Source organism: Prionailurus bengalensis, chromosome A2, assembly GCF_016509475.1.
Source record: "Prionailurus bengalensis isolate Pbe53 chromosome A2, Fcat_Pben_1.1_paternal_pri, whole genome shotgun sequence".
Lineage (NCBI taxonomy): Eukaryota > Metazoa > Chordata > Mammalia > Carnivora > Felidae > Prionailurus > Prionailurus bengalensis.
This window is the reverse complement of record NC_057348.1, coordinates 18,287,107-18,796,332: the sequence shown is the minus strand read 5'-3', so window position 1 is coordinate 18,796,332 and position 509,226 is coordinate 18,287,107. Positions and strand designations below refer to the sequence as shown.

The 509,226-nt window shown below is 46.1% G+C and overlaps 22 protein-coding genes, 1 non-coding gene and 3 pseudogenes across 70 annotated transcripts; 16 read left to right on the top strand and 10 right to left on the bottom strand.

Moving 5' to 3' along the window:
* Positions 1-5,852: 5,852 nt before the first annotated feature.
* On the bottom strand, positions 5,853-77,574 carry DAG1 (dystroglycan 1). 4 transcript variants are annotated; one of them, XM_043590396.1, is made up of 4 exons: positions 76,812-77,574; positions 69,134-69,192; positions 26,215-26,599; positions 5,853-10,672 (listed from the first exon to the last, which is right to left on the bottom strand). In XM_043590396.1, the coding sequence occupies exons 3-4, from the start codon at positions 26,488-26,490 to the stop codon at positions 8,270-8,272; spliced, it is 2,679 nt and encodes an 892-aa protein (XP_043446331.1). In that variant the 5' UTR covers positions 26,491-26,599; positions 69,134-69,192; positions 76,812-77,574; the 3' UTR covers positions 5,853-8,269. The 4 variants fall into 4 exon arrangements, with proteins under 4 accessions (XP_043446331.1, XP_043446329.1, XP_043446330.1 ...); XM_043590394.1 differs by having other exon boundaries at positions 76,642-76,985; XM_043590395.1 differs by having other exon boundaries at positions 76,501-76,948.
* Positions 77,575-104,211: 26,637 nt separating this feature from the next.
* Positions 104,212-108,611, top strand: NICN1 (nicolin 1). 2 transcript variants are annotated; one of them, XM_043590382.1, is made up of 6 exons: positions 104,212-104,469; positions 105,647-105,823; positions 106,079-106,192; positions 106,643-106,714; positions 107,055-107,159; positions 107,233-108,611. In XM_043590382.1, exons 1-6 carry the CDS (start codon positions 104,338-104,340, stop codon positions 107,272-107,274), a joined length of 642 nt encoding a protein of 213 aa, XP_043446317.1. In that variant the 5' UTR covers positions 104,212-104,337; the 3' UTR covers positions 107,275-108,611. The 2 variants fall into 2 exon arrangements, with proteins under 2 accessions (XP_043446317.1, XP_043446318.1); XM_043590383.1 differs by lacking the exon at positions 107,055-107,159 and having other exon boundaries at positions 104,260-104,469.
* Positions 108,612-108,727: 116 nt separating this feature from the next.
* AMT (aminomethyltransferase) lies at positions 108,728-113,362 on the top strand. Its single transcript, XM_043590380.1, has 9 exons — positions 108,728-109,235; positions 109,337-109,504; positions 110,035-110,115; positions 110,990-111,121; positions 111,520-111,598; positions 111,904-112,049; positions 112,134-112,314; positions 112,622-112,777; positions 112,876-113,362. The coding sequence occupies exons 1-9, from the start codon at positions 109,146-109,148 to the stop codon at positions 113,052-113,054; spliced, it is 1,212 nt and encodes a 403-aa protein (XP_043446315.1). The 5' UTR covers positions 108,728-109,145; the 3' UTR covers positions 113,055-113,362.
* A 1,002-nt stretch (positions 113,363-114,364) lies between these two features.
* TCTA (T cell leukemia translocation altered) lies at positions 114,365-117,668 on the bottom strand. 4 transcript variants are annotated; one of them, XM_043590389.1, is made up of 4 exons: positions 117,237-117,668; positions 116,858-116,912; positions 115,073-115,718; positions 114,365-114,937 (listed from the first exon to the last, which is right to left on the bottom strand). In XM_043590389.1, the coding sequence occupies exons 1-3, from the start codon at positions 117,457-117,459 to the stop codon at positions 115,676-115,678; spliced, it is 321 nt and encodes a 106-aa protein (XP_043446324.1). In that variant the 5' UTR covers positions 117,460-117,668; the 3' UTR covers positions 114,365-114,937; positions 115,073-115,675. The 4 variants fall into 4 exon arrangements, with proteins under 4 accessions (XP_043446324.1, XP_043446323.1, XP_043446327.1 ...); XM_043590388.1 differs by having other exon boundaries at positions 116,858-116,960; positions 117,237-117,641; XM_043590392.1 differs by lacking the exons at positions 114,365-114,937; positions 115,073-115,718 and having other exon boundaries at positions 116,863-117,030; positions 117,237-117,648.
* Positions 117,657-180,384, top strand: RHOA (ras homolog family member A). 3 transcript variants are annotated; one of them, XM_043590385.1, is made up of 6 exons: positions 117,657-118,064; positions 122,820-122,897; positions 168,687-168,843; positions 172,140-172,260; positions 178,057-178,187; positions 179,128-180,384. In XM_043590385.1, the coding sequence occupies exons 3-6, from the start codon at positions 168,688-168,690 to the stop codon at positions 179,299-179,301; spliced, it is 582 nt and encodes a 193-aa protein (XP_043446320.1). In that variant the 5' UTR covers positions 117,657-118,064; positions 122,820-122,897; position 168,687; the 3' UTR covers positions 179,302-180,384. The 3 variants fall into 3 exon arrangements, with proteins under 3 accessions (XP_043446320.1, XP_043446322.1, XP_043446321.1); XM_043590386.1 differs by having other exon boundaries at positions 117,846-118,064; positions 168,662-168,843; XM_043590387.1 differs by lacking the exon at positions 122,820-122,897 and having other exon boundaries at positions 117,812-118,064.
* Positions 146,699-148,034, bottom strand: LOC122488706 (annotated as a pseudogene).
* A 640-nt stretch (positions 180,385-181,024) lies between the features above and the next one.
* On the top strand, positions 181,025-182,507 carry GPX1 (glutathione peroxidase 1). The gene is made up of 2 exons (XM_043590384.1): positions 181,025-181,720; positions 181,957-182,507. Exons 1-2 carry the CDS (start codon positions 181,460-181,462, stop codon positions 182,314-182,316), a joined length of 621 nt encoding a protein of 206 aa, XP_043446319.1. The 5' UTR covers positions 181,025-181,459; the 3' UTR covers positions 182,317-182,507.
* A 7,955-nt stretch (positions 182,508-190,462) lies between these two features.
* On the top strand, positions 190,463-241,412 carry USP4 (ubiquitin specific peptidase 4). Of its 4 annotated transcripts, none has more exons than XM_043590375.1 (22): positions 190,471-190,771; positions 194,027-194,154; positions 199,306-199,436; positions 200,582-200,708; positions 201,323-201,468; positions 201,593-201,654; positions 211,943-212,080; positions 212,915-213,032; positions 217,129-217,302; positions 221,350-221,508; positions 222,636-222,860; positions 223,594-223,677; positions 224,592-224,686; positions 226,939-227,130; positions 228,068-228,156; positions 233,441-233,668; positions 235,166-235,236; positions 235,499-235,617; positions 235,994-236,143; positions 237,179-237,282; positions 240,207-240,295; positions 240,657-241,412. In XM_043590375.1, exons 1-22 carry the CDS (start codon positions 190,671-190,673, stop codon positions 240,816-240,818), a joined length of 2,892 nt encoding a protein of 963 aa, XP_043446310.1. In that variant the 5' UTR covers positions 190,471-190,670; the 3' UTR covers positions 240,819-241,412. The 4 variants fall into 4 exon arrangements, 3 of the variants coding, with proteins under 3 accessions (XP_043446311.1, XP_043446310.1, XP_043446312.1); XR_006298669.1 differs by lacking the exon at positions 240,657-241,412 and adding an exon at positions 237,860-238,043 and having other exon boundaries at positions 190,589-190,771; XM_043590376.1 differs by lacking the exon at positions 211,943-212,080 and having other exon boundaries at positions 190,463-190,771.
* Positions 241,413-241,529: 117 nt separating this feature from the next.
* Positions 241,530-245,382, top strand: CA2H3orf62 (chromosome A2 C3orf62 homolog). Of its 2 annotated transcripts, XM_043590379.1 has the most exons (4): positions 241,530-241,892; positions 242,281-242,701; positions 243,618-243,709; positions 244,842-245,382. In XM_043590379.1, the coding sequence occupies exons 2-4, from the start codon at positions 242,286-242,288 to the stop codon at positions 245,105-245,107; spliced, it is 774 nt and encodes a 257-aa protein (XP_043446314.1). In that variant the 5' UTR covers positions 241,530-241,892; positions 242,281-242,285; the 3' UTR covers positions 245,108-245,382. The 2 variants fall into 2 exon arrangements, with proteins under 2 accessions (XP_043446314.1, XP_043446313.1); XM_043590378.1 differs by having other exon boundaries at positions 241,530-242,701.
* Positions 245,383-252,369: 6,987 nt separating this feature from the next.
* IHO1 (interactor of HORMAD1 1) lies at positions 252,370-288,149 on the bottom strand. The gene is made up of 8 exons (XM_043590374.1): positions 284,658-288,149; positions 281,593-281,663; positions 277,630-277,804; positions 275,660-275,823; positions 262,405-262,453; positions 262,129-262,216; positions 254,839-254,942; positions 252,370-254,375 (listed from the first exon to the last, which is right to left on the bottom strand). Exons 2-8 carry the CDS (start codon positions 281,646-281,648, stop codon positions 253,236-253,238), a joined length of 1,776 nt encoding a protein of 591 aa, XP_043446309.1. The 5' UTR covers positions 281,649-281,663; positions 284,658-288,149; the 3' UTR covers positions 252,370-253,235.
* Positions 273,072-273,175, top strand: LOC122488795. The gene has a single exon (XR_006298719.1). It is a non-coding gene; the product is annotated as a U6 spliceosomal RNA (small nuclear RNA).
* A 4,949-nt stretch (positions 288,150-293,098) lies between the features above and the next one.
* On the top strand, positions 293,099-303,000 carry CA2H3orf84 (chromosome A2 C3orf84 homolog). Of its 2 annotated transcripts, none has more exons than XM_043590372.1 (4): positions 293,099-293,226; positions 295,214-295,327; positions 302,162-302,218; positions 302,612-303,000. In XM_043590372.1, exons 1-4 carry the CDS (start codon positions 293,200-293,202, stop codon positions 302,996-302,998), a joined length of 585 nt encoding a protein of 194 aa, XP_043446307.1. In that variant the 5' UTR covers positions 293,099-293,199; the 3' UTR covers positions 302,999-303,000. The 2 variants fall into 2 exon arrangements, with proteins under 2 accessions (XP_043446307.1, XP_043446306.1); XM_043590371.1 differs by having other exon boundaries at positions 293,100-293,226; positions 302,591-303,000.
* Positions 297,634-298,613, top strand: LOC122488702 (annotated as a pseudogene).
* Positions 303,001-303,712: 712 nt separating the features above from the next.
* KLHDC8B (kelch domain containing 8B) lies at positions 303,713-308,926 on the bottom strand. The gene is made up of 6 exons (XM_043590367.1): positions 308,446-308,926; positions 306,978-307,486; positions 305,740-305,904; positions 305,162-305,386; positions 304,962-305,063; positions 303,713-304,570 (listed from the first exon to the last, which is right to left on the bottom strand). The coding sequence occupies exons 2-6, from the start codon at positions 307,351-307,353 to the stop codon at positions 304,374-304,376; spliced, it is 1,065 nt and encodes a 354-aa protein (XP_043446302.1). The 5' UTR covers positions 307,354-307,486; positions 308,446-308,926; the 3' UTR covers positions 303,713-304,373.
* Positions 308,927-312,304: 3,378 nt separating this feature from the next.
* CCDC71 (coiled-coil domain containing 71) lies at positions 312,305-320,157 on the top strand. Its single transcript, XM_043590358.1, has 2 exons — positions 312,305-312,406; positions 314,996-320,157. The coding sequence occupies exon 2, from the start codon at positions 315,048-315,050 to the stop codon at positions 316,467-316,469; it is 1,422 nt and encodes a 473-aa protein (XP_043446293.1). The 5' UTR covers positions 312,305-312,406; positions 314,996-315,047; the 3' UTR covers positions 316,470-320,157.
* Positions 320,158-327,865: 7,708 nt separating this feature from the next.
* Positions 327,866-339,385, top strand: LAMB2 (laminin subunit beta 2). 2 transcript variants are annotated; one of them, XM_043590320.1, is made up of 33 exons: positions 327,866-327,973; positions 328,061-328,146; positions 328,264-328,436; positions 328,523-328,658; positions 328,740-328,813; positions 329,180-329,368; positions 329,461-329,524; positions 329,759-329,961; positions 330,050-330,170; positions 330,502-330,690; positions 330,901-331,080; positions 331,200-331,312; positions 331,564-331,643; positions 331,729-331,861; positions 332,037-332,195; positions 332,273-332,400; positions 334,077-334,209; positions 334,395-334,587; positions 334,667-334,810; positions 335,035-335,266; positions 335,350-335,513; positions 335,589-335,813; positions 335,892-336,109; positions 336,221-336,317; positions 336,405-336,777; positions 336,866-337,050; positions 337,128-337,369; positions 337,449-337,797; positions 338,127-338,334; positions 338,412-338,553; positions 338,637-338,813; positions 338,905-339,064; positions 339,144-339,385. In XM_043590320.1, exons 2-33 carry the CDS (start codon positions 328,062-328,064, stop codon positions 339,278-339,280), a joined length of 5,406 nt encoding a protein of 1,801 aa, XP_043446255.1. In that variant the 5' UTR covers positions 327,866-327,973; position 328,061; the 3' UTR covers positions 339,281-339,385. The 2 variants fall into 2 exon arrangements, with proteins under 2 accessions (XP_043446255.1, XP_043446256.1); XM_043590321.1 differs by lacking the exons at positions 327,866-327,973; positions 328,061-328,146; positions 328,264-328,436; positions 328,740-328,813; positions 329,180-329,368 and having other exon boundaries at positions 328,549-328,658.
* Positions 339,386-339,568: 183 nt separating this feature from the next.
* On the top strand, positions 339,569-350,976 carry USP19 (ubiquitin specific peptidase 19). Of its 23 annotated transcripts, none has more exons than XM_043590329.1 (27): positions 339,569-339,734; positions 341,217-341,476; positions 341,731-341,766; positions 341,938-342,066; positions 342,153-342,286; positions 342,363-342,662; positions 342,771-342,987; positions 343,117-343,273; positions 343,385-343,456; positions 343,572-343,687; positions 343,789-344,009; positions 344,094-344,289; positions 344,373-344,506; positions 344,616-344,774; positions 344,863-344,973; positions 345,434-345,544; positions 345,626-345,727; positions 346,504-346,644; positions 346,736-346,854; positions 347,091-347,228; positions 347,328-347,641; positions 347,745-347,855; positions 347,943-348,159; positions 348,243-348,395; positions 348,491-348,651; positions 348,733-348,911; positions 349,911-350,420. In XM_043590329.1, the coding sequence occupies exons 2-27, from the start codon at positions 341,353-341,355 to the stop codon at positions 350,136-350,138; spliced, it is 4,080 nt and encodes a 1,359-aa protein (XP_043446264.1). In that variant the 5' UTR covers positions 339,569-339,734; positions 341,217-341,352; the 3' UTR covers positions 350,139-350,420. The 23 variants fall into 23 exon arrangements, with proteins under 23 accessions (XP_043446264.1, XP_043446266.1, XP_043446261.1 ...); XM_043590331.1 differs by having other exon boundaries at positions 339,569-339,814; positions 343,795-344,009; XM_043590326.1 differs by having other exon boundaries at positions 339,569-339,814; positions 342,771-342,993.
* Positions 350,977-354,221: 3,245 nt separating this feature from the next.
* QARS1 (glutaminyl-tRNA synthetase 1) lies at positions 354,222-361,209 on the top strand. The gene is made up of 24 exons (XM_043590353.1): positions 354,222-354,366; positions 354,518-354,665; positions 355,026-355,135; positions 355,295-355,370; positions 355,778-355,842; positions 356,443-356,496; positions 356,633-356,693; positions 357,059-357,130; positions 357,236-357,321; positions 357,499-357,585; positions 357,993-358,092; positions 358,204-358,282; positions 358,364-358,472; positions 358,578-358,708; positions 358,816-358,908; positions 359,020-359,157; positions 359,245-359,332; positions 359,418-359,561; positions 359,682-359,786; positions 359,976-360,068; positions 360,187-360,314; positions 360,408-360,474; positions 360,549-360,674; positions 361,067-361,209. The coding sequence occupies exons 1-24, from the start codon at positions 354,250-354,252 to the stop codon at positions 361,115-361,117; spliced, it is 2,328 nt and encodes a 775-aa protein (XP_043446288.1). The 5' UTR covers positions 354,222-354,249; the 3' UTR covers positions 361,118-361,209.
* Positions 361,210-362,462: 1,253 nt separating this feature from the next.
* QRICH1 (glutamine rich 1) lies at positions 362,463-416,179 on the top strand. Of its 4 annotated transcripts, none has more exons than XM_043590352.1 (11): positions 362,531-362,575; positions 364,025-364,084; positions 372,425-372,754; positions 396,857-397,894; positions 404,292-404,469; positions 405,104-405,258; positions 406,345-406,459; positions 412,538-412,646; positions 413,003-413,154; positions 413,476-413,566; positions 415,235-416,179. In XM_043590352.1, the coding sequence occupies exons 3-11, from the start codon at positions 372,446-372,448 to the stop codon at positions 415,425-415,427; spliced, it is 2,340 nt and encodes a 779-aa protein (XP_043446287.1). In that variant the 5' UTR covers positions 362,531-362,575; positions 364,025-364,084; positions 372,425-372,445; the 3' UTR covers positions 415,428-416,179. The 4 variants fall into 4 exon arrangements, with proteins under 4 accessions (XP_043446285.1, XP_043446287.1, XP_043446286.1 ...); XM_043590351.1 differs by lacking the exon at positions 362,531-362,575 and adding an exon at positions 363,245-363,296; XM_043590350.1 differs by lacking the exon at positions 364,025-364,084 and having other exon boundaries at positions 362,463-362,575.
* LOC122488772 lies at positions 374,573-374,700 on the bottom strand (annotated as a pseudogene).
* Positions 416,180-416,399: 220 nt separating the features above from the next.
* IMPDH2 (inosine monophosphate dehydrogenase 2) lies at positions 416,400-421,516 on the top strand. Of its 2 annotated transcripts, XM_043590359.1 has the most exons (15): positions 416,400-416,617; positions 417,061-417,109; positions 417,328-417,429; positions 417,755-417,829; positions 418,142-418,348; positions 418,851-418,938; positions 419,012-419,211; positions 419,291-419,381; positions 419,474-419,569; positions 419,844-419,915; positions 420,570-420,713; positions 420,800-420,944; positions 421,043-421,186; positions 421,266-421,349; positions 421,452-421,516. In XM_043590359.1, exons 1-15 carry the CDS (start codon positions 416,520-416,522, stop codon positions 421,471-421,473), a joined length of 1,617 nt encoding a protein of 538 aa, XP_043446294.1. In that variant the 5' UTR covers positions 416,400-416,519; the 3' UTR covers positions 421,474-421,516. The 2 variants fall into 2 exon arrangements, with proteins under 2 accessions (XP_043446294.1, XP_043446295.1); XM_043590360.1 differs by lacking the exon at positions 419,844-419,915 and having other exon boundaries at positions 416,412-416,617.
* Positions 421,517-422,090: 574 nt separating this feature from the next.
* Positions 422,091-423,756, bottom strand: NDUFAF3 (NADH:ubiquinone oxidoreductase complex assembly factor 3). Of its 2 annotated transcripts, none has more exons than XM_043590368.1 (5): positions 423,159-423,756; positions 422,844-423,057; positions 422,641-422,707; positions 422,435-422,535; positions 422,091-422,355 (listed from the first exon to the last, which is right to left on the bottom strand). In XM_043590368.1, the coding sequence occupies exons 1-5, from the start codon at positions 423,233-423,235 to the stop codon at positions 422,239-422,241; spliced, it is 576 nt and encodes a 191-aa protein (XP_043446303.1). In that variant the 5' UTR covers positions 423,236-423,756; the 3' UTR covers positions 422,091-422,238. The 2 variants fall into 2 exon arrangements, with proteins under 2 accessions (XP_043446303.1, XP_043446304.1); XM_043590369.1 differs by having other exon boundaries at positions 422,865-423,057.
* A 2,649-nt stretch (positions 423,757-426,405) lies between these two features.
* On the top strand, positions 426,406-429,413 carry DALRD3 (DALR anticodon binding domain containing 3). Of its 3 annotated transcripts, XM_043590355.1 has the most exons (12): positions 426,409-426,610; positions 426,687-426,982; positions 427,104-427,360; positions 427,446-427,525; positions 427,613-427,741; positions 428,069-428,139; positions 428,240-428,301; positions 428,396-428,478; positions 428,554-428,736; positions 428,813-428,926; positions 429,028-429,096; positions 429,183-429,413. In XM_043590355.1, the coding sequence occupies exons 1-12, from the start codon at positions 426,446-426,448 to the stop codon at positions 429,300-429,302; spliced, it is 1,629 nt and encodes a 542-aa protein (XP_043446290.1). In that variant the 5' UTR covers positions 426,409-426,445; the 3' UTR covers positions 429,303-429,413. The 3 variants fall into 3 exon arrangements, with proteins under 3 accessions (XP_043446292.1, XP_043446289.1, XP_043446290.1); XM_043590357.1 differs by lacking the exon at positions 428,813-428,926 and having other exon boundaries at positions 426,406-426,610; XM_043590354.1 differs by having other exon boundaries at positions 426,407-426,610; positions 428,396-428,736.
* Positions 428,955-436,963, bottom strand: WDR6 (WD repeat domain 6). The gene is made up of 7 exons (XM_043590348.1): positions 436,678-436,963; positions 430,796-433,268; positions 430,611-430,694; positions 430,400-430,516; positions 430,183-430,301; positions 429,477-430,083; positions 428,955-429,347 (listed from the first exon to the last, which is right to left on the bottom strand). Exons 1-6 carry the CDS (start codon positions 436,775-436,777, stop codon positions 429,623-429,625), a joined length of 3,354 nt encoding a protein of 1,117 aa, XP_043446283.1. The 5' UTR covers positions 436,778-436,963; the 3' UTR covers positions 428,955-429,347; positions 429,477-429,622.
* Positions 436,964-437,083: 120 nt separating this feature from the next.
* P4HTM (prolyl 4-hydroxylase, transmembrane) lies at positions 437,084-451,309 on the bottom strand. Its single transcript, XM_043590361.1, has 9 exons — positions 450,949-451,309; positions 450,665-450,746; positions 442,471-442,661; positions 441,516-441,612; positions 439,943-440,105; positions 439,188-439,373; positions 438,377-438,467; positions 438,048-438,171; positions 437,084-437,527 (listed from the first exon to the last, which is right to left on the bottom strand). The coding sequence occupies exons 1-9, from the start codon at positions 451,276-451,278 to the stop codon at positions 437,307-437,309; spliced, it is 1,485 nt and encodes a 494-aa protein (XP_043446296.1). The 5' UTR covers positions 451,279-451,309; the 3' UTR covers positions 437,084-437,306.
* A 3,778-nt stretch (positions 451,310-455,087) lies between these two features.
* ARIH2 (ariadne RBR E3 ubiquitin protein ligase 2) lies at positions 455,088-505,051 on the bottom strand. 4 transcript variants are annotated; one of them, XM_043590363.1, is made up of 16 exons: positions 504,472-505,051; positions 501,653-501,714; positions 499,404-499,748; positions 474,741-474,808; positions 469,901-469,964; positions 468,201-468,351; positions 466,761-466,882; positions 465,189-465,298; positions 463,604-463,721; positions 462,554-462,604; positions 462,442-462,463; positions 460,431-460,582; positions 459,706-459,849; positions 459,003-459,071; positions 457,680-457,763; positions 455,088-457,460 (listed from the first exon to the last, which is right to left on the bottom strand). In XM_043590363.1, the coding sequence occupies exons 3-16, from the start codon at positions 499,650-499,652 to the stop codon at positions 457,389-457,391; spliced, it is 1,476 nt and encodes a 491-aa protein (XP_043446298.1). In that variant the 5' UTR covers positions 499,653-499,748; positions 501,653-501,714; positions 504,472-505,051; the 3' UTR covers positions 455,088-457,388. The 4 variants fall into 4 exon arrangements, with proteins under 4 accessions (XP_043446298.1, XP_043446297.1, XP_043446299.1 ...); XM_043590362.1 differs by lacking the exon at positions 504,472-505,051 and adding an exon at positions 504,073-504,348; XM_043590364.1 differs by lacking the exon at positions 459,003-459,071 and having other exon boundaries at positions 504,472-504,644.
* Between the last annotated feature and the right edge of the window lie 4,175 nt (positions 505,052-509,226).

Genomic DNA, 509,226 nt, shown 5'->3' with positions numbered 1-509,226 from the left:
TGTGGCTCCCTGTCCCCAGTCTTCCTCTGGGATGGAGAAACAGCACTGAAGAGGAAGGAAAGAAGCCCAAGGAAACAGAGCGTTTCTCCACTGGCTGAGGCTTGTCAGCACTACTCACTACATGAGGAATAAGGCAGCTCCCAAGCAAGCCTCAGGCTGGTATAAAGCTACAAACAAGAGACCTGCTCTTCGCCCTGCTCAGCAGCCCACCTAGGCTGGCCTGGACAAACTTGTTTGTATATTAAGGTCTCCAGCTGGCTGTGGTAGAGTAGGAAAAGGGAACAAAGCTGGAAGGTATAGAATTTGCTTGGAGTATTGTCTGCATAATTCCTTTCCTATCGTAATGTGCAAATCTTTATTTGCGTTATGTGCAAAAAGCCAGTAAAAAATCATCAGAAATGTTTACCACCAGCCTAACCCCACCACCCATGCATTGCTCCCAAGAAAGCTAATTAAGCCCCATTGCTATTAGAGTTATGTGCTTCCAAAGGCTTGTTATGACAAGAAAAAATAACGAAGACACAGTTTCTCCAAGTTATAAGCGTCCAAGTCAAAACATGCTGCTTTCCTTGCCCCTCGGCACTCCCCCAGACAGGCCTCCAGGCTGGCTTTGCCTATCTCATTAATGCGTGCATGCACTCATCCTTCAGCCAGTGCATAAACAACTCCTTGGTGCCAGGTCCAGAGAAGACTGAGACCTGGCCTCAAGGAAGTCAGTTGATAGGAGAGAGACAGGCACACAAATAATTTCCCATAAAGGATACAAAATGCTGCCTTGATCCCTACTGCAATCCTTCCCACCAGGATCCCAGTTCCCATGTAGTTCCCTTCACCTACCTCTGTTCCGTGGATAGGAGGGTGGGTGCAGGGGTGGGGAACAGGCCCAAGTGGAGAGTCATGCTTATATGTCCTCTCCTAACCAGCTCACATGTCCCCCCACAGGCAACAGAGGTTCAGACTTCACCCCAGACATGACTCAGACAGTGCAGGGGAATGGGCAGCTTGCTCAGCCCCTCCATCAGACTCTGTTCCACATGCCTTCGGGGAAGTCTCTTAGACAGTACCCTACCTCCTGACCCCTGTGTGTCTCTACTATGACAAACCCAAACATATTACTGAGAATCACTCTTTACCACCAGAGACTTCAGTCTTCAGGACCCAGCCACTCTCTCCACTGAGCTTCGTCGTTGTCCCGATCAGAGTAGATTGTGATAGGGCTTTTCTGCCCTGTCATCTTTAAGGAGTACCCAGGAAGCTTCCAGGAACCACCAAAAGAGTTCCTGCCTTCCAGGAAAGATGGACAGAATGGGGCGGGGTCTCTGATGGTGAAGAAAAAGCTTGGTGACAAGTTAAAAGATCCATAGTCTCTTAGGCCTCTGCTAGAGTGGGTGATTTCAATTCCATTAAGTTTAAATTCCACTTAAACTTGGTACTTTTGAGCCCTAGGACAAGGATGGCATTATTCTAGCTCCAGGATACAGCAGAAAGCAGGAATGTTGAGCCTCCTCTACCCTCACTGAGCTTGCAGTCTCCAAATCTGATCTTTATCTGGCTGCTCCTCAAACCAGGCCCTGAACCTGGAGGTCATCACTGCTGACCCTCAGTTCAGGACCACTGTCCATCCTTATAGCAGTGGGCGTGGCCAAAGAACTGTGAGGAGTGAATCACACTCGGGCATCAGGGTTGCCTGAGGAGAGTCCTCCCTGACTCCCCCAGTTTTGGGAAGCAGCAAGTATCAGTTGGGCAACAACATCTGGGTTACCTCTGCTAGTTATGTATTAATAACTCTTCCAGCTGGGAGGCCTGGCATGGCCATTGCTTTCTGTGAAGGTGGTCTTTCTGACAGCTGACAGTGTAGACTGAGGAATTCCTAGCAAGCCTAGACAGAAGACATTGGTGTTTGCCACCAAAAGAGCAGAAAGGTCATGTGTTCAGCTGAGCCTCCCCCACCCTCCCATCTTTGCTTACTCCAACCAAGCCCACCCCTATGACTTGATCTGCTCCAGGGATCTTCTTGGGGCTCACAGGGTGGCTATGCCCCTCTCCTAGGCCTGGCTGGCCCAAGGCTTCACTGAGGAGGCTGGGTGTCCAGAAGTAAGCTGATAGGCTGCCTTGAGCCAGGGCAGGGCTTAAGGGGCACGATGGTTGCTGAGTCAGGTCACAATGGATGCCTCCTCAGCCTCTCATTTGCACACTAATCGCTGTATGGGACACGAGAAGGCAGAGCTGCCCAACTCCTAACCAAACGCTTGTACACCATGTGCTCTTCAAACAAGAGGAGGACTCCATCCCCCTCAGTATCCCCCAAGCCCAGCTCCTTGCCCAACCCAACCAGGCCCATGTTCCCTGAGGGTGAGTTCGTCCAGGACAAAGCTGATCCTCCCCAGGCACATCCAGAGCCAGGCTGCTGCCACCTTCCAACAGGACATCCCCACCCCTGCCTCACTACCCAGGGCCTTTCTTCACCTTTTGCAACAGAAGTGCTGAGGGAAGTAGGCAGTGAAGTGAGAAGTGATCCCTGGAAAAGGGGCTGGCCTGACCTAGCTCCCAGCCATCTCCAAAAGTCCCAAACTTGGGCTCCGCCCTCTACAGATTGAGGTTGTGACACCATGAGGAAAGAAGACTCCAACCCTAGGAACCTTGGCCAGCTGCCAACTGGATGTTCCCAGCTGTCTTAGTGTGTGCCCAGGGCTGTGGAAGCACTTTGCCTAAGGTATTCCCTGGGGCTTCAGGGTGCTCCTACTCCAGGGTCAACCCAGAGAAAGTCAATCATCTCCTGCTCCATCCCTGTCTGCTTCTTATGTCAAGTGGTAAGTGGGGGACCCCCAACCACGCAACTGAAGATGCCCTACTTCCATTCAGGACCCTCTCAGACCCCATAGTACTTTAGGTTATGCGCTCAGTAGCTCTGAGGCTGGAGGAAGGGGTGACTTGGGAAGCATCCATTGAGCGCTGAGTCCTACTGTGTGCAGGCGCCACACACAAAACCTAAGGCAAGGGAGTGCGCAAAAAAAAAAAAAAGTGTACTTTTTGGTTCCTGTCTACGTACATCTGAATTCAAGGGCCATCCCGAAGCCTGGGCCCCAGATTCGCACCTCCTATTCCCTGCCAGATTCCCTTTCCAGGGGAGAGCGGCACCGGCAAAGGACAGGCTCGGGACCCCGGCTATACTCGTCCCAGTGTCTTCAGGGGCTGTGCAGTGGTGGCTGAGTGAAAAAAGACCGGTTGTACCCCCGGTCCGGCCGCTTCCTTTCTGGCCTGGGCCCTGCCCATAGCCCCGCTCTGCCGTGCCCTCCAGTAGGCTTTAGTCCACTCTGGGGCCGCCTCAGCTCGATTCGAGGCGGGGTTCTGCCGGGTGCCCCCCGGGAGGCCTGAGTCCCTCCTACGGCCGGCCAGGCTTACCCCGGCCTCTGGCGCCACCTGGTGGGAGCCCCTGGGCACCGTCTGCCTCCTGGGCCCAGAGCGACTGGCGACGACTCCTGCGACTCTGGTGGGCTCACGTGAGGGTGAGGGAGCCTGGAAGCCACAACGAAGGTTGAGGGCAGCCCTCATCACGGCCCCGAACCAACCTAGGGGCACCTAGGGGCATCGTCCTGGTCACAGGAACCTTCCAAACGGACCAACTTCGCTCCATCCCAGCTGAGACTTCAGAGTCATCTTCACCAAAGCTGGGGGCAGTAGAGCTAGTGAAAGCCCCAGTGGCCAAGTCTCATGCTGCCCTCACCCCAGGCTGCTCATAGGCGGGCCCACCGCAATCCCAGCAGATGGGAACCCCGGCTTCAAATGCCTTGCTCTATCTTCTCTGGGTCTTCTATAGGGTTCCCATAAGGGAAATGGTATCCAGCACCTTCCAGTGGGGTGGGAGGGGACTTCAAATAATTATTTGCTGCCCTACAATATTAACAAAATTTTACAATAAGAAAAAAAATTAAGTGTTTGAACCAGTGTTGAACCTGCCTTGCACTAGCCACAGGACCTGGATGCTTGTCCTCTTTGGGCCTTAATCACCTTACCTCATGATGGTGATCAAGAAGGTAAGCAAAGCAGGAAAAGAGTTAAGTCATTAGTCCACTATTATTATTAAGATATAGTGATCTATAGAGAGGCGTGATCCTCACCCTCAAAAGACTGGCACTAGAGGGGGGCCTTCCATGCTTTAGAGGAGCTGGGAAGGGCCTCTCCCAGGAGCTTGTTTAGCTTGGGAACAAGTGGAGGCCAGGCTGGGGGCTGCAATAGGATGAGTCATGTGGAGTCTTCCCACCATACTAATGGGTATTCTGGGCTGCCCAGGAACTCCTAGACATACCAATATTTCCCGCCAACAGCCTTGGGCCAGGCCTTTACATTGGGAGAGAATGCAGATCTTTCTAGCCTCACTTAGATTCTGTCCCTTCTATAGGCAGACGTGTTTGGAGTGGCTCTTTATCCTAATTCCCAGGTGTTTCAGAACCCTTTGGAGATCAGCGCTGTCCCCCACCTTACAGATAAGGAAGCCAGGCCAGAGGGATCCCAGGAACTTGCCCTTGGTCAGAGGCAGGTGGGAAGGCAGATTCCTGTGGGTCTGTCCCCTCCCCAACTGTGTCCCCTCCTTCCTGCCCCTTTCTTCCACCACCCTCTCTCCAGTTCAGAAGACCTGAGTACAGTCCCACTCCTACCAAGGAGTTAGAGAGACTTTGCGGGAGTGCTGGGGAGCAGGGGTCTTCCAGTCCAAATATCAGATATTCCCAAAGAAGAGGCCAGAGGCCCTTGTGGCTTCTCTTCTTCCTGACCCTGCTGACCTTACCATTCTCTGCTGAAACCAGGGATCCCTTTGGTTGAATTTAAAGCAGTGAGTCCACTCATAACCCAGTGGCTTCAGGTTAAACATTAAACAGAACTTCCTGAGGCCAAGAGAGCAAGGGCAGGGTTATTTCCTGGGCCCCTGCTGCTAGGACTAGGGGGTGAAGCATGTGTCCCTGAACCAGGGACAGCCTTTTCTCGCACTTACCATTGTGGTATTCCACAAGTAGTTGTTGGAACTCAGCTCCACCTACAGTGAGACTGGTCTCAGCTCCAAGTCTTGAAGATTATGAGCAGAGAAACAGCCTGGGGGCTATAGGTGGAGATAGTGAGGACCCCGGGGGGGGGGGGGGGGGACGAGCAAGCCCAGGTTCTGTGACCAATGGCCCCTGATCCTGCTACTGGACACAGCTGCTATGTCCCCTGCTTCCCACACCCTGGGCAGTGTCCCAGGACAACCCAGCCTTTTCCTGGGCACTGAGTCATGCTAAGCCTACCCAGCTGGTCTGTCCATCCCGGGCAGGACACATAGGGGCAGGCCCCCAGTATCTCTGGGCCCCACCAGGGCATAACAGTGTGGCCAGAAACCATTCTCCCCTTCTTCCCACTAAAAAGCGAAGGCCAAACCTGCCTTGAAACTACCTAGGAGACTGGCCAGCCCCAAGCCCACAAGACAGTTGGGGCAAGAGCTGGGGTGGCATTGCAGGGGGCTTACTCACTCAGGGGCAAACAGCCTATGACAGGCAGGACCTTTCCCACCATCCTGCCAGATGAGGAAGCTGAAGCTCTGCTCACTCAGGCATTAGAGGGGCTAAGGAGGGCTCATGTGTTAGCAGAGCTCTGGGGCACACTCTCACCCCTCCCAGGGGCACACTCTCACCCCTCCCAGGGGCACAAAAATGGTAAGGTTATGGAGGCTATCAGGTTAGCTGCTCGAAGACCACCTCCAAGTCCTCTGAATGGGCGTGGATGGGTCCTCTCTTCCCTCTGTCAAATGGACATCAGTCCCACACCCCATTCACATCCTAGAACAATGTAGGGGCCAGGGAAATAGATGCTTGGAGGCAATGGCATTGTAATAAAGACACTGCTTTTATTTAGTTTGATATGTTTCTATACAGAATGCAGAAAACACATCTTAAAATCATATAGAAGGAAATAAAAACATGTCAGTGGTTGGTGAACACTTGAATGTGAGATTGGCTCTCTGTCTCACAGAGTCCAACGGCCGTCGCCAGCCCGGCGCTCAGGGGAGGAGGCTGCCTGCAAGGGCATTGTTGCTGTTGTTATTCTGTTCACTGCCCCATCGCCTCCAGTTGCTATGGCAACAGGCCATTCTGGGCCAGCCACATCTCTGCGTGGCAGTGCCCGATGGTGGGGTTGCTAGGAGCAACGGAGCTGTTTGGAAGGCCTTTCAAAGCCCTCACCTGGAACACTGGGAATTGTTTATTTTTTGACAAGGTCATCAAAAATAATCTCACCAGGTCAGACCCTGCTTGTGTTCCTGACTCTGGGCAGTGGGGAAGAAACTCTGGCTTGGATCAGGGCTCAGAGGCACGAGACCCAGTCACCAGAGGTCCACTGAGCCCTCATCAACAGGCTCCCCCAACTGGGGCACTGCTCACTTGAGTACCCCACCAGGGGCTGAGCAAGGGAGAGAGGCTGGGCCCTGTGGGAAAAGGTGCAAAGGGAATGCCCTTCTGAGAAGGGCAGGCTGGAGACCCCTCCTCTCTGACCAGCCCTCCCCTCCTGAGGCAGCACACACAAATCCTCTGCAAAACTGTGGATATGGCTTAGAAGTGGCTGCTTGGTTTGCAAAGGGAGCCTGGGTCCACCCACCAGCCTTCGATCACGAAAGGGAAACATTATTGCAAAAGGCATTCCTCCCTAAAAGGTACCCAAAATAACCCTTAGACATCAAGAAAAGTCATGCTCAAAATGGTTTCTTCCAAAGGAGGAGAATCAAAGCAGAGTGGGCACCCCTGAGTCATGGGACAGAGATGCAGATGGACGGACGGACGTTCTGCTAAAAAAGGCAAAAGAAGCCCAGTGTAATTCCAGAATTTAAACTGTTACGAAAAGAAGGGGAAAAAAATCAAAATGAGCAAAGCCATCAGTTCCATGGAATCAACACTAAGAGCTTGTACAAACTGCTGTAAGCATCACCGTTTTTAATCTTTTTTTTAATAAAACAATTTGAGGCTGTATAAAAACTTTAGTAAAAAATTAGCTTTGAGAGCCCACAGATTTTTACTATGAACTATTGCTGGCACTCCTCCCCAGCCACCAGACCTCTCCCAGCCCAAGGCCCGGAACTGGAGTGCCAGAGAAGAGGGGTGGGGTGGGACAGGGTGGGGCTGTGGACTGTTGGGACAAAGCGGCCAAGGTCAAGTGAGGAAAGAGCATCACATGACATAAAAATATTGCATCTTCACCAAAATGTCCCCCACTGAGTGTTTCAGAAGCCATGATATTCCTTTTAGGAAGGGGAAAAAAACACACAGAAGAAGGGTAAAAGAAAATAGGTTGATGTGGTCGAGTCCCTCGACCTCCCCAGCCACCCCGCCACGAGCAGCTGGCCCACCCTGGAGCACCTAGGTTGGGGGCCACGGCCACCACTGCCTCTTAGGAGTCCTCTTTCCATGGAAATGAAGACCCCTTGGTGGGGGGCCACCAGCGTGCATGGGGTAGGGGTGTGGATGTCCACGGCCAGGAGGCCCCTCCGGCTTCCAGCCCCTGGCAACAGCGGGAGAGCAAGCCCAGCACCAGGACCCTGGCCCCAGAGCCAGGGCCAGGAGGCCCCCAGTCAGGCTCCGGGGTATCAGAGCAACCAAGTTTACATAGTGTGAAAAAATAGGATTCCTTTGATAAAAAATACTGTCCCTTGGTCTTCTCTAAGTTTGAAACACCCTGGGAGCTTATTTTTAGCAAAGCAATTTCCCATACCCACCCAAAAATTATACATACAAGTTTAGGTAAACAGCAGATTAAATGTAAAAACTTAACCTTAACTTCTGAAAGTCCTTTGAATTTAATCTTTAGCTACTGTTTTCCATGTTACATCCTGCAGCTAGACACACGTGAATAGAAAAAAACAGTACAGTTAGTGTTAAAGGCAAAACGCAGAGAGCCGGGAAGCTGCCCGGCACTGCCTGCGAGTTCATTCACGGCTCCGCTCCATCTACCTCTACTCCAAACAGTGCTTTCAGAGCCAGCCATCAAAACCGCAGCGAAGAATTTTCTATGAACAAACAAAAAGCTGTTAGGCAAAAAATAAAAGTAAAAATGTCCCCAAAGCCTCTCCAGCTGCTTTGGGGTTTAGGAGGACCAGAGAGGGCGGGCTTGTCCAGGCCTCGCGTGTGTCAGTGTGTGCTAGGTCAGGTGTCGGCTCCCAGTGGGCGATGGTCTGCAGGCCACCGGTCTCCACAGACAACACCATGTTGTCTCCAGGGCCCTGCCCTACCCCTGCCTCCACCCAGGCGCTTGTGGGTTAAGGGGGCACGTAGGGAGGGGGCGACCGGTATGGGGTCATGTTCTTGGGACGAGAGCCCTTGCCCTCCATGGGGGCCGTGAAGGGTGGGGGGGGCTGGTAAGGAGGCGCATTGGGATCCTCATCCCGCAGGGGCGTGTACTCTCCCACGGTGTCCTGGTTCAGAGGAGTGGTCTCGGGCACGCTCTGGTTGGGGTACTCAGGAGGGGGGAGAGGGGCTTTCTCCTCCTGCAGGATAAGTGGCATGCTGGAGGAGGGTGGCGGCTTGGAGTCATCCAGCTCGTCCGCAAAGATGATAGGCACCCCCTTCTTGATGAAGGTGGCCTGGTCCTCGAGGGTGAGCTTGCCCTTCCGCTTCTTTCGATAGCAGATCATGGCAATGATGCCGGCAATGAGCAGGATGGCTGCAACCACCACGGCTGGAATGACCGTGTGCAGGTAAACGTCATCCTCACTGCTCTTCTCAGGGTCCCTATCCGGCACGTCTGTGGGCGGTGCCTCTGAGGGCACCCTCTTGGGTGGTGCCACAGGGATAAACTGTAGATGCCGGCAGCTGCCTGAGCCTGTCACAGCAATGCTCGTGGCCTTGAAGTCAGGCTCCAAGGCGTTGGAGAAGGCAGCCCGAGGTTTCCCGTCATCTTCCGCAATCCTCCGGCTCAGCACCATGATCCGCTCCTTGGGGCAGGGCTCCAGGGGCAATGTGTTGTTGGTCCACTCCACCACGATGGAGCCCCGGGTGATATTCTGCAGAGTGATGGTGCTACAGTTGCGGTCCCCAAAAGCAAAGGCTAGCTTCTTCACGAGGGCGATCTTCTTGTGGATGTCATTCACCACTGGTGCTGGGTCACCCATAAACTTGGCCTTGAACCGTGCAGGAGCCCTGTCTCCTTGAGGGCGCTTGTGGACATGGATCTCAAAAGCATCCACAGCTGATAGGCCCCCTTTGTCTGTGGCGTGCATAAAGTATTCGTGCTTGCCCACGTGGCTGCTGTCAGGCAGGCCATACATGAGCTGGCTGTTGCTGTTGAACTGTACCCAAGACTTCTCACCTACCAGCTGCTGCTCCCGAAGCTTCAGAGTCAGTTTCAGCTTATCAGTGGTGGTGTCCTCATTGTCATAGAAGGTGTCTGATGCGATCTTCACCTCAAAGTAGGTGCCAACCCAGGCATCGACCCTGTCGATATGGTTCTTGAGCTCTGGCCGCTGGTTGGGTTCTGCTCCACGGGGAACCCCACTCGTGGTGGTGCGGATGCGAGTAGGCGGGGAAGCGGTTTCCAATCTGGTTATGGGAACTTTGGTGGTGACCCGTGGCACCGGGCGGGGCGTCCGTGGCTTTTTGGTAGGCCTTCGAGTTGTGGTGGTTGAGGAGTCAGTAGAAGGCGTGGCTGGTTTTGGTGTGGATATTCGTGGCTTCTTGGTGGTAGTCGTGGGAGGGGTGGCGACTGCTGTGGGCTCCACATAGCCAGGAATGGTCATCGTTGGGCGGATCTGGCCAGGAACTGTGGTGCCAGCTTCTGACACCCGAGTGGGCTGGATGGGGCCTAAGGTTGGGGTCTGAATAATGGCACCTCGAGTCCGAATGGTGACTGTGGGCTTTCCAGGAACAGGATCTCTGACTGGAGGAGCCATGGTCTCTGTTGGAGGAGCAATGGCTGGAGATGTGGGGGTAGGCACAATCCTGGATGGTGGCTCCTGGATGGCCGTGGTTGGAGGCCCAATGGCAGTGACAGGTGTGGGTGTGGCATGGATCTGCCTCCGGATGCGTTTGGGAAGAGGGGGCTTCTTGTTGGCTATATGCCAACCCACCACAGGGTAGCCAAGCTGGGCGGACATAGTGCCCTCTCTGGCAGGGGCCTCCACACCACGAATATCAGGCACATTGTTCTGGTTCAGGGAGCAGCCCAGCTTCCAAGAGAGGAGGGCCCCATTCTCTACCACCTTTTTCGCATTTCCTGGGCCAGCCATGAAGGCTGACATGTCAAACAGTCTATTATTCACCACTGGTACCAACTTCATGTTGTGAAGCTCCACTTCTGAGAAGCTCTGCATCCTGTGCAGGAGGTCAATCCTTTGCTTTGGGGTCATCTTGGTGAGGTCAGCATCCAGAATGACCGTCAGAACAGTCACAGGCTCATCGGCAGCACAGGCAGATGACACCACCTCAGCAGGGTCTGGTGATGCCGCCCGCACAGACTGCGGCTCACAGTGGTCTTCAGGGTATACCTCAATAGAGAACACACTGGAGGTCTGGGGAACATGGCTCCCATTGGCCCCCAGCCGTGCAGTGCTCACTGAAATGTAATGCACACCCTTATCGGTGTCAAGAGGGAGGCCCTCCAGGGTGTGGCTCTGTGGGTCCCAGTGCAGCCAGGATGGCAGGGCCTCCTTCCCTGCTGTGGACACCTAAAAGAGATACCAGCATGAGTTAAGTGGTACTGTCAATGAATAACCTGACAATGATCACAACAGTTCATCATGGACCCAGCCTGAATTGTGTGACAGGCTTAAGGTAGAATTGAGAATTTCTGCTGGGGATGGGGGGAGGGACCAATTCCTCTCCTGGAGCTCTCATTCACCTGTCACGAAAGACTGGGGCTGCCAGATAGGCTAGCTTGGAATGCAAATGATTTGCCCAAGGCCACACTGTGGGGAGACAGCAGTGGTGGCATTCAAAGACGCGTCTCATCCCAGAGAGCAGATGCCATGGAGCTCAAGAAATGTTGCAGGTTTTTACAAAAGTGATATATACCCTGCCACCTACTTACCCACTTGGCTTGCAGAATCAGGTGCAAGTGTCTCATCCCTCAGCACTCCTTTCAACCTCATCTCAGCCTTCTCCCTGCCCTCTACAGACACAATTTTGCTCAAGTCATATGCCCTTCCTGCCCAGGGTGGAAATGCATGTGGGCCTGGGTGCAAGAGACAGCTCAATGTCTCCAGATGCCTCAACTGTACAACCACGTCAGTGGGACGTGCGTTCAAGAAGAGTGGGATGCATTTGGGTAGCAAATACAGTTAGCGGTATCTAATGTTTGGTGGTTTTTTTTTTTTTAATTTTTTTAATGTTTATTTATTTTTGAGACAGAGAGAGACAGAGCATGAATGGGGGAGGGGCAGAGAGAGAGGGAGACACAGATCAGAAGCAGGCTCCAGGCTCTGAGCCATCAGCCCAGAGCCCGACGCGGGGCTCGAACTCACAATCCGTGAGATCATGACCTGAGCTGAAGTCGGATGCTCAACCGACTGAGCCACCCAGGTGCCCCTGGTGTTTTTTATTTAAAATAGGCTTCACGCCCAGCACAGAGCCCAACGCGGGGCCCAAACTCATGACTCTGAGATCAAGACCTGAGATGAGACCAAGAGTTGGACGCTTAACCAACTGAACCACCCAGGTGCCCCTGTATATACTGCCTTAATTAACCCTGCTTTTTAAAACTCAAGAAAAATTGCAACACCCAGGGTTAGGTACTGGAAACAATTATTCTGGAAGTGTTTATCAAAGATTCCAAGGAGAGTTCTATAGTCAACTTAAGTTTGGGAAATCTACAGAACCCATGTCTGACCTTGGAGAGCCCAGTCACAAAGGCAGGCCTGAGGAGCTCACCCCTTATTCCACCCAATAGCACCTCCTAGGTGCTCCTGTTTTAGGGTAGAAGTCCTTTTCTAAAGGGGCATGACTGGTAATAATCAAGGTACACAAAGGAATGCTGCCAGAGAAATTTCAACCATCAGTTGACAAAGGGAAACAAGACTTGCCTCTTGCCCAGGCCCTATCCACAATTACTCTCACCTTTAGGAAACACCTATTCCTGCCCCCAATGCCAGAAAGGTGGCACCCACTCTCTGATCTAACCAAAGGCACTCTTAGCTCCACTTTACCATTCCACTAAGCTCAGAGACAACACTGGCCAACAGACATGTCTTACTGCTAGCCTTGGCACCAGGAATTTGTCCTTCATGGCCATTGCTTGTCAGCAGAGGGATAATAAAATGTTTCTCTTCCCACAGCAGGAAGACCAGAGTCATGCCTGCAGGGCTCCATAGGGGCTCTGGTTCCTCAGGCTTCCTCCCGCCAAGAGTCAGGTACCTGATTGGGAAGGAGACCCAGAGCTCATACCTGATCTTCCCACCCAGGACCCAGTGTTCAGGCAGCATGTCATTCCACCAATCTTATCAGTGACCAGATACTTACCTCCCTATAAACAGATTTCCTACTTCCAGCAAAAACCCATGAGAAGACATCAGACATTATTAGAAGTTACTATTATTGGGGTTGTCCTTTACTGACTGCTGTCTGAGCCACTGAGATTACTGAGCTTTTTACACCCCCCCCCATGTTTATTCGTTTTTGAGAGAGAGAAACAGAGTGCGAGTGGAGGAGGGGCAGAGAGAGAGAGAGCAGGACACAGAATACGAAGCAGGCTCCAGGCTCTGAGCTGTCAGCACAGAGCCCGACGCAGGGCTTGAATCCAAGAACTGTGAGAACCTGAGCCAAAGTTGGACGCTTAACTGACTGAGCCACCCAGGCGCCCCTGTGAACAGCATTTCTTTTGTGACCACTATCTAATTAATGCACCACTAAGAACCCCCCTTCCTGTCCTTCACCATCCACTGCAAACACAGTGGTAAAATATCTGAAATGGTAAAATATCTGTAAATATGGGTATCTTGAAATCCATGAAAAATGCTAAATATATTTTTCCTTTAAAATCTTTTTTAGCTACAAAAATACTTACTTCAAATGTTTTGCTTAAAAGTCTATGCTTCACTTTTTTTTCAGTTATATTAAATATGAAAACTGTCACATCCATATATAAACATATAAAGCAAAGGCTAAATGTCTCATTTTGCAAAAAACAGGAAGCAAATCTTTAAGGCCTAAATAGAGTAGTCAGGGAACCATGAGATGTTTTACAAAGGTGGGGCATGACTTATGGCCCTGAGAGGCAGACAGTAGGTGAGCCAGAGTATAGCCTGGTTTCTAGCCACTCCATTATGTTTCCTAACCCCATTCCATCCCAATGGCCACCACTGGGATGAGAGCACACCTAGCAGAGGGAGGGCCTAGAAAAGAGCTCAAGGTGAAGTCATCCAAGGAGAAGTCACCTGTAGAGAAGACCAAACAGAGCCAGGAGAGACCAGGATAGGCTCTGGAAGTGGGTACCAACTGGCTGGCCAGGCCCCTGGGACATTCCTGAGTAGCCAGACATCTGTGCCTGTGCCCAGCCCTATGTATTCCATCAGCACAGATGAGTACATAGCCCAGTGCTTTTCCAAGTCTCTCACTAGAGATACAAGGGCACTTTATAACAGAGAAAACAGAGAAGGGCCCCACCTCCTCAAGCTTCCCAGCCTGGCTCAATTCCTATTCTGCTGACCCCAAGGGCCACAGCTCTCCTGCCAGACATTTCCTAAGGAATAAGCCCCAAGCCACTCTTCGGCCAAGGTTCCCACACAGCCACCGTTGGAATACGTATACTTATTTAAACTATGCCAACTAACATTATCACACATTAATAACATATAATAGCCTCTCCAACCCACATCCCTGCCTTCCTTTCTGCAGATTCTGGCTCCTCAGGATCCTGGGGTGCTAGCCATGCCCCGGCCACAGGACAGGTGTCCAATGTGGATCTCTAGCCCTAAAGCAGGCAGTCCCCAGGGCCTTAGGTACTCCTCATACAGGAAGGAAAGGTACCAACCTGAATGGTCTAAAATCCATGCATCTCTGAGCATCCTGGCACTGGGAATGTCAGGCCCAGGCAGCACTTTGGGTGGCAATGATTTGCTTTAATAAAGGGCCACATGAAGCAAAGCAAATGAACTCCACAAGGAACCTAGCCAAGTCACAGGCAAGCTGGCATCTCTGTATTCTCAAGGCTATTTGGGGAAAGCCCCTGAACTAGGAAGTCTGAACATGCCTCAAGGTCTGGCACTGTCCACAGACCCTGAAGGATTCCACTAACAGCCCCTTGCTCCTGAGGGCACCCAGTTCAGGGAATGCTCTGTAATGCAGCACCTGCTCTACGCTGACAAAGCAGGAGGCCTTCAGCCCATGGGAATTCCACACATCCTTCCAAGCTTTCAAAACTTCCAGGCTCTACACACTTTTTCTCTTAAGGCCTAAGGGCGAAGCAGGTTATAAAAGTTACTCCTGAGAGATGCTGCCCCTATGACAAGCCAGGACTCTTCCTATAACAGCAGATGATCTGACAAGAAGCCCCATCTCCAGGAGTCCTTGGCTGAACTCCAGCTCCAGCTAGGCTGAGGCTTGACCCAACCTCAGCCTCAGTTTTCTCATCTACAAAAGAAGAAAATGATGCCATCATTTGCCACAATCACAGGGCCAGGCACACATTGGATTCTCTGTGGGTGCTGGTTCCCCGCACACTCCTGGGCCGAGAGAGGACCCAGTATGTATTGTGAGGCATCTGCACTGACAGGTCCAGGGTCCACTCCCAGTCTCCCTTCTGGCCTTGGACCCAGCATACACTGTGGCCACTTCTCCCTGTTCATCCCCCAGAGCAGAAGCTCAAAGCATCAAAGGGAAGTGGGGAGGCTACAGGAAGGGGAAGCCAGGATCCTTCCTACAGGGGAACAAAGCCCAGGGACCCTCAGGGACTTGCTTGCCTCTTAAGACCTATCTGTCAGGAGTGGATGAAAACCCTGAGGGGTGTGGGGTAGAGGAGAACTTGCTGCAGGGACAACCCAAAGACCAGCATCCAGCTCCTCAGTCTCAAACAGGGGTGCTCCATCCTGATACATTTGCACATGAGATTCTCACTAACCTTAGAGATACTCATAGGAAGATTTCTGCCCTAGCTGTCTCCCATCCAAGTACTAACCAGGCCCGACCTGCATAGCTTCTGAGATCAGACGAGATTGGGCACGTTCAGGATGGTATGGCCATAGACTCTGCCCTAGCCGTACCACCTACAACTAACCCTTAATGGCTGCCATACTAGGAATGGCAGACAAGAGGCAGGAATCAGAGCTCTTGTGAGCTGCTCATCAGTGCCAGCACATGTGTTTGGGTGACAGGCTGGTCCAGGCCATGGAACTCCCCCAGGGTTTCAGGTCACTCAGCCAAAATACCAACACTGTCTTTGAGTTGGGGGAGGCAAGGCCTGCTGGCCTTATGAAGCAGCCACCTTGGAAAGAAGTCTTCAGGCTGTTAGTGGGAACACCCATAGGAGGCAGAAACTGCAGGAGGAAGGCTGAAGATCACAGGCTCTAGCTTACAGGCTCACATAGAAATAGCCAGAAATCTTTCAGCAACCCTCAGAAAGGACACGCTTCTGAGATGGAAGGCAAGCCCACCAGTGAGGAAAACAAGATCTCCAATAGCCATACACGGAGTTTTAGAACTCTTGATCCAGGGGCGCCTAGGTGGCTCACTCAAACATCTGACTTCAGCTCACGTCATGATCTCACAATTCGTGAGTTCGAACCTGACATCATTGTTCCGCACTGGTAGCGTGCAGCCTGCTTGAGATTCTCACTCTCCCCTCTCTCTCTGCTCTTCCCCTGCTTGCACTTTCTCTTAAAATAAATAAATAAACTTAAAAAATAATAATAAAAAAAAGAAGTATTGATCCATAAAGTGCATCCAAAAACATTAAGAATCAAAACCACAAAACTTGGGCAGACCCATATGGAGTTCCAAAGGTTACCCAGCAATGCCCACAATGAACCACCACAACTAATGACTGGGGAACTGACAAACATGAAGGTTCTGGCCACTCTTTAGTCTACACTAATAGATGACTAGTAACTGACTCCCTGTTCAGCTCTGGGACACTGTCTCCAACTGTTTCGCTGGTGCCCTCTCTCACACAGAACGTCAAACATCAAGTTTGATAAAGATACAGCACCTGTTCTAAACACCATGCAACACAAGTAACATCTCTCACCCCAAATTAGTATCCTTCTAAACCTGGAGAGAGAGCAAAGGGCAGAGGAACTTCCAGTACTTAATCCCTCACTCAAAAAGCAAGTTTCTAATACCAAAACCAGATAAAGCCACCACACAAAAAAGAGAACTATATAGGCTAATATCTCTGATAAACATAGATGCAAAAATCCCCAAGAAAATACTAGCAAACTGAATCCAACAATACATTAAAAAAATTCACCACAGGGGCGCCTGGGTGGCGCAGTCGGTTAAGCGTCCGACTTCAGCCAGGTCACGATCTCGTGGTCCGTGAGTTCGAGCCCCGCGTCGGGCTCTGGGCTGATGGCTCAGAGCCTGGAGCCTGTTTCCGATTCTGTGTCTCCCTCTCTCTCTGCCCCTCGCCCGTTCATGCTCTGTCTCTCTCTGTCCCAAAAATAAATAAACGTTGAAAAAAAAAAAATTAAAAAAAAAAAATTCACCACAATCACCCAGGATGCAAAGGTGGTTCAATATTCTCAAATTAATCAATGTGATATGTCACATCAATAAAAGAAAAGATAAAAACCACATGATCATTTCAACATGCAGAAAAAGCATGTGACAAAACACAACATCCATTCATGATAAAAACCCTCAACATTCTATTTTTTTAATATGAAATTTACTGCCAAATTGCTTTCCATACAACACCCCAAAAACCCTCAACATTCTTGACAGAAACCCTCAACAAAGTAGGTCTAAATGGAACATAACCTCAGCATAATACAGGTCTTAATACGAAAAACCCACAGCAAACATCATATTCAATGGAGAAAAACTGAGAGCTTTTCTCCTAAAGTCAGGAACAAGACAAGGATGCCTACTCTCACAATTTTTATTCAACATTGTACTGGAAGTCCTACCCACAGCAATCAGACAACAAAAAGAGGGGGCATCTGGGTGGCTCAGTCGGTTAAGCATCTGACTTGGGTGCAGGTCATGATCTCACAGTCTGTGGGTTTGAGCCCCACACTGAGCTCTGTGCTGATAGCTCAGAGCCTGGAGCCTACTTTGGATTCTGTCTGTCTGTCTGTCTCTCTCTCTCTCTGCCCCTCCCCCGCTCACACTCTGTCTCTCTCAAAAATAAACATTAAAAAATATGTTTTTTAATTTTTTTTTTAACATTTATTTATTTTTGAGATAGAGAGAGACAGAGCATGAACGGGGGAGGGTCAGAGAGAGGGAGACACAGAATCTGAAACAGACTCCAGGCTCTGAGCTGTCAGCACAGAGCCCAACGCAGGGCTCGAACTCACGGACCACGAGATCATGACCTGAGCTGAAGTCAGCCGCTTAACTGACTGAGCCACCCAGGCGCCCCTAAAAAATATTTTTTTTAAAAGACAACAAAAAGAAAAAAAATTTTTCACTATTTGCAGATAACACGATAACTACAGAAAACCCTGAAGACTCCACCAAAAACTACTAGAACTGATAAATGAATTCAGTAAAGTCACAGGATACAAAATCAGTGTAGAGAAATCTGTTGCATTCCTTCCTGTACACTAATAATGAAGCAGAATGAAGAGAAATTAAGAAAACACAATCCCGTTTGGGCACCTGGGCAGTTCAGTCGTTTGAGTGTCTGTCTTCAGCTCAGGTCACGATCTCATGGTTTGTGAGTTCAAGTCCCATATCGGGCTGGCTGCTGTCAGTGCAGAGCCCGCTTTGGATCTTCTGTCCCCCTTTTTATCTGCCCCTCCCCCACTTGTGCTCTCTCAAAAATAAGTAAAAAAATGTTAGTAAAAAAAAAAACAATCCTATTTACAATTGTACCCAAAATAATAAAATATCTAGGAATAAACTTAACCAGAGATCAAAGACCTGTACTCTGAAAATTTTAAAACATTGATGACAGAAACTGCGGACAACACAAAGAAATGGAAAGACATTCCATGCTCACAGATTAGAAGGACAAACATCATTAAAATGTCTGTACAACCCAAAGCAATCTACTGATTTAATGCAATTCCTTTCAAAAGACCAACAGCATTTTTCATGGAACTAGAACAAACAATCCTAAAATCTGTATGGAACCACGTAAGACCCTGAACACGAAAGCAACCTTGAAAAAGAAAAGCAAAGTGGAGGCATCACAATTCCTGAGTTACATTACAAAGCTGTAGTAATCAAACAGTGTAATACTGGCATAAAGACAGACACATAGATCAATGGAACAGAACAGAAAACCCAGAAATAAACCCAAATTATATGGTCAATTAATCTTCGACAAGAAGAAAGAATATCCAATGGGAAAAAGACAGTCTCTTCAACAAATGGTATTAGGAAAACTGGTCATCTACATACAAAAAATGAAACTAGACCACCTTCTTATACCACACACAAAAATAAACTCAAAATGGATTAAAGACCTAAATGTGAGACCTGAAACCATAAAAATCCTAGAAGTGAGCCCAGGTAGTAATTTATGACATTAGCTGTAGCCATATTTTTCTAGATATGTCTCCTGAGGCAAAGGAAACAAAGCAAAAATAAACTATTGGAACTACATCAAAATAAAAAGCTTCTACACAGTGAAGGAAATAATAAAACTAAAAGGCAACCTACTGAATGGGAGAAGATATACACAAATGACGTATCTGATAAACGGTTAGCATCTAAAATGTAAAAAGAAACTTATACAACTCAACACCCGAAAAACAAATAATCTAATTTAAAAAAGGGCAGAAGAGATGAACACACATTTCTTCAAAGAAGACATCCAGATGGCCATCAGACAAATGCTCAACATCACTCATCATCAGGGAAATACAAATCAAAACTAAATTGAGGTATCGCCTCATACCTGTTAGAATGGCTAAAATCAAAAACACAAAAAACAAGTATTGGTGAGGATGTGGAGAAAAAGGAAAGCTTGTGCACTGTTGGTGGAAATGCAAACTGGTGCAGCCACTCTGAAAAACAGTATGGAGGTTCCTCAAAAAGTTAAAAATAGGGGCACCCGGGTGGCATAGTCAGTTAAGCATCCAACTCTTGACTTCGGCTCAGGTCATGATCTCACGGTTTGTGAGTTTGAGCCCCAAACTGGGCTCTGTGCTGATGGTGCAGAGCCTGCTTGGGATTCTGTCTCTCCTTCTCTCTGCCCCTCCCCTGCTTGTGCGCTTCCCACACCCCCTGCCTCACCTCAAAATAAATAAATAAACATTAAAAAAAAATTTTTTTTTTAAGTTAAAAATAAAACTACTCTACAATCCAGTAATCGCACTACTTGGTATTTACCCAAAAAAATACAAAAACACTAATTCAAAGGGATATATGCACTCCTAGGTTTATTGCAGCATTATTTACAATAGCCAAATTATGGAAGCAGCCCAAGTGTCCATCAATAGAAGAACAGATAAAGAAGAAGTGGTGTATCTATACAAGGGACCATCTTGGCATTTGCAACGACATGGAGGGAGCTAACGAGTATAATGCTAAGTGAAATAAGTCAGTCAGAGAAAGACAAAGACCATATGAAATCACATATGTGGCATTTAACCAACAAAACAAAGGAAAAAAGAGAGAGGCAAACCAAGACACAAACTCTTCACTGTGGAGAACTGATGGTTACCAGAGGGGAGGTGGGTGGGGGGGGTGGGTAAAACCAGTGATAGGGATTAAAGAGTAACACTTTATGATGAGCTCTGAGTAATGTATAGAAGTGTTGAATCACTATATCATACACCTGAAACTAATATAACACTGTATGATAACTATACTGGAAGAAAAATTAAAAACTTAAACAAACAAACAAGCAAGTTTCCACCCACAGTATGTGCCAGCCAGTTAGGCATAGTTGAAAGGCAAAACTAAAGAACTAGACTCTCACTAGAGCCTAATTATGACCACTCACTTCTGAAACCAAGAAAACCTAAGCTTTATCATTCAGAACCCACAAGGTGTTACGTTACCTATGTAGGAGTTGTAGGACTTACATGCAAAGATTTCAGAAAGATGGGTAAGCACTGTTACCCCAGGGTGAGGTGATTCTGGCCAGCCAAGAGGGATCTAGGGAATTATGATTGAGAAACCTGCATCTGGAAAAAATTCCCTCACATTACAAACTTTTAGGAGGGTACTTTGGGCCCTAAGTGGTGGCACCTTCCAACCAACACTTCTAGACAGGACAGCCCCAGGAGTTCAAGCTGGGACCTTCCCTGCATGCCCCACAGATGCCAGAGGGTCTTCTCAGTGGTCCATTTCAAAGTGGTACAGACTGCTGCCCTGGGACACCCCACTCCTTAGGCCTCTAGCAGCCTTTCCTGGCAAAGTCCCTGCTTCCCTCAGACCTGGTCACTGGCTCTTGACGTTTCAACTCCCCATTCCTCAGGCTAGTTGCAAGGCTGGGCCAACCCAGAGCCATCTGTGGCTGGGTACCGTATGCAATACCTTGGAGGCACTTGCACATAAGGTGGTCATGGCATCTTTTGGGCAGGCCTACAGTGTGGGCTCCTCTGCTTAGGGAGATAGGAAATGGTCCCTCTGATGGAGTCTGAGCCTCCAGTCAAGTTTCAGAGGCCCCCATGGTGCTGATTCACATCAGAGTGATCCTGTGTCTAGGCCATGAACTGTAACAAATCTACTTTGTGGCCAAGTTCAGCCACAGTCACATGTGGACAGTCACATGGATGGGCTGCAGGGAGATGGCACAGGTCAACAGGAAGAGCCTCTGGCTTGAGGTCAAAGAGCCAAAACTTTGTCCCCACATAAGGTGAGCAACCATAGTGGAAGTGGGTGCGAGGGGCCTTTGCTTTGCTGAGTAAAGCAGAGCCATACCCATGAAAGACAATCATTGATCCTGCTGCTAGACATGCAAGCCTCAAACCAACACATGGCTCTTGCCACAAAGGCCACAGGATCACATTCTGAACACAACCTGTTCAGCTCAGCCAGTGCCCTTCAGGTCTGAATTATGAAGCATTTTATTTGATGTTAACTGTTCCCATCTAGAAACAAAAATTAATCTCTTTTCCCCAAAAGTAAGGAAGAGCTTAGCATAGTTACAGCCATTAATAAAATGCTCAGAATCAGTTCCTCAATCCCAATGTTATCTATTTTTACTTTGTCATGTTCTTTCAGCCCTTGTCAGTAAATTTTTTTTTTAAACATAGAAGTCTACATTTCAGTAAGTATTTGAGTTGATGCATCTGGGCAAATGTCATTCTTCAACCCACCCCCAAAGATGCCTTCCCTCGCCAACCCGCATTTCCCGGTGTGCTGTGTTCACAAGAGGTCCATTCAGAGCCAGGGAACACCCACTCCAGGCAGGAAGAAACTGCAGTTCATCTCATGCAGGCGGGGTTGCCACAAAGCTCTCAAGCATCCAAAGAAACGGTCCTTTCATGAGTTCCCCTTCCTGGCCAAAAAGAGTACCCATTGTTCTCAGGGGAACAATTGGGGGCCCATGCCAGCAGCTGAGAGCACAGTCCCAGGAAGGGCTGCTCCCAGTCTGCAGACATCTTGGGCTGAGGGAAAGTCCACATTGTCTCCAGGCAAGGAGGACAAGGGGAAGCAGGAATGAAAAGCCAACCTTGCAGGCTCTACCAAAATGAGACATCTGAGGGGGCTCTGAAGGGGCAGCCAATCATTCTGAGACACAAAAGATGTCTCTCCTGACCACCCCAGAAAGGAGTGTTAAGAGCATCTCTCGGCACATCATCAGCTTTCTCAGCCTGTCCCTCGCTCACTCAAGTCAGAGGAGAGGTACCTGCAGGGAGCTGGCACCAATCCTGAGGGAGGCAAGAGTCGAGACGGGTAACTTACACTGCGGCCAGCTCGGGACAGCCAATGATCTATCCAACAAAGGCCAAGCTGGCTTCTGTGGGACCCATTCCCACAAACCCTGATGAAGAGGGAGGGTGCTCTAGGGTTCACAGGCAGCTGTGAGAGCAAAGGACAGTCAACCTGGGGTGAGCTTTGCATACAGGTATCCAGAGTGGTCCAAGAGAGCACATGCATAGACCACCTGCTTTAGAGTGTCCTAAGCTCACAGGAGAGAAGAGAGCTCCAAGGCACAAGTCTCTCCAGAAGGTCATGCTGGCCACTGGGCCTGGAGGCAGCTCAGAGCCCCTTCTTGCATCATCAGGTCAATGGAATCGATCTGGGAATTAAGTTGAGGTCAATAGCAGCAAATCAATTCTTGAGGCAGAGCTACAGAACAGCAGAAGAAGCAATGGGTGCAGGCCAAGCTGAAACCGGACAAGGGCTGTCTGGACATTAAAAAGTATCAGATGTGGGGCAAAGCAGAGAGTCTAGGACCTCAAGGCTACCTCCTCCAGACAGGTGGGTCCCCTCTTCTTTTACCTTTCTGCCTGGTGTGTAAAGTACAGGGAAGCCCTTGCTTTGGGAAGCTGATGTCACCTGATTAGCATGCTTGGCTAATGTGAAGCAGTACAAACCTCTGCTGTGACTCCTAGAGTTGCCACCAACTTCTGAAATAGTCAGCATACCCACACAGGTTTGACACACACAGGTCAAACAAGACTTGGGCAGGCGGCCAGGGCAGCTCACTTAGAATGTGACGGACTTTTCTATCCCTTCAATAGACTATTGCTTAATCTACTTCGAACACTGAATTAGTCTACCACCAATCCCCATGCATATCCCCTGACTAGTCACAGCAAATATGACAACCACACTATCAAATCTCATCAGATTGCAGGACAGGCCCCTGTTCTGCCTTTGAGTTCTCATTAGGCAATTTGACCACATCCAAAATGGCTGGAAGACCAACCCTCACCTGAGAACCCCACATGAGGCTTGGACAAGCTTAGTCTCATAGGCTTTGACAATCCAAAGGAGATTTACAGTCACTGAAGGGAAAGGAGAGAGAGAGAGGAGACCAGAGGCCGGATCATGTGGGGCTTGATCCTAAGTGCAGCTCAGTAATGGTTGGGGGAAGGGGAGGTGTTTGCAGATTCAAGCTTTACAAAGATAAGGACATCTCTCTTGCCTCCGTGTGGAAAACAGACGAAAGGGTCAAGATCAGAGGGAGACAGCCTGGGAAGAAATAAGTGGTAGCTTGGATGATGGTAATAGTGATGGATATAATTTGGAGGTCACCCCAAGAACACTCCTTGGGACCAAGATCTGAAATATTCCTCACATACATAAGAATACTGGGCAAGTCATGGTGCCTGGGTGGCTCAGTCGGTTGAGCATCCAACTTTGGCTCAGGTCATGATCTCATGGTTCGTAAGTTCAAGCTCCAAAGCCATTCCAATTCAAATCCTCTGTCCCCCTCTCTGTCTCTATCTCAAAGATAAATAAACATAAAAAAAAAAAAAATTAAAGGGGTGCCTGGGTGGCTCAGTCGGTGAAGCATCCGACTTCAACTCAGGTCATGATCTCACAGTTTGTGAGTTTGAGCCCCACATCGGGCTCTGTACTGACAGCTCAGAGCCTGAAGCCTGTTTTGGATTCTGTGTCTCCCTCTGTCTCTGCCCCTCCCCCGCTCATTCTCTCTCCCTCTCTTCAAAAATGAATAAACATTAAACACTTTTTAATTAAAAATAAATAAAAGCCACATTCCCAAAGAATACATTTTTTTAAATCGCTTGTTTTTGTTTTGATTTTAGAGACAGAGTGCAAGCGCGGGGGGTGGGAGGGAGGCGGGGAGAGAAAGACAGAGAGAACTTAAGCAGGATTCACGCTGAGCGCAGAGCCCAACATGGGCTGGATTCCACCATCCTGGGATCATGACCTTAGCAGAAATCAAGCAATGGATGCTCAACTGAGCCCCCCCCCCCCCGCAGGTGCCCCTACAACACACATTTATAGATCATTGTTATAATAAGAAAAAAAACCTCAACTTTTTTTTTTTTCAATGTTTATTTATTTTGAGAGACAGAGAGAGTGTGTGAGCAGGGAAGGGGCAGAGAGAGAGGGAGACACAGAATTCAAAGCAGGCTCCAGGCTCTAAGCTGTCAGCACAGAGCCTGATGCGGGGCTCAAACCCATGAACCGTGAGATCATGACCTCGGCCAAAGTCGGACGCCCAAACGACTGAGCCACCCAGGCGCCCCTCAACTCTTTTTATATAAAGATTTATCAATCTTGTTTTACATACAGGGAAATGGAAGCTCCAGAGATGAAGTCAGGCTTTCTGATCTGATTTCCCACCCCACACAGCTCTGATGGTAGAAGAATCACACATTTTCATCTGTTCTTCCACAGGCTAATCAGCTACTAAATGGTCTGCTTTCTACAAATAAATGTGCTCAGATAAAATCCTGTTTTCCCAGTAAAATCTCTTTACTCCCCTGATGAATAAGCCTGTTAAATGTCTCTCTGCCAGATACAGCAAATACCCAGCTCACTATATTGATTCAAGGCACCTCTCGTCAAAACTAATGCATGTCAAACATTCTAATGGCCACTGAACAAGGGCAACCACTGCAGGGTTTGGATATTCAAAAGCTCAAACTTGAAGTTGGGCAAGGACTGTACTTCCAAAACTGCCACTCTTCTTTTTCTAATGGTCAAACTAGCTTGTGGCTTCCAGAGGCATTACAAAGATTACATGGAAATCTTCTGCAAACTAGAAAGAGCTCTGTGCAAGTAAGCCAGGATCTTCAGAAATATGACCACCTTTGAGATCACAAGGCCCACCCTGGGAACAAGCCATGAACTAAAGAGAAGGGGGCCAACAGGGAAAAGGAAAGGAGCACAAAGAAGGTACAGGTAAGGAGTGAGTCTGCCCAGATTCAAGGGAAAGGGGCACAGACTCACCTCTCAATGGAAAGAGTGGCCATAGCATTTGTGACCATTTCTAATCTAGATGCCTGGGGCTTATGGGTCAGAGAGGGAAAAGAGGATAAGGACCCACCGAAGGCTGTGTGTGCTTTGACCAATGAGTACAATGGAAGTGTTGCTATGCAAGTTACCAAGCCAGGCCTTAAAAGACTGGCAGCTTCCACTTCCTGTTTCTTGGAATACCCAATCTTGGAACCCAGTTATTGTGCTGTAAGGAAATCCAAGCAGCTCATGAAAAGGTCTACATGGAGAGGAACCTAGGACCTTAACCAACAGCCCCAGCTAAGCTCCCTGTCAACAGGCAGCACCAACTTGCCAGCCATTAATAAACCATCTTAGGAGGCACTGGGTGGCTCAGTCAGTTAAGCGACTTCGGCTCAGGTCATGATCTCATGGTTTGTGAGTTTGAGCCCTGCATCGGGCCCTCTTGCTGTCAACACAGAGCCCTCTTTGGATCCTCTGTCTCCCTCTCTCTGCCCCTCCCCAGCTCTTGCACACACACTCTCCCTCAAAAATAAGTAAGCATTAAAAAAAAAACAAAAAACACAACATCTTGGAAATGGATCCTCCAGCCCCAGATGAGCCATTCTAGCTAGTGCCATGTGAAGCAGAAATGAGGTTCCTAGATGAGTTCTGAATCCCGGAATTCCTGGCCACAAAATTGTGAGCAAAACAGACTGGTTGAGCATCCAACTCTTGCTTTCGGCTCAGGTCATGATCCCAGGGTCATGGGATCGAGTCCCACACCGGGCTCCTGACTGAACATGGAGCCTGCTTAAGATTCTCTTTCTTCTCCCTCTGCCCCTCCCCAGCACATGTGCTCGCTCTCTCTCAAATAAAAATAAAAACTTTAAAAAGAAAATAGGTTCAAATCATTTAACAGTTCTTATTTCTTGGGTTTAATCCCATGGTTAAAGACAGAAGACCTCTGCCTACACACAAAGCTCTTCCATCAAATCCTAACCTGATGACCAAGAATCTTCCAAACCACAGATGTAAAGGCTTTTTAATGGTAACACCTTCAAAATGAGAGCAAGAATAAAAGTTTAGGATGCTATTCTAGGATATCTGGGAACCCTCTTATAAACATCAGTGGTTGTCCCTGTCTTAAGGTAACCGCACAGGTCCTAGAAGAACTGAGCTCAGAGTTGCTGGAGCTTAGAATCGAAAACTAAAACTAAAAAAAAAACAAAAAACAACTAAAATGCAGATGAGAATTCTCCCTCATTTACGTAAGTTTTATATCCAATCTCACCTTGATGAGTTCTCCATTGGAAGCAATTAAATCCATTGGAATGGTCACTCGAAATGAGCGCCCAACGACAGCCGTGCCATCAGGAATGCCCACCACTGTGGGAACAGCCTCGTGAAGGTCTGAAAGCACTGAGTGCATGGACGCCTCAAGCTGGTTCTCCCAGTCCCTGCTGGCCTCCGAAGGCCAATGGGACTGAGCCACGGCCACAGTGAGCAGAAGAAGAAAGGTCCTCCCCCAGAGGGGGAGCAGCAGCGAGAGGCCCGAAGACATCCTCATCCGAGCCTGAGACTACTCAAGCCGACAGTTTCACTAAGAAAGGAGGCAAGTGATGTGGTCCCAGAGCTGGGTCCTCACCGCCCTCTGCACACCGGCTCCATCCCAGGGCCTGAAAGAGAAGAAGAGTAGACTCAGACTTTAGCAAACCCCATGGTTTCAAAGTTGTACACAGGCAGTTACTACCCTTTAAGTGTTCTTGCCAAAAATATCTACCCTGACTTGGATCAAGTCTCACCCTGTGCTGTCCAGTTCAAAGGCATCAGCAACATGTGGCCACTGAGCACTAGAAATGTGGCTGGCCCAGTAAAATACATACTGGGTTTTTAAAAGTTAGCACAGCAGCACCTGGGTGGCTCAATTGGTTGAGCGTCTCTCGATTTCGGCTCAGGTAATAATCTCCCAGTTTTGTGAGTTCGAGCCCCATGTCGTGATAGCACAGAGCCTGCTTGGGATTCTCTCTCTCCCTCTCTGCCCCTCCCCCGCTGTGTGTGTGCTCGCTCTCTCAAAATAAGTAAACTTTAAAAAATAAAGAAAATAATGAATATTAATAAATGATAAATAATAAAGAAATGTGGGAAATGAAACACATTACTGAAATAAATCCCATCTCCTTTTATTTGAGAGAGACAGGGAGTGTGCACATGCACATGTGCGAGCAGGGAAGGGGAGAGAGAAAATGGAGAGAGAGAATCCCAAGTGGGCTCCATGCTGTCAGTGCAAAGCCCCACGCGGGGCTCGATCTCACAAACCATGAGATTAAGACCTGAGTCGAAAAAAAAAAAAAAAAAGAAAAAAAAAAGACCTGAATTGATACCCAGAGTGGGACGCTTAACAAACTGAGCCACCCAGGCATCCCCCAACTGCATCTTCTTATTTAAACATATTTTTTTCAGGGCACCTGGGTGGCTCAGTCAGTTAAGTGTCCAACTTCGGCTCAGGTCATGATCTCGTGGTTCATGAATTCAAGCTCCACAATGGGCTCTGTGCTGACAGCTCAGAGCCTGGAGCCTGCTTCAAATTCTGTGTCTCCCTCTCTCTCTGACCCTCCCCCCCGTTCATGCTCTGTCTCTCTCTGTCTTAAAAATAAACATTAAAAAAATTTTTTTTAATAAATAAATAAACATTTTTTTCATGTGGCTACCAGAACATATTAAATCACGTGTGTGGTTCACATCGTGTATACTGCTGTTGGGCAATGCTGCTCTAGACCTAACTCCCTGTTTACAGCAAACACAGGAGTCATAAAGACACAATCAGACAAGTCTAGAATGTGGACCTTCTACAAGATAACTGGCCTGGTCTGTCCAAATGCTGACACCCCTAAACACAAGGGGGCTGTTCTAGATTTAGGAACAGAAACCAGATGTAGAGTGTGTATCTTGACTGGATCTGAATTTACTTAAAACAAAAAAAATTTTTTTAACCCCAAAAAACAGAAAACACATAAGCCCAGCTTCAAAAGGAGTAATTGGGAATTGCGTCGCTGGGCTGGAGACTGGATTTATTGTTAATTTTCTTAGGTGAGACAATGGTGGGGTGGTTCTATAAGAGACTGTCCTCAATTTTGAAGGATTTACAGCTGAAGTATCAAAAATCTCTGCAATTTACTTTGAAATGTTTCAAGGGGAAAAAAATGTTGTGTGTGTATGTGGAGATCAAACAATGTGGCAAATGTAACAATTATTACGTCTTAAAACAATGCTTTTGAAGAGACTAAAAAAACCAAAAAACAAAAAACAAGAATTTGCACAGACAAGTTCAGCAACTGCCCACTCCTCACACCCCAAACACTAATCATAGGATTTGTTTATCAAAAACATATTTGCAAACTCCGTGCCCCTAAACAAAACTTATTTGGCCTCTTGCCCCCCACCCCCAAAAGAGAAATTAGAACCCTGCACATTGTCCCTCAAACCCCTCACCCACTTCAGTGCAGGCAGCTCAGAACATTTGCTCCAAGGCTGACAGCCACATAGATGCACTGTGGGACTTGCTGGGTGTCCTCAAGGTGACCACAGCCATAACAAGCAATTTCCCATTCTAGAAAAGAATTAAGCCCTGCCCTGAGCCAAGCGGCCCAGGGGCTACATAATGTTTTCTGACCAGGATAATACAAAGTAAAAAGTATTACTTTAAAAAAAAAAAAAAAAAAAAAAAAAAAAGGCCACTGAAATGGGCAGTGTGTACTGTGAGGTCAATCAAATCCAAACCAATTCCAATAGTTTGGTTTTTTTGTGTTTTGTTTGTGTTGTTACTGATTTTGCCATTCCCATTCTTACTTTGTTTTTGAACTAAAATTCATGAGACACCCAAAACCCAAGTAAAACAATTTTGAAGGCTGGGAGTCCTAACCTACCAAAGACTTATCATAAAGCTACTGTATTTAAAGCAGTATTATAGCGGCAGAGTAGAAGTGGACTCTGAAACCAGAGGAAAAGCTCAAAATCAGCTTGCAAAGGAGCTATTCAAATGACCAGTGGTCATTTATGTAGAAAACCAAATACAGTTAGGTCCTCTCTCCCTTCTCCATCGTAAATAAGATAAATCCCAGGTGGATTACATACACAAATGTAAAAAAGGAGAACTTTAAAAATTTTACAATATAGTGAAATAAATGTCAGGATAAAGAATGATTACATTTAACAAGACATTAAAAAACAAACATAAAAGAAAAAAAACTGTACTACCACTTCTAAGAATTATGAGATAGATGTATTTTTTCCCATTTCCCACTAAACACAACAAAAAATCCTAGACAGTATATATAAAATAAACATCAGACTCTAAAAAGTTAAGAGAAGAAGACAGACCAATGAGGGACCCCAGGACTCAAGGAAAGACACAGTGGTGAGTTCCCTGGGTTTTCTTTTTGCCTCATATATCCCAGAATTGAAGCTGAAGAGGCTGGCAACCTAGAAATGCCAACAGATGACACAAAAAACAGTCCCAACAAAAGTCTGCTCTCTTCAGCCAAAGGAGCAGGAAGGGAGTAGCCTAGCAAGACAGAAAACATTTAGACAATAAAGGCTCTATTCTGGCCAAACACCACAGAAAAAAACTGTGGCCCCACTCCCACCCGTGCCAGTAAAGGCCAAGTGGAGAGCCTAAGACTTCCACCCTCATGATGCTGTAATAAGGCTCCCTAATATCCCCACTGGGGCAGTGTCAGAGCAGGCCAAGTAAGGAGCTGGGACTTTCATCCCCACTGGCCAGTTAACAATGCACCACCCCTCCTACTCCTCTAGTCCCTAGGTTTCAATGGAAACCAAACCAAGATTTCTATGCCCATCCAAGCAATATAACAGGAGTGTCTCCCCCTACCTGCAGGGATGGTGCCAGAACTTTCACCAGTGCTCAGTGATAAAGAGGCCTAAGGAACTAGAATTCCCACCCCCACCCAGCAGTTAAAAAGGACTTTACGAGTCCTCAGGTGTCGAAAAAGGCTGAGTGGGGCAAACAAACAAAAAGCAGACTCTTAAATATAGAGAACTGATAGTTGCCAGAAGGGAAGTAAGTGGGGGAATGGGGAAAATAGATAAAGGTGATTAAGAGGTACAAACTTCCAGTTATAAAATAAATAAGTCATGGAGATAAAAAATACAGCATAGGGAATATAGTCAATAATACTGTAATAATATATGGTGACTACACTTATTGTGGTGAGCACTGAGGAAGGTATACAATTGTTGAATCACTATATTGTATGCCTGAAACTAACAGAACACTGTATGTTAGTTAATTATACTTCAGTTAAAAAAAAAAAAGGAGGGGCGCCTGGGTGGCGCAGTCGGTTAAGCGTCCGACTTCAGCCAGGTCACGATCTCACGGTCCGTGAGTTCGAGCCCCGCGTCGGGCTCTGGGCTGATGGCTCAGAGCCTGGAGCCTGTTTCCGATCTTGTCTCCCTCTCTCTCTGCCCCTCCCCTGTTCATGCTCTGTCTCTCTCTGTCCCAAAAATAAATAAACGTTGAAAAAAAAAATTAAAAAAAAAAAAAAAAAAAAAAAAAAAAGGTGACTGGGTGGCTCAGTCGGTTAAGCGTCCCGACTTCGGCTCAGGTCATGATCTCACAGCTCATGAGTTCGAGCCCCGCGTCGGGCTCCGTGCTGACAGCTCAGAGCCTGCAGCCTGCTTCAGATTCTGTGTCTCCCTCTCTCTCTGCCCCTCCCCTGCTCACATCTTTCTCAAAAATAAATAAAAAGTTAAAAAAAAAAAAAGGTGAGTAAGGAACCTGGACTTCTACCTCTACTTTCCAGTAATGAGGCAGTACACCTCCCTTACCCTCCCCTGTCAGCAGCAGAGTAGAAGTGGACTGAGGAACTAGAGGGAAAGCCCAAAATCAGCTTGCAAAGGAGCTGTTCAAAGGCACCCGGACCAGTGGTCATTCATGTAGAAAACCAAATACAATTAGGGTCCTCTCTCCCTTCTCCATCATAAATAAGATAAATCCTGGAGTATCCGAAAAAGCCAGGTTATGGGGTGTCTAGGTGGCTCAGTCAGTTAAGCATCCACCTCTTGATTTTGGCTCAGGTCATGATCCCAGGATCATGGGATTGAGCCCCAATCAGGCTCCACACTTAGTGTGGAGCCTGCTTAAGATTCTCTACCTCTGCCCCTCACGCCACTTGTGCTCTCTCTCTCTCTCAAAAAAAAAAAAAAAAAAAGAAAACAACAACAACAACAAAAGGCCAGGCAAAACAGAACTAGAGTTGCAGAACAAAATACAAAATTGTGGGGTTCCTTACTCAGGTAATGGAACTGACTCAGGTAATGATCTCATAGTTTGTGGGACCAAGTCCCATGTCGGACTCTGCACTGGCAGTGTGGAGCCTGCTTGGAATTCTCTCTCTCCCTCTCTGTCCTTCCTCTGTGTGTGAGCGCGCGCACGCACACACACACACACACCCAGCTTCTCTCAAAAATAAACAAACATTGGGGCACCTGGGTGGCTCTGTCGGTTAAGCGTCTGACTTCGGCTCAGGTCACGATCTTGCGGTCCGTGAGTTCGAGCCCTGCGTTGGGCTCTGGGCTGATGGCTCGGAGCCTGGAGCCTGCTTCCGAATCTGTGTCTCCCTCTCTCTCTGCCCCTCCCCCGTTCATGCTCTGTCTCTCTCTGTCTCAAAAATAAACAAATGTTAAAAAAAAAATTTTTTTAATAAATAAATAAATATTAAAAAAAAAAAAAAAAGGAGGGAGCCTGAGTAGCTTAAGTGTCTGACTTTGGCTCAGGTCATGATCTCACAGTTTGTGAATTACAGCCCCGCATCAGGCTCTGTGCTGACAGCTCAGAGCCTGGAGCCTGCTTCAGATTCTGTGTCTCCCTCTCTCTCTGCCCCTCCGCCACTTGCACTCTGTCTCTTGCGCTATCTCAAAAAAAAACATTAAAAAAATTTTTTAAAAAAAGAATCTTGGGGCGCCTGGGTGGCGCAGTCGGTTAAGCGTCCGACTTCAGCCAGGTCACGATCTCGCGGTCCGTGAGTTCGAGCCCCACGTCGGGCTCTGGGCTGATGGCTTAGAGACTGGAGCCTGTTTCCGATTCTGTGTCTCCCTCTCTCTCTGCCCCTCCCCGTTCATGCTCTGTCTCTCTCTGTCCCAAAAATAAATAAACGTTGAAAAAAAAAATTAAAAAAAAAAAAGAATCTTGACCTAGGGAGATTACCCAGGTGGACCTTTTTTTTTTTTTTTTTTTTTTTTTTGTAATTTACTTTCTTTTGAGAGTGAGAGTGCGACCAGGGGAGGGGCAGACAGAGAAGGGAAGAGAGGATCCAAAGGGGGCTCTGCACTGACAACAGCAAGCCCAATGTGGGGCTCAAACTCACAAACTGAGATCAGGACCTGACCCAATGTGGGACGTTCAACCAACTGAGCCACCCAGGCGCCCGCCCAGGTGGACCTTAAATCCAACCACAACTGTCATTATAAGAGAGAGGCAGAGCAAGACTATACACACCACAGAGGGAGAAGGAGATGTGAAAATTGAGGAAGAGAATATTGGAGTGATGTGGCCACAAGCCAAGGAATACCAGCAGCTACCAGAAAATAGAATAGACAAGGAATAAACTCATCTCCAGAGTCCGCAGACAGAGCACAGCCCTTGCCAACTCCTTGATTTTGGACTTCTGGTCTCCAGAGTTGTGAGAAAATAAATGTATATTACCTAAGCCACTAAGGTTGTGGTAATTGTTTACAGTAGCCCTAGGAAACTAATTTAAGGTTTAATGAAATCCCTATCAAAATTCTAGAAAGAAATTTTGTAGACATAGACAAGACTATTCTCAAATTTATATGGAGAGGCAAAGGAGCTATAACAGCCAAAAATAATTTTGAAAAAGAAGAAAAAAGAATTATCCTACCTAGTATCAAAACTTAGCTAGTTACAAAAATCAAGACTGCTATTAGTGGAGGGACTAACATAAATCAATGGAACAGAATTGAGAACCCAGAAATAGATTATTTTTTTATTTTTTTTTTTATTTTAGATTGAGAGAGAGAGAAAGAGAGAGAATCCCAAGCAGACTCCATGCTCAGCACAGAGGCTGATGTGGGGCTCAATCCCACCACCCTGGGATCTTGACCTGAGTTGAAATCAAGAGTTGGATGCTCAACTGAGCCACCCAGGTGCCCCTCAACTGATTTTTGACAAAGATACAAAAGCAATTCAATGGGGGAAAACAGCTTTTTCAACCAATAGCGCAATCCAGATGTCTGTCCTTCAATGGATGAATGGTTAAACAAGCTATGGCATATCCATATCATGGAATACTGAAGAACAATAAAAAAGGAATGAGCTATTGATTGATACACTCGACAACTTGGATGAATCTCAAGGGAATACATACTACATTTTTATACATACATTACATATACATATTATATACATTATATTTTTATAATATTTTTTCCCCACCACGACCCCTATAATGTTCTTGAAGTGACAAAATTATAGAAATGGAGAACAGATTAGTGATTGCAGGGGTTTAAGAGGTGCTCAGGGCATGAAGGAAACAGGTATAGCTATAAAAGGGCCAAGTGAGGGATCCTGTGGTAATGAACACATTCTGTATTCTGATGTATTAATGTCAGTATCCTGGTTGTAATGTTGTACTATAGTTTTGCAAGAGGTTACCACGGGGGGAAGCTGGGTATAAAGCATACATAGGATCTCTGTATTATTTAACAACTGCCATGTAAATCCACAATTATCTCAAAAACTTTTTTTAATCTTAAAAAAAAAAAAGATAAATTAGAAATTGAATTTTAGGGGTGCCTGGGTGGGTCAGTCAGTAATGTGTCTGACTCTTGGTTTCAGCTCAGGTCATGATTTCATGGTTCGTGAGTTCGAACCCCACATCAGGCTGGGCCTGGGATTCTCTTTCTCTCTCTCTGCCCCTCCCCTCTCTTTCTCTCTCAATAAGTAAGTAAACTTAAAAAAACATTTTTAAAGAAAGAACCAAAAGTTAGAACATTAAAAAAAAAATTTGAATTTTAAATTTCTATACAGTAAAGGACATCATAAAGAAAGTTAGAAGGACCAACCCCAGCCTGGGAGAGAGCTTTTCCAATGCATATGATGGCTAAAGGATCTCCATCAAAATACATCAAGTGCCCTAAAACAATAAAAATTGGTTGAAGGCAAAAGAAGTAAACTCACAGAAAAAACCTAAATAGCAGTCAACATACAAAAAGATGGTTCAACCTCACTAATAATCAGGGGGGAAAAAAATTAAAGCAACATGAAAAACCATTCCATGCCAATGCGAATGGGTGAAAATGTTCAAATGTTGTATCATGGAGGGGATGAAACAGAGAACACACCACACAGCTGGGCCCTTCCACTCCTAGACACACACCCTGAGGAATATACAGGCAGAGATACATGTATGCACACATACATACAGAGACAGAGTGAACACTGAAATGCTAGAAACAATGCCAACGTCCATCAACTGAGAAAGCATCAACAGGCACTTCACGCCATGGGAACTCAGCAGGACAATTAAAATGAACTAAAATTTAAGAAACAAAATTGATAAACCTCAAAAAATGTTTAGCAGAAAATGCCCATTGCATAAAGATGTAAATACTATTTATGCAAAATGTTTATATATAGTTTATACACTCATATGTTTGTAATAAATAAAATCATGCACATCATCTTCAGGGCCAAGTTCAGAATCATGGTCACTCTAGAAAGAGAGGGCTAAGGGAAAAGGAGGGATTTACAAGGGTCTCCAAATTGATAACTGCTTTCCTTCCTAAAATAGGACCTTACAAAAAATACAACAAAGGGACACATGGGTGGCTCAGTCAGTCAAGCACCCAACTTCGGCTCAGGTCATGATCATGATCAGTTCATGAATTTGAGCGAGCCTACATTAGATCCTCAGTCTCTCTCTCTGCCCCTCCCCCACTTGCGCACATTCTCTCTCTCTCAAAAATAAACATTAAAAAAAATACAATAGAACTTTAAGGTATAAAAAAAAAAGCTCAGTGGCAGATATACTCAGGTTATGTGTAATGTTGATCTATGTTCTCTGCTAAGGACTTGAAAACATGTGAAGGTAAAGGTCTTGGCTCTTACCATCATTTCAAACTAATAAAAATTCTAAAACAGTAGAGCAGCACTACAAGAGAGCAGCAAACAACAGAGCAAACAATAGAGCAGCACTCCTGCTCCATTTCACCTCTCTGTGTCTTCTTCACCACCTTCTCAGGACTGAAAAGCCCTGTCCTCATTCATGTGTCTGGCATATTCTGAACAGCATCCAGATTGCAGCCCCTGGGGCTATTGCCCTGTCCCAACCTCATCACTGTCCACCTCTACCTCCTGGTGTACATGTCACTCAGGTTTACATATTCCTAGTTTCTAAGACAGCACTTGTTTCCTCAAGGCTCAGAAAAACACATAGAGCTGCTCTGCAAAGGTATGAAAAAGGATTTGAAATTCACCTACCTTAGAAAATTAATGAAGATGTTTTATCATTTGGCATGATCCCACACTCTCATCAGTGCTAGATAAATAACAGATATAACACTGTCCTCCTTCTTGTTTCCACTACCTTGTTCTATCCCAAGGCCACAGGTGACCAGGCAGCTCTCATGGGATTTCAGACCCATTCCTCAATAGGGACTTCTCCTCCCAGCCACCACTAGATGGCTGGGTCACTTTTGCCCATTATAGACTTACCAACAGTGTTAAGTGCCACACTTCTTCAAGGGAACACCAAATGACCAGGGACTTAGAAGCTGGGGCCCTGTGGGCATCGGCTCCAAAAACCACTTAACTCCCAGTGACTGCTGCAGGGTCCTCTACCAGGAAAGGCAAAGAAGGAACCGCTCTTGACTCCTCGATACCCAGGTTCACCGTACTCTGGGTAGAGGTCTTCTACTCAGATCCCTATCAAGTGCCCCAAGTTAAAGGTTTGTCTTTGAACTCTTTTCTGTGTTTTTGTGTCTCCCAGTTTCTTAACAGTCTGTGCCTTCATACCCCTTTAATAGCTTAGTTTATCACTTAACTTTTAAAAATGTCTGTCTTTTGTTTCATACTATTTTATTTTTTAATGTTTATTTATTTTTGAGAGAAAGAGACAGAGTGTGAGTGGGGAAGGGGCAGACAGAGAGGGACACAGAATCCGAAGCAGGCTCCAGACTCTGAGCTGTCATCACAGAGCCCGACACGGGGCTCGATCCCACAGGCTGAGAGATCATGACCTGAGCTGAAGTCAGATGCCCAACCGACTAAGCCATCCAGGAGTCCCTGTTTTGTACTATTTTAAATTGTAATTTTGGAGTTTATTGTTGCACACTGCTTCTCTTAATGGCCTTTCCTTTATTACACATTTTAATTCTTATTGAGTAAATGGCTCAGCTTGACCAATACCCTACAAGACTGTAAGATGTGGAGGGGCAGGGACACATTTGTCACAGTCACTGACCCATGCTAATCACACATAGTTCCAGATACACACCTAATGAATGAATGGGGAGGCTACAAGAATGGTTTTTTTAGCTTCTTCCTATCTCTTTACTCTTTAATTTACTTATTTGTCTACTTCTTAGACCCAGTTGATCTTTTACTTTCCTAATCGGATTCTCCCTTTAAAAATTCTCAGCTTATTTGAAAACAGCAACAGAACGAGACACACCCTGTCCTACCCGGAACATAAGCTCAGTCTGCTATCTGCGGACACATGATGATGTGAAGTATCTGTTTCATGGGTATGACTAAGTGCCTCTGCATTTAGCAAGCAGACGATGTCCAGGGCACAACTCCAAAGGCTGTATGTTGGTTTTCCATGCTCTAGGGAGAAAAGATCTTTTTCAAACTTGGCAAAAAGCAGCCTTGTGTCTTTCTGATGCTGGATTCCTATAAGCAAGGGTCACATCTCCCTGTGCTAGGAACTTGGCAGGCTGCATTCAAACACCCAAACTAGGACATCCCACTGGAAGGTCTTTACATAGTCTCTTACTCACACACTTGGTCATTCAGAGATGGAGGCACTCCAGAGATCCTCCTCTTCATTTTTTTCAGGGAACAAGGCCCAAAGAGAGGTAACATTCAACCATGGTCACTCACACAGAGCCTGTGGCCAAAATATGGAGAAGGTGCTCTGGAACCAGAGAAAGACTACAGACAGAATCACCCAGTCTTCCTGACACAGCCACTCATTTTAATACTGCATACATGCACTCACATTATACCCTCTAGAACACAGGAAGTGCTCAGGGAAGCCCAAGAATATGTATGTCTCAGCTGAACTCACAACCTTCTGGCTAACAGAAGCTGCCCAAGATCTCCTACCAAAAAATGGGTAGTGGGTATGGGTAACTCATTCCTCTGTACCAGTACCCAGTGCAGTGTCTGCCACTAAGTCTGAGCTCAGTGCTGCCCTTGACCCCAGTGAAACACAACTCTGTGAAGAGGGACCTTCCCAGAGCTTAGTGGAAGCCCCTGCTCTCTGAACACATGCTCAACAGTCATAACATACAGTGTGAAAAATGGGCATAGCTGCCAGGCAGTTCCATCCCTTAGTCCCAAACAATTCACCCTAGGGAGCAGAAAAACCTTAAAAGTGTTATAACCTGCAAAGCCTGGACACAGCATAGCCCTTTGGGACACTGCTATCCCAGAGCAGCCAATGAGTCTGCCCTCTCCCTCTTCTCTTGGCAAAGGCCTATCCTCCTGCCCACTAGCATCAGGGAAGAGAGCCCCATGGTACCCTAGGTACCTATCACACCCCTCCCTGGGCCAGGTGAACATTCAGCACCAAACAGCACCACAGAGCTTGTTATGGGGTAGATGAAGAATATCTGAGCAGGGGACCTCCACCAGGCTCCTGGGGCATGGGTCCCCAACAGCGAAAGGACAGGCTGAGGTAGGAAGCCCAGGGGGCCCCAGACCCTGCGACCCATTTCAGATAAGTGCCCTCACTCAGAGGAACCAAATCTAGTTGGGGTTGGAGCTGGTAATCCTCTGCATCTGCCAATGGCCACACCAACACTTCCTTTCTCCAACCATGACCTTGGGGACTCTCCAGTGATGCGCAGAAATAAAAAGTCAAGTTTTCAGCAATGCCTAAGAGGTGGTATCTTTTGTATACCAAAATACATAATATCTGCCCTGGAGCCAGGTGTATTTCAAGTTTACCAAATCAATCAGCAGGAACACAACTAGGGAATCAAAAGCATTATACAGTGACAGGTGAGGACCCCAAGTTTCCAAGGACCGAGTTTAGCAGGAAAGAATCCTTCTGGCCCTTTCTGTCACTGATACTAACCCCTATCTATATATGACTAAAGCACATGCCTTGTGTGAGGGTGGGACAGGGAAGGACATACATCCATGAGGAACAAGCTCTTATGACCCTACTCTGTCCAGACAGCCTTGGTCCCTGGAAACTAGAATATTCCAATGGAAGCCCGGCTCCAGGAAAGAAGCAACTCTCTTCTGCTCAGGCTGCCTCCCCAGAGCTAATGAATGTCCCATGCACACAGGAAGCTCAGTCAGTAAATGCTTTCCACTCAGTAAACACGAGGAACAAATGCATATGTGGCACCAACTCAATTCATAGTAAACTTAAATGTTTCCTCATATGCAGAAAAGCCCACAGAGAATGAAACTAAGATATCTTAACTAAAATTCTGAAAGAACAGCTCCCTAGTAGTTTCTGCTCTCTAAGAATGAAGGAAAAGTTGTGAGATTCAACCCATTATTAACCACACAAGATGAGTCTGATGCAGAGGCAGCCCACCCCACCACTCCCAGGAACCACCACTCTCAAATAGCTAGGTTACCTAAAAATAGTACTTAAACTCTCAAACTGCTTCTTTTCACCATAGTAATTAAAACATTTAAGGAGGGGTGCCTGGGTGCCTTAGTCAGTTGAGCATCCAACTCTTGATTTCGGCTCAGGTCATGATCCCAGGGTTGTGGGACCGAGCCCCACAATGCGCTCTGCACTGAGCATGAGGCCTGCTTAAGATTCTCTCAGGGTGCCTGGATGGCTCAGTCAGTTAAGCATGACTCAGGTCATGATCTTGTGGTTCACAGGTTTGAGCCCCACGTCAGGCTCTCTGCTGTCAGCATGGAGCCTGCTTCAGATTTTCTGTCCCCCTCTCTCTCAGCCCCACCCCCATGGTTTCTCGCTCTCAAAATGAATAAACTTAAAAAAAAATTCTCTCTCTCTCTCTCTCTCTGCCCCTATCCTCCGCTCACACACTCTCCCAAATAAATAAATAAATAAATAAATAAATAAATAAATAAATAAATAATTTAAGGAAAATGAGACTTTCTTTTTAAACCAAACTGAGATAATAAAGTTCAAATGGTTTTGAAAAAGTCAAAAGCAAAAACCTAACTGAAACAACCACTTTAGGGTTCAGACACTCAGAAATTAAAATGTCAAATGTCAGTCTAACGTTAATATAAAAATTCTACAGGGCTGGGGCGCCTGGGTGGCGCAGTCGGTTAAGCGTCCGACTTCAGCCAGGTCACGATCTCGCGGTCCGTGAGTTCGAGCCCCGCGTCGGGCTCTGGGCTGATGGCTCAGAGCCTGGAGCCTGTTTCTGATTCTGTGTCTCCCTCTCTCTCTGCCCCTCCCCCATTCGTGCTCTGTCTCTCTCTGTCCCAAAAATAAATAAACGTTGAAAAAAAAAATTAAAAAAAAAAAATTCTACAGGGCTAACTAGTTTAAAACTGCTCAAACTGAGGGGTGCCTGGGTGGCTCAGTCGGTTAAGCATCTGACTTCAGCTCAGGTCATGATCTCACGGTTAATGGGTTTGAGCTCTGCGTTGGGCTCTGTGCTGACAGCTGGGAGCCTGGAGCCTGATTTGGATTCTGTGTCTCCTTCTTCCTCTACCCCTCCCCCACTCGTGCTCTGTCTCTGTCTCTGTCTCTGTCTCTCTCTCTCTCTCAAAATAAACATTAAAAAAAAATTTTTTTTAACTGCTCTGATGGCCAACAGGATGTACTCTACACAGTGGAAAACAATAGTGTGAAGTAATTGTTTATTTGGGATCCAAATACCAAAGACGGGCAGCTTTCTCTGCTTTCAGTTAAAAATGGGCCTTTTTCACTCCTTGGCACCAGATGAAGAAGGTGTTGAACCAAGTCAGAAGATTCAAGGTGTCACCTCAAAAGCACTGACAGCTCCAGAAGCAGATGAGGACTCCTAACATGAGGCAAGTTCCTGACTGACTTGTGCACTGCGGGAATATCACTAGAGGTATGGGGGCAGCCCCAGAGAGACACCATCAAGGAGCTGGAGAACCCACCAAAGGAGTCTAGGGTTACACACACAGCAAGAGACTTAAAGTAAAAATATGTGGGAGAAAAAACTTACCATCTCTGAAAGGCAAACACTATACAATCATCTATCAGAAAAGCTGCTTCGACACTGTTCTCACTTGGAAAACTCTTGCAAATTCTCACTTATCACAGATACCAAAAGTAGAGGGAGGTACAGGAAGGGCAATGGTTTCTGCTGATGGTGGTTTGGTTTTTTCAACAAAGGCAGGAAGGAAGCAAAGGTTTAATACCTGGGTACAAACTCACTCAGGTACAAACATGTCCTAGAGGAAGAGAAGAAGGACAAGGTTCAAAAATCCAGGGCTGCAGGCCATTTTCCACCGGACTGTGGTTTTTCATCTGGGTCAATTTTTCACATCTTCTGTGACAAAACTCACTGAGAAAACCGTTCATTCTACACTCTACTGACCTCAGTATGCCACTTGCTGTTAAACATTACTCACCATTGAACTTCACACTCAACAATGGTTAAAATGGTAAATCCTGTTAGATGTTTTTTATCACAATTAAAAAATACTTTAATGGGGCACCTGGGTGGCTCGGTCAGTTAAGCATCTGACTATTGATGTCGGCTCAGGTCATGATCTCATCATTTGTGGGATCAAGCCCCGCAATGGACTGCATGCTGAAAGCACGGCAGAGCCTGCTGGAGAGTCTCTTTCTCCCTCTCTCTCTCCCCCTCCCCTGCTTGCATGTGTGCGTGCATGCTCTCTCTCTCAAAATAAATAAATAAACTTAAAAAAAAAAAAAAAAGGCTTTAATGGGTCAGATGGTAAATTTTATGTATTTTTACCACAATTATAATCTTTTTTTAAAAAACACCTTATTCAGAGTCATACTAATTAGACTTCAGAAAAAACACTTATAAGGCTTAGGTCCCGTCTTAATCATTGATGCCCAGGTAGGGCACGGAAGACAGAAAAGGGTAAACTGATGGGGCGCCTGGATGGCTCTGTCAGTTGAGCGTCCGACTGCAGCTCAGGTCATGGCCTCGCAGTTTGTGAGTTTGAGCCCCACATCGGGCTCTGTGCTGACAGCTCAGAGCCTGAAGCCTGCTTCAGATTCTGTGTCTCCCTCTTTCTGCCCCTCCCCAACTCATGCTCTGTCTCTCTCTCAAAAATAATAAGTAAATGTTTAAAATTTTTTTTTAAAAAAAGAAAAGGGTAAACTGAACCCAAAAACAAGGATCATCTGGCTGCAGCAGCTGGACTGGGAAGTGGAGAGTAAATGTGAGAGGAGGGCAGCCAGACTCAGCAATATCCAAGTGAGAATGAATTACCACATCCGCATACCCGTGTGGCATCCAAGAACCCAATTAAAGCAAATTACAATTATCTCAAGACAGCCCAACAATAATTACACTTCAGTGCATATTTACCGACTACCTACCCTGGGCTAGGTGTGAAGCTTCATTTGCTATGCATGCAGCCTTCCCAAATTCCATAGAAAAATATTCAATTAAGCTTTACATATATTACTAAGTCATAAAACACAAGAGCTAATAAAATTAAGTACTTATGTATTATAAATAGGCAAATTTACAAACACCAAGTAAGTGCTTACTGGAAACTAAAAAGTTTCCTTCTGTCTCCCCAAACTTCCCCTGGCTATCCAAACCCCTCCCCATCTCAGCACCAAGGTAGAGTGGAACTATGCTGTGAGGGCAGCTGGTCAATGTCTGTCCAGGTCAAAGCTGGATGCCGAGGGCTGCCCAGAGAGCAAAAGAGTCAGAAGGGGTCCACTGCTGGGGTCTCGGCAGCATGTCCTCTGCTGCCCTCTCTCACAGTAGATGCCTAGCACCAAGCAGGCACTCTGGCAGACATCAGAGCACAGGGAAATGGTTTCCATTAAATCCCTGAAATGACTCACAAAAGCAGTCATCACCTGATTTCACACTTTGAAGTTAAAAACTGAGTTTTCTGATTTTTTTCCCATTATACAAGATTACAAATAAGTGCCATAGCTCACAACTAATATGCTAATCTGACTTCATGAATTAAGTTGAGAGAAAGTATGCCTTCTGACCTCACTGGCTAATCAAACTCCAAAACAGAGGAGTGAGATGAAATACCAGAGTGGTCCCAGCCATCCCCAGCTCCCTACTCAGATCCCTCCTTACCACAGCCCTTGGCCCTGCCAACAGCCTCCTCACAATACAGGTGCCTAAGAGGGGTGTCCTCGCCCTGGTGAACGGGAGTTCTTACACCCTTCCTGTAAGGTTGCCATAGCACCAAGTGTTTAGGCAAATACTTCAAACTTCAGTGTTTAAAGTTGTGACCTGCTTTGGCTACATTCTTGTTTTGGGCCACATTCTTAAGGCTCAACCATCAAGAATATTTCAACCATGCCAGAAACTGCCAGACCAACAAATCTTGTTTATAAAAGGACAAGACACAACTAGCACCCACTCCATTTGCTCAGGCTTTTTTGCTAGCTGGATTCCTTCCCTCCCACATACGGCTCTAATTGGCTTTTCTACCCACCTCGCCTTACAACAGCTACAAAATCTAAATCATTACAAACTTCGCTGGTAGGCTTTAGAGGTGTGCTTCTGAAGGCTATAGGAAAACGGCCAAAAGATGGCCTTGCAGACTCTTGGAACCCCTCCTCTGCAAAGCCACGGCTACTCTCCCATCAGGCAGTGAGGCAAGGACAATGCCGAGCAGGACAGGGATGCCTGACACACTGACCTCGCAATCAGGCTTGCCTAGAGGGGCACCAGCTCCCAGTAAACTGGTGAAGGCAAAACTGGGCCAGGCCTTGTGAGCACCTGCATTGCTAGTGTCTCCCAGAAGAGGATGCTTGGGTTGCTCCTCAAGGAGATTCAGAGAATCTAAATCTCCTTTCTCCTTAGACTTAGAGAAATGTGTCTAGTTCAGGCACCTCCACACCAGGTATGATGGAGAAAACCTGTTACTCCCAAGTGCTTGCCTCTTCCTCCGAGCTCCAGGTGATCCCCAGCTGGCATCTGTCACATTGAATTTATACCCAGGCTAGCACAATTAAAGAAATCCTTGAAGATGCCCTTGTCCTCACCTCCCGAGGTCTCTACCTCCTCTTTTTACAGACTCTGATCATTCCCTTAGCACAAAGGCAAAAGTGCACTTTCACTCAGTAGTCATTATTTGAAAATTAATTCCTGTATTTTAGAACCTAAGGATTAAAAATTGAAAGCAAAAAGGGATAAGGTAAGGACAAATGCCAGAGATCTCCCATCTTATCACAAAAGTGCAACTATAATTTACATATCCCCAAGGACTGGGGAGAAAGTGGCAACTACAAAGCACTTTTCAGTGGAGGCCAGAATCTCCTGATGTATGAAAGGTGCTTTCTTCTTTCAGAGTTGGGATCTCCTTAATTTCCAAACTGGGCCATTATCAGGCACAGATGGATTCCTACAGCTCTGGAAGACAGAGATCCCACCAGCCCCAGCTTAATTTTTCAGATGTTTTACCTTTATTTCCCATGAATCTTCAACTGGCTTCACTTCTAAAGTGAACATATACAGGGGTGCCTGGCTGGCTCAGAGGGAAAGGATGAGACTCTCAATCTTGGGGTCGTGAGTTGGAGGCCCCATGTTGGGCACAGAAATGACTGACTGACTGGCTGACTGACTGACTGACTAAATAAATAAATAAATAAATAAATAGGGATGTCTGGGTGGCTCATGGCTCAGTCAGTTAAGCATCCAAATCTTGATCTCGGCTCGGGTCATGATCTCTCAGCTTGCTGAGTTCCAGCCCCCTGTTGGGCTCTCTCTCTCTGTCCCTCCCATGCTCACGCTCTCTCTCCCAAAATAAATAAACTTAATAAATAAATAAATATTTATAAAGTGAGCCCACAGGCACCCTACCCTTCCCAGGCTCTATGTAGTTATCTGGACTGGGAACCGACTACTTAAAAGGACTCATTTGTAAGCAGAAAATTTATCTTCTATCTTCTCGTTGTACACCAGGCCAATGAATCTTAAATCAAAAGTTCTGTGGTCTTAAGAATAGACCTAATTGGGGCGCCTGGGTGGCTCAGTCAGCTAAGCGTCCGACTTCAGCTCAGGTCACGATCTTGCAGTTCATGGGTTCGAGCCCCGCGCTGGGCTCTGTGCTGACGGCTGTGCTGACGGCTTGGAGCCTGTTTCAGATTCTGTGTCTTCCTCTCTCTCTGACCCACCCCGTTCATGCTCTATCTCTCTCTGTGTCAAAAATAAATAAACGTTAAAAAAAAAAAAAAAAAGAATAGACCTAATTAAGAGTCAGGAACCTCCTCTTTGTATTTGTTTCATGCAGGGATCAAAAGGACACTGTCAAGGATTTTATGGCAACATAGCCCCACTACCTGGCTGGCCCTTCAAAGAGCCCTATGGGAACAGTAACTGCCCTACATACTCAGAATTTGCTTTGTCAGGAGAAAAACAAAACAAAACAAAAAACAAAAACAAAACAAACAAACAAAAAACACCTGCTTGGTCAGTAAGAGGAAAGACCAGGAAGGGTCACAGGCAACAGAGTATGAGTAAACTAGACAGAGCTGTGATGCTATCTTCTCAGACTAAGCTGCCCTGCAGAGCTTGACTGTTTTTGGAGGGACAGGATTTGTCCCTCCACCTAGTTATCCCTTGATAAGATTTCTATATGGGGGAGTAGGAAATGCAGAGACAAAACAGTCAAAGCAGCAACCACAGGGAATAGTGAGAGTACCCTCCACACCCCTGCCGACCTGTTTATCCTGAGGCAGTAAGACCAGCTGGCCTTGAGACATTTCTTACCTGGTTGAGAAAAAAACCACAAAAACCTTAGCCCGCTCTCTGTCTCTCTCTCTGTCTCTCTCTCTCTCTCGCTCTCTCTCTCGCTCTCTCTCTCTCTCTCTCTCTCTCTCTGTCAATCCCTCTGCAGGAACCCTCTGGATCTCGCTGACTGTTACAAACCCAAGTAAATGTCCCACCCATCAACCTGCCCTTAGAACTGGAGAGGGAGCAAACAGAATGCCACAGGTTCCTTAGAGATGATTTTCACCCCAAGGGAGAGAGCAGCCCTCCAGTCCTCTGATAGCCTTAGATCATTAACTGCTATGTTCAACAAATGCTTACAGGAAAATCTACATTTCTTTGGGACAAAGAACTAAAAATATAGCAAATTCACCAGTTACATTTATTTATCTAGAGAGCTAGAGTTCTTTGTTTTATTTTTTTTTATAATAAAGCTCTCACAATCCACAGACACCTTGAAAAGCCACTCAAGCTCTCTACATGCACAAAGGCTAAGACACAGGAAGTCACACAGCATGCTCTTGACACCAAAGTTTCCACCTCTCAAACTCCAGGGGTTGGTAAAGCTGCAAATCAGAGCAGCAGCAGCTTCTGGGACGGTCCACCCTATAAAGTAAACAACTATAGGTAATTCGCAGAAGGCTAATTTAATGTCTGCAAATCCATTTTTTAGATTACTTGTAATGCATCCAGGGATCTTGGGTATCATTTGCTTTTATAGACTACTAAGTATTGAATTTGTCACTGACATGGGGCCAAGGAAGTGACAAGGTTCAACCTCCACGACTCAATGAGCACCTCACACAGGACCAGTGTGCACCTGTCTGGTACTGTTACTTCCCCGTGACGCATGCCTTGCTAGAGGACTCCACAGCACTGAGTGCAGCACCTGGAGTACCAAGGCCTGCAAATGGTCAGTGTGCAGCACTTATAAGCCTGGACACAGCAGGCTTTGGTTGAGTTTTTAGTTTTTTGTTTGTATTTTAGATTTAATTTTAAGTAATCTCTATACCCAACGTGGGGTTTGAACTCACGACCCTGAAATCAGGAGTCACACACTCCTCTGACTGAGCCAATCAGGTACCCCCCCCTCTTTTTTATAAGTAGGCTCCACACCCAATATGGAGCCCAACGCAGGGCCTGAACTCACAACTCTGAGATCAATACCTGAGCTGAGATTGAGTCGGACACTTCAACAACTGTGCCACCCAGGCACCCCTGGACACAGTAGGCTTTAAAAAAATCATTTCCAAAACATTCTTAGGAGAATGAACATGTTCTAACTTCATCTATGCCCCAACAGGAAAGCAGTGGTCCTGCCCAACAGAACCTGTCCTCTGGGTATTGGGACAGGCAAGAGACCAGTAACTATCAGAGGTCCCAATACTCCAGAGAGTAGAACCACAGTGGGTGCAATGGAGCAACAGCAAATTTTTTGGCCAAACAGGGTTTTTTTTAACTTTTTAATAAATCTAAGTCTGTCTCAGAAACCTTGTTTTTAGGCAAATACAGAATGAAATAACACCAACAACAATCAACAGCATGGACGGATACAATTTGGGCAAATGGCAAATTGAATAATGATACTTGGTATTTGTTTTGCTCTCTAGATGAAAGACAACTGGATAAATATCACAGAAACAATACTGTTTGCTTCTGCAGTAATTACTTTTCCTTCTCCAAAAGCACCTTGCTCTAATAAGAAAATACATGATACGAATTGTAGGTTCTTGATCATTTTTATTCAACAAATTTTGACCACCTACTTAGTATCAGATACTGTCCTACCTTCCCCCATCTGCTCTTTAATTCCAACTCCATTCCATTTGTGTTTCAATCTCTCCATAAATGAAGAACAATATAAAATGTAAATACTTGCTCTTACTTAGAAGATTAAAGTCTCAAGAAAAAGTTATATGAGCCTCTCTTTTTTCCCAATAAACACTTGTCCCACTAGACTGAGTGTCCACTGGGGGCCAGATCAGGGCCTAATTTACCTGGGTCCTGAGCTCAGACTGGTTCAGTGGGAAACAAACAGCAAGGCCTGGCCAGGGTGGAGGAAAATGTAGGTCAGCACCAATCAAGGAAAGCCAAGGCCTCAGAGTATGGCCTCTATTTCCTAGACCATTCTCAGTCCTTCCAAGAAACCGGGAAGGACAGGGACAGGAGGATCCAGGCAGACACTTGCTTTTCGCTTGGCCTTCCCTGGGAGATGGGCTCACTGTTACCATCCAATGATGTGAGTCAAGACCAAGCCTTCCAGTCAAGTTCAAAAATAGGTCAAAGACCTGAAAGAGTTTGCACTAGATCCTTACCTCCTTCCCACCTTCTGGGTCCCTCCTGCCTCACTTGTCATCTCTTCACGCTCCCCGCCACTGGCTTTGGCTAATGCCTTGTCCAAGATTCCTGGTTCATACCTGACCTCTGGTCCTCTGCTCTGGGCTCCCCTCCTCCACAAGCCAGGACACTGCATCACTGCCCAGTGCTGAGATGTCTACTGAACCTTCTGGTTCTCTCGTTATCTTCAGGACTGAGCTCCAAGTCGTCTTCTCCCAAGGACTGCTCTTCTTTCACCTCCCCAGGAGTGCTTTTCCTCCTATCCAAGCATGTCCAATCTCTGCCATTCATTTAATGATGAGTACACTCCACAGCACATGCTCCTGAACACAGAGCCACAGGCGTTCTGACAGCACAAGTGTGCTCCACTTAACCTGGACCGCTTACACCCATGGCATGCCACCCAACCCTTCAATGAGACAGGTGTTCAACAAATACAAATCAATTTTACCTCAAATGTGGCATTACACCAAAGTTCATTCTTTCCCTTTGCTTTACCACTTCAAAAATAGCTGGACATTTCCAGTGTCAAGCATAAGACTTATTCAGGAAGAAGGGAGAAGACATCCCTTTTTGATGCACTGGCCACCCAAGGCCAACTGAAGCTGGCTTCCTCAGTGACCATCTTCCTCAGATGAGCTTTGGTACATCTAACAGGCAGGTTTATCAACACCTTCTCAATGCCCAGTTCCATCTCCATAAGACAGGCTAAGTTTCTTACTTCAACCAAGGATACAAGCTCTGCTAAGCTCTGGAGCAGTGGCTCTAGACCTTGGCTACACACTAAAATCACCTGGCCAGGAGACTTAGAAAACTAATGCCTGGGTCCCACTCCAACGATTCTGATGTCACTGACTAGGGGTATAGATTCCAACCTACTGTAAACCTTGCTCTAAAGACACAGCAGCTCTGAAATAGAACAGAGGATGTGGACTGTATGGCTTGGGGCCCAAACCACAAGATACTGAAGGAACTAGAAACTGCTGCAGCTGAGGAAGAGGACGCGGAAACGTAGGAACTTACCCTCGACCCACCACATCTGAACAATCCTGATGAGGGCAAGGACTGCAGTACTGAAATTCTCACTGGGGCCTCAGACCTACAATTCCAGAACCTCTACAAAGTTTTTCCCACATGTCCTGGCCCCCTCACAAATCAATGCTGCTCAGAGGCAGTCCTAGTACCACAGTGAACACCCAGGAGTGGTACTGGAGTTGTTCTCTCTCCAGTCTCCTTGACCCCAGTCTTCCTCTAGCTCTCAGAGGCTGCAGCAGTGTCTGGCTCCACTCTGATTCTGTGGCATGAGCCCAAGCCTTTGAACGGACCTCCAGGTGCTACCTAGGCTTGTTTTCTCATCAGTGAAATGGGGACCATGCTGTCACTGACTTGCCACGGTCAGGATGAACTGAGGGTGATACATCAGGTCTCAGCCCAGTGCCTGCACAGACGAAGCACTCTATAAAGACTGCCTCTTTTAATTACTATGGTTTACCCTGCACTCAACTCCTCAATAATGAGGAGTGTTGTGTTCTGGATGCTGCAACACCTGAAGACTGACACGTGACCCTGGATCCTCATAGCGACCCTACTGAACAGCTAACGTCTCCTTTGTGATATGAAAAAAATGGAAATCCACAGACAATAAGAGGCAAAGCCAGCACCCAAGGCCCAGTTCATCAGATTAACATGCCCAAGCCACAACTGCCATCACATGGCTCTGGTATTCCAGGTAGCTCATGACAGATGTCCATGGATCAGGTCCACCCTCACTGCCTGGCACAAAAAGAAGTACTCATAAGTGTTCGCTTAGTGGAGTTTTTCCTAGCTTCCTCTCACCCTCCACCTCCTAGACCCCCAAATGTTACTTCCTCAGAAAACCTGCCAAACTCAGCCCTCATTAAATTCTCAGATTTGATTCGCCCACATAGTCCAATGATGGCATAGGGACGACACAGGTCAAACCCATGTCTTCCCATGACACTTGTACCTGCCTGGGAGAGAATTATGTCAAAGACCACAGGAAACACAAGGTACATGTGCTCTACCACTTCAAGAGACACTGCACCATCACTTCAGAGCTCTGACAACAGTCATGGGCACTGCCTGGGGAGCTGGATTTTAGGGTCCCTGGTATAGACACACAGGTATATCCTTCCTCTTTAGAGATCAGTTCAATGGTTCTAACAATTTCCCTACCAATTAAGTAGTAATAAATTATTTTTGAGCAGAGAGGGCCTTCTCTCATTGCTAAAGTCCATCTTACTCTTGTTCACTTACTCCACTTATAACAAAAACAAAAAACTGGACATTCATGAAACTCTTTTATTCAACTGCAACATGATAAGTAACTGAGTATTAAATTAGTTTTAGAAGACTTTCCTTAAATAAAAAGATGTACCATGCATCTATATCTTGGTTTCAACTAAAAGGCACCAAGGCTTCTAGTGGAAAGGGTTGATATGAGGCTAGGGTAAGGAGGCTGGAACATCTTGTTGCATCAGCAAGTCAGAGAGTACTCAAACAATGATGAAGACATGTCAAAAGAACACAAGAGGGGCACCTAGGTGTCTCAGTCGGTTACGTATCCGACTTTGGCTCAGGTCACGATCTCACAGTTTGTGAGTTCTAGCCCTGCATCCAGCTCTGCTGTCAGCGCAGGGCCTGCTTGGGATTCTCTGTCCCCCACTCTCTCTCTGCCCCTCCTCTGCTCTCTCTCTCATACATACATACATACATACATACATAAATAGAACATAAGAGCCAGCCTGAAGAGACTCCCATAACCAAACCTAGGACAATCTGGACATCAAAATAAATAATGAAAAGAATCACAGTAAGTTACCCATATGAACTAATAAACCAAATAACCAATGAGTAAATATATGGCGGGGGGGGGGGGGGGGGGGAGCTCTTCTAGAATAAATGACACCAATACAGAAGGAATGACCTTAGAAGCATCAATGGATCCTGAAAGTAGGAGGTCAAAGTCCAATGAAGAAGAGAATATCTACACAGTCTCAAAGTGTCCCACCATAAATTACTTATTAATGGCAAAGGGAAAAACAGCAACTTTACAATAGAGAAAACTGCCAGGTACATCCTTAACCAGAGGTGATCATCAAAACAAGCTGTATCTCAAACCACAATGAGATACCACCTCACACTGGTCAGAATGGTTAAAATTATAAATAAAAAAAAAAAAAAAAAAGGAAACCAATTTGACAATAAGTTATATTAAAAAAAAAAGAATGGTTAAAATTAACAACACAGGAAACAACAGATGTTGGTAAGGATGTGGAGAAAGGGGAACTTTATTGCACTGTTGGCAGGAATGCAAACTGGCATAGCCACTCTGGAAAACAGTGTGGAGGTTCCTCAAATAATTAAAAATAGAACTACCCTCCGACCCAAAAATCACACTACCAGGAATTTATCCAAAGGATAAATACAAAAATGCTGATTCAAAGGAGCACATGCACCCCAATGTTTATAGCAGCACTATCAACAAAAGCCAAATTATGGAAAGAGCCCAGATGTCCATCAACCAATGAATGGATTAAGAAGATGTGGTATAGGGGTGCCTGAGTGGCTCAGTCGGTTGAGCGTCTGACTTCGGCTCAGGTCATAATCTCACGGCTCGTGAGTTCGAGCCCCGCATCAGGCTCTGTGCTGACAGCTCAGAGCCTAGAGCCTGCTTCATATTCTGGGTCTCCCTCTCCGCCCTCTCCTGCTCATGCTCTGTCTCTCAAAAATAAATAAACATTAAAAAAAAAATTAAAAAAAAAAAAAAAAAGAAGATGCGGTATAGGGGTGCCCAAGTGGCTCAGTCCAAATTCAACTCAGGTCATGATCTCACAGTTTGTGGGTTCAAGACCCGTGTCAGCCTCTGTGCTGACAGCTCCAAGCCTGGAGCCTGCTCCAGATTCTTTGTCTCCCTCTTTCTCTGCCCCTCCCCCACTCACACTCTGTCTCTCTCAAAAATAAACATTAAAAAAATATTTTTTAAAAAAGAGGTTAGAGGGGCGCCTGGGTGGCTCAGTCGGTTAAGCAGCCGACTTCGGCTCAGGTCATGATTTCACGGTCCGTGAGTTCGAGCTCCGCGTCGGGCTCTGTGCTGACAGCTCAGAGCCTGGAGCCTGTTTCAGATTCTGTGTCTCCCTCTCTCTGACCCTCCCCCGTTCATGCTCTCTCTCTGTCTCAAAAATGAACGTTAAAAAATAAATAAATAAATAAATAAATAAATAAATAAATAAATAAATAATAAAAATTAAAAAAAAAATAAAAAGAGGTTAGAGTGGGAGAAAGCCAAAGCATAAGAGACTCTTAAAAACTGAGAACAAACTGAAGGTTGATGGGGGGTGGGTGATGGGTATTGAGGAGGGCACCTTTTGGGATGAGCACTGGGTGTTGTATGGAAACCAATTTGACAGTAAATTTCATATATTGAAAAAAAAATTTTTTAAAAGATGTGTGTGTGTATATATATATATATATATATATATATATATGCAATGGAATACTACTTGGAGATGAAAAAGAATGAAATCTTGCCATCTGCAACAATATGGATGGAACTGGAGAATATTATGCTAAGCAAAATAAGTCAGAGAAAGATGTCATATGATTTCACTCATATGTGGAATTTGAGAAACTTAAAGATGAACATAGGGGAAGGGAAGAAAAATAAGATAAAAACAGAGAGGGAGGCAAACCATAAGAGACTCTTAAATACAGAGAACAAACTGAGGGTTGATGGGGGTAGGTTAAATGGGTGATAGATACTAAGGAGGGCACCTTTTGGGATGAGCACTGGGTGTTATATGTAAGTGATGAATCACTGGGTTCTACTCCTGAAGCCAAGACTACACTGCATGTTAACTAACTTGAGAATCTAAAAAAAAAAACAAAAAACAAAAAAAACAAGCTGCATCTCATACCTACTCATACGGGACAATCAAAGGTACTACTAAAACAACTTTGGAAATCTGAATACGGACTATAAAATAGGTACACCAATGTTAAATGTCCTAATTTTTTTTTAATCTTTTTTAGGTTTGTTTGTTTGTTTGTTTATTTATTTATTTATTTAGAAAGAGGCAGAGACAGAGAAAGAGAGAACAAAGCAAGTGAGGGGCAGAGAGAGAGGGAGAGATAGAATCCCAAGCAGGTTCTATGCCATCAGAGCCCAAAACAGGGCTTGAACTCACAAACCATGAGATCATGACCTGAGCCAAGATCAAGAATTGGGTGTTTAACCAAATGAGTCATCCAGGCGCCCCTTAAATGTCCTGATTTTTTCTTAATGTCTATCTATTTTTGAGTGAGTGAGAGTGAGAGAGAAAGAGAGAGAGAGAGAGAGAGGGAGCATGAGCAAGGGAGGGGCTGAAAGAGGGAGACACAGAATCAGAAGCAGGCTTCAGACTCTGAGCTGTCAGCACAGAGCCCAAACCAGGGCTCGAACTCACAAGTCAGGAGATCATGACCCAAGCTGAAGTCAGACATGTAACCGACTGAACCATTCAGGTGCCCCTTACATGTGCTGATTTTGACAGATGATCTGTAGTAAGAGAATGTCCTTATTCCTAGGAAATACATAATTAAGAATTTCGGAGTGGGGCACCTGGGTGGCTCAGTCGGTTAAGCATCCGACTTTGGCTCAGGTCATGATCTCACAGTTTATGAGTTTGAGCCCTGCATCGGACTCTGTGCTGACAGTTCAGAGCCTGAAGCCTGTTTCGGATTCTGTGCCTCCTTCTATCTCTGCTCCTCCCCCACTTGTGCTCTCTGTCCCTCTCTGTCTCTCAAAAATAAATAAATGTAAAAAAAATAAAATAAAAAAATAAATTTCGGAGTAAAAAAAGAATTTTGGAGTAAAGGGATGTGACGTTTGCCAATCATACAAATGGTTCAGGAAAAAAAATGTATAGATAGAAAACAGAGGGAACAACAATAAAGCTAACAAGGCAAAATATAAACAAATGGCAATTCAAAGGAAAGTGTTTTTAGGTGTTCCTAATACTATTCTTGCAATTTTTCTGTAAGTCTGAAATTATACCAAAATTTGAAAGTTAGGGGTACCTGGCTGGCTCACATCCAAAGAACATACGACTCGTGATCTCAGGGTTGTGAGCTCGAGTCCCATGCTGGATGTAGAGACTTAGCTAAGTAAACAAACGTACATACATACGTACATACATAAATATTACAGAAATATACCCACGTGAAATGGATAGACAATAAGTGGTAAGAAAAAGGAATGTGGTGCATGTTCCACCTCCCCTCTCAAGACCTCAGTTCTTCCCTGGCAGAGCAGCAATATTCACCAACAGTTGTGGTGCAGAAGAGGTGTAGAAGTCTGCAGATGAGCTCTATAAACTGTGACAACCTATGAAACCCTAACCCCACCACTTACTTTACACCCTAGCACCCTGCCCACTAGCATTCCAGGGTCCAGGCACCAAATGCCCAGACTGCATGATTCAAAACACACATCCCACCAGGTCCCCAAGCCGTCCACGTTTGTTAAGAGGAAATAAAGGTATCTTAAAAGCATTTTCTTCCAGAAACACTACAACACAAAATAACACAAAAAAGGACTTTGTTTTAAAAGTGACTTGGGTTATAATGGAAGAAAATGTCACACTGGGGCCTGCAATTACTACACTGGGTTATGTTTGCTTAAGATTAAAAATAGTTTCATCTTTCCTTCCCAGGAGCCTTCCCTCCTGGAGGAAAAAACCCCAACCAGACTATCACCAAGTTCAGAGGTCCCAGAGCTAAACGCAAGGTCTGGGCAGGCTTAACCCAGTGTTTCTCAGTCATATTCCCTACTAACAATTCCCGACCACAATCCAGAAGATACATGGCAAGCTCACAAAGATGCCATCAGCTGTCTGGTCCTTACCTTTGGGCTTAATGCAATACAAGTAATTCCTATGGGGGTAAAACAAATTCTAATAATACAACAGGACAAAAGTGAAAAGCAGGCTTCCTTCCCAGCCTCAGGTGAGCAGGCTGGGTTTCCTCAGCAGCTATCCACAAATGACACATTTAATTTGTCTCTAATCCCATACACAAGTACATCTCTCTTTAATTCATTCTTAAAGCTCAAATGGAATCACATATTTCATAATTGTTACTTTTCAAATTTACTAGAACTGGGAGACCTCAGCCCCAGTGGCTGGACCCACCTCACACTCACCCTTGCTGCTTGTGGCACATTTAAGTGTCTAAGTATCCTGCCTCTTTTGCTCTCAAGGGTGCTCTGACTCTCATAGTTGCATTCTTCTGGGAGGAAATCTGAGCATAAAATTCTAGATGTGAAATTACTGGGTCAAAAGTTACATACATTAGAACTGACAGATATTGGCAAAATGCCTTCAATTTACATTCCCACCTAAAGATAGAAGTGACTTTTCCCTCACTTTCCCTAAAACTAAGTTATTGGCAAACTCCTTCATTAACAACATAAGAAGGAAGAGGAAGGAGAATGGGACAGGTTGAAACAGCATGAGAAAGCAATTTGTCCCTCTCGTATTCCTTGAATATTGGGCACGGTGGGTAGCAGGTGTCATAAACTCAAACTGGGAGTAGTGGTACTTCACGGTCAGCCAGTGCAACAGTATGGGAGGGTGAGCATCTAGATGACTAATGAATCAAAACATGGTGCTATGTTTTTCTAGTCAGACTTGACTACCTCAGAGGAAAATTGCTATGGAGAATTTATGGGCGAATGACTCCAAATAATAAGGTATCTGTGGTGTTCTTTGCTCCCATTGTTTCTTCCCTGGACCAGCCCTCCAGACCAGGGTACCTCCTGAGCCCACCCCAGAACAACTCCAGGGTCAGAGCAGGGAAACACAGGCATAACTGCTGAACACAAGGAGAGGAGAGGGAAGCTAGAAGTATTTTGGGGCTCCCAAGTCTAACCTTCATACTGTAGTTTCACTGTTCTGAAAAACATTAACTTTCTCTAATCGTTACTTCCAAATCTAAGTTTGATGCCTGCTGTCCTTCAACTGAAGGGCAGGGCCTGACAGGAATGCTGGACACCAGCTGTCCTGGAGGTAGCACCCTCCTCTCTTGGGGCCCTGGGGAAAGAGCCATCTATCCCAGGCCAATGCAGCCATCTGGGACAGGCAGTCATGCGCCTAACTACAGAAGTACTCACTACTCCACTCTCCTCTTTCTCTCAGATCTGCCTAAGTTATACATGTGGATAATTAACCCAACAGAAAGTGGTACCCAGAACCGTGACTGACATTCCAAACTCCTAAGATGACCTTCCCAACTCTCTATCATGCTAGTTCTTGGTTCGAAGGCTGCCTGGAAAAACCAAGTGACCTAGGCAACTTCACCAGGATGAGGAGTAACAGGAACTGGGAGCCACACCCCACCATGAGGACCATGATACAAACCCTGGAGAAAAACACCAGGACCAGAAAGAAGGAACACAAAGCCCTTTAGCAGATGCTATGGTTACGTTATCTTCTAGAGCCAGACACCAAACTATTGAGGGATGAAATGACCAGATATCTGAGACTTGCTTCAAAATTATCTGAGGTGGGGCAAAAGTTAGAAACGTGAATATTATGCTACGCTAGTCACTATGCTAGTCATTAAGAGTGTACTTGAAATTCCCCATAATAAAAAGTTCAAAAATAAAATACAACAAGAGGCATATAAACAAAATCCCTAGTTATTAAAACATCAAATATATCCACAACTCATTCTTAGTATATACCAACAGAAGACAGGAACAAGAACATTTACATCAGTATTATTCAGGATGTCAAAAACTAGACACAGCCCAAATGTTTACCAACAGGAAAAGCAGTAAACTGTGATATATTCGTGTGAAATACTATACGACAAAAGAGAACAAAATGCTGTATAGAACCACACAGACGCCACAGACCTAATGTTTAGCAAGAAAAAAAAACAAATGACAGTACGCACACGTTCTATCATTCCACTTACATGAAGATCAAGAGCAGGAAAACTAAGCTTAAGGACAGAGGTTAGAAGAGTGGTTACTTTAGGGAAGGGGCACCTGGGTGGCTCAATCTGTTGAGCATCTCTTGATTTCGGCTCAGATCATGATCTCCTGGTTCGCGGGTTGAGCCCCGTGTATGGAGCTATGCCCTAACAACGTGGAGCCTGCTTGGGATTCTCTGTCTCCCTCTCTGCCCCTCCCTTGCTTGCCTGCGCTCTCTCAAAATAAATAAACCTTAAAACAAAAGAAGAGTGGTTACTTTGGGGGAGATGCTGATTGGGGAAAGGCACAATGGAACCTTCTGGAAATGTTTTAGATCTTGATCTCAGTGGCGTATACAGTATGTAAAAATGTGTTGAGTTGTACATCTATGATTTATGCATTTTGCTACATGTATAACTAATGCTTCAATTTTTAAAAAATTGGTGACATCAAAAAAAATTAAATGCTACTAGTTACCAGGTGATTCAGTGAAACAGCTTTATCTATAAAAGAATATATTTTCAAAGACTCAAGAATGAGAAAATTCAGCTCTGGCCTAGGATAAATTGGCCAGCGCCTGCTACCTGCTGACACCTCAGGGGAAAGCAGGGCCTCCTAACTACTTTTACTGCTAGCTGATCATAGATAGCAAACACCAACAGAGCAGCCAGCACTAGGAAACATGGCTTTAACTCCTGCTTTACCACCCTAAGCAAGTAGCCATAATTATGCCCTCACCAAAACATGAATAATTCCATTTTTAAATGTAATAGTAAAGATCACTCATACGGGAGATTCGGCATTCCCCTCACTGCCATGCCTGCTGCTGGCTGCCTGACACCCACTCCCATGGGCAGCTCCTGAGCACTGCTAGGCAGCCTCTGCGGTCCTTCCTCCAGCACAGCCCACACCTCCCTGCCTGGAATTCCTTACGTTCTCCTCCCAAAAGGACAAACTCTCAGAAAACTTGGGATTCAAAACAAGAAAACAAAACCTGGTCTACTTCCTTAGGCCTAAGCAATCTTAGTGGACAGAACAACACAAAAATCTGAATTTATTTGGCTTTGAAATGAAGTATAACATAAACGAAATTTTAAATGTGTGAAATAGTAACACCACAAACAAAACACCACATGCATGTGTTAAGTGTCTCAGCACTAGGGAAAGGCCAGATAAACCCCAGGACGGTACATGATACCTTTCCTCAGTAGCAATTCCCACTTGAAGGGCAATGAGCTCAGTATATACAAAGGTGTAGGCCAGCCACTAGTACAGCCCTTTACCTCCAGATCCTCACAGCAAAGGTGGATCAGGCAGCTGCTGTCTCTGAGGTGAGCACAGAGTCGCCCCCGCATCAAACATAGGCTTGGGCTGCCCATCAAATTCTGAGGGAAGCTGAGTGGGGCCTGCAAACGAGAAAGCCAGGGCCAGCTGACAAGTTCCTGGGCCTGGAGCCTACGCCTAGTCTCACAATGAAACAATCTCTGGCCCTCCACACGCCCACAGCTTTAGCCACCTACTGGCACAGTTGCAGCACTGGCAGCTGGCACACTTCCCTATTCTGAAAGGCAGGTTTCTGTACCCAGAGCTTGATACCAGCATGTGAGGCCACGACCACAGCCCACAGAGCCTTCCACTGTTCCCCGGCCCACTGGCCCAATGGCACAGATATGAGGAAAAGACGGGATTCTGGCTGCTCTCTATGCCCTACCCAGATTTTTCCATTTCCTTACCACTGGGGCTATACCCCACAAGAAGAAAATCCTCTGAAACAGCTTTCAAACACAGAGAAAATTTGTAAAACACAACACTCATGGGACAGAGTATGAGGCAACCATTTAAATCATCAGGATCAACACCTTCATTTTACAGATGAGTAAACAGAGGTTTCCACAGTCCCCCAGACAGTGAGCAAATAGTATGAGACTCCCTCTCCTCAGCCTCAAACAACTCTTTTCCCATCAGAACACCATATAAACAAAGGGGGAAAGGAAGGAAGGAAAGTTGAAAATAGGGGATAAAATGATGGACAGACATCATTGGGAACATTGGGAGTTAGAGGGAAGGGAGGGCCTGAGAGGTGGATGTTGCTGTGAGTCCACTTTGGTGAATTAAGCCAGAGGAGACATCAGGCTCTTCCTCTTGCAACACCTGTCACATGGGTTCTGGAGAGACTGGTTTGACAAGGACTACAGAGCCAGTGAGAGGCTGGGCTGGGCCTGGCCTCTCCTCAGGCCCTCGTCCTCCCACAGAAGTGGTGCTCTGGGTACCAGCAATGAGCAATGTGGAACAAGAGGAAAGCAGCCCTCCAGCCATGCCAAAGGTCCAAAGTCATCGATTCACAGGAAATGCAAAGAAGAGCATGGGTGGCCTGCAGCCTGAGACACCATCTGCTAAATTTGGACTGTGGGAGGGGCACCTAGGTGGCTCAGTCAGTTAAGCGTCCAACTTTGGCTCAGGTCATGATCTCACAGTTCATGAGTTTGAGCCCTGCATCGGGCTCTGTGCTGACAGCTGGGAGCCAGAAGCCTGGAGCCTGCTTTGGATTCTGTGTCTCCCTCTCTCTCTGCCCTTCCTCCACTTGTGCGTGCTCTCGCTCACACTCTCTCTCTCAAAAATAAACATTAAAAACAAATTAAAAAAAAAAAACTTAAACAAAAATTTGGACTGTGGGAAGACTCCACAAATTTAAGTGTCCAGGGTTTTCAGCAGATAATTGCAAGGAAAGGGGATAGAGGGGGAATCTGTAGATTAAAGAAACTTAGAAGACATACCAAGTTTTAAAAATGGTCAAAACTGGGGCACCTGGCTGGCTCAGTCAGTTGAGCATGCAACTCTTGATCTCAGGGTTGTGAGTTCAAGCCCCATGCTGGGTGTGGAGCTTACTTAAAAAAAAGAAAAGATAAAATTAAACTAAACTACAGTGCCTAAGGATACACATGTGGAAGATAAAACCAAAAATAAATGTAAGGAAATGGATACAAAAAAACAGGTTGGGGGTCACCTTTGGAAGGTAGGAAATGGAGGGCTGTAGCAGGGATGGGACCCACCAAGAGGTCTCTGGTAGGGCCAGCAAAGCTCTATTTCTTAACCTTATAATTCACTAAGTTATATTTTTTTTGGGGGGGGGGAGAGGTTGTTTTCTCTATTTTTGTTTTATTTTACACTAGTAAAGTTTAAAAAAAAGTTAATAAAATATTTTTAGGGGCACCTGGCTGACTCAGTTGGTAGAACTCTTGATGTCGAGGTCTTGAGTTCAAGCCCCACCTCGGGTGTGGAGCCTACTTTAAGTATACATACGTATATTATACACATACACATATGTATACATATACATAAATATACATATATATGTATACACATACATATATAGTTTTAATAAGGTAAAGTGATATTGCAACAGAATGAATGCAGAAACAATATAAGAATCCAGCTGTCTTCTACAAGCCAGATATTAAAGAATTTGCAAAAATGCAAGAAAAAAAAATAATAACAATAAGATGAAGTAAACAGGTGCGCCTGGGTGGCTCAGTTAAGTATCTGACTCTTGATTTGGGCTCAGGTCATGAGCTTATCATGGTCGTTAAGACTGAGCCCCATGTCAAGCTCCCAGTCAAGCCCCGTGCTGAACATGGAGCCTGCTTAAGATATTCCCTCTCTCTCTCTCCAAACAAACAAACAAACAAACAAACAAAAGATGAAATAATCATAAAACCAAACCAACCCTGGAAGAGTTTGAAGACTGTGTAAAGCAGAACATGTAGAAAGAAAGACAGGAAGGGTGAACACAGAGGTTAGCCCCACAGCCAACTAGGTGGGTACCTCCAATTCTGGGGTTCGGCATGAGGAACCCCAGTGGCCACTCCCCTGGTGCTATGCTCTCCAACAGTTGTTAGTTATTAAGCTGATGTTGCAGCCACCTGTGTGGCTCCTTTATCCATCTCTCAACCAGTTCTCAGAGATAAATTGTTTATTTTTAACTGGGGAACCAAAAATCCCCACGTCTCCTCCAGGCATTACTCCTTCCACTGCCGATTTTCCTGACTCTCACAGCCTGAAGGGTTTTAACTTGCTCCCCTGGTAAAGCACACCAACACTGCCTTTCAGATTCCACTATTCCTCAGCTCTGGCCTAGACCAACCTCACTGCCTTAGTTTCTGTTCAGAAGCTACCTCTATCTACACCATAAATCCATCATTTTAGGGCTGGTCAAAGTCTCCCATCCCTACTCCTAGCTGACTTGACCCCACAATGGTTTCTAGATCCCACCCCTTGCTGTCCCCCTGGCCTCCCATCTCCTCCAACTTGGGGATTAACAGAGCAAACTTAACAAAGTTCCTCTGCTCACTGTTATCTTCTCCCTCCCCTCTCCTTTCCAGGGTTCATCTTCTCTAATCCCCCTCCCATTTGGTCCTGCAGCTTCCTCAATTAACCCCCAAATTCCCCCCACATCCTTATCCAAATCACTACCAAACCAAGAGGGCTTCCATGGTTCACTTCGGCCAATCTCTGAAACACCATTTTGCAGGCCCTACCAGGATCACCTAAGGCATGGCATCAGCGCCAGGAACTGGCTCAACAGGTCACAGACATATCTGTGTGTGCCCAAATGTCAGTCTGGCTTTGAAAATAATCTAGAACTGCAGTTATCCAATCACTGTGTTGTACACAGTGATTAGTTTCCACAGAAACTAATGTAACACTGTGTGTCAACTACAGTAAAAATATCACCACTACCACCACCACCACCACCATCATCATCATCATCACCTAGAACTGCCTCCCAGGCTCTCCAAAGTCCTCTTCCTGATGCCTCATATCACTCTCTGAGATGGGTCTAGCCCCCCCCCCCCCCAAGATGAATCAGAGGCATACTGACTGCCTATGCTCACTTCGGGGGTGTGACCTTCAGCCTCTCCAAAACACACTTTCTTCTAAAAAATACCAACTTAGAAGAAATAATCTTCACTTCTCCTTCCTCTTTTGCCTCAGTAGGGCAGGGCCCATACCTGTCTCATCCATCACCAGATCCATCCCCAGAGCCTAGCACAGTGCCCAGGACAGGACAGGAACTAAAAAACCACCTGCAAATGAAAGAACTGAAACCCAGCACCAACAGGGCCTGCCCACTGAATGCCAGCTGACAGTCTTTTCCACAGTCCATAGGTTAGCCTGTCTTACAAGGCTGCTTAATAGTATTTAATCTTAAACACTTCCTAAATCAAATTCCTTTTGTCTTTAACTTTTTCCAATTATAAGCATAGATTCATTAGGTGTGCTATTGCATGTAAAACACTTACAATAAGGACCTGACACAGAATAAACACTTTAAAATATATATATACAGGGGCTTCTGGGTGGCCCAGTCGGCTGACTGTCCAACTCATGATTTCAGCTCAGGTCACGATCTCAGCGTTCGTTAGATTGAGCCCCACAAAGGGCCCTGTGCTGACAGGGCAAAGCTTGACTGGGATTCTCTCTCCCTCTCTCTCTGCCCCTCCCCTGCTCTCTCACTCTCTCAAAATAAATAAATAAACATTAAAAAAAATTTTTAAATATATACACAAAATACAATTATTCCAGTCACCCATAATCTCATATGAGTGTAGTTTCTGTGCCTCAGACAACCTACATGAGCAGACCAGCTTAAGAACATGGGCATTGCTATGAACACTACTGGGTGTCCTGGTTTCTCCACCTCAGAACCAAATGTGAAATAAAACTGCCAAGGTCAGTAATCCTTCCAAAATGACAAGGAGTCTGGAGTGCCTGCAGTAGAAATGGACTTGCTTCAATACTGGGGTTCCTTCTATTCTATTGAGAATCAGCTCCTATACAGTGGCCTTCTCTGGACTGCCTGTTCAGCACCGTCCAGAACTACTCCCAGGCTGGGAGCAACCCTGTGGGCTCTGCTTCCCCTCTAGCCTATCAGAGGATTTAGAGTGAGCATTTAGAGCTTTATTTTCAACTCCCCTCTGGTGGTATCATGTCATTTTCTTATCTGATAACAGCCTACAGCTCTACCCTCATGTGCCTCTAACACAAAGGTCAGAAACCAGATGCCTCCAGTATCTGGAAATCATGTGGAGACTGCCCCACTGGGAACCCAGAGGCAGCTCCCACCCAACACAGAATCATAAAACACAGTGCCTACCTACATCACTTGGAGGCTGGAACCCGATTTTTACCTTTAGGAAAATTATTCTCTGCTTAGAAGTTCGGCACTGTTGGTTGTACCCTCGCCCCATCACACCCCAAAGAATTTGTACTCAATTTGTCCCTCTAGGAGTCAAGGAAGCCCAAAACAGTTCTGGTTTCCATGGAGATGTTGACTTTACAGAGTAAGGTTCAAACATTCCATACTAAGTTGTTCCTATTAACCAAAACAATGATAATTATAACACCTCAAAATTCCTGTTCTAAAGAATTCCAACCCTACAGCTTACTGAATTACATGTTCCAGGTATAGAATCTGCTGCTGCCAACATATAACCAGGAGCACTCACTCACTCACTCCTGGTCTCTTAAAATGCAAGTTGGCTGCAAAGCCAAAGTTTAATAAGTTACCCAGTCAGGAGGTCATATGGTCATGAGGGGAAAAAATAAGTACACGTCTAGTCCTTTGAAAACCAAGGGCTTTCACTCTAAGGCATGCACTGCTGCTGATAGCTTGAAAAGATATAAACAGCGTACAGAAAAAGAAACAAAGCACTTCCAGTCACTCAACTCACATGCAACAACCTTGTCAGCCTATGCTCCTTCTACTCCACTGGTAAGATTCAAGAAAACAAACCTGGGCACAAACAACCTCTGAAGAAACTTCTTAAAAATCTAAACAATGTTGGGACGCCTGGCTCGCTCAGCCAGTGGAGTATGCAACTCTTGATCTTGGGTCATGAGTTTGAGCCCCACACTGGGTGTGGAGGTTACTTTAAAAAAAAAATCTAAACAAGGCTGTCTAGTTAACAGAGAGAGACCTTGGTCCTCAAAGTATTTTCATCCTCTTACTCATCTTGACAGAGGCCAATGCCTCCAAGGACCACCCGCCCCAACAAGACACCGTAGCACTCAAAACCCCACAGATGAGTGAGCAGTCAAGGTAGAGCTGCTTCCTGGGAGGTACCAATGGGCTTGTATCTAGGTTTGTTTGATTCTATCAAATGCTAGCTACATCTAAAATCACCTATTACATTTGTAATTGTGAAACATAATAAAAAAACACCCCTGAACCTGTAACTCAACCTAAGAAACATAACCAGCCTTTGTTAAATATCAGAGTCCTAATTTACACCGGAAAGGAAAAGGATAAATGTAATATTAACAAGTAGCCATTACAGAACAGTACAGGGAACATTACTAGTCAACCTTTATTTCCTTCTCAGCAGCCTATGGGAAGGATACTCTGTCCCAGTTTTACTGAAGCAGAGAGGTCAAGGGCCTTACTTAAGCCATATTAGGATGCAAGGGTCCCAGGGGACTCAGTACATCTGGTAGGTTCCTTCCTCAGGCCCGTTTCTACTGCTGAGAATACTCAGTTTTGTTTGTCCAACCTCATCACACTTGTGCCAAACTCTTGCTGGTCTTGCCAAAGTGCAAGGACCTTCAGTGGGTAGACCTCACCTCTTGGGAACTCATGACCCAAAACACTATGTATGAGCAGGCACTATCTGAAAGAAGAGTTCTCCATTAGAACTCAATACCATCTTATAACAAGTGCTGGTATTGACAGTGTGATCTCAGCATGGTAAGTATGTTTTATTCTTTTATTTGATAAAAACAAAACGCCACTCCCAATCCTAAAACAAGAGAAAAGAAACCTATCATTCTGCCCAGTCAGAAGGATAAAATAGACTAGATTTTGTCCCCCTCTAATAAAAGAAAAAAACAAAAGGTAGGAGGAAGGCAAACACCCAGGGTAGTGCCAGTGCCAGCTGCTCCTTTCAGAGGACACTTCCACAGAAGACGAAGAAATCAGACATACTGAAGCATCATGGAAAGAATGGAATTTTTTTACTCAAATATCTTTCCAGTACCGTTCCGAATAATCTCCCTATCTGGGTTTTAATTTTTTTTTTCAACGTTTATTTATTTTTGGGACAGAGAGAGACAGAGCATGAACGGGGGAGGGGCAGAGAGAGAGGGAGACACAGAATCGGAAACAGGCTCCAGGCTCTGAGCCATCAGCCCAGAGCCCGACGCGGGGCTCGAACTCCCGGACCGCGAGATCGTGACCTGGCTGAAGTCGGACGCTTAACCGACTGCGCCACCCAGGCGCCCCAGCCCTATCTGGGTTTTAAAGGAACAAAATTAGCAGCCATCCATGCAATCATATAGATTGCATATAGATTGCATGTAGAAAAGCCCTCTGCCAACTCCAGGAGGGCCTGACCAGGGCTTTTCCATCCTCCTACCATCACCAGCTCACTCACCTGATCCTTACAGAACCTGCTAATGCACAACAGCTGACCATACATCTGGCTCCCCATCTGAAACTAACACCCCTGAAAAAGAAGCAGCCTCTATCTGTCCACTCACAAAAAACAGAAGTACCTCATACTTTTTTTTCCCCAAGGACACACTGGTCTAGGGTGAAAAGAACCGCCTGATGGGGGCACCTGGGCGGCTCAGTCAGTTAAGCATCCGACTTCGGCTCAGGTCATGATCCCGCGGTTTGTGAGTTCAAGCCCTGCACTGGGCTCTATGCTGACAGCTCAGAACCTGGAGCCTGCTTCAAGCTCTGTGTCTCCCTCTCTCTCTGCTCCTCCTCCACTCATGCTCTGTCTCTCTCTTTCAAAAAATAAACATTAAAAAAATAAAAAAGAACCGCCTGATGGGTAAGGCACTTTGGTATCAGGAGAAAGTATCCACGTCCAAACCAAACCTGTTTTTTAAAAAGCTGAGTCCCTCTGGCTTCCCCCACCTGGAGAATCATACTCTAGCATTTCACATCTTGAATAAGTTCTATAGTTGATTAAAGCTAAAACAAATTTTTTCCAGACTTATTGAGATACAATTGAAGGCCAAAATAAATTTTTAAAAATTTAAAGCCTATTTCATTCACAAATAGATTAATCCTATGCTTCCCAGAGGATTCCAAACATAAGAAAGGCCTGGAGAGAGTGCCCAGTCTCTTGTGACCAGGCACTAAGCCACCCTTGGGAGCAGCAGGCCTGCCTCTCCAAATATGGCCTCAAATCTGTTGCAAGAGTGAGCTCAGGCCTGCAAAAGGGTCCACAAGAATGTTTATCAAGACATGACAAAATCAGAGGACAGACCTAGGAGCAAACAAAACACATGCGCCATGCCTCAGAACAGTCCTGAACAGCAGGGCAGCATGTGAGGAAATGACTACTTGCTGGGCCCTCAGCACCCAGAAACCACAGCAGACCAGAGAGAAGCCACAGCAGACCTGACACTGTGCCTGCAGGCACAGCCCACAATGAGCCCCATTCTCCCTGGAAGCTCATGGCAGGAGAGAAGAGGGGAGACAAGGATATTCCTTCACCCCCTCACACAGAGGAAAAGGGCAAAGGCAGCCCGGGGCACCATAGGCACATGAGCAGCCATTTTCCTTTCCACCTTTTTGATTCAAAAAGAAACCCCTCTTTAAAAAATCAGAAGGGAGACCTGAGGTCCCATCTGATTAAGGTAGCATTAGATGGGCAAATTAGATGCCTTATACAAGAGTCCCCTCTCTCGTCATCAATGCCTAACCAGAAGGAAAAAAACTCAAGGCTTTGAAGGGAGAAGGGACCCCACAGGCCCTGTCAGCTCAGGGCGGGCATTCCAAGGAAAAGAATCAACTTTTCCTGCTAAGAATTTCTTCCCAGCGCCAAAGAATCCAGTCGCTTTTTAAAGTACTTTAAAACTGGAAAAAGCACATCTTCAGACTGGCAAACACAGTATTTTAAGTCTATACTGTTGACCCTTCTGACAAAATATTGTGATCTTTTCCAGGTAAGCAGAAGCAACAGCTGGTAGCACAAATCCAGAGGAGAGAGTAAGACAGGAATCCTACTGTTATCTATTTGAGACTTTAATGAATTCTATTTTTAGATCTTTAATAAAGAGCTTCTCTTCTAGTCTCCTCCCACCAAATTTCTCTACTCAGGCAATTCAATCTTCCCAACACTGCTCAGTCTAAAAATATAAGACACTTATTCAGGCATGCTTAACATAACAGGTAGAGCAAAGTTCTCTACATTTCCTAATTTTCCACAAGATGCAGAACCCACCCCTGCTCAAGGACCACTCATCAGGCTGGTCTCCACTATTAAAAAATCCAGTAAGCAAGGCTCCCTGAGGTCAGGGCAGTTATGATGCAAAGATAACCTACCAGCCCAAACAGGAGTATACACGTGACATTTATAGTGATGAGAGATGCGTGTTTTATGGAAGCATTCCATAGTAAAATAAGGGCCCAGAAAATGGATGGTGTCCCAGGTTCTGATTAATAGCCAAATAAAAAGGAAATGCTATTTGGAATTCCATTATTCACTGTATAATTTTTCTTGGCAAAAATTGGCTGAAGTATCAACCCAGTCCTAGAGAACTGAGCTAATTAAGAGAGGCATTTATGACAACCAAGGCAGAACTGGTTCACTTCTGCTATAGACAGCCTTGGGAATCTTAAGTAATCCCTTATCAATCCCTAGGATGCTTGGAGGGAAATGCTCCCAGCACAGAGAGAGGTAAAATAGAAACGACCATATCATTTGCAAAAACAAACATCTCCAAGTCCACTAACCTATTTCAGTAGATACCAACTATTATTACTTTTTTAATGTTTACTTATTTATTTTGAGAGAGAGAGAGAGAGACAGAAAGACAGAGAGAATTCCAAGCAGGAATTCAAGAAATCCAAGCCCCAATGTGGGGCTTGATCCCACAACCATGAGATCACGACCTGAGCTAATACCAAGAGTTGGGTGCTTAATCAACTGAACCACCCAGGTGCTCCTAGATACCAACTATTAGAAAGAACTCTGGGGGCACCCGACTGGCTCAATCAGTAGAGCAAGTGACCCTTGATCTCAGGTCATGAGTTCAAGCCCCACATTAGGTGTAGGGCTTACTTAAAAAATAATAATAATACGGGGTGCCTGGGTGGCTCAATTGGTTAAACACCCGACTCTGGCTCAGATCATGATCTCATGGTTTGTGGGTTCAAGCCCTATGTTGGGCTCTGTGCTGACAGTTCTGAGCCTGGAGCCTGCTTCAGACTCTGCGTCTGTCTCTCTCTCTCTCTCTCTCTCTCTCTGCCATTCCCCCACTTGTCCTGTCTCTCTCTCTCTCTCTCTCTCCCTCTCAAAAATAAACATTAAAAATGTTATTAATAATAATAAATTAAAGAAAAAAGAAAGAACTCTGTAAGAGATGCTTCTTGTTTGTAGATCCCCATACTCCACATACAAAAACTCAACATCCATATAAATGAAGAGCAAGTGCCAAGCTGGGCACTGGTCATTGTTTCCCTGAATATGACACATCCTTCCAAGTGTCTCACTTGTCCTTGAGCTCCCCTTGATGGCACCCTCCCCTATACTTAGGGTATCTGAGAGCTGGGACCGCCTCAGGAAGACTGAATCTGTGGCTACACCTATGCCAATGGCAGAGAACATTGAGCCTGGGCCTCTGCATGGCTATAAAAATCACATATCCATACAAGTCACAGAAAAGGGACCAGGGAAAACATACACCATGCTTAAAAATAAAAACGAATACAAACCAGCCTCACTTGACATTACAGATGTGCTCCTACAATACAGATGTGCTCCTACAAAACTGTAAGTCATGTCTCATTTTTTTCAAAAGCTTTATATTTAATATGGTGATAAGAAAGATTCTAGGGGTGCTTGACTAGCTAAAGTCAGTGGGGCATACAGCTCTTGGGTTGAATTCGAGCTCCACACTGAGTGTAGAGATTATTTTTTTTTAAATAATGAAATTCTTAAAAAAAAAAAAAAAAAAAAGATTCCAAAAAAGCTTAATGCCCAAAAATGTTAATAGCAACATTACATATTATAATCAAAGTAAGAAACAACTATCTAAGAACTACGAACAAGTTAGCCATTACAAATGTTGTATATCTAAAACACAGCTCATGCTATAATGCTAAGAAAAAAGCAGGATAAAAATGGAGTCTATGCTCTAACCTAAACTCCGTAAAAGTGCTGCCCAAGGTCTCTGGAGGACACCCAGGTCTCAGGGAATAATGGCTGCTCCTAGGGAGAACTGGGGACTAAAGGGATGGGTAGAAGCTTTCCCTTGCATAATCCTTTTGAACTTTCTGAGTTTGTACCATGGGTTGGCATTTCCTATTTAAAGAGAGACTAGTGGGTGCCTGGCTGGCTCAGTCAGTGAAGCAAGCAACTCTTGATCCTGAGGTTCTGAGTTCAAGCCCCAGATTGGGTGTGGAGATTAATTTAAAAATAATAAATTTTTAAAAATAAAATACTGACTACAGGTGTCTGGCTGGCTCAGTTGGAAGAGCATGAGACTCTTGATCTTGGGGTTGTGGGTTCAAGCTCCACGTGTGGTGCAAAGATTAAATAAAACTTAAAAAAAAAAAAAGAAAGACTAAAATTGGGGGACAAAGGATTTTTCCTTTCTTTTCATTTTCAAAATTTCTTATTTTAAATATATGTATTACTTGATACAGCTTTTTCCCCACTATAGTGACTTAAAATCCCATAATGATTTTGCCAAGAATGCAAGTACCAATCATCTTTCTTTTGCAGCAATCTCTTTTCAAGTACCTTACCTTGCCTTCTAGTGCTAGGCTGCTTTAAAAGTCTTTTATCTTCCTGAAGAGCAGAGGCCCTGCAGGAAAAGAAGGATCCAATATTGGTGAATGCCCACAACCAAAAAAGAATTACACCAAAGGAAGTGGGGAATGCTACTCAGTCTCCTGCCCACCCCACCAATCAGTCACCTTTCTTTGTCAAAGAGTGACAAACTAAATGTTTTCTGTAGAATTAAACCAGTACCAAAAACTGTAAACAATTTCAAAGACAGAAATAATTCCAATAGGGGCACCTGGCTAGCTCTATCGGTAGAGCATGCAACTCTTGATCTGAAGGTCATGAGTTTGAGTCCCGTGTTGTGCATGGAGATCACTTAATTAAAATAATTATAATAAACAATTCCAATATCTAAAATTTAGACAGTGGTATTTTAACCTCAGGGCTATTAAATGTAACCCATGATGTGTAGGACAAAGTCAGCCATAAAAGTGATTTTTTTATATTCAGTTGATTGTTCCCACTATGAGCCTGATTTTATTTTTTAATGTTAATTTATTTTTGAGAGAGAGCACGAGCGAGGAGGAGCAGAAAGAGACACATACACACAGAATCTGAGGCAGGCTCTAGGCCCTGAGCTGTCAGCACAGAGCCCAACACAGGGCTTGAACTCACCAACTGTGAGATCATGACCTGAACCCAAGTCAGATGTTTAACCAGCTGAGCCACCCAGGCACCCCTATGAGCCTGCTTTTAAAACAGAAGTAGAGGGGCACCTGGGTGGCTCAGATGGTTAAGTGTCCAACTTCGGCTCAGGTCGTGATCTCGTGGTTCATGGGTTCATGCCCCATGTCGGGCTCTGTGCTGACAGCCCGGAGCCTGAAGCTTGCTTCAGATTCTGTGCCTCCCTCTCTCTCTACCCCTCCTCCGCTCACACTGTCTCCCTCTCTCTCTCTCTCTCTCTCAAGATAATAAACATTAAAAAAAATTAAAAAATTTAAATTAAAATTTAAAAAAATAAATAAAACAGAAGTAGAGGCACCTGGATGGTTCAGTCAGCTAAGCATTCAACTCCTGATTTCAGCTCAGGTCATGATCTCACAATTTGTGGGTTCAAGCCCCACACTGGGCTCCACGCTGACAGTGGGTAGCCTGCTTGGGATTCTCTTTCTCCCCCTCACTCTCTGCCTCTCCCCCACTCACTCACATGTGCACATGTGCACTTTCTCTCTCAAAAATAAATAAACTTTAGAAAAAATAAAGCCAAAGTATAAACCCAGGCACCTGGCTGGCTCAGTCCGTAGAGCATGCAGCTCTTGATCTCAGGGTACTAATTTCGAGTCCCATGTTAGGTGCAGAGACTGCTTAAATAAATAAACTTATTGATTTTTGAGAGTCAGAGACAGAGAGCAAGTGGGGGAGGAGCAGAGAGAGGGAGACACAGAATCCGAAGCAGGCTCCAGGCTATCAGCACAGAACCTGATGTGGGGCCCAGACTCACAAACTGTGAGATCATGACCCGAGCCGAAGTCAGATGTCCACCTAACTGAGCCACCCAGTCGTCCCTTTAATTTTTTTTTTTAATGCTTATTTATTTTTGAGAGAGAGACAGAGGGCGGGTGGGGGAAGAGCAGAGGGAAGATAAAGAATCCGAAGCAGGCTCCAGGCTCTGAGATGTCTGCACAGAGCCCGAAGCAGGGCTCGAACTCAAGAACCGCAAGATCATGACCTGAGCCAAACTTGGACGCTTAACCGACTGAGCCACCCCAGGTGCCCCCAAAATTTTTAATTACAATAAAATATAAGTATAAATTAAATCAGCATACTGCTAAAGTTTCTTTCAGATTTAATTTACTCCAACAGAGAACACAGAACAGCTTCATCAACTTAGACATCTTCAGTTTATGATATTGTACCACTGCATCCCATCCATCTTTCCAGCCTAGACCCAGAGCAAAGTTAAGAAAATGCTTAGCTATCAAACACAAGAAATAGGAAAATAGGAAAATAGGAAACCCTATTCATTAAAGCTAAATTAAGCCCTCTGGCTGGTGTAATTTTGTAAACTACTCTAAAATCCTATTTATAGAAATTGCTATCTGAGCAGTATTACTGACTAATGATCAGAGTGAAATAGAACGGTCAAAAGGCAAAGCAGGTTATGTGACTCGTAGGAAGACTGTTTTAAATTATTATCCAGAGGCATAGACACAAAAAGACCCACTGGGAAATAACTAGATTAATCACTTGTGTATTCAAAACCACTATCACCTTACTCCAGGCCTAGAATGTCAACACAGAAAAAGCAGAAAAAGATGGAGGCTTAAGAAGCAACAGCACAGGGGCGCCTGGGTGGCGCAGTCGGTTAAGCGTCCGACTTCAGCCAGGTCACGATCTCGCGGTCCGGGAGTTCGAGCCCCGCGTCGGGCTCTGGGCTGATGGCTCAGAGCCTGGAGCCTGTTTCCGATTCTGTGTCTCCCTCTCTCTCTCTGCCCCTCCCCCATTCGTGCTCTGTCTCTCTCTGTCCCAAAAATAAATAAACGTTGAAAAAAAAAATTTTTTTAAAAAAAGAAGCAACAGCACAGAAACACTGGCAAAGACACAGATACACTCTTTAATGGGGAGGAGACAGAAAACTCCAGAAAAGGACAGAGAAATCCTTAACCAATACACAGGACACACTGAAGAACAACACACTACCTGAATTTATTCTCACTTGAGTTCCCTTGGAGTTCAATACTCTATAGTCCCCATTTGGGCCCCCGCAATGAAACCAGCATTTCTTACTTCTCTGAATACTCTGGAAGCCTCTGGCCTCCAAGCAGTCACACTCTGTAGTGGCTCCAATCTAAACAACACACCCAGAGGACCTGCATATTGAACCAAACTTCTCATCACTGACTTCCTATACAGGCTAGGAAAAACCTCACAAGGCCTCACTCTTATTCTTACCCATCCACTAAATGGGTCTATCACCACTTGCCATTCCACTAGGCTAGTTGTACACCTCTTATCAAGAAGGCTATGACCAAAATAAACTCAACTCAAAAAGGCAAGCAAGGTAAAGGGGGATCAACTTCACACTATCACAGGCTACCTTTAGTTTGCCCTGTGCAGGTCAAGTCTGCAAGTCAATGACAATTTTTCAATGAATCCAGCCAAAAGCCACATCATCCCTGCTATGATTCTGAGTCTCCCAAACTGTAGACATTTTAAAACACACTAGTCCCCTACCCACCAAGTGGGTCAACAAATCATGGTTTCTCCTCCCTAAGTACATCCCTTTCTCGCCATTTCTTTTGACCACCCTTTCTACCTCCAGCAATTGCACCCCCTGCAACCTCTGGATTCTGTGTCAAAACTGGAACACAAGCAGTATCCCACTCAGAACTTCCAGAGATACCCTACTGACCCACCTCAGCCTTCAGGTCAGTCTTTTGCCCCACTTTTCCCCAAGGGATACTTCATTTGGCTCCAGCCTATCTACTCCTTGTTCCTTAGGTACAGCCTGGTCTTTACCTCCTCCACCTTTTTCAGCTCACCCAAGAACAGCCCCTCATCTTGCCTGCCTGCCACAGACTCAATCCTTCTCCCCTTTTGGCAGTCTAAGGGCCCCTCTTTATTCAGATTCTCGCAAGTCCTCACCAGTACTTAGCTGATGCTGCCTTACTCCTCCATCTTTCCATTGCCACCTTCTGCCCCTTCTACTCAATGGTAAATCCCTAATGGTACCAGCACCATTCAGGTCCCTAATGTCTGCTGAACTGACTCATCTTGAACCTTCTTTCTCCCCCTTCATTCCCCTGCTGACCACTATTCTTGTTCAGGTCCCCTATCTCCCTACTGGAACAGAGCAGTAACCAACTTGCCTCCAGTCCAGTCTCCAAACTCATATTGGAAGCTAACTTTCTCTTCTTTAATATTTAAAAACTAAATTTTGTGGGGGAGCGCCTGAGTGGCTCAGTCAGTTAGGCATCTGACTTCAGCTCAGGTCATGGTCTCACGTTCATGAGCTCGAGCCCTACATCGGGCTCTGTGCTGACAGCTCAGAGCCCGGAGCCTGCTTTGGATTCTGTGTCTCCCTCTCTTTGCCCCTCCCCTGCTTGTGCTCTGTCTCTCAAAAAAATAAAATAAAATGTTAAAAATTTTTTTTAATTAAAAAAAAAAAAGAATTATTGAAAAATAAAATAAATTTCTTTAATGTTTATTTTAGAGAGAGACAGAGCGGGGGAGGGCAGAGAGAGAGAGAGTCACAATCCAAAGCAGGCTCCAGACTCTGAGCTGTCAGCACAGAGCCCGACGTGGGGCTCAAATCCACAAACCGTGAGATCATGACCTGAGCCAAAGTCGGATGCCCAACTGACTGAGCCACCCAGGCGCCCTGATAAAATAAATTTTTTTAAAGTAAACTTATGCCCATCGAACTCACAACCCCAAGATCAAAAGTCACATGTTCCACTAACTGAGCCACCCAGGCATCCCGGGGCTCATTTCATAAAACCACCACAGCTGTGCTCCAAGACCTTCAAGGATCCCTGTTCCTACATAACTCTAAATTCCTCCATGTAGCATTCTGGTTCCAACCCAACCTTCCAGAACATACAGAAAAGGTGGCCAGTCTTCTCTCTCCCACGCCTTGCCTCTGTTCCACCTCTTTTCCTTCCAGAGTTGTGATCTTCCTGCCATCAACTCCTTCACCAATCAAACCACTAACCTTTCTTGCAGGTCCAGCTCAAATGAAGTCTTCCCCTAAAGTCTGCCCTTGCCAGCCTAAGACCCAAGATCCTTGGCTTACTTCAGCATGGTGCCCAGAGCAACCAGCACAGGCCCAGGAAGGCTCAGACAAACCCTGATTTCTAAGAATGGTCCCTCACAATATGTTCCTGGAATTCTGTGTGGAGTCCCTGACCAACTCTCCCATATCACCCTGGCATTGTGCCTATCATCAGACACCTGGGCTTGGTCTTCGCCAGAGAAGCACCCAATCAAGGCTACCATTATCAGTTTGATACAACACAAATGCAGGTGGGCATAGCCACCTGTGACTCTACCACATGACAGCTGTATGACCTTGGGAACATTCCTTCATCTGTGACTCTGTTTCGACAGTCAATATAAAAGGATTCTTATAACCATTAGCAATGGTGCACACAGAACAGAACCAGAACCTTTGACTATGGCTGATACAGTTCCATCATATTGCTAACCTAGAAAGCAAGAAAGGCTGAACAATTGTGAAGTAAAGGACTGAACATACTCTCCTCTGCATCAACAAGAATGAACACACCTCTACTCTAAAATCAATACAATAAGAACAGGAAATGCAATGCCCTAAGTTCAAGGGAGAGAGAAGGTTTTTAAAAAATCAAATGCCATGCCTCTTCTTTCCCAATCTCCGTCAAAGTGGCCCCAGGGTCCACCATACCCCATCATTCTCAATGTTTAATAGACACCAGCAAACTTGCAGAAGACATAGTTAAATCTTCGGTCATGCTTAGTTTTCTGACCCACACATTCCTGAATGCAGGTTCCTTCTCCTACCTGCTCCCCCACCCCAACCCCCACCAACCCCAGCTTGGCATTCCCTCTGCTCAACCTTTTCAGCCTCTCAGCTGGCTCCTCCTCCCTCCTCATCTCTCCTCTACTGGCTGACCTCACGACCAGAGTTCCTGAACCCCTCCCCTCCCTGCATCACCTATGTAGTCACCAGCCAAGATCTTTCTAAACATGGGTCTGAACCGTGCCACTCCACTAATTTAAAAGCCTTCTCAGGCTTCTGCACCCGGAGTATAAAGTCTGAACTCCTGAGCACAAGAAAGGCCTATAGCTCCCACTTGCCAAGCTGGAGAACTCACAGGTGCTATTTTAGGAGCACATGTACATGTGGTTCCCTGTGTCCAGACCTTGCTGTCCCCCAGCTAATTCCTGCTGGCCCTGCAATGCTCGGCTTAGGAATTCCCTCTCTCCTCAGGCTCTCAAAGCACCATGTGAGCACACTTAGTGGGCAGATACTATCAATCATAGGTTCCCTAATCCTCACTGTCCCTGAAACTGAGTTCCGTCAGGGCAGAGCCAGCTGCTTTTACATGGGTCCCCTGAACCTACCACAAAACCAGGCAAGTAGTGAAGCCAAACATTAGTTAAATGAATGAATGCATTTTGTCAAATCAACTTTTCAAAACAGGGAAGACTTGCTTTCTTCCTCTTTCAACCGCAGCTCATATCTGCAAGAGCTTTCATGTTCCAACCAGGTGTTTGTTGCTTATATAGCACTGCTTACTCTTCCTTTCATACAGTATCCCACAGGCTTTGAATAGGTTCACACTATGCATCATACTCTCCTCAAATCTGATTTCTCCAAGAAATGGCTCCTCTGCCTCCTTTAAACATACAGGCCATGAACTCTTATGCCTTGGCTCCACAGCAAACAAAGTCCAATTCAACTCCACACTCCAACTAGAGACTTTTATGCTTCCAAGGTTGAATCCTTTTTAAAACAGGGACATTCCAAAAGTATCGTTATCTCTGAGCACTAAGCATAGAACAACCTGATAAAGTTACAATATTCCATCTACACAAACTCCAAAACACCTGGTAGCACATCTAACTCTTTATCTGGACTTCTGTCCTATAAACACCACCCTCCCTGCACTGAATCTGGGTTCCATGCCAGGAATCGTTTCTCCTTGCTTATTTAGGGAAATAGCAGGCCTGGCTCTTAAGTTAGAACTCTAGGCTATAAACGTGCTTGCTGTCCCAGGCTCTAGCTTTCACCAAGGCAAACTTCACGATCATCATTAAAACTAATCCAGAAGTCGGTTTACAAATCTAAAAGCTTCACATGTCATAGAGAACAAAATATCCATTTTTAATCAGCACTTGAGTTTGTACGAAATTAACTTGGAATTTATAGCAGGATTCTAAGCAGAGACAGCATTTTCTCTGGAGACACTTTACAAATACACCCGCGGGTGAATCTGGTTTTCCAAACACCAAGTAAAAAGGTGAAAAGACAGGCGGCTCCCAAAGAAGCTCAAGAGTGTGTGTGGAGGCGGGGGCAGGAGGGGGGACCCCAAAGCTCTGAGCTGCTCAGGTACCAGCGGCTGCAGCGCCCTTCCCCGCCTCCTGCGGGGGGTCACTGCCCCATCCTCAGGCTTCCACCCAACTGAGCCGCGCGACCCTCTTTGGAGGGCCAAGGGGCGGCCCGAAGGCCGCACACGCCTGCAGCCAACGCGCAGGCCCCGCGTTCCCCGGAGCGCGGGCCGGGCTGAGGCCTGGCCCATCGCCGCGGCAAGCAGCCCGGGCCCGGCCGCGGAACGCCCTGAGCCTTCGCCCGAGGGACCGAGAAGAGGGGGGCGGCTCTCTCCGTGCCGCGCCGCTGCCTCACCCGCAAGGACGTCCGCGACCGTGTCCCTATCCCGGGCCAAACCGCGAGCAGCAGCAGGTGTTCCTCGGAAGGCTCGGCCGGCCACGGGGATAAGGGCCTGGGCTGCTAAGCTCGGCAGCAGTGGACCGGCAGCGCACTCACCGAGCGCCGGCGGGCGGGCCGCGGCAGGTGCTTGCTCCTCCCGGCCGCAAGACGCCGCGCCGCCGCCGCCGCTCCCCGGGGACTCGGCGCCAAGCTGCCGTCGCCGCCGCTGCCGTAGCCGAGCCCGAGGAGCGCGAGCGCCGCACCGCAGCCTCCGCGCGAGCACGTACCGGGCGGTGAGAGGGCGCCGAGCGCGAGGGCGGGGCGCGCGGCCGGAACCTAGCAACCGCCTGACACGCGAGTGCCGCAGCCAATCCCGCGGCCAGCTCCGCGCGGCGCCGACCGGCAGTCCGCGCGACGCCCGCTTCTGCCTGCGTCCGCCGCCCCGCAGCGCGCCGCACCCGCGCACAGGCCCCGCCTTCATCCGCGCCGCTCCGCTCATTGGCCCGCCACGCCCCTGTCCAAGAGGACACGCCCTATCCTGGAAGCCCTGCCCCCGGCCAGTAGCGTCCGTCCCCGGGACACGCCCCGGCCCGTCCGGATTGCCCCCAGCCCTCTGGGCTGGTAGTGGGGGAGGGGCGTCCCGCCAACCTCAGGCATTGGGGCCTCTGAGACGCTCCCAACCGATCCAGGGTGGTCAGGCTCGAGAATTGGCCCTGCCACAACTGACCACCTATCGTTTGGCCCTCCGATTTCCCTGGAACGCAAATCGAGAGGTATTTCTAAGCCATGAAAACAATCAGAAAGCGTCCTCTAAATTGCTAAGGATGACTACCCTGTTGCGTGGCCCTTACACGGATGGGGAAACTGAGGCGAGGGCCGGAAGGGCGGGAAGCTGGCCGCTCTCCAAAGGCCTAACCCCCAGCAGGCGAGGACGTCCGGGAAACGCTTCAGGCCTGACCCCCATCCCCTCCCCCCGCCCTGAACTCCGGAATCCGTTGCCTCTCCTGGTGCCAGGAATAGCTCTGACCCGCTGGCGCTGGTCACTCGCTACTTGTGGCCCGCATTCTTTCAGGGGGTGAGGGAATAAGGAGCGGAGGTTACTGATGAGGTCCTCCTCCCTTCAAGGGGAGGGTCCTAAAGGTGCTCTCCCCCCAGGGCTTACCTATGGCCTCCTACCCCCAAGTCCCCAGACCTGACAGTCACTGGACCTGAATAATTACTGGATGGGTTGGGATGGGACTCATGGTGAGCTCTGCTCCGTTTCGCTACCAAACCGTAGTCAGGATATGTCCATTCCCTCCTGGGCCTGTGTCCAGGCTGGAATTCCAAGCCTACACTTTTGTCAGAGAGCACATTCTGAACACAGAACTGGCTGCTGCCTGCCGGGGGGTCCTCCCTGCATCCAGAAAAGTCTGGGTCTCCCCTGCTTTCTCCTCCTTAAGGAGTGTCTAGGAAAAATAAATCTCAGAGAGCTGAAAGGAAAGTCTCCTCTCTGAAATACACATACCTGTCTGATTTTTTTTTAAGATTTTTTAAAAATAATATTTATTTCTGAGAGAGAGAGGGAGAACAGGGCAGGGGCAGAGAGAGAGGGAGACACAGAATCTGAAGCAGAGGGCATCTGGGTGGCTCAGTCAGTTAAGTGTCTGACTTCAGCTGAGGTCATGATCTGTGGTTTGTGAGTTCAAGCCTCACATTGAGCTCTATGCTGACAGCTCAGAGCCTGGAACCTGCTTCATTTCTCTCTCTCTCTCTCTCTCTCTCTCTCTGTCTCTCTTTTAAAAATAAACATTTAGGGGCGCCTGGGTGGCTCAGTCAGTTAAGCGTCCGACTTCGGCTCAGGTCATGATCTCACGGTCTGTGGGTTCGAGCCCCGCGTCGGGCTCTGTGCTGACAGCTCAGAGCCTGGAGCCTGCTTTGGATTCTGTGTCTCCCTCTCTCTCTGACCCTCCCCCATTCATGCTCTGTCTCTCTCTGTCTCAAAAATAAATAAACATTAAGAGAAAATTAAAAAAAAAATAAAATAAAATAAACATTTAAAAACATTAAATAAAAATAAAAATAAATAATAAATAAAAGAATCTGAAGCTGGCTCCAGGCTCTGAGCTGTCAGCACAGAGCCCTACCCAGGGCTGGAACCCACAAACCACAAGATCATGACCTGAGCCAAAGTTGGATGGTCAACCCACTGAGCCACCCAGGCGCCCCAAGTTTTTGTGTTTTTTTTTAAGTAATCTCTGTATCCAAAGTGGGGCTCGAACTCACAACCCCAGGATCAAGAGTCTCATGTTCTACTAACTGTGCCAGCCAAGCGCCCCTGTGATTCTTTATACTTAAATGCATAAGCTCCAAACCTCATTCACATAGATTAGAAAAGGAACTAAAACCCAGGGAAAAGGCCCCAAAACCATCCTTTACATGTTAAAACTAAAAAATTAGTGGCCTCTCAAATCCAAATTTAAAATTCTGCTGCTTTGAAAAGGCTGACAATGTGGAAAGTTATTGGGTTTCTAAATAAAATACATTCTTTCGTTCACTCCTTCATTTTACCAAGTCTCCACACTCACCCCTCCCCTCCTCCAACATACACCAGGCACTGCTTTGTAGCCCTAGGTTCTGCTGGGTATTTTAGTGCCCACTGTATAGGTATATGTTATGTTTTTCCAAAGCAAAAGACAGCAGTGAGTGCTGACCTCCTGAGGCACCGCCCTCCTACCATCTGCACAGAAGCTGCTGGCCATTCTAGTCCTCACTGATCATCCATGGCTGCCAGAGTAACTCCACTTCTTCCCTTTTGGCCCTGATCTTCCTAAATGAAACACCAGGCCTTATTCTGGCCTCCAGAGTGCCAGTGCCCCATGCCTAAGCATCCCCCAGATTTCTGACCAAGGAAGGGACCTCAACCAATTGGTGCCAGAAGGTGGATTAAGACTTTCCTAGTCCTGGAAGGATGGCGCAACAACCAGAGTGTGCCTGAAGCCCTCACAACCAAATCCTTTCCAATCTTTGCCTCTCTAAGTTTGGGGTTCAGTTAGAGGCACTGACCCTAATGCTCTCCCCCTTCTGTAGCCCTTCAGTCCTGGCACATCTCACAGGTTTTCCTCCCTCTAGCCTCTAAACTCTGGGCCTCACCGCTAGCTTTCTTCATTTTTGTCTAGAGTTGGAGTGCTCCCCAACCCCCTGTTCCTTCAGGCTTTAAAAGGCAGGCGTCCTGGCTGGCCAGAGTTGACCAGCCTTTTGGGGCCTAACTAGCCCCAGCTAGAGCCCAATCAGCATCCCCTCACCCCCAAAGGCCATAAGAAAGTAAAGAGGGAAGTAGACAGCTATCTTCATGAGCCCCTAGGTTAAGTGGGGGCTGTAAAGTCAAAGCCTGTTACTCTCTGTAGTCCTGAGAGTCTCAAAGCCTTTCCCCTCCCAGGGAAAAGTGCATAACCCACCCTAGGGCTCAGCACAAGGTCCCCAGTGACTCACTCTTGGGCGCTATTCTGGAATCCCAGGAAGGCCTAGGCCACCCTAGGTCAGGCTTGGTGCTCGCAGCCAGTTTGAGGGGATGGCCAAAAGTGAGGCCCAGAGAACACCCAAGAACAGCTGTCCAAGAAGCCCATGTGGTATGGGCTGGGGGGGGGGGGGTGGGATTGATCAAGATGCTGAGAATGGGGCTCTTCAGACCTGACAGCTCAACTCTCCTGGCCCTTCAGCCTCCAGTGCTTCCTCCACTTAGACCCTAAGCCAGAGGCTCCAAAAAAATTATCTCATTAAGGTTTGTCTCTCCCACTGGAGTATGAGCCCTTGAGGCCAGAGACCAACCTGCTTGGCCCTACATTGCAACCATTACCTAACAGCCCGCACTTACTAGAGACTCAATTTCTGGTTGGGAAGAAAATCCGGAGATGTTGCTTTCCTCACTTCATGTCTGGTAGTCATCACCAAGGGTCCAAACCCTGTGTAAAGCCCAAGGAAGATGTCCCAGTGTTTACCTGGGGCCAATGTGATCTTACCTAAAGCCTTGATTCTAGCTCAGACAATACCCAATAGACAGCAACACGGACCAAACTTTCTTTTGGTCCTAGGATTCCAGGACTTTTACTCTGGCTTGTTGCCAAGGAACTGAAGGCTAAGGGCTGGTGCCCAGCTTCAGACTCTTCCAGAGGGAGGGAGGCTCCTGCTCCTGATACTCCCCCAGACCCAGTGAAGAGGGGCAAGGGGCAGAGCTGGCTGAGGATGGAGGCTCCTGACCCAAATGCCCAAGCAGGGCCAGCCAAGTCAGGGCAAGGGAGGGATCCCTTTTGTCTGGATTTAACAGAAGGCAGATTGTCTAGCAGCTCTGGAAGAAAGAAAGGGCTGATAAGTTCATCCGGGAGAAAGTGCCAGTAGGAGTGTTTGCCGGCCACCACCAGCCTTCCCAGGAGCCAGTTCCTCTCTTGCAGGGCCCTTCACTCCAGCACTTCCACCAGACCCTTTTATACCTGACTGGCACAGGGACTTCCTCCAGTCATCCAGGTGGCAGCTTCCACACCTGGCCTTCCACAAATAAACATCCTATGGGGACACAAACCCCACAGCAAGAATGTGTGTTGAGTGAATGAATAAAATCGCCTCTTCCTCCTGGGTGGACACACATGTCTCAGCTACATCCCACTCCCTGCTGGCTCTGAAATAAGACAATCCTCCAAGGCTGACTTTGGGCAACAGTTCCCAAAACACTGGGCTTATGGCCTTGAACACTGGGCTAACACCAGATTAGGTCCAGTCTGGCTAGGCAGCCAGTGGAAGCAAGCAAACTGAAGGTCTTATTTGTTAATTCTCTTCAGTCACTGATCAGCTAGCCCCCAGTTGTTGGGGAAGCTACCGATAAGATACTGTTCTGGTTCAGCCAGGTTGACATTCCCTTCTCTGCTCTCAGCCATGTGTCCAGATCTGGCTCAGGGCTCTGCCACTGGCTCCCCCAGGACAGGAACACCTCTTCCACTCAGAGCTGGCCTAAGATCTGGGCCTGTTTCTTTCATCAGCCTGGGCTCCCCTTAGTGGCCCCTATTCAAGAGACATTAATGGGCTACCCAACATCACTGATTCTCATTCTGGTATTATGGCTGTTAGGTATGCCCTTGAAACACTGGAAAGTGTTGGACCCAAGTAGACAGTCTTTGCTTTAGGCTGAGTTCTGACAGAGACAGCCAGGGCCTCTAGGAGCCCCAACTGTGGTCTGGGGAATCCCCAACATTTCTGGAAAGAATGAGAAGGATTCCTGTGGCCAATTTGAGGGAAGCTAATAAAAGGATAAAGAGTGAACATTAGCTCCTCAGCCAAACTTCGCATTGTGTCCATATGAAGCATAAGTTCTTGCTGGGCCCCAGAGCTAAGTTCACTGTGTGATCTTATATAAGTCACTTGCCTTTTCTGAGCCTTTTGGTCATCCCATCATCAAGTGACCCCATGTGTGGACTTTAGACCTGCTTGCTCACTGAAAGTGACAGAAGATCCCTTTATGTGGCTGAGTCAGGGCCAAGATAAAACACCCATCCATGTGTTGTCAGTCCACAGATATTTATGGAGTCTATTGTATGCTGAGAACACAACCAGGGTTGAGAGGAACAAGCACTGCTGTTGTGGAGCCCAAACTCTAGTGTAACAGGATGAAGATTAAATTAGTAAGTAAATGAAAATATAATAATCAGGGGATGGGAATGCCAGGATGGGCCAGAGTCTGCTCTGTGGTCCAGCGCACCAGGGAAGTGAATCCTGCAGGAGGTGGAAGAGGGAGCCCTAGAAAACCCTAGGGAATGGCCATGGTAAAGGCAGAGGAAGAAGTGGCCAGGCAGGTCTGAGAACCTTGGAGGTAGCCATGGTCTGAGCAGTGAATGGAACAGTGAACAAAGGACAAAGAACAAGTGGTGGGAGGGTAGGCGCCAGAGCTGGATTTAACCAGGTTGGGCTTTGCCAGGAGTATAGGATCCCAGGAGCAAGGGACATGGAAGCTGAAGGGTGGGAGCAAGAAGGAGGGGAGCGGGGATGGTGCCCTCAGGCCTCCTGGAAGGAATGTGGCAGGGTGAGGAATGGGGGGGCAATGGCTTGGCCCCAGCCCCCAGAGCCCCGCCTGTCCCTGGAAGGTGGGGAAAGAGAGGTGAGGGAGCAGGCAGGGGTAGGGGCAGAAAAGGGGACTTGTGGGGGAGGGGCACCAGGCGCCACAGAAGTCAAGTCTGAACAAGCATTAGAGAGAACATTTCTCACTTTCCCTGCCTCCACCTTCTCGGGGAATGCAGAGAGGTGGCACTCCTCCTTCCAGCTTCAGAGAAGGAGGAGGGGGAGGGAACAATGTCCACTCCCTTTGGTTTGGGCAGTTCCTGGTACATGCTGCAGGTCAGAGCTTTAGAGAGACCCTGCAGAGCCCCCCTGCAGAACAGAGCCTACTACCAACTCCTGGTTGGAGGGAAGTCCATGGGCTGGGCCAAGGTGGAGGTGGGAGAGAGTAGAAGAGGGGATGAGGGTGAGCAGGAAGTGAGGAGTATAGGGGGAAGGTCCCGCCACACAGGACAGGTTCCAGGGCAGTTTCCCACCCAACTCCCCTGGGATGCTGCCAGACACAGGTACAAAGAAGGCACTGGGGACTGGTAGGGTATCATCTAGCAGGCAAGGGAGGCCCTGGTCAGCTGTCCCATCCATCTCCCTCCTGCTCTCTGCTCAAGGCCAGTGACCTTCAAAGGTCCATCTCTGCTGTTGCCATTTACCCAAACTGGACTGAGGTCCTGGCTGGGGTCAACCATGAATGCACAGGAGAGGGTCTATGTCCATCAGCAGGGATCAGTAGGCTGAACCTGACAAGGGACCCCAGAGACCAGGAAGGCCTGCAGTGGGAAGCACTGGAGGCTGGGCTCAGCATGGGCCCTTGAGGTAAGAGATACCCCAGCTTAAAGTCAGAGCTCTGGGTATGGGCATGGCTTGTTGCAAGCATGGTGATGGCTCTCTGCAGAGGCATTGACATGTCCCATATAAAGACCCATTCATGACAGGTGGAGAGTTTCCTCAGAGGTGAAAAGAAACATTCATTAAAAAAAAAAAGAAAGAAAACATTTCATCTGTCTCCCCCATCCCATCTCCATGCCCCCAGGCACATAAGTGATTGTGGCAGCTGGTATAATACAAAGGTGAGGACTTGAGGGTAGAGGGAAGGCTGCTCTGGACAGGGATATCCTGGGCCTCAGAGCCAGGGCCCAGCAGCTGCTCATGCCATGTTGGAGGGGCCCCAAAAAGAAGGCTGGCCTCAGCTGACCCCCTACCCTCCTTCTGCCTGAAACTTCCTGGTACTCTGCTGCCTGGGACCCTTGGTAATTAGTTCAATGTCAGTGGCCCTGGTGTTGAGGTGGGCCAAAAAGGGGGCCTCTTTACAGGCCTCTTTACTGCACCCACAAACACTGGGACCAATCCCACCCCCCAGTGAGTCCCCTCAGCTCACAGGAGGCAGGTAACTTCAGGCCTCCTTGCTTTTAAGGTGCGTGGGTACTAGTGGGCAGCCCAGAGTTGAGACCCTGAGGGCTGGGTGTACCCAGGCAGGGGCACTGGGGCCTGCCTCTGACTGGCCACTTGGGCAAACCCCTTTCCCTCTCCAGACCTTTTCCCTTTCTGATCCTGTGAACCAAAGTTTAACAAAAGGCCCATGGTTGTTTCCTTTCCTTCCTAGAAGGGCCCAGGATATGGGTGCATATGAGGAGCTGAGGTGGGGAGGAGAGGGAAAAAGCAACCCAGGGACTAGTGTGGGCTAGGGTTCCAGAGGGGTCCTGAGGAAGGCAATGCAACCTAGGAGGATGGTCTTGGGGGAAACCTATAGAAGGGGTAGGAGAGCACTTGGCTCCCTCCCTAGCTCCCGTCCCTAACCCAGCATTTCCTTCCCTGTAGATTTCCAGTCTCATCTGAATGCAAAGGAGCAAGCAGATGCTCCCTTCCCCCAATCCCATCCCCATCCCCCATCTCTTCACTGGCTGCCATTCTCCATTCCCATGGCCCAGAAACCAGGGAGCTTCTTCACCTGCTGCTGCCCTGGCTCCCTCCCTCTTCTGGGCCTGCAGCTGTTCCCTGACAGCTGGACTACTGCAAGGCACTGCCACAGTCTGAATTGCCAGGATCACCTCCTCCTCCCCTGTCTTGATGGCCCTGCAGGCCCACCCACAGCCCTGTCTTTCAGATGTCAGTGACCTCTAGTCCTAGAGATCCACCACAGCTGTGGGCCACCTGCACCTTTGCAAGAAGCAACAGCTGCCATTTCTCCCAGGCTCCTCCAGAGCCAAGATCCCCTGGCCTCCTGTCAGCCTGAGGGTGAGGCGCCAGCACCTATCCCACACGTCCCCTTTGTCTTCTTGGGCCTTGGTCTTCCCATAGAACAATGGGAGGGGGCTGCAGGGAGGAAGGGCTGTGGGACTTTGTCCTCTGCTAGAGGCTGCTTTCAGCACCACCTGTTAACCCAGTCCTCATGTTGGAGCAGCCAGAGCAAATCTCAAAACCCAAATCTACCTGTCCTACTCAGGGCTCTCTGCCTGACTTTCTGCTGCTGGAGGATAGGGACTCCTCACTACCCTCTCACCTGCCCAGCTTTTGGCCCCTCCCCGTCAAAACTTTACCCACCCCCCCACCTCTCCACCCTACATCCTCCCCATATATCCCATCTCCACTTCCATTTCTCTTAATACCTACCCCCCCATGTTTTTTTGTTACTCCAGGTTTGTTTGTTTGTTTGTTTGTTTGTTTAGTAGACTCTAGACCCAATGTGGGGCTTGAACTCAAGACCCACCTTGAGATCAAGAGTCACATGCTCTATCTACTGAGCCAGTCAGGCAGGCACCCCTACCCCAGTTTATTCTTTGCACATGACTCAGGTCACGTGGAGCCTCTTTCAGTTGCTACAAACATGCCAGGCATCTGTCAGCTCCTCTCAAGCCCTCCTACATGCACCACTTCTGCCCACAGCATTCTTTTCCCACTTGGCCTACCTCATTCCTGCTCATCCCCTGTCTCAGTGTCTAGCCTGGACAAGTGTCCTTGCTCTGGATACCTGCTGAGCCCACCATATTATTATATCAGATTTAAAGTTTATCACTAGCAGGGGTGCCTGGGTGGCTCAGCCCATTAAACATCCAATTCCTGGGCTCCTGAGGGGCTCTGTCAGTTAGGCATCTGACTCTTGGTTTCAGCTCAGGTCATGATCTCACAACTCACGAATTCAAGCCCACATAGGGCTCTTGATGACAGCGCAGAGCCTACTTGCCATTCTCTGCCTCCCTCTCTCTCTCTCCCTTCTGGTGCTCTCTCTCTCTCTGTGTCTCTCTCAAAAATAAAAATAAATAAACTTCTAAAAGCATCCAACTCCTGATCTCAACTTAGGTCTTTTTTTTTTTTTGTCACTCTTTTATTTCTTTATCTTTAAAAAAAAATTTTTTTTTAACGTTTATTCATATTTGAGAGACAGAGAGAGACAGAGCATGGCGGGGAAGGGGCAGACAGGGGAAGACACAGAATCTGAAAGAGGCTCTAGGCTCTGAGCTGTCAGCACAGAGCCCGATGCGGGGCTCGAACTCACAGACTGTGAGATCATGACCTGAGCTGAAGTCGGATGCTCAACCGACTGAGCCACCCAGGCGCCCCTTTTTATCTTAATTTTACAGAGAGTGAGCATGTGTGAGCACTGGTCTTAATCTCAGGGTCATGAGTTTGGGCCCTGCATTGGGCCCCATGTTGGGCCCCACATTGGGCATGAAGCCTGCTTAAAAGAATAAAATTTTTAAAAAATAAAGTTTATCCCTAGCACAGACTGGACAATCTGTGTCTGTCTACTCCCTCCCTCCATCATGGGAACTTCTATCATTTGAGACATGGCCGGGCACTTAGAATGTACCTAATAAAATTGGAATGAATGGACATTTGATTAAAAATGAGGCCTCCTGGAGCTTTCTGCAGAGACCTCCCAGAGAATCCAATTGGCATTTTGGAGTCCAAACTCCAGAGCCAGTATAACTTCAGGATTCCCAGCTACCTGCAGAATAAATTTAAGCCCCACTCTATACCACCCTGGGCAATAGGGACCTGCCTCATCCCCTTTCCTCAACTCCCTGCAGAGTACCACCTGTGAGGGCCCCTCTTCCTCCACCTACCCAAGTCCTGCTTATCCTACTCAAGAACAACACCCACAAGGCTTCCCAGCATCTGACTTCTCATTGTCTCTATGAGACCCCAAGCTCCTAGAGGGTTAAGATGGACTTTGATAATAACATCTACCATCATTGAGCTCCGTCCTGCACCCCTGGACACACAAAATCTCTCTGTACCTCCTAATAACCGTCCATGGCAGTTTTGGCCCCAGGTTGCAAATGAGGAAACGGAGGCCCAAGATTTAAGTCACTTACCAGAGGTTACACAGTAAGTGCCCAAGCTATGGATCTGTGTTCACCTTTATAGCCTTCACTGTGCCTGGCCCAGGGATGAGGACTCCACTGATGTTTGCCGAATGAGTGAACAAATGGATACAGCTGTATCCAAACTTCAACTAGCTGGACCCATTTACCTCTGGAGCCCAGGACCCAGAGGACTTGGACTCAGGAGATGGGCCTACAGATTTGGGAGAAACATGGCCAGGCCCCTGTCTTCCTCCCTAGTGCACATGGCCAGTGGCCCCTTGGCCTCACCTTGGTGGGGTCTTGACACTGTTGAGCTATGAGAGTAAGGGGAGTGGGGGTGGTGAAGAGGTTGGAAGAAAAGTCAGAGGCCTCCAGATCAGCTAGCCCATTTCAAAGAGCAGTGAAAGGGCCTGGGGGCACAGTGATTGGACAGAGGTATTCTCAGGGTAGCCCAATTATAAATTTCTGCAGGATTATCGGGTTATGCAGCTCTGGCATTTAAACTCACTTGAGTCCTTGATTGTAAAAGGGTAAGGACCTGGGTGGAGGGCAGGGAAGTAACCAAGTCAACTCACAAAGCCCTTTACTGAGCATCTACTCTGTCCCCAGAAATGCAATAGAAGACCAAAGGCAGAAAAGTTAGAAGTCACATCCGGGACAACTAAGAAGTGTGTATTCCCACTCCTTAGTGGGGAAAGCTGCATGCAGGAAACAAGGTGCATGGAGGGGAGTCAAGCAACCTGCCTGGTCTGAGAAGGCCACCTGGAGCAGGGGTCACTGCAGCTGACTCTTTGGGGAAGGGAGCAGCTGAGTTTCCTGCTGGCTTGGTAAATTCCCGGGAGGGGTTCAACAGTGGCAGAGCCTGTCTAGGCCTGGCCAGATGGACAAGAATGGGGCAAAGGTGACTGCCCAAGCAGGCCCTGACCAGCCATCCTAGACTTTGCTGGAACTTGCCTGGCTCTGAGCAGAATGCTCTGGAATGGGGGTCAAGTAGGGGGAGCTCAGGGAAGGAGATAGGGGAACTAACAAGATAGGCAGCTGGGCAGCCTCCTGCTGGACCTGCATTGCCCAACACTGGAGTCATCTGTCCCAGATTCCTTTCATAATGGGATAAAATGTACCCACAGTGAGGCCTGAAGTGGGGCCTGGTAGAGACGAGTGACTTCAGTGGCAGGACAGTTGGGTCCCAGGAAAGCCAGAGAAGCATACACATTCCTTGGCTTCCTGTCCCCAGCAGCTGCAGGAAGCTGCTCCAAGCTCCCAGCTGTGCCCAGCAACCCCTAAGGACAGGAAAAAGTCTTGTATCTTGCCATCCCTCTGATTGGACACAGAGAGAGTCCTGGATGGGGTGACTGAGTACTCAACGGCAGGCCCCAAGGGAGGAGGTGGGGCTGCATGTCAACGTTTGGGGAGGCAGCTCAGGTCTTGTATGGGACAGAGCCTGTGGCAAAGGTCCCCAACCTTCCTTAATTTCATAATCTGAAAAGGCTATTAACACTTTTCCCAGACAATCACTCCCTACACACACACAATCTTGCCTATAATTTAAAAGGATTCTGGGATGCCTGGGTGGCTCTGTTGGTTGAATCTCCAACTCTTGATTTAGGCTCAGGTCATGATCCCAAGGTCACGAGATCTAGCCCAGTGTGGGGCTTCACACTGGACAAGGAGCCTGCTTGGGATTTTCTCTCTGCCTCTGCCCCTCTCATCTACTAACACATTCTCTCTCTTCAAAATATAGATAGATGATTGATAGATAGATGATAGATAGATAGATAGATAGATAGATAGATAGATCCTAATCAGGCTTGGAGCTTCTGGAGTGTGCTTAATTAAGGTCAGTGAAATTCCAGTCTGTTTCTGCCTCTGCTGGCTGTGAGTCATGGGTCATCTCCAGGCCATCTTGACTTGCACTGCCCTCTAGAGCCTGAGAACTTGGACTAGGGGAGCTTCTAGGGGCCCATCTGCTCTGCCATCTCCTTGGAGCTATTTCAAGTCATCCTACTGGAGACTATAAAAGAAAGAACATCTTTAAACCCAGCTGAGAATCTAAACCTGCACTCACCAGAGCTGGGCTGTCCCACTCACACTAGGCTTCCTCAGCTTCCCAACAGTATCTATTATCAGCCTACCTTCCTCCCACCCAGATGAGTCTGGCAGTCAATACATGGGCCTCTGGGAGCTTTTGAGGCCTCTCAATCACACATACACTTATCAACACACCTGTTTTTCTTTTCATTTATTGGTTCTAACAGTCATTTGACACATTTACTTAGCACTTGCTACATATCAGGCCTTGGGCTAAGTGTAGCATAAGTCCAAATCATGCCCATTGTTCTGGGTCCTGCCCGAGTCTCATGCCCTCCCAACCTTTGACTGCCCACCCAGCATAGCCCTCCCAATTGGTTCATCTTGAAACTAAATCCTTCTTCCAATAATTTGGAGCTTTTTGGTAAGCTGCCCAGTGTAGCCACCTCTAAGCAGAGCCTGCCCTTGTTAATCATTTCTTGTTACCTCCTGCTGTCAACCAGCAACTTTGGATGCATAGTAGGCAGGAAGGGAGGGAAACAACTTCTGTCTGCCCTAGGATCTGGGAGACCTTTAATAAAGTGCCCTGGCTGAATCCTGGAGAGAGTATGCTGGATGTGTTTCTTGCCATTTTGTTCAGAGTACTTACCACTACTAGACATTATATGTAAACTAATTGATTTGTCTTATCTCCTCTACTAGAATAAAAACTCCATGAGAACAGAGCCTTTGTTCACTGTGGTATGTCTATTTTAAAGATTCATTAAATAAAAAAAAATCATAAGGTTGAGACCAGATTGTATACACAATGTGGTATCCTTCTGCCAGAATTGAACCCTGGTATGGCGACTCACTTGCTGTGTGGCCTTGGGCAAATCATTCACCTTCCCACTCAGCTTTCTTACCTGTAATACGAGAGTAATGACTTCTACCTTGAAGAGAAGTGGATTGAGTGAAGAATACAAGCATCAAGAGAACAGTGTCTGGCACATAGTAAATGCTAGATAAGTGCTAGTGGTTATCACTGTTAGTATTCTTTTTTTTTTTAACTTTTAAAAATGTATTTATTTATTTTGAGAGAGAAAGAGACCACAAATCTCAACCAACTGAGCCACCCAGGTGCCCTATTGTTACCATTCTTATCCTGCTTTGTTCATTCAGTGTTGTCAGGAACATTCCCCACCTGGATCAGAAACTTGATTGCTATTGGAGACCCACTATGCCATTGGACTGAGGTGCCATTCATTCAATACAAGTTTATACCTACTTACTCTTTCTGGATCCCCAAACATTACAAGCAAAAGCAACTTGTGTATGTGAGAAAGAGAAAGTAGATGTGTGTGTGTGTGTGTGTGTGTGTGTGTGTGTGTGTGTGTACGCATGCAGGTGCACACATATACACGGCACAATCTTGGAGGAGGTTGGCTTTCAGCAGGTTCTCAAAAGGCCTAAATCAAACAGAAGTTTAGAAGGACGGGGCAGAGAGTTGGCTTGTAAGAGACTCTTTCAGGCAGCTATTTCCAGAGTTCAGGTGTGGACCATGCAATGAGAAAACTGTCATAGTCTCCTTGTTTCTGATTATTGATGAGATTCTTAATACAATAGTTACCTTGGTAATGCTAAGACATAATGTCTGGAAAAGACCTTTGGCAAATTGAAGGTCCAAAGCTCAGGTGAAGAATACCATTCTGGACATCCAGAGCCCACCTCCAGCCTATGCCACCCACACCAGCCTTGAGTACAGAAGCCTGATTCTAATGGGGTGACTCTCCATTTCCCCAGTAGGTGGCGCTGCTGTCCTATGTCTAAGGATTGCCAGGGGCGCCTGGGTGGCTCAGTTGGTTAAGCATACACTCTTGGTTTTGGCTCAGGTCATGATCTCCCACTTTGTGGGTTGGAGCCCCGCATAGGGCTCTGTGTTGACTGCGCGGAGCCTGTTTGGGATGCTCTCTCGCTCCCTATCTCTGCACCTCCCCTGCTCGTTCTCTTTCTCAAAATAAAAAAATAAATAAATATTTTTAAAAAAAGAAAGTAAAAGGATGGAAAAATATACTCCATGTAAACAGTAACCAAAAGCTGGGTGGCTATATTATTGTAAGACAAAATAGACTTAAGTCAAAACAAGTTACAAGAGACAAAGTGTGTGTATATATATATATATATATGTACATATACATATATTTGTGTGTGTATATATATATGTACATATACATATATTTGTGTGTGTATATATGTGTGTGTGTGTATATATATATATATATTTTTTTTAAACTTATTTAAGTAATCTCTGCACCCAACATAGAGTTCAAACTCATGACCCCAAGATCGAGAGTCCTATACTCTTCTGGGGCACTTGGTTGGCTCAGTCAGTTGAGCATCCGACTTTGACTCAGGTCATGATCTCACAGTTCATGAGTTCAAGCCCCACATGGGGCTCTGTGCTAATAGCTTGGAGCTTGGAGCCTGCTTCAGATTCTGCGTCTCCCTCTCTCTCTCTCTCTGCCCCTCCCCTGCTCATGCTCTGTCTCTCTCTCGCAAAAATAAATAAATATTAAAAAATTTTTAAAAAAAAGAGTCCTACACTATTCTCACTGAACTAGCTAGGTTCCCCAAAGAAAGAAATATATTGATAAAAGGTACAATACAGAAAGAACATACAATAATTATAAACATACACGCATCCAACAGGACCCCAAAATACATGAAACAAAAATTGACAGAATTGAGAGGGGAAATAGATAGTTCTACAGTAATAGCTAGAAACTCAATACTTCGCTTTCAAAAATGGCTACAGCAACCAGACAGAAGATCAATAAGAAGATAGAAGACTTAAACAATGCTGTAGACCAAAGTTGACCTAACAGATACTACATGTACTCCAACAACAACAGCAGAATACACATTCTTGTCAAGTGCACATGGGACATTCTGCAGGATAGACCAACCATGTCTTGGTCACAAAACATATCCTAAGAAATTTTATTTTTCTTTTTAAAAAATGTTTATTCTTGAGAGAGAGAGTGAGAAAGAGAGCACAGCATGGGAGGAGCAGAGAGAGGGGGACAGAGGATCTGAAGCAGGCTCTGTGCTGACAGCAGAGAGCTCAATGTGGGACTCAAACCCACAAACTGTGAGATCATGACCTGAGCTGAAGTTGGACGCTGAACCAACTGAACCACCCAGGTGCCCCAGTCCTACGAAATCTTATTTTATTATGTTTTTGTGTTTATTTATTTTGAGAGAAAGCACAAGCAGGGGAGGGGCAGAGAGAGAGAGAGAGAAGGATACAGAGGATCCAAAGCAGGCTCTGCACCAACAGCAGAGAGCCTGATGTGGGGCTCACTCAAACTCATGAACTGTGAGATCATGACCTGAGCCAAAGTCAGACACTTAACCGACAGAGCCACTCAGGCGCTCCACAAAGAACATTTTCTGATTACAATGGAATGAAACTAGAAATGAATAGGAGAAATAAAACTAAAAAAAAAAATCACAAATATATGGGGGTTTCTGGGTGGTTCAGTCATTTGGGCCTCCAACTCCTGATTTTGGCTCAGGTCATGACCTCATTTCATGAGATTGAGCCTTGCATCGGGCTCTGTGCTGACAGTGTGGAGCCTGCTTGGGATTCTCTCTCTCCCTCTCTTTCTGCCCCTCCCCTGCTTGTGCACACATTCATGCTCTCTCTCTCAAAATAATAAACATTTAAAAACACAAAACAAAACACTCAGTGATAGTTAAGGGTGCCTGGCTGGCTCAGTCATAGAGCATATGACACTTGATCTCAGGATTGTAAACCCAAGCCCCACATTGGCTGTAGAGATTGCTTAAAAATAAAATCTTAACAACAACAACAACAAAAAAAAACACACTCTGTGATGGTTAATTTTTTGTGTCGATTATACTATATCATGAAGTATCTAGACATTTAGCCAAACATTATTCAGCTGTGGGTGTGTTTGTCAGGGTGAGGTTAACATTTGAATAGACTGAGTAAAGCATATTTCTCTCCCTAATATGGGTGGGTCTCATCCTAACCATTGAAAACCTGAAAAGAACAAAAAAAATTTAGTAAGAGGAAACTCCTCCTGCCTGATTGCTTGAGGTGAAACATTGGTATTTTCCAGCCTTTGGACCTGGACCAGGACTGAAATATCAGCTCTTCTTGGGTCTCAAGCACGCTAGCTTTTGGACAGGAACTTATACAATCAACTCTCTTGGTTCTTAGACCTTCATACTTGAACTAGAACTTCACATTGATTCTCTTGGGTTTCCAGCTTGCCAACTGCAGATCTTGGGAAGTTCTCTGCCTCCATAATTGCATGAGCCAATTATTTTAAGTTTATTTATTTATTTTTTTTAATTTTTTTTTTTTAACATTTATTTATTTTTGAGACAGAGAGAGACAGAGCATGAACGGGGGAGGGGCAGAGAGAGAGGGAGACACAGAATGGGAAGCAGGCTCCAGGCTCTGAGCTGTCAGCCCAGAGCCCGACGCGGGGCTCGAACTCATGGACCGCGAGATCATGACCTGAGTTGAAGTCGGATGCTTAACCGACTGAGCCACCCAGGTGCCCCTATTTATTTATTTTAAAGAGAGAAAGAGAAAGTGAGCAGGGGAAGGGCAGGGAGAGAGGGAGAGAGAATGCTGAGCAGGCTCCCTGCTGTTAGCACAGAGCCCAATGCAGGGCTCAGTCCCACAAACCGTGAGATCCTGACCCTGAGCCAAATCAAGAGTCGGATGTAACCTACTGAGCTGCCCAGGTCCCCTCCCTTTCTTTTGAGTTTATTTTTTTAAAGAATCTCAAGCAGGCTCCATGCTGTCAATACAAAGCTCAATGTGGGGCTGATCTTGCCAACTGTGAGATCTGGACCTAAGCTGAAATCAAGAATTGGATGCTGGGGCGCCTGGGTGGCGCAGTCGGTTAAGCGTCCGACTTCAGCCATGTCACGATCTCGCGGTCCGTGAGTTCGAGCCCCGCGTCGGGCTCTGGGCTGATGGCTCAGAGCCTGGAGCCTGCTTCCGATTCTGTGTCTTCCTCTCTCTCTGCCCCTCCCCTGTTCATGCTCTGTCTCTCTCTGTCCCAAAAATAAATAAACGTTGGAAAAAAAAAAAAAAAAAAAGAATTGGATGCTTAACTAAGTCACTGTTAGAAATAAGTCCATCGACCAAAAGAAGGACAAAGGAAGTTCAAAGGAAGGACAGGGACTCAGAGGCTCACAGAGCACAGGGAAGCAAGTCTTTAATCAACATTCTTGCAAGAGCAGGTGTCTGATGGATATGCACATTTGGGGCAATTACAGTGGACAGTTTATCTCCTAGCATGCAAGTCCCTCCTCTGGTTCCTCATTGGCTGAGTATTACAGAGGTAATAGTCTTACCCAGAGGTCACCTATGCCCACATAAGGCAAAAAGTAGTCTGATTGGAACAAATGTACATTCCCTGAGGTGACCCAGAGACCTTCAGTCTCTGTCTCTCTGTTCTTTAGTGCATGCTCATTGCAAAGCCCATGAACATAAGCCTGTGAAATGGAGGGGAAGAAGAACCAGGAAGTGAAGTGTCTAAGGGTTTGGGATTCCATTGTTGAGGGGGAGGTTTGTACATATTTCCAATAGGTTGTAAATCTATTGCTAATTAGACAGTACAGCTTTTATTTGGTATTTCTGAAAATGAATCATCTCCCTTACTTCTCATAGTCACCCAGGAGCCCCTTGCATGAACCTTCTCTCTTTCTCTGCATCTGTGTATAATAAAACATGTTCAAAAAACAACAACAAAAAACAACAAAAACAAACAAACCAAAAAAAAACCCCATGAGGTGCCTGGCTGGCTCAGTCAGTAGAACATGGGACTAGATCTGGGGGCTGTGAGTTCAAGCCCCATGTTGGGTGTAGAAATTACTTAAAATATTTAAAAACCAATAAACATTTTCAACATTTCTTGTTTTTAACTTTAAATTTTTTAATTATTTTTAAAGTTCTAATTACAGTGTAGTTTATACCCAGTGTTATATTCTACTTTCCTGAACACAGGGAATATTATAAGTTTTATATTTACATTTTTTTCCAGGTTCACAAAATTACACAAATTGAGTATCACATGATGAATTGATATTAGCTTCCCCAGGCATGGGAACTTAACAGATGAGATACAGTTTAATATCCATTTATGTTGCTTTTCATAGAAGGTGTTTTTTAGACCTTAACTTGAAGTGTAAGATCATCAAAGAAATGCCTCCATATGTGGCCAAAATACAATTCATTCTACCTGTGAGAGTATAAGAGTTGAAATATTTTTTGATACCAGTGAAATGGGATTGAGCATTAGTTTCTCAACCTGCTATGATTTCAGTCTTGCAAAAAGCATCAATTCCACATATCTATTATGTTCAAGTTTTAATGTCCTTGTCTACTAATTCTAGCATCTGTTATTTCTGGATCTGTTTCTCTTGTTTGATTTTTCTCTTTATTATAGGTCTTTTTGTTTTCCTGCTTTACATGATAGGTAATTTGTACTTTTTAATTTTTTTTTTTTACTTTTATTTATTTGAGAGAGAGAGAACCAGCAGGGGAAGAGTGGAGAGTGAGAAGGGGACAGAGGATCTGAGGCAGTCTCCATGCTGATATCAGAGAGCCCACTGCAGGGCTCAAACTCACAAACTCAGGAACCATGAGATTGTGACCTGAACTAAAGTTGGACACTTAACTGACTGAACCACCTAGGTGCCCCATGATTGGTAATTTTTAATTGAATGCCAGACATTGCAAGTTTTACCTTTTTAGGTACTGATACTATTATATTCCTATAAATATTTGTGACCTTTGTTCTGGGATACATTTAGTCATTTTGATAACTTTGAGGCTTGATTTTAAGCTTTGTTAGCTGGAGTTTGAACAGATTTTAGTCTAGTACAGATGTTTTGTTTTATTTTTTTAAGTTTATTTACTTATTTTGAGAGACAGAGAGAGAAAGAGAGGCTGAGAGAGAGAGAGAGAGAGAGAGAGAGAGAGAGAGAGAATCCAAAGTAAGCCCTGCACTGTCAGCCTGGATGCAGGGCTCGAACTCATGAACCATAAGATCATGACCTGAGCCAAAATCAAGAGTCAGATGTTTGACTGACTGAGTCACCCAGGTACGCCCTCCCCCCCGTTTTGTTTTGTTTTTTTAAGAGAGAGAGAGAGAGATGGAGAGAGTGTGCACGAGGAGGAAGACATATGCTATTTGCATTACAAGACGTGTAGAGTGGGGTGAGGGTGCAGGTCCCAGCAAGAATATAAGTCAGAGCAAAGGGAAATAAATGGCTTTTTTTAGGGGGCCCTTAATAGTTTGCCTGTCTCATTTGCTTTTTGTTTTTGTTTGTTTGGGTTTTTTTACTAATGGCTGATGGGAACACAAACTGCTTCTGGCTCTGAATAAGATTTGGTGCTGTCACCTTTTAATTCTTTGGGATAGTTCTTTCTTTGGCTTTGGACAGTCTGCTCACATGTATGTACTGATTATTACTAAGCTGAAGCCTCAAGGGGAGCCCCCTAGAGATTTCCGGAGTTCTCTCTCTGAGCACTTTTGTCCTGTCTAGCTTCTAGGCATCTTTGTCTCCCCAAACTCCCAGTTTTGTCTCTTCAACTCAGGGAGTCTGACAGACTCTATCTGAGTTCCTCCTCATTATATTTGGAAACTCTCTTCAGACAGCAAACTGGACAATCATTGAGCTTATATTGTTTGTATCTCCTCTTTCAGGAATCACTGTCCTGTGTTGCCTGATGGACAACATCTGAAAATGATTATTTCATATATTTTGCCTGGTTCTTTGGTTGGGTCATGTGGGAGTGTAAATCTTTTCCCAGTTACTCCATCTTAGCTGGAAGTATGAGTTCCTAAAATCTAACAATAATTTATTCCTTTGGTATGTATTTATTGAGCACCAACTTTGCCCAGCATGATGCTAAGAGATGTGAGATACAAGCTGACAGACTAATTCCTGCTCTACCCCACTGTAGCCCAGTGAAGGAGACAGGTTTTGGGGAATGATTACAATAAAATGTGGAGGGTCTCTGACAGTGTTCAGTGATCTAACTTAGTCCAGGAGATTAAAAAAGTACTCCCTGGGGTTCCTGGGTAACTCAGTCAGTGGAGCGTCTGACTTTGGCTCAGGTCATGATCTCATGGTTTGTGAGTTGGAGCCCTGCATCAGGCTTCCTGCTGGCAAGGTGGAGCCCTCTTCAGATCCTCTGTCCCCCTTTCTCTCTACACCCCTCCCCCACGCTCTTGCCCTCTCAAAAATAAAAAAGTTAAAAAATAAAAACCTTAAAGGGGTCCCTGGGTGGCTCAGTTGGTTAAGCGTTCAACTCTCTCTCTGCTCCTCTCCCACTCATCCTCTGTCTCTCTCAAAAATAAATAAACATTAAAAAAACTTTTAATTAAAAAAAAGTATTCCTTGAAAAATCAAAGTCTATACCAAGAACTTAAGGGTAGATAGGTGGTCGGTGGTAGGGTAGGAGTGATCTAAAGAGTGTTCTGTGAGCAGGCTGGCAGGAGAGAAAGGGCAACATGTGATAGAAACTGGAATGAAGGGTTGGGGAAGGGGACAGGATTTCTTTTTTTTTTTTTTTAATTTTTTTTCCCAACGTTTATTTATTTTTGGGACAGAGAGAGACAGAGCATGAATGGGGGAGGGGCAGAGAGAGAGGGAGACACAGAATCGGAAACAGGCTCCAGGCTCTGAGCCATCAGCCCAGAGCCCGACGCGGGGCTCGAACTCACGGACCGCGAGATCGTGACCTGGCTGAAGTCGGACGCTTAACCGACTGCGCCACCCAGGCGCCCCAGGATTTCTTTTTTAAGTTTTGTTTCGTTTTTTATGTTTATTTATTTTTAGAGAGAGAGATAGCATAAGCAGCGGAGGGGCAGAGACAGGGGGAGACACAGAATCCTAAATAGGCTCCAAGCCCCAAGCCCCAATGTGGGGCTTGAAGCCACGAACCACGAAATCATGACCTAAGTGGAAGTCAGATGCTTAACTGACTGAGCCACCCAGCGCCCCTGTTTTGTTTTGTTTGAGTAATCTCTACACACCCAACGTGGGGCTCAAATTTACAACCCCAAGATCAAGAGTCACGTGGGCTTCTGACTGAGCTAGCCAGGTGCTCCTAGGGTGCAAGTTTTGAATAGACTGATGGGCAAGGGCCATTTATGTCTTGGACTCATGGATTTATCAAGAGCTTTTGGATTTGACCTTGAGGCAGAGGGATTCCATGAAGATTTCACATTGAAAACATGTCTTGCTACAGTGTGGGTAATGGATTGGAGGGGCTGGAGTGGAGATGAGAGATATGAGATGAGAATTATCTTCAGTGAGGGGCCACACAGGCCTACTGTCTGCTGTCTGCTCTTGTAACTGAACTAACATGAGTTCATTCCTTGGTGAGTCATAGATAGAAACTACACTAGATGGAGTTGTCCAAAGTGTTATGTCCAGAGTTCGAGATCCCCAAAGACCACCAGGGTGCAGAGTCCGATGCAAAAGCAAAGAGACTATTTGAGCTAGCTGGAGCTCAATCCCCTACCTGCACCGACGCAGCGGTGAGATGCTGGAGACAGAGCGAGTTCCAAAAGTGCAAAGGTTTTATAGGGATCTAGGGGCAGTTGGTAGAGTAATGGTCGTGGCCTTAGCCAATTGGCTGGGAAAGGGTCAGAGTCCCCTTGCGCAGGTTGCTGGGCGTGGTTTGAGCGGGTGAGCGGGAAGTTACTTAAGGGGAGGAGGCCTCGTCTGAGGTTTGAGCGGGAATTTCTTTCTGCGGTTTTCCCTGAAAGGGGGCCATGTCAGGGACATAGTCACTCAAGATGGAGGACACAGAACAAAATGGAGTCGACTGGCCTAGGTCCGCTCTTTCATTAGGCCATTTTATTTGCAGCAAAGGGGATCACAGGAAATAACTTCCAACTTTGACTCCCAGAGCAAGGGTGGATGGGTTCCTTTTATTTAGGGTTAGGATGAATATATATGTATGTGTGTATGTATTTAAGTAGGCTTCATGCCCAGTGCAGGGCCCAGTACAGGGCCCAGTACTCAGGACCCTGAGATCAAGAGTTGAGCTGAGATGAAGAGTTGGATGCTTAACCAAGTGAGCCACCCAGGCACCACTACTTATTTTTTAAGATTTAAAAAATCTTAAAACCCACCCAACATGGGGCTTGAATTCATAACCTTGAGATCAAGAATCAGATGCTCTAGGAGCACTTGGGTGGCTCAGTTGGTTAAGTGTCCGATTTCAGCTCAGGTCATGATCTCACGGTTCGTGGGTTTCAGTCTTGCATCAGGCTCTGTGCTGACAGCTTGGAGCCTGAAGCCTGCTACTGATTCTGTGTCTCCGTCTCTCCCTCCCACTCCCTCACTCATGCTCGGTCTCCCTCTCTCTCTCTCTCTCAAAAATAAAGGTTAAAAAAAAAAAGTCACATCCTCTACTGATTGAGCCAGCCAGGCACCTCAAAATTGGGATAGTCGTGAGACAGTCAGTTGGTCACCCTTCTACCATTTCTCAGCAGTTTCCTTTCTTCTCTTTTTATTTTTTTTTATTTTTTTTTAACATTTATTTATTTTTGAGACAGAGCATGAACAGGGGAGGGGCAGAGAGAGAGGGAGACACAGAATCCGAAACAGGCTCCAAGCTGTCAGCACAGAGCCCGACGCGGGGCTCGAACTCACGAACTGTGAGATCATGACCTGAGCTGAAGTCGGACGCCTAACCGACCAAGCCACCCAGGCGCCCCTTTCTTCTCTTTTTAAAGTAAGTTCTACATTCAACCTGGAGCTTGAACTCATGACCTTGAGATCAAGAGTCTCATGCTCAGAGTGCCTGGGTGACTCATTGGTTGGGCATCAGACTTTTGATGTCCACTTAGGTTTTGATCTCAGGTCCCTGGGTATGGAGTGTACTTCAAAAAAAAAAAAAAAAAGTCGCATGTGATGTGGTTTGAAGTGTTGGGGTTTGGAGCCAATGGCCAAGAAAGAATTCTTAAGATATCTTCAGTGCAGGAATGCCTGGGTGGCTCAGTCAGTTAAGTATCCGACTTCAACTCAGGTCACGATCTCACGGTCCCTGAGTTCGAGCCCCCATCGGGCTCTGTGCTGACAGCTCTGAGTCTGGAGCCTGCTTCAGATTCTGTGTCTCCCTCTCTCTCTGCCCCTCCCCCACTCGAGCTCTGTCTATCTCTGTCTCTCAAAAATAATAAATAAAAATGTTAAAGAATTTTAAAAAAGATATCTTCAGTGCAAAAACATGGTTTTATTAAAGCATGGGGACAGGACCCATGGGCAGAAAGAGCTGAACTGGGGTTGGATGGGTGACTGATTACATACCTTCAAATTGGGAGGTGGGTAGGGATAGCTTAAGTCTTAAACGTATTTTAGAAGCAAGGTTTCCAGGACCTTGAGGGACGAGCTGCTGTTAAGGTAAGTTATTTACTATTGTCCAGTAAAATATTAGTCATGAGATCCTTCAGATGTATATCAATGGGCCATACATTTAGAGGATGATTGCTAACACATATCTTGGGCAGGCAGAGATAAAGGAAGTTTCCAAAGGGATTTTTATATGTTAAAGAAGACTTACAGGATCCTGGAGGTAGGCTCCAGCCAAGTTAAGGTTACTTTTTGCCTCTAGCAAAGTATTAACATTGAGGCAGTTGAGTTCTTTGAGGAAGGTCATTCTGTCTGTCTCGATGTAAGTAGCAAGGAAATTTATTCTTTTGCCTTTGTTTCCCACATCAACATGCTCTACTGACAAAGCCAACCAGGTGCCACCCTAGGGTTAGATGAATATTTAGAAATGGGAGCCTTGGAACACACACGTGTTTCACTTGGGAGAACACATGACTCTTGGTCTCAGGGTCATGAGTTCGAGCCCCATGTTGGGTATAGAGATTACTAAAACAAATAAATAAACTAAATAAAAAAAAAAAAAAGAAGAAGAAGAAATGGAAGACTTGTCATTGTATGTGAAAGTGGGCATAAGTTTACAAATGTGTCTTAAGGAAACATACCTGAACATATGTTGTATGTTACGTAAATGAAGCTTGGACTTCTTCCTGGGCAGGGATTTTAGTATTCTAATGAGGTAAAGGTAACTGTCAGTTACTCCATGGGTCACTCCATTGTCCATCTTTGCAGGCCTGAGTCAGGGGTTAAACTCAAACTGGTCTGGGTAGTCTGGGTTGCCAGAATTCCTCATTCAGGCAGTCCTTATTCCTTGAGTGGTTGTTCTGGTTTCCATCCAGGATTCTATGCCCATGGGGTCTTTTGCCTGAGTTAAGAGACAAACTGGAAAGAAGAGTTTAAGGGAAAATGTGGGACAAAAGTCGGTAAGTACAAGCAGGTGAGCATTTAAGTTCTCGTCTTGGGGTCTAGCTGGTGACACTGTGACTGTGCCCTCAGAGGTGAGTCCTGAAGACCAGAGACTGTGTGTACCCTCATGATTCCCAGGGACCCTATAATCTTTTGGGATTTGGGGAAGCCTCTGCTCCAGGATAGAGTGGTCTTCATGAAGAGGAAAGTCTCAGAAACCTGGAGAGACCCAGGCAGTGAATCATTAGTCTGAGTCAAAATGGAGACAGCAATGGTCAGTCCAAGAGACCCAAGGACACAAGTTATTTTCCCTTGACAGCAGTCAGTGAGAAGCCAGGGAATGTTTTCTGTCACTGTAAGTCTGGGTGCCTAGGCTGGGAAGGCACAACTCTTCCAGGCTATTCCTTGGGCTGGCCTCAAATTAGGGTTTTGTTTCTGTCTGATACCCTACTATGAGAGCCCTAAAGGTTACACTGGGCCTGTGTCTTTGGGTTCCTCAACGCAGAGAAGGCCCAGGTCACCAAAGCTGACCATTACCTGGAGGGTTCTGACTTGTGAGGAAGAAGCCCAAAAGAAGGCCTTGTTCAATCTCTACTCTATACTGTTTTATTGGTTCAGAAAATCACTGGACCACTTCTGGCCTCAGCTTTGTTATCAATAAAATAGGCTTAATCAATGATCTCTGAGGCACAAGTGCCTGGAAGGATGGTGATGGTGATAAACATAACGGTTAATTTTTTTTTGCTTTCTTTTTTGTTCTTTCAAAATCATGTTTACTGAGGTATAATTTAGATACAATAAAAATGCACATATCTTGGGACGTCTGGCTGGGTCAGTTGGTAGAGCATGTGACTCCTGATCTCAGTGTTGTTAGTTTGAGCCCTATGTTGGGTGTAGAGATTACTTAAAACTAAAACCTTTTCCTTTCTTTTTCTTTCTTTCTTTCTTTCTTTCTTTCTTTCTTTCTTTCTTTCTTTCTTTCTTTCTTTCTTTCTTTCTCTTTCCTTTCTTTCCTTTTTTTTTTAAAGTAGCTTCAAATCCAGCATAGAGCCCACCATCCTGAGACCAAGACCTGAGCTGAGATCAAGAGTCAGTCACTTAACCGACTGAGACACCCAGGTGCCCCAAATATTCAGTTTAATAAATTTTGATAAGTGTCTTGATAAATATTAACTACCACCACAATCAAGTTGTAGAACCTTTCCATCACCCCCGAAGTATTCCCTTGTACTTCTTCATAGTCAATCCTTTCCCTTCACTCCCAGTCCCAGAAAAAAAAATCTGATTTATATTACTGTAGATTAGTTTTGCCTTTTCTAGAATTTCATGTTAAGTGGAATCATACAGTATGTACTCTTTTGGGTTTGACTTTTTTTGCTTAACATAGTACATTTGAGATCTACTGGTGGTGTTATGCATATGCATGCTCATTCCTTTTTAAAAATTTTGATAAAATATACATAATATTTACCATTTTACTTATTTTAAGTGTCTAAGTCAGTGGCATTAAGTACTTTCATGGTGTTGTATAATCATCACCACTATTTCCATAATTTTTTTCGTCATCCTAAAGAGAAACTTTGTACCTATTAAGCAGTAACTCTCTATTTCCCCTTACACCCAGTTCCTGGCCACCTACTTTTACTTTCTGTCTCTGAATTCACCTATTCTAAGTAACCCATGTAAGTGGAATCATACAATCAATATTTGTCCTTCATGTCTGTTTTTTTTTTTCGCTTAGCGTAATATTTTCAATGTTCACACCTAAGCATTTATCAGTTTCATTCATCTTTAAGGCTGAGTAATTCCATTATATGTACATACCATGATTTGTTTACCCATTCATATGTTGATAGATACTTGGATTTGTTCATTACTTTTTATTTTTGAGCAGTATTCTGTTTTATGGATACACTGCAGTTAGTTTATCTGTTTATATATTGGACATTTACTTCCAATTTCTGGCTATTATGAATAAATTCCTTGAGCAGTCATATCCTTTCATTTCTATTGGGTAAATACTTAGGGATACAATAGCTAGATCATACTGTAGGTACAAACTTAGTTTTTATTTTTTAATTTTTTTAAGTTATTTATTTTTGAGAGAGAGAGAGAGCGCGAACAGGGGAAGGGAAGCAGGGTAGCGGGGTGGGGGGGGTGGGGGGTGGGGGGAATCTCAAGCAGGCTTACTGTTAGCTTACAAGCTGTGAGATTATGACCTGAGCTGAAATCAAGAGTCAGAGGCTTGGGTGAAAGAAAGAAAGAAAGAAAGAAAGAAAGAAAGAAAGAAAGAAAGAAAGAAAGAAAGAAAGAAAGAAAGAAAGAAAGAAAGAAAGAAAGAAAAGAAAGAAAGAAAGAAAGAAAGAAAGAAAGAAAGAAAGTCAGATGCTTAACCGACTGAGCCACCCAGGCACCCTGAAATTCCGTTTTTAAAGAAATGCCAAACTTTTTAAAAATGGCTGGAAATTACCAGTGGATTAAGGTTCCAGGCATTCCACATCTTGGCGTCTTTAGTTTTAGCCTATTCGGTGGGTTTGTGGGAGTTGTGATTTGCACTTCCCTGATGAATAACCATGTTAAGCATCTTTTCATTGGTTTATTGGCTATTTATATTCTTTTGTAAATTATCTGTTCAAATCCTTTGTCCATTAAAAAAAAGGGGAGGCGTTCATACCTATTTTTGAAACTAATGTCGGCCGGGCACAAAGCTCAGTAGTGCTCGTGGCTTTACGAGTTTTAAGCAACGACTGCCCGGGACAGAACCAGAAACGGCGCAAGACTCGGAGCAGTGAAGGGTCAGGACAGCTCAGATTTAGAATGGCTCGGACGTTTCGGGGCAGGGCCCCACGAAGCCTTCTAAATGCTCGCGCCGTGATTGGCTGAAAGGACACTTCCGCAGGCACTTCCGACTCCCTGCAGGCCCAGAGCATCTGTAATTGGCTGGGCTGGCCCAGCGCGAGTCTTTCCGGGAGTTGTAGTTCTTGGGACTCGGCTGGGGACGCCGGGAAGGCCAGTGGACCAAGGCCAGGAGCGGCGGTTGGGTTTGGTCGCGGCTGTTGACACCATGTCCCGCGTGTCGGTGCCTTGCCATGTGAAAGGCACCGTGGCCCTGCAGGTGGGCGACGTGCGAACCTCCCAAGGCCGGCCTGGTGTGCTGGTCATCGATGTCACCTTCCCCAGCGTCGCGCCCTTCGAGGTGAGCAAGCCCCGTGGGCGCGACCGGGGCTCCTGGGCGGGGCTGACCCGGGAACTAGGGCGTGTCCTGGGTATTTAATCTTTTACAGAAAGCCTCTGCAGTGTTCTTGCCCTTGTGAGCCAGTTAACCATTTACTTATTCCTTCAGTTAACACATATTTACTAGAATGCAGCGTTCTGACCTGTTCTCTTCAACATCTCTGCCCCGTATCCAGGACAGGCAGATGTAGAAGTGCCAAGATAGTAGGGTGATGCTGGTAATACAGTTGTGAGCCAAAGAGAGGTGAGAGGTCATTTTGTTCCTGGCCACTGGGCTAGGGATCATTAGGCAATGAGTTACCTCAAAACCTGCCTCCTGCCCATTCTTACAGTCCTTGCTTGCCAGGTCAGATTCAGCTCATTCCTCATCATGATCATCCTAATGGCTCCAGGTTCCAATCTCCAGTTGCCTGTCCAGTCCACATCTACTGACAGAGTGACTAACACGACAAGACCTCAGCACAGAGGACAAAGTCCACTTTCTAGTGGCCTGAGGGCCACCTGTGTCTGCACCCTGCCTGCCTCTTGACCCCATGCACTTTGTCCTATAGTGTGTGGTCATCTTTCAAGCTGTTTCTTGCTATAAGCTAGGAAACTTCACTAAATGGACCAACTCTGTAAATCTTGATTCAGTAGACCTAGGGTGGAGCCTATTCATCTATATTAAAACAAAAACAAAATAAACAAAAAACTTATTTGGGTGATTCTGATGAGTGTCCGATGATGAGAATTCCCGGTGCCGGGCTGAATCACTGCCATTTCAGAGGTAGGCCAGGTTTTCTCACCCCCTGGTGCCCCTTTGCATATGTTACTTTTACACTGTCTATCTTTCCTGGTTCACTTGATGAACTCCTTCAGGTCTCATCTTCAGGCCATGTTTTCTGCCTTCTCTAGAGTTAGGGTTCTGACCTGGCAGCATCTTAGACTTGTGACAAGATCTGCAGTCATGGTTTATTTGTATGACCTGCTCATTTAGCTATGAGCTCTTCTAGGGAAGTGAAATTGGCTTTGGGCCCCAGTGGATGCTTGCTGAAGTTGTTAGATTGGTAGTAGAGTACATTCCTAAGGGGAGGAGATGGTATGTTTGAGCCTCTCAGGCCCTGGGTCTGATTTGTCATGGTGGGTTGTTTGTGCTCTAGTTACAGGAGATCATGTTTAAGAATTACTACACAGCCTTTTTGAGCATTCGTGTTCGCCAGCACACCTCACCGCACACACCGGCCAAGTGGGTGACCTGCCTGCGGGACTACTGCCTCATGCCTGACCCACACAGTGAGGAGGGAGCCCAAGAATATGTATCGCTGTTCAAGCACCAGGTCAGCTGGGACTCAGCATGACTAGGGGAGTCCAGATGAGGGCTCACAGCGGGTCTGGGGATTGGGCCAGGATACCAGGAAGGAAGAGGGGAGGCGAGGTTGGCCTGGGCCTGTGCCTTGGAGGGATTACTATTCTTTCCTTCTCAAAGGTCTGGGGAGGCAGCATCTTCATTCACTGCTGGTTGGGAGGCTCTTGGGCAGTGAGCTAGGGCCTTTCTGGGTCCTTTTGTGTGTGTGTGTGTGTATGTATGTCAGATGCTGTGTGACATGGCCAGAGTACTGGAGCTGCGCCTGATTCTGCGACAGCCATCACCACTGTGGCTGTCTTTCACAGTAGAAGAACTGCAGATTTACCAGCAGGGATCAAAGGTAAGTGACCAGCTCAGAGCTGTTGGGTTGGCCCTTTCCCAAGGAGGCTCTTAGCTATGGCTAGGGATGTGGGGTGTGGGGCTGGAAGTGGATGGTAAGACTCAGAAGGAGACCTTCATGGAAATTAGTCAGGTGGGAATGCTGGAAGTTCATGGCGAGAGTTCAAGCCATGTTCTCATATCCTCTGACCTTTGAGGTCACCTGCCTCTCTCAGAGCTTGAGACTTTAGGGTCTGGGAGATACTTTTGTTCCTTGTGTTCCTGGGGCCTCCTGCATAGCAGAAGAACTTAGGTAGTCTGAATGCCCCCTTGGACTTCTGTGGACCCCTGAACAGGGTTTTCTCAGCGTCTGAGGCTCAGGTGCCCTTCTCTCTGTTCTGAGGACCTTGGAATACGGTCCTAGGGCTCTCCCACTCTGCCTCCTTCAGAGAAGTATGCCTTTGCTTTGCAGAGCCCCTCCATGACCTTCCCCAAGTGGCTCTCCCACCCAGTGCCTTGTGAGCAGCCTGCTCCCCTCATTGAGGTAAGCCCTCATCCTGGGTAAAAACCATGTGTGAATAGGCCCTGTGTCCAGCACAGGAGGCCCCACCTGGGCCTCTTTCTGAAAAAATCTGGGACTGGACCCAGGGCCCTTGGTTCACTCTGTGCCATCTTCCTCAGGGGTGGTCCATGGGATTTGAGGCATCTCTGAGTGGGGCTGGGCTGCCTACTGCAGATCAGGCCCTAACCTTATGTGTTACCAGTTGTCTGGGAATGTTACTGGTCTTCGTTTGAGGGCCCTGTAGACCAACTTGGCCTCTCTGGAGCTTTAAGGGCAGTGCTGGGGATGGACCCATGGCCACTGACCCCTCCTTCTGGAGCAGGGTCTCCCAGACCCCAGCAGGGTATCCTCCGAGGTGCAGCAGATGTGGGCGCTGACAGAGATGATCCGGGCCAGTCACACCTCCACAAGGATCGGCCGCTTTGATGTGAGTGATCGCTTCCCTCTGCTTGGCTCCTGTTGCCCTGAGCCAGTCAGATTGATGGTGTTTTGTGTTTCAGGTGGATGGCTGTTATGACCTGAACTTGCTTTCCTACACTTGAACCATGGCTCTTAGCCAAGATGTTGGCCTTCCATGCCCACCCAGACCTGGTTTAGGCCACCAGAGGCTGAAGTGCTTTCCCTGTGCATTACAAGTGTTGCCTGCATGCCCACTGTGTCTGGGCCACGTTCACAGATTCAAGATTCTTGGGGGCTAAACTGAGTTGCTTCAGCATGAGTTCTCAGCAGGGATGTACTCTGTCCTCATCTGACTGCAACCTGAAACTCCTTTTCCTACCCTGAAAACATTCCAGTTCTGTTTACTAAGAATCCCCTTCTGCAAACATGCACACTCCAGTCTTCTGCCTGCTCCTTCACCCTGAATGCAGTGCACTGGGGTGACCTACTAAAACCTGCTCTATCATTGGAAGGCTGCTGTAGCCATGGCAGTCATGTAGTTTGGAAGCTCAAGGAAAAAAACAGGAGCCCACGTCTTCCTTCTGCGCCCCCTAGTGGTCTTCTTTCTTATGCCCAGAAGAAGAAATTTCCTGTCCTAACTCCTGCTGTCTGCCTAGGGAGTGAAGCTGGGGATTTGGGCAGCCTGAATCCCTTGGTCCCAGAGCTGGCTCTTGGATGTGTGTTCAAGTGGGCCTGCCCATCCAGCCTGGGCAGTGTCTCTGGCAAGACTGGTGTCTAATGAGTTCTGGGACCTTTTTGCCTAAAGCACACCCTGTCCCTTCTCCCAGCTTCCCCCTTCAAGAATCATGCTAAGTGTGATGAAAGACCAACCTTGGTAGGGTATGGGTCCAGGTGGGCATTTGCACTGGTGTCTTTCAGGAGGCTGAGGTCTGCCATAACCCCAGGCCTGCTGCTGAATAAGGCAGGCTACTCTTATGAGAAAATCTACCTTTTGTTTTTTCCTGGCTTTGCTCCAGGGCACTATGCTGCAGCAGCACTGCAATATGTGTTAGACCTGGAAAATTGGAAGTTTGTGTGGCTCAACAGCTTTCTGGAGGCAGGTCAGCTACCTTTTGGTGGCTACCTTCTGCTCTTAACTATTACAGTTCTTGCAGGTGTTATCTTTGCCTGTGGGGTCATTTATTTAGCCTCATTTAGCTTTTGCTAAGAGGGTAATGACCACAGTCCTGTGCTCCGGGGGTAGCAGCCTTCAGAGAGAGAGAGAGAGTGAGAGAGAGAGAGAGAGAGAGAGTGTGTGTGTGTGTGTGTGTGTGTGTGTGTGAGAGAGAGAGAGAGAGAGAGAGAGAGAGAGAGAGAAAGAGAAAGTATAGGAGGAGGTCCTTGAGGGGTGGCAGGGACTGTGCTTCATTCATGGCTGTGTCTCCAGTACCCAGCACAGGGCCTAGTGTGCAGCAAGATCAATAAATACTTGTGAAATGCATGACTGCTGGCTGCCTGTGTCCTCCCAGTGGGAGAGCTGGAGACCCTCACTAGAGGCCAGTTTACTGATGTGCTCAGCCTGCCAGGCTGGCTCCACCTTCCTGCGTGCTCTCCCCCCCCCCCCCCCCCCCCGGCTTCCCCTCCCCCATGTGACCTTGCACTCCGGGTGTCCTGAATGTGCAATTCAGGCCTTCCAGCCCTTTATGGAACTTTGGCCTTTTGGAGGCTGGGCTGTCATCAAGGGGAGGTCTAGCCCCTGGCTCTGACTCCGAGCAGCTTAACTGGTTTGGACTGCCTAATCTGCCCAGAAAGATCAGCTGGAAGCACCTGGGGCTGTTTCCCTACAGATAGGAGTCACTGCACTCTGCTCTAAAGCCCCGCCTGCCCTTAGGGCTGCCTGCCTTTTGGGCTGCCCGCCCCTTCTGATCCCCTTTATGGGAGGGAGACCTGTCCAAGCAGAGCCTGGACTACATCTCCCAGCGTGCCTGGCAGAGTGGTGGCCTCTGTGTGCCGGCTGCACCATTTGCGGGCAACAATGCAGCGGGCAGTAAGCATGGTGGCCCATCTGGGCTTGCGTCTGCAGGCGCTCCCGTCGGCCCTGGGCCGTCCACTCAGTTGTGCACAGGTGGGATAGAGGGTACTGGGGCATGGTGCCAATTTTGGAGGGGCGGGAAGGGTGGGGGTTGAGGCTGGGACCCTGGTAGCCCTGAACCCAGCCACCCGCAGGACGTGCTCCGCAGGACACCACTCTATGATTTCCACCTGGCTCATGGCGGGAAGATGGTGGCGTTTGCAGGCTGGAGTCTGCCTGTGCAGTACCGGGACAGTCACGTTGCCTCACACCTGCATACACGCCGGCACTGCTCACTCTTTGACGTGTCCCACATGCTGCAGGTGAGCCAGGGAAGCATACTGGCTGCCAGGTCAGGGCTTCCTCCCCTTCCACAGGGGTGTAGCTTTTGGCTTTGTTGGGAGGTAGATTCCAAGGGCTGCCCTTGCAGAAGTGGAGATCTCAGGTGTTGGAGACTATAGCCCAGGAAATTAACTCAGAGGATCTCTTGATTGTTTCCTCTTTATCTCTTCAGCCTACTCCCTCTTAGTAGCATGACTTTATGTCCTGGGTTTCCCAGGGCTGGCGCCCATTCTCATCAACTGTCCTGGGTGTTGGTTTGGAAAAGAGGGTATTTCATGATGGTGCTGGGCCCTTTCAAGTTTCCTAAACACCTCCATTACACCCCCTCCTGTGTTGGCGGATGTGGGGGAACCAGAAGGTGGGGATCTGCCATCCGCAGAACCAAAAGGCTGCTCAGGCACTTAGGCTGCATTGGGCTGTACTGTGGATGGCAGGGAGGATGCCTCCTTGTCCAGTGGCTTTCCTGATTGCAGTAATTACTGTGGTCTGAGGTTTTGGATCTTTTTCCCAGACCAAGATACTTGGTTGTGACCGGGTGAAGCTGATGGAGAGTCTAGTGGTTGGAGATATTGCAGAGCTAAGGCCAAACCAGGTGGGTCCCTCTTATTTTGCTAAATGGGTGTTCTTAGTCATGAGCCAGCAAATGGGGGGAGGGGTGGAAGGACAGCAATGTTCAGATACAGCTTTTTGGGGCTTGCAGTCTTGGGGCATGGGGTCCCTGTGTCATGTCTGGACATCTAGTTATCTGCAGGGGAGGTGGGGCTATTCCATCCTTACCACATCAGGCTGGAAGGCTAGAAACCCAGGTTTATGTCCTGTTCTGTGATTTTCCATGCTGCCAAACTCCTTGAAATTCAAAGGCAGTCCATTAAACCAACAGCCTCATTATCACCAAGAGCTTGTTAGGGAATACTCTGTCAGGCGCTGCTGTAGACCCGCTGAATCGGAACTTGCATTTTAACATGATCCCCATGTGATTCATATGACCTCTCAACCTCAGACTGTCCATCCAGTGGGGAGGCTGTGAGGCCAGCCTCACAGTATTTTGGAGTATTGCTGTGGAGCTCATGGGATCATCAAGATGCACTTTGAAGTTTCCATCTTGGGGTTTGGGGAATGGACTGAGTTGTCCCAGGTCTGGGTGGGATGAAGCAGCAAGTCCTAGGTGTCATGGATTAAGTGTGAGGTGGGGCTCTCAGTACTGAGTGGGGAGGGGTACAGAAGCCCCACCAGATCAGGGAGGTCTCCCAAGGTGGGAAGGGGTGAAAACTTTCTTAGTGCATGAGGATCAAAAACCCTGGGATTGGGCAGGGTCCTGGGCTCACCTAGCTTTGTTCCTCCTCCCCTTCCAGCCCTGCGCATGAGGCTTCTTGTTCAGGAATTTGTGATGGCTGAGTGGCCCTAGGGGCGGGGGATATTGTCTGACTCCTGGATCTGGAGGCAAAGATGCTCCATTTTGGCACTAGGGGACGCTGTCACTGTTTACCAATGAGGCTGGAGGCATCTTAGATGACTTGATCGTGACCAGCACCTCTGAGGGGTACCTGTATGTGGTGTCCAACGCTGGCTGCTGGGACAAGGACTTGGCTCTCATGCAGGTACAGCCCTTCTGTGTTCTAGGTACCCTATGTTCCTTGTTCACAGAACAGGACAGACCCAGCAGGGACAAAGGGCTCAGACAATGGCTTTTTGAGTGAGTGAACAGCAGGCCAGAGTGGGTCCTGCCTGGAGAATGCCAGGTTTCAGTGATGGGGTAGTAGGGGAGGTAAAACTGACCCTGGCTCCCAAGTGAGCATCCTCTGGTTAAGGTAAAAGCTGGAGCCTGATGTTAGCACTGGCAGACCTGGCCTTGGGTCATCCATACCACTTAGTTATGTGACTTTGTCAGATGGGAACTGGCCTATTCTGCCCAGTTCTTCAGCCAGCTGTCAGCCCACAGTAAGTGCTCAGTAAGTGGTCCCAGAAGCTGATGTGGTGTTTCTGTCTTTCCTTTCAGGGCAAGGTCAGGGAGCTTCAGAACATGGGCAGTGATGTGAGTTTGGAAGTGGTGGATAATGGCTTGCTAGCCCTGCAAGGTGAGCAGGCCAGGCTAGGGTTGGAGCTGACCTTTGCCTCCTGGCTTTTCAACTACTAAGCACAGAAGGCCTATCAGGAGGAAAGTGTGCATGGTGTGACATTTGTGTGCCATAATTCTAAGTTTGGTATTAATGTCCTCCCTCTACCTGCCATAAGGCTCCATGGGCTGTGGGCAAGAGCACCTTCTCCCACCTGCAGAATAGCACTTGCTCAGGGCTTATTCTGGTCCCTGAGTAAGGGCTGTGGTCCAGCTTTGAGAGGAAACTAGGACCTGGACAATTGGTCACGGTCTCCCTGGGCCTAGGCCCCACTGCGGCCCAGGTATTGCAGGCCGGCGTGGCAGATGACCTAAGAAAACTGCCCTTCATGACCAGTGCTGTGATGGAAGTGTTTGGCGTGTCCGGCTGCCGTGTGACCCGCTGTGGCTACACAGGAGAGGATGGTGTGGAGGTATGTGAAAAAGTAGGTGTAGGATGGTGCAGGACACAGGATTCTGGAGCCAGCTGCCCACCTGCTCTCTGGTGTTCCATGCAGATCTCGGTGCCAGCTGCAGGGGCAGTCCACCTGGCAACAGCTCTGCTGGAAAACCCAGAGGTGAAGCTGGCAGGGCTGGCGGCCCGGGACAGCCTACGCCTGGAGGCAGGCCTCTGCCTGTATGGGAGTGACATTGATGAACACACCACACCTGTGGAAGGCAGCCTCAGTTGGACATTGGGTGAGCTGGGCCAGCACTCAGAATCCTGAAGGCTACAGTGGCCAGCCTATGACTGCTCCCAAGGTTGTGTAGCCACTGTGGCTTTGCCCATTAGATCCTCAGCAGGCTGAAGTGGGCAGCATAATCTTCAAGACCTGGGGACAAGAGGTGGGTGGCTGACTGCATTGCAGGGGAGGAATGGAGGTTGGGGGGCCCTGAGCAAACGGACCTCACTGCTGGATAGATTTTACTTGGGGTCCTTGTAACTAGGACCTCCTATGGCCAAGGGTTTTATGGACTGTGGCTTAAGCCTGGTGTCATGCTTCAGGGAAGCGCCGCCGAACTGCCATGGACTTCCCTGGAGCATCGGTCATTCTTCCTCAGCTGAAGGGCAAAGTGCAGCGGAGACGTGTAGGGTTAATGTGCGAGGGAGCACCTATGCGGGCACACAGCCCCATCCTGAATATGGAGGGCACCATGATTGGTAGGTGGACCAGGGAAGTTGGAGAGCCCTTTTCCCTTCCCTAGGAGGGTGGGCATTGGACTGGTAAGGTGGTGCTGACATGGCTTCTTCTCACACAGGTACTGTTACCAGTGGCTGCCCCTCTCCCTGCCTGAAGAAGAATGTGGCCATGGGTTATGTGCCCTGTGAGTATAGTCGGCCAGGTACCCCGCTGTTGGTAGAGGTGCGGCGGAAGCAGCAAATGGCTGTGGTCAGCAAGATGCCCTTTGTGACTACAAATTACTATACCCTCAAGTGAGGATGGATTGGGTCAGGGCCCTTCCCATCCAAGAGCCTGGACCTGGAGGGCATTCTACAAGGGTTAGGAAGCTAAGGCTGAATACTCTGGGGTAGGTGGCTAGGGTGGAGGATGTTTCTGATTTTCTGGTGTGTGTGGGGGGCAAACCACCTATTCTCTCTCTCATGTGCCTCTCCTCTTGGAGAAGTACACTTCTTGAAAGACCCCATTTCTGGGGTGCCTGGGTGGCTCAGTTGGTTAGGCGTCCGACTTCGGCTCAGGTCACGATCTCACTGTCTGTGAGTTTGAGCCCCGCGTCGGGCTCTGTGCTGACTGCTCAGAGCCTGGAGGCTGTTTCAGATTCTGTGTCTCCCTCTCTCTCTGACCCTCCCCCATTCATGCTCTGTCTCTCTCTGTCTCAAAAATAAATAAATGTTAAAAAAAAGAAAAAAAAGAAAAAAAAAAAAGAAGACCCATTCCGAGCAATAGACCAGCTCATGCAATGTCAGCTTGTGCTCCCATTGACCCCATTCTTGTCTGCTGGAGGGCTATGGGAAGCACTAGTTCTGGCATCTCTCCCTTCCACTCTGCCAGGTGCTGGCTGTGGAACAGAGGCTTACATTTAGGGAGGAGGTAAAGCCTGCCCAACCTACCTCATCATGGTTTCTCACACTGCAAAGGGGTTATTATTACCTTGGGTAGTGCTGCCTCTCCCTGGGCAGGAATGATTCCTGACTCACAAAGGCTTGGCCCTGTAGGGCCATTGTGCCTGTGTAAACTTGGGAAAGCTGAGGGGACCCAGACTCACTCTTCCACATTCCCAAGTTATCCCAGCCTGCTGCTTAGTAGCAAACCATGCCAGGCTCACCATCTGTTCTGAGCCCCAGGGCTGTTGTAGAGCACACTGGGCCTCCTCCTGGACCTGCCTTACCCTGGGCTGACCTTTGCCCCTGGGGCCCATTACTGGACTCCACTGACTTCTAACAAAACATTAAGCGAGCTTCCTTTCTTCTTGCTTGCCAGAGTTTCTAGCTTCATTGTCCTTTGTCCACATGATTGCTGGCGTGCCAGCCTAATGCCTCCTTGCCTGGCCTCTGAGGCAGGCTTAGAGTGGATTCTCCTTGAGAGGGCCAGGTCTATAAAAACTAGTGAGGATAGTGCCCCCTCCCTATTGGGCACCCACCACTGCTCCTCCAGAGAGCTGGTGTCATTTCTCCACCTCTGCAAGTCATTGCATTCTGGGTGCTGAGGGGCAGTAGCCCCAAGTGTTCCCTTTCCAGTTTTCCCTGTGCATGCACACCCTCGTCCTGTCTGAATAACCACACAACTGATGCACTTCCAAGTTTAATAAGCCACATCCTCAGCTGAACCTGGGGTAAAATGTGAGACCCTGATTCTATGTGTGGTGGTGTCAGTGGGTAGGCCTGAGGCTGCAAAACCATCATCCTACCAGTCAGAAGATACCTCCAAAGTAGATACACGTACACAAGTTCAGTGTAGTCCTACTTCCAGTGTGTTTCTGCTGCAAAGGTGGCCTAGCCAAAGGCTGCCAGATGGATAGAGGAAGCAGGCAGTGGGATATTGAGGTAGCTGGTGGTCCAGCAGAAACAAGTATAGAAATACAGCCTTCAGGAAGGGAGGCAGTTCTAGGGTCATGCTGCTTTCAGAAACTGGCATGTGCCTCCCACACCTTTGGAAGCTCCCCTGGCCCACTGTGTAAGTGGCAGGCCTGCCCAGCCTGTGGTTCTTCCAGGCTGTTGAGGGAGGGTTCTTGGGGGCTGAGATGGTGCTAGTGGGGACGAGCTGAGCCTGTGGCCTCTTAGGATGAAGCTCTTGTGGTTCCGGGTCAAGATGGGAAGTGATGAAGTGGCAGAGCCACTCAGCGGTAACTGCTTAGTACCTCTCTGTGAGGGGACAGGGTACAACCCCATGGGTGGGGGTGGAAGGTCACCCTTGGGGCTTAGCGTCTTTCAGGCACCCAACCTCCCAACAATGAGTTAATATTCAGGAAAGGACAATTTCCATAGCCTGACTCACACCTGAAAAGCTCTGGATGGGCTAGGGAAGTGGGTGTTTGGTGCCTCCACGTCCAGGTAGTGCCAGCGCCCCCTGCCTTACACTTGAATGGCCAGCTAAGTAACCATAGAGTATAAGGCCATGTCTAGGCCAGTCTTTCCTGGCTCCCTGCCAACAAAGCAAAAACAAATTCAAGAGCTTAGGAGAAAACAGACTTCCCTTACAAATCCCAGAGCTGGTCAACCTCAAGTTTCTTCTCAAGGAAATTTCTATGGGGTCACATCCCAGCAGATCAGAAGGGGGACAGGAAAAAGCCAAGGCAGAAAATGGACTGTTGGCCTCCTCAACCCAGAGGCTCCTCCTGAGCTGACCCCTGAGAGAGGAGGAACATGTCTTCTCTCCTTAAGGCACCCAGATCTGGGTAGAGGCAAACTTTACTGGCCCAATGCCTGGAGCTGCTGGAGGCAAGGCCAAGAGCAGTGGAGGGCCAGGTCTTCAAGCACTGGGGTACTCCCTGCCCCCAACCCCTCCCCCCATGCAGTCTCTGGGGTCTGGGCAGCAGCAGAACCCAGTGTGGGAACCAGCAGACCCGGTGATGTCCCTGGAGATCCCTCTGCTGCCTTCCCTTATTCTCTGTGGGTTTTGAGAGGTTCATTTGCTGTTGTTTCCCTAAAAGTGATGGAAAAGAGAAAAGGATTATTCCACAGGCAGCACAACAGTCCCTGAGATTGGCTCTCTCTAGCCCTGTAGGGGCTGAGGTGGGCTCAGTAAAGCCACACTACAATCTATATCTCTGTACTAAGTTCCCACAGCCCACACTGGGACCCTCACCTTTCCCCTGAAGACACGTTTTTCCTCCTGGTTCCTACCTTATGGTATTCCTATCCTTCCCCAAGTTGCTCAGGACCTGGACAGTGGCAGGCCTCCTAACTGGCCTCTTGCCTTCTCTATTGGACCCCTTTTCTTGCCATGAAACAGGCAGTTATAAAGACAAATTAGATCAGGCCATAGCCTTGCTGAGTCCTTCAATAGCTTCCTGAAATTTGGCATAGGGTATTGTGGGTCCCACCAATGCCTTCATGTTTGAGCTCCAGTGTCACAGCTTTGTCTATCCTTCCAATATGACACCCTTGTTCTTGCCCTGGGCCTTATTCTATCAATTTTCTTTGCCTGGTACACTTACTCCCTAGCCTTTGCCATTAGCTTAGGTGTCTGTTTTGCGAGAAAACTCTTGACTACCCTTGCCCCCACACCGCTGCCCTTCCCTTTTATTATTTTTTTGTTGCCCTCCCTTTTAAATCTCTGGCTCCCCCTATAAACAGGATAAAGGATAACCCCCCTGGGTTGTCCTTGTTCTCTGGACCTAGTTGCCCTCCTCTCCCCCCACCACACCACACCACACCCCTCATATAGAAGGAGCTCAGAAATTAGTTGAATGAATGCTCTGATTAGTGAGTAGATGTTTTACAGATGAGGAGGCTGACCTGATGTGGCCAGTAAGTGCAATAAGGACATAGGCTCCTGCCTTTCTAACTGAAGGGCTTGCAGTAGAGTGGAACCCAACAGACTTGCCAGCTCATCTCTGAAATTGTGACAATAGCCCCACAGGCAGCATGCTGAACAGCATATTGGTGGGCTGTTCAGAAATTAGAGTCTGAGCTCCAGTTGAAGACCTTGGGACTTGCTGTAAAGACCACTAAACTAGTGGACTTCTACCCTGAGAACTTCCTGCCCCCATCCCTGTTATCAGCACAGGCCTATCCTCTGCCTGCCAAGCATGGGGTTGTGATGGGCACAGATTTACTCACCACGAAGTGAAATGCGTGGAGCCATCAGGTGTGGATCCGTTCTGGCCGCCCAGACCTGGGGGCAGGAACACATCCAGAGCTGCAGCAGGCTGGGGGTGGGGATCTGAGCAGGTATCAGCCCAGGTCAGGTTTGAGGCCAGTGGCGGTGTTTGGTGAAGAGTCTCGTGGGGGCCCTAAAGGGACTAGCGGTATTGTCTGATTGAGGTTCAAAGGAAGTTAAAATGTGATGGGTGGACCGGGGTTTCTGGCATGAAATGGTATGTTGGCATGGATTAGGGTGCAGAGTTAAGCTGTGATGTGGTCCTTAGGGGATCAGTGGTAGTCTAGGGGGTTCTGGGGAGCCCAATGATGGAGTCCAGTGGGGGGTGGGGAGCCTCACCTGGGCGGTGATACAGCCCTGTCACCGTGCTCCCGTAGAACCCCCACGCCAGCTGGATGCCCAGGAGACTTAACACCAACCAGAGTAGCAGCAGCTTGAAGAGGGTCACGCGCATGTCCTGCGCCTCCCACTCCCGCAGGAACTCGCTGCCCAGGGTGCCCAGTGCGCCCAACACCGTGGTCGGAAGAGCCTGCAAGGACTGCCCAGACCAAGGCTCCGCCATGACTGGCCCATACCCCACCCGGGGGACTGTCACCGTAGTTCCGACTGCGCAGGCGTCTGGTCTTCCGGGGCCAGGGCCGTTAGTGCGCACGCGTAAAACTAGGCAAGGCTAGGCTACTTCGCTTGCGCGAAGAGTTGGCAGTTTAGGGAGGAGTATTAAAACCGCGCACGCGCACCCTGCCCCACCCTACTTACTTAAAGGATGAGTGAGTCGTGAAGCATAAAATAGCAACCAGGTCTTTTATAGCCCTGGAGTTCCCGTGATGCCCCACGCGGCTGCAGTGATTGGTTAAGCGCCTTGCCTTTAGGGCGTGGACGCGCTCCTGAGCAATCGTAGCTGAGCTGTGAGTGCGCGCGCGTGCGCGGGGCCGAGACTGGGGCTGGCTCGAGCCCGCTGGCACACGGGAACGCGCACGTCGCTCCCCGCCCTCCCGCCGCCGACCGCCCTCGCTCGCTCGAGCTCCCCGCCCGCCGCCCGCCGTCCTCCGTCGGTTCTCTCGTTAGTCTGCCTCCGTCTCCTCAGCCACCCGCCCTAGTCTCCGAGCTTGCTACTCGCGGACAGGCGTCCTTGGCGTGGAGAGGTCGGATTGCGAGTCGTCGCCTGAGGTGAGCGAGAGGGTACCCTCCTGGCGCCGCGGCGCCCGGGGCCCGCCCGCCCGGCACTCTTCCGGCCGCCAGCCCGCCCGCCGCCCCTCCGCGGCCGCGCCCCACCTGCTGCTCTCGGCTGGCTGCCCCTGGGTCCCGGCCCCTGCCTCCCGGCCGGGGCCCCGCTCCCCAAAGAAGCGGCCCCGCCCGCGCAGTCCCCGGAAGCGCGCCCCGCGGCCTCCCGCGCCCCTTCCCCCGCCCGGCCAGGCCTGGTGGAGCCCCAGCCGCCCGCCCGCGGTCCCCGGCGCTTCCTCTCTCTCACGGCTGCGCCGGGCAGGGCGGGGGCTTCGAGCCGGGCCCGGCAGCCGCGCGGTGCAGCCGGCCCCTGCGAAGTGCGCGTGGCTGTCGGAGTTGAAATGGGAAAGAAACTCTTTACAACTCCATCTTGGCTTTACATTGAATATGAAACATGAATCACCGTTTTATACTGGGTGAAGTCCAGTTATGTTTTGGGTACATTTTCTTTTTAAATGTAGTACTCTCGGAGATTGTGTAAGTAAAAAGGTAGTGTTGAAATCTTATGGGTTAGGATTGTTGGGTATTGAAAGGACGTTTTCCTGTTAGACATTTTTTTCATGACTTAAACTATGTTGTATCGAAATAAAGTATTAATTTGCAATTTTGCTTAGTCTCAGTTACTACCTTGATTAAGAATCACCTAAACATATCCTTAGTTACCGATTGACTCAGTTACGAGGCATCATTATTAAATAGCACTGTTGGCAGTTAAATCGATTTGGTCAAAAGCATGTTTAGTAGTCTGCGGTGGAAAACTGGCATCCTTTTTGCCTCAGAATTGGTTCCACTTGTGTTTTTTAATGGTCCTGATTTAAAATTTTTACCAGCGTTAGTGACTTGTTTGGTTCTTTCTATGTTTAAGATTGTCTTTTGAAGTAAATGTTTCTTGCAGGTGTGTAATCAGATTATAGTCCTCCCTGCCAGATCTGAAGGGGAAAAATACTTTTTAAAATGTCTTAAAAATGTTATATGTGGTGAGAATTTTTCAACCATTCAGTGTCAAACACCCAAATGTGTTAGGTGTGTGTCCTATTGTATGATTGTCGCTTTGAACATACCGGTTTGAGCTTTGGGCACGAGTGACATTGTTTGGACTGAAGGTATGAGACTAATTCCTAATTGTGAAGGATAACTTACTAAAGGATCTCTTTTGATAAATTATCTTAAGAATAGTACCATCTACTTTTGTAGAGCACTGATGGCCCATGGGGACGTGACAAAATAGAAGACAACTTGCTTTAAGTCAGTCTAGTCCTAGAGTTATCACCTCTGTTCTCATAAAAGTCTGTACTAGAGAGAAGAAAATAGGGACCCACTGACTTTTTCATAGATCCAGAATTTTAGACCCGAAAGGAATCTTCAGGACTTCTATAGTCCAACCCCATTTGCAGATGAGGAAACTGAGTTCCAGAGACTTTTGTAAATATACCAATGTTATATGTCTAGTCATGTACAGGCCAAAACTATTTTGTCTGTGTGGTATTTTCCTTGTACTCCTAAATAGCTTGCTTAGAGTTAAGTAAAAATTCAGGATTTAACAACTTGTTTCCAGTGCTTTCTCCATTCATGTATTACTGATATGTTGTGAGAATCTGAAAAATTCATTAAAAAAAATTTTTTTTAATGTTTATTTTTGAGAGAGAGAGAGAGGAGAGACACAGCCTGAGAGGGGGAGGGGCAGAGAGAGGGAGACACTGAACAAGAAGCAGGCTCCAGGCTCTGAGCTGTTAGCACAGAGCCTGATGCGGGGCTCGAACTCACAAACTGCCAGATCATTACCTGAGCTGAAGTTGGACGCTCAACCGACTTAGCCACCCTGGCACCCCGAAAAATTCATTTTCTAAACAAATTTCAGTTATTTAGCCTTAAACAACACTCTCCTCCCTGCAACTGGGTGGTCCTGCAGCCGTTGATTGAAATAGATAAATGAATATACAGGGTCCCCGCTTGGCCTAGTTTTGGCTTTCGGTGTTTGGGTCTTCTTAGGGACAAGCTTCTTCCACAGGGAGGCCCAGACTCCTCTGTTCCAAATCCCACATAATTAGGTCAGGCTAAGATGTTGTCATGGGACTGAGGGCTGTTTTGACTATTGATTTGAGGTGGGATGGAGAGAAACTGCACATACCAAGTATATAGTTCCCTGTGTATTATGTGTGTGGTAGTGGTTTTGCTGGAGTATTCTCATAGTCTTCATTCATATTAGAGTGAAAACAGGTAGATCTTGAGGTGTTTCCTCAAGGAGTTAGTGGAGTTGAAGCAGTGACCAGAGAAGTTGCTACTTAGGGTTTTCTTAGTTGTCCTAGAGCTGAGATTTATGTTAACTCAGAAGAAAGACTGATATTTCAACTTCTAAGAGAACTAATCTGGGCATGCTGAGCTTCTATAGACAGGACTTTGGGTTTTATTGCATTATGGCTACTAGTGATAAAGCTAAATGGTACATACTCACTGGATTTTAATCACATATGTTTGTAGTAGTAAAAGGTAACTAAAAGTTACTTAACCTTCCTGTACCACTTTATCCCTTTATGCCCCTGGCCAGTGGAACTTAGTTTGCCTGCACCTACACATTAACGTAACTAAATTGTAAAATTGTGTTAATGTGTCTTAACTACACTCTTGATCTTTGGGTATATGCTCACTGTTAAGTACTTGTGAGATTACTAAATTAAAATTTCCAAGATAGTTTAAAGTTAGTAATTAATGTAAAATTCCTATTTCAAGTGTTTCTATTTCAAATGACTCATTTATAGTCTGTGGTACTGCAGTATTAAGTGAAGACCTTGTATACTCATAATTATGGTAGTCATGTGACTAAAAATCAGGTAGGCATTGAAGCTGCTCGTTCTGGGTGTTGGTCTGAATTTATTGGTGGTTCTTCCAGATGATTCTGAATAACATTTTATAGTTAACAATGGTCAGAATATGAGATACACTGTTACATCTTAGCCAGTTTGCAGTTTGTCTCAAACTGAGCTTGATTTTTTTTTTGTGTGAAGAGGGTGGATAAAGTAAATATGTTTAATTAGGCATGTTTATAATAATATCTTACTATTCAAGTGAAGGTAGAAAGAAGAACATAAGCAACTGAAATGTTTGGAGTGGTGTAAAGGGAGAAGAGGAAGGTAAAATGAAAGAGAGGTGACCAGAGACCAGATCATGTTGAGGCTTTTAGGATATAGGAAGTTCTTTGGGTTTGTCCTGAGATGAGAAATCATTAGATGTTTTTTAGCAGGGGAATGATATGATTTGATATTAAATAACTAGAATCCCTCACTAAGAATAGGGGTAGATTGGAGTCCATTCTGACTTTATGTTTTAAAAGTTTAAGGGGCGTCTGGGTGGCTCAGTCAGTTAAGCTTCTGACTTTGGCTTAGGTCATGATCTCGCAGTTCATGGGTTCGAGTCCTGTGTTGGGCTCTGTGCTGACAGCTGGAGCCTGGAGCTTGCTTCAGATCCTGTGTCTCCCCCTCTCTCTCTCTGCCCCTCCCCAACTTGTCGCACGCTCTATCTCCCTCTTTTTCTCTCACTCAAAACTAAATAAATAGACATAAAAAAACGTTTAGGGGCGCCTGGGTGGCTCAGTTGGCTCAGGTCATGATCTCACGGTTTGTGGGTTCGAGCCCTGCGTTGTGCTCTGCACTGACAGCTCAGATCCTGGAGCCTGTTTTAGATTCTGTGTCTCCTTCTCTCTCTGCCCCTCCCCAACTTGTGCTCTTTCTCTGTCTCTCAATAATGAATAACAGTAAAAATAAAAAAAGAAAGAAAGAAAAAGAAATTAAAAAATGTTTAGGGGCGCCTGGGTGGCTCAGTTGGTTAAACATCCAACTGCAGCTCAGGTCATGATCTTGTGGTCTGTGAGTTCGAGCCCCGCATTGGGTTCTGTGCTGACAGCTTAGAGCCTGGAACCTGCTTCAGATTCTTTGTCTCCCTCTCTCTCTCTGCCCCTCCTCCACTCATGCTCTGTCTCCATCTCTCAAAAATGAATAAACATTAAAAAAATTTTTTTTTAAAAGTTTAATCTCTACACCCAGTGTGGGGCTCAAACTCAACCTGAGATCAAGAGTCATACATTCTTCCAACTGAGCCAGCCAGGTGTCCCTCTTTTCTGACTTTAAATAGTAAAGTAATATTGATCATCTCTGACAAAAATATCAGGATTTCTGAATAATTACCTTCCTTGACCTAATGACTTCATCCTGTTTTGTTTTGGTTTTTTTTTTGAAACCATTGATTTTTCTGACAGTTGCCTTTCAATCTGTAATTTCTCTAATACCTGTATTAAGAATATGTAAGTAGATAAAACAAGTTATTTAAATAAATGTTTGTGGTAGTGTAGGTGGTAGGGTTACAGGTGTTCATTGTAAGATTCAACTTCACTCTGGTTTGAAAATTTTTATAATAAAATGTTGGAAAATTAATTTATGTAGGATTATTTTGCTTTTTGCTTTTAAAAGGGCAGTATTTGTAATATTTGTAAGATAAGGTTGTGTACCTTTTAAGTAAAGGAGGCTAAAACTTGTATAAATGTGATATATTTGATGATATACCAATCAAAGATTAAATTCTATACTTCTTCCCCTCTCCTGAATTCTAAATTACAGGGAACTTTGGGCAAGCCTGTTTACATCCTGTGTTTTGATTTTTTTCATTGTAAAGTGAATAGACATAATTCCTGATATTTTTATATTTTTATAGTGCCTTTCATCTGAGAAGTTCAAGGCACTTGTAAAACTTCTGGCACACAGGCCGTGGGTCTTCCAGCACATTTGTAAGGTATGTACATAGAAACCTCTTCTTTTATTTCTCTTTTCCCACGAAAGAGAGATTATTATATATTAAAGTAAATTCTGGAGGAATGTCAGTGCATTACTGTTAATGATTCTCTTCACCAGTCTTGAGTTCTTTATCTTACTCCATACCTTTTCTCTCTAGTCTTATTCTCCCACCTCTCCATAAGGTACTCCTCTAACTTTTTTACTTTTAAGTGGTATTTCTTTTTTAGATGAAGATAGATTTCCTAATCTCTCTCTTAAAGGAGATGAAACTCACTGTGTTGTACACATACCTCTTTTACATCTGAACCATTCCCATCTTATTCCTTCTGTTTTTCATCTTTAAAGTTTATTTTGAGAGAGAGAGAGTGCACATGTGCACGGACGGTCACTCTTGCAGGGGGGATGGTGGGCAGAGAGAGAAAGGGAGAGAGGGAATCCCAAGAAGGCTCTATGCTGTCAGCACAGAGCCCGATTTGGGGCTCGATCTCACGAACTGTGAGATGATGACCTGAGCTGAAATTAAGAATTCGGTGCTTAATTGAGCCAACCAGGCGCTCCTAGTTTTCATCTTTAAGTTTTCATTTTTAATTTTTTTTTAATGTTTATTTATTTTTGAGAGAGAGAGACAGAGCATGAGTTGGGGAGGAGCAGAGAGAGAGGGAGACACAGAATCCGAAGCAGGCTCCAGGCTGTGAGCTGTCAGCACAGAGCCTGGCGTGGGGCTCAAACCCACGAACTGTGAGATCATGACCTGAGCCGAGGTCGGATGCTTACCCGACTGAGCCACCCAGGCACCCCAAGTTTTCGTTTTTTTCAGTAGTTTAGTTATCATACATTTATCCACAGCTTATGTTGTGGGTATATCTATCTAATTATCAGTGGCAAATGAGTCAGGTAGAGAATGAAGATCAGAGGACAATCTTCCCTCTTACCAGAGGGGTCAGAGTGATACTGGCTTAGGTGGGAACAACGTTAACAGCTGGTATAAGATCCGTCCAGGGGTTCTTTAGATATTTAAACTAATTACAAATAAAGGAAATTGTTAGAAATAATCTTAATTTGATTGATACCATGGTATATATCCTAGTCAGTACTGTTTTGATCGCCTTTTTCTGTTCTCTTTGGGTCTGAGGGAACTCTGTATATGGAGAAGTGGGCTGTGATGGGGATGAATATTGTTTATTTTTTTCCAACTTGTTTGTTTTGTTTTTTTAATTTATATTTTAGTTAATATACAGTGCAGTATTGGTTCCAGGAGTAGAATTCTGTGATTCATCACTTACACACGATACATATAATACCCACTGCTCATCATAAGTGCCCTCCTTGGTATCATATCAGCCATCACCTATTTAACCCATCTCCCACCCCCCTGCTTCCATCAACCCATAGTTCTCTATCATTAAGAATCTCTTGGGGCGCCTGGGTGGCGCGGTCGGTTAAGCGTCCGACTTCAGCCAGGTCACGATCTCGTGGTCCGTGAGTTTGAGCCCCGTGTCGGGCTCTGGGCTGATGGCTCAGAGCCTGGAGCCTGTTTCCGATTCTGTGTCTCCCTCTCTCTCTGCCCCTCCCCCGTTCATGCTCTGTCTTTCTCTGTCCCAAAAATAAATAAACGTTGAAAAAAAAAATTAAAAAAAAAAAAAAAGAATCTCTTGTGGTTTGTTTCTCTCTCTTCTCTCCACCCTCCCCCATCCCCATACGTTCATCTGTATTGTTTCTTAAATTCCACATAAGTGAAATAATATGGTATTTGTCTTTCTCTAATTGACTTATTTCGCTTAGTGTAATACATTCTAGCTCTATCCATGTCATTGCAAGTGGCAAGATTTCATTCTTTCTGATGGCTGAGTAATATTCCATTGTGTATGTGTGTGTACACACACACATATCTCTTTTATCCATGGAGGTGAATATTCTTATTTGGTGAAATGGGGTACCTGGCAGTGAAGGCATACAGTGATAGTGGTTTTGGTTAGCTTTGAACTCCTCCTTGGCATGCTAAGAAGAATGAACAAGCTAGCTTGTGGTTTTGTCATTCATTCATTCATTGAACAAATAATTATTGAATAGCTACTACATGTCAGATGCTGTTCTGGAACACATCTGAAGAAAACAAAGAAGGTCCCTGTCCTCAGGGCACCTGGATGGCTCAGTTGGTAGAGCATACAACTTTTTTTTTTTTTTTTTAAAGTTTATTTTGAGAGAGTGAGCACATGCATGCGCACAGGGGAGGGGCAGAGAGAGAATCCCACGAAGCCTCCATGCAAAACTTGACATGGGACTTGATCTCATGAACCACGAGATCATGACCTGAGCCAAAATTAAGAGTCAGACACCTAACCAACTGGGCCACCCAGGCACCCCTAGAGCATGCAACTCTTGAACTTGGGATAATGAGTTCAAACCCTCTTTAGGCTTAGAAGTTACTTAAATAAATTAACTCTCACATTTAAAAAAAAAAAGTCCCTGCCCTCAAACAGTTTTTGTTTGTTTTACAGTGTCTTTATTCCTAAAAATACGAGCACGTTTGATTTGGAACTGAAAAGTGTTAGTTTTGAATCATACCATCTACTTTTCTCAGTGTTACAAAGTAGAAAGCACTTCAGGTGTAAATAGTCACAAAAATATGAATAGTCCTGCTTATGGAGTTATTGTTCTAGTAGGAGAGACTGATGATAGGTAAGGAATGGACTTGTCTTTTTTAGGGAACAGCAAAAGAAAAAAAAAATTGAATGGCTGGAGCCTAAAGAGCAAGTGGAAAAGTGGAAGAAATAGTCTTATAGGTAGGCAAGGGCCAGATCTTTTACGAACTGGGAATTTAGAGTTTATTCAGAATGCATTGGAAAGCTATTAAAGGGTTCGTATAACAGTAATGTTATCTGATTTATTTAGATTTTTAGCTCACGTATGGAGAATAGACTACAGGGTGGCAAAAATGGAGGTAGGGAGATCTGTTGGAGGCTGTTTATTTTTTTTTTATTTAAAAAAAATTTTTTTTTTTCAACGTTTATTTATTTTTGGGACAGAGAGAGACAGAGCATGAACGGGGGAGGGGCAGAGAGAGAGGGAGACACAGAATCAGAAACAGGCTCCAGGCTCTGAGCCATCAGCCCAGAGCCCGACACGGGGCTCGAACTCACGGACCGCGAGATCGTGACCTGGCTGAAGTCGGACGCTTAACCGACTGCGCCACCCAGGCGCCCCGGAGGCTGTTTAAATTCAGTGACAGATGATTGGGGCTTGGACAAGAATGACAACGGTAGTAGAGGGATTCACAGTATGTTGTAAATGAGTGATCATAGGCTTTGCTGATAAATTGGAAGATATGGCTTCCTGAATCCCTGATCTATGGTAAGATTAGCTCAGTGCAACTGCTGGGCATAAGAAGACAACTAGCCTAGCACCACTGCATATATACTCTGTTGTCCACAAGGCTTGAAATTTCTCCTTTAAGGGGTGTTTGGGTGGCTCAGACAGTTGAGTGTCCACCTCAAGATTTCAGCTCAGGTCATGATCTCGCAGTTTGTGAGATCAGGCTCCACATTGGGCTCTGTGCTGACAGTGTAGAGCCTGCTTGGGATTCTCTGTCTCCCTCTCTCTGTGCCTCTCCCCTGCTCATTCTCCCTTCTGCTGCTGCTGTTGCTGCTGCTGCTGCATTGTCTTCTTCTCTCTTTCAAAATAAATATTTTAAAAAATGTTTAAAAGTATTTTTCCTTTCAGTACATTGAGTAATGCATTAGGGTGGTTTGATTGATGGCCTCCCTTGTAAGAGCGGAGACTGTTTCAAAGTTGTTTTCTCAATTATGTATTTCTACATTGTATTTAAAAACAGAGGTGCCTGGGTGGCTCAGTCGGTTAAGCATCCAGCTTCATGCCTCAGCTTGGGTCATGATCTCACAGTTGGTGGGTTCGAGCCCCACGTCAAGCTACTTCAGATTCTGTGTCTCCCTCTCTTTCTGCCCCTTCCTTGCTCATATTCTATCTCTCTCAAAAATAAACATTAAAAAAAATTTTTTTTTAATTTTTTTTAATGTTTATTCACTTTTGAGAGACAGAGAGTGAGAGTCAGGGAGGGACAGAGAGAGAGGAAAATACAGGATCTGAAGCAGGCTCCAGGCTCTGAGCTGTCAGCACAGAGCCCGCCCGATGTGGGGCTTGAACTTACAAGCTATGAGATCATGACCCGAGCCGAAGTTGGATGCCCAACTGACTGAGCCACCCAGGCACCCCTAAAAAAAATTTTTTAAAACAAAAGTGAAGCTATGCTTACCAGTTTCTTCACCAAAAATGCTGATGACCCTATAATGACAAAGAAGTTTTGCTATAGAAGAACTCTGTATCTATATACCTTTAACCAGGTTATTCCTTTGAGCCTCAGGACCTGTATCTGTGAAATGAAGATTACATTTATTTTATAGGAATTTTATTTTATTTTATTTTATTTTATTTTATTTTATTTTATTTTATTATTTTATTTTTAAAATTTTTTTTAAACGTTTATTTATTTTTGAGACAGAGAGAGACAGAGCATGAACGGGGGAGGGTCAGAGAGAAGGAGACACAGAATCGGAAGCAGGCTCCAGGCTCCGAGCTGTCAGCACAGAGCCCGACGTGGGGCTCAAACTCACGGACCGCAAGATCATGACCTGAGCCGAAGTCGGCTGCTTAACCGACTGAGCCACCCAGGCGCCCCTATTTTATAGGAATTTTAGATGAAATAATATATGAAGAGCATGATGCTCAATGCATGTTAGTTTTCTCCCTTAGTAGAAATACTTGTTCTAAGTCTGATAGATTCCTTTTGTTTTTTTTTTTAAGTTTATTTTATTTTGAGAGAGAGAATGGGGGACGGGGGCTGAGGGAGGAGAGTATGAAGTGGGGTTGGTGCTTAGTGTGGAGCCCCATGCAGGACTGTCTCATGACTGTGAGATCATGGCCTGAGCCCATATCAAGTGTTGGAAACTTAACCGACAGAGCCACCCAGGCGCCCCCCCCTCCTTTTTTTTAAGAGAGAGGGTAGGTCGGGGAGAAGGGCAGAGAGAGAGAGAGAGAGAGAGAGAGAGAGGGAATCTTAAGCATGTTCAATGTTCAGTGCAGAGCCCAATATGGGGCTTGATCCCATGACTCTGGGATCATTACCTGTGCCAAAATCAAGAGTCGGGCACTCAACCTACTGAGCCATCCAAGTGCCCCTTAAGTTTTCTTTAAAATTTTTTTTTTAATTTTTTTTTTAACGTTTTATTTATTTTTGAGACAGGGAGAGACAGAGCATGAACAGGGGAGGGTCAGAGAGAGGGAGACACAGAATCTGAAACAGGCTCCAGGCTCTGAGCTGTCAGCACAGAGCCCGACGCGGGGCTCGAACTCAGGGACTGAGAGATCATGACCTGAGCTGAAGTCGGCCACCCAACCGACTGAGCCACCCAGGCGCCCCTAAAATTTTTTTTTAATGCCTTTATTTATTTTTGAGAGAGAGAGAGGGAGGGAGAGAGAATAAGCGGGGGAGGGACAGGCAGAGGGAGAGGGAGACACAGAATCCGAAGCAGGCTCCAGGCTCTGAGCTGTCAGCACAGAGGCCAACGTAGGGCTCGAACTCACGAAATACAAGATCATGACCTGAGCCGAAGTTGAGTGCTTAACTGACTGAGCCACCCAGGCGCCCCACCCCCTAAGTTTGCCTTTTTTAATTAGTATTTTTTTAAATAAATTTTTTTAATGGGGATAGATGGTGGTGATGGTTGCATGACAACATGAATATATTTAATACCACTGAAATGTATACTTAAAAATGTATACATTTTTAAGTAGATGGGAGGTACCTGGGTGGCTCAGTCAGTTAAGATGGTAAGTTTTATGTTATGTGTATTTAAAACAAATTTTTTTTTAATGTTTGTTTATTTTTGAGAGAGAGAGACAGAGAGAGACAAGAGTACTAGCAGGGGAGGGGCAGAGAGAGAGGGAGACACAATCTGAAGCAGGCTCCAGGCTCTGAGCTGTCAGCCCAGAGCCTGACACTGTACTCGAACTCATGGACAGTGAGATCATGACCTGAGCCAAAGTCACATGCTTAACTGAACCACCTTGGCACCCCTATGTTATGTGTATTTTACTTCAATAAGAAGAGAGGGAAAAATGCACCAGGTAAAAATAAAATCATACAAAAAACTTTATACTAAAAAATGAGTGTGCCTGGCTGCTTCATTTGGAAGAGTATGTGACTCTTGATCTTGGGGTCATGAGTTCAAGACCCAATTGAGGGTAGAGTTTACTTAAAAAATGTATCGTCTTCCTATTCCAGAGCATAATCCTCCTCTCATTGTATTACTTCCTTTGGGCTTTAAAAATATTTTATTTGGACTCCTATCTGGCTCAGTTGTGAAAGCATTTCACTCTTGATCTCAGGGTTGTGAGTTTGAGCCCCATGTTGGGTGTAGAGATTACTTTCAAAAAATTTAAAAATATTAGAGTAAGGGGGTTGATGAAGCATGTGTATGAAACATTGTAGAAGGGGGTAGGTAGGCATGACGAGTAAAAGCCTTTCTCCCATCTCAGCTTCCAAGGTCCTTCTTTAGAGAAGACCATATAACTGTTTTCTATATATCCTTCTAGAGATACTATGTCTATATGTATATATTACATATTTTTCTTTTTTTAGAAGCATGCAGTTGGACATCACATTGTTATGCATCTTATTTTTTCCCCTTAATAGGTCTGAGTGACTATTTCGCAAGATATTTAATAGCATACACTGTGGAAAACAGTTTGGCAGTTCCTCGAATGGTTAAATATATAGGGTTAGCATACAACCCAGCAGTTCTACTCCTAGCTCTATACGCAAAAGAATTGAAAACAAGTAGTCGAATAAATGCTTGTACTTAGATGTTCATAGCATCACCATTCTTATAGCCAAAAGGTGGAAATAATTCAAATGTTCATCAACAGATAAGTCAGTAAACAAATGTGGTTGTATACATACAATGGAATATTTTTCAACTACTTAAAAAGATGAAGTATTAATACGTGGTATAACATGGATGAACCTTGAAAGTATTATGCTAGATGAAAGAAGCCAAACACAGGCCATATATTGTATGATTTAATTTATATGAAGTATCTAGTATAGTAAACCTGTAGAGACGCAAAGCGAATTGGTGGTTGCTAGATGCTAGGAGAAGGGGAACTGGAGATGGACTGCTTAATAAGCATGGGGTTTTCTTTTGTGGTAATGAAAATGTTTTGGAACTAGATAGACTTGGTTGTTTTACAACATGGCGAATATGCTAAATATCACTGAAATGTACACTTTAAAAAGGTGAACTTTATATTGTGTATTTCACCTGAATTAAAAAAAAGTTTTAAATAGATGTTTAGGCCTTACAGAGTTTTCATCTTGCTAATTGTGGAACCTTGAAAGGAATAGAAATGTTTGCGCCAGAATGCAGGGTGTCTGGCTGTGCGTTGTCATTGCTGAAACACCTAGGCAACTCATTGGAGTTAGTTTATTCTTCTCTTTATGGTGGTTCTCCAGACAAGCATTGTCTTGTGAGCAATATAAGTGGAGAATTAAACTGTACAAAATCAGATTCTGATTCTGCACATCTATTTAAGGTTAACCTTGGGATATTTACATTTTGAGGTGAATGATCTGATGTTCTTACTTAGAAAGCCAGAAGGGAGTATTTCTTTCCTTTAGCCTCAAAAGAGAATTTTAGTCTGGGGTTATTCTTACTTGGCCGTATATTGGAGGCTTTGTGGGGTTTTCCTCTGCTTGCCTTCATTTGCCTTAGGTTTGCTGCTCTCCATCTCTAAGGGCCCTTGAACTGACATCGACCCTTAACAACTGCTTGATCAAGATGGCAAAATAACAATAGTACCAGGCTCAAGTGCATTGTGAACAAATGGACAGTTGGTTTGAGCCTTTTTGCCAGGCGTTTTCCTATGTTGTTTGCAAACCAAATAAATGGCTTTATATTTTCAATTTAATTTCCCGAGTGTTTAATGGTGTTTCCTGTGTGTCAGGGACAGTCCTGGGTGTAGGTGAACCTGGAGTCGATAGGACAGTTCTGCCCATGGCACTGAAAGAGTTTCAATATAGTGATTTTTTCCTCTTAATGAAGTAGTATGTATTCTATTCATTTTACTTTATTTATTTATTACTAATTTTAAATGTTTAATTTTGAAAGAGAGAGCTCTAGTGGGGGAGGTGCAGAGAGAGAGGGGACAGAGGATCCAAAGCAGGCTATGTGCTGACAGCAGAGAGCCTGATGCGGGGCTCGAACTCATGAACTGTGAGATCATGACCTGAGCCAAAGTCAGATGCTCAACTTCCTGAGCCACCCAGGCACCCCTCTCTATTCATTTTAAATGTGTACTTTAACAAAGACAAAAGCAGTAGAATGGAAGGTATTTGAGAAGGGAGTGCGTATGAAAAGTCTATGCTTTTCAACCTGGCTTCTTGTTTGAACAGAAATTTGATTCTGATTTGGTTGTTACATTGAGGACTGGCTGGTTAAAAAGCTGTATTTTGACCTTTATTTTCACCTTCATAATACTGATAGTTTTGCTCCAAGAGAAGGCATTGTAAGGCATCTTTAAGCTTTTATGGAATTCATGTGTGTTTAGGTACAGTATGGCTCTTGGGAAAAAATCGAGATCTTAAACCACTGAAATAGTATCATTGAAGCTTTACAACTTTTTTGTTTTATTTCTGCAGTGGACGTCTTTTTCCCTGTCTTACGGTATCTAGGACTTAAGCTTCTCCATGTAATGAATGAGGTCTTTCCTCCTAAGGGAGAGTTTTTGAGTTCTGTCCTTGGAGTCTGTCAGCCTGCTTTAGGACTGGCCAGAATGGCACTTCTCTCCCTCTCCATTTTATGTTTCTAACCTGATTTACAGGGTTTTCTGTGTCCTAAGTCTTGTCATAGGCTACACTGCTTTCTCACTCAAGCATGTGTTTTTCTAAACTGTTGTGAACTCAGCTACTGTCCAGTTAGACTTACAGAATCGTTTATAAAATAAGAGCAAATAAGTTCATAGGGAGGATCTGAGTTTTAGCATTACTGTTACAGATAATTTGTTTCTTTTTTTCTTATGTTGATTTTTGAGAGACAGACGAGTGTGAGTGGGGAAGGGGCAGAGAGAGAGAATCCAAAGCAGGCTCCAGGCTCTGAGCTATCAGCACAGAGCCCAATGTGAGGCTCAAACCCACGGATCACAAGATCATGACTTGAGCTGAAGTCGGATGCTCAACCAACTGAGCCATCCAGGCGCCCCAGTTTAAGTTTCTGATTGTATGAGAGGTTTCTACAATTCTGTGAGGGTGAATTCTTTTTTTTTTTTTTTAATTTTTTTTTTTAACATTTATTTATTTTTGAGACAGAGGTAGACAGAGCATTAACGGGGGAGGGTCAGAGAGAGGGAGACACAGAATCTGAAACAGGCTCCAGGCTCTGAGCTGTCAGCACAGAGCCTGACGCGGGGCTCCAACTCAGGGACCGTGAGATCATGAACTGAGCCGAAGTCGGACGCTTAACCCACTGAGCCACCCAGGCGCCCCGAGGGTGAATTCTTGAACTACTAGACTCTTACCCTAGGAGGTAGCCTCACCACTAGTGTACACAGCCGAGGTTGTTGTAACTGTTTTCTTTTTAATATCTGTGTTCGCCAAATTGGTTGTATAAAGCTTCTTTGCTCCTGGAAATTTATTTTTTTCAGGTTTATTATTTGAACACTTAACTATTATGTGCTTGCACCTATGCTTGTCTGACAGTGGTTAATAAGACAGATATGATTCTTATACTAATGGAGTTTGGGAGGAACAAACTTTGGAGGGGTGTGATGAGTGAGGCAGAGAGAGGTTTGGTGCTGTGGGAGTATCCAAAAGGCCTGATCTAAATTGGGAGCTCAGGGAACACCCTGAGAGACTGACTTAGCCTGAAGTATGAATTATCTAAGTGGGGAAGGGTAGGTGGGGTGCATTAAGGGCAAAGGAAAGAAGGAAGATACCCTGGGTTAATAGCCTGAGTTATAGGATATTATATTGTTGTGGCTGAGGGTGGTTGTATGCTTTGGGTTTTATAATTTCATAAGATACTGTCCTGGGATTTATATATTTTATCTATAATATGACATTTTGTACCTAGATTTCATCCAAAATATTTTTTGCACAGCTTGCATTGACACTACACCGTGCTGCAGAAACATTGACAAAACCTGGATTGGGAGGAACTTTTTAATGTTCATTAGGATCATCATTCTTCTGAGTAAAATTCACAGGATTTTTATGATTTTTAAAATTTCTTAAAAAAATTTTTTAGTTTCTAAAAGACTAGACAACTTTTGCTTTTATAATAGTCATCTGTACAATACTGATTCATAACAACTTATGTGGAGAGAGAAATAAAACACACACTGGTTCTTATCCTGGTTTTCTGTCCTGGTCAACCATGGTCCGAAAGTAATGATCCTCCCTTTTGACATATGTCAGAAAGTCAGTAGCAGCCTCATGCTACATCACAGTGCTTACATCATTCACCTCATTTCATCTCATCACATAGGCATTTTATCATCTCACATCATTACAAGAAGCGTAAGTACAATGCAATAAGGTATTTTGAGGGGAGAGACTACATTCACATAACTCATTGTAGCATATTATAATTGTTATATTTCGTTATTGTTTAGTCTCTTGCTGTGTGCAATTTGTAAATTAAATTTTATCATAGGTATGTATGTACAGGAAAGACGTAGTGTATGTAGGGTTTGGTACCATCTGTGGTTTCAGGCATCCACTGGGGGTCTTGGAACATATCCTTTGTGGAGAAGGGGGTACTACAGGATGTAAAATTTCAAACTAGATTATATAATTGAGGCATATGGATGTCAAAAAGGTAAGTTTCATGAACTCAGCCTTAAAAACTTTTTTTAAATGTTCATTTACTTTTGAGAGATGGAGAGAGACAGAGAGTGAGTGGGGGAGGGGCAGAGAGAGAGGGAGACATAATCCGAAGCAGGCTCCAGGCTCTGAGCTGGCAGCACGGAGCCCGACGCAAGGCTCGAACTCATGAACCGTGAGATCATAAACTGAGCTGAAGTCAGTGCCTAACCAGCTGAGCCACCCAGGCGCCCCTCAACTTTTAAAATTTTATTTTATTTTTGAGAGAGCAAGAGTGGGGGAGGAGCAGAGAAAGGGGAACAAAGGATTTGAAGCTGGCTCTGCGCTGACAGCTGCAAGCCCGTTGTGGGGCTGGAACTCATAAAACTGCGAGATCATGACCCCAGCCAAAGTCAGACGCTCAACTGACTCTGCCTCCTAGGTACCCCTGAACTCAGCTTCTAATCTGTTTTTAAAGTAATGTGTTTAAAGTAATGAATACAGTAAAAAGTTAAAAAAATTAAGCCATGTCTGAAGTTATGCTGTATTAAATGCTTTTATTTCTTCAGTGGTTGAGGAAAGCTTACTGTAATCATCACTATTTCTTTTGTGTAATTAGTCCCTTTGTAGAATCATGAGGTAAAATTATAATTATTTGAAGTATGCTATCATTTTAAAGCTATGATTATTTTTTCTGCATAGGAATTTATTCATTATCTTTCCAAAATATTGTAAAGATCTTGATCCAGCAGAAGCAGCATAATTATTCAGTTGAATTATTTCTACAACTGTTTCTCAGCTGGAGAACTGTTTTGTGCCTGCTTATAGTGAATGTTTGGTTAATAAATGTCTAGATAATACATGCATTATAACCAAATAGCACCATCTGAAGCACCTTTGGTAGCTCCTTATCTGCTAAAAATTGTGCACAGAGGCAGATTTACTGTGAGTCTAAGAAAATAAGTATTGTAAAATGTATAGTCCCTGAACAAGTTATTGAAATCATTCAGCTAATTTAGGTTGTAGAATTCAAATTACTGTCAGCCCTGAAGTTTAGCTTAAATGCACACCACCCCCTGCACCCAACTTACCTAATTTAAAGGCTATTTTGTTTTAATTTCCCAAGAGAAATAGCAGGAATGGCTCAGTCCACTTCTCTGAGATAATAGCATAGTTACCAGTCATGGGAAAAATCAGACCTGAGGGCATTAGAAAAAGTGCTTAAAAAGTATTCAGAAGAATGTGATGGCGTGTGTATATTTTAAAGCAAATTGGCATTGGGTTAGGGATGGTCATAACTTTCTTTTGGAAAGTTCTGAAGATCACATACCCATTTGATGGTAAAACCTGAACTGAACTGATGAGAGGTTGTTTAGTTTTTATCCTCCTTATATGTTCATTTATTTTACTGAAGAACTATTAACCCATTGGGTATATTACAGAGTATTTGGCATTTGTACCATACCATCTTTCTGAAATCTGAAAAATTCTGACTTTAGAAATATCTAGTCCCAAGGCTTTTGGATGAAGTATTGTGGGCCTATAATTTCAGGCAGTGAGAGATAAGTAGTAATTTATTATTTTTTTCAACAGGAAAGAAGAGGGTGGGGTCAGGTATGGATGTGATACATACTTTGAAAAACTAATTACAGCTGACTCTTGAACAGTATGGGGGGTGGGGCACTGACCCCTGTGCAGCCGAAATTTTGAGTATAACTGGACTCTCCAAATATGTAACTAACAGCCTACTGTTGACTGGAAGCCTTACTGATGACATAAAGTCGATTAACATGTGTTTTGTATGTTAAATGTGTTATATACTGTATTTTGGGGGGGGGGAGTTTTATTTATTTTTAAGAGAAAGAGCACCTGTGCACATGAGTGAACAGGGATGGGGCAGAGAGAGAGAGAGAGAGAGAATCTGAAGCAGGCTCCACACTGTCAGTACAGACCCCAATATAAGGCTTGAACTCAGGAACTGTGAGATCATGATCTGAGTCGAAATCAAGAGTCAAACACTTAGGCGACTGAGCCATTCAGGTGCCCCTGTATACTGTATTCTTAAAGTAAGCTAGAGGGACACCTGGGTGGCTCAGTCAGTTAAGTGTCTGACTCTTGATTTCAGCTGAGGTCATGACCTCACAGTTCGTGAGTTCAAGCCTTGCATCGGGCTCCATGCTGACAGTGTGGAGCCTACTTGGCATTCTCTCTCTCTCTCTTTCTCTCTCTCTCTGCCCCTCCCCTACTTGCGCTGTCTCTGTCTCTCTCAAAATAAATAAAGAAAAAAAAAGATACAGTACTAAAAATCATAAGAGGGGCACCTAGCTGGCTCAGTCAGAGAAGTATGTGACTCTTGATCTTAGGGTCATGAGTTCAAGGCCCACATTGAGCATGGAGCCTACTTAAAAAGAACAATAAAAAGAATCATAAGAGAAAATATGTTTAGTAGTCTACTGCAAATCCACATATTAAGTAGACCAGTGCAGTTCAAACCGGTGTTGTTCAAGGGTCAGCTATATTTGCTAGACTGGTAAAATTTTCGTTTTAGGAGGAACAACATTCTTTCCAGGTCAGGCCATATTACAAACTGGTCCTCAAGTTCTGGACAGTTGGAATTTGGAGGGAGTTACCATTTGTCCAAAATGAGACCTAAATAGTAATGAGAAACCTTTATTGAACACTGACCTATTTTCAGTAAGTAAGCTCTTTTGGTCTTATTTAATCTTCATACCAACCATGTTTAGAAGATTTCATTCGCCACTTGACATGTAAGGAAACTGCTTGTAATGGAGCACAAAGCTAGTAAGCGATAGAGCATTGATGAACTCTTTATTTTTATTTTTTTTTTAATTTTTTTTCAATGTTTTTTATTTATTTTTGGGACAGAGAGAGACAGAGCATGAACGGGGGAGGGGCAGAGAGAGAGGGAGACGCAGAATTGGAAACAGGCTCCAGGCTCTGAGCCATCAGCCCAGAGCCTGATGCGGGGCTCGAACTCATGGACCGCGAGATTGTGACCTGGCTGAAGTCGGACGCTTAACCGACTGCACCACCCAGGCGCCCCGAGCATTGATGAACTCTTAAGTAGCATAGCTCCTTTACCATTACTGTCAACTACCTATAACTCAGTAACTATTGCTGCCTATAACTGAAATTAATTTCTAGTAGAATCTTTTACTTTGAGGGTGTCTGGGCGGCTCACTCAGTTAAGCATCTGATTCTTAATTTCAGCTCAGGTTATGATCTCATGGTTCATGAGATCGAGCCCTGTGTTGGGCTCTGTGCTGACAGTGTGGAGCCTGCTTGGGATTCTCTCTCCCTCTCTCTCTGCCCCTCCCCCACTATTCTCTCTTGCTCTCTCCCAAAATAAACAAATTAACTTAAAAAAAGAAAAAAGATAAAAATCTTGGGGCACCTGAGTGGTTCAGTCAGTTAAGCGTCTGACTCTTGATTTCAGCTCAGGTCATGATCTCACGGTTTGTGGGATCGAGCCCCACATCAGGCTCTGTGCCAACAGTGCAGAGCCTGTGTGGGATTGATTCTCCTTTCCCTCTCTCTCTCTCCCCCACACACAGTCTCTCAAAACAAAACAAACAAACAAACAAACAAAAAAACCCAAAACTTTTACTTTGGTTAATCTACATGGGACTGAACATTTCTGATTTTACTGAGTAGTCCGTATGGTAGATGCTGTTTTCTTGTTAGACATACGCAGGATGGGATTCAGATTTTGAAACCCTAGTGTAATGTTGGTCAGGTAAGGTTGTTGGTAGTGTTTTAGGTGGGAGGGGAAGTGGGTAAGAATCACCTGGAAATCTTTGAGAACATGTATCAGGTGGCCCCTTCTAGCATGTGTGGATGGAATAGGGATTGGAGTGTATATGATCATATCTTCCTCCAACTATAGTGAACAGTCAAGATTATTCATAAGGTAAGATATGGTAATGGTAGTGCACAATTTCTAGGCCCTTTATCTACTGTTCGGGAAACACTTACTAGAATACAAGAAAGGAATCCTTATAGGCCTTAAAAACACTTGGCTTTAAAAAACAGTTATTTGCTAGATTGGGAAAAGCTTCAGTTTTGAAAAAACACCACTGTATTCAGGTATCCTTGAATTTGCTCTAATTTATGGAAAAAATAGTTTGCAATCTTCAGTGTTTTAGCTGTGAATAGATTATTTTTTAATCTCCCGTAATGAGTCTCTTCAGCAGTTGAAGTTGCTGCTTTAAAATATTCCAAGAATGGCGTGCTTGGCTGGCTCAGTTAGTAGTGCATATGACTCTTGATCTCGGGGTTGAGAGTTCAAGCCCCAAGATTTCCCAAGCACCTAAGCTTTCTTGGGTGTAGAAATTACTAAAAATAATAATAATAAACTTAAAAAAAGACTCCCAGGATTGCTTACTTCAAGGCTTTTTTGCCATATAGAAGATGATAAGATATAGATGTTTAGTCTTCCCCCCCCCCCCTTTATGATATTTCATACATAAATGTATGGACTAGGGAATTTTATATATAGTAGTTTGCTGCTTGTAAGTCTTGTTGGAAAAGAAGCAATTTCTTCTTAAGAATGAGACTTAAGGCCAACTTAGAAAAGAAGGGAAGTGCTTAAGAGGAAGTAAATTTGAAGGCAATGTCTAATCTTAGTAACTTGAGCTTTTGAAAGTTTCCCTTCAAAAAGTTAAAAAATTAACTCTTTCTTACACCCATGCATTTTTTTAAAGTTTATTTATTTATAATAATTTCTACACCCAGCACAGGGCTCAAACTCATGACCCTGAGATCAAGAGTAGCGGGCTCTTTCTTTTGACTGAGACAGCCAGGTGCCCCTATACCAGTGCATTTTTATCTATTAACTTAGAAAGGCTAGGTTTCTTTTCTTTGATTCAATCAGCAAACACTTCCCTTCATTGCCATATTTGACCCTGTTGGGTATTATGGGGAATATAGAATTGAAGATACAATCTTTTTTATTGAAATTTACAGGTAATAGTATCCAATAGTTAAACAGCTGCTACATGCTAGGTATTGTTTGTTCTAAGCCCTTTCCTCTGTTACTCATTTAATAATTACCACTATTCTGTGAGGATAGGAACCATTATTTTTCCCATTGGTACAGATGAGGAAGTAGAGACACAGAGGGCTTAAGTAACTTGCCCAAAGATTCATAGCTGTTCTGAACACTAGTACCAGGGTACAGAGCCTTCTCACTACCAGTGCAAGCAGAATACCAAGTGATGTAGGCTTACGTAATTTGGGAAGCAGCACCTAGTAGACCAAACACTAAAGGAGTTAATAGATGAAGAAGAATATGTGTTTGAGTAGTCAGGGAGGCCCCTCTGGGGGAAGTTGTAACTCTTGGCCTAAAAGGAGATAAAGAGAAGTGTTAGGAGTGGTGGGAATCAGTTGTTGGCAGTGTTAAACTGTGCTTGGTCACAGATACTCTTATTTTACTTCTTTGTAGGGAAGAGAGAGTAGTGAGTCAGTCTTGGCTAGCCTAGGGAAGTTGTAAGGGGGAGAGGGGACAGTATACTTTTATAAGCCTTTAGGACGTCAGATTCCAGGATGGATCTTTGTGTATGTTGTACTACTGCTTTGGTTTTTCTTTTTTTCTTTCTTTTTTTACATCGTGTACTGACTTAGAAAGATCTATGTGTCAATGCTGTAGTCTTTTAAAAAAAATACAGGAGTGCCTGGGTGGCTCAGTTGGTTAAATATCTGACTTTTTTTTTTTTTTAATGTTTGTTTATTTTTGAGAGAGAGAGAGAGAAAGAACAGGGGAGGGGCAGAGAGAGAGGAAGACATAGAATCCTAAGCAGGCTCCAGGCTCTGAGCTGTCAGCACAAAGCCCAAGATGGGGCTCGAACCCATGAATCGTGAGATCGTGACCTGAGCCAAAGTCGACGCTCAACCGACTGAGCCACCCAGGCACCCCAGTATCCAATTCTTGATCTCTGCTCAGGATTGTGAGTTCAAGCGCTGTATTAGGTTCCACTTTGGGTGTGGAGACTACTTTGAAACAAAATAAAAAACATAATACATTTGGTAGATTCAATACAAAATGATATATGGTTCCTAGAGGCAGCCTTTGTTGAGAGAGTCTGTGATTACACTAGTGTCCATTGTTCTTCAGTGAATATTAATTTTGCATTTCTGCCAGGCCCTGTTCTGTATGTCTATACATCCCATCATTACACAGTGTTATGACAGTATACATATTCAGCACCTTAACTCTTCTCATTTAATAATCTATCTTGGAGATCACTTGTTAACATATTTTTTTATTTTTAAAGAGTCTAGCCTTTATTTTTATATATATATTTTTTATTTTTATCTATCTATCTGTCTATCTGTATTTAGCAAGACAGAGAGAGGTCGCAAGTGAGCAAGGAACAGAGAGAAAGGGAGAGAGAATCCCACGAGAGGCAGGGAAGGAGAAAAAAGCAGGGTTCACCTGATGTGGGGGCTCATGTTTATCCGAAGTGGGGTTCGAGCTCACCTGAAGGAGGGCCCAAGCTCATCCAAAGCGGGACTCAAACTCACAAATTGTGAGATCATGACCTAAGCTGAAGTCTGATGCTTAACCAACTGAGCTACCCAGGTGCCCCAAATCCTTTTTATTTTTAATGGTTGCATAATATGCCATTGTATGATTAAGATATTTAACCAATATCTTCTTCTGTGGAGAAGGAACATCTAGATTGTTTTTAGTCTTTTGGTATTATGAGTATTGCTGAAATGAGCATTCTTGAACACAAATGATTGTATTTATGTGTGAATATATTTGTAGAATAAAGTTTTGTAAGTGGAATTGCTGGTTCAATGGATATATGCAGTTTGAATTCTGATAGATGTTGCCAGTGATCCTACAAAGAAATTGCTCCCTACAACAATGGTAACATGCTAGTTTTATGACTTAATCCATCTAATACTCAGACACTGAAATTCTTCAGCCTCACTGGGGCTTACAGTCCATTGATCTTACTTCCCTTTTATTGCTCCTCATCTTCAGTTACCACTTTTCTCCTTACTCAACTTAGAGTTCACAGTTCATTACTGTAATCACTCCCTTGTATATATTCTCAACCCTTTTTCTCCTGTCCCATTTCATCTTATCTGGCAAAACCTCAGCCCTGTTTATTTTTATTTATTTATTTTAAAGTTTTATTAATTTTGGGTCGCCTGGGTGGCTCAGTCAGTTGAGTGTCTGACTTGGGCTCAGGTCATGATCTCCTGGTTCCTGGGTTCAAGCCATGCATTGAGCTCCGTTCTGACAGCTCAGAGGCTGCAGCCTGCCTTGGATTGTGTCTCCTTCTCTCTCTGCCCCTCCCCTTCTTGTGCTCTGTCTCTCAAAAAAATAAAATGTGTTTTTTTTTTTTTAATGTTTATTTATTTTTGTGACAGAGACAGAGTGCAAGTGGGGGAGGGACAGAGAGAGATGGAGACACAGAATCCGAAACAGGCTCCAGGCTCTGAGCTGTCAGCACAGAGCCCGATGCGGGGCTCGAACCCACGAACCATGAGATCATGACCTGAGCCGAAGTTGGATGCTTAACCGACTGAGCCACCCAGGTGCCCCAAAAATAAAATGTGTTTTAAAAATTAAAGTTTTATTTATTTTGAGAGAGAGAGCACACCAAGCACATGCTCACGAGTTGGGGAAGGGCAGAGAGAGAGAATCCCAAGCAGGCTCTGCACTGTCAGGGCAGAGCCTGATGCAGGGCTTGAACCCATGAACCATGAGATCATGACCTGAGCCAGAACCAAGAGCTGGACACTTAGCCAACTGAGCCACCCAGGCTCAGGGCTGAAAACCTCAGCCCTGTTTTCAGTCCATCTTTTCACTCACTCTACACCTATAACTGAATGTAGCTGGAGAAGGAAGAAAACATGCTTACTGGTCTTGCTTTGAATTCATGACCCCTAACTTGAAAGGTGGCCTGTAGTACTGCCTAGCAGTTCCACTGCGATTCCTTAGCCCATTTCTTCTCCTATTTTTAGACAGCACCACCTCTTTAGCTCACGCTTTCTTTTTTCCTTCCCTAGCCTTACTGTCAACTAATGATCTTGCTTCTTAATTGAGAACATGGAAGCAAATACAAGGGTCTGCCACCACCTCTATTCATTTGCCTGTGGTTTGGCTGTTGTGGTCTGCTTCCTCCTCTGTTAACAGTGGAGCAGTCCTGTAGGAGTCAATATTTCATATCCATGGTCACGCCTTCCACTTCTGTACTAGATATACTCCCCTTAATCTCAAAACATTGCTCTAGCGAGTCTCCTCTATCCTGCATCAATTCTGCATATAGTCCACTGGCCAGACCTTAATGACTTCACCTAGGTGCAACAGAGTCCAGGAAATGTAGTCTTTATTATTGGCAGCTGTATGACCAGGAAAGGGAACGATAATGAGGCAGACAGACAATGGGTAGTCTACCACACATTCCAGACCTTTTTTTCTCTTAATTGGGGGGGGGGGGGGGGCGACTTTTCCTGGTAACAGTTTTATAAGTTACAATTTATATACCATACAATTCGCCCATTTAAAGTGTACAAATAGTGGGTTTTAGTATATTCACAGAGTTGTATAATCAATTTTAGAGTATTTTCATCACCTCAAAAAGAAACTCCTATACTCTTCAACTGTCATTCCCCAGTCTCCCATCACAACCCCCAGCCTTAGGCAACCATTAATCTGTCTCTGTAGATTTGTCTGTTCTGGACATTTCATATAACTGGAACCATATATTTGGTCCTTTGTGACTGGCTTCTTTTACTGAACATAAAGTTTTCAAGGTTCATCCATGTTGTAACATGTATTTCCTAACTTTTTGAAAGAACATTTTATATCACCGACCTCCATGCCCTCATCTTCTCAGTCTACCACAGTCTACTACTCTTCCCCTGTGGCCACCTGAAAGGGTTTTGATTGCTGTGCCCATGCCCTTTTTGCTAGCCATATAATACGAAGCCATTCCTTGAAGTACCCTCTTCCTTTCTCTTGGTGCTGGTTGTCATCATGGCTTTCTGACTGCTCTCTTCAAATATAAATATCTCTGGGTTTTTTGTGCCTACCTTTTCCATGTTACTGGCAGTCTCTGTGGATTGATCACTGCCTCTCCCCATTCTATACACTTGAGGGCTATGCTGTTTTTACCTGCAGTAACAATTTACCTGGGCACTAATCTTTTTCAACTGGTTCAGGGGGGTGAGGGTAGGACAGAAATGTGTGTAGTGTTAGGAAAAGCCTATTAGATTGTGCTCCTTCCACCTCACCTTTTCATTAGGCTTCTCTCTCCTCCAGGGCACTCTCATACTCTCATCATGGTCTTCTCATCCCTGCCCAGTCCACCTTCTAGCTATTTCAAATGCTGCTGCCAAAGCTGTCTTTGTAAATCACAGATCTGATTGTGTTTTCCAGTGGCTTTCCCTCGCTTACAGAATAGAATACAGGTTGCTGTGTATTGACATTCCAGATCCTCCAGTGTAACCATTCATCTTTCTAGCTTCATTTTCCAACAGTCTCCTCTCTGAATTCCTTTTTTTTTCTTTAAGATTTTATTTATTTATTTATTTTAAGTAATCTCTACACCCAACATGGGTGCACACTCTACAGATTGAGCCAGCCAGGCAGGTGTCCCTCCTCTCTGAATTTTTTTTTTTTTTTTAACATTTGTGTATTTATTTTGAGAGAGTGCGCAAGCAGGGGAGGAGCAGAGAGGGAGAGGGAAAATCCCTTGCTGACAGCGCAGAGCCCGATGGAGCCCTGTGTGGAACTTGCACCCACAAACCATAAGATCATGACCTGAACTAAAATCAAGAGTTGGACACTTAATCAACTGAGCCACCCAGATGCCCCTCTGAATTTTTATATTTAGGGTCATTGAGGTCATTTGCTCAGGCTATTCCTCACATTAGGAAGTATTCCTAAGCCATTACCACTCCCAACTCCTCTCAGGTTCCTTGTCCTCATTCTTCAAGGTCTAGGTCAGATGTTACCTTTTCTGAAGCCTCTAGCAGAATTGCTTACTTTCTCTTTGTTGGTACAGGAGAGGAAGAACTTGTGTTACAGCACTTAATTACATTGTATTGTTTTTTCTAAGACTTTCTTTCAGATAAGGCTGCTCTCTAGCAACTGGGAATGGCCCATTAAAAACTCTAGGTTTGTGTTAGGCTGATCAGATGTATAGAGAGAAGAATTTAGACAAGGCTGGACCTGTCAAGGAAGGAGGTGATTGTCATCCTACTGAAGTAGTGGGTGGAAGAGTGGACTGACTTGGAGGAGGCATGAGGGATGAGTGGGAGTGCCTGCCAGAATTTATCTTTAAATGACCTGATGTTTGCTGTAAATATTTTCTAGGAAACCTATAGCATGAAATTATGGGTATATTTTCTTTGGAAGATCTTTGTAGCATGCAAGAAAATGAGGAGAACATTGAATAAGAATCCTGCGTCTGCCAAACAGCCATGGCAGAATTGTTTAGAATTACACCTTTTGTGATAATGGATATGTTCTGTGTCTGTCTTGTCCACACAATAGTCCTGTGTGGCTGTTGAGCATTTGAAATGTGTCATTGGGACGAAGGAAGTGAATTTTTAAATTTCAATTAATTAAAATATTAATTAAGAAATAGACACGTGACTAGTGGCTACTGTGTTGGGCAGTAAAACTATGATAGTACCGTCTTTGGAAGAGAGTGCAGACTTTTTTTTTTTTTTAATGTTTTTATTTATTTTTGAGACAGAGCATGAGCAGGGGAGGGGCAGAGAGAGAGGGAGACACAGAATCCGAAGCAGGCTCCAGGCTCTGAGCTGTCAGCACAGAGCCCGACGTGGGGCTTGAACTCACAGACTGTGAGATCATGACCTGAGCTGAAGTTGGACGCTTAACTGACTGAGCCACCCAGGTGCCCGAGAATGCAGACTTAACATTCTCTCTCTTCCGTTCAAAGTGCTTCAAACAATAATTCTTCTCCCCCTATATACTTTTCCCACTATTTTTATATTCCAGTTTATAACTTGTAGAAGTTTTTGGCTTCCTCCTTGCTTATGTATGATTCAGATATGAGGGAAGTCTTTCTTCATGGTATTGAGTAGAGCTACACACATGCTTCCTTTGAAAGGTGAATTGAAATTGAATATAGCAGCCACTGGTAGATTACATAGTGTTTTTTGTGCGTTGTTTTTGTTGTTGTTGTTTTTTTTTTTCCATTCAGGAAACACACATAGGTAGCCTAATGATGTCCATCATTGGTGGTACACTTTTCTTTTTTTTAATGTTAATTTATTTTTGAGAGAGAGCCGGCATATGAGCAGGGAAGGGAGGGAGGGACAGAGGGAGACAGAGAATCTGAAGCAGGTGCTGTCAGTGCCAAGCCCAACTCGGGGCTCAAACCCGCAAACCATGAGATCATGACCTGACCCAAAGTTGGACACTCAACAGACTGATCCATCCATGTGCCCCTGGCATTGGTGGTATAAAGATGAATAATACTACCCATGCCCTAAATTAGCTTTCAATTTAGTAAAGAGAATCTCCGTTAAATAAGAGTGGTAAATAAATGTGAAGATATTTATGAAGGAGATTGTGTAGGGAGGGAAAAGGAAATGGCAGAGATCAGGAAAGAAGTGACTTTTGGGGTGCCTGGCTGGCTCAATTGGAAGATCGTGCCACTCTTGATCTTAGGGTCATGAGTTTGAGCCCCCATTGGGTGTAGAGATTACTTAAAAAAAAACTTTAAAAATATGATTTTTGTTATTTTGGAAGGTGAATATTTACTAGATAGACAAGAGGTGGGGAGGATTCCTAGGCAGAAGGAAGATGTGTCTAGGACCAAATATGCCTTTACTTTGTATAAAATTATATTGTGATGCAGATGATAATGGAATACAGTGAATTGGACTCTTTACCTGGAGACTTGGAGGTGACTTTCAGTTTCAGAGAACTTTGTTGGAAAACATTGCTAATGCAGTGCAGTCCTTAATAGCCAGGAGGTATCTTTGTGATCCAGGATGGCTTTGTGATCCAGGCTTAAATTTCCTTTTTTTTTTTTTTTTTTTAAGTTTATTTATTTTATTTACTTTGAGAGAGAGAGAGCACGCAAGCGAGCACACAGGCATGCAAGCGGGGGAGGGGGGACACAGGCTCCCAAGCCGGCTCCACACTGTCAGCACAGGGTTTGAACCCATGAACCTAAGATCATGACCTGATCCGAAATCAAGAATCAGATACTTAACCTACAGAACCACCCAGGTGCCCCTGACTTAAGTTTTTGATCTTTGATCCCTGAGCTGATTTCTCTATCCCAACATCTTTCTTACTTACCTCTCAGTGAAGTTCTTATTTGTTATATTGCTTAATTGCTTAATGAAGCCAGTTTTGTAGACAGTTACAGTTTTTTTTAAGATTTTTTAAAAGTTTTTATTTTATTTATTTTTTGGTTCCAACATTTCACCGCATGTATTTCTTCTCATGCAGTCTAAGCTGAGAATGCCATGTAAATGGGTCACTGCAAATTGCAGCAGTTTTTCTGCAATCAAGATAAGAAACAAACCAGTATGATCTCATTTCTATTAAATTTTGAAGGTATACAGCAGTTAAGTATTTTTGATACTATGTATGAAGGTTAAAAAAACCATTTTTTTTCCATAAAGTACAAGAGCAACCAATGTCACTATTGAGTAAAAGTAAAAACTGGGATACTTTCTTAAATTAGTCCAAAGTGGCATTTTAGGAACTTAGTTGTAGGCTGCTGCGCTGACACCATGACAAACCAAAGTGTAGGGTTGGGTCTGGTTTTGTTTCGGTTTTCTTTTCAGTATCCAGTGCCCGTGGATTAAGTTCTGGAAGTGTTCCAATTGTAAGGCAGGGATCTGTTTGGATTCCACCACGGGTATGCTTCTTGGGTTGGATGCTAGAGGGTGAGGCATGTTTTGCCAGACCCATGTCGACTACCTAGTAGTCATCAAGGTCAAAAAATTCATCATCTCTTCCTTGGTATTCCATTCCTTGGAAATCTACTCGGTACCACAGAATACCTCCAGTTCCACCAAATCCTTTCACAAAGTGGGATCCTTCTTGTGACTTATGTGTGACAATTTCCAACATAGCTCCAAATTTTTTATAGTTGTTAGCAAACCATTCCAGCAGGAGCATGCTTTCAGTCAGCTTGTGTTCTTGTCCTGTCTCTTTGTGAAATGAGATTTATCCTTCTCTTGTTCTGGAGTTAGATAGAGAATTTTCTCCTCTTCTGTGGCTTGGCAATAAAGAACATATCTCATTATATCCAGATTTTCATAGGCTATTAGAATCTCTACAGCTCCCATTTCTAAAGCCTTTAGTGTATCTTCAATTCCAAAACAGTACTTCCCTGTGTCCTGACTGATTCATCGAAGTATCATCCTATTTTCTTCTCTTGAAGAATGAATCACACGTTGGAGAGGACTTCAGTAGATAACTCAGTAGCTTGGTTGAATCCATTTTCACCACCATAGGATATATCAACTAATTTTAAAACTTGATTGCAACCTCTGATCAAACCTATCAGATTGACTTAGTTCACTTTTAAAGTCAGCTGATCCGGCTAAAAGAAGACCAGCCACATTCACTTTGTCTCCAGAAATAAACAGCTGTACAGCAGTCTTAGCTACTTTCCGAACATAGTTATGTCACTTTTCCATTCTTAAATGAACAAAACGCAAGGCTGACTGATCTCCTGTATCATGTTTCTTTGGGAGATCCACAGTGAATTTGTGTAGGACTTCTCTTGTGTTTCCTTGGAGTGTGCCAAAAAGTGTACCACTACCGTCTATTACAATGAAGCCAAACTTGCTGTCATCCCAAGGTAGTGCTGTAAGAGCCTCTGTATGGAATTTGTTGTCACACAAGTACAACAATGTATTAATTGGCTTGAAAAGTTCAAAGTCAATGTTGACTTTCTTTTCCTTTCCTTCTTGTGTTACAATGGTACCACAGTAAACAACGAGGCCATTTAGAGGTACTTTGTTATAAAGTTTGAGTTTTTGTTGTATGGATGTAATTAATGGCTCCCAGGACTGAAAGGCGGTTTACTCATGACTTAATGTTAGATGCAGTTCCAGACTCATCTGCTAACACTTTTGCCACTTGGGAAATCTGATTTTTGGGAGAAATGATCAATGATACCATGCTTGTGTCATTGCCGCGGGCTGCCTCGAAGCTCTTGGTGAGCTTCTTGATTTTCCAGATCTCCACATTCCTGTCAGCACACTGGGGTCGTCTGCCATTTTCTTGTCTCCTCCTCCCTAATAGCCCAGTCCTGGGTGGCAGCGGCTGCTCCTCCCCACCAGCAGCTCTGACATAGGACACTGGCTCCCTCTCTCCAGGCAGTTGCATGTGCTGGAATCTGCTCACATGGGCCTGTCTAAAGTTTATTTTATTTTGGGGCGCTTGGGTGGCGCAGTCGGTTAAGCGTCCGACTTCAGCCAGGTCACGATCTCGCGGTCCGGGAGTTCGAGCCCCGAGTCAGGCTCTGGGCTGATGGCTCAGAGCCTGGAGCCTGTTTCCGATTCTGTGTGTCCCTCTCTCTCTGCCCCTCCCCCGTTCATGCTCTGTCTCTCTCTGTCCCAAAAATAAATGAACGTTGAAAAAAAATTTTTTTTTAAGTTTATTTTATTTTGAGGTGGAGACAGAATCGCAAGCAGGCTCTGCGCTGTCAGCACAGATCTCAACAAGATGCTCAAAACCATGAACTATGAGATCATGACCTGAGCCGAAGCCAAGAGTTGGATGCTTAACCAGCTGAGCTACCTAGGTGTCCTGAGTCTAAATTCTTCTACATGTGAATGAATATATGGTTTCCCCCAGCACTGTTTAGTGAAAAGACTGTCCTTTTTCATAGAATATTTTGGTACCATCTCAAAAATCAATTGGCCATATTTGTGAAGGTTTATTTCTGGTGTCTTTATCTTATCCCATTTGTTTATTATTTTCTTTTTAAAATTTAATTTATTTTTTAAATTTACATCCAAGTTAGTATATAGTACAACAGTGATTTCAGGAGTAGATTCCTTAATGCTCCTTACCCGTTAGCCTGTCCCCCTGTCCCACAACCCCTCCAGTAACCCTCTGTTTGTTCTCCATATTTAAGAATCTCTTATGTTTTGTCCCCCTCCCTGTTTTTATATTATTTTTGCTTCCCTTATGTTCATCTATTTTGTATCTTAAAGTCCTCATAGGAGTGAAGTCATATTTGTCTTTCTCTAATTCCACTTAGCAGAATACCCTCCAGTTCCATCCATGTAGTTGCACATAGCAAGATTTCATTTCTTTTTGATTGCCAAGTAATACTCCATTTTGTGTATGTATGTATATATATGTATATATGTATATATATGTATATATGTATGTGTATACATACACACCACATATTCTTCATCCACTGGACATTTAGGCTTTTTCCATACTTTGGCTCTTGTCAATAGTGCTACTATAAACATGGGGGTGCATGTGTCCTTTCGAAACAGCACACTTGTACCCCTTGGATAAATACTGAGTAGTGCAATTGCTGGGTCGTAGGGTAGTTCTAGTTTTAATTTTTTGAGGAACCTCCATACTGTTTTCCAGAGTAGCTGCACCAGTTTGCATTCCCACTAGCAATGCAAAAGAGATCCTCTCTTTCCGCATCCTTGCCAACATCTGTTGTTGCCTGAGTTGTTAATGTTAGCCATTCTGACAGGTGTGAGGTGGTATCTCATTGTGGTTTTGATTTGTATTTCCCCGATGATGAGTGATGTGGAGCATTTTTTCATGTGTCGGTTGGCCATCTGGATGTCTTCTTTGGAGAAGTGTCTATTCATGTCTTTTGCCCATTTCTTCACTGGATTATTTGTTTTTTGGGTGTTGAGTTTGATAAGTTCTTTATAGATTTTGGATACTAACCCTTTATCTGGTGTGTCATTTGCAAATATCTTCTCTCATTCTGTCGGTTGCCTTTTAGTTTTGCTGATTGTTTCCTTTGGTGTGCAGAAGCTTTTTATTTTGGTCCCAGTAGTGCATTTTTGCTTTTGTTTCCCTTGCCTCTGGAGACGTGTTGAGTAAGAAGTTGCTGCAGCCAGGGTCAGAGAGGTTTTTGCCTGCTTTCTCCTCGAGGATTTTGATGGCTTCCTGTCTTACATTTAGGTCTTTCATCCATTTTGAGTTTATTTTTGTGTGTGGTGTAAGAAAGTGTTCCAGGTTCATTTTTCTGCATGTCTCCGTCCAGTTTTCCCAGCACCGCTTGCTGACGAGACTGTCTTTATTCCATTGGATAGTCTTTCCTGCTTTGTCAAAGATTAGTTGCCCATACATTTGTGGGCCCATTTCTGGGTTCTCTATTCTGTTTAATTGGTCTGAGTGTCTGTTTTTGTGCCATTATTATTATTTTTATTTTAAATATTTATTTTGAGAGAGAGAGAGAGGTGTACAAGCTTGCACGCGAGCAGGGGTGGGGCAGGGAGAGATTTCTAAGCAGGCTCTGTGCTGTCCTTGCAGAGCCCGGCACCGCGGCTTAATCCCATGTACCATGAGATCATGACCTGAGCCGAAATCAAGAGTCAGACACCTAACTGAGCCACCCAGGGGTCCCTGTGTGTTTTTAAAATTTTTAAGTAATCTCTGCATCCAGTGTGGGGCTCAAACTCATGACCCTGAGATCAAGAGTCTTATGCCCCACTGACCCAGCCAGCCAGGTGCCCTTCTGTAGATCATTTTGTACAGTACTGTTATATTAAAAGTATCAAGTCCTTGGGGTGACTGGTGGCTCAGTCAGATGAACGTCCAACTCTTGGTTTAGGCTCAGGTCATGATCCCAGTGTCTCTCTCTTTCCCTCTCCCTTGCTCATGCTCACTCTCTCTTAAAGTCAAGTCCTTAAATTCATGAACATCGGATATCTTTTCATTCACCTTTGAATACCTTTTCCTGTGTTTATTGGCCATTTTAGAAAGCTGCTTTTTTGAAAAAGGATTACTTTGGACTAAAATTCAATCTGATTGGAGAAATGATTCCTATGAAACATTCTAAAATGTAGATTGAGATTTTATAATAGAAGCCAAAAGAGTAGCTCTGACAATCACTAAGAAGCAGATAAAAAGATTTCAGAGAAATTATAAGACTCAGTAAAATTTAGTTCTGGGTACGTGGCGGGTAGGTACTTCATTTTACCCATACAGTAAAGCTACACATACACTAACTCAGAGGTTCTTAAAGTTGAGCATGAGTCAGAATTACCTGGAGGGCTTGTTTAAACCCAGATTAATGGACTCACTCTTAGAAGTTCTGATTCAGTAGGTTTGTAGTCAGAGCTGAGAATTTGCATTTTTTTCAGGTTGTCAGGTGAGGTTGATAGCACTAGTCTGAGGACCACTTTCAGAACCACTAACTAGAAACCCAGGATTCTTAAGGAAATAGCAGCTAGTTGAAGTGTTATGGCTAGATACTTGCCTTAACAAGTTATTTTGTTAATTGAAAAATAATGATTTTAGGATTAAAAATATAGGGCATTAGGTCAGTCATTAGTGTCTTACAGTATTTACTTTTTGTCCAGTGAGCAGTTATTACTAATTTCCAATTCAGTTAAACTAGGAAGGCTAGAATGTTGTATACTAAATTCTAGGCTAAATGAGCACTCCAGAAAGCCTTCAGGAAGCTATTTAGACATATATGCATCTACATCATGGTCACAGAAACATGAAGAAATTACCAGACTGCTATGTGAAATGGAGACAATTGAATGCTAATGTGTGATTGTGGTTTACCTGCCCCAAGTGCAGGAAGCAGCCACTCTTAACTGCTAAAAAATGTCTGATGGACAGACCACTTCCACACTGCAACTAGATGAGCAAGGCAGGCAGGAGTGCAAATAGGCTGTAGTTACCACAGGAAATCATCAGACTTGTAAAAACAAGTGTGAAAAGGGCTGGCTACCACTTATCAGTCTTACTGTAGCGGAGTTTCCTGTAGCTACGTAAGCCACAACCCTTGCTTTGACATCCATCTGTCCCCCAGTGAGAGTAAGCAGACTTAAGACACACTAGAACCAAGAGTTGCTAACTTCATAGCAATTCAAACATACTTGATGTTTGGCAATTCTTTTCTTCCTTTTTTTATGTAAATGACATTCTAAAAAGAATGGGTGCAAAAAAATCATAAAAGGCTAGGAAACATGAAATAAATGTAACATAGGTTTAGAACCACAAGACTTAAAAAAAAAAAAAAAAAAAAAAGTAATCTCTACCCCCAACATAAGACTTGAACTCATAACCCCAGTATCAAGACTTGCATGCTCTGTCTAGTGAGCCAGCAAAGTGCCCCAAAACCATAGAACTTTGGATCAAAAAATCAAAAACTCAATGAGAAATAATTGAAGAGTAATCAATCCTCCTAAGTTACATTTAAAAAAAAATTTTTTTTAATGTTTATTTTTGAGAGAGAGAACATGAGTCAGGGAGGGGCAGAGAGAGGGAGACACAGAATCTGAAGCAGGCTCCAGGCTCTGAGCTGTCAGCACAGAGCCCAACCTGGGGCTCAAACCCACAAACCACGAGATCCTGACCTGAGCCGAAGTCAGACGCTAAACCAACTGAGCCACCCAGGCAACCCCTAAGTTACATATTGACTTAATTTTTAACAATGTCACTAACGTTTACTTGGGTAGGCAAAGGAGAAAAGGACACTACGAGCTATAGGATTGCTTCTTGACATTTGAGGGTGAGGAAGGAGGGCAAGAAAGTGGAGTGTTTAGAAATAGGGACTCTGGAACAGATTGCTTATTTGTTCAGTGTCCATTTCTCCCCCTTACTGGCTAGTAATCCAGTTAAGTTGAGCAAGTTAATCTTTCTGTATTTCAGTTTCCTTATCTATGAAATGAGAATACTAGGCTCTATCTCATAGGGCAGTTACGATGATTAAATGTGTAAATAAAAAGTAAAAAAGTTTGTAATAGCATTTTTAAGTGTTTACTATTTCTGGCATTTCCCTATTATTTCCTACAAAGTGGTGAGAGACCAGGCTTCTCCACCTTTAAATATATATGGGTTTAGGCATATGTAAGGAGAAGAAGGAAGCTGGGAAGGAGAGGACTGCAAAAAACAAAAGATGACCTAAATAAATGGAAAGACATCTTGTCTTCGTGGATTTGAAGACTTAATACTGTAAAGGTGGTAATAATTCTCAAATTGATCTATAGATTCAGTGCAGTCCTTATTAAAAACCTCAGCTGCCTTCTTTGCAAAAATCAATAAGCTGCTCCTAAAATTCATTTGGAAATCCAGGGGACCCAGAATAGCCAAAACAATCTAGAAAACAGAACAGTTGGAGGACTCACACCTTCTGGTTTCAAAACTTATTACAAATCAACAGTAATCAAGACATAAGAATTAAAACTATACAACGCTTAGAAAAAAGCATTAGGGGGTGCCTGGGTGGCTCAGTCAGTTGGGCGTCCAGCTTCAGCTCAGATCCTGATCTCACTGTCCATGAGTTCGAGCCCTGCGTCGGGCTCTGTGCTGACTGCTCAGACCCTGGAGCCTGTTTCAGATTCTGTGTCTCCCTCTCTCTCTGCCCCTCCCCCACTCATGCTCTGTCTCTCTCTCTCTCTCTGTCTCTGTCTCTGTCTCTGTCAAAAATAAACATTAAACAAAATTTTTTTAAAGAAAAAAGCATTAGGTTTTTCATGACCTTGGATTTGGCAGTGATTTCCTAGATATGACACAAATTACAGTAAAACTTTGGTTTGTGAGCATAATACATTCCGGAAACATGCTTTGTAATCCAAAGCACTCGTATATCAAAGCGAATTTCAAGGGGCGCCTGGGTGGCTCAGTCGGTTGAGCGTCCGACTTCAGCTCTGGTCATGATCTCACGGTTTGTGAGTTCGAGCCCCGCATCGGGCTCTGTGCTGACAGCTCAGAGCCTGGAGCCTGCTTCTGCTTCTGTGTCTCCCTCTCTCTCTGCCCCTAATCCACTCGCATTCTGTCTCTGTCTCTCTCAAAAATAAATAAACATTAAAAAAAAAAATTTTTTTTTACAGCGAATTTCAAGAACCATTGGCTCAGTTGTGATCACGTGACATTTGGCATCACAAACCACCCATATTGCAAGACACCACTCACTTATCAAGTTAAAATTTATTAGAAATGTTTGCTTATCTTGTGGAACATTCGCAGAACAAGTTATTCGCAATCCAAGGTTGTAGTATCAGCAGTCAAGGAAAAAATTAGATACTGGACTGTATCAAAATTAAAAACTTATGTGTCTCAAAGGACACCGTCAAGAAAGTGGAAACAAACAAAATAGTGGAAACAATCCAGTTCAAAAATGGGCAATGGATTTGAATAGATGTTTTCCCAAAGAAGATTTACAAATGGCCAATAAGCATATGAAAAGATGCTCAACATTATTAGTCATTAGGGAAATGCAGATCAAAACCATATGAAATACAAGGGGCGCCTAGGTGGCTCTGTCAGTTAAGCATCCGACTTCAGCTCAGGTCACGATCTCTCAGCCATTCGTGAGTTCATGCCCCACGTTGGGCTCTGTGCTGACAGCTCAGAGCCTGGAGCCTGCTTCGGATTCTGTGTGTATCTTTCTCTCTCTCTCTGCCCCTCCCCTGCTTGTTCTCTCTCTCTCTCTCTCACTCTCTCGCTCTCTCTCAAAAACCAAATAAAACATTAAAAAAAAAAAAAACCCATATGAGATACCACTTCACACCCACTTAAATGGCAATAATTAAAAAACAAAAAAGAAAATAACAAGTGTTGACAAGGATGTGGAGTAATTGGAATCTTTGTACATTGCCAATGGGAATGTAAAATAGTACAGCTATTGTAGGAAACATTTTGGCAGTTCTTAAAAAAGCTAAACATAGAATGCCTAACAGTTCCACTCCTAGGTGTATATTTGTTCGAAGGAGTTGAAAGCAGAGACTTGAGCAGATACTTGTATACCAGTGTTCATTGCAGCATTATTACAGTAGCTAAAAGGTGAAAGTAATGTCAAGTATCCATCAGCAGGTGACTGGACAAATAAAATGTGATATATCCACACAATGGAAAATTAGTGCAGCCATAAAAAGGAATGAAATTTGATACATGCTACAGCATCGATGAACATTAAACGTTATGCTGTGTGAAGTAAGAACAAATGACAAATATTGTGTAATTTCATTTATATGAGATATGTAGAACAGGCAAATTTATAGAGACAGTAGATTAGAGTAGTTTATCAAGGGCTAAGGGGAGAGAAGAATGGGGAGTTATTGCTTAATGGTGATGTTTCTCTTTGAGGTGATGAAAAAGCTTCGAAAATAGATAGTGGCAATGATTGCACAACATTGTAAATGTAATTATTGCTAGTGAATTGTTGTAAAGGAAAAAACATCTCCTGTTTGTATCTTTACTCTCAGTACGCCACTATAACATCTTCCATTTCTCATACTTCTGGTCACCAAATATGGAGGAGGGTCCCCCACCAAACATTTCTGCAACACTGACTGATGTCTTACAGTTCAGTTCAGTTCTGACACTATCTACCTGGAGTTAGCATCAGATCCCACAGGTTAAACATTCAGTCCCACAAGACTGCCCCACAGCTCCCCACTTCAGACCTCAGTAGCAAGTCCAGGTTGTTACCTGTATTTCTCACTGACTGAATATAAATTCCATGTTACCGTGATCTCTTCCTGGAAGCCAATTTTCCAGAACAGCTCACAGAACTCAGGAAAATATTTTGTTAGATTACCAGTTTATTGTAAAAGGATATAACCCAAGAACAGCCAGATGCATAGGGCAAGATATGTGAAAAGGGGTGCATAGAGCTTGCTTGCCTGCCCACCCAAGATGTGCCACTCTCTCAATCCCTGCACATCTCCACCAACCTGGAAGCTCTCTGAATCCTGCCCTTTGGTTTTTTGGAGGCTTTAAGTAGGCACAATTGATTAAATCATTGGCTTTTGGTGATTGCTTCAATATCCAGCCCCTCTTCTCTACCCTAGGTTGGGGGGCAGGCACTCAAAGTTGCAACTCCCTAATCACAAGGTTGGTTTTCCTGGCAACCAGCCCCCCATCTTTAGGGGATTTTCCAAAGTCACTTCACTGACATAAGCTCAGGTGTGGTTGAATAGAGTTTGTTATGAATCGTGAGACACTCCTTTCACTTTGATCATCCCAGAGCTGGATGGAGGAACTGGAGCTATTTGAAGACAAAAGACCAAATATAACAAAAAATCCTCCCATTGTTCATGTAATTTAGGAAATTACAAGAGTTTCAGGAGCTATATGCCAGGAACAGAGACTAAGACCAAATATATATAAATCACAGTATTACAGTTGTATACTTAAAAATAGTTAAAATGGGGGGTGCCTGGGTGGCTCAGTCAGTTAAGCTTCTGACTTCAGCTCAGGTCATGATCCCATGGTTCTTGGGTTCGAGCCCCATGTCGGGCTTTGTGCTGACAGCTCAGAGCCTGGAGCCTGTTTCAGATTCTCTCTCTCTCTCTCTCTCTCTCTCTCTCTCTCTCCCTCTCCCTCTCCCTCTCCCTCTCCCTCTCCCTCCCTCCCCCCCCCTCCCCCCCACCCCGTGTCTCCAAAAAGAAAAAAAAAAAAAGTAAAAAAAATTAGTTACAATGTCCTTGGGTGGCTCAGTCGGTTAAGCATCTCACTCATTTGGCTGAGGTCATGATCGCGTTTGTGAGACCTAGCCCCATGTTGGGCTTTGCACTGACAGCACAGAGCATGCTTGGGATTCTTCCTTTCTGTCTCTTTCTCTCTTTCTCTTTTTCTCTCTCTGACTCACTCTCTGTGTCAAAAATGAATAAGTAAAACATGAAAAAAATAGTTAAAATGGCAAATTTTGTTATATATTATCACAACTTCTAAACATTAGTAACGTAACATACCAAAACCCATTGAATTGTATAGTTTTCTCCAGCTTTATTAAGGTATAATTGACATAAAACATTGTGTACATTGAAGGTGTACAAAGTGTTTTTTTTTTTTATTCATTAGCTGATACCTGCATCATTTCATATAATCACCATAATTTTTTTGTGGTGAGATCATTTAAGATTTACTCCTTAGCAACTTTCAAGTGTGTAATACAGTATTAACTGTAATCACTATGCTGTACATTTGATCCCCAGAATTGTATACTTTAAATGTGTAAATTGTATGGTATATGAATTATATTTCAGTAAAGCTATTTTTAAGAAAGATTTTGTGTGTGTATACACACACTTTAATAGAATAGCTTCTTTTCACATGTGTCTATTCCCATCCACCCCCCACACCCTCCACCGTGTAACCAGTTAGGTGTCCTTCCACGACACATTTGCTTACGTTTGTAGACGTGTCCTAGTTTATCTGTTTGCTGGCAGAAATATAGGCTAATAGAGTTTGAGTATGATTGACTTGTAGGCCTCTTTGGCAAGAAGTAAATCCTTTGTTGTCTGTCCCTGTTGCACAGATTACATTTCAGCAGCCTCTCTAAAAGTACATGGGGAACTGTAGACCTTAGGCCAGAATGGTTTTTCAGTTTGAAAATTAATGTGTCTTAATAACATACTGGCCTTACATTCAGTAAATTCAAATAACTCTTAAGCTTCTTTCCCCATTGATAAAATGGGAATGAATGACGATTATATCTGCCTTTGGAAGTTCAGGATCAAATAAGTTCCTGCCAAATGTATGAGAAGGGCATTGTGATATACCAGTGTAAGGTATCATGGTCACTCATGAAGGTCCACACAGTTTGTTAGGATTTGTTGCAGTATAGCAGATTTTGAAACTTCTGACACCATTTGTATTATTAAAAAGAAGTCCAGAAGAATGGTTAGTATAGTGTTTTGCTCTTTTTCTGAAGTTGTATGTTAGGTAATAGGCAGAAATGTAGTTGAGAGCCACAACCAGCATGCGATTAGCGCTATGAGATATGGCAGTGAAGTTTATCTTGTGGTTGTCCTCCAAAATCCCGGGCCTCTGATAGGGCCAGTGAGGTATATGCTTTGGAAAGTGCTTCATTAGCAGTCCCAGCCGAAGAGTCACCCTGAAAAGGAGTATTGCTCCAAGTACTTTTGACCATGTTGGCCAGGATTTGCACATCACACACACAAAAAACATTCTTACCTTCTGTCCTCACTGCTGTTCAGGGGAGAAAGTTTATGTCCCAACAGCCCGTTTCCTCTTGCGGAAGGAAGATGGTGGTTTCCACAAAGGTGTCATCTTGCCATTCATTCCCAGCACTGTGTTTCTAAGCAGCAAAGCCAGTCCCATCCTGTTTGTCTGTTTGTTTATTTGTTAGAGCAATCACTCACTTGAGGGGGTAGAGGCAGAGGTAGAGGAAGAGAGAGAATCTTAACCACGCTCCATGCCCAGTGTGGACCGTAAGATCACGACCTGAGCCAAAATCAACAGTCGGTTGCTTAACTTACTGAGCCACCCAGGCACCCCAAGTCCCATCCTCTTGAGTTCTGAGTAAGAGCCAGTCTTTGATAAGTTTTGAGTCTTCGGACAAGTAAAACAAAAGGTTCCTGCTCTTTTAGTAGAGACCATTAGCAGTTATAAAAGGGTTCTTTTTGTTTTGTTTTTTATGCTTCAACCACGAGATGATTGAATGCTACTGTAGACAGCCACCTATGTGTCATTGTTGAGTTCACCCTCTTGCTGTAACTTAAAGCTCTGTGTCCAAGCATTCTGGACACAGAAGGTCTTATTGACTTCCTGTGTGTATGGTCATCAGTAACTTAGTGAGACTATACCAGGAAGAGTGAGGGGCTTTCATTTTGCCTATAGAATGAAACGGTCTATTATCAAAGCCAGGAACCAGGCAAGGCAGTCTCCATATCCAAGTCAGGGTCACCTTCTTCATTTTTCACTGTTGTAGGTGACTTTGAGTTGCAGCAGCCACTGATATTGTTCACTGCCTGTGTTGCCTTTCCAGGGAATTTTCTTGGCTTTGTAAGTCAAAGGGCAGAACCAGGCCCTATATACTTGGTACACTATCCTACTATGAACAATAACCACTAAGAGCAGTCATCTTTGCTCAGGTGCTACCTGGCTTTCTAGCAGCATTTTACAGAGATGTTTTCAGGTGGGAAGTATATATTTAAAACTGGAGGCCATTGAGGGGCACCTGGGTAGCTCAGTCAGTTAAGTGTCCAATTCTTGATTTTGGCTTAGGTCATGATCTCACAGTCCTTGAGATCAAGCCTGCATAGGGCTCTGTGCTGACAGTGCAGAGCCTGTTTGGGATTCTCTATCTCCCTCTCTGTCCTTCTCCCACTAGTTTTCTCTCTCTCTTTTTCTCTCTCTAGATAATAGTCTGCCTTTCAAGAGAATATCATTGAAATTCTCTACTTAGTATAGCATATATCCAGGTCCAAATAGTATTCTACACTGAAGTCTTTTTCAGTATTTTTGTGCTTAGCCTATGGTAGTTTGATTAGAATTCCAGGTTTCCAGGCGGGGCTGGCTGGCTCAGTGAGAAGAGCATGTGACTCTTAATCTTTGGGTCATGGGTTCCAGCCCCTCATTGGGTGCAGAGATCACTTAAATAAATAAACTTAAAAGAATTTCAGTTGTCCGATCTTTTTTTTTTTTTTTTTAACTTTTTAATGTTTATTTATCTTTGAGAGAGAGAGAGAGACATAGTGTGAGCAGGGGAGGGCAGAGAGAGAGGGAGACACAGAATCTGAAGTAGGCTGTAGGCTCTGAGCTGTCAGCACAGAGCCTAACACAGGCCTCGAATCCACAAACCATAAGATCCTGACCTGAGCCTAAGTCAGATGTTTAAATGACTGACTCATCCAGGTGCCCCTCAGTCAACAAATTCTTAACTGTTTGTTGTTGTTGTTTTGCTTTTTCATTCTGCTGAGTCCTATAAAAAACTATGATTGCTGCAAGAAAAGTGATCAGAGAGTGCCAATGAGTCCAGTTTTTAGGAGTACTTTTGGGATACATGCTCCTTCTTTGAGTTTTTGTTTCTCTTTATAAGCATCCCATTCAGCATGTCCTTGCCCCATTAGTTATGCAACTCCAAGTGGGAAAGGCCAAGCAAGATGTGGTACCTGTTCTGAAGGAGCTTAAACTCCAGGAATGGATATGAGTCAAGTACACAAGAAATATAACTGCTATCTCTCTCTCATAGAGTAGGATGTGATTGAATGTAAGTACCAAGAGAGGACCAAAGCCCTGCTTAGAGGCAACATTTGATTTTCAGGGGTGGAAAATGTAGGACCAGAAATAAGAAATGGGCTTTGGGGAGCGCCTGGCTGGCTTAGTTCGTAGAGCATGTGACTCTTGATCATGAGTTCAAGCCCCACAGTGGGCATAGAGATTATTTAAAAATAAAATTTAAAAAAAAATCTTAAAAAATAAAAGGCTTTGGAACAGAAGGCAATATTAGGATGGACAGGTGAGGTGTTATTTTCTGAAGAAAGGAAGAAAAAATTCATATAAGGCATTACTTTGAGCTGAGGTGGGGGGGGGGGTGGTTTACAAGGCCATTTAGTGGAATTAGGTATGTGATAAAGATGAGAGAGAAGATGAAAGGAGAAAATAGGCTGCTTTAGTATTTTAAAGGACCCTCATGGTAAGGCTGAGGAGTCTTGACCTGATTTTGGCATTGAGGACCTTCTGAAGGCCCTTGAGCAAAGGCAGAATGGGCTGAAGCCCAGACATAGGAATGGAGAATTTGGCTACAGCAAGCAGGATAGAAGGGAGGTGAGACCAGTTGGAATTTTGCCTTCTTCCCAGATAGGCAGTACTGAAGACTTGAATTGGAACAATGATTATGGGAACTCAAAGTGGGTGGTGGTAGTGGTGGAAGGGAGACCCATGAAGGGGCAGAATTCCTCAGAACTTGAAAGCAGTCTTGCTGTGAGGAGCAAAGAAAAGAAAGTAAGATAATTGTTTAACCACAAGGTTTCTACAATGAGTTGAGTACCTTAGGAATGTAATTTTGTTTTCATCACCAAGACTGAGGTAACTGGAAAGAGAAGATTTGACAGAGATTGGGATGATGTCTGGGAGATGTTGAATTTGAGATGCCAGTGGAGCATAGAGTGGAGGTGTATCAGGAGTTTTAGAACAGGGACTGGGTCAGAGAAAGATTTGGGAATGACATTTCATAAAAGTAGTTTTTGAAGAATTGAGATCCCCGGAGAATAAAGTATAAGGAGAATGAGGGAAAAGCCCAGTCTTGGGGGAGTGATTAGGCGTGGAGGCTGTAGCTAAGGAGACAGACAACAGGGATCATATTTTGTTAGGGAGGTAAGTTACAACAAAAAATATCAAGGAGAATGCAGACTGGATTTTGTGAAGGTAGGTCATTGGTGACTTCTGAGAAAGTTTCAGGAGAAGTTTGGGCAGAAAGCAGATGGGAGGAATTTTAAGCAAGCCAGTATGAAGCTGCAGAAATGTATACCTTTTCTTTGAACAGGCCAGAGAGAGAAAGGTAACCAGAAGTAAGCATGGATGTGGGAAGATTTATTATTTTAAAATAGGGGCATTCTGCACTTTATTGTAGACTGAGAGAAGGAAGCCATTAGAGAGGGAGAGATGAAGGAGGTGTGTGATACCACAAGTGGCAATACTATATAAATTAAAAAGAGGACATGAGGTTAAGGCTGGCAGTGGGGGAGACCTTAGTAGTAGGAGTTGTTATTCACTGAGTGCCTCTGGTGATGCCAGACCCCATAAGAGATGTTTGTTGAGATACCTCACCCCCTCGGATGCTGTCCTGGAGGCCTCAGGTGTGGCTCCTGAGAGTGAGTGAGCTGTCTGCCCTTTTGTCTTTTGAGTATGAAGCATGGGATCACGTGGGATACTGCATGTAGCCCTTCTCTTGCTTTTCTTGGGCACCTGTTTCTATTTGCATATGGGTGAGAAATATGTTAAAATATTGGTTGTTTTTGTTAACAGTAACTGCTTAATTTGCCAAAATTTAGTCCACAACCAAAACACAGTTTTTTGAGATTGTGGGAGAGACTGGTCTTGTAATGGCAGATAACATAAATTGGAGTAGGTATTTTCTGTACCCTCTCAGCACCATCAGAGATCTCCTTTTGTCATTTCTTTTTCCTTTCAACTTTTGTGAGGGCGGCACAGTAACCTACATAAAGATTTTGAACCAATGAAATAAACTTACAGTCCTTTACATATTGTTACAGGTGACTTAAATAGATATATTATAGCTGATGGTTACTGAAAAAATAAACCTTTACTCAAAGCTCTTAAGAATTATTTCTGAGACTGTATTCAGCCTAGAAAATGACACATCTGGCAGAGAGACTGCAGAGAGCTCAGCGTGATTTCCTTTCAAGCTGGCAAGCCATGTACTTGAAAAAGATGCTAGATTATAGCAAAGTTAAAGACTAGAGTAAATTTTCCTGGGTCATTTCAGGAAATAACCTGATGTTTGTACTTTTCACTTCTTGTCAACAACTTTGGTTGAATGGCCAGACTCCCAGAAATCATCTTGTAATTTTAGGCTTTCATTTTCATTTTGTCCCGTAATCACTTGTAATTTCTGTCTTCCTCAGCAGTAGGGGCTGATTGGTTTTACACTTCTCCTGGGCCACATGTTCCATAAGGAAAAAGTTCCAGAGCCTTTTTGGTTCTCCCTGGCATTTTCATTTTGTGTGTCTTTAACCACATTAGATTGAGAGAGATTATTTCTTGAGAATTGAGTGCCTTCTAGGAAGGATGTATTCAAAGCTGGCAGCCTTTTTTTGAACCAGGGATTTCCTGATGAATTTTGTGTCCTGTGAGGCTCTGGTTGTTTGACTTTGGGCACAAACCGATACAAACTAGGCCTGAAGAAATGTATAGAGTATATAAAATCATGAAGTGATTTTGAGAGCATGAGACAAACAGAAAATGATATATGAATCCTATCAAGATGTTTGCAGTCAGACTAAACATAGAGGAACGATTTTTAAGAGAGAAATCCATTAATGTTTGTGCCCTGGATTCTGAAAATGAGGTAATCTATCTCCTTTCTCATTCAAAGAAATGTTTTTTGATTTTTTTTATTCTCTTCTATTTAATAACTTACTACATGCCCACTAAAGTACCAAACCACATAAAGCCGCAAAGAAATGTAAGATAGGTTATTTGCTCTGAGATGATTTGCAGTCTGGTTGGAAGATAAAACACACGGGAAACAAGTATAGGACCTTGAGACAGGTCCCATATCCATTAGGAATCCAAAGCAAAAAGGGAAAGAGGGAGCTGAATGGGGTGGCCAGAGTGCCAGATTGTAGTTTAAAGTCTGGTCTCAACACAAAACTGTTTTGATTCCTTGCTCCGATTGTTTGTTTTTTAAATTAAGCTCCAAGCCCAGCGTGGGGCTTGAATTTATGAACCTGAGATAAGAATCACATGTTTTGGGGGCACCTGGGTGGCTCAGTCCTTTGAGCCTCCGACTTCGGCTCAGGTCATGATCTCATGACTTGTGAGTTTGAGCCCCGCGTCAGGCCCTGGGCTGATAGCTCGGAGCCTGGAGCCTGTTTCGGATTCTGTGTCTCCCTCTCTCTGCCCCTCCCCTGTTCACACTCTGTCTCTGTCTCAAAAATAAATAAACATTAAAAAAAAATTTTTTTTAAAGAATCACATGTTTTATGCTCTACTGACTGAGTGAACCTGGTGCCCCTGCATAATCCTGTTACTTAAAGAATGATATTGAGCACATTTCCTGTTTACCCATATGCTTAGTGTCATGCTTTCATTATTAGTATTATCCTCTATCTAATGCTTTTGTGTAAAAAAAAAAAAAAAAAAGATCCTTTAAAATCACTAGGTCATTTTATGGGTTTGATTAAAACTTTGTATTGCCTTTGTATATACTTAGCCAGGCACATACTCATTGCGGTATGTTAAGCATACCATGATGTCACAAATCAGTGATGGCAGCACTGTGAGCCCTTTCCATTATGGAATCTTCTCCTAAGGAGTTTATGCAATTTAAATTTAAAAAAGTTTTTTTTAATGTGTATTCATTTTTTGAGAGACAGAGTGTGTGTGAGCAGGGGAGGGGCAGAGATAGGGGGACAGAGGATCTGAAGCAGGCTCTGCGCTGACAGCAGGAAGCCCGATGTGGGGCTCAAACCCACAAACTGTGAGATCATGACCTGAGCCGAATTCGGATGCTCAAAATGACTGAGCCACCCAGGCACCCCTGCGATTTAAATTTTAAAGCTAAATTTCTTATGTTTTCTGGACTTAGAAAATGTGTTTCTCTTGTTTCCCTCATGTATCCCAGTGGGTTGTTGAATCCACTCCAGTTTGGAAAACATTCGCTTTAGACAACCTGGTTTTGTGGGTTTGTATTGTTGAGGATTAGTTTGACTACAAGTAACAAAGACCTGAAAAATACCATTTTTTTTTTATTATTTTTTTTTAACGTTTATTTATTTTTGAGACAGAGAGAGACAGAGCATGAACAGGGGAGGGGCAGAGAGAGGGAGACACAGAATCGGAAACAGGCTCCAGGCTCTGAGCCATCAGCCCAGAGCCCGATGCGGGGCTCGAACTCCTGGACCGTGAGATCGTGACGTGAGCTGAAGTCGGACGCTTAACCGACTGAGCCACCCAGGCGCCCCTGAAAAATACCATTTTAAACAAGACAATTATTTTTCACAGAAAAGAAGTGTAGAAGTAGGCAGTCTGGGGCTGAGATGGTGACTCCCAAGAACAACTGGGATCCAGGCTCTTTCTACCTGTTATGTCTCCAACTCCAGAATGTGGTATTCATGTTCTTCATCCACACTTCTGCATCCTCACATTCCAGGATGGCTGTTCAGAAAGCAGTCCTGGTTCCAGGTTTAAGCAGCAGAAAGAAGGAAGGGGATGAAGAAGGGCATGTGACTTCACTTTAGGAAAGACTTCGTGGAAATCCCACAGGCACTGCTGATTACATCTCATGGGCTAGAACTTTGTACATGGCCATATCTAATTAAGGGAAGCTAAGAAATGTAGTCTTTTAGCTAGGCAACAAAGCACCCAGCTAGAAATTAGAATGCTGTTCTAAGAGGCAATGGTGGGAATTTGAGTGGCTGACAATTCGTCTCTGGCAAATGGAGGGATTCTGCAGGTTGTTTTGTTTTGTTTTATTTTGTAACAATAGCTTTATTAAAATACAATCCGTATATGTTACAATTCAACCATTTAAAGTATACAATTCAGTGTCATATATTCATAGTATATAGTGTATTCATAGAGACGTGCTCCATCTCCTAACAATTTGATCATCCTAAAAAGAAACCCCACCATTCCCTTAGTAATCATTTCCTTTCCTTTCTTTTCCAACTCCCTTCCTTAACCAAACACCAGTTGACTTTGTATTTTCCTATTCTGGACATTTTATATAAAGGGAGTCATTTAATATGTGGTTCTTTGTGGCCACCTTCTTTCACATATGTAATGTTTTCAGATTTCATCCATATTGTAGCATGTATTAGTACTTTTTTCTTTTTATTGCCTAATATTCCATTGTTTGGATATATATACTACATTTTATCTGTTCATTAGTTGTTGGATGTTTGGTTTGTTTCCACTCTTTGAATATGATGAGTATTTTCAATGCTGCTGTGAACATTTGTCCACAAGTTTTTGTATGGACATACGTTTTTGTTTTTCTCCGATGGTATGTCTAGGAATGGAATTGCTGGGTCATGTCTATTCAGATCCCTTGGCCATTTTTAAAGTGGATTCTTTGATTTTTTTTTTTTTAATGTTTATTTATTTTTGAGACAGAGACAGAGCATGAATGGGGGAGGGTCAGAGAGAGAGGGAGACACAGAATCTGAAGCAGGCTCCAGGCTCTGAGCTGTCAGCACAGAGCCAGACGCGGGGCTCAAACTCACAGATCATGAGATCATGACCTGAGCCTAAGTCAGACGCTTAACCAACTGAGCCACCCAGGCGCCCCGGATTCTTTGACTTTTTTGTTATTGAGTTTGTAGTTCTTTATATATTCTGGATCCAAATCAACACCCTGAGCCAGACCACCCACCTAAGCTGCTCTTCTGTTGTATTGTAAGGTTCTTTATGTATTCTAGATACAAGTCCCTTATTAGATATGTTATTTGTAAACATTTGCCAGTATTCTGTGGGTTGTCCTCTCATTTTTATTTACTTATTTATTTATTTTAAAGTAGGCCCTACACCCAACGTGGGGCTTGAACTCAGGACCCTGAGATCAAGAGTCATGTGCTCACTGGGGCGCCGAGGTGGCTCAGTCAGTTAAGCGTCTAACTTCAGCTCAGGACGTGGTCTTGTGGTCCATGGGTTTGAGCCCCATGTCAGGCTCTGTGCGGACAGCTCAGCCCTGCTTCAGATTCTGTGTCTCCCTCTCTCTTTCTGCCCCTCTCCCACTCACACTCTGTCTCTCTCTCTCTCAAAAATAAATAAACATTTAAAAAAAAGAGAGAGAGAGTCATGTGCTCAGGGCACCTGGGTGGCTCAGTGAGTTAAGCATCTGACTCTTGATTTTGGTTCAGGTCATGATCTCACAGTTTGTGAGTTTGAGCCCCATGTCAAGCTCTGTGCACTGCCCCCAGCCCCTGACTCTCTGAAATAAACTTACAAAAAAAAAAGAGTCACATGCCTTACCAGCTGAGCCAGCACATGCCTTACCAACTGAGCCAGCCAGGTGCCCCATGTCTTCTTGTTTTCTTTCTGTCTTTTTTAAGTTTATTTATTTTGAAAGCGAGAGTGCACATGCATGAGCAGGGCTTGTGGGCTCGAACCCACAAACTATGAGATCATGCCCTGAGATGATGATCAAGGGCTGACCATTAAACTGACGGAGCCACCCAGGCACCCCTTGATGGTATCTCTTGAAGCACAAAAGTTGGTTGCTAATGATGAATACATTCTTTGTGTGTGTGTGTGTGTGTGTGTGTGTGTGTGTGTGTGTGTGTGTGTGTGTCTGAGAGAGAGAGAGAGAGAGAAGAGAGAGACTTAAGCAGGCTCCACACTCAGCACAGAGCCTGACTCTGGGCTTCATCCCAAGATCCCAGGATCATGACCTGAGCTGAAGTCAAGAGTCAGTGGCTCAGTCGGTTGAGCATCTAACTTCGGCTCAGGTCATCATCTCACAGTTCATGAGTTTGAGCCCCGTATCAGGCTCACTGCTGTTAGTGCAGAGCCTGCTTCGGATCCTCTGACTCCCTCTCTCTCTGCCCTTCTCCCAGTTGCACTCTCTCTCAAAAATAAACAAACCATCAATCGATCAATCACAGTGGCCAGGAGCTGGAAGCTACCTGGTATCTATCCATGGATCAAAGGGCAGTGTAGTATATACATACAATGGAATGTTATTCAGCCTTAAAAGGAAGTAAATTCTGACACATGATACAACATGTATGAACCTTGAAGACATTATGTTGGGTAAAATAAGCCAGTCACAAAAGGACAAATAGTGCTGATTCCACTTCCAAATGAGGTAGCATGAGACAGAAAGTAGAATGGTGGTTGTCAGGGGTGAGTAGGGAGAAAAGGGAGATAGGGAGTTAAATATTTTATGGTGTTAACTCTTACATTTGGGCTTATCCATTTTGAGTTGATTTTTGTATATGATTTGAGGTGTAGCATTCTGACTTTATTCTTTTGTATGGATCTATTCAGTTGTCTCAACACCATCTGTTGAAAATAGACTTTTTCCTCTAAAGACTGTCTTTCCTCCATCAAATTGTTTTGGCATCCTTGTTGAAAATCACTTTGACCCTAGGGGCACTTTGGTGGTTCAGCTGGTTAAGCATCAGACTCAGGTCATGATCTCACAGTTTGAGTTTGAGCTCTGCTTCATGCTCTCTGCTATCAGCTCCAAGCCTGCTTTGATCCTCTGCCTCCCTCTCTCTTTGCCCCTCCCCCTCACTTGCACACATTCTCTCCTCTCTCTCTCTCTCTCTCTCTCGCTCGCTCGCTCGCTCAAAAATGAATAAACATTAAAAAAAAAACCACTTGACTCTAAATGTGGGGGTTATTTCTGGACTCTCAATTGATCACAGTGTCTTTCTTTATGACAGTGCAACACTATCTTGATTACTGTATCTTTGCAGTAAGTTTTGAAATCAGGAAGTGTGAGTCTTGCAACTTTGTTCTTTTTTCACTATTGTTTTAGCCATTCTGGGTCCATTGAATTTCTGTGTGAATTTTCCGTTCAGTTAGTCGATTTCTGCAAAGAAGCCAACTGGTATTTTGATAAGGATTGTCTTAAATCTGTAGAATAATTTGGAGGATGTTGTCATTTAACAGTATTGTCTTCCAATCTGGAAACATGAATGTCTTTTCATTTATTTAGATCTTTCTCTCAACGGTGTTTCAGAGTTTTCAGAGTATGTTTAGTACTTTTGTTAAATTTATCCCTATTCATTTTGAAGCTATTATAAGTGAAATTGTCTTAATTTCATTTTCAGTTCATTGCAAAGTTATAGAAATACAATTGATTTTTATATGTTCATCCTGCATCCTGCCACCTTGCTGAATTTGTTCTAATAATTTAATGGATTCCTTAGGATTTTCTGTATATAAGATCATGTCATCTGCAAATTAGGATAGTATTACTTACTCATTTCCAATCTGGATGTTTTATTTCATTTTCTTGCTTAATTACTCTGGATAGAATCTCCAGTATCATGTTGGATAGAAGTGGCAAGAGTGGCCATTCTTGTCTTGTTCCTGATTTGGGGGGAAAGCTTTCAGTCTTTTTACCATTAAGTATAACCTTAGTTGTGGGGTTTTGGTATGACCTTTTGGTGTCAAGTGGAAAGGGGTACTAACATTTTGTATTTGGGTGTGCTAATAGAGGCTTGTTCCCTATGGTCAGAACAGTGTGTGTCATAGCCTGAGGCTATTAATAGCTTCTTGTTCATTTTAGATAACACCTTTGTCTCCTGTTTCAGCATGGCTGCCATCCGGAAGAAACTGGTGATTGTTGGTGATGGAGCCTGTGGCAAGACTTGCTTGCTCATCGTCTTCAGCAAGGACCAGTTCCCAGAGGTGTATGTACCCACAGTGTTTGAGAACTATGTGGCAGATATTGAAGTTGATGGTAAGCAGGTGAGTACACTTTTCTTAACAACTAGTATTGTTTTGCCTGTTAGGCTATTCATAGAGCCTGTAGAGAATTAGGCCTTTTTGTCTCTTCGGTACACAATATAATAATGAACATGTTTGAATGAGAAATTCATTCTGTTCTGGCATCTTAGCCCAACTTTATTCATTTTTAATTGCTATCATCTAGACTTTGCTCAATTCATATGTATTTTAGATGAAAAGCCTTAGTATATGTGGTCCTCGCAGCTTTATTTATATTTGAAATTTAGTTTGTTGCCAGACAGATAATGCTAAAATGAACCTCTTTGTATGGATGGACTTTTTTTTCCTCCCAGTCTGTCAATATTTCCTTAAGTGCTGAAGAATGAGATTACTACGTCAAGAGGTCCTTATTTTGTGTCTCAAGGGGGGTGTATTGATCTGTACCACCAGCAGTATGACATTTAAACAACATACTCACATTAAAATTTTTTTTTTAATGTTCATCTATTTTTGAGAGACAGAGTATGAGCAGGGGAGGGACAGAGAGGGAGATACAGAATCCGAAGCAGGCTCTCCAGGCTCCGAGCTGTCAGCACAGAGCCATATGCAGGGCTTGAACCCACAAACCGTGACGCGAAATCATGACCCAAGCTGAAGTTGGACACTCAACCAACTGAGCCACCCAGGCACCCCCTCACATTTAATTTTTTTAAATGTTTTTGACTTTAACATAAATAGGCTGCTACAGTTGCTTCAACTGCCTCTCATTGGCAATGAGGACAGTGTTTCTTCATGTCTATCTTGAAAGTCCACTGGCAAGACTGGAGCAAAACTCTTCTGGAATTAGAGTATATGTTTTTTGGGGTTTTTTTTTAAGATTTTTTTTTTAAGTTTATTTATTTATTTTGAGAGACAGGGAGAGAAAGAAAGCATGAGCAGGGGAGTGGCAGAAAGAGAAAAGATCCCAGGCAGGATCTGCACTGTCATTGGGGAGCCTGACATGGGGTTCAAACTCACAAACCATGAGATCATGACCTGAGCTGAAGTCAGATGCTCAACTGACTGAGCCAGGCACCTCAGTATATGTTTGTGGTTTGTTTTTTTGTTTTGTTTTGTTTTTTAAATCTTCTTCCTTTCATTGTCAGAATAATTTCTTACACAGCTCTTTGTGCATCTTTTGAAAAGGAATGAAATTCCCACTGCAGATAGGTCAGCTGAAAAGAAAACTAGAACAAAGGGCTCTTTGCCAACAGTTTGCGGCACATTAAGCCAGCTGCTCAGAATTCTTGGGTCCCCAAAATAAAAGTGCTTGATAGCAACTCGGTAACCTCCAAAGTTGGGAGAGGGTGCTACCTAGGAATGTTCATGTAAGAGTATACAGTAATAGAACCTAGGAAACCATCCAAGATTCTAGGTGATTGTGGTTCCAGGAACAGACATACCAAAGATGGAAAGGCCCATTCTGATAAGAGACAAGGTCCAACACCTGAACCGTTTATCAGGAGACAGTCACGGTTGGATGTATCTGACTAAATACACATGAGGCATGGAGGGGTCAAGGTAGTGTGATTTGGCAGAGAGTGAATGAGCTGTACCATTCTGAGGGCAGGTCTATTGTGATAATAAATATATTATCACAAAGATTATATTGATAATCAATATTGATATCAGTATATTATAAATATACATACCAGAGGTACCTGCATGGCTCATTTGGTTGAATGTGTTATTCTTGGTTTCAGCTCAGATCATGCATGATGCCAGGGTTGTGGAATCAAGCCCCACATCGAGCTCTGCACTAAGCATGGAGCCTGCTTGGGATTCCCTCTCTTTCCCTCTGCATGTGCACGCGCTTGCGCTCTAATAAAAGATAAATGAGAAAAAATTTTTAATAAGTAAATACACATACCCAACTAATGGTGTATGTACATGACAAGTGCAATGGGCCTAGTGGAGGTTGTGAGTGATGCATCCTAGGGCAAAGGTTGAGGGTGGAAGAGATAATTAGCCATCAGCTTTAAGGAAAGAATGATATGTAGAAATTCTGAAATACAGGCAGAGTGAGACTTCTGGGTGGCTCAGTCGGTTAAGACTCTTACTTTGGCTTGGGTCATGATCTCGTGGTTCATGAGTTAGGGCCCTGCATCGGGCTCTCTGCTGTCAGTGCAGAGCCCACTTCAGATCTTCTGCCTTCCTCTCTCTCTGCCCCTCCCCTGCACTCTCTCTCTCTCTCTCTCTCTCTGTCTCTCAAACAGAAAATAAACATTAAAATTTTTTTAAATACAGACTGTGAAGGTTCTAGGAGAAAAAGAGTATTCCACATATTAGAGGGAGAGCTCCTTGGGCCCCAACGTGTCCCTGAGCAGAAGATATTAAAATCCCACTCTGGTTGTGGGAAATCACAGGGCTGCCTGCAGTGCTGGACAACATGGAAAGGGACCTATGTCCAGAGCCCAATCATCAGTTTGCCCTCCTATCACGTGAAGGTGTGCAGGTTCCCAAGTGCGAAAGGAGTACTCTGCTACCTTAGTGATGCTTTCATTCAAACATTTTTTGAGGAGAAAACGCACAGCCAGAGACTTTTCCTGTCCGCTCAGACCTTGCCTAACAGCATGGTGTCTTTTCTTACCCATCAACTCAAATACAGTCTTCTCTCCGTGTTTCCACATTTGAGCAGAATGAGGAGACAAAACAAGGAAGTGGTTGAGTTAGAATGTATTAGCAAAAGTTACTCAGGTCTGGTGTTTCCCTGTCTTGCCGTATACACCTGGTGGAATATTATTTACAGTTTGATTTCCCTTCTTGTTCATCTGCTTTTCTATGTAGAATGTTGTTTATAATTAAATACTGTACTTCTCACAAAGTTATTTTTGACTTCACATTTTGAATTATGTAAGTATAGTATTTTGAGAAATTTCAGCCTAAAACTACTACTACTATTACTATTATTATTATTTAAATGTTTGTTTTGCGTGTACAAGCGGGGGAGGGACACAGAGAGAGGGAGGCAAAATCCCAAACCGGCTCTGTGCCATCAGCACAGAGCCTGACGCCAGGCTCAAACTCACAAACTGTGAGATCATGACCTGAGCCAAAACCAGGAGTTGGACATTCAACTGACTAAGCCACTCAGATGCCCCTCAACCTGAAACAATTTAATCATACCCTCCACCTCAGGCTTGATGCTTAATGAAAGTGAACATTCTTATGTTTTATTATTTGGGATAGTTTGCCATTTGAATGTACTTTGGTAAGTACCACTTCTGAAAATGGGTAGGATTAACCTTGCACTCATGTGTTTATTTTTCTTATCACAGGTAGAGTTGGCTTTGTGGGATACAGCTGGGCAGGAAGATTATGATCGTTTGAGGCCTCTCTCCTATCCGGACACTGATGTTATACTGATGTGTTTCTCCATTGACAGCCCTGATAGTTTAGGTGAGTAGCCCTGCAGCCTGATGTTTGTCACTGCCTGTGTGCCTGGCCAGCACCTGGTTTCTCAGGTCCTTTCTGGGCATCAAGTGGTTGAAAAGCAAATGTGATCTTCATAGAAGGAATCATCAGTGGCCAGAATCCTAGAGCCTTGGGACTATACAGCCTGGGCCTGGGTGGCTTTTCAGCCTAGTTCTCCCATAGCTGCCATGTGTCTACCTTGTAAAGTAGCTGGGTTCCAAATATAAACCCATCTTTTAGACTAAGATTTGGGGAAGTTTTTGTGGGTGCCCACACCTTTTTTCAATACTTCATATTGAGCTTTTTGCCTTCTAATATCTTCTGATTTTCTCTTTCCTAGTAGTGTTTTCAAAGCTCCATTTTAGCTCTTTTCTAAAGTGTCTTAGCTAATAAAGAGAGACTTGAACTTCACTTTTCCACTAGCTCAGTTGGTGACTTGTCTCAGTAGCTACTTTCCTTCAGAAAAAGACTGAATAACACTGACCTCACACTCTGCTAAACAAGGCACCAAGGCCTGAAACAGAACTTACTTTCAGTTTGTACTTACTTGAAGACGACAAAATATCTCTCTTGATAATGCAGTGCTCTATATCGACAGAGTAACATGTGGGCCAAGAATATTGTCATTAACAAACAACCTTGGAGAGCCTGTTGGTGGTGTGGGCTTGTGCTGACCAGTTAGGGTTATGTGACTTTTTTTTTTTTTTTTTTTTTTGTCATGGATGTACTCATTTTAATGACAATATACTGGGTCCCTCCAAGATTTTGAACCACTTGATCAAAGTTATGCATCCCAAGGAGTCAAACTGAGATTGAGCCTCTGGGCAGTATCTCCTAGGACTGAAACAGAGCAAGTACTCTCTGCCATTGGTTCACTTTGGTCATTTTCAATAGTTGTTTTAGTTTTGGTTTTTCAAACAAATCTGGCTTCCTTTGGGGGGCTGTTGGAAGGCCCTAGAGGGTGGGGCAGAGCTTTAGACCACAGAAAAATAGAGCCATGTGAAACCCTCCCCTCATATACACATCATGGACTTTGTCTAAGTCCTATAGGAATGAAGAGGAATGTGTGCCCTGTAGCTCATCATCCAAGGTATAGTCCTCTAGGGACAAAAACACCTTCAGAGCAGAAAGTTACTCTTCAGTCTCACTTTTTAAAGAACCTGTCTCCTGTCTCAAAGGAGGTTCTTCAGCTTTTGACCTCTGTCTGTTTACTGGCCATGACTTATTTCCTACTGGCCCTTCCCCCCAGAGGGTAGGCTCTGGGGAGGAGAGCAGAGGTAGAAAGTAAAGAGGCAGAGAGATGGATCTCTGAAGTACAGACACACCTGGGGAGAGGGTCTGATGTTGGAGGATAGGTACTCTGCCTTCCCTGGAAGTCACTGCAGGAATGTGGTAGGTAGGTGGAGCTCCTTTAAAAAAAAAAACAAAAAATAAAGGGCGCCTGGGTGGCTCAGTCATTAAGCTTCTGACTTTGGCTCAGATGACTGAACTAGCTTCATTTTGCCAAAGCCCATTATTTTATTTTATTTTATTTTTATTTATTTATTTATTTTTTTAATGGTTTTTATTTATTTTTGAGACAGGGAGAGACAGAGCAGGAACAGGGGAGGGTCAGAGAAAGGGAGACACAGAATCTGAAACAGGCTCCAGGCTCTGAGCTGTCAGCACAGAGCCCGACGCGGGGCTCGAACTCACGTACCGCGAGATCATGACCTGAGCCGAAGTCGGCCGCTTAACCGACTGAGCCACCCAGGCGCCCCTGCCAAAGCCCTTTAAAAATTTGTTTTGGCTTGGGTGTAGGGGAGAATCCCACCAGTAGTTTGCCTAAGTAAAATGTGTTAAGGGAACACACAAGCCCGGATCAAGGGATGCCTGGCTGACTCAGTCTGTAGACCCTGTGACTTTTGATCTTGGGGTTGTGAGTTTGATCCCCACATTGGGCATAGAGATTACTTAATTAGAAAAAAAAAAAAGTCTGGGGCACCTGAATGTCTCAGTCAGTTAAGCGCCCGACTTCGGTTCAGGTCATGATCTCACGGTTCATGAGTTCGAGCCCTGCATCGGGCTCTGGGCTGACAGCTTAGAGCCTGGAGCCCACTTCAGATTCTGTGTCTCCCTCTGTCTGCCCCTCCGCTGCTTGCACTCTGTTTCTCGCATTGTCTCAAAAATAAATACACATTTAAAAAAATTTTTGTTTTGTTTTTTTAAGAAAAAAAAGTCTGGATCGAGAAAATGAAAAGCTAATGTCAACCTAATGCTGGACTTGATTTATTTGATTGGATGTTAGACCATGGCCCTGCATCTAGATGTAGGATGGCAAGTTTGATCAGGAATCAGAATTTCGGTATGAGAGTTTCAGCCCTGCTGCCAGCCAGTCCTATGATAATTTACTTTTTAGAGCCTCTGCTGTCTATGACCATGCCAGATCATGACTGGCAATTGGTCTCTAGTCTGTATTCTAGTTGAGAGCTGGGGTAGCAAACTTGTAAAAGACCAAATAGTAAAAACTTAATCTTTGTTGGCCATATGTTTTCTGTTGCAACTATTCAACTCTGTTGTTGTATCACAAAAGCAGCCATAGAAAATATATAAATGAATGAACTTGGCTGTATTCCAGTAAAACTTTACTTATAAAAATAGACTCCAGGGGCACCTGGATGGCTTAGTTGGTTAAACATCTGACCTTGGCTCAGGTCATGATCTCACGGTTTATGGATTCAAGTCCCTCTTTCTCTGCCCCTCCCCTGCTCATGCGCTTTCTCTCAAAAATGAATAAAATTAAAAAATTAAAAAAAGACTCCAGACAAGATTTTATTTGCCGATCTCTGTTGATGATAAGAATTCGTTCTCTTTATTTATGAAAAGCGGCAAAGGTAAGACAGAGACAATTCATTTTAATTTTAATTTATGTTTCTTGAGTTCCAGGGGTAGGGAGACCATTGGAGTAATAATTTCTCTTTTTGTTTTGTTTTGTTTAAGAGAGAGAGAAGGTGCAAGTGAGTGAGGGGCAGAGAGAAAAAGAGAATCCCATGAGGGGCAGAGAGAGAGAGAAGCAGGACTCACCCAGGGCTCCTGTTTTTACCTGAAGCAGGGCTCATGCTCACCTGATGTGGAACTCGAACTCACGAACTGTGAGATCATGACCTGAACCAAAGTCAGATACTTAATGACTGAGCCACCCAAGCACCCCCCTCTTTTTTATGTCTATCATTTATTTTGAGAGAGACAGCATGAGCAGGGGAGGAGCAGAGAGAAGGAATCCCAAGCTGGATCTGCTGTGTCACACAGTCCAACGTGGGGCTCGAACCCACGAACCATGAGATCATGATCTAGGCTGAAATCAAGAGTCGATGCTCAACTAGCTGAGCCACCCTGGTGCCCCTGGAGTAATAATTTCATATATTCACCAAATATTATTGACCACCTATTTGTAGAAGAAACTTCTTCTAAATTAAGGGAGACAAAAGCAAGAACAACTGTAAACCCAGAAAACTTAATGGTAAATCTGATAGCAAGAAATTTCACAAATAACTTTCATGGAGGGGTGCCTGGGTGGCTCAGTTATTTAGGCAGCTGACTTCAGCTCAGGTCATGATCTCATGGCTCGTGAGTTCAAGCCCTGCATCGGGCTCTGTGCTGACAGCTCAGAGCCTGGAGCCTGCTTCGGATTCTGTGTCCCCCTCTCTGTCTCTACCTCTCCCCTGCTCATGCTCTGTCTCTCTCTGTCTCAAAAATAAATAAACATTAAAAATTAAAAAAAAAATTTTTTTAATGTTTATTTATTTTTGAGACAGAGACAGAGCATGAACAGGGGAGGGTCAGAGAGAGAGGAAGACACAGAATCTGAAGCAGGCTCCAGTCTCTGATCTGTCAGCACAGAGCCCGACGCAGGGCTCAAACTCAACGGACCGTGAGATCATGACCTGAGCTGAAGTTGGACATTTAACCGACTGAGCCACCCAGGCGCCCCAAAATTTTTTTTTTAAAAAAAAAGGAAAAATAACATTCGTGGAGGTGGTATGGAGTGGTCCATGGTAATATTCTGTTTCACAGGATGACCATGGGATGGATGGTCAGCAACCCAACTAAAAAGGTGACTTCTGAGAGACACCTAAATTAACTGAGGGAAGCCAATACAGATATCCAACAAAACAGCCTTCCAGGCAGAGAGAACAGCAGGTGCAAAGTCACTGAGGCAAGAAGAGGAGGGAAGGAATCCAGTGTAGCAGCAGGGGTGGCAGGGAGGGTTGTAGAGCAATGTGGTTAATGGTGTGGACCTTTCCTTTTTCCTCATGAGATTGGAGCTCTTGGAAGGTTTGAACAAGGGAGTGATGTCTCACTTACCTTTTAAAGTGATCACTGTTGGGGTACCTGGGTGGCTCAATTGGTTAAGCGTCCACCTTCAGCTCAGGTCATGATCTCATGGTTTGTGAGCCCAGGCCCCGCATCAGGCTCTGTGCTGACAGCTCAGAGTCTGGAGCCTGCTTCGGAGTCTGTGTTCTCCCTCTCTCTCTGCCCCTCCCCCGCTCATGCTCTGTCTTTCTCTCTCAAAACTGAATAAACGGCAAACAAATTTTTTTAAAAAGTGATCACTGTTGTAGCTGAACTGAAAACTGACCACAGGTGCACAGGTGAGAGCAGAGTTTGTGGCTGAGGCTGTTTGGCTTTGTTGTTAGATGTGCTGGCCCTTTACTCTTTATTGTTCTGAGGACTGAAACACTGCATTTCTTTGAGAAACTCTTTGTTTCAGAATAAAGCTTTGAGTATCAAGTTACAACATTAGTGATACAGTCAACTCTGTGGCTGCTATAACAAAGGAAGAAGGAAGCATTCAAGTGTCAATCTTGTGTGCTGAAGAGTGGAGCATTGAATTACAGGAGTTTCCTGACCTCCCTCATGTAGTTTCTTTACCTGATTTGGTCTTTTAGCCAGAAGACAGAGCATCTTTCTGTATTCTAAGTAACTCTTGTCTTTTTGGTAATTTGTCTTGAAGTCATGGAGCAAACAGTTTACTTCTAAAATATAGACTCAAATTACAAGCAGACCATTTAAATGATTGTCATACTAAGTACTTTGTATGTGTGGACTCAGAATAATCCTATGTAAGGTTGGTATTACTGTTATCCCCCTTTTATAAAATCATGCCTGACACGAGATGCCCAAGGCAGTGGTTATGGGAGGTTGAACCCAGGCCACTCACACTCCGTGATGTATGTCCAACCTTTCTAAATTAGTAGAGTATTGGCAAGAAGCTACAGCTGGTTATCACTCATTTTCAGAAGTCATTCTTGAGCCATTTGAAATACCAATAACCTACACGATGGGGGTCATACTAAAGGTCCATAAACTAGGTGTAGAGAGAACATGTAGACCCTGGCTGGGCCAGCTGCAACCGTAGAATGGAGACCTTTTCTGTAAGATGTGGTCAGAGTTACTAGCCAGCAGTGACAGAGATGGTCCATGGATAGCTTCCCTCCTTCAGTCAGGTTGTATCATTGTGGAGCCACCCTGTGTTCTGGAACCTTTCCTCCTCCAGAGACTTTAACTGGGTCCCACTTCCACAGGAGGTGAGCTCTTCAGTGGGAACTGAGAAAAAGCTGATGAGTCTGTGCCTAAGGGAAGGGGGTTGGATTTTGCCTTTTACTGTGGTTTTGAAACTAGTGAGATTCCATTAAATATCCAGCATGCTTTTTAAATAGTTTCTTTGCAGTTTAGCTAGGGCTCTTGGAGATTCTTCAAGATAGAATTACTTGTATCTTGTATGTATTTTGCTTCTTTCAGAAAACATCCCAGAAAAATGGACTCCGGAAGTCAAGCACTTCTGTCCCAATGTGCCCATCATTCTGGTTGGAAACAAGAAGGATCTTCGGAATGATGAGCACACAAGGCGGGAGCTGGCCAAGATGAAGCAGGCATGATCTGGGGCAGGGCTCTGTTTTCCTATAGCATTCTTGAACCCAAGGTTGGATGTTCAGGAGGCCCAGTAGAAATAGCCAGGCTGTTTCAAAGAGGGTCCCAGAAGTCTATCTTTCTCCATCTGTCCCTCATTCACTGGGGCCCGCACAGAGGGTCCCTAAGACTCCCTACTCATATGAGATGGGAACCTCTCCTGTGGGATAGCGCTGTGCCTCCAAGGATTGCCTGCCTGAGAAGGTACCATCAGCAGTAGTCAATGCTCCAAATGCAAAAACTCTATCAGACTCTTGATTTCCCTCTCCAGTTATTACCTTGGTATATGTGAGGCCAAAGATTAAATTGGTGGCAACCAAAGGGTTCGGAAATCCTGAGGACAGGGAGTCCAGACAGAGCCCTGATGCCTTTATAAAATTGATGATGGAGTTGACATCTTGGCTTCTGAGAAGCCAGGTGGCCCAATGGCAGGGCTTCCACCATGCAGGACAAGAGCCTTGAGATCTTTAGTCTAGGTTTTCCCACTGAGGTTTCTCTGTCTGAATGTCAAGGTCAGGATCTGTTTACTTCCTTGGGCATTCAGTCCTCTGTGAAGCTAACTACAGGAACCCCAGTGCTTACCCTGGATCAATATCTTGAATAATTTTTCCCTTGATTCCCTGCTTAACCCTGCAGGACTTCTCAGACCTCTCCCTCCTTTCTCTCAACTTCTCAGAGAAGAGCTTGTTTAATAGGGATTTTATATTAGAGCTGGGGAGGGTCACTGCATATGAGTTTCATAAGACAGAATTCAAATCTGGGTTTGGCAGCACTTATTTTTTATTTTTTTATTATCATAATTATTACTGGCAGCTTTTAAAAGAAGACTTTAAAGCTGAATTTGAGTACTGTACGCTTCATATATGTGACGCTTAACTGAAACTGCTCTTTTCTCTTTGCTAGGAGCCGGTGAAACCAGAAGAAGGCAGAGATATGGCAAACAGGATTGGTGCTTTTGGGTACATGGAGTGTTCAGCAAAGACCAAAGATGGAGTGAGGGAGGTTTTTGAAATGGCCACGAGAGCCGCTCTGCAAGCCAGACGTGGGAAGAAAAAATCTGGGTGCCTTGTCTTGTGAAACCCTGCTGCAAGCACAGCCCTCATGCGGTTAATTTTGAAGTGCTGTTTATTAATCTTAGTGTATGATTACTGGCCTTTTTCATTTATCTATAATTTACCTAAGATTACAAATCAGAAGTCATCTTGCTACCAGTATTTAGAAGCCAACCATGATTATTAATGATGTCCAACCCACCTGACCACCGGGGTCCTTCTGACACCGCTCTTTAACAGCCCTCCTCTGCACTCCCACCTGACACACCAGGCGCTAATTCAAGGAATTTCTTAACTTCTTGCTTCTTTCTAGAAAGAGAAACAGTTGGTAACTTTTGTGAATTAGGCTGTAACTACTTTATAACTAACATGTCCTGCCTGTCATCTGTCAGCTGCAAGGTACTCTGGTGACTCACTACTTCAGAGCTTTACTCCTTAACAGATTATATTGGCATAACTCTGTGATGGGCATCCAATTTTTTTGAAAATGTGCTCATCCAGAAAGGTCCAAGTCCATGCAGCTGTGGCAGAGTTACAGTTCCGTGGTTTCATGTTAGTTACCTTATAGTTACTGTGTAATTAGTGCCACTTAATGTATGTTACCAAAAAATAAATATATCTACCCCAGACTAGATGTAGTATTTTTTGTATAATTGGATTTCCTAATACTGATATTTGTCATCCCTGCAGAAAGTGTATTGGTTTTTTAAAAAAGAAAGTGTATTTGAAAATAAAGTCAGATGGAAAATTCATTTTTAAAATTCCCGTTTTGTCAGTTTCTCTGATAAAAGATGGCCATATCACCTGTTTTCGGCCCCACATATCCTAGTACCCCCTCCCAAGAGCTGGGCTAAAGAAATAGGAATTTGGTTTCATGCCTGAGGCATTTAGACACTTCAGAAGGTGGCATAGCCTGTCTCACCTGGACTGCAGGCTCTGGCTCTAGTTCACAGGCTCCCTTTCCTCACTGTATCCAGGTTCCCTCCCAGAGGAGCCGCCAGTTCTCTTAGGCGGCACTCGGTTTCTCACTTCTCTCCAGCTGACTAAACTTTTTTTCTGTACCAGTTAATTTTTCCAACTACTAATAGAATAAAGGCAGTTTTCTAAACTTCCTGTATCCTCGTGTTTGTGTTGCTCTCTCCAGGGCTGGGAGTGGGAGGATATACCCAGCCTAGCTGTCCTTGGAAGGTTCCTTCAGACTGTGAAATATGCTATGTTTGCCCCCCCCCCCACCCTACCCCCTAATCTGGCACTAACCTGGCTCCTCCTAAGAAGGTGGAAACAATTATTTTGTGTCATATTCAAGTTCGTAAGTGGCTTAGTGTGGGGAATGTAGTGTATTGAGGAGAGTGAGGGGCACTCCAAGCAGTCACTCCTCTGGACAAATCTTAGGAGTGTGACATTTTTCACTTCCTGCCCATTTTCAGTGTCTAATACTTAACAGGCCTGAGTCTGGGGTTAAGGTGATTAGGTATGGAGGATGGCCTGAAGTCGATTGGGTCCACTCCAGAAGGCTGGTGCTGGGCCTAAGTGACTCCTTGGGAAAACCAGTGTTAAGGGCAGTGTCACACTGGAGGTGTGGACAAGAATATGCTCCAGGCAGCCCCAGAAAGCAGGGAAATGAGTTACAGCTGGAATTTGGAGCTGGAGCCTGAGCGAGTCCCGGGCGTTGACCACTTTCCTCCAACTTGACCTTATTAGAGCCACAGCGCCTCATTGCAGAGAGAACTTACCTTGGCAGCCACTGCCAACTGCACCAACACCGCAAGTTACAACTTGCTCTGTGCGCCTGGAGACAATAGGGCACAGACTGCAAGACGCGGCACTCACTGCTGTTGCTGGCCAGTCCCCTTGGGCTCTGCCCTAACCCTTCACTAAAAGCCTTTGAGAAATAATCGGAGTTCTCTTGGACGCGAGCCCTGGGCGGGGTAACTCGCGCGAATGCCGCAGCGTCGCTTAGACTTGACCTGGCCTGCCTGGGGCTCCGCACTGCCTGGGCGGTGCCCGCATCCGGCCTGGCCGCACCCTCCCGCCCGGCTGGAGAGGGAGGAGGCCGGATGAGGCGGGGCCGAGGGTGGAGGAGCTGCCGGAAAAGTGCCTTCGCCACGTGACCCCACAGTCAGCACTGTCCCAAGCCGAAGCTTGGCACTATTGTGCACTGCACTCTTGTGCGACAGTCCGCCATGTGCGCTGCTCCGCTCGCGGCCGCCGCCTTCGCCGCAGCGGCCCCGCGCTCCGTGTATTCCTTCTCTGCACGCCCGTTGGCCGGCGGGGAGCCCATGAGCCTGGGTTCCCTGCGGGGCAAGGTGCTGCTCATCGAGAATGTGGCGTCGCTTTGAGGCACAACGGTCCGGGACTACACCCAGATGAACGAGCTGCAGCGGCGCCTCGGGCCCCGGGGCCTGGTCGTGCTCGGCTTCCCATGCAACCAGTTCGGGCATCAGGTGCGCCGCGCGGGGCAGAGCGGGGTGGGCGCGCATCCCGGGCTGGGAGCACCAGCGGGCGCGCGGGCCGCACAGGCGCAGGCCCTGGCAGCAGAGAGGCGGGCCACTTGCTTTTGTCCCGTCTGGGTTTCAGGTCCGCCTAGGGATTGTAACTCACCGAGGAACTTCTGGTTTGTGGTCCGAACGTTTCCCCTCCCCTCGCGGCCCCGGGTTCTAGCTGCTCTTCCCTCACGCAGGAGAACGCTAAAAACGAAGAGATCCTGAATTCCCTTAAGTACGTCCGACCTGGCGGCGGGTTCGAGCCCAACTTCACGCTTTTTGAGAAGTGCGAGGTAAATGGCGCGCAGGCGCACCCCCTCTTCGCCTTCCTGCGCCAAGCTCTGCCTGCCCCCAGTGACGACGCCACTGCGCTCATGACCGACCCGAAGTTCATCACCTGGTCTCCAGTGTGTCGCAACGACGTCGCCTGGAACTTTGAGAAGTTCCTGGTGGGCCCAGATGGTGTGCCTGTGCGCAGGTACAGCCGCCGCTTTCCAACCATCGACATTGAGCCTGACATCGAAGCCCTGCTGTCCCAGGGGCCCAGCTGTGCCTAGGGCAACCTTCCTATCCCTGCTGCTTGGCAGCCTGCCCTCTGGGGATTTCATCCATGACGGCGTTTCCTCGAAATTTGCATAGAGGAACGCCTGATTTCCAGAAGAATCCCCTGAGATGGGCGCTTATTCATCCCAGCACTCCCTCCCCAAACCAAGGCTTTTCACTAATAAAGTGTTAGATATGAGCAGAACTGAGTGTATGTCCTTTGTTAGTTGGGGACACCTTCCCTAGTAATCTCACTGTCATAGGGCTGTGAGCTTAAGCCTTCACTCCTTTGGCCTTTGTTTTAGCCAAGCCTGAATTTCCTATGCTTTTATTTGCAGTGTGTGGAATCCACTCTTTCCTGTGTAGGAAGCCTGACTCCTGTCCCAGTGTTTTTCCCTCTGCCAGGATATTCAGTAGGGCCTCTCCTTGTAAGTATTTGCTAGGCATGAAATGACATTTGCAAAAAAATAACACTGGATTCACACTCACATTCAGAATTTGTGGCCTCTCTCAAGTGTCAGGCCCACCCATTTTACACAGTTGTAAGCCCATGCACTTTTACAACGTTCTTTTCCATTACTTTGTCAGATCTTTGCATATTGCAACCCAGGCTTATTTATGTCTGCTTTGATGCTGCCTTTACTGGTTGTTACCTCTCCTGTATTCAGAGTGAGAAAAGAGTGTACATCTGGCCCTTCTGACCATGTGCTGCATGGTACTTAACAGTTGGAATTGTGTCCTTGGTCAGGCTCAGGGTAGGGACTTATCTCACAGGCCAGCTGCTGCTTCTCAGGTGTGGTTTGGGTCTAATCTCTCCCATCTGTTGGCTCTGCTTGTCAATCTTTTGAGACCGATCTGGAGCACATCCTATCACCAGTACAGGGGATTCTGTAGGGCTTGGATGCAGGTTCTCCTTGGATAGACAAAGATGCAGAAACATGTTAGCAGGGTCACCCAGTCCAGAATGTGGGCTCATCATTCAGTCCTAGGCCATGTGTTCTGTTAGCTTTCAGGAATGCAGTCCTCAGGAAGTCAGAAAGAGACAGTATAGAATTACTAAAAGCTCTGAGGTAGTACAGGGTACTTTGAGAACAGGAGAGCCAGGCCCATTAGGGGGGATCATGCTTCCCTCCTGGAGGAAATGAGTGTGAAGCTGAAAAGGTCAAGAAGCAGTCAGCTGAGGAATGAGCTGATGGAGGGTGGACAGGCAGGGAGGACGGTGTGCAAGAGTCTGAGGTGGAAAGGTGGCATCACTGACTAAGTTGGACAACACAAGGGCAAGGAAGTTTGGGGAGGAGAGTGTTCATATTCAGACATCTTGCATGAGACATGCAGATGGAGTATCTGGAGCAGGTGGTTACAAGAGGCTTAGAAAAGCAGTATGGCTTGGAAACAAAGGTCTAGCCAAGGGGACAGTAAATAGCCATCAGAGAGTATGAGATCACCTGGGGACAGTAGCAAGAAAAAACTCAGGCAGTGGAGGCTAGGCCTGAGGTCTGGATTCAAAACCCTGGGTCAGGTAACAGGCAAGCTGGGAGAACAAGGATGGAGTCAAGGAGCCATGAGAAGGGATATTTCATGAAGAATGGTTACTGGGGCAAGTGATTATGGATTGACTATTCCTCATCAAGTACAGTTTCAGGGGGAGAGCAGGAGCTGAAGCCAGATAACCAAGTGCCCAAGATAGGCCAGGTCCTGTTCTAGGAGCTAAACATAGAGCCCCCTCCCCCAAGAATCACCATGTTCCATGGCCCACATCCAGAGATAACTGCTTTGGAAAGTCTGGGGACTTAGGACCTATAAGTCCTACTCAGCTACCTGTAAGTTGGATCTGAGCACAGACTTTCTGCTCCAACTCTCCCCTTTCCTGTAAAGGGTCGGTCAGTGTGGCCCAGGCCACGTTCTCTGGTTGGCTCCTAGATGAGAACCCAGGGCTTTCTGCCCTGACTTCAACCTCTTCCCCCCAAGCTGCCTGGTGACTCACTCCTACTTGCCCACTTTTTTTTCCCTCTCAGTTTATGCCTAGGGCTGCCAAGAATGGGAATTTATGAGCTCTCAGTGTGGCTGATCCTGGCTGGCATATCCTCCTAGGACTTCAAGCTGCCTGCCTCCCATAATTGAAAATCCTTTCCAACTCTCTCCTTCAGGAAGAATCAGAATAAAGCCAGTTAACACCACCTCTTCCTCCCCAAGAAACCAGACATCTTCCCCCCAACACACAGAAACACACACTCCTACACATACACATTCCTTATCATTCGACCATGAAACCGCTACTGGCTCTGACCTACACCCACCCCACCCTGTCATGAATCAGCAGCTTAAAAGAACAAGTAAAAGTAAGCGAAGGAATCCCAGTGAGCCTTCCTGAGGTCCTAGCCTTTAGTTAACATGGCTGCAGAACATTGATCTGGGAGCAGGCAATAGCATTTAGGCCACAGACCTTTTGAGAAGGGAATGGACCCTGCTGTTACTCAAATTCAGAAGCTTCCATTTTAGCAGTTTTCCCAGAAATATTGGTTTTGTTTTGTTTTGTTTTTAAAGCATTAAATCTGATAAGCTTATATAGATGTACATCAAGCCACCATGATGTACACCTTAAATATTTTACAATTTTATTGGTCAATTAAACCTCAATAAAACTGAGGGGTGGGGCACCTGGGTGGCTCAGTCTTTTAAGTGTCTGACTTCGGCTCAGGTCATGAGCTCACAGTTCCTGGGTTCAAACCCCATGTTGGGCTCTGTGCTGACAATTCAGAGCCTGGAGCCTGCTTCAGATTCTATGAGTCCTTCTCTCTTTCTGCCCCTCCCCTGTTTGTGCACACCTTCTCTCTCTAAATAAACACTAAAAAAAAAAACACAATAAAATGGAAAAAAAATCTGATAAAATTCAGTTAGACACTTCTTGCATTTAGCCCTTTATGAGAGGACTTCCTCATTCTGTCTCAATGTAGTTCCACAAACATTTAATACTAGCTTAATTTATTTTTAAGCCATTTTAAAAAAATTTATTTCTTGGAGTGGGGGACAGGGGCAGAGAGAGAGGGAAGAAAGAGAATTCCAAGCAAGCTCTGCACTATCAGTGCATGGGGCTCTAATTCATGAATCGCAAGATCATGACCTGAGCTGAAGTCACTTAGCCGACTGAGCCACCCAGGCACCCAAAAACTAGCTTCTTTTTAAAAATTTAAAATATGGGCACCTGGGTGGCTCAGTTAGTTAAGCGTCTGACTTTGGCTCAGGTCATGATCTCATGGCTCGTGAGTTCAAGCCCTGCATCGGGCTCTGTGCTGACAGCTCAGAGCCTGGAGCCTGCTTCAGATTCTGAGTCTCCCTCTCTCTCTGCCCCTCCCCCACTTGCACTCTGTCTCTCTCGGTCTCAAAAATAAATATTAAAGAAAAATTTTTATTAAAAATAAAAAAAATGAGTAAAACAAGTTTATTTTCAGAGAAACATTCCTGTCCCTATCAGTTCAATAAATCTCTTAAGCTTAAACTTTTGGATAATACTAAGTAAAAACACTGCCTAAAGATTTCCCTAAGAGAACCCAGCATGGACCTATAAAGAATGGACAGTGATCCCTGCCAAAGAACCCTGAACTTGGCAAATTTTTATTATATTACAATCACCAAATAGGCTAGAAGAGCAAATAGACTAGCTCCAGCTAGTCACACAAGTTACCAGATACATGCTTTGCATCAGTAACTACTGAATTGGGAGCTGGGAGCACAAATAGGAGTTCTAGCCTAAGGAGTAAGGGCTCACGGGCCCAGCCCCTACCCCTGGGAGTAATAGAGAAGCAAACTCTGAGCCCCGAGATCCTTCAGCTTTGACCTCCCCAAGAACTGAACTCCAGATCTGTCATGTGAGAAAGCAAAACTAAGATCATCAACTAGGTAGGCAGCTTGCTGATGGGTATTCTAGCTGCATTCAGAGCTAAGACTGACATAACAGTGATGTGCTAAGCAGAAGCCCAGCAGCCTTTCCATTATTCATCTCACAGACAGATACCCCATCTCCAGTGCCCCTGCCCCCAGTCCTAGTATTAGTTGCAGCCAGATAGGCCAGAGTATGAGACCACAGAACACTCCCACGTCATCCAAATGCCTAAAGTCCAAGCAGTAGCCAGGAGAATGTGTAGCCCACCTTGGGTGGTGCTGAAGAGTCCTACAGGCCACCTAGCTCCACAGGGAGGCAAATGGAAGCAATCCAAGTCTCCCTGCAGAGGAAGCACCTGTTACCCCAGCCTCCTCTGTCCCCAGAATGTAACTATGCCTGTGTACATATGTGGGTGAATCTAAAGGAACCCTGGTCCCCTGAGCATCCCTTGCAGACTCATCATACGTGCCCATAGGCCAAGGGAAATGTCAGCATGACTTGGTTCCCTATCTATACTAGTTGTTTAGTTTTCCTTCCCAGCAATGTGCCTGTACCATCACCCTCCATGTTCCTGGAGCACTTTGTCACACAGCACACAAAGTGTAATTGCATGTGAAAACATCTTCCCCAACCATGCTGGCTGTGAACCCCTGGAGGATAGGGGCTGTGAGTACTTGTATGTAATAGATTATTAGCGAAATGAAAAAAATGGCTGTATCTGATATTCTTCCATTCATTTCATCCAAGAAATGCCTATTGAGAATTTGCTCTGTATAAAGGGCAAACAACACAATTAACAGCTAAATACTTGTGTATGGCTAAGACATCAATGGTAATAGAGGAGGAAGAGGCGGGCCTGGCTGGCTCAGTTGGTAGGGCATCTGACTCTTGATCTCAGGGTCCTCAATTCAAGCCCCACGTTGAGTGTGGAACCTAGTTTAAAAAAAAAAAAAAAAAGAATTAGAGGAGGAAGAGAGGACACTGGCCACACCTGGGCTCAGGGTGCCATACCCTCCATGCCCAATCAGGGCTGGTCACCAATAGTGGCACAACCAGAATGGAATCCATCCAATAGCATGAGTCTTCAATGTAGGAAAGGTGATTCCTAGTTCCTCTCTGAGATTCCTTCAGGTCTTTGCCTCTGTCACCTTCCCCAGTAATATAATCGTTCTATAACAGAGGTTATAATGTCACTGATAAGGTATTTAATTCTTCTAAAATGTATTTGTAGAATCTTTTATTGTTTCACAGTCCTCTGGGCAGGTTAAATAAACACAGAAAGAAGGAAACAAAAATATTTCTCCCAGGGCACGTGGGTGGCTCAGTGGGTTAAGTGTCTGACTTTGGCTCAGGTCATTATCTCACAGTTTGTTAGTTGGAGCCCCACATCGGGCTCTGTGCTGACAGCTCAGCCTGGAGCCTGCTTCAGATTCTGTCTCCCTCTCTCTCTCTGCCCCTCTCCTGCTTGTGCTCTGTCTCTCAAAAATAAGTAAACGGTAAATATCTACATATACTAACTTAGACAACACATATGTGTGTATATATGTGTGTGTGTGTGTGTGTGTATACATATACTAAGTTGAACAACACATATACATATATATATGTATGTATTTCTCCCCAAAGAGACCTGTAACCAAAAGCTGCCCAATATATTTGTGAATACTGCCACACGTCTCTGTCATTGCTGGCCAAGTGTGGACCAAGTCTAAGCTGGGAGGGCCAACTGCAGTGAGGTGTAGAGCAAGCCATACTGCCAGCCAAGGCAAGAACTTTTTGATTTGGAATCAGATAAAGCTTGAAGTTCGCACACTCAGACATTACAAACTCTCAGTTGGATCATCACAGTCCAATATAAGCCTGTTTGTTCCCTCTAGCTGACTTCCTGCTTGCCTTCCTATTCTTGTAGTCCAAGCTTCCATGGCAATGGGTGGGTTCTTCAGTTCTGGGATTTGGTTATGAGGCCAAGTGAGTGCCTTACTAGGCCTAAACCTCTCCCTAGGGTAAGAGACCCAACAGAGAAAACGGCCCTGGTGCCTGGGTGTCTCCTGAGCTGAATCATGCACTTCCTACCAAATCCACAGGTCACTCACAACAGCAGGAGCACATGGGCAGATGTTGATAGTTTCCAGTTCACAATTTTTAACATTTTAATTAAAGAAAAAAATGTTTTAATTTTTTAAATGTTTATTTATTTTTGAGAGAGAGGCAGAAAGAGAGGGAGACATAGAATCCAAAGCAGGCTCCAGGCTCCAAGCTGTCAGCACGGAGCCCGATGTAGGGCTTGAACCCACCAACCATGAGATCATGACCTGAGCTGAAGTTGGATGCTTAACAGACTGAACCACCCAGGTGCCCCTTCAATCTTTAACATTTTAATCAAACTCACTAAAAACATTTAATAACTTTGGAGATAATGATTTTCTGACTGTGAAGTTTCACTTTATTCCTTGCATTTTAACTATTAGCATTTTATAATCTTAGTATAAGGAACCATCCATAATTAGTGTGTGGTTTTTACAGCCATTTAATAGCACTGAAGAGATCCTGCCTTAAAAAGGTTTTCCAAAGTTTTCATATTTATAATTAGGTTTTGTCCCCTTTTCTAGTGGTGCTGAGGACTTATCCTACTTCCTTAAGACTCTGACCCAGACCATAAATGGTACAGGAGAAACTGCTAAAAAAAGAAGAGAGAAGCAGACACCCTCTAGTGTAGGTTCTGATAACCCAACTTTCTTTTTCCATAAATAACAGTTGTTCCAAAAACAACATTTTTAACAATTTCAAAGAACTTTCACAGGAGGGCACTCAAGGTTGTCAGGGTTGACTCCCAGATGTAGAATTATCATGTCGTGGTAACTCTTATCTGCAGGGGATTAACTGCTATGTGGTTATTCAAGGCGGTTTTAATTCCAAATTTACTTTCCCCTCCTATCTACCCAACTGCCAAGAGGCCTGTGTTACCAGATGATACGTGAAAGCTGTCCCAGCTAGTGCAAATTGAATTCATGCTAATTTCAATTAGCCAAAACCCAACATAAAAATACTATATCTGTTCAAATGACTTACCATACCTTCACCAAGCCTGTGCTCCCTCCTCCAACCCCAACACTAAACATGGCTCATCTGTTTCTCCTCTCCTCCCTCATTGCCATCTCTACAGTGAAAGGTTCTTAACAGTTCTCTGGGCTGCTATTTCGTCTCTGCTCTGAAACCTTTTATAATATCTGTGGGCCATTTAAGGCAGAGCATGTGGCCCTTCTGGCCTCTGTTTTAGCTTTAGATTGAAGGTTCTTTCCAGCTTCATTGGTCTAATCCTCACTCTTTGATACTGCCCTGCGTGTTCCAGAAATTGACTCCTGTAGTTTCACTTCCTGTAACATGCACCATCATTTCTATGCTTAAGACCACACTCAAATGTTACACAAGCCAAAGGCTGCCTTTCACAGCTCAGGGTTCTACAGTCTTTGGTTCATATCCCCCCTCCCCCCCTTTTTTATTCATACTCCTTAATGGCACTTACCACGCACATTGTGACGCTGGGTCTGTGTAAGATCTGTTCTCCAGTAGATTGTATGAAGTCAGGCACTGTGTCTTATTTTGGAGGACAGAACTGCTCGACACCAGCTGCCTGGCTTCCTCGCGGGCTTACTTCCCACTCTATGAGGAGGGCTGTACTTTTTGTACGCAGGGTCGAGTGGAAAACATAGTGTTCAGGACAATGCTTCTTGTTGCAGCAAAAAACTAAGAAACAGCTTGGGCACCTAATGTGGAGAACACATCTGGACCTCTGCTTCCCCCAGTTGCTATCGCCCCTCAGCGGCTGCTTGTCTCCCTGACTAGCTCAGTGAGGAGGGCTTGGGGAATTCTGTTGTGGGCCATGATTCTGGCATCTAGATTGTTTGAGACGAGTGTTCATGACTACACCACACTTTTGAGTCCTGGTCCCAAGGCGCTGGTGCACCCGGCACTCCCCAAATCCCTTTTGGGTCTCCAGGGCAGGGACCCCGATCCCAAGTCTGGGCGGCTAAGGACTGGCCTAAGGTCTCCAGCGGAAAGCAAGAAAAGCTAGGAGCAGGCTAACAGCGCAGGCCTTGGTGGTGTGCCCGGGGTGGGGGAGGGAGTGTCTTCCGTCAGTCAGCTAGAGATGGCCGGGCAAGACAGAGAAAGGGGTGCGGAACAGGGATCCCGCGGAGCTGCCCGCAGGGCGGGAGAAAAGCGCAGCTAGCTTCCCTCCGCCCGCCTCCTCTTCCGGCCTCCTCCCGGCTCCGCCGCGCTTCAGTGGGAGTGGAGCTGCGCGTGAGAGGCGGGCCGGAGAGGCGGGCCGAAGAGGCAAAGGCCAGCGGGTAGTCGAGGCCGCGGCCCGAGGTGGGGTTAGGCCGCGCGCGCGCGTGTGCGTGCGTGCGTGCATGCGTGCGTGGGCGCGGTCCACAGCACGCCGTGCGCGAGGCGGATGTCCGGGCCGGCTGGGCCGGGGCCGCGGACGAGATGGCGGAAGGTGGAGGCTGCCGTGAGCGACCGGATGCGGAGACCCAGAAATCGGAGCTCGGGGCCTTGATGAGGACCACGCTCCAACGAGGGGCGCAGTGGTGAGCGCCAGGCCCGCCGTGCCGCCCTCAAGGCCAGGGGCAGGGGCTCTGGCCCTAAGGCCGGACCCCTCTTTCCCGGCTTGGGTAGGGGCCGGGCGGGGGCGATGTTAGTGACCCTTGCAGGGTGTCCTGAGCCCTGTCCCTCAGGAGAGGAAAGTAGGATCACCTCTGGGGAAAAGTGAAGGTCGTCCCGGCCCATTCAGAGCCCCAGAGAGTGGACCCGGTGGGGGCGAGGGCTGCAGGATGCGGGGAAGGGGGGGTGCTCACGGGGACCTTCAGGATGTGAAGAGCCCTTTACCTTCGAGGAATTGCAGTGTGACCTTGAGCGAAGGCGACCACACCTCCCAGTCCCTGGTTCCTTACTGTTACAGCCAGGGTAACCAGTATTTGGCACCCCCGCCTTTTGGGTTGAGAAGAAGATCAGAAGTAGATACTTTTGTAACTTGTAAACTGCCGTGCGGGTGCCAAGGTTAGAAGCCGAACAAATGTTTGAGAGCTCCAGGTTACTTTGGTAGTAAATGTCAAGAATAATTGTGGCGGCAGCATTTCGGAGTGGGAGAGGAGGATAGATTAGAGCCTAGATAAAAAGATTAAAAGTTCAGGGTTTAGAAGAGCAAGTCTGAGACCAGAGGTTTCTTAAATTGTTTAGTAGAAGAGAAGATACTTCGACTAGTTAGATTTCTTGGTAGTCTTATCGTGTGAGAGTAGAAAGCTAGAGCTTGGCTTTGCATTGAACTTGATTGAACGAACATCCGTCTTTAAGAAACTGTGGCTGTGTTGATAATGCCGTTTACAGTAACAGAGGAATTGAGCAGGGAAGGGAAACCTTGGGATTAGGAGGAGTTCAGATAGGGCTTTACAGTGTTCTTCAGCTGGCCAAGCTGTGAAATGCAGGGCAAGCAGAGGAAATTATCCTGCATAGGGGTGATATATGAAGGACGCAGAACCAGAGGAAATTTGAGATAGACTAAGAACACGCACTAAAAGTGTTTGGAGGGTGCTGTTCAAGGGGTTTGGAAGGAAAAGAGCATTGTAGAGATTTGGATATATTTATGGATCTTTGTGGCCTCTGGGAAGCTGCCTGATCTCTGAGGTTTGTTGGCTATAAAACTTAAAGGACTCACCAATATAATTGTGCCCCCCCCCCCGAGATTTCCCCCTCCTTCTTAGTTGTAAAACAGCATAGTGATACTTTTTTTTTTTTTTTAAGCTTATTTATTTTGAGAGAGAGGGAAAGAGAATATGAGCAGGGGAGAGGCAGAGAGAGAGGGAGAAAGAGGATCGATCCCAAGCAGGCTCCACAGTGTCAACACATAGCTGGACTTGGGGCTTGAACTCATGAACCGTGAGATCATGATAGCCTAAACCAAGAGTCGGATGCTTAACTGACAGCCACCCACACACCCCAACAGCATAGTGATACTTTTTAAATATAACCAGAGCAACTTAATAACTAGACACTAGAAACTATTATATGTCACACCTAGACACATGCATGTTGTATATGCATGTATATGTATACACACATGCTTGTTTTAAACACATAACTTTTATAAAAAAGTTATGAATTGATTTTTTTTATTACAAAGTGCCATATTTACAGTTTTAAAATAAAGCCTTTTTCTTAGAAATGTTACAAACATTAATATGGTTTTACAAACTACAACAGTGTGGGGAAATGAATTAGCCTGGTTGCTTGACTTCAAATGAAGTTTTTTTGAATCTTAAAAAGGCCTGAGTCTGGGAAAAAATGTATATGCCTATATTTGATAAGAGATTAGTATCCCTTTGTCAGATTACAAAACAGAAGACAGATTTTTACTGATTGGGATATTTTTCTTTTTATGTTTTAGTCTTAATCAAATATTTATCAAGTGCCTTCTATATGCAGGGAGCTAACTCTCTGTGCCTAGATGTCTATAGATACGAAACACATGCATTTTTTAAATATTTTCTTTGGTACTCACAGGAAATCTGAAGTGTGTGGTGTTATTATCGCATTTTCAGAAAGAAAATTAACTTAATGCTCTACATGTCAAACAGTGTAACCAAACTGTCTTGGACAAGGACCTCTATAAAGATCATTATGAAATTAATGACTTGCTTATTAGCAAACAAGATTTTACTCATAGGAGGACATCATTTATTTATTTATTTATTTATTAAATGAGTAGTAGATATTTTTCTTTTTAATGTTTATTTATTTTTGAGACAGTGCAAGCAGGGGAGGGGCAGAGAGAGAGGGAGATACAGAATCTGAAGCAAGCTCCAGGCTCTGAGCTGTCAGCAGAGAGCTTGAAGTACGGCTTGAACCCATGAACCGTGAGATCATGACCTGAGCCTAAGTCGGACGCTTAACCAACTGAGCCACCCAGGCACCCCAGAAGGACATCATTTAAAAGAGCCTTTTGAGGGGCGCCTGGGTGGCGCAGTCGGTTGAGCGTCCGACTTCAGCCAGGTCACGATCTCGCGGTCCGGGAGTTCGAGCCCCGCGTCAGGCTCTGGGCTGATGGCTTGGAGCCTGTTTCCGATTCTGTGTTTCCCTCTCTCTCTGCCCCTCCCCCGTTCATGCTCTGTCTCTCTCTGTCCCAAAAATAAAAATAAAAAACGTTAAAAAAGCCTTTTGAGGTGTGCTTCGGTGGTTCAGTCAGTTAAGCATCCAACCCTTGATTTTGTCTCAGGTCATGATCTCATGGTTTGTGAGTTTGAGCCCTGCATCAGGCTCTGTGCTAACAGTGTGGAATCAGCTTGGGAGTCTCTCAATCTCTCTCTTTTCCCTGCTCCTCCCCTGCTCACTCTCTCTTTCTCTCTCAAATAAATAAGTAAATAATTAAACATTTATTAAAAAAGGCCTTTTGAAGCCAATCGTTTCCTTTTATTTATTCATTAGTTATTTATAAATTATAATATAAATATAAATTATTTGTATTTATTTATTTTTAAGTAAGCTCTACACTCAACGTGGGGCTTGAACTCACGACCCGGAGATCAAGAGTCACACACTCCACTGACTGAGCCAGCCAGCTGCCCCTATTCATTTTTTCAAAAATCATTTCAGTTTATGGATTTTTTACCTTTGCCAGACCATGTCTGCCATGCAGGGCCTATTCCGGCTTTTGTTCTTAAGAGTGTGTTTTTGAGTGGGGACTGTGTATTGCTCAGGTGGGAAAACCATAAAAAAAAAAATTAAGAGAGCAGTTGCAGAAACTTACAACCTCAGCTTTTCTGGTATAGTAAATTTTTGTCTGTCTCTAGGTATCTTATTGACAGCCGGTGGTTCAAGCAGTGGAAGAAGTATGTGGGCTTCGACAGCTGGGATATGTACAATGTGGGTGAACACAATCTGTTTCCTGGCCCAATAGATAACTCTGGACTCTTTTCAGGTATAGTATCCCATTGCTTTTCTTTTGTTTAAAAAAAATTTTTTTTAATTCTATTTATTTTGGAGAGAGAGACAGAGTGTGAGCAGGGGAGGGGCAGAGAGAGAAAGGGAGACACAGAATCCAAAGCAGGCTGCAGGTTCTGAGCTGTCAGCACAGAGCCCGATGCAGGGCTCGAACCCACAAACCGTGAGATCATGACCTGAGCCAAAGTCAGACACTTAACTGACTGAGCCACCTAGGTGCCCCCACCCCCCACCATTGCTTTTCTAACTGAAATATTCCAGGCACGCAGTGGTCTGAGGTGGTGTTTATCAGTAACATGGACATGACGAACCTAACTTTGCTACTATGAGGGGATAGAAACAAGTATCCTTGATTTGTATCTATCAAAGAAGGCTTTGTAGACACTCAGGGAGAAGTTAAATTACTCTTTTCCTAAACTGCTTCTAAAGAGCAGCTTCCAGTATTTTTCTTTTTGCAAATTAGTTCTGCTAGAGATGTCAGATTTTAGATTAGCATGTGGAATGGAAAGAATAGGATATCATTTTGAAATTGCATCTGGAATCTGAAATTTGGGCACCAGAATGTTCTGTGTTAACCTTTGCAGTTGAACAAACTGTAGACCTGTCTCATCCATCAAACATTCCTGTGATGGTTGTTTGACACAGAAGTGGTGTGAGGAGAAGTGGAAGGTAGAGCTACCATCACGATCAGCTCCCAGTGGAAGAAGTGACTGAAAAAGTAATGTGTGACCTACCAGAGCTGGGCTTGTACCTGTAGATGCATTGAGATGACAGTTGGGCTTTCTCAGGCTCTTTTCTGCCTAGCTTTAGACTCAACTTGCAAGCAGGACACAGGTGATCTGTTGATTTTGCCCCAAATCAGAGCAGTAGGAAGATAGACAATACATGAAGCTTGATCCAAGTACCTAACACCAAGCTGGGTGTTTTTAAAAATGAGTAGTGCTTCGGGCTCCTGGGTGGTTTAGTTGGTTGAGTGTCTCTTTTTCGACTCAGGTCATGATCCCAGGGTTGTGGGATCAAGCCCCACATTGGGGTCCATGCTCAGCATGGAGCCTGCTTGAGATTCTCCCTCCTCTTTCTCTCTCTCTCTCTCTCTCTCCCTCCCTCTCCTCTCTCCCCCCCCCCCTCAAAAATGCTCAGACTTGTTTTAGTGGAGGTCTAATGACATAATGAATAATTCATGTACTTTGTTTCCTGATGTAGGTCACATATGGTGGCATCATACCATGAAGTTGCCCTAAGGGAGCACAGCAGTGTATTTGCACTTTTCTTCCCCATGCCCCGCTCTTTTTTATTTTATTTTTTCCAGTAATCTCTAACCCCAACGTGGGACTCAATCTCATGACCCTGAGATCAGGAGTCGCATGCTGTACTGACTGAGGGGGAGACAGAGGATCCAAAGCGGGCTCTGCACTGACAGCAGAGAACCCAACGCAGGGCTTAAAGTAGGACGCTCAACCGACTGAGTCACCCAGGTCCCCATTCTTTTTTTTTTTTTTTTTTTTTGAATAGATTTTTTTTTTTTTTTTAATGTTTATTTTTGAGAGAGGGAGAAACAGCACAAGTGGGGGAGGGACAGAGACACAGAATCTGAAATAGGCTCCAGGCTCTGAGCTGTCAGCACAGAGTCTGACGTGGGGCTCAAACTCATGAATGGTGAGATCATGACCTGAGCTGAAGTTGGACGATCAACCGACTAAGTCACCCAGGCACCCTATGAATAGGAGATTTCTTAATGCTTTTAAAAGTACTAGTGATAAGAATCCTAGGGCTAGAGGGGCTCTCTGAAGTCATTTTGCATGATTTTCAGCTAAGGGCAGGCATTTCTTCCGTGGTCCCCCAATTTGATGTCATCTGGCTTTGGCTTGAAACATTTGCTGTGTGCTTAGGAAGTGAGAAGTACATTCTGTTCAGACCCTGCTTCCTTGGAACATTGACAGTACAGGAATGACCTATCTCATGATTGAGGGTCACCCCTTAGTCCCCAGGCTTTCAGTCACCTGCCAGTCCCAGTCGGGCTGCCTTTCATCTAGGGTCACAGGAGTGGCTGGACGGGGCTCTTGAAAGTGGGGAGGGATGGGGTACAACATGTCCTTGTTTATGTTGTCCACAGAGCACCCCTTTTCTCATTGCCACCTCTGCCCCTACTGTCTATCAGATGGAATTATCTGTGCTTAGGCCAACCAGTGCTCTCATTTCCCCCCATTATTTGCCACTCTGTTGAAGAAATTTGCAGTCTAAATCCCCAATTCAAAACCCCTGTGTGATTTTTTAGCATAATGGCAGTTTTAGGTGAAATTTGAAATTTCCAGTTAAGTGAAATTGAAATCCCAGTTGTGTGTATCGCATTTTAACTGTTGTGTCTCAGAATGACATGTTTGGGAAAATCATCACTGAGCCTTAGATGGGAAAATGCCCTGTGGAAATGATGGGCTTGGGAATGGTGCTGCTGAAAGCTGTGTGTTCTTTTCCCACATTTAAAGGTTTCTGGCTGTTGCTAGGCACAGTATGGATGGCCAGATCTGTGTAGTGCTTAGTGTTGGAAATGAAGAAGGGATATCTCCCCAAGTAAGACAATAAGCGAATAACTTCTGTGAGGTTTTTTTTTTTTTTTAATTTTGTTTTTTTTTTAACGTTTATTTATTTTTGAGACAGAGAGAGACAGAGCATGAATGGGGGGGAGGGTCAGAGAGAGAGGGAAACACAGAATCCGAAGCAGGCTCCAGGCTCTGAGCCGTCAGCACAGAGCCTGACGCGGGGCTTGAACTCACGGACCGTGAGATCATGACCTGAGCCGAAGTCGGCCGCCCAACCGACTGAGCCACCCAGGCGCCCCACTTCTGTGAGTTTTAATTTATAAATCAGAGAAAAGTTTGGAATTTAGGTTGTCAGTTTTGGGGGGAAGCATTTGTCTCAAGCAGGCTGATACCAGTGGGTCATCCTTCTGAACAGAAAAGGCCTGGTTTGTCATTGTTAATAATCATGCCAGAGCTGCTGTGGAAAGTGGGTGGCTCATCACATAGAAGTGTCCACCTTTTTTTTTTTTTTTTTTTTTTAATGTATATTTATTTTTGAGAGAGAGAGAGACAGCATGAGCTGGGGAGGGGCAGAGAGAGAGGGAGACACAGAATCCGAAGCAGGCTTCAGGCTCTGAGCTGTCAGCACAGAACCCGACGCGGGGCTCAAACTCACGACTGTGAGATCATGACCTGAGCCGAAGTCAGATGCCCAACTGACTGAGCCACCCAGGTGCCCCTTAATTATAGTAAAATACACATAACATAAAACTTATCACCTTGACCATTTTTAAGTATACAGTTCAGTAGTATTAAGCATATTTACATTGTTTTGCAGCCTATCTCCAGAACTTTTTCACCTTGGAAAACTGAAACCCCATACCTATTAAGCAGTAACTCCTAGCCCCTTTTCCTCCAAGCCCCTGGAAACCCCCATTCTACTTTCTGTATCTGAATCTGGCTACTCTAGATACCTCATTTAAGTAGAATCATTCAGTATTTGTTTTTCTGTGACTGCCTTATTTTATTTAGTATATTAGTATAGTATTCTCGGGTTCATCCTCATAGCGAGGTCAGAATTTCCTTCCCTTTTAAAGGTTGAATAATATTCTGCTATAGGTATATACCACATCATGTTTATCCATTCATCCATCTCCCCTTGGTATTCTTGTCCTCCACCGCTGTTTAATTCCTTTCCTATTTCCTTGGAGATGAAATTTCAAGGCAGAGGTGGATCAGATCTGTATTTTGCTCTAAGGAAGGGCAGAAGAGCTGATTGGATGGGGTATAAACTGGTGTTGAGGGGGTGGGTGATGACAAGCCCTGGTCACCTTGTGAATGCTGCTTATGGTTTTAGTTTTTTGTTTTTAACGTCATCTGCCTTGAGTTACGGATGAGTTGCACCATTGTGGGTACTTCTGCTTTCCCAGTTTTGTGGCTTGCGCTACCACAGGAGTGGGTGTTGAAGAGCACAGAGGCTCCCTTCTTGGGAGGGGATCAGTCTTTCCTTGATCCAGTTCCTTGGTCCTCAACTGGGGGAGTAGGTTTCAGATCATGAACTTCCACTTCTGACTCCCAATCATGTTGCCTGCCTGTGGTAGGTGCGAGGTGGACGTTTAGCATGTTGGAGTATTACATATTTTCTTCCTCCACAGGGGGTTATCTAGCTAGGTTTTGACTTGGACTATTGAAAACTAAGAATACCAAATGACTCTTGGTAAAATAAAGTTGACTTCAATGATGTGTTTGTTGCTTTCTTAGTAAATCAGGAGAAGGGTTGCCTGGGTGGCTCAGTCGGTTGAGTGTCTGACTTCAGCTCAGGTCATGAACTCGTGGTTCGTGAGTTCGAGGCCCGCATCGGCTCTGTGCTGACAGGTGGAGCCTGGAGCCTGCGTCAGATACTGTCTCTCTCTCTCTCTCTCTCTCTCTCTCTCTCTGCCCCTTGCCCATTCACACTCTGTCTCTTTCTCTCTCAAAAATAAACAAACATTGAAAAATTATTAGTATTTCAGGAGAAGACGATGTATATATTTTTAGGTGTTTGTTTTATGTATTTTGAGAGTGAGAGAACACGTGTGCACAGTGAGCAGGAGATGGGCAGAGGAAGAGGGAGAGAGGATCCAAAGCAGGCTTTGCAATGTTAGCATGCAGCCCAGTGTGGGGCACGAACTCATGAACTGTGAGATCATGACCTGAGCCGAAATCAAGAGTCAGGCTCAACCAACTGAGCCACACCCAGGCACCCCGAGGAGAAGATGGCATTTGACCTCAGTGAAATTTCACTAAGCAGAATGTTATGTTAAATATTCATAATTAACAATTTTAATTGTGGACTCTGGAAGCACTTTGAAAATGTAAATTGGAGGTTTTCTCTTTTATTCTTCCTTTTCCATTCAATTACAGGAGAAGTACACATTCCTCATAAAATGTTCTGAAAGCATGGCTAAAGACGGCTTTCAGGTCTGCTCTGTGTTATGGCTAGAGACAGAATTTTGGAATTTTGTCCTGTTATTATAAATAATTTTCTTGTTTCTGAAAACTACGTAAGAATCCTGTAAAACAAACATTTCTGAGAGAAGAGCAGTGAGTTATGAGCTGTTTTCTCTTTTCAGATCCGGAGAGTCAGACCTTGAAAGAACATTTAATTGATGAATTGGATTATGTATTGGTCCCAACCGAGGCCTGGAATAAATTACTCAACTGGTATGGCTGTGTAGAAGGCCAGCAGCCCATTGTCAGAAAAGTGAGTACATGAATTGTCACAGCTGTTGGTCAGTGTCTGTGAGTGCTCCCTGGGGGACACTGACTAGAGTTGGTTTCCTGGGGTACTGGATGTGCCTAAGTGGTCGAGTAGAGGTGTTTGAGGCCTTGTTTCTGGTTCTCTTTAGGGAATTGTGATCGTGAGTGGTGGTGAGTGAGGCTGCTCACTTGGGGTGTTATAGTGAGTGGCCTCCAAACATCAGAGCTGCCCAATGGCTTGGGGTGTGTCCAGCAGTGCCATGAGAGCACTTTCTGGAAGGCTGTATGAGAGAAAGTTTACTTGGGGTCATAGGGACCTACGGTAATGTACTGCTTCCTGTTTATCTTAAAACTTTTCTGAAACTGCTTTTGCCTCTGTGTTTAAGAGTCTTTGGCCACATTGTTGAATGTCTCAAAAAGCAGGTGTTTATAAGCCAGAGAATAGCCTCTTGAGGGAAACAGGCTATGGGATAGACACCTGGATTCCTAACCCCTCTGGTAGATGGGACTCATGAAAAGACCAGCCACTCTGACTCCCACAGTTGTTTGCTTGTCCTACCAGAGGGAAAATCACAAGATCCCACATGCCTGCTGATAGGTAGCCATTGAGTAAATTTCTCACTGTCTGGTTTGTAGTTCCCCTTCTTAGAGTAGGAAAGAGCTGCAGTCCTGAGGCCATGCTTCTAAGGATCACTGTTCGGGGCCAGAGCTACCTTCTTTTCCAGCTAGAAACCTGGGCCCCTGAGAGGGGTTAGGGATCAAAAAGTTGGGGGCATGCCAGTGTCCTGCAGATGTCTCCTAATGCCCACAGTGTTGCCATATGGTGAGTGTTCGGCTGCCTCAGGGATTTAACTGTATTCTCTAGTCCTCTCATTTGACAAACCTTGAAAAGGAGACATCATGATCCTGATTTAGAGATGAACAGTGGCTTCCCTGTTGTGCAGTGTTGTTCCATCCGGACGCTTTTCCTCATGAGTGGGAAAAAGATTTTTAAACTCCTAGGATGGATGCCAGTGGCTTTAAAAATCTGATCACTTAGGGAAACTGATAACTGTGTGAATTCTGCCTTTTACCACTGACAAAACCTATTGCTTCCAAGACTGCCCGGTGTGGAACCCCTGCTCCTTCACCTGTGCCTCTTACTTGCAGGTTGTGGAGCACGGCCTGTTTGTCAAACACTGCAAAGTGGAGGTATATTTGCTGGAACTGAAGCTCTGTGAGAACAGTGACCCCACCAATGTGCTGAGTTGCCATTTTAGCAAGGCAGACACCATTGGTGAGTAGCTGGGCTGGGGTCCCAGGTATCCATTGGGAGAGTGCAGGGCATTGTGGCTAATGGGAGGGAAGCCAGGCCCCCCCTTCAGGATTGTTACCCACATAGTCTCAGGTTGTGGTTACCAGTCCTGACGTGGGAGCCTGCTCTCATAGAGAGCCAAGCCTGGGAATCGTGTTCTGTAGAACACCTGGCATGGCCCCTGCCCATTTGACATACGGTGGTAAAGGTGAGGAAATGCAGATTCAGAGAGGTCAAAGTAACTTAAAAAATCTTTGTGAGAAAGTGGCAGGGCTAGTATTTGAAACCACATGGGTCTTAACTTCAAAGATAAGTTTTCTCCCCTTTCTGTATTGTTGATATGCTATGTAAATGGGACCCACATCCTCAAAGAAGGAGGAGCATAGAGAAAGTTTCGAGGTATGTGAGTGCGAGAAGATGCCAGTGGAAGATGTGTGGCCTTAGGAGTCACCATGGGGCTGAGGTCAGTCAGAACTTTTGGTCCAAAGCACCCTGTGACCCTCTGAACAGGAAGGAGGATGAGCAATTGCCCGGTATGGGTACCTATAGCCTTGCATCTGGAGAAGGCCTTGAGTGATCTTTCTGCTCGTCCCTAGCAACCATCGAGAAGGAGATGCGGAAGCTGTTCAACATCCCTGCTGAGCGTGAAACACGGCTGTGGAACAAATACATGAGCAACACTTACGAGCAGCTGAGCAAGCTAGACAACACTGTCCAGGATGCGGGGCTGTACCAGGGTCAGGTAGGAGGGCTCAGGCCATGCCCCAGCAGGCAGCTCTGCCAGATATCTGCCAGACATCTGGTTCTGAGCACATTAGCAGTGAGGTGCTTTGCATATTCCTTATATGGTTTTCCCTTTCACTCAGGTGCTAGTAATTGAGCCCCAAAATGAAGATGGCACATGGCCGAGGCAGACCTTGCAGTCAAAGTAAGTGAACTCTTTCTCCCTTGTGGGTGGGCACACAGGTGTAAGAGAGACGCTGTTTCCTAAAGCAGTTATTGTGCTAAGAAAAATTTTTGGGGAGTCAGATGAAGAAACATGCTATTTCATATTCAGAGTCTGTAATCCTGGCCTTGGGTGAACAGTGTGCTGGGCAGCTGTCTGAGGAAAGCTCTCAAGGTGTGTGAACAAGATGGTGAGCCTCTCCTTGTTGAGAATGAGAGAAGGAAGAGAAGGGGCCCAGATCTGGGAATGCTTTTCTGCCAAGAGGTGGCTTTGTTTTTGTCAAGGCCATTCATTTTCTCCACCTGTGGTGAGAGGCTTGGATGGGAAAGAAGAGGGCTCAGGCATGGGATCTTGTATGACTTAAAGGTAGTAGTTTGATCCCACCCTGCTTTTTAACCATGGGCCTGTTAGTCATTGTTGCTTACTCGGGGAATGTTGCTAAACTGGGACCCCAGGCATCTCTCTCAGGAGAGGTTTGTGGGTGGTGTGGAATTATGCGTGTCCTGAGAAGGGGACAGAAAGGAAACATGAGTTTTTCTTTTTTTTTTTTTTTTAGTTATTTGTTTTGGTTTTTAAATTTAAAAAAAAATTTTTTTTTTTTTAACGTTTATTCATTTTTGAGACAGAGAGAGACAGAGCATGAACAGGGGAGGGTCAGAGAGAAGGAGACACAGAATCCGAAACAGGCTCCAGGCTCCGAGCTGTCAGCATAGAGCCCGACGCGGGGCTCGAACTCACGGACCGCGAGATCGTGACCTGAGCCAAAGTCGGCCGCTCAACCGACTGAGCCACCCAAGCGCCCCATTTTTATTTATTTTGAGAGAGAGAGAGACAGTACGAGTTGGGGAGGGGCAGAGAGAGAGAGACAGAGAGAGAGAGAGAGAGAGAGAGAATGAATCCCAGACAGGCTCCACACCTTCAGCATGGAGCCCGACACAGGGCCCAAACCCACAAACCCACAAGATCATGACCTGAGCCGAAACCAAAAGTCGGATGCTTAACGGACTGAGCCACCCAGGTGCCCCATGTTTTTTTATGGTAGAAGGTGGGGGGATTGTGTCTGTGGTCTGATAGTTGTGGGGACAGTGTTGGTCTTTGCTCTCTTCCTTCAGTCAGGTCTTGGACAGGGACTATTTCATACTGATGGGCTCGTAGCTCCTTTGAGAGTCATGAAAGCTACCTGCTCTCTCTTGAGAAACACTCAAGAAGACACAGCGTTTTGCCAACAATCTCAAGGGTTTTAACAGATACTCTAGCCATGGACTCCAGTTTTAGAAACCCTGGTCACCAATTCCTGACAAATTGACAAAATAGCTGTGGTAGGCAGGATAATACCACCCTCCATGTCCACGTCCTAATCCCCTAGAATCTTTGAATATGTTAGGTTACATGGCAAAAGTGATTAAGATGTGATTAAGGGTCTTGAGATGGGGAGATTATCCTGGATTATTTGGATGGGCCCCATGTAATCACAGGATGGACGAGGGAGATGAGAGTCAGAGAAGGAGATGTGGGGACAGAGCAGAGTCCAACTGATGAAATGGGAAAAAGACTTCACTGGCCATGAGCCAGGGAATATGGGCAGCCTTAAGAAGTCCCTAGAGCCTCCACAAAGGAATACAGCTCTTGATTTTAGCTCAGTGAGAGTCATTTTGGATTTCTGACCTGCAAAATTGTTAAGATAATAAATTTGCATTGCGTGTACGGTTTTTTTTTTTAATATAAATTCAGTTTATTCATAAATTTGTGTTGTTTTAAGCCAGTAAATTTTTGGTAATTTGGACAACAGTAATTGGAAGGCTAGCCTTGGCTGCTGACTCCCTTCTTGGAACTGGAAATGCCACAGAACTGAGAGAAAATAACATTAAAAACTCTGAGGAACCCCTAGGGAGACAGAAGGTGATTGAATTCCAGTCTATGAGGTAGGGTTGACAGTTTGGAGCAGAAGAGGCTGGATATACTGGTCAAGGGAGACTGTTAGAGTTCTGCCTTTTTCTCTTCCCAGTGCTGCTTCTCCCCATCCCTTCCACACCCTGGGGTCCCAGATTCCAGTCAAGAGAGATAGCTTTTAGAAAAGAACAGTGTCTCCTTATATTTGCCTAAAGGTTAGAGTTTCTCTGCAAAGTGTGGCCAGTGGCCAGTGGGCCCAGAGTGGGATTCCTGAGGTACACTCCCTTCCCCACTCCCCTAATGGCACCAGGTACTGTTCTAGATACTGAGGATGTAGCAGTAAATAAAGTCTCCATCCTCAAGGAGAAGTAAATGACAAATAAGAAAAATCCACATGGGGAAAAATCAGGGAAGAAAATCAGCAGGTGTAGGCTTTGGGAAGAGGCAGATTTAAATAGGATGATGGGGAGGCCCCACTGAGGTGCCATTTGAACACAGTTATGAAGGAGGTGAAGGAATCAGCAGTGAGTAGAGTGCTTATTAAGAATAACATTGTGGGGCGCCTGGGTGGCACAGTCGGTTAAGCGTCCGACTTCAGCCAGGTCACAATCTCGCGGTCCATGAGTTCGAGCCCCGCGGCAGGCTCTGGGCTGATGGCTCGGAGCCTGGAGCCTGCTTCCGATTCTGTGTCTCCCTCTCTCTCTGCCCCTCCCCCGTTCATGCTCTGTCTCTCTCTGTCCCAAAAATAAATAAATGTTGAAAAAAAAAAATTAAAAAAAAAAAAAAAAAAGAATAACATTGTGAGGCAAAGGCGCCAGCAGCAGTGGAAGTTCTGAGACAGAAGCAGGCTTTGTTGAAGACCAACAGGAGTTTGTTGTGGCTGTGTTGCCAGGAGTGATGGCAGGAGCTTTTGGGGGAAGGTGGTAGGCTCCGTTGACGGTTCTAGCTGTGCCTCTGGGGGAGGTAAGGAGCTCCTTGGAGGAGGTGTGGTAAGGGGAGAGATCTCACCTGGTGGGATCTCACCTGGTGAACAGCTCAGAGGGAGCCATAATGAGAAGCTGACCAGTATAGTTGGAATGAAAGGAAAATGGCAGATTGACAGCCTGTGCTAGTGGGAGCATAATTCATGTTCCCAGCCTCATAGGAGGATGGAGTAAGCATAAAGAATACCATCAAGGAAAGGAAGAGGTGGGTACGTGAAACAGGAACAGGGTGGCATTCTTGGGAACAAAGAATTCAGGAGATGGGTTGAGTAGCAGAATGGATGTAACTGAAGCTGAATGAACAAGTTGGAAGGTCAAGTTGAAGAATTCTAGAAAGCATTAGGAGGGATGAAGAGATGAAAGCTGGGAGAAGCAAAATGCTATAGGATGAGGGTAGAAGTGGCAGTATTTGTATCTCAGAAGCAGAGAGGAAATGACTGGAGCAAGGGGAAGAAAATGTTTGAGGATAAAATGACCAAGAGTTTCTCAGAGATCACAAAAGAGGAAAGATCTGAAATTTAAAGAATGCTAAACACGACAGATGGAAGGAAGAAAGCCCACGCCTAGACACACTAGAGTAAAAGTTTAACAATGGAGATGTAGAGAAAACTCCACATCTTATTGAAAGAAAAAGTCACAAAGGAATAAGAAGCAGATTAGTATCAAACTTCTCAGTAGCACCAGTAGATCTGAGAGCTACTTTGTCAGTGTCAAAATAACTTTCTTAAAATATATATATGTGTGTGTGTGTGTACATATATACATGTATGTATATATATGAATATATTTTATATATACAAATATGTATCTAATGCATATAATATATATTATATATATGTATAATATATATAAAATGCTTATTTGAGAGACAGAGAGTGTGCATGGGGTAGAGGGGGGGAGAGAGAGAGAGAGAGAGAGAAAGAGAGAGAGAGAGAAAGAGAGAGAGAAAGAAAGAAAGAGAAAGAGAGAGAGAAAGAAAGAAAGAAGAAAGAAAGAAAGAAAGAAAGAATGAATGAATGAATGAATGAATCTCAAGCAGGCTCCACACTGTCAGTGCAGAGCCTGACACGGCTGAAACCCACAGTGAGATCATGACCCAACCAAAATTAAGAGTCGGACGCTTAATCTACTGAGCCACACAGGTGCCCCAAAAGTAAAATTTTAAAAGCAGAATTTTATACCCTACAAAACTATTACTTAAATGTAAAGATGAAATAATTTTTTTCTTTAGCGTAGATGACCTTGGAAGATTTTCCACACAGAGCTCCTATGTGGAAGCTACTGTTAGAACTCAGGCGCTTGCAGTAAAATCCATAACGTGTGAGAGAGAACACATACCTGGGAAAATATTCTGTTGCCAGAAAAGCAAGGGCTTTGTGATTTTGGAGTAAGCAAAGATTTTTGACACAAGAGAGAAGACACGGCACCACAAACCACGGAGGAGGAAATGGATAAAGGGGGTGACTTTTAAGTTAAGAACTTCTGTTCATCAAAGCGTAAAAAGGCTAGCCACAGGGTGAGAAAAGATACCTGCAATACATATGTCTGACAAGTTGCTTTTATCCAGAAGTTTGAAAAAATGCCTTAAGTCAGTAAGAAAAAGACAACTCCATTAGTAGAAGGGGCAAAAAATCTTTAACAGTTACTTTATAAAAGAGGATGTCCAATGGCTTGTGAGCTTATGGAGAGGTGTCAACCTCAGCAGTCATCCAGAGATGGCAAATTAAAACCACAACACAGTGCTTCTGCACACCCACCAGAATGGCTTAGTGAAAAAGATGGACAGTACCAAGTGATGTTGAGGTGTGGAGCACCCCAAATTGTTGGACCCTGCCGATGGGGCATATAAATTGGTGTGATTTTAGAAGACTTGGCAACCCATGCTAAATGAAGAATTCTGTGTATTTATTCTGTAACTCAACGATCCACTCCTAGGCATACTGCCAACAGAAATACATCTCATGTTCACTTAAAGATAAGTTCAAAGATGTTCACAACAGCACTGCTTATCATACTCACTGGAGTTAACCCAGATGTCCATCCACCAAAATAGAGTGGATAGGTTAATTGAGGCATAGTCACACTGGAATTCTGTAGGGCCTCGACAACATTGAGTGTCGTGACCAATGCTGAATGAGAGAAGCCAGACATAAAACAGCATACTGTATTCTCTTGATAGGAAGTTTAAGAACAGGCAAAGCTCATCTAGGGGGCTCAAGGTCATGGTAGTGGTTAGCTGTGGGAAGAATCGTAACTAAAGGGAGTATGAAGAGGACACCAGAGGTTTAGTGCTGTCCTGCTTCAGAGTCAGGGTTCTGGTTATATAGATGTATTCACTTGATGAAAATTTCTTGATTTTTTACTTAGATGGTTTATGCATTCTCTATGTAATTCTTTGCTAAAAAGTTTAATAAGAAGAAAAATTTAAGAAAGCAATCCATAGCAAAAGCAGTCCAGAAGTAAATTCTGGGTAATCCCAACATGGAAGGCAAGTGAGGAAATGGGAGGCAGTAAAAAGCAGAGAGAGATGGGAATGTCATCCGCCCTTTCTCTTGTGGAGAAATGTAGATAGTTACAAGTTTAAGTAATTGATAGGGAAAAATAAAAATAGTTACAGGTCCTAATAAGTTAATGGAGTAACTGCCAGAAATCTAAAATAGAATGTATATCTTTGAAATACACTGTGTCGATTAGGAAAGGTTTGCTGGCAGTTAAGAAAGACTAGACGATCAGTTTGTGAAGAAAGATGCTGAGGTCTTTCCTAAAAGAACTTCTGAGATGGGTAGTCCAGGGCTGGTATCATTAGAAACCCAGCCGCTCTATTGTGTTGCCCTACCGTGTGCAGCTTCTACTTCAAAGGTAGTCCCCTGTGGGTCCAGGATCCTGGAGCTGCAGTGGTTACACCTGCATTCAAGTAGCAAGGAGGAAGAAGCAGGAGGGACATAACCCTTCCTTTTAAGGAAATTTCCCAGAAGTCACACATCCTTTTGCATCTCTTTGGTCAATAATAAGACCATAGCTGGCTTCAAGGGAGGCTGGAAAATGCTGTTTAGCAGAGGTGCAAGGTGTCTAACTAAAAATTGGGGATCAAAAACTAAGGAAGAAGGGCAGAATAGCTTATTGGGAGGCAAAAGGGGAAAATAAATCCCTCTTTTTCTTGTCTACTCTACCAATTCCTATGGTCACCAAATGTGTGTGGTTCTCTGACACCAGCTGGGTGTTCTGGAATTTCACTCAATTCTGACACTATCTACCTGGAGGTAGCATCAGATCCCACAGGTTAAGGGCTCAGTCCAATCAGACTGGCCCATTTTAGATCCCAGTTCTAAGTCCAGGTTGTTACCTGTGCTTGGGCCAACTGGCTATAAATCACAGGTTCCCATGATCCCTCCTTAGGCTCAGTAGTTTGCTAGAATAGTTTACAGAACTCAGGGAAACCGTTTATTCACTAGATGACCAGTTTGTTACAAAAGGCTATAACCTGGGAACGGTGAGATGGAAGAAGAACCAGGTGGTTATAGCGAAGGGGTGAAGAGCTGCTATGCCCTGTTCAGGCATGCCATTCTTCTGGCACCTCCACATGTTCACCAACCTGGAAGCTCTCCAAAATTCCCATACTTCAGGGATTTTTGTGGAGGTCTCAGTAAGTAGGCATGATTGATTAAATGATTTGGCCATTGGTAACTGAATTCAGATTGCCAACCCTTATTGCCTCCTCAAGGGTGGGGGTGTGTGGCTGTAAGTTCCAACCCTCTAATCACATGGTGAGATCTCCTGGCAACTGACCCCCATTCTTTGTGATTTTTCCAAAAGTGATTAACAAAAACTGAGGTATGGTTGAAAAGTGCTTGTTGGAAATAACATGACAACTCCTTTCACTTTTATCACCTTGAAACTATTTCAGGAACCAAGGACAAAAAAACACAAATATAACAAAAGATGCTTCCATTGCTCTTATCACTGAGGAAATTACAAGTGTTTTAGGGGCTGTGTACCAGGAATTTTGAACAAGATCAAAAATATATTTATTATAAATCACAGCACCCTAGGGTACAACTAGGAAACTGTCACACCTAAGAAGGGAAATTGAGGGCAAAAAAAGGAAAAGAAAGAACTGAAAAGTTTGGTAATTAGAAAACATGAGATAAGAAGGCTGAATTAAGGCCATGTAGAATAGTGATTAAAACAACTATAAATGAGTTAAACTCACTAATCAAAACTCTCAGACCAGCCATATTAAGTAATACATCATCTGTTAAGCAGACCCAGGGTTAACCTGGAGAGAATGGGAAAATAGATCAAGTGAATGTGTCTTTCAGGGGAAGTCATTGATTGGCCTAATCCTTTTTTTTTTTTTTTAACCTACCTATAGACTCAGCTTGACGTGTATTGTGACAGGAAAACTTCCTAAATTGTTTCTGTTCAGCTCTTTATTAGAGAGGGCTACCTAATAAATTTTTGAACATTTTAAGGCCATTTTCTCATGCTTCAAAGATTTTCTGTAGAGCTGGCCTCCTTTCTCTCTCTTTCTCTCTCTAATTCCCTCTGACTTAACTTGCCTGAGGTTGCTAAGGCCTGATTAGCTCTCCACCATGACCCCTTTTCAAGGCTGCCTGCCCAGAACTAGAAGAGGCCAGTGTTCCTGAAGTGGAGATGTGGGCGCACACAGATGAGAGTTAACAGCATTGGTGTGGGGTGAGCCCAGCTAAGGTTGTTGTGAAGGCAGTGAGAATTCTGCCTAAGAATTCATTGTTACCTTAATGATAATACCAGGTGCTAGACTCTGGCTACTTGAGGTCACCCCTAAAGGGTGGGCTCATCCCCAGAGCAGCCCTCGGCCTGGAGAACAACTGAGAAGCATGCAGAGCATGGTCGAACAAGGAGGGCAGGCATGGGTGTGCTACAGGGCCTCAATCATGGGTTCAGAGAAGGTTCTAGTCATGATTGGTAAGGACTGGATGTGCCTAGGAACAGGAAATATCTCAGCAGAAAGGTACTGGGAGCAGAGGCTTGGCCAGCATCTTTTAAAGGAGCAGAGGGATCCTTATTTGGAGCTGTAGTCTCTGTTTTCAGAGTGTTTGTGGCATGGGACCCAGTGGGGTCTTGCTTCACCTAATATGTACGCTTGAGAGTCAGATGTTTCCCACCAGTTCCCTATTTGCCAGCCTTCAGTGCCCCAGGTTGTGCTCTAAAGCTGCCTAATGACAAGTGACAAGTGCCCAGGCAGTTCCCAGATAGTCACTCTTCAGAGGTCTTGCTTTTGTCTGTCAAGGGTAGAGTTTATGAACAACTTTGTCATATGTAAATTTTCAAGCATATAAAAAGAAATCCTGGGGCATCTGGGTGGCTCAGTCGACTGAGCTTCTGACTTCGCCTCACTTCGGCTCAGGTCATGATCTGAGTTTTGTGAGTTCGAGCGCGGTTTGTGAGTTGGAGCCCTGCATAGGGCTCTGTGCTGAAAGCTCAGAGATTGGAGCCTGCTTTGGATTCGGTGTTTCCCTCTCTCTCTGCCCCTCCCCTGCTCACGCTCTGTCTCTCCTTCTCTCTCAAAAGTAAATAAAAATTAAAAAAAAAGAAATCTTACATATTCATCATTAGATTTTTTTTTTTCAACATTTATTTATTTTTGGGACAGAGAGAGACAGAGCATGAACGGGGGAGGGGCAGAGAGAGAGAGGGAGACACAGAATTGGAAACAGGCTCCAGGCTCTGAGCCATCAGCCCAGAGCCTGACGCGGGGCTCGAACTCCCGGACCGCGAGATCGTGACCTGGCTGAAGTCGGACGCTTAACCGACTGCGCCACCCAGGCGCCCCATTAGATTTTTTTTTCTAACTGAATTTATTCTGAAAATACAGCATTTTCTAGAACATTTTAAATGTCAAATGTTTTTTTGTTTTCTTTCATTTTAAGGAGAAATGTTCTGTTTAAGAAATTGACAGGTCTTAGTTATGGCTTCTGTGGATTTTTGCCCTTTTAAGTTCAAAGAAATAGCATAAGTTACCAGTGAATAGTTACTAAAAAGGGAAGTGTGACACTATATGCCTTTAGGTTCTGCACATCAGATTTTGAATTTCACCATCCTGTAGTACCTGTCAACAGAACTGAGATAACAGTATGCCATATTAGACCAACCGTGGGTAGTGACTTTCGTCCCTACATAGTAGGCTGGGAATACCTGCATCACATTGGACAGGCTTCAGATATGTGCTAAAGTTACCTGTCTGGTGGAAGAGAGTGTCCTTGGCCCTGACCGTTCTCATTTAATGAGCTACCTGAGTTCTTGGACTTCTTGGCAGCATGAGGATGAGGCTCTGTGAAGCAAATGCTCTTCAGCATTAGAGAAGGTACATTTCTCAATGGGAAGATGAGAGGCTGGGGAGTTCTCTTTCCCTCTCCCTCATTGTGACCTCAGTGTGGAGCAGAACTCAGTTCCTGATTCCCCTTTAGGCCCCTCGATAGTTTCCTAATGTCTGCACTGTAGGTGTGGGTACTCCTTATCTCTGCTGCCATTTTTCACTTTCTTCTTGCAGAGAACCCTGGTTGAGATCAGATCTCATGAGGTTGGGCTCTTTGCTGGGGCATATTATAATCATTTTCTGTAATGATTCTCTAAAATAACCCCAAGCCTAGAAGGAAAAATCACATTTGTACATACTCAAAACGATTCAGAATGATTCACTTTCTTCTACAAGTTCTTATACAGATTTTAGTAGAAAATTGATAAAACTCATACCAATTTAATATTTGGGGCATTTAGCCCCTGAATTAATTATTCTGAAAGTTGGTATAAATCTAAAATAAGATGCTGTGAAAAATATTGAAACATATTAGGCCAGCCTTTGAAACAGAGAGATTACTCACATTTGATAAATTTGAGGAAGCAAAAGCAATTTTCCTTGAATAGCGTAGTGAAACCAAATTACCATTTTCCTGTTCATATTTGTTTATATATATATATTTACATTGTAAATTTACATATGTAAATTTTATTTGCGTATGTATTTTTAGCCAGCTGTTCATTTTGGGTCAGGTATTCTTGGATATTTATCTCTTATTGCCATTTTTCTGTGTCTTTCACTGGTAACTCTTAAAGTTCAGGGAAGCTTATGATTTATAAATCAAACCAGGATGCCCTAAAGATCAACCTTGTGGTTTATCCTCCCGAGAGATTCAGTGGGTGACCGTGCAGATGAATGAGACCAGGAAGGCCAATTAATCTCTTGACTCTCACTTAAATAAAATTTATCTTGAAGTAGTATGAAAGTAGGCCTTTTGTAGTTTATTTTAAATAACTGAATGTGGAGAACATTTATTTCTTAAAAAGAGACCTAAAGCATTCATTGGGGCTTGCTTTTGCAGAAAGTCAGTAGCATTGTCTCTGCTTCTCTCTCCCAGATCAAGCACTGCACCTAGCAGAAATTTTCCTACCTCTCCAACATCATCAAGTCCCTATTCCTCAGTGTCTGCCTCTTCCATTGCAAATGGTGATAGCACTAACACCTCTGGGATGCACAGTTCCGGTGTCAGCAGGGGGTAAGAGCAGGCCCTTTCACTTCACTTCCCTCCCTCTGGGTCCTTTCCCAGGCTGTACCTGGAGAGCTCTGTTGCCACACTAAGCATAGTGGGATTGGGGTTCCCAATGGGGACGTGGTGCATGTGGTTTCTTGCTCTGTTTCCTACCCACCGTAGAGTGTGCCTCCTCATTCTCACTTACATTGCTTGTTCTTCTATGAGCCGGTGTTTTGCCCACAGCCTAAGTCACTGGTGGTCCTGGGGAGTCACTGCTTTTGTCTATGAAGGGATGGGTTGGCCATATGGCAAAAGAGCTGTGAGGGAATGGTTCTCTGCTGTGGGAGAGCCCTGCCTGTATCCCCCTCTGGATGGCTGTGATTCTTTGTGCAAGCATCTCAGGAGTGCCTGCCACACAGCAGGGATAGAGTGGAGGAGGAGGGTGAGGTGAGACAGTGTGCATGAATACTCAGGCACAGTCAGGACTTAGTGTGGCCTGGTGGGTGGTGGCAAGTGTGAGCCCTTGATCTTGGCAACCACATGTTCTTTCCTGGAGTCACATGGCAGTTAGCCTTCTAGAGGGATACACAGTTAGCATTCGCCAAAAGCCTAAGAAAACTCAGATAGCATTTCTCCCCTTAAGGATGTAGCAGGTGGTAACCTGCCATTATGTCACATCAAGGGCAGGGGTGGGCGAAGGGTTGTGGCCTGAGGGCTGGCGAGGGGAGTAGAAAGAACTTGTATCATGAGGTTATTTCCAGATAAGAATTCTAGAAGCCCTGGAGGAGCCCAAAAAGGCATCCTGAGGGCATGTGTACAGCACTCGCTTTTATTGCTATTGTGGATTGTGTTTTCCAGTGGATCTGCCTTCTCTGCTTCGTATAATTGTCAGGAGTCCCCATCGTCTCACATACAGCCTGGGCTCTGCGGACTTGGAAACCTGGGGAACACTTGCTTCATGAACTCTGCTTTACAGGTAGAGGGGAACTACCATCTAAATAACACTGCTTCTTCACAGGACTGTGGCTTGGTTAAGAAAGGCATGCTAAAATGTTGGGAGGATCCTTTCCCATGGGTCCCTGCCTACCCTTTGTTAATACTTCAAGGACCCCTGTCAGGGAACCTCCCACCTGTTAGGACAGAAGGGCCCCATCAGTGTTAATGACCCCAAAATGTCTTCCTAATCAGTTCTGGGTTTGGTTTTGCATTAAAATATTTTGACCATTAGGGAATGGTCAGAAAATATTGGAGTATTTGCCTGGTTGGTTTCTGATAGAATGAGAACTCCCAGCAGCTCATGCCATCTTTTCACCAAAGATAGCTTATATCATGCCCCTGATTGTGCAGAATCCCCATATCCTCCCTTTGATACTTCATTTGTTCATTGATCAAATATTTATTGGGACAGGGGTGCCTGGGGGGCTCAGTTGGTTAAGTGTCTGACTCTTGATCTCAGCTCAGATTTTGTTCCCAGGGTCATGAGTTCAAGCTCTGCCTTGGGCTCCATGCTGGGTAAAGCCTACTTAGAGAAAAAAAAATTATTTGGGCATACTATGTGACAGTACTGTGGTGGACATGGGCTAGAGTTAGGGTCCAGTTAGAAAGTTAGGAGAGCACAGTTCCCAAGATTGCTTTCACTTCTGACACCAACTGCAAGTTTGGGAGTCCCCAAGACCACCTTCAGTTTCGATAATTTGCTAGAAGGACTCACAGACTCACTTAAAACTATTATGCTCACAGTTGGGGTTTATTATAGGAAAAGTTAAAATTAGCCATGGAAAGGAGCAAATAGGAGTCCCGGAGGGTTGGGGCGCCTGGGTGGCTCAGTCGGCTAAGCATCTGACTTCGGCTCAGGTCATGATCTCCCAGTTCGGGAGTTCGAGCCCCGCGTCGGGCTCTGGGCCGATGGCTCGGAGCCTGGAGCCTGCTTCAAATTCTATGTCTCCCTCTCTCTCTGCTCCTCCCCTGCTCACGCTCAGTCTCTCTCTCCTTCCAAAATAAATAAAAACATTAAAAAAAAAAAAAAAAAAAAGGAGTCCTGGAGGGTCCCCAGTGCAGAGCTTCTGTTGTTGTCTGTTGAGTCAGAATGCATAACTCTTCTAGCATTGACTTGTAACATTAAGCATGGGGTGTTGTCAAATATGTAAACTCATCTGAGCTTTGGTGTCCAGAATTTTTATCAGTACTTTATTTTCATGGCTTGATTGATTGATTGATTGAGTGCCCAGGTAGACTATTGATAGGATGTGACCCAAGCCTCCCCACCCCTGCCCCACCAAGTCACATTGTTGGTCTTTCCAGAGTGGCTGGCTCTCTACCCTAAGATGACCGTATAAGTGTGGCCACCACCACCCTAAATCACAGTGTTAGATTCTATATTACGACTAACTAAAGACCTCCAGGCAAACAAAGATACTCCTGTCAGGGATAACATTCCAAGGATCAACAGAGTACTTCCCAGAAGCCAAGGGCAAAAGCCAGACTTTCTCTTTGGACAAGGCCAGATTCTTTACTATACATAGAGACTCAGTGGTGAGCAAATCAGACATGGTTTTTGTACCCACAGGACTCACAATCTAACTTGGAAGTTTCTTGGCGTATAAAGGAAAAGATTAAAAAATACGTTAAAAAGTAGGTGACTCTTGGGTTTTGAAGTTGTTTTTCTCCACTGTGATGAGATGGGAAGAGCTGAGTACTAAAGAAAAGAACCTTGAGATTTGGCCTTTCATGGGTAGGTTTTCTCAACTCTTTTGTATCCTCAATTTTCCTCGACTATTGGATAAAGATAACAACGAGGAGATTTATAGTTCCACATGTAAATATCAGGAAAAAGAAGAAAGGGTAAATTCTGTAATTTAAGTTTCTATCTCCTAATGCTAGGAAAAGAACAAATGAAACCCAGAGAAAGTGGGAAGAGGGAAATAATAGAAGAACAGAAATCAGTGAAATACAAAGCTGATTAAAAGTACAACTAAATGTGATTCTTTGGGGAAAAAACAAAAAAACAAAAACTTAAATTGACAGAAATGCTCAGAGAAACTGATCAGGAATAAAAGAATAGACATGACTAAAGCTGGGAATGAAAAAGGACTATCACTACAGATCCTATAGCCATTAAAAAGATGAGACGATAGTGGAACAACTTTATGCCATTAAATTAGACAATTTAGCTGACAAATTTAAGATTTTATTTATTTATTTATTTATTTATTTATTTATTTCATTTATTTTAAAACATTTATTTTCTTTTTTTTTTTTTTTTAATATTTTGAAGAGAGTTTTTATTTTTTTTTTTAATTTTTTTTTCAACGTTTATTTATTTTGGGGACAGAGAGAGACAGAGCATGAACGGGGGAGGGGCAGAGAGAGAGGGAGACACAGAATCGGAAACAGGCTCCAGGCTCTGAGCCATCAGCCCAGAGCCCGACGCGGGGCTCGAACTCACGGACCGCGAGATCGTGACCTGGCTGAAGTCGGATGCTTAACCGACTGCGCCACCCAGGCGCCCCAAAACATTTATTTTCAAGAGAGGGAATGCACGTGTGTGCGTGAGTGGGGAAGGGGCAGAGAGAGAAAGGGAATCTCAAGCAGTCTCCATACTGTCAGCACAGAGCCCCGTGTGGGGCTTGAACTCATGAACCTAGAGATCATGACCTGAGCCAATATCTAGACTCAGACATTTAACTGACTGAGCCACCCAGATGTCCCTTAAAGATTTTTTTAAGTAGTCTCTATACCCAACATGGGATTCGAACTCACAACCCTGAGATGAAGAGGTGTGTGCTTCACCCACTAAGCCAGCCAGGCGCCCTGACTAGGAATTTTGAAAAAAAGGAAAATTTTAGACGATCGTATCTCATAACTATAGACACAAATAATGTAAATGAGGGGCTCCTGGGTGGCGCAGTCGGTTAAGCGTCCGACTTCAGCCAGGTCACGATCTCGCGGTCCGTGAGTTCGAGCCCCGCGTTGGGCTCTGGGCTGATGGCTCAGAACCTGGAGCCTGTTTCCGATTTTGTCTCCCTCTCTCTCTGCCCCTCCCCCGTTCATGCTCTGTCTCTCTCTGTCTCAAAAATAAATAAACGTTAAAAAAAAAAAAATTTTTTTAAAAAACCAATGTAAATGAAATTTTAGCAAATCAAATTCAACAATATAGATGAAAGTGGTAGAACAAGTGGGGTTTGTAACGGCAGAACTAGGTTGGTTTGATACCTGAAAAATTAATTTCTCACATAAAGGAGAAAGCCCTATGATCATCTCAATAGATGTAGAAAAAAACCTTTGATCAAACTCAATTTTTGAGTTTGAAGAGTTATAATTAGTATGTACACATGTACAGTGATAGTGTTTTTTGTTTTTTCTACTATCTCATTATCCTGATCTTTCCTCTGTAATGTTTCAGCTCTAGTAAAACATTTTGCCTTCAGCTTATTTATATTTTATCTTCCCATGAGACAGTGGAATGTCCTAATCCATTCTTGTGGGTTTTTTAATGTTTATTTTTGAGGGAGGGAGAGAGAGAGAGCAAGCGAGTGTGAGTGGGGGAGGGGCAGAGAGAGAGGGAGACACAGAACCCAGAGCAGGCTCCAGGCTCTGAGCTGTTAGCACAGAGCCTGATGCAGGGCTCAAACTCCTGAACCATGAGATCATGACCTGAGCTGAAGTTGGATGCTTAACTGACTGAGCCACCCAGGTGCCCTTCCAAATCAATTCTAATTTAAAAAATTATCATCTTAAAATTATTATGTTAAAACTTATCATCCTTCATTGAATAGAAGATTATTCTGTGTCAGGCACTTGGGTGCACAGCTTTTACCCTTGGGTAGTTATTTCAGAGAGAGTTCTTAGGCAGTGAGTGAGCTCCCAACTATATCCTTGGGAGGTTAGCTGCAAGGCAGGCCACCAGCAAGGATTCTGGAAGGCTGTGCCTTACTATTGTGAGCCTTGCAGAGAATCTACTGAGAACTTCATTTTGTTGGAGTTGACCCTCATTGGCCCTTGAGAACTTGTTTTATCTTTATCTCTGTGTGTTGTCCATAAGGGGTGTGAGCTCTGATTGTGTTCTCTTTCAGTGCTTGAGCAACACCGCACCACTGACTGACTACTTTCTCAAAGATGAGTATGAGGCTGAGATCAACAGAGACAATCCTCTGGGAATGAAAGGGGAAATTGCAGAAGCCTATGCAGAGCTCATTAAACAGATGTGGTCTGGAAGGGATGCTCACGTGGCACCTCGCATGTTCAAAGTAGGTTGCTGTATATGTTTCCTTTTTTCCGTTTTGGGGAAACGGAAGTGATTTAGTTTTCAAATGAGGCATTCCAGTTGCATTTTGGGGTTAAGATGGGGTCTGGGACTAAAAGCCTCACACGTTGAGAGCCGCCTTTCCTGTTGTTGAGTCATTCAGTGCACGGATACGTTAAGTGACCTCAGCCCGCACCTCTGGGCAGGGGATACTTCAGAAGTCATTTGTGCTGTATTCTGTGGTGCCAGCCTTTAAATAGGCAACATCCTAATAAGCCAGACCGTAAAATTCAGTTTAATTTCCAGCACTATCTGAAGGGTATTCCCAGGTTCTCTGAGCTGAGAACCTATACCCGCTGTGGTTTGAGTTGGGCCCCCTAAGTCAGGTTGATATTCGTGGAATGTGGTTGAGAGGCAGTTCTCACTTAGATCCCTCAGCAAGGGAGATCAGGTGAACTGTAGTGGGCTCTTGGATCATCTTGGGCCTTCCCTCACCTTAAATGTTTTTTCCTGTTGAGGGGAGGGCCCTTGCTTCATATTTTTAAATCTGAGAAATCCTACTTAGCCTGCACCACCAGGGTTCAAGGAGCCTTCATGAAGCACATGGTAGAAAAAGATAGGCATGTTTTTTATGCAAAGAGGGGAGCAAAGTAGCACCTTAGCTCAATGAGAAAATTTAAATCTTAGTTTATTGAAATGGAAAACTAATTCTTTTTACCCCCATAGTCACATTAATCTCTGGGAAATACATGTAAATTACTATTCACATGCCATAAAGTCATAAAGAGATGGAATCGGGTGACAACACATTAGGCTCAAGCTCTTATAAATAAACAATTGACAGATCGTATTTAGGGATATTAGAGGTAGTATAGAGTTTCCTTGATGATGGACATTTTCTCTGCACTGTCTGTTGTGGTAGCCACTAGCCACTTGACATGTGGGTAGTGTGAACAAGAAATTGGATTTTTTTTTCCTAATTTTGTTTTTTCAACTTTTTTATTTATTTTTGGGACAGAGAGAGACAGAGCATGAACGGGGGAGGGGCAGAGAGAGAGGGAGACACAGAATCGGAAACAGGCTCCAGGCTCCGAGCCATCAGCCCAGAGCCTGATGCGGGGCTCGAACTCACAGACCGCGAGATCGTGACCTGGCTGAAGTCGGACGCTTAACCGACTGCACCACCCAGGTGCCCCAAGAAATTGGATTTTTTAATTGTGTTTAATTTTAATTTAAATTTTTTTTTTTTTTTTTTTTTTCAACGTTTATTTATTTTTGGGACAGAGAGAAAGACAGAGCATGAACGGGGGAGGGGCAGAGAAAGAGGGAGACACAGAATCGGAAACAGGCTCCAGGCTCCGAGCCATCAGCCCAGAGCCCGACGCGGGGCTCGAACTCACAGACCGCGAGATCGTGACCTGGCTGAAGTCGGACGCTTAACCGACTGCGCCACCCAGGCGCCCCTAATTTTAATTTAAATAGTCACATGTGCCCAGTGGCTAGGGTATTGGGCAACACAGGTGGAGAGCATTGGTTCTCCAACTACAGGATTCATCGGAACCTCTGGAAAGGCTTGTTAAAATACAGAATACTGGGGTGCCTGAGTGACTCAGTTGGTTAAGTGTTAAGCGTCTGACTTCGTTTTGGCTCAGGTCATGAGTCATGGCTTTGTCGGTTTGAGCCCCACGTTGGGCTCTGTGCTGGCAGTGTGGAGCCTGCGTGGGACTCTCTCTTTCTGTGCCCCTCCCCACCAGCCCCCTCCCCACTTGCACTGTCTCTGTCTCTCTCAAAATAAATAAATAAACTTAAGTAAATAAATAAAAATAAATAAAATATAGACCACTGGACCTATCCTGAGAGTTTCTCATTCTGTAGATCTGGGTTGGGCCCAAGAATGTGCATTTTTTTTTTCTTTTTTTTTTTTTTTTTTAACTTTTAAAAGTTAAAACTGATTTATTTAGTTTGTTCATTTCTTATATTTATTAGTGATCTTGACATCAACAAAATTGGAATTATTATTAGGTTCTACCAGAAAAAATAATAAATGCAATAGAAAAGAGTTGTATTTCTAGGAATTTGAATTTTGAACCAAGAGGACCAAGAAATAAACTTTCAGGGTTATTCATTTCCTTTGCTAGCACTGTCAGATGTTCAGGTACTTTAGTCTGTAATGAACATAATAAGGTATAATTATGTATACTCAAAGACCATCTTTTGCTGAGCTCATGTCCAGTGAACCAAAAATTAAATTTCAGTGTTTAGTTATTCTTTGAGATTACAATAGTTCCAGGTTACCAAAAGGTAGTTTAAAAGTTCACTGGAGGGGCGCCTGGGTGGCGCAGTCGGTTAAGCGTCCGACTTCAGCCAGGTCACGATCTCGCGGTCCGCGAGTTCAAGCCCCGCGTCGGGCTCTGGGCTGATGGCTCAGAGCCTGGAGCCTGTTTCCGATTCTGTGTCTCCCTCTCTCTCTGCCCCTCCCCCGTTCATGCTCTGTCTCTCTCTGTCCCAAAAATAAATAAACGTTGAAAAAAAAAATAAAAAATAAAAGTTCACTGGAAACACTTAAGTTGTTTGCTAGAATAAATTACTATTGGCAGATTTTTGATGGAAGGAGTCCTGAATCTGATGTCCTCAGTTTTTTATTATTTTTGTTTTATTTATTTTTTTTAATTTTATTTTTTTTAATTTACATCCAAATTAGTTAGCATATAGTGCAGCAGTGATTTCAGGAGTAGATTCCTTAATGCCCCTTACCTATTTAGCCCATCCCCCCTCCCACAACCCCTCCAGTAACCCTCTGTTTGTTCTCCATATTTATGAGTCTCTTCTGTTCTGTCCCCTCCCTGTTTTTATATTATTTTCGTTTCCTTTCCCTTATGTTCATCTGTTTTGTCTCTTAAAGTCCTCATATGAGTGAAGTCATATGATTTTTGTCTTTCTCTAATTTCACTTAGCATAATGCCCTCCAGTTCCATCCACGTAGTTGCAAATGGCAAGGTTTCATTCTTTTTGATTGCCGAGTAATACTCCATTGTTTGTATGTGTGTATATAGATATATGTATATACATATATCTATATACCACGTCTTCTTTACCCATTCATCCATCGATGGACATTTGGACTCTTTCCATACTTTGGCTATTGTTGATCGTGCTGCTATGAACATTGGGATGTATGTGTCCCTTCGAAACAGCACCCCTGTATCCCTTGGATAAATACCTAGTAGTGCAATTGCTGGGTTGTAAGGTAGTTCTATTTTTAATTTTTTGAGGAACCTCCATACTGTTTTCCAGAGAGGCTGTACCAGCTTTCATTCCTAAGGAATGTGCATTTCTGACAAGCTCCCAGGTGATGCTGGTGGTGCTAGTTGGGGACCACACTCTTGAAGATCATGGGTATAAAGCGATACAAGGCAGACAATTTATTTAAGGATAGGAGGGCTGTTAGGTACAGGAGGCTTCCTCTGACTGATACAGATATTTATAAAGTTCTCATGGAGACTCTGAACCAAAGAAGCAAGTAAGAGGGGGATTCGTGTCAGTATTTAGGAGGTGTGGCTGCTCAGGATGCCACTCTTCACTTTTCTTTTAGGATAGTGCCCAGGTGTCAAGTCTGCTGTTCTCCTGGCTTTTGATCTGAGCCCTCTCTCTCTGGTGAGAACTACTGGCCTCCTTTAGGCTCCTGATGAATTAATTGGGCCACTCAACCAGATGGTATTCTCCCTTACTGTCCCAGGTGACCCTGCAAAGTTGTTTTTTTTTTTTTTTCAAGTTTATTTATTTTGAGAACAAAGAGGGTGGGGCACACATGCAAGTCAGGGAGGGGCAAAGAGAGAGGGAGAGAGAATTCCAAGCTGTCTCTGCACATCAGCATGGAGCTGGATGTGGGGCTTAGCCTCATGAACCAGGAGATCGGTGACCCAAGCCGAAGTTGGATGCTCAACCACCCGAGCCATCCAGGTGCCCCTGCAGAGTTATTTTTGATGGAATTTCCCATCTGACTTCACTGGTTTAAATCTTATACTTTCTGATGTGATTGCTTTTGTTGTAGACCCAAGTGGGACGTTTCGCCCCTCAGTTTTCTGGCTACCAGCAACAAGACTCTCAGGAGTTGTTAGCCTTTCTTCTAGATGGATTGCATGAAGATCTGAACCGTGTAAAGAAGAAGCCCTACCTGGAGCTGAAGGATGCCAATGGGCGGCCAGATGCGGTAGGATATTGAAGATTGAGGATTTTGAGCAGTAGTATTTCATAGAAGTTGCCTCCTTCTGAAAGTTGCAGGAAAATTCTTTTGGTCTTTGAGTATTGGCGCCAGGACCCTGGTTGCCTCTTGCTATTGATGATGTGGACGCAGGTTGTGGTAGAGTAATGTGCTCCAGGTCAGGAAGAGACTACCCCTAGTTACTCCTAATTCTCTGGCTTGGGCTTCTTTAATTGAAAGTCAGTTTGTTAGTATAATTTCATTGCTGAACCAGAGACTAGGGCATTCTGTAAAGTGTCTGTAGTATGGGCCGTCATTAAAATACTTACATGATCATTAAAATAGTTTGTTACTGGGGCGCCTGGGTGGCGCAGTCGGTTAAGCGTCCGACTTCAGCCAGGTCACGATCTCGCGGTCTGTGAGTTCGAGCCCCGCGTCGGGCTCTGGGCTGATGGCTCGGAGCCTGGAGCCTGTTTCCGATTCTGTGTCTCGCTCTCTCTCTGCCCCTCCCCCGTTCATGCTCTGTCTCTCTCTGTCCCAAAAATAAATAAACGTTAAAAAAATAATAATAATTTTAAAAAAATAATAATAAAAATAAAATAGTTTGTTACTAACATTATTAGGGCACTGACTTTTTGCCTCGATTTTCTGATCTATGAAAAGGGAATTTAGTATTTAAGTTACCCTATCACATTGAGATTCATTATATGAAAACTTTAAAGTAGCATTTATATCTTGAAGGAAAAACCATGAGTTAGGTGAACTGTAGTATGAATTAAAACCTCACTGAAGGGACTTTGGCTCATTGAAAACCTTATAGGAGGCAGTCCTTGCTCTGGTCAGGTCCATTTACCCACGGTGTTCTCAGGGCTGTCTATCTCCTATCAGAGGATACACAGATACTGGTGTGTCCATCGATCCTAAGTGAAGACTGTTAAATGTGGGATTGGGCATAAAGCTGGCATGTGGCTGTATGGTACACCAAGAGCAGTCCACACCCTGGCTGGCCTGGACCAAGTTCTTTGCTATAGAGACTGCCTCATGGTCCATCTCAGATTCTGCTGTAGATCATTCTGGATGATGGGATAAATGACTCAGGTGTGTTGAGAATGTCTTCTTTATCTTTCTCCTTCTAGGTGGTGGCAAAGGAAGCCTGGGAGAATCACAGGTTGAGGAATGACTCTGTGATTGTGGACACATTCCATGGCCTCTTCAAATCTACTTTGGTTTGCCCAGAATGTGCTAAGGTTTCTGTGACCTTTGACCCATTTTGCTATCTAACTCTCCCACTGCCCCTGAAGAAAGATAGAGTTATGGAGGTCTTCCTGGTTCCTGCTGATCCTTGCTGCAGACCTACTCAGGTGAGAGAATCTGCACCCTCACAGCGCCCCTCACCGTGGGACCCAGAGCAGGGCTTCTCCCACTGACTGCTTCTGAATCCCTGTGGCACTTGCCTGAGTGTGTCCCCCCAGCCTCCATCAGACCTCTGTAATCCTGTATCATTCAGAGAAGATTGTGAAGGTGCTCTGGGCTTCTCTGTCACTTTTCCCCCATGCTTCATTCATGCAGCTAAGGTAGTACGAATGATCTGCTAAGTGGTCCTTGTATCAGAACGGTGGGAAGCAGCAGCAGGGTCTTCTTGGCCAGTCAGCCAAGAGAGCCTGGCTAGAACAGAAGGCTGTGTGAATGGAGTGACGAGCGGGTCTTAGCGTCCCACCCCGCTGATGGCTCACTGAGTGACTATACTGCTTAGTCTTCTGGCTCTGGTTTCTTCACCTCTTAAAGATGACGAGACATGGCAGTCTGTATAGTTTTTAACAATTCCTTAAAGGAAGCAAACTTTAGGAATGAAACAAAGTAGTATTTAGGAGGGAAAGAGATGGGTGGGCCCCTGGGCTGCCTCCTGAATAGAGAGGCAAGTGCTGAGGCAGAAGACTTGCCTGTTGGCTCTTCTGATGACTCATGTGGGCCCTGACCTCATGTACACTGTTTCTGGGAGGTCATCTCAGGTGACCTGTGTTGCCTGCTCCTCCCAGCTCATCTCCCACCCTTTGCTGAGCGCCTTTGTCACCCCTCCCATCTATCTTTTTGCAGTACCGCGTGGTTGTGCCGCTGATGGGAGCTGTGTCTGACCTGTGCGAGGCTCTCTCCAGGCTGTCTGGCATTGCTGCAGAAAACGTAAGGCAGGGTGGTCGGTGGCACTCACTACTTCATAGTCCTTTGGAGTGTATTTTCAAACTTGTAGCCATTTTTAGGGGGTAGTTTTTATTGGCCAGCACAAATGTGATTATATCTGGATGCCTCTGGCCTCCTGTCCCTCGCTCACTGTGCACACTGTGGCTGAGACTCCCTTCAGCCACGGGAAAACTGTCCTTCCTCCAGTGAGGTCACACTAGCCACGGTCAGAGGGCCAGGAGTAGGGCTCTGCTCTCAGCTTTGCTGCCCTTGCCTACATGACCTCTTCTGTAGTATGAGAAGCTGCAATTTCTTTCCTACACTAAACTCCGTGAGTCTGGAGTGACTTTGTGATGTTCTTGATAGAAATCTTTATTTAGAAGCAGCTGCCCATTCTGGGCTTTCTGCCGAGCCTGGGCCTGTGTGGTGGTGGGGAAAGGGAAAATCCCCTCCCCATCCTCCTGTGTGCTCCAAGTACCTTTGTCCCAGCCCTGGTCACTGCTCTTGCTCAGCCCCACTTCCCTCGTAGCCCTGCTGGTTTTAGGCAGTTGCATAGTTGGGGTTTGGTATGTTCAGCTATGTGCTGAGGATGGTTTGGAGACTTCTGGCCTGGCAGACACCCCAGAGACGTCTGGATGACCACCAGTCTCTGATCAACACTCACTCCCCACCATTCCTGCCACTTGAGGTCAAATCCCATCGTAACCCTCAGGACAAATGTTAACCAGCAGGTTTTCTGCTGGTGGCAGTCATGCTGTTCTTCTCCCTTGGGCATTGGCCCCTAAACTCTGGGGCTGGTTGAGTGATGGTCTCTCTGGAGGTAACACTCCAGCAGCACATTGTTTTCATTTGCTTCTGGGGTTTTATGTAGAGGCCCTTATCCATCCTGTAATCTTTCTGTTACTGTTGATTCTTAGATGGTGGTCACAGATGTATATAATCACCGGTTCCACAAAATTTTCCAAATGGATGAAGGTTTAAACCACATCATGCCTCGGGATGACATTTTTGTGTGAGTACTCAGTGGTTTCTGCTGCAGGCTCAAAGGAAACATTCTAGAGGCTTTGCCTTGTAGGTGTCTCCAAAGCAGAAGATCTGGTAGTCCGTGCTCATGTGGATTTGCCCTGACTCCTTGTGCCAGGGGATGGGGGTTCAGGGAATTCTGACAGCCATCAATGCTAAGCACTTCATGGCACTTCAGAGCTAGATATTCCAGATAACTCTCTTTAGCATGGACATAGTCTCTTGTCACCAGTTGCTACCTATTAAGAGGGCCTATTTAGTAGTCCTATAGATGGTCCTGATGTCAGAAATGCCTTTCTCAAGAAGAGTCACAGCTGTACAAGGGGCCGCAGGAAGATGAGGGAAGGGATGTGATGTAGGCCGTGGTTCCTTGGGCAGGCGCGATCTCAGAGTGACAGGAGGGTTGACAGAAACAACGTTTTTCTGCTCTGACATTCTGTAAGCTCTGAGACTATTTTCTCATCCATGTGGGGACGGTACAATGCCAGCTCCAGTGATCTCTTTAGCCCCTCCCAGGTCCTCTTACTTGAAGGCTGCTCCCTGTAATTTTGTGTGTGTCCCTCTCCCGGGTGGGGTGGAGTAGAATATGAGCTTGTCTGCACTCCCTGACAGTCACTTACTTGCTCAGGGAAGCTTGAATGTGGACCACACCCGTGCTGTTTCTTCCTCATTCCCTCTTGCTTGGAAACTTGCCTCTGCTGAGAAAGGTTTTCAGGATTTGTTTTGGTTTTTGTTTTGGTTGAGGATTGCAGTACACGAAGGAATCATTTCCTTCCCTTTAAGTTTTTGGGTATGTGACTTCCAGATCACTCTAAAAGAAGTAGTTCTTGACCACACCCAAGATCCTAGTTCTGTTCACTTGCACAGGCTGCCTCCCCACTCAGCCATCTTTGCTTACTTGACAAAGTCAGCTCAGCGTCAGCCTAAGGCTGTCCATTTCTGACCCCAAGTCCTTAACAGCAAACATCTCCCCTCAATTCTGGAAACTAGTGTTTGTACACACCCAAGCTCAGAGGAACTGGGGCATTGCCCTGTGGGAAGCTTAGCAAACCACCACCAACAAAGGAATTTGCAGAGGGCTTGAGTGCCAACCATCAGGAAGCAGATTGTTTTAAAGATTAATTGGTAATTATGAAAACACGCTGGTGGCACTAATATTACTTGAGTGTGTGGCGCACTCTGCCGCTGAGTCCTTGAATTCTCACCGCCACACTAGAAGGTAGACTTGTTCACTGAGTAAGCAGACTCAGAAGGGAGCACTTGGCCCCCTTATAGTGGCCAGAAGGTGACAGTGACCGACCTGGGCCAGCCTCACTCCAAGACCTCATTCTTGACACTAATGCTGGACCACAGGGCCCTTACCTAGAGCACACCTTAGACATTTTTGTGAGTTTTTCTTAGAACTCCTCTTGTACATATGTCATTTAGGACTATTTGCCAGGTATCTGGGGAGGGTTGTGTGTGTGTGTGTGTGTGTATGTTTGTGTTTATAGTTTTCAAAAATTGAATCAGTAAGTTTGTGTCTCCCCCTATAGGAAGAGGGAAAGACTACAGTCGGTTGCCAGCAATTTTGGTAACATCTGTTCCAGGATAAAACATCTATAAATCTCCTCAATCCCATGTATTCACTAAGTAAGACACATTTTTCAAAATCATTGATTTATATTTAGCATTTTCTTTGGTTATCTCTAATTTTTAAAAAATTAAATATGGTTCTTTTACTTCAATGTTTTTGAACAAAGATAGCAAACAATTAGTTTTATAAATTTGCTTCCTCATTTGAAAGAAAGCATCTTTGCGTAATATTCTAGGTATACATTCTTGTACAATATTTGATTTTATAGCACTTCAAAAGTTGAGCTCCTTGGTGACAGAAGATGAACTTGGTGGCCAGGCCTCCCCCTTCCTGCGCCTTTATGTCTGCAGTGATGGTCCCGATGACAGCTGTCATCTGTGTTGAGTCCCATTCAAAGGACCACAGAGTTGAGGCCATGGTTGGGGGAAGGAGAATCACATTATCCCCGAGTCCCGGGTTGCATAGATTCACATTTTGCTGATAGTGATCCTTGGGATTCCTGACCCAGCTTCCAGAATCTTCTTGGAAATGGCTTATCCACCTTTTATGCTAAAGTATGATTTGTCCCAGTAACCACAGTCCTGGCCACCATGTAGCTGCAGCTCAGATCTCCGTTGCTCATGATGGCCTGCTGCTGAAGGTGCCCTCTTGTGTGATTGACACAGGTACGAGGTCTGCAGCACCTCCGCTGATGGCTCTGAGTGTGTCACACTTCCAGTCTACTTCAGGGAAAGGAAGTCCAGGCCGTCGAGCACTTCTTCCGGGGCAGTGCTGTATGGACAGCCACTGCTGGTTTCTGTTCCCAAGCACAAGCTAACCCTTGAGTCTTTGTACCAGGCTGTTTGTGAGCGTATCAGGTTGGTGACAGAAATGCATTTTGCTTGTTATTTAAAATCAAGATGGGCCTGGTCATAGTGGTGACTCCCCATGCAGTGTCCCTGTGCTGGTCCCACGTGCTTAATCCTGTGAAAATGCAGTTGGGCCTGCCCCCAAAGGGCCAGGACAGGTGCTGTTGGGAAGGGGCACCTGGCACATCTTTTTTTTTTTTTTTTTTTTTTTTTTAAGGGATCTTACATTGTTTTTTGGGTTGTTGTTTCTTTTTTTTTTTTTTACAGCTTATTTATTTTTGAGAGAGAGCGCACGCGTGCATACACACAAGTGGGGGAGGGGCGGAGAGAGAGAGACAGAATCGGAAGCAGTCTCCAGGCTCTGAGCTATTAGCACAGAGCCCAACGTGGGCTTGCACTCATGAACCTTGAGATCATGACCTGAGCTGAAGTCAGGCACTCAACCCACTGAGCCACCCAGGTGCCCCCCATCTGGCACATCTTAAGCATCATGATACTGTCACCTAAGCCTTCTCTGGGGTTCCTAGAATCATGTCTGTCACATTTGTCAGTCACTGGGTGCAGGCAGTCTAGTGTTTTGAGGGCAGTTTGTGTCAGAATACAATTTCTGAAGTAGCTTCACGATCATTCTGAAGCTGGTAATTAATGTTCCTGGGAAATATTTTTCTAATGGTGATGCCATGTGACATTCATAGAAGATTTGAAACAAGCATTTATGGAAGACTCGGAGTCTTCGGCGACTTGGTACTTAGACATCTTATCTTTTGGGTTCCCCTCAATATCTAAAGTGTTGACAATCACATGCTTTTAAAGCCCCTTTATTTACCTGAATTGCTTTGTGAATAGCTGGGAGTATATCAGTTGTGAACTACTTCTAGCTGAATAGTGGAGAAAAACAGGTAAATGTTATAGCTAACACATCGTTCTTTTTTTCCTTTTTTTCAAGCCGCTATATAAAACAGCCTTTGCCTGATGAGTCTGGCAGCTCGCCCTTGGAGCCGGGGGCCTGCAATGGCTCCAGGGGCAGCTGTGAAGGTGAGCGCTCGCCACGCTGTGGGGCTGTGACTGACCAAATCCCTCCTGACCTCCCTCTTCTTCCAAAGGTGTTGTACACACGGGAGAGGGAGGCTCTAAGGCTGGGTGGGGGCTCTGGCTAGAGAGCAGATCTGGGAGCCCCGATGCACCACTCCGTGCTGCCAGTGCATGTTGTCCAACTTCAGCGCCTCATGGAATCTTCTTAGACATGTAGGCTGTGTTTCACCTCAGGCAGAGTGAGACTGACAGGACTCAGTGACTTGCCCAGGATCATGAGGTGTGTTGGGATTGCAGTGGGTGCTTATCCGGCACTTGACTGCCTCCATGACTTGGCTTCTGTCTGCAGAGCTATTAGGTTGGCTGTTGCCCACCACTCTGATGTGGCACTGCCTCTGGGGAGGACAGGAGTCCTGGCCAGCCAATCAGAGGGCAGAGAGTTTCTCTTGAGTGTTTCTTTTTTTTTTTTTTTTTTTTTAATTTTTTTTTTTTTTTTTTAACGTTTATTTATTTTTGGGACAGAGAGAGACAGAGCATGAACGGGGGAGGGGCAGAGAGAGAGGGAGACAGAATCGGAAACAGGCTCCAGGCTCTGAGCCATCAGCCTAGAGCCTGACGCGGGGCTCGAACTCCCGGACCACGAGATTGTGACCTGAGCTGAAGTCGGACGCTTAACCGACTGCGCCACCCAGGCGCCCCTCTCTTGAGTGTTTCTTTCTGCCCAGGAAGCTACAGGTAATAGCTGACTCTAGAGAGCTCCATCTGTGGCAGCAAAGAGAGCCACAGTCTACAAAGCAGTAGGATAAGGCTCATTGCAGGAAACCCAGAGCCCTCGCCATTCTCTCACGTCCAAGTGCTCACAAGCTTATCCCTGACTGAGGAGCTGTGTCTGAACTGCATTGTGGTGGTTACCCTTTTGGGGGCCTAGGCGACTTAGTGGGTTTATCACTATATAACCGCAAATGTTCTCCAAATTAGTGCCATAAATTTTCAATTGCAAATCCAAATGCCCAGATTTCTCCAAGATGTGCAGTCTTCGAAAGTGAGACTTGACATTAAAAATAATGCTCACAAGGCTCTGTCCTCACCAGATACTGCACATTGTGAGTATTTTAGGTTTACTGTTTATTCTAGTCATACTTTTTTTTTAAATTTTTTTTTTTCTCAACGTTTATTTATTTTGGGGACAGAGAGAGACAGAGCATGAACAGGGGAGGGGCAGAGAGAGAGGGAGACACAGAATGGGAAACAGGCTCCAGGCTCCGAGCCATCAGCCCAGAGCCTGACGCGGGGCTCGAACTCACAGACCGCGAGATCGTGACCTGGCTGAAGTCGGACGCTTAACCGACTGCGCCACCCAGGCGCCCCTAGTCATACTTTTTTTTTGCCATTTTTTTTTATTAACTTAATTTTTAAATTTACATCCAAATTAGTTAGCATACAGTGCAACAATGATTTCAGGAGTAGATTCCTTAATTCCCCTTTCTCATTTAGCTCATCCCCCCTCCCACAAACCCTCCAGTAACCCTCTGTTTGTTCTCCATATTTAAGAGAATATGACCCCCTCCCTGTTTTTATTTTTGTTTTCCTTCCCTTATGTTCATCTGTTTTGTCTCTTAAAGTCCTCATATGAGTGAAGTCATATGATTTTTGTCTTTCTGTGACTAATTTCACTTAGCATAATACCCTCCAGTTCCATCCACGTAGTTGCAAATGGCAAGATTTCATTCTTTTTGATTGCCGAGTAATACTCCGTTGTATATACATACCACATCTTCTTTATCCATTCATCCATTGATGGACATTTGGACTCTTTCCATACTTTGGCTGTTGTTGATAGTGCTGCTATAAACATGGGGGTGCATGTGTCCCTTCGAAACAGCATATCTATATCCCTTGGATAAATACCTAGTAGTGCAATTGCTGGGTCGTAGAGTAGTTCTAGTTTTAATTTTTTGAGGAACCTCCATTCTGTTTTCCAGAGTAGCTGCACCAGTTTGCATTCCCACCAGCAGTGCAAAAGAGATCCTCTTTCTCCGCATCCTCGCCAACATCTGTTGTTGCCTGAGTTGTTAATGTTAGCCATTCTGACAGGTGTGAGGTGGTATCTCATTGTGGTTTTGATTTGTATTTCCCTGATGATGAGTGATGTTGAGTATTATATTCTGATTCTTGCCCAGAATATCATGTTCTTCCACTAGGAATGAACAAGAGGGTGTTTTGTGTCCAGGTCCCACAAGCAGAGATGTCAGGGTGGTCGTGACAGTCTCGAGCAGACCCTGGGAGACCCATAGGTTTTTGGTGCTCTGGCAGTTAAAGCACTGTGATTTCTAGCTCAAAGTGTGGGGGGACAAGTCACCTCCTGCCTCTGAACCTTGGTTCATGCATCTGCAGAATGGGATGATGACGTCTGCTTCACAGATTTGAGGTTACAGGTTTTTTGGTGTTTTTTTGTTTGTTTGTTTTTTGGTTTTTTTGAAGAGTGGGGATTGGCAGAGGGAGAGAGAGAATTTCAAGCAGGCTCCATGCCCAGCATAGAGCCTGATGTGGGGCTTCATTTCACAACTGTGAGATCATGACCTGAGCCAAATCAGGAGTTGGACACTTAACCAGCTGAGCCATCCAGGTGCCCCAAGGTTACAATTTATTAGGTAATGTGGGTTAAAGTACCTGGCACATAATAGATGCACGATTAATAATAACACCATGTCAGTATTTGCTGTTGTTATATTTAGCCTAGCTTTTTTTTTTTTTTTTAATTTTTTTTTTCAACATTTTTAATTTATTTTTGGGACAGAGAGAGCCAGAGCATGAACGGGGGAGGGGCAGAGAGAGAGGGAGACACAGAATCGGAAACAGGCTCCAGGCTCCGAGCCATCAGCCCAGAGCCTGACGCGGGGCTGGAACTCACGGACCTCGAGATCGTGACCTGGCTGAAGTCGGACGCTTAACCGACTGTGCCACCCAGGCGCCCCTAGCCTAGCTTTTTAGATATTGCATTTGTCAGTCTCCTGTTCAGGGAGAATTACTGCCTTCTTTTGACTCCTTTAACTGAGTCTTGGCAAATAGACTTCAAACCCTATTTAATGTTGTGAAATACTTCTAATGTTTTTACTGCCATGGCTTCTTGTCAGGCCTATGGTGGCTGTCTCCTGATTCTCCTGATCTTGGGTAGTTGCTTTCAGTGGACTCTGTTTTCTATTCTCATCCTGTTATATACACTCACTGTATTTAATTCTGACTGCATTAGCATAAGTTTCCTGAGATTTTCCAAGGAGCTGATAGCCAGTGGTACAACCAGGGATGGAGTTCTTATAGTTTTAGGGCTCTGTTTGTTTACTGAGTGGGGTGGACGCAGGCTTTTCTGTGTCCCTGTCAGACAGGTAGCAGGTAGGGCAGGGTCTCACCTGCTGGTCTGGGAGCGGGGCAGGTTCACCTAGGTGTAAAAGGGGCAGTGCCAGTGCCTCAGGAGCCAAGTGGGCTGATTGGAAAAGGAAAGTCCATGAGGGCTGGGCTTGTGGTCTTGTGCCAGCTGGCTGTTTCGGAAGGGTGCCAGTAGGGGTGCGTGGCCCGCCCTCATCCATGGCTATGTTGTTCTTGTGGCCTGAGAGGAAACTGCTGCGTTGTCCTGGGCCTGACTTGTCTTTCCTTATGAACACTCCCACGGCAGACTGTCTAAGAAAAAGAGGATTTTTATGTACAACATCCTGTTTTCCTCAGAGTGTCCATGTCTACTATTTTCCCAGTATGTAAACTTCATATTTTATGTTATGATATTTTCTTATTTTTTTTTTAATTTTTATTTATTTTTGACAGAAAGAGAGACAGAGCATGAGCGGGGGAGGGGCAGAGAGGGAGACACAGAATCCGAAACAGGCTCCAGGCTCCGAGCTGTCAGCACAGAACCTGACGCAGGGCTTGAACTCACGAACTGTGAGATCATGACCTGAGCCGAAGTCGGATGCTCAGCCGACTGAGCCACCCAGGCGCCCCGTTATTTTCTTATTTTTAATGTTTATTTATTTTTGAGAGAGAGAGAGAAAGACAGAGCGTAAGTGGGGGAGGGACAGAATGAGAGGGAGGCACAGAATCTGAAACAGGCTCCAGGCTCTGAGCTGTCAGCACAGAGCCCGACGCGGGGCTCGAACTCACGGACCGCGAGATCGTGACCTGAGCCGAAGTCAGACGCCCAACCGACCGAGCCACCCAGGCGCCCCTACAATGAATATGTTTTATGGATCTTTTTATTGCAGTCCCATATACCAGTTCTCTGGAAATGCCTGGGAAATTTACTCATCAGCATATGTCTGTAGAATGCCTATTAAAACTCTTGAGAGGGACCTGGCTGGCTCAGTAAAGAGCATGCAACTCTTGATCTTGGAGTCTGAGTTCAAGCCCCACATTAGGTGTAAAGATTACTAAAAAAAAAACAAAAAACTTAAAAAAAATTATTGAAGCTCAGCTATCTCCGATGAATAAAGAGAGAAAAAAAAAAAGTGGGCAGGATCCTGTCTGCTGTGTTCACTGGGACCCACCAGCATGGCACCTGTACCTGAGAGACATTCAATCTCTGACTACTTGTTGAAGGGACAGTCAGCCTGTTTCTTGTAGAGGAACTGAAGACTTTTGCTTAGTATTTGTGATCATAATATTTTTTAACTGACTTTTATTTTGAGAGTGTGTGTGGGTGTGTGAGAGTGGGGGAGAGGTAGAGAAAGAGGGGGACAGAGGATCCAAAGCGGGCTCTTTGCTGACGGCAGACAGCCTGATGTGGGGCTCAAACTCACAAACTGAAATCATGACCTGAGCCAAAGTTGGGCGCTTAACCAACTGAGCCACCCAGGTGCCCCTTAATTGTCTTTTAAATTGTGTTTCTCAACCAAACTGTCTTCTTGGCTTCTCATTTTTTCCCTTTTCTCTCTGTGGGTCAAGTGATGAAGTTGAAAGAGTCAGAGGATGTGGGTCGAAACCCAGTAAAGTATTCAAGTGTTGAGGGGCCCAAATTTAGGACAGGTGGGCTTGCTGACCACATTGTGTACCTTTGGGAGTGTCACTGAGTCTTCCTAGGCCTGTGCTTCCTCATCACAGATTAGCAGTGCCCACTTTGCCTGTCTTAACCAGCTTGTGAGGGTCACACAGGAATTTTGGTACCTTGTGAAGGGCTAGGTGTAGTTTCACACAAACAGGACAAAATCTGGAAGGAAGCACTGTAGTTAAACATGAAGTAAAATTTTCAACATCAAAATGGTGGCAATTTATATACACATTGGTTTTCATTGTATGCCAGGAGAAGATGAAGAAGAAATGGAGCATCAGGACGAAGGCAGAGAGCAACTTTCAGACACAGAAGGCAGTGGGGAGGACGAGCTGGGAAATGACTGCGGGGAGACCACCCAAAAGAAGGTCAAAGGCCAGTCCTGCCCGAAAAGGCTTTTTACCTTCAGCCTCGTGAATTCCTATGGAACAGCTGATATAAATTCCCTTGCAACTGATGGAAAACTACTTAAACTCAATTGTAAGCACTTTCTTTGACTTTTCAAACTGGGCATTTGGGGGCTTAGGATCCATTTGAAAATCCCGTTTGCGCTCAGCACTCACTGCACTGGGCTTTTGCCATCTTCCTGTAGCTCCAGGAACAGATGTTTGTGTGGTCCTTGGCTTAAAGTTCCTTAGTTTCAGAGACCTCACCCCTCCTGCCCTGGCCGTCTTGTCAGGCTTTTCTCTTTGGCCCTTGATGACTTTGGATGGAAGTGAGCTCTCCCTTCACTGCCACCACCCTCGGGACCTTCGCTCTGGGTTGCTAACACTTCTCGTACCTCTGGCAGCATTTTGCCAGAGCCATGTCACTTAATGAGGCTGGCTAAATGCTGATTTCTTTTGTTCCATAAGACTACTCATGAAATGTGACCCATGGTCATGGGTTGTGTAGGCTGTTTGTTAGCTGGAGCCTGTAATGGGGGCTGATGTGCAGACAGAAGAGGCACGTACACGGGATGTACGGAGAGCACAAGAGGACGGTGAAGACCCCTGCCTAGAAGCATCTCCGTGTCTCCTTCATTGGCAAAGAAATGAGCACACTGTCCTTTCACTCTTTCTTTTTTGTTACATTTCTTTAAAAAATTGGTTTCAAGAACAGCTTTACCAATGTGTTTCTGGGTCTCTGTGTCTATCTCTCTCTCTGTGTCCCTACAGCTCCTTCCTCTCTGTGTGGCCACCTCCTCTTGTACAAGGCCTTGCATATTCTAGCCAGCTTCTTGAATTCTAGTCTTTGACTCTCCCCTTCAATCTTTCCGTCTCCTTCCCCCTCTCTCGCAAGCTGTGGCCTGGAAAGTGCGGGCAGTGAGCTGGGCAGTGTAGGGATCATCTTTTTCCTTTTTTTAAAATTTCTTCTCTAATGTTTACTTATTTTTGAGAGAGAGAGAGAGAGAAAGTGAGCAACCAGGGGAGGGGCAGAGACAGGGAGACACAGAATCCGAAGCAGGCTCCAGGCTCTGAGCTGTCAGCAAAGGGCCCAACGTGGGGCTCGAACTCGCGAACCGTGAGATCATGACCTGAGCTGAAGTCGGACGCTTAACCAACTGAGCCACCCAGGGGCCCCTAGGCATCACCTTTTTTGTTTTTCTCCCCTTGGGGATAGCACGCTTGCTCCGCCTAATATCCCTCATTTCAAAACCACTTTATTATTTTGTCAGGTTTTCTCATGGGTTAAGGTGGGAGGGTAAATCTGGTTGCTGTAACTTCATCTTGATCTATGTTCTTTCAGTATCCTTATATAGTTAGAGCCTTTGGAACTTACTGTGACATTGAGGAAATCTTTGCCAAAGGTTTTGGGGGTCCCGGGGTTCAGAGTAGGCTGGCTCAAGGCAAAGCATTGCTCTTGGCAGTGGCTGGTGATAGGTGAGCAGGTGTTGATGATGAAGCCTGAGTGTTTTCTTGTCACTCCTGTCACCTGAAGAGCCTCTCCTGTTGCTGGCTATTCAGTTATAAGTGACACGTTGGTCCTCCTCCACAGCTCGATCCACACTGGCCATCGATTGGGACAGTGAGACCCGGAGCCTTTATTATGATGAGCAAGAATCTGAGGTAGGTGACTGGGGACTCCTGGTCAGTGGTACATGCTGGCTTTTGCTCTGGCTGTGTATTCAGGTCACTCACCCCAGTTCCCCAGCAATTTGACAAATTCTACTTCGGATGGAGAATGGAAAGCACTTAAAGATTTTGTCATTATATGTTCAGAGGCTCCAGAAAGTGCATTATATTCCAGGGATGGGAGCTTGGGAGGTTGTGGCTTAATGGGGTTAGGACTCCTATTTCCCAACAGAAGTCCGCACTTTGTCCCCCACAGGCCTATGAGAAACACGTGAGCATGTTGCAGCCTCAGAAGAAGAAGAAGACCGCGGTGGCGCTGAGAGACTGCATCGAGCTCTTCACCACCATGGAGACCCTTGGGGAGCATGACCCCTGGTACATGGCACCCCAGTCTGGGCAGGGACACCCGTGCACCCTGGACTGAGATCTGCTGGGGCCATCTGTACACAAAAACCCTTTTGGGAGGAGATGTGTCACTTCTTATCACATGGCTGTGACGTGGCTGTCCCTATATCACAGTCTTTCTGTGCAAATTGTGTTTTCCAGACTGAGAAAGCCATCTTCCTATTTAGGAAGGTGGCTTAGACACACACACACACACACACACACACACACACGCTGCACTGAAGCAGCCCGTGCTGAGTGCAAAAAAAGACATTAGGGGATTGTGGCTGTGCCTCCATGCTTGGGTGCCCAGGTGGCCCTGGCTCCCTGGCCCCCCACTAAGTGGAGATTTCTCTTTTCTCTGCAGGTACTGTCCCAACTGTAAGAAGCATCAACAGGCCACAAAGAAGTTTGACCTGTGGTCCTTGCCGAAGATCCTGGTGGTCCACCTCAAACGTTTCTCCTACAATAGATACTGGAGGGATAAGCTCGACACCGTTGTGGAATTCCCCGTCAGGTGGGTCCTGAGTGTTCTTAGGAAAATTAAAAAGTAGGCGAGAAACCTAGGCACTGATTGGCTAAGTGTTTTGCCACGAAAGACTTTTCTGCATTAGGATGTTTGCTTGGGTCTGGGCCCTTAGACTTTGGCTCACCCCCTCTCCCCATCCTCCCGCGTTTGGGGAAAAGATTCTCCAACAGAAGCGCTTCCCAGGTTCAGGGTGATGCTGATCATTGCTGCCACCTGACTGAACTGGTCATCCCATCTGTCATTGGTCCCAGGGAGCCTGGGCTAAGCTGGACAGCACAAATGCAGGGCCGAGTCTCGTTAACAGGGCTACAAAGTAACTGGAGCATAGTCTGCTGAGGAGAATTGGGCTGCAGGTGGGGACGCAGAGCCTCCTGTCCTGTCCTGTCCCCGGGTAGAGAGTGGGACTGGCTGTCTACTAGTGTCCTCAGGTCCCAGGATGCAGAGCATAACTGACGCAGGAAAATAAGTCAACCAAATAAGAGTTTGTCCACAAAATGCAGATTTTAGAGTGTTTCCCGGGTAGTGGGACTAGAGGTAGATAGACAATGAAGTATAGATGTGTCAGTGGGAGAACCTAGGTGGTAGCTACATGAGTATTTGTTGTAAAGTTCGTTCAACTTTTCTTTATGTTTGAAATTTTCAAAATAAAATATTGGGGGGAAAAGTTTTCTGGGACCTGTTTTGGCATTTAGCTTAAATTTTTATGGCACCAGCTAGAATTTGGATACTGACAGCAATTTCTACATAGTTGCTGCAGCCCTCCCGTCTGTGCATAGAGCCCTTCCTCGCCTGGTCTGGGGCCAGAGTTAGCCAGGCGACTTCTCTCCAGCCTGAACATCTTGGTGCTCAGAACAAGACCCTGGGTCCCCTGCCGCTGTGGCCTGTTCCCTTCCTTCCTTCTGCAGTTAGTTTTTGAGTGCTTTCCTATGTTCTAGCCTGTTGCATAAAAGGGATTGCTGGGTTACTCTGACTTCTTTCTCTGAGTTTAATGTATTAAAGGCCATTTTTGTGTTTTGTGCTCAGAGCTCTGAACATGTCCGAGTTTGTGTGTGACCTGTCAGCAAGGCCTTATGTGTACGACCTCATTGCCGTGTCTAATCATTATGGAGCCATGGGGGTTGGCCACTGTAAGTACTGGCATCTGCTTCCTCCGAGATGTTGAAATGCCCTCAGCCAGTCTCTCACCAGCCTCTTCCTGTGTGCCACGCACTGCCCTAAGTACTTTATTTACACAGCACCTCACGCCTCCAGTGTCAAGGTTTCAGGTTTGGTCCAAACTGCTGCTTCTCCATTCTGTCTTTTTTTTTCTTTTTCTTTTTTTGTCTTTGTATTCTTGAATCCGATAATCCCACCTCTGGGAATCTATCCTGAGGAAAGTACTTGACATTGGGAAAATGCTTTATGCACAAAGATATTCACCTGTTTATAACAGTGAAAAATTCGTATCAGGATTGCTGACCCACAGTTGGCACTGCTGTCCACATACTTGATGGAAGAGTGTACAGCCGTTGCAAAATAAAATTAATGATCACGGGGAAATGCCTGTGACGTGTTCAGCCTGCGTCATTGCAGGAACTAGTGCCACAATTACGTTAAAGCAAAACAAGGAAACCTTCCCTTTGCTCTACTTTATTTTCCAAAATGTCTGGAATGTGTAGGTTTACTTTTATAATGAAAAGACTTATATTTTGTTGTTTGTGGAAGGGTGTTAGTGATGTTGAAGTCAAGAGCTGGGTTTCCTCCTGTTTCTGCTGCATCTGCACCATGCCAACTGCCACTACACCCAACGTTAGGACCCTAGAGATGACACCATGGGAGATATCAGTTCCTTTTATATTCACAGCAGATTACAGAACTGCCCTAAGCCCCAGTCTTCTCCCCTGTACGGGTAAGCTTTTTCTGTTGGTCCAACAGTCTGCTTTCCTGCCCCTCCGTTTTTACTGTATAACCTCATGGCTGGGACGGCTGCTCAGTGTCCAGCCCTCATGTCTACATTCCAGGCCATCAGAAGAAGAGGAAAAGGGGCACAACCTTCCCCTTTAAGCCAGCTTCCCAGAAATCTCCCTTAACTCCTCTACGTTCATCTCATTGGCTATAACTGGGCACATGGCTACATCTAGCTGTAGGAGAGGCTGGGAAATAAAAACTGCGCCTGTTTGAAAATTGGGGTTGACTGGAATGGCTATCGGTGACCTCTGATCACATCATACCCTGCAACACTTCCTGCAACTTTTTTCCTCCCCAAACTAATTTTGGTATCTGTGTTCATAAATGTCAAATGAATTTACTTTAAAAAAATGATACTTTTAAGTGCTATTTTAGTATATAAACATACCACTTGAGCAACTTTCTTAGCCTCCGTATCCTTCAGTGTTCTCATCCATAAGCTCAGGCTGGTGGTGTGTGAACCCACATTGGGTCCACAGTTGGAACTCCAGGATCGAGAACCACCATTGTTGCTGTTATGCCAAGCATGGACAGTGGGAACAGGCCCTCGGCACCTTTTCCTTATGTTCTTCGCCCCTGCTTTGTGCAGGCACTCTGATAAGGAATAGCTAAACGGCTGGCCCAAAGTCACGCGGCAGTTGGAGACTAGTAACCAGTCCTCCGTTAGAGTCTGTCATTTCATAGAGTCTGGGAATTGGTCATTGCTGCTGGGATTGCTGTTGTAAACACACCCTGCTGGGGAATAGTATAAAATCAAGACAGGAAGTGTTGGCTGTGGTAAATGCTTAGATCACCGTGAGGCATTGTTATCCAGCCACCAACTTGAACTCAGATTGATCTTTCTCTGAAACTATGAGTCATCTTGTCCACATCCCAGCTCTGTAAACCCAGTGTCCCTCACTGGGATTACCCCAGAGGCTCTAAGAGGCCGGAAGAGGCAGTAGTAGCCATCTCCCTGAACCAAGTGGGGGAGAGCGATTTTTGCTTAAATATTAAAAGTATCAGCTTCTTTTATGGGTCCCTTGGCTATGGTTTAACAGCCATCCTGAAGATTAATACTGGGTTTCTCTATTTTTTTGGATTAGTTTCCCCAAATTACAGGTTTAAAAAAAAATTTTTTTTTTTTTTTGCATTTATTTATTTTTGAGAGACAAAGCATGAGGCGGAGAGGGGCAAAGAGAGAGGGAGACACAGAATCTAAAGCAGGCTCCAGGCTGTGAGCTGTCAGCAAAGGACCCGACATGGGACTCAAACTCGTGAACCATGAGATCATGACCTGAGCCGAAGTCAGATGCTTAACTGACTGAGCCACCCAGGCACCCCTATTATTATTATTTTTTTAATAAAAAATTGCTTAATGTTTTAATTTTGAGAGAGAGTACAAGTAGTGTGTGGAGGAGAGACAGACAGGCAGACAGACAGACAGAAGCAGGCTCCAGGCTCTGAGCTGTCCACACTCAGCCTGATGCAGGGCTTGAACCCATCATGACCTGAGCTGAAGTCAGAAGCTTAACCAACTGAGCCACCCAGATACCCTCCAAAATTAAAGTTTAAAGCCTTGGTCCCTGATGACTCCGTTTTTACCCTTTCAGAGCCTTTTTGAGAAAGAATAGATTTCAAAAAAAGTAGTTGACTTTTGGTTGTTACCTATAAATTTAATTTCAGGGTCTTTGTTTTGTTTTATTCATTTTTTTAAAATACAATTTATTGTCAAGTTAGCTAACATACAGAGTATACAGTGTGCTCTCGGTTTCGGGGATAGATTCCCATGATTCATCACTTACATACAACACCCAGTGCTCATCCCAACAAGTGCCCTCCTTGATGCCCATCACCCATTTTCCCTCCCTACCCCCCCCCACACACACACCCTATCAACCCTCAGTTTGTTGTTTATATTTAAGAGTCTCTTACGGTTTGCCTCTCTCTGTTTGTAACTTATTTTTTCCTTCCCTTCCCCCATGGTCTTCTGTTAAGTTTCTTAAATTCCACATATGAGTGAGAACATTGTTTCATTTTTTTAGAGTTTTATTGTTCAGTGCAATAAACTAGCCAGATTAGTTCTCTGGTGATTGCTAGAGGTATTTTCTTGTTGACTTGGCAGACACCGCATACGCGAAGAACAAACTGAACGGGAAATGGTATTATTTTGATGATAGCAATGTGTCCCTGGCCTCCGAGGATCAGATAGTGGTGAGTAGGCTCTAATACTTGGTTCCTCATCTTACCTTTATGGGTAGAGTCTCCTGGGCTGGTTGGTTATTTGGTCATCCTGATGTGACAGTGGGAGCTGGGTGTGGTGGAGAAAGAATTGACTGCCATTCCTTCTGGGACGCTTCCTAAATGAGAAGCTGGACTCTCGTCTGGGTTCTATCATAGGGCACTGGCCTTTCCCCACTCTGGGCACAGTCACCTTCATGGTTGCTTCTCTGCATGGATGCATAGGGCACAGTGGCAGATGCCTGAGAGTGGGTTTTGAACAGTGAGAGAAAAGCTGGGGAGAATGGGTGGTAATTCCAACCAGTGAATGAACTTTTCCCCTCTTGTGTTTTAGACAAAAGCAGCTTACGTGCTATTTTACCAACGTCGAGATGATGAATTTTATAAGACACCTTCACTCATCAGTTTTTCTGGATCCTCTGAGGGAGGGACGAGCCCAAGCAGCTCACAGCAGGGCATGGGGGACGATGAGGCTTGCAGCATGGACACCAACTGATGCTGTCTCCGTGACTCTGCCACCCCACAGCACCAGTGTAATCCCCCAGGAGAACAGCTTTGACACTCTGGAGACTTCTAGTCTAAAAACCAGATGAGGAAATTCCCTTTTATGAGCAGAAGAAAAAAAAAAGAAAAGACCCTGTTTGCTCAGAAGGGTTATGTCAAGAGGCTGAATTATTTTTCTTTTTATGCAGGTGGTGAGAAATTTCTTGTAAGACCTGTGGAGCTGCAAAGTAGGGGGTGGGGGGTGCACAGTGGAGAAAGTCCTGTGAATTCCAAAGAATGGAGAGGAACAGTAATGGAGTATGGTGGCCGTGAAGACAGACATGCAGGAGGCTGCCCTGAGCTCCTGGATTTCTTATTCTGGTGCTGATTACTGGTCACCCCAGCAGTCTGCCCGCAGTAAACGAAGCCTCAAGTTCACTTGATATTGTCCCCTTCTCCCTTGCTGTGCACTGAGATGGGTTTATAATTCCCTCAAAATTAGCCACTGAAGCCCGTTTCTGTGTCCCTTTGAGCCATCTTGGAATTTCCATCTTTCTTCCCCCTAATGACATGAAAAGAATTGGTGTTGGGGTCTCCTGCCCTGCAATCTCGTGTGGAACCTAGCAGTTCTGTTATGTCCCTCACCATCCTTGATGAATTGAGACCGTTGGATACGGTGTAGAGCTTTTATTAGATCTCACTTAAAAGAAGTCGGTTCACAAAACTGCTGGGTACGGTGGCCCATCCGGTTTCTCTCCATGTCAGCTGGAGAACAGGAACCTTTCCCTTCTTGCCAACTTTGGTAAGAAATGAGATCGCCCCTGCAGCGGCTTCTGGGCGGTCCTTCCCCCTCCACACCCCGCCCCCCACCCCCAGGCCATCCCGCCCGCAGTCCTCATTGGGCTCGCTGGGTGGGGGAGGGAGGCGGGGATCCCGCTAGTGCGCTTCCCCTCTGGGCCCCATGGGTTTAAAGGACTAGGTGGTCGTCCCGGCATTCTTGTCTGACCTTTAACCTTGGAGCGGGAGCGCCGTTCTCGTGCACGCGCGGCGACCGTTGGCGGGGGTGGCGGTGTGGCGGCGTTGCTGGGTGAGGACGTGGCTGCGGACCTTCGCCCAAGGGCCGGCTGCGGGCTGCTGGCGAGGGCCGAGAGGGCCGTGGAGATGACTGGGCGGGCGGCAGGGGCGGGCGGGCCGGGAGCCGGGGGAGGCGGGTCCGGGCGTCCCTGGGGCTCCCGGCAGATTGCAGGTTCCTCCCGAGAATCAAGGGCCACACCCGCCTCACGGGAGGAAGCCCCCCCCTCCCCCGGCCCCCCACGCCTGGAGTGTGGGTTACTGTGGCCTCTGCCCTGTGGCGTGGATCAAGCTCCAGGAGATGCGCCTTTCAGGGGTGGTTTGCAACTTCATCTGTAACGTTATACTCATGATGCTCTGTGCATTTACAATGTATTACATAATAAAGACGTGGTCGCTTTTAGGGGAAATGTCTGAAAAACTGAGAAGATGCAGAAAGGAGCTGACTGCAGCCATTGACCGAGCCTTTGAAGGTGTCAGTCATTCCCAGGAGTGCTCAGACCAGCAGAGGCTGGAGCAGGATACCGCGCCGCCGCTCTCCTTCCCCCTCCCTGTGCACCGGCTCCTCTGCAGGAGGCACCCGCTGGCAGCCTGCTCCTCCTCCCCTGCTCCTTTTGCTCCAGTCCCTTGTGCTTCTGAGACAGAGAGCCCTGCCTTTGCTCCAAACCATGCCCCAATGAATGCAAAGCCACATGCTTTATGCGCGAAAAGAAAACCTCTGACCAGTAAGGAAAACGTATTGATGCATTCCTCCATTTGGGCACCCGAAAGACAGTTTTGGAGAGCTGCGGGAGATGGGGAGAACTGGAGAAAAGACAGCCTAAGGTGATTCCAGTTTGCCAGTATAAAAAGTTACAGTTAGGGGGATCGAATTTCTGAAAATGCCTGAAGTCCCTAAATTGAATTTGTAGCACTGCCTTGCCTCCCCTCTAGGACCATCAGACTAGTCCTAGAAACTGCCTTGCAGGTCCCACGGGGATAGTGAATGTTAGAGAACCTGATTTCTAAAATGCTTTATTTTTTATGCTGCAGAAACAATGTCCATACTAGGGACAGGCTGAATGGATACTTCCTGCCTTCATCCTTGTTTTTGCTCCCTTCACCCACACCCCACCCCACCCCACCGGTTTTTTAGGCCATCACTGGGTTAAGATGTCCCCTAGACCTTTTTTTCTCCCTGGTAGTTTTAAAGTTTATTTATTTAAGTAATCTCTACACCCAACGTGGGGTTTGAACTCACCACCCTGAGACCAAGAGTCACATGCTCTTCTGACTGAGCCAGTCGGGCACCCTTCTCCCTGGTAGGTTTAAACTGCCTGGTTTTAGGCACCTTGCTTTGGAGAAAGGATGACCATCTGGGATGAAACTTCAGGGTCCTGCCATCTTGGCTTCCATGGAGGCAGAGAAAGAAGAAGCCATTTAGTTGATTCAATTCTACAAATGTTATATGGGCATTCATACTCATTAATGCACTATCTGTGATGCCTGTGAGTCATTAGGATGTTGTTATTAGTCAACTTCACTGATTTAGCAGTTTCCAGTTGTCCTGTATACACAGCACAGGAGCTGATTTAAAGTTGCCAGTGTATTTTTGTTTTTAAGATTATCTAACACTGAGTTCCCCACGATATTTTCTTGAAAGAGGCTCTAATCCTCCACCTTTTCTTCTTCTTCTTCTTCTTCTTCTTCTTCTTCTTCTTCTTCTTCTTCTTCTTCTTTTTTTCCTACCTGGGGGTTGCAGGAAAGATATGGAGAAAGATTTGAAGGTTGACTCAAACATGCCACTCAGCAATTCTAGCCAAGAGGTCACAAAGGATCTGCTTGATATGATCGGTGAGTACAGAGGGCAGGTCTGTCCTCTCCTCAGGATAGGTCCTCCTTGCAGGCTCTTGAGTCAGCAGGTGTCTTTAAAACAAAACAAAACAAAGCAAAAAACCACTGTCTTAGTTCTCATTCATCTACATGGTAGATTTATTTTGCCAGGGCAGGCTCTATGCATAGAGCCCTCATGGAGCCGATAGCCTGATGGGTCATTTCATAAATGTCTGGTTACAGTGAAACCCTGGACATAAGGGACAATGGCTCCCCAGGACTTGGTGGTTGAGCTTAGATCTGGAGACAAGGACATAGGCAAAGATGGGTCAGGGTGGAGTGGGTAGATAACATAAGATTAGAAGGAAAGATCTCCAAAGCTCCCCTGTAATTCCAGTACCCAAAGAAAGCTACTGTTAACATAGTGCTATACATCCGGTCAGAGGTTTTTTTTCTACACACACATCTGTACATTGTGTGAACTGTGCATGACCTAATTTATTTATTTTGGTATGTTCTATTTCTAAATGACTGACACTGCACAGTGGACCAACAGCCCCTAATTAAGGCATGCATAGCCTTGGGGGCTGCCTGAAGCTCTTGTCTCTGGAAGGGTCTCCAGGTTGTGGGGATGAAAGGGAGGCCCGGTGGGAGGATACTCACTTTAGGCCACAGAGCAAGACCCCTGCCAGCCCACTATGTGAGAGGACAGAGTCTCCTCCAGTAGTCCCAGGAGGGGAGCTGAAGTCACCTGCCTCGGCTCCCCATCTTTCACACCCTTGCCAGCCCCGGGAAGCATTTGGATTCCCCAAAAGACTCGCATTTTTTTCACACTATGTCTGGTCATGCCTGCAGGTCAGGGAGTTCCCTGAGATCCAAGACAAGCCTGTGCATCTCTGTGTCCTCCCACTTACACCTTCCTTGGGGACTGGCAGGTAGTTGGGCTTAATAAATGTGGAGCTGGGAGGGAGGGCATCGAGACCATCTAAAAATTAGGCACCTACTGTAGCAGCCTGCCCACCTCAGGGCGGGAATGCCAGGCTTGGCACAGTCCCTGAAGAGTGAGTGCCCATTTGTGGCTTTTAACTTGTGCCTGAAATGGCTTTGGGAGCCTCTCACTGGAATTGTAATGCTGGATGTTCTTATTTTTAAGACCATGCAAGCATCCGAGCTATTGAAGAACTGGCTGGGAAGCTAGAATTTGAAAATGCGCTGAGCCGTGTGTGTGGCCGCTGCGGAGGCTCGCCCTTCAGGGAGGAGGCCTGGGCTCTGCTCTCCGATGAGAGCCCTCAGAAGGCCTCAGATGCAGAGCCTGGCAGCCTCAAGCAGGCTTTTGATGATCACAGTATCGTCGAGACTGTGCTGGACTTGGAAGAGGACTACAATTTGATGGCCTCTTTTAAATACCAAATTGAGTAAGGACGGCTTTGGTTCTTTCCAGCAGGAGGCTGTCTCTCAGGCAGTGATCAGTGTCACTGTGGGCCACTGTGGGCTGGCAGAATTTGGGTTACCACACCCTCTTTAACTTCTAGTTGTGTCCCTTTTTGATCTGAAAGCCCCCCCCTTTTTTTTTTTCTGTTGCTTTGAAATGTTTCTTACTGTTGACTTGTTTTTCACTTTTCTTGACATCTCAAATGTGTCTTTGATTGACGTTGAATACATCCGGTACCCAAGGCGGGTATGGGTTGTGGGCCTCTGCTGTGTCTCCTGGTATTATTTTCCCATGGGCCCCTGAATAAGTAAGTACTGGGGCCACAACCAGGGTGAGCTTTGAGCAACCCCTGGGACCAGCCCTCAGGCCAGCACAGCCTACACAGACTTGTGGCCCCAGGCCCTCTGCCACCCTTGCACACTTTCCACACAGGGCTGCCTGTTCTCTGCATGGGCTCCATGCTCTCCTTTTGTCTAGACCAACCTCTCATCAGTGCCCCCCAGCCCTGCCCCTGTTCAGCTTGAAGGCCTCTACAGGGACCTCATGGTTATGTTGGAGAGGCTGGTCCCCTCCCGACAGGACATTCCCATGAGGCCTCCCCACCACACTCTGCACATCAGACCCCTGGGCCCTCAGCCAAGGGCAGTGGGATGAAAAGGTAAGCATAGGTCCTGCCCATGGGCCAATGCCCCACATTCATGCATCCCACTCCAGGCTTGGAGACCCTGGAGGCCACAGAGAATCCCTGTAGCAATGACCCTGCTAGGGCAAGATGGGCAGGGAGTGAAGGAGGAGCCAGCCCACTGCTCCCCTGAGGTCAGCATAGCAGCAAAAGCCTAACAGGGCTGGCACTAGCCACACTCCTGGAAAGAAAGGACAAGGACATCATCAGAAATTATTTTGGCAGATGTCTTAAAATCATGATGTTCTTTTGGGACACATAAGCTATTGGGCAAGATTTGATGCCCAGAAACTGAGTCTCAGGGAAGTGCCTGCCTTCTGGGCTCATATGGGGAGGATGGGGATGAGGAGGCTGGCACAGGGGCTGTTGTAAGACCCAAAGCCCAAACAACCCAGAGAACCGGGAAGGAAGGCCCGTGGCCAAGGGCCCCCCTCTGACAGGCCATCTTTTAGGCTAGAGACCTCAGCATAGGGCAGGCTGCGGAGCTGGTGACACAGGTCTGGTGATTCCTGCGAGCTCTCAGGTGGAGACTGCATGCCCACCCCTTAGCGGAGCAAATGGCACCACTAGCCTCTGGCCTCTTCATGAGATGGGCCTCCCCTGCCAAGGCAGCCACCACCACTGCCCCGCGGGGGGCAGAGGGCAGGACAAGGTTAACCAGAGGACATTCAGTCCCTGTAGGGAATGGCACCCTCAATAAGCACTCACCGCTTGTGGAGTTAGGGACCAGTTTCTTCTCCCTTAGCCAAAAGGACGGGAGCAAATGAAAATAATGCTCACAGCATCCTCAGCTGTACTGCTCAGGTGAAGAATGGCTGTGTGCATGGAGAGAGGTCTACTTGGGATCCAAAAAAGCCAGGGCTCAACACAGTGTAGTTCAGATATGAAGTGTTGATGTGGATTGTCTCCCATAGAGAAAGCGGAGCTTAATCCACTCTGTTTCCCATCACTACCCCTTGAGGCCAGGCTAGACTCAGTGAGTCCCTTCCAAGGAACAGAGCAGGGAAAAAGAAAAACAGATTTCTGTGCAGAAGCCTGACAGCACTTAAGCACGTGATGAAGGTGATACCACCAGTGACGTCATGTGGCTGACCCTTCCACCCCCACAGGGAGCAATGAGAAGGGTGCTCCACCTCTACCGTGTTCTTACCAAAGCCCCTCATCCCCAGTCTAATCATACACTAAATGTCAGACAAACCCAGATTGGGGGACGTTCTGCAGGATGCCTGGCCAGCACTCCAGATTGTCAAGGTCATGAAGAACAAGGAAAGACTTGAAACCTGTCACAGACCAGTGAAGACACTCTGACTACAACACAGTGTGGTATCCTGGATTACATCCTGGAACAGAAAGAAGACATTAATGGAAAAACTGGGGAAGTCTAAATAAAGTCTGGAGTTCATGTATTAGTTTCTTAGCTTTGACAAATATACCTGTTATGTAAGGTGTTAACATTAGGGGAAACTGGGTGAAGGGTAGATAGAAACTGTCTTTGCAACTTTCCTGTAAATCTAAAGTTATTCCAAAACTTAAGATGTATTTATTTTTTGAAAGTGCAATTGATCCCAAGTTTGTACAAATGTGTGTATGAGCACAGCATATACAGGACATTGTTATGGAAGGCAAGGGGGTTTTGTCTTGTTTTTTCTTGTCCATATTTTCTAATTTTTCTGCAGTGGACATGTATGTCTTCTTAAGACCCCCAACTCCACCAGCCAGCTGAGGGTATCCCTCACCAGCTAACTGCCCACAGCTGACCTTCACAGTTCCCAGCAACTGGAGCAGAAACCAGACCCACAGTGGGAGGACTTACAGGGCCTTGGCAGGAGAGTCGCCTGATCCCCGGTACCAGAAGCTCTAGGTCTCCATTCACGCTCCCCCGGGGTCTTTGTACAGGGAGTGGTTTCTGGGAATGGGGGCCTCACCCCAACGTGAGAAGATTGCAGAGAGAGGACTTTCTGCCTGTGGAGGAGACTGTGGTCCTTGAGAACAAGGCTCAGCATGGGTGGGGGAGACCCAGCTCTCCATGCCCCCAGACAGATACACCACTGTTTTAGCTAAACCTTTCTGTAAAACTTCAAATTTGCCAGAGGGGTAATTCACCCTGAATCCTTGGATGAGGAGCTTTTCCTCACTGTAGGAACACAGCTTGTTCAGTTAAAGCAGGTGAGCCCTGAGCCTCTGGCTCTCCAGTCCCAGATTAGCAGGAGCAGCCATATGGTCATTTCCTTTGTGACATGGACTCCTGTCTCTGCATCCCTGGCTTCCTGAGTGTCCTAAGGAGACCCTCCTGCCTTTGTCATCTGCTTTACTGGGCAGATGTGTGCTTATCTGCACACAGCAGGGGTTTGGGGAATGGGTCTCTAGAGACTTGGCTAGAAGGGGAAAAGGAGTCTAGAATATTTCCTTGGGTTTGCAGGGGGCTGGGACCAACAACTTCTTGAGACAATGATAGTCCTATTTGAGAAACTAAAAATGTTTTACGTCATTTGGTTCTCTCCCCCGCAGCTCATCTTGGCAAACTAAACAATCACTGAATTGTTTCCGTGGAAACACCAAACTGTGCTTTGGATTAGCAGAATCAAAATAGAAACAAGGCAACCTCAAGAATAAATAGGAGCTTTGGAACCTACTAGTTGCAAACTGCAAATTCAAGCCACAGCACAAGGCACGTGAGAAGCTGGGCCCATCCAGCCCTGTAAGAGGTTTTCAGGTCCCCTGGCTGCGTCCCACCAGTGTCCATGCCGAAGCCCCTAGAAACCAGCTCTATGTGCAGCTCTATTTGTAGACTTTGTAAGGCAGGAGCTGGTTCACAGAAGCTACTAGGACCTGCGGGAGGGCAGGCAGGGCAGGCTGAGGAAGAAGGGGTAGGATAAAGGAGAGAGATGAGCCAATGGCCGAGTGAAGGTCAGCAGGGAGCAGAGAACCACAGCTGAGGCCTGAGAGCAGAGCAACAATTATTTCAAAAGGACAATTCAAGGGCTGGAAGTGTTGACCCTGCCCTCAGCCTCATCCAGACTGCCATGTTCTCCACATTACTGGGCATGGCTGTCTAGCCACATGGGTCTAGATCAGAGTCTGAAATCTTGCCAGGTTGAGTTCTGAGAGAACTTCCGGTTAGTATGCCTCTCCCTCTCTTGAGTTCCAGCCAGCTCAGTCAGGCACTGGGGCCTGCCTTCTCATTTCTGTGTCTCCAGGTCCCCCTCCCCCTGCCTCCTGCTCCCTTCACTCGGGGAATAGGGGAGCCGAGCCACCTCCTGGCCCACCTGCCCTGGCTCCTTGGACCCTCCACTTCTAATCCCAGGAGAGAACGCAAGGGGATCAGGAGACCAGGCAGAAGGCAACAAAACCTGGGGCCCTGTGTCTCTCACCTGTGTATCCAGGAATGTGCTGATAGGAAAGCGACACCATCCTCCCATTAGAGAAGTTGTGAGCTGTCAGTGATCAAAGAAATTGAGGAAGAGGATTTGCAAAAGAGGCCTAATTCAGGCCAATCTTCCTCTTATTGAATGGCTCAGCTGGGGGCTCACCTGGTACCAGGATGCTACCTCCTCTAACTAAAGCACAGGCCATTTAATATGGCAGTAGCCAGTGAATAGCGCATGCGAACCAGGGAGGCCACTGCACCTGACCGTAGATAACAATTGACAAGACTTTCATCCCAAGACTATCTGAAGCTCTGGCAATTTGCTTTCTCCCTGGAGTATGTGGGAGAATGTTAATATTTTATGTTCCGTTAAAATATTTATAGAGTGGACAAAGTTTTACTTAGGAAATCTACCTGACAATGGATCCTAGCCCTAGTGGGGAAGGACTTTCTGTGCTTGGCCAACTGGAGGATGCCTGATTTGATGAAGAGTTTTGGCCTAAGGCCTAGCATGAAAATTTTTTCAAAATTGCTCATCCGTTGAGGAAGCAACTGTTTGGGAGGCAGAAAGCCTGTTGTTTTCTGGGCATTTCGGGTGGAGAGAGGTTGCTGGTACCTGGCCTGGGAGAGAAGAGAGCATATTGCAGGAGACCCCTCATCAGGAGACCTCTGGAGCTTCTGAGACAAAACACAAAAAAGGAAAGTTGCAAAGGAATGCTAGAGAGACCTGACTTTGGGACAGGCTGCAAAGAGCTCTTCAAATGTTAAGCAAGCAATCCCTGCCCTCACTATTTGTCAAAGTGTCTACTAAGGTCAGACACTCTCCTGGATGCTGAAGATATAACTGGGATGAGGCAGATGCCGATCTTGCTTCTGGGATTTCTATTCCGCCCACCAAGGCAGGCAAATCAAGTATGCACATCAATATGCCATTTCAGATGGAGCTGTAGGAGAAAATTAAAACAGGGTAAGGGAATGGGCAGTGAGTAGGGTGAGCTCCTACAGAAGAGGTCAGGAAAAGGTCTGTCTGTAGGTGACATTATTTTTTTTAAGTTTATTTATTTTCAGAGAGAATCCCAAGCAGGCTCTGCACTGATGTGGGGCTCAAACTCACAAACCATGAGATCATGACCTGAGCCGAAATCAAGAGTTGAGCACTTGACTGACTGAGCCCCCAGACACCTCTCTGTAGGGGACATTTAAATTGATACTTGAGGGGTGCCTGGGTGGCTCAGATGGTTAAGGGTCTCTTGATTTCAGCTCAGGTCATGATCTCATGGTTGGTGACTTTGAGCCCTGCATTGGGCTCTGTGCTGATGGCTTGGCTTGGAGCCTGCTTGGGATTTTGTCTCCTTCTCTCTGTCCTTCGCCTGCTGTTCTCTCTCTGAAAATTTATTGACTGATACTTGAATGTCAAGACAATTAGGTGCTGTGGTTGGCTTTATTTCCATCCTCAGATGTAGCTGGAGTGATTATCAGAGGGAGGAGCCCCTAGGTGGCTATCTGGGCCCTAGGTCCATAGACCTCCCACTATAGCTGCCCCTGTGCAGCCACATCTCTATCAGCATCCAAAGAGCAAAACATCGTGTGCTCTGGGGATGTGCCTGGGCTATGTCACGCTCACCAATTCTGGCAGGAACACAGTAGTTAAAAAAAAAAAAAAAAAAAAAAAAAAGCCTTAGGAATAAAATAAGAAACAGAATATCCTTTCCTGATGATTACCAGAGACAGGCAGTGTAATTTTAATTAACCCAGCCTTGTTGAGAGATAAATTTACTGCTCATTCTACAAAAACACCCAGCTCATGGAACACTGAGTCACTCTGATCTTTGACTTCATAACACAAAAAGAAATACTTCTGAAGAAATACAGGATTTCATAACACAGCAGAATCAAAAGAACAGAGGGTCCTGCTTTGGCATTTCTTTCTTTCTTTTTTTTTTTTAATGTTTATTTTTTGAGAGAGAGAGAGTGTGAGCGGGGAGGGGCAGAGAGAGAGAGGGAGACACAGAATCCAAAGCAGGCTCCAGACTCTGTGCTGACAGCACAGAGCCCGATGCGGGGCTTGAACTCACAGGCTGTGAGATCATGACCTGAGCCAAAGTCAGCCGCTTAACTGACTGAGCCACCCAGGCACCCCCTGCTTTGGCATTTCAAAATTGGACAGACCCTTCAATGAGAAGGCCATAGTCATAAACATTAATGGAATTCTCTTAACAGGATCTCAACTTTGAGTTAAAATGACCAAACTTTTCAACTTAGAGTAATAAAAGATTTCCAGATACAAACCCCTCTGGTCTACAAGCCTCATGCTAACCGCTCAACAGCCACCTGTAGTCAGTTTGAGACGGGTTGGAAGGAGCCCATTGCATGGCTGGGCCCTTTCCTCCCATGTATAAGCAGAGAAAACTAGTATGGAAGGCAGTAGAGACTGGCAGAGGGCAGGGTGAACAGGCATGCAGCGAGGCTCACGGGGGAGAAAAGGCCAGGGCAGTCGTAGGCAGAGTCCAAGTCTGTACTTCCTGGGCCTTGGAAAGGGCTGCTGTCATTGCCTAAGGATCCCAGCCACAGGTCATAGAAGGCCCTTGGTCTGGAAACGGGAATAAGAGCAGCTTAGGTTGCCAAAGGTGTTGCGGCAAATTAAACTCAAACTTTTGTGGGATACGTTCCCTTGAAAATAAAGAATGAAAATAAAAATCAAGAACCACTGCTTTCTATAATGGTCCACTCAGAGGTCCCAGTGTCATTTACTGCATTGCCTTGAAAATGGGCAAATTCTGGAAGCCAATCCATCCAGTGAGGAATTTTACTTTCAAACAATAAAGGAAAAGAAAAAGGAAACTAGTCTGAATAGGGTGGTGTTTATTCAAAATCATTTGGGCGAAGGCTATGGAATAAAAAGATGGTATATGTCTTATCCATTTTATTTTCTTTTTAAAAAATGTTCATTTTTGAGAGAGAAAGAGGGTGAGAGAGAATGAGTCAGGGAGGGGCAGAAAGGGGAACTGGGGAACAGAGAATCTGAAGCTGGATCTGGGCTCAGTACTGACAGCAGAGAGCCTGATGGGCTCAAACTTACAAACTGTGAGATCATGACCTGAGCCAAAGTCGGAAGCTCAACCGATTGGGCCACCCAGGCACCCTATTTGATTTTCTTAAGTTGTTGGGAGATCAGTTCAATAAACATAATGAAAAAAATATGCTTTTAAAAATTTTTATTTTTTGTTATAAAACAAATATACATATATGTATAACAAAAACTCAAAACTTCTGCAAGATATGAATAGACAGCCAAAGTCTCACATAAGCCTATTGCTCTCTGGAAATAATACAGGGCCCTTAGATGCTCTCATTAGCTTGAAGGGTGGTTGCAAACAGCATAGGAAAAACAGCCAGGAAGAAAAATGGGATTGTGTGGCTTGTATACAGTGGTGCTCTGGGAATTTATTGGGTGCCCGTCACCTCTTTTCATTGGCAGCTTAACATTCTCTGTTTCTCTGTTCACAAGAAGACAGTGTGTCCTGTAATATGTCCACTGATCAAAACATGCAAGTGCTCTGACAGTAAAACTGGATAAAAATAATTTTAAAAATCCCGAGGCCTGGATAGGTATTGGTCAGGTGTAGGAAATACCGTGAAGACCAAAAATGTTTGGGAGTCTTGCTGCCACAGCAACAGTTCTGTGAGAGCCCTTCTGCCACTCAGTATTCCACATGGAGGCCAGTCCTCCTTTCACCCAAATCAGCACCCTCCTCCTGATGCCCTACACCCAGGCTGCTGCTCCAGCTCATCACTGTCATCTCCACGTGCTTCACTCCAATAAATAAGGATGTAATTATCCCTTATGCTTGTCATGGGCAGCACCTGGTACCCAGAACACCAGAGCTACTCCCCTGCCCTGCACCTGTCCTACACTGACCACCACCACCCCCTAGCAGGCCCTCTGAGCCTGAGGGCTCCAATCAGGCTTCAGGGACTTTCTGCTGTTAGCCAGCCCCAGTGTTCTAGAATTTGTCTTTCCAGCTGAGACCAATAAACTATCAGCTGAAGTCAGATTGTGGGCTGGTCAAAAGCCATCATCACTGCTGTCAAAACCCAGATCATAGAGCATATTCTTCCCTGGATCCTTGCACAGAGGAGACTCTGAACTTCCAAGGTTGAGGTCACTGAACCAGCTCATCTGGTGGTCCCCCAGGGAACTTTTAGAAAGCAGGCTGTTGTGTTTGGAAGAATGCCCACTGAGCTGCAAGATGTTCTCCTGTGCTGCCCTCACTGTCTTACTGGGCATGACTGTTGCTCTCAGAACAGGGATGACTGGTTTTGTGGGAGTCCTGGAGCCCCACAGATGCAGGGACTGAGCAAAGGGTTCCTGCTGCTCCAGGGGGAGCCTTTGTGGGCCAGAAACTGGAAGCTGAGGATATTTAGAATTGAAAGCACAGGTTTTGCTAGGGGTTTGTTCTTGCTTTCTGGTTAGGAGCCTGCTTCTGCGGGCTTTCCTGGGCTGCTGCTTCTTGCCTTTCCCCCCTCTTTCCATAGTTTTGCCTGTCTGTGCAGTCACCAGCCTTTGTTCACAAGGGGCACACGAAAGCACACCTTCAGCTTGACATTTTTGGCAAGTGTTCTTAATGCTGGATTCAAAGTCCAGGGGTGTAAACCTTGAGGCTCCTTGGGAAACCCAGCTCCAGTCACAAGGAACTTTGTGGCCTGGGGAACCAGAGCCATGATTCTCAGGGCTGGTTTTATTAAGAGTCCAATTCTGGCAGTTGGTCTGCACTGCCTTGTCCTTTACTCGCCTGCTTCTTTTGCCGGTTCCAGCGGCCATCAGCACAGCCTCTCCTTGGAGAGCATCACTTTTTGCTCCCTCAGTATAGAGAGCAAACTCCCCAGGCTGCAGGGAGCCCATACTAAGATTCCAGACAGCAGGGATAGCCTGAGTCTGCCACGTATCTGGTTCCTCAGAGGCATATCTGTCCTGCCTGGTGAAACTGAGGCTCTGGGCCAGAGGTAGTGAGGTCTGGGAACTGCTGTCTTTCACATGCCCAGGTACCTGAGGGACTGAAATCAATCTCTTCAGCTCTGCTAGGACGCTGGCCACATTCAGCTGGCCTAGCTGCTCACACAGCTGCTGGAAGTCCTTACTCTGCTGGGCAACTAAAACTTCAAGGTGCTTCAGGTCGGACTTGATTTCTATAAATTCTGTTTGTCTCTAGGGAAAGACAGCGAGAAAGAAAAGAGTTATGGACACTGCAACTCCGAATGCACAGTGAAATGTGCAAACCAACCAAAGGATGTATTGGCAGAACCACAGCTTGTCTTTTGCTGGGTGCTTTACAGAGGAAGCATGGTAACACTCTGGAGTAGGGCCCCTGGGCCCCACATCATGCCGGAGAACCTTTGAGGAGGAAGTTGGCCTCTACCTTGGTCCATTACAAGAAGTCCTGTCTGGCTTCTGTTCTTGGCTGAAAAAAATTGCAACTTTAAAGGTGTCTCTCTGGGACTTAGTGACAAAGCCAAAAACATACTTGAGGTCTGAAATCATTGTTGCACTATATGCTAATTTGGATGTAAATTAAAAAAAATAAAAAATAAAACAGGTTCATAAAAAAATAATTAAAAAATTAAAAAAAAAAACAACATACTTGAGGAAAGAGGTTGGGATCCACACTTACAGCTTCAAATCTCTTCCGTATCTCGAGGATAACCTGCTCCATGTTGCCTTTGTCATGCACAGTTCCCAACAGCAGATCACTCTGGGCCTGCACAGTCTCTTGCACTAAATACAGAAAAATGACAATTACCTCACGAAGACTATGGCATGCCTCACCCTTCCCAGACCACAGTGTGGAGAGGGAGGAGCTAGAATCTGGCATGGGGCACCTGAGCCTGCTCTGCTAGTGCCCAGAACTCTACCCAGATCAGCCTTGGTGAGGAGAGAAAGCAGAGTAGGGCAGTTCCTCCACTGTCTCTTCTTCCCTCCCTCCCTGAGAACATCCTGGCCAAGGCAGACTCAATCTCAGCACCTCCTGGGGACCCTGAAACCTGCTGCCTAGATGATGGCACCAACCTCCTCCTTGGCCCACCTTCTTGGTCCCATCATCAGAGTATTCTCTCAAGAATGTAGATATGATCATGCATCCTCTGAAACCCTTGCTGAAACTTTCAATGGTACCACACTGGCCACTGGATGAAGTCCAAATCTTTAAATTGGCCATCAAGACCCAAGCTCACTTCCTCTTACCTTCTCTATCCACCTCCACATCTCTGAGCTCTGTTTCCTAAGCAATCTCCCTCTCGCCACTGGCCTTGTGCATGCCGTTCCCTTGGCTTGGAATCTATCCTTGCTTCTACCCAGGTCAACTTTACCCATTCCCCTCAGCCACCACCTCAGTGCAACTCATTCCCATTCTTCCTTCTCTCAGGAGTCCCCTCCTTGAAAAACAGCATTTCCTGGCTGGCTTGGGGGCTCCTTCTCTCTGCTGCTGGCACCATGTGTGTGCTCTACCATCACTTATCACCCTCCACTTATGTATCCCCTCTTTACACTTGGGCTGTAATGAACTTGGTGACCTGAGTGCTAACCACTCAGGACTGATACTGATTCTTCTCTCTGGCATAGAGAGATTTGAAACACACACACACACACACACACACACACAGTCTTAATAACACATTGTGTTGCAATCAATTATTGTCATCCTCTTCTAAATGGCAGTTCATGTGAAGATGCTCTTAAATTTATTCAACAAATACTTGATGAGTATCTACTATATGCTATAAACTATTGTAAGTTCACATACATCTTAAATGCATAGCAAGTATAATTTACAAATAATCCGGAATAATACACCAGATATTCCTTTTATCTTCTTATATATATAAAGAGTGTTTCAAGATTTTTTATTTACTTTTGAGATAGAGACAGAGCATGAGCAGGGGAGGGATACAGAGAGAGGGCGACACAGAATCCAAAGCAGGCTCCAGGCTCTGAGCTGTCAGCACAGAGCCCGACGCAGGGCTCGAACTCACAGAGTGTGAGAGCATGACCTGAGCCGAAGGTGGACGCTCAACCGACTGAGCCACCCAGGCGCCCCAAGAGTGTTTCAAGATTCTTGACAAAATGTTTTTATTTTAGATGGGTGAAAAACAATTTGGTAACAAGAGAGTACTTAACTCTTCACAATAAATGTAAGGAAAACCAAAGTAACATCTGGTGCTTGAAAAGACAGGATAATAAACTCAAATTAGATCTTACTTGAAAACTTCCCTCACTCTGATAGGTGCTTTGTTAGTTCCCCATGTTTTAATTATTCTGTCTTTTGTCTTCTCTTATCAGCCAAAGGAAGGAATTTACCACATGGTATCTCATAAAGTTTAAGTGATTTACTTAAGAGTTTCTCTTTAAAATAAAACATAATTACCTTCTTAAAAGGAGTCTTACATTTCAGATTTTTTAAAAATGCGTATTTATTTTTGAGAGAGAGAGAGAGCACGCATGAGCAGGGGAAGGGCAGAGACAGAGAGAGACGATCCAAAGCGGGCTCTGCACTGACAGCAGAGAGCCTGATGCAGGGCTCAAACCCACAAACCATGAGATCATAACTTGAGCCAAAGTTGGACACTTAACCAACTGAGCCACCCAGGCATGTGTTCACTTTCTCTCTCTCTCTCAAAAATAAACATTTAAAAACATTTTTAAAAAGCATATCAAGGGAAAACATGAGGCTCAAGAAATGTCCATTAAAGGATAGTGTGTGTGTGGGGGGGTACCCAGATAACATAAAGAATCAAGAAGAAGAATAGCATCAAACATCTCAATAAAACTAAAACTAGAAGACAATGGAGCCATGCCTTAGAAATTTTAACGGCAAAGAATTTCTCACTTAGGATTCTAGACCCATGTGGAGATAGAAGAGATTTTCAAACATACAATGTATAAAAAAAGTTATCTCCCATATACTTTCTCAGAAAGCTACTAGAAGATGTGTATCAGCAAATACAAGTGTAAGCCAAAGTCCAGGAAACAAAGGAATCCAAGACTGGGGATGAAAAAATAATTTGATCCTCAAAATGATGGTGAAGAGAAAACCTAAGACTGGGACCTCAGGAGTAATCTGCCCAGTCTAGAGCTGGAAGACTGAGCTCCAGCCAGGATGTCTCTAATGAGAAAATGAAACAATTCCTGATGTGTTTGAACACATTAATTGGAGATTTACAGTTTTATCTGAAACTTATTATCAGATACTGTGCTAGGAACATGGAAACAGTCTTGAACAAAACTATCTACTCCATACACGAATTCTGCAATTTTGAAAAGGAGAAAATGACAATAAACAAATAAACATGAACATAAGTGAAAAACTGTAATAAATGCTATGATAGGGATTATAATAAAAATAAGAGGGGGGGCATCTACTTCAGATAAGATCATCAGAGATGGAGATATTTAAGGTGAAACCAGAAGGATTAAATGGAGCTAGTCCTGCAAAGATTAGGGGAAGGTTGTTCAGACAGAGAAAACAGCAAGTGCAAAGTTCTGAGGCAAGAAAGAGCCTGTTATGACAGAAATAGACAAGCCAGTGTAGTCTTGCAAAGTAACAGTAAGAAATGGTAAATTTTATGTGTATTTTACCACAAGAAAAAAAGTAAGAAATTTTTTGAAAGCAAATGTTCTACTATTTCTCAATACAAAGTTAAATTCCCTATGTCAACCAATTAGAAAAAGGCTGTTTAGGGGCGCCTGGGTGGCGCAGTCGGTTGGGCGTCCGACTTCAGCCAGGTCACGATCTCACGGTCCGTGAGTTCGAGCCCCGCGTCAGGCGCTGGGCTGATGGCTCAGAGCCTGGAGCCTGTTTCCGATTCTGTGTCTCCCTCTCTCTCTGGCCCTCCCCCGTTCATGCTCTGTCTCTCTCTGTCCCAAAAATAAATAAACGTTGAAAAAAAAAAAATTAAAAAAAAAAAAAAAAAAAGAAAAAGGCTGTTTACTTATGTTTCAAGTACTGGATTCCTGTTCCTAAACTCAATCAGTCAAATATTCTTTCAGACATCCTTGCAGATATTTGTAGTAGGAAGCAAATGTAATTATCCTATCCTAGATAAATTCCTAAATAGCAATGTTTCCTAGCAACAGTAAACATCACCAACCACAAAAGCAGAGAATGAGGAAGGCCAGCAAAGTGTTCAATTCCAGATTCAGTACTCAGAAAGCATCTATCTGTGGTCCCGTTCTTTCCTTGTCCCCTAAGAAACCTATGTTTGGGATCCTCTCTTTCACAGGATTTTTTGTATTGAGCTCATTACTTCCAAAGTCTATATATATATATATATTTTTTTTTCTTTTACAAAGTTAATTTGGGGCGCCTGGGTTGCTCAGTCAGTTAAACATCCAACTCTTGATTTCAGCTCAGGTCATGATCTCAGGGTTCGTGAATTTGAGCCTTGCATCGGGTTCTGTGTGGACAGTGTGGAGCCTACTTGGGATTTTCTCTCTCCCTCTCTCTTTGTTCCTCCCCTGCTCCCTCGCTCTCTCAAAATAAATAAACTTTTTAAAAAAATTGCTTTTTTTCTTTAAAGTTTATTTAAGGGGCACCTGGGTGGCACTTGACTATTTATTTATTTTTAAAGCACCTGACTCTCAATTTTGGCTTAGGTCATGATCTCATAGTTTGTGGGATCAAGTTCCACGTTGGGCTCCCTCCTGACAGCATGGAACCTGCTTGGAATTCTCTCTCTCCCTCTCTCTCTCTGCCCCCCCCCCCGCCCCCCGCCACTTGCTCACACACACACTCTCTCTCAAAATAAACATTAAAAAAATTGTTTAGGAAAATAACTTAGTGGCCCCTGAGTGGCTCAGTTGGTTAAGCATCCGACTTCAACTTAGGTCACGATCTCATGGTTCCTGAGTTCGAACCCGCATCAGGCTCTCCACTATCATCAAAGAGCCCGTTTTGGATCCTCTGTCCCCCTCTCTCTCTCTCTCTGCCCCTCCCTTGCTTATACTCTCTCTCTCTCTCTCAAAATAAACATTAAAAAAAACCCTCAAACCTGTAACAGTATAAAAAGGCATACAATGAAAAATGACCCATTCTCTTCCATGCAGACCTCGGTTCCACTTCCTAGATTTTAACATTATGAGCACTTTCTGGGATTTTGCATGGATACATTGATACATGTGTATATCCATATATAGATTACAGATTGTGTTCGTGTGTGTATATGTGTGTGTATGAGTGGTCCTTTAGAAGGGGACTCATTTCATTTCTGCTTTGGCTGTAAACATCAGATATTTTTAGCTTTTTTATAACAATGCCATTTAAAATCCAGTTCCATATTCTGGACAATAGCTGTTTTCTTAGAAAATGACTTTTTTATTCATTTCTATTTTAGTGTTCTGACAAGGGCTCTACTGACATCAGATGAGATTCTGATGCTTTTGCACTGATGGCCAGTAATTTTCCTTTTACACACTCCGTAGTTTTGCTTTTCCTGTTGTGCCAGTGAAAGCCTGATGAAAGTCTGGGAGCCTCCATCTTTAAGAAGAGATTCCTCAGTCTCTCATTTTTGGGGGGGATACCCTCCCCAATTTTCACTGACTGGTCACACTCCTCCACAAGATGTGTCCTGGAGTAAACTATGTACACACGAGCAGTACCTTACTGTTATTATTTAACAATGAATAGATATTTCCATTTCAACATAGTTCACAAAGATAGACCTCATTCTTCTTAATGATTATATGTGCTTTGCTTAAGAAGACACTGCTGCACTCCAAAATTATAAAAATGTTGCCCATGCTTTCTTATAGTTTTTTTTTTTTTTTTAATTTGAGAGAGAGAGAGCATGCATGTGCTTGAGGTGGGGAGAAGGGCAGAGGGAGAGAGAACCGTAAGCAGACTCCATGCTCAGCACAGAGGCCAACACAGGTGTCTATCCCACAACCCTGGGATCATGACCTGAGCCGAAAACAAGAGTTGGACACTCAACCAACTGAGCCACCCAGGAGCTCCTCTTATAGCTCTTTTTATGACTTAATAATTACACTTAATATATTGATTCATATGGAATTTATTTTTATGTAGAGTTATCTATTTTCCAAAAGAGACATTTTCTGATTTTCAGTACAGCCCCTCATTTTTATTTTCCTAATGATCGTATATTTCAATAGAACCGATACCTATTAGATTGTACTGCTCTCTACTAAGGCTAACTAAACCTAAACTAAAGTAGGATGTGAATGGCCTTGGCAATTCATTCTATTACTCTGGTTCTTGGTCCTCAGCTAAAGAACAAGAGGAGTTAGATTAGATGCCTTTGAGTGATCCTTCTGGTTGAACAGGCAGACTGTGACTAGGGAAAGATTTCATGACCTCATTCTGTGAAGGCGCCAATTACATAATAGCACAAGAGAGTACTTTCATACAACATCTTTTCTCTTCCCCTTTCCCTTACAAGCCACAGTCAGTGCATACTGAGGGATGAAGAATGTATTGACTGGCAAATTCAGGGCTTCAGGTCAGCTGGACTGGGCCAGACCAGATGATGATAGAGGATTTGTCTGGTTCCTCTTTCAATGACTAACTTCCTGATCCTCATCACTACCTACCAAGAAAGGGAATGACTCTGGACAGACTACTTGTGCTCATTTTCAAGAATGATCTGGCTTTCTAATTAATATGATGCTACACTGTCTGTTACTGTTTTCCCTATCAATGTGGCTCCTTCTCCTAAATCTTACCCTCTAAAAAGGAACCGTCAGGGGTGAAGGATTGGGACCCCTATGCCTACTATAAGCCAGACCCAGTTCTAGTCCTCACTCTGCCTTGACCTTGTATTGGGACTTAAGCACTTCCATTTCCCGTACTGGACTAAGAATGTCACATTTTTGCTGCAACCCTCCTTTTGCATTTCACCTAGTTTTAAATGTAGAAAGCGAGAAGAGTACTCTCCTTGGACACTTCCAAATGAGTTATTCTATCATGTTACACAAAGGAAGCATTCCTGATTTGCTTCTGCTCTTTGTCTTGTTACTTCTTGTGAGGATAATAGTCCCAGGCTTCCAGAACTGATTTCCAAACAGATGCACAGTTGCCCTGTGTGGGGGATACCCAGGTTGGAAGCCAGCAGACAGTACAGTGCTTTTTTTACAGACAGATGGAGATTAATTTCTAAGCCACACAAAGGCATTAATTTTTGTAAATCATGAGCAATCCATCCCAAAGCATTTAAATAAGTTGACTTCAATTTGTTTAAAATAAAAAATAAACACACAGAGAAATGCAAACAAGTGCAGATGCAGTCATCATCTTGCCATTTAGCTGAGAAGCTGTTGGTTCTACAGAGGTGTCCACCTAAGGAGAGCTGTGTTATGGCTCTCTTCTGTTTAGTAAGAGCCAGGACCATGGTTTTATCTAAACATAAATCACTACTTGGCAGAGCATGGGACTTTACAAACCACTAACTATAACTGAAATGGAGAAAGATGCTGTGATTCACTACGGAATAGCTCTCACTGAAACCAAGACAGAAAGAAGAAGAGGCGGTGACTGGAGTATTTCTAACTCCAAAGTCAGCAGAGTCTTTATTTCTAAGTCCTAAGGGAACAATGTCTTTACAGACAGCATAACCAGCAATTCATTTGGGACTCAGGGATGCTGCTGATTCACTTCAGGCAGTGAGATGAGAAATCTGGCAGAGCTAGCCTACCCAGAGGCAGTGGGGTTACTGGGTGGAGGATTAGTGGTTCACAGAGGGCATCTAAGGACCAGGAACATCCCCATACATAGGGGTTCCTACTATCCAGTTCAGCGTGCTCCACATCACTTCAAGACTAACCTTATGTACCCATTCTCTCATCTGAAATACTGTGAAACCTCACCACTGGCAGAAACATGGCTAGGGTCAGAAAGTTCAGTTCTCTGCTCACTAGTGCCCTCTGCTGATAACCTCAAACACGAGATACTCACATGTCTTGGCCACAGTCTCCAAACAATCTAAAATAGATTGACTTCTTGAACTGAGATGTTCCTCAGACTTTTCCACAGATGCCTGCAACTAAGAAACCCGAAATTAAGAAAAAATTCAGACTGTTGCCTTATTTTACTAACTTGGAGTATTGTCATTTAATGATAAAAAAAAGTTAAAATCTTGCTATTCTATTTGAATTAAGGTCAATGCAATGTAACTATTAAACTTCTTAAAACGTAAAATGTTCTAATTTCTTGACATGTAGCTATACTTACCTTGTGAATGCTTTCTCTGATATGGGAAATGAAGTTGTATAGAGTCTCACTAGAATGAGCAAGAAAAAAAAGAAAATGAATCTTTGTGAAATACTGAAAATGTACCAGAATCAATTCCATGAACATGGCAGGCTGTAAAACAGTGCTTAGTTAGAGCTGGGAGACTCAACCCTGAAAAACCTTAGTGTCCAGCTATAAAAAAATTAGAACATAGACTTTCCATGACCATTGCCAAAGCAAACCACTTTTTTCTTTTTAAAATCTACTCTAGGGGCACCTGGGTTGCTCAGTTGGTTAAGCATCTGAATCCTGATATGGGATCAGGTCATGATCTCTCAGTTGTGAGACTGAGTCCCACATCAAGTCCCACGTCAAGTCCGGTGCCAGGCTCCGAGCTGATCATGGAGCCTACTTGGGATTCTCTCTCTCCCTCTCTCTCTGCCCCTCCCCCCTCATTCTCTCTCTCTCTCTCTCTCTCTCTCTCTCTCTCAATAAATAAATGAACATTTAAACCTGCCAGATACCAAAAAAAGAAGAAGAAAATAAAATTTACTCTATATGTATCTTTAAAAAGGTTAAATATTAGGGGCACCTGGGTGGCTCAGTAGGTTAAGCATCCAACTCTTGGTTTTTAGCTCAGGTCATGATCTCAGTTTTGTAGATTCAAGACCCACATTGGGTTCTGTGCTCTACCCCTCCCCAACTCACACTGTCTCTGTCTCCCTCAAAATACATAAAACTTAAAAAAAAATTTTTTTTTTTTGCTAATTTTTATTTTTAGCAACTCAAGTAATTACTACAGTAAAACAGGCCAGCTTTTATTTTTATAGCAACAATGGCTTCAGAAGATAGTGATTTCTTTCTGGTAGTACAAAATTCCTGGATATATCTTAGTCTAAAGACTATTATTTTGACTGTAAGAATGGGTAGAGACAATTCTGGGAGCAATAGTAATTTCTAATGAAAAAGAAACTATTACAATTATTCCTCAAATGAATATCCCACTTTTGAAAAGATTCATACATGGATTATCATGAAAAATTTTACAGATTTTGTTTCTCTAATCTACACAATATAAACGCAAACATCAATTTTTAAATCCAAATAGAACTACTATTCGTACCAAGTCTTTTGGATACTCAACCTACTGAGTCAGCCAGGTGCCCCTAACATTTTCCTTTTAAAGTCAGTCTAATTGTTCTATAAAATTTTCATTTTATTTTATTTACTTATCTTTTTTTTTTTTTTTTTTTTGAGAGAGAGAGAGAGCATGAAAGCAGGGGAGAGGGGCAGAGACAGAGTGAGAGAGAATCCTAAGCAGGCTCCATGCCCAGCACAAAGTCCGACACAGGGCTCCTTCCCACAATGCTAGGATCATGACCTGAGCAGAAATCAAGTTGGACACTTAACCAACTGAGTCACCCAGGCCCCCTCACCCCCTGCATCAAATCTCTTAAAAGCAATATATAAAGTGATATGGCAATAGGAGCAATGCTTTAGAAATTTTGAAGAAAAATAATGAACCAATCTAGAATTCTAATTTGCAATCAAGTGTGAGGGGAAAGTAAAGAATTTCAGATATGCAAGTTCTCAAAAAATTACTTAGGTGCCATGCATCTGTTGTCAGGAAGTTTCTGGAATATATGCTCCACCAAATCCAAGGAGTAAACTAAGAAAGAAAAGGATCCAAGTAGCAGAGAATCCAACATTGGAGAGAAGAGGTAGGAATGCCTAGGACAATGGTGAAGGGAAGATTCAGAATGACAGCTGCACTGCAGAGCAAGTTCAGATAAGAATTAGGAAGAATGACTCTGAGAAGAAAATGACACTGAAAGAATTTCTGATGTGTTTGAATATAAAACAAAGAGCTTTTCAAATTTAATTTTATTTATTAAAAAATTTTTTTAATGTTTATTTATTTTTGAGAGAGAGAGAGAGACAGAGACAGAGCATGAGTGGGAAAGGGCAGAGAAAGAGGAGACACAGAATCTGAAGCAGGCTCCACACAGCTCGATGTGGGGCTTGAACTCATGGACCATGAGATCATGACCTGAGCCAAAGTTGGACACTTAACCAACTGAGCCACCCAGGCACCCCAAACAAGGAGCTTTTTAACTAAAAGTTCTGTGTAGAATTTGGGGAAAGACAGATTCCTACATAGAAAACTCAGCAAAAAAGAAAACAAGACAATTTTTAACATTAGGAAAATATAATCATAATATATATAATTTTTCTAGGCTATCCAGATAAGGATTTAAAGATTGAGAAGTGATTTAACTGAGGGACACCCGGGTGGCTCAGTTGGTTAAGCGTCTAACTTCAGCTCAGGTCATGATCTCACGGTCTGTGAGTTCGAGCCCCGCGTCAGGCTCTGTGTTGACAGCCTAGAGCCTGTTTCTGATTCTGTGTCTCCCTCTTTCTCTGCCCCTCCCCTGCTCACACTCTGTCTCTCTGTCTCAAAAATAAATAAACATTAACAAAAATTTTTTTTAAAAAAGAAAAGTAATTTAACTGAAAATGTCCATACAACTATATCGAGATGATGGAAGAGGAGAAGTTTATGATGGAGGAGGCAGAGAAGCAACTTTTTATTCCAGGGTAGTGAGTCATTCTCTGAAGCTGAAAAATCAATAAATGATAATATAAGTTATCTAACATATGCCATAAGATATATGGAGGTTAAGTACTGTCATAGCTAAAAAGGTTGCAATTTGGTTGCAAAAAGGAAAAGGGAATTAGAAGTGGAGAAAGAGGGGTGCCTGGGTGGCTCACATCTGACTCTTGATTTGGGCTCAGGTCATGATCTCATAAGTTCGTGGGTTTGAGCTCCATGTTGGGCTCTGCACTCTCAGTGGGGAGCCTGATTGGAATTTTCTCTCTCCCTTTCTCTCTACCTCTTCCCTGCTCCCTGCTCATTCTCTCTCTCTCAAAACAAATAAATAAACTTAAAAAAAAAAAAAGAAATGGATAAAGATAGGCCTGGTGTTTTTCATTATAATCCTAATTATATTTTTAAAAAACTATGTACATGTAATAACTTGATTGAAAAAATACATAAAATTTTAAAGATGTCTAAAGTCTAATAATGCTACCAAAATGCTGCCCATGAAAGCCTCTATTAAATATAATATGTAACGACCTCACTCCTTATTAGTACAATTGGAAACCAATGTTCCCAACATGAAACTATATTATACAAATTAAATACTGTTTGTATATAATTTTATATTGAAATGTTTTATATATATCTGATAGCTCCCATTACCTTAACTGTTTTTTAATCCTTTTTTTATGAAATTTATTGACAAATTGGTTTCCATACAACACCCAGTGCTCATCCCAAAAGGTGCCCTCCTCAATACCCATCACCCACCCTCTCCTCCCTCCCACCCCCCATCAACCCTCAGTTTGTTCTCAGTTTTTAACAGTCTCTTATGTTTTGGCTCTCTCCCATTCTAACCTCTTTTTTTTTTTTCCTTCCCCTCCCCCATGGGTTCCTGTTAAGTTTCTCAGGATCCACATAAGAGTGAAACCATATGGTATCTGTCTTTCTCTGTATGGCTTATTTCACTTAGCATCACACTCTCCAGTTCCATCCACGTTGCTACAAAAGGCCATATTTCATTTTTTCTCATTGCCACGTAATATTCCATTGTGTATATAAACCACAATTTATTTATCCATTCATCAGTTGATGGACATTTAGGCTCTTTCCATAATTTGGCTATTGTTGAGAGTGCTGCTATGAACATTGGGGTACAAGTGGCCCTATGCATCAGTACTCCTGTATCCCTTGGATAAATTCCTAGCAGTGCTATTGCTGGGTCATAGGGTAGGTCTATTTTTAACTGTTTTTTAATCCTTGATTACACCTTGTCTGAATTGAAATGTCAAGTTCTGATTTATCCAAAGTCCTTAAAAGATGCTTAGTAAAGAGAGTAAAAACATTGAGTGCTTGATAATTGAAACTTTCATTAAAAGCTACTGTTCATTTGGAAGCAATTATTATTCTTTACCAAAATAAAATAAAAAAGAATGCTCAAAAATAGAGATTTCCCATCTGCCCCAATATTATGTATAAGTTCATGGAAGTCAACTGTGACCTAATCTTTTCTCTAGAAAAAGTCAATTGGGAAATTCTGTTCATCTGAGCTAAAACGCACACGCACACGCACACACACACACACACACACACGCGCGCGCACACACACACACAACCTATTTTTAAGAATGGAAGGAAGTTTTTTACTGCCCTATGTTGAATTATTTTGCTTTGAAAATCCACTCATTTATTCAACAACTATTTATTGAGCCCTCTTTTATGACAGGTCTTTGGTTATAAGTTTTAGTGATGTGGAGTGAAACTCAACTCCCTACCTTCAAGGAGCTTACCTAGCTAATGTTTTTAATGCAGTTTCAAAATCCATTCAAATTGAATGATCTTTATTTAAAAAAATGATCGAAGCTTATTGAATCAAATATGCTTATTGAGATGTTCATTAACAATGTATTTAAGTAAATTATAGTACATGCAGAGCTGACAGCAACCTCGCATGAAGACATAGCTGTATCAATTGCTTACAGTCAGCATTTGTTCTGAATGGTGAGTGTTCAAGCTGTATTTTTTAAATGTTTATTATTTTTGAGAGAAAGACCTTGAAGGGGGAGGGGCAGAGACAGAGGGGGACAGAGGATCCAAACTGGGCTCTGCAGTGACAGCAGTGAGCCCGATGGGGACTCAAACCCATAAACTGCATGGGGGACTCAAACTCACGAACTGAGAGATTATGACCTGAGCAAAGTCAGACACTCAACTGACTGAGCCATACTGACTGAATAATACTATATTCTTACAATAAAGTAAGCTAAAGAAAAGAAAATGTTAAGAAAACCATAAGAAAAAATATTTACAATACTGTAATATAAAAATTTGCATATAAGCAGATCTGCACAGTTCACACCTGTGTTGTCCAAAGGTCAACTGTATTTGTCCTTCTGTGTCTGACTTATTTAACATAACATCCTCAGGTTCATCCATATTGTCACAAGTGACAGAACTTCTTTCTTTTTTAAGGCTGAAGACTATCCCATTATATGTATATACCACTTTTTCTTTATCTGTTCATTCACTGATTGACATTTAGGTTACTCCCATCTCTTGCATATTGTAAATAATGCTGAAATGAATATGGCAGTGCAGATATCTCTTTGAGATACTGATATAATTCCTTTGGACATATACTTAGAAATGGGGTTGCACCAATTTACATTCCCACCATCAATATATAAGGATTCCCTTTTCTCCACATCCTTGCCAACACTTATAAACAAACAAACAAACAAACAAACAAATATTTTATAATAGTCATCCTGATTGATGTAAGATGATATTTCATTGTGGTTTTGATTTGCAATTCCCTGGTGACTAGTGATGTTGAGCACCTTTTCATACACCTGTTGGCCATTGTATGTCTTCTTTACATATGTGTATATTCAGTTCCTTTGGCCATCTTTCAACTGGGCTATTTGTTTTTACACTATTGAACTGTAGGAGTTCTTGGGGCGCCTGGGTGGCGCAGTCGGTTAAGCATCCGACTTCAGCCAGGTCACGATCTCGCGGTCTGTGAGTTCGAGCCCTGCATCAGGCTCTGGGCTGATGGCTCGGAGCCTGGAGCCTGTTTCCGATTCTGTGTCTCCCTCTCTCTCTGCCCCTCACCCGTTCATGCTCTGTCTCTCTCTGTCCCAAAAATAAATAAACGTTGAAAAAAAAAATTTAAAATTTGAACTGTAGGAGTTCCTTATATATTTATTAACAGTTTATCAGATATATGGTTTACAAATATTTTCTACCATTCCATAGGCTGCCTTTTCATTTTGCTGATTATTTCCTTTGCTGCATAGAAATGTTTTAGTTTGATGTAATCCCACTTGTCTATTTTGGGTTTTGATGATTGTGCTTCTGGTATCATATTCAACAAATCATTCAGAAAGCTAATGTCAAGAAACTTTTTACCTATGTTTTTCTTCTAGGATTTCTACAGCCTCAAGTCTTATGTTTAAGTCTTTAATCCATTTTGAGTTGATTTTTATGCATGGTATAGGATAAAAGTCCTTTTTCATTTTTTTGCATATGGATCCAGTTTTTCCAACACCATTTGTTGAAAAGATTAATATTTCCCCATCATGTATTCTTGGCACTCTCTCATGCTGTATTAAATATTTAAAACATAACATTTGAAAGGTCTATATGATAGAATACAGTGAAATCATTAGAAATGATTTTGTAGATGAAACAGAAACATAATCATTAAAGATTACTGAATTTAAAAAGCAGATTGAAAAACAGTCCATAGGAAATGATACCATTTTTTATTTTTTTAAATACATAAAAATAGAGCAGAGTTATATAAAACGTTGTTAATGGTGGTTCACAGAGTAAGCTGATTCAAAAGGCACGATTGAGAATCTGACAGACGGCAAGATCTCTGCCCAAAATTCCCACTCAGCTTAGATGTGCTCCTTTGGATAGAGTCTTTCCTGACTCTCCCAGTCAGAGGTGGGAGCCAATCCTCATGCCTTCAAAGCATTTGGATGCAGGCTCTACTACACCATTTACAACTTTGTATTTAGAGTAGGAAGTCCAGAGTCTTCATTTTAGGCTGGTTTGTATCTGACTCTATTTTCTGTTTAAGTAGTTCCTCAGGTTAGGGATCCTGGGGAGAAGAGCCTCTTTTTTCCTCTAGAGGTTGAAGTGCCAGGGACTTGCTTTCTTAGCCTAGGTTCTTTTCTCACATATAACTTGCAGACCAGGAGTCAGGAGAAAAAGACCGTGAGTTCTCTCTCTAGTGGCTGTGGCTCCAGTAGAAGGAAGATAGAGCTCCAGGGTAATGGTAAAAGTGTACAGGATGACATTGGCTACTACACTGGACAGGAGTGGGCAGCAGAATCTGTACTGGCACAGCAGTTCATCTTTTCATTCTCTTAACAGTGATTGTTGCAGAGCAAGCATTTTAAATTTTGCTTAAAAACAAACAGAGGGGCACCTGGGTGGCTCAGTGGGTTGAGCACCTGACTTCGGCTCAGGTCATGATCTCATGGTTTGTGAATTCAAGGTTCTGTGCTGACAGCTCAGAGCCTGGAGCCTGCTTCGGATTCTGTGTCTCCCTTTCTCTCTGCCCTTCCCCCACTCCTGCTCGCTCACTCGCTCTCTCTCTCTCTCTCTCTCTCTGCCTCTCAAATAAATGTTAAAAAATTAAAACAACAACAACAACAAACAAACAGAGGCGCTTGGGTGGCTCAGTCAGTTGAGTGTCCGACTCTTGATTTCTGCTCAGATCATGGTCTCGTGGTTCATGGGATCAAGCGTCGCATCAGGCTCCACACTGACAGTGTGAAGCCTACTTGGGATTCTCTCTCTCCCTTTCTCTCTCTGCCCCTCCCCTGCTCACATACACATATTCTCTCAAAGTAAAATAAATAAACATTTAAAAAACAAACAAACAAAACCCCAGGAAACTCAAAGCCAGAACTTTCATACTTTGAATTCAGGTTTCCTTCCCCAATCTACCTGCTACCATTTACTTTTCATAGTCCTCAAACGCCACATGAACTGTATTTAGGGCTTTTAGGTGCATTCAGTGGGAGAGATGGGATGGAGTATGCTTACTTTGTCATACCCAGAACCACAACCCATTCAAATATTCTCTTAAAAAATTCCTTTTCCATTGAAATGAACTTATTTCTATTGCTTACAAACAATAACTCTGGTCTAATTGTATAATTTATCCAACAAATGCCTGTTTTCCTAACCAGACTAACAACTTCAAAGACAAGTTTGTAGTACTGGGCCCAGCACAGTGTTTATTTAATGAATGAATGAAAGAATCTCACTATGGTAATCAACAATTATTGAAAGAACATGGTTATTTTTATAATCTATTTGTCATTCTTAGGTGATTCATTAGTTATGAGACTAATCTGTTTTCTCAAATATTACAGGCAAAAAACAATAATCCGGGTAATGGCCATCCACTGGTGTACCCAGAGTCCTCCTTTAATGGGGAACTGATTCTTTATGCATCCAAAAAGTGGTTCTGGTGAGGATTTCCGGTCACACCTCCCTCCTTTCACCCCTGTGACCTAAGCAAGCCTACCAGAAGCCTCCACTAGGATTTTTCAAATTCAAACAATGGAAAAAGAATCCCATTCTTTGTGTTGGTAGGAAGCTGGTCTTTAACAGGAAATAACAAAGAATAGATGGACAGAGAAGCACAGAAAAGAGATTCTGATTTGATTTCATTTCCTGTCCTTCCCAGATTGGTTAAAAGAGTTAATATATCCTCTGTTTTGTCAAAGCTAGTTTGAGGTGAGTTTTTATTTGTCACCAAAAGAGTCGTAACAAACGCAATCTGAAAGCTTAGGCTTCTTTTGAGATTTCTTACCCTCCATAAGCCCTTTCTATACGTTTGGGAAAATATGTATTTTCAAAACACAATATGTAAATCCATGTCATATAAGTTTGTAGCATCTCTTATGTTTGAATCCTGCACCGTGTCTTACCACTTTCATGTTTCCATATTTACAGCGGTATGCTTTCTTTCTCTCATTTAAAAATTTCTCAATCCTTTTCACCACATTTTTTTTAAGTAGGCTCCACACCCAACATAGGGTTTGAACTCATGACCTTGACATCAAGAGTTGCATGTTCTACTAAGTCAGCCAGGTACCCCATTCTTACCACATTTCTGACAAGCACTTATTGACAAAAAAAATCTAAAATCTAGAATCTTGGGTCTTATTTTTGCCAGAATTTATTAAAATTATGATTTTTGTTGCCTACATAATAGTCAATATCTTAAGCTTGATTTTTTTCATGGAGATTCTTCAGAGTCCTCATAATTTGTTCTCTCTGTATAAATGTTATATATATTTTTGCTATCTTGTAAATAATTGTTAACAGAAACTCATTTCACTACAAAAAAAAAAGGAAATGATATAGGGAGAGTGAGCAAGGAAGGAAGAAAATATCGAAATAAACTTCACATTTCAAAAAACCTTTTTTAGCTGCAGAAATCTTTTTTTTTTTAAGTAATCTCTGTTGGGGAACCTGGGTGTCTCAGTTGGTTACGTGTCTGACTTCAGCTCAGGTCATGATCTCACGGTTCATGGGTTTGAGCCCCATGTCAGGCTCTGTGCTGACAGCTCAGTGCCTGGAGCCTGCTTCAGATTCTGTGTCTCCCTCTCTCTCTGCCCCTCCCCAGCTTGGATTCTGTTTGCCTCTCTCTCTTTCCAAAAATAAATAAACATTTAAAAAAGTAATAAATTAAAAAAAAATCTCTGGGCCCAACATGGGGCTCAAACTCACAACCCCAGGATGAAGGGTCACATGCTCTACCAAATGAGTTGGCCAGCCTGCCCCTGCTGCAGAAATCTTAATCAAATAAGATATAATCCCATGCCCAGAGGGAAAAAAATTAACACTGATCTATTTGAAGAAGAAAGTGAGTATAGCTTCTCATCTGCAGTACCCTACCATAGCCAAAAGGGGCCTCTGAGAAACTGGTAGGGTCCTAGAGCCTGAATTCCTAGGGGAAAGAAGTCTCTCAATGTCTGGAAAATGTTTATTTACCAATAGAATCAAACACTCCAAATAGAGCATTTTGCTTTTCTCACTAAAGGAAGATAGGTATTCAAGAGAAAGGATACTTAGTCTAAGAATTCTTTAAGAGGGGCTCCTGGGTGGCTTGGTCTGTTAAGCATCTGACTTTGGCTTAGGTCATGATCTCAGGGTTCATGGGTTTGAGCCCTGCGTTGGGCTCTGTGCTGACAGCTCAGAGCCTAGAGTCTGCTTCAGATTCTGTCTCCCTCTCTCTGCCCCTCCCCCACTCATGCTATCTCTCAAAAAAAAAATGTTTAAAAAATTAAAAACAAAAGAACTTTTAAAGAAATTCTGGCTCTTTCAACATAAAAATAGTAGTGGTGACACTAAGTGATACATCTTCACTGTCACAGAAATAATAAAGTATATCTGTGCTTGAAAGTTAGGATTTCATGATATGTAAAGATGTTGCCCTGATAACTTAGTACCCAAAAATGAACAAGTTAATATCCTCAGTGACTTCAACTTATTTATTTACAAATTAATATAGCAGCCCTAATTTATCTCATGTATTTGCTAAGGTAAATGAGTAAATATAAAACTAACAAATAAGGGGTGCCTGAGTAGCTCAGTCGGTTAAGCATCTGACTTCAGCTCAGGTCATCTCACAGTTTGTGGGTTTGAGCTCTGCATGGGACTCTGCACTGACAGCTCAGAGCCTGCAGCCTGCTTCAGATTCTGTGTCTCCCTCTCTTTCTTCCCCTCCCCTGCTCCTGCTCTGTCTCTCTCTCTCTCTCTCTCAAAAATAAATAAACATTAAAAAAAAAAAAAACTTAAGTTAAGACTATATGTAAAATTTAGGGTCTGTCTTAAAAAATACCAACATGTTGCGGCACCTGGCTGGCTCAGTTGGTGGAGCATGTGACTCAATCTCAGGGTTGTGGGTTACAGCCCCATGTTGGGTATAGAGATTACTTAAAAATAAAATCTTTTTAAAAAATACCAACATTTCAAAGTGAGAAAATCAGCCTGAATAGTCTGCATCAGCTTTTTAAAGAATTCATGGGCTGTGCTCACTTCAGCAGTACATATACTAAAATTGAAATGATACACAGATTAGCATGGTCCCTGAACAAGGATGACAGGCAAATTCGTGAAGCATTCCATATTAAAAAAAAAGAAAGAAAGAAAAAGGAAAAAAAAATTCATGTGCTACATTCTTGACCCTGAAACAACTTTTTTTTAAATTTAATTTATTTTTTAAATTTATACCCAAGTTAGCTAGTTAGCATATAGTGCAACAACGATTTCAGGAGTAGATTCCTTAATGGCCCTTACCCATTTAGCCCATCCCGCCCTCCCACAACCCCTCCAGTAACCCTCTGTGTGTTCTCCATATTCAAGAGTCTCTTATGCTTTGTCCCCCTCCCTGTTTTTATATTATTTTTGTTTCCCTTCCCTTATGTTCATCTGTTTTGTATCTTAAAGTCCTCATATGAGTGAAGTCATATATTTATCTTTCTCTGACTAATTTCACTTAGCATAATACCCTCCAGTTCCATCCACATAGTTGTAAATGGCAAGATTTCATTCTTTTTGATTGCCAAGTAATACCCTATTGTGTGTGTGTGTGTGTGTGTGTGTGTGTGTGTGTACATCTTCTTTATCCATTCATCCATCGATGGATATTTGGGCTCTTTCCATATTTTGGCTATTGTCGATAGTGCTGCTATAAACATTGGGGTGCATGTTTCCCTTCGAAACAGCATACCTGTATCCCTTGGATAAATACCTAGTAGTGCAATTGCTGGGTCATAGGGTAGTTCTAGTTTTAATTTTTTGAGGAACCTCCATTCTGTTTTCCAGAGTAGCTGCACCGGTTTGCATTCCCACCAGCAGTGCAAAAGAGATTCTCTTTCTCCGCATCCTTGCCAACATCTGTTGTTGCCTGAGTTGTTAATGTTAGCCATTCTGACAGGTGTGAGGTGGTATCTCATTGTGGTTTTGATTTGTATTTCCCTGATGATGAATGATGTGGAGCATTTTTTCATGTGTCGGTTGGCCATCTGGATGTCTTCTTTGGAGAAGTGTCTATTCATGTCTTTTGCCCATTTCTTCACTGGATTATTTGTTTTTTGGGTGTTGAATTTGAGAAGTTCTTTATAGATTTTGGATATTAACCCTTTCTGATACATCATTTGTAAATATCTTCTTCCATTCTGTAGGTTGCCTTTTAGTTTTGCTGATTGTTTCCTTTGCTGTGCAGAAGCTTTTTATTTTGATGAGGTCCCAGTAGTTCATTTGTGCTTTTGTTTCCCTTGCTTCCGGAGAAGTGTTAAGTAAGAAGTTGCTGCGGCCAACGTCAAAGAGATTTTGCCTGTTTTCTCCTCAAGGATTTTGATGGCTTCCTGTCTTACATTTAGGTCTTTCATCCATTTTCAGTTTATTTTTATGTATGGTTAAGAAAGTGGTCCAGGTTCATTTTTCTGCATGTCACTGTCCAGTTTTCCCAGCACCAGTTGCTGAAGAGACTGTTTTTATTCCATTGGATATTCTTTCCTCTTTGTCAAAGATTAGTTAGCCATATGTTTGTGGGTCCATTTCTGGGTTTTCTATTCTGTTCCATTGATCCGAGTGTCTGTTTTTGTGCCAAAAACAACTTTTTAAATGTTTTTTTTTTAACATTTATTTATTTTTGAGACAGAGAGAGAGAGAGCATGAACAGGGGAGGGTCAGAGAGAGAGAGACACACAGAATCCAAAGCAAGCTCCAGGCTCTGAGCTGTCAGCACAGAGCCCGACGTGGGGCTCGAACCCACAGACCGTGAGATCATGACCTGAGCTGAAATCGGACGCTTAACCGATTGAGCCACCCAGGCGCCCCCAAAAACAACTTTTTAAAAAGATATATTTTTTAATGTTTATTTATTTTTGAGAGTGAGTGAGACAGACTGCAAGTGAGGGTAGGGGCAGAGAGAGAGGGAGATACAGAATCTGAAGTAGGCTCTGAGCTGTCAGCAGAACCTGACATGGGGCTTGAAGTCACAAACCACAAGATCATGATGTGAGCAGAAGTTGGATGCTGAACTGACTGAGCCACCCAGGCACCCCTTAATACATTTTTTTTTGTTTATTTATTTTGAGAGAGAGAGAGAGAGAGAGAGAGAGAACAAGCAGAGGAGCGGCAGAGAGAAGGAAAGACAGCATCCCAAGCAGGCTCCATGCCATCAGCCACAGAGCCTGATGCAGGACTCAAACTCATCAACAGTGAGATCATGGTCTGAGCTAAAATCAAGAGTCAGATGCTTAACTGACTACACCACCCAGGTGCCCAACCATAAAACAACTTTTATCTAATTTCCCAATTGTGATGATCTGAAAAGATAAAAGGGCAGAATTTTAGGCAGAATAAACATCATTACTTGAATATTGTATTTCTCTAATAAAGTCCTTTTCAGGGGGGCCAGAACTGTGGCAGCCATATTCAAATCTGCCATAAGTCACATTGACAACTAAGCAAATAAAGAGTAATTATTAGCTGAGCTATAAAGGCAAGAGTGCTAATATGCTAAAATAGAATTACTTGACCGTTAATATTCTATTTTCTGTTTCCTTCAGAAAAGATGAGCTGTCACATCCACTTGAAAGGTTTGCATACCTGTCACATTTGTCTTTTGCCCTTTTCTTTTTCTCCTCAAATTGTTCCAAGAGGCCCTTTGATTTTCCAACTGACAAAGGAAGAGGAAATAAGCCTCTATCATTTGTATTTCCTCCAAATAGCTGGGGTTTTGTCTGGTATTTTGTGAAAATACTTGGTTCACTCTGTTAAATGAAAAAAAAAACATAGCATTTCATACATGCAAATATTTATAGCATTCACTATTTTCTACATAATATAGTCACATTTAAGTGTAAACAATAACATTAAAAAACAATATGGCATGTAGTATTTCCTTTTTATTCCATATTCATCAGAAAATCATATTAAAGAAACTGTTTTTATTAATAAGGTTCATGCCTTACCAGCACAGAGATATTTAAAATATCAGCTAATTGGAGTGCCTGGCTGGCTCGGTCAGTAGAGCATGTGACTCTTACTCTCGGGGTCATGAATTCAAGCCCAATGTCAGGTGTGGAGCCTACTTTAAAAAAATAAAATAAAATAAAATATCAGCTAAGATGGCTTAAAATCAGTTGCACAGGGGTGCCTGGGTGGCTCAGTCGGTTAAGCATCCAGCTCTTGATTTCGGCTCAGGTGATGATCTCACGGTTTGTGAGTCTGAGCCCCACATCGGGCTCTGTGCTGATAGTGTGGAGCCTGCTTGGGATTCTCTCTCTCCCTCCCCACCTTTCTCTGCCCGTCTTCCACTTGCTCTCTCTTTCTCTCTCTCTCTCTCTCACACAAAATAAACTTTAAATAACTTAAAAAAAATCAGTTGCACAAATTTGAAGGCAATAACTGAATTATTTATGCTGTCTCTGAGATATGTTAAAGTTTTCACATTAATAGGTTTAACTCAATTACTGTTGAACTAAACTTAATAAATTTCACATGGACTGGACAGTAGGCATGCTGGCATATGGTGAGCCATTTCCTGCATTTGAGGCAACACTTACTCTGAAACATTCAGGGAGTACATATACTCCTTCATATCACTGGGTACCAATTTTTGTATCAAAATACTTATCTGAGAACATACTCTACTATCTTAAAGCACTGACTTAATCTTATCCATGGAGTCTCTGTTTGATGCAGGTTAAGTCTGTATATAAAGTTAAATCTAGTTTTAAACCAAAATAAATAAATATGTAAAAATATTTCTGACCCACTAAAGAAGACAGGCTGGGCTCAGAAAATCGAGGACTCACGAGACTCTATTCTTGATTCTGGCCCTTATTCACTAACCAAGTCCTCAGAATCCTCATGTCCTTCTTCAAGGAAATAATGTAGCATAGTAGACTAAAATCCACAAAGCATCTAAAGTTTCTTAGGAAAAAATGTCCATATAAAATAAAATTTATGTTAATTTATTCCTATTTTTCTAAAGCTCTTCTTTCTTATGAAATTTTCACAAACAATAGTATGTCTTAGAAAATGCCATGCAGGGGCACCTGGGTGGCTTAGTTGGTTAAGCATCTGACTTCGGCTCAGGTCAAGATCTCATAGTTTGTGAATTCGAGGCCCACATCGGGCTCCGTGCTGACAGCTCAGAGCCTGCAGCTTGCTTCAGATTGTGTGTCTCTGTCTCTTTCAGTCCCTACCCCACCCACCCCTGTCTGTGTGTGTGTCTCTCTCTCAAAAAATAAATAAGCATTAAAAAAATTTTTTTTAAAGAAAATATCATGCAATATTTGGCTCCCTCTAAGAGGGTCAAGGTACTGGCAATATTCTATATTGCTTTAGTAATAGAAGAAACTGCAAATTAATATTTTTTTCCATTTCAGACTACCAAATCTGATCCCAAGACTACCGGAGTACTGAATCACCAAACAAGCACAAATCCATTTAGGAGAGTAATCCTTAGAGATGTATAAATCTAAAAAACAATCCAACAGAATAAGTCTTTATAGCTTATCTCCATAATGACTATGAAATGCATGCAGAGCAACTGTGGAAATGAGACTCACGTCCAGAGAATTCTGTTGTGACTGTTTTGGGTATCTCAAGTAGACACCAGAGTCCAAGGGTGCTGACAGAGTCTCTGAACTTTCTGGACAGAACTGTGATCCAAAGAGGAACTGGGAATCACTGAGACTGGAGTGATCAGTCTGATTATTATTCCAGCTAGAGGAATTAGTGGTCCTGAAATTAAGCAAGAAAAGAAAAGTATAGCAAGTAGACAAACATCCTGAACAAATGAAATCATAATTCACAACTATTCATTTCAGAATATCCTGGGCAGAGTACTAGTTTGTTCTGATCTAATCCCCTGCACACTGCCAGTACTACCCACAAAGAAACACAAAGAAATTCTGAATGTCAGACATTTTGATTATAGCAACTTAAGAACAATCTGATGGAAATTCAAACATTAAGGACTGACACTATTACTTGTGGTACAAGAGCACTGTGGGCTATGACACCATTTTGGAGATCAAAGTTCCTGAAATCTTTAGGGATTAAAAGAACATTATCTTTCAAAAAGTTGAATCTATTGGGGCGCCTGGGTGACTCAGTCGGTTAAGTATTGGATGCTTGATTTCAGCTTGGGTTATGATCTCACAGTTTGTGAGTTCAAGCCCCATGTTGGGCTCCGTGCTGATAGTGTCAGCCTGCTTGGGATATTCTCTCTCTCTCTCCCAAAATAAATAAATAATTAAACTTTAAATAAAGTTGAATTTGTTAATCACTAAGGGAATAAAGTAACTGATGCATTAGTCTGAAGTAATAAGCTAGATTTACATATAGCCACATGGATAAGTCTCAAAAATGTAATTTTGAGCACAGAGAGTAAAAATTGAATGAACTCACATATCATTTATATAACCTTTTAAATATACATCATAGCACACCAAACAAGTATGTAACTAAGTGTATAGAAGTGTACAGAACTCTCATTAACTCTCTTAGAGTATGCCTACAGGGAAGGAAGGGACCAGAATTAGAGGGAGAGTGGGAATCATAACAGAAAAAACACAGGACAACTTAGTTATGGACTGAATATTTGTGTCCAAATTACTATGTTGAAGTTCTAATTCCTAAGGTGATAGTATTTGGAAATGGGGTCTTTGGGAGGTAATTAGGGTTAGACATGGTCATAAGGGCAGGCCTTCATGATGAGATTAAGGTCCTTACAATAAAAGATGCCAGAGTTTGCCCTCTCTTTTAAAAAAAAATTTTTTTTAATGTTCATTTATTTTTGAGAGACAGAGACAGAGCACAAGCAGGGAAGGGGAAGATAGAGGAGACACAGAATATGAAGAAGGCTCCAGGCTTCAAGCTGCCAGCAAAGCCTGACGTGGGGCTCGAACCCATGAACCGTGAGATCATGACCTGAGCCAAAGTTGGATGCTTAACTGACTGAGCCACCCAGGCACCCCTCTTTTTTTTTTTAATTTTATGTTTTTATTTATTTTTGAGACAGAGAGAGAGAGAGCATGAGCAGGGGAGAGGCAGAGAGAGGGGGAGACACAGAATCTGAAGCAGGCTCCAGGCTCTGAGCTGTCAGCACAGAGCCCAACGTGGGGCTCGAACTCACAGAGTGTGAGATCATGACCTGAGCTGAAGTTGGACGCTTAACTGACTGAGCCACCCAGGCACCCCCTTTTTTTTTTAAGTTTATATATTTATTCTTTGAGAGAGAGAAAGAGAGAGAGCAGGGGAAGAGCAGAGAGAATCCCAATCCCACTGACAGTGCAGAGCCCAATGCAGGGTGGAACCCACAAACTGTGAGATCATGACCTGAGCTGAAACCAAGAGTTGAATGCTTGACTAACTGAGCCACTCAGACACCTCTCTCTTTCTCTTTCATGTAAGGACACAGAGAGAAGACAGTTGTCTGGAAACCAGGAAGGGAGCCCTCATAAGAAATTATCTGCCTGGCATACGGATCTAGGACTTCCAATCTCCAGAACTGAGGAAATAAATTTCTATTGTTGAAACCATCCAGTTTAGGGTACTTTGTTATGGCAGTCCATCAGACTAATAGGCCTCATCCAGACTGAAGAATATGATCAACTCAGATTTGTGCACAGGAGGATCCATTAAAAATTGTTTTTGAGGGGCACCTGGGTGGCGCAGTCGGTTAAGCGTCCGACTTCAGCCAGGTCACAATCTCGCGGTCCGTGAGTTCGAGCCCCGCGTCAGGCTCTGGGCTGATGGCTCGGAGCCTGGAGCCTATTTCCGATTCTGTGTCTCCCTCTCTCTCTGCCTCTCCCCCGTTCATGCTCTGTCTCTCTCTGTCCCAAAAATAAATAAAAAACGTTGAAAAAAAATTTTTTTTGAAACAAGGTGGTATTCCCTTTCACACCTTTAGTGTCTTATTCTTGCTTGCTCTAAGTACTTCCAGCTGTGGACTTCCAACTTGCTTCCCATAGATATATACATTTAAACCTCACATATGGGGGTACCTGGGTGGCTCAGTCAATTGAATGGCCAACTCATGATCTTGGCTCAGATCATAATCCCACAGTTTGTAGAATCATGCCCCAAGTCCGGTTCTGTGCTGGCAGCCCAGAGCCTGCTTGGGATTCTCTCTCTCCCTCTCTCTCTCTGTCCCTACCCTGCTTGTGCACATTTGCATGAGCTCTCTCTCCTTGTCAAAGTAAATAAACATTAAAAAAAAAGAAACATCTCAATAACAACTTGGGTTACTTAATGCTGTTGTGTAACCTAAAAAAACATGCTTTTTATTAAAATGCACAAACACAAATCATTCCTTTTAATAAAGCTAAATTAAAGTAATTACATAGCATATAAGTACATAATCCAAGCCAACATATACTATTGCAAGACAAAAAGAAACTCTAATAATTCAGCACAGGAAAGAGCAATTATTTTCACTCATAGAACCATTTTCTAAGATTAGCTAAGGTAATGGGCTGCACACATATATTATAATATGGGTTGCATAATCGTTGCTCAAAATAGCTTAAATAGCTCTCTATGACTCCCCTCTTAGGTTAAAGAGAATAATTAGCTGTGCTGGATAAAAAAAAAACAAAAAACTGTGAGCTTCCAGAAACCACGTAGGATTTACATCTTAAAGCCAGGATCTGGAATTTAACAAAGATTTTCTCTGTATCAACTGAAAGCATTTTTTTTCTTTTTGAGAAATAAAAAGCACAATGCTTTAGGTTTTTGCTGAATTAATAACTGTCTTCAGGAAGGTATTAGGAAGAAAAGAAACTAATAATAAAAGCATACCAAAAGCAATTAAAAATCCCTTAAATATATACTAATTCTGGGGCACATCCACCAAGTTAGCAATGGCAAGTCCACTGCATGGCTGATGGACACCAATATAAGTACCTCGGTGGAGTAGTAGAAGGGGCAATATTTCAGTGAGCCTTGTCAACAGCTGGAGTAGCTCTTAACTCCACAGTACCTACAAATGGTACCACACAAATGAATACGTATCTAAACATTGTCTTGATTTGATCCTTGCTGTTTCAATAGAAATCACTCCAACTGAGGTCAGTTTCTAGATTGTTAGGCCATTTCTAATTCTCACAGGCCTCATACTCCAGAGGCCTAGTTCTGGACACAGAGCCACTGCTCAATTAACACAAATAGCTAAATTGACATTGCTTTTATCATCAGAATATAGGCGGAGGGGCGCCTAGGTGGCTCAGTCAGTTAAGCATCCGACTCTGGATCTCAGCTCAGGTCTTGATCTCCGGGTTGTGAGTTCAAGCCCTGCACTGGGTTCCATGATGGGTGTGAAGCCTACTTTAAAAAAAAAGAAAAGAAAAGAAAATAGGCAAAAGGAAAAAGACAAATATGGGAGAGTGTAGCAGTGAAGGGAAAAGAAGGGAAAAAAGCTGTATGAAGTCACCCTATTACTAATAAACTAATAGGAAAGGTAGCCTTTTTCAATGAAATCGATACAACTATAAGACCTTCATTAAGTATCAGAGTATATAACTTACCCAGAACCTGAGGGAATACTGAGCATCTCTTTGATATTCCAGACGTTAAAATTCATTTCTTATGGTTAGCCCTATTGAAAAGAGAGGAATATTAATTTAAAAGGTTAAGTATAACTTACCCCCCAAAGATGACTTTACTGGTGACTGTTATATATGGATGAAGACATTTCAGCAACTATATTCCCATTCAATTGGTGAAAATTCCCATTACCTATGTGTCAGAAACAGGTATTTTGGGGGCACCTGGCTGGGTCAGTCAGTGGAATGTGTGACTCTTGATCTCAGGATTGTGAGTTTGACCCCCCACACTGAGTGTAGAGATTACTTAAAAATAAAATCTTTAGGGGGTGCCTGGGTGGCTCAGTCGATTAAGCATCTGACTTCAGATCAAGTCATGATCTCATGGTTCATGGTATCGGGCCCCGAGTCAGGCTTTGTGCTGACAGCTCAGAGTCTGGAGCCTGCTTCAAATCTGTCTCTCCCTGTCTCTCTCTGCCCCTCCCCTGCTCACACTCTGTCTCTATCAAAAATGAATAAACTTTATGGGGTGCCTGGATGGCTCAACTGGTTAAGCATCCAACTTCAGCTCAGGTCATGATCTCACAGTCTGTGGGTTCAAGCCCCACGTCAGGCTCTGTGCTGACAGCTCAGAGCCTGGAGCCTGCTTCAGATTCTGTGTCTCCTTCTCTCTCTGCCCCTTCCCTGCTTGTGCACTCTCTCTCTCAATCAAAAATAAACATTAGGGGCGCCTGGGTGGCGCAGTCGGTTAAGCGTCCGACTTCAGCCAGGTCATGATCTCGCAGTCTGTGAGTTCGAGCCCCGCATCAGGCTCTAGGCTGATGGCTCGGAGCCTGGACCCTGTTTCCGATTCTGTGTCTCCTTCTCTCTCTGCCCCTCCCCCGTTCATACTCTGTCTCTCTCTGTCCCAAAAATAAATAAACGTTGAAAAAAAAAAAAAGAAACATTTAAAAAAATAAATAAAAAAAAATAAACATTAAAAAAATTTTTTTAATGAATAAACGTTAAAACATTAAAAAAAAATCTTTAGGGGCACCTGGGTGGCTCAGTTCGTTAAGCATCCAACTCCTGATTTCAGCTCAGGTCATGATCTCAGTTTGTGGGATTCAGCCCTGCATCAGGCTCTGCACTGACAGCAAGTAACCTGCTTGGGATTCTCTCTCTCCCCCTCTCCCTGCCTTTTTTTCTCTCTCTCAAAATAAAGAAACCTAAAAAAAAAAAAAGTAGAGTTGGGATAACTGAATAACTACATGAAAAAAGATTAAGATTGGATCTAGTCCTTTCACCATACACTACAAAATATCCAAATGGATCAGAGATAATATAAAAATGAAATCATAAAAGAAAGCTGATGCAACTTCAGCTCAGGTCATGATCTCACAGTCTGTGGGTTCAAGCCCTACGTCAGGCTCTGTGCTGACAACTCAGAGCCTAGAGCCTGCTTCAGATTCTGTGTCTCCCTCTTTCTCTGCCCCTCCCCTGCACGCTTGCACACACTCTCTCTCTCTCAAAAATAAATAAATAAACATTAAAAAATTTGTTAATCATAGAGACTGTTTTCTTTTGTATAAAGGTGGTAAAATGCAAGTATAATAATATACTCTGTTACTGAGGCTGGAAGGAAAGAGGCACTTTCAAGCACTTCTGCTGGGAAGGCCTCTGTGGAGGAGAATTTGGCACTATCTAGAACATTTAAAAATGTATTTACTGTTTAATCCAGCAATCCTACTTCTAAGGATTGGGATCTATGCCAATAATACTTTGACAGAAATAGAAAATTATATATACACATGTCTCTTCAATACAATACCATTTGTAATAGCAAGACCATAAACAACTCAATACCCATCAGTTGGTGAATAGTTGAACAAACTATGGTATATTCATACAATGGAGTTTTATGGAACTGTTAAAAGGAATATATATTCTTGTGTATATAAGATATACTTCAATATACTCTGGGAGTGACCTCCCAGAATATTGCTAAGCACAAAGAAAAAAAAAAAAAGGTAAGGTGAAGAATAGTGTATGTGGTATGCAATATTTCATCCAAAAATGTCAAGGGAACATGAATATAAATAAATATACACACATAGCAATGTGCTTATTTTTTTTAAGTAAGGAAAGAAGAAAAGCAAGGAGGAAGAGAGAGATAAGAAAAATAGATAAACTGAAAACCAACAAAAACGTTTACCTTGGAGGGCAGAGATAGGGTGGAGAGGCTAGAAATGAAAACTAGACTTCTCCAACTGTAGCAGTTTTTACAGTTTCAACTTTAGAATAAGTACATATAATCACATAGTTACAAAACAAAATTAAATAAAAAATGGGGAAAACCAAGCAATTCCTACAAAGGAGCAAAATGGAACATACAAGTTGGTTATTGAGCCCCACAAGGAGGGTCTATTTCCTGTGCCTCTAAATATAATTTGATACCACATCTCTAGTGAAGTGTAGCCTAAAGACAAAATGAACAGTAAAGGAATCTGTGTATTTGTTTTCAGTAATCATAGTTAGTAAAAAATATATACATATATACATATATATGTATAATATACATGTATATAGACATACATGTAATATACATACATATATACATGTAGCATCTATCAGAATACAGCAAATCAATAATATATTAATGTAGTCATTGGGAATAAAAATTTTCAGTGTATGAGAAAAGAGATAGAAATACAAAATAAGGTTAAGCAAAAACCCTATAATCCTAGGTCTGAAATAAATAGAAAATTATTAGTAATTCTTGATGTACAATCTTAGCACCCAGCTTTTGGTCTTGAAATACCATTCACCACTACAAGGAACCAGTTCTGGGGCAGAAAATGTACAACTTGAGTCTGGGATATCTAGTCCCAGAGAACAAGGAAGTTATCAAAGACTACCAGGGCCAAAGATTACTGGAGAGCTAGCTTAAAGGGCTTCCTCTGTTAAATTTATAGTTTTTAAAACCTTCATCAGTCACTTTGGAAGATACGCAACCACCTTATTATTTTGAAAGCTGGTAGGGTAGACAAAAGAATCATTTCTCTTACCTTTCTAGGAAGACGCACTTCAAAGTAACCAACATATAGATGTGAGAATGTTCTTTATAGAAGTATTTCAGCTAATAAACACAGAATGAATGGTACAATTAGATTATTACCATTTTGGAGGTGCAATGAAAATAATGGATCTAGACAATGATCATAAATGGCTGTTTAAACCATGAGGTGAAAGGTAATAGGAAACTTTATAATGAATAGATCAGGCTGAAAACACCTAAATCCTTCAGTTGATCTTTTATTCACAAAGACAGAAACCAGCCCTAGTATGAGCCTCTTGATGAGGTTCAACAGGAGGTGCCAAGCATTACCAAAGAAGTAAGTATACTTGCCAAAAATATTGATCCCTAATCTAATTAACCTTCTAGATGTAAGGACCAGTATACAGAAAATACAGTGGTTAAATAGAACCAGTGGAATGGAATCAGCAAAATCCAGAGGGGTTAATTCTACAGTTTAAATGATCATATTCTTTTAAAGCATAAGAGGCAAGAAAAAAAAGAGATATGGGAGACTATAAATTAGAAGAGATTTATGAGCCACACCAACCAAATACAATGTGTTTGGATACTGAATTATAAGAAAGCAATTAAGAAAATTTAAACATTGACTAGCTACTTAATGATATCGATAAATTGTTACTTTAAGTGTGGTAATGATATTGTGGTTATGATAAAAACAGAGTCCTTATCTTTTATACATACATAAATTTTAAATTAATAAAATAATCTCCAAAACTTTTGTTTTGCTTTAAAATAATAGAGATGGATTAGGGGACCTGGAAAGGGGTACAGACTGCCCCTGGGTTGATAATTGTTGAAGCTAGGTGATGGGTACATTGGCATTCATTCATCCAATGATTTCTACTTGACATGTTTGAAATTTTCCACACAAAAAATTGATGTATGAATTGGTAAATGCCTGTATTAGCTGACAACACCCAACATTGTTACCTCCAGCCCAGACCCCTCTCCTGAACTTCAGACTCCTATATTCAAGTGCTGGCCTGACATCTCTACTTGGGTGACTAATATGCACCACAAACCAACATGTCCAAAACTAAGATTGTCATTTTTTCCCCCAAAACATTCTCCACCTACAGTCGTCCTATTCCAGTTAACAGCAACTCCATCTTTCTAGTTGCTCAAGCCAAAATCTAAGAGTCCTCTTTGACTCTCTTCTCACATCCAGTCTGTCAGCAAATACTATGATTCCTTCAAACATATTCAGTATCTGTCCACTTTAAGTTCCTTCTTCTATAGGTTTACCAGAAAAAATATAGGACGCTCAAATTTGAACTTCCCAAATATTGCCCAGGACACACTTGTACTAAAAAAAATATTGTTTACCTGAAATCCAAATTTAACTTGGTGTCCTGTATTTTTATTTGCTAAATCTGGCAACTTTAGATTCAGAGTTCCTCTAACCTTAAGTCAGATCATGTTATCCCTGCTCCTACCCTACTCCAATACAAGCCAGAATTCCCATGATTATCTCTGGTGTCTGCAATCTCCCCTTAGCCCTGCTTTTTTCCCATCTACACTCCATTCCACACTTCTTATGGGGCTTCTCACTGCTGCTTTCCCTTGCTGGGAACCAGCACCACAACCAGAACCACAACCAGCTTCAGGCCCCTTTCCCATACTGTTTTCTCCACTTGGATCACTCTTCCTTCAGATTATCCGCATAATAGGCCAAACCACATCCACCACCTCCAGGGGTTCTCTCAAATTATTCAAAACTGTAGCACCTCAATAATCAATGTTTCTTCTCTGCTTTTTCTCCAAAGCATACCATTATTCTAATACACTATATATTTTTAAATTTTACCTTGTTTTGTCTGTCTCAGCATGCACATCCAAGCCTACAAGAATGTAATGTTAAGCTCTTTGAGGATAGGAATTTTTGTGTTCGGTTCACTGCTATATCCTCAGACTCTAGAAATTGTGCCTGGCACATAATAGGTGCCCAGAAAACACTTACTGTTAAATCAGTTGGTTTTTTTTGTTTTGTTTTGTTTTTTTAATGAGAACTAAATTAGGACAATAGAGCAAAACTTTCCAAGTATCCACAAATTTAAAAATACATATGATTTGGTTTTAATTATTACATTTCAAATCCCTAGATCTGCATAGACTTATTGCATATTTAAAAAAAGAGGAAGAATTGAAGTAAATCTAGGATTCCTGACTCATGTTTACTTATTTCTTTGATAGTCTGAGCTTTTTTCTTCCATCAACACTTCAAAAATTCTTCCTTCTAGAGTCTGGATTTAGCATCTAGACAATTTTACATACATCACTACAAGGCCATTATTACTACATCTAGATGTACATCCTTTATCATCTTCCATTTCTGTTTATGTTAAGAAAGGAGAATAATTTATGCAGTATGTGGCTTGGGGTTTAGAATAACTATGCTCCTGGTTCCAGACCAAACTTACTCCTAAGAGATTTCTTACATGTTGAGAAAATCCCATGGTTGCACCCTTGACTATGTCTAAGGACCACATGGGGCTTGATGTGCTCAGCCTCAGGTTTATCTGTTCTCTATGCATTTACCTGTCACCATGCTACCTATTATAGGCTTTAAATTCCCAGAGGGCAGAAATCCCATCTGCCTATACCTATCCTTGTAGATGCTAGCACACTAGTAATGAAGTAGTAGTCATTCTTAGGTAGGACACTAGGTAAATGAAAACTGAAATGCACACATTACAAACTTCCAAGGGCAGGGTTCTCTCTCCCTCTCATCTCCCAATCCTATTAGAAGAAGCATAAAAGCAGAGGAAACGTTTAAGTGCACGCAAGGTATACAACTGTCTCCCTAGGAAGGGCGCTGACAAGGAGTTAGGCAAGGGAGAAACATGTGTGAAGAGAATGCCCTAAGGGGAAGTACACCACCGCCACCATCTGACCCCCGTCTTCAACACTGAGACTCCTGAGGCCACAGTGTGAGGTCCTCCACATGCTCTTCTGGCTCCTCCACTCGGTCACAGAAAAAAACAGTTCTCTCTCTCTCAGACTTTGTGCCCCTTGGGCCTCGACCAGGCCCTCCTAAACCTCATACGACCGTTCACTCTCATCTTCAGTCTCTTTTCAATTAGGAGACACGCTCTGGGCTCCCAGACTAAATCATTCAGATGTCCTTTCCAGAGGCCTCCAAGGGATACTGCATAATTATAAGGCAAATCCCAGTTTCCCGGGTTCCTGTTCACGCTTTCTGGGCCGATTCTCTTTCTTGCGTCTCCTAATCCCAGACTCGGGATGAGAGGCTGTGGACACCCGGGAATCTAAGGAAAATAACTCCAAAGATGAGCACAGAAAGTCTCCTTGAAGAGCCAGAGAGGTCTTCCGTCACAGAGAAAGAATGAATGGCTAGGAATTCCAGGACAAGGATCAAGTTGGACAACCCGGCGTCCCAAGAATCTCCTCGACGTCGCCAGAAATCTCGAACCTGTACTCAAGGCCCCCGTATGGCTCCCCGACCTCTCCACCTTCACCCCCTCCCCCTCCCCCTCCCTGCCCTTCCTGGCCAAACCCCTCCCGCCTCCACCTCTGAGGGACAGCTCGCGCCCCACCTGGGGCGTCTCTGATCTTACCTCAAGGCTACTTAGTCCCACTGAAGTTGCCTGAGCATGCGTGGTCCCGCCCCTAAGGCCCTATCTGACCAATGAGGATTAAGTCCTGCCTTCTGGGCCCGCCCCCTCTGCTGCATTGCGTTAAAGGTTTTAACTGGCGTGCCGGTTTTACCAGCACTTTCATTGGCCAGGCCAGGCGGTCTACCTCGGGGCGAGTACTGCTGCATGCCTTACCTGTCCCACGTGTACCTCTCAAGAGGTACCTGCGTGTCTCCACATTCACACCCAGCTGCCACCCACACCCCACCCAGCATCCCCTCAGCAAGGCAGACTGCTCAGGAGTTACCTGACACACACCCTGCTGCATGCGGAGAGGACTGTGTGCCCAGCGGCTAGGACATGGCTAGGGCCCAAGTGGTCCTAACAAGAGCTGGGTAAGGGGAGCCGCTGAGAAGAGAGGAGCTGTGGTCAAAAGGGAACACAGAACTGGGGGCCTGGCCTGTTGGGGAAAGAAAGGCAAGAAATAGTCCAAGGTACCTTGCCTGCTAGGTACTGACTGGGGCAGCCTGAGGGCAGAGTGGACAGGGGCAAAGGGTGTTGGGCGGTGGGGGTCTCTGCCTCTAATGGTTATAGATGGCCTTTAAAGTCGTGAAATAGAGAGTTCACCAATAAAGTTGCATGGATGGAAAACATTGTGTTGATTGAGCCCCAGGACACACACTTTAGAGGCCTAGATAAGGAAAAGGCAGTAAAGGACCCAAAGTAGGTGTGGTCAGGGACAGGGGAGGGACACCAGGAGAGTGAGGTGCTGTGGAAGCCTCCTGGACCATCCTTCGAAGAGGAGGAGGAGACCAGCTATTTTGTTAGGTGGGAGAATGGAGGTTTGATTGGAAGGCTGGTTCTTGGATTCCCCAGGAAAGATTTACATGAGGATCCCCACTGGAATAAAGACAGCCAGAGGAAGGTAGCAAGCACAAAGCAGTTTATTAGGTTTATTAAGATGGGAAAGTGGGCAGGCCCAGAGATGGCAACTGTCTTTAAGATGGGTGTCTTTTCTTTTTATGTTCGCATAGTTTATGGGTCATAGCTAGGACCAACTCTGACTGAGAAGGGAGGACTCCTACTGGTTGGGAGGGAGAATTTTTGGCCCTACAAGGTTCTTGCTGGAATTGTCTTGGCCATCTTGCCCATGGGGTTGGGGGTGTGAAACTCACAATGTAAATATATTATAATGAACCTAGGGAGTCACTTTGGGGCAGAGGTTGAAGTGAGAGTGCACATTCTGCACCTATGGCTCTTGGTCTGTCAGCCCCTGGGTTTTAGAAGCCATAAGACTAAGATTTTAAAAGCCACAAAGTTAGACTTTGTGCCCTCAGGCTTCTAATATGTCACCTATTTATCACAGTCCTTGCCTCAAGCTCACGTCTAACTAACTGCCTACTTCATCAATGTCAGATGCTCCTGATGGGTCAAGGAAAATGAAAAGTAAGAATTAATTATGGGTGACCTTGACAGAAGCAGTTTTAATCATTGTAGTAGGGGCAAAAACCTGATTATAACTAAGTGTGTGGATTCAATGCATCTGATAAAGGACTGTTATCCAAAATATATAAAGAATCCTTAAAACCCAACAATAAGAATACAACCCGATTTAAAAAAAATTTTTTTTCAATGTTTATTTATTTTGGGGACAGAGAGAGACAGAGCATGAACGGGGGAGGGGCAGAGAGAGAGGGAGACACAGAATCAGAAACAGGCTCCAGGCTCTGAGCTGTCAGCTCAGAGCCCGACGCGGGGCTCGAACTCACGGACCGCGAGATCATGACCTGGCTGAAGTCGGACGCTTAACCGACTGCGCCACCCAGGCGCCCCACAACCCGATTTTAAAATGGGCTAAAAAATCTAACATAATGCACCAAAAAAAAAAAAAAAAGATATATAGATGGCAAATAAGCATATGAAAAGATGCTCAATATTATATATCACTAGGAAAGTGCACATTAAAACAATAATGAGGGGTGCCTGGTTGGCTCAGTCAGTTAAGTGACTAGACTCTTGATTTCCCAACTCTTGATTTCGGCTCAGGCCATAATCTTATGATTCATGAGTTTTAGCCCCACATCAGGCTTCATGCTGGCATTGTGGAGCCTGCGTGGGATTCTCTCTTTCTCTCTGCCCTTCCCCTGCTCGTGTTCTCTCTCTGAAAATAAATAAACTTAAAAAAAATGAGCTAGTACTACATACCTGTTAGAATGGCCAAAATCCAGAACAAACACAAAATGCAGGTGAGGATATGGAGCAACAGGAACTCTCACCACTAATGGAAATGCTAAATAGTACAACCACCTTGGAAGATTGTCAGTTTCTTACAAAACTAAACATAGTCTTGTTATATGATCTAGCAAATCATGCTCTTTGGTATTTACCCAAAGGACTTGAAAACTTATGTCCACACAAAAACCTGCACATGGATATTTATAGCAGCTTTATTACATAATTGCAAAACAAGCAAGCAAGATATCATTTTCAGTAAGTGAATGAATAAATAAACTGTGGTACATTCAGACAATGGGATATTATTAAGCACTAAAAAGAAATGAGCTATCATGCTAGGCAAAGACATAGAGGAAACTTAAATATATCTTCCTAAGTGAATATATATCAAAAAGATTCCAACCATTTGACATTGTGGAAAAGGCAAAATTATGGAGACAGTAAAAGGATCAGTGGTTACTATGGGTTAGGGGGTTGGGAGGTGGAGCACAGAGAGTTTTTAGGACAGTGAAACTATTCTGTATGATACTATAGTGGTGCATACGTGTAATTGCATTCGTGTAATTGCAGTATACATTTGTCCAAACCCGTAGAATATACAACTCCAAGAGTGAACTATGGACTTTGGGGGATAATGACATGTCTATTTAAGTTCAGCAATTACAAGCGTGCTATTCTGGTGGGAGATATTGGTAATAGGAAAGGTTATGCATGTGTGGGGCAGGAGGTATATGAGAAATCTCTTCCACTCAATTTTGCTGTGAACCTAAAATTGCTCTAAAAGTCTATTTAAAATATACATATAGGAGCGCCCAGGTGGCTCAATCGGTTAAGCGTCTGACTTCGGCTCAGGTCATGATCTCATGGTTCTTGAGTTCAAGCCCCGCGTCGGGCTCTGTGCTGACAGCTTGCAGTCTGGAGTCTGCTTCAGATTCTGTGTCTCCCTCTCGCTGCCCCTGCCCTGCTCATGCTGCTCTGTCTCTCTCCCAAAAGTAAATAAAAACATTAAAAATTAAAAAAATATATATATATGTATGTGTACATATATTAGGGGCATCTGGGTGGCTCAGTCAGTTAAGTGTCTGACTTCAGCTCAAGCCATGATCTCATCTATCCTGTATTCTGAATTTGATGCTTATCATTTCTATGCATGTTTTATACTTTTAGTTCATATGTTTGTATCTATAAACAATACATAACATTGTTTTACATGATTGAATCATTTTATAAATGGTATAATTTGTGCATATTTCTACAATTTGACTTTTTGACTCACCGTTTTTAAGACATATCTTTGTGGATTCAAGTATCTTTCTTATTGCCCTGTTGGTAAAACATTCAGACTGCTTACAGTTTTTTTCTTTCCCTATGCAGGTGCTGCAATGAACATTTCTGTACCTGTGAATACATGTGAGAAGAGATCTTAAGGGTAACTATAGTAGGGTGGGCTTTCTGGCTAGTACGGCTTACACCAGTGACACCAGCTGGGTCTAAATGTTTCCTCCTGCTAAACTCTTTTTTTTTTTAATGTTTATTTGGGGTGCCTGGGTGGCTCAGTCGATTGGGCATCTGACTTTGGCTCAGGTCATGATCTCACGGTTCATGAGTTTGAGCCCCTCATTGGGCTCTGTGCTGACAGCTTGGAGCCTGGAGCCTGCTTCAGATTCTTTGTCTCCCTCTCTCTCTGTCCCTCCCTGCTCATGCTCTGTCTCTCTTTCCTTTAAATATAAATAAACATTAAAAAAAATTAAAGAAAAAAGTTTGTTTATTGAGAGAAAGAGAGCACACACGAGCAGGGAAGGGGTAGAGAGAGAGAGAGAGAAAATCCCAAGCAGGCTTCACACTTAGCATGGATCCCAACATGGGGCTCGATCTTGACTATGAGATCCTGACCCTTAAGATCATGACCTGAGCTGAAAGCAAGAATCAGACACTTAACCGACTGAGCACCCAGGCACCCCTGCTTTTTATTGGTACATTTTTAGAGGCTGATTGCCTCTTCTTTTGGTTAGTGAAAGGGCTGAACTCTTCATGTCCCTGTGTTACAAATGAGAAAGAGACAATAATCTGCCGAAGAGTAGCTTGGAATGGAACCACAATGTCAAATATTTTCATGCTCCTTCTTTTGCTGCTCTATTATGCTCTCTTTCTTCACTGGGGCCCTGGTAACAGTCACCTGCCCCAGTGTTCTCAGACATCATAGACTCCTGAGAGAAAAGTTTACAGAGCCTTATTCTGAAGCAGCACTTTTATACTAAGAGCCATAAACCGTTTTAACATTTCTTCTGAGTCCACGGAATGCTTTCTAAATTTATGTCCCTGGCAGTATGGGTGCACAATTCTAAAATGCAAGATTCACCTCTAAAATGTTCTTTGATATTTCATTGACTGTATTCATCACACTCCACTGTGGACTATGTTTCTATATGTAAGGACTCTCTCAGAATGTTAATGATGAGGGGCATATTTCTCTCATAAAGAAGTAAAGAAGTAAAACCAAGCAGGAAGCACAAAGGGGTAGCAGACTGGGTACTGCCTCAACAACCAGCAGCATTGTGCAGTCACAACCTCTCTTTGTCACTAAGCAACAAGAGGTTGACCTCTGAGATTCTCTTTCCTCAGGCATAGCCTCAAAAAGACAAGAGGAAAGTTTGCCTTTTCTGCTTCCTTCCTGGAAAGATGCAAAGTGCTTTAGTAGGATCCTGGGTAAGAGTGCATTTTACAATTAATCCTGGCCCTTGGCTCTAGGGTAGTACCTGAAATTTGAATGAATCATGAGAATAAATTTAGCAAGACAGGTTTCATTGAGCACACAGGCTCGTGAAGGACCTTGAACTTCCCACTCCCCCTCTGCCATTCTGAGGTCGCCCCTGTAGCCTACCTAGTCTTTACAATGCCATGTCCTTTTCCATGTGTCCTGGTCTGATGCTAATCAGCTGAACCTCCTAGTCTAATAGCCACCCCATTTATTCCCAGTCCTTTGCTTGGTCCTCCCACACTTCTGAAATTTGACTGTTCTCTATACTGGGAACATCTTGCAGGCAAAGACTGTTTTCTTCCATGTGTATATCCCATGCCTGGAATGCAGTAAAGGCCCAGTAAATACTATTGAATTAAACTGAATATTGAGCAAGCAGCGTCCAACAGACAGTAGAAAGATGGACAGACAAGTTGGGCAACCTGAGCCCTCAGTGGGATGAAAAGATTAAGGGCCTCTTAGTCATGTATAAGAACCCACAGTAATGGTCAGAGGACAAACTTGGGAGAGCTTCTTTCTGCTCAGGGCTATGATCGTGGAGGACCAACCACACCGACCCTCTCCAGGGAGCTCTCAGGACAAAGAGTTGGGCTCTGGGAGTTCCCTGGCTAGACATGCTTATTGTCCATAGGGTGTCTACCTAATGACATCAACACAGTATGGCTCCTTCTTAGACCCCTGATAAATGCTCATTTCTGTCTTTTGCCAGTCCCTGTCTCAGAAATTCTCTCCAGAAGGTATCACTGTTAATGAAGTACTTATTTTGAAAAGTTTATCCCTTGCTTAGGTGTCCCAGTTTCAGAGGGTGCCCTTCTTGTCCCAGAACATCAGGGTATGTGGCAAACAGGTGTTCATGACTTTGTCAATGGATGCCCAAGATGGATCCATTCAATCCCCAGAGAAAGATTGTATCACTGGACAGTGGCCTGTTCTCAAAAGTTTGCTCAGTGCTTTGAATCACCTCAGCTCAGAACCTGTTTGAGCCCCTCCCCTGATGAAAAGTCTCCCTTTGTTCTTAGAAGAGAATCCATATTCTTTTTTCTTTTATTAAAAAAAATTTGTAATGTTTATTTATTTTTGAGAAAGAGCATGCATGGGGGAGGGACAGAGAGAGAAGGAAACATAGAATCCAAAGGAGGCCCCAGGCTCTGAGCTGTCAGCACAGAACTCAATGAGGGACTTGAACCCATGAGCCACAAGATCACCACCTGGGCTGAAGTCAAATGCCTAACCGACTGAGCCACCCAGGCAACCCAAAAAATGCAGGTGGCCCGAGAATGCATATTCTTAAACCAGTGTTTCCTTGACCTTACCTCACTTGTTTGCTCACAATCCTTTAGTCATAAAGCCTCTTGTTTATTCTAACATATCTCTCTTTTTCTGACCTCCAGTCCTTTTACTCTTTCAGTTCCCATCCCATAGAATATTCTTCTGCTGTTCTTCATACAGCTGACTCCTTCTCACGTTCAGGTCCCACCCTCAATGTCATGAGGGGCTATCCCTGTTCTCTATCACTATTGATCCTAGTCATCAGGTTATTTCTTCCCCGACCCTATTTGCTGTGTCTGACTCCTCCACTAGAAGGAAGATTCACAAGGGCCAGGATCTTTCAGTCCTTTCACTGCTGTCTCCCCAGCTTATATTAGGGCCTCAAGGGAAAGATAGTGAGGAAAGATGGAAGAAAGGAAAGAAGGGAAAGAAAGAAAAAAAAAAAAAAGGTAGCCTTTCCCTGCCCACACATAGCCCTCCCAGGTGAGCCAGCACAGCTAAAGCCAACTGTTCTAATGATGGATGGCAGACGGGTGTCTCTTGTTCTCAGATTCTTTTTATTCTGTCAGTAGCTCCCAAGAGAGGCTTCTAGCCGGGAGACCCTGAGGTCTGAGACTCAGGGTTAGGGTTTGTGAAGGATTCACCCTCATACTTGCCTTGTTATAGCACAACACTGGCTTTTATGGGCACTACAGAGGCCAATTCAAGAGTGAAAGTGCTCAAGAATACCGTCTTGCAGCCAAGCCCCAGCCTCCAGCAGTGTTCCTGCGGCGATGTCAGGTACAAGGTAGCCCTGGGGGAAGCTGGGGTGGCTGGGCCAGTTTCTACTTGTCTCAGACCCCAAGAGCATCATCCCTAGACCTACCACAGCTGGACTGACATCTTATGCCAGCCTATCCCCAGGAAATGCATGAGGCCTGGCTCCTCTTCCCTGAAGTGGCAGGTCTTCCCCTTACAGACAGGGTGGAGAAGAGCTAGTACCAGGCTAGATAGTCTTGCTCAATGTTCTTTCTAGATGTAGGGAGAGTCAGGACCCAGGTTGGGTAAGTGGCCATGGAAAGAGAGCTTCCAGAATCCATAATGTAAGCCTTGAGTTTTGCCAACAACTGCTCTCAAGCCTAGATTCTTTGATGTCATAAAAGCCCATGGTCAAACACACAGTCAGCCTTATAGTCTAGGGGCCCCAGGAGGCCTTCTCTGGTGAGGGAAGCAGCATATAAAGTGACATGTGTAGCCAACGAGGACCAGAAAGGAGTGATGGCAGAGGTGGCTGGAAAAGGTTTCCAGAGAACAGGAGAGAGATGCAGGGCCCAGACCCTCCACTGCTTCTAGGCCTAGAGACAAGGAGAGGGCACTGAGCATCAGTTGGGGGTCCCAACAGTAAAAAGCTCACTCAATGCAGGAGAACTCAGCAGAGTGTACATGCAAAGGAATAGATGTAAGAGCCTCAGGTAAAGGTGGTATCACAAGTTGGTAACAACCAGCTGGTCAGTACCTTTGGACCCAAAGGGACAAGGGGAAGGTATGGCTCCTAGAACCCAGAAAGAGAGGGTGGTGTGGAGAGAACCACACTGAGAGGAGTCATGATCTTGGGTGGAGAGACACAGACAGGCAAGGGCTAGCCTGGGAGGGAGTTAAGAGAAGAAACACCTCCTCCTTTCTTCTCTCTATCTCCTCCCAGGGCTTTCCAGTGGCCAGAGGGAAGGCAGCCTGGTGAGGAATGCACTCAGATCATCCCTGTGGGCAACAGCAGTGGGAAGACCTTGGAAAGGGACCTGGAGGAGTGTCTGGAACATGCTCTGCCCATTACAGCTTCTTGCTTCCCAGCTTCTAGACAGATCCTACTTGATCTGCCATCTGAATTCTCCAGCACTTGCTTTCCCAGGCCAAGAACAGGGTCCTGGAGGCTGCCATGCTATGGAGCCTGAATCTCCTTAGGATTCTCAGTTGGAAGCACTGGCTGGCAATGCCTACTGAGTGAGCCAGCCCCAAATGCAACTCCAGACTGCTCATCTGGGTCCACCTCCCCTTGAGAGTAATGGGACCGGGGTAGTGCAGGGATAGAGGCAAACCGGGGACTTCTGGCTAGGTTTTTGTAGTAGCCCAGTGGCAGTTGTAATCCTAAAAACTGGAACATCCTCTCAATCTGGTCCCCAGGAAAGAAGTAGGGAACATGTTTTTGGGCATATTTTAATTGAAGACTTGCTACACAAAGCATTTACTAGCATTACCACTGGCTCCAAACAGCATGATCTATGTATCTTGGACTCAGATTGTATAAATGCCAAGTATAGTGGCTCTTTTAGGTCTAAAGCTCTTCTAATTAGTGGGACTGCTTGGGGAAGGTGCACATTTTATTTTCCTATTAGTTGAGAGATACCAGATTTCAGCCAGCTGATTACAGCTATTGTTGAAAACCTTTCTAAGATGTGACACCACTTTTCTTTAGTTTGGAGCAGGTAGAAATTTTGTTCATGTCATTTAGACGCAAGAAATTTCTCTTTTCTTCTTTTTATCTTCTAGATGAGATTAATTTATTGGTAGCTTTCACCTACCTAACTCTTGGGACATGTAATCCTGGTTCTGTTTGTCCTTAAGATCAGACAAGAGTCCCAGGGACCCATGATTTGGAGTAGGTCTTTCATTGGCAGTGCAACCCCTGCCATGCCTCAGTCTGTTACAGGGGCTCCTCACTCAGCACCCTACTGACTACAAAATGCCCAGCCTCCACAGGGTCCCTTAGCCTTCCCATACACAAATATTGCCCCCTCCCAAGAAATCTACTTCTCCTCCAAGGCCTCTTCAGCTGGAACCCCAGCCCAAGCTGCACCTGCTCAGAGACTATAGGCTTTACTACCTCAATGGAAAAGGACCATTACAGGTTTAGAAGCAAAGAAGCAGGTGAAATTCTCTCCAGGTACAGGAATACTCAGAACTGCCTGGGTGGAAGGAAATGACCACACTTCTCACCAGGCTCTCACTATTGTGAGAACAAAACTTAAGTCAGTGGGAGTCACTAGATTATCCTGCCACTGTAAGAATAGTGAGTTTTGCTTTTCTGGGGATGGTGTCTAGAGGCATTCAGAATGATCCAAAGTTTGGCATAACATCATAGGCCATCCTACAATACAGTCTTTAACAAAACTAAGCTGTCCTGAATCCATGGTAATAGAGTTGTGTACTTTTATACCAACAAGATTGGAAAAGCCCCCAAATCTGCGTGTGGCACATGAGCAGGCTGACTTCAAGAAGTTTGTGCTGTGAGACCTAAAGTTCTTATGAGGTTGTCTAAAACAGAAAACCATGTCAGCGGGGTGGTACTTCACATATGCTAAGTGTGTCCATGACCAGATCAAGTGTGCTTTCCTTATTGAGGAGCAGAAAAACACTGTTAAAGTGTTGAAGGCACAAACGCAGTCAGAAAGCTAATTTTTTTAATGAAACTTTTTTGAGTAATTTTTTTAAAAATCAAAAGACAAAAATATGTATATAGTGAGTTTTCATAGTCAGGGCTGCCTCCAACAACAAAGGCATCCACATTCCAGGGCTGTGTACAATTCTTCAGCTGAGGATAGAGATGCAAAAGAAATTTGGGGATCAATTGGAACTTGCTGCAGATTCCCAGGGTTTTTTTATTGAAATTTTTATTGAAACAATTATAAATTCATAAGCTGTTATGAGAAATAATAGAAATCCTTTCTACATTTTTCCCAGTTTCCCCCAATGATAACATTTTGCAAAACTATAGTATAATATCACAACCAGGACATTTTCATTAATGCAATCCACCTATCTCAGATTTCCAGTTTTACTTATTCTCATTTCTGTGTGTATATTAAGATCTATAAAATTTTATCACCAATGTAGGTTTGTGTATCCACCACCACAGTTAAGATACTGGCCAACCTCACAAGTATCCCTGGTTCTGGCCTTTTGTGACCACACCCACCAGCCTTCTGCTCCTCCACCCTTCTTCTGTCTCTTATCGCTGGCAACCACCACTCTCTTCTCCCTAAAATTTTGTCACTTCAAAATGTTATATAGGGGCACCTGAGTGGCTCAGTCGGTCAAGTGTCCAACTCTTGGTTTCAGCTCAGGTCATGATATTATAGTTTCGTGAATTTGAGCCCCTGCATCGGGCTCCATGGATTCTCTCTCCCTGTCTCTCTGCCCCTCCCCCACTCACGCTATCTCTGTCTCTCTCAAAATAAATAAACCTTAAAAAAGATTATATAAATAAAATGATACAGCATGAAACCTTTGGACATTGGTTTTTCTTTCTCAGCATAATTTCCTAGAGATTCATCTAAGTTGTTCATGGTTCATTCCTCTTCACTACTGAGTAGTATTCTATGGTACGTATATACCACTTTGTGTAACGATTCACCTATTAGAGGATATCTGGGCTGATTCTAGTTTTTGACTCTTATAAAAAAAGCTGCTATGAACATTTGTGTACAGGTTTTGGGGGGAACATAAATTTTCATTTCTTTAGAATAAATGTCCAGGAATGCAATTGCTGGGTCACATGGTTGTTGTATGTTTAGTTTTTAAAAGAAACTGCTGAACTGTTTCCTAGACTGAATGACTGTACCACTTTACATCCCCACCAGCAATGTATTAATGATCTAGTTTCTCTGCATTCTCCCCAATATTCGGTGTTGTCTCTATGTTTTATTTTAGTCATTCTGATTAATATGTCATGATATCTCATTGTGATTTTAATTTGCATTTCCCTAACGTTTAATGATGGTGAACATCTTTTCCTGTGTTATTTGCCATCTGTATATCCTCTTTGGTGAAATGTCTTCATGTTGTTTGCCCATTTTCTAATTGGATTTTTTTTTAATTTTACTTTTTATTTTTTTAAATTTACATCCAAATTAGTTAGCATATAGTGCAACAATGATTTCAGGAGTAGATTCCTTAGTGCCCCTTACCCATTTAGCCCATCCCCCCTCCCACAACCCCTCCAGTAACCCTCTGTTTGTTCTCCATATTTATGAGTCTCTTCTGTTTTGTCCCCCTCCCTGTTTTTATATTATTTTTGTTTCTCTTCCCTTCCCTTATGTTCATCTGTTTTGTCTCTTAACATCCTCATATGAGTGAAGTCATATGATTTTTGTCTTTCTCTGACTAATTTCACTTAGCATAATACCCTCCAGTTCCATCCACGTTGTTGCAAATGGCAAGATTTCATTCTTCTTGATTGCCGAGTAATACTCCATTGTATATATATACCACATCTTCTTTATCCATTCATCCATCGATGGACATTTGGACTCTTTCCATACTTTGGCTATTGTTGATAGTGCTGCTATAAACATGGGGATGCATGTGTCCCTTCGAAACAGCACACCTGTATCCTGGGGGTAAATACCTAGTAGTGGTTGTAGAGTAGTTCTATTTTTAGTTTTTTGAGGAACCTTCATACTGTTTTCCGGAGTGGCTGCACCAGCTTGCATTCCCATAATTGGATTGTTATTTTACTGTTTAATTGTGAGAATTCTCTATATATTCTAGATATTATTCCTTCATTGGATATTTGGTTTGCAAATATTTTCTCCCAGTCTGTAGCTTGTCTTTTCATCCTCTTTACATAAACTTTCACAGAGCAAAACTTGAAAAAAATTTTTGATGAGGTCCAATTTGTCAATTTTTTCTTTTATTGCTCTTGCTTTTGGTGTCAAGTCTAAGAACTCTTTCCCTAGTTCTAGATTCTGAAGATTTTTTCCTATGTTTTTTTTCTAAAAGGGTCCTGGGTTTTTAATCTCTGTCGTGTCAGCTTGCTTTATGAGGAATGGAAGGTAAGGCTGGCTGGCTTCCCACCTTCATGGAGTTTTCAATCTACCTGGAAAACCGGCACCAGGTGTCTAAGGCAGGATCTCCTGTAGGGGAGCTTTTTAAAGACACACACCACAGGCTCCACCCTGAAGAATCTGGTTCAGGGATCTGGGATGGATCTAGCCCCAGCCTTTACTCTAGGAACCTGCTGTCAGCTACTGCTCATACCCCAACCCAGGAAAGCCTGAACTCATCAGATCAGACACTTCATTCAAGTCTACAGCAGGAGAAGCTGAATGACTGACTAGAGACTGGGGACTCTGGGGGCAGAGACCAGGCACAAAGGCAAGGTTGATGGTCTTGGGAGAGATTTCTATTGAGGTCTGGGGGTTTGGGAGGTGGTCTTTCTCTGCCTGAAGATAGGGCATGGTTCTCTGGCTCCCAGCTGGGCCACAGCAAATGCCCCAGGGACCTCTGTCCCTGTTCATGATTTAAACAGCAAACACATATTGAGCCCAGTGCCAGGCACTATGCTCAGTTTTGGAGTTACAGATGTGAGCAAAACAGACAATAACCTTTGCCCACAATGAGCTTATGTTCTAGTCAGGAGTATTAGCTGGTAAGTAACATCATACTATGTAGTCACATAGTATTCCAGAAAGTGAAAAATGCAGAGTTGGCATGATGGCACTGCTGGTGTAGTGCTTGAAGAAGCCCTCCCAAGAAGGAAGTGAGAGGGAGTCCTATGGCCAATTGCAGGAAGAGTCCCAGACAGAAAGCACAGGTGGTGCAAAGGCCCAAGGTGGGAATAGCTGGTGTGTTTGAGGAGCAGTAAAGATGCCAGTGCAAGTTGCAGGTAATGGAGGGATCAATATAGTGTGGGTCTCATGGACCACTGTGAAGACTTTGGCTTTTACAAACATGAGGAACTGTCATGGGTTTTCAGCAAACAAGGAAGGTGATCTGATCTATGTATCATAAGAATTATTCTGCCTATTAAGAGGACAACAGACTGGAGGGAAAAGCTTGGAACCAGGGACACCAGGTAGGAAGCTCTTTCAATAATTCAAGCAAGAGAAGAAGGTGGCCCTTGGATGAGAGAAAGCAGTGAACTTGCTGAGGAATGGTCCAATCCTAGGTTCATATTGAAGGAATGATCAACAGGATTTCTTGACACACTGGATGTAGGGTATGAAAGAAAAGAATCAGGGGGATTTCAAGGTGTTTGGTAGGACCTAGCTGCCATGACCTGAGCTGGGGGAGGCTCTGAGCGGTGGAGGGGTGGGGTTGGGGAATGATCCAGAGCTCAGTCATGTGTTTGGAGATACCTGGATCATTTACAAGGCGCTATGAAATAGGCTGTTGGCTATTGAGTCTAGAATTCAGGAGAGAGCTCAAGCTAGAGAGAGAATTGACAGTTTTCAGGTGGTACTTACTTAGGGCCAAGAGTTTGGGTTGCTGATGAGGGATTAAATGTGGACAGAAAGGAAGCCTCTGGTCCTGGTCCTGGGCAATCTAGAGATAAAGGGTCTGACACGAACCTTGAACCACTGCCCTCCTGATGGCAGTATGTCTTAGAAGATGCCTCGGCCCCATCCTCAATCAGCAGCCCTAGAGACTTTTGCTTTGGAGGCAAATGCCAGCATGAGATGTCCTAGGAGTAAGGCGGTGCTTTAATTTGTAACTGCCCTTTCAGGATTTTGGCAAGTTTAGCAGTTTAGGGGTAGTAGCTCCTGGCAGCTTCCCTCCATTATGGATCCTGAGATAACATCTTAAGGGCAGGTAAGCATCATTTCCCCCCATTCACCTTCTTTCTCACTGTCTTTAAAGGAGCCAGCACAGCAACACTTCTTCTCCAAGCATGACAACCGTACTTCTTTCGACAAAGTGAGTGAAGAAAGGAAGGAGAGTGGGCAGACCCTCAGCCTAGGTTGAAGTTGAGGTAGGGTGGAGGGGATAAGACACTGTGGGGAGGGAGGGCTCCTGACAATCTCTCTTGTCTGGAAAATAGCCCATTCTCCAAACAGAGGTTTGGTTTCAGCCACTGGCTTGCCTGACAATGTGCAAGTATTCTGGGGCCCACTGACTTTCTAGAGGCTTCACCCTGGAATGGAAGGCATGGCTGGGGAGCAGGCCAAAGAGTCTGGGGTATGGGCCAGGGGAGCCAGGCATCACCAAGCAGGCTTGGGTTGAGGAGGACCTAAGGAGGGAGGTGTGTGGTGCCAGGACTGTGGGCCAACGGCCCATACCGTTGAGGAGGGCCCCTACTGCCTGCTGCAGGGAATTGGAAGGCGAAAAGACCTGGAGCACCTGTGGCAGCGGCACACCTTCCTGCGCTGGGCACCCTGTGAGCTGGAGTTGAGCCAGCAGCGGCCCCTTGAATCCTCCTACCAGGCCAATTTCCGGTCAGGCCCTGGACTCAGTGACATCCCCCAGCGCCTTGTCCACTTTGTACAGATCCAGCCTCCCCGTACCAGCACCACCTATCAGCAGAACTTCTGCCAACCATCCCAGGGTGGCCATTGTGGCAGCAACAATGTGGGGCCAGTCACCAACACACTGCCTGACCTCCCAGGGATCCCAAGACCCAAGCTGCTGCAGCATTACCTTCATGCTGGGGTCTCTGAGTGTCTAAACTGGTCCAGAGCATTAAACAATGATGGCTAACACAGAGGCCTATCTGTGCTTACACCCCAAGGGGTCTTAGAAGCTGGAGAGCAGTAAGGTCCATGGCGCCTGTGTACTGGGCAGGGGAGGATGTGCCCTGGGAACCCTGCCACTAAGTGAGAAGGGGTAAAGTCTATAGGAAGTACCATGGCCAAAGCAAGTCAGTTCTGGGAGTACCTTGCACTCAGTGTGGCTGCAGGGAAAGCAGAGTCAGTGACCCCTACTTGTATCCAGCAAAGACTGGAGGAGGAGGCAAAGGATGGCAGCTTTGATTTCTCCAGGAGGCTATTATGTCTCTAGGGGTCTGGTGTGTGGCCACATAGTTATGCCTAAGCTGGGACAGGGGGAGACTTCCCTGGCCACAGCCTATGCTGGGCTACCCCTCCCTATGGAGGTGAGCAGACGAGGAGCTGCTGAGTGACATGGACCTTGAGGTCATCCTGACCCTGGGGTGCTTTGTTGTAGTTTTCTGAGCTTTTCTTTGACTATCGTGTGAGTATCCTCTAACACCAGGACAGTTGCGGGGGGTGGGGGTGGGGTCGACAGCAGTCATCCTATGTCACCAAAAGAGAAGCTGAGGCTTAGGTGGGGCTAAGACATCAGAGGCCAGATTCAAAAGGCTACTCTGAACCCTCATCCCTGGGAGAGTTGAGACCCCTGAAGGAGGGCCAAAGGTTGCAGGGGCAACACAGGAGTCCACACCAGGGCCACACACCAGATTTTAGCAGCACTTTTACTTTCATGTCTGAACTTCCTGGGTCCTCACAACAGCCCTGTGAGGTAGGTAGGGCAGGAAGGTTTCAGAGATCCCCATTTACGGATGAGGATGCTGAGGCACAGAGAGGTGAAATGACTTGCTCAAGATCACACAGTCAACAGTGTAAAGGGCCCAAAGCCTATATTCTTCTGGTCCTCTAAAGGTTCCTGTATCCACTCCTCCATCCCCTCTGTGTCCCCTGCCCTCTCTGAACCCTCCTGGGGCCACAGAGGCCTTCAAGGCAGGCTGGCAGCTAGGATTTTTCAGGAACAGTCATTGGGGTGAGACTGGTCAACTCTAGGTAGGCACTAATCCTGTGGGACGAGGCCAGCTCTCCCAGCCTCCCACTTCCCAGTTAGACAGAGGGCCCAGTAGTTCCAGAGCAAGTGTGGAGCTAGGCGTGGTCCATGAATGAATGGGGATAAAAGTGGGTATAAGCATATATGTCCTGCACTAAAGACAAAGCCCCCCCTACCCTTTGAGACATTCGTCTCAATTGCCTGCCCCTGTGCCTCCCTCATCCCACAGAGCCACAGTGAGCTTCTTCAGCAGCAAAAGGAGCCACAGACATTTGTCTCTGGCACTGTGCTGCTCCAGTGGACCTGTCCCATCAGGCATTCAGACCCCATCACGCAGACACAGTGCCTCCACAGCTTGGCTAGGACCCTGGGCCACACCCCCAATGACAAACAGCCGGGGCCCAGCCTGCAGACTAGAACAGGAGCAGCGGGCTGTGGGCATGGCAGGCAGGGCCTCCCAGCGCCGCCGTGCAAGGCTGAAGCCCTCCACAGAGCCCAGAGGGCATGGCTGGTTTCCTGCAGGAAAGAGACAGAAGTTGTAAATGGCACAGACTGCAAGGACTCCAGCTCTTTTGCTTGGGTTACTAGGGCCTTGCTACTCATCGCTCCCATTCATCATTCGTTCATTTCTTCGTATTTCTATTTGTCCATTCATTCAGTGGTCACTTGACCTGTTTCTGTCTCCTAAACCTCTGCTGGTACAAAGCCCTCAGTCAGGTGCTGAGGGACACCCCAAGAGTTAGGCCATGCAGAACACACCCTGCCTGCCTCACAGATTGGGAAAGGGAAGCTCACAAAGCTCTGATCCCTGGAGTACCTGGAGAAGGGCAGGAGGGAGTGCTCATGCTTGGGGTTACTCCCGCCTGTCTTGGACTCGCCTCCTATCCCTAGCCCCACAGATACTCACCAAGGCCCCCAATGGCCATGATGTGGCCCCCAAGGGAACCAACCACAAAGTCGGCCCTCTTATCCCTCATGCGCAGGCTGCGGGGCAGCTTGGTCCAGGACCCTGCAGGAAAGGGGAGGTCAGATCAAGTCCCCCAACACACACTGTGCCCCTCCATCCCACGGAAAGTGGGAGGCCAGCCCAGGCCAGCCACTGCTCACCATGTTCCAGGTCGAACATCTCCACAGTGTTGACAAAATGTGGGCGGGAGTAGAAATTGTGGGGCCCAGGCTGCTGCAGGCCACCCAGGCTAAAGACGTTGCCTTCTGCCATGGCACAGCCGGCAAAGGCTCGGCGGCTGGGCAGGCTTGGGTGCCGGGTCCAGGTACAGGCCTCCAGATCAAAAGCCTCAAAAGCAGTCACTGGGAGCTTTCCCTGGCGGCCCCCTGCCAATGGAATTGGAGCACCTTGGATGGAGCCTAGGAGGCCTGGCAGGCTCCTCCTTCACCAGGTTGCTAAGCTTTTACTGCTGCCCACCTTAGCTACCCATACCCAGCTGTGTGCACAACAGAGCATGAATCACCCACCCTGAAGATCCTCAGGCATTGGGGTTTGGTTTTCCAGCCTTAGTAGGGCCACCAGAGGTCAGAGCCTCCAAGCAAGCCTGGTTCACCCAAAACTTCTCTTGTTCTGCCATCCCAGACTAAGCCTGATCCCAGCCAACCTATGAAGATAGGTGCTTCTGCACTTCGAGCCCCTTTCCCACATCCTTCCCCCACCCCCACCCCCAGGCCCTTACCCAGGACATAGATCTTGTTCCCGTGCAGGAAGGTGGAAGCCCCGTAGCAGGGTGTGGGCATGGAGGGTAGTGAAAGCCAGCAGTCCCGCCTGGGCTCATACACCCGAACTTGGGCCTGGGGGGCCGTGTCAGGACCCATTCCCCCCAGAGCATACACCATACCATCTGCATAGAAAAGAGCGATTCAGAGTGCACCTCAGCCTGGCCAGGGCACTCTACCCTGACAGCTGCACTGGTCAGGTCTGGGGGTGGGTGGGGACCCACTTCTGTGTAGTACGTCTCCCAAGCAGCAGAAACCCTCCTTACTTCCCAGAGTGGGGACTGGGAGAGCTAGGATTCCTGCTCTGGCCAGGGCCCCTCCAAGTGAAGAGCAGGAGGCAGATGATCTAATTATAATCCATCTCTGTCTCCCTGGAGATGCTATGGCAACCAAATCTGGCATCTAAGCAGGACCGGTGGTCAGACCTGGAGGCCACAAGGTGGGGACTTCCCTAGGGGAAGGAAGGTGGAGGATGATTTAAGTCGGGGAGGGGCATATGGGGATCTGCTCAGCATAGAGCTCAGACTGGGGAGGGAACTCTGGAGATCAGCTGGGGGCTGGGAGAGGAGCTTAGGCTTGTAGGATGGAGGTGCTGGCTGCAAGCCTTCTGCCAAAGAGCCCTGCCAGCACCTCTATATCCTGCCCTTTTAGAGTAGGTTCTTGCCCTGTTACACCCTCAGGGTCAGCTGGGAGCATGTCTGGGGGGCCTTGGGGAACCAGGTCAGTCAGCTGAGGGCTTCCATGGCAACCATCCCCAGGCTAGCTTGGCCTTCCCATCTCAGGCTCCCTGGTAAGTGTGTATATGGGAGGAAGGTGGGGGGAATCTAAGCACTTACTGGGCTCTGAGCCAAGGCCCTGTTCCCATCCCCCTCCCCCAGACTATTTATAACCCTGAGAGTCATTGAACTACTCCTCCTTGTGTCTTAGAGAGGAGGAATGGTCAGGGAGGTGGTTGGTGCCTCCCATCATTCTGAGGGCCAGCCTGGGCTCGTTCTCCCACTTCACAGCTGGAAAAGGCAGTTAAGGCTGCTGTTAGCTCAGCTCAGAGCTAGGTAGGAGAGGGTCTTTACAAGAATCAAATCTATGTCCAGGGTACTCAGACAAAATTTACATCTTTTTTCCAATCTCTAAGAGTAAGGGACCAAGGAAAGGATGGAGGGTGTTGGAGCACCTCAGGGACCTCCTTAAGGCCACTCACCTCTCTCCACAGTTGCAACCCCCATGGCTGCCTGAGGGAGGGTGGCCCGGCGCTCCCAGCGGCCCTCATCAGCCAGGAAGGCCTCCACAGCAGCTACAGGGCTCTGGCCCTCATCCACACCACCCACCACTAGCACCTGCTTGCCCAGCACCACAGCAGCCGCACCAGCCCGGGCAGTGGGCAGGGGTGCCAATGTGAGCCATGTATGCGAGGCCATGTCCAGTGTCTCAGCAGTGTCCAGGGGCAGTCCAGCCCGGCCACAGCCCCCCAACACTAGCAGGTGCCCATCCTGGTATGCCACTGTGCCATACACCCGGCAGGTGGGCATGGGTGGGAACACCTGCCAAGCAAAGGCCCGGCCACCTCCTGTAGCCATGGTGTTCACCTCCAGTAGTAGGCCATACTATCTGCTCAGGCTGTAGGCCTCACTGAGGGGCATGATGCGGCCTCATCTTGACTCTATCAGGACTACAGGGAGTGTCTGACCAATCCAGGGACCTTGCCTTCACCTGGAGGAGAGAGGGAAAACAAAGGGTCAGGGCCATTGACTAGTCCCTCGGGGTACAGTTGAGCAGTCTGTAGGTAAGGGCAGGACTGGCTCAGAATCACTGGTGGGAAGGCATGGGGGAGGATATACCCCTGTTGGCTAGCACACCACTGCTGAGGTGCCTCTGGGGTGGGAAAGAAGGCAGATTACCAGATACTCAGGCAAATTCCCCTCTTCCTATGGGGCATGAAGGATTCTCCTCCCACCCCCTGCCTTCACCTAACACCTCCACCCCAGCCAAATCTAGGTCTAGGTGGTAGGTAAGTAATCTAGGTCTAGGTGGTAGGTAAGTTGACTAGGATAAGACACTCCACCCTGGTCCCCTTCCCTTCCTTTCAACAATCCTCATTCTGGTGCTTTACATGAATGGAGTCCTACTGTACCCTCCCCTTATTGGCTTCCAGTGGGTCTCCCACATGCTGCCAGGGATCAGACTCCAGGGTATACTTACAACCCTTTTGGGGGCCATTCCATAGAGATCATCCATTCCCACCAGCAAAAGGCCAAGATCAGGGCGTTTGGGGCTAGGAGAGGAGGAGATGGACGCCAGGGCCCCACATTCCCCCTTCAGGTCTACTATCAGGGGGTTGTTCGTGCCAGGTTCCCAGAGGCCAGTCTCCTTGGTGTCCAGAAGTAGGGGAGGGGGGTTGATTTGGGGATCCCATGATCATAGGACTCTAGACTCCCATAGTCCAGGGCGTTTCCAGTAGGAATGAGCAGCTGGACTTCCACAGCAGATCCCCAAGTTCCTCAGCCTTTCCTTTCCCGTGGGGGCCACGCTCCTGGGACCCTTGGCGTGATGGCCTCCTGGCCCCAAACTTCCAGCTCGCGGGAGGCGGGGGGCGGGTCCAGGCGAGCGCGCTTGGGGCTCTGCGCCCAGCGCCCCAAACTTCCCCTGAGCGCGGCTCCTGCGGGACTCACCGGCCGGGGCTCCGGCGCCGCCGGGACGCGGGGTCCGCCGTTCCGGCTCCGTGCCGGCTCTGGCTGGGGCTGAGGCCAGCCTCCGCGGGGCTCCGGCGGGGCTCCGTCTCGGCTCGGCGCGGGGCGGGGCTGGACCGGGTCCGCCCCTCGTCCCCCCTCCCGACTGGGGAAAATCTCCCCCCGCCTTAACCCTGCACCTGCCGTGGCCAGAGCAGGGCGCGTCGACCCACAGTCACACGCAAACCGGTAAACAGACAAATGGACATGTGGACGCTGGGCCTGTCCAGGATTTAGGGTCCGACCTCGGGCGGGAGGAGAAATGAAGCAGCAGTGAGCAGCACAACACGTGTGTGGTGGGGAATCGTTCTGAGTGGGACCCAGCCTGGGGAACACCCGCGGGGGAAGGGGCGGAGGGCGGGCTAGCAGAACCAGCAGGCTTGGGGGACCGGCGCCCGCCCACCGGCACTAAGCTCAAAGAGCCCAAAGACCGGCTTCGCGGCGGCGCCCCCTGGAGGACGTTTGGGGCGTGGCCTGGGCCTTTGGTGGGGTCGGTGGCTGGGTCGCACTTCCCCAGGCACACAGCAGGGCGCTGAATAGATCCTATGGTGGACAGTGAGGCTAGCAGGGGATGGAGGAGCACACAGTGCCGGCCTCAGTGCTTGGCAGGCCCTTCCACAGGCCTGGGTGGGGAAAGTTCTTGTGGGGAGGGTATCTCTGAGTAAGGGATGAACTTCAAGAATCAGAGGCCAGGCAGGTCTCTCTCTAGGGCCTGAGGCCTGGGCTACTCTGGGGCCCAAGACATTTTGTGACTGTTCATAGCAAGTTGGTATGACAGAGGCCTATTTATTTCAGACCCAGACCCTGGCCCAGCCTATCTTCTGAGCATGCAGAGTATTGGCTAAGTCTGTGAGCTGGGAGCCCATTCGTGCAGGTTGGTGGTCACCCAGAAGAAATCCTGTGGGTTTCTGTGCTTGCTACTATCTTGTCCCTCTTTCATGGACAGTGTGTGTCTCACTTTCCCCAGAAGCACATCTGGAGGTAAAGATAGCAGTATATATAGTTAATGTGGGAGATGAGGCCAAGAAGCACCAGCAGAGGAGTGGCAAAAAGAGAAAGCAGCCAATAAAGGGTGTGTCATCAAGCAAGTTACCACTGTTGGCAACTGGGACCAAATCTTGCTGGGTTCTCTCCCAGAGCAAAGGTTGCTTGAGGAATTCATTCTCAAATCTCCATCAGTCACGGGTTGAGAGCTGCTGGGCGGGGGGGGGGGGGGGGGGGGGGGGTGTGGCCACTGAGTCCTTGGTTTGCCAGACTTCTGAAGCCTGCCCTGAGTATGGGCAGAGCCTTCTCCATGACTAGAGAGAGAGTCCAGCTCCTTTCACAGGCTGGCAGTTGGAGTTGGAAGGACTACATGGAAATGGTGGTATCAAGCAGGTTTCAGAACCTGACTAGGTGGCTTCCATCCTCTCACTTCACTCTGCCTTTCACTTGCTCTTCACTTAGCGCACTTGTACCTTCCTCCACGGGGTGTTCACACTGCTCTGCAGAACCCTCACATTTCCCACTATTCCCTTTCCAGGCCCTTTCCCCTCTCCATTCCAGCAATTAAGCGCTTAAAAGCCTCCTACTTTAAGACACATCCCAGTACCCCCAAGTCCCTGCAGCCTCCCCTTCCTCCCCTCCAATCACCTGCTACCTGTTACTTCATGTCCATTGCTCCCCCCAAATTGCTCTTGTCAAAGTCTCGATGGAACACCATATAGCTAAAACTACAGGTCCCTATGGTCTTCATCTCAACTGAAATCTTGCTGACATCTTCAGAGTTTCATTCCTTGTGACCTTGGCACCTCTGCTCCTGCTTGTGCTGCTTCTCAGAGTCTTTTACAGGCTCTGGTTCCTCTTCTCCCTTGGAAGTGGCTCCTGAAGATCCAGCCCTGGCTTTTCTCTTTGTCACATTGACTCCCTCCTTGAGTGATCCCTCCCAGGCCCACTGGCCTCGCCCACAACTAGATATCCACCAGATCTCTGATCAGGTGGAAATGGGTCTAGGTCCCATCACTCAGGGCTGTAAAAGATGCCAAATGGAGAGCAAGAGCTGGATCCTGGGACAACCTTGTGGTCTCTGCCAACCTCATCCTGTCTGATCCCAGTTATGCCTACAGGGTCAGCATCCACCAAAATCCAGGTCAGGTCACACTTTTCTCTGATGAATGCTCCCAGAGTTCCATCTGGAACATACTGAGCACCAAGAGGCAGAAGGGTCAGCTTCCCCTCAGAGTGCTAGGTACCCATAACCCTGACCCCTAACCCCTACTATCCCTCCAGTTCTAATGTCTGCAAGGGATACAGCCTGGGGATGGGTCTACCCTGCTAAGTCCTCCATTTTTCACTGAACTCTGGGATGGACATCACCAGAGAGGGATTCCCCCTTCCAGGACACACCTAAGTCCATGCCATCCCTGATGACTGAGCTCTACCTCTTCATGGGACTTGGTTTTTTTACACAGTCCTGGAACCACCTACATACAGGGGGCCAACACTGCTGACTTTGGAGAAGCTGTGGAAGACAACTGGGGTAGAAGATGAGGCTGGATTGGTCCTGAGAGTAGCAGCTAATTCTCAACCATGGATGGGGCAGAGACAGGATTCACCCACAGTTGGAGACTGGGCATACCAAGGTGGGACTTCCTGATTGTACTAGGAGATCCTGGCCCTTGGGACCCCACCATTCTCCTTTTTCTAACAGAATGAAGAGTTAGAAGCACTGACCCCAAAGGAGCAGGAGTTTGCATTTACTGTTGCACACTTTGGCTATGCTTGAAGGCACTGAGGGCCTTACCATGAGTGCTGAGGCCTTAGGAAGCTCAGAGGTGCCAGCTGAGGCCTAGGGAGGGCGGGGGTGAGTGTTTCCCTTTCGGGGTGCCTAGACCCTTCTATGCCTAAGGATCCTGGGGTCATATGAGGAGGGAGAAAAGCTATTAACCAGTCCCTAAATGAAGCATCTTGTGACTGCCCACAGGCTTCCACCTACCCTCAGCTACTAAATTTGGCACCATTGTACATGTCAGGGTCCAAGAGTTGTGGCAGTATTTCTGCCTCATAGCTCAGGCTCTAACTGAAGTACGAATGTCCCCACTATCTCATCCATGAAACCAGAGTTTCCATGCTGGCTCCCATCCTGGACTTGGGGGACCCCTGACTAAGATAGGCCTTTGGTCAGAGACTGACCTCTTAGACTCCTAGAGTTAATTTTGACCTGTGTCCTCTCATCTGGTGCTGCTTGGGCAATGGGCCCTGTAACCACCATGCCTCTGCTGGCCCCAGCAGTACAGGTAGAGAGACTGAGGTCCCAGTCTCCTAGGCAAAGGACAGGAATTCTGGGAGGCAGGACTTCCTGCCATTGACAGGGCTGGGGTTGGGCAAGGGTTCTCCCACCACACCCATGTACATGCTCTTAGGCAAGTACCCTCAGGCCCACATTGGTATGCTAGGACTCTCAGATTGTACATGCCCAGTTTTGGGCTGTGTGCACGCCAGCACCAACCTTTCACGTGGGCTTCATTGTCAGGAAGAGAGGCAGGGCTACTGCCCTCAGAGGAGATACCCCTGCAACACTCCCAGCGAGGCAGGGGACATTCCTCTTTCCCTCAAGTCAGGAGCTTGGGACTGAGGCAGGCCTTGTCCACAGCCTCTGAGAGCACCTCTGCTCCTCGACTCCTGCACAGGACTGGATGGATTTAGAGCGGTCCCCGCAGCCACCTCCTCCAGGAAGCCTTCCTAGGTACCCACCTACCCCGTTCCCAGACTTTGGGGGAAACGGGGTCTCGGGGGGTCAAGGGTCACTAGGGCGGGCCAGGTCCCGGAAGCGGAAGCGCGGCGCGCTTCCGGTGCGCAGCGGGCGGCCATGTTGGAGCAGCGGAGGCGGCGCAGAGGCGCGTCCTGGGTCCCCGCGGCGGCGCCGGTAGGTTGGGGCCATGGGCCTAGCCGCGCCGCGGAGGGGCCGTCCGCGAGGCGACAGGGCGGATGGGCCGGGCGGTCGGCCCTTTCGGGACCCGCGCCCTCCACTAGCCCGGCCAAGATCCTCCCCCACCCCCACCCCCTGCTCAGCGACCCCACCCTGGGGCTGCGCGACCGGGTCGGGCTCGCCCCGCCCGCCCCGCGCGTTTCGCTGCCTTCAAGATCCCCGCTCCTACCCGCGGCTCAGGCCCCAGGGACGCGGACTCCCAGGCCAGTGGCCCTGATCTGCCCCCCAACCTGGTCCCCTTTGGATGAGGCCTCTCCTGTCTCCCATCTTTCATCAACTTCCCTGTCGGCCCCGGGGGCACGTGTGAAGGGAAGTCGGGGACCAGACTGCAGCCTCTGTTTCCGGAGCCTCTTGGAAAACCCAGAAGACCCCTCCCAAGAGTCTAGACTGACCTGGGCGGAAGAGCCCTCGGTTCACCCCTAATATCTGTGCCTGCGGGGAAACAGGCTCCTCCCTATTCTACAGTTCACAGCCCTGAAAACTACATCCCCTGGAAAGAAAAAAATAAAAGAAGTAAAGTCATGTGCAAGGATTGTGTTTGGAGAATGGCCTCTAGAGAGAGGAAGTGCCAGAGACACCTGAGGATCCAAGAATGTTTCCAAACAAAGAGCCCCAGGGCACTTCCTCCAGGGGATTCTGAAAACTTCCTCTGCTCCATTAGGGCGGTGGGAAGAAGCTGCACAGACGCGCCTCCTGGCCCCAGGGACCTGCCTGATCCCAGCTGATCTTTTAATGCTGTGGTACAGCTGGGATCAGGCTCCCTCTGGGAGCCCTCAGTACCAGGTTAGGCATTAGACATTAGTCATGACTCATGGCCTGTGGCTTCTTCAGAGAAGCCTGGGACAACTTGAGTGTGCCCAGACAGCTCCATCTGGGCTGTACTGAGGTCTGCAGCCCTTCAGACCCTAGTTAGGACAGCTCAGATTTCTAGTGTCCACCTTATTAGCCATCCTGTTGGAGCCTTTGGCTGTCAGACCTTGAGCTCTTGGTCTGGCTGCTTGACCCACAGGCAACCTGGTTGCCCAGACATGTGTCATGAGTATCTGCTACTTATCTTTTTAGTTTCTGTTGAAGGAGAGTCTGACTCTTGCTTTGAGGTTAGTCTCCATGATTTGAGTCCTGGGAGTCAGGCTTCTGAGCCTGTCTGGGGACTCCAAAAGCAGAACTTCTGGTGGACAGGGAGGTTCACCCCTGAGCACCTGGATAACAGCAGCTGGAGGAACAGAGGTGGGCATTGACATTGAGTGTAGGTCTGGGCTCTTTGACTAGACTTAAAGGCTCATGTTGCCCTGCTCTCAGCTGGTTTCACAGCTAGACCGCCCAGCCCTGACCACAGACTCCAGTCACACACATTAAATGTGCCTTACTCTCATTTCTAAGACATTGTATTGGTTGTTCCCCTTTTTGCTCCATTTCCATCTGGTCCTTCCTATTCATCACTCATGTCCCACCTAGGTGTTGCCTCTCCTAGGAATCCTTCCCTGACCCACTGGAAGGCTGAGCTGGGTGTCAGTGTGCACTCCCAAGAACTTTCATGGTCTCTGTCTTGCTTTCTGTACAGGACTCCTTGAAGACGGACATTCACCTCTATTCCCAGGGTTGAGTCTAATACCAGGTTTCTGGCCTCAGAAAATAGAGAATTGAGTTAAAATGGGCCAACCAAACCCAAATCTTCCTAGGGACCCAATAGCATGTTAGATGGTTCTGATGAGCTTCTGGACATTTATCTCAAAACTGCCTTTGACCCATGTGGGTCCCTCCTGCCACCCTGATCCTCACCCTGCCACTATAGTAAGTCAGGAAACCAGGGCTTTGCCCCAAGCAGTGGCTCACTATGGCAAGAGCCCTGTGTATCCATAGTTGTTATTAAGGAGAGCACAGGCCCTGATGGACTTATTATCTACATGCCTTGTCCCTTATCCCAGTGCTCGTCTTTTTTTTTTTTTAAGTTTAGTTAATTATTTTAAGAGAGGAAACCAGTGGGGGAGGGGCAGAGAGAGGAAGACAGAAGATCGAAGCTGACTCTACGCTGACAATAGCCCAATGTAGGGCTTAAACTCATGAACCATGAGATCATGACTTGAGCCAAAGTCAGATGCTCAACTTACTGAGCCACAGGTGCCCCAATCTTTTTTTTTTTAATTAATTAAATGATATATTTTCTTTTTTTTAATTTTTTTTTTTAACGTTTACTTATTTTTGAGACAGAGAGACAGAGCATGAATGGGGGAGGGTCAGAGAGAGAGGGAGACACAGAATCTGAAACAGGCTCCAGGCTCTGAGCGGTCAGCACAGATCCCGATGCGGGGCTCAAACTCATGGACCGCGAGATCATGACCTGAGCCGAAGTCGGCCGCTTAACTGACTGAGCCACCCAGGTGCCCCTCATGATATATCTTCTTTAAGTAATCTCTACACTCAACATGGGGCTTGAACTCACAACCCCGAAATCAAGAGTAACATGCTGTACCATCCCAAACGCCCTTCAGTGCCATTCTTACTGATTCTTTTCTTCTTGTCTTGGAGGTGCCAAGCGCTGATTTGCAGATACCCAGGCAGATCTGCAGTGCCTAATGCCATGAGCGTGGTGGTGCAGCATGTGGAGGAGAAAGCTGTGCACTCCTGGTCGCGGATCTCCACGGCAGGGAAGAAGGCCCTGGAGGAGGCGCTGCTTGTCTTTAACCCCATGAGTCAGGATCTCAGTGCCACAGAGGCCCAGCTTGTAGCCTTCCTGCAGGGCCTGCGGGATGATGGCTTCCAACCTACCATCCTGCGCAGCGGTGATGTCTATGGCTATAGTTCATGCACAGCTAACCCCCCAAGCCAGACGAAGCTGCAAGCTCGTGCCCCCACCCCAGCTGCCACATCACCTCCAGCCAGTGCTCCCCGAACTGCCATGCGACTGCCTGCAGGCCGGGCCACGCTGCTCCCTATGCCACTATCTGGAAGGCTGGCCAAAGCATCCACACCAGCCCTTGCCAAGCACGCTACCACCAACCTGCTGCTGAGCTCCCTGAAGCAGTCAAGTGCCAGCCGTGCCCGGGGTGCAGCAGTGGGCTTCCCTGCCCACCTCTATCCAGGTGTCTACCCTGCCATGCGGCTCTCTGTTGTCCTTGAGGCCCTGGTTCCACTAAAGACTCCCATGCCCTGCTTGGGTGCCAAGCACAAGGCACAGTCACTGCAGCTCTCACTTGCAGACTCTCCCCTGAAGCTGCGCAAAGGTCCAGGGAAGAGACCAGGGAACTCTCGGCCCAAAGCTCCCAAAAAAGGCACAAGCAAGGGCCCCAAATGTCTGACTCATAGAGGCCCCAGGGCCAGACCCCAACAAGGCACTATGCCCCGGAAAAAGACCTGCAAAGCTACTGGGTCCCTCAGTGGCCTACAAATGAAAAGTGGCTCTGCCCTGGGCACTAAAACATCCCAGGCCAAGGCAGCTCGAACACTGGCCAAAGCTGCCCAGGCCAAGGTGGCTCGAACACAGGCCAGAGCTGCCAAGGCCCGGGCAAAAGCCAAGGCAGCACAGATGAGGGCCAAGGCCAAGGCAGCACGGATCAGGGCCAAGGCCAAAGCAGCACGAATCAAGGCCAAAGCCAAGGCTATGCGGGCCAAGGCCAAGGCAGTGCGGGCTAAGGCCAAGGCAGTGGGATCTAAGGCCAAGGTAACTCAGACCCAGTCCAGGAGCAGAGGCAGGCCAAAAGGGTCTGTTCAGACCAGGACTGCAAGAAGGGGCCAGAAAAGCCACCCTGAGACTGTGGGGCAGAAGAGGAAAAGGGCTGAGGAGGCAAAGGATCTTCCTCCCCGGAAAAGAACACGACTTGGGTCCCGATCCCCTAAGGCGTGGCTAGGGCCTGGAACAGCAAAGCTGCTGAAATTCCGGGCCATCAAGGTGGACAGGCGGTCCTCAGATGATGAGGTTCGGCAGCGGGCTCAGCGGATCCTCCGTGTGAACCTGTCCCCTGTAATACAGCTCCAGCCATTGCTGCCATACTCAGCACTCTGATTCCTTCATGTAGCAATGTTTGGGGAAACTGAGCCCAGTTGTCTGTGTGACCAGTGGCACAGTGTGCAATGCCCATGGATTCTACAACCCCAAGGACTCCGGGTGCCTCTCCAGGGCCCTGAGAGCCACCATTCTCCTTTCAGAGACTGGAGGATATGGGGTGGTATGGGCGGGTGGGAGGGGTGTTCTCATGGCGCGATGCACTGTGATTTGTTACTCTTCAAGTTGTACCTCCACTGTTCCATCTATCACGTTTTATACCTTTCCACCTTCCAGTCTCCCTGCCCACCCTTCATGGTCTTTTTTGTGTTTATAGCTGCTGGTAGGCCAGCTTGAGCATATAGGAGGAGTGGCCCTAGGAACAGGGCTGCCAAAGTGGGTCCTGGTAGCCCCGGACAAGTCCTGGATGTGAGTGAAAAGAGTAGCTCCCAGGCTTTTCTAGAGGTGCTGGCCTTTGTAGATGTGTGAGAAGCTGCCCCTGAGGGCAGGGGCAGAGCCACTCTATGCCTCCCTTAGGTCTGCACTGACCAGGTAGGCCCCCTGCAGGACAGTAGGTGGCTCTGTGGGGAACTTTGCACCCAGCAGGTTTTTAGGCCAGGGAAAGGGGGTTTTGTGGTACTACTCCCCAGGGGCCATTGTCTCCTACCCTGCTCTGGCTGAAACTTTGGGGCTTTGCCTGAGCTTGTCTGGGGCAGGGCCAGGCCTAAATTAGCTATAGTATTTCTGCCTCTCCTTGTTCCAGCCTCATCTTCCCCAGTTGATAGCAAGGGGTTGGGAGTTGAGTCAGAGGCCAGGGCTCTGGGTCGTAGAGCCACAGAGTCTGTCCACTGACTGCAGAATTTTCGCCTTGGATGAGTTGGGTACTCTTTTAACTGAACCAGGAGAGTTTCAACACTGCTTCACCCCATCAGCAGTGCTTTCTGCCTGGGTCCCAAGCACTCTGTTTCCAGGTCCAGCCTTATGCCTCCCAACAGGGGCCTGTGTATTTCAGACATTTCCGCTCTTCATGCTTTGGAGAGGGGGCTGGGCCCCAAGCAAAACTAGGTCTCTGCCCATTTGTCACTCCTTTCCTGATTGCCCAGCCCAAAGGCAGTGCCTGGGGCTGGCAGGGACAGGGACACATTCCCCAGAGGCTCCTAGAGACCTACAGCCTTTCAGGGATAGAGGTGGGAGCCTCATTTGAATGAGAATTGGATCTTTTCTGTCTCTATGGGTTAGTCTGAATCCTGGCCCCACTAGTGCTAGCCATATTGGATGGCAGACCTGTAGAGAAGTTCTGTTTGCTTCTTGGTACGCCCTCCCCACCTTTATTCTGCATCTAGTGGCTGCAATTAATAGGGTGTGACCTCCATTGGCTCCCAGGCTCTGGGGACCCCCTTTGCTCCCAGCCTCACCATGGCTTCACAGCCCTGCATGCTCCTTGTCTCTGGCAATCCTGCTTTTATCTACCATGTGAGTATGGGGCCACACCCAGCTCCTCAAGGGCAGCCCGCTGTTCATCCTCTCTCTCAGGTCTGATTTCAGCTCCCATGGCCCAGGACCCCCAGCCTGGCTAGGCCTCCTCTCCAGTCTGCAGCTCCTTTCAGTTCTGCTTCTGCCACCAGCAGGTGAGAGGTTGGCTTTCCCTGAGAGCCATCCAGAGCAGGAGAAAAAATCTCCAGGCCTCTTATGGGGCAGAATGAGGTGGGGGAACCCTTAGGATATCTGTTCAGATGCTGTCCTTCCCAGTCCAGGCTTCCAGAACAATTGAGGAGGTGTCAGACACACTTCCCCTACCTGAATGCTCAAGTGGCAGCTGCTACCCACCTACTGGCAATTTGATTGTTGGCCATGGCCAGAACTTTGTCCTCCTGTGGTCTCTGAGCCCTACTGCATTGTCAGTCACCTCCAGGTGGGGAGGAGGGTGAGGGCTCTGGAGATGGTATCTCTGGGTTTTCGTGGGCAGGTTTGGCTTTGTGGGGGTTCAGATCATTGCTGGGAGGGGGAGGCCTGTGCTGTGAAATTTGGGGCTTGGGGGCCAGCCACGTACCTCTTGCAGGAATCTGAGAATTCCTTCTTTTGTGACATTTGGGATCAGGGAGGCCATGGCACTGAGAATGTGATTTGGAGTGGTCGTGGAAGAAACAAGACCTGATGGCCAGCAGAGAGAGGTGATGGTACCCGTGTGCCCATGTGTGCAGGTCTAGGGTCAGGGCTCAGTCACTCTGATTGGCCCTTGTGGTTACAGGTGTTGAGAACATCACCATCCAGCTGGACCTAGAGAGTGCCTTCTACATTACCCACCTCATCATGACGTTCATCATGCCCCAGCCTAAAGGCTTGCTCTGTGCCTCCTGACCTCACAGCCACCAGTGATGCTTCCCTCTGGTGACCCAAGGACCCCCTCTTGTCCTCAGACATTCTGCCTGGCAACTCTGCTTCTGGAGCATTCAGTGGACCATGGCCACTCGGCATGTATGCTGATACTTTGCCTACAGCTGCTCAGGCCTCTTTCCTGGGATCCCTCCCACCCCTGGCCACAGAAACAGGGCTGGTTTGTGACCAGCATTACTCCAACATTGAGCCTTCCGCTGAGGGCAAAGTCAACCTAGAGGAAGGGAGGTTGGGCCCTGGGGTGAAGCCAGAAGCTCAGGTTTGCTTCTTCCAGGTTATTTTCAAAGTTCTGGACCCAGCCATTTTAAAGGAGAACCCAAACAATCCCAGGATTCAGGGTAATCCTCTCCACAGCCAATCCTGTGTTCCTTGCATGTCAGGACAGCCAGATAATGCAGGGAGGTGAGGTCCTGCTTGGGTGTGTACACCAGTGAGGTATGGTGGGAGGCAAGCCAGCTCCGTCCCCCAGCATTATTCCCTGGCTCTATCCCATCAGGGTCCTCTATTATGGACCTAATATGGCCCCCCTTTCCTGTCCCATCATTGTTCCCCATACCTATGCCCAGTGTATAGGGACTGGCAGTTTCTATCTCTGCCCCATCACAAATTCTTTGTGGGACCCCTTTGTGGTTCCCATCACCACTTTCTATGCCAGCTATCAACAATGTACCCCATTTCTGCACCTGTCGCTGTACCTTATAACTGTCCCTTTTATGAGCCTCCATCACAGCCCCTATCCTGGTCCCCCTGACTCATCACCCTGATGAGTCCTCATCTTGATTCATCACCCTAGCCTTACTTGGTGTCTGGCGTCTCTGCAGCTGCCTCTAGGTGGCACCAGGGTGTCTCTGGGTTGTGACCTCTTTCTTGTAAAACAAGTCTTGAAAGACAAGACACATAACCATAACCCAGCAGAGCAACCCAGAGTCAGGCCAGGTGAGTACTAAAGCATGACATACCCCAACCTGGCTTTTTCTCTACTCTCCACCCACCTTGACTGGTTATTACCAACTACTTGCCCTGAGCCCCCATGCTAGGTTCCCAAGCAGGTATTGCTTGCTCTTCTGATCAGGAGAGAGACACTCAGCAAAGGGAGGTATAAGAGGAAGCTTGGTTCAGTAACTGACTTAAGCTGTGGAGCAGAAAGGAGCCATGGACCCATCTGTCCCATGTGTACATTGAACAAGTGCCCATTGAGCTTCACTGTGTGCCAGACATCTGTCTTCTGAGCAGTGTTCAGTGGGGAGCAGATAAAGTGTCTTGGATCTGACATGAAAATGAGAAAAACTTGATAAATAAGCAAACTAATACCATATATGGTTTGGCTGGATGGTAAACTGATTTCTAGTTTTGATGATAGACTGGGGAATGGGATGGTTTACTGCAATGGGGAAGCAGTTTTCAACTAGTAATGCCAGGATGGGTTATCCAGGAAGAGGTGGGATTGTGCAGGTCTCACCTCAGGAGTGATGCCATGGTTGGAGCAGTGCAGAGGTAGAATTATCACCATTAGGCTGTGGTCATCCTAAGATGGTATCCCTAGAGGAGCAGGTATGGGGGAGTCCCACAGCATGAATGCTGGGGGAGGTGGCTGCAATGATGCAGAGAGAGAAGAAACCCTACCCCTATTCCATCCCAGCCATAGAGGGATAATGATCAGTGCACCTGAGGTCCCCAGTCTGTGTCTCCAGAACTCTTTCATGTGACAAATCTCCATGTGAACTCCAAATTGCACACGCTGGGTGATAGGCTGCTGGAGGAGCCTAAAGAGACACCCCTTCTACTACTATGTCCTTTAGGAGCTTGTGGCCAGAGGCAGCTGCCTATGCCATGGCCATGCCTTTGAGTGCAGGCCCACAGCTAAGGCCCCAGCCAACATGAAAGGCATGGTGAGCGCCATGAAAGAGGCATCCTGTGGCTGCTGGGGTGGGCGAGCTGGGGGACTGGGGCAGACTCATCTTGCTCTCCTCCCTGCCAGGTGCGTGGCCTTTGCATCTGCCATCACCACACAGTTGGTACCCACTGTGAGCATTGGTAGGACCTATGCTAGTACCACCTATGGCATGCAGCAGAGCCTGGGCACCCCCACACCTGGCAGGATACGTGCCGTGTCCTCTGTGCCTGGCCATAATTGCCTAAGTCAGCCCGCTCCATATCCATCTTCCTTGTTCTGCCCCAGAATGCAAGTGTAATGGGCATGCCCACAGTTGTCATTTTGACATAGCCCTGTATCTGGCATCTGGCAATGTGACTGGAGGCGTGTGTGATACATGTCAGCACAACACAGCTGGGTGCCACTGTGAACTCTGCCAGCCCTTCCACTGAGATCCCCAGGAGGAACCCCATTCTCTTCACTCTTGCAAACGTGAGCCTTCCAATCCCCAATCCCATCTCTGACCCTGATCCTTCAGCTCCATGGTGACCTCTGACCTAACTCTGTCCTCACTTCTGACCCATGATTCAGCCTGTGACTGTGACTCTATGGCTACTTTGGAAGGGGGGTTGTGTGATGCCCACACAGAAAGACCCGCAGCCTCCTCTCTGGGCAGTGTCACTGCAGAGTTCATGTCGGGCCAGTGCTGTGATCTCTGCCGGCCTGGTCACTGTGGCTTAAGCCCCACTCAGGCAGAAGGTTGTCAGTGTGAGTTATCCTGAGAGTAGACCGAACCCTCATGTCCTTGCTCTGCCCCCAATCACTGCTCTAATGACACATGCATGCACCTATCCCTGCAGGAATCCCAATAGCACCCTGTGAGCCCTGTGCCCTAGCCCGTAGACACTACCCCTGAGGTCAGGTCCCTGGCACTCATGCCTGTGATACCTCCAGCAGTGCCTGTCACTACAAACGCTTTGTCTCTGGATGGGACTGCAGACTTTATCTGGTAAGCCTTGCCCCACCTTCTGATTTGACCGTGATTTTGGGCACTAGGCTTCTAGCAGCTGACAAGTATAAGGCTGTATAATCAGTGTGACTCTAGACTGAGCCTTGCACATGGGTTGGTTCTACTCCTTGATCTGGTTACCAAGGTCAACACCACCTCAGCTAGCTGAACCAGCATATGCCCTCAGGTGGGAGCTTTGGAAACATAAAAGGAAAAGCAATGAAGCAAGTTACAACATATTGTGCACTGGGTTTAAAGATGTTTCGCAACAAACATATTTGGAGGAAGACTCAGTCCAAGAAAGAATTCCATCCACTTCTTGCCTCTCCTTGAACATAAATCCTTTAACTTTTACTTTAGCCTCTGCAGTATCCTCATCTTACCTCTTATGAAGCTGTGCAGGAGTATACTGAGGTCTCCTCACCCCCTCTCAGCTACAGCCAGAGGAGCATTGAAGCCCTGTGCTCACTCCCCTTCCTCTTGCAACAGGCAGTCCCAGCATATGACCTCCTAGGCCCCAGATCTTCCTGTCCTTTCTCCACCTACTTGTTCTCTCTTACAGTCCGAGTTCTGGAGTCTGAGCGGTGACTCTTTGGGCTACGGGCCTTGTGACTATGCCTACAGCAATGGGTACAAGGTAGGGCCTGGGAGTTGGGATCAAGTGATAAGAGTCAGGAGTTGACTCTCCTTCCCTGCCCCCACGTTAGTTCAGGTATTCTGCTGGGGAGGGCCTCTGCCTGTGCTACCCCCACCTCCATGGCTGCCATGAATTCCCATCTGGGCACTTCTGTGTTGCCCTTGACCAAACCACTGCTGAAGCTGAACTTGGCCAGGGCTTCCAGCCAGCTGACCCCCTGTTGCCTATGAGTGTCCAGGAGGAGCAGGGGCAAGAGAAAACCAAAGCTTAGACTTGGTTTTCAGGGGAGGGAGGGAGTGTGTGGAGACGACTGGTTTGAACAAGAGGCTGGGCTGGGTTAGGAAGGTGAGGAAGTCTAGGTGGGAGCATCAGCATGGTCAGAGGTTTGGTGTCTTAGAGCCCATATTTTCAGGGCAGTGTGGGAGAGGAGAGAGCCAGAATGTTAGAGGACACTGACACTCAACTTGTCCCTAAAGAGCCCCCTAGCCTGCCTCTCCCCACTGTACAGTCTTGGGGCCTCTCCTAGTTGGCTCTGGCCCCAACTTTGTAGACAGCATGACCCTCCGTGTGCCCACCATCCTGATGGCAAACCTATTACAGTAGCCAATTGCCCCAGGTGAGGAGTCTGAGAAATAGGTTGGGGTCATAGGACACTAGAGCCTTAGTAGGGATGGGATCCCTGGGATCTTCGGTTAATGGGAACCTAAGTCCTGGGGGTCCAGGTCTTGGGGTGGTCTGGGCCTGTGAGTTTGTGTCTTGTATCCAGGCCCTACCTGTTTCACCTCCTGGGACCAACATCTAGCTCTGCTCCAGCTGCAGCTAGAAACTGTGGCCCAAGAGGTGGCCCCCCTACACAAGGGGATGCCTGGCTGGGGTGCCCAGGGCTAGGGTGGATACCTACAAGCCCTGGAGGCAGTACTCCACCAGGCACAGACTCTCCTGGAATCTTCTTCACCCATTGTGGGGACTCTGGAGCAACTAACAGAGTGGATAGCTGGATTCAGGCCAGGGGTCTTGGGTCAGTAAGGGGGAGGTCTCCAGCTAGCTTCTCAGGGTTGGGGATTCAGGGGGTCTCAGGTTGGCCTGTCTTGTGTCCTGGGTCTGGGAGTCAGGTGGGTTTTCCTGAGTGAGGAGTCATAAAGGAGAGTACATCTTCCTGCAGGAAGAAAGTGACTGCTTTGGCTCAGACACTGTGGGCCACAGGACAGGTTGTGGCAGAAAGAGAGCCATGAGTTACGAGGCAGTGTGAACATCTGGAAGAATTATCCTGGGAGTTAAACTGTGTCAAGGGCTTGCCTGGCCCAAGAGGGCAACAGGAGCCCAAGATGAGGCCTAATGAGCAGGTGAATGGGCAGCAGGTGAGGGTAGGGGCTAGGCTGGGGCAGAAGGAAGGGGCCAGGTGCTTTTGCTTATGTACCTGGGGAAACCCAGAAGGCTAATTGACCCTGCCTCAACTAGTGGAGTCCTGAGCCACCCCTCTATCCATCCCTGCCATCCCCTGCAGATGCTGAGGCCCAAGCCTCCTCAGCTGTCTGCTTTCCCAAGAGGCCCTTCTTGGAGCCCAGGTTGTGACCACATTTGGAGAATGAGACAGCATCCTAGGACAGGCCCAAGAGACCGGTGGTGGACAGAGCAGCTGCTGTGGGGGATGGGCCAGCCAGGGACAGGAGCAACTATGTGGGAGCTGAAACTGATGAAGCTGGTTGACAGGATCCAGATGTTGTGTCCATAGCTTCTGAGACTCCTAGTCAAAGTTGAAGTGGTGGGTGGAGAGATGGATCACTATAGGGGGTTTCGCCAAGGCGAGGACTTTCTTCTAGCCAAAACCTGGGTGTAGGGCAATAGGGGATATCTGGGACATACAATTCTCACTGGATCATCTAGCTTGTTTACAGGAATGCAGGGGTTGGGTACCTGGACTGGCCTATGTTCCTGATACCCTGTGGTGTTGCCTCTTGCCCTGGGACCCTGCCACTACCCAGTGGGCTCTGGTTGCTTCCCATAACTCTTCCAATAGCCTTGATATAGCTGCCACAATCCTAGGGCAGCATTAACCAACTAGTACAGAGCCATTGGGGCCATGCATGGGAGCCAAGCGGGGAGTCATAGGGGTGCAGGAGATACATTCCACATCTGACTCACCCCTACGAGCTGCAGCAAATTCAGGCCACAGCAAGCTCCACAGGAATCCAGGCCTGGGAGACATCGTGTCAGGGGGTCCTGGGGTGTGGCCACCATAGCCCCTCTACAAGCAACTGTGCAGATCCTCCAGTGTTTCCTCTTGGGTACATGTCTGCTTGTTGTGTGTCTGTTCACAGCTGAGGGGAGGGGCAGGTGGGCATCTAGAACACTGTTGTGATACTCCTTCCAGAATGAGAAATATTCATAAGGGCTAACCAGGGGTCAGATGGGAGCACTAGTATGCTCCTAAATGTTTAACAGCTGGTTGGAGGTCAGAGGGAACTGATTTGTAGTGTTTATCAATTTGCATGGTGTGAGCAAAGCCACCATGGCTGATTTTAGTCTACCTACCACTTATCAGCTAACTCACAAAATTCCTGAAAATTTAATACTTCGCTCTTATTAGCCCCCAGCACATGTAGTCATGTCAGAGGCAGGGTCAGTGAGAGGTTAGAGTCAGGGTTTGTTGGGTCAGGAATTGAGTTCATATCCAAGATTCCTACTCCAGCTCCTACATATGAAGGTGCAGATGCTGTGAGTGTGCAGCTGGTGCATGGCATGGGCTGGCAGTGCCCCTCCCCTAAGGTGGGACAGTGAGCATTGCCCTCTTGCTGAGTCAGATCCAGAGTGCCCTCCCTGCACCAGACACCATAGGCCAGGAACTGCCCAGAGCTGAAGGTGTCCTCCATCAGGCACAGCAGACCTGGTGAAGGGCCAGGAGACTGGAGGCAGAGGTCAGAGGATGGGGAGGACAGGGATGTCCAACTGATCATCTGTCCCCTTCAGGGGTTAGGGTGGGGGACAGCTAGGGCCCAGGACCAAGCACTGGATGTTCAGCTGGCTGAGGTGGGAAGTCATACAAGGGCTGCAGAACAAGGACTGCAGTCAGCAAAACAGACACTCCGAGGCCTGGAGGCCTCATTACCCCCAGCTCCTTCACACCTCTTGTTCAGTGGCTGCTGTTTTCTCCATTCTCCCCCTGAGATGCTTGAACCACTATGATACCCTGGCATTACCAAATACACAGACCATGTGAGCACCCTACTTAGTTGCTACCCTGCTGTGACCTCCCTGTGATCTTTGACCTTTGCCCCAGGTGGCAGGGCACCTGGCCTGGATGATACTGGCAGTGGCAGTGGATGTGACCCCAGTCCTGGGGCCTCTGTCCAGTGCAGCTGTGGCTTTCAAGACCTACTTGGCCTTGTCAGCAGCAGGCTGAGAGGGCAGAAGAGCAAGCAGTACATGCCATGGGCATGGCTGGGGGCCTGGGCAAGGTGATATGGGTACACTGGGCATTGAGGTGTCAGAGGTGGGATTTAGGCTGGGACTGGGCTATACTGGGCTGAGGCAGAGTCTCAGCCCCCTTCCGCCCCCGGGAACCTTGGGCAGCAATCTGTCTGAAATAGTAGGATCTAGGTGGGGTGGGTTTTCAGTTCAAGTCCTGCTCTAGGAGTTGCAGATGGCCCAGTTAGGCGTGGTAGAGTTGCAGAAGGGCACACATAGCCTGGTGGCCACAGGGCAAGATGCAGGAGAGTGGGTACAGCAGGCACAAGCTGAGCCCAAGAGCTGCTGAAGTGGGTGCCTAACAGCTAGAGTTGGCTAAAAGGTGCATGGCTGGTCCATGGTGGGGTGGGGTATGGAGTGGGATCAGGGTCAGATGGACAGGTCAGAGTCAGAACAGGGATGGTGTAGGAGGGTCAGGGCTGGGTCCAGGTCAGGTCCAGATTCTTGTAGGGATCAGGGCTGGGGTCAAAGTTCACAACAGGGCTCAAATGTTGATTAGGGTTAGAGCTCACTTAGGGCTGGGGTCAGAGTTAAGGTCATGACAGAATTGAGGACCAGGGTCAGAGATTAGGGCCAAAGGTCAGAACCTGGTTCAGATGACCTGATCCTCAAGGTTGGAGCACCACCTGGTGCAGAATGAGCAGATACTGAGCAAGCAGGTATCATCCTTGGGGCCCTGGAACAGAGTGCAGCAAAGCTGCTTGAACACATGTGGCTATGGGCAAACGCATGTGCCACCTGCTGACTGTGGTGTGTGGAGCTAGTAAGACAGACTCCTGAATGATCCCAGCTAGTAACTCAGACTACCTGAATGATCCCAGTTTGACCCAAGAATCTCCTGACCTTGAGGGACCAGGGAGCCCACTGAGTGCCTACTGACCCTGAGTAACCCCCATGTGACTCCATGATATCCTCCAGTGATCTGTCCTTGAGAAACCAGAGATCACGTAAAACTCACAGAGGCCATCAAGTGCCTTTGACACTGATAGATCCTTTTCTGAGTGATCTAAAATTGAGTCACCTCTAATACCCCTAGCCCCTCAGGTTGATTACATGACCCTCAGGGTAACTGGAGACCACTACTTCAGAAAACTGGAGTAACCTCCTGAGACCCTGTAAGTCCATCAGATTGACTGCCCCCCTGCTCAGACTCTCCTTGAGAAGCCTGGTGATGCCCGTGAAGAACCTGCAGCTTTCCCCCCCAGTTCCACAGCTCTGGGTACTCTCCACTTGGCCCCAGACAGAGTGGGCACATTTGTGGCAGCTCAGAGCCACAGGGGCCTGGCCTTATAGACCTGCGGAGTCCACGGTCCGCTTGTGGTCCCAGGGGCCTGGGTGGGGCACTCGCCGGCAGCTTGCATTCCAAGCCCGGGCTCTGGCCTCCTGGCAGGCCAGAAAGTACGGAACGGATGAATAGCCATAAGATCTGGATTCACTCCCTGCCTCTGTTGTCAGCTGCCCAGCACCCGTTTTCACACCGGGAAACTGAGACACCACTTCTTGTGCAGACTTGCAGTAGTGACTAAGGGAGGTGGAGCCTCCTGGAACAGTGACTTGGGCAAGGGGATGGCTTTTCTCCATCTCTCGTCCTACCTCCATCTTGTCCTGTGGCTCTGGCCAGGCCAGCCTAAAGCTTCCCACATCCCTAAAGAGAGGAGCTTGATGCCTCCGTGTGTGCTCTCTCACTTACCTGCTGATGCTGGAACCCTGGAACTGAACAGCCTAGTTGATGGTGACTTCCACAGCACTCACAATGCTGGGGAGAAAGGCTGGGTTTTGTGGGCCGTTTGAAGTCTCAGAAGATCAGCCTCCTTTTCTTTGCTCATGCCATGCCCCCTAGTTGGTGCGCTCCCTAACTGTGGCGGCCTAAAACCAAACCCCCTGCCCCTTGGTCTGAACCAGACCAAGGGAGCACAATAAAGTTTTGCAGGTGAGCTGGACTATGTCTGGTTTCTAGAATGAGGATCATTACTGGAGAGGTGGGAGAGGAAATTCTGCACAGTGTTGCACTCCTGCCCAAGATCCGTTCCACGCTTTCTTTCTTGCCGTACTTCTCAACTTTGCTCAAAGTCGCAGGACTGTGCTAGTGGTGGGACTGCCGGAGGGAGGATTGAGTGGGGAATCAGCCAGGGACTTACGAGGGCAGGGTCTGCACGGGACCCCAAGGGAGGGGTAGGGTGGGCCTGGGCTACAGACCTCTCATCCCCCCTCATCTGGATTCCCCTCTTCTTCAGGATGGAGCGGGCCTCAGGGGTATCAGGGAGGGACCTGCGGGGACTGCCTGGGCCCTGGGAGCTTCGACTGGGCCTGCTGCTGAGTGGTGAGAGGGCCTAGTGAAGGCCTGGGGTTTGTGGGATGAGATGGTGGGTCCGGGGGGAGCTAGCCCTGGGGCTGCGGGGTGGGAGCGCAGCAGAACTGGCTGACCCACTGTTCCCAGCGCTGGCCACCGCCCTGGCCCAGGCCCTGGCCCCAGATGTGCCAGGCTGTTCGAGGGGAAGCTGCTACCCCGCCACAGGTGACCTGCTAGTGGGCCGTGCTGACAGACTGACTGCCTCATCCACCTGTGGCTTGCATGGCCCCCAGCCCTACTGCATCGTTAGTCACCTTCAGGTGAGGCTGGGGGTGGCTAGGCCAGGGGAGGGGATGCTGGCACTGGCTGAAGCACTGACCCTGACCTTGACTCTGACCCAAACCAGGATGAGAAGAAGTGCTTCCTGTGTGATTCCCGGCGCCCCTTCTCTGCTAGAGACAACCCAAACAGTCATCGCATCCAGAATGTAGTTACCAGCTTTGCACCACAGCGCCGGACAGCCTGGTGGCAGTCAGAGAATGGTGAGGCCGTGGGTAGGGCATGGGGTGAATGGGGTTGCCCACCAGTAGTCTCAAGTCCCTGACTTCCGACTCCTGCCTCAGGTGTCCCCGTGGTCACCATCCAGCTGGACTTGGAGGCTGAGTTTCATTTCACACACCTCATTATGACCTTCAAGGTGCCCGCATGTCTGGGAGCCTGCTTGAATCACCCTGCTTGGCTCCCCATTACCCCTGAACAGATTCCCAGCAACTTAGCCCAGCCTCCCTGAGATCACATGCTGTACTCTGGCTGCATGGGAGGCTCCTTCATGGCCCACACCTTCTGTTGCCTTCTGCCTCCAGGCCTTTGCACGCGCTGCCTCCCTGGGCCCCATGACCCCTGAGCCTCCCCATTAGAAGGGGCTACCCTCCCTGACTATTGCTTGGCTTCCAGCAGTCACCCCCCACCTGTCCATGAACTGCTTGAGGGCAAGCCCCTGCTGGGCAGGGCTCTTGATAGGCCTGGGCCTGAGGCCCACTGATCAGCCATGCCCCCCACCCAGACATTTCGTCCTGCTGCCATGCTGGTGGAGCGCTCAGCAGACTTTGGACGCACCTGGCATGTGTACCGATATTTTTCCTATGACTGTGGGGCTGACTTTCCAGGAGTCCCACTGGCCCCCCCACGGCACTGGGATGACGTAGTCTGTGAGTCCCGCTACTCAGAGATTGAGCCATCCACTGAAGGCGAGGTGAGGGGTGGGATCTGACTTGGGGCAGGAAGAGGGGAGATGATGGGCCTGAGGCAGGGTCCAGTGCCTCTAATGACCCCATGTTCCTCCAGGTCATCTATCGTGTGCTGGATCCTGCCATCCCTATCCCAGACCCCTACAGCCCACGGATCCAGAGTGAGTGTTCTTCCCTTTGAGCCTGGCACAGTCCCAGTGTCCGGCCGGTGACTATTTGGGGCCTCAGTAGCTATTTTGGGTGCTTCTTAGGGCAGGTGCCAAGTCCAGTTTAGCTCACATAGCAATAGACAGGAGGTCTCCCAAGGTGACCTTAGCAGCTGCAGCCCCTGAGTGGGCATGGAGTAACAAGAGCCTGCCTGGCCAGCTGGCTCCCAATTCTTTCACCCAACTTAGACCTGCTGAAGATCACTAACCTACGGGTGAACCTGACACGGCTGCATACACTGGGGGACAACCTGCTTGACCCACGACGGGAGATCCGTGAGAAATACTATTATGCCCTCTACGAGCTGGTTGTGCGTGGCAACTGCTTCTGTTACGGACACGCCTCACAGTGTGCACCCGCCCCAGGGGCACCAGTGCATGCTGAGGGCATGGTGAGGGGCTTTAACTGGTTGGAATAGGGCTGGGGGCAGGGGTGGGCATGGCTGGACAGTGCTGACCACCTGCTTGCCCACCTTCTAGGTTCATGGGGCCTGCATCTGCAAACATAACACTCGTGGCCTCAACTGTGAGCGGTGTCAAGATTTCTATCATGACCTGCCCTGGCGTCCGGCTGAAGATGGCCACAGTCATGCCTGCAGGAGTGAGTGAGATCCTGGCCCACATGGCCCCAGAACTCTGTTGTCTGGCTGTGCCATGAGTAAAACCTAGAGCTGGTTGGTCAAGCCCCTAACACCCAGACTGTATCCAAAGAGTATGCGGGCCTTCATGCCCTTAGGGATTCCCTTAACTCTCCTTCACAATCTGCTCTGGGCAGGGGGTCAGTATAATGCTGAGACCTTAAAGTACCTGAGCCCACAGCCACAAATTCTGGCCTGTGGCAGGGACCTGCTGTGTCACTGGGACCCTTACACCCCTTATCTTCAGGACATCGGCCCTCAAGTGACCTTTGTCCTGCCTTCCCCTCCCCCAAGAGTGTGAGTGCCATGGGCATGCCCACAGCTGCCACTTCGACATGGCCATATATCTGGCATCTGGCAACGTAAGTGGAGGTGTGTGTGATGGATGTCAGCACAACACAGCTGGGCGCCACTGTGAGCTCTGCCGACCCTTCTTCTACCGTGACCCAACCAAGGACCTGCGGGACCCTGCTGTGTGCCGCTGTGAGCTGGGACTGGGCATGGGAGAGGGAAGGCTGAGTCTGGGGTAGGAACTGGGAAGCCAGACTGCTGTCCAGGTTGCAGGGGTTTGGTGGTGGGTGGGAGGGGGCATGGGGTGAAACCAGGCTGGGAATCCAGGGTAAAGAGGCTTGGGAGATAAGTGGTGCTGGGCTAGTTGGAATAGGGTGACCCTGCACCTCTTTTTGCCCTCAGCCTGTGATTGTGACCCCATGGGTTCTCAAGATGGTGGTCGCTGTGATCCCCATGATGATCCTGCTCTGGGGCTGGTCTCGGGCCAGTGTCGCTGCAAAGAACATGTGGTGGGCTCTCGCTGCCAGCAATGCCGTGATGGCTTCTTTGGGCTCAGTGCCAGCGACCCTGCAGGCTGTCGGCGTATGTGCTTCCTGCCCTACCTCCTGTGCTAACCTTAACCCTTGACTTCTTACTTTTTACCCAATGAACACCAGCACTACCATGTTCCCCAGAGTGCTGATGGGTCTCCTTCCTCACAGGATGTCAGTGTGATGCACGGGGCACAGTGCCTGGGATCACCTCTTGTGACCCCAACAGTGGAACCTGTTTCTGCAAGCGTCTAGTGACTGGACGTGGCTGCAACCGCTGCTTGGTGCGACTGCAGGGGGCTGGGGTTCTGGGGTCCTGCACTTATTCTCAGAGCACAGGGTGAGGGGGTGGTGTCTATACTCCACTGGGGAGAGCTTAGGGTCTATTCCTAGCTGGGAGGCCAAGGGTGGGAGCCATGGTCTAGGGACCATGTTTTCTCCAAGGGGTGGTAGAGGCTGAGAGCTGTTATTGGATTCCCTGATGGGTGGTGGGGGGGGGTCTGTTTCTGGCCCCCAGAAACTTCCTCTCCCCTAGCCTGGCCATTGGGGCCTGAGCCACGACCTGCTTGGCTGCCGTCCATGTGATTGCGACGTGGGTGGTGCCTTGGATCCCCAGTGAGTGCCGTATAAGGGGTCTGGGGGCGGGGGGAGATCCTGGGCAGGGTAAGGGATCCTTCTTGAGTAAACATGGGCTTCCCAGGTGCAATGAGGCCACAGGTCAGTGCCGCTGTCGCCAGCACATGGTGGGGCGACGCTGTGAGCAGGTGCAGCCTGGCTACTTCCGGCCTTTCCTTGACCACCTAACTTGGGAGGCTGAGGACACCCGAGGACAGGTAGGGAGCAATGTTGGAGGGCAGGGCTTGTGCAGAGTTATGGGTGGTACTTTGTCTGGGGAGGGTGTCCAGCCTTGGACAGGGCCTCAGCTGAAGAGCTGGGGTTTGGGGACAGGTTGTGGTAGAAGAAATGGTGCCTTACCTAGGCACCCACCCTGAGCTGCATCCCTCACAGGTACTGGATGTGGTGGAGCGCCTGGTGACCCCTGGTGGGACTGTATCCTGGACAGGCCGGGGCTTTGTTAGACTGCAGGAAGGTCAGGCACTGGAGTTCCTGGTGACATCTGTGCCAAGAGCCATGGATTATGATCTGCTGCTGCGCTTGGAGCCCCAGGTCAGACTCTGTGAAACCTGACCCAGAGCTGAACCTCCAGGTGTGGTAGCATTTCCTTCATCATCCCGTTCCACCAGGTCCCTGAGCAATGGGCAGAGATGGAAGTGGCTGTGCAGCGCCCAGGGCCTGTGTCTGCCCATGGCCCGTGTGGGCACATGCTGCCCAAGGATGACCACATTCCAGGGACTCGGCAACCAGAAACTAGGTGAGGGCACTAATGTAGCATCTATAACAGTGGAGGGGTGCAGGCCAGCCCTAATTCTCTGAAGGGCACTTGGAAGCCCATGCTGCTCATTCATCTGTCCCTTGCTTCAAGTGCCTCCTCCTGAGAGCTGTTTGCCAGGTGCTGTTAGGCATGGCAGAGGTCAGAGGAAGGAAGTAGAATAGGCCTGCTCTCTTAGGGGTCTAAATTCCAGAGGTCTGTGGCAAGAATTAATGGGAACTCATTTAGTGTCACTATAAGGAATGCCCACAGTGGGAAGGGATGGCATCAGAGCATTCTGAGCAGGGATGTGCCTGGTCTGATTATTGTTTTATTACATTCTGGGTAATATTTGTTTCATGTATCTGTTTTGTCACCTTCTTTTTTGATGCTTTTATTATGTAAATATTCAAACATACACGGAAGTAGAGAGAGCAGCATAAAAGGGGTCATACCCATTATAGACATTTTTACTAACTGCGACTTGTGTTTAACAAAGATCCCTCTACTTTCTGAGTGGAGAACAGACTGAAAGGGACCAAAGGGGAAGCTGGAAGATCTGCTGGAGACTATCGAGTTAGCTGAGTGACAGTGGTTTGGACAGAGGTTTAGCGGTTGATGTGGTGAGATGATGAAGGTTCCAGAGGGTTCTAGTGGCAGAGATGATGGGTTAGAAGTGTAGGAAAGGGAAAGTGGAAAGATGAGTCTAGAGTTTTGAGTTTGTTCATCTGGGTGGGTGTTGGGCTCTTTACTGAGATAGAGACATAGGGAGGAGCTGTTCTGAGTTGCTTAGACATGTGAGAGAAGGCCAGTGGATGGTTGAATTTCTATGTCTGCAATTACTGAGAGGCCTCAAGTTGGAAATATAAGTTTGGGACTTGTCACTAAAGAGATAGGTCTAGATGAAATCACCAGAGAAAGAAAGGAGGACCAGAAGAAAGCTCTGGGTGTTAGAGGCCAGTAGAGAAGGAAGAGTTGGCAGTGGGGGGAAATCAGGAGTGTGGACAGGGTTCCAGAAGTGGACAGAAGAGTGTCTCAGGAAGGAGGGCGCACTGCTCTCATCGCATGCTGCTGAATGCTGGAGCAGACAGGAACAGAGAAGAGGCTGCTGGGTTTGGCTACATGGAGGTTTATGGTGAGCTTGATACAGGCCATCTTGATGGCACGTTGGCATAAAAACTCCATTGGAGTGCGAGGCTGGAGTAGAGGCAGTGACCACAGTTCAATTTATTGGGGAGGAGAGCAAAGATAAAGCAACAGCTACGGAAGACTCAGGGATTAAGAGAAGATGTTTTCAAGGGGGAATAAAAGATGTTTGTAGGCTGATGGGAATGACCTAGGAAAGGCAGAGCCAGGCTGGAGGGAATGACATAGTCTTGGTGAAGAGGAGCAGAGGTTGGAGGTCAAGGTTGGAGGAAATGTGAGGAGGCCATTGAAGAAAAATTGGCAAGTATTTGTGCCAGGGAAATGCCATAGGGTTGCAAGACTGTAGGGAGCATTTTCAGAGATTGGTCTGCACAGGTATAGGAGTCCAGTGAGGCATGCTTGTGGAAATCTGTATACCAGCCCTAGCATCTTTCTTGGCCGATGGTTGGGTTGCTGTGTGCAGGGTGAGGAGGCCTAGGACGGTGGGTACAGGGACCCTGGGTGAACCCATACCTGTCCTTGTCTCCCCCCAGGTATATGGTATTTCCAAGACCTGTCTGCCTTGAGCCTGGCATCTCCTATAAGCTGCATCTGAAGCTGGTGCGGACAGGGGGAAGTGCCCAGCCTGAGGCCCCCTACTCTAGACCCAGCCTGCTCATTGACTCGGTGAATAGTCCTCTCTCCCCACACTGACTAGGAAGGCAAGGTCTATGGGATGGGACCTGTAGTGGTGGTGGCTGGATAGGCGGGGCCTATGACAGAAGAGGCAGGCCCATGGTGGTGCTAAGTGCTCTGGCAGTGTCAATATGGTCTTGGGTCTGGACCTCATTCTTCCTTGCTCATATTTTCAGTTGGTGCTGCTTCCCCGTGTCCTCGTGCTGGAGATGTTTAGTGGGGGTGATGCTGCTGCCCTGGAGCGCCGTGCCACCTTTGAACACTACCGTTGTCACGAGGAGGGTCTGGTGCCCAGTAAGACCCTTCCCTCTGAGGCCTGTGTCCCCCTCCTCATCAGCCTGTCTGCCCTACTCTACAATGGTGCCTTGCGTAAGTGTCTGTGATGTGGGTCGGTGGGGCAGAGGTGTGGGGCCCCAGCCTGACTTGGCCCTATCCACCTGCCCCACAGCCTGTCAGTGTGACCCCCAGGGCTCACTGAGTTCTGAGTGTAATCCCCATGGCGGTCAGTGCCTGTGTAAACCTGCAGTGGTTGGGCGTCGCTGTGATCGCTGTGCCCCTGGTTTCTACGGCTTTGGCCCCACAGGTTGTCAAGGTACTTGCCTGCCTTTCTTTCCTCCTTTCCTTCTCTCTCCTCCCCACTACTATTCTCCCTCCTCCCTCCGACTCTGCTTCTTCCTTCCTCTAACTCTGCATTGGACCCCATGCTCTCAGCACCAGGACACTGGAAGTTCTCTTCCATTCCCTGACTTTCCCACCCTGACCCCACCTAGATTCCCTCAAATCCCCTCCCTGGCTCAGCCTCTGCCTTGCCCCCAGCCTGCCAGTGCAGCCCCGAGGGGGCACTCAGTGGCCTATGTGAAGGGACCAGTGGGCAATGCCCCTGCCGAACTGGTGCCTTTGGGCTTCGCTGCGATCGCTGCCAGCGTGGCCAGTGGGGATTCCCTAACTGCCAGCCATGTGTCTGCAATGGGCATGCAGATGAATGCGACACCCACACAGGCACTTGCCTGGGCTGCCGTGATCACACAGGGGGTGAGCACTGTGAAAGGTGAGCCTGGAGCAGCTGGGAGTGGGTTGGTGGGTGGGAATGCTGCTCAGGGATCACATATCTCTTCCTGCCCCTCCCTGAAGGTGCATTGCTGGCTTCCACGGGGACCCACGGCTACCACATGGGGGCCAGTGCCGGCCCTGTCCCTGCCCTGAAGGCCCTGGGAGCCGGCGGCACTTTGCTACTTCTTGCCATCGGGATGGGTACTCCCAGCAGATCATGTGCCACTGTAAGACAGGCTACACAGGTAAGTAAGGTGCAGGCATGGGGTCAGGGTGGGGCAGCTGAACTGAACACTCATGCCTTTCCCAACCGTGGGCAGGGCTGCGGTGCGAAGCTTGTGCCCCTGGGCACTTTGGGGACCCATCAAGGCCAGGTGGCCAGTGCCAGCCCTGTGAGTGCAGTGGGAACATTGACCCCACGGACCCTGATGCCTGTGACCCCCGCACGGGGCAATGCCTGCGCTGCTTATACCACACGGAGGGACCACACTGTGCCCACTGCAAGCCTGGCTTCCATGGACAGGCCACCCGACAGAGCTGTCACCGTGAGTGTGGGATTGGGATGGCTGGGGCAGGGCTCTGCTGCTCAGGATCTCCTTGATTAATGTGTTTGACTGGCACAGGCTGCACCTGCAACTTGCTGGGCACAGATCCCCAGCAGTGCCCGTCCACTGACCGGTGCCACTGTGACCCAAGCAGTGGGCAGTGCCCATGCCTCCCCAATGTCCAGGGCCCTAGCTGTGACCGCTGTGCCCCCAACTTCTGGAACCTTACCAGTGGCCATGGATGTCAGCCCTGTGCCTGCCACCCAAGCCGAGCCAGAGGCCCTACCTGCAATGAGGTATGGGATTCTCCTGTGGATCCCTGGGTGGATGGTGCCAGCTGTCTGTCTTAACTCTCAAGGGCTTAGCCTCTGATTGAGGCTCTGACCTCTGCCCTGTTCCCACTCTAGTTCACAGGGCAGTGCCACTGCCGTGCTGGCTTTGGTGGGCGAACCTGTTCTGAGTGCCAAGAGCTCCACTGGGGAGACCCTGGTTTGCAGTGCCGCGGTGAGAGCTGGCAGGGCTAGGGTAGATGGGGGACTTCTCAGGATGTCCCACTGCCACCCTAACTTCATGGTCTGCCCTTTTCTGCAGCCTGTGATTGTGACCCTCGTGGAATAGACACGCCTCAGTGTCACCGCTCCACGGGCCACTGTAGCTGCCGCCCAGGCGTGTCTGGCGTGCGCTGTGACCAGTGTGCCCGTGGCTTCTCAGGGGTCTTTCCTGCTTGCCACCCATGCCACACATGCTTCGGGGACTGGGACCGTGTGGTACAGGACTTGGCTGCCCGTACGCGGCGCCTGGAGCAGCGGGCACAGGAGCTGCAGCAGACGGGTGTGCTGGGTGCCTTTGAGAGCCGCTTCTGGCACATGCAGGAGAAGCTGGGGACTGTGCAGGGGATTGTGGGTACCCGCAACACCTCAGCTGCCTCCACTGCGCAACTTGTAGAGGCCACAGAGGAGCTACGGTGCGGATGGGCCTGAGGATATGTGGTGGGATGGGGCAGAGGCCCAGTGGCCTGAAGCTTCTCTAAACACCACTACCTACTGGCACAGGCGTGAAATTGGGGAGGCCACTGAGCACCTGACCCAGCTGGAGGCAGAACTGACTGATGTGCAGGATGAGAACTTCAATGCCAACCATGCACTGAGCAGTCTGGAGCGAGATGGGCTTGCACTTAATCTCACACTGCGGCAGCTGGACCAGCATTTGGACCTGCTCAAGCATTCAAACTTCCTGGGTGGGTTGTTGGCCAACTAGGCAGGTGGACCAGGGTTGAGTGATCTTTAGCTGACTGCCAGCCTTTGCCCAATATAGGTGCCTATGACAGCATCCGCCACGCCCATAGTCTGTCTGCAGAGGCGGAACGTCGTGCCAACACATCAGCCCTGACAGTGCCCAGTCCTGTGAGCAACTCAGCAGATACCCGGCACAGGACAGAGGTACTAATAGGTGCCAAGAAGGAGGACTTCAACCGCAAGCACATGGCCAACCAGCAGGCACTAGGCGAGCTTTCAGCCCGTACCCAGTCCCTGAGCCTGACAGGCATCAATGAACTGGTGAGGCACAAGTGTGGGGTGGGACATGTGGGTGTGGCTGTTCCTTCTACAGGTCCCTGACTTGTTCTGTGCCTGGCAGGTGTGTGGGCCCCCAGGGGATGCACCCTGTGCAACAAGCCCTTGCGGGGGTGCTGGCTGCCTGGACGAGGATGGGCAACCCCGCTGTGGGGGCCTCAGCTGCAATGGGGCAGTAGCCATGGCGGACCTGGCACTGGGTCGGGCCCGGCACACGCAGGCAGAGCTGCAGCGGGCACTGGCAGAAGGTGGCGGCATCCTCAGCCAGGTGGCTGAGACCCGTCGGCAGGCAGGAGAGGCACAGCAGCGGGCCCAGGCAGCCCTGGACAAGGCTAATGCTTCCAGGGGACAGGTGGAGAAGGCCAACCAAGAACTTCGGGAACTTATCCAGAGTGTGAAGGACTTCCTCAGCCGTGAGCCTCCCGTGTGGCCCAGGCCATGTGGTTGTGTCACCTGTGTCTATGTTCATACTTGTGTCCCTGGGTCCATACTTGGGTCAGAGCCTGCACTGGACCTGTGCTTATGACCCCATGTCTAGCCCCTCAACCCTTGCCTATATGTGGTCCCCAAGTCCACGACCCCAAGTCTGTGCCCACTTACGGTTCCTGTCCTTGTAGTTAATCACTATGCCTAGTAGCAAACCCATATTCTGTGTGGGGTCCCTGAGTCCATACCCCAAAATTGTGTTCGATGCCAATACTGGAGAATCTGTGTCCCTAAGCCCTTGCCTGTGTCCCCATAGAGGAGGGGGCTGATCCTGATAGCATTGAGATGGTGGCCACACGAGTGCTAGAGCTCTCCATCCCAGCATCACCTGAGCAAATCCAGCACCTGGCAGGCGCAATTGCAGAGAGGGTCCAGAGCCTGGCGGATGTGGACACAATCCTGGCACGCACCGTGGGAGATGTACGTCGGGCAGAACAGCTATTGCAAGATGCACGGCGGGCAAGGTCTGACTGTGACCCTGGCCCCAATCCTTGACACCTGGTCCTGATACTTGCAGGCTCTGATTCCCTCTCTTCTTCAGGAGCCGGGCTGAGGGTGAGAAACAGAAGGCAGAAACAGTACAAGCAGCACTGGAGGAAGCCCAGAGGGCACAGGGAGCTGCTCAGGGTGCCATCCAAGGGGCGGTAGTTGACACACAGGACACTGAGCGGACACTGCATCAGGTGTGGTTTCTCTGGGACATCAGTGGGGCAAGATTATGGGCATGCACCATAGACCTGTTTAACCCTGGGTCCACCCATGACAGGTTCAGGAGAAGATGGCAGGTGCAGAGCAGGCACTGAGCTCTGCAGGCGAGCGGGCTCAGCAATTGGATGGTCTTCTGGAGGCTCTGAAATTGAAACGAGCAGGGAATAGCCTGGCAGCCTCTAGTGCGGAAGAAACAGCGGGCAGTGCCCAGGGTCGTGCCCGAGAGGCTGAGCAGGTGGGTTGAGGCAGAACCAGCTGGTGGGGGTTGAAGTAGAGTCTGGGCCTCCACTGAGACACCCAGCTGACTTTGCGTTCTATATCCCCAGCTGCTGCAGGGCCCACTAGGCGACCAGTACCAAACAGTGAAGGCCTTGGCTGAGCGCAAGGCCCAGGGTGTGTTGGCTGCACAGGCACGGGCAGAGCAACTTCGGGATGAAGCTCGAGGCTTGTTGCAGGCTGCTCAGGACAAGCTGCAACGGCTACAAGGTGATGATTGGGGTGGGTGGGCGCCAGAGGTGTGGGACTGTGGGAGTAGGACCCTTCAGCTGAGACCTTCCCCTCCTAGAGCTGGAGGGCACCTATGAAGAGAACGAGCGGGCACTGGAAGGCAAAGCAGCCCAGCTGGATGGGCTGGAGGCCAGGATGCGTAGCGTGCTTCAAGCCATCAACTTGCAGGTTCAGATCTACAACACCTGCCAGTGACCCCTGCGCGACGCCTACTCCAGTCCCCAACCCCGCCCGTTACTGCATCTGCTTGAAACAGTTCCCAGCCCGACCAGGCCCCCAATAAACCGCTGTGATTACCCACTGTGTAGTCTGGACTCTGATTTGGGGAGGGCGGGGTCTCTGGGCGGAACCTCAGGATGGCACCAGCAGGGCCAGGGCGAGGCCAAAGCACCGGAGCCCCGCCTCCTCCGTTCGGGCCCGCCCCGGAGCTGCCCGTCGCCGCATGCCCACTCCCACCGGAAGTGCGTCACCAGCTAGGCTCTCAGCCACCCGCGGCCGTAACTAGAAGTCGAAACAAAACAAGCGGCTGAGGCGGCGGCGACGGGACGGGGGAGGGGCGCGCCGGAACCGGAACCGACCAGACGCCGGAACCGGAACCGAGAGCGGGTTGCCAGGGCCCTAAGAGGGCTGGCGGCGGCGGCCTCGCTCGGTGAGTGGGACGGGCCGCAACTCGCCTGTCTGGCAGGAGCCAGGGAGGCCGGGACGCGGGCCCCGGGCTGCCTGTTCAAGGTCATGTGCCGTGCCAGTCTCGACTCCTCGAACCCCGCGGCGTACCGGGCCCACCGATGCGGGCGGGGCCGTTACTCTACGCCCATGGTCGGCTTCCTGCCTCCAAGAGGGCTGGCGGCGAGCGAGGGTGGCTTCCTGGAGGAGGTGGTGGAGGGCGCAGGATTTGGAGGCTGGAGCTGAGTCGCAGCCCGGCCAGGGCGCTGGTCTGTAGTCTTTAACCCCGCGCAGCCGTGTAGGCCGACATGGTCTCTAGACAGACTCTTGTCTCAGTGTCGCCGCGAGAATGGGGAGGGACGGGACCTTAAGCTGGGGCCTGGTGCAAAGAGGTGGAGGGTGTCCACCCCTCGGCTCTGGATCTGTCGTCATTGAAGATCCAGCCCACCAGCCCCCCATAGAAGAACGTTCCTCTACCCCCGCCACACATACACGCTCGGGAACACAGAGTAGTCACTGTTTGCTCTGCTCCCGTCTCAGGCCAGGCTTGAAGCTGCCAGGGGTCCTGGATTCATTGTTCATCCCTACCCTTATCTCAATTTTGAGAACTTTATTTTGGATGGAAAAACCGCCCAGAATCTACTGGCGGGTTTGTGGGAAACTGGGTAGGAGGTCGCTAGCCCACTTCTCATGAGTGAGTGGATCTAGGAAGGAAGGGGATGCTGTCTGTTTCAGTCTCAAACTGGATACCCAGCCAGCTTTGGCTCTGGGGCAGGTTTGCTGCTGAAAGGGTAGTGTGACAGCTGGATACCCTTTTCACCCCAGTTTTGCAGTCCCCTCTCTGCTTGGGACAGCAGCTGGAGAGAAAAATCTCTTGGGATGTAGGAAGAAAACCCAAACAGCACATGGAAATAGTTTCAGAGGAAGGTGGGAGTTGGCAGGCAGCAGGTGGAGCCCCTTAACCCCAGGACCTTGCCTGTGTAGTGGTAGCACCTGAGTTGGGCCTGTCGTTAGCCACAGAGCCTGGTCCCCTTGCTGCTTGGTTGTCTTCTTTCTGCCTTCCTCCTTCACCTCCTACTTCTCGGGTGGTGACTAAGCAGCCAGCGAGAGTGAGGAAAAGTGAGCACCCTGCTCAGAGTGCCAGCCCTGTGGGCTGGAGCCATGGCTCCTTTCCAGATTGGTGGAGGAGCCTGGTTCCAGGCCATGGCTGCCTTGACCTGGCACCTTCTCAGTGAGGCTCCCATCTTTGTGGGTCTGTATAGCAGTCAACTAGGAGTCTCTGCCAGAAGTTGTTGTTGCCACTGTATTGTTTATTTCCTTTTCAGAATAGTCCAAGAGTGTCCAGGGCCACATTAGGTGGTGAGATATTGCTCTGTAGGGTAGTTGTATCCTGGGTTGCTGAGCTCTGGTTGTAACCAAGGAGCAAATTGTTGGGCCTTGGTAGTGATCACTGCTTCCTTCTCATTAGGCTGTCAGTTCCTTGTTGGAGAATTTGGCCACAAAGAGTTGCCAAGATAGCTGGGCCAGGAAGAAAGCGCCGTAGCCCTGACCCAGACGCCGTTGCCGACCCCGGGGCACTCTGGCTGTCGACCAAGCGGCTCAAGATGTCTGGTGGGGCCAGCACCACGGGCCCAAGGAGAGGTCCCCCAGGACTGGAGGAGGCCACCAGTAAGAAGAAGCAGAAGGATCGAGCAAACCAAGAGAGCAAGGATGGAGATCCTAGGAGAGGTGAAAGTGGCATTCCCAGAATGTTTGTGGTCTCCTCCTCCTGCCTTTTGAGCATACAGATTGGGGGTTGGGAGATGACAGTTCTTTCTGTGTTGGTCTGATACCAAGAGAAGAACCCACAGAAGGCTGGGTAGAGCCTCAGCTTTGAGGTCTGCATACTTGGCTGAGATACTGAAGATGGTGCTTGGTGGAGTGGTGGGGTCTTGGAGGCTGCCTCCCCATCATCATTTCCCTGTTCTTTTCTTTGTTGTCAGGGTCAGTGTCCTCTCGGGAGGAGCAGGCCAAAGAGGGTGAGTAATGAATTGGCCTTTTGGATGCTAGAGTGCTATGGGTGAGGAGGGTGCACTGGGGCTATAGCCTTCATCTGGAGCAGTCCTGTTAGGGCTGGGTCTGTGGCACCTGCTTGTCCCCATTGGGAGTTTATGGAGACCCTCACAGTCTTGTTGGTACTCCTCCTACAGAGTTGTTGCTTGATTGGAGGCAGAGTGCAGATGAGGTGATTGTCAAGCTGCGTGTGGGAGCGGGTCCCCTGCGGCTGGAGGAGGTGGATGCTGCTTTCACAGACACAGACTGCGTGGTGCGGCTTCCAGGTGTGCCCATCTGCCCTGAGCCCAGCAGTGTATTTGAATCCTCTGATATTCCCCACCACAGTTCACTGCCCTTATTCTATTTCCAGGTGGTCGGCAGTGGGGTGGTGTTTTCTATGCTGAGATAGAAAGTTCTTGCACCAAAGTACAAGCCCGCAAGGGTGGCCTCCTGCAGCTGGCACTGCCCAAGAAGGTACCTCTGCTCACATGGCCCTCTCTTCTGGTAAGTTCCACAGCAGAGTAGGGTAGGGATACCCAGTGTGGTTGACAGGGCCTGACTGCTGTATCTTTGGTAGAAGAAACCTCTAGGGACCCAGGAGGCGTTGCCAGGGCTGCGGTGTCAGGAGAATGGGCAGGAGCCATCTCCCATTGCCCCGGAGCCAGGCCCTGAGCCCCGGCGGGGTAAACAGGAGGCCCGGAACCAGAAGAGGGCCCAGGGCCGTGGTGAGGTAGGCGCAGGGGCTGGCCCCGGGGCCCAGGCAGGGCCCAGCGCCAAGAGGGCTGTGCATCTCCGCAGAGGGCCAGATGGGGAAGGGTCCAGAGATGGGCCTGGACCCCGGGGCGATGCCCCCCCCTTCTTGGCTGAGACAGCCACCCAGGTGAGAGTGGGGTACCTGTGGGAGATGGGAGGGTAGGGAGATGGACTGCAGTGGGGGGCCACCTGCCAGACCTAGGGCTGATTCTGCCCACAATCTTGCCACAAATAGGCTGAGGCTGAGGAACAGCTCCGGGTACCACCGCTGAACCCCCAGACCTGCCTTTTGGGTTCAGAGGAGAATCTAGCACTCTTGGCAGGAGAGAAGACCGTGTCCCCCAGGAATGATCCAGTCTCCCCAGCCATGGCTCGGAGCAGAGATCCTGAGAAAGGTGACCGTTCCAAAGAGGAGATGGCAGAGGCAGCAGATGCTCTAACCTTGGTGGATGGTAAAGGTGGGGCTGGGGGTGGTAAGCAGAGCCCTAGGTTGGGTTGTAAGGTTGGTGGATGGATAGGGAATAGAACAGCCATGGGCTGGAACCTGTCCTGGGCGGTGCTGAGCTGTGGTTTCAATGTAGAGCCGGAGTCCATGGTGAACCTGGCATTTGTCAAGAATGACTCATATGAGAAGGGCCCAGATTCAGTGGTGGTGCATGTGTACGTGAAAGAAATCTGCAGGGACACTTCTCGAGTGCTTTTCCGCGAGCAAGATTTCACGCTTATCTTCCAGACCAGGTGGGTGGGGTGGCAGGAGACGGGGCAGACAGTGCACTTCAGGCAGGACATTGTATCTCATGCTTTTCTTCCCACCCTTCCTCCTGCCCTGCCCCTGCTCTGCTTCTGCAGGGATGGAAACTTCCTGAGACTACACCCAGGCTGTGGGCCCCATACCATCTTCCGTTGGCAGGTGAAGCTCAGGTGGGTGGTTCCTGGCCCCAGCACTATGCCTGTCCCACCCTGGGCTCCGTCTCCCTGGCCCATTTAGCCCAATATCCACTCCACCTAAGTCCCTGAGCTCAGCCTTTCCCCACAGGAACCTGATTGAGCCTGAGCAGTGCACCTTTTGCTTCACGGCCTCTCGAATTGACATCTGCCTCCGAAAGCGGCAAAGTCAGCGCTGGGGGGGCCTGGAGGCCCCAGCTGCACGAGGTCTGCACACGAGCTCCCTTCATCGTCCAGCCCACATAACTCGGACCCTCATCCCCACCACATGCTGCTAACCACCAGCCCCCTCATTCCCCCTTTTTAAGGTGCAGTGGGTGGTGCAAAGGTTGCCGTGCCGACAGGTCCAACCCCTCTGGATTCAACCCCACCGGGAGGTGCCCCCCACCCTCTCACAGGCCAGGAGGAAGCTCGGGCTGTGGAGAAGGAAAAACCCAAGGCTCGATCTGAGGACACGGGGCTGGATGGTGTGGTGGCCCGCACCCCCATGGAGCATGTAGCCCCAAAGCCAGAGCCACACCTAGCCTCGGTGAGAATCCTGGGTGGGGAGGGCCAAGGTTAGAGGCTGGAGAACCTCAGGGCTGCTCGCTCATGCCCCTCCTTGCTTCCACAGCCCAAGCCCACGTGTATGGTGCCTCCAATGCCCCACAGCCCTGTGAGCGGAGATAGTGTGGAGGAAGAGGAGGAGGAAGAGAAGAAGGTGTGTTTGCCTGGCTTCACTGGCCTTGTCAACCTAGGCAACACCTGCTTCATGAACAGTGTCATTCAGTCTCTGTCCAATACTCGGGAGCTCCGGGACTTCTTCCATGGTGAGAGCAGGGCCTGGAGCCCAGGGCTGTGGCAGAGGGGAATCTTTTCCCTGCTCACACCTGTACTTGGCTGCTGTCCCTAGACCGCTCCTTTGAGGCCGAGATCAACTACAACAACCCACTGGGGACTGGTGGGCGTCTGGCCATTGGCTTTGCTGTGTTGCTCCGGGCACTGTGGAAGGGCACCCACCATGCCTTCCAGCCTTCCAAGTTGAAGGTGATCTGTGGCCATTCCTACCCCTGGCTAGAGTGGGTGGGGAAGGCTGACCAGCTGGGTACGGGGTGGGTGCTGGGTCTCCGTGCTCACACTTGGCCCCTGCATCCAGGCCATTGTGGCGAGCAAGGCCAGCCAGTTCACAGGCTATGCGCAGCATGATGCCCAGGAGTTCATGGCTTTCTTGCTGGATGGGCTGCATGAAGACTTGAATCGCATTCAGAACAAGCCCTACACAGAAACTGTGGATTCAGATGGGCGGCCCGATGAGGTCAGTCAGGGTTGGGGGCAGAGGTGGGCATATCTCATGCACATCCCAGTCCCCAGGGCTCCTTGATCCTCACCACTCTGCTCCTCAGGTGGTGGCTGAAGAAGCATGGCAGCGGCATAAGATGAGGAATGACTCTTTCATCGTAGACCTGTTTCAGGGCCAGTATAAGTCGAAGCTGGTGTGCCCTGTGTGTGCCAAGGTGTGAAGGGCTCCCCTGGAAAGAGGCTCCTAGCTTGGTCTAGCTAGCTTGGTCAAACTGGGGTTGGAGGCATGTGCATCTTTAGATGCTGTTTGGGCAAAGAAGCTGACGGAGGCCTTCGGCTGCTTTGTGGGCTGCAGAAATCAGGCTGGGTAGGTTTCCTGACTGAGATTAAAGGGGTGTTTGGGCGCCAAGACAGCGATAAGGTGGGGCAGGGGTATGGGTAGTATTGGGAAGATGTGGGGTACAAGTGAGGGGCAAATTGATAAATGGTGAGGCTGAGCAGGGCCTCAATTGCCAGAAAGACCCTTCTAGTCTGTCTGGTGTTCTCAAACCTGAGTTTGCTGGTTGGCTCTGAGGCCCTGAGAGCCATCCGAGTGCCTGGATTGGGCTCCCTGGGTGTGAGCATCCTGTTCCTGACTCCCTGTGCAGCCACCTAGTGCCACTTGTGCATCCGCAGGTCTCCATCACTTTTGACCCATTCCTCTACCTGCCAGTACCCTTGCCACAGAAGCAGAAGGTTCTCCCCATCTTCTATTTTGCCCGGGAGCCGCACAGCAAACCCATCAAGGTGAGAAGTAAGCTCCTATTTCTGGGCAATCCCGAAGACCCCGGTCCACCTCCCCCAGGGTCTCTACTCTTGTCACCACAGTTTCTGGTGAGCATCAGCAAGGAGAACTCCAGTGCAAGTGAAGTGTTGGAATCCCTCTCTCAGAGTGTCCACGTGAAGCCTGAGAACCTGCGTCTAGCTGAGGTATATCTGTCTTTCCTCAAGCTCTTACACACATGGATCTGTGTATGTACTTAGGGTGTGCAGTCACATGTGGATGGTTGTTGGCATCCGTGTACATACACACAAATGTGCGTGTGGCTGCACAGTGGTGCACTAGGGGGTGAGGCATGGGTGAAACCAGGCTTTTGGGCTGTGTAACAGAAGTCTGTAAGTTCCCAAGGTTCTCATCATCAGTGTTTACTCCCCCTTTGGGTGAGGGCCCTCAACTGCTTTTCTGTCTTCCAACAAGAAGCTGGAGCTGGAGGGCTACCTTTCCCCCCAGCTGTTGTTCTCCCTCCATCCTGCTACTCCCTCGTATTATCCAAGATGTGTGTGATAGTCTTCCCCTAAGTTTCCTAGCTTCCAGCCTGGAAGTGCTCTTTTCTTTGGGGATAGAAGTGGGAAGGAGCCTCCTCAAATGTGACCCCTCCACTGTAACAGCCATGTTGCAGTCTCAGCAGGACCCCACTAATTGATAGCAGGGTAGAGGCCTTCAGTGTGGTGAAGTGCTGGTTTCACCAGAGTACTGGTTGGGTTGATACTTTCCCTAGTCCTGACTTTCAGGCTCTCTGAAGCACCCGACTGCTTATTTTCTTAGGCACTGAGGCTGGTATCAGCAGAGGCATATGCTGCTTTGGGGCCACAATCCCCACTCTGCTGCCTAGACCCAGGTTCAGGTCCAAGCTTTCTTGTGCCCTGGGGCAGGACTATAGAAAGGGCTTGTCCTCATATAGGATCTGTGTGTCCTCTGTCCCCAGGTGATTAAGAATCGTTTCCACCGTGTATTCCTGCCCTCCCACTCATTGGACACTGTGTCCCCATCTGACACGCTCCTCTGCTTTGAGCTGCTATCCCCAGAGTTGGCTAAGGAGCGGGTGGTGGTGCTAGAGGTGCAGCAGGTGAGTGAGGACCAACCTGATGGCACAAGGCCCTGTGGGAGGGGGCATTCTCAACCAGGCTGGCCTTGCTGAGCCAGACAACCCACCCTAGCGCCCCCAGGTGCCCAGCATCCCCATCTCCAAGTGTGCAGCCTGCCAGCGGAAGCAGCAGTCAGAGGACGAGAAGCTGAAGCGCTGTACCCGGTGCTACCGCGTGGGCTACTGCAACCAGTGAGGACCCCCGCGGTCCCCCCCCTTTCCCTCCTCTTCACATTTCATTTGCCACCCTATCTCCTCTCCTCTCATAGAGGCACATGTTTTAAGCCCTCCACCGATCACTCTACTCTGCCAGACTCTGGGGGAGGCGGGGCTGGCATACCCAGTTCCCAAGGCCAGAGGCTAGCCCCCGGTGGAGAGTTAAAAGAGGTGGGGCTAAGGCCCTATTCTTACTTCCTCCTTCTCTCCAGGCTCTGCCAGAAAACCCACTGGCCTGACCACAAGGGTCTCTGCCGCCCTGAGAACATTGGCTACCCATTTCTGGTCAGTGTACCTGCCTCACGTCTCACTTATGCTCGTCTTGCTCAGCTGCTAGAGGGCTATGCCCGGTAAGTGTCTAGTGGTTGGATGAGGGTGTGGTAGTTGGGGGAATAGAGACGCCAGGTAGGCTTGTCAGGATTCTTACTTGCCTTGCTCCCTGTTGCCAGGTATTCTGTGAGTGTATTCCAACCACCCTTCCAGCCTGGCCGCATGGCCTTGGAATCCCAGGGCACTGGCTGTACTACGTTGCTCTCTACTAGCTCCCTGGAGGCTGGGGACAGTGAGAGGGACCCGATTCAGCCGCCTGAGCTCCAGTTGGTGACCCCCGTGGCTGAGGGGGACACAGGGGTCCCTAGGACATGGGCGGCTCCTGATCGGGGCTCTGTGCCCAGCACCAGTGGAGTTTCTTCTGAGGTACTGGCCAGTGGGCCTGTTGAAGTTGGCTCCTTGCCTGCTGGTGAGAGGATGTCTCGGCCCGAAGGTAAGAGTCTGGTGAAAGGCTCCGCAGCTGGGTAGGGGAGTTTAGTGGGAGCTTGTTTAGGTCCTGGTAGGTAGGGGAGCTCTGATTATATGTTTTTTCACAGCTGCTGTGCCTGGATATCAGCACCCAAGTGAAGCCATAAATGCCCACACCCCTCAGTTCTTCATCTATAAAATTGACGCATCTAACCGAGAGCAGCGGCTGGAGGACAAAGGTGTCTGAGGCTATGGGTGGAAGCCATGGGTAGGCTGGGCTGGCCGTTCTCTACAGCTACATGACGCCTCTCCCTGCCCATCTCTAGGAGACACCCCCCTGGAGCTGGGTGAGGACTGCAGCCTGGCTCTAGTGTGGCGGAACAATGAGCGCCTGCAGGAATTTGTGTTGGTAGCCTCCAAAGAGCTGGAGTGTGCTGAGGATCCAGGCTCTGCTGGTGAGGCTGCCCGTGCTGGGCACTTTACTCTGGACCAGTGCCTGAACCTCTTCACTCGGCCTGAGGTGCTGGCGCCTGAGGAGGCTTGGTGAGGATGGGGTGGCAGGCAGGTGGTTGGGCAGGGTGGGGTGGAGATCTGCTGGTCTTAACCTCACCTGTGTCTGCTGTCAGGTACTGCCCACAGTGTAAACAACACAGAGAGGCCTCCAAGCAGCTGCTGCTGTGGCGCTTGCCCAACGTACTCATTGTGCAGCTCAAGCGCTTCTCCTTTCGGAGTTTCATTTGGCGTGACAAGATCAACGACCTGGTGGAGTTTCCTGTTCGGTAAGTGATGAGCCCTGGTGATGGTAGTCAGGTTATAGGGGGTACCATCCTGGGCACCTGTTGACTCTTTGACCTTTCTCTGGCTGGGACCACAGGAACCTGGACCTGAGCAAGTTTTGCATTGGTCAGAAAGAGGAACAGCTGCCTAGCTACGACCTGTACGCTGTCATCAACCACTACGGAGGCATGATTGGCGGCCACTACACTGCCTGTGCCCGCCTGCCCAATGACCGCAGCAGCCAGCGCAGCGACGTGGGTGAGGGCACATGCAGCCAGCAGGATAGGTGGTAGGCGTGGGGGTGCAGGTTATGTTCACACTCTTCCCACTTCACTGTAGGGTGGCGCTTATTTGATGACAGCACGGTGACAACAGTAGACGAGAGCCAGGTCGTGACGCGTTATGCCTATGTTCTCTTCTACCGCCGGCGGAACTCTCCTGTGGAGAGGCCCCCCAGGGCAGGTCACTCTGAGCACCACCCAGACCTAGGCCCTGCAGCCGATGCTGCTGCCAGCCAGGTGAGGCGCTGGGGAGGCTTCATAGGCTAGTGAGCCCGATTCATAGACGGGAGGGGGTGGGGCACAGCCTCCTCTCTTCCAGCCATAGACCCCTGGAGCTTTGGGATTTGTGATCTTCTTACATCAGAGTCCTAGTTAGAGGAATCCCCATGCTGTAGTGACACTTACAAAAGGTGCATGCACAGCAGCACGTTGCTGTTGGCATGCATACAGGCACCCTCTTGGCACAAGCCTACGTAGCTGCTCTGAACCTCACTGGGTAGGATGCCATAAACAGACTGTACCCGACACTCACCCAGCTTTCCTCTGCACCCTCCTCACATGCCAGCCAGCCCACAGACTCTCATTTGTCATCACTCCCTTGTTCTGATGTGCACTCAGGACAGGGCCTGTCCAGACTGGCCATGGGCTAGGGTGGCCGCCACCCTCTGAGGTGAGCGTCAGTTCCTGCTGAACCCTAGGGGTCTTCCGTCCCTTATTGACATGGGATGCCATAGGTCTGGTTGGTGGGCACTGCTGCATCTCTCTTTGGACTTGTTTCCTCCTTGCTGCCCTCTTCTCCCTTGAGCTCTCGCTGCTCAGATGCAGAGGAATCCCAGTAGATGACAGTGGTCACAGTCTATCGGGACATGGGTGGGAGGGAGCCAGATTACTCAGGTTCACAGCTCTATCCTCCATGAGCTCCTCTGTGGGAACCCTGGGCTGAAAAACTGACTAGCTAACCATCCCCCTCCAATCTCCACGAGAAGCTGCATGTCAATTGGGAAGCTTTTTGAGGGAGCCAAAATGCTGTCAAGATTCACCTGCCCTGGTGCTCTGTCTAGACAACTCTGCAAATGGCCCATTTGGCTCCCACCTGCCCACCTCCCTGCTGCTTGACTTGGGATGTGTAAGGAGTTAGTGCCAGTAGTCTTGGGTGGGAGCATCATGGCCAGGGGACACTGGGTCCCTCCCTGCCCTCCTGCCCCAGGTGCTGATGGCCGTTTCCACACACTGTAGGCTTCCCGGATTTGGCAGGAGCTGGAGGCCGAGGAGGAACCGGTACCTGAGGGGCCTGTGCCCCTGGGTCCCTGGGGGCCCCAAGACTGGGTGGGCCCCCCACCACGTGGCCCTACCACACCAGATGAGGGCTGCCTCCGGTACTTTGTTCTGGGTACCGTGGCAGCTTTGGTGGCCCTCGTGCTCAACGTGTTCTATCCTCTGGTATCCCAGAGTCGCTGGAGATGAGCTCGACTGCAGGCAGCAGCTGTGAGCTGGCCCACCTGCCTGCCCATCAGGCAATGCCTGCCTCTGTGGTGGGGACCAACTCTGGGCTTGGGCCTCAGTGTGTGCGTCTGGTGGGTGAGGGTGGGGACTGTGGCTCCTGCCGGGACAGAGCATCTAGGGTGGGTATCCGTCCAGCTGTTTGTCCATTCATCCTGCTGCTCTGACCTGTGGCATGGGGCTTAGTCCTGCCCAAGCAGCTTCCTGTATTTCAAGTGTTAATAAAGCGAGACTGTTCAGGCCCGATCTCGTCTCTCTGTCTCAATGCCGCTGCTGTCTGCGCCTGCCTTGGAGCCCTCCCTTGGGTGCCGGGGCTCTGAGCCAGCACCCCCGGGATGCCAGGCAGCATACTGGGCAGCCCCCAACCCCTGTCCTCATATTCTGTTGCAGGGACTAGGCCCTGGCCAGGCCCCCGAGGTGGCCCCCACGCGGACAGCCCCTGAACGCTTCGCCCCCCCTGTGGACCGCCCAGCCCCCACCTACAGCAACATGGAGGAGGTCGATTAGCAGGTCCCTGGCTGGTGGGGGAGGTGGGGACTGGGTTTGGGGAATCTCCCACAGAAGGCCAGCTCTTTGCCGCTTCTCCTTCGCTAACCCAGAGGACACTGGCTTCATCAGTGGGGGTTGGGGGTGTGATTGAGGTGGGAACCTCACAGGTTGGGCCCTTTTGTCAGTTTGACCCTCCCAACCAGTGGACCTTGGCTTCTCCAGCCACTCCCAGTGCCGCGTGATTTGATTCTCAGTTGTACCTTCAATTCTTTCTGACTCGCACCATAAACGTTATATAATTTTATTCTAAAAATTGTAATTTTTTTTTTTTTTTTGCATTTTGGAAGTGATTGCTGCTGTTTAAATATATTTTAAAAATAAATGATAAATAAGCAGACTTAGTGACTATGATGCACCAGGTGCTGTGGCCACCTCTCCCCATCGAGAGGGGAGGTGTGTGTGTGTGTGTGTGTACACATGTATGTTTATAGGTAGGTGTATTAAAGACCCTGAAGGTGCTCTGGTCTGAGTAGAGATGGTGGGGTCCCACTGTAGCCCCTGTGGGTCATGAAGCCCCGAGTGCCATTAGCTTTCTGGGGCCTACCTGCTGCCCTTTGATCCCACCAGTTCTGGGTCTCATATGGAGGCAGCTATAGTGGACATCACTGTCAATATCTTCTACCTAAAGGATGGGTGAATACCCCATGAGGCTCCAGAAGTTGAGGTAAAAGGTGCAGGCACTGGAGTAGCCTGGAGCTGACTGCCAGACACGTCAGGGAAGACTTGTTAGCAAACAGGAAGCACTGGGAGTATTGCCTTCTTCCTTTCCTAGTATCAGGTTTTTCTTTGCTGTAGCCTGAGCACCATCTGGATCTCTTAGTGGAGAACAGAGCAGGGGAAAAATGCTGTGGTGAGAAAGACCCTGCTCCACAAGGAGGATAGGCAGAGAGACCAGAGCTCATCTTGGCTGCTTTCATATGGAGGGAGGTTGCAGGGTCCTGGCGGGCCATTTCTTCCCTGGAGTCCCTGAGACCTTGGCTCCTGGCCATTGCCCCAGGCTGTTCACCCATAGTGGGTCTGCAGTCTTGTCCTAGTTTCAGAGCCCCTGTGACCTTGTGAGAAGCTTCCTTGACTCTCTTCATGGATAATGTTGCTTCTTCCTCTGTCCAATTGCTTGGAGGTAAGGATGGGTGTCTCCAGCTGGAGGAGATGGGGACCAGAGGTACTCATGAGGCGAGTGTTAAGATAAAGCCAGAAAGAGTATAAGGCAGGCAGCGGTGGTACAGGATCCTGGCAGCCCTGTAAGTCCATCCCTGTCCCAAGCCTCTGGGGCCAGTCATACAAGAAGGTTAGCATGTGGGCCTTGCTACTACCCTTTAGCCTTGGCTGGAGTTAGGGGGGGCAGTGAGCAGAGGGAGCTCTTGGAGAAAGCTACCCCCGTGACCAGTGTTGGCTTTTCTCTATGGGAACAACAGCACAAGGGCTGTAGTGGGGTTGCTGGCTGGGGGGTGGGGCTGGGGTTGGGAGCCTGGAGAGCGGGGTGTGAGAACCTGCAGAAATGGTGGAATTGCAAGATGACTGCCATTGGCTGGCATACTGTGGGAGGGCCTGCTAGGTATGGGGTACAACAGGATTGTGCTGGGTCTTTACTGTGTGCAGCTCCAAGTGTCTAGCCACTGGGGGTCTGCCTGTACTGGATGCACTGATCAAGGGGCTCCGTCCATCCCTGACCTGCTGCTGTTGTGTCTGCCATATAACCTTTCTGTGGCATCTGCACTGTGGCTCTACTGCCTGTGTGCTGTCAGTTTATGCCCCAGGACCCTGCTTCTTCCCATGCCACAGCTGGGCCTTGCAGACTGTTGCCTGGCTTTTCTCCTTGTGATCATCTTTTTCTTGATTTTCTTTGAAGTGGTGCCAAGGGCTCATGCAAACTAGCCAGCCCCTGGGCTGGGCCATAAAATTTCATGATTCTGTCCTAAGTCCTAGGGCTCCAGAGGACTGGCTAGCCTGCCACTGCCTCTGGTGGCATTCTCGGTAGCACTGGTGGGGCTACCACTTCATCCTATGACATGGAGCCACAAGGTCCACAGGGTAGGCACCATGAGAGAACCAGAAAAGGGGTTAGTCCCTGACTCCATTGAGGGGGCCATCACCAGACCTGCAGAACTCAGTGATGGTGGTGATGGTGCTGTAATAAATCCTTTGGTGGCATCAGGTACAGAGGGGACAGTGGATGTGGCAGGCACTCTTCAGCATAGGCACCTTTGTAGTGGGCTAGGCACCTGTAGCTGTAGACTCAGCATAGGGCTGGTGTGGCTGAGGCTCCCCTTCTTGGTGCCTGTCTATGGCACCACTGTACTGCATCCCCTGCTCAATCCCCTACACCTAGTTGGCCTTGCCTGGGCTGAACATCAAGCTGGTGTCATGGGGAGCCAAGACACAGGACGAGACTTAGATATTGATAGAGTGTGTGGCACTGGGAAGAACATGGATGTGGTCATCATGTGGGACCCAGATGTAGGCCCAGAAATGAAACTTGGTCATTAGTGGGATATAGCCACAAAGCAGGACACAGAATATGGATAGATTGCAGTCAGGATCCTGCCCAGTTCTTGAAGGTACACAAGTATTAGTGACACCAAAGCCTCAAAGAGCCTGAGTTCCAATCCCAAATTTGGGGATCTCTTCACCATGCTAGCAGCTCCAGTTCCACAAAGAAAACAGACTGTTCTGTTTTAGCCCCATTCTCAGCAGGTCCTAGAAGTCCAGTGAGAGACGGTGGCGAGACCCTCCCAAGCACAATAGGTATCCTCAAGACAGTATTTCATCTGCCCCACACTATCCCAACTTCAGTAAAATGCCTTGTCAAACACTTGCAGATGGTTTTCAAGGTCTAACTTGCTGGTGGTTTTCGTGACATTTGCATGCTTTGATAGGGGAGGGTAATTGTGACAGAAGATTTTAAAACCAAATCATTACAGAACATCTACGAGGTGCTTCCTGGCCCAAACCCCTCTCTCTCCTGACCAGGTGTGTCTAGGTGGGCGCCTGAAAAGTGCCAGACTTACAGAGCCCGCTCTTTATCTTGAGTGGATTTCCCGGGCTTCATTTAGCTCAGCTGTTTCCATGACAACTCCAAAGCTGTTAAGTCAGAAATGTGATAGGGACTCGCAATTGCTCCCAACAACGGAACTAGGATGGTCCCAAGGTTCCCAGGGCTGAAGGAAAAAAATGGAAAAGCAAAGGGCCATGCCTGCTTCTACCTCCTGCTTCTACCTCCTGCTTCTGTGCTGAGCAACTTCCCTCCAGGTCGGCGGCAAATCTCCCTTGAAGTCCTATCGCCCTCTACCCCTTAACCTCCGCAAGAGACCGCGAGCGCAACGACGGAAGTGAAGCGCCCGGAAAGGCGGGTTTGGGCCGGCTCTGCCTTTTAAAGGGCGCTGAAGACCCTGGCGAGCCCGCCCCCTCCCTTCAGGAAGGCTACCATTGGCTTTCCCTGGCGGCTTCGCTCTCTTATTGGTCAGTGGGCTAATGCCAACGTGCAGATTGGCCCCAAAGTTTTCTTTCGGTTTCCGGTGTGCCAGCGATGGCGGCCCTGGACTCCCTGTCGCTCTTCACCGGCCTTGGCCTGAGCGAGCACAAGGCCCGGGAGACGCTCAAGAACACGGCTCTGAGCGCGCAGCTGCGCGAGGCGGCGACCCAGGTGCGAGTCCCTCTGTCCTTGGCCCGGGCTGCCGACTGTGCCCCAAAGCTGGGCTGGGTCCCGATCCCGATCCTGACCTACCAAACTTGTCTAACTCAGGCTTTTCTTACTGGGCGTGGGGCTTCTCTCCTGAATCTCCTCGGACTCCCAGGCGCAGCAGACTCTGGGCTCCACCATCGACAAAGCCACCGGGACCCTGCTCTATGGCTTGGCATCCCGACTCAGGGATCCCCGGCGTCTCTCTTTTCTTGTGAGCTATGTAGCCAATAAGAAGATCCACACCGAGCTCCAGCTGAGCGGTGAGACCCCTGCCTGTCCTCCCACTTCCACCTCCAACTCCTCCCTTTAGCCAAGACCGCTGTCTGCCCTTTCTGTCAAGTGCCTCAGCATTCTCTAGATGCTTCATACTGCACTCCTCTCTAAATCCAGGCCCTGGCACTGAAGGATGGAGAGGGCCACCCCTGGTGAGACTGACTGGGGAATAGTGTAGGTCTGAGGGAAAGCCTCTTAACTGTGGTCTCAGGGCTTCTCTAGGGTGGTGGTGCAAGGCTTAACCTCTGAGGAGGCAAAACTGTGATTGGGGTTTCATCGGGGTAGGTAAGGCCTTGTCTACCTGCTTCTTGGAGCTGTGATGTCACTCACTGATTCTTCTTTCTCAGCTGCCCTTGAGTATGTGCGAAGTCATCCCCTGGACCCCATCAACACCCAGGACTTTGAGCAGGAATGCGGTGTGGGTGTCATGGTGACCCCAGAGCAGATTGAGGAGGCTGTGAGTCTTTCCTTAGGCATTGGGTACCTCCTTAGTGCTGATCCTGGAAAGGAGTGGCTCATCTTCTTCACCCAGGCAGACCCAGGGTGAGACTGTGGGTGCCTAGGAGCGTTTCAGAAGAACGCTTTTCTGAACCACATTGGTTTGGCTTTCTTGCAGGTGGAGGCCGCCATAAATCGCCACCGGCCCCAACTCTTGGAGGAACGTTATCGTTTCAACATGGGACTGCTGATGGGTGAGTAGGGCCTGTGTCAGGAGACTATATTGTTCTCTCTGGTCATGCCTTCTTTTCTGGGTGTAAGTGAGAGAGAAGAGGGAGGAATAGAGCATCTTAAAAGTGGTCTGGTTGAGGGGGGTGGTGGTGTGCCTGGGTGGCTTAGTCAGTTGAATGTCTGACTCTTGATTCCGGCTCTGGTCATGATGTCACAGTTTGTGAGCACAGAGCCTGCTTGGGATTCTCTCTCTCCTCTCTCTCTGCCCCTCTCCCCTCTCAAATAAACAAACATTAAAAACAAAACACAAAACAGTGGTCTGGCTGGCCCCAGGCTCTGGTTCTTGAGGTCAACCAGGACCTTTTCAAGGAAGGAGGGTGGGAAGTGTCCTTCTTGGCCTTTCTGCAGCTCTTTGTGCCCATGTTTCTAGGAGAGGCTCGGGCTGTGCTCAAGTGGGCAGATGGCAAAATGATCAAGCACGAAGTAGACATGCAGGTGGGCAACTCCTTGAGCTGAAGCAGGCAAAGACCCTGCCATGGACAGTGCCTAAAGTCCACTGAGGGGTAATTAGGAGTGGGAGGGGAAGAGACACTGTCCATATTCTGATGGTGGATAGTAGAGCCTGGTGTGGAGGGGCAGCACCTTGGTGGGCAGTGAGAGTCTTGGGCCTCTGGATTGTGCCTAATTTGGGGTGAGTTTCTTTTCTCTGGACTTAAGTTGCCTTATGTTGTAAATAGGGGTGATAAATTGCCTTATATTGTAATAGGGGTGCCTTCATCTCAGGATGATGGCATAGAATCACAAGAGGCTGATGGCTGAAGTAGATTGTTATCTTGATGCTGAGCCCACAGTTACTCTCTGTAAATGGCAGTTTTTGTTACCTGTTTTGCTACCAGTTTTTGGACTCTCAGGGGGGACAGAGCATTTGAGGCCAGCAAAACCATGTGAGGAGCAGAAGTGGGATGGGCTAGGTAGGTTTTTCAAGGCAGTGCTTGTAGGCAGGCCAGGAAGCCCTTAGGTGGGTGGGCACGTTCCATCAGGTGCTTCTTGAAAGAGAACACTCCTGTTTCAGCCCTGACTCTGGTTTTTGCTCAGGTCCTTCACCTTCTGGGGCCCAAGACGGAGAATGATCTAGAGAAGAAGCCCAAGGTGGGGCTGAGTATGGTCCTGGGTCCCTGGGGATGAGGTGGGGTGGGCTGAGACTTTAGGCTGGGGAAGGGAGTATGTGACTCCAGTGATCCCAAGACCAGGAGAGACCCTGACCCAATTTCTGGGCTTCTTTCAGGTGTCAAAAGCTCGGCCAGAAGAAAAAGACCGGAGGACAGCAAAGGATGTGGTAGAGAATGGTGAGAGGCTTGAGGTTCCTGTCTGATTCAGCTCCCTGACTTCTGGGCTTTCACCTGATGGGTCCTTACAGCCCAGTCTCCTCAGGCCATTAGCATACTCATCACCCTGCCTTCTGCTGCCAGACTGGAATTCCTGGTGTTTCCTTTGTTCCCATTACCCAGAGACTAGTATGAGGAGAACTGAGAAGTCTGGCTCTGTATCTCTTATCTCTTATCTCTGTGGTTAGGGAAAGAGGGGCCCGCTTGGTTCTATTCTGGTTGCAGGATGTAGGTAGTACTGAGAGGCAACTCCCTGAGCTGAATGGGATAGTTAGCTGTGTTTAGAGGATCAGAGGATTAAGTTTTCCTTGTTCTATTCTTCACAGGTGAGGCTGCTGGTCAGACCCTGTCTCTGATGGAGCAGCTCCGAGGAGAGGCACTTAAGTTCCACAAGCCTGGTGAGCAGGCAAATCAAAACCCTGGGGAGGGTGAGCAACTCTTACATCCAGAGTATGGAGCATTGGGCTGCAGCCCAGTCCTCAGGCTTATTCTGGCCCTGGCAGGTGAGAACTACAAAACCCCAGGCTATGTGACCACTCCACATACCATGGATCTACTGAAGCAGCACCTGGAGATCACTGGAGGACAGGTGTGTGGAAGTACTGCAGGAAAGTTAGTGCCATCAACACTTGCCAGAGGGCCTGGGCTGCTTTCATGCTGCCCCATCCAACCTATCACCAGAGCCTCCCTGGCAAGGGGCATCTGTTGCTTTATAGTAGTCTTGAGTTCTGGTTTAATTTCTCTGTTCCCATTTTCTTTATCTCAGGTACGTACCCGGTTCCCACCAGAACCTAATGGAATCCTGCACATAGGACATGCCAAAGCCGTCAATTTCAACTTTGGCTATGCCAAGGTGAGTGTGTGGGAATCTGGCAATCAGGGTGACCACTTGCTGCTCCCTTGATTGGATACCAGAAAAGTGTCCTTGCCTTTCTTTCTGCTCCTATGTTCCCAGAGCAGACAAAGGGCATGGAGGAGAATCACATATGTGATAGGTAGCTAGGAATCCATTGGGCTTATTGGGAAAAAGTTCTGGGTGAGACAGTGAGTTCAGCTTTGGGGAAATGCCCAGTGCAACCCCTCAGGTTTAGAAAGAGGCTGTTTGGAGTTGATGTAAGATTCCTTGTTTAAGGTATTCGATACAGAGGATGAATGAAACTCCTGAAGGCATTTCAATTCTGACCTGGGAGAGCTCAGTTCAACGAGTTGGATTTTGGGAGCTGATGATGTGAGAATTTACATATTCTGTGACTCTCCTAGGCCAACAATGGGATCTGTTTTCTGCGCTTTGATGACACCAATCCTGAGAAGGAGGAAGCAAAGTTCTTCACTGCCATCTGCGACATGGTGGCCTGGCTGGGTATGGGCTGGGCAAGGCCTGGGAAGAAAGACCTGGTGGTCTTTCTTGGGCTATGGCTTGCCATTGGGTATCCCTGGTTGGATGTTCACATTGTGTCTTTTTCTGCCCCAGGTTATACACCTTACAAGGTGACATATGCCTCTGACTACTTTGACCAGCTGTATGCCTGGGCTGTGGAGCTCATCCATAGGTGAGGCCAGGTCCATGATGTAGAGCCAGGCAGGCTGCCCAGGACATAGCTATCTTGGGTGCTCACACCTTTTCCCCATAGGGGCCAGGCGTATGTGTGCCACCAGAGAGGAGAGGAGCTCAAAGGCCACAACTCCCTGCCCTCACCCTGGAGGGACCGTCCTATAGAGGAGTCACTGCTGCTCTTTGAGGTGGGATTTGGGGGGTGGGGGAAGCAGCTGGATCTTTGTGGGTCAGGATGCTGAGAAAGAGATGCCTCTGTGCTGAGAGGCAGCCTGAGGCCTTGCTCCTGTCAGGCAATGCGCAAGGGCAAGTTTGCAGAGGGTGAGGCCACACTGCGGATGAAGCTGGTGATGGAGGATGGCAAGATGGACCCTGTGGCCTATCGAGTCAAGTACACACCACACCATCGCACGGGGGATACCTGGTGGGTGTGAGCATGGGGTGGGGCTGTGGAGTTGTAGAGTGGGGTGGTGGGCCATGGGTAGGGCAGAGTGGGGTTGGATGGTGGGGCCCATTGCCTATGCCCTGCAGGTGCATCTATCCCACCTATGACTACACACACTGCCTCTGTGACTCCATCGAGCACATCACCCACTCACTCTGCACCAAGGAATTCCAGGCCCGGTGAGGGAGCTGGGCCCATGGGTGGGTAGGGCCAGTGGGATTCTAGTAGCCCTTCCTGTGGTCTCTGTCTGGTCTGGGGTGGCCAGACCTGACTCTACCTTCCCACCCCAGACGCTCTTCCTACTTCTGGCTGTGCAATGCATTGGATGTGTATTGCCCTGTTCAGTGGGAGTATGGCCGTCTCAACCTTCACTATGCTATTGTGTCTAAGAGGAAGATTCTCCAGCTTGTGGCAGCTGGTGCTGTGCGGTAGGTGTAATCGTTTGCCTCATTATACGTTGGCGGTACTAGTGGCATGTACTGCCAAAGGGCTTTTCACCACCTCCTTGCCCACAGGGATTGGGACGACCCACGGCTCTTCACGCTCACAGCTTTACGTCGGCGGGGCTTCCCGCCTGAGGCCATCAACAACTTTTGTGCTCGGGTATAGCCCAGTGGGTTTGGTGGGCAGGTAGGGATTGAGGACAGCATTTGCGGTGTTGCTGACTGATGCTGATCTTTCCTGCTAGGTGGGGGTGACAGTGGCACAGACCACAATGGAACCCCATCTGCTAGAAGCCTGCGTGCGTGATGTGTTGAATGACACAGCCCCACGGGCCATGGCTGTGCTGGAACCGTTACAGGTCATCATTACCAACTTTCCTGCTGCCAAGGTAGGTATGCCTCAATGTGTGCATGCGTGCGTGTATGTGTGTTGGGGGTGGTGCACCTGGGTCTGGGCATGGGGGGGTCTCAGTGCCTAGTGTGACTCAGACACCTATCTCCTGCTATAGTCCTTAGACATCCAGGTGCCCAACTTCCCGGCTGATGAGACCAAGGGCTTCCATCAGGTTCCCTTTGGACCCATAGTCTTCATTGAAAGGACTGACTTCAAGGAGGTAAGTGGGTGTGGAGGGTACTGTTTGCTGCTAAGCCCCGTCCTGAGGTCCCTTTATCCTCCTCTGTCAGCCCACCTACTTCTTACTTCAGATGAGTCAGTCCCTGCCAGACATAGAGATGGGGGAGAAGCCTCTTGTACCTATTTGCCCCATTCAGTCTCTTGTGTCTGCATCACTTCCTACCTCTAGGAGCCAGAACCAGGCTATAAGCGCCTGGCGTGGGGCCAACCTGTGGGCCTGAGGCATACAGGCTACGTCATCGAGCTGCAGCATGTTGTCAAGGTGAGAGCTGGCTGCAGTCTTCCTACCTCAGTGCTTGCTGCAGGGAGGATCTGGGTACGTGCAGCTTCCAGTCCTTTTAGTGGTTCCCAGGTCTAATTGCAGGCCCCTTGACTTCCAGGGTCCCAGTGGCTGTGTAGAGAGCCTGGAGGTAACCTGTAGACGGGCAGATGCTGGAGAAAAGCCCAAGGCCTTTATTCACTGGGTGTCACAGCCTCTGACATGTGAAATTCGCCTCTATGAGCGACTGTGAGTGAACAGAGCTGGGGTGCGGGCAGATACAAGATGGGCATTGCCTGCTGTGGCTACCCAGCTGGAGTCTGACCTTCATTCTGGCTGCAGATTTCAGCACAAGAACCCTGAAGATCCTGCTGAAGTGCCTGGTGGATTCTTAAGTGACCTGAACCCGGTAGGCTCCTGGGGTGTAAGGTGAGGGTGGTGGGTCTCCCTGGCTGGATGGCCACCTGAGTTCCCTGCCCACAGGCATCGCTACAAGTGGTGGAGGCAGCGTTAGTGGACTACTCTGTGGCCCTGGCAAAGCCCTTTGACAAGTTCCAGTTTGAGCGGCTTGGCTACTTCTCCGTGGATCCAGACAGCTGCCAGGGACAGGTGCTTTTTACCTGCTTGCCCTTTCTACAACAATACACTTGTGGCAGCCATTTACTGTGGCATTTACTTTGCCAACATTCCCTTAGTTAACTGAGTTGGGGTTCATGTTTTACTGATGAGGAAATGGGTTCAGAGGTCCATGCACAAAATTTTGTATGGACCCTGGCTTTCTTACTCCTCAAGGTGTAGGGGTCCGCCATAGTGGTGGTTATAATCCTTATAAAATGGAGGCCCAGGCCATCAGTCCCCTACTCACAATCATAAAGTTATTGAGAACCTGAGTGTTCTGACCCTCAGCTCCTCAGGGACGAGGTGAGGGTAGGGTCCAGTGAGGTCTGGGCCTTCTAGTCTGGTTCTGGCTTGGTTGTCATTCTTCCCCCTCTGCCATCCAGCTTGTCTTCAACCGGACTGTCACACTGAAGGAGGACCCAGGAAAGGTGTGAGCTGTAAGGAAGCCTCATGGACCTACCTCATCCTTCTGGAAGCTAGGGCTACCCAGACTCCATGTCAATAAAGAACAGCTAAATTCCCTGGAGTCTGTGTGTTATCTGTCTGCACTTCCAATCTCTGAGGACCTTAGAGATTTGCTGGGGGTAGGGAGGAGGTGCAATGCACACTGAGCAATATGGACAGCTCTGAAACCACTGTTGCATTTCTAGCGCTCAAGGGCAGGCGCCTGGGCCTGCCTGATTTGAAATCCTCTGCATCTGGTCTGAGGCACTGGCAGGATCTGGGTGTTGTTCCACTGTTAGGAACCTTGTGCTAGAGGGATCTGGAAGGTTTGTGTCTGCCTGTGTGCCTAGGCAGATGAAAACAGACTTGGTTCTCCATCCAGTCATTCAGCAAATAATTATCGAGTACCTACTATGTGCCAGGCACAATGAGACGAGGAAGACTTCTGTGGTTTGCCTTCTAAGATGACCACCTAGTTGGGGAGACAGAGGGTGGCTAGGCACTGTGCAAGAGAGATCTCCCTGGGGACTGCAAGGCTGGAGGAAATTCCTGACCCAAGTCTGTGCCTCAGACTACTCTCAAGAAGTGACTCCTTAGGGAACCCCTAAGGGCCAAGATGTTTGCCAGGGCAGGAGAAACAAGTGCAAGCGCCCTGAGGCCCTTTAAAGGAAGTCTACAGGAGAATGGTTGCCCTCTGGGGCAGTGTGGGCTACAAGTGAGGCCCACGTGTGCCTGCAGCTTTAACACCCTCCACATTTTCCCTGTATACAAACACAAGCCTACCCAAGGCCTGCTTTAAGGTGGACTGGGTTGCGGAAGGCTGGATTAGGATGACAGCAGATTGAAGAGGGGGTTCCCAAATGTTAAGGACTCCTGCTGGAGAGTGACTAAGGCCTTACCAGGTAGCATTATGGTATGGGGGCGCAGGGCCTAGATCTGGGGCTATGGGCGCTACCTTAAGCAAGAGCCCGGGCCCCGCCCCACGTGGGGCTGCGCAACTGAAGGAGGCCTGGGATGGCTGCTGAAGGTTGGTCCAGAGAGCAAGCTTCGAGCCCCAACCAGCCCAGGCTCCAACTCCAGGCCAATCTCTGGCCCTGGCTCCGCCCAGCACGGAGGGGCGTCCGAGGGCGGGGCGCTCCGCCCTACACTCCAGGCTCTTCTTGCGGTTTCTGGGGCCCGAGGCCAGGCCTCTAGCCTCGGCAGTAGCGTTCCCTTTAAGTTTGGCCAGGAGGCAGCCTCAACTCTCGCGGGATCCGACGCTTCGGTTATCGCGAGAGGGGCATTCGGCACCATTGGCTGTGAGGGTTGAATGTAAGATGGCGCCCAGGGAGCTGTGAGGGGAAAATCCTGTCGATCTTGGAGCGGCGACGGCGGAACCGGGGCCCCCAGCGGTGCGGTGGGGCCGGCGGGTAGAGCGGCGGCGGCGGCGGCGACGACGACGTCGCCGGGTGAGGGCTGCAGTGGGGGCAGGGATGCGGCGAACCTGCGGGCCTGAGACAGCGGGCCCACCCCACACAACGGCGGGCGGGGGCGGGCGGGCCGCTGCCTCTGGGCCCAAGAGACCTCGGGGCGGCTCCGGAGTGGAGAATGTCCCTGGGCTCGCGCGCCCCCGCCCCTTGTGGGGTGTAAGAGAGGCAGGTCGGGGACTCGGGTGGGCGCGGCGCGCGAACGCGCACTGGTGCTCGGGCGCGCTCGGCCCTGTTTATACACGGGCGCGCGCGCGCTGTGCGGCCCTCCCGGTGCGCGTGGCCGCCGACGTGCGCGTTCCCGGTCCGGATATCTCGGCTCCTGGAGCTGCGGCCCTTGGGCAAGAGCGGCTTTCTGTGGCGCGCGCCCGCCCGCGACCCCCAGCTTCGGGGCGCGCGCCCCGCTGTTGGGTGGCGGCTGCGCCGCCGCCGCGAGGACGCGCGGGACACCTCTGCTGCGTGGAGCGGCGGCGAGCTGGCGGGCGGCTCGCAGTGTGAGGAAGGTTGTGGGTTGGGCCCTTCCTGCTCTGGTGACGTCCCCGGACCGCCATGGCCTAGGCCTGGGGAGAAACCAACCGGCTTTGCAGTCTTGCGGTTCCGCTCCTCTAAGAGGCGGGCGAGATTGCTCGTTCTTCTGGAAGAATGCAGTGACTTGAGGCCAATGTGCGGGAAAGGTGCTGCCCTGTTTCTGAAACAGAGCCCTGTAGGTTTGTGAGGGCAGCGAGCCCCTTCGAGTTTCCTCACCTTGTTCTGGTGCTTTGTGCTGGAGAGGGAAGGTTAATCCTTTAAGGCCTTTCGGCGGTACTTGCTTTCTTGTCATTGGAAAGTAATTCTTCCATAAGCGCAATTCCTACACGTCACCTCTGTGCGCTCCGGAAGGGGATCCTCTTCTGTGGACGTGAAACTACCCGAGCTCTAAATGCCACTTTAAATCCTTAAATGCAACCTTTTCTTCTGTGTAGGTGGGAGGGGCTTACTTGTACTCTGTTAGACTAAGGGAGGGCCCCGCATTCGCGCAGCCAAAAAGTTGCCCAGGACAAAATTGGAACGACCTGAGAATCTGCTTTGCCTTCTTGTGTTATTACACAGTTCCCCAACAGAAATTTCTAAAATCTGTTCATGTATTACTACAAAAGTCACTTTTGATGTAGAATTTCAATCCTTTTCAGCTTTTTGTTTTGTTTTAGTTCCAGTGCTAGGGGAGTTCTAGGTTTGTTCTAGAGAAAAATGCACTTCTTTTTTCTAAAACAAGACATCAGTTTTACAGTCTCGCCTAATGAAGTTTAAGGAAAACGGAGCTAAGGGCAAGTAAAATTAGGAAATCTGATAATGATGGGGTAGTTCTTTTTAATATACTGTATTTTAAGAACAAAGTTAAAATTTAAAAAGAGGCTGAGGATGGAAAGAACTTCTTTGTTCTATCTTCTTCAGAATGTTACAAGTCTTAAGAACTCAGGACAAGCAGCAGAAATACATGCAACATGGTGACTGGTGAGTTAAAATCATTCATATGCTGAAAATATGTGTGCAGTCTTTTTCCTAGTAATATTGAAACATTACAAGTCCTGCCAATCATTCTGGGTGCTGTCTGACAGAAACTGCTAAGTGCTGGAAAATTGAAGATGGGGGAGAACTGCATCTTTGAATCCAGTAACAGTTTACTGCTTGAACAATTTTCTTCTCTTGAAGTGTAAGCCAGCGCAACTTTCAGGTTTTAGCATGAGGACACACCAGCTTTTCTAAGGAACTTAAATGATTGAAATAAAAGCAGTGAAGTTTAAGATGCACTTAAAATTTAAATATACCTTTTAGGCCTGCTTGTTCCGGAACATCTTTGTTTTTAACTATTAAATTTGAGATCTGTCTTTTAAGTTGGTATTTGTAGATAATATTTTTTTGTAAGCTCATTAACTTCAATTTGCCTATTAAGAGATGTCCTACTTCCAGCCTTCTGTGATGAATAGTTTGTGTACCTCTCAGGAACCTTTTGCCTTTCCACCTCCCCTTTCCAATTTTATGTTGCCATTTCACAGAAAAGATCAAATAATGGTTCATGTTTTTTGTGGATTTGAATTGCTCCAAAAAGGTAACCAAATGTCAGGGGCTCTAGGTGTCTATCATGACAGCTTCAGAATCAAGGATCTCTTCCCTCAAGCTTGCATGGTTTTAATTTAATCAATTGTGTTTTGTCCTCCGTGTGCCATGCTTGCTTGTCTACTTTTTAAATGGCGACCCTTTATTGGCAGAGGTCTTTTATTTCTCAACCTTAGAATGAGATGTTACACAAACACCTGTTCTTTTGTGTTACTTTGTACTTAGTTGCCCTGATTTTGTTACAGATGTTTTAAGTCTTCTCCAGGCTTTGCTTAAATGCTTCATTTGTCACACTGGATTGTGATTTCTGGTTGTGGCTGCATGAAGAAATGATAGATTAACTTCTTGCTTTGCTGAAAAGGGGAAAAGAATGAACCTTTGATGTCACACTTGAGGCTAGAGCAAAATTGTAGGTAGAGCTTGTGGGCTGTATCAGAAAGCTTTTTTTGCTTTTTGAAATATCTATCAGTAAATTCAGATGATCTGTATAAAATTTAATGAAAAGTTATAAGGTGAACCACTGTGTAACTATCACCTCTTCAAGAAATAGAACAGTGCCAGCCCCCTGCACCCTTCATGGGTCCCTTCCTGGTCATAGCTTCTCAACCACTAGAGATAATTACAATTCTGACTTCTGTGATAATCACATTCTTTATTTTTCTTTTTATTTACCACCTTCATAGCCCTCGATGTAGTTTTATTTGCTTTTGAATTTTTGTAAGTGGAATCATGCTGTATTTTATGGTTTCCTTCTTTCAGCATTGTGAAATTCATCCATGTTGTGTGCAGCTGTAGTTCGTTTATTCCTGTTTCTTTATAGTATTCAGCTGTGTGACTATACCATAATTTATTTATCTATCGATTTTACTATTGATAGACATCTAGATTCCTTCCAGTTTGCAACTGTTACAAACAATGAACATTCTTGTATAAGTACCTTTGTATATGTGTGTATCATATACCTAGGGGTAGATTGCTGAGTTATGTGGAAAGGATATTGTCAGCTTTATTAGTTAATGCAAATGGTTGTGCCAGTTTACAGCCCATTGATCTTTGGTGGGAATGTAAATTTATGTTTCTGGTTGAAAGTGTGTTGTCCAAAAATAGAACCATGGCAAAAATGCCCCTAAATCAGGGTCTCCTCTGGTAAAAGTATGGAACAGGTGAATGGCCCAATGAGATAATAGCTATCACAAACCCTGTATTGGGTTAGTATCTTTAAGAATAGAGATGTATCTCCCAATTTGCTTCTTTGAAATGACTCTTTATGTTAATTGGAACAAATGTGACTGTAATTCCTTAAAGTAGAAATTGATTTCTTTTTTAATGTGAATGTGTTCTTCAAACCAGATTTAAAAAGCTATGAGGAGCTATTGCTAGAGTAGATGCGAACGAACCATAAGAGGGGCCCGAGAACCTGACTGGGTAAACAGGAAGAGGCAGGGCTCTGAGGCAGCTCAGAGTTTCTTCTCTTAGTCCATCTCATATTCAAGACCCACTTTGTGGAGCTGCATGGGGAGCTGGGAAGAGGTATCAGAAATTTGAGGAGACCCAAGAAAGGATGATTCTGGTGAGTACTTAGGCCTTCCCTTAGAACATAAATTGAAAAAAATTCGCGAAGAGACTTATGAAAATGTAATAGATTGTTGCTTTGGAATAACCTTTGTTCATCATATCTTCTTGTGTTCTAGTGATAAAATAATAAAAGTAATGATCACTTTGATACATTGAGGGCCTAAATCTGTGTCAGGCACTGTACTAAGCTCCTACTAGAAGGTGGTGTAGGGGAACTACTAGTGATTAATGGGTGCATACAAGTGAAAATTTCCTAGGCCTGTTGGTATGGGATTTACATATTGTTTTGCAAAGCAGCTATTCTTAAAAGTATTCAGAAGCAAATGCTTGTTTACAGACTCCCCTACACCAATGAGGTCCCAAGTGTTTTCCTCTCTTCCCTTTTCTAATGCCCAGAAATTGGGAGTACTCAACTCTCCCTCCAGCTTCGTGTTTTTCTGAAGTATTTTAATTATTCTGTTTATTTACTGCTCCCACCAAGCCTTTGACTTGGAGCTAATTAAGAATCTTGCTTCTTTGAAAGGAGTTTCATTAAGTTTATCCATTTCTGTATTACCAAGGCTCACCCTTGTGTTTCTTGTGAGCAGCATCTTGAAGAAGTTAACAGTTTTCATTATTATGCAAACTTATGGTGCTTGATGATTTTGTTTTTTAAGAGTTTCAGATTTTGAGGGGAAAAGCACGCTGTGATCAGCCAGAATTGTTGTGTGTGTTACTGTTATTGTGGTAAATCACTGTGTAAAAGTATTACTTTTTAATTTTCTTTTGGTTTAATATAAATTGTGGAAAATACAGGAGAGTATTCGACAGGAAGAAATTTAAGTCCTCTGATTCTACCACCAAGGCATAACTACTGTTAGCATTTAGATGCAGTTTTTTTGGTTTTTTTTTCTCTCATATGGGTAAATAATACTGGTATATGTAAATAAAATTGTGTTGTTTCCTTTTTCACACATAATGTGCTTCTGTGTTGTTAAATTTAAACAAGCAAACATGTTCAGGGGGCAAGGAATCTTCCAGGTATTAACATCCTTTTTTTTTTTTTTTTTTTTTTTTTAAGCTACCATGTTAAAGAAAGATCTGTAGAATTACACTAAATCCTTAGGAGACTTTATATGAAATTTGGCATATAATAACAGTGGCATAGCAAGTCAGTGGGCAAAGGAATTTCAATAATTCAATAAATGATACAGGAGGGACAAGTTGTTTTTGGAAAAAATATAGTTAGACTTTTACCTATACAAAATAAATTTTAAATGGATCAAAGCATTTTATTAAAAAATTACACTGGAAATTAAAAAATTGTAGGTGAATAATGACCTGATTTTAATGGTAGGGAGGACTTTTTTGGAGCATAAAAAAGAAGAAACCATCACCACTATTGAAAATGTGTTTAATCTCTCTCTCTCTCTCTCTCTCTCTTTTTCCTTTTAACTCACTGATTAACCTAAAATATTTAAATATATTTCTGAAGCTTTCCCTCCATCGCGCCTTGTAAGCATCACTTTTGTGTCTGGTCAAATGCTGACTAAGTGTACTTTCATTATTGGGGTGTGTCAGTCTGGTGGATAGTGCCAAGTGAGCAGGTTAAAAGGACAAGAAATGAAGCCATGTGTGTTGTAGTCTGTATGAATGGGCAGATTGGAATGTTCTTCCAAATTGACCTTTTCTATTAAATTTTTAAGTACTCCAGGGTGTTCCTGGATGGCTCAAGTCAGTAAATCGTGCAACTCTTGATCTCTGGGTTGTTTGTTGAGTTCAAGCCCCACATTGGGTGTAGAGATCACTGAAAATAAAATCTTAAAAAATTTTTTTTTTAGGTTCTCCATTGAATCCGTTATTGGTTAATATTTTTTAGCTACCTCTGATTTCAGTGGCTCTCAAGTGATTATGTGGATTTGTACAGAGTTGGTGAAGAACCTTCTAGGGGCTTAGTGAAAGAAAAAAGCAATGGGAATTGGGAAGCAATGGCTGCTTCTGCTTGAAGCTCCACTGACAGGCTCTAAGCTTGGAACGCTGCAGAGTGTGTTATACTTTGTAGTTTAAACTGCTTAAAATACAGAAGGTGTTTTTATCATAAATTATTTCAAATATTTTCACAAGGATACAGAATAGAATGAATACCTGTTAATGACCTTTTATCAACAGTTTCTAAGTTTTATAGAATTTTACCTACTTCAGGCTGTTGGTGTTCTGTGTGTGTGTGTGTGTGTGTGTGTGTGTGTTTAACGAAAGCTTAAAGAATGAACTTTGAGGCTTTATAGAAGATACATTTCCAAGCTTTTATTCCATTTCTGGGAGCTGACTATTCATCTATTCATCTATCTTACTTGTCGTTACTGGAATAAATTTATAGCTGGATTAGATTTTCTTATAGTGACTTTTTTTTAAGGTAGTATTCTGGAAATACAGGATTTGTTTGGAGGAGAATGGTTTTATCATCTTTGGAACCTGGATTTTTTTTTTTTTTAATTTTTTTTTTTTTTCAACGTTTATTTACCTTTGGGACAGAGAGAGACAGAGCATGAACGGGGGGGGGGGGGGGGCAGAGAGAGAGGGAGACACCGAATCGGAAACAGGCTCCAAGCTCTGAGCCATCAGCCCAGAGCCCGACGCGGGGCTCGAACTCACGGACCGCGAGATCGTGACCTGGCTGAAGTCGGACGCTTAACCGACTGCGCCACCCAGGCGCCCCAGAACCTGGATTTTTTAAACAAATATGTCCTGAGTTTAATTTGGTATGAAATGCTGTGTTCTAAAAGATTGATTAATTACAGGCTGTATTCAACTTTGCTAAATGTTTGTCGAAAATAGAGGATGTGGTATGGGGGCGCCTGGGTGGCTCAGTCAGTTGAGCATTTGACTCTTGATTTTGGCTCAGGTTATGATCCCAGGGTTATGGAATCAAGCCCCGGGTCTGGCTGAGCATGAAGCCTGCTTTGGAGTCTCTCTCCCTTGCCCCTCTCCCCCGCTCGTGCTTGCTCTCTCAAATAAAAAAAAAAATTTCTTTAATTAAAAAATAGAGGACATGGCACTTTAATTTCTTAATCTTAGTGGGAGGTCTAGAGATACTCTAAAATTAGTAAGTCTATATATAAATAAAGGTTTGAAGGTATGAAAGTGAACATTGGCAAAAATAACAATGAGATTGGCAGGGGTTGGTGAGAGGAGGGTGATTTAAAAGCCCTAAACTTACTTTTCCTGAAGGACAGGTCAGTGTTTCAAATTGGTAGATCAACAAAGCATACTTAGGTGTTTTTTTTTTTTTTTTTTTTTTCTATACTGTTTGATGAATATTTTTTCCTTAGAAAATGGATGTGTTACTTTTACTGCCCCCCCCCCCCCCAAAGAAACAAAAATAAAAAAACTAGTTGTAATTCTACCCTGGAAACTGAAGAAAATTTGTTTCTAGGAAAAGAGTTAGTGTAGTCCTCCTTTATATTTAATATTAGACTTCAGATAAAGCTTAAGCATCCTCATTAGTGAAACTTGAAAGAGTGAAGGAAAATAAGTCACTAGGAAGTTTCTAGGGACTGCCTTTACCAAGCAATATTTGTGTGAAGGTTTTCTGATTCTATTAACTTATTTTGCAATTTTTTTGGTTCTTAATGGTGTGTATTTCTTTTCTCCCAGATTTGAGACAAAAAAATGTTTTGCCCCATGGTTACCCATATTTTTTTAAAAAATTGCTTTGACACAGTAGCGATGATTCCAGTGCAGACAGTCTTCAGAATTCGGTGTCAGTGTTTTATGGGAATGTAATTGTTGAAAATAAATTTGGGGAAGTGTAAATTTCAATTGACCTCTGCCATTCTTCTGTAATGGAGGTAGAAAATTGAAATATGTACCAGCATGGTACAGAATCAGTTAATTGCTATTCATATAGCTCTTCTTTGTCCCTTTTTGAGCAGAAGGGTAGATGTGATGAGGTATTTAGAGTCACATGTGAATTTTGTGATGTTATTGGGTCTATATTATGAGAGATGCCTTCTTCAGAAGGAAATTCTAGTCATGATGCTCTTATCAGAAGGGAGATTTGACACATTCTGTGCCAGTGTGGTGAGTGATTGTGGGTCACCTACAGTGGAATGGCCTGCTCTGAATAGGTAACAGAAGGATGGGGTGTTTGGCCTTGGTGATACTCTTATTCACTTGTATCATGGCCATTGTTGAGAGCTTAATTTTGAAGTCTTACAGCAGACCTCCTAATTTTCAACTCCCCTGCAGCAGAGAGAAAGAAGGGAGAACTGAGCAAGGCAAGTGGTCAAGAAGAGAAGTGGGAAAGGGACAAACGAGTTGTATTTCAGGAGATTAGAGGTCTTCAACAAAGATTTTAACTTTGCAGTCACCTGGCCTGTGCTTGCTTTTCTTTGCACTGTATTGCGTTGGGGTGTCCTGAGATGTAGAGGCTCTCCTCAGAGTAGTGGGTTAAGGTTTGATTTTAGGCAGGATAAGGTATATGTGCTCTTCTTTATTTATGGAGAAATATATTTGCAATGTATTATATGCATCGTTATAAAAGATTTACTGTTGTGTCAACTATGTAGGGAAAGCACCCAAATATAACTTGTATACTATACTTAGAGTGTCCCACAGAAATGTTGCCAGTGTTAGTAACTTAATAGCAGTAAGGATCATATGTTTTCTCTGGTCTCACGCTTGTCTTGGATATATAGGCCGTTTTCCCAGGGTGTATACTGACCATTTACCAGGAGAAGGCTTAACATTTATAATTGTAACTTACAGATGTTACAGGAACAAAGAGCCATAATCCTTCTTGTTCTACATTGAATTGCAAATGTAACATATACATATACACGTACATATACATATGAAGCACCTACCATGTGTCAGCCATCTGAGAGGATCAGGACACAGTCTTGTGTGCCAGGAGTTTAGAGCCAGGTGGAAGAGATAAGATGATTACCCATATGCCTTATATCTGTAACATAAGGCAGAACATCTGGGCAGTGAAAGAGAGACTGATATTCCTAGTGTTGATGCCTTTCTAGTCTTCTAGCCTTTCTTTGATGGTTCAGGGAAACAAATAACTTTTCCATTTGCGATTGATAAGAGTCCTTTCTGGCAAAAACGTTCACTTGGTTTGTGTGACACTCATACCCTGCTGCTGCTTTTGTTCTGGAGGTGGTTCTGATCCAGAGGAGAGGGAATAATATGAAATCAGCAGTGGCAGGCAACTAATAGTCCGTAGATAGATTGCATGGTTGTCCCCCAGGTAGTTGAGAATTACTATCCACCCCTGCAGATTAATTCTTAGGGTAAATACCCTGATGAAAAATTTGCAGAATTGATTTCTGAGTTTTAGGAGTGACCTAGTTATTTAAAGCACTATTCAACTTTACCCACTAATTTTAATATTAGTTAGCACTTATATAGTACTGTCTGTGTCAGGTACTTTTCTCAGAGTTTTATATTTAATCTTCATGTCAACTCTGTAAGGTAAATACTATTTTATTTATCCCCATTTTATACACAAAACCAAGGTTAACTAACTTGTCTAGTGTTTCAAAGCTAAAGAGAGATTGAGCTGAGATTTGAACCCAGGCAAGCCAGCTCCAAAATCCATGCTTCTGACAAGTAAGCTATGCTACAAAACAATGTGAGCAATATATGGCAAACTGGGATTTTTGGTGTTTCTGGTGGGAGATGAAGTATATATCCCCTTTTTCTCAGGTCTTGCTATAGCTAAGTGGCATACATGTTTTTACTATAGGACATAGTTGGCGGTGGAAATTGAACATGTCACTAGGAATCCCTGCTCCTGGCTTCCTTGGTCGTCCTCTCTGTGATGATCACAATAGTTTTGCATGTGACTTTTATTGTCCAGTGCTTGGCTCTGCAGAGAAGATGGCATTGGCCTAGTGCTGGGTGGAGAGTGTGTTTTCAGCCTGTTTCATCCAGTACTGTGACGCATGCCTTTGTTTTTTGTTTTCAGTGTGATAGTTTAAGAAATGTTTATAGAAGCAATTTTTAAACATGGGTAACTTAAAAAAAATAAGGTGGTATAATAAATTACTGTATTTTGGATTCCTGTATACAGCTGCCCTGAATATTCGCAAAAGTGATTGATTGCTGTGTGCATTTCAAAATACGAAAACAATAGCATAATTTTGACTTCTGACCATTTATTTTTATTTCTAGGAACCCTAAGGACTCTGCAATATGAATAATTCTCTGGAGAACACCATTTCCTTTGAAGAGTACATCCGAGTAAAGGCGCGGTCTGTCCCGCAGCACAGGATGAAGGAATTTCTGGACTCACTAGCCTCTAAGGGGCCAGAAGCCCTTCAGGAGTTCCAGCAGACAGCTACCACTACCATGGTGTACCAACAGGGTGGGAACTGCATTTATACAGACAGCACCGAAGTGGCTGGGTCTTTACTTGAACTTGCCTGTCCAGTCACCACCAGTGTTCAGCCACAAACTCAACAAGAACAGCAGATTCAGGTTCAACAGCCACAGCAGGTTCAGGTAAAAGGGAGATGTTGAGGTGCATCCTATTTAGTAGATTTTATTTGCCATCAGGGTTTTGGTTAGTAGGAACATCACATCTATATACAGATATCTGAGGTTATTTTCACTAAGGGAATATTCTGTGTTTTTTTGAAACATTTTATTTAACACTGGCTTTCATATATAGTACAGACTAAAAATATTTGCAGCTACCATAAACTGAAACGATCACAGATACTTGGCATTTGCTTTGGAGAATTAAACAGTACAGAAATTAGAGGTCTTCTGGGACTGGACTCGGATGTGACATAGCTGTGTGTAACTGAAGCTTCCCTTTTGTCTGTGTCACCCTGGGTAGATCAAGAACATAGGAGGGGCTTATCTTTTCTCATTACTTACAAGCATGACATTTGGAACTTATTTTAAAATGGGTGTGATCTGTTTTCGTGATCTTCCTTTAGTTGTATGGTTCCATGACTCAGGTCACTTGTAGATTTCCAGGTCTTCATTTACTGTTTATAATCCTCAGGAAATAATGCTAATTGATAATGAGCTTACAGAAAGAGGAGGAACTAATAAATTTGCCAAGATTTTAAAAGTGCCTCTTTAGGGGTTCCTCATATGAAACTAACAGTATGCTCCATTTACAAATGCTCCTTTCTTGCTATTGTCTCTTGTGGTTCTATTTCATTTTGCCCTCGATGCTTTTTCCACTAAGAATTGGAAAGGGAGTAGAATGTGACTGAGGGGCAAGAGGGTGGAGAGGTGTATCTGGTGAGATAGAAGGCGCCTTTACTCCTTAGGGATGCAGACAGGTATATTGGAAGAACATGGGTCTGGAGTTGTATTCTTGGGTTTAGATCTGGCTTGACATGATGTAAATTTTTCAGCTCTAGGTTTTTCATCTATTAAATAGGGATAATACTGTTTAGTGAGACTGAATGAGATAATAGACCAGAAAACATCTGGCACACAGAGGAATGCAGTCATTGTTTATTCCATTCTTTGTAAGGAAGGAGGGCAGGGTACAGGAAAGGTAGATAAGAGAAAGCTGGCTTTTTGGTTTAAGAAATTATTCTGCTGTTATTTACAGCTTGGACTTCTTTTTTCATAAGATTAAATGGTTTGGGATGGGGCATCTGGCAGGTTCAGTTGGTAGAGCATGCGGAGCATGTGACTCTTGATCTTGGGATCATGAGTTCAAGCCCCACATGGATGTAGAACTTACTTTAAAAAAAAAAAAAAAAGGAAGGGGGTACCTAGATGGCTCAGTTGGTTTAGTGTCTAACTCGATTTCAGCTCAAGTCACAATCTCACAGTTTGTGGGATCGAGCCCCAAATCAGGCTCTGCACTGACATCATGGAGCCTGCTTGGGATTCTCCCTTGCCTTCACTTTCTCTGCCCCTCCCCTGCTCGCACTCACTCTCACTCTCTGTCTCACTCACTCACTCACTCTCAAAAAAAAGTAAACATTTAAATAAAAAAAGGAGGGGGATAAAAGTGGTTTGGGATTTGAGTTTAAAGTGTTTGAGACTTTGTTTTCAAGATGGCTGATTGAAGTCACCTGTTAACTTCATTGGTTCTCCAAAACCCCTGTAAATAAAAGAAGTGTAAATAATAATAAATCCATGAGATAGGTTCAATATGTTGGACTCATAAGAACACATATTTTCTTCATTCTAAGTAACTTAAAAAATACTTTCAAAAAAGTAGTGCTGGAAAAAACAAGTGCCATCAAAAAACCACTAAATCCGGGGTACCCGGGTGGCTCAGTTGGTTGAACATCCAGCTCTTTTTTTTTTTTTTTTAATATGAAATTTATTGTCAAATTGATTTCCATACAACACCCAGTGCTCATCCCAACAGGTGCCCTCCTCCCATCCAAGTACTAACCAGGCCCAACCCTGCTTAGCTTCCGAGATCAGAAGAGATCGGGCGTGTTCAGGGTGGTATGGCCGAAGACCCAACAGGTGCCCTCCTCAATGCCCATCACCCACTTTCCCCTCCCTCCCACCCCCCAGCTTCCGACTCTTGATTTCAGCTCATAATCCTAGGGTTGTGGGATCAAGCCCTGTGTCAGCATAGAGTCTGCTTAAGATTATCTCTCTCCTCCTCTGCCTGTCTCCCCCGCTTGCACAAGCGCTGGCTCTCTCTCAAAAAAAAAAAAAAATCACTAAATCTGAGAAATTGCTAAGAGAGAAAGCAAACAGAATCAGGCAACAGAAGAATTAATGTAAAAGAGAACTTTTAGGGAAGGTGGAATAGTTCTCAGGGTGCTCTAAGCCAAGAAGTTAAGGATACAAAGCAAAATTCTCCCCTGGGGCAACCTCAGTCTCCCACCAGTTGGGACTTGACCAAGGGTGTAGAACACACATTTACATATGTATGTCTGCATATATTATGCGTATAGTTGACCCTGGAACAACATAGGTTTGAACTACACAGGTCCACTTCTATACAAATTTTTTTTGAGAAATACAGTACAGTACTGAAAATTTATCTTATGATATTCTTAATGACATCTTTTTGTGTACTTTATTATTACAATATATAATAGAAATAACGTACAAAATATATGTTGACAGTTTTAGTTATCAGTAAGGTTTCTAATCAACAGGTTTTTAATAGTTAAGTTTCACAGGAGTCAAAAGTTTTATATGTTGATTTCTGATTGCAAAGGAGTTGGTGCCCCTAGTGCCTGCCATGTTCTTCAAGGGTCAGCTGTGATAGATACCAGGTATAGGATGAAGGTGGCTCTTCTAATAGGTGGGGAAAGGATATATTCCATTAGTGCAGTAAGGCAGTCTACTACTCTTCTTGGAAATAAAGTCAGATACCTCTCCTACTACAGACCAGATAGGTGAAAGAGTCAGATAAAAACAAAACAATAAGACCGTTAAAAGACAGTATAGAAAGTCTTTGGAATTCTAGATTGTGGAAAGCCTTCCTAAGGAAGAAAGTAAACTCTGAGATAGCTTTACCCAATCTTTTTTACCCTGAAGGAGTACTTGAAATAATTTTCAGGTCTCAGGGAACCCCTGCATAAATATAACTGTATTTGTGGGCACCTGGGTGGCTGAGTCATTAAGCATCTGATTTTGGCTCAAGTCGTGAGCTTATTGGTGAGTTTGAGTCCCCCATGGAGTGAGCTCACCCTCCCTCTCTGTATCTGTCTCCGCCCGCCCCCCCCCCCCCCCGCCCCTCACTCACTCTCCTCAAAAAAAAATTGCTCTATTTATATATCTCACAGAATATTAGCTTGATCAGCAAGTTAGAGGCATAATAATATTAATAATAACTATCAATGTTCTTTTGATATATTTTTTTGTGGATTTACATTTTGGCCAACTTATTAGGCTGTCTTTTCTTGGTGTGGTTCTCTTCCCCACATAGGTTATCAGATTTTTATTATTATTATTATTATTATTATTATTTTAATTTTATTTTTTAATTTTTAAAATTTACATCCAAAATAGTTAGCATATAGTGAAACAATGATTTCAGGAGTAGATTCCTTAATGTCCCTTATCCATTTAGCCCATCCCCCCTCCCATTTAAAAAATTTTTTTTAATGTTTGTTTATCTTTGAGACAGAGACAGAGTGTGCGTGGGGTAGGGGCAGAGAGAGAGGGAGACACAGAATCTGAAATAGGCTGCAAGCTGTCAGCACAGAGCCCAACGTGGGGCTCAAACTCACAAACTGTGTGTGAGATCACGACTAAGCCGAAGTTGGACACCCAACCAGCTGAGCCACTCAGGTGCCCCTAGGTTATCAGATTTAATTCAAGTTATTAGCGTGTATGTCTTTTTAAAAAAGTTTCCTCCTTGAACATTTTTTGCCTTTTTCAAGTAGTCCATTTCTACCATCTAAGTTGCTGAGATAAGGATTGTGGTATATGGTATGTATGTGCAAGAGTAGTTTTTTTCCCCTCTTTAAAATTAAAAATGACCTTTGAGCCAAGCATTCTTGGACCAAAGGGTAGTTAATCCTAGCTTACCTTTCTTGAGACTGATCTTTCTTTCCTTTTCATAAGTTTTAAATTAAAAACTCTTAAGGCAGTGGCATCTGGGTGGCTCAGTCGGTTAAGCAACCGACTTAGGCTCAGGTCATGATCTCACAGTTTGAGTTCAGGCCCCGCATAGGGCTGCATGCTGACAGCTCAGAGCCTGGAGCCTGCTTCAGATTCTGTGTCTCCCTCTTTCTGTCCCTCCCCCACCTCTCCAAAATAAATAAACGTGAAAAAAAATTGTTTAAAAATAATATATTTTCATTAATAACTGGTTTAAGCCAAATGGGGTTTAGTTTTTCTAAAAGTTGGCTTTGTAGATTAAATAAAATTAAATTGTATTACCTAATGTTACTTACATGGAAATTGACATTGTTATTCTAAAGCTGCCAAAATCATAAGCCACATAATATTAATAAAAATATGGGGCGCCTGGGTGGCGCAGTCGGTTAAGCATCCGACTTTAGCCAGGTCACGATCTCGCGGTCCGTGAGTTCGAGCCCCGCATCAGGCTCTGGGCTGATGGCTCAGAGCCTGGAGCCTGTTTCCAATTCTGTGTCTCCCTCTCTCTCTGCCCCTCCCCCGTTCATGCTCTGTCTCTCTCTGTCCCAAAAATAAATAAAAACGTTGAAAAAAAAATTAAAAAAAAAAATATGAATGGGGCGCCTGGGTGGCTCGGTTGGTTAAGCATCCGACTTCGGTTCAGGTCATGATCTCACGGTCCGTGAGTTCGAGCCCTGCGTCGAGCTCTGTGCTGACCACTCAGAGCCTGGAGCCTGTTTCAGATTCTGTGTCTCCCTCTCTCTCTGCCCCTCCCCTGTTCATGCTCTGTCTTTCTCTGTCTCAAAAATAAATAAACGTTAAAATTAAAAAAAAAAACATGACTGACAATACAACTTTATATAAAATTTTGTAAAAACATTTTTTTCTGAGTGATATCAGAATCAGATATACCTTGCAGTTACAAAATTATTATACACACGTTGGTTTTTTGATATCTTATAGGTCTGTACTTAGTTTAAAAGCATAATTTAAAAAAAAATTTTTTTTTAATGTTTATTTACTTTTGAGAGAGACAGAGACAGAATGCAAGTGGGTTAGGGGCAGAGAGAGAGAGAGACGCAGAATCCGAAGCAGGCTCCAGGCTCCGAGCTGCCAGCACAGAGCCCGATGCGGGGCTTGAACTCACGAGCTGTGAGATCATGACCTGAGCCGAAGTCAGATGCTCAACCGACTGAGCCACCCAGGCGCCCCAAAGCATAATTTTTTTTTATTATTTTTTTATTTTTTTAATTTTTTTTTCAACGTTTTTTATTTATTTTTGGGACAGAGAGAGACAGAGCATGAACGGGGGAGGGGCAGAGAGAGAGGGAGATACAGAATCGGAAACAGGCTCCAGGCTCTGAGCCATCAGCCCAGAGCCCGACGCGGGGCTCGAACTCCCGGACCGTGAGATCGTGACCTGGCTGAAGTCGGACGCTTAACCGACTGCGCCACCCAGGCGCCCCTAAAAGCATAATTTTTGAAACTAAAAATAGCACATGAGGCATAAGGAGGTTAAGTCCTATTTCAGTAGCTAGTATTTGCACCCAAGCTGTTTTAACTTGAGACTGTGCTTCTTTCTAGTGTTTCTAACACACAAAGAACTCTTAGAAAGTAGAAAAAAATAATTAGTAAAAAAAAATGAACAAAGGATATAAGACAATTCATAGAAGAAGAATACAAGTAGTGCTAATAAGCATATCAGAAGATGTTTCTTTAACGTTTATTTTTTTGAGAGAGAAGGAGTGTGAGCCAGGGAGGGGCAGAGAGAGGGAGACACAGAATCCAAAGCAGGCTTCGGGCTCTGAACTGTCAGCACAGAACCCGATGTGGGCCTAAACTCCTGAACCGAGAGATCATGACCTGAGCTAAAGTAAGCCACTCAACCGACTGAGCCACCCAGGTGCTCCAGGAAGTACAAATTTTAAAAGTGAAATACCAGGGGTGCCTGGGTGGCTCAGTCAGTTGAGTGTCCAACTCTTGATTTCGATGTAGGTCATGACCTCGTGGTTCATGAGATGGAGCCCTGCCTTGGGCTCTGCGCTGACAGTGCAGAGCCTGCTTGGGATTCTCTGCTCCTTCCCTGCTCATGGTCTCTCTCTCTCTCAAAATAAAGCAGTAAACATTTTAAATAAATAATAAATGTGAAATGCCATATTTCATTTATTAGGTAGGGTAACATTTATAAAGATTGCACCCAGGGTGGCAAGGGTATGAGAGGATAAATTAGTGTAGTTTTCTTGAAAGTGATTTTGACAATACTTACAAATTTTTTTTTTAAGTATGCATACCATTGGCTTTGCATTTATGTTCACAGATACATGTGTATACAAGGATATTCACTGCTGCACTGCACTTATAATAGTAGTAACACTAGAAACAAGTCACTAAATAAGGGAAATGGTGAATAATGGTACAATTGTAGTGTGTCCTGTGCAGTCAGAGGAATGAGGTAGATCTTTGCCTGTTGACAGGGTAGGATGTGTAACAGATTGCTGAGTGTCAAAACCGGTTTAGTATCACTGATTTTTAACATGTAGAATGTCATGGTCCTTGAATAATAGTAGTAAAGTTCAAAACAGTAACTGGGCTGGGGAGTGGGTTGCTAAGGAGGATAACTTGAATTTTTTATTTTTTGTTTTTATTTTTTAGTTTATTTTTGAGAGAGAGAATGTGCTCATGTGTGCAGCTGAGGGGCAGAGAGAGAGAGAATCCCAAGCCGCCCTGCACTGTCCGCACATAGCCCAATGTAGGGCTCGAACCTGCTAACTGTGAGATCATTACCTGGGCCGAAATCAAGAATCGGATGCTTAACTGACTAAGCCACCCAGATGCCCTGAGAGCTTGAATTTTTCATTAAACATGAACTGCTTTTCTAATGAAAGAAAAGTGTTGTTTGAGAATATTTTGCTTTGAACTTGTATGTACAGAGCAATAGTTCTTAACCTTTTCTTCCCTATCCCAAACATCTTAATGTCTTTTTATTTGTAAAGCCCTTTACTCTAGATGCTTGGGTACAGTAGTGAGCCGACAGAAAGCTCCCTGTATACAGGAGCATACATTATAGCTGGAAGGAGATAGATGGTACGTAAGATAAGAAAAATCTTGTTATATAGTGATAATGCAGAGAAGTGAAAAAAAAGCAGATGGAGGTAACCAGGGTAAGCCCCAATGTGCTCTTGACATTTGAGTTAAGACCAAGGAGAGTTGGCAGATGAGCCACGTGATTATCTGAGGAAAGAGCATTCCAAATCCGAAAGCCCGAAGCCTGCTTATTTAAAAAATGGCAAAAAAGCTGGTGTAACTAGAGTGCACTGAAAGAATGGATGAGGCTAGAGAGGTGACATGTGTATGTACTGAACAGACCTGCCTTTCTCAATTCACGGGTGAAAAGGCTCTTTGCCTCATAGTACAGTTGACTCATGAACAACATGGGGTTAGGGATGTTGATCCCTTGCACAGTTGAAAATCTTCTTATAATTTTTGACTCCCCCAAAACTTAATTGTTTACTGTGGACCCAGAAGCCTTACCGATAACCTTAGTAATCAATTAATAGGTATTTTATATGGTGTATGTATTACATACTGTATTCTTAAAATAAGCTAGAGAAAGTGTTACAAAGAAAACCATAAGGAAGAAAAAATACATTTTCAGTACTATAGTGCGTTTATTGAAAAAAATCTGCATATAAGTGGACCCATGCTGTTCAAACCCAAGTTGTTCAAGGGTCAACTATATTGTGTCTCAACCTGATCCTTTTGATAATAAAAAATTATGTCAGGTGCCTGGGTGATTCAGTCAGTTAAGTATCCAACTCTTGATTTCGGCTCAGGTCATGATCTCACAGTTGTGAGATCGAGCCTCACCGACAGGCTCCATGCTTGGCATTCTTACTTGAGATTCTCTCTCCCTCTCTGTCCGTGCTCCACTCTCTCAAAATAAACAGTAAGAAAAATTAAAAATTAAGTATATATTAATGATATTTAAAACAATATACTGTCTTGAGAGCTCAGGCTGTTTTCTAGATTGCCTTTTTTTTTTTTTTTTTTAATTTTTTTTTTCAACGTTTATTTATTTTTGGGACAGAGAGAGACAGAGCATGAGCGGGGGAGGGGCAGAGAGAGAGGGAGACACAGAATCGGAAACAGGCTCCAGGCTCTGAGCCATCAGCCCAGAGCCCGACGCGGGGCTCGAACTCACGGACCACGAGATCGTGACCTGGCTGAAGTCGGATGTTTAACCGACTGCGCCACCCAGGCGCCCCTAGATTGCTTTTTTTTTAATTATGGCAAAATTAGATTGCCTTTTAAAAAACATCCGTCATCACCTCAGAGAGTTGCCTTTATCCTCTGACTTAATCTGTGCAACACATACCTTGTTGTATGTATACAAAGTAATTACATTCTTAAAACAGTTTTAGTGAATTGGTGAGAGACAGAGGTACATGTTAATTAGAAGAGTAGCTATCTGAATAAGTCTCACTGTGTTCCCTTACTACTAACACATTCACACTTCAGACTACCAAAAGTGTGGTTTTTCTCACATTTCCCAATTCTCTGACACCAGCTGGCTGTCCTGTAATTCAGTCTGACGCTGTCTACTTGGAATTAGCATCAGGTCCCACAAGTTAAGGGATCAATTCCACAAGACTTCCCCCCAGCTCAGACACCAATCACATGTCCCAGGTTACTGTACTTCTGATTGATCATCTATCAGTTGGGGTTCTCCCTACCCCTCCTTAGGTTTCATAATTTGTTAGAACAACTGGCAGAACTCAGGGACATGTTTTCTGGAATATTATATAATAAATGATACAATAGAGGATACAAATGAACAGAATAAAGACATAGAGGGGCCTCTGTCCCTTTGGAGTTTGGGTGTACCACCCTCCTGGCATGTGAGTGTATTCATTGACACACAGTTCCCTGAACCCCCCATACTTTTGGGATTTTTATGGAGCCTACAGCACATGGGTATGATCCATTAGTAAATCAATTTCTAGCCCCTCTTCTTTACAGAGTGGAGCATGGGTTGAAATACCAAGCTCTGTTTTTATTTATTTAAAAAAGTTTTTTGGGGGCGCCTGGGTGGCGCAGTCGGTTAAGCGTCCGACTTCAGCCAGGTCACGATCTCGCGGTCCGTGAGTTCGAGCCCCGCGTCGGGCTCTGGGCTGATGGCTCAGAGCCTGGAGCCTGTTTCCGATCCTGTGTCTCCCTCTCTCTCTGCCCCTTCCCCGTTCATGCTCTGTCTCTCTCTGTCCCAAAAATAAATAAACGTTGAAAAAAAAATAAAATAAAAATAAAAAAGTTTTTTGGGGGGGGCACCTGGGTGGCTCAGGTCAAGATCTCACGGTCTGTGAGTTCGAGCCCTGCATCGGGCTCTGCTGACAAGCTCAGAGCCTGGAGCCTGTTTCAGATTCTGTGTCTCCCTCTCTCTCTGCCCCTCCCTAGCTATTGCTCTGTCTCTCTGTCAAAAATAAACATAAAAAATAATTTAAAAAATTTTTTTTCTTTAATATTTTTATTTATTTTTGAGACAGAGGGAGACACAGAATCCAAAGCAGGCTCCAGGCTCTGAGCTGTCAGCACAGCTCTGAGCTGAAGTTGGACGCTTAACCGACTGAGCCACCCAGGCGCCCCAACCAAACTTTGTTTTGTTTTTTTTTTTGTTTTTTTTTAAAATTTTTTTTAACGTTTTATTTATTTTTGAGAGAGAGACAGACCATGAGTGGGCGAGGGGCAGAGAGAGGGAGACACAGAATCGAAAGTAGGCTCCAGGCTTTGAGCTGTCAGCACAGAGCCCAACATGGGGCTAGAACCATGAACCGCGGTATCATGACCTGAGCTGAAGTCCGCCACTTAACCAACTGAGCCACCCAGGCGCCCCTGAAGGTATCAAACTTTAATCATGGTTTGGTCTTACCAGTGACCAGCCTCCATCCAGGAGCCCTCTAAGAGTTGAATGCATGAATACATCATTAGAATACATGATGCTCCTGGCACTTTTTGTATCACTTAGGAAATTTAACGAAGGTTTTAGGAGCTCCAGTCAGGAACCAGAGAGACCAAAATATGTATTTCTTATTACATAACAGTACCCTACATCTATTTAAGTTAAGGAAGTACCTTCTGAAGGCAAAAACAAGAGCTCCCATGTAAGAGCCTTGACAGTGTGTACAATACTAGAAAAGACCCCAATTTTCCTGTTCCTAGTAGGTTGGCCTGAGCTAGGTGACGGGGATTCATTTGGATCTTCCCTTTCAAGAGCCCTTTTGAGTTGGGTGCTTTCTAAAGCATCCACTTGAAGTTAAATGCATGTGCCAGAGAGAAGGCCTTCTGATGGTGAATCGCAGGTGTTGGGTTTCACTTAGCACCCATAGAATTGCTTGTTTCTTCTCTGCCCTTCTCAGTTCCTACAGGGCAGGAACTGAGGCTTCATACAAGTCTGGTTGGTCAAACTGGCCTCACAAGTGAAGGATACTCTGGGGAAAGAGACCTCTCATCACTTGCTTCTTCTGGTGCTAGAAGTCAAGATCTCAAGGCTTCAGTGGCTCAAAGTGCAACTCTTCCCCGTTTGTCATTTCAACTTTTGTCCCTCTTCCTCTTTTTCTTCTTGTTACACATTTCCTCCATGCTGGATGGTCCCTAACCCCTCATCGTAGTGTGAGCTACTGAGAATGAGGAAAGTTAATTAAGAGCCAGACTTGACTCTGAGACAGAAGAATCTGGTCTGCCTCTGCTACTTTAGATGTGTGTCATCTTAGGCAAGTGATTTAACCACATAGAGTCCATTTCCTTATCTATATCATGAAAATAAAAAGAACTCATATTGTAGTTACTCTGAGGATTACATAAAATACTAGGTTATAAGCACATTGGCACATAGTAATCCTCGGTAAATAAATAATAGTTGCTTTTGTTTTCTTCTTCCACTTCTCATTAATGCCATTCCTACCTATGGCCCCCGTTGCCTTTTAGAGTTTTGAAAAGTATCCAAACATTTATAAATAAGATTCCCACGCTGTTGGTAATATGTCATTTTTATCCCTTTTTTCTTTTAATACATAAACTGTTACAAATGCAGTTCAAATCTCTGATACCCTTCTAAACAACCCCCTTTCCCAAGGTAAAAATACTATTTTAAAGTTTTTAACTTGATGTGATATTTTCTGTATCCATCTGGGTATTGGTTTTTAGTTACAAATATCAGACAGCATTCCCCCTCATCCCCCTCATTTATTCAGAAAAAATTGATTAAAGGATAGCTGTTAACTCAGGGAATTTACGGGAGGGCCAGAGAATGGGTCTTGGAGGCTGTGCATCCAGGAATAGGACTCAGGTCACATTGCAGGACTGTTCTGGCAGAGACCTTCTGCCATACCCCTGGGCCCAGGTCCTTGCCCTACCACAGTCTCTCATTGGGATCTATGCCATCCTGCTCCATTTCTGCCATATTCCTCCACTCTTACCAGAAAATGGAGGTTGTGGTTCCTGCTTCCTCATGTTGTTCCCCTCTGAGTCCAAATTTCATACAGTGTGTCTAATTTGGGAAGCTTTGGTCATATGCCTGCATTCTAGCTGCAGAAGAGGATGTTGGGACAGTGATTCTGGCTTCTGCCTTGAGAGGCAGTGCTCATAATATGATGTGTTCTCCAAACATGGTTTTGCAGCCAAAAACAAGACTACCGTCAGCTATTCTCTCACAGGCACTTTGTGGGCTGATTGGGATCCTGATTGGATTGGTGACCCATTTATTGCTGCCTTTTCTGCCCCTTCATATCCAGCCTTTTGCCCACAGTTAAATCTCTTCCCTACTGTATTTCTAAGTTCATTTATATCATAAGAGTTTGACAGGAGCACCTGGGTGGCCCAGTTGGTTAAGTGTCCGACTTCGGCTCGGGTCCTGATCTCACAGTTTGTGAGTTCAAGCCCCGCATCAGCCTCTGTGCTGACAGCTCAGAACCTGGAGCCTGCCTCGGATTCTGTGTCTCCCTCTCTCTGCCCCTCCTGCTCATACTCTGTCTGTCTGTCTCTCTCTCCCTCTCTCTCAAAAATAAACATTAAAAACTTTAAAACATTAAAAAACATTTAAAAAAACAGAGTTTAGCAAATGTTTAATACTTGGGTAAAGACTACTAGTTTTCAGAAGAGTGTTATTTGAACAGTGAAATTCTGTCAAGGTCCCTAAAGTTTTGCTAGACTAGTTGTTAAAAGGTTTGGTCCTAGGTGTACGATTCCTCACCTAGTCTGGTCTTCTGCCAGCACACTGAGCACTGTCCTTAACCATCCCTCCTCAGTAAGACTCAGAACATGAAATGGAATGTGAGCCACATACGTTGTTGTAAGTTTTCTAGTAGCCTCTCTCGTTTTTTTTTTTTTTTTTTTTTTTTTTTTAAGTAATCCCTACACCCAGTGTGGGGTTTGAACTCGTAACCCTGCGATCAAGAGTAGCATGGTCTTCTGACTGCCAGGCACCCCTAGTAGCCTCTTTTCTAAAGGGAACACAAGAGGTGAAATTGATTTTTTTAATCACATTTTATTTAATCTAATATAGTTTTTCAACATGTGATCAGTATAATATTACTGATAAACTGTTTTGCCCTTCTTTGATACAAATCCTTGAAATCTGGTTATGTTTTGTACTTGTAGCACCTGATTTGTAGCACATCATAGTTTGAATATCTCAAGTGATTGGCAACTACATGTAACTAATGGGTATTGGACCAGTGGAGCTTCAGAGAAATGTAAGAGAAGAATTATTCTTTCTTGTGGAAATAAAATTGTTCATGAGGGGACACCTGGGGGGCTCAGTCAGTTAAGCGACATGCTCCATGCTGCCAATCTGCTGACAGTGCAGAGCCTCCTTGGGTTTGTCTTCCTCTCTTTCTGCCCCTTCCCTGCTTGCTCTCTCAAAAATAAGTAAACTTGGGGCGCCTGGGTGGCGCAGTCGGTTAAGCGTCCGACTTCAGCCAGGTCACGATCTCGCGGTCCGTGAGTTCGAGCCCCGCGTCAGGCTCTGGGCTGATGGCTTGGAGCCTGGAGCCTGTTTCCGATTCTGTGTCTCCCTCTCTCTCTGCCCCTCCCCCGTTCATGCTCTGTCTCTCTCTGTCCCAAAAATAAATAAACGTTGAAAAAAAAAAAAATAAGTAAACTTAAAAAAAAAAAAGTTTAAAATCGTTTATAAGGTGGAATTTGGAAATTGACCTGACACACTCACTGAGTTTATTCTCCTTTAAATATTTTTTTAATGTTTATTTTTTAGAAAGCAAGAGCATGTGCATGTGAGTGGGGTAGGGGCGGGGGGGGGGGGGGGGGGGGGGTTGGGCAGAGGACCTGAAGTGTGCTCTGTACTGACACCAGAAAGCCCCAGGTGGGGCTGGAACTCATGAACTGCAAGATCATGACCTGAGCTGAAGTTCGATGCTTAACTGACTGAGCTACACAGGTGCCCCAGTTTCTTCTTCTTTTTTTTTTCTTTTTTAAAGTATTTTGAGAGAGCAAGCATGAGTGGGGGAGGAGCAGACAGAGAGGAAGAGAGAGAGAATCCTAAATATGTTCTGTGCTGTCAGCACAGAGCCTGATGCAGGGCTTGAACTCACAAACCGTGAGATCATGACCTGACCTGAAACCAAGACATGGACACTCAACCAATTTAGCCACCCAGGACCCCGATTCTCCTTTAAATGAAATCTTGGTTTTACATTTTAGCTGGAAAGAAAACAAAAAAAATCAAGAAATGGTATTAGATGTTTGTTTGTTTAGTTTCAGTGATTGGAAGAAAAGATTCCTAATTGAGGTAATACATGCATTACTTCATGGTTTCTCATTGTTTCTTGGTTGGAATACTTAGTCTTAATGTTGGGTTGAGCTCTGGATTACTTAGGTTCTGAACACTGAGGACAAGGAAGATTAACCATCTACAAACTAATAACATTGACAAATGAGGTCCAATAAAATTTCTAGACTAGTGGTTATCAAACTTCAGGGTGCATTAGAATCACCTGAAAAGTTTCTTAAAATGGAAATGGCTGTTTCCCCCACCCCTCCCAACCCCTGAATTCTGCTTGAGTGTAGGACTGGAGTCAGTTCTGAGAATTTGCACTTTCCCCCCAATTTTATTGAGATGTATTTGACATATAGCACTATATAAGTTTAAGTCTACAGTTTAATGATTTGACTTAAGTATATCACAAAATAAGTTTAGTTAACATCCATCATCTGATATGGATGAAAAGATAAATTTTTTTCTTTGTGATGAGAACTCTTAGGATTTACTCTGCTAACTTTCCTCTGTATCATACAGCATTGTTAGCTACAGTCATCCATCCAATTGTTTATTATATCCCTAGCATATCTTATAACTTGGGAGTTTGTACCTTTTGACCACACTCATCCTGTTCTTCCTCCTTTCCCCACTCACTGCTTTTGGTAACCACAAATCTGATCTCTTTTTTTTTTCCCCCATGGATTTGTTCCTTTTTTGTTTGGATTTTGAGATTGTGTAGTATTTGCCTTTCTCTGACTTATTTCACTTAGCATAAAGCCCTAGAAAGTCCATCTATGTTGTCACAAATGGCAGAATTTCCTCCTTTCTTATGGCTGAGTAAAATCCCATTTTTTATATATTCCATAGCTTTTTCATCCATCTGTTCAGACACTTCATTCATTTTCATGTCTTTGTTTATTGTAAATAATGCTCTAAACATGGGAGTGCAGATATCTCTTTGGCATAATGTTTTCATTTCCAGAGAATTTTCATTTCTAACAAATTTCCAGGTTGATGTTGAATGTGCTGCTCTGCAGACCACATTTAGACATACTTTCTGAAAAACTTAATTGATAGTATACTCAATGAAATAAAGAATCTAAGAAAAGTCACGAAAATAAAAGAAATGGTAGAACCAACTCAGAATTGAGATCTGATTGCAGTGTGGTAGCCATACAGAAGAGCCAGAAAGCAGTCTGTCCAGGTTGAAATAGAAAGTCAGAATGCTTAAGAAGAAAGTAGTAGTGTGGTACATATTATGTGGTCAAGAGCTCAGAAGTATAGTTATTTTAAGTGTCTCTTCTGATCAACTGGAAAAAAAAAAAGGCAATTAGAAACTCTGGAGAAGGTAGGGAGCCAAATGAGAAGGTTGAATAATTTAAAAAAAAAATTTAGGTTTATTTTTGAGAGAGAGAGAAAGAGAGAAGGAACATGAGAGGGGGAGGGCCAGAAAGAGGGGAGGCAGAGGATCTGAAGCAGGCTCCATACTGACACCAGAGAGCCCAATGTGGGGCTTGAACTCATACACCTTGAGTTCGTGACCTGAGCAGAGGATGGATGCTTAACCAACTGAGCCACCTAGGTGCCCCAATAAGGTTGAATAATTTAAATGTGAAGGGAACTAAAACATGGTGTGATTCATGAGGGATTGAGAGGTGAGAAACAGTGGTTTTTGAAACAATAAAACCAAATTCATGCCCCTAGTAATGTCCCCCCTCTCCTATTTGATATGTAACTTTTCTAGGATATGCTAGGCTTAGAGATGATAGTTTTCCTTTTTGTACCTCTTGAGAATCATCTTAAATCTAGGCTTAAGTTTAAAAATGCCTTTTTATTATATATATATTTTTTTTTTTCTGTAGTTATCTGTAATTTTTTTGAGACAATTGATCTAAATATAATCTTGAAAATTATAGGTAAACCTGTTAAGAAACATAGAACAACTAGTGAATCACAATACCAACTTCTGAATGTCTTCCTTAGGTTTTTTTTCTTTTTCTCCTCCTCCTTCACTTCAGTTCTGTTTCCTCTTCTTTGAGTAAAATTTCATTTTTTTTATTAAAAAAATAAAGTTATGTTTTTATATGAATAAAAATTGGAAGGGAGGTAATAAAAATAACATTTAATTCTTATTGACCTTTGATAGTTATGATTGAAGGTTATAAACAAAATGTATGATTTCTTACTCAATATGTTGACATTGGTAAAGAAATGTCACAAAGTGCTATAACTCTTAGCTCTTACTCCTCTAATTTTAAATTCTAGCCACTTTGTATCTAAAATGGCATCAGATTACTTGTGCTGGTTTATTCTGGAGTGAGGAGTAGATCCTCCCCCCACCCCAGTTCTGATTCCATAGTATTTCCATAGTAATTGTGATAACTTGTTTCTGATTCTGTTGGAAGTTTGAATGTTGATAAATGGTTTCTTAAAAAAAAATCCATTAAAAGAGATAACAGTAAAATTATGAAGCATATGAGCTATAATTTAGTGATAACCAGATTAAAAATTTTTTGTTTTTAAGGAGGTAATAACAATTATAAAGTGTACTATGTAATTAACTCTATAGTAGTGGGGGTTTTTTTTTGTTTGTTTTTGAGAGAGAGGGTGCAAGTGAGTGAAAGGCAGAGAGAATCAGAAGCAGGGCTCACCCACCAAAGTGGGCTCGAGCTCACCCGATGTGAGACTCGAACTCACAAACCATGAGATCATGACTTGAGTGAAAGTCAGATGCTTAACATCTGAATCATGCAGGCGCCCTTATAGTAGTTTTTTTTGTTTTTGTTTTTTAATGTTCATTTTTGAAAGAGCACTAGCAGGGAGGGGCGGGGGGGGGGGTGGTGGAGACACAGAATCTGAAGCAGGCTCCAGGCTCTGAGCTGTCCACACAGAGCCCAATAATAGGGCTCAAACCCACAAACTGTGAGATCATGACCTGAGCTGAAGTCAGACACTTAACCCACTGAGCCTCCCAGGCACCCCTGTAGTAGTGGTTCTTAAAGGGTGGTTCAAGATTGGTCATCCCCAGTACCCTTGCAGGACTTCTTAAAATCAAAGCTGGTTTTTTTAGAATACTGAGATGTTACCTGCCTTTTTCATTCTCATTTTCTTATGAATATACAGTGGAGTTTTTTAGATGCCACATGTGATGTATACACAACAGATGGAATGCAGAAGCAAATAGAATCCAGCGTCTTCAATTAAGTCAGCCATTAAAGCAACTTGCAAAAAATGTAAAAAATGCAACTCTTATAAAAAATTTTTTTGGCAAATACGTGCATACTTCAAAGATACTGCAAATTCAGTTCTAGACTACTGCAATAGAGTGAATATCGCACTAAAGTGAGTCAAATGACTTGGTTTCTCAGTGCATATAGAAGTTGTTCAGACTAAACTGTAGTCTGTTAAGTATGTAACAGCATTATGTCTTAAAAAAAAGAATATACATATCTTAATTTAAAAATACTTTATTGCTGGGGCACCTGAATGGCTCAGTCAGTTAAGCATCCAACTCTTGGTTTCGACTCAGCTCGTGATCTCATGGTCTGAGTTTGAGCCCTGCGTCGGGCTCTGTGCTGACAGCTAGTAGCCTGGAGCCTGCTTTGGATTCTGTGTCTCCCTCTCTCTCTGCCCCTCCCCTGCTCATGCTCTGTCTCTCTCTCTCTCTCTCTCTCTCTCTGTCTCTTTCAAAAATAAACATCTTTTAAAAAAAATTTAAGAACTATTGAATGACTACATGCATTGTCAGTGAGCAGTAATATTTTGAAAAGAACCTTTTTTTTGTGAGCAGTAGGTCTCAACACTGGGCTTAGAATTATTCAGTAAGCCACGTTAAACAGATGTGCTATCATCCAGGCTTTGTTTTTCTATGTATAGAGTACAAACAAAGTAAACTTAGCATAAATCCTAAGGGCCTTAGCCCTAGGACCTTTGGAATAATAAGTGAACTTCAGTTTCACCATAAAGTTACCCAGCTGCATAAGCCCCTAACACAATGTCAACCTATTCTTTGAGGCTTTGAAGCCAGGCACTGATTTCTCCTCTGCAGCTATGAAAGTCCTAGATGGTATCTTCAAATATAAGACTGTTTTATCTACATTGAAAATCTGTTGTTTCGTATAGCCACTTTCATTAATTACCTTAACTAGATCTTCTATATAATTTGCTGTAGCTTCTACATCAGCACTTGCTGTTTCACCTTACACTGTTACATTATGGAGACAGCTTAAACCTCATGAGCCAACCTCCGCTAGCTTCAGACTTTTCTTCTGCAGGTTCCTCCCCTCTCTCTCAGCCTTTGTAGAATTGAAGAGAGTTGGGGTCTTGCTCTGAATTAGTCTTTGGCTGACTTAAACTTTCTCCTTTTAGCAATAAAGTTGGTGTTCTCATCATTCATGTGTTCACTGGAGTAACACTTAATTTCCTTCAAGAAGTTTTCCTTTGCATTCACAGCTTCACTAACTGTTTGGCACAAGAGGCCTAGCTTTTGGCCTGCCTTGGCTTTTGACATACCTTTCTCACTAAGTTTAGTCATTTCTAGCTTTTGGAAATGACTCTTATTTTCACTTAAACACTTAGAAGCTGTTTTTTTTTGTTTGTTTGTTTGTTTTTTAATTTTTTTTTTAATATTTATTAATTTTTGAGACAGAGAGAGACAGAGCATGAACAGGGGAGGGTCAGAGAGAGAGGGAGACACAGAATCTGAAACAGGCTCCAGGCTCTGAGCGGTCAGCCCAGAGCCTGACGCGGGGCTCGAACTCATGGACCGCGAGATTGTGACCTGAGCCAAAGTCAGACGCTTAACCGACTGAGCCACCCAGGCGCCCCTAGAAGCTGTTGTTTTTAATTGGCCTAATTTCAATATTATTTTGTCTCTGGAAATAAGGAGGCCTGTTGGTGGAGCTGTTAGAACATGCACATTTATCAATTAAGTTTGCCGTGGTCTTATATGGGCAAGGTTCATTGGTCCCCAATTATAACAAGTAACTTAGTAACATCAAAGATCTCAACAGATCACTATAAAAAATCTAATGATAAAAGGGGCACCTGGGTGGCTCAGTTGGTTAAGTATCCAACTCTTGATTTCAGTCTAGGTCATGATCTCATAGTTTGAGTTCAAACCCCAGGTCAGGGCTTCGATTCTTTCCCTCTCTCTCTGCCCCTTCCCTGCTGGTGCTCTCTCTGTCTCAAATAAATGAACATTAAAAAAATAAAAACCTATATTGTGTGGGGGGAGCACAATAAACCTAGGTATGCCTTTTCATAGGCATGTGTTATTTATGTTAACAAGATTGTTTTGTGTGATATCCTAGTTGTTTTTTTTTTAGTTGTTTTTTTTTTTTAAATGAGGTTTGCCACATCAAGGGACTTTTTTTTAAGGTTTACTTATTAATTTTTGAGAGAGAGAGCGAGCCAGAGACAGACAATTCCAGGCAGGCTCTGCACTGTCAGCACAGAGCCCGATGTGGCACTCAAACCCATGAACCACAAGATCATGACCTCAGCCAAAACCAAGAGCCAGATGCTTAAGCACCTAAGCCACCCAGGTGCCTTAGTTTTAATTTCTAATACAGTAGATATCAACATCTGTATCCATGTAATCAAAAGCTAGTGGGGGTCCTCAATAATTTTTTGAGAGGATCCCAGTACCAAAAAAGCTTCTATAGTAATTGGTTTCATAGTTTCCTTTATGTCCTTGATGTAAAGCACTGGTTCTAAACATGGGCCTTCATCAGTCAACTGGAAAACTTGTTAAGATAGATTGCTAGGCTTGTTCCCCAGAGTTTCTGATTCAGTAGTTCTGAGGTGGGACCTGAGAATTTGTATTTCTAAAAGTGCCTGGGTACTGATGCTGTTGGCCTGGAAGCTATATTTTGAGACTCACTGGTGTAAAGAAATAATGCTTATCAGACTCTTGATTTCACGGTTGTGGGATCAAGCCCCACATTGGGCTCCATGCTGATAGCATGGAGCCTGCTTGGGATTCTAACTCTGCCTCTCCTCTGCTCATACCCTCTCTCTCGAAACAAAGTCTACAAAGAAGAAATACTGCTTATAAGGAAGGAAACCTCCTTTTTGAGCACCTACTGTATATTGGTAAATATTATCTTATGCTCATTACAACTCTAGGGAGTTAGGTGTTCTCCCCCTTTATATTACATCTAAGGGGAATCACAGCTAGGAAAGTATACCAGCAATTCAAGTTCAAGTCTGACTTCAAGGTCTATTATGCCCTTTACATAACCTCCTTGCTTATCTTTTTAATTAGTAATGGCTTTACTGAGATCTAATTCTCATATAATTCACCTATTTAAAGTATATAATTCAGGGGCGTGTGGGTGGCTCAGTCAGTTGACCTTCCGACTTTGGCTTAGGTCATGATCTCACGGTTCGTGAGTTCGAGCCCCGTGTCAGGCTCTGTGCTGACAGCTCAGAGCCTGGGGCCTGCTTCAGATTGTGTGTCCCCCTCTGTCTCCGCCCCACCCCTGCTTGTGCTCTGTCTCTCTCTGTCTTTCAAAAATGAATAAACATAAAAATAATTAATTAAAAAAAATAAAGTATATAATTCAGCAGTTTTTAAATCTACCCACAGAGTTCTGCAACCAATTTTAGAACATTTTTATCAACCCAAAAAAGAAACCCTGTACCCATTACCCCTTTATATTTTCCCCAATCCTGTGCTCTTAGATAATCATTAGTCTTTGTGACTGACTTCCCTTAACATAATTTTTTTTTAATGTTTATTTGAGAGAGAGCAGGGGAGGGGCAGAGAGAGAGGGGGGTTGGGGAATCCCAAGCAGGCTTCACACTGTCAGCACAGAGCCTTACTCGGGTCTTGATTTCATGAACCATGAGATCATGACCTGAGCCAAAATCAAGAGTCGAATGCCTAACTGAGCCACCCAGGTGCCACTAGCATAGTGTTTTCACTAGGTTTATCTAAGTTGTACCAAAGTTTCATTCATTCCTTTTTGTTGCTAAATAATACCCTGTTCTATGGAAATACCAAATATATTTTTAATTGATCAATTTATGAACATTTGGGTTGTTTCTGCTTTTTAGCTATTAGGAATAAGGCTACTATAAACATTTGTATCTACATTTTTATGTGGACATAGTTTTCATTCCTCTTAGGTATATACCTAGGAGTGGAATTGCTGGGTCCTGTGGGTTTTTCATATCTTTGTCATAGGTATGTTTAACTTTTTGAGAAACTGCTAGACTGTTTTCCAAAGCAGCTGTACCAATTTTACACTCCTCCTGGCAGTATATGAGGATTCCAATTTTTTTACATCCCTGTCAACCCTCGTTATTGTCAGTCTTTTTTTTTTTAATCAAATATTTATTTATTGAGAATAAAAGCTCTGTATGTATTATTTTCTTTTTTTATTATTTTTTAACTTTATCTTTTATTCTTTAAAATTTACATCCAAATTAGCATATAGTGCAACAATGATTGCAGGAGTAGATGCCTTAGTGCCCCTTACCCATTTAGCCCATTCCCCCTCCCACAACCCTTCCCATAACCCTCAGTTCTCCATATTTATGAGTCTCTTCTGTTTTGTCCCCCTCCCTGTTTTTATATTATTTTTGTTTCCCTTCCCTTATGTTCGTCTGTTTTGTCTCTTAAAGTCCTCATATGAGAAGTCATGATTTTTGTCTTTCTGTGACTAATTTCACTCAGCACAGTACCCTCCAGTTCCATCCACGTAGTTGCAAATGGCAAGATTTCATTCTTTTTGATTGCTGAGTAATACTCCATTGTATATATATACCACATCTTCTTTATCCATTCATCCATCGATGGCCATTTGGGCTCCATACTTTGGCTGTTGTTGATTGTGCTGCTATAAACATGAGGGTGCATGTGTCCCTTCAAAACAGCACACCTGTATCCCTTGGATAAAAACCTAGTAGTGCAATTGCTGGGTCGTAGGGTAGTTCTGTTTTTAGTTTTTTGAGGAACCTCCATACTGTTTTCCAGAGTGGCTGCGCCAGCTTGCATTCCCGCCAACAATGCAAAAGAGATCCTCTTTCTCCGCATCCTCGCCAACATCTGTTGTTGCCTGAGCTGTTAATGTTAGCCATTCTGACAGGTGTAGGTGGTATCTCATTGTGGTTTTGATTTGTATTTCCCTGATGATAAATGATGTTGAGCATTTTTTCATGTGCCATTTCCATGGCCATCTGGATGTCTTCTTTGGAGAAGTGTCTATTCATGTTTTTTGCCCATTTCTTCACTGGATTATTTGTTTTTTGGGTGTTGAGTTTGAGAAGTTCTTTATAGATTTTAGATACTAACCCTTTATCTGATATGTCATTTGCAAACATCTTCTCCCTTTCTGTCGGTTGCCTTTTAGTTTTGCTGATTGTTTCCTAAGCTGTGCAGAAGCTTTTTATTTTGATGAGGTCCCAGTAGTTCGGTCTTTTTTTAATTATAGCCATCTTAATGGCTTTCAAGTGGCATCTTATTGTGGTTCTGATTTGCATTTCCTTGTAACTAATGATGTTGACCAACTTTTCATTGGCTTATTGTCCATTTGCATTTCTCTGGAGAAATGTTTGTTCAGATCCTTTTTAACTTTTTTGTGTATGAAATAATTAAGAGATGCAACTTCATTGTTTTCATATGGATAGCCAGTTGTCCTAGCACCATGCTTGATTATTTTTGTGATGTGTCTCCTTCTTTAAAAAAAAATTTTTTTAACGTTTTATTTATTTTTGAGACAGGGAGGGACAGAGCATGAACAGGGGAGGGTCAGAGAGAGGGGGAGACACAGAATCCGAAACAGGCTCCAGGCTCTGAGCTGTCAGCACAGAGCCCAACGCGGGGCTTGAACTCACGAACCGCGAGATCATGACCTGAGCCGAAGTCTGCCACTTAACTGACTGAGCCACCCAGGCACCCCGATGTGTCCCCTTCTTTTATTAGATAGATAAAATCTCTCATCTGCCTTCCTTTCTACCTTCCTACCAGTGTTTAGAGTTTAGATATGTGTCTGAAGGAAATATCTTTTTCTTTCTTTCTTTCTTTCTTTCTTTCTTTCTTTCTTTCTTTCTTTCTTTCTTTCTTTCTTTCTTTTTAACTACAGGCTATACAAGGCATCTTTTAATGCTGCTTTGTCTGCTGAGGTAACAGCAATAAGAAATGAACTGCATTATCATCAGAAATCAGAAGGAGGATATAGTAACCTTCCTTAGATTAAATTGTCAGGAATCTTGTTGGTTTGTTTAATGCTTCTTTTTTGAAGATACCTTACTTAACGGGTGCCTGGTTGGCTCAGCCGCCTAAGCGTCCAACTTAGGCTCAGGTCATGATCTCGCAGTTCGTGAGTTCAAACTCTGCATCAGGCTCTATGTGGACAGCTCAGAGCCTGGAGCCTACTTCGGATTCTGTGTCTCCCTCTCTCTCTGCCCCTTCACCACTTGTACTCTCTCTCTCTCTCTCTCTCTTTCTCAGAAGTAAATAAACATTAAAAAAAAAGATATCTTAAGAAATTATTTATGAGTGCCTACATTTTAATAGCAATATTGGGAGATCTCTTCAAATTCAAGAGTTTTGTCTCTACTGTGTTTTCCACTAGTCTGTGGTGGGAGTAGTTTTGATCCTGGGTTGAGAATTGCATGCCTGTAAAATGTACTTGTCTTGCTGACCCTTTAGAACATTGGTCCCTACCAGACTGTTTTTTTAGTATATATTTTTTTTGTTGTTTACTTATTTTTGAGAGAGTGCTAGTGAGGGAAGGGCAGAGAGAGAAGGAGACACAGAATCCGAAGCAGGCTCCAGGCTCTGAGCTGTCAGCAAAGACTCCAATGCAGGGCTTGAACCCATGAACCACGAGGTCATGATCTGAGCCAAAGCCCAATGCTTAACTGACTGAGCCACCCAGGTGCCCCTGTCCCCACACTTTTTATTACTCACCCCATGGATAAACTGTTTTTGATCATACACCAAAATATATTTTTATAAACTATCTACTTGTACTATACCAATCTGCAAAAACAAAGGGGTGGGGTCACACCTTAAAACAATAATTAAAACATAAGCAGAAGTTCTGATATTTTCTTCAGAGATCCAAGTTGATAGTCTTACTTGCTCTGGTAGCTAATTGTTGCTCTGAATGCTGTGTGATGCTGGAGAATTATGCACATGGTTTTGGGGGTTATGGTCTCCAAAGAAGCCTTGGGTCTTCCAAAGAAGCCCCTTCTCACATTACCTAGGGCCTCTCCCTGAGATCTCTTCCTTTTGGGGCTGAATTCTTAATGTTGCCTGGTTCACTCACTGGTGAATCTTGTCGCTGCAGGTACAGGTGCAGGTACAGCAGTCTCCGCAGCAGGTCTCGGCTCAGCAGCTCTCCCCGCAGCTCACCGTTCACCAGCCTGCTGAGCAGCCCATCCAGGTCCAGGTGCAGATCCAAGGCCAAGCACCACAGCCGGCAGCCCCCTCCATCCAGACCCCGTCTCTGCAGAGCCCCAGCCCCTCGCAGCTGCAGGCAGCCCAGATCCAGGTGCAGCACGTGCAAGCGGCCCAGCAGATCCAGGCTGCAGAGATCCCAGAGGAGCACATCCCACATCAGCAGATCCAGGCTCAGCTGGTGGCCGGCCAGTCTCTTGCTGGGGGTCAGCAGATCCAAATCCAGACCGTGGGTGCCCTTTCCCCACCACCGTCTCAGCAGGGCTCACCCCGGGAAGGGGAGCGACGGGTTGGCACAGCCAGTGTCCTCCAGCCAGTGAAGAAACGCAAAGTGGACATGCCCATCACTGTGTCCTATGCCATCTCAGGGCAGCCGGTGGCTACTGTGCTGGCCATTCCACAGGGCCAGCAGCAGAGTTATGTGTCTTTGAGGCCAGACTTACTGACAGTAGACAGTGCCCACCTGTATAGTGCCACTGGGACCATTACTAGCCCTACAGGAGAAACCTGGACCATCCCTGTTTACTCTGCCCAGCCCCGTGGGGATCCTCAACAGCAGAGTATTACCCACATTGCCATTCCCCAGGAAGCCTACAATGCAGTTCACGTCAGTGGCTCACCCACAGCCCTGGCAGCTGTAAAGCTGGAGGATGACAAGGAGAAGATGGTGGGCACCACGTCTGTAGTGAAAAACTCACATGAAGAGGTAGTGCAGACCCTTGCAAACTCTCTCTTTCCAGCACAGTTCATGAATGGCAACATCCACATTCCAGTGGCTGTGCAGGCTGTGGCAGGCACATACCAGAATACAGCTCAGACTGTCCACATATGGGACCCCCAGCAGCAGCCACAACAACAAACCCCCCAGGAACAGACACCACCGCCACCACCGCAGCAGCAGCAGCAGCAGCTCCAGGTTACTTGTTCAGTAAGTGAGACTTCTCTGTAGGGCAGCCTGCTCCCCTGGGGCCCAGGGCAACACAGAACTTTCCTGGTAACCTCCAGCACCTCTGGCTTATTTACTGCAACGATGTTGGTCTTGCAGTAATATATAATATTTATATTTTGGTTGAGGTTGGGGAGGGGGAATAGAAGCAGCAGGTGAAGCTATGCAATGAGCAGGAGTTCTGTCCTGGTAACTGGAGGTAGATGAAACGATCAATAACTGCTTTGGGGGGTAGATGCTTCAGGTGCTTCTTTATAATCTCTTAAGAGTAAAGTTCAAGGTAAAGACTAACGGGACACACTAAGTGTTAATCTGCATTTAATAAGCTACTTTCTGCATTACAAACGAATGGATCTAGACTTTCATCCACTAGATGAAAACTAGTTTTCACTAGACTGTATGCACTAGACTGTAAACTCATCACAGCAGAGAGGCTGTGAAATTATTCCTTTTTAGTTATCATCTGTGGACACAATGTAGGTGAATTAGATGATCAAAAACACTTTTCAGAGGGCCTGTTAAAAGTGATAACCTTTGGGAGTGTCAGATGAGTCACCACTGCAATGTGATTTCCCAAAGGTATTTAACAATAGTCAAGCTTTGGTTAATTTTGTTATGGAAACTATATTGAAAAAAAATTTTAACTTTTATTTTGAAATAATTTTAGACTTACAGAAAAGTTACAATAATAGAACCCTGTTGAAATTTCAACTTTAAAATTGCTTGATTCTTTTATGTTTTCTAATTGTTAAATTTTTTTAAGGATACCACAGAGGTATGGATAAATGTATTCCTTAAGACTGTTAGTAAACTTCAGGGACACTCGTCTCATGGGACTGCTGAAGGCAGTGTGTCTCAGGGACTCCTGGGAATGTATGCAAGGGAGCTGGAACAAACAGCGCCCATACTCAGAAACTCAGGCCATATGTAATTGGTTAAGCAAAGGCTGACCAAGTGGTTTCATAGATAATATATTAACTTAGGTGACTTTGCTAAGGACCTATTAAATATCCAGCTGTCAGGCCTAGAAGTTGAGCAAGACAGAGTCATTGCTTCAGGTAGCTTCCAGTCCAGTTTTGGAGTAAGAATGTATGATTTCTATTTTTTGAATATAAAGCAGCATAAGTGTGCTGTGTGCTCGACACACAAAAATAAACTTGGTATTCAGAAACTATCCTAGGTTAAAAAGTCAGCAGAGGCATCTTTGTGGAAAAAAGTGGTATTTGATCTCTAGTTTATAGGTTCAACTGACCAGAGTGAAGCAGCATGAATACAGAACCAGGGATGGACAGAAGGGACATGGCCTAGTGCAACATGAGAGGGGAACTATGGGAGAGGAGTTGGCATGGGAGGCAAAGGATTTATCTTCCCAAAGTGAAGAGTTGAGTTTGATCTGATTTTTGGTAGGAAATTTTTCCAGAATCCTAAAAGTTGTGATAACAAGAGTCAAGTACAGATGTGTAGAATTAATTGCACGTAGAAGAGACCAGCCTGGAGTATTGTGATGTAGCTCTGCACTCAGCTATTGCTCACCAGTATGGAGGACATCAGGGCTCTCAGCTTTCTTGGGCCTCATGGTCCAGTTCGCAAGCCAATCCTCTTTAATTTAAAAGTCCTCTTTTACTTTGTACTTCTGGACCCTGTATCGGAAGATCTTTTCTGGAGTTCATTTTAGTAGGCCTGTATTCTTCAGGGGCAATGTTTCCTTTGGGAAAGTCTTAACAGGAATGTATATCAGGTATTACCGGAAAAGGAAAAATTGAGAAGAATACCCATCATGCAGGAAAGATGAGTTCATCCATTTATACCACAGACATCCCTCTGCCTTCCTTATTAGGCTTAGTGCTATGTGCTGGGGAACAAATATGAATAGAGAGTCTCTGCCCTTGGAGTACTCACAGCCTGTGGGGAAGATAATTGTGATGTGAGTTGAACCCTAAGGAGAGCTGATGATAAAGTGTTGTGGTCCTTCACCTGCCATACCCTTTATGTAAGTTCTCTTATCACCCACTTTAAAACCAGATTTATGGTGAAACCGCCCTCCCTTGAGCTCATATGCACCTCCATCTATTGCCCTGTTTCTCCACTGTGCTTTATTCCCAGAGTTCTTGAAAGCATTATCTGCGCAAGCCGACTCTCCCTTCTAAAAGGTTTTCTCTTCAGTTGAGTCTGCTCTTGTTAAGGTTATTAGTGACCTCTTTTTGGCCAGATTTAAGAGGCATGTCTGTTTTTATCTCACAGCAACATATTAAACAACAGATCATACCTGTCTTCCTGGAATTCTCTTCTGGTGTGGTTTTTCCTCCTACCCCTACTGGTTCTTTTTCCTTCTCAGAAGAGTTTGCTGGTGGCTCTGTCTAAACCATACATGTAGATGTTCCTCAGAGCTCAGTACTGGCCTTCTTTTCTCCCTAAGGGATTTCTGTCCATGGCCATGGTTTTCAGCACCCTCTAGATGGCTGGTGCCATGAAGAGGATAGTCACTGACACTGTCTGCCAGGCACTGTTTCAGTGTTACACATATTAACTCATTTAATTCTCACATCAACTTCATGAGGTGTGTACCACTATTTTACAGAGGACAAAACTGAGACACAGATTAAACCAGTAAGACCAGAGCCAGGATTAGTATTTAGCAGAGTTGGGCTTTAGCCCTGGAAAGACTGGCTCTGGAGCCCAGAGTCTGTGCTGCATTGACGCAGATCTTTATCTCTAGACCATGCCTTTCCCCTTAGAACCTTTCGCACACATCCAGCAGCCTATTTTTCATTTCCTTGGATTTACTGAGGATATCTCAGCTTTTCATTAGCATCACCTCTACCACTGTCAGAACTTCTCCTCTGGGCACCTGGCTGGCTCAGTCAGTAGAGCATGCAACTCTTGATCTTGGGGTGGAGTTTGAGCCCCACATTGGGTATAGAGTTTACTTAAAGATAGATAGATAGATAGATAGAGAGAGAGAGAGAGAGATACGTACGTACGTACATACATACATACATACATACACTGTTAAAAAAAAAAAACTTTCCCTCTCAGAAAGTGGTACCATCCTCCACCCATTTGTTTAAACCAGAAACCCAAGAATCATCCTTGAGTCTCCTTTCCCTTACTCTCACAGCCAGTTTCTCAAGAAGCCACTTTGGTTCTGCCACCACACTTTTCAGAATTTCTTAAATTCTCTCCACTGTCACCATCCTAGTCCAGGCCACCAGTACCTTCGCTCTTCAATCCATTCTCCATAAATCAGCAAGAATAATTTTCTTAAAATGTAAGATTGTGTCACTTCTCAGCTTAAAACTCTCCAAGGACTCCATTATAAATAGGAAAACTCTACACCACAGTATATAAGGCCCCACTTACATCAGTAGTTTTCATCCTGGTTGGGATCACTACCACCCCTACCCACTGACATTTAGACAGATGTAGAAGTTTACTGTCAAGATGCTTGGGAATGTTACATTAGTGGGTGAAGGGCACCTGTCTAAAAACCAGAAGCAAAGTACTGCCCCACATGCCCTGGCACCCACCTACTTACCTATTCAGACTCCTACTAGATTTTGCAGCTTGGGTAGATGGTGTTGCCGTTGAACAAGGTAGGGAGGGAACTCTGAGGAGAATAGTTTTGGATGGGGAAGATGCTGAGTTCTGTCTGTAGATATTAGTTTGAGGTGGTTGGTTGTAAGATGTTCACTTGGAAACATATAGTACCCCTTTGGTATATTAAGGGGATGTTTAGCTTGGAGGTGCATAGTTAGCAATCATTTCCACAAACATGGAAATCCAAACTGGAAAAGTGGTTAAGACTCACCAAGGAGATTGGTAGTTGAACTGGGAAGCGTGTCTACAGTGGAGTTCCTGGGTTGACAAACATTTAAGAACCTTGCACTGATACTGTTTTATCTCCTTGTTTAATTGAGCAGAGATAGGAAGGAGAGTTTTTATTTTTATTCATTGACAAGCAGATTAATGTGTCGTATATAAATTATTTTGCCTTCAGTTTGAATAATTTGACATTGCTTAGCCCTTTGGGTAGGCCCTGGCATGATGAATGGCTCAAAGGAATTTGTTTAGAATATAGACAAGTGAGTGAGACTCAAGAATCTATGCTTGGTATCTATGATGCTATCTATCCTGCCCAAAATGAGGATTGTGATTGAGGCTCATGGACATTTCTCTGCCCCTTTGTGTGCATGGCTTGGCTGTTAGACCATTGAGGATGGGATAGGATAACTTTGTTTGGAGGCAGGAAGGTAGAGTAGTGCCTCTTGTCTTCAAAAATGTCCTTAGGAAATAGAGCAGTATTATTGAGAAGGAATATGGTGGGGAGAAAACCAACCTTATATATAGCTAGAGAAGCCATATAGATCCTTCAGTGTTAATCCTCTCATCTTACAGTTGCAGGGGAGAGAACATAACTTGTTTGTTGTACTTCCCTTTTTCTTTTAAAAAGGATGATTTTCACCCATGACTGGATATGAGAATCACCTGGGAGCTTTTAAAAGTACTGGTGGCAGACCCCCCCCTCAGACCAATTAAATCATAATCTGCAAGGATAAGGCCCAGTCATGGGTATTTTCTAAAAGCAGCCCAGAAGTTTTTAAAGTGCACCCAAAAGTTTAATGGTCACTACTCTGGACACTTGGTATTCAAAGTGTGTTCTGCAAACCAGCTCCCTCACTTGGGAACTTGTTAGAAATGCAGAATCTCAGGTCCCACCTGAGACCTTTCAAATCAGAATCTGCACTTTAATAAAATCCTTAAGTGATTTGTTGGCACTTTATAGTTTGACAAGCTGTGCTTTGGGCCAGTAGTTCTGAGAAATGACTGAACTTTAGAATGGCCTTTTTATGTGAGAAGGTTTTTGAAAGACTAATCTGTTTAAAAAGATTCTGGGGCCTCAAGGCTTGTATGCCTTGTCAACTGGTGCAGACCTATGGAAAAGCAGTTCGAGTGCCTTTACATTGGATTGGCTTTGGCAACGCAGCACTGGTTGCTTCTGGTAGGATCATTGGCTGTGCAAAAGCAGGTAGTGTCCCGTCACTGGCTGCTGGTCTTCTTTTCAGTAGTTTTGCAGGCCTGGGTGCTTATCATCTGTCTCAGGATCCAGGGAACATTTGGGTTTTCCTAGCCACCTCTGGAACCTTAGCTGACATTATGGGAATAAGATTCTGCCACTCTGGAAGACGTCTGTGGGCTTAATTGCAGGTCATTTTGCTGATGGTTGCCAAACTTGGAATTAGTGTGTTGAGTAGACCCCAGAAGTATCCCCAGAAGTAGTAGTCATGACCCAGCTTGGACTCATGAAGAACTTAAAAACTTCCACCATTTTTAGCGTATTAAGAGAAGCAAGTGCAACATTTTCACATATTGTGACATTTTACTTAAAAAACAAAACAAAACAAAACAAAAAATGACATTGAACTTTCCAGAAGAAGAAATCCTTCATTATCATTACAGCCTTAAAAAGGTGGGTGGTATGTAACCCAAGCGCTTCTTATTACAGTTTAATTCTTGTGTATTGATGTTCTCTTTTCTTTCTGTATCTATTGGTAAAATCTCAAGAGGTAAAATGTTAGGTACCAATCTACTCCTGAAATCATTGTTGCACTATTGCTAACTAACTTGGATATAAATTTAAAAAATAGGAGCGCCTGGGTGGCGCAGTCGGTTAAGCGTCTGACTTCAGCCAGGTCACGATCTCGCGGCCCGTGAGTTCGAGCCCCGCGTCAGGCTCTGGGCTGATGGCTCAGAGCCTGGAGCCTGTTTCCGATTCTGTGTCTCCCTCTCTCTCTGCCCCTCCCCCGTTCATGCTCTGTCTCTCTCTGTCCCAAAAATAAATAAATGTTGAAAAAAAAAATTTTTTTTAATTTAAAAATAAATAAATTCTTTAAAAAAATAATAAAAAATTTTAAAATGTTAAGTATCAACATTGGGGACCCCAAAACCTCATGTCCTACTCAGAACAGTGTGAAAAAAATCTCTTAGGAGCTTTAGGGTTTCTGTTATTTGGCTCATCTTCCAGCACAGATCTTCTTTGAAATTATGTTAAATGAAATATCAATGAAAACAAAGGTTACTGTAAATTAAAAAAAAAAAAAGATTCTGGGTGGAGCCTAGATACTAATTTTTGTAATTCAGAGATTCAAAAGTCCAGCCAGAGCTGAGAGGCACTGCAGTAGCCTTAGCTGTCCCTGGGGTAAGGAGTAGAACTCCACAAAATTTTTTTGGAAGTAGGACAAGTAGAAGAAAGTTGTTTTTTGGTTTTTTTGTTGTTGTTTTTAATAAAAAAAAAAACCACAGGTAACATTTTTCTAACAGTATTGTGGAAGGGCCTGATGGAAAACAGTATTGACACATTTTGATGGTTTCTCTCTCATAGGCTCAGACTGTCCAGGTTGCTGAAGTTGAACCACAGTCACAGCCACAGCCTTCCCCAGAACTTCTGCTTCCAAATTCTCTGAAACCAGAAGAAGGGCTTGAAGTATGGAAAAACTGGGCCCAGACCAAGAATGCTGAGTTAGAGAAGGATGCTCAGAACAGACTGGCACCCATTGGGAGTGAGTGTTTGCGAAGCAGAGAGGAGGGTGGACTCTGTCTAAAATGCAGTGGTATGAAAGCAGCTGGAGGACAAAATGGCAGAAAAGTGGTGTCGCTTGGCTCTGGGGGTTAGGGATCACCATCTGAAATAGTATGCTAAATTCAAGACCAGCAACAAGCTGGTAATGAGCAGGATTTATGGTGTTTGCCCAAAACCAGACATTTTTGTACACGTGGATTTCTGGAGTCAACCTAGCAGATCTGGGCAGAGTAAATTCTGGAAGGAGATAGGACCAGTGAGTGTGCTCAGGGGCCTTCTTCCTTAGCAATATGTTCGTATTCTTCCTCTTAAAGTGTGGATTTTGGGGGGTTTTGTTTTTGCTTTCATGTCTTAGCCCTAATAACTTTGGGGGTATGTGTGGTGGGAAGGATTGTGGGAAGGAAAGCCTTGGTGTAAACAGGGCATACAGGATTACTATCTTAGTGGGTCAATTCTGACCTTAGATACAGGTGACCATTTCCATCTTAGCACCCTGATGATCAGTGTCTTCTCTGAGCCCTCCTTCTGGGGATCTGAGCAACCTGTGAAGAGATTACTGTTATCAAGATCCCCTCCCATTCACCTTAGGGGGTTACCTTTGGCTTGTGTTGCAGGGCGTCAACTGCTTCGATTCCAGGAAGATCTCATCTCTTCTGCTGTGGCTGAGTTGAATTATGGGCTCTGTCTAATGACAAGAGAAGCTCGAAATGGAGAAGGTGAACCCTATGATCCAGATGTGCTCTACTATATTTTCCTGTGTATTCAAAAGGTAGGAAACAACTTCGCAGGAACATGTTTGAGCTGTTCCCATTGGGTATTTGCTGGTTACTCAAATTAGTAAAATGATAAGCAAGTGATTATAGGGAAGTTTTCTTTCAACTATATAATAAGTTTTTAAATGTGCATCTTTTAAAATTGCAAAAGACCTAACATGTTCACTTCAAAAAAATAAAATAGACATCATATGTAATTCTGTCATCTAGAGAAATTTTTGTTAAAATGTTTGGTATATTAAAACTTTTTAATCACAAAGGATTTGTATATAACACTTTTCATTAAAAGTAAACACATGGTTTGCATAAGAGTAATTTATCCAAAATAAAATCTGGTGCTAACATTCAGCCCATTTTCTCATTGTTCCCTGCATTAACACAGAATAATTATTCGAGAGTCTAGCTAGAATATACAGCTGTAGTTGGTCTTTCAGGACATCTAACATGAAACATAACAGGGAAACTTGTCTTAGAACGGCAGTTTAAGAGAACAAAGGCGGATTTCTTAGTGTGTGAATGCTCTTGTGGAGAAACCCACGGTATGATGCAAGCACTTGCTGGTTGGGACCACCCTGTTGCCTGGGCCTGAGAAAAGTCTGCCCCCCAGTTTGTTCCTCTTTCTTCCCAGTCACCCAGGGCACTGAGTGGATTGCTTTACATGCTCTGTTTCATTCCATCCTCTCCCTAGTCCTAGAAGGCTGGCACAGTCCTTTCCATTTACAAAGAAACTGAGCCCCAAAAGTTGAAATACTCAAATGAGTTATTTAACTTACACTATAGCTAATAAGAGGCTGGCCCCAGAGCCTGTATTGTTTTTTTCCTACCACAAGACAGTGTCTTATCTGGGAGAAATAGTATTCACAAAATCTGCCCCTTTGACCCTACTCTCTAGAGTGTTGTGAGAGTCATTTCACATGATTTGAAGTGTGCTGTGGAAGCATCACATGCTGGACATTTTTGACCTGTTGTGTTGGTTTGTTAAGGAAGCAGAAACAGGTAGGGAGAGGTAGTGATACAGTGTTTATTTACCCTGAAAGTTTTACTCAGGAGACTACCAACAACTTTTATTGTTTTTCTTTTAGTATCTTTTTGAAAATGGAAGGGTTGATGACATTTTCTCCGATCTTTATTATGTTCGATTCACGGAGTGGCTACATGAAGTTCTGAAAGATGTTCAGCCCCGAGTCACTCCACTTGGTAAGAGTCTTCCTAGTCCTTGGATGTCTTTCCCACCTGGGTTTATAAAAGATCAGCTGTTTTTGTGGCTGGCTATGACAGCATGTGGGTGAGGAGGCTATAAATCCTTGGCACCAGCGTGAACTTCTGTACTGCTTGGCCAGATACTGAAGGGTTACTGCACATCAGACAGAGAAACCCCTGGTCCCAGTGTGGCCAGGACACGGGGGCATGCAGAGCCTTAGGTTGTTACTCTTCTCTTTGTTTTAATTAAAATTTATTGGGGTGCCTGGGTGGCTCAGTCAGTTAAGTGTCTGATTTCGGCTCAGGTCATGATCTCATGGTTCGTGAGTTCGAGCCCTGTGGTGGGCTCGGTGCTAACAGCTCAGCCTGGAGCCTGCTTTGGATTCTGTGTCTCCCTCTCTCTCTGCCCTTCCCCTTCTCACGCATGCACTCACTCTCTCAAAAGTAAATAAAACATTTAAAAAATTTTTATTGATTAAAATTAGAATCATTGCAAAACTTAAGAATTACGAACTCTTTTCATATAGGTTGCTCATGTTACATACTGGAGATTTTTTTCCCGTATGTTTGAACATATGTTCTACATATATAGAGCATAATTTTTGCTTTACTCATAAAACTCCTGAAAGAACAAGAGTCTTAGAGTAGAATGTCTGAGGTATTTGGGGTTTTATTTTTTAATAAATTTTTATCTTTTTAGAGCACTTTTAGGTTTACAGAAAAAATTAGCAGGAGGTAGAGAATTCCCATATACTCCCTCACACACTCTTCCCTCTATTATTTAATATTTTGTATTCATATGATGTATTTGCTATAATTGATGAGCCATTATTGACACACTACAGAAGTCTGTAGTTTACATTAGGGTTCACTCCTCCTGTTCTACATTCTGTGGGTTTCAACAAATGTATAATGACATGTATCTACAGTTGCAGTATCATACAGAAGTTTCAGGGCCCTAAAATCCTCTGTGCTCCACCTATTTATCCCCTCCGTCCCCAAATCTCTGCAATCACTGATCTTTTCACTGTCTCCATAGTTTTGCCTTTTCCAGAATGTCATATAGTTGGAATAATTCAGTATGTAGCTATTTCAGATTTATTTCTTTGACTTAGCAATATGCATTTAATGTTCCTGTGTGTCTTTTCATGGCTTGATAGCTCATTTATTTTTACTTCTGAATAATATACCATTGTATGGATGTACCACACAATTTGTTTATCCATTCACCTATTGAAGGACATCTTTGTTGTTTCCAGATTTTGGCAATTATGAATAAAGCTGCTGTAAACATTGTGTGCAGGTTTTTGGTGAAAGAATAGAGATCCCAGAGGTAGAGTCACAGAAATATAACCAACTGATCTTTAACAAAAGAGTAAAGGCAGCTTAGTGGACAAAGAATAGTCTTTCAACAAATGGCGCTGGAACAACGGGACATCCACATACCAAAAAATGAATCTAGATGGAGACCTTACACCTTTCATAAAATTAACTGAAAATGGGTCATAGACCTAAATGTAAAACACAAAACTATAAAACTCCTAGAAGATAACATAGGAGAAAATCTAGGTGACCTTGGGTTTGGTAGTAACTTTTTGGATATACCACAAAAAAGTATAGTCCATGAAAGAAAATAATTGATAAGTTGAACTTCGTTAAAATTAAAGGTTTATGCTCTGTTAAAGACATTGTTAAGAGAATGAAAAGACAAGCCACAAACTGGGAGAAAATATTTGCAAAACTCATACCTGATAAAGAACTGGTATCCAAAATATACAAAGAACTCTTAACGCTCAACAATAAAAAACAACCTGAACCAAAAAAAAGGAAAAGATCTAAACAGATTCCTCACCAAAGACGATAACACAGGTGGTAGATAAGTATACGAAGATGCTTATCATTAGATATCATCAGGAAACTGCAAATTAAAATGAGATACCACTATACACCCATTAGAATGGCTAAAATCACAAGCAGTGGCAGGCCCAATTGCTGGATAGGGAGGACAAGAATGCTCATTCGTTGCTGGTGGGAATGCAAAATGGTACAATCCCTTTATAAGCAGTTTGGCTTTTTTTTTTTTTTTTTTAAGTAAACATTTCCTGGAGTGCCTAGGTGGCTCAGTTGGTTAAGTGTCCAACTTCAGCTCAGGTCATGATCTCACGGTTCATGGGTTCAAGCCCTGCATCAGGCTGTTATTGGGATGGAGCCTGCTTCAGATCCTCTGTCCCCCTCTTCTCTGCCCTTCCTTTGCTCTCTGTCTCTGTCTCTCTCAGAAATAAACATGAGGGGTGCCTGGGTGGCTCAGTGGGTTAAGCATCTGACCTCATCCCGGTCACGATCTCTCTGCTCATGGCTTCAAGTCCCGCATCAGGCTCTGTGCTGACAGCTCAGAGCCTGGAACCTGCTTCGGATTCCCTGTCTCCCTCCGTTTCTGCCCCTCCCCTATAGTTACTCACTCTCTCTCTCTCAAAAGCTAAAAAAAAAAAAAAAATTTTTTTTTAAATAAACATTAAAAATATTTTTAAAAAAAGTAAACATTTTCTTACCTTATGATCTAGTAGTTGTCCTCCTTATTAGTATTTACCCAGATGAGTTGAAAAGTTTATATTCACATGAATATCTGAGTTTTAATCCTGGCTTTGCCAATTGTTTTTTATTTATTTTTATTTATTTACTTTTTGCATTAATCTAACAGGAATTTTAAAATGAAAACAAAATTGAGATAATTGACATAAAGCATTATATTAGTTTTAGGTATACAACATAATGATTTGATATGTGTAGATCTTGCATAATGATCTAGTTTAGTTAACATCCATCACCACACAGTTACACGCTTAACCTTTAAAAAATAGGTATTTTATTTAGTTAACTTATTTATTTTATTTAGAGAGAGAGAAAGCGCATGAACTGGGTAGGGGCAGAGAGAGAGTGAAAAGAGAGAGAATCCCAATCAGGCTCCGCGCTGACAGAGCAGAGCCAGACACAGGGCTCAAACTCACAAATCATGAGATCATGACCTGAGCTGAAATTAAGTGCCAGATGCTTAACTGACTGAGTCACCCAGACACCCCTAAAAGAAAAATTCCTTTTCAAGCAAATATTTTTTGCTTGCCTGTTATGTGCCAAGTAGCATTTCAGGTGTAGATAATATAATATTATAATGAATAAAATGGAACCTATAGTCTAATAGGGGGAAGACAGTGTATATGATTAAGTGACTTGAACCAAGCACAGGGGAATGGAAAGTTTTAAGGGCATTAGGAAAGAGTCCTTTCTGAGGGACTATCATTAGAACAGAAACCAAATAAGTGAATCACTCTACATGATGTGCAAATTTTCAAGCCAAGTGTGGCTGTGCAAACTTTGCTTTTTTTTTTTTTTTAAACGTTTATTTATTTTTGAGACAGAGAGAGACAGAGCATGAATGGGGGAGGGGCAGAGAGAGAGGGAGACACAGAATCGGAAGCAGGCTCCAGGCTCCGAGCCATCAGCCCAGAGCCCGACGCGAGGCTCGAACTCACGGACCGCGAGATCGTGACCTGAGCTGAAGTCGGACGCGTAACCGACTGAGCCACCCAGGCGCCCCCAAACTTTGCTTTTTAAAAATTGCATTGTGGAAATTTTAAGCATATATAAAAGTAAACTTGAGATAAATGACACTCCCTTGTACCCATTGTCCATGGCAAATCTTGTGTCATAGGTACCCCATCTTTTTTTCCCTTCCCATATTATTTTGAAGTAACTCCTAGACACTTTATTCATAAATATTTTAGTATGTTTGACACATGATGCCTTTATTATACTGGGGGGGGGGTATAATTCCATAATGTCATAAAAATCTACCCTTTGTTCAAATTTCTAATGTGTCAAAAATGTCTTGACTTTGTTTTGAGCCAAGGTGCAAATAAGATCCGCACATTGAAATTGCTGGTATGTCTTTTAATATTTAGCTTTAATCTTTAGTTTTCCCCTTGGTTCCTTAATTCTTTTTTTTTTTTTTTTTTTTGCAATTTATTTATAGAAGAAAGTAGCCTTTTAAATTGTCAGTCTGATTATATCCCCATATTGTAGTTTAGTATAGTTTTCTGTTCCTTGTATTCACATAACTGTAAATGTTGCACATAGTTGCAGATAAAGACTTCATTGATGGGGTTTTGAATTTTGTGTTTCCTTTTTGGAAAGAGACATCATAGATGGGCTATATAATTCCATCTGATACCCATAATATCTAGATCCATTCATTCATTAGGAGTTGCGAACAGTGGTATTCTGATGTTACTATTTCTTCGTTATTAGCTGAAATACAGAGCACAACTTTCTCCTGATCACTCTTTCAATGCCTAGCAGTATAGATTATGGATTTTATAGTAGAGGCAGGATAATGGCTTGTTTCTTCTCCTTTGTTTAGCAGTTTTTACAGTAATGAGTTGGTTCACTGGTTTCATCCAGTGATGACCAATTCACTTTTTAAAGAATCCTTGTGAACTGATGGATTTAAACATATTTAATATGGTTTACTCCATTGCAGGTAATCTTTTTTGATGTGCAGATTGTTCTGTCTTTGGCCATTTGGAGCCTCTTTAAATTGGCTTTTAAGTTCTTTTGACATGGCCCTACTTCCTTGATTTCTGATTTTCCAGATATTCCATGCTCATCTTGGACATTTTCTGTTTTCTGCCTCAGTATAGAATTGGTCAGCTCAGCATAGAACCTGGTTCCTTTTAGTGGTAAATGGTATTTTAAGTAGCATAGGGGTGTTCATTGCTTCTGGGTTGGTCATTGTTTCTAGGCCTTTCAGGGGGGCAGAACTAAAAAAAAAAAAAAATCATTTTGATACTGCAGTTCAGATTCAGAACTACAAGGCTTTTTATATGATATCTCTGCATCTCCCTTCTCCCATGCCAGGAGTCCTGGTTTTTAGACACTAAAGTTCAGTTTAAGTTGTGTTAGGAAGTGGGTAAAGCTAGGGAAGAGACACTACCAGTTGGCAGAGTGAAGTGAACCCAAAGAAAATAGTGCATGCTAAGGTATGTGTGGGACCACTTTTAGCTCTGGCCTTCCCCAAACAGGGCTGTCTTGTGCCACTCATCTGCTTCAGATATTTTGAGGGCAGGGAATCTTACCGTATTGCCAGTGGGCCACAAAATAGAAGAGTAGAGATAGTGCTGCCAGAAAGAGATGGGAGTGCACTAACGGACTTAGAGGATCAGCTTTCGCAAGAGTAAAGAAGAGGAATGTGTTGGGCAGAATATTTCTTTCCCTACTCCTAGGATGTGGCATCCTCACTGTCTGCTTGGAGAATTCCTGAAACCCCTGCAGGAGAATACTGTTTCACCAGGGCCTCAGTGCCTGGCACATAAACACTGGTACATTGACTGTTGAATGAACACATGATGGGGGCTTGGTGACCAACCTAAGTGTCATCTTCTGTTCACATAGACCTGGCTGCACAGGGCTTTTGATCAAACATTGGCCTTTGCCCCTGCCCAGCCCTCAGTTTGCTTATGAACCAGTGTCTTAAAGTTAGACCTTCCCTGTGGGAAAACCCTGTAATAGTTCTGAATATCATTCTCCCCTTTATCCAGACAGGGAATGAGAATGAGCTTGCTTTTTAGAGGTGGAAAACACAAGAGGTTTAACAAGGACACACATACTGGTTCTTTGGGCCCTTGACACCTTTGAAAAAATATGATGAAAGCTCTATACCCTCTTTCTAGAGAAGTATGCATATATGCAGAGTTTGATTTATAGTTTTGGGTGTTACACTATGTTCTTTTGCCCAATTGTAATCTTGGATTAGAGGAAGAATTAACATCAGGTAAGAATCATATAGGGTACTGGTTCTCAAGAACTTGTTAGAAATGCACATTATCAGGTCCCATCCCAGAAACTTGGGCTGAAACCCAGGCATCTGTGTTTCAAGCTTCCAGGTGATTCTGCCATTCCCTAGGGAGATTTTTCTGGTAAACTTGTACTCCTGTGTGGTCCTTGTGCCTCCCACTTCCCATCCTGCACCTCTGAGGGCCCTTCTCCCATCGTCTTGTTGTAGCAGTACTCTATTCCTCCTAGGCTATGTCCTGCCCAGCCACGTGACTGAGGAGATGCTGTGGGAGTGCAAGCAGCTCGGGGCTCACTCCCCTTCCACCCTGCTGACCACCCTCATGTTCTTTAACACCAAGTAAGTGTTCTAGAAGCTCCATGCTTAGCCACTGCTGGCATCTGCCCAGTGAAGAGGGTGGAAACTATCCAGGTAGACTTAGGAATTCCTTTGACACATTTGAGAGCATCTGGGCTACTGAAAGCCTTCAGCCCCATTTGGCTACATTTGTGTGGTGACCAGTGAGGCAGACAGCCTTGCCAGACCCCTGCCATCAGTCTTGATGTGGTTCCTCCACTAGACAGTGTTTTTGGGTGTGGGCCTGCCCAGATCCTGGGAGCGTGTGCATCAGCTCCTCTGAGACACTGATGGCAGAGGCTGAGTCATGGTCTCCTCCTGGCACCCCTCCCTTTGCCTTGCTTTCACTTGTGGTGCAGATACTTCCTTTTGAAGACAGTGGACCAGCATATGAAGCTGGCCTTCTCCAAGGTTTTGCGACAGACAAAGAAGAACCCCTCTAATCCTAAGGATAAAAGCACGAGTATTCGGTACCTGAAGGCACTTGGGATACACCAGACTGGCCAGAAAGGTAGGGGCTACGGAAACAGGTGCAACTTGTCCTGCCCTGTCCTTGTGCCGGGGGACTAGTGATTAGTGTGAAGGTTGGGATTTGCTGGATAAGAATTCTCCATTCCCTTCTCCCCAGCCAAAAACTTCAAACTCTTGTAGAAGCAGAGATACCCCAGAAATGATTGCTGCTTTTTCCTTTCATACTTTCCCTTCATGCCTCACACCATTTTTCCTCCCAATAAGTCTAGTTTGGGATGGCTAGAAGCCTAAGGTTCCTAATCTGGGCCTAAGGTAAAGCAGTCTGATGCCATGTCTCTGGTGTTGGGGGTGTGTTTTGTAGTTACAGATGACATGTATGCAGAACAGACGGAAAATCCAGAGAATCCACTGAGATGTCCCATCAAGCTCTACGATTTCTACCTCTTTAAATGGTGAGGAAGCTTTATGGTGGCTGGGGGACTGTGTGTGTGTGCATGCATGCACTGTACCTGTATACAAAGGCAGTCTTTAGTCACGAACTGAGAGTAAATACACACTTCCCAAAAGCTAAATATAGAAGCAACCTTACTGGTTTCCCAAAAACATGTGGAATGACCAGCATTGTAATTTTATATGGTCCCCTGTCTTGGAGAGGGGAATGAAGGTAGAGGGAGGAAAGTATAGAGAAGTGGCTTCCATCACATAGCATAGCCTAACATCTTCCTGTCCTTGACCTTTGTCACTAGCAACATCAATCTAGAGGGGATTCGTTTTCTTTGCTTTTGCTGTCTTGCCCTTTCAGTTTGACATGTCATCTCTACAGCAATGCCAAAATGATATTTCTGTGCTATAGTTCTTAACATGTTACTTAGACTAAAACCTTCGGTGGTTTTAGTTTATTATATAAAGAAGAGTAATCTTAATGTTGCCAACAAGGCCTTTCGTATACTTCCCTTGCTCATCTCATGTCCATGTAGCTCTTGGCTCTCTAGCCATGCTGGCTTCTCTCCACTCAAGGACCTCATGCTCTCCCTACCCACAGGCCTCAGCATAGAAATTTTCCCTGTTGATGGGGCGCCTGGGTGGCTCAGTTGGTAAAGTGTCCAACTTTGGCTCAGGTCATGATCTCGTGGTTTGTGAGTTCCAGCCCTACGTCGGGCTCTGTACTGACAGCTCAGAGCCTGGAACCTGCTTCAAATTCTGTGTCTTCCCCTCTCTCTGCCCCTCCCATGCTCATGCTCTGTGTCGGTCTCTCAATAATAAATAAACATTAAAAACATTTTTCCCTGTTGGGCAGGCCTTCCCCACCCCCTACGGGCCCCCATATTTGGCAAGTTGGCTCCTATCAATCCTCTTCTCAGCTTTATTAGGGAAGCATTTCCAGATTCCCTACCTATTCTTTTGGGCTCTTTCCTTTGTAGCATTTATCACTGATTGTCATTTTGTGTGTATTTATCTAATTGTTGACTATCTCTCCTCTTACCTGTAAGCTCCATAAGGTGGGAAGTCTTGGATTTTGCTCATTTCTTGAACACCAGCTCCTAGTGCAGACCTGGCACACAGTGGCCCTTTGATAAATCTTGAGTGGATGGGTGAATGTAACTGTTTAGACAGTGACATGTGCTAATAAGTACAGCAAAACATTGAAGGGGTAGAGTGTGAGCCTAAGTAAGGGTCCCAGCATCTTAGCCAAGCTGGGAAGGCAGATAGAGTCCCTTAGGTAAAATTGAGGAATTGTCAATGGATTGGGTAGAGGCAGACAACATGAGGAAAGACTTGGAGATGACCTTGTAAGTGGTGAAATTGGTTCCAGGTGGGATTTAGTTGGACTCAAGAAGATGAACCCCACATCCTTAGGTGTCACTCAGAGATATTCACAGCTGGCAGCATGTAAGGGAGGAGTGGAAGGGAGGTAGCCTATTACTGACATTTGCAGTAGCCCCAAAGGAGGTCCTAGAGGTAGTATGTGTTGGCTGCATGGAATTCAGTAGCTATGATACCATACCTCCAAGAGCTGCTGTCTTCCCAACTTTTGCAGACAGCATCTGTCCAGTAGATTCCAATGTGGGAGGGTTGAGACTATTGTGGTTTTACCCAGCTTTTACTGATATATTTTTCAGCCCCCAGAGTGTGAAAGGCCGGAATGACACCTTTTATCTGACGCCCGAGCCAGTGGTGGCCCCCAATAGCCCAATCTGGTACTCGGTCCAGCCTATCAGCAGAGAACAGATGGGACAGATGCTGACTCGGATCCTGGTGATACGAGAAATTCAGGAGGCCATTGCAGTGGCCAACGCAAGCACCATGCACTGAGATGCCTAAGCCATGGTGCAAGGGAGATGATCCAGGAAAAAAAATGGACAGACTTTCACACTAAAGAAGAGGCCTCCATTTTTTCTTTTTTTTATTGGTGTAGTTATGAAGCCTTTCAGACTGCTTCTGTTTAAAATGTAAAAGGAAACTTTGCCTCCTGTGCGTCTCCGTAAATCTGCGGCAGATTCCTCAGCCCGTGGGGGTGCTGGGTTTCCTGAAAAGCCAGATGTCCTAGAAAGTGGCTGGCTGGCTTTTTCTTTTTTTGTCTGGGGCCTGGGAAAAGGGCTTGGACTGTTAGGAGAAATGTGGCCCGTTCCCTTACTCTAGAAAGATGGAATTAGTGATGGATGGACCCTCCAGGGAATCTCCCCAGCTGGCTTCCACTCTGACTGGCAGACGTCGCTGACCACAGGGGAGCCACCGTCTTTTTCTTTCTTCATGCTCAGACATAAACTTAGCATCTTAATGGAAGGAAAATGAGGGGAACTTCAATTATGATTTATTAAAGACAATTTCTATTACACCCTCCTTTATGACAAGTGACATTTTAGATGTTAAAGTAAAAACTTTACCATGCCTCTTTTTTTTTTTTTTTTTTTTTTGGCCTAGCATTGAGGCCTTAAACCTGAGGCTCCTGTGCCTGATGGAATTCTTGTAACATACACTTGTGTATCATATAAAGATACCACTCTGTTTCTCTTATGTATTCTTAATCTAGTTGTTTATTAAGAATGACAAGCACGTCTTTTCAACATGCTAGTGAACATCGCCTCTTTATTTGGGAGGATCCTGGCGGGCCAGTGGAAACAAAGCCTTGCCTGCTAATTGAACGGGTCAAGGTCTTGTGGGAGGGAGCAGACACGGTAACACCCAACTACAAAGCTGCAAGCCCTAGTGTTTGTTGCGCGCATGCGCTCCTTCGGTAGTCCCGCCCCGAAGTCGCGTAGGCTCCGCCTGCTCGCACTGCGTCCTGACGTAGGTGACGCGCAGGGCGCAATGACGATATCGGCGGGTTTATATTGGCGCGGCCCAGACGGCTGAGGCCTCTGCGGCGCGGTCTTCGGACACACGCGGCTTTGCCCGGTGCTGGCTATGGCCGACTACCTGATTAGCGGGGGCACGTCCTACGTGCCAGACGACGGGCTTACGGCACAGCAGCTGTTCAACTGCGGGGACGGCCTCACCTACAAGTGCGGGCCTAGCGGGCTCACCTGGGCGAGGAGAGGGGCGGCGCGCTGCGGTGGGAGGCCGGGTGGGGTTTTCCACTGAGCCCTCTGGGACTCGGGCGTGGGGACAGGTTGCGGAAAATCCCACATCATCTCCGGCTCCATTTGGTAGATCTGAAGTGGGGCGGAATGGAGGAGGCATCTTGGCAGTGCTTGGGAATTCAGACTAGAAGCTCCATTCTGTCGGCACATGGAGTTGTCAGGATGCCAGGGTCGCTGTTGACAGCTAGGTGGCAGAAAAGGTCCCCTATCTGCATCTCCACCTTGTGATTTGTCTTCCCTTAATGTGACACGGGCTAGGGCAGTGCCCTCTAGGCCCAAATGCCTTTTGATGTGATCAGTGGGGATGGAATCTTAAGCCGCCCTAAACCTGAGCCTTACTCCCAATTCATTCCCCTTCCCCATAGTGACTTTCTCATTCTCCCTGGGTACATCGACTTCACTGCAGACCAGGTGGTGAGTATCGCCAGAAACTGGGTCCTGAACATCAGGTTAGGTAAGGTACTCCTTTGCCTTGTCCTCTCAGCTACCAAACCAAATTGGGCTTGGGGGTAGATTCTGTAGAATAGTCTGATTGGCATGCATGTCATGCAGGGCACCTAATTTATGGGGATCTGGCACCACCCTGAGGCATATGAGGTGCTTTCCCACATTACTTGGCTGTATCTCCTCAGGACCTGACTTCTGCTCTGACCAAAAAGATTACTCTGAAGACCCCACTGGTTTCCTCACCCATGGACACAGTCACAGAGGCTGGCATGGCCATAGCAATGGCGGTGAGCATGACGGGATGTAGGGACAGAAGGAGGGGCCCCCACATTGTTCCCCAAAGGCATATAGAGTCATGCTGCTCTTACTCTTTACTTTTTTCTTCTTTTTAAAGTTTATTTTTGAGAGAAAAAGAATGAGTGGGGAAGGGGCAGAGACAGGGGTCAGAGGATCCGAAGTGGGCTCCGTGCTGACAGCAGAGAGCCCTACGTGGTGCTCAAACCCATGAACCTGTGAGATCATGACTTGAGCTGAAGTCAAGATGCTTAACCAACTGACCCACCCAGGAGCACCTCTTTGTCACTTTTTCACTATCTTCTGTTTATCGTGCAGCTTACAGGTGGTATTGGTTTCATCCACCACAACTGTACACCGGAGTTCCAAGCCAACGAAGTTCGGAAAGTGAAGGTCAGAAGGGCAAGGATAGTGGTCAAGAGCTCCTGGGAACTGCATTGAGGTGGAGTGGGGGGTGGGAATGGGGGATATATTCTGATCTTTTCCCCACTTTGGGGTTCAATTCTTGAGAAGACTATGAGACCCTGTGTCCTTAGTCAACAGAAGAGGACCAGGTGGACAGTACCTACAGCCCACCTGTGGTTCCTATTCCTGGGTTTGAGTTGTGATTTGGTCCTGTGGCACTGCCAGAGGGGGGAGTTGGCACAGACCCCGGGCTTCAAACTGGTAAAGGCCGTTCAGAAATATTCTTACCATCCCTTCCAGAAATATGAGCAGGGATTCATCACAGACCCTGTGGTCCTCAGCCCCAAGGATCGAGTGCGGGATGTGTTTGAAGCCAAAGCCCGGCATGGTTTCTGTGGTATCCCGATCACTGACACAGGACGGATGGGAAGCCGCCTGGTTGGCATCATTTCCTCAAGGGACATTGATTTTCTCAAGGAGGAGGAGCACGACCGGTTTTTGGAAGAGGTAGGTGCTACTGACAAAGCAAAGCCAAGCTCTAGCAGCCAAGGCTTAAGACAAGGTTTCTGTTGCCTGAATGGCATCTCTGGGGGCCTTTGCAGTCCAGAAAAGATGAGTGCCCAGCCAGGTTTCTGATCCCTTCATGGGGTTCGTGCATCTCTTCCCCACCAGAGGCTCTGAATGGGCCCGAATGTTTGCCACCCCCAAGGTGCAGGCAGTACTCAAGGATCAATTTCGACCTCCTCTTCCAATTCTCTTGTCATTGCTCTGGCATGGCATTTCTTTCTCCACTATGTAACAGGAGGCTCTGTGTACCATGTTGTCCTTTCTACTGAATTTTCACCCCTGCCACTATATTGCTGCACAGACTGTTGGGTTCACTTGAGGAGGGTGGTTTGGGTGCAGGTGTGTGATCGTGGTGGTCTTTGGAACCTCCCTCCTGTATTAGGGCAGGGTCTGTTGGGAAGTCTGGTGTCTGGCCTTTTCTCATAGCTCCCCTTACTGCTAGATCATGACGAAGAGGGAAGACTTGGTGGTAGCTCCTGCAGGCATCACATTGAAAGAAGCAAATGAAATTTTGCAGCGCAGCAAGAAAGGTGAGTCCTAGAGGTGGAAGGGTTCTGGAACCAAAGACCAGGGTTCTGATTTATGTATTTGCCCTACCTCCAGGAAAGTTACCCATTGTAAATGAAGATGATGAACTGGTAGCCATCATTGCCCGGACAGACCTGAAGAAGAACCGGGATTACCCACTGGCCTCCAAAGATGCCAAGAAGCAGCTGCTCTGTGGAGCAGCCATTGGCACTCATGAAGATGACAAGTATCGGCTGGACTTGCTAGCCCAGGCTGGTGTGGATGTAGTGGTTTTGGTGAGTTGTCACATAGGCAGGGTAGGGTGGTAGGGGCAGGTGTAATACCAGTCTCACTGGGACTTTCTTTCTGTCCCAGGACTCTTCCCAGGGAAACTCAATCTTCCAGATCAACATGATCAAGTACATCAAAGAGAAATACCCCAGTCTCCAAGTTATTGGAGGCAATGGTGAGGCAAGACTGGGCACTGAAGGACGTGGGGCAAGAGGAGGGAAGCTAAGCTCCCACTTAGACCTTCACACAAGCTTTTCCCTGTTGTAGTGGTCACAGCTGCTCAGGCCAAGAATCTCATTGATGCTGGCGTAGATGCCCTGAGGGTGGGCATGGGCAGTGGCTCCATCTGCATCACCCAGGAAGGTAGGAAATGCTTCAGCAGGCCCTCAGAGACTCTGGCTTCAACAGGGCCCTTAGTCCCAGATGGCCTGAGCCAAGCGCTCTTGTGGGAACAATACGGAGTCCTCCAATAGGGGCAGCCCCAGGGCCAGATGGGCCCCTTGGATGGGTGACATGCTGGAAGACGAGCTTGTCATTCCTCACCTGCCACTCCCTCCCACCCCACCCCTCACCTAGCCTGGCCTCCTTGCTCCTGCTCTGCACCCTCTCTAAACTCTGGTCTGTTTGTTTTATTTAGTGGCTCCCAAGATCCCTCCAGACATAAAGTCCCACAGCCCCAAATGCCCTTCTACTGTCACGGGCTGCTATAGTAAGTCCAGCCCGGCCCACTGGCCCGGCCCAGCTGCCCACTGCCCGGCTGCTTGGTTGACTGTAGCTGTAGCTCCCGGGGTTTGTGGTGCTGATGGGTGGGCAGGGCAAACTGAATGACAGACCATGGTTTTGGGGGCTGCTGGAAAACACAGCTCCCTCCTCTTCCCGGGGTGCTCATAAGGCAGGATCTCCTTCCCAGGTAGGCCCTAGTCTGCCCACATTTCCTACAGTAGGCACAGCTCAAGAACCAACAAGCCACTCTTCCTTCTACACAACCACTCCCCTGATCTTGCCCGAGCTGCCAACTAGGCAGGAAAGGGTGGGCCTCTGGGTTACTAACTGCACGGTGACCCCCTACGTCCACTTGATACCAGGTGGGTGGGGCTTTTCCCGGCTGCTGACTGCATGTGCCTGAGGCTGCCCTGGGCCATGCACACATGCACGCGCACATGCAGGATTGAGTGAAGGCCATCACAGCTATTTGTACTGTTCAAGGCAGATGGGGCAGCAGCCATCCCAGACTTAACTCTCTCGGCCAAGCTGCAGTCTTGGTCCATCTGTAGCTGAGAGCTCCTGGGTGCTGAGTTATGGCCACAGGGCCCCTTGCCTGTCCCCATTAATTCCATCCACCCATATATTCCTCTCTCAATAGTGCTGGCCTGTGGGCGGCCCCAAGCAACAGCAGTATACAAGGTGTCAGAATATGCACGGCGCTTTGGTGTTCCTGTTATTGCTGATGGAGGAATCCAAAATGTGGGCCACATCGCTAAAGCCTTGGCCCTTGGGGCCTCCACAGGTGAGGCCCAGCACCCAGGGAGTTTGGTGGGATTCTTTCCCTAATGCCACTCAGAGTCTGCCCCCAGCACTCCCATCTGTCCATAGTTATGATGGGCTCCCTCCTGGCTGCTACTACTGAGGCCCCTGGCGAGTACTTCTTCTCTGATGGAATCCGGCTAAAGAAATATCGTGGTATGGGTTCTCTTGATGCCATGGACAAGCACCTCAGCAGCCAGAACCGATATTTCAGGTGGGACAGGAAAGTCAGTTATCCTGTGCTGACAGCCTTGTACTGGCAGCTTCATCTATGCTTTGACCTTGCTTGTGTTGTCCTGCCTCTCCCCACAGTGAAGCTGACAAAATTAAGGTGGCTCAGGGGGTGTCTGGGGCTGTGCAGGACAAAGGGTCCATCCACAAATTTGTCCCCTACCTGATCGCTGGCATCCAGCACTCCTGCCAAGACATTGGTGCCAAGAGTTTGACCCAAGTCCGGTAAGCTTGGGGAGTTGAACATGGGTAGAGGGGGTGGTTGAGGGCCAGCTACCCACATCCGACATCCGTCCCTCTTCAGAGCCATGATGTATTCTGGAGAACTCAAGTTTGAGAAGAGAACATCCTCAGCTCAGGTGGAAGGTGGTGTCCACAGCCTCCATTCGTAAGTGACCAGCCCTTTTGTACCCATCTACCTTCACAGCAAAGGTTTTTGCTGTGCCTCCTTCCTCCTGCCGCACCTCACAGCTTGTTATTCTGCTTACAGGTATGAGAAGAGGCTTTTCTGAAAAGGGATACGGCATACCCCCTTGGTTTTTCAATAAAAGTTTGGGAAAAAAAAAACAGTGCCTGATCTTTGAGGTCAACAAGCAGGTGTGGCTGTGCAGCTGCCACTATCACAGATGCACACAAACACAACACCCTCATTTGTGGGGAAAGCCTCAGACACTGAGGTCAGGATACTCCTTGGATCTGGAAGGAGGAACTAGTTCTTGATTCAAAAAGTCCCTCCTGAGGCAGCTCACAAGATGAGTCTGGCCAGCTCTGACTCACAAGAGTGCAGTCTCATATTATGGCTACTTAGGACAGGTCATGGAACAGTCCATGGGGGCTTTGGACTGGCACTCACAGGTGCTTGGCCACATGGAACCAGGTTGAGATCCACATATGTATTCTCTAACTTAAATCTCCAAGGGACCTTGTGGAGAAAGCACTGAGGTCCCCTCAAATCTGCATGTAAGCAAGTAGTTACATTTGCAGTTTGAAACAGGTGCCTATGCTGCCTCCTGCCTCTGAGGAGGTAAGCAGCCTAGATAAAAAGGTGATCCCTTGGTTTCTTTGCAACCCCCACCAAGAGCCCACTGAGCCAAGTAGCTCCTCACCAGCAGTAAACTAGAACAAAATGGAAGATGTGGATTAAATTATTAACTTGCTGGCAAGAAAGACAAGTGTTACAGTGCCAAAGGGGAGGGACTAGTGAAAGCGCTGGAAACCCGTGTGCACTGCAAAAGTGCCACGGCCCTCCTGGACAGGTTAGGTCAGTTCCTGGCGGTTCATTCTGCAGCTTGTGCCAAAGTTGTGAGCACAGTCCCTCCAGGTGGAGGGATAAGGGCAGCTCCTGTCACTCGGCCTTCATGGCACAGGAAGTTGAAAGTGGCACAGGCATTGGGCTGCAAAGAGAAAGCCTGCATCAGCTTGGCTAGAGATAGGACTGGGCCCTGCTCAGCACTCCCAAATGGCAGGACTTACCGTGTCCTGCACTTCCACCGCGATGCCCCGCTGCCTCATGGCTTGCAGCACCCCGGGCTGCAGTCGTTCAGTCCGGTCTCCGGTGCCCACCACAATGATCTCTAGGGAAAGATGGCCATGATTAGCTTATGGCGGGTCAGTGGGGAGGCTGGGGCGGGGTGGTTTGCTGGGGCTGGAAGCACCTCAGCCCTCCCCTTCTCCAGTACCTATTCGCGGCTCCAGCAACCAGAAGAGAGAGAAGCTTTCTTCAGTGATGTCCTGGTGAGTTCCTACCTGGGTTGGGAGGAGGCAAGTTAAGTACAAGTTCGCGCAGCTTTCCCCACAGAGCCCTTATCTGCTCCACAAAGGGGTAACGGAAAAGCCAAGTTTGCCAGGGACAGAATCAGGGGACAGGCCTGGGGCTCTGGACCTCTACTTCCTCACTGCTCACGTTCCACTGCACGACCGAGTGCGGGAGCAACGCGCAGGGCCCAAGCACACGATTTCCGTTGACCATGAAGCCGAGGCTGCTGTAGCTGTCGATATACATGGATTGCGGGGACTCGCGTTGCAGCAGAGAGATGCGCGTCCGCTGATACAGCTCATCGTCCGCCGGCGTGAGCCGATGCCCTCGCCTTGGAACCCTGCGGGTGGGGTATGCTCAGGTTCTAGGGAGCCGTTGGGTTGGGGGGGAGTCGCCGGTCGTGGGGGGCGAGAGAGTCAGGGACGCTGGGTCTGGACTCACCACAGCAGCTGTGCGAGGTCACAGCGCAAGGCGGTTCGAGCTCGGCACAGGCCGCGAAGAGCGAACGAGGCAACCATGGCGGACCCGCGTGCAGGGAACCCGGCGCTAGGTCAGCGGAGTCGTGGCGAAGTTCTCCGCAGCGCGCTGACAGCGCCCTCTGCGTCCCGGAGGGCACCGCGCGAGTCGGCTGCCCCAGCGCGGGATTGTGAAGGAGCCGGCCCGGGAAAACTGTCCCAGGAGGGCCCGTCCCCTACCGCGGCTCCGGTGTCTGCACCTGCCGCCCGCCCCGCCCCAGGCCCCCACAGACCGTCCTGGGGGAGCCGAACACCTGGTGGCGTGGCCGGCCTCAGAGCGCTGCCTGGGCCCCCGCTGCCGCTTGGTCCCCGGCCTTCAGCTATTAACGCAGGCTCCCGGAGCCTGGGGCGGGGCTGCCGCGCACCTGGTCGAGTCCCTCACACCTGGCCAGGGCGTGGGGCCAGCATCCAAGCCCCTAATCCCAGGCTTTGGGGCGTCGGGTTCCGAGGGCGGAGCGGCCAGCTCAGGTTTCCCCCGCACTTCTGCGAATCACGCCCCTCCTCAACCGTCACCAGCGCGACCGTTGGCGTCGTCGCCGCGCGTCTCCCGGGGCGTGGCCACGCGTGGATTGGCTTCTCAGGAGCGCGAGGGGGCGTGGCTGATTGGTTTCGCCTTAAAATGGCTCCAAATCTGCGGCCCCAGCAAGCGGAAGGGGACGCCGTGGTAGGGCGATTGTAGCTGTTCGGGTGGGAGCCACCGGGCCGAACGGAACCAGATATTGAACTAGACAGCTGCTGGAGCATCGCCCTGTCGTCGCTCACGCTGCTCGCGGCCCGAGAATTCCCCGACCCCCCGTCTTGAACCGAATCAGAGGGCCTACTGGCGCGAGAGTCGCTGGCGCCCGCGCGGGTTTCGGGCATCTTCGCGCCCCCACCGTGTCGTGGCCTCAAGGGAATGTTGACGCGTCTGCTACCCACGGGGCCGGGCGGGAGGGAGGTTCGGCATAGCGGAGGACGGTCGCAATGGCTTCCCGGGGGTCCTATCGCCGCCATTGGGTCCCCAGCGCTCCGGGCGCTGGCATAGTCACGGGACAAAGGGCCCGGGGTGCGGGGGTGTCCCTGAGGCGGGCGCGCGGCTTTACTTCCTCTCCGGCCCCACGGGTGAGCTTCCCTCTAGGCTGATCTCGAAGCCCTTCCCACCACCGTCTCCGCACTGGTGGCCTGGCTTCGATGGGACCAACAGGAGTAATCTTACCCTGCGGATCTAATCCGGATCTGGACCGGTCCCAGGGGAGACCCCCACCAACCTTCCTATTGTTTGGGGGCCCAGGTGAGCGCCTCGTTCCCACTACACTCGGTTTTACCGCCCACTCGTAGGTCCGTCTCCTGGTACTGGGAATGGGGGTCCTGATCTGGCCCCAGGACAAGGGAACTACCCCTCCGCCCCGGGGTCATTCTCACCCGCCACGGCTGGACAGCGGGCAACGGAATCCCAAAAGCAGCTGTTGTCTCCAGAGCATTCCAGCTGCGCTTGGATTTCGTTCCCTGCTCTCCTGCCAGAGCAGCGTCCTGGCCTAGGTGGGGTGGGCCAGCCTCTGACCCCCATACATACTTATTGGGTCGCTCTGGTCTCCGACCCTGTCTCAAGTGCGCCCTCAGCCTGGAAGTGGTGGGCGTAGACGTCGGGGAGCCAGGTTTGTGGTCATGTCTGGAACCTGGAGTGGCATTGACAAGGGAGGGCGTTTCCAGGGCCTCTGGACAGGGCTGCGATCGCGGTGAGTCCCACAGGGCCACCGCAGCTTGCTAAAGATAGCCCTTCACTTCCTGGGGAAAACCCACCCCAACCGTCTTCGTGTACCGAGAGTAGCTGTAGTCCCCAGCTCCGCCTCCAGCCCCCAACCCTGTTAGTAGCTGCCCCAGGGTCATGCGCCTGCGGAATGGAAAGCGCTTTGGAATGACACGATCACTCCCGTTGAGTGGGCACCCAAGAAGCCATCGGGAATGTCGTGTCCGCCCAGTGCTCTTTCTGCGATCCCAGCAGGGCCTTGGAGCCCTGGCCCAGAAAGGGGTCTTGCCAAACTTTTGCTGCCCCTTTCTAGGGTTCTCTCCTTTCTGAACCCTGGGCACTCTCACTGCTTCAGAGCAGAAATGGTTTTCCCAGCACTGTGTGCTGTGTCAGGTTCAATCTCCATTAAAGAAAATAGAAGAAAAGGGGATTTAAGTTACATTGAAGTGAAAACATTCAGGATCCCTGGTGGGACAGAGGAAAGAACTTTGTCTCTCTAGTGGAATGGGATGCTCCAACTGGGAGCAGTCCTTTAGCTGGGGCTTCTCATGATCACATTGTTTATTTGGCTCAGAATGGCTCCTTGCCTAAACCAGGAAGCCGGAGGATCCCTGTTAAAGTACACAAGGTTAAAAGGAAAGCATTAAAGGCTGGTCATTTTGGGGGAGCCTGGGTGGCTCAGTCGGTTGGGCATCCACCTTCGGCTCAGGTCATGAGATCTCTCTCGTCCTGAGTTGGAGCCCTGCACTGGGTTCTGTGCTGACAGCTCAGAGCCTGGAGCCTGCTTCGGATTCTGTATCTCCCTCTCTCTCTGCCCCTCCCCCACTCACTCTCTTGTCTCTGCTTCTCAAAAATGAATAAACGTTAAAAAAGCTGGTAATTCTGGAAACTATCTTGATGGATCTAATTCCTCAAAAATCAAGAGAAGCAATTCTACGAGAGTAGGCATTTATCCGATGTAAAGACGACCCAAATCGCAAAGGAGGAAATACTTCTGAATAACCCGAAACCGCAGAACACGAATTCTTTTAAAAACGAGTTTTTAGGTGGTCGTGAAATGTTAGCTGGCTGTAATGTTAGCTGCCCTATCCCACTAAACTCATTTGGAGCTCCTGACGTTTGATCATGTGTCAAATGTGGGGAATGAAACGTTATCACAAATAGAGGTAAGACTTCGAGGGGAGAAACAGCGATCTGGGCCCCACCCAGTAGGGAGGATCCTTTCCCTGGTTGCTAATGCAGGTGGCGAAGACAGAACCCTAGGTCTAAGATGGACCCGGAGATTTCGGAACCTAGGCCAGGCAGGGCAGACCGGCCACGCAGAGGGAGAGCTGGGGCCGAAGGTCGAAAGCGGCTATCACGGTTCCCTCTGGCGCACCTGTCAGCTCAGGGGCCGCCACCGGATACGCGCCCTGGCCTGTCCGTCCTCCCGGAAGTTCGACCTCCCGGGGTTTTGCTTCCGGTTCTGCTGGTTCCTTCCGGTCGCCATGGCGACGGGGCGCCTGGGGGTCGGAGAGACGCTAGGGGCCCTCAACACGGCCCTGGGGCCTGGCGACCCCGTGTGGTTCAAGGAGACGCGCGCCCGCCACCTGCGTGCCCGAGACTTTCTGGCGCCGCGGCCCGCATTACAAGCGCGCTTCGGGGACGGACAGGTGGGCGCGAGCGGCCGAGTGGGGACATGCGGCGGGGGGCAGCGCCGCAGCCCGCTCATCGCCCTTCCTCTCGCAGGTGCCCGAGCGTGTGGTCCGTGCAGTCGTCGGCCTGCAGGGCCCCGGCGTGGCCCCGGTGCTGCGCTGCGCGCCGACCCCCGCGGGTCTGGCGCTCCAGCTGCAGCGGCCCGCCGTCTTCGAGCGCGTGCTCGGCGCCGTGGCCGCCTATGTCGCGCCCGCCGCGCCCGCCGCGCCGGGCCCGCGCGTCCTCCTCCACTGCCCGGCGCTGCGCAGCGCCCCCGGCGCGCTCCGCCTGAGCCAGCTGCGCGCCGTGCTCGTGGCCGATCATTTGGCGCGAACTCTGCGCGCTCACGGGTGAGCGCGACGCGGGGTCAAAGAGGCGGGGGTAGGAAGCTGGGACGGAAGCAGCTGCGAGTGGGAAGTAGGGGGAGCTGCGCCGGGTGACAGGGCTGAGGCGGTCGCCCTCGCTTCGCAGGGAGAGTGTGCGCCTCGTCCCCGCCGTGCGAGACCCGCACATGCCGAACTTCCTGCAGCAACTGCGCGTGGACTGGCCCGCTGCTTCGGAGAGAGCCGCCACCGAAGCCCTGAGGAACCGCGCGCTTGCAGAGCTTAGCCCTGCCCAGGAGCGGGGAGCCCTGCCCCGCGGCGTCCTGGGCACAGTGTGCCTGAAGGAGCTGGTGCAAGAACGGGGACGCGCAGCTGGCTATGACCCCAACCTGGACAAGTGTCTGGGTAGGAGCTGGAGCCTCGCAGGGCTGGAGAGAAGGTGGGGACTCTGTGCTCCTGGCTAGCCTCAACGCCCTCGTGTTCTCTGCAGTGACTGAGGATCTGCTCTCGGTGCTAGCCGAGCTGCAGGAGGCTGCGCGCTGCTGGCCAGGGGACAGCCCTCCATCCCTGGTTAGTGACTGACCCGACTCCGTAGGCTGACACTGGCCAGCCGAGTGGCCTGTGTTCGCTCGGTGACCGTCTTCCTACACACCGTAGGCTGCGGTCCCAGATGCTAACGCAGACCGCTGCATGGTTGTGCACGTGGTGAGCTGTGAGGAGGAGTTCCAGCAACAAAAGGTGGACCTGCTTTGGCGGAAGCTGGATCACCAGGCGCCGCTCACACAGGTAGGTTTAGTGGCTTCCTCCCCGCCCCCACCAACCGGAGGGCCCTTGAAAACCCTCAAGCGTCCTGTTGGCCAGCGTGTCCACGCGTGACACCTGATCCTGAGGGGGAGGTCAGGCTTGGTGAGTGGGTATTTGCCGCAGCTTGTGAGCATCCTGAGAGAAGGTGGGGTCCGGGGGCACATCCCAGAGAACACTGAAGAAACTGGACTGTGTCCTGGGGTGGGCTTGAAAGGCGGGGGGAGTCCAGGCACCAGATTTAGGCTTCTCGAAGGATTTGGTGTTGGAGGGTATCGCTGCCTAGCTGAGTGCCTGTTCTCTTCCCGACAGAAGCACCTGGTCTGTGGCCCGGTGAAAGTGGCTGGTGCACCCGGCACCCTCACTGCCCCTGAGTACTACGAGTGAGTGAGACTGGAAGGGAGGCCCCTGAGTCAGGGTAGTTGAGGTGGAGGGGAACTCCTCACCACCCCACCTGCCCTGCTCACTCTTCTCCTCATGCAGGCTCCGGCACGCCCAGGTGTGCAAGGCGTCAGCAGTGAAGCACGGCAGGGACCTGGCACAAGGTGCGTGCGCCCAGGAACCCCTAGCTGTGCTTTGCAGGAGGGGCGGCTTGTCTGCGTCCCTGCCTGTGGAGACTGACCGACTGCACTCCCTCAGACCCAGCCTGGACAGAGGTCTTCAGCGTTCTCTCCGTGGCGACCATCAAGTTTGAGATGCTCAGCACAGCCCCGCACGGTCAGGTGAGTCTGGGTGACCTACAGGATCAGGGCTTGGACAGCACGTGTGGTGGCTGCAGCTGTGCCCCCATTCCTCAGCTTCTCCTGGCCCTGGCCGACGACAGCATTTCCACAAAGGGCACCAAGAGCGGCACCTTCGTCATGTATAACTGTGCCCGTCTTGCCACACTGTTTGAAGGGTATAGGCACAGCATGGAACAAGGTCTGTACCCCACTTTTCCACCTGTGAGCAGTCTCAATTTCTCACTGCTACAGGATGAGGTGAGTGCCCTCCCCAGGTAGTTGGGCACCCACAGGAGTTTGGGACCTCATCTCCCAGCGCCCTTCTTCCTCCCAGGGTGAGTGGCTCCTGCTCTTCAATGGCATCCTCCCCTTCCCAGACCTGCTGAGCCAGACAGCAGCCCTGATATGCACAGCCCCAGGGCTGCACATGACCGCACGCACAGAGACGGTGAGGCAGAGGAGACGGGGACAGACACTGCACACTCAATGCTTTATTCTGGGTTGGGCACAAGATCAGAGACCAGCCAGTGACTCCGTCTCTGTCTTTAGATGTGCAAGTTCCTGGTACAGCTCAGCATGGATTTCAGCTCCTACTATAACCGCATACACATCCTAGGAGTAAGTGCACAGCAAACCGGGGTGGGGGGTTGCGGGGGTGCAAGGGAAGCAAAGGACGAGACCAGCAGGCCCTTTCTCTCCAACAGGCGCCTCGACCACACCTGTTTGGTCAAATGTTTGCCCGTCTCCAGCTTCTGCGGGCCGTGCGTGAAGTGCTTCACACCGGCCTAGCCACGCTGGGCCTCCCTCCGCTGGACCATATCTAAGGCCACAGAGACCCCAATATCTAGGAATGTTTACAGAGTCATCACCTGAAAAGAAGATACACAGATTTTGTTAGGGACCTGAAACCAAAAATAAATTACTTCTACTATAAAGCCTGGTCCCTATTATACGCAGTAGGGCATATTTTTGGACTGCCCAGATGGCACCCTACTCACCTCCAGCTCCTGCTCTGACGTCAGGAACCCGCGGCTGCCGCCTCCTCCCCTCAAGGCACACTGGGCATGGGCACAGACAGTCACTCCTGTTCCACTCCGTCTGCGAGCAGGCCCCATACCCAGCATGCCGGCCACCGCGGGACACTTCAATCATACCAGTTGTAAACCTCAAGCCCCTGGCCCCCAAGAGCACAGCGGTGGCCAAACTCAGGGCTCACAGGCCAGCAGTCCATGTCAGCCACATCTGGGACATGGTACACGGTACTGTTCATGAAGGTGGGCTCACCATGCCCCAGACGCCAGAAGGTCAGCCGTTGGTCGATGGAGGCTGAGACCATAAGGCTTGGGCTTAGGATCTTGAGGCCTGTCACATGGGCAGCATGTGCACAGGGGACAGAGTATTCCTCTAGCACATGCAACTGGGGCACCAGCTCAGCACCCCCAGCGGCCTCTTCCAGCTCTGGTGCCTCCACAGCCAGCACAAAGACATGGAGGGAGCCATCCTCACTGCCACTGGCCACAAGGTGGCCCTCACGTGTGGGCAAGGTGTGCAGGCTGTTGACACCACAGCTATGAGCCTGGAGGGTCAGGCAGGGGGTGCCCAGTCCTGGAGGAAGAAGATGGTTATCAGGGCCTCGCTGCCACATGGGCGAAGGCAAAGTGTGAGGTGGGGAGGGACAGCCATGGTTGTACACTGGCTACTCACGGTAGGGAAGCCCGGGGTCCGTTGGAGGCTCCAGGGCAGTGGAACCATGGTCTAGCACAGTAGTGAGATCCCAGAAGGCCAAGCTGCCATCAGTAGCTGCACTGCACAGGAACAGCCTCCTGGGAGCCAGGGGAGGGCAGCTAGGTCAGTGAGGGGGATGGAAAGCAACAGGAGCCCCCACCTGGCCCATGCAGGACCACCATGCAGCCTCTCTCACCGCCGCTGGTTGGGTGCCTCATGTGTAAAGGAATGGACCTTAAGGACACACCGCTTGTGGTGGAAGGTTTCAGCCAGGAGCTGCAACCGCCGCCCAGAGTCCTGCAAAAGAAAGAGCCTGGGGGGCGGAGAGTGGCCCAGCTCAGAACCCATTCTGGACAACCTTCCAGGCTTTGTCTCTTGGCCCTACCACCCCCCATGCCCATTCTCACCTCACTGCTCCATCACTGCAGGCTGCAGCCACAAGGGGGCCAAGGCCAGGCCTGTCGAGCTCACAGATAGCTAGGGACATATACCTGCCGAGACCAGACACAGGTCAGGGCAAACCTGGGAGCAGCTGTAAGGGGCTTGCCCTGCGTGACACCACCCTACACTCCCACCTAGCAGTGCACATTACCTGGTCTCTGGATCCACCTTGATCATCCGGTGCCGATTGCGCTGCCGGTCCCAGTACTCGTCTAGCCGGTGGGACGAAAGGTGCATGACGTGGCAGGCGAGGCGACTTGGGGTGCTGGGGTCTGGGGTGACCATGATGCTGAAGCAATGCATCTCAGCCCGGCCCCCCGCAGACACCACATGAGCAGTCAGGCCTGGCCGAGGATCCTGAGGGCCACCTGGGGTACCAATGCCCCACACAGCCAGCGCACGCACCGAGGAGATGTGATTACAGACAGCTGTAAGTGCATGGGCCGAGCCAGTGGCTGTGGGGAGCGCCAGGACACAGACAGTGGTGTCCTCGCTGCATGTGATCACAATGTCAGTCAGGCCAGGCCCCTCGCTGCCAGGCTCCAAGTAGTCAGGCTGCATGAAGCTGGGCATCTCAAATTCAGGTCCCAGAGTGATGGTGCCCACACGCTTTACACAAGTGATCTCACGGCCATGCAGGCTCTCCCGGAGGATCACGTGTGGCCTAGTACAGCCACCCAGAGCCCGGTACAGCATGACATCCCCATCCTTGAGGTAGGCAAAGGCCATAGCCGCCTCGGTATCAGAGAAGGCCCAGGAGCGGTGCCCTCCACCACAGTTAACAATGTGCAGCTTTTCATGGGATCGGGGACTCCACACCACAAACTCATTGGCATGGAAACCCAGGATGACCATACTCCCATCAGCCATCATACGGAGCCCAGCCACCCAGTTCATGCCTCGACAGGACTTCTGCCTTAGGACTGGCTGGAGTTGGCCACCTCGTACAAAGAGCTGGTAATAGGCGCCATCACGCCCTGTGGTATACACGTAGCCACCATGGCAGGTGACTGAGGTCACACCCTGCTTCCCGTGCAGAGAAGGGAGGGTGGACACAGGGCCCCACTCAGTTTCATCCCCACCACTGCCACTACCTGCTTCAAGTGCTCCAGTGACAGCTCCGGCCTTGCCCCCAATCCCAAGATCCTTGAGCAGAGCTGGTCTGGAGGGGAACAGCAACACAGAGCCCCGACGGTCCCCGCACACCAGGAAGTCACCAGGGGGTAAGAAGGCACTGCATGTGTGCCATCTCTGCTTGCTTGGAGGCAGTAGATACCGGCAACGTTCCTTTACAAAGATGGCTTTGCCAGAGGGTGCGGCTGAGATTTCCAGGCAAGCCACCACACCACCAGGGCCCGATGCCAGCAACAGGAGCTCCTCATAGCCACGCAAGGCCCAGCTCAGACTATGCACCTTCCCACGGAACAGGGTCAGGTCCACAGCTGCTGTTGGAGTGTTGATGGGGACAACCTTGACACGACCCTCCCCATTGGCCATGGCACACAGTCCAAAGCCCTCAGGACCAGGGGCTGCCTCCAGGAGGCAGTAGGACTGGAAGCGTTTATCCTCCAGCAGCTGCTCCCAGCACTTGACCTCAAAGTCATAGAGGTACAGGACCCCTGTGTCAGTCACTGCCAGTAGTCGCCATGAGCCAGCCAGCGTCACAGCCTTGAGGGTACCTGGCCTGCTACGGGACTTGAAGCAGAGAGCTGAGACCCCCGAACCTGGGTACCCACGCCCTACCAAGTGCCACAGCCGGATGCCTGAGTCATCACCCCCAGTAACCACCCAGGCCTGCCTCTCATGGGCAGCTAAAGCCCTGATGCCACGACCCTGGTGGCCCCGAAAGGCCTGAAGGATCTCACCTTCGTGGCTCCATACCAAGCAGACACAGTCCTCTCCAGCACTGATAAGGTAATTCTCTAGTAGCTTGACCTGCCACACACGGGCACTGTGCCCAAAGCAGTGCCCAATATTCTGTACCCGACCCCCAGGCACCCGCAGGTCACCCACCTTCCAGATGCGGACACTTCGGTCTTCTGAAGCTGTGGCCAACAAGCCTTTACTTTCCAGGTACGACATGCTGAAAATGACACCCACATGCCCACTGACCCGTCGGTCAGGGGCCACAGGCTTATTATCTATTAAGGCAGCTGCTGGGTACCAGACAAGGAGCTGATTGGAAACAGCACCTGCCACTATGGTCAGCTCCTTCCAGGTGTCTCCGATCAGACAGGCTGAGGAGAGGGTGCACCTGTCTGTGCAGGGCACCTCCTGCAGCATGCACCCTACCACAGGGTCGTATAGCACTACTGAGTTATGGCCCAGGGCCAAGGCTATGTTCCCCTCAAGCCAACGTGCATCCCAGATCCAGTCAGACATGTTCCATAGGCCAGAGCGCCAGAGCTCCCGGAAGCGGCCCTGTCCCCAGCTAACTTTCACAACTCGGAGTCCCTTGCTCCCAAACACAGCCACCATAGCCTCCGAGTCAAGGTCTCCGTTTGGTTCTGGTCGCACCCGGAACCCATGGATAAGATAGTGGCCAAGCAGGTTCTGCACGCGCTTCATCATCCGCAGATGGCCACCAAAATCGAGGCTGTACACCAGGACATCTGGCCCCTCACCTAGACAGAGGCAGAGAGCCACATCAGAACCTCACCTCTGATAAGTCATGAAGAGACGAGGGCAGGGAAAACTCAGGCATGTAGCCTGCGAATGCATTAGAACACACGATCCTGCAGGCTTGAACCCTGGACAATCCCCGGCCTCAGCTTCAGCTGGACTTTCAATGCTGACATTCAGATACTCAGTTCAACCTGACTTCCTCAAACACAGGCTCTTCCTCGCCCCACCTAATTTATCATCCTTCCATTGGAAGCCTGTCAGCCTTTCTCCCAAATCCTCAGCCTCATCTGCCTCTACACGCCCTCTTCCGCCCCCCCAACCCACCCCTCCCCCAGGGCAGAGGCTGTCCCTAAAGGTGATCCTCCCACCTTGGGGCCACAGCAGAACGCCTCTGGATTTCCAGAAGCTTCTTCCTTGAAGCTCAGATGTGAGCATGTTCAACACTGATGAGAAGAACCAGGAGAGGCAGCCCCTACTTTGACAGCCAAGGTTCCCATGACCCTAAGCCACCTCCTGCCTGCCTTGCAGGCACTTCCCACTCTACTAGTTCACCTTCAAGTTCTCTCAACCATTGCCACCCTCTACTCAGCCCCAGCCCCAAAGCAGGAAGCTCACCACTTACTCCTCTAAACTTCCCACATCTTCTCATGTTCCGAGTGCTCATTTTCTAAAGATTTTGCAAATCCTCCCCACCACAGTGACTTTGGCCCAGGATATCACCTTAACCTGAGATGACATTAACAGTTCCTCATGATATTCTTAGCTTGCAATCTCCTTTTTTCGACATTCAATAGACATGCACTGAGCATCAATTATAAACCAGACAAGGAACTAACTACATGCTGGAGTAGTGAGTAAGACAAGCACAGACCCAGACTCCTGCCCATCAGGCAGACAATAAACAGTATCACCCAAGTAAACTACATTGTTGTAACTCTGGTAAGTTCCAGGAAAGAACTATATAGGTTGCTTTAAGAATATAAAAGAGGGGGGCGCCTGGGTGGCGCAGTCTGTTAAGCGTCCGACTTCAGCCAGGTCACGATCTCGTGGTCCGGGAGTTCGAGCCCCGCGTCGGGCTGTGGGCTGATGGCTCAAGAGCCTGGAGCCTGTTTCCGATTCTGTGTCTCCCTCTCTCTCTGCCCCTCCCCCGTTCATGCTCTGTCTCTCTCTGTCCCAAAAATAAATAAACGTTGAAAAAAAAATTAAAAAATAAAATAAAATAAAATTAAAAAAGAATATAAAAGAGGGAAATCTATTCCAGAGGATTTTCCCTCCAGAAGACATCTGGCAATATCCGGAGACACATTGGTTGTCACAACTGGGAGCTATGCTAACTGGCAACTAGGAGTAGAAGCCAGGGATGCTCCTAAACGTCCTGCAAAGCACAGACAGCACCCACCCACCCACCCACCCCCACACAAAAAGGATCTGGGCCAAAATGTCAAAAGTGCTGATACTGAGAAACCCTGGTCTCGTCTAAACAGACTGGGTGAGGGGCACCTGGGTGGCTCAGTGGGTTGAGCATCTAACTTCGGCTCGGGTCATGATCACACAGTTGGTGAGTTTGAGCCCTGCATCAGGCTCTGTGCTGACAGCTCAGAGTATGGAGCCTGCTTCAGATCCTGTGTCTCCCTCTCTCTGCTCCTCCCCTGCGCTCTCTCTCAAACATAAAATTAAAAAAATAATAATTAAAAAAGAAACAGACTGGGTGTCAGGAGAGGCCACCTTGCGAACATAACATATAGACGGAGAGGAATCAATAAGCAGTGGTAACCAAAGGAAGAGCAAGCATGGGGGAGATGGGTGAACCTTTCTTGGCAGATAGAATAGCAAGTCTGATGACCCTGAGGTGAGCACGGTCGTGTGGTTGGAATAAGAAACAAAGAGCTCAAGGATAGGCTGGGAGAATGCTCCTGAGGGGGTCTAGGAGACAAAGTTGCATGGCCTCAACTGACGGCAATATACAGACAGTGGCCACATGTATGAAGTCAAAATCAACCAGACTGGCTTGGGAGCTGAGGGAGATGCTCAGACTCAGGCACCTGACACTGGCTGTTGTTCCCTCTGCTGAGCTGGAGCACCCAGTAGGAATATTTCAAATTGAAGGCACCTGTGCACTTGGGCCCGGAACTCATAAGCAAAGAGGGCTGGAAATTCAGATTATAGGTGCACATGGACAGAATTTGAGAATTGCAGCAATACAAAAGTCACTCTGGAAGTCACTGGAGTAGAGGAATTCACTTGAAGAGCTTTCTAACCTGCATTTCCCAGGTCATTTTCTTGCCTAAAACCCTTCATGGGGCCTCTCTCCACCACCACTATGAAGTCAAATCTAGGCTTAAAACAGCCTGGCCTCTGCTCCTTTCTCCAGCACTTGTCCCACCCCAGCCCTGCTCAGCCTCACAGGAATTCCCTCTTTCTCCCGAAGTAACAAATTCTCAGCCTCAGAGCCTTTGGCATGTTTACCCTCTGCCAGAAACTCACCGCTTCCCTTCTCCTAGCTCATTGTTGTGGTTCTTTGGGTTTCTGCCTACCTATCTCTTCCTGCAGAAGCCTTAGGACTCTAACCCATGGTAGGCACCTTGAACTCCCAGAGTGCCCACCCTTCACCAGATCACAACTGGGCCATCCCTCCCCACACACACATACCCACCCCCTTAGGATAGTAAGCAGCTCACTCAAGACTTGACAGAGCCCTGCCTCAGGACCCTTAAAAAACTCAGCAGCACCACCATCAATCACTAGTGTCCTCCAGTCAGTCCTCAATGCTCCCCAAGGGTCTGCTGCCTCAGGTCTCAGGGCTTTGATGGCCTATGCTTCTTGACCTGACCTTCCCCCAAGAAGCATCAACATCGGAATTCCTGGACGCAACCTTCTCGGAAGGGGCCTTAGCGTCTGCCTCCCCAAGCATTGGCTCACTCAAAAAGGTCTCATCTCTAGTTTCCCGCCACTCAATCTGGTCCTCCCCACCTTCCACGGAGAAGCCTCACACAACCCTGAGGCCACACCCCCGCCACCGGGTCCCGCCCTCAGGACCGCCCACCTTGGGGTCGGCTCATCACACCCCCCCACCCCCCACTCCAGGAAGGGGCCACACACCGCTCGCCCTCCATGCTCCGCCTCCGAAATCACTGCGTTTCCCCGCACTTTCCCGCAGCCCCATCGCTCTTTCCACGTCGGCTGCAGACTATGAAGGGACTCAGTAGCCACATCGGTTTTTTTTTTTGTCTCCATGGCTCCTCCGGCTGGGTCTCCTGCCCGCCATCTCCTGGGCTCCCGCCCCCCTCGGTCGGGCTTCATCCCGCCGCCCGTCCTCCTCCTTGGGGGTATCCCTTTGTTCTCACGGTCCCGCCCCACGCGAGCGCACGGTTTCTTCTCCACTAGCATGCGCTTCAACCCAAACCTCACCCGCCAACAGCCGATCCCCCACGCACTCCAGACCCGTGACCGGGAGGAGTATGAGCTCGGAGGTTGCCCGCGGCCAAACGTAGTCCTCGTGAGCGTCCATGTCCGTCCTCCTGCTGCTGCGGCTGCCCTGGCCAAGAAGGGAGCTGAGCTCTCGCGAGACGAGCCTTCCTCGCACGCAGCAGGGCCGATCTACAGCGGCCTTAGCAACAGGTAGCGGAGCCCAGGGTCGCCCGCTGCCGATGTCCAATCACGACCCTTCGCCCCACGCAATCCAGCCCGTCATTGGCGAGGCCGCCCTCGCCCCTCCCCCTGGCGTGACGCTCTCCAAGCGCAGCGGCGGGCTAGTACTGGCCCAATCTACCTCCCCCTCCCCCGGCCCGACCCGCTGCTTCGGGGGCCCAGCGGCTCAAAGCCGTGTGGTTTTATTTTAGGGGGCAGCATGGGTCTGTACACAATAAATAACACGAATGTAGGAACTGTGCCCTAGTCGCGGCTGGAGGCAGGAATGGGGCAAGACATCAGCCAGGCCTTTGGCCTGCATCTGGACAGGGGAAAGGCGGGTCTCACCCCCAACCCCCCCTCTGGGGCGGCGGGCAGCCTGTGGCTGGGGGCTGGGGCCAACACTCCCCTCAGAGCTCCACACGCGCGTCGCGGTAGGCCCGATCCAGGGCCCACTCTGGCTGCGCATCAGTGCCACCTTCGCGGGCCAGGCGCGCCATCTCCTGCTGGAATAGCGCCTGCCGCGCCCTGCTGGGGTCCACATTGATCCAGTTGTTGGCGATCCACTTAGTGCCACGTGTGACCAGGCAGCCCCCATGCAGCGAGTAGTCGTCCACGTCGCCCACCCAACCTAGGAGAGGTGGATGGTGTGAGCAAGGGAGGCGACCGAAGGGACTCTAGGCTGAGCTAACCTGAGCTTGACCTTATACAGGCCAAGGGCATGACAAGGGTGGGCCCAGCTGTATACACATCTTAGGTGGTAAAATCTGGCCCCAAGGTGTCCTTGGGGACTCAACATCTCTTTCCAACTAATACCTTGACAATACTCTTTCTTGACAATACCACTGGTCTTCTGAAACCAGCTTTCTTACTGCCAGGCCTGTCCACAGCCTGGGTTGGTGACAGACCTGTGTCCCCAGCCCCAGTGAGCCGGAAGGCTGGAGCATCAGGGAATCAATCACAGGGTTCAAGATAACCTAGGAGGCTGCACAGGTGCAGGCCACTGAAGTCACTAAGGATGATCTTTGGGAGGCACTAGGGGCAGAAAACCATTTGTAGGGGTGCTAGAAACATCCCACCAAGGTGGCAGTCTGGGCTGGATAAAGGGAAGTTTCCTTCAAGGCATGCTTGGCCTGGCCACAGGCCCTCACCTTGCCCATCAGGCAGGTAGTTGTACCAGAAGACTGCTGTGCCCTGCCGGGGCTTGACCCGCAGGTTCCCCTTGTCACAGTGCCTCCGAGTGTCACGGAGATCAACGTCATCTTGAATCAGACTCTGTGGACAGCAGGATGGTAAGGTTTTCAAACTTGCCCCCACTGCCAAAAGCCAAGGCCAGGCAGCCGAAAGTGACCAGAGGGAAACCAGTCAGATGTGCCCAGGGGTTCACTTGGGCCCCTCATCCCAGGTCTGGAAGGTTATATACTATGATTGCCCAAGAACCTGCCATCCCACCAGAGTTAACAGCCTGGTTGGCCCTTACCATTTCATCGTAGGTTCTGTTGTCTGCTACAGGGAAGACAGTCTCGCCCCCACCGGTGACGTTGTTCAAATAAAACAGCACTGTCATGTAGCTGTAAGGCAGGGGGCCCGTTGAGCAGGTCCCCAGCTGTGGGCACTCCCAGGAGCTTACCTGTGGGCAGGATAAGCTGCCCAGGTTCCCAAGGGCCAGAGGGGCAGGCTGGGATCAGTGACAACACTGCAGGTCAGTGCCAAGACCCTAGCCTGTTACTCCTCCCACAAACCATCTCTTTCTGTGTGTCACAATGTTTTGTGTGGCCAAGATCACAGGTGCACTTAGCTAAATTACGTGGCTGGCTGGGAAAGGTAGGCTAGCAGAAGCAGCGTGACCATGCAGAAGGGCTGGTGGGGAGTACAAGGGGCTGACCCAGAGCAGCCACATGAAGAGAAGAGACCCGCCTCCCTGCTTTAGCAGAGGAGGGGGACAAAGCTTCAAAGGGAGAAGCTGAGGCCTCCAGCAATGGAGGCAGAATCAAGACCCAGGGGATAGGGGTTAAAAAAAAAAAGCCAGAAATCCAGCCTTTCCCCTTACCTCAGAGTTCTGGGGAAATTTTTCAGTGTCTGTGCATACCTTAGTCTGGCCACTGAGACAAGATGGCCACCCCTTTCCTGCCACTTGGTAAACAAACTAGGGCAAGAGATGGGGTATCCTCAACCAGGATGCTCCCATGTTCTCCTGGCCCTGGGGGCATGTCCATAGGGCAGAACTGTGTTTATGTCATGGGAGTGTCTGGTCTGGGAGTTGAAGGCCACCCCAGGTGGGAGGTACTTGCCGGCAGGAGGTCTCGAATGGTACAGACTCATTGGCTACCAACTTAGTATGGGAGCAGATGGTCTCTGGGTACACAGGTCCGCTGTCCACATGGGCATGGTAGTGGCCTCCCTCGCCATACCGTACAACCTGCAGCGGCTCGCTGAGCTCCACGATCTCAGGTGACAGGCGGGTGAGGCGTAGCACCCTGGTAGGCAGTAGGAATTCAGCTGGGTAATCTCATGCAAGGCAGCACCCTGAAGGAGCTGGATCCCCAGAATGCCACAAGCTCTGCCCCTGCCCACCTCCCCTGGAAGCCCCTTAGGCCACCCTAGACTGGCCCTGTAAGAGCAGGAAGGGGTTACCCATGAACCCTTCTCCCTGGATGCCAGAGACCTCGCTGGGTGAGAAAGATGAGATTTCCACTAAGTTGCGGGGCGGGTGTGGGGGGGGGGGGGGGTCACTCCCTCCAGGAAGGAGGTTCCTTATCTAAAACCCCTGGCTGCTCAGGGGCAGGGGGTCCTGTAGACGGAGATAAGAAGTCATTTTTCTAATTAGCAAAAAACAAATATTCCAATCTGTCTCTAATCCCAAATGTCTATTGTTTGCCCACAATTAGGGCTAATCTGCCTTTGTTAATTGCCTTTTTAATGGGTCCCAATCCTGGTCTAATGAATAGAACTTAATCCTGAGTTGGCTAATCAAGTCTGTCCTCTAGGCCCCAGCCAAGGACTTCTGTGAAGGCCCCACATGGCTTTCTCCTGCTCCAGGGCTCACCTCTGGCGGATGGAGCGCATGACGTGGTGGGCACCTTCACCCTGGTAGAGCCACGTGTGGTGGCTGTTCCGCACCAGCTCACTGGATGCTGCCTTGTGGCTCCTCATGTACTTGTGGAAGTCTCGAAGGTCCATGTCAGCGAACTCCTGCAGGCTCAGCACTCCTGCACAGGGCACCCACCATCATGCCCCCCAAGCCCATGTGAGGAAGCCACAGTGGCAGGCTTTACCATCCTACCTACCCCTGGCCTCAGGCACTGGGGGACCATGTGTACCTGTCCCCCAACCTGGACTCTTGGGTAAGATGAACCTTCTGTCACATCAGTCCCTATAGGAAGACCTAGGGAAATTCATTTCCTCAGTTTAAACCCTGATTTGGTCCCCCAAAGGACCTAACCCCTACTAGATTGGCCACAGCAGGGTGGTCAAAGGAAGCGTGAACCATATGGCCAGGACCTGAGGCCAAGCACTGCCCTTGGCTGGCCTCCAGCGTGGCTCTAAAGCACATGGTGGCTACCCTCTGGTCCTGTAGAGGGTGAAGAAAGACAGCAGTCAGTGCTGGGTTCTGTCCAGGGCCTTCCACGCTGTAGGGTTTAAGCTGGGGGCTGGTCCCCAGGAGTTCCCTTATGACCTCAGGTCCCATCCTGAGTGGAAGATATCTATCTGGCCAGTCCTGTCTGCTGGGTTACCAGTCTACCTCAACAAAGAAAGCCAGGCCACTCTCCCAAGTAAGAACACTCTTTCCCTGTTCCTGTCCAACCCACAAAACAGGAAATCCACCCTTTGGGGGTTCTGGAAGAGTAGCTGATGTCTGCTCCATGTAATCCTGGCTAACCCAAGAAAGAAACCTTCTACTGTTTGACCCAGATATCTCTGAGGGTGAGGAACACTTAAGGCCTGTGGGCCTGTTACCGGCTCTGTACATAGGGATGGTAGCATCATGGTGCCCCTCCAGCCACAGGTCTTGGCCAGATCCTTCACTCTGGGTTCACCAGCCACAGGGCCATTCTTCCAAGTCCTGTTTCACTGTTGTATCTTCCCCATTCTGTCCAGAACTTGGGCATGTGAATGATGACTACACCTCAGAAATATCCTGAGGATTATTACCAAAGAGGGGGTGGCGCACTTGTATGACAGCTCCCCTACCCAAACCACCCCCAGAAGTTAGCATGACTCTAGGCAGGCAAGAGGAAAGCAAGCAAGATCTCAGACCAGAGAGGGTGGCTTCTGGGGAAGACCTCATGCTTGGCTGAAAAGAGGAAGATGGAGGAGGGTGAACAGCCAAGCTCAAGCTGGTCTCACTGCCCTGTTCCTGCTGTGCCCACTCTGCCCTCTGCCAACCAAGCAAGCCCCCTCCTGTACCCCAGTCTCTGCCTGTTGAGGTCAAAATGGCCTCCAAGAATGTCCCTCTAGACTGTCATCAAGAGGAGTGGGATGACCCAGCCCAGGAGTGAGGGCAAGGCTGGATCCTCGCTTCATCATCTCTGGCTACTCTAGAAGGTGGGTATAGAGGCCACCTGGCTGTGGGGGCAGGAGGCTCACAGAGACAGAACTGTGGCGAGGTATGGGCTCACCATCACCATCAGGGTCAGCCTTGATCGCAGAGTACATCTCCTGAATGTTCTCTGGAGTCATCCACCGTCCATTTCCCAGGCGAGTCTGGGCCAGGACCTAAAGCACAAGATGGTCCCTCAGTGGAGTGGCCCCAATGATGGGGCCCCCAGAGCATAGACAGTCACCCAGTTCTTGCTGTAAAGGTTAAGGGTTCAGGTGATGGGGTATGGGTGAGGACACAGGACAGAGCCTGAGGTCCCTGAGCTGAAGGGATGGTAGGCAGAAAGGCCCACAGACATCTGGGGAGGAGGCCAGGGAGATAGTTAAGAGGCCTGCAGGCCATAGGCATTCCTGGCCCTGTTGGGACTGTGGCCTCCATGGGGAGCACCGTCAGCTGGTTGGGTGCAGAGTGAAGGACAGCACTGTATCCCACTCAGATGCCCAAGGTGAGGTGGGGAGGCCAAAGCCTGAGTGCAAACAGAGAACAGACACCAAGGGGAGGGCTGGCCACAGCATGACCACTAAGCTCGTCAAAGAAGCCCAGGCTCAGTGAGGCATTCTCTGTATAGGCAAGGGACCACATACCCTGCCAAGACCTCTGTCAGAAGCCTGGTGTGAGTGAGGGGCATGTAAAAGAGAGATGCAGACTTCTGGCTACCTCAGAGCTGCCACCCCTCCACCATGGGTTTTGTGGGGACCCCAGCCGTGGCAGCAAGGAATCCAGATCACAGATGGTGCACCACCCAAGAACTGTGGCAATAAATGTCATCACCCCCAGGGGGGTTCTCCTGCCATCCTCTGGGGTTCCCAGGGCAGCCAGGGGCTCTCCAGGGAAGGAGGGGGCCTCTGGAACTGAGCATGCCCAAGCTGATCTGAGGTGGCACCTGACTCTCAGGGCCAGGGCTGAGCAGGCCACCAGAAAGACAATTCAGGGCGCTCCCACCCTGTGTCTATTCCAGACCCCAGGATCCCAACCTCGCGGAGCTGCAGGCGACCGTCATGGTTCTGGTCCAACAGCCGGAAGAGGTCCAGCTGGCTGACCTGCATTGTGCCCATTGCCTCCTCGTATTCTTCAGTGGGCAGAATCTGGCTGCGCTGTAGCCCCTTCATCTGGGCCAGGTGGATGATGAGCCGACACTCTTCATCACTCAGGAAGCCAGGGATTTCTGCCAGGAGAGGAGGTGGGTGAAGCCAAGGGCTGAGCCCAGGCAGTGATGCAACCAGTACCTTCTCTGCAGAGTTTCTAGGGTACTCTCTGTCCCCTGGTGGTCACCATGTCAGGACCTCACACACCCCTTTACCTCTACTCTGGACTCCGACCCCAAGATTGAGTTGTCTTGCAAAGGTTGGCCAGCATTTGGAACGTGGGGCTTCTTTCTTTGATGTTGAGAGAACACACGTCCCAGAGGAGTCTTGGAAAGCTCGCCAGAGCTAAGCTGGATAGGGACTAACCCACCTTGCAGTGGGACTGAAGGCCAGAGGGTTGACCTCCACTTCTTATTTGGTATATATTTAAAAGTGGATGATGGTGGCTGGGTTTTGCTTTCAATTTTGCTTTTCAGAATTGTTCAAATAAAAACAAAGTGTAAAACATTCAGTGCTGTAGGCCAGTCCTTGCCCTCTATTCCGCACAAGTCTTCTGCCCAGGGCTGAGATGCCCAGTGCTGGCACATCAGTGGTGGTGGTGGGGGGCACTCAGGTCTTTGACAGATGCTCTGGGAAGACGTTCTGGGTGTCCTTTGCTTTGGGAACAAGTGTACACTGAATGTCATACCTCTAAGCCCGAGTAAAAGCCAGTCAGGCCTGGCTGGATGCCACCACACCAGCCTCACAAGCAGCTTGGATGAGCTGGAAAATGAGCCTCACACCTGGGGGTCCCACACCCCAATGTCCCCATGCACTTTTAGGAGCTACATTCCCTCATTCCTGGGAAAGGAGACTTCCTTAGATGGGGACCAAGAGGCCACCAAGAGGTGGAGGCAGGGCCACACCATCACAGTGACCCCTCAGGACTGCAGCGTGGTCTACCACTTCTTTGGGTTACACTCCCAGCATGAAGTTCCGGTCATTGCCAAGAGGAAGGAAAATGGCTGCTCAGAGCCAGGACTAAAATGATTTTTAGTGGTTATCACAGCAGATCACATTTAGGTGGTATAGACTCTGTACCCTGTCCTAATCACATCGTCAACTCCTTAATCCCTATACTCATCCTAGAAAAAAGGGCCCCATCAGTTTGCCTTCCTATTCATGACTCACGGCAAGTACAGAGACATCAGCAACTTGCTCAGGGCCACCCAGGCTGTTGCACTCCAAAGTCCATGCTCACAACCACATTCAGCTTCCATGGGTAGGTTACCCAGATGTGATGACGCTAAAGGCAGGACAAAGGCCCCCCACTCTGGCCTGCTTGACCCCTCAACCCAGTAAACTCAGAAAGGGTAGGAGCCATCCACTGGGGGAGGCAGGGGTAGCACTGGACAATGGATGACACCAAACTGCTAGTCAACAGTCACCTCCTGATAGTTTAAATAATAAACAAACAAGAAAAGTAAACCAGAAAAAGAAAAGAAAACACAGGCCCAGGTTTCTTCAGTTTATTAAGTTCTGGTAATCCGTAGACCCAAAGGAGATGCCACCAACCTCTACAGTCCCCTGCAGTGTGCTAATCAAATGCAAATGGCTCAGGCCAGCACACTGGGGCCTAAGCAGATGGGTCCCAGCACCTAGGAGGCTGCACAAACACTGCCTCCTGGGGTGTGCGTGCAGCCCTATAAAGCCCTCAACCTCAACTCATTGAGACCAAGGCAGACAGAGCAGGTGATGGATCAAAGGCTGTGGCTGTTTGTGGCACTGGTGGTGCTGTGGGGTGACAGTGGGGTAGGGGCTCCCTGGGTCCCCACACGGTGCATGCCTATTCCCCAAGCCATGGCGCTGTGCCATGACATTGGCTACATAGAGATGCAGCTGCCCAACTTGCTGGATCATGACACGGCAACTGAGGCTGTCCGGCAGTCAGTCAGCTGGTTGCCCCTGCTGGCCAGGGAGTGCCACCCTGATGCCCGCCTCTTCCTCTGCTCCCTTTTTGCCCCTGTGTGCCTTGACAGGTAGGGCAGGGGCTCCTAGGTGAGGGTGGGTGGGGGGCCTTTCCTCTCCCAGGGTCTGTTCACTAACCACTGCTGTATACCTATCCATGCTAGGTGCTGGTAGGGGTGGGGTGGGAAATGAAGATGAAGGATTGTTTTGTTAGGGTGTTCCTGGCACAGGGGAGCAGGTGCCTATGGGACAGAGGAGACATAGGTACGGGACCATCGATGGTGAGCACCTCTGGACCCATGAATCCTCAAGGGCTCTTGAACATCAACAAGGTATGACAAGTGGGTAGGCTGTTTTTGGCTGGGGGGCGGGGCAGAAGCCCCTCTCCGGTGGGCGTGGAAACTCTGCCCAAGAGATCCCAGCAAGAGACGGAGCCACATCTCATCTGGGGGCCTTTTCTCCCAGAGTCCAGAGATGGCAAGGCTGATTCCTCTTCCCCAGCCTAACCTATCCCGTGAACGGCTCCCTCAGTTCCTTCTTTGCAGAGTGAGGGACCTTCCCAGAGCCTCAGGGTGACCACGCCAGTAGCAGCAAGAATGAGCTCTTTCAGAATCCAATGATCAGGCCTCCGCTCTTTGCCAACCCCAGCCTCGACCAGAAGCGGCAGTCTCCTGCAGGCCTTTCAGGACAAGAGGGAGGGCTCTGCTTTCTCCCGCCGAAATGGGGGAGTGAAGGCCCCGAGTGCAGGGTCCTTCGCATACAACCCTCTCCCCGGCAGTGGACTTCCGCCATGGCTGGAGCGGGGCGGGGTGCGCTGGAAAGCGGGATAGTGGCCCGAGCCACGCGAGCACCACGCGAGGACGGTGGGGGATGTGAGACCTAAACGCTGGGAAGCGGTTGCGGGGCTGAGGGCTGTTGCCAGGTGACCATGGGTCGTTGCCCAGCAACCGTGGAGTCACTGGCTGTACCTCTGCACTGGGACGGGACAGGAGCTCCAGCCCAGGGGCCAGGAAGTCCTGAGCGCCCGGCCACCCGATACTTCCCCTCCCCCCACTTCCGCAGGCTCATCTACCCGTGCCGCAGCCTGTGTGAGGCCCTGCAGGCCAGCTGTGCGCCCATCATGGCCTGCTACGGCTACCCCTGGCCCGCCATCCTGCATTGCGGCCGCTTCCCCGCCGGGCACAGCCTCTGGGTCGCAGCTGTCTCCGTAGGCTCCCGCCTGGGCCGCCCATGTGAGTCCCCGCGCGGCCCCCAGGCCATGTCCACGGGCAGCGCCCCACCCTTCCAAGCCGCTCCCCGCAGGGCCAGGTACACGGGTCTCTCTGGTAGGGAAGACAGGGACTGGCCACAGCAGCAGGTCTCAGAAAGGGTGAAGATCGAGGGACCCATGGGAGGGCTCCCCCAGCCCGCGCTGACGGCCCTTCCCCCACTCTCGGCTGGCGGAGCCTCACTCGGCCCCTCCCCCCCTCCCCCCAGTGCCGCGTGCCAGCTGCAGGGACTGCGAGTTGCAGGACGCCCGCTCATCCAACGAGGTTCTGGAAGCGCTCTGTGCCAGCGACTTTGGTGAGCCCATCCCTAGCGTCCAGTACTCCTTACACCCACCTTACAAGTGCCTCCATCCCAGCTACCAGCTTGGGTAAGACAGATGAAAAGAGGGGACACTTAAATGCTATACCTGGTTAAAGCTACAAAATAAATGCCTTTAATAAGCTTGGCATTGCTAAAACAACACACCAAACAAATCTGCCTAGGAGAGTGGCCGCCAGGACTTCAGCCCTTCCCTAGGATCCTGATTAAGGGTAGAGCATCACAAGAGGGTATGGGTCACCAGGCGGTGGGGGGTGGGGGGTTATTCTTAGAAGCCCTGCACATCACCCCACTCCTCTGGTCCCATTCAGCAGTGAAGGTCTGGCTCTCCCGATGCAACGGCTCGTCCTTTGGCCTCTCAGACTGCAACCTGGACTCCGGGCTAGAGGTGCTGAAGGCAGGCCCACTGCCTGCTGTGGAACTGGCACCTATTCTGCGTCGCTGGCTGCAGCTGGATGCCACATGCATGCACAACCTCTTGCGAGGAAGGCATGCTGAGACCTACGTGCTAAGCGGGGAGGTGCAGGGCCATCGATTGCTGGTAACCACAGCCTACGCCTGGAGCCAAGGTCACAGAAATCTGCAGTTGGAGGTGCGCAGGTGGCACCATCACCAGTGCCCAGAATAGGAGTTAATGCAGGAAGAGCCTGGGACTTCGTAGCCACAGCCTCAGCAGCAGCCATACAAACCATGTCCCGCCCTGGCTGGACATACATAAAACCCTCTATCTGCTGCCCTTCATGGATACTTATAGACCAGCCCCAGGAACAGCCCAAGCAGGGCATAAACCCTTCTGTGATCAACGCTAAAGGGACCCTTCCTGAGCTATAGTGCTCTGCCCAGACATGAAGGAGGCTGGCTCCCTGGCAGCTGTGTGTGCTGGGTAGGAAAGACCACCTTTCTGTCCCAGGCCTGGGATGACAGCCTGGCAAATGCCCACAAGCCCCAGCAGCCCAATCTATTTCAGGGCAGGTGCAAAGCCTCAGGCTTTGCTCATTCTGGGCAGGATGCTACTTGTCAAGCCACACACAGACTGCCTCAAGCCGTAGGCCCATGCAAAAGCACAGGGGGTGGAGAGAGGTCCATGCAGAAAATTGTATTAAGCTGCTTACAAATCTGAACTTATATGCACACAAAAAGTTCTTCCCCTATTTCTGGGCCTCCAGTGTTTGTCAAGAACACAGTGGTCTTAAGTAACTGCCTAATTGTTTTCCTGAACTGACTTGGAAATCCTATGATAAAGCAGTCATGGTTTTAAGATAAATTGTTTTGTGTACTGGTGTTAAGTTACTCATTTACCTTAAATAGTAAGAAAATGGGCTAAAGCTCTTGTTGGCCTTCTGAAAGTGCCCCCTGCTGCTCTTGAAGGGAGTGCTGAATCAGGGGGCACCTGCCAGGGTGGTGGGAAGTCACTCCAAGCAAGCAGATAGGTGCTGGTCTGGCTGAGTGCCCAGTAAATCCCTCCAGCCAGCCAATAAGGACCAGCAATAGACACGACTCTGGCTCCTGGCTACACAGCCAGCACAAATCAGGCCTCCTCTGCATGCAGCTCATCTTTAGGGGCAGAGGCATGAAAATGACAAATACAGAAAATAGTGTCCAATGATGCCAAGTGCTGAGAAGAAAACCAAGCAGGCTGATGTAAGAGCATCTCAAAACCTCTTAAGACCAGTTTGAGGTCAAGGGAGGTATCTGAGGAGGGGATGTATGCGTAGAGGCCCAACGGAGCTGAAGCCATCCTCTTTGTGGGAAGAGCTAGATGTGAGCCTTCTGGTAGTGAGCATAGCACAAAGGCCCCAAGGCAGCATGAGCTTGGGGATAGCAGTGAGTGAGTGAGGGGGCAGCAGAAGATGAGGGTACCAAATGAAACTTAGAAGTGAAGTGGGAATCTTGGAGACTTTTAAGGAAGGGGGTGGTAAGATCGATCTGTTCAAACACAGAATGAGGGTGGGGTGGGATGGAAGGAGAAGTGAGCCACATGAAAGAAGGCAGTGTCCCCAGAGAGATGACAATGACTCAAAACTGGGACACCTCCCTTCTGAACGGAACAGGATGAAGTCCTCAGCTGACTTCCGGTGGTCCAAATCTTTGCAAAATGCCTACCACAGTCAAGTAGGTACTACGGCAAGAACTCAGGGTGGGGCCTTTGTGGCCAGGTCCTGCTTGCCCCATGTCTCTAGGGATAAAGGTGGGAAACAGGAAATGTCTCCCAAAGGGAGAGACTGGTGGTTGCATGGGGTCTTCCCCATGAAATGGTGGGGCTCCCTCCCATGCAGGTGGAGGCACCCTGGGGCAGAACCCAACCCCCTTGCCCCAGCTTACATTATGAACACCCACCCCTTGAACGCTAGCATCTTGGGTCCCTGAGGTTGAAGGTCACAGGTCTGGAGCCAAGAGCAGCAGGGCAGAGGTGACAGAACCCACAGCAGGCCCATTCTCCTTAGGCCCTCCTGCTTTTTAGGGTGACAGTAGGTGACTAAACAGACACAGAAGACAGACACTCCTCCTTGAGATGAGGCTTCATTCTTTGGGTTCATCCAACACCACGCATTCAGGAACTCCCCCTCCTCTCACACCCTTTCCCCTGTGCTTTTCCTGCCTCACAAGTGGACTGCCTGTAATCACTAATCTCTTCTTCATGTGGCTCACCTCGTTTCACCAAGGAGCAAGCCTCAGGGTAAAACCTGGGACACCGTCCACCAGCGGACTCAAAGGCAATGTAAGAGTTTGGGAGAAAATGGGGGCCACAGCCCTTTGTGATTTGCGGATACACAGACCCATCGGATGGCTTAACCAGAACCAGTTGACCTTTTGTCACATCTCTCCTGCTTCCTGCAATTTATGGGGTTTGGGTTTCTCATTCTCAGCTTTGTAAGGCTTTGATGCAACAGCTGCATGTTAGGGGGTGAGGGGTACAGTTATGGCCTCATGGCTCATCTGAATTAAGTGTCTACATGTCCCAAGAAGGCTGACGGGAGACAGTACAACCCCTTCAGACGTGTCTGTTCATGGCAGTGTAGCAGTAAAAGGGTGAGTGTTGTTCCCTTTGCCCGGATCACCTTTTCCTGACAGCCACCTGCCTTGATCCCACAGCTCCTAGAAGTCTGCAGGGAAGCCTACCTTGGCCTCCTTGGCCTCTATTAAGAGTTTCATTCAACCCCAGTTGAAATTCTGCCTTATTTGTCTGCAGTCGTGTATCACCATCTGACACGCCATATATACTTGCTTGTTTATTTACTGTCTTCTTTTTCAAATGTCAGCTTCAGATGTGTGTTGTTGTTGTTGTTGTTTTCCTCCTATTTTGTTCAATGCTGTGTTCTCAGCCTTAAAATAGTGTTTGGCATAGACTTCATCGGTTATGCAGTAGTAATAATAACAGTAACAACCTTCTAGGGTCCTTCCCAGAACAGGACCGGCATTACCTATTTCCCCTCACACAGCATGCATGTGAAATCATTCTCATAGGCCTAAGTATAATTCTCAACCAGGGCCCTCTGCCCCAGGGGTAATGGCATGTGCTCAGATGCTCTGCTTTGGTCCCCAGCCCCCTTCTTAAAGCCCTTTACCCACACCATCCCACAGCAGGCAGGAATGGCCCCAAGTCTGCAGTAAGTGTGTCACTGAGACTGAGTACCTAGGGTTGGGTGGGCAAACCTATCCTGGGCAAGGTCATGGTTCTGGGGAACCCCACCTTGTTGACACTGGTGGTCTTTGAAGGACTTCTGAATCTTCTCAGCCAGAATGTTGGCTTTAGAGTACAGGCCCTGGAGACAGGCTGCCTGGGTTCTAATCCTAGCTTCATCCCTGAACTAGCTGTATGAGCCTGACCAAGCAACCACAGCTCTCTGTGCTTCACTTTCTCACCCAGTAACCTGAGGGTGGGATCCACACTCATCTCACGGAGGGGGTGTAAGAATGAAATGAAACGATCACATGAAGCCTAGCACATAACCAGAGCTCAGAAAATGTGAGCTTATGATGCTGCTTCCAAATGAGGCCACCCTGGAAGGTTTTGCCTACAACTCCATCCTAAGAACCCCAAGGTGCTGGTAGCTAAGGCTGGTGGTCCAGGGGGGCAGGTTTGGGGGCACTGACATTCACATTGGACAGAGTGCTTTTCATCAGCCCACAGGGCCCACTTTGGGAGTGAGAGTCTTCCTCAGAGGCCCTGAGATCAGCTAGGACCTGGTTATTAGTCTCTCCCACGCTCCCCCATTCTAGAATATGACAGAATTAACGATGGCAGGGAGTGTCCAAAGACAGTTTCAATGAAATGTTTAGACAATGGCCTCAGGGTCACATTGCCCAGCCCTGTGATGGAAGGATCAGCTGTAGAGTAGGGGTCAGAGAGGGGAGTGTGGAAAGGTCACCCTGTACAACCTTATTATGGAGGTGGGGGCGGGTACTGCACTTTGGGAAACCTTTGGGTGGAAAAAGAGCTACTCTGAAGCAGCCATTTTCAAAACAGAAGTCACGTGGTCAAAACAAGCCTCCAGGCACCCCCAAACCGCAGCCCCTGGCCCTTCCCAGGAGCGCCCGGCGAACTTACCAAAGAGCAGCGGCTTGAGGCTGAGTGTTCGGATGAAGTGATCCCTGTCCGCGACCAGCTGGACTTTACGTTCGTGCCCCACCTAAGGGAAAGGGGCACTGCGGGCAGCTCGGGCCCCAGGCCGCAACGCCCGAGGAAAGTACAGGCGCCCGGGGCCCCGAGCGCGACGAGCGGGGTTCGCGCGGGGCAGACGCAGGGAGCAACGTGGAGGTCGTGGGCTGGGCGGCGGCTGTCACGGGCTCGGCCGTGCAGGGCCTGGAGCGTAGCGAGGCGGGGGTCCTCACCTTGATGCCCTCCAGCCGGGTGAGGGGACCCAGGGTTGGCGCGGGCCCGGGGCCCTGGGAGCGGCGCTGGGGCCCAGGGTCGCTGCTCTCGTCGCCGTTGCTGTAGTGCACGAAGAGCAGCAGCGCCAGCACGTTGCCCAGGTACAGGTGCACGAACACCATCAGCACCAGGAAGTAGGCGCGCGAGCAGATGCCGCGGGGCTTGCACAGCGGCCGGACCGGTGCGTCCTCGCAGTCGTCCAGCCCGGCCGCGGCCCCGGCCCGCTCGCGTTCAGGCGGTGCCCACTTCGGACTCGCGGCCTCTGGCCTCGGGGCCGCCGCCGCCGCCATGGCGCCCAGGTCGCGCGCACGTCCAGAGGAGGGGCCGCGGGGATGCCCGCGCCGTGCAGCGCCGTCTCCCGGACAACCGCCGCGGAGCCCGCGCGCGCCGCGGTCTCTAGGAGACGGTGCCCTGGGATGCTGCGCCAGCCATAACAGCCCCCGCCCGCCCCCGCGCCGCCCTATTTCTCCCTGAGCCGTGCTCGGTCTCCTTTGCGCCCTGGACCCGGCCCACCTGGGAGTTTCTCTTCCTGGGCTGGATTATCGTCAGGAGGAGCTAATCACTTCCCAGGGTAGAAGCCGATCGCCCCCCACTCCCAATGGAGATGCGGACAAGAGCAGCACTGTTAAAGGAAACCCCATTAGAAGTTTCTCCGTCCCCTGGTTAAGATGCGCTTCCCTCTTTCTGGAAATGTATGGTCTGCGTTTTCTCATTCCGGGGAGTAGGGTGGCAGCGAGGAGACGGTGCCAAAAGATGACTCAATAATGCGGCGGTTTGGGGGCGCCAAGGAGGCCGATGACTGCGCATGTGATGGCGTAGGATCCACAGATTTAGGCACTGATGCTCGCCAGCGTAGGAGGCCAAGAACGCCTTGGAGGTCCACTCTGTCAGTCTGGACCTCACACAGAAACATAGCAGTAAGTGCTTAAGCTGCCTGATGATGGGGTGCCTAGGTGGCTCAGTGGGTTAAGCGGCTGACTCCCGATTTCGGCTCAGGTCATGATCTTATGATTGGTGGGATTGCATGGAGCCCTGCATTGGGCTCTGCCCTGACAGGGAGCCTGCTTGGGATTCTCTCTGCCCCTCCCCCACGCGTGCACCCTCTTTCTGTAAATAAATTAACTTAAAAAAAAAGCTGCTTGATGCCACATACACGCGTAGACTGTGGCATCTGGTCTGGAGTAGTCAGAGAGGGCTTCTGAAGAAGTCCTGACACCAGGAAGCTCAAACCCTGAACAGTAAGTAACGTTAAGCAATGCAAGCAGGTACTCAGGTGCACAGGAACATTCCTTGCCTCAAACCTGGCACAGGTGAAGAGGGAGAAAGGGACTTTTGTATAATTGAGACACCATCACCTCAGAGGAAGATTAAACTCAGATTATCACCAGGTATGGAGGTGGGAGGACATACCAGTGCCCAAGTGCCAAAGCCTAGGCATTTTCATGTTCCCTGCTCTTCTAGGACTGGGTTATTCTCAGGCAGAGATGCACATGCCCCAGAACAGAAGCCGACATGCAGACAAGAGCAACACCACTGAGGCAAGTCCCACTAGTGGCTTCTCTCTACTCTGTTAATACACCCCCTCTCCCTATTTCCTTCTAGAAAAGTGGAGTCTGCATTTTCTGGTCTCTCCAGTAGAGCGGGCCGGGGGCTTGAGTGGCTACCTCTTTCTCTCAGAGATTTTACACACAACAGAAGGTCTCACCAGTGCTCAAGCACATGGGTGCATCTCGTCCAGCCACCCTCAGGGACCATTTTGTCAATCTCCTTAGGATACTACGGAGAAACACTGCTCAACCAAAGGAGACATTCTGGACATTTCTAAGAGGGGAAGAGGGACAGGTGGTAATGGGAACTGTTACGGCTCAATGGCTCAGCCAAAGTTGGGATGCTGACCAAACACCACCACTGGTCGAGCATCCCGTTCCAGATGGAGTGGGAACTGACAGTTCTGTGGGTAACCAGGTAAGCCTGGACTCCCTGTGCATGGAGGTGAAGACAGAGGCAGTGAGGGCCTGGCCCTGCTCCCTGAAACGAATTCTAAAAATGAGTAAATAAATACTAGAATGGTCACAAAAGAAATGTTTCTGATTCAAAAGGAAGAAAACTCTATTACCAACTTCAAAGTGTCCAGATTTCCTGCAGCTTGTCTTTACTCCAGTTAGGTCAGAAGTCTCTCAACTTCCACGTACACAGAACAATTGTAAACAAAATTTCCCCCCAATTGTATTAATCTTCTAAATTCTTTAATGTGAAAAACAACAACCGAGTCACAGTTTTACCAAGGATGTCATTATTTTCTGGTACCCATGAATGAACGTTGAGACCATTTCCTCTTTAGCCTTTTAATATCTATAATTAGATCACCTCAAAATCTTCATACTGCTCATTTTTTCTGAACCATTCTCCTATATTCCTATCTCCTGTCTCCTGTATCCAAGTGAGTTATGCCCACTGCCACGCACAGCTCCTTCTTTAACTCATCACCAGACAACAGAAGGCAAGCAAGCCTGTTGGAGCTCAGTGGAAGGGGAAGGGGGATAGGAGAGGATGCTCATTGCTTATTTCTGCTCCACCTGCTGTTGGTTGTGGGAATTTCACAACCATGATATAAGCTAACTTCTTGGCCTTTTAAAACCCATGTTCCTTTTGGCACCTAAGGGCCATAAGGTCTCCCTCCCTCCCTTGCTTCCTCCTTTCTTTTTAATGTTATTTTCTGAGAGAGTGAGTGGGGGAGGGGCAGAGAGAGACGGAAACAGAATCCAAAGCAGGCTCCAGGCTCTGAGCTGCCAGCACTAAGCCTGATGTGGGGCTCAAACCCAAGAGCTGTGAGATCACGACCTGAGCCGAAGTTGGACGGACGCTTAACAGACTGAACAACCCAGGTGCCCCTCTTTCTTTTTTTAAATAGGTTCCAAACCCAACGTGAGGCCCGAACTCATGATCCTGAGATAAGCGTCGCATCCTCTACCGACTGAGCCAGCCGGGTGCCCCATTTTAAAATTTATTATTTTTAAAAGGACCATAAGGTTTCTCACTGCTCAGGCTGGCTCACCTTAAGAGGGTGGATGTCCTGGGGCGCCTAGGTGTCTCAGAGGACTAAATGGGCTATGTACTCAGTAATCCTTAAGTGTGATTATCTTGTAGGGACAGAAACTGGCCTAACAAGCCAAAGCCAATAACTGTGTCCTCAGTACCCAAAACAGGGCAGAGACAATGCTGATTGTTGCATGAACCCTGGAGACTTACGTGGAAAATCCCTCCTCTAGCCAGAATGTGTTATCTCTTGTTCTTTTAAGATCTCTAATGGTATAGTGATCAATTCCATCCGTGTCCCGCATGTTCTGGAGGCTCTGAGCGGGTAAAACCCATGGATCTTTTGCACACCACTGTATGCCCAGTGCCGTGCATGGGGCGTGGCGCATCCGAGGCCCAGGGATGAGCAGCTGTGGCGTTCAGATTGGCAGGGTCTAGGGCCTCTCTGGCCTTGCCTGCCCTCTGCATGCTGCCCACAGCTTTGGAGCTTTCACCCCTGAGCTATCACTGAAGTTGCTGCCACTCTTCCCACCACAAGTGTGGACCCACTCGATCAGAACCCAAACTCCATTTCCTGTCCTCAATCCTTGGGATTAAACTCTGTGCACTCAGGTTTCTGTCTAGGGTCCTCTCTTTGTAACACCAGAGCCCCTGTGAAGCCACAACACCCCTGCCATACTGTATAACCCTAGGCTTCCACATCTGCTTTGCAGGGACCCAGGGGGTCTTCTGGATGAGGGGCTCAGGGCCTCAGCAGCAGCTGTGGGGCATTCCCACTGGTAGTCTGCTACAATCCCAGGATCTGTGTGTGGTGGGGGGAATGGTATGACTTGCAACCCAGGGAGGGGGAGGAGAGCAAAAACTGCCAGGATATTCCACTTCCCTCTGGATGCCCTCTCGCCAGCAAGCCAGAGAAGGCAGAACAGAGGCCAGTGGGTTCTTCCCAGCTCTCTAGAGGACGGAGCTGATCAGCAGGAAGACCCCCATTTGGTGCTCACTGGCCAGAATCCCCTGGGGTATTGGCTCAGGTTACTTACATCCTTGGAAGAAAGACCCTACACAGTTTTATAATCAGAAACTTTCAGTTTATTTTGAATAAACCACTCAACATTGAGCAGATGACATTGCCTCAATTTTTTCTTTGAAGAAAACAAAGATATATGGTAAATTCATGAAAACACTGTGCCTTCCTTTATCTTCCATCCTTTGTAGGGCAGAAAAATTCTGCCTGATCTTTCTCATCTTCCTGATGATGTTAGCAAAGGACAGCTACTGGGGACACAAAAGGAAGCTCTCCACAGGTCAAGGGCTGCAGGCTACTGTCTGGGCACAGAACCTCCTACAGCTCTAGTGGTTGGGGGCCACAGCTGGGTACAAGTGCACTACGTGGCAGCCGTGCAGTCCAAACAATGCCCAGGGATGCCCACGGTGTGACTTAAGGCGCAGAGCTGCAACACAGGTCCTGTGTCATGGTGGTGACACGGAAAGGACTTGGTAAGAGAGGTAAAGGCTCCAGACGCCAGGATCTTCCACGTGTCAATGCAGCATTGACACCCACCCCGAGGTCCTGCAAGCAGGCATGTTCCTCCTTCAGTGAGCTCCCCACTGTTCTAATTCTGGGCTCATTTGCTGCCCTCCTAGCCTGTTTTCCCACTCCACCCCCCACAGTTCCTCCCTTGTAGGTGACAGAAAGAGACAGGACCTGACAGGAAGAGAGGGAGCCTGTAGCCAGCTGTGTACCCCATGATCCCAAGAGTCACAGCTGTCTTCTATCTTCAAGAGTGATTCAGTTTACAGCTAACATGATACCTGGGAAATTGCTGACCAAGGTGAAAATGTTTGAATATCAAAGAACTTCCAAAATAATATTCACAGATCTCCCAAGCAACTCTTCTAGGAGGTTAAGGAGGCCCTGTCGAGTATGGACAGCCTCAGAGGGGAGGCAGTGAACAAAGTCACAGAAACCCCAGGAATCACAAAAGTAACTTTTAAAAGGCCCATAGGACCAGGCTCAGGACAGGCAGGACACCACACAAACCACCTGTTCCTTTGTACTCTACTGTGCAAAAGCTGGCCTTCTCCCCTGACCAGCCCTTCTAGCATCATAGCTGAGACTACAAACCAAGGACTCTCCTGGCCTCAAGACTCCCAGACCCCAGAGATGGTGTCCTCCAACAGCTAAACCCAGGCAAGTGGGAGAGCACCCAACCCTCCAGAGCAGCCACAGAACACACTCCAGATAACATAAAAACCACGTGTGCAAACAAGGCCCCTGAGGCAGAAATACCAGTGCCCTTGGGAGGGCCATGCTGAACTCTGACCCTGAAGTTCACCAGAGAACAGTGTAGCAGGACAGTGTCAGGTTATGAATGGCCATCTGTGAACCTGGTTAGTTACACCACCAGAACACTGGCACAAAAGAAGGGACCAAGGTAAAACAAATTTGTTTGGGGGAATAATTCCCTTTAAAAGTAGATCTCTATCTTTAGGAGACAAAATGAAACAACTGTGCTGAACTCACATCCCCTGGTCTGGAGGGCCACAAGCTCACCTATGCTTTGCTGTGGGCTGGTCTCAGTAGCCAGACCCAAGTAAACCTGGAAGAAAGATGAGCTCACAGACACATAGTGCCATCAGACAATGACACCCTGTGACAAGGCCCTTTTCTGTATTATCTCCTCACTGCAAGGTGAGGCAGGTGCATCCAACCACTAAAAGGCCTCTAAGGACCAGGCAGAAGGCATGATGTGATTCTCTGCGCTCCGCGCCCATTACACAGGCCAACTCCATTCCCCACCATCTGCCACCCACGTTCTTCCCTTGGGACACCAGCTGTGGCCAGACACATGAGAATCCAAAAACAGAGACCCCTGGGGCCCTCTTACAGTAGACATTCTGAGGCAGTGGGGGCAGGCAGCAAATGTTATATTCTAAGTAAAATAGCTAGAGGGTAAAACACTCCATTGCCAATTTATTTTTAAAAAGGGTTCTGTGTAATTCTATGGTTTGTTTTTTTTTTTTTTTGTATAATTATACAACTTTTGAAAATTACATAAGTTGTAATGATCTAATACTATTAATAGTCATTCAGAAAAAACTTTCCCTCCCTCCCAACAACCATCCAGGGGGAATTAAAAGTCCTGAAAAGAGGCCAATTCAACATGGCCTCTACCCTGGTAAAAACAAAAAGCAAAAAGATGAGAAGAAAACAGAAGTGGACTAAGAGGTGTGCGGCCAGTGTCTCTCAGGAGTGGGGCCCTGGCTGTTGCCTGGGGTCGTGAAAGGCAGAGCCTGCAGCATGCAGTACGGCAGCCAGGAGGCCTCGCAGCCACATCTTCCTCACTCCAGCACGCCCATGTCCCACCTAGGTGTCATGGAAATCCTTCAGCAGGGTTCTCCTCCGCTGCTCTGCTATGTGCATCTGGTTCTCTAAGTCCTGCAGCAGGAAAGCAAGATGGTGCTCACACGGCCGTCCCACGCAGGGAGCAGCCAAAGCCATGTCCACCATGTCAGGGGCTATGAGGAGTCAAAGGTTCTGCCCTCCCCACCCTTCTCAGCAGCAGCTTCTGGGCCGCATGCTAACAACCCTGTCACTTTTAACACGGCAGTCCTCCCTGGCCTGCAATAGAAGGGCCAACAAGAGGGCAGCACTTACCCCTCTGTCATAGCTGTCTGCGCGCTCCACTTTCCATGACAGGTTTTCGATCTCAGCCTCCAGCTGAGCCTGCTGGTATTCAAACTGTATGGGCAGAGCAGGAGGGTCAAAAGGAGAGGGGCTGCAGCCGGGGCGGGGCCTGCAGATGGAGGGGCAGACGCAGCACCTCAGGCTCGCAAGAGCTACCAACAACCCTGATACTGTCCTCAGCGAGCAGAGTTAGTTCCTGGAGCCAGAGCCAGAACCCGATCAAAAGGCTACCCGAGGAGCACAGCCAAGTGGCAAGGCTACACTCACCCTCTACCCCAAAAGACAGGGGGAAAATTTAAGCCATTGAAAAGAATGCTCCCAACATACAGGGAAACAGATGTTGCAGAAGCAAATCACAATGGATCTTCACAGACATGGCGTTCACAGAATCTTTCAGTTTTTCAGCTCTTGAGATACTCAAACCATCTGACTTAGTAATTGTATACCCATTGTACAATTATACACAAAATGTTCCTCAATGTCTTATTTGTAATAATGAAAGTCAGAAACAATAGATGCCCAAATGATGGTATGAACGTATAACAAGTCATTTATCCTATTATTAAAACCGGTATTTACCAGCCTGGTAGATAATGACAACTGCAACAATAAGCAGTTATAACAATTGAATGCGACATATATAATTAACATTAAATAGATAAAAATAATTCTAAAAGGCTGAAAAATGCTAACAGTGGCCATTTCCTTCTGGTGGGATTATGGATGATGCAAATGTTTTTCTATGTTTTCCAACATTTAAATAAATGTGAATTACTTTATAATTGGGGGAAATAACCCATATCTAAGATACAGAATTAAAGATGTAAAAGAGTCCACTATAATTCAAAGACATGCATGCTGGAGATCCTCCCAGGCATGGGCGCTGGCCTTCCAAGTGACCACAGAACTTTTTAGCCAATTGCCCTATAAATATAGCTGTTCAGGGGCTTTGACATATCTACCTTACTATTACACAGAATGCCAGGGCATGCAGTCTATTTAAAGATGCCTAGAGGAGAAGTGACCTTCAAAAACTGACAGCTTTTAGGGGATGAAATCACTGGAATCTACTCCTGAAATCATTATTGCACTATATGCTAACTAACTTGGATATAAATAAAATGAAATAAAATGAAATAAAATAAAATAAAAAATATATATATTTTAAAAAACTGACAGTTTTGTTCTGCCCTCCCAATAGCTAGAGTCTGGTCCCCACTCTCCTGGAAAGTGCTAGTAGACAAGGGCACCTGTGAAGCTAAGAGGGCAGAGCAGAGGACTGCCTGGCCTTACCAATTTCTTCCTGGGTCCAGACTCCATGTAGTACGCGTATGGGTAAGTGTACTGCAGGGTGTATCGGCACTGCAATAGGAGAGAGAGAAGGCACCTGTGCCTGTGAACCTAACCCACATGCATCTCAGGCAGCTCCCACAATTCTTACCCTACCATGTGAGTTAGCCTGGCCCTGGCCCTGGCCCTGTAGGTGTGGGCCCAAAAGAAATGAGGCCGAGCTCAATCACGGATTAATTGGGAGATAACATGGGAAAAGCTGAAACAAAAATGGTCACAGAAGAACCCACAGTTCCTTTTTTAAACTCTGATTTATTACCAGCAGCTGCCTCAAAGGCTCTTCCCTCAAGTCGGACATCAGAGTCCACACACACAATCTCTTAGCTCCCTCTGAGTGATGTGTGGATGAGACAAAAGAAGAAAAGAGTTTGAGTTCTCCCTAAGGAGAACTAGAAAAGGGCTTGCAGTTCCTTCCCTGGGGTAGAGGCAGTGGAATCCTCTTCTTGGAAGTGCCCCCCACTGCGTGCAGCAGGCTGGGTCCTCAGGGGACACAGCCCAAGGAAACATGGGCCCATAAGCAGAAGTGTGCAGAGCTGTACACAGCGCTGCGTTCCCTTGCCCCATACAATGTTTCCCATCCTCAGAGGTTTGGGCCTAACAGGGACAGGCGCTGGACCAGGGATCAGAAGAGTGAGGCGGTACACACCTTAGCCAAGAGCTTGGCAGCATTCTGTAGGTACTGCCAGTCGATCCATGTCCCCAGATTATTCATGACCCTCTCCTGAATCTTTTCATGAATCCGCTGGTACGTCTGTGCCTCCAGCTGCAAGCTCTTGTTGTGGTTTTCCCACTACAGGGTACAGAGAAAGGAGAAAAGAGCAGAAGTCCACACAGAAGTTCAGAATGGCTGACACCTTGGTTGGCACAGGATGGCCACAGCTTCATCTAACTTATGGGGACTGTGTGTCCTTGAGAGTGCAGGAGGAGGACTTCTTCAGTCCACACTACTAACCCTGTCTGCCTGCCAGATCACCCTACCCTCTAGGGCAACAGGGCTCCAACCCTGAAGACTAAACAAGGCTAGGTACCCATTGGTCTACTGTGCTTAGAAACCAAATGTGCCATGCTTGTGGGCTTCTGAAGAGTCTTCCTGGGAAGAACTGCCCTCTAAATCTGATTAAGATGATAGCAGATGGAAAAGACTGATGGTCCCCTCACTGTCCTTCAGCCATCATTCAAAGAGCTTGTTGGTCTTGGCTGCTCTCTGGAACCTGAAAGCCACATTTATGGAGGTATCACTCAGGTCCACTGAAGGAGCTCCATTCCCTGCTTCCGTGTGCACATACCAGTAAACCAGTCACTGGGAATTCTACCTCAGAAGGCCAACTGGAAGAAGCCCAACCCTGAAGAGCAGCTGCAGAAGATGCCTACCCTCTCAAAGTAAAACAAGTACTTCTTGAGGGCCTCCCTGGCCTGGGCTTGCTGGCTCTGGTTGACAATGTCGGGGTTCTCCTTGTACCGACTGCACTCATAGTACTCGCTGCCATGGGTCTTCCAATCTCCTAGACACATCCAGCAGAAGTCTGTGAAGGATGGAGAAAGAGGCATTTACACCCACAAGATAAGACCACATTCCTCCAAAGGCACAGGCAAAGCAGTAGGACAGACAGATCCTGTGAGGGGAGTGGGGTGGGGTTGTCACCTGACCAGAACTTCCCAAGGGTACCGTTTTCCAGATGGAATGTGCACATCTCCTCTCTGTCACATCCCACTGTCCCTGTAGCCTTTTCTTGTTGATATGAACAGTAGCCAGAGGAACCTCTCAGTTCCATGAGCACATAAGCTTGGTGCCTTTTTAACCCAACACAGGTAGATGCTGACTGTACAAGACCACTAGTAGGCTGTGTCAATGCCACTGAGAAGCAGAAACTTGTCCAATGAGGCCCATCTGTTCGTCCAGAACACATATTTCCCTCCTGACTACCTCCACCCTCGTAACACCCGTCCTAAGAAGATTTTGTACATGAAGCTGGGAATAAAGGCTTTCTCCTATTCTGTCATTATTTAAAAAAGAACATTTCTATAAAACCAACAGCTACCCAATAGTTCATATTCAGAATTATAAGTCTGCTTCTACACTAAGGAAGCAAAGAGGGAAAAATAAAGATCTGCTATACATCCAACAATTACCATCTCACGGAGAGGAGCCAACCAGTCTGTCACATGGCCAAAACCTGATCTATAACCTATCTCTGCCAAAGACACCGACAGTGGGTAAACTCTGTTTTACCAGGATTCAAGTTGGCTCACTGACTTACCAAAAAGGCCTCTTATAAAAACGTGGAGGAGCTAAAGCCAAACCCAGAGGCCTAGAGGTTGTTCGCTTCCCTTCTCCTGGAAGCCCTCGCCAAATAGCAGCAAAACTGTGATCTCCTTAATCAGGTAGGTTGTGCTTGCTATGGTCGTAAATATTAGGGTTGTCCGTATAGGTGGTAGAACTATATAGCAAAGCAAAGGATGGTAGTAACTCTGGGTGGTAAGGGATGGGGAGACTATGGGAAGGGACACACAGGGAACTTCTTGAGTGTGAGGAATGTGATGGGGTGTTCACTTTGTCATTTCTCTTTAAACCGTATGCATGTCTTATGCACTGTTCTAAGTAGATGATACACGTCCCTCTCACTCAAATGCATAGGGTGGGATACCACTGAGGAAATATGCCACTACCAGTGGTCTATCTTCATTCTACACTTCAATCGCTATTTCCTTCTAATGCCTTGCCATGTTCACTCTGATTACAGTGGGCTCCTGGGAAAAATAGCATGAGATGAGACCCTTACAAAGAGAAACCCTCAGGGCCCCCTGGTCAGCATCAAAGCTGCTGTGTAGACTTGTCTGGACATACTTTCTACTTGGATTTTATTTCTTTATTTGATCTTGCAGGAAGGAAAGCAAAACCAACAGGTCCTTCTATGCAAGCTACTCCTGATGGATGAAGAAGATCCGAAAGGCCAAATCAAAAGACCCTGTGGAAACTTTATAAAACCTTGAAGGAAGACTATTATGTTACTCCTTCCAATAAAACAGCTGCTCTAAAAGATATCTGTAAAGTAGCACAGATAAGGCCCGAACTTACCTGCCTTGGCAAAAATAAAAAGAACACACTGAAATCTTCTTGGGTGACTGAGGATCATGAGGTTGTCAAAGAGTCATCCCAACCTTCACTTCTGACTATATGTGTGAGCGAGATGGCAGCAGGATTATAAGAGGCACCAGAAAGTAATAAGTCAAAAATCAAGAGCTGCTTTACGCTGGCGATTATAAGTGACCAAGGCTGCCCTTTGTTTTGTCACTTTACTACAAAAGCACTCACTAAACAAGCACTGGAGACCCATGCACAAGACTGTGCTGCTGGGCCTTGTGCACCACACCTAGGACTCACCGTGTTTACACTTGGAGCATTGCTGTCAGAGGGAAACAGAAGAGAACATGTTAAGGGCACGCTGACCAAAGGCTCCATGGCACATATGCAAAGGGTACAGGCTTCTGCTCACCATGTGATTGCAGCCTCCGTTCTTCTCAATGCAGATGTTACACTTTGGACACTGAGGAGACAGAAGGGCGCCATTAGGCTCACACACCACCAGGCTGGTTCTAAGACAAATTACACAAAGCTCTTGGCACCCGTGCCCAGCAGCTCATCGTGCGAGCCCTTCTGGGGAGGAGCATCTCACTTAAATGTGGCGGGTCGCTGAGGCTGGAACAGCAATTCAAGGAAATGAGGTCAGCACGTTTGGCTCTGAAACACTCCAAGTACTGGCTGAGCCCCACTAAGTCTTCCACCATCTGTCTCTGCCACAAGGCTGCTCAGATTAAGCACAAGCTGAGTCAGCACAATGTCTTCCTCCTTGGAAAGAATGCCAAGCAGCACAAGAGCTGCCACACCAGACCACGTCCTGGTCAGCTTGCCTGGACTTCTGCCTCAACGAGAGAGCAAGGAAACAACCTCTAAAGCTCACCTGCTCTCATTTGAGAGGTGCCACAACGTAGGCAGCAATGCAGAGACCAGTCTGACACTCTGCTCTCCCATTGCCACGAAGTAGACTATGTTTAATGTCACAGTCACAGCTGTGTTGTGAGTGCAGCAACTCAGCACATGACTGGCATAGGGTAGGTGCCAAGTCACCCAGGGTTCAAGGGGCTGAGGGCCATGTTTTCCCATGGGAAGTTTCAGAATGAGAACTGGGCATGCCCAGGCTTGCATGAAAGCCTCGCTCTTTATTATGTGTTGCTATCAACCACCTCCTGCCCAGGGCTATTAAAGCCTGGGAGGCATTAAAACAAAATCTGGTTTTCTTCTAATTAGTTCTTCTACTGGTCAAACTTTTCCAGGTAGGTCAGCATTTTATTAAAATAAATGCATCCAACGCATACTACGATAATCCGCTGCCAAATATGCCAAGTCTGGGAAAGGGTCTGCAGACTTCAGCAAGGGCCCTGGGGCCCTGGGTGTTCCACACTCAAAAAGCCAGCCACCCTCCCAGGCGAGGACCTAGGCGGCATTAAGGAGGGCAGATCCATGACAGGTAAGATACAGTCCTTACGTCTTTAGTGTGAGCACTAATGTAGTTGGCTGTTTCGGAGTCATCTGCACACTTCGTGAGCCATTTCCGGATTGTGGCGCAGTCTGTGGGGGCGTGATACATCTGACGACACTTGAAACTTAAAACCAGAAAAGAAAGACATTCAAATAATTGTTAGGCCAGGGTCCTATGTTTTCAATTTTCCTTCTGTCCAAGCCAAAAGATACTGAATTAGAGCTTTTCAAAGAAGTAAAGTTACCTCTCAAGCCTTTGGGATCTTTACTTACCCAGAATTATACTTAAAATATTGTATGAATTTCTCTTCAATCTAAGCACTTCTAAGATACACTCTCAATACATCCAAATAAAACGTTTCTGTCTTAAATTATCTTGTGTGGTGTTAACCCTCTTTGAAAGGATGTCAAATTCAGAGTTTACTCAAAGTGCACGGTAAGGTGCTCTGAGACAGATAACTTAGCTCAGATCCCAGGCCAAACCGAGATCCACTTTCCGAGAGCTCTGACTTAGCTCCCAGCCAGATGCACACAGTATGCACATCTGTCAGAATGGGTGCTGCCTGCATGATACATCTGACGATGCCTGAAACTTAAAATCAGAAGAGAAAAACATTCCAACACTCACTGGGCTACAGTTCCGTGTTTTTAATTTCCTTTTATCCAAGCCAATACTATGTTGGGTAGTGAAGGCTTTCAGGCAAACAGTCTAACAAATGCCCCAGGGGAACAAGTTCATAACAAGTGACACAAATGATGGAGAGCAACTATGCTACTGGTTCTTAACCTTTGGTAAGCCCCAGACTCCCTCAACAATGTCTTGAAAGGCAAGAACACACACACATGCACACGCACACGCACACGCACACACACACACACACACACACACACTTTCCATGTAGTTTCTCTGAAGCGCTACCGTGAATCTTCTAGGGAGGCATGATTAGGGACAGACATAGATATGGACCTAAATTATGGCTCTGCCATCACCTTGCACACCTCCATTTCTTCCCCAAGAACATAAGGGTAACGGTATCAATTGTACAGAGCTGTGACAATGAAGTTGACGTGATGAGAATAGTGTCTTTCCCATGGTAAGCCTTCAGTACACATTAGCTATTCCCATATCTATCGAATGGAATAAACTCTAAGTAGATGTAAACTACTTTTATGAATTACAGTGTTTTAAAATTAACCTACGCAGGCCAACATGGAGAAAGATTCAGATGCTGAAGATTGTTGCTTTCAAATACAGGGATTTGGGATATGGGATTATCTGTGCAGGCAAATACACCCCCACATAGACACAATCTCTGTGCCATGAGTCTTAGCAGCATAAACCACAGCATAGTCTCCAAGAATCTGTGCCACTTTTTTGTCTCTGAGCACTGTCAAACATCCCATGGGACGTGAGATGCTGGGTACATACTTGGAGCACTGCCCAAGTGGAGCCCACTTGGAGCAGAGCTGCTGTTTAGGCTCTAAGACCCTGTCTTTCCCAGTCCCACCCTCACCCACAGCAGCAGCAGTGGTGCTTTGGAGGAGGACAAGGCAGGAGCCCAGGGATGCTCAGCACTCACACTCACTCTTACCAGAAGACCTCGTTGCACCGATTGCACTGTACTCGGCGAGCTCTAGGCTCCTGTACCCGAATAACCATGGGGCAGTCTGCACCAGGGCACAGCTGGAGCTGGTAATGACTCTGTGAACACACCAAGGGGAAACAATGAGGACATCCCCTAGTCACTGCTTCCAAATCAGACCTCCCTGAGAGCTCAAACACCTTCTGTTCTTCCAGCTGATGACTTCCATCAAAGGGCTATAGGAATTCAGAAAGGATGCCACAAGGAACAGCATTAGGTAGATACTGAAGACCTCTAACGTTTAGCTAAAACTAGATAGCAAATCACTGGAATGACTTAAGGCTAGATTACAAAATGGAATACAGAATTGTGTCTGTGAGATGAAAGTGCACAGGGACCAGGTCTGGAAAGGAACACAGCCCAATCAGCTGTGCATCTGAAGGTATTATATTAAGTGAAGTAAGACGAAGAAAGACAAATACCATATGGTTTCACTTATAGGCAGAATCTAAAAAACAAAATGAACAAACACAAAACAAAAAGGGGAAGGGAGTTAGGGATGGGTAAAATGGGTGAAGGGGGTCAATTATATGGTGATGGATGGTTAACTAGACTTACCGTGGTGATCACTTTATAACATATACAAATACTGAATTATTACATCACACACCAATTTTCCCTAAAAACAAAAACTCTGAAAGGCTCGATGACCCTCACGCATGTACCAAAGGCAGCAAACAACACAAAGAACAAGGCACTGCTTATCCCACAGCACGTGCTTAAGAAGACCGAGATGAGTCAATCCAGTAAGCTCAGGCACAAAAGACAAAGATGAAAACTGTGCTGCATGAAAGCAGCAAGTCTCAACTGGAAGCCCAATGGAGGGGATGGACTCCAAACGCTGGAATTCTGGACAGGTTTTTAAACTGCACAAGAAGCAATACCCCTTCTCTGTGCTAAATCACACAGGGAACCAAATGTAAGAGCAACTCCTGAGATCTTCATGACTCATGTTCATCCCCTGAAATACAGCAGCTTGTTAAGCAGCTGGGTAGAAGGTGAGCACGCCTGACCATTCTATCAGAGAAAATCAAGGTTCAGAGAGGTAAAACAATGGGTCAAAGCCTACACAGTGAGGAAGTAAGAGACGTGGGATTCACGTTATTGTCAGTCTGACTCCAGGGTGTATGTTCTTTCACTACCACTCTAGTGGTTTCTAAACTTTTAAAAAGCTGTGCAGCTCTTTCTTCAAATTACAGCATGTAGGAACACGTGGATGGCTCAGTCAGTTAAGCGTTCAACTTCGGCTAAGGTCATGATCTCTCATGGTTTGTGATTTTGAGCCCAGCGTCAGGCTCTGTGCTGACAACTCAGAGATGGAGCCTGCTACGGATTCTGTGTCTCCCTCTCTCTCTGCTCCGTCCCCCATTCATATTCTGTCTCTCTCTCAAAAATAAATAAACAATAAAAAAAAAAAAAATACAGCACCTAATGGCAGCTTAGTCTACAAAAAGTAACCGTGATGAGAATGGATGGGAAGTAGGTCCAGGAAGACAGAGGCACAACAGGGGCTGGGCATACCTCCACATAGTCCCTAAAGAGGTAGCGCCTGTATTTGTCTCTCAATTCTTCATTGGGCAGCAATGGAAACACGAAGTCCTCTGGTGTTCGCAGTGGGCAGTCCTGAGCCATGCAAGAGACTCCTGTTGAACAAAGGCAACATGATGGACAACTGCGTCGCAGAAGACACAACAAGAATATATTTCCCCACTGAGTTCAACCAACAAATTCAGATTCCATATAGGAAACCCTTGAAGCCACAGAATGTATTAAAAAAAAAAAGAGAGAAAAATTAATATATTTACAATGATGCAACTAAGATTTCTCTCAAATTACATATAAATCACAAATAAATATGGGGCGTCTGGGTGGCGCAGTCGGTTAAGCGTCCGACTTCAGCCAGGTCACAATCTCGCGGTCCGTGGGTTCGAGCCCCACGTCAGGCTCTGGGCTGATGGCTCAGAGCCTGGAGCCTGTTTCCGATTCTGTGTCTCCCTCTCTCTCTGCCCCTCCCCCGTTCATGCTCTGTCTCTCTCTGTCCCAAAAATAAATAAACGTTGAAAAAAAAAAATTAAAAAAAAAAAAAAAAAAACAAATAAATAGCACCACTAAAAAGGCAGTATCATCTAAAAAATCCTATACAGTACTTTGGGCACCTGGCTGGCTCAGTTGGTAGAGCATGCCACTCTTGACCTCGAGGATGTGAGTTAAAGCCCCGACTGGGCACAGAACTTAATAAAAAAAAAAAAAAAAAAAAATCCTAGGGGCACCTGGGTGGCTCAGTTGGTTAAGTGTCTAACTTCAGATCATGACCTCATGGTTTGGGAATTTGAACCCACTTTGGATCCTCTGTTTCCTCTCTCTGCCCAACTCCTCCCCTGGCCCTCCACTTATGTGCAAGTGCACGCTCTCTCAAAAATAAACATTAAAAAAAAATCCTATATGGTTCTTGGCTAACAATTTCATTTTGTGATGTTTAATATTATGTGCAAGTGATTTCTACCCAACACAATGAGATTCTGCAGACACCATTAATGTGATGCTAAGTTAGATCCAATATCAAGTCATACTCTAACAAATACTCCTAGAACCAATCACGAAATCTGAATTATGTTACCTAAATAGCAGCAATCTCTGAGTGTTTCTGAGTTATGGTTGCCACTTGGGCTATCAAGATAGGGTAGGCAGCTTAAGGACAGTTCTCCCAAAAAGTAGCCTTGCACTCACACTAATGTTTACATATATGCCCAAACAATAGCCTTAATCATCTCATTTTGTTCAGGACTGAGAAAAACCTTGCGACTGTTCAACCTGTGTTTGGAAATGGAAACCAATGGTTCTGACAATAAAAACCTCAATCAGGCTCAGAAGAAAACACGCAGCTGACCTGAGTACCTAAAGGGGCAGAGTTGAAGATAAATACTTCATGCTAGCCTTTTACAAATTCTGTGGCAAACTCACCTACACCCACACCGTCCTTGACAAGTACTGAGCAGTGCTGTTCCCAGCAGCTACGGCAAAACTGGTGCTGACAGGCCAGAGAAAGTAGGTTTTCCTTCCGCACAAACTGCATACACACTGCGCAGTGGTGAGGAGGGTGGGCTGTGGGAACCTGGGGAGAGGCGGAACAGAATGAGTAAAGAGGAGCCTCTAGAGTCTGGGAGACACAGGGGTGCCTCACACAGTTAGGTCTTTGGGAAGTGATTCTGACCCTGCAACAAGTGTTAGAGCTCAACAAATGTGTGGGCTCTACGGGTCCCAAGAGTTCTGAACAGAAAGCATAGATGAGGAAGACTTCCTAAAGGAGATGGTGCCTGAGTGTTCGCCCTGGACAATCTCTCGGATTCAGAGAGGCAGAGGAAGGCTGAATGGAAAACTTACAGTAGTTTGTAATGTCAGGTTGAAAAGCTCAGGATTTCCAAATTGCCAAGGTCCTTAGAGGTCATTCAGTTCAACTTCTGCTTTTAGAGGCTACTGGGTTCTTTTATAAACTGTCTCATTTGATGAACAGAGCTGTCCCTCAACAAGTACTACAGAGGCTCTTAGAGGCTGAGCTGAGCGTGTAAAGCTTCTAATAGTCCCACTGCAGGTTTACTTGTCAAAGACAGTGCTTTCCCCATTATTAATGCCCAAAACACAAAATATTACAGCTTTTACTAAGTCACAACTCATCCTTAACATACTGCAGAGATGTCAAGTACAATTAATTTAGAGGATGAGGAAGGCTCCTACTAGGAAAGAAACCTTCTAGGATGTGGGCAAATAACCGCAAAGCTTGAACTCCAGAATCCATGCCATGCTACACAAACTGACAGACAAAGACAATGTGGGGACCCCTGGCCCAAGCCACAAATTGATGGAAAAGTCCACTACAGGTTTACATTAGGTTCTTGGTTAGCTCACTGGGAATACTAAAAAACAATTTGAAGAAAAAGACCGTATTCTCATGTTTATCTAGTATGCTCCTAGAAATGTTCTCCCAAGAACTACCGAAGTTAAGTGGCAATTTGAGCCCCAATTCTTCCTCCTAAAGAGTGTTTCCAACATGGCCTTATTTATTTGAAAATATTTGCTAACTCCTAAATACACAGGAAATTGCCATGCACACTGTAAGATATAGTTCCTATCCTTAAAGCACACACAGTGTGGTAGGGGAGCTGAAAGGATGAGTGAGTCGGTACATCACACACGCAAAGACTTCAAGGCATAACTAGAGGATTTTGGAGAGGAGAGATCGCGGGAGACAGGCATTGTGAGAGAAAGCTCAATTTGGGTCTTTAACAAATGAGTTCCACTCCCACAGACAAAGATGGGGACAGGGTCTGAACATTCCAAGCTGGGGATAGCATGAGAAGAGTCAAAGAGGCGTGCAGTAAGCTTGGGAACACCAAAGAACCCAGCAGGAATGGAACACAGGCTGTGTGTAAGTGTAAAGAGCAAGGTGAGGCTGGAGAGGGCCCCAGGACTGGCAATGATTTATTCTCCATCCATGAGGAAACTCTTCCAACTATAATGGAAATGGAAGATTTAGGCGCATGTTGGAACAAAAATCTCTGGCATGCTGTACCAGAAACAAAGCAAGATGGTTCTCAATAACACCTTAAGCCACAGCAAGAGCCATGTGTGTCAGGAGAAGCCTTGCTCAAGTGGCAGACACTCACATGTTTCGAGGGACTGGGCTGAACTCGAGCCTCAACAAGCAGCTGAGCAGAATTAGACTTGTATCTGCAAAACACAAGCAGAAATAAAGGGAATCAGAAATGAAGATAAGCATTTTAACCGTGAACAAAATCAGAAGACACCAACAAGTGCTGCAGTTGCACTAAAGTGTCTTTGTCTCTAATTACTGTCTGACAGAACCAAGCTTCCTTTTCCTTTGTATAAATACTTTTTCCTCTTTCAACTTTTTAGTTCTCAATTCGTATGAGAATAACCCTGCTTCAAAGATACGAAACTATAAGAAAAATACTTATGAAATACCATATCTGTTTTCAATCCCTTTCATGAAATATAAGCAAACAGCTCTGTGTCTTCAGAACAGGGAATGATATCTTAAGACATAGAAAATGCAGAAGTGCCTGGCTGGCTCAGTCAGTAAAGTATGCAACTCTTGATCTTGTTGGTTGTGGGTTCGAGCCCTGCTCTGTGCATAGAGATTACTTAAAAATAAAATCTTCAAAAAATAAAATAAAAAAAGGGCACATGGGTGTCTCAGTTGGTTTAGCAGCCAGCTCTTGATTCCAGCTTAGGTTTCATAACACGGTTTGTGGGATCGAGCCCCAATTCAGGCTCTGCACTGACAGAGTGGAGCCTGCCTGGGATTCTCCCTCTCCCTCTCTTGGCCTCTCCCCTGCTCTTTCTTTCTCTTTCTAAAAAATAAACAAACATAAAAAAAAAAAAAAAAGGGGGGCACAGAAAAAAGTATACAGGGTTCCTGGCGGGCTCATCAGGGAGAAGCATGTGGCTCTTGATCTTGGGGCCATGAGTTCGAGCCCCACATTGGGTGTAGAGATTACTTAAATAAATAAATAAAAACTTAATTAAAATTAAAAAAAAAAAAGCATAAAGGAAAACTCTGAAATGTTATGTTACATTTAAGAACGTCAGTTCAGGGTGCCTGGGTGGCTCAGTTGGTTAAGCATCTGACTTCGGCTCAGGTAATGATCTGGTGGTTCATGAGCTTGAGCCCCACATTGAGCTCTGAGCTGACAGTGCAGAGCCTGCTTGGGATTCTCAGCTCTCTGTCCCTGTCCCCACCCCTCTCTCTCAAAATAAATAAGTAAACTTAAAAAAAAAAAAAAAAAGATATCAGTTCATCAGAACACACCATAAAGTGAAAAACCCGGCTATATAAATAAATAGAAGGTAACTCAATACATACATAACAGGCAAAAGACTGATATTCAGAATAAATAAAAGCAAATTTCCTACAAATCCATTTGAAAAGACAAAATAACAATAAAAAACAAAGACAGAACAAGCATTTCATAGGGAAAAAAAAGCACAAACGGCCATGAACAAGAAAAGATGCTCAACCTCCATAATAATCTGGAATACTGAAATTAAAAACAATTAGATGCCATTTATACCCACCCACCAGATTGTAAAACTTCAAGGGTGACAGTATCAGGAACATTCATACCACTGGTGGGCATATAACATGGTATAATCACTTTGGAAACATTTTGTCATTTAGCAAAGCTAAAGAAACACACACCCTATTGCCCAGTAACTCACTTCCTACACTCAACCCTAGAAAAATTATATGACACTAGTGGTCATACACACGAGTTTTCAGAGCTGCATTATTTATAACAACAAAAAACTAAAATTCACAATCACAAATGTTGACAGGAATATGGATAGGATGTCTTAAGATGCAACCTTGTTAATTTAAAAAGTTTAAGAATACAGACAGCATGATTCCATGTCTGTAAAGTTCTAAAAACATCCAAAACTAAAGCATATATAATTTAAGAATAAATAAGAGGGGCGCCTGGGTGGCTCAGTCGGTTGAGCATCCGACTTTGGCTCAGGTCATGATCTCACGGTTTGTGAGTTCGAGCCTCGCGTCGGGCTCTGTGCTGACAGCTCAGAGCCTGGAGCCTGCTTTGGATTCTGTGTTACCCTCTCTCTCTGACCCTCCCCCGTTCATGCTCTGTTTCAAAAATGAACATTAAAAAAATAATAATAATAAAAAAAAAGAATAAATAAGAAAATGATCGGGGCGCCTGGGTGGCGCAGTCGGTTAAGCATCCGACTTCAGCCAGGTCACGATCTCGCGGTCCGTGAGTTCGAGCCCCGCGTCGGGCTCTGGGCTGATGGCTCAGAGCCTGGAGCCTGTTTCCGATTCTGTGTCTCCCTCTCTCTCTGCCCCTCCCCCGTTCATGCTTTGTCTCTCTCTGTCCCAAAAATAAATAAACGTTGAAAAAAAAAATTAAAAAAAAAAAAAAAGAAAATGATCAATACTGAATTCAAGATACTGGTTGCTTTGGAGAAGGAAGGGGGTGTGGCTAAGCAGGAACTGCCACCAGAAGCTTCAGAATAAAATGTCCACTTCTTATTTGAATGGACACTTAAATGTGTTTGCTTAATCATTCTTTAAAACCTATACATTATCACGTGTGCACATACATTTTTGAAAAATATTTCATAAAATTTAATTCTTTTCTGGAATGAGGTATGAAATATATACATTTAAAAATAAAAACAGGGGCACCTGGGAGGCTCAGTCGGTTAAGCATTTGACTTTGGTCATGATCTCACCATTCCTGAGTTCGAGCCCCCGCATCAGGATCTGTGCTGACAGCTCAGAGCCTGGAGTCTGCGTCAGATTCCGTGTCCCTCTCCCTCCCCCTCCCCTGTTCGTGCTCTCTCTCTCTCAAAAATAAACATAAAAAAATAAAAATACAAATAAATAAAAAAATTTTTAAAAAAGGGGTGCCTAGGTGGCTCAGTCAGTTAAGCATCAAACTTTGGCGTGGGTCATGATCTCACGGCTCATGAGTTCGAGCCCTATACTGGGCTCTCTGCTGTCAAGGCAGAGCCCACTTTAGATCCTCTGTCTCCCTCTCTGTCTGACCCTCCCCAACTTGTTTTCACTCTCTCTAAAATAAATGTTAAAAAAATAAAAATAAAAACAGGTGCCTGGGTGGCTTAGTCAAGTGTCCCGATTCTTGATTTTGGCTCAGGTCATGATCTCATGGTTGTGGGATCAAGCTCCGTGTCAGGTTCTGTGCTATCATCATAACATAAGAGAATCCCTGCTTGGAATTCTCTCTTTCCCTTTCTGCCCCTCCCTCACTCACACACACTCTCTCTCAAGATAAATAAATTTTAAAAAGTAAAAATAAAAACAATTATCCTGTGGCAATGAAAGTGACACACAAAACCCAGGAAAATGCATTACCCAAAAATCAGGAATCTGAGCAGGGAACAATGTCTCATGTAAGTGTGACTTCCTTATTTCACTTAGAATGCCTCCCTTCCACTGCTTTTATTCCTACTTCTCACGCTAGTAATCTTAATATCTGCAGCCATCTTGTCCTTTCCCAAGTTAGGCTACAGAGTCTGGGCAGTGAGAGGTACCCCACTGCTGGAACCTACATGGTTCCAGAATTGTGAGTAGTAGAAACAGCACTGCAGACAATGGAAGTTCACACAGAAGTCTATCTAAATGTATTCGGCTCTTAAGGATAGAGAGTGAGAGTGAGAATGCAGTGGGTGGGATCAGGAGCACACTTGCTCCTTCCTGAGTGAGCTAAGCTGCTCCAGTGGGTACAGCCATCCCAGTTATGTTTAGCCTGGAAAAGGAAAGGTATGATCTTCCTTCCTCTGAAGATAAATGGATCACACCATTCAAAAAAAGACTCACTGTGGTGTGAAAGGGCAGGAGTGGCAACCAGTGATTCTCACCAGTGGCAGTTTTGTTCTCTAGGGGTTATTTGGCAGTATCTGCTGATCTTTTTGATTTCACGGACTGGGGGTGCTAATTTCAGTGTGCCAGATTATTATGAAGGTTGAGTATCTTTTCATGTTAATGGTCATTTGAGCTTTCTTTTCTGTGAAATGCTTGTTTGGTATTTTGCCCATTTTTTTAAAGTTTATTATTTTTTGGGGGGAGGGGGAGGGACAGAGGGGGGGGGGGCGGAGACAGAGAATCCCAAGCAGGCTCTGCACTGATAGGAGCAGTGGGGCTGAATGTGGGGCTCAGGTTCAAGCTCAAGAACTGTGAGATCCTGACCTAAGCCAAAACCAAGAGTTGGACACTTAACCAACTGAGCCACCTAGGCGCCCCTTGCACATTTATTGTTATTTTGTCTTTTCAAGTGGATTCTGCCAAACCTCCTACAACTCACAGAACAGTGTCCCCATGACAAAGAGTTATCTATCCCAAAATGGCAGGAGTGCTGAGGATAAGAAACCCTAAGCTAGAAAGAAGCACATGCCTATGAAGGTGGGACACAGGGACTCGTCCCAGAGGGTGCAGGAGGAGGAGAAACCCCTCCTCCTGAGAACTTCCAGGATACCTCAAGACTTGAAGATCAGAGCCAAGAGCTCTGGTTCTGATGGTAAGCTGGCCTATCTTTTCTGAAGGTAATATTCAAAAGTATGTTGCATTCCTCACTTGATATATCCAAAAGAAACAAATGGAGATGTTGGCAAGTGTTATCTAGAAGGGCACTGATTACAAATTTAAAAAGGTATTAAAAAACTGAACTAACTTCACTGTCTACAACAGGAGTTAGGAAAAAGCATGGAACATCTATGTGATAAAATACTAAGCCAGCAATAAAACTGAGGTAGAAAAAAATATAATGCAAACATGGAAAAATAGTCACCATATACAGAGAGGAAAAAAGGATATACAATATGATCCAGTGTTTTAAATATATAATATGCACATTGCAAGGATATACTCCAAAACATAATCACCACTGGGTGGGTGGGCAGAGAAAGAAGCTATGGGCAATGCCATGTCTCTTCCTCCAAACACCTTACCTGTCCAGTATCTCTGCAACTTGCCAGTGGAAATTAACTAATATAAGTTTAGCAACTGAATGAGATACCTAAAAAGAAGAAAGAAAAAAAAATCAAATTACAACTGTAGTTTCTTTCACAGAGCTCCACATTTTGAGAAGTGCATACACATTCATGTCTACAGCAGGCCCAGGCTTGACTTCCAAATTCTTCCTCTTGGTTCTCTGCTTCATCTTTTAAGTTCAGACTCTTATGATCTTAGTGATTTCCCAGATCTCTTTAACTTTCCTTTGTTTTCATTAATGACCCTTCCAAGAAATCAATCTGAATTGAATCTTAAGCAAAACCTCCCTGTCTACAGTTAACAATCCAGTGTTCAATTTAAGCAAAAAAGCTGTGTTCTCTAAAGTGGTCTATGTTCCCTCAAGCTGCTGTAGGAGGCCACACATGGGAAGTGCACCTCTAGTAAGGCCCATTACTTGCAGAAAATCTCTAGGCTTGGACTTCTTGTATAATTCCAGCAAAACAACACACACCTGTATAAAACCTCCAAATTCCTGCCAACCAATGAGCCCTGATTGCAGGAAGATTTAAAAGCCTTGGGGCACCTGGGTGGCTCAGTCAGTTAAGTGTCTGGCTCTTGATTTCAGCTCAGGTCATGATCTCACTGTTCATGAGATTGAGCCCCCACATCAAGCTCTGTGCTTACAAGTGCAGATTCTGCTTGGGATTCTCTCTCTCTACCTCTCTCTGCTCCTCCTGCATGTGCGCACGCACGCGCTCTCTCTCTCTCTCTCACTCTCTCAAAATAATCAACTGGGGGAAAAAAAGTCTATGGGCAGTCTTTGTGGCCCCTACCTTTTAAAGCACACTTGTTATTTCCCAAAAATAAACAAACATTGAAAAAATAATAATTTTTAAAAAAAGGGTGCCTAGGTGGCTCAGTTGGTTAAGCGTCTGCCTTCGACTTAGGTCATGATCTCGCAGTTCATGAGTTTGAGCCCCACATCGGGCTCTATGCTGACAGCTCAGAGCCTGGAGCCTTGTTTGGATTCTGTATCTCTCTCTCTGCCCCTCCCCTGCTCAGACTCTGTCTCTCCTTCAAAATAAACAAAAAAATTAAAAAAAAAATGTTTTTAAAGCACACTGGTTATGGCTGTTAAAGAGTCTCAGAAGGTGCTTTGAGCTAGCAATTCTACTTCTGTAAATTTTTCTGAAGAGATCATAGAGGACAGGTGTACCACAGTGTTTTACAAGAGTAAAAAATTAAAATAACCTAAATGTCTAATAAAAAGGAACTAGGTAAATAATATATGACATATCCATGCAATGAACTATGCAGTCATTGAAAAGGATGTTACAGAAATAAGTTTGACATAGGAAGAAGTTCATATTTTAATATTAGGCTAAACAAGCCAGTAGTAAGATAGCATGTACATGTTATAGCCACAATATCCTGTTAATAGGGGAAGCAGACTAGTTGCAAAAAGGAACAGCCTGAGGTTGTCAAGAGTAGGGTAGGGCCACAGAAGATGGGGTTGTGTTTGGAGGTCTAGATGAGGCTTCCCAGAGAGAGCACTGCAGAGCAGGAGGGTGCCACTAAATCAAGGAGAAACGAGAAGCACACTTGAGGCCAGGGAGCTAAGAGAACACACAGAACCTTAGTACTCTGTTCACTGGACTGAGTCTTTAAACTGGAGCTACCAAGGAACCGTAAGGTAGTACATACTTGGTTCACAGATAAGAACTGCAGAGAGGGGAGACACAGTGACCAACTTGCAACCCCTGCTCCTAGAGCTCAAGTTACTCCTGAAAGGAGATAGATGCAACTTACTAAGCAAGGGCATATCCCAGTGCATAATCAGTATCAAAGGTTGTGCACTGAGTGAATGCCTTTCTGTCTTGCAGCCCAGGAACATTTGGAGAAAACCCAGGTCCCAAGACAGCACACTTCACTAAGGATGGGGGTCCCCACTTCTCTTCCATGCACGGGAAGAGGCATCAGACTCAGGCATGTTGCTGTAGTATTTTCTTGTTGAGGACCATGGAGACTTTAGGTCTAGGATTCCTGAATTATAACTGACATTTCTCCTCACTATAACCATAACAAAACTATTTATCCACAGCAACCCCTATCACAAAATGAAAACAGAGACAAAACATACAGTTTAAACTTAAATAATGGTTTTGAATGTAGCTCCTGGCTACAAACTTTCTTAAAAACCTGACTGTGATACTGTTTTTGATGACCTCCTCACAGCCTTTTCTATCATCTCTTACCTAATGGAGCCCAGTCAGACCTACACCATCGTCTGTCCTGACTTCTAAATGTCTTGCCATGCTGTGGTATGAAACCATCTGGGAAACCCAGAGAAGTCCTGGCCATGTCTAACAGCCACCTCCCCTTTCTCACCATTGATGGCTTAGATGAAGCCTTTAAGCTGAGACAGGGGTCAGGCTGCCTCTCATCCACAGAATCCTGAACTTTACTGGACACAGGGGGACCACTCAATGACACCAATTATTAAATGATATCATGTCTGTAATCTGTGGATTTTCAAGATGGAATCCTTCAACCTTCCTTAAGAAACAGAATGTTAACACTCTACCTTGTCTGATCCCTTGATTTGAATAGCACTAACAGCAACAACAAAAAACCTCAGAATTAGCACACCAGGTACAGCCCACCTATGGAAAATCTGGCCCTCTGTTGAAACAGAAATTTTATTAATGACTGCAAATCCACTAATGACCAACTCAGAATATCCCAACAGATTTGAGTTTTGGTGAGAACAGATTATGTGAAGAGAAGATACATCTAGCACTTTATGGAACTGACAGTGGAGTGATAGGAATCTATTCTTTCAGTGCCAACAGCCAAGAATACGTCAATATATACGAGATAGTAGGCACACACATGTCAGCTTTATGCACCCCCCACTAGCCTTCTGCAGGAAGTGCTACTGTGATCCCTAAGTCACAGATGGAGGTGTGAAAATGGCCCATATTGTGTCCACAGTGTATCATAGAAAATCAGGGATTCTTTCCTTCAATAATCCAATATAAACCTGAAGACACCCAGAGACAATTTAAGCAAAATGCAGTGTGACTGCACCTTGCCCTATAATGGACACCAGGGAATCTATAGGGAAGTCAGGTTCCAAAAGGCTCTCTGGCAAAAACAGCACAAGGGTAGAGGAAGAGGACCTAGAAGAATTTATGCTAAAAAAAGGAGTCTCAGCAGTGAGGCTACCTCATCCCTGATTTGGGGTCACAAGAGAGAACTGACTGCACACACACCCCAGCAGTATCTCAGAGGAAGCAACCACAGGTGATTTGGGGGCATAAAAGGATGTGTGTTGGGGGCAGGGGCACTATTTAAGCCATTTTCCACAAAAGGGCCAGGACAAACCGTGGGGAGGATATTAAAACATTAAAGAGTACAAACAGCTAAACTCTCGCAGGAAAGAACTCCCTGAGTTTTCATGCCATTACTGTCTAATGATCAAAGAGTTATTCAGAATCTATCAGAGTCAATACTTCACAACTGGGGAGTCTTCCATTCTTCTCTATTATTTTCAATCGTGGAGAACAGAATCTTCCAGCAGAATCAAGATGAACCCTTGCTACACTGTTTTGATCAAGAAATTAGCAACCTATTAGTACTTTTGTCTGGACCCCTCCACTCCATAACCTTTAGGATTACCTTCCTGAAACCCTGACTGGAAAGTATTAAGACAGCTCTTACAGAGCTGTTACATCTTGCCAAGATCAGTTCCCACACTGCTTAAAAACCCATCACTGCTTTCCAGTACTGACAAGACAAACCTGAAGCCCTTAGTGGAAGGCATCAGAACCATTGTGCCCTGGAGTCCAGCAACAGACCAAGTGATTCTAGCATCCCCATGCACTTTGCTAACTGTTCTCTGCCAAGCATGCCCTTTTCTGTAGCAAATATTTGGAAATTAAAGAACATACTTCTGAGCAGAACTGGTGTGTCAAATAAGAAATCACAAGAGAGGGGTGCCTGGGTGGCTCAGTAGGTTGAGCATCGACTTCTGCTCAGGTCACGATCTCGTGATTTACGAGTTTGAGCCCCGCGTCGGGCTCTGTGCTGACAGCTCAGAGGCTGGAGCCTGCTTCGGATTCTGTGTCTCCCTCTCTCTCTGCCCCTCCCCTGCACATGCTCTGTCTCTCTCTGTCTCAAAAATAAATACATATTTAAAAAAAAATTGTTTTAATAAAGAAAAAAAAATAAATCACAAGAGAAATTAGAAAATGTTTTGAAGGGCGCCTGGGTGGCTCAGTCAGTTAAGTGTCCAACTTCAGCTCAGGTCATGATCTTACAGTTTGTGGGTTGAAGCCCTGTGTCATGCTAGGCACTGACAGCTCCCATCTTGGAGCCTGCTTCAGATTCTGTGTCTCCCTCTATCTCTGCCCCTCTCCTGCTTGTGTGTGCTCCTCTCTCTCTCAAAAATAAACAAACACTAAAAAGAAAGAAAGAAAGAAAGAAAGAAAGAAAGAAAGAAAGAAAGAAAGAAAGAAAGAAAATGAAAATGTCTTGAACTGAATAATGAAAATACCACAGAATTTGGTGAGATGCAGCTAACATGATGCCAGGGAGAAATTTACAACTGTAAATGTTTATACTAGGAAAAAAAATCCTTAAGTCCCCCTTGAGAAACTAGAAAAAGATGATAAAACTTAAAGCAAGTGAAAAGAAAAAAATAATAAAGAAAAAAAAAAAAAACAAGAAATAAATGAAATCCAAACCAAATAATATTGAAAATTAACAGGAGTGCCTGGGTGGCTCAGTCAGTTACGCGCCCGACTCTTGATTTCAGCTCAGGTCATGATCTCACAGTTTTTGAGTTCAATCAAGCCCTGTGTCAAGCTCTGTGTTGCCAGCGTGGAGGCTGCTTGGGATTTCCTCTTTCTCTCTCCCTCTCTCTGCCCCTCCCTTGCTCTCACTCTCTCAAAATAAATATTAAAAAACTTAAAAAGAAAATTAACAAACCCCATTAGTTGATTCTTCAAAAAAATCAACAAGGGGTGCCTGGGTGGCTCAATGAGTTAAACACCCAATTCTTGAATTCAGGTCAGGTCATGATCTCACAGTTCATGAGTCCAAGCCTCACTCTGACAGGACAGAGCCTGCTTGGGATTCCTCCCCCCACCCCCCCTCACTTGCATACTCTTTCTCTCAAAATAAATAAACTTTAAAAAAATAGATCAATAAAATTGATAAAAACTTTAGCTAGATTAAGAAAAAGAGAATACAAATGACCAATAACGGGTGAAAAAGGGATAATAAATTTAAATCTTAGGTGAAATTGACAAGATTCTTGGAAAATACTTAGCAAAACTGACACAAAGTAGAGGAGATAAACAGAATAGCTCTTATATCTACTACAGACATTGACTTTATGATCAAAAATTTTCTCACAAAATTCCCATGCCCATAAGTTTTTACTGTTGAATTCTATCAACACCAATCTTACTTTTAGAAACTCAAGGAAGTTACACTTCTTCCAATTTATTTTATGAAGCTAACATAATAACCCTGATATAAAAATCTGACAAAAATATAACAGAAAGAAAACTACAGACCAGTATCCCTTATGAACATAAACACAAAAATCAATCCAAATATTTTAGCAAATTAAATCCAGCAATATAGAAAAAGGACAATATATGATAATGAAGTGAGGTTTATCCCAGGAATGGAAAGCTGATTTAACATGTGAAAACTATTATAATTCATTGAATTAAAAAAATAAAGGTGGAAAAATGATCATTTCAGACACAGAAAACCCATTTGACAGAATTCATTCAAGATATAAATTTGCAGCAAATCAGGACAAAAAGTGAATTACCTGAGAGGTGAGGGAGAAAAAGTGAACTGCCTGAATCTGATATAGAGCACCTATGAAAAACATTATACTGAATGCTAAGATCAAGAAAATGGCACAGATGACCATGCTGACCATTTAACATTATACTGGAGGCCCTAGCCAGGGCAATAAGGCAAAGAGAAAAGAAAAAAAGACATTAAATAAAGATTGGAAAAAGAAGCAAATCTGTCTCTATTCTTAGATAAAATTGATTGTTTACTCCGAATATCCTAATATGCAAAAATTACTACTAGAATAAATGAATTATGAGATAACAAAACAAAGTCAATATACAAGAATCAAATGTATTTCTATACAGCAGCAAACAAATGAAAACTAAAATTTTAAACAGGTGAAATGTATTTTAGTAATATATTTAGACCAATATATCTGAAATATTATTTCAACAGGTAATCCACAAAAAATTATTCAAGAACTATTTTATTTTACATCTTTTTTCTTTAAGTTTATTTATTTTGAGAGAGAGCTAGCGTGTGAGCATGCACGTGAGGGCGGTGGGGGGGGGGGGGTGCAGAGAAAGACAGAGACAGAATCCCAATCAGGCTCCGTGTTGTCAGCACGGAGTCTAACATGGGGCTTGATCTCATGATTAAGACTTGAGCTGAAATCAAGAGTTGGCCACCCAACCAACTGAGCCACCCAGGCGCCCCTTACATCCTTTTTTTCATATGAATCTTCAAAGTACACTTTTATTTTATTTTTAAATGTTTTATTTACTTATTCATTTTTTAGAAAGCATGAGCGGGGGAGGGGCAGAGAGAGAGGGGGGGACAGAGGATCTGAAGTGGACTCTGCACTGAGAGCGATGAACTCGATACGGGGTTCGAATTTACAAACCGCGAGATTATGACCTGAGCCGATGTCAGACGCTCAACCGAGCCACATAGGTGCCCGAAAAGTACACTTATATTTTAGAATCATAGCATATACCAATTCAAAATGGCCACATTTCAAATCTCAATGGCTACATGTGTTCATAGCCGCCATACTGAACAACATAGCTACAGACTGAAGACAATCAAAATTAATCAAAATCAAAGCAGGGTTTTTTTGGGAGCGGGGGGCAAGAGGCACACATTAACAGTTGATCCTAAAATCCATGGACATGGAAATGACCCAGAATATTCAAAACAATCTTGAAAGAGAAGAGCAAAGTTGGAGGACTTATGCCATCTGACTCTAACACTTACTATAAAGCTATAGTAATCAAGGCAGGAGGGTACATACAGGCTTAAAAACAGACATAAAGATCAATGCAACAGAATAAAATTCAGAAGTAAACTCAGACATTTATGGTTAATTTTAAACAAAGGTGCTAAGGAATTCAAGAGAGGAAACATTCAACAGATGGTTCTGGAATAACTGAACATCATTATGCAAAAACAAAACAGAACTTGGACACTTCGTATCACACAAAAATTAACTCAAAATAGTTCACAGATTTAAATGTAAAACTAAAAACTAAAAAACTTCTACAAGAAAATCTTTGCAACCTTGGCTTAGGCAAAGATTTCTTACATAAGACAATGAAAGCACATTGATAAACTGAACTTCATCAGAATTAAACTTTTACTCTTCAAAGACATTAAGAAAATGGAAGAGATAAGCCACAGAGGGAAAATAATTACAAATCATGTATCTGATAAAGGATTTAATTCAGAATCTATAAAGAACACATGCAACTCAAGAAGACAACCTAATTTTTAAAAATGGATGAAAGATTTGAACACTTCACCCCAAAAATGTATGAACAGTAAATAAGCAAAAGAAAAGATCTTCAATATCATTAGTCATAAGGGAAATGCAAATTAAAACCATAAGATACCACTTCACACTCACTAGAATGAATATAATCCAAATGACTGTCAATACCAAGAGCTAGCAAGAATGTGGAGAAACTGGAACCCCTACAGAATGCTGGCAGCAATGTAAAATAGCAGTCACCTCAGAAAACAGTTCGGCAGTTTCTTAAAACGTTAAACACACATATTACAACCTAACAATCCCACTCCCAGATATCTATCCGAGAAAGATGAAAGCATATGTCCATTTAAAGCCCTGGACATGAATGGTCATGGCAGCATATTTCAGAATAGCTTCAAACTGGAAACAACCCAATGTCCACAACTGATGAATGAATGGATAAAAAAAATGTAATATATCCATACAACCGAAAATTCAGCAATAAAAAGGAAAGCACTACTGACATGTAATATGACATGGGTGAACCTCAAAAACATTACGCTCAGTGAAAGAAGCTGGACACAAAAGACTACATATTGTATAATTCCTTTGATATGAAATTTCTAAAAAAAAAAAAGGTAAAACCATACATACAGAAAGATGATCACTAGTTGCCTGGGGCTGTGAGCAGGGACTGACTACTAACCAACACATGGGAACTTTCCAGATGACGAAAATATTCTATAACTCAGATTGTGGTGATGGTCACATAGTTGTATAAATTTACTAAAATTCTTCTAATGGTACACTTTACAATGGGTGAATTTAATGGAATGTAAATAATCCTTCAATAAAGCTGTATAAAAATAAAATTGGTCAATGGCTAGATATATAACAAAGCAAACGTAGCAAAAGGTTAGCAACTGTATAATCTTGATCACAGGTATATGGATGTCCACTATATAATTCCTTAAACTTCTTTGTATGTTTTAATTTTTCATAATAGAAGTCAGGACGGAAAAGTTTGCCAAATTTATTTAACATAATGGCAATAACTTGCATAAACAAATGTTACAATAAACAAAAGGCTGACCTTTAAGCTACTGCATTAGTCACTCTGACCTTTCGAAAAATCCTCCTTCAGAGTTTTAACATAGTTTTGACTAAAGGTTAACTGATCATACAATGTGAATTTCAGCATAAATAGATACAACTTCCATACAGGTCTATAATGCTAGTTAACTTTATAATGCTCTCTGGCTCTCTCTCGACCTCCCAGACCAAGCTTTCTTAGTGTTCCACTAGATGCTCTGCTCCTAGTCTTTTGGCTCCTTAAATGTTGCTGTTCCACAAAGCACAACTCTCAAGCCTGTCTTTGGGTTATCACAGTCATGTCTAAAAGCCTTGGTCAGTGTGAACATAAGCCCCAAAGATAAGAACTCTTATTTTTCCTGGGAGCTGGGGAAGGGATGTGACTGATCAAGGTGGGGAAGGGAGGGCAAGTAGTGGTATAAAGTTCATCAAAGACTGAAGGGTTCCCTCGAGTCTCTGGTGGCCCAGAGAAGGCTTTTACAGAGTTAAAGATAAGGTAAGAGCAGAAGCCAAGAGCAGCCTATCTTCCCTGCCCTTTTTCCCTCTTTCCCTGTATCCTCAAACCTGACCAGTTCCTAGGGTCAGGAGCCTCTAAGGAGCTTTCCTTCTAGATTGAAAAAAAACTGTGGGATTGCCCTCTGTTGTCATTTACCCTAACCACTGCTCTGCACTGCCAATCCAATCTTGCTTGGTTTTGCATTCCATTTACAATCCTCAAACCCTCAAGTGGTTTCCATATCTTTATTCCAGAAAACCCTTAGCTACATGCATGCCAGAAAGGACTTTACTGCTGGTCATCAATATATCCCAAAGGTTGCAGACAAAAACCTTCTGTCATCTTCTATAATCTATGTTTGGGACAGACGCTTAAAAGATATTTCCCTGATACAGGTCCTCAAAACATGTCCAGTAGTTACCACTTGTGCATAGATTATCTAAAGGAGTAGACAGCTGCTGGGAGTCAAGTTCTCCTTTCTGTTTCTTATAAACAATATAGTAAATGTGCTACACAATTCTATCCCTATTTCATAAGGAGGACTTGGGGGGTAGGGAGTGGGAACCAGTGGGAAATCCAGAATTTGGGCAATGATGCTAAGATTTTCTCACAGAGATGTAATAAAGTGTACAAGAATGCTTTAGCCTTTGTTGCCATCAAGGAGGTCCTCACTGGTTAACAGTAGTACACAAGTCCACAACCTCTGCATTTCAGTAGATATTCTGGAGACACTTTCTTCCATGTTCTAAGGGCTTCAGAGACTAGAGAAATGAAATAGTGTAAACATCAAACTCAGTTAGAGTGGATAACACCTTGATAAAACCTCTGAATCTCATGGCCTCCAACCCACTCATTACAAGGAGACAGCAGCAGGATTTCAAGACCTTAGATAAGGCAACAGCAGCAGCAATTTGGTTATCGGCTTATACTTCAGCAATTCTGACTTGCTGCCCCACCCTGTATTTCAAATTTACTGCTGTATATTTTCTCCGTTAGGTCCCTACGCAGAAAGCTGACTGTGGCAAAATGATTTTTTATATCACAGGTCCCTGAGCCTACCTCTTCTTAATCTCCTGACCACAAAGAACTTAAAATACCAGAGCTACTGAAGGAAATGGTAAGTACATACAACATTCTAGACCCTTTCTAACACAGCCAACATCCATCTTTGGGGAAAATGTTTTAAGACTTTCAGGAAATTTAACAGTTACTACTTGACATCCCAGAGCACTTGGATCGTATACGTTTATTATTCAAAAATAATGCATAAGATATGTTAATTTATATAAGGATCAAGGCACATAGTGAATAGCCTCTGCTCGTGACAACAGTTCTCCAAGGAAACCCACGAACATGGTCAGTTGCTTCTTCCTCTTTTTAGTCTCCTACAGTTGATTCAAGCTGTCCAGCCCTCAGGGACGAGTTAATAACACAGCTCGCAAACAGATTTTTTTCCCCCAGAAAAAAGAAATCCAGCAGCCCACCAAAACTGTCACCATCCCTTCCCACACTTACCAGTGCCATAGGGAGGATGCAGCTGATGGCAGTGAGCATCAACGGCCTGAAAAAATACAGGTGGTAGTTTCAATTTTTATTTAGAATTCTTACTTGCCAACTGCCTGAAATTTTTTAAGGCTACACGAATGGGTCTCCATGCCTCAGCCTGTGTTAAGCCACTTCGTAGTCCAATCACATTTGTTAACAAACACTAGTGGTCATTCACTAAACAGCAGAGATGAAGGAAAGGAGTGAATTGTGGGTGAGCTTCTGGGCCAGGATAGAAAGGGACATGATAAAGGAAAGCTAGCCTAAGGAGATCAAGATGGATGAATTCAGGTCTTGGAGGGTGGGGGGTGAGGCGAGAAGGTACTAAAGGAGTAAGAGGAAGAAACAAGGTTAAAGCACAGAGACAAAGGAGTAGGTGAACATCGGCCTACTAGAATGGGACAAAATCAGCAGCAGTGGTGGTGGCAGTGGGGTCCCAGCTACCTTAGGCGAGGCTCACCCCTACAATCAAATTTAAGTGGGTGGGCCTTCATTCTCCCAGACTTCACATCTACATATTCTCAGCTTCTAGAAGGTCAGCTCTCTGGCACCTGATCATAACTTGGCTTCCTTTCACTTTTTCTTTACAGGTCTCCACGGAGGGAGGGCACACTTGTAACTGAGGCACCCACATTATTCATGCTTTAAAAATCTGATTAAATGTGAAGATTTCTCTCCAGTCTAATCTTAACTCAGTGCTGTCTCTGATCATTAAAATACCAAAAAACCCAACAACCTCCCCAAATAAAGTTATTTACACAAAACACAATAAAGCAAAAATATGAAAAGTCATCATCCTTGACCATAAGGATACTTTTTTATTATGAAAAATTTCAAGCATCTACAAAGTGAAGAATATGATGAGACCCATGCATCCATCACCCAGCTCCAACATCAACTCATGGCCAGGTCCACTCTATCTGTACCTCATCTATCCCCCACCAGCTACATTATCATGGAGTAAACCCAGCCAGACTATCTTTTAGGGTGTGCATTTTAATAGAAAACCTCTGGGAAGTACTTAGTACAAAAGGCTGTGTTTTCTAGAATTCTGTGTTTTCCAGGGGGTTCCATATAAGCAGGATGATCACCATTTTTACAAACCAAGGTCGTATCCAGTAACCAAAGCCAAAAAAAAAAAAAAAAGGCAGACGGGAGCTGACATCCAACGAATTGCACATAGTAGGATTAAAATCCAAACCTTTTACCATGTTTCTGCAGCCAAAGCCCATCTTATCCAAAAATGATTTCAAATAATGCTCTTCCTCTTGTAGCTACTGCTACTGTGAGGAGGCAAGTAAGAGGTAATACCAAATACTATCTGGGCAGTACCATTCAGATCCCCCCTCTTCTCTACAGGATACCTCAGAGGCTAGCATATCTTACTGACAAAGCCACAAAGTCCAAGAGCATATTTCAAAGACAGAGCTACAGATTGCTGGCCTTAGCTATGCTCAAAACATATAATGCTATTTTTATAACCCTTCTGTTTATATAAAACTCCATCAAGGAGTGCCTGGGTGGCTCAGTCTGTTAAGTGTCTGACTCTTGAATTCGGCTCAGGTCATGATCCCAGGGTCGTGGAAACTGCCATGTCAGGCTCCATGCAGTGTGCGAAGCCTGCTTAAGATTCTCTTTCTGCTCCTCCCCCATGCTTGCAGCCATACATGCTCTCTCTAGAAAGAAAAAAAGGAAAGAAGAAAGGAAGAAAGAACAACTCTGCCAGAAAGGAAGCTCCTTGAGGGCAGGGATTTATAACAATTTCCTTCTCTGCCATACCCAAGAACCTGGAACAATAGCAGTGCCAGTACTAGGTCCTACATGCTAACGCTTCCTTCTGTCACCTCATACCCACATTCTCCTCCAGAAGCCAGAGAGGCACCAAGAGCTTTCAAGCCTTCATGGGCTTGAAAGAGGCAGGGAAAGGCCAAATATAGCTCCTCTGAGGAAGGTTAAAAACAAACAAACAAACAAAATGTAAGAGGTCTTCTGAGAGTTGCAGAGGGTTCTGAAAGGCAGAGAGGCTCACAGGAGGTTTGAGGAGGCAAAAATCAAACATATGGGTTAGGGAGAGGGGCAACAGGAAGGAGTTCAGATTGGAGTCTGGAGAAGCTACTTTAAATTTTTCAAAAGACCAAGATAATCAAAGTGGAACTTTTAGTGGATATACCAGAAAATATGAAACAAAAGTAGAAAAGGATTTATTTATATCTCCTCTCTCACCACTTTAAAAAAAGAGGTGGCAGAAACTAAAGGCAAAGAGATCTTAAAATTATTTTATGGTAGAGGTCAAACTATTTTTTCCCCATCTTTCAGCATCTGTCTAAAAGTTAAAACAACAGAAGACACTCAGAAAACACTTGTTTATTGGGAATCAACAAATTCTTAACCTACCCCAATCACCAATGAACAATGAACAAAATAAATCAAATGGTTCATAAAGAGCACTTTGATGAAAAGGATCAATACCCACCACCCCATCCTTCCCCAGCCTCCCAGTCTTCCAATACAGGAGAAATCTCTACCATTTCTTCTGGTTGTCACCAACCTCTCTAAGTGTGCCCACAATTCTCTAGCAGATTTAGTTTACTTATACCACTCCCTACCTTCCCCTTCCAAACCCCAACCTTTTTATATTTATATTACTATCAGTTCTATCAGTTACCTTTGTTAACTTTAAAATATTGTTTACAGGACCCGAATTGCATTTTCTTGTTTGTGCTTCCAATGTCACTGTTCTTGGGCCAAAGAAGGATATCCATACATTAGGCACAAATACATTATCTTTATTCAATCACCACCATTTACTTATACTTGTGCCATATATGTGTTTGCTTTATATTTGGCTTATAATTTTTTGCATGTAGTTTCTCGGCTTTGCATAGGGATTCTAGTTCCCTTGTCCCTTGTAAAGAGCCCTATGGTCTCTTTACCATATTCCAACTATCTTCCAGCTTTTTCATTTTATCTATTGCTTGAAATCTACCCATTCCTATTCTCGAATAAATTTTTCTTGGATCCCACCAAAACTGTTCAGATTTGGGCTGACTGCTTTCCAGGGTTGTTGTATAAGTAACATGAAAATTTTCATTGGACAACTAGGTTTCTAGTTCAACCATTTCTTGAATTCTTTACTTTCCTCTTTTGATTTTCATCTGCAAGTAACCGCTTCAGAAAAGGTACAAGGAAAGGAAATTTTGGGAGTCCTTGCACTTCTGAAAACAAGCTTATTTTGCAATGACAGAACTCTAGGTTCAAAACGATTTTCCCTCAGGACTTGGAAGGAAGACTGCTGTTCCACTGTCTTCTGGTTGTCACTGTTGTTGATGACATATCTAATTCCCATTTTTTTCAGAAGACCCAGTGTATCTTCACGGAAACTTTCAGGTTTTCTATCTATTCTTTTCTGAAACTTCATAGTGACAATTGTAGCAGGTGGGCCTTTATCCTTCTGGGCAAAGGGTAGACCCTTTCAATAGGCTCCTCTCTGTAGATTCTGGATATTTTCTTCTTATACTTTGAAATATCCCTTCTTTTAATTTTTTGTCCTCATTTCCCAGAAATTCTGGTAGATGATAGATCTCTGGATTGATCCTCCATGTCTCTTTTTTTCTGCATACAATTTTTGCCTGTATTTGGGCTTTATATTGAGATTTTTCTCTTGATTTTATCTTCTGATCTACGGAATATATTTTAACTTGGCAAACCCATAATTCATCTCCACAAGCTTTTTTATTTCGACAGTTTCTTCCAGATGGCATCTCTGATTGTTTCATGGATGCCACATCTTCTTGAATATCCTGGAGAATACTAAATAGTGCACTTTTATAAACAAGCAAAATCATCTAGTGGTCTGCTTCACCTAAGGTCAATTTTCCTGTTTCTCTTCTATTTTGCATGTTTTCCTCAAATGTCTGGTGATCCTTGGTTAGCTATTCACGGTAAAAAATGAAAGGTTGCCAGAAAAAGGAATGAAGTCGTGATACATGCTACAACTTGGATGAACCTCTAAAACATCATGCTAAGTGAAAGCAACCAGACACAAAAGGTCACATATTGCATGATCCCATTTATATGACACATACAGAATAGGTCAATCCACAGAAACAAAAAGCAGATTAGTGGTTGCTGAGGGCTGGGGGGAGCAGAAAAGAACTACTTAATGGATACCAAGTTTCCTTCTGGGTAAGGAAAATGTTTCAGAAGTAGAGATTATGGTTGCACACTGTGAATGTACTAAAAGTCACTGAATTTGAATTTGAATGGTTAATTTTAGGGGTACCTGGGTGGTTCAGTTAAGCTTCTGACTCTTGATTTCAGCTCAGACCACATCTGAGTTTGTGAGTTCAAGCCCCACTCTGTTAGTGCGGAACCTGCTTGGGATTCTCTCTCTCCCCCTCTCTGCCCCTCCTCCACTCATGTTTTCTTAAAATTAAAATAAAATAACATAAGATAAAATGAAATGAAATATAAAATGATTAATTTTATATGAATATTAAATTTAAAAAGGGGGGTGGTCAGGAAAGCAAATCCTAATTCTGTGTACACAGACAGAATGTGTCAACTGACAGGCTTTTCTTTAAGGGTGCTTAATCAGAGGCAGCTAATACACAAGACTCAAGAACCTCCAAACTGACCAATAAGGTCATCCAACCTCACACTCTAAGGGCCCTATTTCTCCCCAGGTTATTCTATTTCTTAAAAATAGGCAGATTATTTTGTCCTGAAACCAAGTGGGGGCAGGGCTGACTGTCCTACACAGAAACTTTTAATTAATTAATCCCCTCATTCCCAGCTCACTTATCTCTTCCAGCCTTTGTCAGTCAAATGAGAGCCCACAGTCTCTTCAAAGATCTGCTGGACAAATTGGCTCCTGTGTGCAATGTCCCCACATACCACCCCTCAACCTGTTCTGTTATGAGTTTATAACTCATAACAAATGCCTTTGTTATGCATTTTGCATAACAAAATGCCTTTACTTTCATTTTCCTGATATTTCAAAAGAGAAAACCACCCCTAAATTTACATCATGCTCTTCATAATCCTTCTCCCTTCCCCCCCAACTCTATAGGCAACCACTGATTTACTTTCCTTCACAATGAGTTTGCATTTTCTAAAACTTTATATGATCAGAATCATAAAATATTTACTCTTTTTACCCCCTGGGTTTCCCTCATGCAGCATACTTTTTTGGGATTTATCAATGATGAACCATTCACTCTTTTTATACCACGGAGAAGAAGTATGTTGTTCTATGGGAATGCCACTATTTGTTCATTCATCTGTTTGTGGATATTTGAGTTGTTTCCAGTTTTTGGCTACTGCACATAAAACTGCTACAGACATTTGAATACCAAACAAACAAAAACAAACGGAGGGGGTACAAAGGTATGTGAGGGCAGTGAGCCATCTTGCAGCAGAAGCCAATGTTAAAACACTGGCAAAAAAGATGACACAGTCTACGTCATAAAATTGAAAACTTTTAAAACATTCACATTGTTTTTATGATTGCAGATATTATTAGTCATTTTTGTAGCTACTCATTATCAACATGGAGATAAGAACACACTTTTATCTTGATAACTGATGGCATAAGAAGTACGTTTAGACATCAAAAATATTACAGGTAACCTATCCAACTTGCCAGTATAGTTGGGTGTCTTTACCCTACTCCCACTCCAGTTATGAAATCAGTACACTCTGAACACTGGACACATCCTTTCAGCAGCCAAAGAAAGGACACAACTCTTTCCTCATCACTTCAATAACCTGAATTGTTTCACAATTTTTTTGTACTTCCACATGAATTCTCCACATCAATATAATATGTAATACCTCACTTTGTGTCTGAAGATTCTGTTTTATTATACCTGCATGAAGTTCAGGCTTTTGAATCAGAATTGACAGAACTAATTCCGAGATGCACTCCAAGCTGGGAACCATACATCTACTAGGTATATATGATCTCTGCTTAGAATTCACCTGGCTTCATGGAAGTCCTCTAACAAGCATGCCTTCTTCTATCTACCAATGGGAGCACACAGAAGTAGAGCTTTGGGGTTAAATCCTCAACTTTTGCATTTATTGACCTGCTTAGACAGTCAGATCAACAACAAGCAACTCTCAAAGAATTTAAGCCCTGGCTTACAATTTCTAATCACCATAAGTACATAGCAAGAAACGTGCACACAGTAGTAGAGAGACAGGATATCCAACTCTGCCTGGGGATCAAGGAGGGCTTCGTGGGAGAAGGGAGTCAAGGGTAAATTCTCAGCTTCCAGCTTGGTGGATGGTGGTATCATCAATTAAGACAGAGAATCCAGGAAGCTAAGTTTGATGGCATTAAAGTTATTTCTTGTAAAAGAAGGCAAGGCTATCTACCAACTCTGGAAAATGATGGTGAGAGCCTAAAATAACGGACAAAAGAAATGAGAGTGAGTAGAGCGTGTACCAGGAAAGAAACTGCTAGTGAAAAAGAGCAACTTTCCCAGATAGAGACCACTCTTTGTTCATGATTATAAGAACAGCTCTGTTCTCTTAAAATCTCCAAACCAACTTTTGTTCATCCTCCCTGTATTTTTCTCTATTTATGGTTGATAACTTGTGGTTTTCACAGTAAAACCATTTCATGTGTATACAGGTTTGTGACAGTTCAAAGAAAAGGGAACAAAACATAAGCTTCAAATCTGACAATTCATGTCAATTTGAGTAATCAAGCCACAGGGCAGACACATTTTAGGAAGAGCAAGATGAAAAGCTTCCTGTATCTCACTCTGTACCTTTCTCAAATCTTTCCTATAGGTCTTCCCTCTTTTGGACAGAGAAATCTAATCATTCAAATTTTTCCTAGAGCAGTAGGGGCAAAGACAAAATTTTTAAAGCTGGCGGGGGGCTGGGGTGGGACAAAGCACAAGGAGATACCCCAATTATAAGAACCCTAAATCAACTGAGCACTTCATTAAGTAGTGCTGTCAATGCAGGCCCAAGACCAAACACTGCAGTCAAACAGAAAGGTAGGAATAACAGGCTATATTCCCCTACATTCTTTTCCTGGTCCCATTCAAAATTCATTTTGTGTTATTTTTACTTTTCTTATCAGTGGGCTCCTGGAGAAGAGAACCAGAGGTTCTGGATGAAGGCAAAAGAATCCAAAGTACATGATCTAACTACCACACGCATACTCAGAGGCATCATCAGCAATATGTCACCCAGAACCTTCCACAATGTGGCTTTTACCCTATGACTCAAAACACACAATCCTAAGAATATGTTCTGAGGAACCATAGCAAATATGTGAAAGTAACATTCCCATTTTTCTGCGCTTGCCCTGCCTCTACCATGACATCTGTTTGAACATTCATGTTCGAATATTCACGTGCCAGGCACTTTATGTGCACTATCTCATTTAATACTGTGAAGGAGGTATTATCATTATTTTACAGATGAGAAAACTGAAGCTTAAAGATGTTGAGGAACTTACCCAAGGTCACATTATATTAAATGGCAGAAAAGGGAACAGAGCCCAACCATCTGACCACCAGCCCAGGCTCTTGCCAAGGCCCAAGAGACACAAAGGCCACATTCACAAAAATGTTCACAGCAGTATAACCAGTTCACAAGAATGGTCACACATATAAGTATTCACCTAAATGCCCATCAGGAAAAGTCTGAGCAAATTATGGCTCAATATGATGGTGTGATATTTACCCGTTAAAAGTAATTTATGAGGATGAAGTAAAAACAAGGGGAAATACTTAAAATACAGGCATACCTCATTTTATTGTCCTTCGCAGATACTGCATTTTTTACAAATTGAAGGTTTGTGGCAACCATGGGTCAGGCAAGTCTGTCGGCACCATTTTTCCAACAGTATTTGCTCACTTCGTGTCTCTGTGTCACTTTTTGGTAACTCTTGCAGTATTTTAAACTTTTTCATTATTATTATATTTGTTATGGTGATCTGTGATTACAACTTGCTGAAAACTCAGGTAATAGCATTTTTTAGCCATAAAATACTTAATCAAGGTTTTTACATTGTTTTATAGACATAATGCTATTGCACTTTATAGTACAGTGTACACATAACTTTTATATGCGCTGGGAAACCACAAAACTCATTTGACTTGCTTTGTTGTGGTGTTTGCTTTATTGCAGCAGTCTGGAACCAAACCTGCAATATCTGAGGCATGCCTGTATACAAGAAAAGAGCAGAAGAATATCATTCCAGTGCCTGGCAGATAGTAAGTGCTCAATAAATATTGGTTGAATGAATGAACTGAAAGCACAGTAATATTACACACGAATACGGACAAGGTCTGAAGGATACTAAGCACGGAAGAAAACTTTTATTATAGGTTAATGGAATTACGAAGGATATTTTTTCTTAAATACTGTAGTAACACCTCAACAATATAAGGTTAAATATAAATAAATAAATAGTTCAGGATTAGAACACAAGTGTGGTGTTAAAATCACCCCTTGATTACACATGGTTCCTATGACAGTGTGAAAGCACAAGAAAAAGACTAGAATGAAAGCTGGCCTTGAATCTGATTAAAGGCTTCTCTTCTGGAAGACGGTGAACCTGCTGTATGTGGTGCCAGGTGCACAGTGAGGACACAAAGTCAATGACGACAATAACCTTTCTAAACTGGCAAGACAGGGACAATTGTAGCACTAGTTGTCTTAGGCAATTCTCAATGTCATTCTGGACATTTCTCATCACCCTTTTAAAATAAATTTATACATCAGTAAAACACACATCAGACTTCCACACTAAAGCATCATGAAGTATGTCAACACGCCCACTAATAACCAATTATTTGAAACACAGAAATTGAATCTAGATTCTATTGAGATGCAGGCATGCAAAGAAACCTGACATCAGGTCATAAAAATAGAAATCAGACGGCTGCTCAGCACACACTCAGTGTTACCAAGCCCAGCTTGAGGATACTTTCCCCTGAGAAGTAATAAAAAAACAATTACCATTAACTAATATGTAAATAAAAATAAAATGGTCCAAAATCCAGCTATATCGGGATATTAAAAAGTTGGTTAGGTAAAATGAAAGTCTTTTTTTAGATATACAAAAACTTGATGCCACTTAAGAGAAAGGTTAAATATAAGGTATTTTGTGTTAAGAACATCAACTGCTCATGTTACAAGTGAGAAATGCGTAGAAACCAGGTTGTTTTGAACACGAGACTATAAAGACTTCTGCACTTGGGAGTCAGAAGCCCTGAAAACCAATTATGATTCATCCACAAAAGGGAAAAATGATCCAGAAGAATCATAAGAGATTTTCCAGCCACATTTTGCTGAATATCTAACACCAGATTTTAAAACAAATTCAAGAGTGGCAGAATAAAGATTTCTACATAACATTTTCCCACCTCCACTGCAGTTAATACAGCAATTCATAAAGCAAGAACTGTAGTAAAAACACTCACAACCAGCCTATTTCTCCAATCCTATCCGGGGAACGAACACCAGGCTTAAGAAGTAAATAGTGCAGTCCAGCACTGAAGAAGTTTAAAAATTCTGTTCCTTTCCTCCAAATAGTAAAGACACCTCAGGCTGCATTTATGATCCTCCATGTGTTATTCTCTTTTACCTATAGTTCTTAGTCTCCCACTCTAGCACAGAAGGTAACTTTTCCACCCAATTCATTGACCCATGGAGCTTGGACTTGTGTTACCTGCACTGCCCTTCTACTCCACTTTCAAGGTTCTCCAGTCACAAGTTCAGACAGCTCATTGTTGCTCCATAGACTAGATCTAGCCCAAAGTGACTATTTCTTCTCCCTTCTTATGCAATTGGGTGGGGTCTTGAACAACATAACAACACTTGTCTCCCGCCCACACCCCTAATGTGCTACTGAGAGAAGGAGCGCACCATGCAGGAGATTCCCCTGGCCCATCACCAATGAAAGCCAGCCTAGACTGTCTGGGGTTCTCCCATGGCTGAGCTCCTTCCTGAGCAGCCAACAGCAAATCCCTCAGGATTTTCACAGAACAGTACTAACAGGATTCACTGAATGACAAAATTCCTCTTGGCTAACTAGTGCACATTTTGCAATAAAAATGTCTGTTACTACTAGAAAAGACCTCTCTCATCTATAACAATAACAATCAAATAATCTTTGTGTGAGTTTCATATAAAAACAAATACAGTGTTTTAAAAAGTTAACTGTTTTCCTTAAAGACTCATACCTACGTAACTGACTACAAATATTTGTCAAAGATTTTTCCTCTCCTACAACATAGTACCTCACCTGGCAATCATCTAATCTCTAATGACTACAGTTGACACTTGAACATGGGCTTGAACTGGGCAAAACCACTTACATGCAAATTTTTTACACTACAGTACTATAAATGTCTTTTCCCTATGATTTTCTTAGTAACATTCTCTTTTCTCTAGCTTACTTTATTGTAAGAATACAGTACACAATACACATAACATACAAAACATGTGTCAATTGACTGTTTATGTCATTGGTAAGGCTTCCAGTCAACAGTAAACTATTAGTATTAAGATTGGGGGAGTCAAAGTTATATATATATCGATTTTTGGCAGTGTGGGGGTTGGCATCCCTAATCCCTATATTGTTCAAGGGTCAACTGTATTCTATCTGTAAGATGACAGCTCATTCTAAAAACAATGCTTCTAGTTTTGTTATTATTTGAACACCAGTAGCTGCCCTCCCCACCCCCCCCCATAACAGATAAGCTTTTTCTCTGTTGTCTATCCTTAGCCCTTAATCTGATTTCCTGGGAAGTTTCCTTTCTCAATTAATGATCTTACTCATGGATCTGTCTCACAACACATATAGGAAGTTACCCTGACACCAGGGGCCCTTATGACACCAAAAGCCCAGACTGGAATTTTAATATTTAAGAGAGGTCAAATCTCAAAAGGCAATAATAAAGTTACTTTTATGCTGAAGAATGGCTCATCCATTGGCAACTAACAATACACAACAAAGTAAAATAAACACAAGTATCAGTGAAAAAGTCAAGCCAGTCCTCAAACTTAGCTTTCATTCATAGACAACTGTTCATATGGCAGAGTTTTAAACCACATACGTGTCATATTTTCTACTAGTCAAACACCTAAATCAATAAAATAATTAAGTATCTCAATATGTCATGGAGTTGTGCAAACACCATGATCAATGGGGAACACCAGCAGTGATTTGGATGATCACCACTGAGCTCCACTCTCTGATACACATGCAACAGGGGAGCTAGAACAGCCAAAGCAGCAATAAACACCATTCTGTAAACGCAGCACTTAAATTATCCCCTCCTGCCTCATGATATATTATATAGAAAAATAAAATATCACAAAAATAAAAACATTAGTTTTTAGCCAGTCTGAAAAAGAAAGATTGTGTGTGATTTCCTCTTTACTCTTAATTTAGCTGTTTTTGCCTAGCCTCTTTGGTCAAATTCCCAAACTACTTAAAACACCACTAAGTCCCTTTATATGTAGCCAAACCACCAAAAGAACCCAGACCCTTGCTGCCCAGCCCCAGAAAGAAAATGGGTTATTAACATGCTCCTCAGTGAGGTCTAGGGAGGGAGGAAAAAAAATCTATCTTCTACCGAGATCTAAATTTTCATGGGCTATTTTCTTCTTTGCCCCATTTTCTCTTTAACCCTTTCCTTGTGTTTCAACATTCTTCCATCTTTTTTTACTACTTCATCTCTACACCAAGTACTTTTTGCTTCTTCGTTTCATGATCTTTAACTTTGTTTTCCTTAAAGACTCATACCTACATAATCGACTACAAATATTTGTCAGAGATTTTTCCTCTCCTATAATACCTTACCTGGCAATCTAATCTCTAATGACTATAGTTGACACTTGAACAACATGGCCATATGCCTTTTCATGACAACAGAGAAGGATGTACAGTAGAGGGACTAGGGAATCTAGCTCATACCAACAGCATCAGCTATTGTCATCAACAGTTGACAAAACCCACAGTATCCAAGAAATCACAGTATCCAAGAAATTATTCAACACCTACTATGGATGAAACACTGAGACAGGAATGATGGGGAAGAAAAGGAATAAAGCAGTTTCTGCCCTCTAAGAAGTGACAATCTAGTTGGAGAGATCATGCAAAAATATGCAAAAAGGTTAAACAACATAAAGCAGTCAGAAGACTGCAGTATGTGCTCTAATATACATGGGTTGTGATGTTTGGGCCCTGAGACCAAAGGAGAGTACAACCACTATGTTGTAGGGGTCTCAAGAAGGCTTGCTCAGGAAAAGTATAAGCTAGACTGAAGGACCTCTGAGGGTATAAAAAGTGAAGAAGGAAAGGGAGGGCTTTCTATGGGAGGAAGACTTTCCAGGGGGCTGACCCTGTATCAGCTTAATAAGAAGAAAGAATGTAAAATGGTAAATGTTACATGTATTTTACCACAATTCAAAAAAAAAAGGAGGACACGTGCCTGGGTCCCTCACCTCTCTCCAAAAGGGTAGGAAAATCAGCACAGATTGCTTGACAAACAGAATTCTTATGCATAGATGGAATATCCTGATGAACTTAGTCAATTGATAATCTCCAGCACATAGCCACACACCTGATGACACCTTTTCTATTTAAATGCCAACACTGTGTATAACCTAACAATATGGTTAAAGAAACGAGTTGATCAGATAGAGAGGTGTGCATTGTGAGGAAGAGACCTGATACTTCTTTTTCTACCAGGGAAATGTCCTCTGGAAACAGAGGTCCCAGCAGCTTTGCTAAAGTTATGGTGTAGAAATCCCAAATCCAGATGTTCCAATGGGTCTCCATTCTTCAGAGCTTTCTGCTGAGCACAAGAATTCTCCAATCCTTCCAAAAGTGAGTCACAAAAAAAGTTTTAGGTTTCAACTTCCAACTAGCTGGTAATAAAGCCCTGACTATCTAAATCCAAGATATTAGTTAGCCTTTGCTGACTACCTGGAAAAAAAAAAAAAAATCCCTAAACTAGTAGATAAAGCAGCTTTTACAAAAATAACACAGCAAATCTTAGTTACTTCCATTTAAATACCAACAAGACAATTATTTGGTTGAAATCATGCCAATGTGTCCTTGACCTTCAATTTGAGCAGAAAACAAGATCCATATAACAGTTTCTGAAGGAAGGTCAGTGAAAACAATGAAATAAGAGAAATGTCCCCACTTTCACATAATGGCCAACATTAGAGGAGAAAGAAAACATGTTGGGAAATTGTCTAAATGACATAAAGATATTCATAGCACACAGTGTTCTATGTGAGTGTACTATGTACTAGTCTAATATTACATAGCACAAAATGTGCATGGTAAGAACAATAACTGGCCTGGGGCGCAAGATTGAAAAGCATGCTAGTTTAAGTGTTAAAAATAAGATTCTTGCTGGAATAACCAACTCTTTAAATTTTCCATATAAAACCCCAAAATCAGTGAAACACAAGCTAAAATTTCTTTCAACATTAGACATTAGTTTATGATATAACGGAGCTCAATTAGCACAGAGGCACTAATTATTCAGGGCATACCCTGGGTACCTCTCAAGACATTTGCCAGTCATTCATACATGGTCATGTAGAGGATGACAATCCTGAGGCTAATCATATCTTACCTCATAAAGTTTCATAAAACTCACTTTCTGAAACCAGTGTTAATCTATGCAATTCCGCTTCAATGTACTTCCAGTCTATCCCGAATCTACCCCACCCTTCCTTTTTAATTCTTAGTAATTTGGGAATTTGAGGACCTTAGATACACATATATTAGAAAACAAAGTGAAGCATCAAATGTGTCCAACTAATGCAGCATACACCTACATTTGGTTTCACTACAGGGCCATTCATTTGATCAATACAGAGGAGACATCAGTTAGCAACAGCTCATATTTAGATTTAACTGGGGGCATTACACCTGGAATTGACAATACTGCTCACCTTTAGGACAGAGGCTAAGCTGGTCATGTGCTCATTGAGGGCACCCTCGGACTCCTTGTAGGTCAAGCAGGTGAACTGGTACTCCTCAGGATCAAAGGCATCGGCTCCCTGCTGCTCAACATCACTGGCTACTCCCACGTAATAGTCCTCTATGTCCCCAGGGTCTTCATCTTCTTCTTCTTCCTCACAATTTGGGTCATAGTCCTCTTCATTGCTGTCAGACCCCTGGCTATTCATGTCCACAGACATCTTAGCATCCAGCCAAGTTGCAGATCAGGAAAGCAGTTTTTTTCCCCTCCCCCCAAACTTTACCACTTTCTCAAATGCATTAGTGTTTTTTGTCTTCTAAGGAAGGAAAAGAAAAAAAATAAGTGTTACTTTCACTATAAGTTATAACAGTAACCATTCAAAAATCAAAATGTCATAGGCTGGCCCTACCCCCCATTATGGCCTATTCCAACTCTGGTCTCATACAGGAAACTTCACCATCATCTCCCTGCCCAAGCTTATCGAAGGGAAACTCTTTCCTTGAAGGGCAGAAGCAGCTAATGATGGTAACTTCACAAGAAGGGCCTCACATGGAAAAGTAAATAAGGAAGGCCATCTGCTCCATGTCAAGGGGTCAAATTCCCATGGTTTTATCCTTCTTGTGGGAGTCCTTAAGAAAGAGGCACTGGGCGCCTAGATGGCTCAGTCAGTTGGGCATCTGACTCTTGATTTCAGCTCAGATCATGATCTCATGGTTTGTGAGATCAAGCCCCACACTGAGCTCTGCGCTGACAGCGAGGAGCCTGCTTGGGATTCCCTCTCTCCCTCGCTCTCTCTCAAAATAAACAAACTTAAAAAAAAAAAAAAAGGCACATCTCCACAGGTGAAGCAACCTAAAGGCTGAACTACCAAAGTTTAAAATCTCTTTGCTAATTACACCCCACTAAGCGGTGACACATAAGTACACAAATGACATAGTTTCTTCCCTCTGTAATGTCTAGGAAAAAATACCACTGTTCCACAGACATTGCTCTCAGATATCTGAAAAACAGGTGCATAGTTAGTTAAGAAAAAATAAAAGGCACAAAGCTCTTCAACATCCTCCTCTAGTCTGCAGAGTTAACTGATTTTTCAGTTTTAAAGGATTCTACTGATCCTTTCTTTTTTTTTTTTTTTTAAGTAATCTCTACACCCAGTGTGGGGCATGAACTCACAACCCCGAGATCAAGAGTCGCATGCTCCACTGACTAAGCCAGCGAGGCACCCCTCTACTGACTCTTTTTTTTTTTTTTTTAACGTTTATTTATTTTTGAGACAGAGAGAGACAGAGCATGAACAGGGAAGGATCAGAGAGAGAGGGAGACACAGAATCTGAAACAGGCTCCAGGCTCTGAGCGGTCAGCACAGAGCCCGACGCGGGGCTCGAACTCACGGACTGTGAGATCATGACCCGAGCCCAAGTCGGACACTTAACCGACTGAGCCACCCAGGCGCCCCTCTACTGATTCTTTAAAAGGGGTACTTTGAGGCAAAGAAATTGATCCAATAGTGAAGGAAAACTACAAATTGAAGGAAAACTACGCATATCCTGCCTTGACCGAATGAAGGGTAGGAAAAACCAAAATCTATTTAAGATGAAGAAAAAGAGTTCAAATGGAACAAGTTATTAAAAAAAAACCTCAGAGGTCAAAATGTTACTCAATTACAAATGAAAAGAGAATACTAGTTGAGAAAGCAAAACAATCACAAGTCCTAACTTCACCTCAGAGAAGATTTTGGTAAAAACCCATTAACTTTTCTGCATAAGTACCGTTCCAAGTGATCATCTGCAAGAAACAGTATTAAACAGTGATTTAAATCTAAAAACTAATAGGATTTTAAAATGCAAGAGCATCTGGATTGAATGGTATGTAAATAACTTCCATAACCAAATCTGGATTAAATGCAAAAGTATATATGAAGTCTATCTGACCATAAATAAGACAAAGATAAAAATTAAAACACATTAAAATGAACGTGTACTGACTCTGTAACCAGTCTAAAGGACTACAGAGCCACCTTTTAATGATATTATAAAAATAGCAGGGAATTGAAGTTTGACATGCTAACCATAAATGCCCAGTTTTTTAAAATCACATTAATAAAAGGGAATTTGCAGTTTGACTTCTAACAAACTGTTTGGTATAGAATGACCTAATTACAAATAAACTATGGTACTTTTCCTTTAGAAAAAAAAAAGTTAATCTTTAAATTAAAAATACCTGTAATTCTTGAAGATCTTTCAAGATGTCACCCCAAATATTCTATGTCATATAACTTCCATCTAAAATGAAAAGACACAACTCTATTTAAATTTTTTAAGTTGGCACCCTGGTTTTGCAAATTTATTATTTTTTTTTAAAGCAAAGACATTTAAAAGGATATGCAGCAAGAGACCAGAGTAACTATGAAATTATTTTCTTGTAAGTCCCACAGAAACCTGTATGTCATTATACTGAAAAGAGTTACATGGCCTTCTAAAAAAGAAAGTATTCAAAGTAAACAGCTGATAATAATTTAACCTGGAGTACCGGCGATGTAAATAGATACCCAATCCCTCTCCTCAGTTTGGAAACCCACCACCTTGCTCCTATGGTTCAGATTTCCTAAATTACTAGCACAATTTCAATCCTAAAGGTTACACAGAAGTTAGCAAACTGCAACTGGCTTAAAATGAGACTTAGTATAAAGTCACTTCCATGGTGATAATCTAATACAGAATATCGCCAATATTTCAGACCTCCCTTTACTCATGAAAAAGTTATTGTGAAATAAAGTGTCCCCAATAGGATGTCAAGTAGGCTATATTAACATCCATTTACTGCCTCTCTTCTGACATGCTCAAAGGCCATCCGACCTTCTCAGATACAGATCTCACTATCCAAAACTAAGTACTATTACGTGCTTACTCAATAAGAAATCTTATGTCTATTTCTTTATCCTTTAGGATTTCCTAGAAAACCAGAATTTATAACTTCAAAAAAATACTTCTAACACAGGTAAATATAAACTAAATGAAAATTAAAGTCCAATGATTATGTAAAATTATTTCTAAAATAGAAAACTGGGGCACCTGGGTGGCTCAGTCGGTTAAGTGCTGACTTGGGCTCAGATCATGGTCTCATGGTTCATGAGTTTGAGCCCGGTAAGGCTCTGTGCTGACAGCTCGGGGCTTGGAGCCTGTGTCAGGTTCTGTATCTCCCTCTCTCTCTGCCCCCCCCCCCCCCCCCGACTTGTGCTCTGCCTGTCTCTCAAAAATTAATAAACATTAAAAAAAATTTTTTTAATAGAGAACTGATTTTTTAAATATCTTTTAACCTGTATTTTTATGCAAGATACTGCTTCTTGGGCGAATAAACTCTATAAATATTGTTCCCATCTACAAAATTTCACTACCAATATTAGTTCTCATTTAATGACAGCCAATTTCAGGTTTGACTCATTCTCATTAAATCTTCACAATCCTACAAGGTGACTATCATCCACTTCTTACAAATGAGGAAGCTACAGTTCAAAAAAGTTAAGTAACTTGTCCAGATCACACTGCTGCAACCAGTATTACCCAGAGACAATACTTCCACAAGATTCATGACCTATGAGGATTCATAAATCTCCATCACCCTCCCAGAAAACCTAATACTATCTACCTGCAGAATCAAAACAAAAGGCCATGTTTTCCACTTTCTCTGGATTTCTCCCCAGGATTGGAGCTTAGAGGTTTGCCCATAGGCTTCTCACCAACTAAATACTCAAGAAGCAGAGTAAACTTTCAGACTCCCCTCCAAAAAAGAGCCATTTCATACTTAGTAGGTGTTCTAGGTTTAGATTTAAACACTTAATCTTTTCAAAGTTAAATATCCCTAATTCTACTTAAAAGAGTGCTGACATTGCTCAAAGGGTCCAGAATGTTATTGTCTTATTAACAGAACTGATGACAACGCTTTAACTTCCTTTAGATGTTAGCTATTATCCCTACACCCTAGACAGAGGAGTAATAGAAATTACTTCTCCTCCAGAGCCAAAGTCACGTGTTCAAAAGACGTGACACCCTCCCTGGGCTAAAGGACCCAAACTGAAGACTTCTCTCTCAGTTTAAAGTTGACAAGAACAAAACACTTTTTGGCGAGTCCGACGATGTTTACTCCAGACATAATATTTGGCTCTGAATGGTCATTTACTAAGGTTACATCTCCAAAGAAAACTACTTAGCACTTTTAAAATATGAACCAGCAACTTAGTTTCAAAACTCCACACTACACCATCCTAAGATGGTTGGCACTAGCCCCATGTGGTTATTAAAATTTAACTTAAAAATTAAATAAAACCTAAAAGTTGGGTTTTCAGTAGCACCAGCCACAAGTCAAATGCTCAACAGCCACGTGTGGCTAGGGACTATCCTACTTAGCAGCAGAAGTATAGAATATGTCCATTGTGGCAGAAAGTTCTACGGGACAGAGCAACAATCAGTACAGAGGTGAAGTCATTCGAAAACACGGCTGCCTCTCCCGCGGCTAGCACAGCAGCTTCCGGCGAGACGGCAACTCAGCTCTTGGGCCGAATGTCGGTACCGAGGCGCCGGGACAGCCTCGAGGACACGGAGCCCACGCGCCAGTGGACCCTTCGCAGGCGGGCGTTAACTAACCGTGCGAATGGCACTGCGAAGGCTCCGAAAGATGACTGGAGTTGGAAGCCCCAGAGGCGGCGCGTTTCCCCGGCGCGCCCGGTAGGGAGGGCCCAGATGCGCCGGCGCCAGTCGGTCAGAGGCGCTGGCCTCCGACCTCTCCACCAGCTGAGAAGACGGCGGGAGGAGAAAAAACTGAGAGACGCCAGGCGCCCGCCCGCCCCGGCCGTAGCCTTCAGCCGCCCCTCCGCGGGCGGCGCTGGGAGCTGAGACGGTGAACCGACGGCCGGGGGGCACGGGGCCCTCGCGGACGGCGACGAAGGCGGAGCCCCGGCCGGGCCAGGGAGGCGCGCGAGGAGCCCACCCCCCCTCCCCGGCGCGCCGGGGTAAACAAGGCCGCGACCTGCGCCGCACACTTACCGGGAGCCGCAGCCCGCGGCCGCTGAGCCCGGGCAGGCCAGACCGGGTCTGGCCAGGCCAGACGGATCGGACACTGTAGCAGAAGCGACAGCGGAGGCGACGGGCCGACGCCGGTCAAGGCCCGCGCTCCTTCCTCCCGCGGAGCAGTCTCCGCAGCCCCGGAAGTGCTCAGTACGGTTGCGTCACTTCCGGCCCGGGGTCGACCCGCGGTCGCTGAGGTCGCGACTGGCGCTGGGTATTAGCGTCCCTTGGCTGAGCGCTTCGCTACACCCCGGCACTCAGATCCCGAGTGTGAGCGGGGTACGGCCGGCTCAGAAGGCTGAGGGAGGCCTCGGGGGAGAGGGGTCGGCTTATTGGAGAGTGGTCAAGGCATCTCTTCCGGCTTTCACCAGCGCCGCCTGCCAGGATATTTAACCAGCGTTTTTCTGATGGACTCCTCGCTTCACTGTTTGTATTCGAGTGTAGCGCACAGAAGACATAATGACGTCCGTGGAGTGGATAAAGGACTGTTGTTTCCCGGCCCCTATCTGGTGGAAAGAGAACTGGGCCTTCGGGTCAGCGCGCTGGGACGGCAATTTCTGCCTACACTCTCAGGCTGCCGCCTGGTGGCCCCCGAGCCGCAGAGACCATCCGGGCTCGGCTTTTCCTTTTTACTCTTTCGCCCAGTTCTCCAGCTTCCCATTCACCGTACAAGAGTGAATAGAAATTTTGTTTCTTAAATTCCACATTGCCTTGCTGCACGGTTTCTTCAAACAGTATAGGAAGTATGTGCTATCTTGTCTCCCCGTAACTTCTAGGACCTGTTGCCAAGTATTGTGGGTAGATAGAGCCACTGAGGCTCATTCAAGTTGCTGCTGGACAAGTGGAAATGCGGGTGTGAAGCGGGTGATGTTAGGGAACATCCTCGCTGTTGAAGTCCTCATAATCCAAACTATTTCCACCCATACACAAATCGTGTATGTACTGATATTCAAGATAACTATGCGTAACGAGTTCTTTAGTTCTTGATTTTTTTTTTCTTAGTTCTTCTTGCATGTATCCTTGTATCGCTTTTTTTTTTTTTTTTTTTTTTTTTTTGAGAGAGAGAGAGCTTGAACAGGGAAGGGGGTAGAGGGAGAGAAAGAATGTCATGCAGGCTCCACACTCAAGGTGGAGCCCAACGCAGGGTTCGGTTTCATGACCTTGGGATCATGATCCTAGCTGAAATCAAGAGTAGGCTGCTCAACCGACTCAGCCACCCAGGCGCCCCTCCTGTATTTCTTATACATGATTTTCAGCTTCCAGTTTAACTCAGAGCATGTACTTAAATAAGGTGCAGCCAAGTTCTAGAAAGCCTCACACCCCTCCCCCCCCAAAAGAAACAACTACTTGAAAGCCCAAATTAATTTGGAGTGAAAACTAGTAGCAATGAGTAACAATTGTAGGATTATGAATTTTATATGCATTAGCAACATAAAAGTCTACTAAAATCCACTTATTTCATTTGTTTTGACAAAACATGCCTTTAAATTAGCAAAGAAACTAAGATATATTTTGTGCAAATGAAATCTCAGTTTCATAGCTGGGTTCTCACTTTGGGTTACTGGTAATAAATGCTCTCCAGCAATTAAAAGGAAACAGTCTTTCTGTAGCATTACTGGATTTACAAAATAGAATTTGTTCATGTGTCAAGTACATGGGTGCACATACAATATATTGGAATCCTATGTGTTACCCTTATTTGTTCACGTGTCTTTCCCCTGCTAAAAGTGAGTTTCTTAAGGGCACAGATCCAACCTTATTTTCAATATTACTTTATTAAGTAAACATTTATTGGGCTGATGATAATATTTTTAACTAGTGGAAATTTCTTTCCAGGAAATAGAGATTTAAGAATTAAGCCAAAACATAAAAACAGGGAGGGGGACAAAACCGAAAATATGGAGAACAAACTGAGGGTTACTGGAGGGGTAGTGGGAAGGGGGAATGGGATAAATGGGTAAGGGGCACTAAGGAATCTACTCCTGAAATCATTGTTCCACTATATGCTAACTAATTTGGATGTAAATTTTAAAAAAATAAATAAACAAGTTAATAAAAATAAATAAATAAACATTTTAAAAAAAGAAGCCAAAACATTTAAGGATATGCATAAAAGTATGTGCACAGATATGTGCTTTGGAATGGTGATTCAAATAGAAAATGTTTGCAGGATCCAAAATGTCCCAAAGTAAGAGTTTGTTAAATTATGGTAAGATATATACAATAAAGAAAACCATTAACTATGATGCTGTACTAAGATGTCTATTGACAAGGAAAGGTATTTTTGATATACTCTTAAGTGATAAGAATAAGAAATGAGATGTGTACAATATTACATTTTCAAAATATATATGCATGTAAAATGTATAAAGTCTCATGATTTCTGTGGTACAGGAATCCAGACAGGCCAAGGTGAGAGTGGATTATCTCTCCTCCTCAATATCTAGGGCCTTAGCTAGAATGTTTGAAGGCTAGGAGCTGGAATCATGGGAAGAATTATTTACTCATACATCCAATGGTTTTTGGTGGCTGTCAACTGGGGGCTTAGCTGGGGCTGTTAGCCAGAACACATATACACATGACCTCTCCATGTGGTCTGGTTTCCCTGGTAACATGATAGCTAGGTTCCAAAGACAAGTGTCTTAAGAAAAATAGAGCCAGGTAGAAGCTATATTTCTTTTTATGACTTTGCCTTTGAAGTCACACAGCTTTCCTTCTACCACATATTATTGGTTTAAGCAGTTACAAATGTTCTCTGAGGTTCAAGGGAAGAAAATGAAGCCCCACCCTTGAGGGAGGAATACCAACATTGTATCACATTGTAAGAAAAGCATGTGGAATAGGATATATGTTGGTGTGGCCATCTTTGGAAAATATAATCTATCACATAACATATTACATATATATACCTTACACATGTAGCTTTCATCTTTGCCTTTATTGATTTGAGTTCTGCAACTAATATATTGATACATTAAAGTTGTGTAAAATTAATACAAAAATGTTTATAGCAGTGTGAATATTCCCATTAACTCTGTTCCATTCTCTTTACCCTATCTGGGGTTATTACCACTGTCCGAATCCTTTCTATTCATCTACCTACATATCTATATTCACAGCTATACACACACATTTACCCCCCTCCCCCCCCCCGCCCCACACCCCGTTGGTAACAGACTATTATAAAATTCTTCTTTTTTCACTTAGTGGAAGGTGCTATTATTATCCCCAATTCCACAAATGAGCAAACTAAGACACAGAAAGTTGTGGTAATTGCTCAAAATTATAAAGCTAGGAAGTCACCAAGCTGAGATTCTAAACTGGGCCATGTGGCTCCAGAGCCTACCCTCTTTCCACAGTGCTGGACCCCTTCTCAGTATTTTCTAGTATAAATGTATTATCATCTGTTTGACCATGCCCCCTTTGCAGGGCATCAGTTTCCAATTTTTCACCATTACAAATAGTACTACATTGAACACCCTTGGATGTACTTTTTGCATAGATGTAAAGAGTTTGGAGTTGTATTTCTAGAAATGGAATTGGTGTATCAACTGGTATCTTCATCTCACATTGTGATAGATACTGCCAAATCACCTTTAAAAAATGCCTTTAAAGGGCACCTGGGTGGCTCAGTTGGTTAAGCATCTGACTTCAGCTCACGTCACGATCTCACAGTTTGTGAGTTTGAGCCCCACATCGGGCCCTGTGCTGACAGCTCAGAGCCTGGAGCCTGCTTTAGATTCTGTGTCTCCCTCTCTCTCTGCCCCTCTCACGCTCTGTCTCTCTCTCTCTCTCTCTCTCTCTCTCTCTCTCTCTCTCTCTTAAAAAAACAAAACAAAACAAAATAAAACCTTTTCTTTAATGCCTTTGACTCTTTGAGGCCAGCTGAAGGCCAGGCACCATGTTGTCAGATAAATGGTGAGGAAAGGAGATCACAGTTGCTGTAGTTTAGGAGCTTTGGTCTAGTAAGAGATGCAGAAATTAGAGGAATAGTAAAATAAGTATGAAATTGCTGTGAAGAGTACTGCACAGGAGATTCACTACATCTTCATCCTCTGCTCCATCTACATTCATTCTCTAGCAATCTCATCTAACCTCTGCCCAAGGACCTTCAGTACACTGATAACTTACAGATTTTTCTTTCTAGCTCTACCCAATTCCCTAACCTCCACGTTCAATATATTCAAGTGTCCATTCAATATGCCCATTTGGAGGTCATATTGGCAATGTCCCAAACAAAACTCAATTTTATCCCCAAACTGGTTATTCCTCCAATGTGTCCCAGCTCAATAATGCCACTATTTCTCACTGTTTACTCAGGCCAAAAATTCACAAGTCTTCTATGACTCTTCTTTCCCTTTCAAATACTGCATTCAGTCTGTAAATGTTATATCTCCATAGTATGTCCTGATTTGGCATTTCTGCTGCTCTAGTACAAACCATCATGTGTCCCTAGATGTGAGCAATTAACTAGTCTCCATATTTCTACCCTTTTGCTATGATATCTGTTCTCTACATTATCTAAAAAGATCTTCTTAGGGGTGCTTGGGTGGCTCAGTAGGTTGACTAGATTTCGACTCAGGTCATGAAATCACAGTTTGTGAGTCCGAGCCCTACGTCCAGCTCCACAATGGAAGTGCAGAGTCTGCCTGGAATCCTTTCTCTCTCCCTCTCTCCCTGCCCCTCCTGCGTTCTCTTTGTCAAGATTAATAAATAAACTTAAAAAAATTAAAA

Excerpts from the sequence above, each read along its gene's own strand:
- ARIH2 (XM_043590363.1), bottom strand. The coding sequence starts at position 499,652 with ATGTCTGTGGACATGAATAGCCAGGGGTCTGACAGCAATGAAGAGGAC. Across the intron at positions 463,722-465,188 it reads CGGTGCAACGAGGTCTTCTG|TTTCAAGTGTCGTCAGATGT; the intron begins GTAAGAGTGAGT and ends TCTGGTTTTAAG. Across the intron at positions 462,605-463,603 it reads TTAGTGCTCACACTAAAGAC|TGTCCAAAGTGTAACATCTG; the intron begins GTAAGGACTGTA and ends CTGTCTCCTCAG.
- NICN1 (XM_043590382.1), top strand. The coding sequence starts at position 104,338 with ATGTCCCGCGTGTCGGTGCCTTGCCATGTGAAAGGCACCGTGGCCCTG. Across the intron at positions 106,715-107,054 it reads AGCCTGCTCCCCTCATTGAG|GGTCTCCCAGACCCCAGCAG; the intron begins GTAAGCCCTCAT and ends CTTCTGGAGCAG. Across the intron at positions 107,160-107,232 it reads CAAGGATCGGCCGCTTTGAT|GTGGATGGCTGTTATGACCT; the intron begins GTGAGTGATCGC and ends TTTGTGTTTCAG.
- LAMB2 (XM_043590320.1), top strand. The coding sequence starts at position 328,062 with ATGGAGCGGGCCTCAGGGGTATCAGGGAGGGACCTGCGGGGACTGCCT. Across the intron at positions 331,644-331,728 it reads GGTGGTGCCTTGGATCCCCA|GTGCAATGAGGCCACAGGTC; the intron begins GTGAGTGCCGTA and ends TGGGCTTCCCAG. Across the intron at positions 334,588-334,666 it reads ACTCTACAATGGTGCCTTGC|CCTGTCAGTGTGACCCCCAG; the intron begins GTAAGTGTCTGT and ends CCTGCCCCACAG.
- IHO1 (XM_043590374.1), bottom strand. The coding sequence starts at position 281,648 with ATGAATTTTAACGTCTGGAATATCAAAGAGATGCTCAGTATTCCCTCA. Across the intron at positions 262,454-275,659 it reads GCAAAAGACAAATGTGACAG|TGAGACTCTATACAACTTCA; the intron begins GTATGCAAACCT and ends TGCTCATTCTAG. Across the intron at positions 262,217-262,404 it reads TCAGAGAAAGCATTCACAAG|TTGCAGGCATCTGTGGAAAA; the intron begins GTAAGTATAGCT and ends CGGGTTTCTTAG.
- QRICH1 (XM_043590350.1), top strand. The coding sequence starts at position 372,446 with ATGAATAATTCTCTGGAGAACACCATTTCCTTTGAAGAGTACATCCGA. Across the intron at positions 372,755-396,856 it reads AACAGCCACAGCAGGTTCAG|GTACAGGTGCAGGTACAGCA; the intron begins GTAAAAGGGAGA and ends TTGTCGCTGCAG. Across the intron at positions 412,647-413,002 it reads CTCATGTTCTTTAACACCAA|ATACTTCCTTTTGAAGACAG; the intron begins GTAAGTGTTCTA and ends CTTGTGGTGCAG.
- IMPDH2 (XM_043590359.1), top strand. The coding sequence starts at position 416,520 with ATGGCCGACTACCTGATTAGCGGGGGCACGTCCTACGTGCCAGACGAC. Across the intron at positions 419,382-419,473 it reads CCAAGTTATTGGAGGCAATG|TGGTCACAGCTGCTCAGGCC; the intron begins GTGAGGCAAGAC and ends TCCCTGTTGTAG. Across the intron at positions 421,187-421,265 it reads AAGAGTTTGACCCAAGTCCG|AGCCATGATGTATTCTGGAG; the intron begins GTAAGCTTGGGG and ends GTCCCTCTTCAG.
- DALRD3 (XM_043590354.1), top strand. The coding sequence starts at position 426,446 with ATGGCGACGGGGCGCCTGGGGGTCGGAGAGACGCTAGGGGCCCTCAAC. Across the intron at positions 428,140-428,239 it reads ACTGCCCCTGAGTACTACGA|GCTCCGGCACGCCCAGGTGT; the intron begins GTGAGTGAGACT and ends CTCCTCATGCAG. Across the intron at positions 428,302-428,395 it reads CGGCAGGGACCTGGCACAAG|ACCCAGCCTGGACAGAGGTC; the intron begins GTGCGTGCGCCC and ends GCACTCCCTCAG.
- RHOA (XM_043590385.1), top strand. The coding sequence starts at position 168,688 with ATGGCTGCCATCCGGAAGAAACTGGTGATTGTTGGTGATGGAGCCTGT. Across the intron at positions 168,844-172,139 it reads TTGAAGTTGATGGTAAGCAG|GTAGAGTTGGCTTTGTGGGA; the intron begins GTGAGTACACTT and ends TTCTTATCACAG. Across the intron at positions 172,261-178,056 it reads TGACAGCCCTGATAGTTTAG|AAAACATCCCAGAAAAATGG; the intron begins GTGAGTAGCCCT and ends TGCTTCTTTCAG.
- USP19 (XM_043590323.1), top strand. The coding sequence starts at position 341,353 with ATGTCTGGTGGGGCCAGCACCACGGGCCCAAGGAGAGGTCCCCCAGGA. Across the intron at positions 344,507-344,615 it reads TCCAGCCTTCCAAGTTGAAG|GCCATTGTGGCGAGCAAGGC; the intron begins GTGATCTGTGGC and ends CCCTGCATCCAG. Across the intron at positions 346,855-347,090 it reads CGCGTGGGCTACTGCAACCA|GCTCTGCCAGAAAACCCACT; the intron begins GTGAGGACCCCC and ends CCTTCTCTCCAG.
- USP4 (XM_043590375.1), top strand. The coding sequence starts at position 190,671 with ATGGCGGAAGGTGGAGGCTGCCGTGAGCGACCGGATGCGGAGACCCAG. Across the intron at positions 224,687-226,938 it reads CCTCGGGATGACATTTTTGT|GTACGAGGTCTGCAGCACCT; the intron begins GTGAGTACTCAG and ends TGATTGACACAG. Across the intron at positions 227,131-228,067 it reads GCTGTTTGTGAGCGTATCAG|CCGCTATATAAAACAGCCTT; the intron begins GTTGGTGACAGA and ends CTTTTTTTCAAG.
- NDUFAF3 (XM_043590368.1), bottom strand. The coding sequence starts at position 423,235 with ATGGTTGCCTCGTTCGCTCTTCGCGGCCTGTGCCGAGCTCGAACCGCC. Across the intron at positions 422,708-422,843 it reads TGAGCAGTGAGGAAGTAGAG|GTAGGAACTCACCAGGACAT; the intron begins GTCCAGAGCCCC and ends CTCCCAACCCAG. Across the intron at positions 422,536-422,640 it reads GTTGCTGGAGCCGCGAATAG|AGATCATTGTGGTGGGCACC; the intron begins GTACTGGAGAAG and ends ATCTTTCCCTAG.
- QARS1 (XM_043590353.1), top strand. The coding sequence starts at position 354,250 with ATGGCGGCCCTGGACTCCCTGTCGCTCTTCACCGGCCTTGGCCTGAGC. Across the intron at positions 354,367-354,517 it reads TGCGCGAGGCGGCGACCCAG|GCGCAGCAGACTCTGGGCTC; the intron begins GTGCGAGTCCCT and ends TCGGACTCCCAG. Across the intron at positions 360,675-361,066 it reads CAGACAGCTGCCAGGGACAG|CTTGTCTTCAACCGGACTGT; the intron begins GTGCTTTTTACC and ends TCTGCCATCCAG.
- AMT (XM_043590380.1), top strand. The coding sequence starts at position 109,146 with ATGCAGCGGGCAGTAAGCATGGTGGCCCATCTGGGCTTGCGTCTGCAG. Across the intron at positions 110,116-110,989 it reads CAGAGCTAAGGCCAAACCAG|GGGACGCTGTCACTGTTTAC; the intron begins GTGGGTCCCTCT and ends TTTTGGCACTAG. Across the intron at positions 112,050-112,133 it reads CAGGAGAGGATGGTGTGGAG|ATCTCGGTGCCAGCTGCAGG; the intron begins GTATGTGAAAAA and ends TGTTCCATGCAG.
- WDR6 (XM_043590348.1), bottom strand. The coding sequence starts at position 436,777 with ATGGACGCTCACGAGGACTACGTTTGGCCGCGGGCAACCTCCGAGCTC. Across the intron at positions 433,269-436,677 it reads GGGGGATCGGCTGTTGGCGG|GTGAGGGGCCAGATGTCCTG; the intron begins GTGAGGTTTGGG and ends GCCTCTGTCTAG. Across the intron at positions 430,517-430,610 it reads TGCAGTGATGGAGCAGTGAG|GCTCTTTCTTTTGCAGGACT; the intron begins GTGAGAATGGGC and ends TCCGCCCCCCAG.
- CA2H3orf62 (XM_043590378.1), top strand. The coding sequence starts at position 242,178 with ATGCGCCTTTCAGGGGTGGTTTGCAACTTCATCTGTAACGTTATACTC. Across the intron at positions 242,702-243,617 it reads TGGAGAAAAGACAGCCTAAG|GAAAGATATGGAGAAAGATT; the intron begins GTGATTCCAGTT and ends TGGGGGTTGCAG. Across the intron at positions 243,710-244,841 it reads GGATCTGCTTGATATGATCG|ACCATGCAAGCATCCGAGCT; the intron begins GTGAGTACAGAG and ends CTTATTTTTAAG.
- CCDC71 (XM_043590358.1), top strand. The coding sequence starts at position 315,048 with ATGAGCGTGGTGGTGCAGCATGTGGAGGAGAAAGCTGTGCACTCCTGG.
- P4HTM (XM_043590361.1), bottom strand. The coding sequence starts at position 451,278 with ATGGCGGCGGCGGCGGCCCCGAGGCCAGAGGCCGCGAGTCCGAAGTGG. Across the intron at positions 450,747-450,948 it reads CCCGGCTGGAGGGCATCAAG|GTGGGGCACGAACGTAAAGT; the intron begins GTGAGGACCCCC and ends CCTTTCCCTTAG. Across the intron at positions 438,468-439,187 it reads CCATTCGAGACCTCCTGCCG|CTACATGACAGTGCTGTTTT; the intron begins GCAAGTACCTCC and ends CCTGCCTTACAG.
- KLHDC8B (XM_043590367.1), bottom strand. The coding sequence starts at position 307,353 with ATGGCTACAGGAGGTGGCCGGGCCTTTGCTTGGCAGGTGTTCCCACCC. Across the intron at positions 305,905-306,977 it reads GGTTGCAACTGTGGAGAGAG|ATGGTATGGTGTATGCTCTG; the intron begins GTGAGTGGCCTT and ends TTTTCTATGCAG. Across the intron at positions 304,571-304,961 it reads CATGGCCATTGGGGGCCTTG|GAAACCAGCCATGCCCTCTG; the intron begins GTGAGTATCTGT and ends TCTTTCCTGCAG.
- CA2H3orf84 (XM_043590371.1), top strand. The coding sequence starts at position 293,200 with ATGCAAAGTGCTTTAGTAGGATCCTGG. Across the intron at positions 293,227-295,213 it reads GTGCTTTAGTAGGATCCTGG|CACAACACTGGCTTTTATGG; the intron begins GTAAGAGTGCAT and ends GCCTTGTTATAG. Across the intron at positions 295,328-302,161 it reads TGTTCCTGCGGCGATGTCAG|GAGCCAGCACAGCAACACTT; the intron begins GTACAAGGTAGC and ends CTGTCTTTAAAG.
- DAG1 (XM_043590396.1), bottom strand. The coding sequence starts at position 26,490 with ATGAGGATGTCTTCGGGCCTCTCGCTGCTGCTCCCCCTCTGGGGGAGG. Across the intron at positions 10,673-26,214 it reads CCAATGGAGAACTCATCAAG|GTGTCCACAGCAGGGAAGGA; the intron begins GTGAGATTGGAT and ends TATCTCTTTTAG.
- TCTA (XM_043590388.1), bottom strand. The coding sequence starts at position 117,459 with ATGGCGGAGCCTTGGTCTGGGCAGTCCTTGCAGGCTCTTCCGACCACG. Across the intron at positions 116,961-117,236 it reads AGGGCTGTATCACCGCCCAG|ATCCCCACCCCCAGCCTGCT; the intron begins GTGAGGCTCCCC and ends ATACCTGCTCAG. Across the intron at positions 115,719-116,857 it reads TCCACGCATTTCACTTCGTG|GGAAACAACAGCAAATGAAC; the intron begins GTGAGTAAATCT and ends CATCACTTTTAG.